The sequence below is a fragment of the Neolamprologus multifasciatus genome, chromosome 13, assembly GCF_963576455.1.
Source record: "Neolamprologus multifasciatus chromosome 13, fNeoMul1.2, whole genome shotgun sequence".
Lineage (NCBI taxonomy): Eukaryota > Metazoa > Chordata > Actinopteri > Cichliformes > Cichlidae > Neolamprologus > Neolamprologus multifasciatus.
In genome coordinates this window covers 4,705,373-5,282,088 of record NC_140451.1, presented here as the reverse complement: position 1 = coordinate 5,282,088, position 576,716 = coordinate 4,705,373, and the positions used below count along the sequence as shown (strand labels likewise).

At 40.4% G+C, this 576,716-nt stretch overlaps 10 protein-coding genes, 8 long non-coding RNA genes and 1 pseudogene across 22 annotated transcripts in view; 11 read left to right on the top strand and 8 right to left on the bottom strand.

Annotated features, from left to right (window-relative positions):
- Positions 1-40,492: 40,492 nt before the first annotated feature.
- Positions 40,493-75,351, bottom strand: LOC146504907 (uncharacterized). 2 transcript variants are annotated; one of them, XR_014877659.1, is made up of 4 exons: positions 74,560-75,351; positions 72,737-73,813; positions 45,841-45,898; positions 40,493-44,371 (listed from the first exon to the last, which is right to left on the bottom strand). XR_014877659.1 is itself a non-coding variant. In XM_085183145.1 (4 exons), the coding sequence occupies exons 1-4, from the start codon at positions 74,782-74,784 to the stop codon at positions 44,350-44,352; spliced, it is 1,371 nt and encodes a 456-aa protein (XP_085039271.1). In that variant the 5' UTR covers positions 74,785-75,349; the 3' UTR covers positions 40,493-44,349. The 2 variants fall into 2 exon arrangements, 1 of the variants encoding a protein (XP_085039271.1); XM_085183145.1 differs by having other exon boundaries at positions 72,748-73,813; positions 74,560-75,349.
- Positions 75,352-81,332: 5,981 nt separating this feature from the next.
- LOC146504906 (uncharacterized) lies at positions 81,333-85,524 on the top strand. Its single transcript, XM_085183047.1, has 4 exons — positions 81,333-81,655; positions 81,741-81,867; positions 82,697-82,865; positions 83,101-85,524. Exons 1-4 carry the CDS (start codon positions 81,542-81,544, stop codon positions 83,285-83,287), a joined length of 597 nt encoding a protein of 198 aa, XP_085039173.1. The 5' UTR covers positions 81,333-81,541; the 3' UTR covers positions 83,288-85,524.
- Positions 85,525-86,982: 1,458 nt separating this feature from the next.
- Positions 86,983-89,588, top strand: LOC146504905 (heme-binding protein 2-like). The gene is made up of 4 exons (XM_085183048.1): positions 86,983-87,145; positions 87,232-87,358; positions 87,973-88,141; positions 88,459-89,588. The coding sequence occupies exons 1-4, from the start codon at positions 87,035-87,037 to the stop codon at positions 88,628-88,630; spliced, it is 579 nt and encodes a 192-aa protein (XP_085039174.1). The 5' UTR covers positions 86,983-87,034; the 3' UTR covers positions 88,631-89,588.
- Positions 89,589-106,185: 16,597 nt separating this feature from the next.
- On the bottom strand, positions 106,186-106,641 carry LOC146504904 (uncharacterized). Its single transcript, XR_014877633.1, has 2 exons — positions 106,367-106,641; positions 106,186-106,283 (listed from the first exon to the last, which is right to left on the bottom strand). It is a non-coding gene; the product is annotated as an uncharacterized LOC146504904 (long non-coding RNA).
- Positions 106,642-121,211: 14,570 nt separating this feature from the next.
- LOC146504903 (zinc finger BED domain-containing protein 4-like) lies at positions 121,212-126,815 on the bottom strand. Its single transcript, XM_085183147.1, has 4 exons — positions 126,094-126,815; positions 124,094-125,092; positions 122,584-122,979; positions 121,212-122,442 (listed from the first exon to the last, which is right to left on the bottom strand). Exons 2-4 carry the CDS (start codon positions 124,695-124,697, stop codon positions 122,024-122,026), a joined length of 1,419 nt encoding a protein of 472 aa, XP_085039273.1. The 5' UTR covers positions 124,698-125,092; positions 126,094-126,815; the 3' UTR covers positions 121,212-122,023.
- A 6,988-nt stretch (positions 126,816-133,803) lies between these two features.
- On the bottom strand, positions 133,804-143,318 carry LOC146504902 (uncharacterized). The gene is made up of 2 exons (XR_014877664.1): positions 139,668-143,318; positions 133,804-139,584 (listed from the first exon to the last, which is right to left on the bottom strand). It is a non-coding gene; the product is annotated as an uncharacterized LOC146504902 (long non-coding RNA).
- Positions 143,319-143,407: 89 nt separating this feature from the next.
- On the top strand, positions 143,408-270,043 carry LOC146504900 (sodium/potassium/calcium exchanger 3-like). 2 transcript variants are annotated; one of them, XM_085183141.1, is made up of 18 exons: positions 143,609-143,720; positions 143,813-143,859; positions 197,500-197,619; positions 249,884-249,960; positions 252,177-252,251; positions 252,359-252,443; positions 255,205-255,308; positions 255,677-255,751; positions 255,937-255,962; positions 256,054-256,107; positions 256,811-256,938; positions 257,090-257,250; positions 259,641-259,875; positions 260,790-260,956; positions 263,678-263,792; positions 264,350-264,462; positions 267,637-267,702; positions 267,786-270,043. In XM_085183141.1, the coding sequence occupies exons 3-18, from the start codon at positions 197,520-197,522 to the stop codon at positions 267,933-267,935; spliced, it is 1,731 nt and encodes a 576-aa protein (XP_085039267.1). In that variant the 5' UTR covers positions 143,609-143,720; positions 143,813-143,859; positions 197,500-197,519; the 3' UTR covers positions 267,936-270,043. The 2 variants fall into 2 exon arrangements, with proteins under 2 accessions (XP_085039266.1, XP_085039267.1); XM_085183140.1 differs by lacking the exon at positions 143,813-143,859 and having other exon boundaries at positions 143,408-143,720.
- Positions 197,626-235,434, top strand: LOC146504901 (uncharacterized). The gene is made up of 2 exons (XR_014877660.1): positions 197,626-233,567; positions 234,206-235,434. It is a non-coding gene; the product is annotated as an uncharacterized LOC146504901 (long non-coding RNA).
- Positions 268,568-325,191, bottom strand: LOC146504897 (ras and Rab interactor 2-like). The gene is made up of 12 exons (XM_085183138.1): positions 324,957-325,191; positions 309,033-309,135; positions 303,958-304,058; positions 300,910-301,120; positions 299,269-299,380; positions 296,363-296,435; positions 294,625-294,716; positions 282,998-284,608; positions 276,927-277,235; positions 276,714-276,845; positions 276,452-276,615; positions 268,568-276,176 (listed from the first exon to the last, which is right to left on the bottom strand). The coding sequence occupies exons 2-12, from the start codon at positions 309,090-309,092 to the stop codon at positions 275,718-275,720; spliced, it is 3,324 nt and encodes a 1,107-aa protein (XP_085039264.1). The 5' UTR covers positions 309,093-309,135; positions 324,957-325,191; the 3' UTR covers positions 268,568-275,717.
- On the bottom strand, positions 287,163-294,541 carry LOC146504899 (uncharacterized). Its single transcript, XR_014877661.1, has 2 exons — positions 292,199-294,541; positions 287,163-292,165 (listed from the first exon to the last, which is right to left on the bottom strand). It is a non-coding gene; the product is annotated as an uncharacterized LOC146504899 (long non-coding RNA).
- On the top strand, positions 318,030-320,645 carry LOC146504898 (zinc finger BED domain-containing protein 4-like; annotated as a pseudogene).
- A 9,903-nt stretch (positions 325,192-335,094) lies between the features above and the next one.
- fam98a (family with sequence similarity 98 member A) lies at positions 335,095-341,940 on the top strand. The gene is made up of 8 exons (XM_085182343.1): positions 335,095-335,268; positions 335,980-336,128; positions 336,376-336,510; positions 337,621-337,802; positions 339,258-339,338; positions 339,425-339,541; positions 340,352-340,519; positions 340,765-341,940. Exons 1-8 carry the CDS (start codon positions 335,231-335,233, stop codon positions 341,362-341,364), a joined length of 1,470 nt encoding a protein of 489 aa, XP_085038469.1. The 5' UTR covers positions 335,095-335,230; the 3' UTR covers positions 341,365-341,940.
- A 4,597-nt stretch (positions 341,941-346,537) lies between these two features.
- On the top strand, positions 346,538-367,548 carry LOC146504895 (uncharacterized). The gene is given in 9 exon segments (XM_085182342.1): positions 346,538-346,874; positions 353,928-354,073; positions 354,183-354,777; positions 355,683-356,247; positions 359,382-359,440; positions 359,534-359,630; positions 359,724-359,839; positions 364,807-365,322; positions 365,325-367,548. Coding segments are annotated over 9 exon segments (2,328 nt in total). The 5' UTR covers positions 346,538-346,670; the 3' UTR covers positions 365,355-367,548.
- Positions 367,549-379,723: 12,175 nt separating this feature from the next.
- Positions 379,724-454,145, top strand: LOC146504894 (B-cadherin-like). 3 transcript variants are annotated; one of them, XM_085182339.1, is made up of 19 exons: positions 379,724-379,998; positions 429,685-429,799; positions 431,833-431,921; positions 432,069-432,290; positions 433,568-433,708; positions 434,716-434,871; positions 436,012-436,153; positions 436,462-436,634; positions 437,190-437,318; positions 441,512-441,697; positions 441,852-442,102; positions 445,457-445,599; positions 446,672-446,763; positions 450,067-450,199; positions 450,594-450,815; positions 450,920-451,050; positions 451,426-451,569; positions 451,907-453,180; positions 453,516-454,145. In XM_085182339.1, the coding sequence occupies exons 1-18, from the start codon at positions 379,753-379,755 to the stop codon at positions 452,120-452,122; spliced, it is 2,931 nt and encodes a 976-aa protein (XP_085038465.1). In that variant the 5' UTR covers positions 379,724-379,752; the 3' UTR covers positions 452,123-453,180; positions 453,516-454,145. The 3 variants fall into 3 exon arrangements, with proteins under 3 accessions (XP_085038465.1, XP_085038466.1, XP_085038467.1); XM_085182341.1 differs by lacking the exon at positions 379,724-379,998 and adding an exon at positions 426,842-427,187; XM_085182340.1 differs by lacking the exon at positions 453,516-454,145 and having other exon boundaries at positions 451,907-453,498.
- Positions 454,146-477,530: 23,385 nt separating this feature from the next.
- LOC146504893 (uncharacterized) lies at positions 477,531-479,847 on the bottom strand. Its single transcript, XR_014877434.1, has 2 exons — positions 478,952-479,847; positions 477,531-477,621 (listed from the first exon to the last, which is right to left on the bottom strand). It is a non-coding gene; the product is annotated as an uncharacterized LOC146504893 (long non-coding RNA).
- A 10,196-nt stretch (positions 479,848-490,043) lies between these two features.
- birc6 (baculoviral IAP repeat containing 6) overlaps positions 490,044-576,716 on the top strand; it is a 121,317-nt gene continuing 34,644 nt past the window's right edge. Inside the window, 66 exon segments of the mRNA XM_085181988.1 lie at positions 490,044-490,489; positions 496,163-496,344; positions 499,424-499,561; positions 507,815-508,008; positions 509,979-510,090; positions 510,515-510,597; positions 510,688-510,913; positions 511,460-511,629; positions 512,309-512,367; positions 513,653-515,311; positions 519,080-519,229; positions 519,317-519,542; positions 520,627-520,787; positions 520,966-521,097; positions 521,267-521,398; positions 521,812-521,978; positions 522,352-522,485; positions 522,677-522,838; positions 522,958-523,089; positions 523,562-523,659; positions 523,760-523,907; positions 524,020-524,153; positions 524,996-525,142; positions 525,227-525,414; positions 526,003-526,314; positions 526,490-526,589; positions 526,795-527,009; positions 527,143-527,351; positions 531,432-531,784; positions 531,909-532,128; positions 535,025-535,161; positions 535,373-535,387; positions 535,390-535,461; positions 535,464-535,508; positions 536,376-536,503; positions 536,709-536,840; positions 537,089-537,304; positions 537,400-537,583; positions 538,191-538,394; positions 538,817-538,950; positions 539,545-539,698; positions 539,802-539,918; positions 540,027-540,187; positions 540,635-540,761; positions 540,866-540,976; positions 543,081-543,339; positions 543,452-544,023; positions 545,079-545,254; positions 545,376-545,472; positions 545,877-546,071; positions 546,187-546,387; positions 546,883-547,162; positions 547,240-547,496; positions 548,173-548,281; positions 548,621-548,857; positions 548,980-549,823; positions 550,044-550,187; positions 550,981-551,110; positions 557,580-557,711; positions 557,843-558,004; positions 558,122-558,295; positions 562,891-563,090; positions 563,323-563,656; positions 564,038-564,255; positions 566,452-566,616; positions 567,189-567,360. Coding sequence (XP_085038114.1) covers positions 490,279-490,489; positions 496,163-496,344; positions 499,424-499,561; positions 507,815-508,008; positions 509,979-510,090; positions 510,515-510,597; positions 510,688-510,913; positions 511,460-511,629; positions 512,309-512,367; positions 513,653-515,311; positions 519,080-519,229; positions 519,317-519,542; positions 520,627-520,787; positions 520,966-521,097; positions 521,267-521,398; positions 521,812-521,978; positions 522,352-522,485; positions 522,677-522,838; positions 522,958-523,089; positions 523,562-523,659; positions 523,760-523,907; positions 524,020-524,153; positions 524,996-525,142; positions 525,227-525,414; positions 526,003-526,314; positions 526,490-526,589; positions 526,795-527,009; positions 527,143-527,351; positions 531,432-531,784; positions 531,909-532,128; positions 535,025-535,161; positions 535,373-535,387; positions 535,390-535,461; positions 535,464-535,508; positions 536,376-536,503; positions 536,709-536,840; positions 537,089-537,304; positions 537,400-537,583; positions 538,191-538,394; positions 538,817-538,950; positions 539,545-539,698; positions 539,802-539,918; positions 540,027-540,187; positions 540,635-540,761; positions 540,866-540,976; positions 543,081-543,339; positions 543,452-544,023; positions 545,079-545,254; positions 545,376-545,472; positions 545,877-546,071; positions 546,187-546,387; positions 546,883-547,162; positions 547,240-547,496; positions 548,173-548,281; positions 548,621-548,857; positions 548,980-549,823; positions 550,044-550,187; positions 550,981-551,110; positions 557,580-557,711; positions 557,843-558,004; positions 558,122-558,295; positions 562,891-563,090; positions 563,323-563,656; positions 564,038-564,255; positions 566,452-566,616; positions 567,189-567,360 — 13,549 coding nt within the window. The 5' untranslated portion in view covers positions 490,044-490,278.
- LOC146504892 (uncharacterized) lies at positions 532,136-534,391 on the top strand. Its single transcript, XR_014877460.1, has 2 exons — positions 532,136-533,951; positions 534,253-534,391. It is a non-coding gene; the product is annotated as an uncharacterized LOC146504892 (long non-coding RNA).
- Positions 551,117-554,859, top strand: LOC146504891 (uncharacterized). The gene is made up of 2 exons (XR_014877461.1): positions 551,117-551,651; positions 552,842-554,859. It is a non-coding gene; the product is annotated as an uncharacterized LOC146504891 (long non-coding RNA).
- Positions 569,857-576,545, bottom strand: LOC146504890 (uncharacterized). The gene is made up of 2 exons (XR_014877459.1): positions 574,932-576,545; positions 569,857-574,212 (listed from the first exon to the last, which is right to left on the bottom strand). It is a non-coding gene; the product is annotated as an uncharacterized LOC146504890 (long non-coding RNA).

The following is a 576,716-nucleotide window of genomic DNA, read 5'->3' as shown; positions in this document are numbered from 1 at the left end:
TAGCTAGATTAACGTGATGATGTTGTGTTTAGTATGTTGCTCTGGGGTTTTTTTGTGCTTGTTTTCTCTTCTTTTTCTCTCAACAGGTGATCCAGGAGATTTTTTCCTCTCTCTTTCTCTTTTTAAGTGCCCTTTCTCACTGTCCCTCTTCCCTTCTGTTTTTCTTTTCCTTCCTCCTTCTTTCTCCCTTTCCTATCCCTCACTCATGTCTGTCCCGTCTGTAACAACTGAAAATAAAATAAAATAAATAAACAGGCAAAAAAAACCAAACAAATAAAAAAAAGGTGAAATAAACAGGTGTTCCAACAGTATAAAGAAATGATAAACCCAACCAGATATTCCTCACTTTTTGTGTTTATATGTAATTGGTGTCTTCCCTTTGGAAGGGGGCCTGTGTGTCCTGTTCTGTCACGGCTACCTGAGCTTGAACATGTTGTTTTGGAGCTTAGGTAATCTGTGGGTCCCTGAACAGAAAAATTCCACCTAGGATTTCTAATTTATACTATAGGTGCATCTCAGAGTCTCAGACTAGTTTGGATCTTGGTGACCTTCACCTCAAGGTCACGTTTTCTTAAAATCCTGTGAATGGGATAAGTCAAGAAGAAAGCCACCAAGAATTTTCATATTAACATCATAGATGCATATACTAGGAGGTTAAGGTGTAGCACTGGTGGCTGTCAGTGTTTTCAGACAGTGCATTAATACTTAATACTAATCTGTAGTCTGACACATAACAAACAAAATTTGATAATGAATTGTAAGGTCTATTAGCAACTAACAGAAAAAAAGCAGACATTGCTGTAATCTCATTACTGCAACAAAGTAATGCCATTTCATTATGAAACAGTCACCACAAGGTCCCTTGAGGATAATTACATGCCTGCCAATTTTTTTGTGATATACACAAACCTATCCATTGAGACTATACAATATAGTGCACAAATGATATATGTGCCCTTTGGTTACAAAGATGTATAGCATGAATGTGTGGTGTCTGTGTCCTCAGTAGAAAATAATCTTTGCTTAATGAGCTGAGATAGAGAGCTTTGCTCTTTTGCTTTTAGGTGCTTTGATCATTTGATGATGACACCAGTGGGTTGGTTTCCTAGCATGGTGGAGTCAACAACCAGGAAATGATCCTGAGGAAGATATTGTCATTAGCCTTGTTTAGACTGCTGGCGCTGCAACCCAGGTTTGAACACAGTGCGTTCGTACCTTTTCTGAATGACGTCTAAAGAAACTGCCTAGTTATTGTTTTTAAAAGGATCCCCTTAAATTTTTCATTTACCCCAGATTAAAACAAGAAAAGGATAATTGGCTCAGGTTATTATCTCTACTCGTGTGCTTGTTGAAGCTTGGGTTACAATCCTGCTCTTATGCACCTCATTATTTCTTAAAGGCTCTGTTTTATTCTGCTCCCTTTATGTCTATCAGTATAAAGCTCTTGTAAACACACACACACTGTCACACACACACCCACAGGGTAATGAAATAAAAAAAACAGCCTTCATGCCATCTATGTTAGTCTGTCTGTGAAGATCTATGACACCAAATGCAGTCTTAAAGACCTTTGAGAGATTGCAGCTGTGCCTTTGCTGACACAAACAAGGTTATAGAGAAGCGACCATCTGACTCTGCCAGGCTGAAGGACGTTTTCAACAAAGCAGCATGTGCTAAAATATAAAAAAGGAAAGGAAAATAAAAGAAAGAAAAGAAAAATAATTAAATCATTTGAAAGCAGAAGTACCCAGAGCCATTTGCCCACAACATAACCAATGTCCTCCAGCAACTGTTGATAACAGTGCAGTTGAATACGCTAGACTGGTTGGATGGGATGTATATCTTCGACATGAAAGCCATGGGCCATTTCATTTTTCTATTATAAAATCACAAATAAACTGCACAGCAACACGTCCTACATGCATTGCTCATATGGCTGCAGATTTACAGCACCACAAAATTAAGGCTTCCATTTAATTACATTTTATCAGGACTTTAAGTCTTCTCACTGATAAAATGAATCATGACAAATGTTTAGGGTTTTTTTTCAGGGAAAATATAAATTTGACAAAGTTATAGTCAAAGAAAATAATGCATAGTGATGATCAGGTTGATGGACTGTACTACAGTCAACTCTACTCGGACTCCTGTATTCATTGACAAAGGTTTAGCTTGTTCTTTAATCTTAGTTGCTACACTCTGCAACAGAACACTATACAGGGTATTGATATGTATAATTCTGGTGTGCCAGTGCTTCACTTGGATATTTCCTTTTCTGTGTTTGTGTTTATTACATTGTGTTTTTGAGAGAAATCAGCATTTTAACTGCACAAATATTTTTAAGAATAATATAAATATTATTTAATGATCAGATTAAGAATTACCACAGTAAACAGTAAACAGACATGATATACACTAAACTCACCGCACACACATGCCTGTATTCTGTTGTGCCAAATTGGTGTGAAAAAAGTTCTTGGGGCTGTAATTCCAAAATATTTGGAAAACTATTACTTTGAGAACTGCCATATTGACATGACTGACGTTTTTTAATTTTTTCAGCTGCATATCCATATCTGTTGTTCTAGCACATACTGGTGCCATACTAGACTGAGATATAGTGACTGGAGATATCCATGAATAAAAACAGTTCAAGGCAGCTAGGGATTCGTAATCCAGAATGAAGTGAGAAAACCGCAGCTGTGGACAGAAAAGGTTGAACATGGTCAACATCAATACATGGATAGGTTGTTGCATTCAAGCCTTGAGGTGTGCCAAGGGAACATTCCCAACCCTATCAAACCATCTGGGCTGCAGGGTTGGGCCGACGGATTCTTGCTGATGAAGCCAAATTCTGAGCAAACCATCTGTAGCCTCAGCAGAAATGGAAACTCATCAGACCGACCTATGTGTTTCCAGTTATCACGTATCCAGTTTTGGTGAACCTATTTAAGCTCCAGCCTCAGATTGTTGTCCTTGGCTCAGGGGAATGAAATCCACACGCGTTCTTCTTTGTACCCCCAAAAGTAAAATACAGTATTTTAATATGATTAAAATAGTGTTGTTGTTTTTTGACTACACCTAATGCAATTTTAGAGAGAAACAGTAGTATCAAACAAGAAGACACAAATAATTTATCAACTAAAGAAACCCTTACAGGAGTAAATAAAACAATAAACAAGCCCACTAAGATGAAAAAGTGTTAAGAGTCAGATGACTTTTCTCAGCATTCTTGTAATACTGAGAAAAAGCTGTTTTTGGGAAGACTTCAGTTACATCACGACCAGATCATGTTTGTTGTCACGTTCATAAGAGAACACACTCACACCTCCAGTGAATGTCATAATTGCAGTAAAGAGGGGAAAACAATCAAGCTCAGTAGCGAAGTCACCTCAGTTCACCTTCTTTTTTAAGTTGCAAAGTAAAATCTCTTTGCATCTCTTTGTTTCACTGTCCCTTTTGTCTATTAACATTTTTTAATGTTTTAAAAAATGTTATTTTTTGTGTTCTTTTTTTAAAAACAACACAACATATAAAATGTTGTGTTTTTTCAAACACAACATATAAAAGAATGCACCATACTAAGCAAAAGGCTTAGCCGCACCACCTCACTGAAGAAAACGTTTTAGTCTCCTCATTACTCAGAGTTGTTCTGAGAGTGTTCCTAAATCACTCTATGCTGGGAGTCCTTGCTATTAGCCACAGAAAGTTGCTTAAATGAATGAGCACCTAAAATGGTTTCATTTACTCTTGATTACAAGTAAATGCGAGCAGTGGGACATTTAACATCATACAGAGTGGAGATTCTGACCTCTAGGTATTTGTCTTCTTTCCTGTTAACGTAATATAAACAGTACAGTCAATTTTTTTTAATGATTTAAAGACTAACTACGTTTTCTTTTATAAAGTATCTAAGCCCTTAAGAAAACTCTTAAAGTTAAAACTCTGTGTGAGCAGAAAATAGCAGACAGTCATGGGAGTGAAATAAAACGACTCACCTCCACAGTTGGAGATGGTGGCACAGATGGTTGAGTTTATGAACTATTTTTGCAGTCCAAAATTAATTGTGTGGTTGTAGTTAATTAATGTATGTAAACTTTTCAAAATAAAAACAGTTATTAAATATTACAGAGAAGAACCACAACTCAGTCATAAAAGTGTGTGATATCATTTTAAACAAATACAAATATTGTCCAAACATTAATGACAGTGAGTTAATGAAACTGCATAGATCTCATCATTGAGATATGCTTTTTTATATGCCAAAACTAAAGTCTCACAAAATATTGCTTTTAAAACAAGAATACATAACAATAACATCACTGGAAGAAGAAAAAAATGGCATTAACTTGAGTGCATGTGACTAAAGATTTGAAGAAAAGCTTTCTGGAGCATGTACAAACTGATATCAATCTTTAATAGTGCTATCAAAATTGAGCGCAAACAAAACAACTGCTACATAATGCCCTCCGCTAACTTAGTTTAATTGGTCACATGACTGCATCACAGGATTAAAATGTGTCATCGTTTTTGTTCGCTGTCCACACTGCAATGCGAAAATGGCGTTTTCAAATGTATTCGCTTTGGAGAGCATTTTCAAAATGCTGCATTTTCCTCGCCTGAAAACGTCTCAGTGTGGACAGAAGGCCAAAACGGAGAGAAAAAGATGCATTTTCAAAGGAAAATGTATTAGTGTAGACATGGCCTTGGTTAGCTCTGTATGCATGGTTTGAATATGAGTGGGAGGCAGGACATGATACGGCATTGGACTAGTTTAACACATTATAACAGGTGTCAGATCAACCGGTTGGTAGCCTGGTAGATCTACAGTCAATTTCACATGCTAAGCCATGTGATATTGAATATCATGGCATTATTGTATGCATTATTCCAGCTCAGTACAACCCTTGAATGGCACTGAGACTGACTATCATTTAGTTTCCCCTGGTTTGAAAAAAGGTTCTGAAGTAAATAAAATTATAATTTAGAAATTTCTATATTTAATTGCTGGGCTCCAATCTGCCTTACAAAGCAAAAAACACACTAACTAGCTTACACACTTAATAATATCAATTTAAGAAAATAAGAGTTTGTCGTTAAAAAATACATTCAATAACAATGGATATTTTCTGAGGGTGGAACAAGGAAAAGCAAAAAAAAAATAATAATACCTTCACTGAAAATGAAGTTTTCTGGCCCTCGTGGAAAAAGCTGAACAAAAATAGTCCCTCAGTATAGGTTGAAAACGATTATATTATTATTATATTACTGAACACTGAAAATAAAACCTCAATTCTCAGTCTTTCTCTTATAAGTTGTCCAGGCCTCTCTGATGCCTCTCTTCATGTTGGCTGCAGTGCATTGCACTCTATCGCTGGAACTGAAAGCACATTGCATCAGCAGGACCTGGACGTTTTTAGCCATTCAAGGTCTCCAGATGGAGAGCTCCAGATCGCTACAGTGACATGTATTATTGAATTATTATGTACTATTATGCACTATTGGATAAACTAATATGTATTATTGCAGAGATTTCAACTCTTTTTTTAGATTGCCTTTGTTATTTATTCCTTAATTTTGAATGCTATTAGTTTTGCTATTGATTCCTGCTCATAGTTATAGTTTATAGTTTCTTAGTACTGCAATTCCTGCTTATCAGAATCAGAATACTTTATTAATCCCGAAGGAAATTAGGGTTACAGCAGGCAGCACGCTAATGGCGCATGCACACTTACAAAGGAACCTTCTGACCAACTTTACACAAACATCACATTGGGGAGACATGTCAGAAAGGTAGGCTGATAGGAAAAAAACAACGAAAATACATAACATGAGGTAAGAGGCGGAGAAAAAAAACTCCACTCAGACTGAGCTCCAAGTGGGAGAACAGTTTGATAACAGAAAAAACACCTCAGCACAAAAAGCACATGACTATCAATACATCATAGAAACACACGACAAGCAACAGGGGCGGGTAAAGGGTAAGAGAGAGCCGGTGTAGACAGCGCATCCGGTCCTGCAGCGTGTCTGCGCTGGTCCAGTCGACTGCCATCTTCCCCGGTAGGGCACAAGCGTCGAAGGCGTTTGGAAAGGGAGGGGGGATCAGTTTGTGCATATCAGTGTATGTGTGTGTGTGTCCAGAGTTCAGCTGAGACAGTGTCCTTTGCCCCGCCAGGCTAAGTAAACAGTCTTCCAGCCAACCCAGGTGGCCTTGCATGGAATGGGAAGGAACAGACAGGAACACAGTCGTTATCAGGGTGTTTTGTTCAGCTCCAGCCTTAAGGTGGCAGCTGGCGCCGAAGGGGCTACCTTACATACTTGATAATATTTATTTGAGAAAAAAGCCTTGGCAGTTTACCATTTTTTTAAAAAATCCATATTTTTTTAAGATGGAACAAGGAAAAGCAAGACAAATATATACGCTCACTGTCTTTAAGACTAGCTAAGAAGTAAATCATGCTAGAGAGAAAAAAGAAAAACTATTCTGTCTATGTAGATAGAACAAACTAATATAGAAAAAAGACACCTGTGCCTGTCATGTTGGACATCCTCCTTGAACAATCTTTGGATCCATGTTTTAAACTGTTTAGCAGGGGAAAGTTTATTTAATTAACTGATGGATTAGACTTGACTAAGAGAAAAAGTTGGAAATTCATGAATAAAAAAATCCCCACAAATCTAAAGTTTGTGTAGATCCATCCTGCAGCCCAGGTTCATAATACTGACATAAGACTGAATCTATACATTCAGTACATTACATAAATACGTCCCTTACATTTACTGGAGGGGCATGGGCAGTGATTGCATCCATTCAGTGGATGTTGTGTGATTGGCTGTTCAGAACCATATTATAACCAAATAAGCTGTCAATCAAATGCAGTAAAATATGACAAAAATAGATGTGTGTCTGTTTTGATTGCAACTAAAGGATCCCTGTCTCATGCTCTGTAAGAAGACTGTCTGGTTGGACGACTGTGGTATGTGGACACAAAGTGAACTTCTGTCTATATACTGCACAGGTTTTGCTTCATGCTGCAACCAGTTTTGGCTAGGGAGATGACATAAATAGACATTCTTGTTTTCTTTTATGGACATTCTGTTGGCAATACTTAAAAAAGCAATGCTGATTGATATTATATGGTGAGAATGAAAAGGTCACCTGATCAATAACATTATTAATTACACTCAAATAAATTTCAGACTCTATGTGACTCGAACTGAGACATTAAGGACATTTTTATTTCCACTGAAAATCTGTTTAGCCTTATTCACGACTACCATTTCCTGTTTTCCTTAGTGGGAAAATAACAACAGACTGCTACCGAGGGCTCACCATGTAAGAGTGAAGGCTTTAGGGAACTGAACTGATGATGTCTGCTTTGTGACTCAGTTGTTTACGAGTGATGTATTGGGAGCTGTTAGCTGGCCTATAAAACTGTACATCAGGGAGAAAAGACAGCAAGAAGAAAAGCTCTTAACAAGTTCAGTGAAACACATTTAAGTTTTAATTTATGTATAAAAGAAATCCACTGATTTTTCAAATAATATAAGAACTGTATTATTTATCATGACCACTGCAGTCAAATTATTTAAGTCTATGAATGACCTTTGAAATTTCTGGCTTTACAAAAATTAAACCTTGCAAGGCAGTTTTCAACTGCCATGAAACTAAGTACCTGACATCACACAGTTGTCAAACTGTTGCAATTTATTTCTGTCTCAAGTTTAACATAGCCTTCACTCTGCCTTCAAAAAGGAAGCAAAAAGCATTTTCTCTTACCAGTCACTAGAAACCAACACATCCACCTGAAGTTGATGTAATTTTAAATCAAAACTGATGTGTAGCCATGACAATCCTTGCTTTCCTAGTGTTTTATGAGAGGCAAAGCAACTTAATAAAAAGTTTATTTGACCTTCAGCAGTCTAGCTTTATAAAAAACAACAACAACAACAGAAAACTGGCTACTCTTCACCACATAACAAGGCTTCAGAACACTCCAATCCATTCTTCCAACAGTTCTACTTAAGCTAAGCAGGGCAAATTAATGTGGAGCCACAGTCCTAATGTGTCCTTTGATGCATTGCCCATGAGGTAGTATTGTTACCCTCAATATAACAGTCATCTGTTAATGGAGTTGTACTACATCTCACATTTAATTGAAATTGCTTTAAAATGACTTTTCCCTCCATGCCTATTGCCATGACACCTTTATCCTAATGTCTCAGTAAGAGGATAGTATGACTTTCAGTGTGAAAGCCATCCTCTGTTTAGCATCCCATCTCAACTGAGCTGTTTGCACATTATCTGTGGAGCTGTTGTCTTTTAAGAGAAGAGGTATGTTATCAAAGTAAACAACATCATTTCATGACAATAGCAAGTAATGGCTTTGTTTGTTATTGTGGAAAAGGCCTTTTTAATTCATCTTCGTCATTGTGTATGTGATGTGTGTGCAGTGATGGATTGTAACAATATGACAACTCAATCAAAGCAGGGCTGTGATAAAACCCACACAAATGGACAAAACTATCTCAAAGACCAACTCATAATCTAAAGTCACCCAGAGTTTTTTTTTAAGGAAGAGATCTCTAACAGAACCAGGGATAAAGGGTTACGTCAGGTGAAAGAAAAAAAAGGAAAAAGAAGAGCAAAGAGGCCAAAAGGCTAAATGAATACAGGGAAGCCTAGATAATAACTGCAGTTAGCACTCTAGACAACAGCTACTGACATTGTTGAATGTAATCTGCTGTTTTCCTTGCATAAACTCAGTGATCACATTGCAATAATGTTTTTCATTACAAATCACCAAACATGCCTTTGTTTCCCTAGCAGTGTGCTACAATCACCAGATTTCAGCTCATGTAGAGGAAGAAAAAGGTGGAGCCATCTTACAACGTTGGAGGAGTGAAGATACGGGCATGTCGATTTTTTAAATTATACAAAAAGATGAAGACGACATTAAAAACAGGAATCCAGGCACCAAACAGCTGTTAACACACAGCACTCACAAAAACAGCATTCTAACACAACGTTACAGTGATATTCAAGCTGAGTGTGTCGTTACCTAATCTTAAATATGTAACAAAAGCAGTGATGAGCAGTCGTTGTGGCTTCCACTTCTACATGTATTTTTAAAGCAGTTGTGGTTGTGACTGTGTGGAACTTCTCTCTGCTTGGTAGTGAATAATTACCATGCAGATGTCAAACCTGTTAAATGTAAGCTGAGCAGTGAAAAATAATGTGACTGACATTAACATGGGGATTACTTTTTTGATAAACACACCAGCCTGGAAGGTAAAATTAGCTTTTTTTGTTTTTATTTAAATTGGCTGATAGATAAACAGAGTGGTAAGAACAACTACAGATTCAGCGTGGCCCTTCATGTGAGCATGTCTCTCTAAATCTTGTCACACAATCACATAATGAGATAAGCTTTGATTACATCTACTTCAAAAGATACCGAGCTATTGACTGAGCTATTGTGCTCACTCAGTCAACACCTCGCCTTACTGCAGCTCTGAAATGCTGACTCTGAAACAGCCCATGAAATGGAATAATATTGGGTATCCACCTAACTCCTGACTTTAGATTATTTACACTCACCTTTGTTTTGATAATGAAGAATTTCTCAAACCGGAGAATTGCTGTTCTATACAAATCAAGACTAAGTACAATACTCAGGCTGGTGATGGATATGGATCTGTGTGCAATTAAAGAAATATGAGATTGTTATTTTGTGCACTTTGTTCATGATTTAAATATTTGTTGTTTGAAACAGATCAACCCTGGACACAGTTGTTATGCACTCATACACTGTACAGTATTGGCCAGCAAGCTACAGTGATTTTTTATTCCATCTCCTGTGACTTAAGACTATGAATAAAACATTCAAGATAGAAGGAAACGCAGAGGGCACAGCCTCTGATCCTCCCACAGGCCAGAGCAATGTAAAGGTTTTGGTTTTGACTTTTTAAAAGCATTTATTATTTTACTAAAGTGATTCTTTGTTTCTCTTTTCTTTTTCTCAGTGAGTGATTAAAGACAGTTGACCATGCATGTCTCACATTTAAGGTGGAGCACTTGGAAGACTGCAGGTAGGTACTTAACAGTACTATCATCAGACTGCATCATGGCTCCCAATGAAGAAATCAAACTGCATGAAATACAATAACAAAGGAAAATCATCATCTCTACTCATCTTAGTTTGTGTCAGTAATCAAATCACTTAACAATACACTAAGCTAAAGTTATAGCTAAAGAAATATAGTGATTATATATGAAGTTATGGTGTAGAGTTAAGAGGGGTATCCATTTACATGTACGTAACGTAAGTCATGATGTAGATTTCCAGCTGAAGCATAATTCAGGCATTAAGCACAGTCCCAGATAACCTGTATTAAACTTGCACCCTGTATTGGCTTTATGGGTTAAAGTTAGGCCAGCCTGGTGTGTTTCACCTCTGCCAATTTGGACCTCTCATAATCATATTGTTGCTTTTTTCAGGTTTTTTTTGTATTTTTTCAGTTGTCAGACACTTAATACATGTGAAGATACAGGATGATATTTGTGTTTCAGCTGGAAGAATGCTAACAGAATGCTAACTAAGCCTGTTAGCTTTACCTGATAACTTAGCACTTCACCCTCCCTTCCCTTCAGTCTTTTGTCAAAGTATTGAAAATCTCAGCACCTCACCCTTTTAGGAAGCCCCCGGTTTCATCACATCATGCAACTAAATATCCACAACAATGGAGGAGAAACTTGTTGCCTTCTGTGGTGCCAGCATGTCATTTCAATACATTATGCAGTGTTAAGATCATACATATCTCTTTGTTGATCAGACTGCTTCCTGCATCCTTTTAAAACCTTCTATTACCATGTTATTTTGGCACGCTCCACTACACCCCCACACACGGTTCAGTTTGTGCTAACTCACCCCAGGTATCAGCTATTCTTCCTCTTGCCCTCAGGGAAGAGATTTAAATCAAGTCCAAAACCAACAATTAAAAAACTGCTTTTTCCTGCTTCCCCAGGAAAAGCGTAACCCCTCCACCTCTCCCTAAAAGCACAGCTGGATGTTGGATTTAAACATGTTGCTCTCATCTATTGTTCTACATTCTTATTTAGTGCTTATCTTTAGTTCTGTTTATTTATACTTTAGTCTTTTGGTTTTTCATTTCTCGCTGTTTAACAGTTTCCATGGTTTTTCACTGTTTTGTGACCACTGACAAGAAATATCTATATGTCTTCTTATCTTTATAAGTTACCGCTTTTACACAATGAAATTGTGGACTTTGTTTGTGCTCTTGGTTAAATGCAGGCAGCTTTTGCAGAGAAATGATGGATTTTTGACTGTTATGAAAATTGCATTGGCTATAAATCGGTTTTAGTAACCCTCTGGGACTCTCAAATTTGTCCTCACAGAGAAAAACCAGTCAGCATCCATCTTCCACAATAATCTATTTGCTCTACACTTTTTGTCCCTGTAATCTATGGGATTAACAAGATAACTAGCAGCTGCTCAGCTTTTGCTGCAAACAGCTCTACAATAAAGCAGGCCATCAGTAGAGAAAGAACTTAAAATGACCCCATGGCCAAGTCTAATAATAAAAAGTATTAATTTGCTCACTGATTGATTGTTTGTTCGTTTTTTTTTTTTTTCGAGAAAAAAAAGCAAAGCTAAGTTAGACAAAACACACAAGAAAAAAATTTACCAATCAGACATTTTGCAACTATATTGAATGCTGTTCCTGCCCTTTGTCTTTAATACATACCCAGAAACATTTGCACTGTATCCCTAAACCCATCCTACATTATCCAAAGGTCATATGTGAATTTCCACAGTTTACTCTGTGCAGAAAAGTAATTCATGCATGATTGAGACTTTTATTGCTTTTTAAAATTGTATTATTCTGTTGTAATTTAGAATCTCAAAAGTAGTGAAGATTCATTAAAGGGTTGTGGGGAAATTATGATGTGTTTCTAGTATTTCCTACTGAAGATGCAAAAGTAGGACTAGCTGTTGTATTTTTACCTTTTAATTTCATCCCACCCATTTAACGATGACTTGGGGTTACAGCTTTCTCCCATAAAACTGGAGCTGTTAGTCAAGATGAAGATATATAAAATGCTACGTGTGTCTAATTCTCTGTTACACTGCACAAGACTCTGGCAAATTTTAGAAAGCTTTTAGAAGGCATGATATAAGCACATTCTCATATCATGCCTGATCCTTCTGCCTTCACTATGGCACAAGACACTTTAACACCCCACTCACACAATGTTCATTCTCAGATTTCGAACTGTAAATTTTCAAATTGTTTTATTTTATTTTATTTATATAATGTATATAACTCACTCACTTACTGCGCATAATGTCCTCTTTGTATATATTCACTCACTGTATACAATGTTCTTTCTCTCTTTGCACAGTCGAGTAGCGTATCAGGTCACATTTCACTACACGTTGTACTTGTATAACTATGCACGTGACAAATAAAGAATCTTGAATACAGAAGAATAGACCATGTGGTTTTTATCATAGTAGCCTGTGAGAATAATTTCTGAGTTTGCACATAATATTATGCACATAATTGTGAAGCCAAACCAACTCTGCCCCTTCTGAGCATGGACACTGGACATATGGGATGTCCTGTGGAGTCTGAAACCAGGACACTGGCAGCAGATCCTGTCGGTGCTTTGGGTTACAGAATGGAGCTACAGTGAATCAGGCTTGTTATGGTGAATCTTGTGGATGCTTAGTTTGATTGGCATATGCGAGGGTGAGAGGTCTTTATTTTTTTTTCGTTGTATTCCTCAAGCCATTTCTGACCAGCTGATGGAGTGTCTGAATTGGTCTGGATGGGTGGTGCATGTCAATCTAAATCTAACCTAATTCAGAGTCAGTCATAAACCAAATTTTAAAGACCAGACAACTGACTCTACTCTATCCTTTTTAAATGTATGCACCCATTTGTGCTCATTTGTAAATCAGTAAATTGTAGGACCTTGGTTAGAAACTTTAGGTTATGTTTAACTCACAATAAAATAAAGTAATTTAGTGTTTTCCATGAAGTGATGGAAATACAATATGTGTGTAATTGTATTACTTATGCTGTGGGGATATACATTTGTAGGGGGCAGAAGACCAGAGGCAGGTTACCATTACATAAATAGTTATATTTTAGTCTGAAAGCTGAAAAGGTAAAGGTGAAGATTCATTATTTTTCTAAGAAATGAATTTAAGCAAGTGTAATGCCTTCTTACTGATGGACACACAGCTTTTTCTGTGTCTGTATCTTGTGATATCTCGTGATTCTAGACAGAAGTTCTTCTGTCACAGGAGCTTTTCTACCTGTAATGTTGTCTCAAGAGTCACATGCCTCTGTTGACTACATGTATTTTCAACACCTCGCTGTTATGGCCTGAGGTGAAGGAGACACAGTGAGAGAGAAAACTGAGACAATAAGGCCTATCCCCAAAACAAAGAAGCAAAAAAGAAGGGGCCATTCTACTGTTGACTCTCTTGCATCTACCTCAGTGGGGAATCTAGTCAGAGGTTGCTAATGCCGTGTTCACACATGTGCCTGCATTCTGTTGTCTCCTGCTGTTTGTGTTGCATACACAGGAAGCTGGGGACAAATCCCACAGTCAGGAAACAGTGGGACAGGGTATGAGTTGCTGAGTAACAGTGAGCAGTTTTCTGCTTGAATCTTACAATTCAATAACATGATGCACACATTACTAAAACTTCCACGAACACAGGCTACTCAACAGAGTATGGTAGGAAGAGAGAGTGTTGCCATGGTAATGCACAGGGAAGCGGTCAGCCAAAGCCCTAAAGGTGGACCTCCCTGAAAAGATGCATATATGCATTCCCACAGAGACTCAGCTTCTTGTGGCAAAAACACAGACAATAAATCTTCTCCTGTCCTTTACAGGACAACATCATGAAAACATCAATTAGTTATATTGCTGCTCTACATTGCATGGTATAACGGTGTACCACAGCATAAATCAATTCTTATCAAGAAATATAAAAGTGTAACCATTACATTAGAATACAGTAGAACAGACGCATATAAAAACATCTGAACATGGATTAGTTGGTATCTAAATAAAAGGCTGCATAATGCAAGTTTCTCTTTGTATTATTTTCTTCAGTCAGAAAGACTTACACCAGAATTTGTTAATCCTGTGACTTAAATGTGTTTCTTTATTGGGACAGCCTGAGCCTGTGGGTTTTCATTTGGGATCTATTGGTCTTCAATTGTAACTTACATCTGGACTGAGTTTAGCTTTTGCTTTGCAAATCAGTGACTCTAAAATGTAACTATATTCTGACATTGGTAATACAGAATACAAATAAAAAAATAAATATGAATACAAATAAATAAAAATGTCACATTAAACTTGGAGGTGATTATTAAGTATCTAGCCTGTAACCTCACAGTACCATGAATAGCAACTTCAAGAACGCATGCTGAAGGCTCACAGGCTCACATTCATTGCCAACACCCCTCACCACTTCTTTATGCTAAGGTGTGAATGAAACATGTCTGCCAGAGTGAAACTAACACCACTCATTTCCAAAACAAAGGAAAGTTTGCAAAGTTGCATTTGTCATGTGAATCCTCATCAACGAGAGGCCACAAAGACCCAGCACAGAGGGCCAAATGGGAAATTGCATTACATTAGATAAGCTATACTAACTTCCGTGGTGAGATTTAGTATGCAGTCGTGTTACACTGGTTTCATTTGCAGACTGATAATGCAGAGTTTAGAATTCAACACATGGCTTTCCAGCTCAGATAGGGTCATCCTATACACTTGAAGAGAAATTCAAAGAGCAAACTATCCACAACCAAATGTGCAGTGTGTCAATGATGCTTTTGTTTATAACTAAAAAATATTTTCTAAAAAGCTCATCACTGCAAAAGACTGAAAGTTTACACTTACACTTAAAGGTTGATGCTAAATTTAGTACTTTCTACACTGGGATGAAACACATCAGTGCTAGTGTTAATGTTGATATTTCTACCAAAATCTATCGACCTATGTCATGGAATGACCTTTTAATGAAAGACTAGCATCCCTCTATCTGATCTTAAACTAAAATCTACCTCAGTGTTTTAAACGAGCACAGACAGAGTCTGCCTCAGTTCCCAGATATTTACTGTTGTGAAAAGAAACTAGTTGCTGTACCTATTCTTGTCTGACACAGAGCAGTCCAGGCTCTTCTATGTTGAATTGTTGTTGTTATGTGACGTGCCAAATGTTTTGCAGCTGGCTCACTCTGGGAAAATATCTGTTATCACACAGTGTTATGTCCTGTTTTACATAATACATGCAAAAATAACATCCACAGTGATTTCAATATATTTTATTGAAAACTAAAATGAGAAGAAAATTGTGAAAGTGTTAAGATTTATTATATAACCATTATTGCTGAAAAACTTTAAACATCAAATCTGTATCATTACAAAAATTATGATCATTACAATTTTGGCATAGCAATAATAATTCAACATTTAATCACACTTAGCTTATTGCAAACTAGACTGGGAAACCTCCCATTAACCACAGTCGCTGTAATGGCAGCTGAGGTGTCTTCAATGACCTCCTCAACCCCTCTTTTTATTTTTGTGTATTTTGGTCACTTCGGAAAAGTCACCAAATTTCAGGCTAAAAGAATGACATTTAGAGCATTTTTATTGCTCTCAAATTTCATAACTGAGAAAGTAAAACTTAACTTGAACAGCATGTAAGGGTCACCTGAATGCCAAAAGGTCAGAGACATATTTTTTATGTACTGTGGCTGATGAGATGCTCAAAGTCTTTGTGATTTTATTTTGAAGTTACCAAGAAGCCTTTATTTTATCTGTGGCCTAGCGTTGAATTTCTTTCTGTATTTGGTAACATGGCAGCTCCAGCTACTCAGATTTAATTCACTAAAGAGCAGGTAGCTTTGAGTATATTATAGCTTGCACTAACTTTGTATTCAAATAGTGCATGGTGTATTGTACCACATTTAGCAACTTATTTTAACCTAGTAACAGTGAAAACATGTTGCTCTCCTGTTTTGTTTGCTTCATTTATAAGTATGTCAGAAATATCAGTAGTTTGACTGACACATTATTTTTAATTTCTTTCATGTGACCAAATATTAAATGACTTTTGAAATGTAACCCCTCTATATTTCTATGCATTTTTAAAGACTTCAATTTTAACACTGTTTATATCCTGGCCTTCAGGAGTGGGCCCTTCACTTCAAAAGACCTGAGTCCCAGGCTGTACCTGCTGCAGAGACTCAGGTCTTTTGGAGTGAAGGGCCCACTCCTGAAGACCTTCTATGACTCTGTGGTGGCCTCAACCATCTTTTATGGTGTGGTCTGCTGGGGTGCAACATCTCTGTCGGGGACAGGAAGAGACTGAACAGGCTGATCTGCAGGGCCAGCTCTGTTCTAGGATGCCCTCTGGACCCAGTGGAGGTGGTGAGTGACAGGAGAATTGTGGCTAAGCTGTCATCGCTGTTGGACAACATCTCCCACCCCATGCAGGAGACTCGGACAGCACTGAGCAGCTCCTTCAGTGGCTGCAGCACCCGCAATATGGGACGGAGAGATTTCGCAGGTCTTTCCTCCCCACTGCTGTCAGACTCCACAACAAAGACTTTTGCAGCTGATCAAACACACAAACCCACACATGTGCAATAAGACAAATTGCAATACTCTTTTTCTGACAAAGTTGAACTTTCACTCAGTTGTATATAGCATTTGTATTCTATTTTTATCTGATTGTATATAGTATTTTATTTTATTCTGTTGTATTCTGTACAGTTGTGTATCGTATCTTATTCTTATTGTATTCCAGTGTTCTCTAATTTTTGCTATATAACTTTGCACTGTCCACTTTCTGCTGTGACAAAACAAATTTCCCATGTGTGGGACTAATAAAGGTGATCTCATCTTCTTTTAAAGGGTCCTGAAAGCCACAACTACAACACTCTATTACTAAAGAACCTAACCAGTAGCAGTCACACTGTATGTGTGTGTATGGCACTGGTTTTAGTGAATGTGTTTTGAACAAAATAGGAGATCCAGTCCAGCTGTGAATTACAGGTGATTTCTCCATCAATACAGCAGCCAATTTTGAAGTAAATCAGATAAACAGTAATAGCTTGCACAGGCTCCTCATTCATGGGTGTTTATGATATATTTTTCTAACCTTTTCTTAGCATTTTTTTTTATTCTGGTGCAGTGGTTGTCCAGTTGTAAAACCTCACATCGAATTTTTTTTTTTCCTTTCGGACTTTGATAAGGTTTATGACCAAAGCCGATGCCATGAATTTATTTGTCACGAAGGCGTCACAGTCAGTCCTTTGCTACACTAACGTTCATTTCAGGGGAACGTGGAGGCTTTTGCAACCTTGTGTTTCTTACCTCTTAAAACCTCAAACTTGAGGTGAAGTTAAATTTTAGTTATAAATTCAAATGCAAATTTTAAAAAGTGTTCCGCTTAAGTTGCTCAGATGCAACTTAAAAGGTACCGCACTCACTATTTTAATTAGAATCCAACAATGATGTTACACTTTTTTGTGACATTATAAAATAAGCATTAAAAACAGCTCAACACAGCAATCAACCAATGAATCCATTGAATTCAGAGCTGCACTTGGACTACAGGAGACAAAGAGACAAAAAAGGCAGAATGTTAAATATACCACACTAAAACTTTTTTCTCCCAGATAAACGGAAGATGAGTTCAGTAGCATCCATAAAGGTTCTACTGTGACTGTGAGTTACTGTGACCTGATAGTTATAAGATGAACTTGGTCAAGGTGAGAGGAAAACCCCAGTTTGAGGAAGAATCCTAAACATTGTAGCATCTCTACAAGACTTCTAATGAGGAGGGAAACTGCTGAGTCCTCTTTCTCACACTGTCACTTTATGCTGCTCCCATCTCAATTTCCTCTCTGCAGCATTAAATGACATTATAAAATACAACCAAAATACAGTATTTTTTCATGACTGCAAATAGCTGGGAGCCAGTTTTGTGCTTTTGGGGGAAGTATTTGACCAAAATTAGGTTTATTGATGAGTGTGTGTGTGTGTGTGGGGGGGGGGGGGGGGGGGGGGGGGGAATCACATGCACCAGGTATCAGATAGGGTCATCCCATCTCACCCTTTGTTTAAATCCAAAGGTATCAGCTTGTCATTTTGGATTAATACGATAAAAAAGATATTTTTATTCAGTTTTTTTCCTGGAGATTGCAAATAATTTGGTTTTTCCTATGTAAAAGTATATAAAATTGAAGCATATAAGTGAAGTATATAAAATTAACTAAAACTGAGTGAGTTACTCAGAAACCCAGTGCTATTTAATTAAATGACTTAGGCATTGGGAATCGTAAATGTAAGCTTGTCCATGAATTTGGATTGACTTGTAAAGGTTATCTTAATGTTGAATTAGAACTCATGTAAAGCAGTTCTGCACACACTGATAGTTCTTCCCATGGTGCTGCTTGCATTACCGCTGTGACTACTGGAGTATAATGCAGTACTTTACAGAAAAAACAAACAAAAGCAAATGCTAAATGAATTAAGATAATTGAACATCTTTACATCCACAACATCCCCAATGACCTGTTCATTATTAGGGCTAGGATCATGCTACAGCTTTATATGATAATTTCACCTATTTGGCAAATGAACGGTGACGTAAGAGGTTACAAGATGTGTCCTTTGTGTGCTTGTGTGTGGTCTAGGTATTAAACATGTTGTGGGGACCTAAATATCTTTATACAGACCCATAATGGAGATAATGTAAATTAAGACATTTTAAGGGGGAAACATATTAGAATAGCTTTGATAAAGGTTTGGTTAGTACTCTCTCTCTCTCTTTCTCTTTTGTGTGTGTGATTAATATTATGCATTTGACACTATGTATCTAAACTAATTCAGCACTTCAGTGCTAATTAGAGAAATGTTTATCTACTTCAAATGAACTTCCTGATTTTCCCCCACTGCCCTCCATTTGGGCATCTTTGTGGGGATGTGAGTCATACTGTGTTTGCCACATACAGTGCATCTTTATCTTTATCCTAAAGCAATTATATTACAGACTGGGTGGACGAGAGGCTCTGTGTGGTGAGAAAACAATAACTATGTGGAAAAATTAAGTTTTTGTTTGTTTGTTTTTAACTGTGTGTAGCTTAATGCTACTCTAAGAATGCAAAAAAGTAACCATGTGTGGGCAAACAGCATTGATCCACCAAAGTGACATATCCCATTTCCAGGTACGAAGTGGATGGAGGATATATGAATTGTGTGGAGTTGGGAACACATCACCACAAGTCTTTAGTCAGACTGTTTAAACAGCAGGAAGAGTGAGCCCATCCATCACCAAGGGAATCTCATTTCTACCGTGTGTCCGATGCAAATGAACATCGCTTGCAATCAGAGAGCTACAGTTTTGCCAATAGTAGCACAGGAGTGGAAGGAATGTTAGCTCATCCATCTTGGCTTGGTTAATAAAGCACTGTTTAGATGAGAGATCTCAAATCATATTTGCATTCTGGGAACATATTCACAGTTTGCTCTTTGTTATTGTGTGTTATCAGTACTGTACGTTCATTGAACAAAACAACAAGTACAATTCATTGTGCTTCTTGTTTAGAAGCATAAACATAGAGAAATGCGAATAGGAAAGAAAAGAATACAGATATCCTTCAACTGTAATCCAACTTATCAGATGTCGCCCTTTTTATCCACAGCAGTCCTGTCATTGACTCTACTTTTACTAAGGAAAATCTACAGCACCATCATTATGGAGTGCACATGGTGATTTTGGCTCTACAGAGTAAGTTCTTAAAATAAATACAACTACAAGAACTAATTTTGGCATATTTATGCATCACACAGTGTTCACCACATGAAGTACATAAGCTCTCATGAATGTTGCTGTGCTCTGGTATGCTACACTTTAGGATTTTATTTTTAATTCTTTGAATATTTCTTTTTTTTTTTTTCTGATGCTAGAAGCTGTTCAACCAAATGTCACAAAAGTGGAGTCACAATTAAAGTCAGCTATGGCTACATTTATGGCTTCCAGGTGCCAATTTCTGCATAACGTGTAAGAATGAGAAAAAGAATCAGGATACTTAATAATCACTGAGAAAATTATGTAGTCACAGCTGCTACAAGAAAGTAAGAAGATGCTAGAAGTCTGAAGACCTGCAGCAGTATGGCAGCTAAGAAGGGTTGCTGCAGATTCAAGCTCAGGGACCGGGTATCAATGCATTTTGAGAGGCTGTTGTTTAGTATTCGTCTTTCAGAAAAACGTTTTGCAGTCATACTAATCAAATGTATTTTATTTATTGATCAGCAACTGTGAGCACCTCTATACAAGCAGACGTTTTGGCAGGAAAGACATCAGCATCGAGGAAATTGCTTATCCCATCAGTCTGGGAAGGTTCATAAGGTCATTTCCACACAATTTGGAGTTCATTATTCTAATGTCAGAAAAATTATTTACAAGTGGAAAACATTTGAGACAGTTACTTATCTTCTCTGTGGATGCCCCAGCATATTCACCTCAAGGTCAGTCAGTGCAAAATTCCAAGAATTTAAGAGCTACATTTCAGACGCTACAGGCCTCAGCTAATGTGGTAAATATTAAAGTTCATAACATCACAGTTAGAAAAAGACCGAAGAAGTATGACTAAGGAAGAAAGACTAAAACAAATATGGGAGCACAGTTTAGTTGTATCTGAACAAATGACAACACTTTGTCAACTGTCAAGCAGAGCCCTTAACAATAATCACCAGTGATGAATTATTCCAGCAATCAGTGTGTTCACATTGCATGATCATGTTATAACAAATTCTGCTTTTTCTTATGATATATCGTTTGAATGACTAGTGATTCAGAAGTCACTGTATGTTCAAAATAATATTCCTGATTCTTTTAAAGAGTTGCACAAACATTAATGAACTTAAGCAACGCTGTAAAGAAGAGAGGACTACAATTCCTGCATAATGAAGTTGCTGCTGAAGGTACACTGCAGGAGCACTTTCTTTTTTCCGTTACTGTAGGTTGTGTTTGGGATGTTGTAATATGACATAACACTAGTGACTTTTTCTGGCATGAATTTTGTCTTATGTTCTCATTTGCTCATTTTTTGCATGTTACAGTCCTAGATCATAATGACTTTATCTAAATTCTACTTTACTATTTCAAAGTTACACATTTCCATGTTATGATGTTGCCATTTAGTCTAACACAGGGGAGTCAAACTTAAATGAGCTGTGGGCCACTGCTGGCACTCTCATCTCAATGGAGGGCCACTTTAGTGTTCAAGTAGTACAAAAAAAACCAAACAAACGAACAAGAAAACACCAACAAATATTTCTGAAAATGTAGTGTTTTGTTTGTTTTTTATTTCAAATATTGTATAACAAAACAAAACTGGAAACGTGAACACAAATTTTGTTTTCTCACTCTTTAAAATGTACACATTAGTTTTTGACTGCTAGTGAAAATTGTTTTCTTTACAAATTACTCTCTCACTGAACTAACACAGCCAATCCCTCAACATGTTATTCACATTGTCTTCATATTAAATAATTTTTTGCTTTTTAAAGAACTTATTTTACCATTGCACTCAACAACAAACAAATCCTCTCTAACAAAAAAAGTTCAACTTCAAGGGCCAAATTGCATTATATTTCTTCACATCAATATACAAGTAGGGGTGATGTGGGACGCAGCGAGTTTGAGACCCCTGGTCTAAAACAAGTAATTGCTGATTTCTTTTAAAAATCTTCTTGTTAACACAACCTTCTCCTTCATTACGTTACACTTATTATGAACAGTGCTGTTCTGTAATATAGTCACAATTATTTATGGGATCTATAAAAATGATGTAAACACATTTTCTTATTGTCAGAGACTCGATGACCATGATTGAAAGTAAAACGAGGAAATGACATACTCTGAGGCTACCTTCCTAGCACTGCACAGGTTTCATACGTTTGTTGAAAGGGGCTTATGAGTGAGAGCAGAGAGGGGACAAGCACACCGGTGGCCTTTGGTTGAGATTTCAAGAAAGTTCCATCCTTGGCTTTAAACTGTCATCTAATTAAAAACATTGTGGCTAATATCAAATTATGGTAAATTTGCCAGCAGTTTGTTGTCTCCGGCTAACATTGCGCCTTGTGAAACCAGTTTTATGACCTCTGTCAGTTTTCTCTTTGAGACATTTTCATGAGAACAGTATGGAGCTTTCCACCGTTCACCATTCTTGATCCTTCTTTCCTCTGTGGTCTCCATTGCTACAAAATGGCATTGGATGTGATCTGATTTGTTAAACACCATTTCTCTCTCTCTCTCTCTCTCTCTCACACACACACACACACACACACACACACACACACGTACACAACAAAAGAGAAGGAGAGATTCATAACCTCACAGTTTTTAAGCGTGCTGCTGAGGGATTCAAACAAGAGAATTACAAAGCAGCTAAGCTGACAGTCTCTTTACAATCATAAGACTAACCTACATTCAAAAGACTATTCAAGAAAATATAGCTTTAATTTATGCATTTGCTTAAGTTGTTTTTTTGTTTTTTGTTTTGTCCATGGTGTTGACAAAATTGTGTATAGCACAGCTTTTGGGGTTGTTTTGGGTGTTTTTTGCGGTGTTTTTTGAAAGAAGAGTTTTCACAAAGAATATAAGGCCAAAATACCATTCCCACGGATAAGAATCTCTCTCTCTCTGTGTGTGTGTGTGAGTATGCAAATTAGTTTAAGAGACAAAGAGAAAGAAAGTGGCAGACACACAGACTTGACTGTGAAACTGTAGGTGTGAAACTCAGCAGGCACTTGCATATTGAAATTGAGGTGAATTGTTAGGAGACTCTAAAATAAATATTCGTCTGCAGCTGCATCAAAAGACGCTGAAACATGTATGTCAAAAGAGAGAGAAGGGCATTATGGTTTGAAACCACTCAGCAAGTAAAACAAGACAATCAAAGATTGCATTAAAACACAGTTTGGTTCATAATACATCCTATCAGGTATACAACAGTATCAGTGAACAATATATCAGCTTTCACGTTATTTTCACAAAAATCACAAAATCCTATTACAGTTTATGTTATATAGTTTATTACGTCTGAAATTTACAGATCTGAAAAATGACCACTAACACTCATGACTTAGTCATAACATTATTATTCTAACTTTCACTGACTTACACTAAAGTAAGTGCTAATTTTTCAGGTTAAGGTCCTTTTCTCAGTAGTCATGAAAATATCATTATAGAGTTAAGTCATTATTTGATTATTTGTTTCCCATATGATGAATGACATATGGGAAACCATAGTTTGCTATCACAGAAAAATATGACTTATATATGTTCTGTATTAAGGACATTTTAAAAACCTTTGGCTGAAAGTTCTTATTTCTAATTTTCTCATGCCATTTCTAAATATCACTTTAGCCCTAGTTCTATCAAGTAAATCTAACTCCCGAATGTCTGATGACCTGAGTTAAGGTGTGACAATGGTTCTTTGTTAATCATGGTTTGGTCTTTGGCCAGCTGTTATCTAGACCATTGAAATTTGGTGTAAAAGAAGGCGGAGTTGGGTGGAAGAGGCAGCACCCAGCAGTTAAGAGTACCCTATAAGTATTTCACCACATCCACTGCAAAAGGGAAACCACGTGGCAGATGCTACAAACCAGGGTCAACTTCATCAGTAAGTAAGCATGTTCTTTACATATCTGTTATTGATCCATTGGTTTTATGTTCTATGATTGTTATTACCACATTGTCTTATTTAGTTCTGTTTATAATTATCCTCTGATGGAAGTAATCCAAAGTATACTTATCATAAGAACAGTAACTTTGGGGGTTTTTTGTGTTTTAATGAAGAAAGTACTTCTGTTAAGGTACTTGATCATGTTAGGTGTCTATTTATAGTTCTATCAGGGTCACATGATGATATAAACTTCTGAATTGGTCACCAGGATCACAGCAACATCAGCACTTAAGTGAATTAAGTGAATTAAGTGAAAGCATCAAGTGCTAATTGTTGTTGTAATGCTGTTGTCCACAACAAACCATGAACTGACTGAAAACAGTAGGATTAGGTTGATTTCTGAAAGAGTAAGTGTGTATGTAAATGATTTGCTAAACTATATTCCTAGCCCATAATGTTGAATTGTGACTCGAGATACAATTAAGCTTTATTTATTTATTTATTTAAAGAAAAGGTTGGATTTGTTTTCCACAAAAAAATCACAGATCGCACTTCTTTAATTAAAGGGCTTTGCTAAATTAAGTCACCAACATCACAACAACATAAGCACTTATTTGAATTCTGAATATAGTAAGTGCTGATTGTTGTTGTGTTGTTGATGTCTTCTACAGCCAACAATCACTGTAAAATTACCATTGCATTGTGCATTGTAGCTCATTTTGACCATCAGAAATCTTTGCTGCAAATATTTCCTCTTTGCCGAGGGTTGAAGGACTTGATATAAAGATGCATGTTAACTATAGTTAAGCAGACTTTACATTTTCAGGACGTATCACACAAAGATCACCTCAAACGGAGACACTGATGGTTCTTGTTTTCCTAAGTGCTTCCTTTTGAAGTAATCTTGATTGTATTACATCAGGATCACACAGCCAGATTATTTCAGGACTTGTTCAACATCATTTAAAACAACTGTCATCAACTGGAATTCAAACTATGGTAAGTGCAAGTTTTCGTGCTGTATATGTCATCAACAAAGAGTGTTTTGCAGGCATCTTCTGTCTCAGTGGATGCATGGCTTTTTATGTTTTTCAACAGGGTCAAATGAAATCATCATTTCACAAATTAGTCACCAACATCACGGCAACATAAGCACTTATTTGAATTCTGAATATAGTAAGTGCTGATTGTTGTTGTATTGTTGATGTCTTCTACAGCCAAAAATCACTGTAAAATTACCGTTGCATTATGAATTGTGGCTGACTTTGTCCAACAGAAATCTTTGTTGCAAATATTTCCTCTTTGCCAAGGGTGCAGGACTTGATATAAAGATGCATGTTAACTTAAGCAGACTTTACATTTTCAGGACGTATCACAGAAAGATCACCTCAAACGGAGACACTGATGGTTCTTGTTTTCCTAAGTGCTTCCTTTTGAAGTAATCTTGATTGTATTACATCAGGATCACACAGCCAGATTATTTCAGGACAACTGTCATCAACTGGAATTCAAACTATGGTAAATGCAAGTTTTCGTGCTGTATATGTCATCAACAAAGTGTTTTGTAGGCATCTTCTGTCTCAGTGGATGCATGGCTTTTTATGTTTTTCATCAGGGTCAAATGAAATCATCATTTCACAAATTAGTCACCAACATCACGGCAACATAAGCACTTATTTCAATTCTGAATATAGTAAGTGCTGATTGTTGTTGTATTGTTGATGTCTTCTACAGCCAAAAATCACTGTAAAATTACCGTTGCATTATGAATTGTGGCTGACTTTGTCCAACAGAAATCTTTGTTGCAAATATTTCCTCTTTGCCAAGGGTGCAGGACTTGATATAAAGATGCATGTTAACTTAAGCAGACTTTACATTTTCAGGACGTATCACATTAAGATCACCTCGAACGGAGACACTAATGGTTCATGTTTTCCTAAGTGCATCCTTTTGAAGTAATCTTGATTGTATTACATCAGAATCATAAAGCTACATTATTTCAGTACTGTTTCACTGTCATTAAAAACAACTGTCATCAACTGAAATTCAAACTACAGTAAGTGCAAATCTTCATGCTGTATATGTCATCAACAAAGAATTCTTTGAAGCCATCTTCTGTCTCAGTGGATGCATGGCTTTTTATGTTTTTCATCAGGGTCAAATGAAATCATCATTTCACAAATTAGTCACCAACATCACGGCAACATAAGCACTTATTTGAATTCTGAATATAGTAAGTGCTGATTGTTGTTGTGTTGTTGATGTCTTCTACAGCCAACGATCACTGTAAAATTACCATTGCATTGTGCATTGTAGCTCATTTTGACCATCAGAAATCTGTGTTGCAAATATTTCCTCTTTGCCAAGGTTGCAGGACTTGATATAAAGATGCATGTTAACTTTAGTTAAGCAGATGTTACATTTTCAGGACGTATCACAGAAAGATCACCTCAAACGGAGACACTGATGGTTCTTGTTTTCCTAAGTGCTTCCTTTTGAAGTAATCTTGATTGTATTACATCAGGATCACACAGCCAGATTATTTCAGGACTTGTTCACCATCATGTAAAACAACTGTCACCAACTAGAAATTTAAACTGCAGTAAGTGCTAATTGTTGTACTCCTGATGTCATCAACAAAGAATTCTTTGCAGGCATCTTCTGTCTTAGTGGATGCATGGCTTTTTATATTTTTCATCAGAGTCAAATGAAATCATCATTTCACAAATTAGTCACCAACATCACGGCAACATAAGCACTTATTTGAATTCTTAAAATAGTAAGTGCACATTGTTGTTGTGTTGTTGATGTCTTCTACAGCCAAAAATCACTGTAAAATTACAGTGATACATTGCATTATGCATTGTAGCTCATTTTGACCATCAGAAATCTTTGCTGCAAATATTTCCTCTTTGCCAAGGGTGCAGCACTTGATATAAAGATGCATGTTAACTATAGTTAAGCAGACTTTACATTTTCAGGACGTATCACAGAAAGATCACCTCGAACGGAGACACTGATGGTTCATGTTTTCCTAAGTGCTTCCTTTTGAAGTAATCTTGATTGTATTACATCAGGATCATAAAGCTACATTATTTCAGGACAACTGTCATCAACTGGAATTCAAACTATGGTAAGTGCAAGTTTTCGTGCTGTATATGTTATCAACAAAGTGTTTTGTAGGCATCTTCTGTCTCAGTGGATGCATGGCTTTTTATGTTTTTCATCAGGGTCTAATGAAATCATCATTTCACAAATTAGTCACCAACATCACGACAACATAAGCACTTATTTGAATTCTGAATATAGTAAGTGCTGATTGTTGTTGTGTTGTTGATGTCTTCTACAGCCAACAATCACTGTAAAATTACCATTGCATCATGAATTGTGGCTGACTTTGTCCAACAGAAATCTTTGTTTCAAATCTTTCCTTTTTGCCAAGGTTGCAGGACTTGATATAAAGATGCATGTTAACTTTAGTTAAGCAGACTTTACATTTTCAGGACGTATCACAGAAAGATCACCTCAAACGGAGACACTGATGGTTCTTGTTTTCCTAAGTGCTTCCTTTCGAAGTAATCTTGATTGTATTACATCAGGATCACACAGCCAGATTATTTCAGGACTTGTTCACCATCATGTAAAACAACTGTCACCAACTAGAAATTTAAACTGCAGTAAGTGCTAATTGTTGTACTCCTGATGTCATCAACAAAGAGTGTTTTGTAGGCATCTTCTGTCTCAGTGGATGCATGGCTTTTTATGCTTTGCATCAGAGTCAAATGAAATCATCATTTCACAAATTAGTCACCAACATCACGGCAACATAAGCACTTATTTGAATTCTTAAAATAGTAAGTGCTGATTGTTGTTGTATTGTTGATGTCTTCTACAGCCAAAAATCACTGTAAAATTACCGTTGCATTATGAATTGTGGCTGACTTTGTCCAACAGAAATCTTTGTTGCAAATATTTCCTCTTTGCCAAGGGTGCAGGACTTGATATAAAGATGCATGTTAACTTAAGCAGACGTTACATTTTCAGGACGTATCACATTAAGATCACCTCGAACTGAGACACTAATGGTTCATGTTTTCCTAAGTGCATCCTTTCGAAGTAATCTTGATTGTATTACATCAGGATCATAAAGCTACATTATTTCAGTACTGTTTCACTGTCATTAAAAACAACTGTCATCAACTGGAATTCAAACTACAGTAAGTGCAAGTTTTCGTGCTGTATATGTCATCAACAAAGAGTGTTTTGCAGGCATCTTCTGTCTCAGTGGATGCATGGCTTTTTATGTTTTTCATCAGAGTCAAATGAAATCATCATTTCACAAATTAGTCACCAACATCACGACAACATAAGCACTTATTTGAATTCTTAACATAGTAAGTGCACATTGTTGTTGTGTTGTTGATGTCTTCTACAGCCAAAAATCACTGTAAAATTACAGTGATACATTGCATTATGCATTGTAGCTCATTTTGACCATCAGAAATCTTTGCTGCAAATATTTCCTCTTTGCCAAGGGTGCAGGACTTGATTAAACAATGCATGTTAACTATAGTTAAGCAGACGTTACATTTTCAGGACGTATCACATTAAGATCACCTCGAACGGAAACACTGATGGTTCTTCTTTTCCTAAGTGCTTCCATTTGAAGTAATCTTAATTGTATTACATCAGGATCACACAGCCAGATTATTTCAGGACTTGTTCACCATCATTTAAAACAACTGTCACCAACTGGAATTCAAACTACAGTAAGTGCAAGTTTTCGTGCTGTATATGTCATCAACAAAGAGTGTTTTGTAGGCATCTTCTGTCTCAGTGGATGCATGGCTTTTTATGTTTTTCATCAGGGTCAAATGAAATCATCATTTCACAAATTAGTCACCAACATCACGGCAACATAAGCACTTATTTGAATTCTGAATATAGTAAGTGCTGATTGTTGTTGTGTTGTTGATGTCTTCTACAGCCAACGATCACTGTAAAATTACCTTTGCATTATGCATTGTAGCTCATTTTGACCATCGGAAATCTTTCTTTCAAATATTTCCTCTTTGCCATGGTTGCAAGACTTGATATAAAGATGCATGTTAACTTAAGCAGACTTTACATTTTCAGGACGTATCACACAAAGATCACCTCGAATGGAGACACTGATGGTTCTTGTTTTCCTAAGTGCTTCCTTTTGAAGTAATCTTGATTGTATTACATCAGGATCACACAGCCAGATTATTTCAGGACTTGTTCACCATCATGTAAAAACAACTGTCACCAACTAGAAATTTAAACTGCAGTAAGTGCTAATTGTTGTACTCCTGATGTCATCAACAAAGAGTGTTTTGTAGGCATCTTCTGTCTCAGTGGATGCATGGCTTTTTATGTTTTTTCATCAGGGTCAAATGAAATCATCATCTTACAAATTAGTCACCAACATCACGACAACATAAGCACTTATTTGAATTCTGAAAATAGTAAGTGCTGATTGTTGTTGTGTTGTTGATGTCTTCTACAGCCAACGATCACTGTAAAATTACCTTTGCATTATGCATTGTAGCTCATTTTGACCATCGGAAATCTTTGTTTCAAATATTTCCTCTTTGCCATGGTTGCAAGACTTGATATAAAGATGCATGTTAACTTAAGCAGACTTTACATTTTCAGGACGTATCACACAAAGATCACCTCAAACGGAGACACTGATGGTTCTTGTTTTCCTAAGTGCTTCCTTTTGAAGTAATCTTGATTGTATTACATCAGGATCACACAGCCAGATTATTTCAGGACAACTGTCATCAACTGGAATTCAAACTATGGTAAGTGCAAGTTTTCGTACTGTATATGTCATCAACAAAGTGTTTTGTAGGCATCTTCTGTCTCAGTGGATGCATGGCTTTTTATGTTTTTCAACAGGGTCAAATGAAATCATCATTTCACAAATTAGTCACCAACATCACGGCAACATAAGCACTTATTTGAATTCTGAATATAGTAAGTGCTGATTGTTGTTGTGTTGTTGATGTCTTCTACAGCCAACAATCACTGTAAAGTTACAGTGATACATTGCATTATGCATTGTAGCTCATTTTGACCATCAGAAATCTTTGTTGCAAATATTTCCTCTTTGCCAAGTTTGCAAGACTTGATATAAAGATCCATGTTAACTTAAGCAGACGTTACATTTTCAGGACGTATCACAGAAAGATCACCTCGAACGGAGACACTGATGGTTCATGTTTTCCTAAGTGCTTCCTTTTGAAGTAATCTTGATTGTATTACATCAGGATCATAAAGCTACATTATTTCAGTACTGTTTCACTGTCATTAAAAACAACTGTCATCAACTGGAATTCAAACTACAGTAAGTGCAAATCTTCATGCTGTATATGTCATCAACAAAGAATTCTTTGAAGCCATCTTCTGTCTCAGTGGATGCATGGCTTTTTATTTTTTTCATCAGGGTCAAATGAAATCATCATTTCACAAATTAGTCACCAACATCACGGCAACATAAGCGCTTATTTGAATTCTTAAAATAGTAAGTGCTGAATGTTGTTGTGTTGTTGATGTCTTCTACAGCCAACGATCACTGTAAAATTACCATTGCATTGTGCATTGTAGCTCATTCTGACCATCAGAAATCTGTGTTGCAAATATTTCTTTTTTGCCAAGGTTGCAGGACTTGATTAAACAATGCATGTTAACTATAGTTAAGCAGACGTTACATTTTCAGGACGTATCACACAAAGATCACCTCAAACGGAGACACTGATGGTTCTTGTTTTCCTAAGTGCTTCCTTTTGAAGTAATCTTAATTGTATTACATCAGGATCACACAGCCAGATTATTTCAGGACTTGTTCAACATCATTTAAAACAACTGTCATCAACTGGAATTCAAACTATGGTAAGTGCAAGTTTTCGTGCTGTATATGTCATCAACAAAGAGTGTTTTGCAGGCATCTTCTGTCCCAGTGGATGCATGGCTTTTTATGTTTTTCAACAGGGTCAAATGAAATCATCATTTCACAAATTAGTCACCAACATCACGACAACATAAGCACGTATTTGAATTCTGAATATAGTAAGTGCTGATTGTTGTTGTATTGTTGATGTCTTCTACAGCCAACAATCACTGTAAAATTACCATTGCATCATGAATTGTAGCTGACTTTGTCCAACAGAAATCTTTGTTTCAAATCTTTCCTCTTTGCCAAGGGTGCAGGACTTGATATAAAGATGCATGTTAACTTAAGCAGACTTTACATTTTCAGGACGTATCACATTAAGATCACCTCGAACTGAGACACTAATGGTTCATGTTTTCCTAAGTGCTTCCATTTGAAGTAATCTTAATTGTATTACATCAGGATCACACAGCCAGATTATTTCAGGACTTGTTCACCATCATTTAAAACAACTGTCACCAACTGGAATTCAAACTACAGTAAGTGCAAGTTTTCGTGCTGTATATGTCATCAACAAAGAGTGTTTTGTAGGCATCTTCTGTCTCAGTGGATGCATGGCTTTTTATGTTTTTCATCAGGGTCAAATGAAATCATCATTTCACAAATTAGTCACCAACATCACGGCAACATAAGCACTTATTTGAATTCTGAATATAGTAAGTGCTGATTGTTGTTGTGTTGTTGATGTCTTCTACAGCCAACGATCACTGTAAAATTACCTTTGCATTATGCATTGTAGCTCATTTTGACCATCGGAAATCTTTCTTTCAAATATTTCCTCTTTGCCATGGTTGCAAGACTTGATATAAAGATGCATGTTAACTTAAGCAGACTTTACATTTTCAGGACGTATCACACAAAGATCACCTCGAATGGAGACACTGATGGTTCTTGTTTTCCTAAGTGCTTCCTTTTGAAGTAATCTTGATTGTATTACATCAGGATCACACAGCCAGATTATTTCAGGACTTGTTCACCATCATGTAAAAACAACTGTCACCAACTAGAAATTTAAACTGCAGTAAGTGCTAATTGTTGTACTCCTGATGTCATCAACAAAGAGTGTTTTGTAGGCATCTTCTGTCTCAGTGGATGCATGGCTTTTTATGTTTTTTCATCAGGGTCAAATGAAATCATCATCTTACAAATTAGTCACCAACATCACGACAACATAAGCACTTATTTGAATTCTGAAAATAGTAAGTGCTGATTGTTGTTGTGTTGTTGATGTCTTCTACAGCCAACGATCACTGTAAAATTACCTTTGCATTATGCATTGTAGCTCATTTTGACCATCGGAAATCTTTGTTTCAAATATTTCCTCTTTGCCATGGTTGCAAGACTTGATATAAAGATGCATGTTAACTTAAGCAGACTTTACATTTTCAGGACGTATCACACAAAGATCACCTCAAACGGAGACACTGATGGTTCTTGTTTTCCTAAGTGCTTCCTTTTGAAGTAATCTTGATTGTATTACATCAGGATCACACAGCCAGATTATTTCAGGACAACTGTCATCAACTGGAATTCAAACTATGGTAAGTGCAAGTTTTCGTACTGTATATGTCATCAACAAAGTGTTTTGTAGGCATCTTCTGTCTCAGTGGATGCATGGCTTTTTATGTTTTTCAACAGGGTCAAATGAAATCATCATTTCACAAATTAGTCACCAACATCACGGCAACATAAGCACTTATTTGAATTCTGAATATAGTAAGTGCTGATTGTTGTTGTGTTGTTGATGTCTTCTACAGCCAACAATCACTGTAAAGTTACAGTGATACATTGCATTATGCATTGTAGCTCATTTTGACCATCAGAAATCTTTGTTGCAAATATTTCCTCTTTGCCAAGTTTGCAAGACTTGATATAAAGATCCATGTTAACTTAAGCAGACGTTACATTTTCAGGACGTATCACAGAAAGATCACCTCGAACGGAGACACTGATGGTTCATGTTTTCCTAAGTGCTTCCTTTTGAAGTAATCTTGATTGTATTACATCAGGATCATAAAGCTACATTATTTCAGTACTGTTTCACTGTCATTAAAAACAACTGTCATCAACTGGAATTCAAACTACAGTAAGTGCAAATCTTCATGCTGTATATGTCATCAACAAAGAATTCTTTGAAGCCATCTTCTGTCTCAGTGGATGCATGGCTTTTTATTTTTTTCATCAGGGTCAAATGAAATCATCATTTCACAAATTAGTCACCAACATCACGGCAACATAAGCGCTTATTTGAATTCTTAAAATAGTAAGTGCTGAATGTTGTTGTGTTGTTGATGTCTTCTACAGCCAACGATCACTGTAAAATTACCATTGCATTGTGCATTGTAGCTCATTCTGACCATCAGAAATCTGTGTTGCAAATATTTCTTTTTTGCCAAGGTTGCAGGACTTGATTAAACAATGCATGTTAACTATAGTTAAGCAGACGTTACATTTTCAGGACGTATCACACAAAGATCACCTCAAACGGAGACACTGATGGTTCTTGTTTTCCTAAGTGCTTCCTTTTGAAGTAATCTTAATTGTATTACATCAGGATCACACAGCCAGATTATTTCAGGACTTGTTCAACATCATTTAAAACAACTGTCATCAACTGGAATTCAAACTATGGTAAGTGCAAGTTTTCGTGCTGTATATGTCATCAACAAAGAGTGTTTTGCAGGCATCTTCTGTCCCAGTGGATGCATGGCTTTTTATGTTTTTCAACAGGGTCAAATGAAATCATCATTTCACAAATTAGTCACCAACATCACGACAACATAAGCACGTATTTGAATTCTGAATATAGTAAGTGCTGATTGTTGTTGTATTGTTGATGTCTTCTACAGCCAACAATCACTGTAAAATTACCATTGCATCATGAATTGTAGCTGACTTTGTCCAACAGAAATCTTTGTTTCAAATCTTTCCTCTTTGCCAAGGGTGCAGGACTTGATATAAAGATGCATGTTAACTTAAGCAGACTTTACATTTTCAGGACGTATCACATTAAGATCACCTCGAACTGAGACACTAATGGTTCATGTTTTCCTAAGTGCATCCTTTCGAAGTAATCTTGATTGTATTACATCAGGATCATAAAGCTACATTATTTCAGTACTGTTTCACTGTCATTAAAAACAACTGTCATCAACTGGAATTCAAACTACAGTAAGTGCAAGTTTTCGTGCTGTATATGTCACCAACAAAGTGTTTTGCAGGCATCTTCTGTCTCAGTGGATGCATGGCTTTTTATGTTTTTCATCAGAGTCAAATGAAATCATCATTTCACAAATTAGTCACCAACATCACGACAACATAAGCACTTATTTGAATTCTTAAAATAGTAAGTGCTGATTGTTGTTGTGTTGTTGATGTCTTCTACAGCCAACAATCACTGTAAAATTACAGTGATACATTGCATTATGCATTGTAGCTCATTTTGACCATCAGAAATCTTTGTTGCAAATATTTCCTCTTTGCCAAGTTTGCAAGACTTGATATAAAGATCCATGTTAACTTAAGCAGACGTTACATTTTCAGGACGTATCACAGAAAGATCACCTCGAACGGAGACACTAATGGTTCTTCTTTTCCTAAGTGCTTCCTTTTGAAGTAATCTTGATTGTATTACATCAGGATCATAAAGCTACATTATTTCAGTACTGTTTCACTGTCATTAAAAACAACTGTCATCAACTGAAATTTAAACTACAGTAAGTGCAAATCTTCATGCTGTATATGTCATCAACAAAGAATGCTTTGAAGCCATCTTCTGTCTCAGTGGATGCATGGCTTTTTATGTTTTTCATCAGGGTCAAATGAAATCATCATTTCACAAATTAGTCACCAACATCACGGCAACATAAGCACTTATTTGAATTCTTAAAATAGTAAGTGCTGATTGTTGTTGTGTTGTTGATGTCTTCTACAGCCAACGATCACTGTAAAATTACCATTGCATTGTGCATTGTAGCACATTTTGACCATCAGAAATCTGTGTTGCAAATATTTCCTCTTTGCCAAGGTTGCAGGACTTGATTAAACAATGCATGTTAACTTTAGTTAAGCAGACGTTGCATTTTCAGGACGTATCACAGAAAGATCACCTCAAACGGAGACACTGATGGTTCTTGTTTTCCTAAGTGCTTCCTTTCGAAGTAATCTTGATTGTATTACATCAGGATCACACAGCCAGATTATTTCAGGACTTGTTCACCATCATTTAAAACAACTGTCACCAACTGGAATTCAAACTACAGTAAGTGCAAGTTTTCGTGCTGTATATGTCATCAACAAAGAGTGTTTTGTAGGCATCTTCTGTCTCAGTGGATGCATGGCTTTTTATGTTTTGCATCAGGGTCAAATGAAATCATCATTTCACAAATTAGTCACCAACATCACGGCAACATAAGCACTTATTTGAATTCTGAATATAGTAAGAATTTTGATTTAAATTGTATTTTGACATTCCGAAATCTTTATGTCCTGTTAACATAAAATTCCTTATTACAACTTAAGCGTTAAACTTTCCTTTTTGCTAAAGCATATAGTTAGGGCTGGATCAGATGACCCTGAGTCCTCCCTTAGTTATGCTGCAATAGGTGTAGACTGGATTCCCATGATGCACTGAGTATTTCCTTGTAGTCACCTATCTCACTCAACATGTGTTAATAGATCTCTCTGCATTTAATCACACTCGTTATTAATCTCTGGCTCTCTTCCACAGCAGGGAGTTTTTCCTTCCCAGTATCACCAAAGTTCTTTCTCATAGGGGATCATATGATTGTTGGGTTTTTCTCTGAATTTTTTATTGTAAGGTCTACATACAATATAAAGCGCCTAGAGACGTCTGTTGTCGTGATTTGGTGGTGTATAAATACAGTTGAAATGAACTGAATTGTCAAGATTTCATGGAATGAAAATGGAATGATTCTTTTTTTCCCAAGTGCTTCCTTTGAGATAATCTTGGATTGGGTTCACATCAGGATGAAACAATGACATAATTTAAGGAATTATTCACCATCATAACAAAAAAGACTATTACCACCTGGAATTTTGGGTTCTGTAGGTGTTAGCAATTATACTCTTGATCTCAGCAACAAAGTATTACATTCAAGACATCAGCTTTTTCACTGATACCCTTGTTATATATGTATTCAATAAGCATAAGATTGGTCATGAACATTACAGAGACTTAAGCACTTACTTGGATTCTGAGTACATTACGTGCTAATTGTTGTACTCATTAGGTCTAATATAGTAATCATGGATTAGAGCTATACATAAGAAATTCATAAATATTTGAAGCTACATGTCCTGTGCTTCATATCAATGGTGGTTCTTTTCCTAAGTGCACCTAATCAAAGTGAACTTGCATATGAGTTTACAGCAATTAGACACTTTGAAGCAAACTTCAAATAGAACACCAAATAGAAAAACATTCTATGTGGCTTTGCTGTATATGTTTCACTTAAAGAATATCAAGTAGAGACCCCTCAAATGGAAACACTTGTGCTTTTCCTTTTTCCTTAGTGCTCCTATTTGGGGAATTCATTATTTTGAATAGTTCAGGGAATCGTTGATTTATGTGTTAATAAGATGACTGTGATTAAAACCGCACAAAACCTTCAACAGCTACTGGAAACAAAAGATGACAACAAAATACAATGGGGTACTACAACAGTCGTTAGCCAGTAGTGATGTGTCGGTTGCGAATGAAATGGCTCTTAGAGCCGACTCTTTGAAGTGAACTACGCAAGCCGACTCCTTATTGGGAGCCGTGGTTTTTTTTCTTTCTTTCTCTCACCCTTTCTCTCGCCCTTTTTTCCCCTTCACTCTGCACACAAGCCTTGTGCTTTGCGCTGGGAAGAGGGGCGGTAGTTACACTCTCAGTAGCACAGGAGCAGAATAGGAGGGAAAGAGAGAAAGAGACCCAGAGACAACAACGTAACATTAGAAAGGTAAAGTAATCATCCACAACTATTTTCAGTTACGGATGATAAAGGATTCAGAAAGTTTATTCATGCAGGCCCATATGACAGAGAATGTGCATCTTCTTTTTGTTTTCATATTTTAATTTATATTTCACTTTGTTGTGGTTTGCAGTGTTTTGTGTTGTTTCACTTTAAATTTGTTTAAAAGGAAAAAGATGAAAATTTAAATAGTTAAAAGTTGAAATGTAAGTAGTTGGTTTTTGTATTATATGATTTATTTATTACATTTTATGTGGAGTGAACAAATAAAAGTATATTTACGGTGGCCGCTAGAGACAAAGCACGTACAAATCCCGAAGCACGTACAAACTCCAAAACACGTAAAAACTCCGAAACAGAAAAACTCCAAAGCACGTACAAACACCAAAACACGTACAAACACAACAGAAGTGCTCCAGGATGCTAGGCGCAGTGTTGAGCTTTTGTTACCTAGTGGCTACACAAGCCAGGAAGTGTGGTAGTAAAAGGTAAATGAACATTTTTTTGAATTATTTGAATATATATGAGTGCTTGTGTATAAATACACAAACAATACACATATGCTTTCAATTGTGTAATTTAAGTGATCTAGGTAGCTCTGTTTTGGAAGTTCAGTTAACGCTAGAAATGTGTTTTGGAGTTTGTACGTGCTTGTGCGTTTGTACGTGCTTTGTCTCTAGGGGCCACCGTATATATTTATATATAAACATATATAAATAAAACCACATTTTGTTTTTACATTAGTAAGTCCTTTTGTGCATAATTTTATATTGTTGTTAATAATAAATTAATTAAAGCAACAAAACAACCTGAAGAGCCGGTTGGGAGCCGAAAGAGGTTCTCTAAAAAGAGCCGGAAATCCCGTCACTATTAGCCAGCCATTAGTTTCATTATTGAATTTCATTGATTTAAATGTGGGTAGGACTGCAAGAGGAGTATTGAGTTCATATAAAAGGAGACTCATGTCCAGGTATCCCACATGGATTTGGAAACACAGACAACACAGGATATTCCAAAAGATCTTCCGGACTCACTGGTAAGGAAGAGCGTTCATTATAAGTCTGTATTATAATGAACATGTAAATATAATAATAACCACTGCAGCCAAAAAGAGTGCCTGACAAGCCCAGTTGTAAGTAAGCTATTAAGACTCGACTGTACACTGTGTTCATGTTTTCCTCCGAAACAATACGTTCCTTTGGAGCAGCCTTTCAACACCTCTCTCTGTGTCTCACCAGCAAAGTTGACACAGAAAACAAAGTAAAGCTAGTTTTCAGCTACGAGCCCGTATTAGCCAGAGGTACCTTTACTACAGTTCGGAGCCGCGGACCTGTTTTATACATGCAAGGAATAGTTTTCTATACGAGATGACTGCAAAAAGTGCAGCCTTACCTAATGTCCACCTACTGTTACTCATTTTATATTAAGATTTAAAATTCTAGTTGCTATTGGTATGGTGAGTAACCTTCAGTAATAAATCACACAGCAATAGTACATTCATGTAAAAAACATGGTAATATATTAAGTAATCCAAAGTATTCAGAATACGTTACTCTCATTGAGTAACGTAACGGAATACATTACAAAATACATTTTGGGGCATGTATTCTGTAATCTGCAGTAGAATACATTTTAAAAGTAACCTTCCCAACACTGTTCCTAAGTGCACCCACTCAAAGTGACCTTCCATACGAGTTTACAGCAATTAGACGCTTTGAAGCAAACACTAGTTAACATGGTTCACTTAAAGAACATTTCGAGTAGAGACCCCTCAAATGGAAACACTTGTGGTTTTCCTTTTTCCTTAATTCTACTATTTGGCGAATTCTTTATTTTGAATAGTTCAGGGAATCGTTGATTTATGTGTTAATAAGATGCCTCTGATTGAAACCGCACAAATCCTTCAACAGCTACTGGAGACAAAAGATGACAACAAAATACAATGGTGGTTGTATTTCTTAGTGCACCCACTCAAAGTGACCTTGCATATGAGTTTAGTCACGTTGAAGGGAACTAAGTTATATTTTTCACTCAAAATGATTTGAAACTGAGACACTTTAAATGAAAACATTTGTGCTTCTCCTCTTTCTTTATTCTGTCTTTATCTTTGTTTTGGGCAATTCTTTATTTTGAATGGTTCATTGAATAGTTAATTTATGTGTTCAATATCTTTCAAATATTCAGAGAAGTCCTATTGTCTTTCTTCAACGCTCCTGAGACCACCAAGAGGTGGATAACTGAGAATTTGATATGATATGATACATATCATATTTGACATGATACATATGCACTTTTCATTCCAAGCCAATAAGTAGTTGGGAACCGTTTTCACTGTCAGTCAGTGAACTCAGTCTCTTCTCCTTGCATGCAAGAGCATGCACATGTACAAATACATGTACTGTATACTAATGTTCTAATAAATAATGTCATACTGTACACACGGTGCAAGTTTTTAATGGGGTAGTAGCAAATTGTGCTCCTACAAAATTTGCTATATGTAGCATCTACTGAAACAAAGCAGTATGTTACTTTTGGACGCTCTCCTGGAAAAGGCTTTTCCTGCTCCAAATTTGCATTTTGTCCTCAGAATGAATCAACGCAGTTGAGCTTAACACTCAGTGTCTGTAGCTTAGGAATGGCCTGTTCTAAATAGAATGAGATCTCATTTGTGGGTATTATTACTCAACCTTTACTCACCACCTGAAAAAGATGGTTGTCCATAAAATTGGCACTAATTAAAACCATTAATCCAATAGTTGGTTACAACTCTATACTCTATACTTCAATTGGCTTTTAGTTGCTTCATCGTGTGTGTGTGTGTGTGTGTGTGTGTGTGTGTGTGTGTGTGTGAATCCACCAATTCTAACTCAACTGAGCCATTTTTACATAAAGTCACTTTATTAGCTTTTACATATGTCTCTGAATAGAATAAGTAGTTTTATAATACCAAGAAGTCAAAAATAATAACCTATATATTTATAAAACTAAGTAGATTTACTACTCTTGACTTTTTAAAAACAAACAAGGTCTTTGATAATATAGTAGTATTTTCTGCCTTGTTAACCTTTCAACAAATCTAGAGACTCAGGGTGAAGAAGTTATACAGAATAGAGTTTTGATAACTGTATATGTGTGGATGTCTTTATGTCGATATTACTGTGAGTCATTAGGTATGCACCAAGTAAAATGTTTTCCACACATCTGAGCAGTAACAAGAAAACAGATAGTGAGAAGCAAACAGTAGAAAACAATGGTTCAGTTCTGCCCTAAAGTGAAATCAGAAGCATTTCTGGTACTCTGAAACCTTTGATTGTGTGCATTTTAGCTACCTATGGGCAAATGAAAGTAGTGGTAAAAACTTCAAATAGTTTCAATTGCTTTCTATTTCATGTTGAGCAAAAACAGAGAGTTTATAAATAAAGTAAGGTATCATTGGGGCGAGAGAGTCTGTACTTAAATCAGTACAGTCTGGAACATATGTGTTAAGTGCTAGGATCTACAAGATGCTACTATGAAATTGCTAACGGAACAGTGAACAGTTAAGAACAGTAAAGAATGGCTGCATTATTCTAAATTCTATAATCTGTTCTTTAGTGTGTCCTTCCAAAAAAGGGCATGTGTAATAAAATGGGGGAAAGGGACAAGGAGCAAGTGACATTGAAACCCCAACAACTTTAAAAATTGATATAATAAACAAAGCTTGGCTTTTATGTTTACCAACCCATAGTAGTTAATCCTTCACAATTTTTTTTTTTTTTTTTTTGGGGGGGGGGGGGGGGGGGGAGACTGATATCAGTATATCCTGTGGTTAACTGACATCTGAAAAGTCTAAAAGTCTTAAAATGTCTTTAAAGCTAAGAAAACACACCAGTTAAAATTTTAAGTTGACAATTTTTTCTGGTGTTTTAACTGAAAACAGTGTCTGATAGTAGTAATTTTCATGCCTGAGTTTCTTCCTATCCAATGAGAAAACATTGCTCAAGCCTGTTATCCATAAAACCCAGAGGTGTGGAAAACGAAAAGCACACACAGCTACATATATGATTTGATGTTGACACAAGGTTTAGAGTACATGACGTTGTTGGTATATGAACACATCTTGACACAAAGCTGAATAAGGAGCAGAAACTAAACAAGAAAATATTTAAACATATATCCCCTCGATCCCTGACATCCTATTCTCACAGTAACCCTTTAAATAAATGTCTCATTATTAAGCAAGAACTTTATTTCACAAAAATTCAACAATACTTCCAAATATAGTAAGAGGAATCTGGAATTTGATGTGGATTTTTTAAAAATTAAAAATCTATTACAAAATGAATTTTAGTTTCATAGTTTTGACCACTATTTTTGTAACAATTACTGTACTTGTATAACATTTTGCAGAGATATAATTTTGTTTGCACCAGTGAATGATGTGAAAAAACAAGGGAAAGACAAAATGTAAGTTAAAGTTTGTTGTAGGTCAGGATTAGGCTAGTAGTGGTTATGGTTGAAAGTGACCTATTATGCTAATCTCCAGCTATTTTTTTAAACTATTTTTTGACAGTATAAAAGATGGATGTAGGTGCTGGGTCTGAAAGGTGAAGCCAGCATGCAAGTGCCTAAACCTGCATTTCTTTTTAATGTCCACCATAGAGCCAAACCTGTGGTTACAAAAGACGTAGTCTCCTTCGAAAGTCTACAGCCCTCAGATTTTTAAAGACTTTTCTGCTGTAAAAGCTTTTCCGCTCATTTTGGGGTCACACTAAAAATAAATACCAAAGTAAATTTGGTAAGTCTTAGTCATGCTGTGTTTTAGGGAAGAGAATTATTTGGGGTATGCTGAATGATTTATCCTGTTTTCCTTCTCTCTCCCCAACCAGTCGCGGCAGATGGCCCCGCCCCTCCCTGAGCCTGGTTCTGCCAGAGGTTTCTTCCTGTTCAAAGGGAGTTTTCCTTCCCACTGTCACCAAAGTCCTTGCTCATAGGGGGTCATTTGATTGTTGGGTTTTTCTCTGTAGGTATTATTGTAGGGTCTACCTTACAATATAAATCCCCTTGAGGCACTTTTGTGATTTGGCGCTGTATAAATAAAATTGAATTGAATTGAATTGATATGGGGTTTCAAAATCAGACCTGTCTATCTTTTCAAATGTGGTTTCAGAATACTAAGATGGCAATCGCAAAACTCTTTACCTTGACGCTTCAAGATGGGACTTTAGAAACCAAGGCCTACATCCATCTTTTATATTTGAAGGTAAATGGTTTGTGTTTCCAGTTTGAGCTGCTTTTTTCACAGTTTCACTACAGATGAACAAGTAGTTGGTGAGTTTTTGCAGACAAGTCAGCAGCTTCCATGAAAACTATGGGTAATGGTTGCCACAAGGTCACTGGCCAGTCTCTAGGGCTAGCAACAATCAGCAACTTCCACAACCGCTCACCAACTGGTCAGGAAAACACGTCTTTTCATATCGACCGGTGATTGCCAGCGGCTTCCAAACGTTCTCTGGGCATGTGTGAATGGGGCCTTAAACCCTTTTAAAGATTGTATTCCTTTAGAGAAATGAGTTTGAATGATACCTGTGGTGGCTAGAAGTAGAGAAAAAGTGAAAGTTACAAAAACAAATTCAGTCTGAACACTAAGCTTTTGAGATATTTCTCCAAAAGTTGATTCTGTTCTGGATGTAGTGTTTTGTGAGTGAAATGTTTCGTCACTCATCCAAGTGACTTCTTCAGTCTCAGCTCACTGCAGGTTTCCCCAATCTTATAAACAGTACATTGGCATAATGACTGAAACCAGCACACTGAAGGAACAATGGTCTGGGAGGTCAGTTCCTTAATCTTAATTATGCAAATTAAGCCCATTGATCAACAACCACTGACCACTCAAAGACCACTGATCAATGGCCATGAGTACCATTCACAGAGAGTTGGGGAATGGCTGCAATCACAGCATTGTAAGATGGCGAAAGATGTACCCTTAAGCCCCCTCCTCGATTCAGAGATGGTCTTTCCCTTTTCACGTAAATGGCTTCCTTGACTCCACGCTCTAACCAGCGTTCCTGGGTTAAGATTTGGGGAAACCTGCAGTCAGCTGAGACTGAAGAAGTCACTTGGATGAGTGACGAAACGTTTCTCCCAGATGAACAAATTCAACTTTTGGAGATTTACGTCCAGATGAACAAATTCAACTTTTGGAGATTTACTTACCTGGATGATTGCATCAAGACGTTTTGAGATATTTGTTCATTCACTGACCTCATTATCTAAAACATATATGTATTTAATATACGCATCCACAATTGTAACAAAAGCAAAGGAAAGGCAGAATGGGTACATTTAGAGCAAATCCACAGGAAATTAATGTAACTTACTGCAAGAGTTAAACACATGACTGTGTGTGTGCGTGTGTGTATATATATTTAATACTCATTGTGTAGGAACAAAAGCATGTTTACAATCACATTTTGGGGCCCCTACCAGAGACCATATTTTGTCCTATCACCTGTGTGTTGATGTTATGCTGATGTATGTTTTTAATCCATATTTGCTTTTATTACTTTTTTGTAGTGATATGTATTTTTAGTGTTTTATGTGTATTCTTCAATACATGTGTGTATATAATTATAGGTACATATGTTTTTCTATATATTTTGTAGTCAGGGCCTGTACATGGTTGGCTCTAATACTGCACACTGTGGTCATGCCTCAGTAGATGTATGTAGTAACAACTAGCTAAAACTCAAAAACGAAAGTGGCTTGTCCCATCCTTTCTGACTGCCAATTGTCAAATTAGTTTCTTGTCTTACATCTTGAGAAATTCTGTAGTGAATAGAAATATAATTTCTGACAATTATGGCCAAAACTATCAAATTTATCCACAAAAAATGTTAACCTCCTAACATCCACCAGGTGAACCAAATGAGGAAAAGGTTATAATTAAGTTTAAGCCACATGCTAAACAAGAATAGTTTCATAAACTAGAAAATGTTGCTTTTCAAATCAGTTCTTTTACATGCATGTTGGTCTAACAGTTTTAAGATTTTCAATTGGTTACAATTCAATATAAAAAGTAGACATGAACCTAATACTAACCGCAAACTTGTCACTGGTAATCTAACAGATGTTGAGAGGTTAAAGTAAACTTTGTGCTTCAATTCCAGATCCACAATTACTTTGTAAAAGTAGTTACCATTACCTAAAACTGCGTTTTCACACATTTTAATTTTCAAATGCTCACAGGCGTGACAGCGAAGAGACAGTTAGCAGGAACAACTACTCTTGATATATAACTTAATTTATCCATAAGGGCTCTGTCTTTCCAAAGAGGTAGGGCTTTATAATTGGCAACTGCAGATTCTCAGTTGTTTTGTTTTCTTCTGTTCCTTTTGGCAATGCAGGGACAAATCTTCGCCCATCTGAACAATGACATTCGTTTTTTCTGGTGGTCCTCAGTAAATGCATAGCAGCATCAGTAGCAGCAACCGCAGAAAAGGCAGAGAGAGTATTTATGTCTGCTTGTTGTCGCTGTTCACTGCGAAGTTTTGATTGGCCTGATCATTTATGCGACTGTATGTATCGATCCTCTTGCCCCTTCTGCTCTCTCTGGGGTGCATGTTGTCACAGCAGCATCTCATCAAGAGGCATGTCATGGTAAGGAAGCATCGAAGCTGAAAGACAGGAAAGAAACAAAAAACGTGCTGTCATTTGTGTGTGTGTGTGTGTGTGTGTGTGTGTGTGTGTGTGTGTGTGTGTGTGTGTGTGTGTGTGTGTGTGTGTGTAGTTTCTGGGTTCAGAATGCAGAAATCTGTCAACTCCAGGTAAAGATGAAGGTTGATTTATTCATCCATTAGGCACTTCAACATTAAATATTAACCAAGTCACATCACTCAGTTGATGCATTAAAGCAGTGACCTCTCACACACACACACAATTTGCCTTTTCCAACACTATCCATTGCCCAAGATGGCTTCTTATGTCAGCACTTCAACTACCAAAGGTGTTACCTACTCCATGTTTTTCCAAATTTTCATAACCTGAAGATGATTTACATTCTCTGTTCTCTCTGAATTTATTGGGTTTTCACATATTACCGACTGAATAAATTAAAAGGGGTTGCCAAATTTGATCATTTCTGGATTTGATACTGGACTTTTTTTTGTCCGTTATGTACCCTTGTAGATAATAATTTACAAATCCAGTATTTCAACTGAACTTCAGACTAATTCTGTCTTAATAGCAATGCTTTCCTGTGAAATCGTCTTGCTTGTTCTCACTCTTGTTATATTTGGTGTAACACTTGCATAAAATAATATGTTCTTATCAAATATAAATATTATCCTGGTATGTGTAAGTCATCATTTGTGATGACTTATTTCTACCCTTATTCCAACCCTAGGCTATTAGAATTATATCAGTAGTTTATTTATTTTTATTTATTTATTTTTAATTTTTATTTATTTAAGAATTATTTATCCAAGCACAATGAAAGGACAAGAAAATCAGTCATTCACTCAGCCTGAGAGCAGGGAAAGGTGGAGCTAATTTGACTGTAAATGAGAACTGCCTCCATCAACTCGTAAACTGAGCTAAACTTTTTTTTCTTTAATCGTTTGATTTTATCATTTGTTAGTTAATTACTAAACACCTATTTACCAAATGTATATGTTCGGATTATATTGTATTGATTATATATATGTTACATTTTAAATGACAAAGTAAGGGAAGCAATGTTTACGTCAAGTCTGGTGTTGCTTCGCAAATGATCTGATAAATGATTATCAGAAATTGAACACTGGTATTGGCACTGTAGTATTGGGGGATCTGTGTTGATCTGTGTTCCAACACACTGGAACTGGAAAACATCAGACTGGTACATAGTTACTCGCAAACCTGTTCATTTGATATAATGACAGTTAAGATAACTGAAATAATAAATAAAGATCACAAAACTTTTTCCGCATTGAGGTCACTTGTGATAAAGTCTTGGCACTCAAAAGTATTTTGCACACCGGACTTTTATGTTAAAAACAGCTCCACCACATAGTGATTTAACCATATCTTCTAAATATGAAATAATATAAAATAATATAAAAAGTTCAGATATAATATATAAAAGATAAGAATTCCAGGGACTCACCTGTCCCAAAGTTTAACACTCCTACATGAGTTGGTGCAGCAGCCAGCAGATATCAGAGCTGTAAAAATAAACCAGCAGAAATCATCAGAAACTGGATACTCTTAGTTAAGATTAGTAATTGTTGTACACACATGAACACACAGTGAAAAAATGTATCTTCTCACACTGAATTGCCTCAATGATGAGTGTTTTCCCTTGATGTCAACCCTCCTTCGTTCTCTTTTCAATTTTGAATACATACAGGTAAGAGTCACGCTATGCTTCCACAGTCAGCAATAAATTACTCAGTGATATAATGACTGCAAAAACTGGTTCTCACCCCTGTCTTGAGTTGTGACTAATTGTGTTTCTGTTACTCAAATACGTGCCAGTCAGTCAGGAACAGAGCCAGCCATGCCAAATATTGTCACTGTCTACCACACACATAATTACACTGAGGAGGAGGAAAAAGGAAAAACTATTGACCAAATCACTCGTGAATCTTATGGTGTTGTCATAGAGGGAAGTTGTCCAAGACAAAGAAGTCAGCTCTGTCTGAAGAGGTTAAAAGAAGACTTCCTAGACCTCAAACAAAACATTGCGCTCATTGATATATAAATGCCAGGGAATTTTCATTTACATTAGTTACTTGTAGCTTTAGTTACATACAAGGAAGGTTGCCGGTTCAAGCCCCGGCTCAGACAGTCTCGGTCGTTGTGTCCTTGGGCAAGACACTTCACCCATTGCCTACTGGTGGCGGTCAGAGAGCCCGGTGGCGCCAGTGTCTGACAGCCTCGCCTCTGTCAGTGCGCCCCAGGGCGGCTGTGGCTACAATGTAGCTGCCATCACCAGTGTGTGAATGGGTGGATGATTGTGTATAGTGTAAAGCGCTTTGGGGTCCTTAGGACCAAGTAAAGCGCTATACAAATACAGACCATTTACCAAATGATGGACACTAAATGAAAACCTGCCATTACATTTAAAAAGAGATATATTATCAGAAACTAGAAGATACTGTAGAAGATACTGTAGTTCAAATGACGTCTCTCTTCAAGTTTTACCATTAAATGCTTTTTCCAGAATTCCAAACTGTTATAAATTTGAAAACCCCACATCCAAAACTTAGATGGGTGACCAGTGTTCTCTTGGAGATTAAGGGCTTGATTTAGTAACACGCTGTGCCAGTACAAACTGGGTTTTGCTGTAAAAAAAAATTATTTTTTAAAGTACTGTATTTACAAGGAGAGTGCAGTGATAAGACTGCAAATTACAGATTTTTGTGACTGGCCCAGCTTGATATTGAAATGAACCAGCTGTGCCTGTGTTCAGAAAACAGTTTCAACAACTTTCGTAAATCACCCGTAAAACTAACCACATATACAGCTGACATGAGGTTAACAGTAATCGATGAGGTATGTGAGAGGATGCTCATATATTAAGTGGACTCGGGTTAAACAGCTGTTGAACCAAAACTCTTAGTGCTGCTACACTCATCAAAGCTGGACAGTGCAGGTGGAATACTGACAGAGAAGACCACCAAATGCAGGAGATTTCGCCCAGACCACAGTGACAGTGAACACATGCTGTGATTATATAACCAGTGTCCCCGGCAGTTTACCATGCTTACACTGGAGGCCTGCTGCATGTGCTTCACCACTCCAAGTGAGCATGTGGCACAGCAGCTGTAGGGAGGAAAAAGGCTGACCGCTGACTGTGGTCATCTATCAACTCTAACACAGATTAACCACTCAGTTTGTGTGTACCCGTGTGTGTGAAGATGCTGAATATTCTAATTAAACAGCAAGCACAGACAGTTCTTTGAATAAACGATGCTACTCTCTGATTGTTTCTCGTGCACCGAGAGTGCCCTCATTCTCATGTTGACCTGTTTACACCTCTGGTTGTTTCCCAGTGGTCCAAGCTGTCAAGACACACAGACATACACAGAAAGGGAGAAAGAGAAAGAGAGAGAGGACAAGCCCCTGGGCTGGTTCACAGCTGTGTGCTCTGCTTCACTTGAATGCACTTCGCTGCGTGCGCCATGAAGAGTGATGGACAAAAAGAGGGATAGTGTGTGTGCACGTGTTTGTGCCGCTGTTCAGTATTTTACTCTGTAGTTTATTTTTCCATTTTTGTTAAGAAGAGATGGAAAAACGAGTTAGAAAAGAACAAGAGCAAAGAGAGAGAAGAAATGAGTGATCAAGGGAGAACTGGTCTTTTGTCCACCATCAAAGGGCACAAAAACACACACACACATCCGATGGGTGGTAGAGGGACAGAGCAGCAGCGTTTGTAATTTCTGCAATGCGCAATTATAAACACCCACGCTACCACACACACACATGCAGGTGGTGAATATGTTGCCTTTATTTGAATACATAATAGATAAACCAGCCTTGGAACTAACACCTGGTCACTTGTGTTTCTCAGATGCTTGTATCTACAAAGGGATGTTAATTGTGTTTGTGTAAAAGTGCGGCAAGTAAAAATGATGTGCGCGATGGTCAGTGTACCAGAATACAAAAGAAAGCTCAATTAATATGTCAAATGTGCCTGGTTTGAAATAATAAGAGGAAAAAGCAGGCTTCAAAGCTGACTGGAGATGAATTGCCAGGGAAGCAGCTGTTGGCCTACTTAGCAGGCCTGTCCTTAACACAGGACCTCTGATCTCACACACATACGCACATGCGCACACAAGCACATTTGCAAACTTTCAATTACACAAGCTACACACATAAATTGAACTTCCACATGCAAAAGCAAGCTCCCAGCTTCTGTTGAACTTTGCCATCACTTTGCTGACCTGCCTGTGTGCCTCACCATTGTATGTGTGTAAAATTACACACTCATGATTTCACTGAATTGTGCCATCCCATCATCCAACAGACCTTCAGTTCAACCCTTAATGAAGTTTCCAGCTAAATGTTCCCAGGCCTTTTCACTTTCCTGACACACTTTCTAATAAAAGAGGTCCCAATATTCTGTGTAATATATAGTAAACCTGTACCGGCAAGGTTTTTATGTGAAAATAGAGGAGGTCTGTCAGCCTGCATCATAAAATGCATAAGGGAGATGCTGTAGATGAACAGCTAAATTCATTCCAGTGTCAAGCATGTTTACATCTGGGAAATCAACTCCACCCATGCAAAACAACAAATCAAATTTTACATGCAAATAACAAAAGCAAATAACCCCCATGAGCTAAATCTAGATGACTGAATCTACATTTGTTATAATTTGAAGGTAATCAAGTAAGCTATTTAGCCTATAGTTGCTTAGCAACTATCAAAGATTATGCTAATAGTTCAACAGTTTTAAACTGATGCATCCTCATTTGGTTTCCAAGACTAAGAGGAGGAGATTGATACCACTCACATGTTTGTGTGTTTGAAATATAAGATATGATAACGAAATTGCAAAATTGTCCCATATCGGCACTAAGCACAGCTAAACACAACAAAACACAAAACAGTAAACTTTAAAGTGGATAAAAAGTGCAAAAAAGGTATGAATAATAAATTAAAGAATGAATGTTTATTCCACATGATTGCCCCCCAAAAAGTCCAGGGAAGTAGCCAATCAGGTCAGCTGTTAGCATTGATTGGGGTTATTGCCCTGTTCTAAAAGCTGTCCTTGAGTCTGCTTGTCCACGACCTCAGCAACCTGATTCTCCTGCTAGACGGCAGCAGCTTAAACACTCGGTGTCCTGGGTGTGTGCAGTAAGATGCTGCGTGCCCCTTTGAGACAGCAAGTACTGTACAGGTCCTTCAGGGAGAGAAGGGGATTTTTTTGGCCATATTAATGACCCTGAAGAAGAAGAATCTTCCCCCAGGCTTTTCGGGCCCTGAACCAGGTGTAGGACTGAACTCTCCCACACACATCACATCTCCACACGCACTCTGGTTTTTCTTTTTGCATGCGTCTTATAATTTATAATTTATTTTTATTAATAAAATCTGTAAATTTTTGAAGTGATCTGTAAATCTGTAAATATTACTGTCAATTCTTACTGTCATTTAATGGTTGGGCATTGCACAGCAATAAACATTTCACCTCATGTCATACTGTGTATGGTTGTGTGTGTGTGACAAATACAATTTGGATTTGAATGTAAAGTGCCTGTTTGTGTGCCACGGTGCAGCTGGAGAACCATACAGAGATGCAGTATGTATCAGTATGCAATATGTGCAAAACGTAAACGCTAAAAGCTACACCTCAGTCAAATATGCACTGTTGAATCTGAACTATGGAGTTCAATTATGGTTACTATGGTTATTCTTCTACTTGATGAAGTTGAAGAGTAACCAACATATTTATCATATTTACCACCCACAGATTTAACTTGGGTCAGCCGATATTTAACAAACTATATTTTCTTTCATTCATATAAGAAAAAAAACACCTTCATTTACAAATGGACAAATCTCTCTCTTTTCTGTTGAAAGTTCAGTTGCTGCTGATGAGTAACTCCTGTTTTCCTACCAGTAGGCTGATCAGGTTGCTGTTATGGAAATCCCAAACCATCAACTTTTTTCATTTCAGTTCAATCCAGTTTTATTCACATAGCAAAAATTCAAAACAGTATCTGGATTAAGATGCTTGTATTGTAAGGAAAATATCAGTGAGAGAACCCCAGTGATTCAAGTGCTTTTTCATAGTGTTTGCCCTATGAGAACTTGAGAATTGAGAAGAATTCAGTTTTAACAGGAAGCAATAGCCAGCAGAGCCAGGCTAACAACTACTGAGGAGAAAGAGAGAGGAAAAAGTAGAGCACAGGACAAAACACATACTATGGCATATTGAGATTTGAGTGCAATGGCAGTGAAAAGAGGTGAGCTGATAAGAAATGCTCAGTGCATCATAGAAAGAACCCCAACTGCAACCAAGTCAGAAGAAATACTATCACTAACTGCAGATCAGAGCTGCAGTGAAGCTAAAGCTCTTCCAGTACTAATTTGTATGCTATTGTATTTAAGACTTCACTGGTGTGCCTCCTGTCGTACACACATTCGCTACCACCACAACAACACAGTCAAATACTGGGAAACACAAACATCATTTACAAGAAATGAAATTTGAAATATGGGCTACCTGGATGAATACCAGCTGAGGGAGTAAATGTGATTACCTGACAACGCTGGCCTCTTTATTTCATTTTTCCTTTTCTGTCTTTTTTCAAGCTGTTTTCAACATCTTCAAAAACAATTTGTGCCAACAATATGCTAGCAAGCAATCTTAATAGTTGAAATTTAAAAACAAATAGTGAAGGACGCCAGGCATGCAGTACACTAGCTGAAATCATCTCATGCTGTACCTTGAGTATTTACTCATTTTGAATCAGGGAAAATTCAAACTGAGATGTGGTGGCATCCGTCAGGTGGTTTTGCATTCAAGCAATTTTCCCTGCCTATAATTCTAAAGAAAGAAAAAACCCCAGAGTGTATAGACTATGCATATTTAATTCTTCAATATATAATTTTTTTATGTGTGTTCAGGCTTAATGCTAAATTTTAGAGGTGAAACAAATGGACTAATGCATATACAACTAATGTACAAGAGGATATTTAGGATAATTAACTAAAAGGAGTTGAAAGCCTATTTTTGCACAAAACAGTAGCAAACAGGGGGAAAAGTAAAGAAGTCAAATCTTGCAATAAATCGTGAGATGTTATTTACATAGAGGTGAACAGGCCTCTTGCAGAGGATAGCTTTAGAAAGTGTCATACTTGGACAATGTGTATAGTCTTAGGTTATCAAAAATTCGTATCATAACTCATAAACATTAAATCAACAAAAGTTAATAACAAACCGTTATACTACAGGGTGGGCCATTTATATGGATACACCGTAATAAAATGGGAGTGGTTGGTAATATTAAAGTCCTGTTTGTGGCACATTAGTATATGTGAGGGGGCAAACTCCTCAAGATGGGTGGTGACCATGGTGGCCATTTAGAAGTCGGCCATCTTGGATACAACTTTTGTTTTTTCAATAGGAAGAGGGCCATGTGACACATCAAACTTATTGGTAATGTCACAAGAAAAACAATGGTGTGCTTGGTTTCAACGTAACTTTATTCTTTCATGAGTTATTTACAAGTTTCTATTTGTTCACAGCCATTAACATGTCGAAGAGGTTAACACGTGAGGAGCGGATTGAAATTGTGTTGATATCTGGTGAACGCAGTAACTGGGTCATTGCAGCAGATTTCAATGCAAGACACCCTACGAGACCACCCATCTCCCATGCTACAGTTAGCAAACTGCTTGCTAAGTTTCGTGAAACTGGTTCAGTGTTGGATTTGCCAAAATGTGGACGCAAGAAAACTGTCACTAATGAAGAAACATCAGTGGCTGTCCTAGCTTCATTCAGCAAGAGCACACAGTGTAGCACTCGCCGCATGTCACTGGAGAGTGGCATTACTCGAACATCGCTTCGGCAGATATTAGCTACACACAAATGGCACCCTTACAAACTCCAGCTGCTGCAGCATCTCAGCGAGGATGACCCAGATCGGCGCAGAGAATTTGCAGTATGGGCAAAACAAAAATTGGAACAGGACCCTCAGTTCACGCAGAAGATTTTGTTCAGTGATGAGGCAAACTTTTATGTGAATGGTGAAGTCAACAAACAAAACCACCGCTATTGGTCTGACACTAACACACATTGGATGGATCCCTCCAAGACTGTTGGAACAACAAAAGTGATGGTTTGGTGTGGTATATGGGGTACAACGATAGTGGGTCCATTCTTCATCAATGGAAACCTCAAGGCCACTGGATATTTGAAATTGCTACATGATGATGTGTTTCCCTCTTTATGCACTGAAGCTAGCACGTTCCCTGAGTTTTTCCAGCAAGATGGTGCACCACCACATTATGGGTGCCAGGTTCTAGCATTCCTAGATGAACAGTTTCCTGGAAAGTGGATTGGTCTTCGTGGGGCAGTTGAATGGCCCCCAAGGTCTCCCAATCTGACCCCCTTAGACTTTTATCTTTGGGGTCATCCCCTAATTTCCTTCGGGATTAATAAAGTTTTCTGATTCTGATTAATAAAGTATTCTGAAGGCAATTGTCTATGGTGTGAAGATACGAGATGTGCAGCACCTGAAACTACGGATACTGGATGCCTGTGCTGGCATTTCTCCTGCGGTGTTGCTATCAGTGTGTGAAGAGTGGGAGAAGAGGGTTGCATTGACAATCCAACACAATGGGCAGCACATTGAACATATAAGTGGTCAGTAACTTGTAAATAACTCATGAAAGAATAAAGTTACGTTGAAACCAAGCACACCATTGTTTTTCTTGTGACATTACCAATAAGTTTGATGTGTCACATGGCCCTCTTCCTACTGAAAAAACAAAAGTTGTATCCAAGATGGCCGACTTCAAAATGGCCACCATGGTCACGACCCATCTTGAGGAGTTTGCCCCCTCACATATACTAATGTGCCACAAACAGGACTTTAATATTACCAACCACTCCCATTTTATTACGGTGTATCCATATAAATGGCCCACCCTGTATAACCATATTATTGGTTCCAAAAGGCATTCACACCACAAACACTGTCAAGAGGTCCAGTTAGCAAAGGTGAGGCTCAGCAGACACAAGTTGACCACACTTCCATGTGTCAGGGTATCTATCAATCAAAGCAGGCCCATTGCCCATCTGCTCCATCTCGTTACCAATCACAGAAAACAGAAAAGTAATAAAAGGCTGAAAAAACATATAAGAGTTCAATCTTAAGTAGGCTGCGTGAAAAGTGCTGCTGTAACAGTAGCACATCACTGGTCTATAGATTCTTACAGAAAACTGCTTACATATGCATAATGTGGAAAATGTATCCTAGTGGATACTGAAATCCACACAGGACTGTACACCACTTCCTCTCTTTTTCTTATTACTTTGACTTCATAAGCCTTTCCTGAAAAATTGCTTCCATATCAGTTTTTGTCTTTTGTGTAGTGAAAAACTGTAAACAGGCTTATTTGGAATGAGTCACACTAAGGCAAAAATGCATCAGTGGAACATAAACTATGATCACACAGAGACAGCAGAAAATAAGAGTGTCATCACAAGCTCTGCACTGGCTTACTTGCTTTCTCTGCATTGATGCTATAGGCATGCTAGTTGTCCCGAGCTAATGCAGCCTGCTAATACAGGCTGATTGGAAAGTGCGCAATAGGCAGGTAAAAAAAACATTACAACAAAAAACTAGTATTATAAATAACAAATAACCCTAACCATCTTGGGGGTTTTGCTTGGATAATGTTATTCAATTTAATTATATGTCAGTTTAAGTAGTGATTAAATTCTTTTCTTGCTTTAGACAGAGGTGGTACATACTTCAGTTGAATTTGTAGGTTCCTGTTTTTTTTTTTTTACTGAAAACAAGCCAAAAACAGTTATACTGAGGTAAAGCTATGTGATGTTGAGTTATGTTAACCCCACAACCTTTCCTGTAACTAAGCAGCCATATGAATGCAGGTTTCACAGCTAACTCCGCAGTTCCCTAGCAACAAAAAAGGACACTTGGGCTCTTTAGGGTTTATCACTGAGGATTACGTGTTAATTTAACCTAATACTAGGGAAGTTCGTTTTAAGCTCAGCTTGTAGGATTCACATAAGTAGTTGCACCTGTTTGTGAAAGAAATAACAGTTGTTTTCAACAGGCTCTATTTGATTTTGAATGCAGCTTATTCATCTGTACTGAATGATACACAAGAGGAATTGACTGACAGCAAAAAAGAGAAGTGAAAAAGGTGTGCTTGCCTCCACACAGCCACTGCTTTGACACTTCAGCCAGGCTCCAGTTCTAGTACTGTCCAGACATCATGCACAAAGTCACACCGTTTCTATACATGTGGCATTTATTCAGTGGCTGCCAGTCACAGGGAAATACACTGTGCTTTTGCATGAATATCTGAGTGGACTAGAGATGACAGCAAATTCTTTACCGCCAGAGTGTGTGGCGGAAAAGATGTTTATATCATGTTCCAGTACATCTATATTAAAAACATTAGAAGCATATATGTGTATGATTTGTTCACAATATGGACACAGCCAAAGTCCTTTCTCTTGATTTGTGAATTTTAAAACAATGAAAATATATGGAAAGATATTATTAAGACTCACAACTTGAATTAGCTTGATCTTGACTTTTTCCCCTTGATATTTAAAACATTCAGTTAAGTGCAGAAAAACATTTTACTTAACATAATACTTAGTAATGAGTAAAAGTGAAAAAAGCTCAGAATTACCATCATATTCATGAAATATGCACACTTCCAATTTATTTCTTAGGACCTTGAATATCTTAGCAAAACAGAATTATTCTAAATCTGTTTCTTCCCTGTTTCTCAAACTTGAGACTCTGAAGCACTTGTTCTTTTGCTTAGCCGTAAACACAAGCATTGCAGATTTCTTCCAATCTCATTAGTCTGTTTGCACTGTTTTGTTTTATTTTGGCAGTTTTCCATGCAGAACAGTTTCTGTTTCCAAGAAGGGATTATTCTCACAAGTTTCAAATGAAAGTCCTTCATTATTCAAGTTGAGACTGTAATACAGTAGGGTTGTGTCAATGGACAATGGATGGCGATCACAGCATTCAAGCATATTTTACCAGTCTAGATAGTTAATATTATTATTATCACTATATCATCACTAACCCCGCTGTAGTTTCATGTTAGCATCTCTGCATTTAACATGCCCAGATGTGCATGCAATTCCCTGCACTCGCTCCCTCCACAAAACAGTGCAAACAAACTAATGAGATTGGAAGAAATTTGCAATGCTTGTGCACTGATTCATCATCTCAAAACCAGAGACGAAGAAACAAAGGGTGGGTGTTTCTCTGTTAGCCTGGTTTTAAAATTGAATTTAAGGTAACAGTGCATTTTTAGAGATGGTCTGTCCTAGGGCTGGGCGATATGGCCTAAAATTCATATCGTGATATAATTTGAAGCATGTGCGGTAACGATATATATCACAATATATTCTTTTCTTCTGTATAACATATTTTCCACACTATAAGGCACACTTAAAATCCTTTAATTTTCTCAAAAATCGAGAGTGTTCCTTATGTATGAATTCTGGTTGTGCTTACTGACCTCGAACTGATTTTGACGTGCAGAAATCTGTTAAAAAATGTTTTAGTACAACTTTGCTAAGCCGCACTGCTTGATGGATTGTCAGAGCATTACAGCTGCCGTAGTGAGGAGCTTCGCGGAATAATCTGGGTCCAAAACTCCGTCTATTTCAGGTCCCAAAGTCAAACGAACACTAAGAGTTAAAAACGGTCTAAATTCTTTCATCTTTAATTAAATCATCAACGTTGCTGCTTTATCGGGTGTAACAATTAAGTTTTACATTCAGGCATCCATGAAAACAGAATTTATTAAATTTAACGGAGTTAGAAGTTAACAGGAAGTTAGCTCGCTAGGTTACACCTAAACATTTCATACCATGTTCTGCGATGCTTTCGACCAAAACAGGCGCAGCTTGATGACATCATCAACATGCGCTATCGCGATAGAGCGATATAGTCAAAATCTCTATTGTTGGCCAAATTTATATTGTTTCTATCGTATATCGTTTATATCGCCCACCCCTAGTCTGTCCCCTAATAAACTTTTTTCATTGTTTGTGGTTGAAAGACTTTGTTGTGCATCGGTAAGGCGAAGACTGGTGGAAGACAGGCAGAAGATAGAATGGGGTGGAACCTGGAATTCAGTTAATGAGCAATATGATAGTCAGATTAACGCATAATACTAAGTGAAATAATTTTTCATGTACTGCAGCCTGGTATTGCTCCCAGCTGAAAGCATAGAGATACTTGGTCACCAGTATGAAAGCAATAAAGAATGTCAATAAAGTTGTAGTCAAGATCATAAATCTACATTAGCTGTATTTACCAGTAAGAAAAAATATTTAATGAAGTCAGATATTTTTGTTTCATAAATAAATAAACTTTAAAATGACTCCAAACTTTTGGGCAGTATATATGTGTGAAACACTTAATGAAAGACTAGTGTAATTTCTACAAAGAATGAATAGGAAGTAATTGGAAGAAGGTATAGATGCATGTTTGTTTTACCCAGTTACTCACAGTGATCATGAACAGCACAGCGACCTTCAGCTTGGCACACAGCTCTTATGACACATCACCAAGGTAAATACGCACAGCCTGCGTCAGTCTGTCAGCATGCGTCATGCACTAGTTAGTCGTCAGACAGTTTTTATTCAATGAGACTCAATCCAAACATCTCAGTGATGAGACGTTTGGATTGACGACAGATGACAGACTGCTCTTACACACACAAACACTAAATTGGGCAGATTGTAGAGGCTTAGCTTGCACTGACTGTCCATTCCAAACTTCCCTTTCCCTTCCCGATGCTGCTATGTTGCTATGCTATGATGATGGTGCACAGCAGATGGCCCCGCCCCTCCCTGAGCCTGGTTCTGCCGGTTTATTCCTGTTCAAAGGGAGTGTTTCCTTTCCACTGTCGCCAAAGTGCTTGCTCATAGGAGGTCATATGATTGTTGGGGTTTTATCTGTATGTATTATTGTAGGGTCCACCTTACAATATAAAGCGCCTTGAAGTGACTGTTGTTTTGATTTGGCGCTGTATAAATAAAATTGAATTGAATTGAATTGTAAGGACTGTGTCCTCTAGAGTCAAATTAAAACAATACTTCATTTGTTTCCCAATCACTAACACAGGCCTCGTCAGCTCTTCGTGATATATTCCAACTAGATATCCAGATTTCAGAAGAACCAAGCACAGTAATGTCCTTGACATGAAAGCAATAATTGTGTTTCATGTGGAACAATCCGCCTCTTATCTTTAACTGGTTCTTAGTGTTTGTCCCATCATTTTAGAGAGCCAAAAGTCAATGTCATGCAATGCAACATGATTTAGAGCAATCATTGTTATGATGGCAGAGGGACCTGCTGTCTCAGAGGCACTTAAATTAAATCCCATTGCTGATGGATGGGAATTATTTGATTATTGAGGGATTTAGCATTGTGATCATCTTCTTCAGTGCACTAAAGCATTATTAATGGGGGCTCATAATGCAGCTAAACCCTGACCCAGAGGCATCACAGGAGAAAAATCAGCTACAAAATCCTTATATCAATCATAATTTCAGATTATTTATAGCATTCTTTGTGACCAACGGCAACTACAATATGGACTATACACATTTGTGCTTTCATTATTTCAAGAATCTACTACTCTGTTATAAATACACTAGCAGTGAAGATAAACCAGATCAAAGAAATACCAAAAATATAGAGCTGCTCTAGTATCTCTCAGCAAGAATGGACACTAATGAGGAAAAAAAGATGGAGCCTCTTGTTCCAGATATGTTTTTCTCAGCTTCACATAACAAAGCACAGCATATATATTATCATCACAGTATCCTACAAAAAACTATACAGGCCAGAATGTAAGCATTTTGCTACTATAGCACACCTAAATCTTAGGCTAGATTCCTGACAGTCAAGTGGCATTGTCAGTAACGTAGGTGCCAAATTTATTGGGGTACACAGTTTGCTATTAAAAGCAAACATCTGTAGTGCTCCTTCTTTGCATGAAGTCATACTGCTGCTCACTGATCATCACCTCTCTGCTTAACCTAGCTTCAACAACTTTCCGATATCTTCATGGTATGTATAGCTCTGTACAGCACTGTTGCTCTTGAGAATCGGTACCAGTATACTCTTCACCATTTCTCAGAAATCCTTCCACTCACCAGAATAGGATTAAACAATCTAATTAAAAAGCACACATCTCCATACCTCAGCAGGTATGTAATCTGGACCTACTGCCTTTCCACTATTCATGATCTATATAGGTGCTTCCATGTCCTCCTACTTTGCACTTTGTGATTCACTAACTTTCCTCCAGCTGTCCACTTTTCTCTTTCTCTCAACACACTCAACACACGCGCTTCACTCACTTGTACATTTCCATCTCTATCTTTGATCACCTGCTGCACATCCATTAACTATTACACATATAAATATTTTATATTTTACAGCCATTTAACATCTTTAATAACATTATTTGATAACATCTGATTTGATTTTAAATTACACTGAAATGCACTACATAGAGCCCTGTACACAGCAATGTCAGATTAACTTGTGGGGTCTGCTAACAGTTGGCAGGCTAGCAATAGCAGATTAATGTCCATGTGTCTGTGCTGAATGTCAGTAGTCACTGCTTTGAGTGGTTATATGTCAGTTTAGTCTATATAAACATGTTCTCCATGAATGATACTCACAAGCCAACAAGCTAGTCTCTAGTACTGGGATGCTACAGGCATCAGTCTATTTAATAGTAACCATAGTAGTAATTTTTAAACACCTATAATACCACAAAACTTGGCACTATGGAACTAGACTATAAGTTTAATGATTGAAAAAGTCAGCCCCCCTCCTCGCTTTAATATTACTGACAAATGGCCAACTAAACATTTTTGATCGTAACACTTATTTAATATGGAAGGTACTTCCAATGTTCAAATGTCACATGTGGCTTTTTACGTAACAGCGAGATATACTTAAGTAGTTCAGATGTTCAGACCATCTCTGAATGTGTTTATGCCCACATTTGTTTTAGTGACAGCTCAAACGGTGCAGGTATCCACAAGTACATAGCTTGTTTTTGTTACTAGCAGCAGCAGTAGGGTAATATATTATGTGCTCCCTTGGCACTAACTAGATGGTGATGTGTTTGTCTGTGTATACACTCTGAGCTTTCCGTGAAGATGGGCTATTTTCTGCCTATGCACAGTAATGTGAGCCCAGGTCAGCTGAGCCCAACAAAACTGCTGTGATTTCACTTGATGAAACACACATACACACAGACAGAGAGAGAGAGAGAAAGACACAGAGAGAGATTAGCAGAACTACGGTCACTGATAAACAAGTGTAACCTGTGGAAAGTATGATAAACAGCCAACTTGAGCTACATCAGGGGAAAATGTCTAAATTTGTAGTGAAACTGATAAATTTATGGGATATCACACTCAATAGTAATGTTAATCAAGATGAGCCATTGTTGGGGATTGAGTCTGTTTAACTCTGGGACCATTAACAGATGAATAATGACAAAAAGAGGCCTTTCTCATTTCCTAAATCGCCTGCTGTGATGTAAAAGCACCAAATCCTTTTGCTGCAATTTCAGCCAGAAGGATGTAATGAAATATCCAGTAGGTTTACATAAATCACAACAGTTAAGTGATCTTACTCTACCTGCTCCTAGGCTGATAGCTTTGCCTATTTACAGGCAACAGAATTCGAAAAAGTGACAGAGGCAGGAAATAAATTACTGTACTACTTTAGAAAACTAGGCTTCATTGAAAACAACCTTTTGTAAAAAAAAATTCTGAACAAATGATGGAAATCTGAGAAACCTATATTAATTTCAAGGAGATTGTAATGATGGCGACAAACAGAAATAGGAGAAGTGTCTGGATGAGAAGAAACAGGGAGAAATTACGTGGTAATGAGCTATTTTCTCTTTCTTAGTAATATTTAAAAAATGAAAGTCTAGTTGACAGCTTTCTTTGGGAAGGATGGTCCAGAGACAGCGGACTTCAACGAGGATAGTCTGAATCGTTAAAGTACACTACTAAAAACCATTGAAATTCACAAAACTGACTTTTACAATAATCTGGACCATAGTCAGTAATGTAATACCAGTGGTTTGGGGGTTTGATACCTTTTGGTTGCCACTATTATTAAATTAAATTACTAAATCCACCACATATAATTTTTGTAAAATGAAATTATGTAACCACACATGTACAGCTTTTACAGTAAAGATTTATGTAAGTATGTCTTAAGTCAGGGCAGTAGTTCATGATGAAAAACCACCAGTTCCCAAACAGGAGAGGCCTGATTCAGAAATAGAAATGGACAGAAAAGGATGGGAGGAGAAAGGATGAGCAGATGTAGGATGGAAAAGAGATGCAGTCCCGGCTCCATCTCTCCCTCCTACAGTCAAGATCTCTGAGAGACACAAATTACATTCCAGTTTGACACCAAAACAGGCCAAGTCGACGTTGTGCTCTGATGCCTTGCGTCAGAGTAAAAAACACACACACACAGTCACACAAACTGTCTGCAGCACAGTAATTCAATTAGACCAGCACTTGCTAAATAGGCTTATCTGAAGAGCGCAAGCTTGTTACATGACACCCTTAAGCCCCTGTCTCTGTGTGTGTGTGTGTGTGTGTGTGCGTGTGTGTGTGTGTGTGTGTGTGTGTTTGTGTGTGTAAGACAGAGAGAGACAGAAAAATATTTTTAAAAAGGGCTGAGAAACCACAAAATGTGAACAGATATAAAGTCCAAATCTTCAAAAAATGCATTATTTTAATTATGTAGCAACGGATCACAATCATCTCAAGGTGTTTTACACGGTAAGTGAGATCTTGTAACAAAACCATGAAGCGAAACCACACCTGCTGTAATTCTCCCTGTGTATGGCTCGATTCTCCAGCTTCTTCCTAGAGTCATGTTAACTTAATGAGTGATAGGTGTGAATGTGACTGTGAATGATTGTCTTCTCTTTCAGGCCCGGATCAGACTAATCACCTTTCCAAGGTGCAGCCCACCTCTCACCCTATGACAGCTCCGACAGGTTTCAGCCAGAAGGTGGCGGAGCACCATTCCAGATCATCTCAGCCCAGCGTTACCCTACTTCTCTTACTAATAATTGTAGTTCTACTACAATATTGAGTGACTATTTGGTTTTGGCATTATATTTATATATGACTATATACAAGTGATTCAAAACTTTATTATTAATTGTAATTATCTGAATGTTTTTTAAAGGTATACTATGTAATATTTTGAGGCTAAGAGAAAAAAGAGAATGTTGCACTCCACTGTTTGTGGAAGCTGTCTTGTTTCCCTGGAATGGATATCACCATCACCATTCTGTCTCATTACATACAAGTTATGAATTGATTTGCATATTAGTGAGGAAACTCAATATTTAATCCCTGCCTCCCACAGATTACAATCAGTAATTCTTTAGGAATTTTGTGTACAAAGCACACCTGTCTACACAATCAGTTTCTTCCATTCCAACCTCTCCACCACCATGAGCAAGACCAAAGAGCTGTCAGAGTACATCAGACAGAAAGAAGACCCGCACAAGGCTGGAAGAAGCTTTTTGAGAAGTCCATGCTACTCATCTGGTGTTGTCATTAAAGTAAAAAGTAAAACAAACATATTCTAAGATATTCTAACAGTCTCTGAGTTTCTGTTGTCAGAAACTTGAATTTTTAACTGAAGAATCCAATACTGATGCAAAACAGAATAATCGCCAGTAGTGATCTGAGACCTATAGACCTCACTCTATCTACCAGGAGAACAGTACCTTCAGGACTGTTCAGTATGTGTTAGTTCTGGTACATGATTCAGTTAATGGTTTGTTAGAATGCCAGTACTTTTTCTGCACACTGACATTAGGGTTGGCTGTAACTCAGGAGGTAGAGCAGGTCATCTACTGATCGGAAGGTTGGCAGTTCGATTCCTGGCTCCTCCAGTCTGCATGTCAAGTATCCTTGGGCAAGATACTAACCCCAAGTTGCTCTCCGATGCATCCATCAGCGTATGAATGTGTGTGAATGTATTTAGAAAGCATTATCTATAATGAAAGTGCTTGTGAGATTGGGTGAATGTGGCATGTTGTATAGAGCACTTTGAGTACTCCGGGAGAGTAGAAAAGCGCTCTATAAGAATCAGTCCATTTACATTCTTGGAGAAGCCAGTTTAGAAAGTGATATCTCTATTCTTCCCCCAAAATTTGGAATTCTTCAGATGCTCCTATTACTTAATTCATAATTTTTCTCTTTAATTAGAGAGCTTTTTATGCTTGTACAGATAATTGTGTGTTTATGAAATGCTGATGCATTTAAGGGTTAGTGTTTAATGTTTGCATTGCGTGCACCTGTGGAGACTGCAGATGTAAATTAGCTAACAGTTAACTCTGGCATGATGGATGTCTTTTTGTGCATTGGTCCATGGTTAATAAAAATATTAGACAAAGAAAAAGCACAAGATGCAACCAGAACATTTTAACATACCAGTTGTTGGCTGTTAGCTATTAGCTATTAGCTATTAGCAGCGTACCTCCTCCGCTTTACCTGCTGCACTGTAAATATCACTTAATGTTGCCCATTCATTAAACAACTCCCGCGTGGTGTGTGACCCTCACAGTGGTGACAGGCGTGATGAAGCTGACAACAGATGCAACTGAATCAGTCAGAGCTGGGAGCCACAACTTCATGCCTCTTCACCTATCTAATGCCTGCATGCTGTTCCAGTTACCCTCAAAGAATGTAAACATACTTACGTTTGGATATATACTGTGCACTGTTGTAGAAGTGCGTTCATTAGCCTTTATGTGGTTTGTGTCTGTGCATGTAGCTACAAGATATATATAGATATATATAGATAGAGAGAGCTAGAGAGATATAGATATATACACAGCAAATTCAAAAGTGTTAAATGTTTTGGTGTTAGTAGTCTTAGAGTTAATTTTACTCTAAGTAGAGTCACATTCTTTTAATGTAACTCTGAGGTGTAAAATGATAGTAGTTAAAATCGAGTGTTAAAAATGAGTGTTTCTATGTCAAATCTGGAGGTGTTACAATGGAAACATTAACTCTTGACATCTTAACTCTGAACTCCTACAGGGGCTATGACACCAATAGAGTAAATTCACAGACTCCGCCCCCAGCACGGCTCCAATCGAAGCTGAAGTGAAGCCGTTTCAGAACATTTTGCTCTACATATTTGAGTTGTTTGCCATGCTTGGTAAGTCATTTTTTCAAAGATTGTTTCAATTATTATTATTAGCTTTTACTTCTGTGGCTCTTTGGAGTTGAGACAAAGCTGTGTGAAAGGCATTAGCCATGTTGCTCGCTGATAGCATAATATTCTGTTTTAGCTAGCTGAAAGGTATTGTTTGCGGGCAAATACCACAGCCTTGAAAAAAAGCTTGCAGGTGAATTTTCAGTCAAATTTTTGGTCAAATACACCTAAAACAATGTCTAGAATGTGAAATGTTGGTATAATGGTGCTACTTGAAGCCTGAAAATGATCTCCCATAAAAAAACGAGCAAACAGCAGTAGCAGACGTCCTGACTGAGTTCTACGTTAGCACTTAGATTCCTCCAGAGTTTTGTGCACACGGTTTAGGTAAAAATGAAAAAGGTTGAGGTTTTACATTTAGTTCAGTATTACCTGTTGCCTGTGTCCTTGTCTTTTGGGAAAATACTTTACACAAGTAATGGCTCAAAAAGGATTCCTTTTTTTTTACTGTGCTGCAATTGATTTGTGCCATTAATTAGTGTCAGCTAATTTTTATTCAATCTCTACATAGGATATGCTTGTGAAGATGGAATATGGGGGAGAGCAGAAGTGCGTCGCAGTTCCACAAAGTGATGAATGAAGGACATGCATATTGTATTGAAGAAATAAGTGATGAGAATGCTGTTATTTGCATTTACCAGCTCACCTATGTCTTTTCAAAAACCATTGCGTCTTTTTAGTAAATGTTTATTTCCAAAAGAAATTTCTAGTTCAGAAAGTTCAGAACAGTAAAATTCCCGCTTTTTAGAATTAATTAGAAGATAACTCTTACGTAGTTAAACTAAAATACTCTTTGAGAGTTAATACATAAACTCTTAACACCAAGTGTTAAATTATCAACTCCAGACAGATTTGGTGTTTAACACTAAATCAGAGTTAACGTACCAACTCTCCAAAAAGAGTTAAATTAACACTCTTTGGTGTGGACCCATATAGACACTTTAATAGTGTTGAAATCAAATCTGACAGTGTTAATTTGGACATGATGGATTTGCTGTGTAGATATATACTTATTTACACACACATCCACAGTTGTGTGTGTAAATAAGCTTGTGTGTGATTATGTGATATGCAGCTGTGAATGTACCTGTGTGTATTGGTATAGCTGTTTCCATGATTGGGTCTCTGCCACGCATGCTTCATTCAAGATAAAAGTTTTTTTTAACAAAGCACAGAAAATCTTCTGATCCCCTTCTGTGCAAGAACAAAGACTTTGTAACTAACCAATCGCTATTAGACCGTACTTTGGGTTCTGGCTATTTACAGAGCCTAATGAGTTTGGCACACTCATTTTTCCCATCTGATTCAGCACAAATATAACCTGAGTTGACAGCCAGACCAGCTGGGCTCACTATAACAGCTCAAACCACTAAACAAAAGGACTAACAGAGACATCCTACATGTGTCTATCTCAAACCAAGCAGATCCTTCAGCTTCTTTTCATTTCTTTGGGGAGCAGAAGAGGGAGATAAATCTTGTGACTAGGGCATGTGATGAGTGAAGATTATGTAATGTATATAGTATTGAAAATCCTGTGTTTTAAACATGCTCTGGGCCAGCATGTGATAGCATGATAGAAACATGCATAACACTGCCCCCTGAGTTTTACTGTGTACAACACCGTGAATACTGGATAAGCATGCTCTTAATCTTGCTCATCCTCAAAGTGAGGTACTGCCTTCAGGTTTGGAAAAGTGAGACTCTTGGGCCATTTGGGTCAGCTGGAAAGAGAATTTGGTGTTTGCTCCCTGCAAAAGTTTGCTGACCATGTCAAAGCTGTGGAGGGCACAGTGTAAGGGGTCAAAATGGGACCAGGGAGCAATCTGAAAAAGCTGTTACTTGTCCAGCTGTCTGGACAAGCCTGGGAACAGGATATTGGCCAAATAAAATCAGGTAAGATTTTTTTTAAAGGGCCAATTCCTAGAGCTTTTTGATCATGCCTCATACTCCAGAAAAAAACAATTGTGTGGCCCCACTAGCTCCAGAAGAGCTTTGTCAGAACTGAGAAAAATAGCACTATTGGATTTCACAATAATGGCAAGCTCGCTCAGGAGATAGCAGAAGGAGATAACAGATTTAAATCCTGTGAAATAAACCAGGGGCCAAAATAGAGCTGTGAATGCTGGATGTACATTTTATCATTTCCTAGACGAAAATACTAATACTAATAATTGGTGATTGCAGTTTTACTAACATGTATTTTCCCCCTTTAGAAGAACTGTAACAGCCCTTTATATCTAGGACTAATCAATGCAATGATAAAGCTAGTTATGCTAAAATAACTTTTCTGTTGTCATTGTAAAGTCGATAGAACTCATTCCAGCCACGTTTTGACCGATAAGACAAAAAACCACTGACAATGAGAATTGTGTCACGCTAAATCAATCATGTGGTTGGAACAACCACATGAACAACCACAACCACATGGATGCAGCCCAAGGCTCATAAGACAAGGATCCTTATTTGCTGAAAAGAAGGGTCTAAGGAAGTCAAAAACATGTTCCTAGAAAGGCAGGTAATACCAAAATATTTTTTTTCTATCTGAAGCATTGCCAACATTTTTTCTCATTTTCTGTTTTCTTTTTGGTGCGGCCACAAATAAATTTGAACATTGCACAGTTGATTGTTTAGCTGCAGAATGCAATCCATGCATAATTCCCAGAAATTTCCTCCCGTACCGTATGACATAAAAAAAACACAGCGATATCACAAATGCAACAGATTTTTTTTTTTTCATGATTTATGTCATGAATAAAATATTGTGATGTAAACATGACTAAATGTGGAACATGCCAAGCACTGTCAATACTTTCTAGATGCACTGTGTATCCCTCAGAATAACAATGAATATTTACTGAAGCACAGCTCTTTTTCCCCCCTTTGAAATAGTGTAATAGGTGCTAAAAGCTCACTGTCCTACCTTAATAAAGATGCCATAACTGCTACAGCCCACATCTGATTTTATATGATTGAATTTAAAATTGTATCATGGCATCTTCTACCCATGCAGTATGAACGAAAATAAAATCACTATCAGTGAATAGTTGCAAATAACATATCTTTAAATGGCATTAAAATATATGACTAACTTTAAACTTGAGTATATTTATACCCAATTACAGTTCATTCAGTGTCATTTGTTATGATAAAGTACTGTATCTGATATCATTTAATGTGTATATCTCTACAATTGACATACCTCAATTACAGTCCCAGTAGACAGCCTGAGGGCCACATTACATAGACACCACATACTGATACCAGCATAGCAGTGCTACTATAAAGGGTGAAAATTACATAGCGCCTAGTCAATTATTTAGTGCACCAAGACTGGAGAGCAGAGAGCATATTGATGTTAATGACCTCAATTTGTAAAGGTGCTGGCCCTTGATGGAACCTGCTTAATGAAGATTTAGACTGGCTGTGTGTAAGTTTGCAGTAAGAAGTGAAGAGCTTCAGTTAAGAATTTGTATTATCCAACTGCTATAGTCCAAAGGCATGGAGTAGACAGAAAGGAGACAGCACAAAGGAAACAGAAGCAGAATGAATGAGCAGTAGAAGAGATAGATGATGTTAAAGAATAAGAGGATAAGAATGTTGCAGGGAGCATTTCATGAACCAATCAAAGAAGCAAAAGTAGAATGAATAATAATTCTTTTATAAAATAACCAATGAATTATTTCTACTAATACTAAATAAGTCCAAACATATCCAATTTGTAGTGCAGCAACAACACTTGGATGTCACAAGGAGCTAAAACTCTGCATGTTCTTCTATCATACCACAGATACCTGAGGTAGAATGGGCAGCAAGTGCAGGTGCAGCCAACAGTCTGTAGTGACTGAAATATTTGTAAAGAATTATTTAGTTAGCATAGCATCAGTTATTAATTTATATATATATATATATATATATACGTATATATCAACGTATGTAGGTAACCAAAGTGAGGGTAATTTAAAAAAAACTATTTATATGCTTTTAGAGATAAACACCTGAGCACTGATAGTTTGAAGGCCCTGTTGTATCTTATTATTATTTACACAAATAAATATCTTATTTAAGGGCCTAAACATATTTGAAAGCTCATAAAAACTTACACACATCACAGGTGTGCTGAAAGCTTGTGTCTCTTAAATGGGTAGGACAAGATGCCTCTGCCCCACCGCTGTGTTTCATGTATATGTATGAAAATGCTGGACTCTAAAGGCAACAGAAAGTCATTTTGGCACCATTTTTGTGACTTTTTTGGGATGAGGCCAGTTGCATATTTGGTCAGATGATACTTTGTTTGGCTTATTGAAGAGTGTGTTGTTGATTTCTTCACCATAGTGTGTATAATCCAGATTCATTCACTTTAAGCTTCAGCTTCCCTGCAACTCTTCCTGCAACAGCATTTCCCTCTGAATATCTACAAAGAGCATTTAACTTCATTTTAATGCCAAAATACTCATTAAGTCTCGATTTGGAGCAAATTAAATCTTAATAAACTAAATCAGCCTTTCTGTTCCTGCCTCCTGAATTTAATCTCCTGCAGCTAAAATTTCAGCTATGGTGACGTCCGTGTTCTTATTTAAACCATTTATAACCAGGTTTCATAGCATCCGACTCATTTTTCAGATCGATATATTTTTTTTAGGTCTATGCATCTTTTTGTTACTCGCTATTCTCTCTGAGAGCTAATAGACAGAAAACTTGTGAGGAGCTTGTGATTTTCTATACTGTAAATTCTACCAAAAGCATATGCTTTGTTCTCTTTCATAGTAGGATGTATGAAAAGTTGTGCATCATCTCAGTTTACAGTACAGTACATCCAGCCACTATTGTTTCCTAGTAATAGCTGAGTCAGGCATCCTGTGTCCACCTAAGGTACAAAGCTATTTCCCATGGTCTCAGCTGTAATATAGAGCACTTCCACTCAGCACAGTAGAAATCATTACTGATGCTAGACTACCACAACACAGTATTTATACAGTCATGTTTCAGTAGGAAGGGTCATGTGCACTTTGTAATGTAGTGCTAAATACAAAGACCTAACTGCAACCTTTAATGTTGTCATACAATGGCAAAGTGATAGTTAAGGTGCATCATACTTTTTAACTATTGTTTAAAATAACAGATTTAAAATACACAAATTAAATCAAGAACACTTCATTTTGTTCTACTTATACTAATGCTGAACTAGTATGTCCCACAGCAGCCATGAGCTTCATTACTGAAGGCAAGAAACGAGGATCTCCCGGGAATATGAGGATTTTTAAGACAGCATTTGCCATTCTTTATGTAAACGAGCCACTGCACCAGCAGAGCATGATAAGATTTGTCACTCCCCACTGTGTCACGTGTACGTTTGACAAATCACACTTTCCTTATTTATATAGCCGTCATGCATATTTTCGAATTAGTTATGTTCCCTCTTATTTTGAAAGGTCAGTCGCTGCTAAGCCCTGTCCATCACAACTTTTAATCCTGGCAGTGAGGACTGTGTATAAAAATAGATGTCTGTTTGAAACAGTTAATGCTATTGTTTAGTTCAACCTTGAGAAATAAAGCTGAAAGACTGTACTTAAGTCACATCTTGATTGTTTGATTTAAATTCTACTATGGTGATGTACAAAATTATAAAAACATGTCCCATTGTATTTCATATACTTGGTGGTATCTGAACTGTCTACCCTGATTTAAAATGTGGCCAATTTCTGGTGTAAGATCGTCGTCTTCTAAACCTATTTTAAGACTGAGCCACTTCAGTATGGTTCTAACCACTTGCTCACTTGCCTCTGCAGTTCCCTCTGGTTCTCCTACTGTGTGTCAAAACCTAATTTCATTTTGGATGTAGGGAGGCAGGTTTGGGCAGGAGATAAACAAAGATTGTGTTATGGCCTAAAAATACATGATTTATTCATGAACTCTGTGTTTTTTACAGCACCAGTGATATGCTGTAATATGAGGCAATATTCTTCTTCAGATGTTTTAGAATAAAACAGTCATAGTTCGTGTTGACAGTCTAGCCCAAGGATTCACAACATACAATCCTGTGAAATTAGAAGAATCATGAAAATGGTCTGGGTTGTACAGACATGTAAAAAAGTAATTTGGAGATTAGATAGAGCCAGTTGCTGCAGATCAAACGCATTTGATTAGTTGATCAACAAGTGTGACCCCCCTCTATCAAAGCAGAGTTTTCAAATTGTTTTGGTAGTTTGATCATCTGGAGTATTCAGGTGTGTGTTAATACTTTCCAGAAGAAGGTCAGACTGTAGTGGACTCATTAAACATCTCAGACCATAAAGTCCTCAGATAGTATGTAAATGTTAAAGTTCGTGACAGTGCAATTAGAAAAAGACTGAGGAGAAAGCCTTTTCTCTCTAAAGAGAACATGGCAGCATGACAAAGGTTTGCAAAGTTGCATCTGAAGAAACCACAAGAGTATTCCTTTGGACAGACAACACTAGAGCATTGCGATTTGCTGGTGTGTCCTTGGGATCGTTGTTCTGTTGCATGTCCCAGCTTTGGCAAAGCTGTCAGACAGATGGCCTCATATGTGACTCTAGAATACAGAGCTGCTACTACAGAGGAGATCATGCTCCACTCATTGACTGCAGAAGAGCATTATGGAAAAGTTAAAGCTCACTGTGAAAGATTAAACTAGTCACTTCCTGCATTTTAAAACAAAATAAGAAACATTTGAATAAATTATTGTGAAAATAAAAAAAATTCAAAAAAAAAGTTCATCATCTTGTCTGCATCCGCCTGTAGCCTCTCTCTTATCTACCATTTATGCTTTTTCGTCTCAGTCTGCAGCTCTCAACATCCTCAGCTCTGCTCTTCAGACCTTAAACCCTCTGATTGTGGTGCTCTGCTCGAGTTTATTCTGCTTGCTCGGATTAGTCGTCCACTCTCTGGATACTCTGCTCAGTTCAGCAACAGTTCCCCCACTGCTCTGCACAGCCAACAACCATGGCTCAATATTCCATCTGCAACCAAGTCCATGAGCCGCTACGTAATTATAACAGGTGGCTAATGCAGCTAATGAGTAACTGCTAATAGTTAAGGAGCTAATGTTAACATGTGCACCAGCCAGGTTAACATTTATAATAACCGTTTATAAATGAATGTTTTGAAAACATTTATTGACCACTAAAAATCATCCCAAAGTGTAGTTCAATATCATGAATGTTAAATACTTCAACTGTTAGTGAGGGGAGGAGCTGAACGCCCGTCTGTCTGCAGCGGTGCAGCTAGAAGATATCGATCGTTGCAAGTGAACACTGTAATATTGTATGAATTGATAATTTAGTATCAATTAATATGTGAGTATCGATGTTTTGGACCACCCTAGTTGATGTGAGCTTGTTGTGCCGATATGCTGTTTTTCACATGCAAAGCCGACACTCAAAAACACAGAGAAACAACTAAACCAAAGAGTCACAAGGGAGGACTTTGGAATATTTAATAGAAGCCAAAATTAAGTCAAGCTTAAAAGCCAAGCCAATGCATTTCAAATCCGCTCAGCTGTTTCAAAGAATGTCATGAGTCCATTTGCTGTCAAAAATTGAAGTGGCCTGTGCAGTGTGCATGTGGAAAAATTCCATGTGAGCGTTTCAGAAGAGCTGAGCAGCTGTCAGATGTGAGCTAATAAAAATGAATGGGTACAAAGTCACACTTACCTGTGTCCCTGTATGCATACTACACTATATATACATGCATGTTAAGCTCTCTCTTTATTTGTTTCCATGCCTAAATACTGTCTACTCATCCTTCAGCTGTCACTGTGTGCGCACGTGCATCCAAACATGTATGTGCGACTATAATTGTTGGTCTAGCTCATAGGCCACGTCTAAACCTAGCTAAGTCCTCTGCAGTTTCTATGAGTTAACTCAGTCTTGTGTTTCCTTGAACCAAGGTCATCCATTACTGTGACTTTACACTTAAGAGTTTGGGAGTACCACAGCATAGAAAGTCCATGAGCAGTCCATTAGTGTTTTTTATACTGAAAGACTATAAAATAATGAGAATTTATGTCTACAAATTCTCACTTCCATTCTCCACTTCCTGAACTGTTTTGATATTGCATCAGTTTTTGGTCAACTGAGTTATTGCTAATAAAAGTATTACATGTGCTTCTTTCTGTTTTTTAATTATATTAGCAACTAAAAGCTTGTTGTTATAAATACAAACTTCCCAGAGAACACTGGCAAATAAGCCGTAAGTTAATATTTTTTCATTTAACTTACATTCAAAGGCTCAACTTTTTAATATACGTAAAGATATACAAAAATGAATCTGAATCACAAATAATATAAATGAAAGGTGGAATATGGGAGTAGAAGCCTGGCTGAAAATTATTAAAATGGTCAAGTAAAAAAAAGCATTAGATCAAATAGACTAAGGTGTATTTACATAACAAATCTTCTATATGCCTATTAGGTTTTAACAATCTGAAGGAATACTTTAAAAAATAATATACTGAGATGATGGCAAACAAATACTAAAGCATTGATATCAGCTATGTAGTTCCTTTATCTTGTTGCTTTAATAGGCACACCGCTAACATGGACTCCAAACAGTAAACAGTTTAATAATAATAATGGATTGCATTTTTATATAGCGCTTTTCGGGACCCCTCAAAGCGCTTTACAATACCACTATTCTTTCACTCTCACATTCATACACTGGTGAAGGCAGCTACAGTTGTAGCCACAGCTGCCCTGGGGCAGACTGACAGAAGCGAGGCTGCCATACCGCACCATCGGCCCCTTTATCCTCATTAAGTAAAGAAATGCAATAAATGTATATTGTTGAAAACATTCAAATGTTTGTATGCTTGTTGTGAATGTACGACTCATGTAATTGATAAAAATATCTCTATTTGGTCATTATTAGTCCTTGCCTCCACCATTTTCTAGTTAGATAAAACAATATGTTAGTGCATCTCTCTATACATGTATAAGTGTTCATTTATGTGTCATAAAATGGTTTATGAATGAAAAAATACAAGATAAGAGTTACCATGTGCCTACCGTTGTACAGACTCTGGTGGTGGGGGGCCATCTCTTCACCCGCTGGTCTCCTGTGACTTCCATCCCTGCCAGGGGAGCCACTACTATACTTCCCCTTGCTGTGCTCCACCCCTGGGCTCTGATGATAGTGATAGTGGTGCCGTATAGACTCTGGACTTCCCACAATCACCCGCCCTTTTCTCAGGTGCTCAGGTGTGCCCATTGCTACCTGCTTGGCTTCAGGACTCCCGGCCCCTGCTGAGTTTACCTGCCGGTGTCGCTGACTCAGATCTGGGCTGGACTTAGCTGAGCCCTTGCTACTGCCTGGAGATGCCTGTCCTGACATCAGTAGCTGTTTCTGTGCTAGTAGGTCAGAGCTGCAGGGTTTGGAGTGGGAGCCACAAGGTAGCCTGGTAGGAGACTTGCTGTGTTTCTCTGGGCTGTGTCCTCGAAAGCTGTGAAGCTCTAGGTTGGTGAGGGACCCTCCACGGGGCCGGCAGGACTGGGGAAAGGTGTGGTACTCCGTGGTGGAGCTGCGCCTCCTCCCGCTGAATTCACAAACATCTCTCTTTTGTCCTGAAGAGCTGCATCTTGAGCCAGATCCAGGGCTTGAATTGGAGCCAAGAGGGGAGGGTTTATGGTGAGGGTTATCTGGGCTGTCTGTGCTCCCTGCGCTGGAGGTGCTGCTTCCATCGCCAACATCCCGCAACAGGCCTGGTGTAGGCATGCCACCGCCCAGCTGAGACAGGCTACTTTGACTGTCAATGGAGCTCCTGCAGCCAGGGCCTCCCTGACCACCACCACTTCCCCCTGTGCTTCCAGCCACAACTGTGGCCCTCTCCTCTTCTAACATGAGGCACACCTCCTTAAGCTCCAGGTTCTCCCGGATCACCTCCATCTGCCGCTGCTCCAGCTCCTTAAGCTTCTGCAAATAGATAGCCACCTCCTTCCTCATCAGGCCAGCGCTGTAGCGACCCAATCGCTGCCATTCCCGTGACACCCGCTTCCCTTTCTGCCGGTCGTCATCCAGGAAGCAGCACAGGTCCCTCAGCTCCTGGTTGTCCTCCTGCAGTTTCTGGTTCACGTCCTGGTTTACACAGAGCACGCGCACACACACACACACACACACACACAAAGGCACATAGAGAGATTACATACTCATTCCTGCTATGAATGAAGCTTTGATGAAGAAGATTACGTGTGTGTGTGTGTCTCTGTGTGTCTCTGTGTGTGTGTGTGTGTGTGTGTGTGTGTCTCTGTGTGTCTGTGTGTGTGTGTCTGTGTGTGTGTCTGTGTGTGTCTGTGTCTTTAGCTTCTGGACTATTAGGGAGGCAGGGCAGAATGATGGACAATTTTATCTATTCTTCAACACTTTATTGGTTAAAGGATAAAATGGTTTGTCAAGGACGCAACCAATAAGTAACCACTAATGAAACTGGAGCTTCAGTCAATGATAATTGGCAGTATTAGTCTACCAGCTCCACTAACTGGTTTTTTTAGTGCAGAAAATTAAAATTAAAAAAATGCATTACAAAACAGTTTCTCAGAAAACCTGTTCTAAGTTAATATGTTGTTTAGCACATAATAATAAACCATAAAACAGAGGTACAAGGTACAATTTTCCTTTTATTAATGTTTCCAAATTCCTGCATGGAGAAGCAACAGGTTTAATCTGCTTATTTAAAGCTAAATTTGACCTTAAATCTACCCCTGTAACCTCAAGTGTGGGCTCATGCAGAGCAGGCTGTCTACACATAGTCTACACATTGGAAGAAACCCCACACGGGCCCTGGCACAGCCTGGCTCCCCTTCATCAGCACCACCCGACCTCACCTTCAAACTCCGTATCTCGTTCAGGTGTTGTTGGAGTCTCCGGTTCACCTCCCGCATCAGATTGCCGTGCTCCACGATGACGCCCCTTTTTTCTGCTTCTGCCCTCCGCAGCCGCCTCACCAGCTCCTCTTTACCCCACTTTAGCAGCTCCTCATCGGGTATTTTGGAGATGTCCTCTGCTGGTCTCTCTGCGCTTTTGGACTGCTGCTGTGCGCTTTTCTCCATCCCTTTAAACTCCGGTGAAGGTAGACCGGCAGGTAAAACAAAGTGTTGTGTCTGATTAATTTCAGAGCAACCAAATCGAAGCTTTCAAATGCACAACTCTGGTCCAAACGTAACTCGGGTTCCCCCCACCCACCCTTCTTATATCTGTGGAATCACATCGCTGTCATTGCGCCTTTTTCCCACGCCCATGCTGCAGCTCTGATATCCACCCGGTGCTCTGCTGCTATATCACTGTCGTTAGAGCGTCGTTCCGCATCCTGCTGCGTCTCTGGTTAAGCCCTTGGCCGGCTTGGCGGGGCGGTTTCTCTCCAGGTGCATGCCGACCGCTTTGCGCACTCCCGCTGCTGAGCGCGCACTACCTCTGTCCGACCGCCGGGGCGGAGGGCGGAAAAAAGGAGGATGACAAGAAGGGGGGCTCCAAGGAGAGGTTGCAGGTGCATAGCCGAAGAGCCAGGATGATAAGGTGTGATAGTGTGGAGAGCAGGCTCGCCTCTCTCGTTCTACCATCACTCGCTTACTCGCTCTCTCCGTGTGCCTCTTGGTTTGTTCCGCCATCTGCTGGAGTTAGATGTGAACAGTGCTGCACTCTGATTGTTCAAAGTGAGGGGCTGCTTCTATTTTTAGGTTCGTATAATCAGGGCAGATAGCACTGATCATAGTTTGCTCTGATATTCATAGAAGCGTGACCTCTCTTCTTAAGGATTGCAATCACTAAAAGGGGGAGAGTCAATCCTCATTTCCAAAAAGTGTCACTGCCAGATTGTAAGCTAAAAATACAACTCCCAGGAGCATTTCCAGGATTTTTATAAATGAGATGATACCAAAACCGGTCAGGAGAGGGCCAAGGAAAAAATCTATATAAATAAATACAGTAAAAAGAACACACACCCTCTTTCATTTCCAAGGTATTACATATCAGGAGATAATAAAACATAGTGTCATGTGTATTCATTAATCTAACCTCAGATGAATAACAAAACACGATATTTTACACAATGTCATTGTTTATTTGACAAAAATTAAACTAAAATGCAGAAGCAGATGTATTTACACGTAATTACTGTGACTCTATATCTATGAAGAAATACACTCATGTAGAGAGGTCTGGTATGTTTTAGGTGTTTTGTTTTTGCTTGAGGCCTCCCAGCTGAGACAGGTGAAAGTCTGACGTGGAACAGAAATAAAGATTAGATGTTTGATAGTGACAGATTGATGCTGCTTTGATTTATTATTATTAAGAAGAAGAAGAATGAAAGGCACTCATGGACAGGCATTTAAAAATCACAGTATGGACAAAATAAAAGTTGGAAACACTGTAGATATCACGTGACCATGGCTTTTTGAGGTTTTGGTGTATTTCACCCCAGTTTCAACAGATGGCTTACCGCCTGCTTCTAGGTTTGATTGAGAGAGTGTAGAAAAAACCTGATGACACTGCAAACTCCGACAGAGCTTAGGAGTCAGCAGCATCACTACCAGTTTAAGTGGCAACCACAACAATGCACTCAGACAATTTGTGGGAACTTTTTGACAGTAAACCACAAGACCCACAGTGCAACTGCTGATGGTGCTGTAGTGGACAAAAAATATCTCACTAATACATTTGTTCCAAGGGCACATGAGCCAATCATGTGTTGCCTTTACATTTTTGCAAAGAATACCTATGGATCTATGGATAACCATAAGGGTCACACTATGATTAGATATTTTTTGCATGTGGAGTAATTATTCATTAAGAAAGGAAGCACTCTCCACCCAAAACAGTTGAAAAACTATTATTTTCATATAAAAATCTTTATATCCATTGCTACTCAATTTCCCCACATTCTTTTTCCATGAGCATGGTGTTCATTTACTACTTTCCATTGTTGACTAAACATCTTTCATAAAGATTATAGGTCTATACTTAGCCTATCCACAAAGCAGCACAAAATGTTTATCACAATAAACATAGCAGAATTTTTCTGTATACTCTATTATATGAATTGCTTTGCTGTGCATTGCATTTAATTACTAAGCAACTAAAACAGCCTCATGTAAACACAACAGGGGGAAAACTGTATTTCCTGTAACAAACTTCAATCACAGCTATCACAGTTATCTTTAACAGTCTGAAAGTTTGTCCTCCTTTGTTGTTTGGAGATTTCCCTCAAGCATGTGTTGATTTTAATTATTGATGCTTTGGCATAATAGCAAAAGCAAAAGTGTCAAATAAGTATCGCTGTGGTCACAGGTGTCAGATCCAGTACAGCTGCTTTGAACATTTCAGTGTTCCATGAAGACTGGAAAAGTTTGTATCTTAATAAGGGCAGCATTTTCAATGAAAGATTATTTCTTAATTTTAGTTTCTGGACAAAAGAGTGCCCAGGCATCCTGAATGACTTTTAAAAGGTTCAAAGAACATGGCAACATGGCTTAGATTTGCAAAATTGCATCTGAAATAAAACACAACCAGAGACTTACTGAACAATCTCTTTTGGGCCCACCAAAGTAGAGATGCTTGGTCATAATGCATAGCATCACATATAGTTAAAACCAAACATAGCGTATCAGCACAAACAGCTCATACTAACTGTCAAACATGATGATGAAAAGATGATGATGGTTTGACTTATATTACAACCTGTGGCCACCTTCCACTCATTGACCACAATGTGGACCGAAGTGTTCTAGAGTCACATGTGAGGCCATCTGTCTGACAGCTAAAGGTTAGGTCAAAGGTGGGCCAGTGATCCCAAGCACAGCAGCAAATCAGCAGCAGAAGAGCTGAAAAAGAAAAGAATCAAATTGTTATAATGGCCCAGTCAAAGTTCAGAGCGTGAATGAAATGCTGTGGCAGGTCCTAAAGAGAGTTGTACATAAACAAACCCTGGCGGACCTCAATGAACTGAAGCAATGAGAAGAGGAGGCCACTATTCCTCCATAATAATGTGAAAGATATGTATGAGAAGTCATACTGAAAAGCTCACTTCAAGTTATTTCAAGTTATGTTTCCCGTGTGGTGAGTGTCAGAGAGAGAGACTGGTCTCGTGTGTGGATTGTTTGAAGAGGAACGAGTGCTTTTACCCTCCGCTGGAGGATCCGAGGGACAGCTTCAGCCTTCGTCTGTCTCTGCTGGATGGTCCATGGTACCCCTTCTGCCTCTGCTGGAGGGTCCAAGGGGCCCGTCCAGCCTTCGTCTACCTCCGCTGAAGGGTCAGAGGGCCCCTTCCGGCCGTCGTCGCCTGTGTGCCACCACCTGCGGCTTTCACAACATCGCCTGCAGCTGCTTCATCTGGTCCTTTCTCGTCTGGTCCTACCTCTTCTGGTCCTGCAGTTGCTACGCCGCCATCTGATCTATGTCCAGGCCACAGGCTGGACGTCATCGCCATCGTGGGCGGCCTCTGGACCTGCTCAGTCGCCGCCGCTGCCTCCCGCTGCCTCCCGCTGCCTCCCGCGTGGCCGGCCTTCGGAGCTGCTCAGTCAACGCTGCTGCCTTCTGCGCGGTCGGCCCCTTGAACTGTACTGGTTTGGACCGCTGTGCTGCTGGCCTCCTGGTCGGCCTCCTGAGTTGTTTCCACGTGGCCACTGCCTTCCACGTGGTCGGCCTCCTGTACATTTTCTCTCAGGGCTCCTGTGCTGCCGTCCTCCAGGTCGGCCACCTGAACTGTGTTTCGAACGGTTCCAGTGTCATTGATGGACCTGCGGTCCTGTGCTTTTTGTGAACATTTTGTTTTGGACATGAGGGCTGAGGCCAAAAACCACAAGAACAACATTTAAAAAAAAAAAAACAGAAAAAAACGTACCTTAGAAACATGCCTGGTTACAGGAGACGGCAGCAAAGCAGATGCTATGACATCTGCATGTTGCAGATGCCAACAGACTAAATAAACTGATCCGCAAGGCCATTAATGTCGTGGGGATGGAGCTGGACTCCGTTGGGGTGGTGTCCATGAGGCGGATGTTGTCCAAGATAAAGAAAATGCTGGATAATAACTCCCACCTACTCCATGACATGCTGGCTAGTCACAGGAGCACGTTCAGAGACTGAGATTACCAAAAAGCACCACTGAACAACACAGGAAATCATTCCTGCCTGTGGCCATCTCCCTGTACAACTCCTCCATCTAATACACTGTAAACACTACAATAGATTCACCCTTTTGCACACGCTCCTTTCTACTTTTCTGTAATATTCATGTCGATATTCTTGATATTTATTTATAATCACCTCTGTTAATATATGCATATGCAGCATGCGATTGCATGCCAACTCAGTTTTTTGAATTTTATTTTAATAAAAATGTATAAACAAGATAAATCTGACAAAACTTAAAACTTTTTTTAAGCTTTTTTTAAGGAAGCTCAGATGTGTGAAGCAAGGTGTTTGAGTCAGTGAGAGGCGGTTAATGAACAAACTGCTGTCCATCATGAACCAACCCATCACATCCACTCCACACTCCTTCTCCCTCAGACTAATTGACTATATGCACGTTAGCATATGCTACTTCCGGTGCGGAAACTCCTGTGGGGAGCTTTGTTTCCGGTGTCCTATTCGCGCCCTGTTTACGGTCCAAAACAAGTTAAGCAAATGAATGAGTCAAGCGGCAATTTACATTTCTATAGATGTCTCGGGCATTTACCCAATATATCTGTAAATGATGTTCATCGACTTGTCGATATTTTTCCCCCGCGCCGCAGAGCAAAAGAGAAAAGGGATTCAAAAGTTATATTTCTCAGCTGTCCCTCGTTTATCGCGGGTGTTATGTTCTAAAAATAACCAGCGATAGGTGAAATTAAGTAGCCAATTTTTTTTTTTTTTTGACGGAGCAAAACGTTTCGTCAACATCGTCAACATACAGTACTGCACTTCAGAGCCACACTGCTAGCGATCGATGCAGCGATTCTGTACTGTACAGGAGAGACGTCACGGAGGAGATCGTCTGCAGCGATCAGGACGCAGGACACAATGTGATGTAAAAAAAAAGGCATGCAAACTTGCACTACAAAATCCGCGAAACAGCGAGGTGAAAGGTGAACTGCGTTATAGCGAGGGACCACTGTAATTTTGAAGGTAAGTCACAACATACCCTTCGTAAATACTAGTGTATAGAAACCCTTACCAGCAATCGTTCATTTTTTGTGTGGCTTTTTTCACGGTTTGTTAACATGCTGTGTAGGTGTGTACTTGACTAGCTGATATCAACATAACGGGAAACATCTGGTTTGACTATTGTTCACCTGTAGTTTGAATGCTGAACATTTGCCTGTTTAAATCATAATAACTGTCAGAGATGTGCTTCTGAATGTGGACGATGTGTCTTCTGCTGCAGTGATGCAGTTCTGCTTGTGTTGAGTGATGTAAACAACTGATCGATCTAAACTCTTTAAACGTCAAAATTGATCATTCGATTTTTTATGACACAACAGTGGTGAGTGTTCCCACCTTCTGCTCTTTGTAACTTAACGCGATCTTTCCGTTTTCGAGTTTTGGACATCAATTTTGGAGTATATCTTCGCAGTAGCGATTGACCGCAAAGTAAAGCTACCGGAAATGTACAACCCCACATCCAGTCTCAAACCAGGAAGTTAGCATTTTCTCGTGCACAGGGTCAATTGAACCTCACAGCCATAAAGAAAGTTTCAGAAAATCGTTCCTACCATACTCTATTAAGCTGTATAACAACTCTTAATTCTATGATAGGTGATTTATAATGTACATATTTATTTATTAATGCAATTTGCACTTCTCTTCTCTCTTACACAGATTCACAATGTTTCATAAGACATCTTTCATAAGACTGTGTGTGTCACACAGTCACACATGCACACACACACACGCACACACACATAGTGATGACCTATGTAAACACGGTTTAATTTGTGCACAAACCTGTTTAACCACTTTCTGAAACTGCAAGGACACAGGAATTTTAAACTCAGTAAGTTTCTGTGAAGCATTAAATTTTCTGCTCAGGTTACAGTAATGATAAGTATCTAAAAGCAACATTTCAAATATGAGCCAGCTGAGACAGGCCAGCATTACATATCTGTGATGGTGAAATGTGAATCTCCAGTTTTAGTTGACAGTTTGAAAAGTAACTTATGATCAGTGGAGGGACAATCAGGTGTAAGGATCGCATCAGGAGCAAAATATGTCAGGGATGAGCTCTAAGTCTTAAGTTCAAGGATCTTTAAGGTCCTAGACGGAAAAACTAAAACAAGTCTCACTAGCTGTGCTGCTAGCATGGCTATAAAGAAAAGCTTTACTGTGGGAAAAGAAAAGAAAAATAAATAAATTATCAAATGTGATTGCCTGTCCACTCAAAAGCATGTTTGCACTATAGACATGTACAGGAAAATTTTATCTAAGTCTGCAGAGCACACCACAACCTATTCATAATTAGAAAAGAATATTTAAAAGTACACAAACTACTTAAAAGTTTAAAAGTGTTGCCCATCACACTCCAAACAAATGGGAAAAGGGTTTCTTATGTTCAATGGAAGCTGATAAAATGAAAGAAGACAAAAATATCACACACTTCTGTATGTCTCTTGGCCTTGAATTTGTTTTGTCACAAAACGTTTTCAGAGACAGCTTGTCTGTTTTGTGTTTCTTTTTCCAGAGACCAGATAAACTGCCTGATCTGCCTCGCAGCACAGCTATGTGGGCGTGTCTGATATAATCTGGTGCACTAGGGCATCACTTTGATGTACTTTTAAGTTGCAGTATTGTCTGTGGAGCTGGAGTTGCACTTCCTCAGAAGACTCAGTGAAGATGGCACAGGTGGTTTTTGCACTCTTAGCTGTGTTCCTGGTGTCACTCTGCACTGGACGGGCCTTTTGCCCAAAGGAAAAATGTCCTCAGTACAAAGTGGTTGAGACGCACCAGGTAGGCTTTGGAACAGTTCACAAATACTATTGGTGTGTTCTTATTTCTAGTCGATAAGTATAGTTTTTGCTTCTGTTGTGTGCAGGACTTTGAGGTGCGCTTATATGGTGCTACCGACTGGATTACCACAAAGCTCGACAGCACTGGAGTCAGGGATTATCTAGCTGCAAATTCACGCCTGAAGACCTACGTCAAGAGACAGGCTGAAGCAGGTACATGAGGCACTGAAATATTACTCGAGTATGTAATTTAGTTTGTGATGGCAGTAGCTAAACTAAACATGGACCTGTATAAATAAGTAATATGTTGATCTAAGATCTAAGATGATGTGCAGAACATCTAAATTAGTTGAGAAATGTAAGATTAAAATCAACATAACAACAACTAGAATCTGATACCTTGTATTCCTTTAGTCTTGTGTTACCTGGTTTAATATTCAAGTTGCCATATTAGAACCTGAGCTGTTGTGGAGGGAAATATTTTAAGAGAGTAGGATATTTGATAAATGCAATCATTTGTAAAATGAAATAAACCCTGGTCCCTAACCAGTACTTGAGAAACAAAATCCTCTTTAAAGAGTTCCCGCAATAACTTGCATCATATTAAACTGTTACAGGTAAGGAGCAGTTCATTTTCTATTTTTTATTATGTTCTATGGGGTTCTTTGGCAAAAAATAAGATTTCACATCATATCTTAAGAAATATATCACAAATTGAAATTTGACTCTTCAAGATTTTTTTTTTTGTCTTAAAAAACAGATTTAGTCCTTAGGCTTCCCACTTATTGGGGTTGCTTTAGCTCTAGTGGTAGAGCAGGTCGCCTACTAATTGGAAGGTTGGTGGTTTGATCCCCATCTGCTACAGTCTGCATGCTCTCCAGGTGCATCAGTGTATGAATGTGTGTGAAAGTTAGATAGAAAACGTGCTGGATGAATGAGGCCTAGTTGTGTAAAGTGTTTTGAGTGCTCAGAGTAGAGAAGCACTATATAAGAACCAGTCCATTTACCACTTTGAGTTCTGTACAATGTTTGTTTCTTTCAGGTTTTGAGATTCCTGATGATTGCTGGCCTGTACTGGTCACTGTTACTGAAGGTGAAGGTGATCCTAAAATGTCGGTGTGGTGGTTTGTTTCTTCTGGTGGCAAAAAGGCAGAAATATATGATCCATTAGTCAAACTAGAAACTAAACCTGAAGCCACTGTCTATGTAAGGTGAGCAGTGTGTCCATTTATCTTTTAAATCACTTTGATTTCTTCAGTAGATCCAAAGTTTTTCATTTTGCAGTTGTATTGTAGAATATAACTGCAAATTTGTGCAAAATTGTGAAGTTCTAAATGAACAAAATCAGTCATTATGACAGAAAAGAGAATTAAAAGAGAGCAGCTAACACACAGGTCTAAATCTCACAGGGAAAGATGACTCAATTTTGCTTTTCTTTGTTTTAAGGGTTTTCGGTGGTGCTCCAAGCACTGAGACTGGCCAGAAAAACACAAAGATTCTTCGTGAGGCCTTGGCTAAGACTGGGAAAACCTTTGATCCCAACACTCATGTTGCAGCTACCTATGAATCCTATTTTTCTTTTACTCACCACAATGAAATCTGGATCAGTGCTGCCTCACAACAACAGAACTAAGTAAATGCTCTTGTCAGGTTGCAGACCTTTTGCATTGGTCCCTCTAAAGCCCAGGAGGACTTAGCTCACAAAAATTTTTTGCTGGTTGATTGTTTAGAACAACCTTGATAACTTTTAGACTCTAACATGACATCTTATGTCTATTTCTGGATCATATATATTGAAGAGTTTATTTTTAACCATCTTATTCTTAAAATTTGAAAAGTGCATTGTCCCTAAGAGATACAAAATTGTTTTGACTTTTTTCTAAATTCCTGTTATTTCTTACTGGGTAATTTATATTCTGCAATAAAACAGCATTTTGTGAGCATTTTGCATTTTGTTACTGTGAAATTACACCTCCTATAAAAGTCCCTTCCCCACCTATACCTCACCTATCACTTTCATGAGCAAGTTCAGAGGCAAATTAGAAGATTCCACTCAGAAGTCTGCTGGACCAGAACGGGTGAACTCCCGTGCCCTCAATTCAATTTTCAATTCAATTCAATTCAATTCAATTTTATTTATATAGCGCCAAATCACAACAAAAGTCACCTCAAGGCGCTTCATAGATACAGAGAAAAACCCAACAATCATATGACCCCCTATGAGCAAGCACTTTGGCGACAGTGGGAAGGAAAAACTCCCTTTTAACAGGAAGAAACCTCCAGCAGAACCAGGCTCAGGAAGGGACGGCCATCTGCTGCGACCGGTTGGGGTGAGAGAAGGAAGACGGGATAAAAGACATGCTGTGGAAGAGAGACAGAGGTTAATAACAGATATGATTCAATGCAGAGAGGTCTGTTAATACATAGTGAGTGAGAAAGGTGACTGGAAAGGAAAAACTCAATGCATCATGGGAATCCCCCGGCAGCCTACGTCTATTGCAGCATAACTAAGGGAGGACTCAGGGTCACCTGGTCCAGCCCTAACTATATGCTTTAGCAAAAAGGAAAGTTTTAAGCCTAATCTTAAAAGTAGAGATAGTGTCTGTCTCCCGAATCCAAACTGGAAGCTGGTTCCACAGAAGAGGGGCCTGAAAACTGAAGGCTCTCCCTCCCATTCTACTCAAGGCCTGCTCCCCCCAGCTTTGTGAAGACTTTTATAAACCGATGAGTCTGAGTCTGCAGAGGGTCATTCCTTGTTCCTGTACCAAGGACACCACGTCCCAGTGGCCCCCAGGATTACAGACCTTTAGCACAGGCTTCCCATCTCATGAAGACACTGGAAAAACTCATTGTTGACCAGCTCCAACCTATGTTCAGGCCACATTAGGTTCCCCTTCATTTTGCTTACCAGGCCCCCCTTGGAGCTTGGGACGCCATCTGTTCAATCGCCCATCTGGACCAGCCAGCGAGCACTGTGAAGGTCAGGCTTTTTGACATTTAATACCATCAGGCCGATCCTCCTCGGTGATAAGCTGACAGCGATGCAGGTGGATGCCTCTCTTGTATCCTGGATTGGTGATTAGCTGACAAGAAGACCACAGTCTGTGCATCTCCAACACCGAGTGTCTGACAAGGTGATCAGCAACACAGGGGAACCCCAAGGGACCATCCTGTCCCCTTTTCCTTTCACCCTCTACACCACAGACTTCAGCCACTGCACAAAGACCTACCATCTTCAAAGGTTTTCTGATAACTATGGTTGGATACGACGAGTGATGAGGCTCAACATTACAAAAACCAAAGAAGTATTTGTGGACTTTTGAATTGAATGAGAACCAGGAAACCTGTGACCCCTGCAAAGGGGTCAATGTGGACATTGTGGAGGACTATAAATACCTTGAAATACACAGAGACAATAAACTGGACTGGGTTAAAAACACCACTGCACTCTACAGAAAGGGCCACGGTCGTCTCTATTTTCTGAGGCAGCTGAGTTTTTTTAACATCTGTCGGACAATGCTCAGGATTTTCTATGAGTGCTGGTCAAGTTACTTGAAAAAAGTAATTACTACCTAACTACTAATTATTTCTCCAAGAATGTAATCCCGTTACTTTACTGATTGCTTATTTTCAAAAGTAATTAGTTACTTTATTACTTAGTTACTTTAAAAAACATGTTTCACAACTTCAATACGTTATAAACTGATAGACCTTTCAGCCCAGTTCTATTTTTTTTCTGCATAATCCATCATATAAAATTGAATCAAATGAAAAAGTCTCTTTTTAAAAATTGTTTTATTAGTTTTAATCTTTTGACTTTATGCACATTGCATTAAGCAAAAATTAAATTACATGCAACAGTCTTTGACTTGAAGAAATGTGTTTAACATTTAAATCTATTTTCTGCATATTCAGCATATAAAACTGCAATAAATAAATAAAATTAAAGATTCAGCGGTTTCACATTCCCGTGGCAGCGTGCTAGGTGTTCGCTCAGATTTGAAGTTTTTTCGCTGTAGAAAGAAGTTTTCTTCCCACGCAGAGTGTACAGCGCACACTGTACAACAGAAGAGCCACCTCCACGGGACAAGACTCAGCTGTCCATCTGCATCTAAAGGACAAAGGTCACTCTTTTGAGGATGCCAATGTTCACATTTTGGACAGAGAAGACAGGTTTGAAAGAGGAGTGAAAAAAGCCATCTATGTCCAGTGTGAACGACCATCTTTGAACAGAGGCGGTGGTTTACGACACCAACTGTCTGCCATCTATAATCCAGTTCTGAGATCCCTTACCAGACGCCTTAACGCCCACTCACATCCTGAGCCATCTGACCTCAGGAAATCACATAGGGGCTAGGTTTCACAATGAGCTCATCCGAAACCTTGGCTGATAGTGACCCACACCCGTTTTCACACCTTGGTGTGTGTGATTAGGTAGAGGATCATTAGGGGTCCATTGTCCCCCTTGGGGGGACACTCCCACAGGGCTTACATCTTGGACTCTCCACCATTTGACCCTAGAACTGAAGAAGCTTCTCGGATGAGAGGTGAAACGTCTTCAAGCAACTGCAAGAAGTCCAGACGCTTTTCTTTCTAAACTCCTTAGACTACGATGACCTGGATGATTGAGAACCTTCACAGACACAGCCCGCACTAATGTTTTTGTCACTTTTTACATAATGAAACTGAAAGTAATGTCAGTACTTCCATGCTTTAAACGCTGCATGGCCGTACCCTCTCCTGCACAGTACTGCACATCTCACACTGTAAGTATGCACAAATGACTTAATTCTGCAACATAATAAAATATAAAGCAACATATAACTGAGCATTTGCTTTAACTTGCTGCATGTTTGTCTGCTGGCAACAGAATGCTTACACAAACAAACCCAGGATAGTAAGTGAAGCAATGTTACTTTGACAATAGCAAATCATAGCTAATACATATATAGAGAGAATAATGTGCATAATGTGCATAAAGTCAATACTTCTGGACTCTTGTCACAGGTGGCCAGTGCCATCCTCTATTCTCTTGCATGTTGCATGCTGGGGCAGCAGGTTGAGGGTCGCAGATCCAACAGATTCAATAAACTGATCCGCATGGCCAGTAATGGTGTGGGGATTGAGCTGGACTGGCTTAAGGTGGTGTTAGTGAGACGGATGTTGTCCAAGATAAGGACAATCACTCCCACACACGCCATGACATGGTGGCCAGTCAGAGGAGCACGTTCACCGTAATGCATGTAAAAAGACAAACTGGCCTGTCTTGCAGGTTGAAGAACTATGTGGGTGTGCCGCATAACATTAGACGTGGCACTGTGATTATCTTATTAAACAGGAGGACTTAGTCCAGAGCTCAGTTCATCAAGAGTCTGTGATCATGGCACAGGTAATGTTTGCACTCTTCGCACTTTTTCTGGTTTCAGTCTGCACAGGACAGGACTTTTGTGTGGGAAAGTGTCCCCACTACAAAGTACTCGAGGCCTACCCGGTAAGTTTTTGGAACAATTCAGATACAGAATTTGTGTCATCTTCTTTATAATGGTTCTTTAACATTTAACATTCTTTTGCATGCAGGACTTTGAGGTGCGCTTATATGATGCTTCCACCTGGATTACTACCAAGATTGACAGCTCCCAGTCCAGTGATGTCCTCGCTGCAAATTCACGGCTGAAGGATTATGTCAAGAAGCAAACTAAAGCAGGTATACGAGGAACTGAAAGTGCAAGTGTGTGATGTAGTTTGTTTTGTAATGTTGATGTATTTTGTCTCTTTTCAAACACAGTAATCCAAGAGATTACTTGTTTCAAATGGGCCATAAGAGGACCACAGCTATACAAATCAAATTAATTCACTAGTTACTGACTGATGCGTAGGTTTACAAAAACTAAAACTGATTATTTCCTGGTACCACTTGTAAGTACGAGGTAAGCAAAGTAAAGGAAGACAAGGTCTTATTATACATATATATTATATAAAAGTATATAAAACAGGTACAACTGGTTCTCCATAAGAAGAGTTGTTTGATTTTTATTCAAAACTGAAAGAAAGAAGAAAAAGGGGAGCTCAAATCTAAAATTTGTAACTTAAACACATTTGTACTGTTTTATTGTCCATATTAAAGAAATACTTGATATAGCATGGAGTCATTTTTCTTATTAAAAAATGTATTGGATTTGAAAAAAATATTTAAAGACTATAAAATTTCATAAAGCGCTGACTTATTTCAGAAATGTTTTAGCTCGGAATTTCCGCAGCCCCACACATTTTCAGTAAAATGCTCCTTCAAGCATGTTTTTCTTTCTTTTTCTCTTCCAGGTTTTGAGATCTCTAGTGACGCTTGGCCTGCACTGGTCAAGGTCACAGATGGTAAAGGTGATCCTAAATTTTCCTTGTCCTGGTTTATTCCTCCTGGTACCACAACACCTGAAAATTCTGATCCCTTGGTCCAACTGGAAAGTAAACCTGAAGCCACCGTGTATGTAAGGTGAGAAACAAGTCCATTTATCTAGTTTTTCCCCAGAAAACCAAGAAAGACTTTAATTCAGCAGTTATTTTGTAAATCTGTAAACATGTTACCACCTAACAAATACTAAAAAGGGAGGAACATTAATTTTGGACTAAGCTTCACCAGATTCCAATTTGGGGGTCAGAAAGAGAATTAACTATTAAAATTACTTACAGAATAAACTTGCAATGATAGCAAGTTTTTAAAAGCATTAAAAGGAGGGCAAAGCCTATATCTCCTTAGTCTTTGGCCAACCTGAAAGATATCTAGAATTCTGCTTTGTTGTCTGCTCTAAGGAGTTTCGGTGGCGCTCCAAGCATCCAGAGTGGCCAAGAAAATGCAAAGAAGCTTCGTGAGGCCCTGATTACAGCTGGGAAAACCTTTGATCATGACATGTACAATGGAGCTGGATATGAATCATATTTCTCTTTTACTCACCACAATGAAATTTGGATCTACGCTCCCTGACAACAGCAGACATCGTGAGCTGAACAAAATCTTTTCATCATGTAATCAAAGTGGGTTTTTCCATAGACATCATTTACTGTTTCACTTGCAGTAAAAAATCATGCACTGTATTTTTTAGGGAGCATCCGTAGATTTTGTGTTCTCTCCACAAGGGTTTACTTTTTTAAGTGTGTGTTTTGTGTCTTTTTCTATTTCTTTATTTCTTTACTGTTTGCAAAAGCCCTTGTTTTTAATTTCATGCATTGGTAGAATGTTCCTTACATGAGTCAGCCCTGGAGGAACTTTCATGCAGGTCTCCAATTACACAGAAATGCAGTTAGACTTGTTTGTGCTAAAGCTGAACATACCTCCAGGGTCATTGTTTCTGGGCTACGTCCTGACATACTGGTTTATCTGCACGTAAATAAAGATTGCTTGCAAATAATAACGCATGTTACACTTGACTACCTGTCATGATCCAGACTCCGTGTTTATGTTATTATTATTCTGTGGTTTTGGTTATTTTGGGGTTCTTGTACATTCCCTGTTCACGTTTCATGTTCCTATGTTCTGTGTTCCCCAGTCTGTGTGAAGTCTGTGTGTTGTGTCATTGCGTGTATGTGTTTCCTGTTTTATTGTGAAGGTCTGCGTCTTATGTGAGTGTTTTCAGTTTGCCTCCCTTGTCTCGTCACGTTAATCACTCCCAGCTGTGTTCCCCACCTGTGTGTAATCTCCCTGTGTTCTCTGAGTGTATTTTAGTCGTGTCTTCCGTCTTAGTAGTTGCTGGTTTGTCTGCGTTATTCCGTGTTTGTTCCTCCATCTTCCTGGTGATTCTCCCTGCAAGGTACCCTCGTTCGTGTTCTGGCTTTGTGTTAAATTTTAGTTTTCCCAGTTTAGAGTATTGTCTGTTCTGTTCCTCGCCCCCCCTTCCTGTTGTGCTGTATTTCACCTTTTGTTAATAAAGCTCACTCACTACTTAGCAGTCCGCATCTTGGATCCTTATCTCCATTCCACACGTCTGCATGTAGGCGTGACACCTTTAGAAACTAAAAGATCCTCCCATAACAAAAACATTTTTGTTTGTTTTGAGAACCTATGGTTACCCTTTCTGTTTGTTTAGATGCATAATTACATGAAACTGCAACAGTCACAGAAACATAGCTAACTACAACTGAAATAAAAAAGCCATCTACTTTGTAATAACAATTTTTGTAGCGTCTGAGCCTGTTTGTTTGTCCTTGTTTTATATTTTGAAAAATAAAAATAAATTATATATTTTTTAAAAAAGCCATCTACATAGCTACACCTGAAGATTGCTAACATCTACCTTCAAAGAAGAATAGCTAACAACACATAATCCACAGACAGACAGCTCAGTAGGCTAGAGCAGATTTTCCAGTGAGCAACATGGGTATATGCCCATGCCCACAGTTCAGAGTTCATTACATTTTTAACTAGCTCCCACAGTAATATATTAAATACCAGGCACAGGCCGAGTCTCAGATGGGAGGTGAAACGTCTTCAAGCAACTTAAAGAAGTCCAGACGCTTTTCTTTGCAAGCTCCTTTGACTACAATGACCTGGATGACTGAGAACCTTCACAGACACAGATATGGAGACCAACTTCTTGGAATGCTCATGTTTTTTAAAGCAGGTCGATGTGATTTATGGAGTGCCAAACAAATTCCACCTGGTCATGGCTGATTTATGATGGTCTGCATGGAGCCTATGTAGTAGTGATGGGATTTCCGGCTCTTTTTAGAGAACTGGCTCTTTCGGCTCCCAACCGGCTCTTCAGGTTGTTTTGTTGCTTTAATTAATTTATTATTAACAATAATATAAAATTATGCACAAAAGGAATTACTAATGTAAAAAAAAATGTGGTTTTATTTATATATGTTTATATATAAATATATACGGTGGCCCCTAGAGACAAAGCACGTACAAACTCCAAAACACATTTTTAGCATTAATTGAACTTCCAAAACAGAGCAACCCTAGATCACTTAAATTACACAATTGAAAGCATATGTGTATTGTTTGTGTATTTACACACAAGCACTCATATATATTCAAATAATTGAAAAAAATGTTCATTTACCTGTTACTACCACACACCAAATCCGGTCGTTGGTACTTCCTGGCTTGTGTAGCCACTAGGTAACAAAAAGCTCAACACTGCCCCTGTTTTGTACGTGCTTTGGGGTTTGTAGGTGCTTTGGAGTTTTTACGTGTTTTGGAGTTCGTGCATGTTTCGTCTCTAGGGGCCACCGTAAGTATACTTTTATTTATTCACTCCACATAAAATGTAATAAATAAATCATATAATACAAAAACCAACTATTTACATTTCAACTTTTAACTATTTAAATTTTCAGCTTTTTCCTTTTAAACAAATTTAAAGTGAAACAACACAAAACACTGCAAACCACAACACAATTAAATATAAACATGAAAAAATATGAAAACAAAAAGAAGATGCACATTCTCTGTCATATGGGCCTGCATGAATAAACTTTCTGAATCCTTTATCATCCGCAACTGAAAATAGTTGTGGATCATTACTATACTTTTCTAATGTGACGTTGTTTCCCTGGCTCTCTTTCTCTCTCTTTCCCTCCTGCTCTCTTGCCGTGTAGTGTAACTACCGCCCCTCCCCCCTCTTCCCAGCGCAAACACAGGGCTCGCTTGCGGAGTGAAGCGGAAAAAAAGTGCAAGAGAGAGGGTGAGAGAAAGAAAAAAAACCCACGGCTCCCAATAAGGAGTCGGCTCGCGTAGTTCACTTCAAAGAGTCGGCTCTAAGAGCCGTTTCGTTCGCGACCGACACATCACTACTATGTAGAGCCTGCATAAGCAGAGGTGGCAAAAGCACAGACATTCTGTACTTAAACAGAAGTACAGATACTAGTGTTAAAAAATGCTCCATTAAAAGTTGAAGTACTGATTGAACTTTCTGCAGTGTACTTTCCAGTTTTCATAAATTTCCAGTTTATCAAACACCACTGAACAGTCTAACCTCTCTTCTTCCTCTCCTGTCCTTATCTTCATCTCTGAGTGAAGCTGGACCTTTAGCTAGCAACTAACCGTGAAACACACAGCACATAAACAGTTTGCTGATGCTTGTTGAGCTGATTGAAATGTTACATTTTAAATTGCCACTTATAAAAATATTACTCCCTTTATGCTCGCTCCTCTTCTGTAGAATTAGCTAGATGTTAAAGTTGCAACTTATAGACAGCTGCAGTTGCTCCGGTGTTGTGCCAAAGGTTTTTGCATCTGTCATCTGTTTTTATGATGACAGATGCAAAAACACAAACAGGACTTCATGTGTTACTGTTTGGGCCCAAATGAGTTGAAGGCTCGCAGTGGTGCAAATAACTCCCCTCAAATGCATTAAACCAAACGTAATGGGCCCATTTTGAAAATGTAAGGAATAGAAAGTACGTATGTATTTGTTTAAAAATGTAGAGAATAAAAGTAAAAAGTAGTCAGAAAGAAAACTACTCAAGTAAAGTACAGGTACCTGAAAATCATGCTAAAGTAGAGTAACGAAGTATTTGTACTTTGTTGCTTCCCACTTCTGTGCTTAAGTAGCCAAATTTGTTGCCAACATTTATGCTTGTGGGTGGTTAGATGTATATATGTTAATTACTGTGTGTGTCCCGATGTGCTGGCCCTTAGGATAAGATTTTTTTCCTTCTGAGTTCACACTCTTTGTTGTGGTCAATTCTGTTTTATTTATTTATTTATTTGTTTGTTTGTTTGTTTGTTTGTTTGTTTTTCAGAGCGAAACATATTTGTCCTGAAACTTTTCTATTTCTTCGTTCATGCCCTAACATCCATTTCATTAGTCTCAACAATCTCATGACATTTGTGGGTTCTTATATTTATGCTGTTATTTTATTTATTTACTTTTTAAACGGAGATAATTATTGCTATTCTTAAAAAAAATGCAGAGATAAAGTAGCAATCAATGCACTGGAATTGGCCAGTGCAGGCTGTGTCTACCTGACGTGTAGTTACATTTCTTGGAAGGTGCATTAAGGTTATGGGGTAGGGGTTTACAGTTACATTGTAAGTTATGATGTACATTTTTTCACACGTGTCTAAATCAGGCATAACTTAACAGCTTCTCATCTGACAGGTGCAGCTAATGCCAGTTAATGAGCTGAGCCATTTGAATATTAGCATCTGATTGGTTTCAATTTTCTCTTTCTCTCTCTGTGATAACAGCAATAGTCAAGTGTCAACACTATGCTAATGCTGCTGCTGTGATTAGCAGTACATTTTGCCCCAAAAAGAAAACTCAGTCACTTTTTTAAAAGTATTTCAGGGCTTAAGTTACTGTGGAAAAGTCTTTGGGGCACCAAAGCAAGGTTAACCGCTCTGGCTAGGCCTGTTAGCAGCTAATGCTAAATCAAGATGAAGGGTTAATAATGTCTTGATGCATGCTCGTTTTCAGTGGAAGAAACGTTTTGTCACTCATCCAAGTGACTTCTTCAGTGTGCAGACTCCTACTAAAGACACTAGATCCAGATGAACAGAATCAACTTTTAGGGAAAGGTTAATGTGGTTTCCTTCACTTTTTAGATTGGTGAAGAACTATTGCTAAGTAGGCCATAGACTAGCTGCTGCAGACATGAATAAACTTGCATATCTCTGTTCAGGAATTGCAAATAGAGTAGAGATGCTGAGAGCAGGTCCAGTATTTACACTCCAAAACCACGAGTGACTGTTTTCAAACTGACAGCATGAGGTGCTAGACAGCAACTGGACTAACTGACAGAAGGACCTGATGCATCGTGGGAATTTTTCGTTAAGTTAAATATGTGTTTGTAAGCTAATAAGTAAATAACTTCTATAGCTAGCTAGCTAAAATGAGCATTCAGCTCATGTTGATAACACAGCTGATGTCAACAAAAGAGGATTACAGCTATACAAAAAAGAAATGTTTAATAGTTATTTGTTAAAGCCAAATGGTGACAAATATCCAGGTTACAAAGCAGTCTGAATTATTCTGAGTTTACAGGTTTAGGACTCTGCACAGCTAATGTGTTATTCAGTGATACCTCTATCAGTTTTTCGGTTATCCTACAGGTGACCACGATGGAGAACAACCAAACCACAACTGGAAAGCTGCTTCTTAAAACCAGCTTCTAACAGTGTGTCTGCTAATCCAGTTAATGTATTAAGAAGAAATGAACTTGAATGATTGCATGATTAGATGGTGTATAAATTATAGATGTTAAGATGTGTCCCTATTTCTGTATAGCGATGTATATTGCACATCTTACTTAAGCAATTCAACCCAGTATCACAGCAAAAAAGGACAGACATGCCAGTCCACCGAGGGGAGAGGCAAAGTGTGAAACCAGTTGAACTCTTTTTGATTTGAATGTCACACTTCATAATCATTCGGTTTAATTAAATTGAATTGTGAATGATTTTGAATTACTTTAATCTACTGTAAGTATCGCTGTCTTCAACTATTTCTGTATACTTTGAGCTACAGAAAATTCTGGTATCAAAACTTTCAGGGGGTTTTTCAGTTGTTTTTTTTCCCCTTTTTTCAGACAGTGGCAATTTAACTGTTTTTAAGTTTTCAGACCTTTCTTAAAATTAGAATGATTTCCTGATGTGGACTCCAAGTGGACTTACAAAAAGTATAACTATAGATAGTTTAAAAATGGATGTAGCTAACTATGATGGCTAACTAAAGTAAAAAATAATAAATAAAAATATAGCTTGGTACAACAGCTGTACCAGCCTAAGCTAAATCTCACTCACTTGTATGTACACAGAGATGGTTTTGAGTACTTGAGATTCAGGTAGAAATACAAATATTATATCTTTACATCGACTTGTGTAGGATAATAAAATGACAGAAATGACTGTTGTATTTCTTAACATTTTAAAATAACATGAGTTATCCCGACTGAAGTAAAAAAAAAAAAAAAAGATTATTAGAGGGAAATGTGAGTGCGATGCCTAATTTCTAACACTAGAGGGAGTTGTAGGACTGTTTAATAAATTGTTGACGCACACCTGTTAACAGTGTTGAGCAGTGTGTCTTTTATAAAAGAGAAGTGTGTCCTATTCATCGTTTACTTAGCATATTTGTTTACTTACCCTACTCATTTGCTATCGTATATGTGTGACCCACAGTAAATATTAATTAATTTTATAAATTTTAACAACAACAGAGCTGATTAGAAAATAAAATCAGAAAATAAAAGTACTAAAAACACTTAAGAATGTAAAGTAGTAGCTTTAGTTTTAATATACTGTCAGTTCCCACTACCAGTAACATGACTTGTTTTTAGTTTTTGAAGGTTATGTTGCTTGTAATGTCTCCTTAGAAACTTGACTGTGAAAACACTTTAACTATGGTGTGCTATGCACTACCAATCAAAGGTTTGGGCACACCATCTATGAATGAACACATATGGAACTATGTAGTAAACAAAAAAAGTGTAAAACACGTTTTATATTGTAGATTCTTCAAAACAGCCACCCTTTGCTTTGATTACTGCTTTGCACACTCTCAGCATTCTATCGATGAGCTTCATGAGGTTGTCGCCTGAAATGGTTTTCCAACAGTCCTGAGAGAGTTCCCAGAGATGCTGAACCCTTGTTGGTCCTTTTACCTTCACTCTGCAGTCCATCTCATCCCAAACCACTGGGTTTAGGTCAGGTGACTGTGGAGGCCAGGCCATGGTGCAGCACACTATCACTCTACTTCTTGGTCAAATAGCCCTTACACAGCCTAGAGGTGTGTATGGGATCATTGTCCTGTTGAAAAATAAATGATGGTCCAACTAAACGCAAACTGGATGGGATGGCATGTTGCTGCTGGATGCTTTGGTAGCCATGCTGGTTCAGTGTGTCTTCAATTTTGAACAAATCCCCAACAGTGTCACCAGCAAAGCACTCCCACACCATCACACCTCCTCCTCACGGTGGGAATCATGCATGCAGAGATATGTAAAAATTCACCTTTTCTGTGTTACACATGCAGACTATGGAACCAAAGATCTCAAATTTGGACTCATCAGACCAAAGCACACATTTCCACTGCTCTAATGTCCGTTCCTTGTGTTTCTTGGCCCAAACAAATTTTTTCTGCTTGTTGCTTCTCCTTAGTCGTGGTTTCTTAGCAGCTATTTGACCATAAAGGCAGACTCCTCTGAACAGTTGATATAGAGATGTGCTACTGGAACTCTGTGTGGAATTTATCTGGGCTCTAATCTGAGGTGCTGTTAAACTGCGATTTCTGAGGCTGGTGACTCGGATGAATTTATCCTCAGCACCAGAGGTGACTCATTTTCTGGGGCGGCCCTCATGTGAGCTAGTTTTGTTGTACCACTTGATGGTTTTTGTGCCTGCACTTGGGGACACATTCAAACATTTAGCAATTTTCCGGACTGACTGACCTTCAGTTCTTAAAGTAATGATGGACTGTCGTTTCTCTTTTGTTAGCTGATTGGTTCTTGCCATAATATGAATTGTAGTAGTTGTGAAATAGGGCTATTAGCTAACTACCTGACTTCTGCACAACACAAGAGATTCCACAAATAAACCCTGACAAGGCACACCTGTGAAGTGAAAACCATTCTAGGTGACTACATGATGAAGCTCAGTGAAAGAAGGTAAAGTGTTTGCAGCACTGTCAACAAAGCAAAGGTTGGCTACTTTGAGGTATCTAAACTATAAGATACAGTGGGGCAAAAAAGTATTTAGTCAGCCACCGATTGTGCAAGTTCCCCCACTTAAAATGATGACAGAGGTCAGTAATTTGCACCAGAGGTACACTTCAACTGTGAGAGACAGAATGTGAAAAAAAAATCCATGAATTCACATGGTAGGATTTGTAAAGAATTTATTCGTAAATCAGGGTGGAAAATAAGTATTTGGTCACCTCAAACAAGGAAAATCCCTGGCTCTCACAGACCTGTAACGTCTTCTGTAAGAAGCTTTTCTGTCCCCCACTCGTTACCTGTATGAATGGCACCTGTTTGACCTCATCATCTGTATAAAAGACACCTGTCCACAGCCTCAACCAGTCAGACTCCAAACTCCGCCATGGCCAAGACCAAAGAGCTTTCGAAGGACACCAGGAAAAGAATTGTAGACCTGCACCAGACTGGGAAGAGTGAATCTACAATAGGCAAGCAGCTTGGTGTGAAAAAATCAACTGTGGGAGCAATCATCAGAAAATGGAAGACATACAAGACCACTGATAATCTCCCTCGATCTGGGGCTCCACGCAAGATCTCATCCCGTGGGGTCAAAATGATCATGAGAAGGTGAGCAAAGATCCCAGAACCACACGGGGGGACCTGGTGAATGACCTGCAGAGAGCTGGGACCAAAGTAACAAAGGTCACCATCAGTAACACACTACAACGGCAGGGAATCAAATCCCGCAGTGCCAGACGTGTTCCGCTGCTGAAGCCAGTGCATGTCCAGGCCCGTCTGAAGTTTGCCAGAGAGCACATGGATGATACAGCAGAGGATTGGGAGAATGTCATGTGGTCAGATGAAACCAAAGTAGAACTTTTTGGTATAAACTCAACTCGTCGTGTTTGGAGGAAGAAGAATACTGAGTTGCATCCCAAGAACACCATACCTACTGTGAAGCATGGGGGTGGAAACATCATGCTATGGGGCTGTTTTTCTGCCAAGGGGACAGGACGACTGATCCGTGTTAAGGACAGAATGAATGGGGCCAAGTATCGTGAGATTTTGAGCCAAAACCTCCTTCCATCAGTGAGAACTTTGAAGATGAAACGAGGCTGGGTCTTCCAACATGACAATGATCCAAAACACACCGCCCGGGCAACAAAGGAGTGGCTCCGTAAGAAGCATTTGAAAGTCCTGGAGTGGCCTAGCCAGTCTCCAGACCTCAACCCCATAGAAAATCTGTGGCGGGAGTTGAAAGTCCATGTTGCTCGGCGACAGCCCAAAACATCACTGCTCTTGAGAAGATCTGCATGGAGGAATGGGCCAAAATACCAGCTACCGTGTGTGCAAACCTGGTAAAGACCTATAGTAAACGTTTGACCTCTGTTATTGCCAACAAAGGTTATGTTACAAAGTATTGAGTTGTATTTTTGTTATTGACCAAATACTTATTTTCCACCCTGATTTACGAATAAATTCTTTACAAATCCTACCATGTGAATTCATGGATTTTTTTTTTTTCACATTCTGTCTCTCACAGTTGAAGTGTACCTCTGGTGCAAATTACTGACCTCTGTCATCATTTTAAGTGGGGGAACTTGCACAATCGGTGGCTGACTAAATACTTTTTTGCCCCACTGTATATTTAGAGTTATTTATCTTTTTTTTCTTTGCTACATAATTCCATGTGTCTTGTTTTATATATTTGATGTGTTCAGTTTGCATCTACAATGTAGAAAGTAGTAAAAATAAAGAAAAATCATTTCATGAGAAGGTATGTCCAAACTTTTGAACGGTACTGTACTTTATAATTCTATTCTATTGCACTGTACCATGTCATCAGAGTCTCTGCTTTTCACCAGTCATGCCTGTCACCACATGGGAGGTGTCGTCTACAGGGAAACCCTTGTTCACCATACAACAAGATTGTCACACCAAAGGGAAGGTCACCAGGGCTAGTACAAGTATGGAGTATACGTCCCCCAGGAAACAGGAAATTCAGCTCCTAGGCTCACACAGACAAGCAGAAAGAAAACGCTTCCTCCCTCTGAACAGCATCTGTCTTTGATGGAGACAAATGTTTTTATTCTGTTTGTCTGTCTGTAACTGTGATTTCCTAGAATGGTAACGCTTACAGGCTGTGTGGATGTTTGGAAACTTTCATCCCCAATAACTTTTTTTCAAATCCTTTTTTTATGCTCATCTTTCATACTTTTACCACATTAACATTTTTATTTTTTTGCATTCATTGGTGCCTGGAGTCTTCAAAGAAATAGTTAAATAGCTAAAAAAAAAATAAAAATGGAAAGAGATTTAAATTATTGATTTAAAAAATATTAATTAAATATTGAGTTGCATATGAGCTTTCCTTTGTATTTGTTTGCTACAATCAAAATTTGGGGCAATTTATTGCTTAAAATGTATTGTGTGATTTATTTTGGTTTTTCAGGTCATACTGGTAATGTAGCAGTCTCACAAACTCACATAAACTGACTTTAAGGGGTTAATAAAAGCGTCCGTTACATTTTCTATGCTCTTTTTTTGTCTTTTTTTCCTGAACATCTGCAACTGGTCTTGTCAATCCTTTCAGCTGCCAGTGCTCTGCTTTTTCCTTGTCTTGTCTCTCTCCATCTGATTTGTAATTTTGATAAGAAATATGTCTATTTATATTTTTCTCAAGCTCTAGAAATAAGCAAATGACGAATCTAATGGGTATCTACTTGGGCAAGGGGAAAGATTTGTTAGCATTAGAAAATGTATCTGGTTTCCAATTCTAATTCAAGTAGTACTGAATATTCATCCTTGATTGTGAGCAGGTAAAGCAACAGTCCCACGGGCCTAGCAGCTGGTTGTTGAGCCACAGAAAAAAGCTGGTTGCTGGCAATTACACCAACCACATAGCAAGCAAAAGTTTGCTCGAAGTGGGATTTTGAAAAAAGGGTTGCCAACCACTCTCTAGACCTCCATGCCTGGGGCTTAAACAGTGGCAGTATATTAGCCTCTTAAATGTATCTACATTTTGAAACATTAAGTGCCAAATACAAGGACATCGCTCTGAAGCTGAGTGACCTGATTAAAGCTTAATAATTACTAAAGTGCCACGTCAAGAATTTTTTAAATTTCTTCCAAGCCCATTTTGGAGTCATTTCTCCAGAGCCACAAAAAACACAGCTTATTAAAGATGAATATTCACACCAAGCAGTAACCTGAATTTCAAGTGCAAAACTAGAGGAGTTGCCCTTCAATCATTTCCACATTGTTGATCACAGTGCATTCAGTAGAGGCCATCTGCTAGTCTCCTTTCTCTTTAGCTGTTCCCATTAGAAGCTGACACAGCAGATCTTCTGTCTCCACCTCACCTTTGTATCATCCTCTGTCTCACAAGTCTTCTGCATGTCCTACTTAAATGCATCCATGAATCTTCTAGTGTTCTTTGTCTTTTCCTCCTGCCTATTATAATATCCTAGCTGCATATTCACTTCCTTTGTCCTTTGCATATCCACTATCTCTTCTCTGCACATGCCCAAACCATCTCAACCTTGAGTTTGTTACATTGTTGCCAAACTGCTCAACCTGAACTGTCCTTCGGAAGTTTTTATTTCTAATCCTGTCCTTCCTGACCAACCACAATCAAAATTTTAACATCTTCAACCTTTCACCTGTGGCTCCCTATCCATCTTTTAGTTAGTGCCACTGTCTCTAAACCATACATCATAGCAGGCCTTACTGTTATATTGTAAACCTTACCTTTAATTGTTGCTGCCATCCTTCAGTCACAAATAACACTCTTCTGCAGCCTGCCTCCAACTTGTCATCTCTTTTGTGTCTGTTGTTTTGGATGGTTGACCCCAGGAATTTAAACCCATCCTATCACTGCTCATTGGAAGTTCACCTTTATACCTTTCTGCCTCTCATTCCCATACGAACCTATAAGGCTGTGCGATATGAACAAAATCTCATATCCCAATATAAGAATTCTATCGTCCGATAACGATATAAATCACAAAAATGTAACATTTTCTGTAAATTCTGTGAATCTCGGGCAGCTCGACTTGCGGGAAGTGTTTCCAGCTGCGCGTCATGTAGCTGGAGTCGAGTGTTTTAACCGATGCATGAAACTATACGTTTTTAAACATAAGTTGTAACGCCCGCCGTTTTCTTTGTGAGTATTTATTACAGGGAAAAGCGGGGAAAAGCCTGTTCTAACGTTTGAATCTAAGGTTTATTTTTTAGCACCTGACGGCTCTTTTTTACTTCTCATCCGTAAATAATCTGCTCTTTCACGTGATTCAGTTTATTTTGAAAAGTCTCAACAGGATCTTGAGCTTTATTGTGAAAGGTTTATATGGAACATAAACAAGCGGACACGCGATGGTGTTACCGTCGTTGTTGCTAACCACAACAAAAACAGGCGCTTGTAGACACTCCGAGAAAGAGAGAACTTTAAGAAATTAATATAGCCACTACAGTGACCATCAAAACGATGAAAAAATATTACCGTAAACAGTTTATTTTGTGACACTTGGAAACAAACGATAGCGTAAAATGAAACGATAGACGTTTTTATATCGTCATCCGATATATATCGTTATATCGAACAGCCCTACAAACCTACCTCAACTTCTTCATTCTCTCTTCTTCCTGCTCCCCACTATCACTAAAGATCACAGTTTCGGCTGCTAACGTCATATTTCATGAGACAGATGCAAGCAGATGTAGTTGAGTTTTGCAAGTGTCATACTGCCCTGGGAACACAGAGATGTCCTGTAATAAATAAATAAATCACAAAATCATAAATCGGCCTGTAGGATCCACATTCCAAAGGGTTTTTATCTTTTTCGGGAAGTGATTTTATACAAGCTTGATTTAGGCTATCAGGCAAAACACCTTTGGCAAGAGAGTCAGTATATAACGTAGCTAACACAGGGGCTAGTTTTCCAGCAAAGGCGGCATAAAACTCGTTCGGTAAGCCATCAGGGCCTGGTGATCGGCGAGACTGTAATGATTTTATTGCCGTTATGATCTCCTGCTGCTGCAGAGGTGCATCCAGGGTGGAAACCTCGTCTGGGGACAATGTTGGAATCTTTAGGTCTCTAAAAAAATCAGAGAGGATGTTAGAATCATTGGTATTATCAGAACTATACAACTTATAATAATAATGCTGAAAAGCATCATTTATCCCCTGTTGATCTGTAACAGTTCCACCATCTCGGGTTGTGACCCCATTAATAGTTTGCCTGGCTCTTGCACATTTCAGCTGTCTTGCTAGGATCTCTCCCGCCTTATCTCCGTGCTCATAGGTATCACTGCGGTTCCTTAACAATAAATATTCTATAGAATGTGAGGCGAGCACATCATATTCTGCACCCAGTTTCAAAGTTCTTTATATAGTTATGGTGAGGGGTTCTGAGAATTCCTATTATCCAAGTCTGATATTTGCTTTTCCAAATCCTTTAGTTTAGAAGTAGAAGTTTCTTATTAGCTGTAAACGATATAACCTGGCTGCGAAGATAAGCCTTAAGAGCCTCCCAGACCGACGAGATGGAAATATCTGGAGTTAAATTAAATTCCAAAAAGTAGGTAATTTGATCCGAAATAAATTCCATAAAGTTTTCATCACTTAACAAAAGAGAGTTAAATCTCCACATCCGTTTAGGAGACTCCATACTGGGTATATGCAGTGTCAATATTAAGGGCGCATGGTCAGATATTACAATAGGCTGATAATCACATGACTTAACAAGAGAGGTTAGTTTGTTATCATTAAAAAAAATAGTCAATTCTACTGTAGGTTTGATGAGCATTTGAAAAAAAGGAATATTGTTTGTCTTGTGGGTGTAAAAAACAGCAAATGTCCGAGATGCCATAGGTTGAAAAAAAGGACTGTAAATAAGAAGCTGACTTTGTTGTCGAGTATCCAGTTCTTACAGACGATCTATCCATCCCAGGGTTCAAGCACAAATTAAAGTCCCCACCCATAATAAGTAAATGGGTATTCAAACAAGGCAGGAGGCCGAGGACGCGTGAAAAAAAATTGGGGTCGTCACAGTTTGGGGCATATATATTTACTAATGTAACATTAATATTAAAAATTAATCTGGTCACTATAATGTATCGTCCGTTTGAATCAGCCAGAGTCGAAGAGGGGGTAAAAGGATCCCTTTTATTTACCAATAAGGCTATACCTCTTCCCTTCGCTGTAAAATGTGAGTGGAAGAGCTGCCCCACCCAACTACATTTTAAACGAATATTATCTGACATTTTAAGATGGGTTTCTTGAATAAAGGCTATATCAGCACCCATATTTTTCAAGTGAGTGAGAACCTTCTTTCTTTTAATAGGATGGTTCAGGCCTTTAACATTCCAGGTCACTAAGTCAATAGAGGTAACCATTGAAAATATATCAAAAATTTTAGCTGGTTGCTCAGACAAGAAACATAAAGCACTTGGTTCTTAACTTGGATAGTCGAACACAGAAAACTTCCCAGAAACCCCCCGAACCCCCAGGTGACACTAGCTGTCAGAACAAACAGCACACCTACCCAATCTAACTGAAAAACTTCCATAACTATCCTACCTAAAGCTCCTTAAGTATAAAGGTTGGAATAAGACCCGCCAGGTGTAAACTAGTGAAGTCCACCATTCAAAATATGTGCAAATAATTGCACTGTCATGCCAAAAAATAATAAAGAAAAAGAAATAAAGTTAAATGTCTGAAAATCAACATAGGAAGCATAAATATGCCATAACAGTTGTCCAAAGCAGTCCCGTGTTCCACGGGCCCCTCAAAACAGTTCAGTCTTCCATGGAGTCTAGTGATGGGATTTCCGGCTCTTTTTAGAGATCCGGCTCTTTCGGCTCGACTCACTAAAAAGAGCCGGCTCTTTCGGCTCCGAACCGGCTCTTCAGGTTGTTTGTACGTGCTTCTGAGTTCTACGTGTTTTGGAGTTTGTACGTACTTCTGAGTTTTTACGTGTTTTGGAGTTTTTACGTGCTTCTGAGTTTTTACGTGTTTTGGAGTTTGTACATGCTTAGGAGTTTGTACGTGTTTTGGAGTTTGTACGTGCTTTGTCTCTAAGGGCCACCATAAATATACTTTATTTATTCACTCCACATAAAATGTAATAAATAAATCATATAATACAAAGAACAACTATTTACATTTTAAACTTTTAACTATTTAAATTTTCAGCTTTTTCCTTTTGAACAAACTTAACGTGAAACAACACAAAACACTTGCAAACCACAACACAATTAAATATAAATTAAAATATTAAAACAAAAAGAAGATGCACATTCTCTGTCATATGGGCCTGCATGATTTCTGAATCCTTTATCATCTGCAACTGAAAATAGTGGATGATTACTATACCTTTCTAATGTGAAGTTGTTGTCCCTCGCTCTCTTTCTCTCTGGCTCTGTTCCTGTGCTACTGTGAGTGTAACTAACGCCCCTCCCCCCTCTGCCCAGCGCAAAGTACAGGCCGCGCATGCGGAGTTTAGCGGAAAAAAGGACGAGAGAGAGGGTGAGAGAAAGAAAAAAAAACCTCACGGCTCCCAATAAGGAGCCGGCTCGCGTCGTTCACTTCAAAGAGCCGGCTCTAAGAGCCATTTCGTTCGCGAACAACCCATCACTAATGGAGTCTTGCACAAACTTTTCGGCCTCAGCCACAGAATCAAATGTGAGGCGTACACCATCCGTATTAACAATGCGTAGTCGCGCTGGGTATAGCAGTGATGGTTTCAGGCCCATCTTGTACAAGCGTGACATCACCAACCTGTATTCTCTCCGCTGGCTCACCACATTCAGGGCTGTAGTCCTCGTAGACCCGGAATGGTTTATCCATATACTTCAGGTCGTTCCTCCTCCTAGCCTCTTGTATTAGCAGCTCCTTGTTTTGGTAGTGGTGAAAACAGACAATGATGGGCCACGGTCTGCCTCCAGGGGCCGGTTTGGGGGCCGAAATACGGTGTGCACGATCCAGTTCGGGAGGAGAGGGGAAAATGTCTCTCCCAAAAACATCTTGCAACAACTGTGAGAAAAACTTAGAGGGATGTGGACCCTCAATCCCTTCCTCCAGGCCGATAAAGCGGGCATTGCAGCGTCTGTTTCTCGACTCCATGTCCGATAACTTAGCCTTCAGCTTTTCATTAGCGACCCGTAGTGTCTCACAGGTATCCTCCACTTTAGCAAGGCGCTGATTGAGCGTTTCGGCGCTTTCCTCAAAAGATTCTAGGCGCTCACCATGGTTGTCCAATGCCTTCTGCAGTTCTCCAGCTTTTTATTCACGTCGTCAAAAAAGCTGACTTTTAGTTCCGCCAGTAAAGCCGAACGGTGCTCCGCTAGCAGTGCTGTTATGTCGGCTTTACTAACATTCACAGGAACGCTAGCAGCCGCGCATTCGGTTGTTTTGCCATTTGACATGACAGGGCATCAAATGTTCCGACAGCTTCACCAAACCACCAAGATATTTGCCTCAAAAGATAAGTTAGGCGGGCTCGCTCAAATAACTAAAAGTTGCGGAAGCTAAGGGAAAGTGTGACTACCACATGCTCGTCAAAACCGGAAGTCCAGATTTACTGATTTAGATAAAACTGATTAATTACAATTATCCTATCTTCATAAACAACTAAAGCCAATAAAAAATTGTGATCACATACAAATTAAGGTTAATCTAAACACAGGATTAGTCAGAATTTACATGCAGCACTGTAAGGACTTCAGTGACTGCAGCTACTTGTGACTTTTTCTTCTAGCACATTTAATGTACGAGACAGGAGAGATTATCAAGTTGTATTCTTCTGCCATGTACTCTATGAGTAACTGATAGAAACTCTCAGAACTCTCTGAAACTGAGAGAAGAGAAAGGAACCTTGAACCAGAGAAGCAGATCACTGTGTCTGTGCAGGACGCTCATTTACTCTGTCACCATAGCAACCGATTCTATAGTGGAAGCGCCTTGAGGCGACATTTGTTGTGATTTGGCGCTATATAAATAAAATTGAATTGAATTGAAGCCGGTCCCTGTGCGTCATGTATGTAATCACACATTTATGGAACACTGAGTTAAAGGTAAAAGAGTGTGATCCCCATGACTCATATTTAATAAAGATTTATTCTCCTGTCTACCCTTTCACATGCCAATCAACTCTCTAAGGATGGAAGGTCTTCTTCAGAAATCTGATTTCATTGATTATAAAGACCTTGTAGAGAGAATCTATTAACTTTGCAGAGGTGAGCACAGTTTCATGTCAAAGCTTTCAGAAACTGAAAAAATAACACCAAAAAAGCCAGCAGAACGTGATCTGATTATATATGTAGCTATTGCACACAATTACTGTATTTTTCGGACTTTGAGGCGCACCGGATTATCAGGCGCAATATCAATGAACAGGTCTATTTTCATACATAAGGCGCATCGGATTATAAGGTGCATTAAGCAAAACAAAACAGCCAGATAAGTCAAACTTTATTTAACTCATTCACAATAACTCTCAACATCGCAGGTCATCTTCTTGCTTCCTCCACTTCCATACCATTGATTCATTAATGTTTAATTCTCTCGCAGCTGCTTTATTCCCATGTTCTACTGCGTGACTGACAGCCTTGAGTTTGAAATCCCCTTTGTAAGCATGTCTCTTAACAGGTGCCATTTTGTGGTCCTTATACACACACAATAATTTTATGTTGAAGCACAGTACATATTACTCCGCGAGGCTCCTGACTACAGTAGCCATAATGCTCCAACAATCCATCAAGCGGTACGGCTTCGTAGCCACACCACTTGGTGGATTGTACGTTACCAAAGTCGCACTAAAACATTTTGACAGATTTTTGAGCGCCATGTACCACATAAAATCTATCACTTCTACCTCTTCTTCAAGTCAATAAAGAGTTCTTTTACTGATGGCATGAAGTTGGCTTTAATGTTAGTTGTAAGGTCTTGGGGTTGTTACAGCTTCACCTTGATCACAAACTACGCCACCGTCGAACTAAAACATAACATAAAATTCAATGAAATAGTAAGACGAGTGAAATAAAGACATAAAATGATCTATATAACATACAAACATACCTCGCTGGCTGACCCATGCTTTGAGGCAGAAATGAGCACTTTACAGATACTTTTAAGAAACAACTTTCTCTGAATTAAATTGGCTTCTCTTGCTTCAACTTGCCATGGGCGTGCACATCAACATGGGCGTGCATCTCCCTCAGGTGCACCAGTGGAACCAACATGCAGTACAATAGTTCCTACATGAGAATTTTCACAATAAATGACCTAATGGCATATAAAATATGCATAGTGCAAAACAAAATACATTAACTGAAAGTAAGGCAGTAAAAAAATCAGTTCGAGGCCAGTAAACACAACCATAATTGATACATAAGGAGCACCAGATTACAAGCCACACTGTCGATTTTTGAGAAAATAAAAGGATTTTAAGTGTGCCTTATAGTCCTAAAATTACGGTAATAAGCAGCCGTAGCCCCAAAAGCAGCAAGAAGACCTATATTGTGAATAAATCAGTGTGAATTAGCCCATTTCAGCATCACTCACACTATAGCATGAGTCTAAAAATGTTATGCTGATTCATTCACACGAACTCCGTTGTTCCACCACCTGCAACCTCCTCCCTTTCCTTTCCTTTCCCAATGCAAAACTGCATTACGATTTTAAGGTGCAACTGTTTGGTGTTTATGACTGAATTGTAGCTGAGGATCACATTACAGGGTACGTTATGGATTAAAGCTAGGTTAGAGGTATGACAGGTATCTGCAATTGAATTTACATTTCTTCCCTGTCAGTCAAGCACCTCGTCAAATCTGAGATCAAAAGGCATTATATGAAAACAAGGCACCATCTCACCTATTTCAGATAGAAAGCTCTAAAGATCAAGCTTCCTCTGGCCATGCCACCCTGCTAAGATCACTGCTGACACTTGTTATACTCATGAACAGAGGAAGATTGTAGAAGACAGTATAAGGCCATGTCATGTCTTTCCGGACAGGAGAACACAGGTTTTTGCCAGGTTTGTGGAGTAGGAAGTCAGAGGTCAGGCTCTGACTTGGCAGCATATAAATAAAATTCAGTGAAGTGAATTAAAGTATACGTGATAAAAAATAGAAAATGAGGACCACTTACAAACTTGTATCCCAACAAAATGTGGATCTTGTTGACTTGCAAACTATTTAAAGCCTTATTTTGTGGTTCAAAGAGAAAGACAAAGATAGTTCACAGACAACATATCGAATATTGAAACGTATCCATTTTGCTGTTTGTTAGTTTTTTTAATTATACACCTATAAATTAGGCAATGGTGAAACAAAATACAGACACCTGATGAAACATCCAATACAGAACAAAGTAAGTTAGTAACATAATTTAGGATAAAATGAAGCATATACATACGGCCTTATCCTAACCCTACAATATACACAAGATTTGGAGCAGAATATGCTGCCTTCCAGACAATGTGTTTTTCAGAGAAGATCTTACTTGTCATAATAAAACAAACCACACTCAGCATCTATTATTGGTTGGCACTGTTGCCTCACACCACTAAGGTCCTGTATTTGAATCAGGACACTTACTGACCAAGGCTTTTGTGTGTGAGAGAGAAATCTCAAATTTGGAAGCAGAACTCTAACATTTATCATTAGCTGAGCTGATGAACTTCAAAATAAAGCAGAAGACCTTCTCAGACTGTGGGACCAAAATGTAATGAGATAAAAAGGATTTATTTGATTAAAGAAATATGAAAGGCTATACAGGTATACCAGAGAAATAGAAGGCTAGAAAAAAACAAGCTGTTCTGGAGGAAGGACGTAAGCCATAACGCCAGTGCTCAGTGGCTGGTGGATCTAAGAGCACACCACCACAGCAACCTCCCTGAACAGAATCCAGTAAAAATCACAGTGGCAGACATCAAAGAAAGGGTCTCCAGTATGAAATGTTGGACAGTACCATGCCTCAAAATGGTTCACACCTACTGGCTGAAGAAGCTGACTGCACTCCATTAGCATCTGGCAGTACAAATGAACCAGCTGCTAGTTGATGAGGGACACCCACAATGGCTAACTGAAAGCCGGACTGTCCTGGTAACTAAGGACCCCCAGAAGGGACCTGTTCCATCCAACTAACAACCAATAACCTGCCTCACTACCACATGGAAGCTCCTGTCAGGTATCATAGCGGCTAAGATGAACAGGCACATGGCTCAATACATGAGCGGGGCACAGAAAGGAATTGGCAAGAATACCAGAGGAGCAAAACACCAGGTACTGCTAGACAGAGCAGTCACTCCGAGGTTTTCACCCCAAGTCCACCACGTTAAAGCTGTATGCTAGGTGGAAGGAAGGAGGCCGGGGACTGGTGAGTGTGAGTACCACAGTCCAGGATGAGACAACGAACATCCACAAGTACATCAGGAAGATGGCCCTAACTGACTGCGTGCTCAGTTAATGCCTCAGACAGCAGAAACCCAAGAAAGAGGCGGAAGAGGAGAAACTTCATGGAAGGCTAGGTCCCTGCACAGTATGGCTGACATCCAGAAATCCTACCAGTGGCTGGATAAAGCTGGATTAAAAGACAACAATCATGGCAGCACAGGAAGAAGCTCTGAGCACAAGATCTACAGAGGCTGGGGTCTATCACACCAGGCAAGACCCCCAGGTGCAGGCTGTGTAAAGATGCTCCTGAGATAATCCAGTACATAACAGCAGGGTGCAAGATGCTAGCAGGGAGGGCATACATGGAACACCTAGGGTGGTCAAGAATGAATGAGCAGAGATCCTGCGGGACTTCCAGACAAAATGGTGATGGCTAACAATCCGGACATAGTAGTGGAAGACAAGCTGAGGAAAATGGCCATAGTGATAGACGTAACGCTACCAAATGACAGCAACATCAGGAAGAAGGAACACGAGAAGTTGGAGAAGAAGAGACGAGCTCAAGAAGATGTGGAGGATGAAGGTAACAGTGGTCCCAGTGGTAATTGAAGCGCTCAGTGCAGTGACTCTCAAGCTAGGCGAGTGGCTCCAGCAGTCCCAGGAACAACATCCAAGAACTCTGTCCAGAAAACCACAGGCCTAGGAAAAGCTAAGATACTGCGCAGGACCTTCAAGCTCCCAGGCCTCTGGTAAAGGACTTGAGCTTGAAGGACAGACCACCCACAGGGGCAAGGAGGGAATGTAAACCTAAATATTTTATTGCTACAACATAGACATAATAATAAATGTGGTGATGTGAAAATGACCTTTCAATAATCTGTACCACTGTAGTCTGTTAACCAGGAAATTGGTATATGCAGGTCAGCCAGCTAGCAGTCTTTACTTTAGCAACTCAAATCAGAGGCTAACGTTAGCAGGAACATCTGGGACTAAAACTGGGATTAGTGCAACTTTGCCTGAAACCCTTCAAAGTCTAAAGTAGAGGCAACTGTAAAACATAAGTTTTATTATAGAAGTTAGAGTCCTAAAATTATTCCCTCCTGTCTATACCTTAGCAGAAACATGAAGTTTTAACTTTTCTCACTGACTTTAGCTCATTAGCTAGCTAGCAGTCACAGCTGTATGAAACCCAGAGAGAAGATGACAGCTAACTATTGTATGGCCTACATAATAGGCCAAAACTGGCAGTACCAGAGCAAAAAAATAATTTAGTATTCACTAAAATGGAAAACTTAAGCCATATTTAACCTAAATAATTTGATTTTCAAAATGAGTCAGCAAAATATTCCTGAATTATCTGGTTACAGCAGACACCAGTTAACAAAAAATTAACAAGTGTTTCTAAATAAAAACAATGAGTCTAATGTGTTCAAAATAAACACATTATTTTAATCAAAGCTTTAATAATTACCACAGAAACGTTAAGGCAGTTTCTCCAGCTCCAGAGTCTAAAATCCACATGAAGACTATCAGTATTACTTTTCCCTCCTTTTGGGATTCTTGGTCCCACAATGCATTGCATTAGAAATATTAAAATAAGGAAAAACAGCTGTAGATAAGTTCCATTTGCATTTATACAGTACATTGTACTGCATTTTTATTGATTTTTTTACAGTGCAAAATATTTCTGCAGAAGGAATTGTGCCGAAGAATATTTGACTTTCTCATTAAGGAATTGCTGTCTTTACTTTCTTTACTGAAACAGCCATTCATAAGATAATAACAGGATAATAATTCAAGTGAATTTATGAAGGTTTTTATAATCAACAAATAATTTGAGCTGTTTTAATTACCATAAATAAACAGCATTACTGCTAGGAGAATGCAGTCCTCATACTGCATTGAGAATCATAACCCATCAGACTAGAATTCACTGCTAATCTATGAATTTGTGTTGGACAAAAAGGGGAATTTATTCTTGCAACCAAAAAAGCATCAGTGATGACTTATGGAGAATGGGGTCCTAATTTTCAGAAACTGTACCACCATCAGGCATGAATAAATTGGTAAGAATCAACTGGATAACCAAGACATAAACTCCATTTGGCAGAATTTACGCAATTATAGAAACCTCACATGGCCGACAGAAAATGTATTCAGGATGGGGGAATTCAATCACAGAGGGCAGGTGGCTGGGGGGGCTTTATGTGTAAAACTGGGCTTTCTTTCTCATTTGCTCACACACACACAAACACAAACAAACAAAATTGCACAAATTGCAGATGATTTTGTGTGAACCAGGAGAAATTGCAAGTGACATGCTCATTTCAGAGCATCACTGAGACTGGCATCTTTGTCAAAGAGCATGAACTGTCAGAAATTCCTCTACTGACTTCACTAAATGAAATGCATGAGGAAAAAAAATCTGCACTATGGCTTGAAAAGAAGGATCTTACAATAAAAAGACAATAAGTTGTCTTTTTTGCTCTCTTACTGCCTCTGATGCACATGCAGGCCTGTTTCACCACGTGTCCATGTGTGCGGTGTGCGTGTGTGTGTGTCCTCTCAAAAACAGTGGAGTCTGATAGGAGAAGTCAGTGTCACCCCTGAGGGGAGATGCCTGCTAATAGAGTTTGCTCGGTGGAGGAGAGTGCTCTAAGAATGCAATGTTGATGTATTCAGCTTTCTGTGTGGTTCGAGGTGGGGGTGGTAGGGCATAAATGTGCACAGCTCCTAATGGTCCATCAAACCGGCAATCTCTTATACAGCTCTGTCTGAGGCTCTTTTTTTCCCTATCCACTACGAAACACCCACAGGTCTTTTATGTTTGCATTCTACATAAATGAGAAGGAAATTAACTCCACCACCTGTTTACCTTTTATTGGTTCACTTGATTATTTGCTTCCACTACAACAAGCAGTTCAGTATAATTAACATCTTTTTAATTAATATTGCACCACTTCACAATAACAGTCATCTAAAGGTGCTTTTTTGTGAGATAGAGAGGGAGCCAGTGATGACCCATTGAACAAGCACTTAGCAACTTTGGGGAGAAGGAACTCTATTTTTTAAATCAAGAGACACAACCAAGCTCACACAGAGCTATCTACCACAATCAGTTGAGAGGTTAACAGAGATTACTTTCAGCTCAAACAACGTGATCAGTGTGGCTTTTCTCCCAGATGTTGTAATAATGTTTAACACACAGGCATCCACAACGAAAATAATTTAAAAGTTTACCAGAATCAAAGGTTAGCTGTAAGCTAGCTAATCATGTTCCGGCTGAAGCATTGCACGGTACTCCTATAACTTCCCCTTGTCTGACAGTCAGATCAAGAAATGTTCTTTATCCACATACACAGTACTGTAACACCACAATGTAACAATCTGTCAAGAAGTTGATTCATTTCCAAAACCTATAAAGCTACTCTGACTTATTATCGTTTGTCATTTGTTTGGAGGGGGAAGAATGCTGAGTTGCATCCCAAGAACATCAATCACACTGTGTAGCATGGGGATGGAAACAGTACGCTTTATGGCTGCTTTTCTGCAAAGGGGACAGGATGACTGATCTGTATTAAGGAAAGGATGAATGTGGCCATGTATCGTGGGATTTTGGGCAAAAACCTCCTTCCATCACTGACCTGATCTTCCAGCATGATAATGATTCCAAACACACCACGCGGGCAACGAAGGAGTGGCTACATGAAAAGCATTTCAACTTTGTGGAGTGGCCTAGCCAGTCTCTCCAGACCTCAATCCAGTAGAGAATCTGTGGAAAGGCCAGTGAAGGGAAGCCCATATAGGAGAAATATGCCCTTCTTTCTAGTCACTGTCAGTCCTCTTGCCTCAGCATTTTGGGTCAAATGAAGGGTTTTCAGGGAGTTTTTAGTACATACTAATAATACCGGATTATAGTATTCCAGTCTAGAAGTAATAAATGCATGAAATACTTTTTCAGTGTCACTCGGAGACAGGATGTTTCTAATTTTAGAGATATTGAGCAAATGAAAGAAAGCAGTCTTACATATTTGTTAAATATGTGCAATGAAGGACACATCCTGGTCAAAAAGAACTCCAAGGGAATAAGTTGTTTTTTGGGGTTACTCTTAACTTCCTAACAGCCCAAAGCAATCTGGTCATTTTCCATTGACCTCTGCTGCCCACTGCATATATCCTTTTTTGGCCGATCTGAGTAAACTCTAGAAGTGGTTGTACAGGAGAAATCCCAGTCAATCAGCAGATTCTGAAATAGTTTATCGTCTGTTCTCACTCTAATGGCACCATAATTTAAGAGCGATAAGAGATAAGATAAAACTTTATTAATCCCCGGGTGGGTTCCTCTGGGAAATTCGGTTTCCAAAAAAGCACAGCACCGACAGAAGTTACAGAGTTACAGAATATTATATATATATATATATGTGTGTGTGTGTATATATATATATATATATATATATATATATATATATATATATATATATATAAATACAAAGACATATATAGATAAAATATACAAAGGGGATAAATAGAATAAATAGGAATAAAAATAAAAATACAAGTGAATTGCACATTTCAAGTATGGAGTCTATTGCACCGTTGACTATTAACAAAAAGTATTGCACAAAAGGTAATTGCACAGTGAAGTGAAGAGGCACTACAGCTTAGTTGTTCTCCCCTCCTTTGTCCTCCTGTTTCCCCTCCCTCTCCCCTCCAGAGAGGAGTTAAACAGTCTGATGGCGTGTGGGACAAAGGAGTTTTTAAGTCTGTTAGTTCTTGTCTTTGGGAGAAGCAACCTGTCACTGAACAGACTCCTCTGGTTGTTTATGGCCGTGTGCAGAGGATGCCCAGCATTGTCCATAATGTCCAGCAGTTTCTTTAGTGTCCTCTTCTCTGCCACTGTCACCAGAGTGTCCAGCTTCATGCCAACCACAGTGCTAGCCTTCCTGATCAGTTTTTTGCAGAATGAACTTAATTTTGTACCAAATCACAATTTAAAGTAAAAAGAAAAATCCAACAAAGTCAGGAAAACTCCCTGTCTTTACAGAGAAAGGGAGGTGAGGGCTGTTTTCTATAAAACCTAAATCTTTTTGGAACCACAGGAGTTACCCCCTGCTGGTCATTAAAAAGAATGGTGTCTTAAAGCATTGCAACATTGGATCAACGTTTGCACTTTAAAGCTACTGGGGAACATTGGAACCAAGGTTGAATGGCATTGCTGTAATTGTCTCCTTTAAATATCCTGGGGCAGAAATTATTAGAGGAGATAAAACCAAATCTTTTGCAGTACCGGGCATTTTGTTTGCTTGGTTTACGTTGCCATATTGAATGATGTCCCACAGTCTGCTCATGAGGAACTTGGAATACATACATTTGGACATGTATACGGTGTACATTTTAGGACATCCTCAGGTCTCACACCAAACATGTATTAAAGTTGAAATGTCAGGAATATTTAAGTTACAAGCTGCTGATAAGAAATATAGATCTGAGGACAATGTGATCTAAATATTTAATTCAATTCAATTTTATTTATACAGCGCCAAATCACAACAACAGTTGGCTCAAAGCACTTTATATTGTAAGGTAGACCCTACAATCAAAGGAAAGTACTGTCAGGACTGCACCTTGCCTCCCAACAGTTAGACAGTCTTTGCCTAATCTGCTAATATGTCTGACAACTTTGGGTAATGCATACAACCTATTTCAGTTCACTGAGTTAGTGATGGGATTTTTGGCTTCAGGTTGTTTTGTTGCTTTAATTAATTTATTATTAACAATAATATAAAATTATGCACAAAAGGAATTACTAACGTAAAAAAAAGTGGTTTTATTTATATATGTTTATATATAGATATATGCGGTGGCCCCTAGAGACAAAACACGTACAAACTCCAAAACACATTCCTAGTGTTAACTGAACTTCCAAAGCAGAGCTACTAGATCACTTAAATTACACAATTGAAAGCATGTGTGTATTGTTTGTGTATTTATACACAGGCACTCATATATATTCAAATAATTTAAAAAAAATGTTCATTTACCTTTTACTACCACACACCAAATCCGGTCGTTGGTACTTCCTGGCTTGTGTAGCCACTAGGTAACAAAAGCTCAACACTGTGCCTAGCATCCTGGAGCACTTCTGTTGTGTTTTGGTGTTTGTACGTGCTTCGGGGTTTGTACGTGCTTTGTCTCTAGCGGCCACCATAAATATACTTTTATTTATTCACTCCACATAAAATGTAATAAATAAATCATATAATACAAAAAACAACTATTTACATTTCAACTTTTAACTATTTAATTTTCAGCTTTTTCCTTTTAAACAAGTTTAAAGTGAAACAACACAAAACACTGCAAACCACAACACAATTAAATATAAATTAAAATATAAAAACAAAAAGAAGATGCATATTCTCTGTCATATGGACCTGCATGAATAAACTTTCTGAATTCTTTATCATCCGCAACTGAAAATAGTTGTGGATGTTTACTATACCTTTCTAATGTGACGTTGCTGTCCCTGGCTCTTTCTCTCCTGCTCTGTTCCTGTGCTACTGCGAGTGTAACTACCGCCCCTCCCCCCTCTTCCCAGCGCAAAGCACGGGGCTCGCGTGCAGAGTGAAGCGGAAAAAAAGTGCGAGAGAGAGGGTGAGAGAAAGAAAGAAAAAACCCACGGCTTGTGTCGTTCACTTCAAAGAGTCGGCTCTAAGAGCCGTTTCATTCGCGACCGACACATCACTACACTGAGTCACGCTGTCAATTGATGTGCTTTTGAGGCATTTTTTTCCCCATCCAGCTTGTTTATGAGCTGGAGGTGTATCGTGGTGTTGCACAATGTGTCTCCTCTAATCTGAGAGCCTACTGTTTGATAATCTGCCGTCAAGTCACCCAATCTTCCCAAAATAACAGATTATGATTCTAAAAGTCATGGCCACAGATCAGCTCACATCTCTATTTATAGCCTTTTGCAACATCCCACCATGTCTCCTGTTCTCCAGCTATTTTTAACCACGTCTCCTTCACCAGTGGGATAAAGATAATCCATTTCTCAGCGAGTATTTTTTTAAGCTTCAGGTCAACATCTTTTGCGATTTTAAAGGGAAGCAAAAATGAATAAATTAAGTCATATCTAATGCATTTTTATTCAATTAAAACAATGTATATTCAAATTTTACTTTGATGACATAATTTAAATTCATTTTTAGTGAGAGTAGGATGACCCAAGGACAACATGAAGCCCCAACAAAAATTTGCCTTGGACCAGGCCAGTGTACTTCCAGTGCTGCTGCAAAGTCCAGGAAGGGTTGTGTCAGTAAGCTCATGTGGTGTCAAATCTTTGTCAAGTCAAACATGCAGATCATCATGAATGAAATTTCCATAGAGGATCGGTCAAGAACTGGAGTAGGATTGGTGTGACAGAAAAGGAAGCCAGCAGGTGAAATGTAGGCAGATGATCAGCTGTAAAAAACTCCAAAAGAAGAAGAAGAACATAGGGTTCAGGTCATCTTTAGTAATTAGTAGATGATCAGATGAGTTAATTAAGCTGATGTTAATAAAGCCTGGGATTTTCTATACAATGGAAACCAGTGTAAAGATGCGAGAGACTGACGTGGTCCACATTCCTGGTCATAGCGAGGTCTTTGACAGCACCTGCATGATGGAATTGTGAATACAGTGCATTGATATTTCTGGATTGGTTTTAGATAATAGATAATTCAGTTACTGCCTACAGCTCTCAGCAGCCTGACAAACAGCTACAAGAACAAAGGCATCTCATGCCCTAAGAGCTCCTGGAATTCAAACCAGATGAAAAGTGTGGCTCATTTGGAAAGTTCTTCTCTTCATCAAAGCTTTGAGCTCAGTTTGGGCTTATAATCCTGCTGATTCAATCAGATTCTGAGCAGCAGCTGAAGGAAGAACATTTGAATAATGAATGAAAAGCTCTTATCTGTTGGAAGATGAAGTCACTTAAGACAATGCAAAATGCATCTGATAGGTAGGCTAGTTGCATAGTGTAGTGAATTTAGAAAGGTAAATAATTAGTAAAAGAAAATATTGAATATTCATTGATTATTTATTTATTATATATTTAGTTATACAATCCAGTGTATAGATTTTAGGCAACAGATAAAATCTAACTTAGCAATTGCCAACTAATATAAACCTGAATGTTGGCAGGTATGCCAAGACACTCACCTCCCAACCAATGATCTGTAATTTTTGAGTAATATGGTAAAACCTCAGCATGCATGTATACCTGTAAATTGAAAATAAAGGTTTTTTTAAATTCAGTTAGTAGCAAAATACTCCACTGATTACCGTTTAATGAACCAGTCTCACAACAGTGAATCAATTGTATATGTGTGCACAGTTGTGCTACAATTACATTTCTATATTGCAGTTCTTCGTATGTCAATTGAAAACATCTAGTTATACACTTGGTGTGCAAATTCCCTGCTGACTCGGCCGCAGGATGTCTAGAGGCAAGAATCAAGCGCACCGAAATGAGCGCATCAGTGATCGTGTGCGCATCACGCAGAGGGAGAGTGAGAGACGAAAAGCAGCAGCAGAGCATGGCAGTTGTATCGCGGTTTGTGTGATTCCGTGTGCGTTAATAAGACTGTAAGTGTTATTAGCTTTGACAGGTTAACTGGTATGATAATAGTTATAGTTGTTTGTGTATGTTCAAGCTAAAGTTATGCCTCAGTACACTGCTATCATGTTAGTAGGTTTATTTAATTATTTAATTAATTAGCACTAAGTTAATACCAGTGGCCAGAATCTCCTCCAATGACTATATCCCACGGCTAAAGGATTTTTCTGTTGTTTATTGTTTAATTTAGCTGTTGTTAGCTTGCCACATTCTTGTATACCCAGCACTTCCAGTATATATGTATTCTACACTTGGGGTGCCTCAGCTGAAAATACATAATAGACGGAGAGAAAACTATAGTATGTATAGTTATATATGTATATATGTATAGTATAGTATGCATCACTGTGTCATTTTTGATTCACCTCATACCAACTGCAGCGCCCTGTCTTGTACGACATCCCAAAAGGCAGCCAAGCATTTGGACTCATTTGAACAAGACCCAATACTAATATACTTTTTCACTTCTGTGAAAAAGCATTTACCCCCTTCATTTTTCTATATATATTTGTCACACTCACAAGTTGTAGATCATCAAAAAATAAATACATTTTAGGCAAAGATAACTAAAATAAATATAAAATGGCATTTTGAAATGATTATTTCATTTATAAAGGGCAAAAAGCTGTCCAAACCCACCTGATCTATGTGAAAAAGTAATCTAATCTACGATTTAAGAAAACTCAAGAACAGAAGAAAAGTGTCGTGGATTAAAAAGCCATTTCTAAAGCTTTGGGACTCCAACAAACCAAGTGAAAGCCTTTTCAGAATTGCTAATCCAAATTACTGCAAGAACACATGAACGACTCAACCAGGAGGTCACAAAAGAAGCCAGACCATCATCTAGACAACTGCGGGACACAGTGAAGATCTTGATGACAATCAGTTTATGTCTTTTTCAATTCAATTCAGTTTTACTTATACAGCACCAAACCACAACTGCAGTTGCTTCGAGGCGCTTTATATAGTAAGGTAGACCCTACAATGGCACATACAGAGAAAAAAACTCAACAAACATATGACCCCCTATGTCTTGATGCATGCTCAATCATCCAGGTAAGTAAATCTCCAAAAGTTGATTCTGTTCATCCGGACATAGCGTTTTGTGGGAGAAACGTTTCTCACTCATCCAAGCAATGTTCCCTCTAAGCTGTGCACCTGCGCAATTGCGCACTGCTGGCACAGTCTTTGCGCACAGAAAAAAAATCTAACCTGAATTGAAATTAATATTAATACTTTAACAATTCTGTTTTGCAGTGTTAGTCAGTAAGTCACTGGCTGCTCCCGTATGGGATTAGAACGATGCCACCTTATCCCATAGTCCAGCCAATAATGCAATTCACATTCGTATATACGCAGCTAATCAACGTCGTTGACAGGCTATGACAGCGTCCTTATGTGCTGACACCGGTGTTTTAGCTAGCAAAGCGGCGTGGCTGATGTGGAGTGAAGCCACGTTAATGACAACGTGTACAACCATTGGAGATGTGAGCAGGACAGACGGAACAATCGACGGAAAAAGTGTGGACGTTATACCAGTTTTTAAATTGTGTTGATCGGCCACGTAAAACCAGAGTTATGATAAAAATATGCAATGTTTGCTTTTCTTTCCAAATGCTATCGATGTTTATATTTACTGCAGGAAGAAACGGTAAAAACAGCGTTTTATAAGGAAAGCACTCTCCGCCTGTGAGCAAAACCAAAACCAAAAAAAAACCCCACTCTTTCCTATTGGTGGAAATATACCATGTCGACCAATCAAAAAATGATATGGCAACATGGCATTTAGTTCTTTAGGAAGGGAAGTTGGGAAGTTTTAGGAATGATTGCGGTGTTTTGAGATGTGAGAGATTTGCGACAAAGCGCAAACTTGTGTAGTTAGTGTGTAGTGTAGTCAATAGTTTTGTTGTGTGTCAGAACAATGAGGCGACTGCTGAATGTTACAGGTGTTACAGGAGTGATACATCTCCTGTTGTCAGGCCTGCAGGTATCAGGCTGTTGTTCTCCTTTATCTCATAGTGGACAGAAATTATTTTTTGGATTGGCAGAAATTATTTGTGTGGCATCAAATTTGATGCAGAACAGCTGATTGTTCTGTAAATAGTTTGAAATGTTTATATAAAAAAAACGCCTTGGCTGCATTTTTAGGTAAACAGCTGCAAATAACGTTGTTGTTTGCATAACTCAGTTACTTTTTTGAAGAAGTAACTATATAATTAATTGCCCAACATTGGTCATTATATACTGTATTTTGCAGACAGAGTTACAGGACTCTCTCCCAGACCACAGACTCATAATACAAGTCAGAGCTTTATAAAAAAAAAAAAAAAAAAGAAAGTTGTGTTTTCAAAATTGGAGTTCAAGTTATTTTTACTTCCAATAGTGTTAACATACTACACAGATCATGAACAAGATTTTTTTTAAATTTCATTGTAAGTGGGCTAAAACAGTTAATTAAAAGTAGTCTAACATAAATGTAAATGCTGTCATTTGATTATTTTAATAAACCATGTAACTTGGGTGGATTAGATGCTGGCGTGACCACAGTGCACACGTCTAATGTTGCTCACAGTGGTCCAAGGGACCGCTCAGGGAGTTTGTGTGTTTGCTCAGACACATGAAAAATTAGAGGGAACATTGCATCCAAGTGACATCAGGTCAGTCTAAGGTAAGTCTAAGCTGCAGGACTGCAGGTCCCAAGAAGTCACTTGGATGAGTGACTAAACGTTTCTCCCACAAAACGCTATGTGCGGATGAACAGAATCAACTTTTAGAGACCCCCTATGAGGAAATACTTTGGCGACAGTGGGAAGGAAAAACTTTTAACAGGAAAAAACCTCCGGTAGAACCAGGCTCAGGGAGCATGGGCCATTTCCTGGGGTGATAGAAGGAAGACAGGATAAAAGACATGCTGTGGAAGAGTGACAGAGATTAATATTAAGTGTGATTCATCATGGGAGTCCCCCAGCACCCTATTGCAGCATAACTAAGGGAGGATTCAGGGTCACCTGATCCAGCCCGAACTATATGCTTTAGCAAAAAGGAAAGTTTGAAGCCTAATCTCAAAAGTAGCGATAGTGTCTGTCTCCCAAATCCAAACTGGAAGCTGGTTCCACAGAAGAGGGGCCTGGAAACTGAAGGCTCTGTCTCCAATTCTACTTTTAAATACTCTAGGAACAACAACTAAGCGAGAGCGAAGTTCTCTAATGGGGTGATATGGTACTATAAGGTCATTAAGATAAGATGGAGCCTGATTATTTAAGACCTTGTATGTGAGGAGCAGGATTTTGAATTACATCCATCCATCCATCTTCATCCGCTTTATCTGGGGCCGGGTCGTGGGGGCAGCAGCCTAAGCAGAGAAGCCCAGACCTCCCTCTCCCCAGCCACCTCCTCCAGCTTATCCGGGGGAACACCAAGGCGTTCCCAGGCCAGCCGAGAGATATAATCTCTCCAGCGTGTCCTGGGTCTGCCCCGGGGCCTCCTCCCGGTGGGACATGCCCGGAATACCAACCCCAGAAGGCGCCCAGGAGGCATCCTTGTCAGATGCCCAAACCACCTCAGCTGGCTCCTTTCGATGTGGAGGAGCAGCAGCTCTACTCTGAGCCCCTCCCGGATGGCCGAACTTCTCACCCTATCTCTAAGGGAGAGGACAGCCACCCTTCGGAGGAAGCTCATTTCTGCCGCTTGTATCCGCGATCTCGTTCTTTTGGTCACTACCCACAGCTCGTGGCCATAGGTGAGGGTAGGGACGTAGATCGACCGGTAAATTGAGAGCTTCGCTTTTACACTCAGCTCCCTCTTCACCACGATGGACCGGTGCAGCCGCTGCACCAATCCGTCTGTCGATCTCCGGCTCCCTTCTCCAATCACTCGCTAGACTTGTAGTCAAGACCGCCTAATCCGAGACCAAGACAAGACCAAGACCAGAGGGTATCGAGACCAAGACAAGACCAAGACCAAGACCAAGTCGAGACGAGACCAAGACCGAGACCAAGTTGAGGCGAGACCGAGACCGAGACCGGGACAAAAAAGACTAACTTTTGTGTGCTTTTGAGGGCTGACATGATGGTACTGACTGGCCCCAAAGTCATCTGACAAAACAGCGATCACCTCCAACAACTGTCTAAAGAATGGGAAATATGTAACTGGTTTCAGTTATACTTTATATATAGATAAAATTGTAACATCAAACTGAAGATTATAAACTTGAAATTGCATCATGTCCTATTGTAGTAGTACTAGTCAAATTACACTGTATGATATCAACTTTCCTAAAATGGATAAGGCCTGTCAACACAAAGTGATATGCAGATGTTATTTAAATGTCAATGGTCACATTTATTTAGTCAAACAACATCATTTTAAGTAAGATTCTGTAATCAAACAATATAAATACATGTGCACACCTCACATGAATCAGATGCAAACTACAAATATTACATACCAATACAAATTGTGCATTAATAAGAATAAGAACAAGTGCTTAAAAGATTCTGGCATCTTGATGTCTTCAGTGGCATGAGATTACAACACACTGCCAATGAAATTAAGCCTGTTGTTCAGTAGGGCAGGAACAATAGAACACAGACATTATGAACAAATAACAAATATCTTATGAACAAATATATAATGAACAAACAGCATATTTTCAGAGAGGAGGGAGAGAAAACAGTTCACATTTTAAAACAGTGATTGATTGCACTTCAAGAAAACTAAAGATTGCAACATCTTATAGCCTAGCCGTGTGCGGTGGGGTCTCATTAGAATGCCTCCTCTACTAAAAACCCTCTCAACTGGGGCAGAAGAGGCAGGGACAGAGAGTACCTTCAAGGCAACACTGTGTAGACTGGGGAAACGCTCTTTGTTTTTTGACCAAAAGGTGAGTGCATCACAGTCAGAGTTATTTATGCTGTCTAGGTACTTGCTGATTTGTGCATCAGTGCTCGAGTCCTGGCTTGTGCTGCGTTGCAACCTAAATGCCTTGTAACGTGAAAGAAGACGTTGTTTTGGGGGTGGCGCTGAGTCACTATCTGATAATTCTGTGTCTTCTTCTGTTGGTGCTGCAGGTTCGTCTCTGTCTACCTCTGTGATCAAAAGGTCTGGAAAAGGGTGCACACACACACACACACACACAAAGACAGGATTAGACAGGATGCTTCTAATGATGCTATAAAACCAAAGACAGTGATAATAAGTGGAACAACAAAAACAACAATAAATTATTATTATTATACAGTCACCTATTAATGACTTTTTAAGGTCATCTCTGAACCTCTTCAGTGCTGGTCCGGTTTCACCATTTTGGACATCCAAATCTACCCAGGTCAATCCAAACTGGGGGTCGAGCATGGTGGCAAGGAAGTAGATCCGATGGCTAAACGGCTCTTCTGGATCCTTTTCGTCCATGCAAATCTGCCTGAAAATTCCAGAGAACCGTTTCTCTAAGGATCTTTTCAGTGCCCTGACTATAGTTACGACCTGGGGCATTTGTACTTCCATCTTTATAAGATGATTCTTCAAGTCCAGAACAGTGGGGACCACCATGCTAATAGTCACCTGATGATCACCTTCTGTAAGGTCTGTTGCATCAGAAAAAGGCTCAAGCAAAGCACAAAGGTCTTTCAGCTGAGCCCACTCTCGGGTTGAAAATAGGGGTGGGTTTTTATAATCGATTTATCGATTAAAATCGATTCTGGCTTGGATTACGTAAAATCGATTCATTAAAATCCTGAATCGATTTTTTAATATAAATTTATTTTGCCCGAAATGCCAGAATCTCAGGTGAAATCTCACAAAACTTCAACAACCACCAAACAGCTAAAACAGTAAATGAGAGCAGGAACACGGATTCTGCACAAAGACTTAAACACACAGTGCAGCCCGCGGATCAGAATCAGATGTCGAATTTCTCACAGTCGGGGCTGAAAGCCGACAGCCCGCTGATTCTGATCTGGTCCGCGCTTTGTGTTCACCTCCTTTATGCGCTGATTGTAAAGCTGTTAGTTTGATGTCTCTCCAAACAATATTGACCGAACCAGCAGCAAAAGAAGATCCAAACTACACTTCACATAAACATCGTCATGTATTCACTCTTACTTTTACTGTTTTGCTTCTACCATGATGCACAGCTCTCTCTCTCTCTCTCTCTCTCTCTCTCTCTCTCCCCCCTCTCTCTCTGTATGGTTTTCTGCATTATTCGCTTGCTTGTTACGCACAAGTCTACCGTTGTTTACAGCGCTATCGGCCGACTTTTTTTTTCTTTCCGTTTTATATACTTTCGAAAAGAAAACCTAATTTCTGCCGTTCAATGCTGAACAAATTTAAACTTTTAAAATATGCAAAATGCAAAATGCTTAGCCATGTCTCTAATAAAACAGCTGTAACTTCAGAGGTAATGTTCATATGTTGATTAATGGTTTTCTTTCGTTTTTGATGTACTGCAGAATATTTTTATAAAATCCCAGGCCAGGAAAAATCACCTTCATGTGTTTCTGTGTTTTATCTTCAGCTACTTTGGCACAAAGGCATCTGCTGTGACGCTCACACCTTTGATAAAGTCTTGCGTGTGTCAGCTTCCTTTTTATAGATACAAAAATATGTAAATGTACTGATCTGAATTATAATATTTCTGACTGTCAAAATTTCCCATATTCAAATCGAAGTGAATCGAATCGAATTAAATCGAATCGTGGATCGAATCGATTCTGGACCTTGTGAATCGGAATTGAATCGATTCTAGAAATCAGTGACGATACCCAGCCCTAGTTGAAAACACTAAATTCTCTGTATCGCTGCACATTTCAGTGATGGCCCCGTGGTCAAGTGTGATCAGAGCCTTTAACTGTCTGTAGGTGCTATTCCAGCGGGTGTTGTTTCCTGCTGGGATGGACTTATTGGAGCCAAAGTGTGCCTCAAACAAGTCTTTGTGGTTACTACTGCTGTGCAGCAGGTTTGTAAACTTGCTGGCTTTGGCAATGGCTCTAGCTATTGCCTTTACCTCTTTCATCCCATCACTGATGACAAGTTGTAGCGAGTGGGCGAAGCAAGAAAGACGTTCACCCGTTGACCATGGATCAGAACCTTCTGCATCCTCCCACATTGTTTCATCATCGAGGTCATCACTGCTGTCACCTTCAGGGTGCTCTACTTCTGGCATCCTGACTTTAAAGGCCCGCTTCATATTGGATGCATTATCCGTCAGAATGTAGCTTATTTTATGGCCAATGCCATACTCCTCAACTATTCTGTCAAATGCTGAGGCGATTCGTTCGCCGCAGTGCTTCCCTGTGAAATGCCTACAGTCAAGCAAAAAATGATTGTAAACTGTAAGAGTCCTTGTTCTTGCAGGCAACATGAGCAGTAACTCCCAGGAAAGTACGAAGCCTCCGGTCAGACCAGAGGTCTGTTGTTATTGCTACATTTGGCTGGACTTCCAGGGCTTTGATTATGTCACCCTTCACTTTAGTGACAACGTGAGGTATCAGCTTCTCTGTCAAGGTGGTTCTAGACACAGGAGTGTATTTGGTATCCAAGACATTCAGGAAGTGTCTAAAATGTGGATTCTCAATGATAGACAGGGGGAGAGAGCATCCAACTATAAGGTCCTGGAGGATGGACTGGGTGATGGCCTGTTGCCTGGATGAATTTGGGGAAAATAAGTGGATGCTTGGAGCAAACAATGATAATTGAGGCTGTGTGGGATTGACCGCTATCACTGATGTTGCAGATCCTGCTTTGTACTCCAAGTACCTACAAAACAGGGAAATAGGAATCTGTAAAACATCTGTTTCTATTCAACCACAAAAACTACTGTATCTTATAAGCACAGTAATTTTAAACCTATCAATGAGGGCAGACCTTTGCATACAAAATAACCTAATCTAATCCAGTGTGACACATATAGATCATTAGGCACAACTAGTAATAATGAAAATACTGGAGTGTTCAGGGTTGCAAGACCTTAAATAACAAGAACAGAAAAACAGTTGAATGGAATCTACAAAAGACAAAATGTCTGTGCATTAACTTTGCATGTTGCATTAAGCCTCCTCCTGCCAGTCAGCTATCAGACACAGCTGTATTGACAAGAAATGAACTACTCAATAAAGTCTGAAGTTACACTAATACAAAATAACTGTGTCTGATAATGCTAAAATAGCCCCTACACACTGGACTGGTTTAGTAAGGCAACATAGTAGAAAACACCTAAGAAAGTCATAGTCAAAGGTCCTTAAATTCGATTTAAGAACTTTAGGACTCAGTTTTGCGATCCGTGCTATCTGGACCAGAGCCATAGACCGCTCTTATCTGGGCTTCACTGTCGAGAACGCCGCTGTTAGCCGAGCAATGTTATAGGGACACTCTTGAAACGCCCGTCCTTACTTACGAGTCAGCAACCACATAAATATGCCCATTAAAGTCGACAACAAACCACACCATACCAGCCCTTAAAGTGCTCACTGAAATGGTTTCGATATATTTCTGCTCAATGAATTCACCAAAATACCTAAAGTTAGTGAAAATTGTTTAAGTAGCTGATAGCCACTGCTAGCGCTAGCTACCTGTACATAGCATGTAACGTAACGTTAAGTTAAAGTTAAGTCTGCAGGGACGGTTGCAAAAAAACTGTCCCTACATAATTTATAACACATTATAAATAACAATATTACATAAACATGACCTGGTCATCTGAGGTTGGAAAGGTAGTTAGAAGAGTTTGAAGATGGATAGATGGCTACTGGCTAGCTTACCTTTGAGGGTGTTTGCGCTCCAGGTGCCTGGTGAAGGTTGAGGTAGTCCCGGCTGTCTCGGTCAAGGAGACTTTGCAAAACCTGCACTTTGCCGAATGCTTCTTTTTTGCATTTACCAAAAACTCTTTGTGTTCTATGAACGCAAACTTTATGACAGACGAAGTCGCTGACATTTCTGTAACTTACTGACCGGGCATACTGCTCGATTTAACGGGTTGCATTTAGTTGTGTTTGAAGGGCGCGAAAGGCGAAATAATAAAATGCCACAATGTGGAGGGATTTGAGCATGGCTGAGCCACTGTGTGTCGCTGTGTGACAGCTGAGCAGCAAAAGGAAATTAATTGAGGAGCCGGCTCTCGCTCAATGGGAGTCGACTATTCTGATTCACTACAAAGCACTCTCTAAGCACGGCTCTTAGAGCTAAAACTTTTGCGCATGATACATTATCGAACGTTACGCTGTGTGTCATGGATACTGTTGACTCCAAATCTCCCGACCACTATGTTGATCTGAGACAGCAAGACCGAGACAGCGAGACCAAGACAAGACCGAGACCAAAGTCCGTCGAGACCAAGACAAGACCAAGACAAAAGTACGTCGAGACCAAGACAAGACCAAGACAAAAGTACGTCGAGACCAAGACGAGACCAAGACCACGTAAAAGTGGTCTCGAGACCGGTCTCGAGACCAAGACCGGTCTCGAGACATCCAACTCTATCACTCGCCAACAGAACCACATCATCCGCGAAAAGCAGAGATGAGATTCTGAGGCCACCGAAGTGAAAGCCCTCCGCCACTTGGCTGCGCCTAGAAATCCTGTCCATAAAATTATTGTCTGGCCCATTGCTACGGGCCATTCGATCCCTATACAACCGTTGCAAGAGCTTGGTTCCCATTGACGGCAACAAGTCGGACTCGTTCCCGGTGGGTGATAGGCTCCGCCAGGGCTGCCCTTTGTCACCGATTCTGTTCATAATTTTATGGATTTTGAATTCAATTCTGGATTTAACAGGGAGCCAATGAAGGGAAGCGGCTATAGGAGACATATGTAATATGTGTATATAAATTAAATTGAATTGAATTGAATTGAATTGAAATATGCTCTCAAAAATCTAAAGCAATTTTGGAAAGAGTCAAGGAGAGTGTGTTTGAGAAAGTGTTCTACTTATAGCTTGTCCTCCTGCTGCACTTTGGCTTTCTTTGTTGCAATCGATTTTGCATACTGTCAGTGTCACGGTGTGATGTGGAGAAGATGAGGGTCATCCAGACAGATTGGCCTGACAGTAAATAAGCTCCTTTATTCAAACAAGTACCCTCATCCTCTTGCTTTTGTTTGGACTGCATCCTCTCATCCAGGTGTCCCCTCCAGATGGAAGAGCTCAGATTGCTCTCCCAGACACACACACACACACACACACACACACACACACAGCCCCCTCTGGAAAGTGCTCTTGCAAATATATTTTAGGTTTGTTTAATGAACTAGACAGGACTCAATATCTGCATATTTAATTCTGTTTTGCCAATTTAAGAACCCATATTTAGTTACAATTTTACAACAATGATAGGAATTTGAATGTTTTTTCTAATGGCCTGCTTATAGTATGAGCCTTTTCTTTTTCTATTTTAGTTTTACTGTTTTTGCATTTACAGAGTTTATTCTGCATTTACAGAGTTTATTCTGTATTTTCAGAGTTTATTCTGTTAAGTTTGAGCATGTCTGTACCTCGTTTCAGTTGGTTTTTACTTCTTTTACTTTAGTAGTTCTTTGTCTCTTGTGTTTTACCTTTAGTTTTATTTTCCTCTTGTCTGATTGTCATTAAATGCCATCAACACTGCGATTAGCCTCATCTGTCTCAATGTCACCACTGATTTCACTCCCACTTCCACTCCAGTAATAAAGAATGATTTTACAAGAGCTACTATCTGTTTCTTAAATTTGCAATGTGTCTCCTTTTTCTGCACTAATATTTGTATTATATTATTATATTTGTATAGTTCTACACTAATATATTCTATCTTGCTCCCATTTTATCGCCTTCTTGATGCACCAAAGTTGCTTTTAAGATGGCAGCTGACTACACGTGGTCACAGACCAGGTCCCTGGATTCAAAGCGACTATTTTAATGTAATGCCAAACTGAATAAACGATACTTAATTTTAAAGGTAACATAGTTAAATTGTTGCCTCATAATAATTTCTTGTACATAGACTCACCTGAATATTTGAAACATTTTCATTATTTAAAAAAAGAGAGAGTCATTTTTAGCAGGTAAGCACTCCAAAAATTGTTTTTGTATTGTTTTGTTTGCTTTTTCAAATGCAATTCTGAGTCATCATATCCTTTTCTCATGAGGAGAAACACTTAATTGTGAAAGTGACTTCTGTGGCATCTGTTTTTCTGTTTGTTCTGTGACATTGAGAATGTGAAGTTATTAATCATTAAATAAGGGGTTACGGATATCAAAACCCCCGAAACAGAAAGAAGCTATGTCAGCATAAAACAGGCAATATTGTGTCTTCTGGACTTGAACACTCACATTTAATATTCTGCTGTGAACAACAAAGGCTTCAGTGACCTAAAGTAATTACAAAACTACTCTTATGAAAACAAACGGGCTGTTACATAGTTTGGATTGATGACACCAGAAGAGAAAAACAGATATAGGAATATGAGAGAGCTCTCAGGTTACCTGTATTCCCATATAAAAAGAAACAAGAAATATATGAATTACAAACAGTCTGATGGTCCCCATATTCAATTCAAGGTATTCCCTTTAGGGTTTAATATTTAAAGTGTGGAATTACATTTTAATTAAACATGGCTTAACTGACTAGTCTTTTTTTCATTCTGCCCATCACCTCTCCTTCCCTTTCATCGTACTATACATGCATGCCTCTCGGTTCCTTCAACCCACTATTCTTCCCCATATTGCATACAGATTTGTTCCAAATATAGAGAAAGCAGCCTCCTATCAGTGGTAAAGTAAAAACATAGAGTAGAAACACTAGTCCTGTGGTGAATACCACAGAAGAATCTTAGCTGCAGAGTAGACACAGCAGTGACCAACACTATTGATCTGACTGGAAGACCAAACTGCACCTCTTGAGTACACAAGCACACTGGGATGGACAGAGAGACATGAGTGTTCCTTAGCTGCTGCACTTCGAAGAAAACATTTGGGACATTGTCTCACATATACTGTCCAGTTTCTGTAACAGCTGTACAAACCGAATCTGCAAACACACGCATACAGACACAGACCTACTGTGCAAACAGACACACACACACACAGAGAGAGAGAGAGAGAGAGAGAGAGAGAGAGAGAGAGAGAGAGAATAGACAAAGTGGGATTTAGTTACAGGAAAAGTTTAAAAAATGGCAAAAACCCAGTAAACTGGCAAGCAAAAATTTGTCTAAAGAAATGGTTTTTATGCTGCAGGCTCAAAATACTGTCGTTAAAAAAAAAAAAATCCAGGAAAAGCATAAAAGCAAACGGTTTTTTCCATTGTTTCTGTCCCATTCTTGAGAGGGTTGATTTTTACTCAGCCCTTTATTTTTGCCACCAGCTGACAGCATTTCATCACAAACTTTTTGTGTCTTTTCTCACAACTGTAGGAAGAAACGAGAAACTTAGATTATTACATTCAGCAGTTGCATTTTGTTAACACGTTAAAAAACAACAATGCTAGCAAACATATTCTCCAAAAGCGCTCTACAGAAGTGGAAAATTTCTGTAATCTTGATGATATTGCTCCTGGTTTTATTATTTTTATTTGGAATAAAGGTTAGCCCTGCGACAGACTGGCGACCTGTCCAGGGTGTACCCCACCTCTCGCTCTATGACAACTGGGATAGGCTCCAGCGCCCCCCGCAACCCTGAAAAGGATAAGCGGAAGTGGATGGATGGATGGATGGAATAAAGGTATGGGGTAATGTGTCTCTTTGCTGTTGTTTGTGTTTGTTTTGTGTGTCTTTGTGGTTCCACATCTGTCTCATATTGGGCCCCAGTGCTTATTCTTTGTCCCTTTGTAGGCATTTTGCATCTCTTCTTTTCTTTGCTTTGTTTGCTTTGATTGTATTTATCATGCATACTTTTTGCTGTCCTTTAGGCCTATTTCAGTTCCTGATTTACTTTAGCCATTCTACAGTCATTTGAAAAAAAAGATTTTCACAGGACTCAATGCCGGAATTTGGCACTTTGCTTGTCTGGAGGTTTCAGATATGTGTGGCCACAAGGCCACAATCCTACCAGGAGTGGACATCCCAGCAAATTTACCCCAAAGTCAGACAGAAGAATGCTCAGAGAAACTGAAAAGAGCTACATATACTCTACAGATCTCGGTGTGCTAAATGATAAAGGCAAGTAAGGCTTGTTTGGTAGAGTTGCCAAGAGAAAGCACAGGTTAGATTTCCATAGATGCCACAGCAGCTTATCAGCACAAACATCTCATACCAACTGTCAAACAGTGGAGAGTTGATGATTGTTTTACAGCCAAGGGACCCGGGCACCTTGCAGTCACTGAATTGACCATGAACTCCTCTGTATACCAAAGTATTCTGGAATTAAATGTCAGGTCATTTGTCTGACCATTAAATCTTGACTGAAATTTGGTCATGCAAGAGGACAATGATCTGAAGCACTCAAGCAAAAGAACGGCTACTAAAAAGAGGCACTCATGTCTGCCTACTACCTTGTCCAACATGTATATGAATTTTTTAGCTCTGCTTTAACATATTAGCAAGGAAAGCCTTGATGATGAAGAGTAGACATAAAAATGTTGTGTCCAGTCTAATGAAATAGGCAAGTGGAATAGAAGCAGACAGCATCAGCCCTTTCAGATCAGCATCTACAACTTTTAAATATTTTTATTGTTAATCATTTATGTCCATTTTTTTCAGTACTACAGTTCTCTGTGTAGTGAGTTTTTTGGTAGCGTGGTACTTTTACTAAAGGAATGGTTCTAAAAAAAATCCTCCAGCATTCCATTGTCAGTTAATTCAACTCTGAAGGATGATTTGTGCCTTTTTGGTGGCGTGTATGTCTTTGTGAGGTCCTACTGTTGTTTTTAAGCATGTGTTCTGTGCTCCTACTTCAAGGATTTGTTTTTATGATGTTTACTTTTTTGCTAAGACACATAAAGGCTCATCATTGTCTGCATCCGTCTATGTGTGCTGTGCCACTTGGCTTCTCCTCACACAACTCGGTGACACAAAACATTCTTCCCCAGATAAGATGTGATCTAAATGTACAGGGTGGGCCATTTATATGGATACACTGTAATAAAATGGGAATGGTTGGTGATATTAAAGTCCTGTTTGTGGCACATTAGTATATGTGAGGGGGCAAACTCCTCAAGATGGGTGGTGACCATGGTGGCCATTTAGAAGTCGGCCATCTTGGATACAACTTTTGTTTTTTCAATAGGAAGAGGGCCATGTGACACATCAAACTTATTGGTATTGTCACAAGAAAAACAATGGTGTGCTTGGTTTCAACGTAACTTTATTCTTTCATGAGTTATTTACAAGTTTCTGACCACTTATAAAATGTGTTCAATGTGCTGCCCATTGTGTTGGATTGTCAATGCAACCCTCTTCTCCCTCTCTTCACACACTGATAGCAACACCGCAGGAGAACATCTCGTATCTTCACACCATAGACAATTGCCTTCAGATGACCCCAAAGATAAAAGTCTAAGGGGGTCAGATCGGGAGACCTTGGGGGCCATTCAACTGGCCCACGACGACCAATCCACTTTCCAGGAAGCTGTTCATCTAGGAATGCTCGGACCTGGCACCCATAATGTGGTGGTGCACCATCTTGCTGGAAAAACTCAGGGAACGTGCCAGCTTCAGTGCTGAGGGAAACACATCATCATGTAGCAATTTCAAATATCCAGTGGCCTTGAGGTTTCCATTGATGAAGAATGGACCCACTATCGTTGTACCCCATATACCACACCAAACCATCACTTTTGTTGTTCCAACAGTCTTGGAGGGATCCATCCAATGTGTGTTAGTGTCAGACCAATAGCGGTGGTTTTGTTTGTTGACTTCACCATTCACATAAAAGTTTGCCTCATCACTGAACAAAATCTTCTGCGTGAACTGAGGGTCCTGTTCCAATTTTTGTTTTGCCCATTCTGCAAATTCTGTGTGCCGATCTGGGTCATCCTCGTTGAGATGCTGCAGTAGTTGGAGTTTGTAAGGGTGCCATTTGTGAGTAGCTAATATAGGCCAAAGGGATGTTCGACTAATGCCACTCTCCAGTGACATGCGGCGAGTGCTACGCTGTGGGCTCTTGCTGAATGAAGCTAGGACAGCCACTGATGTTTCTTCATTAGTGACAGTTTTCTTGCGTCCACATTTTGGCAAATCAAACACTGAACCAGTTTCACGAAACCTAGCAAGCAGTTTGCTAACTGTAGCATGGGAGATGGGTGGTCTTGTAGGGTGTCTTGCATTGAAATCTGCTGCAATGACCCGGTTACTGCGTTCACCAGATATCAACACAATTTCGATCCGCTCCTCACGTGTTAACCTCTTCGACATGTCAATGGCTGTGAACAAAGGCAATTGTCTATGGTGTGAAGATACGAGATGTGCAGCACCTGAAACTACGGATACTGGATGCCTGTGCTGGCATTTCTCCTGCGGTGTTGCTATCAGTGTGTGAAGAGAGGGAGAAGAGGGTTGCATTGACAATCCAACACAATGGGCAGCACATTGAACACATTTTATAAGTGGTCAGAAACTTGTAAATAACTCATGAAAGAATAAAGTTACGTTGAAACCAAGCACACCATTGTTTTTCTTGTGACATTACCAATAAGTTTGATGTGTCACATGGCCCTCTTCCTATTGAAAAAACAAAAGTTGTATCCACGATGGCCGACTTCTAATTGGCCACCATGGTCACCACCCATCTTTTTTTTCTTTTTTTTTTGCCTGTCCCATTTTGGCTCTTTTGCCTTCAGAATTATTGTCTAAAGGCGAAGAAAGATGCCCAATGGATTTACTTTACCAAATGGACCATCCCAGCCTTGCCGTAATGGTCTATTTGATTCACCTTTTATTGTTTATTTTATTTTTTATTTTCACTTGCTAAATACGGGACAGACTTGAATGAGGAAAAGAAAAGGGAGAAAGAAAGAGGGAAGAAAAAAGGGGACGGGGATAAAGGGCAAAAAACAAAAACCAGCAAAATAAGCAGACAAAAATACATATATCAATCACCTGGATCACCTGTTGAGAAAGAAAAGAGAAAACAACATCATGATGATCTATGGGAATATAACAGTAAATACTAAGTGTTAAACATTATTGTGCAGCACGTAAGATCGACAGCGCACAGTGTGCTTTAAGAAGCGGCACAACTAATGTGTCTATACGAGCTGATTTGTGATGTGCGCCGCTGGCGTGAATATTTATTTTATGATGCACCTGCTCAGATTAATTCACTGCGTGTCGTGCCCAGGGCTGGACTGGGACAAAAAATCGGCCCGGGCATTTTGACTAGAGACCAGCCCACCAGGTATTAAAGCCATAAAGCCTTTGAATGAAAACAAACGCTGTTGTGACAGTGATGTTGTTGGTATATGTATGATTTCTATACATTTTACATCAGATAAAAACTTTGGTTATAAGCTTCAGATCATTATTTAATAACAGCCAGACATTTTAAATGAGAATAAGAAAGTATTTCGTGTGCCCCCCTTTCCCTGTTAATGCCCTACCTGGTCCCCCTGGCAAAACTTTGCTAGACCCGCCCCTGCACAGTTACCAGCTGTCAGCTACTTAGAAAAGGATCCTGGTGTTATTTGTCTCTCAGTAACAGTTCATAACTTCAACTCATTCATGTCACCTAAAAGGTAAACCTGTTTCTCCATCACCTGTTCAGCTCTGATGATTCAGTGAGGACATCTCCTGGTTTCATCTTCATGTTTCCCTCTCACCAGATAACCAAACCGACATCATGACCAGCAGCTATACAGCTGTGGCTCCAGCAAACATCAGCTGATACTAGAAATTAATATTAAATAAATTCTAACAACAGCTGATCAAGCTTAAACGTGCTGCTGTTGTTTAACGTGACATCCGGCAGTTTCCTCTTTCTGGCGCAAAGTGGGAGATAAACAAACAAGAGAGAAAAGCCGATCAGCTGATCATTGATCAGTGGCATGATTGAAGAAGAAACAGGCGAGAGAGGGGGAGAGAATGAGAGAAGAAGAGGCAGCTGTGCAGCGTAACGACAGAATAACTCCAGCTTTGTGTTTTTCCATTCTAGCTGAAGTACGGGACAAACTGTGTTCCTTCTCATCTCAATACGAAACGTGTAATATTTTCTCTGAATACAAGACGATTCCGTTTGTACGAAACAGTTGGAAACTCTAATAACTAACCTTATGAACAAAATAAAGTTCAACATCAGTAACATCATAGCACCCACCCAGCTGTATAGAAACTCCGTCATGCTAGCTAGCACGCAGTACAAGTTATTGTAAATGACTGTAAAATGTCAGCACAATGAAAATAAACTCCACCTAAACTTGGTTTATATCTGACCCAGATAGACTGCAGGTCATAACTTCTTACCTGAAGTTCAGTTCACCTGACACTCGGACTGGCGGCCACCTCTGGTATCTCCTCTTGCCTCCCCTTTCTCTCATCCACCTGCTGGCCTCCACCACTTGCTAATGTTACTGAATCTGTGGAAGCTACGCCATAGCCACCACCATACAACTGAGTTATTTTTACACACCGGCCAGCATCTGGCCAATCCACCACCTTTCATTGTTTATACCGTCACAAAAAAAAAATTTAAAATCATCGGGCCACTGAGCAAATTCCCGGTATGCCCGATGGCCAGTCCAGCTATGGTCGTGCCATCAGTTAACCCTTCGCGTGCCAACTGTTGTATGCGTGCCCAGGGTTGCTGACCCCTGCGTTATACTATCCATTTTTGCGTTATACTATCCATGTTCCTTGTAACGCGTTACTGCCCATCTCTGTTCACAACAGCCAACTAAGTGAACAAGACTCTCCAGGAGGTAGACGTATTGATGCCCAAGTCTTCCATAAAGAGAAGACTGCATGAGGTGCAAGCCACTCATAAGCCTCAAGAATTAAAGGCTAGATTGGACTTTGATTAAAACATTTAAAAAAAAACATCTAAAAAAGCCAGCACAGTTCTGGAAAAACATTCTTTGGACAGATGTAACCAAGATCAACCTCTACCAGAATGATGGAAAGAAAAAGTATGGAGAAGGTGTGGAACAGCTCATGATCTGAAGCATAACGAGGCAGTGTGATGCTTGGATGTGCATGGCTGCTGTCAGTGGCACTAGGACACAGTAGTGTTTATTGATGATGTGACACAGGACTGAAGCAGCCGAATGAAATCTGAGGTGTTCAGAGACATACTGTCTGCTCACATCCAACTAAATACAGTCAAACTGATTGGGCAGTGTTTCATAATACAGATGGGCAATGACCCAAAAAACACAGCCAAAGCAACCCAGGAGTTTATTAAAGCAAAGACGTCGAATATTCATGAATGGCCAAGTCATCCACCTGGTCTTGAATGTATTGAGCTTGCATTTCACTTGTTGAGCACTAAACTTTGGACACAAAGGCCCGCAAACAAACAGTAACCGAAAGCCGCTGCAGTAAAAGCCTGGCAGAGCATTACAAAGAAGGACACGCAGCATCTGGTGATGTCCATGAGCTCAAGACTTCAGGCTGCCATCGCCAACAAAGGGTTTTCAATCGAATATCAAAAATTAACATTTTATTTTTAGTCATATAATTTGTCCAATTACCTCTGAGCACCTGAAATTAATTCTGTTAAAAATACTTTGGTTACATTTTTATGCAATGTTTTTGTTCAGTCCACTGAACTAAAGCTGCACTTCAACTGCATCTGAGTTGTTTTATTTAATATTCACTGTGGTAATGTACAGAACTAAAATTAGAAAAAAGTTGTCTCTTTCCAAATATTTACGGACCTAACTGTATGCATGTGACTGTGTGCACCTGCACTAGACCTCTTCCAGATATATCACCGAGTGCACTCAGGTGTATCTTTGTATGTTTGTGCCTGTAAGGACTCTGAAGAGCCCATTTGACTTGACTGTGTATTTGTATGTGTGCATGTGAGCACATGTTCACATGTACGTGCACATCTGTGTGAATAACAAAGAAACCTGAACAAAACACTGCATAATCTGCTTACAGAGGACAGGATTATTCATCCAGAGGGTAGCAGGGATTTCTTTAACACAACCTTTCCTGCATGGATGAGCCCTGACTACTGCATACACCGAGTTCAAAGACTTAAGTTTTCCTGATGTTTTCAGATTATTAAACAAGGCATTTTTAATTCATGTCCATGTATAGAAAGTTATGATTTTGCGAGTTTAATGGTCGAAATGGTCCACATATTAGAGTACTGGAGGGGTAGTGGAGGTGGACAGCATATATGCTGCTCTGACTGTGACGAAATGATGCAACTGATTGCAAATGATTTTCTTTGAAAACAGATATCATCTCATGACAAATGGATGAGCAAGTGAGCGAGTTTAATGATGGCCAGACTGTGATGGCTAGTAGACAGGGTCAGAGGATTTCTCAAACCTCTGCACTTGTGGAGCGTTGCTGGTTTGCAGTGGTCAGTATCTATCAAAAGTGGAACAGGGGTGAACCATTGGGAGCACCTGTATGCGCTGATCCAACTGTAACAGGGCGGCCCTTAGCGGCTGGAAACACAGTGAGATGGAACAAAAAGTATTTATTTTCTATACAGCTCTCCTTACAATAATTAACTTGTCGAGCTTCTTCACAGCACAAAAATCCACACTCTAATGACAACTGGCAACCTTAAATATGTTCAGCTGTCACAGACTAAACCATTATTCCACTCTCAAGTAAGTTACTAAATCCCAACCTTCCACCACAGTATACAATATATCAATAAGAATAAATAAATACATAAATACATTTCACATTTACATATTAATAAATATTTCACACTTTAATATTCCACCAAACCCAATATTATAAAAACCCAGAAACCCAAGCACAAAAAGATTCACCACACTCTCTTTACCAATGGTCTCTCCCGGAACCTTTAAATGGTGTCTGGACCCCCAGGGAAACATTTGCCCAAACACCTTAAAGAGGACACAGGCAAGAAAGGTGAGTAATCATTATCTTACACTTATTTGCACCACTTTTATCCCTAGATTTCACACACACATTTGCATTAGTTTTCCTTACTGGTAAACCTTAATCGCAATTTCAATCACCATTCTTTTCTCCTGACAGACAACCACCACATTCCTTGATGAGGAGCAGCTGTGCAGGATCTGAAATAAGGCTTCCAACTGATTTTAAAATTCCCAATAAATGGTCAATAAATATTTAAACTTGTTTGCAAATCCTTGCTTAAAGTGCAATGCTAAATAAAGTGCTTGATAAGGTGCTTTTAATAAAGTGAAAGGTGTGCTCTAAAGTGCCATACAGATAATATAATATAAATAAATGTAGTAAGGGAGTCCTCTTCCTTACACCAACAGACGAACTACTGTAGACAGTCTGTATAGTTTTTTTTTGTTTGGGGCTGAATATCCACAGACCTGTCAGGGTGCCTGTGCTGACCCCTGTCCACTGCCAAAAGCACCAACAATGGGCACATGAGCATCATAACTGGACCACAGAGGGCGATCAATCGTGTGTGTCCGCGTGCGCATGCACCACTCACCTGGGGAACACCTGGTACCAGGCTGCACTATGGGAAGTGCTTTGGGCAATGTTATGCTGGGAAACCTACCGGAACACTCTTAGGAACACTCTTAGGAACCCCTAAACACTCCCGTGGGTCATTTTGGGAACTGCAATGAACTGTAAAATGGAGAAGGTGTTCAACTCTGCTGAAGTAGATGTTCTTTTGAAGTTGAGGAGCTGTATATTTTGCTTTTAGGTTTCAACTAATGATGAAAATTTGTGCGGTGTAAAGACTGCAGAAAACAGACTAAACCAGTGGTGTCTCAGTGGGCTTATAATGAATTTCAAACACACCTAATCAATCTTCTGTGAAAATAAAAATCCTTTTAACTGTTCCAATCAAATCCTCGATGATCAAAAGCGGTGAGGAGACGCTTCAGTGAAATAAACATGGAATCCTGGAATGAATTACAGGACAATACCAGGATTAACAACAAGATCAAAGGCAGGTGCACTATCAGACTACAAAGGCAGTGTGTCACCATGTGACTGTCAGTGAGCATGGTGTGAACAGAGGAAGAGGGGGTATGGTGTCTGTGTGCGACGCAGAGTGAATGACTGTAAAATCAAGAGGCAGTTACTTTGACAGACCTTTGTTTAAAAAAATATATCTGCATGTGGGTGATACCAAATATTAAATGTCAAAGAATTTTTTCCATGTTTGTTTGTTCTCAAACAATATCTGAGTCTACCTAAAAATGCAAAAATTACCTTAAAGACTGTGACGAGCATGCTAGAGCAACAGGTGGCAACAATTAGCACTGTAAACAAGTATTTTCCCTTTCCTGATTTCTTAGTTTATTGCATATTTGTTGCACTTAAATGTTTCACTTCAAAATAAATGAAGTAACTAAAGTAAAAGCTAAAAGTTGTTTTTAAATGATAATTTCATCTATTAAGGGGGAAAAAGCTGGACCAGTGTGAAAAACGAATTGTCCCCTAAACCAAAAAGCCACCCTTGGCATCTGTTCAACACTGCTCTGTGGAAGAATTTAAGCCCACTTGTTTTTGTAGATTTGTTCTAATTTGGCTAGCCTTTTTGAGGTCATGCCAAAGCAGCTCACTCAGATTTGACTTTGTCTAAGCCACAACAAAACCTTCATTTTGTTGTTTTGAGAAATTCAGAGCTGGATTTCCTGATGTTTTCAATCATTGCCCTGCTACATAATCCAAGTGCATTTGCCTTTGTGTTTTGGGTCAGCAGTGGTCTTCTCCTTTGAACTTTCCCATGGATGCCATTTTTCTCCAGTCTCTTTCACGCTGTTGAATCATGAACACCGACCTTAACTGAGAAAAGTGAGGCCTGCAGTTCTTTAGATCATTTAGAATTTGAACGATTTTTTGATTCAAAAAGTCTGTCAGTAATCAGACCCATGTGTGGCCAGTGAAATTCAGCTTAGCTTTCTAAAGCTAGGAAAGTTCGCAATCTAACAAGTGGAGGCCAATTACTGTTACGGTTTGGAGGAGGACTCAAGCGCAGGACTCCGGTTCTAATGCTCACAAGAAGGGTTTATTTACAATTCACCAGGTGTATATACAAGAATGTGCGGGGGGGTGCAATATACAGCTGAGTGGGGGGAGAAGTGGTCTCCAGGGAACTCCAGTGGAAAGCACGCATTCTTCAGATTATCCACTCACACGATCACAGGCTCACACTCCGACACTGCCACACGGGAATCACACGGGGGAAAATCCAGGAAGCTCTATAGACAGGGAGACAGGGTTAAGTACAACGCACAAAGGAAACCACTCTTAACTAGACTTGCTGTAGCTTGACTTCACTAACGCGTGGTAGACAACGATCCAGCGACGAACAGCAGTCACCTCCTGGCTTAAATGCTGCTCCCCTTAATGAGACCCAGGTGTCTCATCTCCCGAGGGCGTGAACCCACAGTGAGTTCCACCCCGGCGAGAGAGAAGAGGAAGAGAGAGAGAAACAGAGAGAGTGCTGATCAGCGTGCAGCTGATCCGCCTGGCCGTGACAATTACTTTTTCACACCAGGTAGCTTTGAAAACCATTTTTCTCTTATTAAATAAAAAAATATTTAAAACTGCATTTTCTATTTACTTGGGTTACATTTCACTAATAATAAAAATTATTTCATGATCTCACACATGTAAGTGTGACAAATATGTAAAAAAAAAAGAGAAATTAGGAAGGGGGTAAATACTGGCCAATCAAGAGACTGGAATCAGTAAGAGGTCCCACAAACAAGAAGATAGGTGGACACCTCTGACATTGCAAGAGAAATTGTCTGTTTTCCATATCAACATTTAACTGCAGAAATTGAGTTTCTGAAAATCTTCACCATGAGAGGGAAGAGCTCAGTTTTCAGTTTTCATTGTTAAGTAAAGGCCCTACAATAAGAGAGAGAAAACCCAAAAAACCAAACAACCCCCTATGAGCAAGCACTTGGGGAAGTGGGAAGGTAAAACCTTTTAAGAGGAAGGAATCTCCAACAGAACAAGAATACACTGTCTTCCCACAGTCCACAGGCATGTCTGTTAGCTTAACTGGCGATTCTAAATTGGCCGTATGTAGGTGTGAATGTGAGTGTGAATAGCTCTCTCTCATTCTGTCTCTCTGTGCTGACACTGTGAGGGACCGGTGGCCACTGTGCACCCCACCTATCACCAAAAAGCAGCATCAATGTGCTCTGCACCCCCAAAACCCTGAATTATATAATTGTTAAATAAAAATATTAAACCTCCGCTGCTCTGTTTTGTGAACAGCTTGGACAACTTGATTTTGAAGCTTTTTGCTGATATGAGTGAAAAGTGAAAACAGTTTCTACATTTTTTTAAAAGAAGGATTCGATTTCAATCTCAGTCCTCTACATGTGACCCACAGATACATAATGTACTCTTTTCTCTTTTGTCATAGTAGGTCAGGTTACAGGTTACAATTTAGTGGCATGCTAAACAAGTGTCGTTTCAGAAATGTTTTTTCTCACATGCATTTTGTTACTTCAGTCCTCTGTTTAAACATTCCTCCTCTAGAGATGCCAAATGGGTACAAAGTCAATACAAGCGGTTGATGTAGACCTTCAGCCTAACCCAAAAGAGCTCACTCGGACCTGGTGGATGGCATGAGGTTAAAGAAACCATGTGAAAGGCAGTAAAATGACTATAAAGACATAAAAACAAAAACAACATGTAGCTCTGCAGATTTTACCCAAAGGCTGGAAGGCAGAAATCTCACTGCCTCCTAATCTAGCACACTCGATATGTCATTCTCATTGTCTCAACCCATGGCTGTCAGACGCTATTGCTCCGGATAAGGATTATACCCAATTCATCATGAAGGAAGTGTGTGTGTGTATGCGTGTGTGTAAGCATGTACCAAGGGACTCTGGGTGTAATCTGGGAGCTCATTTGCTAATGCCACACTGCCGTCTATCTCTCACACGGCATTATGGGTCTCCAGTTTCCCTTCATGCTGCAGTGACATCATAGCACACCTCAGCGCAAGAGTAGTTGGTGTGTGCCGGGGGGTGGGGGGGCAAACCTAATATTTAGGTTTGCTTACTATTAATAATAACACACAATGAATTCATATACATGATTCACCAATAGTCCTAATTATCATTTATATATTGGAATGGATTAGAACATGCATGCAGTCTTTTTCCTTCAGCTATTTTAATTGTGTGTTGTTGTTTTTTAATTCTCATCTTCTGGTTTATGTAAGTTCTCTGCCCACATTGTCTTTTCATATTCTTTGTCCCATGTTTCAAAATACAACATTTTCTTTTTAAAAAAGAAAAAATATGATTGATTAGTCAGTATAACTCACAAAATCCATGCGAGAGCTGATTTTTCTGTACTTTTTGTTGTCACAGATGTTTTCAAACTCTGCAAAATTTCTGCTTTTTAACATGTAGCTCTGCATAAATGTTTGTAACTACTCTAATATTGCAGTGCACAGAGCTTTCAGGCCAGATATACATTTGGCTTGTCCCCCCAGTGTGATTTCTCCCACAGCAGCAGCAGTCACTCCACTTTCACTTCTCTTCTTTTCACCTAGTGGGAACTCTTATTATGTAATGCTCCTCTCTCTCTCCTCCTCTTTCTCTCTTTCAGATGCACACATCGACACGCCCCTTCCTCACGTTTCTCCCTGCTAAGAACATCTTCTCTCCTGAGGCAGAGGCAACGCATCCACCAGCCGTGGAACACTAGCGCTTCTCCTCGACCTGCCACGCGGAACAGTCACCACTCCTATTCGTGGTCATTTCTGTCAGGAGGTCCGCTCTCTGACCCCAACCACAGTACGCAAGGAAGCGGTCATAGGAGCAGTTACGAGCAATCTCGTCCAAAATGATGAACTATAACAGAGTTACCCAAGTAACGGAAGTAACATTTTCAAAATAAGTGCAGACAATTTCTACATCTGACGTTACATCGGTACACTGTTTCGTATTTGGCAAAAATCGATTGTGAGAAATGACTACGTGATTTTTATTCTGTTCAGAAATTTCTTTAAATTCATTTGTTTAATATTAATAAGATTCAACTTCAATGAAATTTGTATCTACAATAAATAGAATTAAATCACAGTGTTATACTAGTGTTAAACATTTGAAAATTATTTCAAAGGTATCTTCACTACATGTTGTTTTTACAACAATAAATACTAATACCAACAACAACAGTAACAATAACAAATTTCAGTTTTTATTCAAATTTTTCAACAGCCTAGAAAGACATAGACATATTGTTGTTCTTGGTGTCCTCTGGTCTGTTGCAATCCTGTGAAACTGCAAAACTGAAAATATCCAACAAATATCAGTTTTGACGTCAAAAAAGGTAAATTTAGTTTAAATAATGTTAAATCCTTGAAGCTCTCCATGGTTTGGCTCCAGGTTACATTTCAGATCTTCTTAGCCTGCACTTACCCACTCGACCTCTGCGCTTCTCCAGTCAGATGCTTTTATTAGTTCCACGCTCCCAGTTCAAATTTGGAGGTGACAAGGCTTTCTCCATTGCTGCCCCAAGACTCTGGAACAGTCTTCCCCCCTTTATAAAATACTCTTCATCCTTGGAACTCTTCAAATCGAATCTGAAGACCCACCTATTTTCCAGGGCTTTCAGATCTCTCTGACACCTCTTTTGTTCTGTTTTAGCTATTCTGGTCTTTTATCTCATTGGATGATGTTTGCATGTGTATACTTATACATGTGTGCTTGTGTGTGAATGTGTACATTTTTGTATTTGTATGTGCATATTTGCATGTACACATATTTTTTTTGCAAACATATATGGATGTCTCACAATGTTTTCTATAATGTTTTCATATTATCTATTTTAATTCTATTTATTATATTATCCCTCTGTTCAGCACTTTGGCCGACACTTGATGTCTTTTAAATGTGCTTTATAAATAAAGATGACTTGACTTGATCCTATCTAGGGAAATATTTTGCTACCTAACATAGAGCCATAAGTTTTATTTTGAAGCTTGAAACCGGATGTGTAATTCCTTCACAGTCTGGTGAACTTTACGAAGCCATCCAAAAGCCAGTCGTGTCTCCTCCCGTCGAGTAACTTCAGTACCCGTACAGTAAGCTTGTGTGCCTCTGCCTCCTCGCCTCAGGTTCTCGTACCTTTGCACCACCACCGGGGGTACCGCCGGAACGCTCGTGAGAGAAGAGCGCCATGGCCCGTGTGGTGGTTGAAGCGATGCCGGAGACAGTCGGAGGAGGAGGAATGATGCTGAACCGGCGGAGGAGCAAAGCCAGGCGAAGAAAGCGAAAGGAGTTGTTCGTCGTCCAGATGTGCTTTGCGGGGGTACTTCTGGGGGTTGTCGTTGGGCTCAAGACTGTGGCACAGAAAGCAGGTGAGGAGCACTTTAAAGCTCTGTTTCCTTCTAGTTTGAGTGCTTGTTTTTTGAGAAAAGACAACGTTCATGCGGAGTTTTTCCACAAGCAGGACCAACAGGCTGCTCGGAGGAAGAGAAACATAGAAACAGAACATTGGTACGTATTGTTTCCTTAAATGTGACAATAACCTTTAAGGACGCTACAGTGAAGCCAGTTTTGGGAACATTTAGAGTAAAAAACCCGCAAACAGGACAGTTAGAGTATATTAACATGAGATCTAATATGGCAAAAATATTAAATGTCAAATCTTAAAGTAAGCACTGTAAACGTTTAGGCTGATATAATGCCTCGCGTGTGTGCGCTCACCACCAAAAATACACCGCAGAAAGCGTGAGGATGTCTGCAGACAGATCAGGCTGGATTGGGGCACTGTATCAGCTCACATGTACAGTCACGTAAATAACGAAATAACAACAGCATGCCTTCATGTTCAGCATCTGTAACTAATAATGCCCTGGAAATGGTAGCTGTGACTGTGTTGCCTGAATTGCTTTACAGAAATCCACTTTCCTCCTCCTACAGCCCTGTGGCTGCAGCTGATAGGCCGAGGTGCTGATGTACCCGGCACTCTGAACTCTGATGACACTGATGAATGATCGCTGACGAGCTTGAGGCTGACGTTCTCTAATATAAATTAAACGGTACACTTCACAAGCTTATGGCAGCTGAGTGGGATGCTCATTAGACCGGCCTCTGAGGGATCTGCTGTCATAATCAGTCCTACCTTTTGAAGAGTGTCTGTATTTAGTTCTGCGCTGCCCCCGTGTCCTTTTCCCATAAGGTCTTGTTTAGGTCCATGTCACCTGCCTGGAAAGTGCTGGGAGTGAGGCAGGCCGGTTGGTGACATCCTGAGGATGTCACCACTTAACACATCGCTCCTTGTATCTTCTTGTATAGCTCTTCAAGCGCTCCAGATTTGTTGCTTTTTAATCTTACAATGCATTGCCTTTGAGCAAAGGCTTACCAGTGGTAATTTTTCAGTAAATTGGCAACTGAAAAGTCAGATCTTGTGTGTGTGTGTGTGTGTGTGTGTGTGTGTGAGGCGAAGCTTCTATGGGGAGAATGTGAAATGATTACAGAAGCATTAGCAAAATGCCAGATGTCCAAAGTATGTAATTATGGACCGCAAGAATTCATCATCAGTGGGGATACTTTTTAAGTTATAAAATTTTTTTAGTCTTAATTGTCAGTCTTAAAGTCTTAATTGATGAAGGAGTGGCTGTGTTCTTAGGTATGGTTATTTTACATCCACTGCTGAAGCCACAGAACAGTAAGCATCAGCATAAACACATATCATGAAAGTAAGTAAAATGTTGTTCTGAAAGGATCAGTCGAGAAACTGAGGAGTTCATTCAAAAGCAGTCAGTAATATAGAATTTTAAAAAATGGTTACTGATGCTTTTCACGGGCTGTGAACTTCAAAGAGAGCATTTTTCATACTCAATTCGCTAATTGAATAAAAGAAATCAGCATGCAGTTTATTGATCGGTGACGTTGCGGGATTCTTTCTAGTGTGGGACAATGGATGCAGTCGTCGGACATTTGGATCAGATGTAGATCTGCACAGTTAACATCGCACAGGGGTTCAGCTTGGAGGCATTTCAAGCTCTACAGCAAGTTTATGTGACTTAAATGTGATCAAAGGGAAAAAACACGTATGACACTTTGACCCTCATTAGGTCAGAGAGACGGTATCTACAATAGAAGGTAGGAGAACGGTTTGGTGTGACATGCTGAGAAGCTTCTGTCATACTCATGGTAACCTAAATTCTTTGAGCTCCACATATTACACTTGGGAAGGGAGAAACCAGCAAAAAGACTATGAATGATAGTAGTTTGCAGAATTTCCGTTGTATTTATTATGGGGCCACTGACATTTAATGTTTCACTCATAAATACCAACAGTTCAGGGCTTTTATATTCTTGGATTTACTTGTTTGTTTAATTTTGTTATACAAAGGTAGTAAAACCTGATGTTTCCTCACATATGGAGAACAATTTACAGTCTCTTCCTTACAGTGACGATTGCAGCTTATTAATTTAACACCAGTACTGGATCAACACTCAAGAATGGCTATGAGAAGAAGCCAGAATATGTGGAGAATACCCAGTCGGGCTGCTCCAGCCCAAAGACATGCAGTTTGTGGCGTTAGGTTAACTGGCGATTCTAAATTGGCTGTAGGCGTGCATGTGAGTGTGAATACAGGGTGGGCCATTTATATGGATACACCGAATAACATGGGAATGGTTGGTGATATTAAAGTCCTGTTTGTGGCACATTAGTATATGTGAGGGGGCAAACTCCTCAAGATGGGTGGTGACCATGGTGGCCGTTTAGAAGTCGGCCATCTTGGATACAACTTTTGTTTTTTCAATAGGAAGAGGGCCATGTGACACATCAAACTTATTGGTAATGTCACAAGAAAAACAATGGTGTGCTTGGTTTCAACGTAACTTTATTCTTTCATGAGTTATTTACAAGTTTACCGTGTTAGCTCTGGGGCAGACTGACGACCTGTCCAGGGTGTACTCTACCTCTTGCTCTGTGGCAGCTTGGATAGGCTCCAGCGCCCCTCCAGTCCATGATAAGTGGAAGACAATGGATGGATGGATGGATGGAGTCAGCATTGTCACACACCTACAGCCTAGGCAATGCTTCGGAAAAAGATGTATCATTGCTGGATCAACTTTGAGCATGGCTGGTTGAAGTACAGTAAATAGACTGGATCTTATCCACAAGTGGTACTAGAAATGTACTGTGTACACTGGCTTCCTCTGCAGACACTGTTATTTGACTTTCTTTGGTTGAAACATCTGTTTTGCTTTCTCAGTTTCGGCTTCTCTAACAGAACAAACTCTTCTTCGTGACCTAAAGTTCATACGTGCTTTGTCATATGTAGAAATGATGTGTGTCCGTATGCAGATTGCAGATAGCAAGACGGACACATTGAAGTAAAATATCAGAGAGACATATCACATTATTTAGAGTTTAAATAGCAAATAATTGCATCAATAACTTCTTGTTAACCTCCCACTCACCCAAATATAATACATTTAAAATCATTGAAGCTCCTAGTCCCAACTTTAGACTGATCAATTTTAATCATCACTTTACCTCATCAAAGAGTTTCTAACCATTTCATTTCAGTGGAACAATCATTTACTTGCTATGAACACGTGTTTGTTCATGGAAGCGTTTTGGGCCTCATTGATGCATTTGGGCTCATTTTTGTCCAAAAATTCAGACTTCTGTCTTGGTGTTGGAACTAAAAGGATTGGACGAGTGCATCCATATTCATGAGTCAAACAACAGAACAGGATCTCTTGAGAAACCTGCTAGTGCTCAAAAGAATGTTCTTAGTAGGAGAAAATAGTCAAGCCCCACAGATTCTCTTAACCCGTGCACGCTCCGTTTTGCATAACTATTTTTAAATCCGGGTAGCACTGCAACCACGTAAGCTAGCTCAATAATCTTTTTTGCATATGAAACCGGAGGAGTTGTACTTACATCTTATGCCATCAGCTTTTCCTAGGTCACAGTTTCCTTCCACATATGGCTTTGCAAAAACTGCATAAAAAGCGCTTGCAGCAATAAAAACATAATATTCCAGAAACACGCTTTGCCGATCCGATCAGCTGTTCATAACACTTCCTACGTCCATCAGCGTGAACTATCGCATGTCCGCCATGACCTGCCCAAGACCGGAAGTGACGTCATTTTGCGGAAATGTAGTTTTTTTTTACTATCAGGGCCTTATGAGCCTATACTGGTGTTTTTAAAAGTTATCTTTGACTTTATGACTTTCTGTGTCATTTCTGGGATGCTTAGGACTAGGGATGGGTACCGGTATCCGGTGCCATGATGGCACCGGTTCTGACATAAACGGTAGTAACCAGACCGAAAAGCAGCGAACATTTCGGTGCTTTATTTCGGTGCTTTTTTTTTCTGAGCTGTGATACACTTTCTTCTTCCTTACATTTGTATTGGCGGTTGGCAAACAACTGAAAGGTGCATTACCGCCACCAACTGGTATGGAATAATACACTTTAGATTCTAGCCAATCATTTTACGTTTCCGAGGATAGTAGGCGGGTCCAGGTACGTACGTTCTTTTAGAGCAGAGCTACAGATTAAAAATGCCCAAGGCAAAGCGGTCAAAAGTCTGGCTGTACTTCACAGCAAAATATGCAAACTCAGCAGCCTGCAACAAGTGCTTTAAGCTTATACTGTGATACTGTCAAAGGAAGTAACACCTCAAATCCGATGAAACACCTGGCGACCATAGCGTTTTTTTAAAGCCGAGAAATGCGCCGTATTTGATAGCTTGCTGCGAGACCTCACACCGAGCACATCTACTGCCAGTGTGGTGCCTGTTTTTGGACCAAGAGTTAGCAACATCCCCCAAAAACCCGAAGAGTAGAGTCCTGGCCCCTAGCCCTGCCAGTGTAGCAGAAATGATGACGGATGATGATGGCAGCAGCAGCCGTTCTTCTCTGCGTGAGTAGCTTAATGTTGTTCATGTGTAATTTACGCTGAGTAGGCTAACCACTTTATTACATTAATGCATGTAAGGTGAACTAGCAAACATCATCATAGCTACATGCGGCTGTCTTCTTGTTTGATGGCAGATACTCCCTTCACCCTGGCCAAAAAGGCTAAAATGACCAAAGAAAAAGTGGAAAACATCTAAACATGAGAGGTTTTTGGACAAAGTTTGTGTTTTTTCCATTGTTTAAGCACTGCTTCCAGCCCAGAGTGATACCATATATGCCCCATAGCTGCAGAAAAGGCTAACATTGTTATCTTTTTACAAAAAAACAGCTGAACATGAGAGGTTTTTGGACCAATTTTGTGTTTTCCATTCTTTAAGCACCGGTTTGAGCACCGTTTAAGCACCTGCACCATTTCAAAAGTACCGGTTTGGCATGGGATAAAACCTAAACGATACCCATCCCTACTTAGGACTCATATTGCACTGCTGGAAATAGTTTATTTTGATGCATATGCTGCTTTTTTACAAATTTGCAGTATAATATTTATTTTCGTTTTTCCTGCAGTATATAAAAATTGGTGTATTTCAAAAATAAAACTATGAAGACACTTAAAATTAATTTCCTGTGGTGGGAAACTATTTTGTGCAACTTTTTTGTATTTACAGTTTTGAGGGATAAGCCTCTTAAATTTCTCTAATTAGAAATATATGTTAAAAAAACAAAAACAATTTTCAATTTTTTTGTAGTTTATTGCATTTTTTTGCAATTTATGTAATTACTATGTACTTAATGCATACATATTATTAAAATTTGGGCTATAACAGTTGTATTGATGTATATCAACTTGAAATGCTCCCAAAAATGGCTCTACAACATGTAAAAATATAATATAAGCTCTGGCGGACTTGGTTCTATGGTAGGTCTTAAAGGGTTAAATTAATTGAAAACTGGCATTTCAAGCATACTTGGACGGATATGCAGAGTGATTAGGTCAGCCCTGCAACTTCCTAGGACAGCTTCAGAAAAATAATGTGGTCAATGTCTGAGTTTACTTTCAGTCAGACCAATAAGTGTTTAAATGACTTGTTAAAAATAAGCTTTTATCAATGTGCAGGGAGCTTGGCAAGTCTCTCAAATGCAGGGATCCAACTTTGAATTTCAGCTTTTTGAGTCAGAGCTGCCGCAACATTGTTGAGCTGGGTGATCTTCTCCATGGTCCAATTGTCCAATTATTCTGTTGTCCCCCTGTCAGGCTTGGGGACAACAGGATACCCTCACTGTGCCCTCATTAAGGTTTCCACCCTCCATAATGCATGCAATGTTGCTGTACACACAACAGAGCTCTCTTGCCAGTGCTGTTGCTCATGGAGAGAGACACACTGGGAGTTTCCATCGTGATGAGAAGGACGGGAGCCTGTGATAGTGGGAGAACCTCGTGTACATGCAGTGATGAATGATTGAGGCAGCTGTAATTAGAGGCCACAGATGGACAGATACGAGCTGAAAAGGCTGAAGTGGTATTAAGTCAAAACATTCACCTGGTTCTTTCATGCACACACACACACACACACACACAAAGATCAAAGTCAAACTTCTCTGTTAAATGCAGAGATGTTGTTATAATAAGGTAATATTGATTTAATGCAGTAATACAAGAATAGCAGTTAAAAATGCATTGATTGGCAAACTGTTGATGATCACGCTGACTCCTGCCAGTCCCCATGACTATGGCTGCATGACTGCGTCCAAAATGAATGTCGCAGTTATTTTAATTCAATTGAATTTTATTCATATAGCACCAAATCACAACAAAAGTCGCCTCAAGGCGCTTCATATTGTACAGTATTAATATTGAGATAAAAGTTATTTGTCATGCTTCTTCATTTATTTGTGTGACAAGTAGTTTTTATTGCACTGCCATATAAACATCACACTGACACTGGTATCCAGGGGGTGGCTGTAGCTCAGGAGGCAGAGCGTGTCCTCTACTAATCGGAAGGTTGGTGGTTCCCTGGCTCCCCCAATCTGCATGCCAAATATCCTTGGGCCAGATACTAAACCCTGATGGGTTCATCTGTGAATTCTAGATCGAATCTGTGTGTGGATGGGTGAATGAGGCATGTTCGCTTTGAGTGCTTGAGTAGAAAAGTGCTATGGAGGAACCAGAACCAGCCCATTTCAGTGGCAACACTGAGCTGCGTTACAGGCTGATTCCACGTCAGATGCTTCCCGTTAGCAACCACTGCTTTGTTTTTCTTGGCATTCATGCAGTTGTTACACTGGTTTTCTGGCAGTTGAGTAAGTTCTGCAGCACTCATCATATTATTGGTTGGTTAACGTCATTCGTATTTTCCAAAACCCAAGTTGATTCCCTTCAAGTGACAAGCCCTTTACATTCTGCTGTGCCAGACGTTTAGTTTCAGCGTTGTTTATTTTGTATTTATCTATTAATATAGTGTAGTCAGACTCAGTCAGACGTTTCCACTGTGTGCTAAAATGTGCTTTTGATCGTGTTTATTTAATTGTGGGATGCCAAAAGTGACTGAGATTAAATTTCAATTAATTGTGCTGCACAGTTAATTGAGATCATCATTAAATTTACGTTGTTTTGCACCTCCTCGTCTCTGCAGTGTTGGCAGAGGAGAGTGCTTCGTGAACAGACAGACACATGGTGGGCACATTAGTAGGAAAAATGGCGTGTTGAAATAAATCAAGATTAGAGTAAATCCTTTTACAGGAGTTGGTCTTACATGCGGCCCAGTATCAGCTGACGACCTCTAATTCCAACATCTTTGTTTACTTGTTTCAGCATTAATGTGTCGTTACTGAGCCGAACTCTCTGTTTCACTTCCTCTCAGGGAGCTATGTGCTCATTGTTCCTACATGGATTCCCACCTGGGAGACCAGGACTCGCTCTTACGTTTGTGATCATCCCCCATTGGGTTTATGCACACAAACATGTGGTTAAGGTGCGTGTGTGTGTGTTCCACTGGCACGTGGATGTGCACGCACCTCATCTCTGCTCGTTCTCTGCCTGTCCTTTATTTCTTTTAACCTCATCCATCCATCTGTCTGCATCTGACCCCTGAAATCACAAGGTATAGAAGCCATGCTTATCCAGGACAAAAGCACTATGGGATAACATTTACAAGTGCACACATAATGAAGCATTCATTATCTACAGGTTTAAATATATTACTTTATATCACTACCATCTCCTCATAATGTGTGACAAAGCTAAAAGATGTATCAGCCAGACAAGTGCTCATGCTATAGAGAAGCCTCTAATGGCTGCTTGCCGTATCTGGTATCCAGCATTAGTGTCTAGATCAGGGGTCTGCAACCTTTTACACCCAAAGAGCCATTTGGACTCGGTTTCCACGCAAAAGAAAACACTGGGAGCCGCAAATACTTTTTGACATCTAAAATGAAGATAACACTGCATATATTGTTTTTTACTTTTATGCTTTGTGTGAACAACTAAGGTGTGTTACTTATGAAATCCATGAAGTGCTACAGAGAAAACTACGTTTTATTTATGTAATCAACACATTTTGAACTCTTAAAGAAATATAACAAAAGGAAAGACACCAACCTGAACTAAAATGATCCAGCAAACAAAAACTGTTGTCAGCCGCCAGCCTTATATCGCCTTTGGGCTTTTGGAGCCTTGACCTGACTTTTAAAAAATAATTGGTAAAAAAGCACTATGCTGCTGAAAAATTAAAAATAGATATTTGCAAAATTCTGCCTAAATATGTACTTTACCTGGTTAATGCGTGCGGCGGGGCGTGGTCTGCAGCGCCGCTGCAGGGGAGGCGGACGCAACTGAGCCACACCCGCAATCACCTCTGCGCACAGCGTCTGCTAATCGGGGCTGTACGAAGTCAGTTTACGCAGGACTGTAAGCTGTCATCTGTCAGGCATGAGCGGTGTTTGTCTTTAACATAGTTCACGGTGGAGAATAGCTGCTGACATAATGTGGATCTGAAGATCCATAATTGGCTTACCTGGGGTTGAAAGTCTCGATAAATGCACGGCGTTTCGGCGGGTATACGGTGTTGTGCCAAAAAGTGATTGTCTGCCAAAAACTGATTTCCGGTATTTGCCAAAAACTGATTGCTCGTATTTAAACTGCTATAAGTAACTTGTTGGGCTATAATATGTTAAACATATGTCAAATGCATCCCTTATGGATGACATAAAGTCATCTTGAGCCACAAACAACATTCGTGTAACAAGGTAGAAGCCGCAATCAGTTTTTGGCAGTGACTTTTATATAACCTTTATTTATGCAGATCTCATTAACATTAAATATGTCTTTTGTAAGAGTAAGTTGGCCAAGAGGACAGCAGAAATGCCAGCAAATATTGCAATAGTTCTGTAAAAATATTTTAAGTGTGGATAAAGGACCGGATTGGCTATGATGTAAGTACAATAACACAGAGTTGTAAAGATACTTGAAAAACAGATATTTTTTTATTTCTATATGTAACCCCTTTGTAATCCCTGTTCACCGAAGTCTATTTATGAACATACGTAAAGATATTACACAGAAAAAATACACAGAAACATTGGAAATCAGTTTTTGGCAGACAATCACTTTTTGGCACAACACCGGCTTCCGCGAGTGTGACGCTTATTTTGAGCGATGAAAAAATAATAGAATATAATTTTATTTTTATATTTCAATATCACAATAATCTTCCAATTTAGAACTACAAGTTAAAAAGAACTAACATAAATAAAATACACTTCAGCTAAATACTAATTTATTTTCCCAAACCACGCGGAGCCGCAGTATAAGGACTAAAGAGCCGCATGCGGCTCTGGAGCCGCAGGTTGCCGACCCCTGGTCTAGATGATCTCACTACATAACGTAAAGCTCGGGTTGGCGGGTCCCCTTCTTTCTGCACGATAGCCGAGGAACAGAGACGGAGCACTTTGTGCTGACGTATAATCTCGGGTCTTTATCTTACAATATAAAGTGCCTTGAAGCAACTGTTGTTGTGAATTGGCGCTATATAAATAAAACTGAATTGAATTGAATTGACAAAGCCTCAGGACTCTGAGCGAAATTAGACAAAAAGGAAAAGAGACAGAAGTGGAGCGAACAGGGACGGAAGGGGGTGCGGTGATTTGAAGAGCGAGAGCAAGTGAGGACAGCAGTGGCATTGATGGGAGGAGGAGGAGGAGAAAGTGAGATGAAGAAGGTTGGGGGAATGGAGGCGGAAGGAGAGAAAAGATGAGGTGAGGTGACAGTGTCGAGGCGGGTGAAGTGAGGATGGGAGTAAATGTGGTCATGAGAGGAAGTGTGAGGATATGAAGGGAGGGGATGGAGCGAGGTCAGGTTTGAAGGCAAAGCAGGCTCTCTTATTTTTCATTGTTATGTGACCACTTGTGACCACTCTTTCTCTTTGCACTCGATACGAGCAGTGTGGGGCTTTTTCTTAAAAAGTAATAATGCATTCAGCTTTTACGCATTTTAGTCAAAGCAGCTTTGAGTGCAGCAGCCCAGAGAGCTTTAGCAGCGGGTCAGATGAAGAATGATTCTGCTTTATTCTCACTTCAAGTTAACTGTTGATATCTGAAAGGACAACGATGTCGTGACAAGTCAGAAATAGCAGTGTGTGTTTTTACGCATGTGTGAACTGCAGTGCGTTCCATCAAAGTGTAAATATATGGGATCAGAACGATGCCATCTTGAAATGAAATTGAAAAAAAATATTGTAACTGAAATAAATGTACTGAAAAATATTGTATTGAAAGTGAAAATAAAATTGATAGTGAAAAATAAGAGATAAGATAAGATAAGACTTTATTGATCCCACAACGAGGAAATTTTTGCATCACCTCAGCTCAGGTACAGATATATGAAGGAAATACAAAAATACAAATAAGTACAATCAATGAAAAAAAGTAAGATAATACACTATATACAATGGTAGCATACACAGTATGTGATTATGGATATAGTTGGAAATATGGAAGACATAAACTATTTATCTTGGAAGGTCCATTATGCATGAAGTGGTGACCGTGGATGTTCACAGTGTCCAGTGACTTATGACATCGTGATTGAGGAGTTATAGAGTCTAACTGCTGTTGGGATAAATGATCTGCGAAAGCGCTCCTTCCTGCAGCGAGGGTGTTTCAGTCTCTGACTAAAGGAGTAATAATAATTAAGTAATAATAATAATAATAAAAATAATTAATTGAAACTGTAATTTTTTTTTTTTGCTTACAATCCATTTTTTCAGTTTCAATCTGCTGGCACTGTCGTGGCGTCCAGGGGCGCGCTTGAGGGGTGGGGTTCCGACCCGCATGTATTTGGATATATTATAGTGCTGACCAATGACTGTAGAAAACATGGACGACGCAGCTGCGGTCACGGACAAACTTGCATGTGTCTGTTTGGGAATGGCAGATGCTGAGAGGTCCAGCGTTTACATTACCAACTGTTTCAAAGTGACAGCCTGAGGTGTTCTTCAGTAAATTGGACTACCGGACAGGAGGACCTGAGGCCCTGCCGCAATATTTTCGGTAAGTTAAATGTGTTTGTAAGCTAATCCGTAACTAAGGTCCTTAGCTAGCTAGCTAAGATGAGCACTCGACTGTCGGGGAAACTTGTTTTGTAAAGTTCGTTTAGCTAACCCGTGCAGGTGAATGAATTTACCCTGACTAAAGAAATCAAGAGAAATGCACCGGGCTGCTCAGTCACTAACCACGGTTACTGTACTTTTATTATGAGTATTACACTGTAAGAGCAACTGGGCTGAGCTGGGCTCTGCTTCAGCTCCTGTGCAGAGCTGATTATTAAATATGTGCAAACAGCAGCGTGTTTTCTGTCGCTTGCCACATGTGGAAGGACATTAACACCAACTTTTAAAAAGCTGGCACTTCAGTAACCCCTCATTAGTCAGTAGCTGCGGATTAAATAGCAAAGCCCGATATTTATGTACTGAAACCAACTACTTACGCTTGGCAGCTTAAATTCAAATGTTTAATTTTCTGCAGCAGCAGACTGAAGCAGGACTGAAACCTGCTCCATCATCTCATCTTTGCAATGTCCATTTACAAAGTGCCAAACATTATATTGGAAAATGTGTTAGTATATAAGGCCTTTTGTTTTTTAAATAAACTGTTCATACGTCAGCTGTCAGCAGAACTGTAGGACTGAAAAAATGTAACAGAAGAACTTCAGATCCCGAGTGTGTGAGGACAGAAGGATCAGCTTTATTTCAGATTTGAGAGATAAACTTTATATTTCAGTTTGTGATGATTCTGTTCTCTTTGTGATTACAGGAGCCGTCCTCAGATTCAGACCTCAGCACCACCCAGTGACAGCCGACAGATCATCGTATATCTTCACTCTTTTTAGTAACTCCAAAATTAAGTGATGAAATCAGTACAAAGGTTAAAGTACCACATGTGCTGTCAGTGAAATCTGCAGCTGTTTTATTGATAAAGTTAAAGACAAAAAGTCAAAAGGATTAATGACTTATGTAACTGTGTCACTATACATCAGCATTAACAGTACTTAAGTTTAGTGTTGCAAAAAACTGCTGATCTCAGACCTGCACAACTTCTGTTTTAAACACTGAATGTACTCAGCTACATGAAGAGCACATGATGTTTTCTCTGACACAATTAAATAAAACCTGATGAAAGGCAAAGGTTGTTACTTGTATGTTGAACTAAAAACTTGTGATCTGGAATTCTTTCACTGTTATTTTGTCAATAGTGTGTTATTTATCATAAAGTAATTCAGACTCATTCATACCAGAGTAACCAGAGAGCTCAATATATATTTAACTTTCTACAGGACTTAAATATAATAATGGATTGGATTTATATAGCGCTTTTCAAGGCACCCAAAGCGCTTTACAATGCCACTATTCATTCACTCTCGCACTCACACTCTGGTGGAAGCAAGCTACGGTTGTAGCTGCCCTGGGGCAGACTGACAGAAGCGAGACTGCCATATCGCGCCATCGGCCCCTCTGGCCAACACCAGTAGGCGGTAGGGTAAAGTGTCTTGCCCAAGGACACAACGACCAGGACAGAGAGCCCAGGGATCGAACCGGCGATTTTCCGGTTACAGATACACTTCCCAACCCCCTGAGCCACGGTCTTTTACATAAAATGTATTATATTATGTAAAAGACCAGACCCTCTGAGGATTACCTAAGTACTTCTAACATTACACAAAGCAAAGGTCTCCATCACAGTGTTCATGAAATGCTGGGTTTATCCATCTCCTGAGGCGGGCGTACAGTGGACCTCCGAAAACTTCAGTGTGAGGGAGCTGCTGGTGAAGATCACGAGCCCTGCTTGATCCCTGCGATGAGTTTCAGTCTTCCTGGTGTTTCTGAAATGATGCCTCACTGTGGGTCAACAGAACATCTCACACGGGACAGCTGTAATGAAATAAAGGGAAGAAGTTTTAAAAAAAAACGAATCTTGGAAATGACCTATATGTGAGAAGCAGAAATAACTTGCACTGTCTGTTTCGGGCTCTGGGCTTGTCCTTCCCAGCACTCATGAGACTGCTTTCGCTGCACTGTGGTATGAGGTTGCTGAACACTTTGTGCTAACCTGTTGACAGTGTTGGGAAGGTTACCTTTAAAAATGTTTTCCACTACACATTACAGAAGTAACGTATTCTGAATACTTCACAGCTACATTAATGTACTATTGCTGTGTGATTTATTAGTATTACTGAAGGCTACTCGCCATACCAAAACCAACTATATTTTAAAATCTTAATATAAATGAGTAACAGTAGGGTGGACATTAGGTAAGGCTGCACTTTTTGCCGCAATCTCGTATAGAAAACTATTCTGCGTGTATATAAAACTGAACCGTAGTAAAGGGACCTCTGGCTAATGCGTTGGGTTATGTGTCGGACTCGTAGCCGAAAACTAGCTTTACTTTGTTGTCTGGGTCAACTTTGCTAGCGAGAGACAGAAGTACTCCACTTTCAATACAAGATTTTTCAGTACATTTATTTCAATTACAATATTTTTTTTCAGTTTCATTTCAAGGTGGCATTGTTCTGATCCCATACTAATAAAGCTTTGCTATGTTGAAAGTTTTTTTTTCAACTTTCAACTAGACAGCACAGTGAAGAGAGGCAGGAAGACAGGGAGCAGGGAGAGAAAGAATCGAATCGGGAGTATGTCCAAAAAAAATGAATAATAAAAACAAACACGTTTAAAGAATTTCCTAATGTTTGGGTCCAGGAGGAGTTGAATCTGTCATCCGTCTGTTTTGTTTTTTAGGTTTTTTTCCCCAATATATTTCAATTCAGCACAGTAGCTGATAATCTCTGTCAAATCCTGCTGGGTTAACAATGGTCTGGCTCCTTGTCATGTCAGAAATGTTTCGCTTTTTAAGTTTTTAAATGTTTTTTTTATCGTTCCCCTTCCTGAGAAGTGGTTTAAAGATGTTCCCTACTCTCAGAGACTGCATAACCAGCTAGCCTTCTTTTCACACGACTTTTCCTCACTGCAGCGCTGTACTCAGTAAATTCTGTCTTTGATGAAGTTGCTTTTCTGTTTCTCACGGAGTATAATTTGATGTATTGATTTCATTTCTGAAAACAGAGGACTTCTAAAACTTATTAAACTTATTGGCCCACTATTAATCATGCTTTCATCATGCTTTGCCCACTTGCAAACCACTTTGACTGTCTTCCTTCTCTCACCTCAACCGGTCACAGCAGATGGCCCCGCCCCTCCCTGAGCCTGGTTCTGCTGGAGGTTTCTTCCTGTTAAAAGGGAGTTTTTCCTTCTCACTGTCGCCAAAGTACTTGCTCATAGGGGGTCATGTGATTGTTGGGTTTTTACTGGATGTATTATTGCAGGGTCTACCTTACAATATAAAGCACCTTGAGGCGACTGTTGTTGTGATTTGGTGCTATATAAATAAAATTGAATTGAATTGAATTGAAACCTTTAGTTTAGCAATGATCTCACTACTACTTAAGGAACAGATATACTTGCAAAGATGAACAGCGGCTGCAGGTTGAGTGAGTTGAATAAGCCTTTGATGAGTGTAGGATATAACTAAAGGAAAGCTTGCATTTTGAACAAAGGAACAGTTTGACAGCTGTCCTAGAAATCAAGGAGATTCTGAAGTATTTCTTCTTAATTTTTTACAAACCACAACTTCTGCCCAAACTGTCAAATATTTTTCTGTGTATTATGACTGCTTACTTCATTGTTTAAAAATGAATCATGTTAGTGAATACCAATTCATGAAAAAAAGTAGAGTTTTGTAATTGGTTACAAAAAGCTGACTAACAAATCATCTAGTTTGAGTATTTTTTTAAACTCTGATGTCAAAAACATTGCACCTTTTGCAAATTTGGAGCAGCACTGATTCTTTTTTCTCTTTCAGCATCTCAAAAATTTTGAGTGCACATTAATAATTTACATCTCATCAAACCAAATTACCCTCAGAGTACATTACTGTAAAAATGAAACGTTGCCATAACTGATATTGTTTGACTGTGACCACAAAATGCTAACAGCATACTATTTCAACATGCTAGCTCTTGAGGCAGGTTCTTCTCTGCACTTCTATGTTAATTTTTTAATTTTGTGTCTCTGGAGCCAACAGCCAAATTCTGACATTTCCCACAAATGGACTCCTGCTCCTCCCTGGGCAGTGCCTTTAATGATTGAGTGACAGGTTCACTAATTAGCTAGTTAGCCTTGAAAGAATGGTGACAGTGGCGGTAAGTGCACCCAGAGCCATTGAATTGAATAGTTGTGTCATCTCCTTTTACTCCAATGGACCTTTTTTTTTTTTTTAAAGCAATGGCAGATAATCAAGCCTTGCAATAGTTAAAGATTAATAACGACCAAAAATTGATGGTCTGTCTCCTGGAAGTTTGCCGGTAAGAACTGCTGGAATTATTTGAATTCTCCGTGTATCACATGACAACCCGTGACAATTCAGAACTCCCGCTAACTTACTCTGACTATTTTTTTTGTTCCACTGGAAGCTGGCTAAGATGGCTTATTGCCAACACCAGCTGAAATTTTCATCCAATCAAGTTGTCCGCCATTAATAAAGAACAGGAAGAATATTTACCACACATGCAGGTGTGTGTGGTAAATACCCATGGGTGTGTGAAGTTAACATTTGAGGCCGTTAGTGTGAGACGTATTACAACATGTGTGTTGGGCCAGTCACTGTCAATTACAGAGGTGTCAACTTCTGCTTCCCACTTTTATAGAGAAGGTGATATGTATTTCCTATAGACACTCATAATGTAGTTACATAAAAGCCGTTGTTGTGCCAAAATCTGATTTCCGGTATTTGCCAAAAACTGATTGCTTGTATTTAAACTGCTATAAATAACTTGTTGCTCTATAATATGTGAAACATGTAAAACATGGCAAATGCATCCCTCATGAATGACATCAAGTCATCTTGAGCCACAAACAACAAGAAGGTAGAAGCCACAGTCAGTTTTTGGCAGTGACTTTTATATATCCTTTATTTATCCAGTAAAAAAAATCTCACTGACATTAAAAATGTCTTTTTTAAGAGTAATCTGGCCAAGAGGACAGTAGATATTGCAACAAATATAACAATAGTTCTGTAAACATATTTAAAGTGGACAAAAATGACCGGATTGGTTATAATGTAAGTACAATAACACAGAGTTATAAAGATACTTGGAACACTGGTAATTTTATATATTTTATGTATAACCCATTTGTAAACCCTGTTCACTGAAGTCTATTTACCAACATATGTAAAGATATTACACATAAAAAAACACACGGAAACATTGGAAATCAGTTTATGGCAGGTAATCATTCTTTAGCACAACACTGGTTCGAGTCCGACGCACGGCCCTTTGCCACTAGTGATGGGTCGTTCGCGAACGAAATGGCTCTTAGAGCCGGCTCCTTATCGCGAACCGTCATGTGTTTTTTTTTTCTTTCTTTCTCTCAGCCTCTCTCTCTCTCGCACTTTTTTTCCGCTTCACTCCGCACGCGAGACTTGTGCTTTACGCTGGGCAGAGGGGGGAGGGGCGGTAGTTACAATCAGTAGCACAGGAACAGAGCGCGAGGGAGAGAGAGAGAAAGAGAGCCAGGGACAACAACATCACATTAGAAAGGTATAGTAATCATCCACAACTATTTTCAGTTGCAGATCATAAAGGATTCAGAAAGTTTATTCATGCAGGTCCATATGACAGAGAATATGCATCTTCTTTTTGTTTTCATATTTTAATTTATATTTAATTGTGTTGCAGTGTTTTGTGTTGTTTCACTTTAAATTTGTAAAAGGAAAAAGCTAAAAATTTAAATAGTTAAAATTTGAAATGTGAATAGTTGATTTTTGTATTATATGATTTATTTATTACATTGTATATTTACGGTGGCCCCTAGAGACAAAGCACATACAAACTTCAAATCACGTACAAACTCCAAAACACGTACAAACTCCGAAGCACGTAAAAACACGTACAAACTCCGAAGCACGTAAAAACTCAAAACGCGTACAAAAGACAACAGAAGTGCTCCAGGATGCTAGGTGCAGTGTTGAGCTTTTGTTACCTCGTGGCTACACAAGCCAGCAAGTACCAACGACCGGATTTTTTTTTTACGTTAGTAATTCCTTTTGTGCATAATTTTATATTATTGTTAATAATAAATTAATTAAAGCAACAAAACAACCTGAAGAGCCGGTACGGAGTCGAAAGAGCCAGCTCTTTTTAGTGAGCCGAACCGAAAGAGCCGGATCTCTAAAAAGAGCCGTAAATCCCATCACTATTTGCCACATGTCTTCCCTTCTCTCTCTAAAGTTGAAAAAGGTAAAAAAGCAAAACAAAATTGTATTGTTTATTGCTTTATAGCTGAATTTATAGCTGCAAACTTCAGTTATCTGAAGCACCACTTTATTGAAGACATTGGTCCACAATGATATGAGACGTGTATAAAATCCTACAGAATACGTATTCTATTCAGCTTAAGGTGCTGAAGGTGGTTTTACGAGCTGCTGAATCATTTAAATACTGCTCCTGCATTTTTATTTCATTTTTGTTAAATAAGTAATGACACACTGTAATATGTCATTGTGTTTTCAAGACCGGCCAAGGACTAAATGGGTTTTTATAAGTATGTCCTGACAAGTAAAACTTTTGTCTCTTTGCTGTGAAGCTCTGGGTTAGTTTGGAAACTAAGGTCATAAAGGCAACATGTCCTGGCAGAGTTGGTTGTACTCTCTTCCCAGAACATGGTCTGTCAAGGCATTTCGGTCTAGCAGGCCTTTTTACCGCACTTAACCCCCAATCAACTGTTTTATGAGCATGCAAACATGAAGGCATCAGTATAGTTTTCTCAGGAGTTCTTTGAGAACTAGATACTGCTAAAAGAGAGTGAATAAACTAATAACGCTTTCACAGACAAGCAAAACCAGGATAAAGATGGTAGATGAAGACATACAAGACTGTAATGTCTAATAAAAAAGGGACAAAATTAGGTTAGAAAGAAAAATGTTGCTTGAAATATTATCAACACACAAGCAGGCTCAAGAATAAAAGCTCTGAAAATTATTATTCTGATCAGACATTTTTACTAATGTTTTTTCAGCGAGATGTGTCGCAGTTGTAATTTTCTGTGAGACATCTGCCTGGAACGCGGTATCACTCCTTCGTTTTTCTCCACCTCAAGCCATTGCACCTCCACTGTTATCCGTAAACACACACAGACCTACGCACCCACACGGGGCTGTGTCTAATTCAGCTGCATCTGGGTCAGCCTGAGAGCAGCAGCATTTCCCAAATCTGAGCCAGGCACAAACAAGCTCTCTCCCTTTTCCATCCATCCATTTGTTCCTGCTGTGCCATACTCTTTCTCAATCATCCCCTCCATGCAGCGGCCACTGCGCTCTCATCTTGCCTCTTCCTCCCTCCATTTTGGTGGCACTCAGCTATCATTTTGGTATGTCCCCCAGTAGCTCTAACCCTTTTGCCCTTCCTAGCATCCCAGACGTGCAGCACCCTTACTCATGCTCTCTTTCCCTGTATTATTGTCAGTCTTCTGAAGCCTGCTCACAGACTTTACTTAAGCACAGCTCGCCTGTTTGCTGACTTATTTATTTGCTGTTCTGCCTCACCGTCCCATGTCTGCGTCATTTTCTCTCAGTGAAACAAGGTAACCAGTCGTGTTTGCTCTGGCACACTTCATGCAGCCCAACCAAACTGATTTTCAATCACAGATTATCTAAATCTAAAACAGCGAAAGTGCTGGTCAAAAGAAAAAATAAAAACTAAGAAGAAGAGTAACTGAAAAGTCACTGAAACACTCAGTAGATCTAAAGGGAATGTATAGATTTATGTGATGATTCTCAGTGGGTTTCTCGCTACAAGCAACACCCTTCACACAGTCTTAAACAGTCATTTGATGAACTGAAACTTGTGATTTTTCTAACAGACAGGCTTCTATCTCAAGTAAAAAATTTTGAAGTTGCCTGTATACAGTGTTGGGAAGGTTACTTTTAAAATTTATTCCATTACAGATTACAGAATACATGCCCCAAAATGTATTCTGTAACGTATTCCGTTACGTTACTCAATGAGAGTAACGTATTCTGAATACTTTGGATTACTTAATATATTATCATGCTGTTTACAACTACATGAATGTACTATTGCTGTGATTTATTACTGTTACTGAAGGTCTGCGGCTCCGAACCGTAGTAAAGGGTTGTTGTAGTTGTGTGTCGGGCTTGTAGCCGAAAACTAGCTTTACTTTGTTGTCTGGGTCAACTTTGCTAGCGAGAGACAGAGAGAGGTGTTGAAAGGCTGCTCCAACAGAACTTATTGTTTCAGAGGAAAACACGAACACTGTGTACAGTCGAGTCTTAATAGCTTACTTACAACTGGGCTCGTCAGGCACTCTTCTTGGCTGCAGTGGTTATTATTATATTTACATGCTTCCAGCTCCCGTTTTTGCTCGAGGACAGCTCGTACTTTTCCTTTTTCTCCCTCCTCGCGCTCACAGACACATAACGTGTATGGCAGTCCATTCTCCCTGCAGCACGGACTACACTGACTATGATGCTACATTCTTTAGGGCTATACCTGTAGCATTCTGCCTATTAGCTTAGCACAACAACAACAAAAAGGCCTCTCTCACCCAGGAAACACGCAGAGAGAGAGCGTCACCCTGTAACCATGGCAACCGTAACGCTGCCACCCGGAACAAAAGAACGCAGCTGTCAAACAAAAACCAAACAGTCCTGACCCGCCACAATATGAAACAGGGAAGTACCACCGTGTAATCCATTTATTTCAACAAAGTAACTGTATTCTAAATACCACCTTTTTAAACGGTAACTGTAACGGAATACAGTTACTCATATTTTGTATTTTAAATACGTAACGGCGGTACATGTATTCCGTTACTCCCCAACACTGCCTGTATATACTGATAGAAATGTGTGCAGAAAGGCAAACGTTTCAGGTACACAAAGCTTAGCCTCTCCGTCTTGCTGTTTCTGTTTTAAACATGGATGAACTGAGCTTCAGGTGCTCTTGTGCACAACCGAGTCCATGCGTATCCACATTTGTAGCCTTTTTAGGGTGTTAATGTTTTTCACTTTGCAGGAAAATACACATCACTGTCTGTGCAGTAATCTGTTGTAAAATGAAGTGAGTACTTGATAGGAACGTTGTGTGTGTGTGTGTGTGTGTGTGTGTGTGTGTGTGTGTGTGTGTGTGTGTGAGATGAATGAAATGGTCAAATGGCTGTTAGTGTTGATTGGAGACTACAATTTATGGATTTCTCGCTCTCTTTTTCTCATTTGCTTTTTTATTACAGATGCTTGTCTGTCTTCCTTTCTTTTTCTTTCTTCCTCACTCTGTTCTCTGATCTTTGTCTGATGGCCATAAAGCACTTCATTATAGGAGCTGCTTTGTGTGATGCTGAGTCCAGATTTGATAGATGAAGAAGGTCTGCTTCTTCCCCTATTCACGAGGTCACCACAGCGGGTAGCTCTGCATGTTTGATTTGGCACGTTTTGGCACAGATGCTCTTCCTGACACAAACCCAATGGGATTTTGGTCTCCTCCAAATATTTTATATTTTGCTTATTAGACAAATGTGTAAAGCGCTACACAACTCTTGTGTTTTTGCTAAAAATTAGTTCTCAAAAAACACAAAATGAAAAAACTAAAGTCGGCATCAGGCGATGGTGAGCTGGTCTTTCTAACAAAAAAAAAAAGAAGAAGAAAAGAAAGGATCATCCAATTCTCAGGAGAAAGCAGCAGCAGGGAGAATTTCATGGTTTGGTCCCAGAGTTGAAGCTGTACCACGACTGTTTTCGTACATATTTCAAACCACATATTTAGGACCACGTCTTATGAAGTAGAGAAATAATTTCAGAGAGCTTACAGAATATTTACACGACATTAAGTTAACCAAAACTCAAGAGACTGTAATAATGGACATAGCCCAAGGCTCATAGGACAATCAAATCAAATCACTTTTATTGTCACATCACATGTGCAGGTACACTGGTACAGTACATGTGAGTGAAATTCTTGTGTGCGAGCTTCACAAGCAACAGAGGTGTGCGAAGTACAATAACATAAGAACAAGCAAATATAAGAATGGCTAAATCTGAGAATTATATGAATAAATATATGTACAATATAAGAGTGTATGCATATTACTGAATGTGTATACTAAATATGCATGTCTACGTGTGTATATATATGTGTGTGTGTGTGTGTGTATACATATTTTACAAATTAAATAGAGTAAAAATAAAATAAATATATAAAATATACAGAGGTTTGTAGTTGGATATTGTGCAAAACAAGTGGCATTTATATACAGTATGGAGTGCATAATGTTGAAGTTCCAGTAGTGGAGGTGAGGTGTCTATGAAGTGTTCAGCAGTCTGATGGCCTGATGGAAAAAGCTGTCTCTCAGTCTGCTGGTATGGGACCGGATGCTGCAGAACCTCCTTCCTGATGGAAGTAGTCTGAACAGTTTATGGCTGGGGTGACTGGAGTCCTTGATGATCCTCCCCGCTTTCCTCAGGCACCGCTTCCTGTAGATGTCCTGGAGGGAGGGAAGCTCACCTCCAATTATCCGTTCAGAACACCGCACTACTCTCTGGAGAGATTTGTGGTTGTAAGCGGTGCTGTTGCCGTACCAGGTGGTGATGAATCCAGTGAGGTTGCTCTCAATGGCACAGCGATAGAAGGTCCTGAGGATGCTCATGCCGAATCTTTTTAGTCTCCTGAGAAAGAAGAGGCGCTGCTGCGCCTTCTTCACTGTTTTGTTTGTGTGTACTGACCACGTAAGATCCTCAGCCAGATGTACACCAAGGATGTCAGTGCCGTCTCGAAAAAGACTCAGAGGAATTCGAGTATGAGCATATTGGATGATTCAAAGTCCAACAAAGAACCGGAGCAACATGCACTGCAAACTGTGTAAAACCATGTTCCCACAAAGCGAGGTTACACCATGACAAGGCATGATGTCCGTAAGGAGAGTCAAAGCAGCTAATTTAAATAGGTGACCCGGTGTCGCCATAAACACTTCTGTGAGAAAGCTCTTTCCTAGCTACACGTGGACTGTGTACAAACAGCTGAACAGGTGTGTTCGCTGCTGTGTTGGAATGGTGGTCGCACAAGTTGGACATCTGATCTGTATTACAGTGCTGCCCTTCAAGTGCAGACCACAATTTAGTGAATATGTCGATTTAGTTTTTGTCCTCATACATTTACATTTCTTGCATATGTACCGAGGATATATAGATTTTTTTTCTTTTTTTTGTTGAGTTGTTTCCCAACAATATAAGTTTAGCTTGTTTCTGTAGAAAAAGCACAAAAGATTAAGTATAGAGGTATTTTTTAATTTTTATTTTATATATATTTAGGCACAGTGGTTAGCACTGTTGCCGCACAGCAAGAAGGTCCTGAGTTCAATTCCAACATCAGGCCGGGGTCTTTCTGTGTGGAGTTTGCATGTTCTCCCCGTGTTTGCGTGGGTTCTCTCCGGGTACTCCGGCTTCCTCCCACCGTCCAAAGACATGCAGCTTGTGGGGATAGGTTAATTGGAAAATCCAAATTGCCATTAGGTGTGAATGTGCGAGTGAATGTGAGTGCGAATGGTTGTCTGTCCCTGTGTGTTGGCCCTGCGACAGACTGGCGACCTGTCCAGGGTGTACCCCGCCTCTCACCCTATGACAGCTGGGATAGGCTCCAGCGCCCCCCGCGACCCTGAAAAGGATAAGCGGAAGCGAATGGATGGATGGATGGATATATTTAGCTTCTTTATTTCTTTAGAAATGATGAAAGAATTTAGTTTTCCAGTTTGCGTTCTTCTGTAACACTTGTAGCTTATACCATACAGGATTAGGATGTTAGTCTATTATACCCATGTTATGTGTTTAAAAGTTGTACAGTTGTTCAACTTCTGGTAGAAAATAAATTATACTTAAACCAAAATTGACTGTAAAGTTAAAAGGGAAACTTTAGGCTTTACAGAAGTAGTCATTTGGTTTATATTGTGATCTATATATCATTATCAACCATGAAAAAGATGAACATTAGCACTTTTTTTTCCATGTCACCCTCCCCCAGCTTAGCTGATGATGATAAAAGCCACTGTGGCTCTCTAACTGCCACCTGTTATACTAGCCTGTTAAACGTAGTAATTATCAGTGTACCACACTGGTTCACTGTTGGATTATGCAGCCAACTACCCAGGGAAGCCCCGGCTTTTCCCATTGTCCCATAACCCTATAATCGCTATTGTAAACGAGCAAGCTATCACTGCAAAATTTAGGTGCACTCTAAATGATGGTTACCGTTACACTAGTTGATTAACCTAAATTTAAATCTCCATTTCATGAATTAGGATCGTAGTAACTAGGAATATCTCTACTCTTTCCTGGAGATTCTTGTGAGAGAACTCAATGATGTCACTGAACAGGGATGATGTGTAATGAAGATGGTAGTTTAAAGTAGGACTTGCTTTAGCAGCAAATTTCTAGAAGCAACCCATACCCATACCATACCCATTCACAGCTCACTGAGCTCAGTAGAGACATCCGTCTGGTGGCATTTTTGTTGACTGCATTAAAATTAGTGACCTTAAAAATTGTGCTATTGGGAATCTGAAGTACCCTGGTACGTTGAGATACCAGTAATACACCTAATTAGGTTAATCTGCAATGATGTTTTACAACACAGTTGTTTTCCAGTTGTATCTGGTGCTAATATTAATGCATGTGTGGAGTCACAGTTTAAAAATGACTGTCTTGGACAAACATTTACCTTTGAGCTCTGAATCAGTATCATTGTGTGCAGGTGCTTTGGATCCGAGCTTGTCAAATGGGGTCTGCAGGATTTAGAGTGTGATTGGGGGATGAATGAGATGTCAGCACTTTCTGTTTTTAATGTTGTGCTTTAACAATGTTCCTTCAGTGGAGCTGCAGGTGTGAGTCACTCAAAGCTCCTATTCTCCCATTGTATGAGTGTGTGGGTGACAGGTCCACGCTTTTGTCATTGAATACCAGAGATTAACCCAGCAGGATGCCCTCAAACACACACGCTTACACATAACTATTCGCTCACAGCTCTGTGACAGACATGGATTGTCTCTGATTGGTCTCAAAATGGGGACAATTGTTCTGCGATGTTGCTTGTCTTTGCATGAATTCCACAATGTGAGTAGAAACCCTTTAGTTTGAATTGTTTGCGCCACAAAGGCAGCCAAATCTGAAGTTCTAAAATATGTGCCCACACTTTCTGTTGTATACCTATCCCAGATCATGTTTCATACTGTTTGTATGAAATAACGATTACAAAAGTAAAGTTGGACTTGTTGTAGGTGACATAAAACTACTCTTAGGTGTACACACAGCAGACTGAATATTCAAGCACAAATGACAAAGCTTGTACAGGTGTCATTTGGGGGCAAACTGTAAACTCAAACTGTATTGCTAATGTCAGTGAGTACACTATTGTAGTGCAGAATGAAATGTCTCACAGCTGATTGGCTAATATTAAATATTTTACAGGCACTCATAGGAGGATCTACACTGCTAGAAACCTAGTTTTTGACTCATTTCTTGCACTGATCTTGTGTTTATACCATCCAAATGGTATCCAGCATACTAAAAGCAGCATAACCAGGGTAAAAAAAAAAAAAGATTGCATACTCATGAATTCTCAAATGTGCCCAAACAAGCACAGATTCTCACAGGCTTCTGTTATATATTGAGGTTATTGCAAGAGTCCTTGTGATTGCTTGAAAGTCTCCAACCTATATTTAACTTTGGTCCGGAGATAAACAATGAATCCACAGAAGAGAATATCCAGTGTTTAATATATGACATTTTGAACTATGGGGCAAGACTTTTGATTGCATGCTGGAGAGCAGGTGGACATCATATGGTGATGCTGCTCTATGAGACTGTTGGCAGGAAAGGGGCTGTGTTACAGAGCTGGATGCATTCCAGTGATGTGCATCCAGATCGTTATTTGTGATAATTATTTAGAATGCAGTCAGAGTAATGCCACACTAAATTCATACAGTCCCCATCAAAAGTTTAAGACCACTTGAAAAATTGTCTTATTCTTTATGCTAAAGCATATAGTTAGGGCTGGACCAGGTGACCCTGAATCCTCCCTTAGTTATGCTGCAATAGACGTAGGCTGCCGGAGGATTCCCATGATGCATTGAGTTTTTCCTTTCCAGTCACCTTTCTCACTCACTATGTGTTAATAGACCTCTCTGGATTGAATTGTACTTGTTATTAATCTCTGGCTCTCTTCCACAGCATGTCTTTTATCCTGTCTTCCTTCTCTCACCCCAACCGGTCGCAGCAGATGGCCCCGCCCCTCCCTGAGCCTGGTTCTGCTGGAGGTTTCTTCCTGTTAAAAGGGAGTTTTTCCTTCCCACTGTCGCCAAAGTGCTTGCTCATAGGGGGTCATATGATTGTTGGGTTTTTCTCTGTGTCTATTATTGTAGCTATTTTGCATGGTTGGATCTTAACAAGAGACAAAACATCTTTTTGATTATGCAATATTTTTGACAACAACGCTTAAACTGAAGCAGACTGTTTTAAATAAAATCTGTGCAAATGATTCATTGCCATTTTCTGTCAGGTATTCACACTGTCATGATGTTCTGATAGCAAAGGCAAAAAAACTTTTCCTTTTTGAACATGGTCGGGTTGCTAAACTGCATAAGCAGAGTCTCACACAGCACGCAATCACTGCTGAGGTGACACGCAGTAAGACAGTCATTTTGAATTTCTTAAATAATTCTGAGGGTTATGGAACAAAAAAAGTCAAGCAGAAAACCCCAAAAAATTCCACCGCCACTGAGCCGAGGATCCAATTGGCTGTCTGTAAAGACACAAATTAAGGCCGTTACTGGTGCAGACTGCACCATAACCCCATAACCATCAGACGGCATCTGAGACAGAATGGCTTAAAAAACAAAAAACGTCTTCAAAGGCCTCATCTCCTTGAATGCCACAGAACTAACCGTTTGGACTTTGCAAGAGAGCTCCAAACATGGGACATTGAAAGGTGGAAGAAAGTTTAATTTTCTGATGAGAAAAAAACTTTGATGGTCCTGATGGTTTCCAAGCAGATCCCACCTGAGATGTTTTTATACGTGCCACAGTGGAGGGGGCGCCATAATGGTCTGCGGTGCTTTCTCCTTCAGCGGAACAATAGAGATTCAGGAGGTGCAGGGGCGTCAAACCTGTCCAGATGTTGCAGAGAGCATCTCTCATGACTGAGGGCCCTCGTCTGTGTGGTAACGACTAGGTTTTTCAACAGGACAACTCTACAGTACACAATGCCCGCAGGATTAGGGACTTCTTCCAGGAGAATACCATCACTATTTTGGAACATCCCGCGTGTTCCCCTGACCTAAATCCAATTGAGAACCTTTGCGGATGGATGGCAGGGGAAGTTTGCAAAAATGCATAACACTTCCAGACAGTAGATCCCTGTCATGTGGCCGTCTTCACCACTTGGAGAAATGTTACCACTCACCTTATGGAAACTCAAATTTTTGAAGTGATCAACAACAACGGTGGAGCTACTCATTACTGAGTTCCTGTTTGGAACTTGGATTTCTGTTTTGGGGGAGATTCCAGATTTTTTGGAGGTGTGGTCCTAAACTTTTGATAAGCTGTAAAATAATTTCAGTTTAAGCGTTTTGTTTTTTTTTTTCAATAAATTTCATGCTCAAAAAATGTTTTGTCTCACTCCCATTTCTTCTTGTTGCATTTTGAAGCTTTGCTTGGAACATTATTAAGATTCAACCATGCAAAATAGGAATTTTTTTTTTGACATTTTTCTAGTGGTCTTAAAGTTTTGATCTGGACTGTATGTAAATATGACTCTGAGAGGAAGACTCACACTCACCAGAAATACTGAGTGTTCACACGCTGGCACTTAATGGAAAACACTTTGCTGTTGAGCTGATAATTGAGTGGCCACTTGGCTCATAGCAGTCAAACTTCACTGTGTTATTAGGCTGTGATCAAACCCTAATGAATGTAAACTAAATATAGAATTGTAGATGATATAATGCATGGTCATGGTTGGATTAGCAGCATGAATTGCATTTGCAAATTGTGTAAGAGTAAAGAGCACCATCACTTACTTACTTTCATTCAATAAATAATTTGTTGTTTGTACAATTGTATTGTACAAATGTTGAGTACGGCAACTGGTGTAGTGCAATATAGCCATATATGGTATTGTAAGTTTAATATGCTGTAGTGTCAGTGGAAAACAATCAGCAATCCTTAAAAGCAAGGATTTACAAATAATGCAAACCTATATTTAACTGAAAAAAGTATGAAATGTCTCACTTTTTTTAAACAAAATTGTAAAATTGAGACATTTTAGTATTTTTTTGTCCTTAAAAATGTATCTTTTTTTTCATATTTATCAATGAACCACTCCGAGATTTTTGAGATATTTAGAATCCTTCTGTATCATCTTTTTCTATATAAGTAGATATTTTAGTTCTGTTGTAGTTAGATTATAGTTCTAAGGCTTTTTTGTCAATTTTCAACCAAAAACAATAAGAAGTTGACCTTAAAGACCTTGGTGGGTGTAAGCAAAATTTTAATGGACTATAAATATCACTTCACTTCTGATACAAAGTTTTGTCAGATTCATCAAAAGTTTCGACCTGTCGTATTTACAGACAAATGATGCAAACAATACAAAAACATAACCTCCTCAGTGGGAGTAATAAATTTGTTACAAGGACAACTAAAAGGACCGGAAAATTGTCTAAGAAATAAAAATAATTAAAAACAACCATTGTTGTAAAGTATAAGATATTATATAATACTATACTCATTCAAGTACTGGGTCTACTTTGAGCTGCTCCCTTAGGGGGTTACAACAGCAAGCAGCTCCACAATTTTAATTTTAGAAAACTTAATTAGTTTTGTTGGGTTCCCTTCCTGACACAAGGTGCCTCCTTCTGTCTTTTTCTGGGGATATTTTGCTTTATTAAATGTGTATTCCTCTGAACTGTGGAGCTACCTAATGACAATAGAGTATAGTTTAATATGTTGCTAGCTCTAGTTTACCAAAATTCAAAGACACTGAGTTTTCAGTAGCAACAAAATGAGCAAATCCTCTTGTTTACATCCAGACTTTTACACAAAAACACATTCAAGAGTCCACTTATGATGGATGAGCAAATCTAACCAAGGGTCACTGAGTCTGTGTCAGTAGGCCATGTAAGCGATTAGATCTAGCTGTGATTAAACATTAGGAGCTATTTTCTATCTCTCACTTTTGTTGCTCTCTCTCTAATCTTCCTCTCGCTCATCAATGCTCTCTTGCTCCCCAAATACGCCCTGGCTAATTCATCACCCGGCTCAAAGCCTATTTTAGCACTCGCCATGTGTATTCTGGGATCCTCGCTTGGCTCAGAGAGACAGATGAAAGAGGAAGAGTTAAGGAGAGGGGTCCATCCCTGAGGAGGAGTGTGACCATTGTAAAATATTCTCTACATCTGCTCTCATCTCCCTTCTTCCACTTTCTTTATTGTTCCATGTTTCCTTACTTACTTCCTTTTTCTGTACCCTTTCTCTTCTGTATTGTCTTGTTCCTCCTATTAGTCTCATTGTCAGACAGTGTGCTCACAATTACTGTTGACATGCAGCTTAGTTCAAGTCCATTGCTGAGATTTCCTGTAGTTTTGGGAGACTGGATTTGCTGCTCCGAAACACTGTCTATGCAAAGCATTAAAAGCAGTTAAGAGTTATTTCAAAGGATATTTACTGTGCCATATTCTCAAGATAACTTGCTGTTTTTGAGATGGCAAAATTCACTGTATTTAGGGTTAGATGAGATGAGTTAAAATATCTTCACAGACCAAAAGGTGCCTTTATTAAAAATGTACAAAACTATCATGACCTGGATGACTGAGAACTTACACAGACATGCCTAAACTTGTCACAGTTGGACAACGTTTCATACAGTACCTCCAGCACCTCAAATATTTAACATTGGAATAGAAGTATTATCACATTCTCATAAATACTGACTTACTATAGTATTGGTTCTTTTGACTGTATCCATAACAAGCTGTATACATTTACCCACTTAGTTCAAGCATGTCACATTTTAGCCAAATTATGTAACACCCCTTGGAGAGTGATAGGATGTTCAAGGAATGGAGGAAATGTATTTGTACCAATTTTCAAGAACAAGGGTAATGTACGAAGCTGCAGTAACTACAGAATAATAAAGTTGATGAGCCAGACCATGAAGATATGGGAAAGTTGATACAGCTGATAAGAAGAGGGTCCAGGCAAGGTGGAGTGGATGAACATGGATGTCAGGGGTGATTTGTGACAGAAAGATGGCATCAAAGTGAAAGGGAAGATTTATAAGATGAGAGTGAGACCTGCTATGATCTATAGTTGGAGATGGCGACACTGACAGACAGGAGGCAGATATGAAGATTTTAAGATTTTCATTGGGAGTGATGAGGATGGACAAGATTAGAAATGAGTTCCTGATTACAACTTACATTAGAAATGAGGTTATAAATGACATACTACTTCAGAGGGACTTTTCAGGTTCAGCAGTTAGGAGGCAAAGTTGTCATGCTTTTTACAACTACATGAATGTACTATTGCTGTGTGATTTATTACTTTTAGGCTACTCACCACCGAGCTAACATTGTTAGCTGGTGTTAGCTGAGGTTAGTTCATAGACTGCAGACTGTTAGAGTTGATGAATAGCATTAACGGCTGCTAGCTGCAAATAATCATGTGCAGTTATAAAACCAATACCAACTAGATTTTTAAATCTTAATATAGAATGAGTAACAGTAGGGTGGACATAAGGTAAGGCTGCACTTTTTGCTGTAATCTTGTATAGAAAACTATTTCTGTAATCATCAGTAATATGTTTTCTTTCTGTCTGCCTTCAGAACTGCACATGATTGTTTGCAGCTTGCAGATTGTTAATGCTATCCATCAAGTCATGGATACCGTTACTCCCCAACACTGCTCACAATGATGTAGAATAGGCAGAAATGATGAAACCTAACAGCCTAAATGTGACACAATAAGGTTTCACTGTCTCCAGTTAGGCCCTTAGGTTTTTGGATAAGGACTTTTTTGTTGTTGTAATTTTGCCTCTGTACACCACCACAGTGGATTGTAAATTATGTCAGCCATTTTTTGTACATAAGTCCTTGTTTTAATTTTCAGAGACTCAGAAGTAATTGGGCAAACTAAAATAACTTAAACAAGGTTTATTTGCAGTCTAGAAGCCATAGACATCACCAAATACTATTTCCATTTATTTACCCCCTACTAGGGCTGTGCGATATGACCAGAATCTTGTATCCCGATATAAGACATTTATCGTCCCGACAACGCACAGAAAAATTTTACATTTGCTTTCTGTAAATTCTGTGAATCTTGGGCAACTCGACTTGAGTCAAGTGTTTTCAGCTGGGCTTCGTGTACCTGGAGTCTATTGTTTTAACCGATGTTTAGACATAAGTTGTAACAGCATTTTCTTTGTGAGAATTTATTACACAGCGTGCTGCTGGGGAAAGCCTGTTTTAACGTTGAAGTCGAAGGTTTATTTTGAGCACCTGGCGGCTCTTCTCATCTGTAAACTCTGTCCATACTCTTTCACGTGATTCTTCCGTAGGTAGAAGAGGTTTGCCGCGTTTCAGTCTGAGGTGGGGACCGGTTTCCTGCATAAATTGCACAGTACAGTTTTCTGGTCTGTGTCAGACTTTTCATAACCAAACCATTTCCATGCTATGTTTTGACTGGTCCTTCTGATTGTCATCATTTCAGTTTATTTTGAAAAATCTCAACAGGATCTTCCGCTTTATTGTGAAAGCTTTATGTGGAAAATAAACAAGCGGATGACGGAGCCGCACACTGGGCTTACCGTCGTTGTTGCTAACAACAATGTGTAAAAACAGTCACTTGTCTGTCCGTAGTGTGGTTATTTTAAATATAAGAGAAAGAGAGAACTTTAAGAAATTAATATAGCCACTACAGTGACCATTAAATCGATGAAAAAATATTGCCATAAACAATTTATTTTGTGATACCATGAAATAAATGATAGCGTAATATGAAGCGATAGACATTTTCATATTGTCATCCGATATATATTGTTATATCTAACAGCCCTACCCCCAACCCCCAACACTTTTGTAATTGGAATAATTTTGTTAATGCAATATTTCTGTTTTGCAGTACACTTTAAAATTCATCCTGCTACTTCTGTCAGCAGGCACATCATCAGTAAGCAGTAGCCTGGTTCACCTGGCAGCCATATACAGTATGACAATGCCTTAACACTGCCTCCACCATTTCTGACATATACGCTTTGGATCACAATCGGGTTTTTTCCAGAACTAAGCAGAGGTTTGTTTGTTTTTTCATGTCTTTTTTCTGTTGAAGGAGATTCACTGTTGCAGAACTTGATGATGATAGTCCTTGCTTTGGCTAGATGTTGTGAAGAGGTTTTTCTTAAGCAATGATTACCTGATTAGATAGTCGTATTTTTTCAGTTTCTTCTTTGGTCTTTTGCAGCAGCCCCCAACCCCCGGGCCTCGGACCGGTACCGGTCCGTGAGTCGTTTGGTACCGGGCCGCGAGAGTTGAGGCTCAGGTGTGAAATGTATGGTTTTCAGGGTTTTTATCGTTTTTTAGCATTATTTTATCGTTTTTATCATTTACTCGGTTTTCCTTGGTCTTTTCACGTGTGTTATGAATAAATTTTCTTTTTTTCGGTACCGGTCAGGGTTTTAATAGTTTTACAATTTTCATTAGTTTTTATTTTTATTTAGTTTTGACTTCAGATTTTCAATTTTATATCAGTTTTAATTAGTTTTTACCAATTGTTTGCTAGTTTAGTTTAGTTTTTATTTCTTGAAAATCCTTAGTTTCAGTTTAGTTTTGATTAGTTTCAGTTATAGTTTTAGTTGTGTTTGCAATAATTAAGTGTAACAAAATCCCAGTTTCATCATATCAGTCATTCTGCTTATCCTTGGGTATGTTGCTATTCCAGCTACCATACTGCACCCTGGACAGGTCGCCTGTCTGTCGCAGGGCTAACACGCAGAGACAGACAACTCACATTCCCACCTATGGGTTCTTTAAATAAATAAATAAAGGCAGATGAACAACCATTGATACCAGGCAACTATAAAACGTATATCTTGGCCCCAATGAGACTATTAACTCTCGCAGCACCGGGTGTTCGTAATTGTGGTTCAAGTGAATTGATAAACTTTTTGAAGGTAATTGACTCACACAGTGTAGATATCCCCGTCCTGTTGTCTCGGGATGCATCACGCTGCCTTGCCTGGGGTTAGCTTCTGTTTTCTGGGGATGAGTGTTGAGTGTGCTCCCTTACCTTCTCAAGGTAAGCTAGGTTAGCCTTCTTGTGTGAGCTTTTCAAGTGCACTTTAAGGTTTGTGGGATTTTTTCCCCTTTAGAAATGTCCCTCATAATTTGTCTCTTTCCACTACAAGACACTTGCTTTATCCAAAACACAGTCATATTCAAAGTAATCCCAAATTGGACTCTGGCGCTTTCTCCTGACTTTTCCTGACATGATTCTGCGCGTGGACGGAGCAGCAACACAGACGACTCGACTAACGTACTGCCACCTGCTGGCATAATGAGACACAGCAAGAAAAAAACCTGGAAACTAAACTTCATTTTCACCCTTGACTCTTGTATGACACGCACACATCAACGAAAACTAAACACATTTTTGCTATAAATTCAGTTAATTTTAGTTAGTTTTGTGAACACTCATTCCAGTTTTAGTTAGTTTTCCTTTTTTTGTTTTTATTTTTATTTCCGTTAACGAAAGTGTTTTTTCACTTCTAGTTTTCGTTATTTCGTTAGTTTTCGTTAACGATAATAACCTTGGTACCGGTACTAGTTTTATTTTGTTGTATTTATCCGTGACACCTTAAAGGCCGATACATGAAAATATTGTCGGGCATAAACCGGTCCGTGGCGCAAAAAAGGTTGGGGACCGCTGGTCTTTTGGGACTGCTGAGCTGCCCAGGGCATTCATTCAGTTGTTTTCAGCCATACCAAATGTTTGTTTCAGCATGTTTAATATCTCTCCAATTGGTGATGAGGGAACGGGCCATATTCAGCCATGAAATTGCTTTTTTGTTAATTATCCAATTACTTTTGAGCCACTGAATATAAAGGACTATGTATAAAAAGGTCTGTAATTCTTGAAGAGTTAATGCAATATTTTTGTTCAAACGAAACAATTAAAGCTGAGAGTCTGCACCACAGTCATACCTTGATTGCTTGATGAAAAAATGTCATGTTGAAACAATTATGGAACTAACTCTATTGGATGCTAGTAAAATTATTTGGCTGTGCAAACAAAATACTTGGTCACAAATCCAAATTTATAATAAGGATATAACTAATTCTCCCTAAAAAAGGAAAGAAAATGTATTTTATTATTTATTCCCTTCTTGGATACTCAAAACCTGCTATCCTCCTACCAGCTCAAACCTGTGATCTTCTCAGAATTCCCTAAGTAGCTCCTGTTAGCTGGTGATGATAGAGTTGGATGTGTGATTGAGCTCTCCAGCAGCGATTAGCCTGCAGAGCCCTTTTGTTCTCCTGAACAATCCAAACACAATCACAGCACCATTCACCTGCACTTAGCACGGCCAGATGAACCCATTGCGCTTTTAATTACTCCGATCAGATTAATTATACTCTCAGATGACTCCCAGTGAAATTTTGCAATTTCTGTGTATCTGTGTTTGTATTTGTGCGTGTGCGTGTGTGTGTGTGTGTGTCTGGCCTCAACTGAAGAGCACCTTATTACAGTAGAGATTAAAAAAATCTTTTCCCATTGAAAAGACAACTATACTGAGGAGGAAACTACCTCCTTACCAGCAGCCTGCTCCTCATTGAGAGAGAACCCAGGGTTTAATAGGCAGTCTGGCTGCCAGAAGCTATTCTGTAAAAAGTTTCTAATTTGTTTCCAGATGGAACATATATTTGGGAGACTTTGGGATATATGGAAATTGAGGCTTGGGAGTTTAACAAATTCTCTTGATCATCTAAGTAGTTGTAGAAAAGTCTTAGTGACACAGATTGGATGTCAGCAGCAACTAAAAGGTCTGTGTGTTTCGGTCATCTCCACGTCTCACTGCCCTGCTTTCTCCGTGCCTTTTCCATGTGTCCTCCGGTGTCCTTATGTTTTCAGATTTGTTTATTAGTTCTCCCAGTTTAGGTTTGTTCAGTTCTGCCCCCACGTTGTTTTTTGAGCACTGTAAATAAACGTCACTCGCATCTCCACCGCCGTCTGCATCGTGGGTCCTCATTCATTCCACCACACGACTGCTGCCCCAGCCGTGACAGGTTAAGATTACCTTAACGTCAACTTCTAGATTTTCTAGTTTATGAAACTATGCATTTAGTTTCAGGGACCAAGCAATAAGACACAAAGACAAATTTGTTTAAAAAAAATACAATTCATCTTTTCTCTATTGAATGTAAAATTGATAAGTGTCCATAAAATCCACAATTATTTAAGGAAAAGAAAGAAAAAAGAAAAATAGGTCTTAAACAAGGCCAAATTTACAATGAAGCAGAGCAAACAAAAGCATAACTAAGTCTAAAATAAGCGGAGTAACAATTCTCCTTCTTATTTTATTTGCAGTTCGCAAACAAAAAATGATGCATTGCCGCTAGTATAGAGTATAGACTGAAATAAGGCTGTATAGACACAGACTAGCAGACACATAAAAGGAGAAACGACTGATAAACACAACAGATAAACCTCAAAAACTCTAAGATAATAAGTCAACAAATAATTTTTACAACCCAGTAATTAACATGTCATATCATATATAGCACTGTTGCCTCACAACAAGAATGTCCTGGGTTAATCAACCATCTGGCCGGGGCCTTTCTATGTGGAGTTCTCCCTGTGTTTGCGTAGCCTCTGTCCTAGTTAGGATGCCATCCCGTCTTCATGTACATTTTTAGACTGGGAAGTCAAATGGGAATCTTTCCCATTTAGCTTGGGCGTAAATTTTGGTGTATTGATAAATAAAATGCAATAAAGTGCAGCAGAAACACACTTGGTGGACAGCGTATGATGTATACATGTGAATGCACCGAGTGGCTGACGTTATGGTGGCTGCATCAATCTTAACAGTTTATGTCAGTAATAAATTCTTCTATAATTTTCACATTTTATACACAGGTCACCGATTGCTGCGGTCTTTACTCATAGATACACACACACTATTCATCTCAAGCCTCCTGTGATATGATGCACACTTCCTCCGGTCCATTTTTGGAGAATTTAGGCAAATGCACCGTGATTACATAACTACCTTGTCTGAAGTAGTTTCTGCACTGAAGAGGCAATTTGTGCTGAAATGTGTGTACAAGCTTGTGTGTTTTGTCAGGACTCTCTACACACTCTACATAAAACATTTCCATAGTGATAATCTTTGGATCTGTCACACATCCTTAGTTTATACTTCTCTGAAGCTCATGAATTATTTCTAATGCAATGTTTTTGTGTTGTGGTTTTATTGTAGAGGTTTAGGTTTGAATGTGGGTGTTTTTAGCATCACGTGTGTTTGATTGAAATGACAACCTAATGCTTATGTAATACATTCACACACTGACATTACATTGACATCATGTTGGTTATTGTATGTGACAAGTATACTGGATGAGCTGCACATCCAGAGAGACAAGAATCTGCTCTGGGCCAAAAAGAAAGAGCAGATTTAGTTCATTTGTCTGCGGGAAAGGTCAGAGAAGTCAAATTAAAATAGAAAGTGGTTCACAGAGAAGATGATTTGATGCTCATGTGTTCTCTTATTTTAGGGATTCATCTTGGCTCAGCTGACATTTTGCTACAATTTTCTCTTTCCAAAATCTGCTACAAAAGAAAATACAAAAGAGTTGTATTTGTTGTTCCTGATGTGAGGGCATGGTGGTTAGCACCGCTACCTCACGGCAAGAAGATCCTGATTTTTACTCCACCATCTGGGTTTGGATGTTTTCCCCATGTTTGCATTGGTTCTCTCTGGTTAATCCAATTTCATGCCGCAGTCCAAAGACATGCACTTAGTGGGGTTAGGTTAACTGGTGAATCTAAATTCCCCATAACTGTGAATGTGAGCGCGAAAGATTGTCTGTCTCTCTCTGTCAGCCTGCGACAGACCGGCAATCTGTCCAGGGTGTACCCCACCTTTCCCCTATGTCAGCTGGGATAGGCTCCAGTTCCAGTGTGACATTGCATTCATCTTACCATTCACCTCAGCTTTCCCTTATAATCATCAGGTCAAAACTATGAATACATAGCGACCATACAATCAACCAGCTTCTTGATGAGTTTACTTTCGGTATAATAGTCCCCTTGAGAGCCAGTTTCCTCACATTGCTAGACATGTTCTTGCAATTTTCAAATACCTTCAAGTCTTCAAGTGAGTTTCTCTTTACTTGGATTAGTGGTTCTTGAGCTTAGTAAAATGTTTTAGTAGTTTAGAATTCTGACTTTAATCCTGAAGTTAAAGTCAGAATTTTGGGACTTCCGGTGAAGATGGTTGGCTAGAAGACGTGCTTTCACTGTGCTCCCGCTCCCACCTGTATTTATTACAGTGTAATGTGCGCTACTGTCTCTATTTTTATCTAAACTATTGACTGAGATTTTTGGGAATACGCAACAGCCCTAAATACGCTTTTTGGATGACAAGTAATGTCGAAACAGACGAAGATACAGACTCGAAAGACGACGGCCGCCATGACGAGCAGTGCTAGCCAAACTGACATGCTAGTAGCAGTGGGCGACCAGCCCTCGCCCCCGGTGGACACCGCAGCTCTCATCCGTGAGGTGACTAATAGCATCAGTGAGGTAATTGACCAAAAACTGTCTACACTGTCTGGGACACTGGAGAAAATTTCGTCCTCGCTGGAAAACGTCTCCAAACGCGTTACGGAGGCAGAGCAGAGAATCTCAGATGTGGAAGACGGGGTGACTGACCTCGCGGTAAGACTGGCTGAAGCTGAGGAGAAGATTAAGATCATGGCGAAAAGCTTGGATGATTTAGAGAACCGCAGCAGGCGCAACAACATCCGCATTATTAATCTGAAAGAAAGCACGGAGGGTGAGAGTCCTATTCAGTTTTTTGAAGCCTGGCTGCCTGCTACGCTCGGGCTGCGGAACAGCTCCACGGGTAAAGCCCGCATTAAAATTGACTGTGCACACCGGGGCCTCGGCCCGTGGGGTGCTCACCCCAGGCCGGTGATTATTAAGCTCCACAACTCCAAAGACAAACAGCGGATCATGGCAGCAGTGAGAGCAGCCCTGGAACTTCACTACGACGGACAGCAGATCTTTATACAACAGGATTTTTCCTACGCGATTCGTGAGAAATGCTTCTTGTCGTGCCTTAATTGACAAGGGCATCCGCTTCAGAATGCGCTACCCAGCGACGCTCGAGTTGAATCACAATGTCACTGAACACAAGTTTGATTCGCCTAAAGATGCACAAAGTTTCATCAATGCGCTGGACAGCTGATACTTGTCCCGTACAAACTGAGGCACTGTTGGATTTAACTTAGAACATGACATTGGTTCAGCACGCCATAGGACGCGTAAGTCAACAGTGTTTAATGCAGCTTGAGGGAAAAGAGACAGTTTAAAGGGAAAATAGAGATTTGTTCATTTTTTGAACCTAAAGTGGCTTTAGGGCCAATATCTAGTATACAGTACTAATTGATTACTCAGTCTTTAATTTTGTTTCACAACTGACAGTAACCCGATTTTATTCAGGTTTGGGAAGCGGGGGTGGGGTTTTGTTTTGTTTTTTCTCAGATTTGTGACTTTTTTTCTCAGATTTGTGACTTTTTTCTCAGAATTCTGACTTTAATCTCAGAATTCTCAGTTGTCTCTATAGTAGACTAATCATATATGTTAATTGAGCTTTAAAAAAGGAAAGATCTTAAAATTGCAGCATTTTCATTTTAGCTCAGATTACAGCTGGTTTGTTGACTGGCCCGAACTATAAAAAGTGACAATCACGCATCAAAATGATGTCTTCATGTTCTTTGTTTAGTCTGACCCAACAATCCAGAATCTGAAAACATTCACTTTACTGACGTGTGTGACAAGTGATGAAATCCCTGTTGTAGGGAATAAGAATAAAATAAATTAAAAATAATATAGGACAATGAGAAATTCCATGATTTTTGATATTGTTTTTTGATATATTTTAGCTGTCATAAAGGATTTGTTAGGGCTGCAGCTATTAATTTTTTAAGTAATAAAGAAGTTTTCCAAACACTTAATAAGAAATACTTAAGATTGCAACTCTCTTATTAATGAGCATCAATAAATATTCAAAAGATAGAAACACAAGTCTTTTAAAATGAACCGGTCATTGGTTTCCATTTTAGAAATGATTTAATAGTTTAATTTCCTACAGTTGTCACAAAAATACACATTTCACTGAATTTACATGTCATATTAAAATCATATAATTATTTTTAACTCAATAATCTCAAGTACAGTAATGTCAAGTAAACATACAACCTAAACTAAGGCATATAAGCCTTAACTCGGTCTTGTTGGAGGGCTTCACTATATTAGTAGGAGGCAACAAGAGTTCTGACAGTATTGTATCTCCTGGATGAGATAGACTTAGTGTTTGTTCATGTGTGTGCGATTTGTGCACGTGTATCTTTGTGATTACAGAAAATAGATGTTGTAAATGTTCAGGTGATGCTGCTGTCAGGAGCATCAGGACAGGAGAGCTGCTGTCAACCTTCAGCTGCCTAATTTAAACATTATGTCAGACTAAGTTGTAGCTGTAATTTGCCTATTTTTGTTGTAGCTTTCTCAGTGTAAGACAAACAGTGCTGGATGGGAGCAGCTACAAAGCTGTGTTTGTAGCCTGACTCCTACCCAGTAAGGTTTTAATGGTGATTCCATTAAACTGCTGCTCCTCGATCACTAGAAACACATTCTCTTTCACTTCACCTGAGCTGACCATCGCAGTTGCAACCCCAGCATATTTCTTTTTAGCCTGACAGCCACATGACCTCTCTCAATCTCCTTCCCCTCCACATGAGCCACATCTTCAGACAGAAAGAGAGATGAGAGTGGGAGGCCATGGAAATAGTCTGAGATGACAGCACTCGCACACACTCACAGCAGTAGTGGCGTCTGACAGTGTCAGCTAATGAGACCATTAAAGCGCTGTCTCACTCATTAAGCAGCAATTAAAGAAATGGTCTGACAGGCTTTGCGTCTGGTCATAATCTATCGAGACGTATGTTACACAATGGCACGTAAAAGTAGATGTATAACACAGTATTCCTTCCCTCTGGAATATGTTTGTGACATCTACAGATACAGTATTTCTTTCAAACACAAGTGGCCATGTAACCACTCACAGTCTTATCGATTTATTGATGGGCAATCACACAGAGAGGCTTAGTGAGTGGATGAGTGTATGCGTGTCTGAGAGTGAGTGAGGTGTGTTACACACTGTTTCTCAGTGGTGCTGACAGAGGTTCACTCTGATCTTGCTCTGAGATATTGAGTGGATGTAGCTGAGCGCTTGCAAAGAGGAGTGTTTGTGTATTTCGCTTGGCAGCATGACAGCAAGGATTTGCAACAGTGCATTGACTGCTTGACTGCCTGGAAGAGTAAATTCTGTGTGGAATGCTGCTGCACCCACTTAAGGTGCCATCTTATTTCACTTTTTGACAATGTGCTGATTTTTTTTAGCTTAAGCTGAAAGTGTCTGAATTAATGACAGTCTGTGTAGCATAGGTAAAAAGCACCACAGATTTTTACCTCCTGGTTCGCAAACATTCGGCTGAGCCGCACTCTCGTGGTTGTAATGTTTTAAAAGTGTGGGCTCAGAATTTTTCCAAGCTGGCTTGAAACGATATCAGTGGTCAATGTGGGGATGCACAGCTCCTGAAGCAGTCTCCTTTTAGCAGGGTAGGGGAAAACCAACACCCTGCATTGTTGATTTCGTGTCTCTTGACACCAAAGCAAATGATGGCATGAGCTAAGAGTCTGGGCTTTAGTCCAGTTGTTGCACGTGTACAAGAGAATGCATGTGACTGAAAGTTTCCCTCCAAACTAGGCACATTTATCATCGCTTAAAGATGAGGCTGAATTTCAAGAATCTTAAAGTGTGGTGATTGCAGTACCTGTTCTGTTAGCAAAATTTAGAAAATAGCCAAGGCTAGCCCATAAAATAGACTCTTAACCAGACCCCAGGAGACTACAACTACAAGTTCACAGATTTTACTGGCACAAAGGGAACTTTAACCGTGCTGGACACGAGAAGGAGTCTCTGGAAACTAAAGATAGCGCCCTGGGAGAGAGGAGATGAGGGTTAGACAAAGCACAAGTGTGCAGAATGGCCGGCTCAGGTTTGAATTGTGAGTTCTTACTTGGGAGTCCGAGTCTGAGGGTGAGTCTGATCTGTAGGTGGGGGAGCAGGCAGGTGAGGATTTGACCAAGTTTTCCCAGAGAAGGTGGAGCAGCTGGAACAGGTGAGTAAAACTGGAAATGTATCCACTCTTAAGCCACACGGGAATCACTGGAGAGGAGAAGCACAAGGAAGTTGGTGCAGGAGATACTCGTGTTAATCTTATGAAAGATTTATAGAATAATGAGGTGTGCAGGCCGGAGAGTAGGCTGCGGGAGCCCTGCCCCATCTGTGTGGAGCCTAGATGGACTGCGCTGATCCTCCTTGAAACAGAAAATGTTAGCATTGCAGAAAAATAGGTTGACCAGCCCAGTATTCTGTTTCCAAATGGTCAAGGGCAAATAAGGCCCCGTCGTGCTAATTTAAAGTGATCTGACATTAAATGAAAAAGAAGACCAAACTAAGTATGTGCGGTATGTTTAATAGAAACTGAGTGTAAGATATATGCTGGAAATCGCATTGTATTATAAAACATGCATATGAAAATCAGAAAAAGTCCATCTTACTGTATGTATATGTGGTGTGGGGGAGGGAATGGCCAGAAGTAGACTGCGAACATGGTTAAAATTGCTGGTCCACACAGGTAATGTTAAAATCACCACACCACCTCCAGAGAAATGCCATCGAATGGAGCTCTTGACTTATACTGAGCGGTATCACCTGCTCTGTCCAGCTCTACCACTCACCGTGACTGTCAAACTGTTCACACACAGCTGCTCAGAGTGGCAGCTCTAATAAACACAGCACATAATCTTGTTCCAGCCTATTTCTCAAAAGTGAACTGTTGGTGGGTTTTGGACAAACAAAGACATCTGCAGATGTCACTGAGCTTTGGCTGGCTATTTTATTGATGAAAATGATCATCGTAGCCCTAATAAGTTTAAAGAATTGATAACATTTTAAAAAATTAGTATAGATATTTACGAACTATTAACATCAACGGTTTAATGTTAATTCTAATGCAGAGATACTGCATTCTGCTGTATACAGTAGAATTCTACTGTAGTGTTTCCCACAGATGGACTTGACTTGAGGTTCCAGCTAGCCTTTGCACTTTGGTTTTGTGTTTTTCCCGCCATCTTGGTCAACCAGATTGTTTGTTTTTTATGCAGTCACTTTCACAAAAAGTCCCATCTTCCAGCAGGGCACACCATCATGGACTGCAGGTGGCAGAGACACCCCAACTAGAACCTGTCCAATGTTTTGGTCCAATTTATGCCATAGCATTAGCACGTGGTGATACTGCAGATGAGTACACTGTATCTGTACTTAGGGATGCACCGATACCACTTCTTTGGAAATGAGTACGAGTACTTGCATTTCAGTACTCGCCAATACTGAGTACTTAATAAAAACATGATTTAAATTTACAGGTAACAGCTTTAGTCCTATAATTTAACAAAAAACAAACAAACAAGGGACTAGTTTGGAATTAAGAACATTTATTTAAAATGAAAAGCATGTTGTATGCAACATATTACAGGATAAATAATTATAAAAAAACAAAATTTAATTTTAAATTTGTTCGTCTGTTTCTCTGTTTAGAAGTCTCACTAGCACAGTCACAGCTGGGATGACATCAGAGGCTAGTGCGTCGTAGCTGCTCACTTTTTTAGTTAGTTCCTCAAAGGGGGCGAGGATGGCAACAGTCGTCTCCATAAGAGCCCATTGGTGAGCGGTGAGATAGTCAGGGAGTTCGTGCTCGGACACGCCCAGCACTCACTTTTTCTCAATGAGGGACTGGAGCATGTAATACGTGCTGTTCCAGTGCGTCTGTACGTCCTGCTGCAGTCTCTTTATTGGCTGGTTGAGCTGTCCCTGAATGTCCTCGAGGCGGGAGTAGGCTAAGGCGGAATGTTTAAAATGCCCAACTATTTTCCGTCCCACTGCTATAGCATCAGCTATGCTCCTCTGTGCTAATAAGCATGGGTAAATAAGCGTGGGTAAACTCTTTGTACTCGTTGTCGTGTTTTTGGTGCTTGATTAAATTGCTTGTGTTAAATGCGCTACATTTTGAGCCTCCTCTGGACAATTTCGCTGAGCACAATTTGCAGTCCGCCTTTGTTTTTGCGTCTTCGTTCACTTTGAAATAGTTCCACACGGCTGATATGTCTCGCCTGCCCTTCTCCCCGCTCTGAGCTGCAGCCGGGGCCTGGGGGCGGGCACTCGGGGCCTGGGGGCGGGCACTCGGCGCCTGTGATTAACCCCTTACATGCCGCTAAAAGATAGACAGGTCTCAGACCGTGGTATCGGTCCCCGGTATCGGGGGACTTTTAACGAGTACGAGTACTTTAGAAAATGTGGTATCGAGGCCAGTACCCGATACCAGTATCGGTATCGGTGCATCCCTATCTGTACAATATGTAACACTTTACATAGAGAAAAATAATACATAGAAAACAGTAGCACACATATTGTTTCCTGTGATGATAAGAGAAAATATATAAATACATCTCATGTAGTATGGTATAGGAGAGTACAGTACGAGTCATGTACTCATGGCCTGATTATTTTCTCTCTAGGAAAAAGGTTGTACCTAGCATGGAGGCACATGTGTAAGCATATATCCACACATGACGTGACATGTCATGTAGTGATGCTACAGTCATGCTATAAATAGAAACATGGATTTTGTATGCATGTATGCACACACATAAGCCTGCCAGGGGACACTAATGAAGATAAAGTACCTAATTAAGCATGACAGTGAGGAGGGATGGGCAGCCATATTAAATAATGTAATGTTAGGTGGGCAGGTGGGCTTGAACCTATAGGCAGTGTGCTTTAACCAATATAGGACACTTTGTAAATATGTGACAGGAGAATGGACGGATGTTGCTAAGAGAGCAAACTCTGCCTATCTGTATACTCTGCTCACAAAAATAAAGCAACACTTGGAATGCAAATGTCCACCAAACAACTGTGCCTGTTGATGAATGGCAGCGTTGGCCATCATCTTCCTGATCTGAGTCATTAAATACACTGCTCCGTACAATGAAGGAACACTTTGAAAACACCTCTGATTTTACAGGGGGGAAATAAAATCTACTGATATGGACCGGCTAATGTTTTAGGAATGAAAGGATGCCACACAATTTGATGGACATGAAAAGGATCAGGAACTGAGGATCTCCTCCTCGAACTGGACCTTCTTTTACAAGAATGACATCAAGCTTTAGTCAGAAAACGTTGACTAGCTGATCCACCTCACTAGGATCTACAGCACGGTTATCAAACTCAATTGCACAGGGGGCCAAACTCAAAGCACACTTTAGGTCGAAGGCCGAACAGGATAAACATTTATTGAAAACAATATTTTTTTTAGCATAAATATGAATAAAAATAGGCAAGAATATTATTCCAGAATAAATAAACTCAAACTTTAATTAACTTAAAATATTTTGCTCTCTAATATAAAAATATATCCTGTCAAAATTATACAAGTTAGAAATATGAACATGCTGCAGCAAACCCACATGGAAATATTAATACCATTTGTGCTTTTCAGCAAAAGTTAATATAACAACAAATCAAAACATTCAGTTTTCTTTGGTCTTAAGCCATTTTTTCAGAGCTGGATGCTTGGCATCTTTTTTTTTAGATAAAACAAGTTTGTTTAGGTTTGGTGTGAGGTCGTGTGTTGTGGAGAATCTCAGGATTACACAGCAGCTCAATCAGCTCCGTCTGAATCTGTACAGGTGCAGTTTCCACGTCCATGGAAATGCGTTGTGAAGCAGCTTGAAATTCTTTTTTGAGCTTCAAAGTCACCAAAGCGCAATTGCACAATGTGCTCAGTTTATCAGCAAAGTGCGCATTTGGGAAGACTGTTGTGCCAGCTTGGTTCAACATTACTTGGCAACAGGGAAAGTGAGGCAGGTTGAAATGCCTTCACTGTATCAAACACGTCAGCCATCATGTAGTCACGTCCCTGGAGCTGAAGGTTTAAGACGTTGAGATGAGCTGTTACGTCAGCCAGAAATGCCAATTCCACTTTTCATTTGCTGATGGTTTAAACCTTTAGCTCGGATAAAGTTTACGGTTTGTGTTACAGTGTTCATTACATGCTCTAGTTTTAGGACTTTATCACACAGCGTTTCCTGGTGTATCGTGCAATGATATGCTGTTAACTCACCTTTACAGTTCTCCTCCTGCATCTTTACTTGCATCCTTCCCACTAGTCTATATTCACAGTGCTCCATCTGTTATAAGTCCAACAAGTTTGTCTCAGGGCAGTTTCATGTCGGTTACATTTTGACGTTTTCAAAACTTGGTCACTAAACTTGGTAAATGGCTGGGCTGATACAGCTATCTCCTCTGGTACAATAAAACTTCACAGCAGCCTCACTGTGTTATTTTGCTCTGGTGAAAAGCATCTGCTGAAATGTTAGATTCTTCTTTAACTCTTCTACTTTCTATATCTTCTGCTCTGCATTTAGGTTTTTCAGTTTATCCTGATGTTTTGTCTTGTAGTGCTGCCTTGGATTCCTTAATTACAGCCACATTAGCTCCACAAATAAGACACATGGGTTAACTGAAAATGTCAGTAAACAAACTCATCCTCCCATCGGTTTTGAAAGGCTCTGTTTTCAGAATCATCTTTCCTCTTCGCCATTGGAACGTGGTAGCCTAGCATTCAGCAAGGCAGCTGAAGCGCTGCATTATGGGATCTGTAGTTTGTGCATTATCAGCACTTCATATCGCCAGGTCATTAATAACAATAATAATAGATCTAAATAAAATGATCTTGCAGGCTGGATACAAATGCATGGTGGGCCAGATGTGGGCCAGATGAGTTTGACACATATGATCTACAGTGAGGAGAATGGATTGTCATTCAGATAAGGCTAAGTGTAGATGAATGGTTGCAAAGACAGTGGAGGTGAGCTGCACTGAAAAGATGGAAGTACTGGAAGGCAGAATAGCAGATATACAGGATAGCTACAAATGCCTGGGTATCTCACAGATGAGTGAGAACCATGATGCATGGAGGTCAGCCACAGCCAAATACCTCCAGAATGTAAAACTGGCTGTGAGAAACCACCTGAACTGTAGAAATAAGATCCAAGCCATCAATGAATACAGTAAATACTATGGGTCACGAGATAGCCGGAATAATAAGCTGGCTACAGGAGGAGATAGATGCCACTGATGTCAAGACACGATAACTCCACCTGAAGTCTGGCACCCTGAAGCTCCTCTCAGATGAGCTGCTCCACGAGTACCTCTGGCAGTTAAAGACAGAAAATGGTGAGGAATAAGAGGAGCTGTCATGGATGACCAAGCCTCTGCATGGGACGCGCCACTGACAGATAAAAACCCCCACCAGTGGTTAGAAAAGACCAACCTAAAGGATAACACAGAGGCTCGGATCATGGCGGCACAAGAGCAGGCCCTAACCAACAGGCTCCAGCAGAACGTCTTAACATCCTCCTGGTGTCCATCAGCTCGTTTAGGGTTAGGTACCCCTCTGTAAGTAATTTTATCTGGCATACCTCAGTCTTATAATAGGGACCACTAATATACAAACAGTGTTGGGGAGTAACGGAATACATGTACCACCGTTACGTATTTAAAATACAAAATATGAGTAACTGTATTCCGTTACAGGTACCGTTTAAAAAGGTGGTATTTAGAATACAGTTACTTTGTTGAAATAAATGTATTACACGGGGGTACTTTCCTGCTTCATATTGTGGCGGGTCAGGACTGTTTGGGTTTTGTTTGACAGCTACGTTCTTTAGTTCCAGGCGGCAGCGTTGCGGTTGCCATGGTTACAGGGTGCCGCTCTCGCTCTGCGTGTTTCCTGGGTGAGAGAGCGCCTGTTGTTGTTGTTGTTGTTGTGCTAAGCTAATAGGCAGAATGCTACAAGCATAGCTCTAAAGAATGTAGCCTCATGGGCAGTGTAGTCCGTGCTGCAGGGAGAATGGACTGCCATACCCGTTATGTGTCTGTGAGCGCCAGGAGGGAGAAAAAGGAGAGTCGAAAAGTATGAGTTATCATCGAGCAGATACGGGAGCTGGAAGCATGTAAATATAATAATAACCACTGCAGCCAAGAAGAGTGCCTGACGAGTCCAGTTGTAAGTAAGCTATTAAAACTCGACTGTACGCTTTGTTCGCGTTTTCCTCCGAAACTTACTTAAGTTCTAAAGTTCAGTTGGAGCAGTCTTTCAACACCTCTCTCTGTCTCTCGCAAGCAGAGTTGACCCAGACAACAAAGTAAAGCTATTTTTCGGCTATAGGAGCCCCACACAGAACCCATATTAGTCAGAGGTCCCTTTACTACGGTTCGGAGCCGCGGACCTTCAGTAATAGTAATAAATCACACAGCAATAGTACATTTATGTAGATGTAAAATGCATGAAAATATGTTAAGTAATCCAAAGTATTCAGAATACGTTACTCTCATTGAGTAACGTAACGGAATACGTTACAGAATACATTTTAGGGCATGTATTCTGTAATCTGTAATGGAATACATTTTAAAAGTAACCTTCCCAACACTGTATACAAAGAAAATTTGAGTAAAATCAGTTTTCAAATTTTGGACTAAAACCTTTACCGCTGCATGTTTTACCCTAGCATTGACACTAAACAAAAGTTCAGAAAGGCGACTATAGACACTAAACTGAAACCAGCAAACCCACTCAGGAAAAATTACTCAAATGAAATTGAACTGAAAATAAAATGTATTAAAAAGAAACGGAATGTGAAATATAATGTACCTTTAATAATACTGCTAGTACAGCTAGGTGGGTGATTTGGTATAGTTTAATAAGAGCTATTTACCAGTTGCAACCTTAAATGTAAGCTGTAATCTTAAAGATGATATATTTATATATGTAATACTCTAGTGGGAGAGGACCATATACGGCAATGAATGATTCAGTTTTATTATTGGACATAAATGGATGTATATTAGTCGGAAATATATTAACTGTGTGTTTTTCTTTGTTCTTTTTCTAAATCTTTGATTTGAAAATGGTAAGATGTCTTGCTGAAATTTGATGAAGTATACTGTACTTGTACTTCTGTAGTTGAGGTGTGTACATCAGTTAAACATGACAGCTTTCATGTCAGCTGTAGTTTTTATCCATCATTTTTTTTTGTTCACTTCATCCAGCTTTACTAAAAAAAAAAAAGAACTGAAGATGAGCACTTTTTACTATTTAAAATCAAATGTGCATTTTTAGTTCATATGATCTCGATTGACATAGCTCACGTTCCTTTCCCCTTATCTGGAAGCCCTGCAGTGAACACCCCACGACGACTGCTGACTATGGTGTGAGTGACAGCAGAGCGCGTCTGATGGCATGTGCTTGTACTTTGGTTAGTCATAGTTGCATGTCTGTCTGTGCGTATGCAGCAGTTACTTAGTATTATATCATGAACATACCCGACACCACCGTGCGTCTACTTAGTTCCATCATGTCGCCATAGTAACCTCGTAGAGCAGGTAGCTCAGAAGAAAGAGCAGATCGTCTACTGAGCAGAAGGTTGATGCTTCGATCCTTGGCTCTCAGAGTCCACATGCCAAATATCTTTGGGCAAGATACTAGTTCATCTCCGATGCATCCATCGAAGTATGAATGTGTGTGAATGTTAGAAAGCACTTAAAAGCATAGAAGAATGTGTTGTGTGAATGGGTGAAGGTGGCATGTAGTTTGAAGCACTTTGAGTGTTCCGGGTAGAAAAGCGCTATATAAGAAATAGTCCTCAGTCCATTTACCTGAAACTATTTCATAGTGGCATCCAGTTTCACTGGTCAGCCAGACTTAGGAATGCAAAGATTCAAGCTATTAGGTAGTGACTAATGAGCAAGCACATATCGTGTATTGTGTAGTTCTTCACTGTCTTCAACAAATGTCACAGACACATAGGCTGGGGGAGGAGCATGCAGCATGAGGTCAAAAGGTGTAACAGCTGTATGGAGGCACTGGCACTGATGCAAAGTGGCACATTTCACCCTTCAGCTCTCCTTGTAAAAGTGTACACACTGTAAACAAGCGTCCTTGCACAGCTGTGCATTGTGTTTGACTGGAGATGTAATGTATGTTTAGTTTTTAGTTGATGTCCTGCAGCAGGTTTTGAGACACTGGTTTCTGGATCTGATGCAGTGCAGTGAATGAAATGTTTGTGAACAGTTATGATGCTTTTGTTACTAAAATTGTTGCTATAATTGAGCTTTAAATTGTAACTTCAGTGTATTAATCATGTAGTCATTTCATCCATGATCTTTTCTTTAATTGCTACTGTGGTTACAAAGACCAAACTGTGGCTTTTCAAGGTGTTTAAGCATGTTATATTCTCGTTCAACAGCAGAAGGGGTAGTGATGCGGAACCTATGTTAACCAAACCTTCTCACACGTGGTTCTCATTATAAAACTGAACGTGATAAAGCGTTTAGTAATTCAAAGCTGTCTGTCTCCAACACGGCAGACATCATGGCAGACAAAAAACACATACATGGTCTGTAACACTATGCACGTAAACGTGGATGTTAAGAAATACATTGCTTACACATACACATGTTATTGTCTAGCCCATTCTCATAGCAAAATGTAAAATACTCATGAAATTAGTTTTTGTTCCGGTACTTGAATTGTGAAACATTTTTAGTGATAGTGACCACAAATTTTTAAGTAATGTGTTTCAATAGGAAATGTATTTCCTGTCAGCAACACGTATCTTGTCTCATATTCGGCAGCAGCAACCTGGCTATCAAGAAAACAGCTTTTAAATAAATATTAGCCACTGTATTTTAAGTTGGTGATGTTTTTGTAAACCTGATCCATTAATTTTATTTCTCATTGAATTAGGAACATATTAAATATTACAAATGTGTTAAAAGAAGGCAAAAGATAAAAGAAAATTCTGCTACAGCTCACTCTCGACTATTTTTTGAGCACTCACAGAGCTGGACTTCTTTAGTATTTGGAAATTCTTTTGTGTAACATTGTACAATCAATGTTACACCAATCAATCAATGTGTTTCATTGAAAAAAGCAAGCACCACAGTCCAAGTTACAACTCTATTACTAAACTCTCTCTAACTGAAATGAAATAATGAAAAGGAGAAAGCAGGCGAACAGTATAGGGAAAGACTGTACAGGTATGCACTCAGCAGGCAAGCTACAAGCACTCTCCTGGGATGTATTATCATGTCTTCTGCTTCACTGTACAATGGCAGCATTTCCTCTGAGGTTTGGTTGCAGTTTCCCTGTGGAATATCCTCTTAAGTCTGCACCAATCTCACTATATCCAACATTCATTCTCTCGTCTGCTACCACATGCCACACAGCCTCTCCTTTCATATTCTGTAAATGCGCATATGAGCTAAAAAAGCCAAACGCTTCATCCCCAGTACAGGTGGTCACCGAGAGAAAATGGGAATGTAGCACCACAGAGCAGGACACAAGGCAGACACACAATAAGTACCATGCTGTCACTCTAGCCTTTTCCTTTTCATCCCTTTTATTTTATTTCCGTTACTTTCCTTGTAACATTTACTTTATCATTAAATTGTATTCAAATTGATATTGTGACACAAAGCAGAAAGCATTGGCATTGAAACATAAATATATTACAGACTGTTGTTTCTACCTTCATAATGAAGCAGGTGATTTTTATTTATTTATTTTTTTAATAATATAACTCCTTGGTTTGGATTTTATTATGCTTAAAGTTTTGAGTGACAGGTTTGCAGACACAGGGAGCAGTAGCTGCTCAGTACAGAGACAGACACATAAAATCTTTATATTATGACGATTACAATTAGAAAAGTGGTCCAAAGGCATAATGTTTCATGATGATATTTCAGTTTGAACATGGATTAAGAAAGATAATAATCTCATGCAGATTTGGTTGTTGAACTAGCGCAATGATACTGGAGAACACTAGCTGTTGGACTCCATGTATACCTGTGTTGTTACACCAGCAGAAGGACAATGATCTCAAAAATAAAACTAGGTCTGATTTCAATCAGACCTAGTACAATCAGCACCCAGTGTGCTTAACACACTACCACACTTCCTGTATGCTTTGTGCGCATATCAGAGTTAGCTAATCACCCAACATCATTTAGGATTATATACATATTAAATAGTAAATAAAATTAAAATAGATCTGTTCAAAATGCCAGATATATACTAGATGAAAAGCTCTCTTTTCCAAGTTCTTGCTATAATTGTATTAAATAGACAATAAGCCTTGGTTGCTAATTAACCAAATACTTATATGCCGGAATTAATTTAGCATAGTGTTAGTACATTATTTATTCCAGAGATCATGAAAACTGATCAAACTGATAAAAGAACATTTAAATGCAATCCAATCTAGTGCTTCCAGAGGAAATAACGAGGGACAAAATCCTCGGTGCTTGTTATGTGAAAAATCTGAAAGTTATTTGAAACAAATATGTGGCTGAATTAGACAAATGCATTCCAAATCTTCTGAAGTCTGTGTTCCCCTGTGTGTTGACGCAGACTGTCTCACTGCTAGTTATCAATTTATTTTTTATTTTTTTGTTTTTTCCCCTCATTAAATACCATGAAAATAGCATTGTCATAAATGACAATAGTGTTGCCATTTTTGTTATTTGTGTGTTACAATTTTCATAAAAAAACTAAAAGAAAACACGTTTTAATCTTTTGAGCTGGGGTGCTGTGGACACCCGAGTTTGTGAAAGCAATAACTCAAGAACGAGGCAACATTGAATTTTCAAATCAATACCATGGTTGCATCTCCTGAAAATCTCTGTGAAGTTTAAATCTTAGTGACCTTGACTTCAAGGTCAGAGGTCAACTTTTCTGAAAATCAGAGGATTTTCACATTTATAACATAGGTATGTCTTCTAGGAGGCTGAAGGGTAGCACTATATTTATATATTTATAAAGAATTACAAACAACAATTAGTTGATGCTTAAAGCAGGTTTATTTAATTAATATCCAATTTATTTACAATTACTTTCGAATTCATCTTTAACATTTGTTGTAGGTCTGATTGAAGGACTGATGTGATGCTAAGTTGTCCACTGCTCCGCTTTGAATATTGAGAGATTAGTTAATGAATTTTAAGCCAATTGTGCCCAAATTTAAGACCATATTCATTGGTTGTTTTTGTTATTTTGGGGGGGGCTTTTTTTCACAAGAATTGCTAGCTTCCCTAGAGTTTTGGCCACCCCAACAATCAGACGATTGCTAAGAAAGCACAAGGTTTTGTCCCCCTGTGATATTCATGTCAGTGCAGGGGGAACTCTTAGAGAGGCAAGGGACAAAAAAGGGATGCTTCAGAATCTTCGACAGTGTTATGCGCTGATTTGCATCCAAGGCCAACATCTGTTTGGTTAGCCTGACAAATAATGGTTGGCATTTTCAGGTCCTCGCCTAACCTTCATTAGTTTTACGAGATCATCGAGACGCTTAAGTTTTATAAATCGAGTTTCCTTGGATTGATAATCTGTCTCATATTGAAATTGTTCTTTGGTCTTAAATGTTGTTATAGTTGTCTTCGATGAAATAGTCATCAGTGTACAAGCCAGAATCCAGAGGATGATCTGGTAGCTGACCCTGAGTTTCAATTATGAATTTCAAAACATCATAATCATCTTCCCCAGGATAGACATGCGAGTTTGACTTTGACTGGAGACTCATGGCTGTTCACAACAATTATGTTTCCAGGTTTGAGGTCAGCATGCACTATTCCCACAGAACCCAGGTGGAACAGAGCGTTTTCGTTCATCCTGTAAACTTCGTAGCAGCAGCAGTAATGCAAGTTACTTCCCTCAAGTGAAAGCTTTAAATGTGTTTTTGTATATGAATATTTCATACTTTAAGGCTGCCTGTTTATCTAAGGGAGATGAACAATACATTATAATTGTACATAATAATATCACAGATGATAGATTAAATAAATAGATTTTAGATAGATGTGAAGCGAAATATGCATTCTTTTTTGGTAATATGCTGGAAAAGCTTGAAAATGAACCTTGAAAGTGCTTAAAAAGCTTGAAAAAAAGCTTGATATACCTGAAAAAGGTATATGAACCCTGGAGATTGTCTTATCTCTACTTCTCTGGTGGATTCATGGTGATTTATGTTTACATAATATTTACCTCCAAGGTAGATATTATATGAAACACGAAAACACAAAATACCTTCATGTTATTGATCTGTTACCAGTGAACCTAGTAAGTTAAAATGTTTCATTTTAGTGTCTCTTGCTTTTCCAGCCTTTTGTTACCCTGTCCCAACTTTTTTTTTAAATGTTTCTGCACTCAAATTCGAAATGAGTTAATATTTTTCATGAAATATGAACGTCTCAGCTTACACGTTTGATATGTTTTCTATGTAAAATTTGGGTTCGAGAGATTAGAAAAATCATTGCGTTCCATTTTTATGTCAGTTTTACATAATTTCACAAAATCTACGTATTGCTTTTGAATTTGTAGGAATTCAGGAGACGCTGGCTTTTTCGTAAAGGCCCTGATCCACCAAAAACTGCCATTTTACTTCAGCTGTAAAGCCTGCTATTCCATATCATTGCCTTTCTCTGCTTCATCCTTTCCTGCAACATGGCTGCAAAACATTTGGGTTTTTTGCATTTTGATAAATATAGTTGAACACAGTGCTATTTATAGAAACCCAGTGTGCTGTGCACCTAAGTTGGGTCTGTTGCATGGTGGGAGGGGAGATGGGTCAGAGGTGGAGCGCTTGAGGTTACTGTAACCCAGATGACAGAGCTGGAATGATTGGCCTTGCGGCACTCAGTGTGCCGCCACGCTTAATGCTCCCGCAGGAACATGGTTACACAAGATGCATGTCTCATCTGCCTTTTGTTCTGTGGGGAGAGGGAAGTTATTCAGAAATGTCAATTGACTGTGGAACTAAGAGCTTGTGCATTACAGCCATTATTCTGTTTGTGTATGGGCTGGTTATTTATATATATTTTTTAAAAGCAGACAAAATATAGAGAAAGTATGTCTGAAAATGTTTTGTTATATAAAACCACTTTTGCTGAATGCATAATCATGCATTCACTTATTTCACTTAACTTTGTCCCTTGTGTTGGAAGTGCCACTAATGATTTGTCTGATAGTTGGTTTGTAGTGAGTCTGTTTTTCATGAAACCTTCCTTAACATCCCAATATCTGTTTGTCTCCTTTCGGTCTTTTTTTCTTTCACTTAGGATATCATGTTTCCAGCTCCATGGTTGTGGAGGAGGCAAGATGGGAAAGTCGTCACCTTCTACAGGAAGACAACCACTCCAAGCTGTACTCTGAGCCTGAGAAGAACTGCACCGAACCAGGTGAGAGGAATTTAAAGGTGTCTCACTTGCAAGTGTCAGTGTGGGAGGTTTCTGAAAAGCTTTTATTAGAGCAAGCGGATGTTAAGTGGTGCTTACTTCTGTAGTACCCAAGCCTAGTGTGCATCAACTGTGATGGGCTAGAGACTAAGGAACTCAGGTTTTGGGCATTACTGCCTTTTTGTGTTCAGGGACAGTTGAGAGAGAGGCAAGAAATGTGGAAGAGTGAGTAGGACAATGTAATGCAACATTGTCCTAGAGATCCACTCCTCTGGCAATATATGCTATGCCCTATCCACTTGGCTGCAGGTTCACCTCATCAGATTCTTTCTTGGTTCTGCTGACCAGGGGTTAAAGGTAGTTATGTTACAACATTTTAGGACATTTACACACAGTTGATAAGTTTGTAAAATCTTTCCTGTCATTTGTGGTTTTTTTCATCCAATAATTGACCCGATAGTAGGGTCTCACCTGTCATTTAGCTGGTCATCCAGCTGACTAGGCATATCTTACTTGTGAATGTCATAACTAGAAAAATCATGTCTGGATGGAAATGTTAGCTAACATGGTCCATCATACTAACTTGCAATGGCATCTTCATTTTGATTAGTCATGAAGACCATAAAACAGCAGTAAGATGGGGTCAGACAGTTCGTGATAACATGACAACATATACTACATATATAGGTATTCACATTAAACAGTCATTGTCATTAACTGCATACACTGAGAGAACAGGCAAAACATTTTAGATTTTAAACAGTTAAACAAGTTAACTAGAATGCAACCTGTTGGAAAACAGTTGTGTCATGTCCCTTATTGCAAAAAAACATGTTGCAGATGAGTTGTGTTCATCATCCCAGATTGACTCACATTGATATCAACATCTTGGCTGCCTGTTTGCGTTTACAGTACAGATGGCATTTATTTGCTATCAGTCTCTCTCAGGCAGTCTGTGTGAGGGTGATTGAGCATTTCTATGGAGACAGGTTACCTCCCACCCGATGACCCAGGCGGTCACCTTACGATCAAAAGTTGAGGTTGTTGCACTCTCGACCTCTTGGTCATGTGGTCACTTCAACTACTTGCAGTTGGTCATTAAATGCAATAAAAACATGCAATGTAAATACAAAGCAACTAAGGGTTTTTTTTTCAGTTTGCAATGTGGTTGCTATCCTGTTTTTGCAATTACTGAGCAGAGCTCAACTCAGCTGACACATAGAGGGTTTTTTTAGAGCACTGGTTTATGAAATTGCTGCACATATCTTTTTTCTGAGCTGAACCTAATGGGGTTCCATCATAATGAAAATAACTGCTAGTTTCAGGACTGTTATTTTCAATTAGATCTCAATTGTTGTTATTGGCTCTCTTTGTCTTCCACTATGCTTTACCCTTTTAATACCTGAGAAAAAAAACCCACACCGCCTACATCCTTCCTTTTACCTTTCGACACACACAAGCACGCAAAGAACACAAACCTCTTCCAGGTAGAAATCCTCTCTGCTCTCCTTCAGAGCGAATGCTGCCAGCATCAGTATGTATTTGTGTGTGAGTCTCTTCCTCAGTGTGCACCAAACTCTCTCATGCCTTATGTTTATTTTCTCTGTGGGCTTGTCAGTGTGTGTGTGTGTGTGTGTGTGTCTGTGTGTGCGTGTGTGGGTGGGTGGAGAGATGGAGCAGGACATCCAAACATTTGTGTGTTTTCCCTGTGGCGTGTAGTGTGTGAGTGTTTTTCATGTGGAATCCTGTGGCTTTACAAGGCTAACGTCCTGCCAAGCATTCTCTTGATCTCATTGTAAACACACAGCCCTCGTCTAATGCACACATGTAAATGCACTCCGTCCTGCATTTTGGGGATGCAAAGACCCTCCTCGGTCTTATTGGATTCATACGGACCTTCTATATATAGGCACTACATATTTTCTAGCCTGTTTCTGTTTAATTACACTTTGTCTCCTAAAACTCTAATTACCTTAATAGGGATTATTCCTGCTTTTTTGCGCTAATAGGGGCATTCACAATGCGCTCCTTATGCTTCACTTCCCCACTTCTGTCTCTCTGTCGCGCCTTTATCATCTGTTTAGTTCTCTGTCGTCCCCCCGGAGCGCTCGCTGTCTCCTGCTTCTTCTTTGTTTTTCTTTTCTCTCTGCGCTTTTTCCCTCCTCCTTCACAGATACAATCATCAGTTCAATTGCGAGGGGTTGAGTGTAGTCGTCACGCGCTGCAGAAACGCGGCACAGAGACACGCACTCGCTGAGACGACACGTGCACGTGCATCTCTGTGCATGCAGCTGATGTGGCAACACGTGCATGCACATATCCATCTAGAGGAACGTTTTCTCTCATGTGGAGCAACTGCACATTATTCTTCTCAAACCCAGTGGCATATCTTTGCAAGGAGCTTAATTAGATTTGTTAAACTTTATACAAGATTAGATTCAAAACGAAACAGCATCTTGAATTTAAGAAGATTAACTCTTGTTGTTTAATATTGCCAGAAGCAGTGGATTCATTAAGTTGAGATGAGCTATTTTGTCAGTGAGCACTGGTGATGTACTGTATGTGAGTATGTGCTGTAATGAGTTCCGCTGGGATAAAAATCTGAATTCTTGTTGCTCACTGCAGTTCACAGTTTTGGGGGAAATACCATTCTATTTTTACTTTCGTTCACTTGTAAAACGATAGATGAGCGTCATTGTTGCTATAGATAAGCAACAATGGCGCTTGAACACGTGACAGTAAAATTCCCAGTAAAATGTTTACTGCTTTTGCTTCTGAGTGCAGCTGGAGTCTCTGGGTCTCCTTCAGGTGACCGTCTATTTAACTTCTCTGCTCGATCCAGCTAAAAGTGACGCTGTTTGTGGGAGATGTAAATGTAGCCAACGTAACGACGAGGATAGAATTATTAGCCAGCCTGTGAACATTTTTAAGTATTTCCAAAGTGCTGGTAAAAAGAGCAACAGACTTTTTCACACAGCTTTTCCAAACATCCTATTTTCATTTTACTTTGCACATAGAAACAAACAAAACCAAGAACTGCCAGGCTTCAAATTCAAATATTAGCCACACTGATGCTAATATTGAACAAGTCTGACACGTCTCCTGAGCAATTCCAGTCCATTCTGCTTTAGCAAGTCTTTTAACATCTTCCTGGTTAAATAGTCTGACCTGGTCTTCAGTTCACTCCACAGATTTTCGAGTCAGCCAAGTCAGGGCTTCAATAACCTTCACTTTCATCCGGACGTAGTTTTTCAACACATGTTTTATTACCAGTGTTGGGAAGGTTACTTTTAAAATGTATTCCATTACAGAATACACAATACATGCCCTAAAATGTATTCTGTAACGTATTCCGTTACTTACTCAATGAGAGTAACGTATTCTGAATACTTTGAATTACTTATCATGCTGTTTACAACTACATGAATGTACTATTGCTGTGATTTATTACTGTTACTGAAGGTCCGCGGCTCCGAACCGTAGTAAAGGGACCTCTGGCTAATACGGCGGGTTCGTGTCGGGCTCGTAGCTGAAAACTAGCTTTACTTTGTTGTCTGGGTCAACTTTGCTAGCGAGAGACAGAGAGAGGCGTTGAAAGGCTGCTCCAACGGAACTTATTGTTTTTGGAGGAAAACACGAACACAGTGTACAGTCGAGTCTTAATAGCTTACTTACAACTGGGCTCGTCCGGCACTCTTCTTGGCTGCAGTGGTTATTATTATATTTACATGCTTCCAGCTCCCTTTTTTGCTCGATGACAGCTCGTGCTTTTCCTTTTTCTCCCTCCCTCGCTCACAGACACATAACGTGTATGGCAGTCCATTCTCCCTGCAGCACGGACTACACTGCCTATGATGCTACGTTCTTTAGAGCTATACCGGTAGCATTCTGCCTATTAGCTTAGCACAACAACAACAAAAAGGCCTCTCTCACCCAGGAAACACACACAGAGAGAGCGTCACCCTCTAACCATGGCAACCGAAACGCTGCCGCCTGGAACAACAGAACGTAGCTGTCAAACAAAACCCAAACAGTCCTGACCCGCCACAATGTGAAACAGAGAAGTACCGCCGTGTAATCCATTTATTTCAACAAAGTAACTGTATTCTAAATACCACCTTTTTAAACGGTAACTGTAACAGAATACAGTTACTCATATTTTGTATTTTAAATACGTAACGGCGGTACATGTATTCCGTTACTCCCCAACACTGTTTATTACTCGTACCACCGTGTTTCACTGTGGAGACAGTTTTCTTTGGGTTGTTTGTCTCTCCCGGCTTTCTTGCGCACTTCATGCGTAATCTTACTCCAGGTTGTCCTTACCATACTTCAGTCTGGTTTAAAGGTGTCTCTTCAGAAGTGGAACTTTTCTTGCTTTGCTAGACACATCTCTCACTAGTTCTTTTCAGAGTATTTGAAATTTTTCGTATTCTGTACTGTCTTTGAATTTCTTGATGGTACTTCTCACTCCAGTTCTTGACACTTGAAACACTGTGATAGCTTTATATATCCATCTCCTGCTTTGTGAACATCAACGATTCTTTATCTCAAGCATCTGATTTCCTTTGTTTTTGGCAGGATAGCTCAAATCCTTGTTGAACATTTTATACTGAGAGTAAAGTTGAAGAACCCTTAGTTGTAAATTGATTTCATAACAATTCATTACAGTTTCTTATAATCCCTTTCTACGTAAAAAAAAAAAAAAAAAAAAAAAAGCACTTGGAAATTTTTAATTAGCAAAAGCTAGTCTATCAACATTCTCCTCTTCAGGCAGAATGTGTGACACGTTACCAGCTCCCCTACTTTTAGATTGGGAGGTGGACTAAACCTAAAGATGTATATTTTGCTAGGTGGCTCAGAGTTGGAAAGATATGTTTCTTCTACCATTTGAGAGGATCTGTATGAATTTCTACATTAACGAACTGTAAGTAGCTTGAAAGTTAATTTCCCATTGCCTCTCTTTGTGTCAGTTGAGGTTACCGTGCTCTCCTTTGTTGAAGCTTAGTTCGTAGTTGTTGGTTCTTGGCCTTGGATAGATGGGCCCAGATGAGTGAGAGTTGTTTCTGTATTTCAATGATTTTTTTTTTCACTGGAAAGTATTTGAATCTAAACCAGAAATGACATCATGTCCAACAAGTCGCTAGCTGACTGAGCAGCATACATTGCAGTAATTCAAAGTAAAGGTTTCAAAAACTGTCAATGTGCCATTATGGGTGCATGTCTGATGCAGGGGCGTTAACACCTTTCTTATATCACCACTCTGAAGACCGATGTGCGTTGTCAACAGGTTTACTGACATTCAAAAGGGTAATACTAAAAACAAGACAAAAAATACAGTCATGACATACATATGTGCAGCATAATATGCATTTATATTCCACCCTGCTACTACATAGCATATGTCTAATTGTCTAATTAATGTCTAATTTTGCAAAGTTGTACTATCGATCCTATCCCAGACGATCTCCAAAATCGCGGGTAACTAGTAGGGGTGCAACGATACTCGTATCGATATTGAACCGTTCGATACAGTGCTTTCGGTTCGGTACGCATATGTATCGAACAATACAAAATTCTTAATTTATTTGATCAACTTTTCTTCTGACGATGCTGTCTGTGTTGAGAGCTCAGTGGATCTGCGTTCGACTACTCCGCCTAGGCTGCACTGTCGAGCGCAGATCCACTGAGCGCAGCACAAGCTAGCGAGACAGAAGCTAAGCTCGTTGCAACATGGCAAATTGAACCTCCCCCACCCTCCTTCAGATCTGGCCTTTGGAACTATTTTGGTTTTCATGTGACGTATGACCCTGAAGGTAAGCGCGTCATGGACTAAAGTAAAACAGTATGTCGGATGTGCCACGCAATGCTCAATTACATGGGTGGGAACTAGTGCGTTAGCGCAGTTAGCTCGTTAACGTGTTGACACCGTCCAGCCCCACGCACGGGGCGATCCGCGGTAGCTCGTTAACGGAGATTTGCCGTGTTGTGGCGTTAACGTCATTTCAGATTAACGCTGACAGCACTAGTGGGAACACAACGAATATGACTGCACATTTACTCGACATCATCCTAGTGCAAAGACAAGTGGAAGCAGACAAAACAAGCCCACATGCTACAAACTTTACCCGAGTCATTTAGACAGCCGTTAGTACATGATTCTCCTCATGGGGACCTGATATGTTTAATATGCTGCTGAGAATATAGCCCAGAAGAAGCGTATAGTATAGCTTTTATTTTGGAAAGAGCCATTTCTCTGTAATAAACTCTCTTTTCCAAAGATGAGTGATTTCTCGATCAGATAGATTTATTATTTTATTACTTTGTTGTTTCGGCAACATTAAATTTAAAAACTGTACTTTTGAGTTAAAATATATATTTATAATTTTAATAAATGACAAATTAAAAAAGCATGAACATTTTTTTGTATCGAAAAAATATCGAACCGTGACACCAAAGTATCGAACCGAACCGAACCGTGAATTTTGTGTATTGTTTTGTTCTTGGCTCCCTCTAAGACCTCCATCTTAATCCATATAGGGACAGAACCTCTGTGACTGCTCCCTCCTGCTCCAGCAAGCTCTTGATCGTTTTTTGCCTTGATCCCCAGCATGTGTCTGATGAGGTGGCAAAAACAAGTCTAAAATCTGGACTTAAGCCAGCTCTCTTCTTTTCCTCCAGCTTTAGCAAAAGATGATGACATTTTTCTTACATGGAGGAAGTCCTGGCGTTGCTCTCGTCATCTGTGCCATGTTTTGTCAGAATCAGAAAAACTTGGTCAAGCGACGCCTTTGTTACTCAGATGTATGGAAACAAAACAGGAGTTAGACAGAGTTGCTCAGTAAACACTAACCCGTACAAAGGAAATGTGTCATTTATAACCAGTATAGTATATAGCAGTTGTGCATGTATTTGTTGTTGTGCATTTAAATTTGACATCTGATTTAACAAACAGCAGTGTTAATGTGTGAGAAAATATGTGTTTCTCTGTCTGGCTGTGTATTAAATATAAAGTATATTTAAATTAAAATAATAATAATTTTGCTTTGTTTTAAATCCGTTTTTCTGAAATACGCCTTTATTTAATACAGATGTTTAGGTGTGATTGCATGCTTTTCCATGCAGTAAGACTAAAGAAACAAGTGAGAGACTCATAAAGTCATTTATAAAACATTGCTTCTAGTTAATGCAGCTAAAGGTGGTTCTACCATCCGTTGAGTCATGGGGTGTTTTTAGTTTTCGCACACTCCTTTTTCATTTTTGGCTTAGATAAATAATGACACGCTGTATGTTGTGTGTTGCTGTACATTTGTGGTTGTTATCTGTGATTAAATGTTTTAAACCCAGTAAAGACCAGATCATTTTTATTATGTCCTAGCACATAAACCTTAATGTTAGTGTGTGGTGTTGAATGGTTTCTGTGCTCCCAGCAGTACACTGAGACACGAAAAAACTCCCATCTAAGCTGACAGCAGAAATGTTTCTATGCATTCCTACGGCAGCAAGCCTCTCTCCCAAGCTCCGTTTGTGCTGTAATTGCTCAGATCAATGGCACTTACGCCCTCCTCCTCCTCTCATCCCACTTCACACAAACATCCATACTCATACTAACAGAGTAGCAAGTGTACACAGTCAGGCTCTGGCAGACGCTGGGGGAAGCATGCAAAATGACACAAACGCTCGCACAAACACACATATATATGAAGCAAACAATGGTGCAGATAATGATTTTCTTGTCGTCTCTTTGTGTGTGACATGGTTTCAGTTTTGTAATTTTCCATCAAATTAAAGAAAAACTAAAAGTCCTTGGGAGAAGCACATACACATGCACACACACACACAGATATGATTACAGAGTGGAGTGCATTGCATTAGAGATAATCATGTTTACAGTTGTCAACTTTCTCCTCTCTGCTCATGCACCGCAAACAATAACCTCTACCTCATTAGACTGTGTATTTGTGTGTTGTTTATTTGCCTGTGTGAATCAGTGTGCACAACATGGTAGCATTAACCTCTGTCTGTCATTTTCCTCTGTGACTCATATCTTTTCTCATCTAATTCAATCTGACTCCATGATAAGCAGTGTGTGTGTGGAGTGTGGTCTATCCATCGTCTTGTCTGCCTTATCAGTTTCACTTTAGCCCGTTTTTCTCTCTATCAACTCTTAATTTACCATAGAAATCACTTGTTATAGTCTTAATCACACTTCAGTTAAACATTTAAAGGGTTGCGCTCTTTTGCTCTCTTTCCCTCTTCTCTGTGTTCTTGTGATTAATCAGAGTAAGATTGCCATTGATGTTAACTGTGTAGGGCTTGATTTGGATTGTGGCACATTGACTCACATCTTGGACTTGTATGCTTGTCATTAAACCTATTTATTTCTGGGTTCTCTACTTCCACAGATCCTCTTCATAGCTGCCATCATTTTCTTCTTACTAATTCTCTACGCTTTCACTAACTTTGCTCAATCCATCCTCCTCGTTCTCTTTCATTTTCTTCACTCATCAGGTCCCGAAAGTGCTCCTTCCATCTTCTCAATTAACTTGAGTTACTCGTTAGCACATTTCCATCTCTGTCCTCTATCGCTCTGACCTGCTGTACATCCTTTCCAGCTTGATCTTTCTGCATAGCCAATCGATAAAAGTCCTTTCATCCTTGGTAACTGTCCAGGCTCACATACAACTTTTTCTTCTTTGGGTTTTCCACCTTTCTCTTTGTCGTGTCTCTAGTTTCCCAGTACGATTTTCTAATTAGACCAAGGTTATTATCATGTCTGCTGAAAAACTGATACTGTACCTGCAGAATGTGCAGCATTTTACTTGCTCACCTGAGAAAAAGTCACTTTCTGATTTTGACTTTCCATGACTCTTTCCTTTGGGTCACCATTTGTCAACAGGCTTTTAGGCTATAAGAAGATCTCTCCTGGACTGTAATAAGCATATTTATGCTATTGGAAGTATATTCTCCCCTTGGCATGGCGCCACCAACAAGCAAAATCCACACATCTGTAGAGTTATGTGAGTTATGAACTAGTGTTGTGCTGGCCTGAGAGAGTCTGGACCTTTATTGTGTCAGTGCTGTGTGTTCTTCTACTGATTTGCCTCATCTCCCGAGTCTCAAATGCTTTTGCAGATCCGTTTAAAAACACATTGTTGCCCCTCCCATGTCTCAGTAAACCATGATAAATAGCATGTGTGCTGCAGGTTTTCCTAACATGAAGCTAATTATCTACTTAATGGGACTATTTTCTCTTTTTTCCATTACTGCACGCTGAGGCAAAATGAACCTTCAAGTGTGAGAGCTTATTTGGAGGCAGTTCTGTCAGAATGGGGGGAGCTAAAAACTGCTTTTCTGAAAGCATTCAGAACCATGGAGTTCAGAAGCTATGAGAGGAACAGGAAACATGGGAATACTGGGGTTGGCACTGTTAGATCTCTCACACCTGTTTCACATGCTACCAGCCTTTGAAATTGCCATCATTAGTTGATATCACTTCCGTTGATATTGCCAGTTAGGTGGCCTCTTCCACCAGTAATAATAGCATTATTGTGTTTAGTTAGTGTTTCCTCATAGACTATAAATCAAAAATACTGTCCAGGTATAAAAATAATGCCATTTATTTGTTAGAGCAGTAGACAGGAAGGTGTTGGAAAAGTCAGACTCACAAAATGATCCAGTGCTGACTTGAACCCAGGATGCTGCAGTAAAGACTTTGATTTGATTTGGTCACATGCTCAGCTAAGATATAGAACCCCACGGATGTTAATTCTAAAGTCTTGTCCACATATAAAGTTATTTACTTCTCATGCATCACTTGAAGCTCACAGTTGATCACTGGTAGATTTTCCAAGTTCTAGTCTACTTCACTATATGGCTTTTAACTGCATTGTCATTTATTGCCACATCACCGCTAGTTTCTTCCTGATTTGCTTACCTTAAATAAAAAAATCCATTTCCATGTATACCTCATTAGAATTTGATACATAACCACCAGTTATAATAATTTAGTTTGCCAGAATGATTTTGCAATAATCTCTTGAGAGATCTAGAGAATACAGACTAGAGCTGATGGCATTTATACATGGTTTTACAGATATGTTCTTTAGGAAAACACCTGTCGACTTCTTCAAAAAGTATACAGTCATGGTAAAAAGAACATCCCCCCCCCCTCTCAATTCTAAGGTTTTATATATCAGGATATAATAAAAAATGTGGTCCTTATTATTAACCATTTTAGTGGTTTAAACTGAGGTAAATATTAATGACTGATCATCTTCGAATATTATGTATTACATATGTCAAGGTCCACCAACAGAAAGCTTCTTTCCTCAAAAGAACATGGCAGCACAACCTAGGTTTGCAAAGTTGCATTTGAACAAACAGCAAGTCTTTTTGAACAGTTGTCCTTTGGACAGATGACACCAAAGTGGAGATATTTGTTGTGTTTTGCTGTGCTTGGGTTTCAGTGAACATAATGCTGTGTATTATAATCAAACATCACATTAAAACTGGTTAGCACAGCAGTGGAAATGTGATCATTTAAGTTTGCTGTTTTTATAGTCATAGCACCTGAGCTCGTTGGAGTCACTGAGTGGACCATGAACTCCTCTTTATACCAAAGTATTCTGGAGTCCAGTATGTTGCCCAACAGGACATGATCCCAATCACTCCAGCAAATCTCCAACAGAATTGATGCAAAAGAAAAGCATCCAGGGGTTGCAACGGCCCTGTTGGACTGAATTGCTGTGGTAGCAACATAAGAGAGTTGTGTATAAATGAATGCCCGCAAAGCACAATGAACTGAAGCAGCATTAAGAAACTGGGCCAAACTTCTTCCACAGTGCTGTGAGAGACTAACAAACCCATACAGAAACGAATAACTTTATATTACTGTTGTAAAAAGATTGTTTCACAAGCATCAAAGGATGAGTTTTCTACATACTGCTATTCATTTTAGCTTAACTTTTTGTTTAACTGTAACTGTGGCTCATCCAGGTTTTTGCTGTGGTGCGGTCTGCTGTGCTTTTATAGTACAAAAGAAGGAACAGGTTGGCAGGTCGTTCATATGTCCTTTCATATGCAGAGCCTGGGGTTTGAGTGTAAGGGTGTAGGCACATGCTAACGTCATGGAGACGCAGAGGCTTGTGTGATGAGGAGACGATTACGTCAAATTTGTAATGTAATCAATTACCTTTGTTTCTTTTGCCCCCAACACTCAACAAAAATTGAATGGCAATGAGGGGATGGCTCTTAAAATCACACAGAAACACTCAGCAGTACAAAACACAAAGTCCATCTGTCACAAGAAAGCTCGCTAAGCATTTCAAAGTGTGCAGGCCTGCTGGGAGGAGTGTCCATATGTGTGCTTATGTGCATGCTTGTTTGTGTTGGTTGGAGGATGTTGGAGGAGGAGAGTGGGTGGGATGATCTGTGTCACTGTGTATTACATCATATCCTGCAAAGGAATCGCACTGGCACAAAATAATCCAGACAGGAAAGGAGGGATCCATGATTATGGAGAAAAAATGGACTAATTTGATGTTATGTAATTGAAGCACTTTCCTAACATGACTGCTATCCTGACATTTCTGATTCATAAACCTTACCTTTAACATTGGCTATACTGTTTTTTGTCAACACAAAGCTAATATCACTAACTGAACAATGGCACCCGACACTATGATGACAGACAGCAGGCTTTAACAAGGGAATGTAACTTTTTCTGAAATTCCACTAAACACAGTTTGTCAGACATCACCCCAAAGCTTTTGCTTAAAAATAGCATCAGCCTGTTCATTTGTTTTCTCTGCTGCTTCACTTGAGTGACAGGCGGGTTAGACAAGCAGCCTTAGTTTTGTCCTCCATAGCACTGATTGCTTAAAACGTCTCTGGGGTTTTTACCAAAGGTCTCCACTAGGTCTACTTACCAAAAGGACTAATTAAGCGACACTACTGACAGCCCAATCAGTGGCATGCAGTCTGGTGACATCACATCTTCAGATCGACAAAGCTCACTCGAAACTCCAGCCAAGCAGGTACTAAAAAAGTACCAGGTACATTTACAATAGAAAACCCTAAAAACCAAGAAAAGCTAAGTCAAGTCGAGCTAGTAGGTACTAGTTTAAAAGAAGCTGTAGTGACAGTTTAACAGGACTTGCTGGTGTAATTTATTTCATAGCAATAAGGAACAGGAATAGTAAGTGGAAAGGGCAGTCACCAAACTGTATCTCTATAAACCAGATACAGACCAAACACTGAATAACCATTAGGTGACCGTCTTTTCTCTACATTTAGTCTTGGTTGAAAAATAGTTCTGAACTTTGCTGAAATGTTTGATTACTAAGCTTTCATTCTGTCGTCTGGCATTTTTATCAAAATGGAGCTTTTAACATGTATATAAGGCATAATTTCAAAATGTGTTTTATTTGAGAACTCGAAACTTAATGTTTTAGTTCTTTTATGTTTGAAAAAGAAGATTAGCAAAGCTTGGAGTTTCATCCACAATGAGGTGTGTCAAGTTCTGGAGTTCACAGCAGTTACGATAAATTCCTACAGTGACAGGACTCTGGAAAAAGTGTCAAATCATTCAAACAGACTCCCCAAGCTGCTCCAGCAGCATTACTTAATTCAGCGCTGTCACAGAATGTTTAACTGGAGATTCAATGACTGCTCATGAGCAACAGAATGAGTTAGTGAACTGCAGTATCCTGTTACCAAAATGCATTACTTCTGATGGTTCTTGTGAGCTTTGAGAAGAATGAAAGCCCAATATAAAAGCAGGATTTATCCCTGTTTTGATTGCCTGGAACATTGTCAACATACCCAGCATGCAGTGGGTGGGTAGATGGTAGAACAAACATTTTGCCTGCTGGGATCTTAAAGCATTGATGCTCAGAGCCAGTCTCTTTCCTAAAAATCTAAAAGGGGTGTGGTATCATTTTGAACAACTGTGGCAGGTTGTTGCTTCATCAGTGTCCACCCTGTCCGCTCTGTATTCAGCAGGAACTAAAGCAACATTGTACATGATGGTTTAGTATTAAGCATGGTCTGTCACTACACTAACGTTTCGTCTTCATAGCGGCATGCACGCACATACACAACCTCAGACACATGTGGGGATTAAAAATTAAATGTCACATTACTCAGCAAGGCCGGCTATATAAAAGTTGTTGGATTTAATCAGCATCTGAAACATGTCTGTGAATGCGTTATGATCCTGGATTATCATTTTAGCAGAACCTGGTTTTGAGCTTCGCTGTCTGCTTCACCTTTTGCTAAAAGACCATACAGTAAAAGATGCTAAAGGTTTCAGGTAAACATGTAGTCAGTGTGTATGCAAAGCTTTAAACATAAATGCAGATAAACTGCCATTGGCTCTGCTTTCACTGCTTCAAGATCAGTTACCATCTGCACTTTGTGTGGAAACAGAGCTAGCATTAGCAAGTAAACGTGTACTTATTATCTTAGCAGATGAATTTTCTTTTGTAAACAAACTCATCTTCAAACATCTGCAGAAATAATATTAATATTAATATATTAATATAATAAATATATAAAAACTGCTTTTGCTCCTTTTTGCTTTTTTTTCTATAAACTCTTTAATAGCATCTGAGTAATCTTTACCTGCAAAAAATAAGTACGCTATATCATATTTCAGTGATGGCATCCCTCTAAATCCTAATCTGCTAAAGTTGTTTTGTTATTTCTAATTCACATTGTTCAACATGTTTAATTAATTTGAGTTATACAACACCAGACTTTAGTTACATGATATCCACCTTTTTTTTTCGGAAACACTATTCATACACTCAAATTAGTTTCATATTAAAAGCCTTTGAAGCAGCTGAAAGCACATTGTCCCCCCTTTACCTGGAAGGTATTTAATGTAAGAATCTATAAATAAACAACACTTTCAGGGACTTTTACAAAAGTTTATCTTCACCTCAAACAAATCCATCTGAAGACTTTCTAAAAGCATGCCAAATAATAAGGCTCGATTTGCAGCACATTTTTGTCACCAACAGTCCACAGAATGTTGCAGGAATTCAAAGAAAATGGCAGACTACCACCAAGTATGCCAACATTAGTCTCCCGCTAAAACCAGGCAAAGCTCTGTATTTGCTACCAGTTATTCTCCAATATCCCTAATTAACGTTGACCTTAAAATAATCTGCAAAGCTCTCTCAAAAAGACTAGGGAAGATGACACCCTTCATAATGCATCCTGAACAAACTGGTTTTATTAAAGGGGCTTTAAAAGGACTTTTGTAACTTAAACAAATTTGGTTTTAGAAACGATATATGTATATATGTATAAAAATATACAGTTTCCCAACACCATGTGCTAGGACAAATGACCAAACATCTTCAAGCTTCTGTCTCTAGAGGGAAACAAGGCAGGGATGCCCACTCTCCCTCTCAGTGTTTGCAATTTTTAACAAACCACTAGCAGCAGCAATTAGACAGGCTATACTGATTAAGGGTGTAAAATACAAGAATGTAGAACATAAAATCAGTATTTATGCTAATGTATTACTTTTTCTCCAGCAAACTAATCTCTCTGAGGTAATTACATTGATAAACTCTTTAAGAGTTGCAGATTATTAAAAAATCTGCAGTAATTCCAATTAGTTGCTCCATCTATAATTATTCTTCTACCCCATTGCAATCTGTAAATATTAAATATTTAGGTATCAGTGTTTGTCCTAAGTTTGCAGATTTAACAAAACTAAACCACATCCCACTTTTAAAGAAAGACAATCTGGCTCACTACTTTCCTTAGCCAACAGGTTAGAATACATCTCAAGATGGTTGATGCATGATCCCTGGCACTTTGCAATAATGTAAAGATTTTGGACCCAGCATTCATTAGCTCAAACATTAAATGATATGTATGCTTTAAAAGCATTAATATTAGCTCATCTCTGACAGAATTGGGAGTTGGCGAAGTCTTCACTAAACCCATGCAAACATACACCCATCTGAAACAATCCTGACATCTTACAAAACAATAATATGTTACATTTTTCAGGCTGGAGTTGTAAAGGACTTTAATACTTGGAACATATATTTGAAGGAATAGAATTTATCCATTTGACACAAGAATAGTGTTGAAGGGTGTGGTTTGTGGCTCAGCTACAGGGGAGGGATGGGGAAATGGGTTCAGGGTGTGACCCCCCCAATTACTGTCTAAAATATATGGGCTTGGTGCATCTAGGGGTTCGTTGGGGATGGGTTTCTCAAACATTTCCCCAGCCTCGCTGCCCTTGGTGGAATTCGGGGAATGGGAGTGCTTATTGGGAACAGTGAGGGAGCTGGCTCCAGTGGGGCCTCCCTGACCTTGGTAAATTTGGATAGGGAGGAAAGGACCAGGGGAAAGGCAGAAAGGAATTTGTATTTTGCCTCCCCAGTCCTTCCTCCCTGGTCCTTCCCTCCTCATTACTAATTACTGCCCTTCTCCTGCTCCATCATACCGCAACACACGCAGGGCTTTGAGATGCAGGTGCGTCACTGAGGTACAGGGAGTTCCTCCTTCTCTGTGTCTTCATGGCTGCCTGTGTCTCAGTTTTACTCTGGATCTTAGACACTGTCTTTACTTAGATTCTCATGATGTGTACATATGGACTTGGGTATGGATATAATGGACGATGTCCAGAGGGGGAGCTGTTCATTCAGCCTCACCTCTGGTGCTGGTGCGGGGCTGTGGCTCCTCACACCCACAGGTGTACACACAGGTACCCACAGACACATGCTATCTTGGGCTGCTGCCTCAAAAATATCTTGTGTCATTAGTGCTCTGTGATGTTCAGTAACATTGTCATTGTTTTTTATGTATATGTTGGTTGTTGCTGTGGTTACTTTGCTTCTTTTTTTTGTTGGCGTTCAAGCAGATTCTCAGTGGGGGGGTTTTCTCTCTCTATCCCTTTTATTCTCCTCTATTTTTACTCCCTCTCCCTCCATTGATTTTTCACCCAAATTCACTGTGTCTTTTTTTTTCTTTTCCACCCCCTGATCTTGTCCATTGTGGTTCTAATAATCCAAAATAAAGAATTCTAACCAAGTTCTAATAAAATATGACTATCAAGTGGATCATTATAGCAAATGCCATAATAGTCCACTTGTTTTTTTGGCATTCAGAAAACAATTCTGATTGCTAAACTGCCGAACAGGACGGCAGGGGAAAAGAAGTGATCTAGGTAATCTAGATTAACATAAACCTGTAGCAACCAGAAATATTACCTGAAGGCCAGGAAAAATGCCCAACAGATTCACCAATTTGATCATTACATCTTTTGCCATACTGATCCACTTGATTGTTCAATCTTTATTATTTATTAATTTGTTACTTTTAAGTCATTACAATCGAAACGGACAGGACCGGGGGTTAGGAAAGAGCAAAAAACTTTTTTTTAAATGTGTGGAAATAATATATAAAGGAAAACTAACTCTAAATATATTGAAAATATTAACTTCATACAGACCAGTAGCTATTGGGCCTAAGTAATGTAGGCCAAAGATTTTTATGCTGAATATATAGCTTGATGTTTTCTATAGCAAAAAACATATAGCTTCACAAAACATTTTGAAATAATTTACAGCATTTCTTTATTGATCATTAACATAATGACTAATTAACTGCATAAAATATTTACACAGAGCTTGGGATCATTTCAAGTGGAGGTGTATGAGGATCCACGCTCAGTATGTTACCTGCAGTAGATGCAGTAGGCCACAGCCCAGGCTGCACTGTGGACATGGTCAGCAGCAACACAGATTTAACCTGAAAAACCTCCATATAAGTTTAAATGTGTAACTCTAATATGACATTTTTTGGTTAGGTTCACACATTCTCCTTGAGAAATGTTATAACAGATGAATTATAAAGCCAAAGTCTGTGTGTATCAGAGTTGATTTGAAAGGCAATATCATCTAGTTTCTGAAACTTTATTTCCTTAGCATCTAGCTAAAATCCAACTTAACCATAACCATAGCCAAGGATGTTATGTTAATGTGTACCTTCAAACTTCAACTTATCTGTCTAACCTGCAGGGAAGCCTCATTGCAGACAACCTCTATTTGTTTTTTGGTCTTCACGGCCATTGTTTCAATGTTTTTCTGCAGAGAAGTAATGGTGTTAAGTTTGGTGTTCTCAGCAAATTTTTTGCATTACTTCATCTAGTATCAAACTGAGAGGAGGTCCAATTAGCTGGAATAATGCAAGGCTGGGATACACACCACTGTAATTATCCCAAATTATTTATAGTAGGCTGTAAAACAGAGATTCAGGAATTCCCCTTTTAATAACAGGACTGCATTACCAGTGTGACAGATGCCCTTATAGCCCCAACAGATCTGCAGCCTGCACAAACAAAGTCTCAGGAGAGAGCTGGAATATGCCACTATAACCTGGTTAGTCATTATAACAGTAGGTGTGTGTGTGTGTGTGTGTGTGTGTGTGTGTGTGTGTGTGTGTGTGTGTGTGCGTTTGTAATGAAGGTAAACTCTTCTTTAGGACCTTTCTGCTGCTCACGCAAATCAGCAAATTTTTGCTGGTGGGAATAGACCCTCCTCCCATCCTGCTGCTATGGCAACCAGTGAACTGTGTCACATACCAGTAGGTTTAGTGTGTCTGTGTGTGTATATGTGTTTGTGCATCGGTGTGTACAAAAAGGATGGAGCAGCTGGAAAGAAACGCATACACAATGTCTGATGCATATTTGAGTCGTGCTGCACCCACATCTATGTGCACGTTGGCTTCATACCTGGACACACCTGTCTCTCCCTCACACTACATCTCTGGATCTAAACTGAGAGCTTAGTGCATGAAAGTACTCACTGCCAGCTGTTTGCATACCAGAGGCTTTGCAGCAGTACTTGGCTGCCTCTCGTGCCTCGGTGTGCAGCTCTGCATTCTTCAGCTCTGCAGGGGATGTTTACATTTCCAAACTCTCCTGGTGGAAAGAAACGACCCAAAGCTGACAGACCCGAGTCAGAGGGTTCAGGAGCATGGAGACATGGACATGTGTATTTGCTAATTCATAGTTTTTGCATCTGTGTCTGCGGGTTCTTGCCCCATGTCTGCCAGAGGACTGTCTGTACAGAAACCATTCCGACAAAAACAGTAAACTGGGCGCTTTTTTTTTTTCGCACTTCATGTAACGATTACTTCTGATCAGTTACATAACTGACACACACTACCTCCTCTTTTCCACTTTTTGTTAATGCTGCTGGCATGGATCAGTTATGCATAAATTGTTCTATGCTTGCAGCGCATTACACAGTGGGCTATGGTAATTGGGAGATGGGTCTGTCACTCTCAGGAGGTTTACTGTTGTAAAGGGCCACACTTTAACACAAACCACAATCACGTTTAGGGCTCAAACTTAACCAATGAGCAAAAATCACATTAAAAGCAAAAAAAGATGGATGGCTAGATTATGAAGTTCAAACTAACGTTGTTTGCATACAGCAAGCTAGCTCAGTAGCTCATTGTAGTCTTTCTGTCTCTGTGCTGAGAGAGCACAGTACAAGAGCCCCAGTGTACCAGGTGACATCATCACACAGCAACTTTCGTTATGTTGGCCGTTACCTGCTGCAGTCTCTTGAACGATAGGTGTCGCTATTCCAAAACCTCCTGCAGAAATGGCAGGAGGTTTGCACAAATATATTTGTGCAAACTGATATATTTGTGCAAAACTGTGACTTTTCAGCTTTTAGCCCAAATGCAACATGTTAAAATGACTCTCAGCTACTCTGCATACAGTAGATTTTAGTGCGTTGGTACACAGGGACACACATCATAAACAGTTTCCTACAGGGGGAAAAAAGCAGGTTTACAATGATTAACATATGATCCCTGAAAGCTGGAATACATTTTTTTTAACATTTTAACATTAAAGTGTTGATTGCTGAAGTCATGGGACCTTGCATCTACAATTTTAGCCACAGGTAAAGAGGTTGAAATGATCTTGAAATAATATACTTGCAAAACTTCTTGGTTTGCTTATGTTTCCAGGGTTTTCTTTTTTCCCCTTTTCGTGTGCCTCCTTTGTTGTCCTGTCAGCATCTTGTTTAAGTTTATTCTTGGACTCTCTCTTTCTTTCTTTTTTCCTCTTTTTTCTTTCTGTGATCGTGGCTCAAGAGTTGGGGGCTCACCTTGTAATCGGAAGGTTGCCGGTTCGAGCCCAGGCTTGGACAGTCTCGGTCGTTGTGTCCTTGGGTGAGACACTTCACCCGTTGCCTACTGGTTGTGGTCAGAAGGCCCGGTGGCGCCAGTGTCCGGCAGCCTCACCTCTGTCAGTGCGCCCCAGGGTGGCTGTGGCTACAATGTAGCTTGCCATCACCAGTGTGTGAATGTGTGTGAATGGGTGGATGACTGGTTGTGTAAAGTGCTTTGGGGTCCTTAGGGACTAGTAAAGCGCTATACAAATACAGGCCATTTACCATATACTTTGAAGGTTAATTCCTCATGTGGTTTTCTGTCTTTGTTCCTTTGTTCTTGACTGAGTTCACCTGTGCACTTTTATCCTACTGTGTGTATTCACTCTGGATTTGCTCCCCCGGTCTTTGAAATCGTTCACAGAAAACAAGTCGGGTTTTTTGTTGCCTTGTTTTCTCCTCCTCCTGAACATTCTGAAACCCTGATCAGCGCCTCCCATTGCTCAACTTTGATCTGTCACTTAAAATCCCTGTGACAGCGCGCTCCTCCTCTGCAGCAGGGAAAAGGCACATCACTGGCAACATTTATGAAGAGTGTGTCGAGAGAAATTACAAAAGAGCTCCTCTCTCCTCTCCAACTGGGTTTATTTTCAGTGCATGTTTTTCATGCTCTGAATCAGTAAGCTGCAATAACATTTCTATCATGACGCTGTTGCTGTCACAGCAGTGTAGATATCATCAGCAGGGGCCAGACATTGAGGATTACACCATGATATAACTCCCGGTTACACACACGCGCGCACATACACAGTTATGTCTGTAGATTTGTACTTGCTCCACTCGATGAGATGACAGTCTTGTCATCTTTTAGCACCTTGCCCCTCCTAGCCAACAGACTTCACTGAATACATGTATTTCACCTTGATTCTGTGTTTGCACATGTCAAAGGTATCCCACAGCAAAAGGTCTGTTTACTGCAGGGTTTTCATAAAGCAACAAGCTCATAAAATAATCCACCAAAGGGAAAAAGCATCAAGTTGCTCATTACAAAAGTACAGTCAGACATTAAGCAGACATGTAAATATCCAAAGTTAGATAGTGATGCCATGATTTGCAACAGAGTGAATGCAAAGTAGGATCATGATAGGTTAGAGCCTTCCCTGAGCCATGTACAACAATACTACAAAGCTAGTTCAACATCTGCATGTTTCCATTTCCTTATCTGCCTTTACTTACACAATCTGCAATCAGTCTAAGCTTTCACAGGTGCTTATCCACTTGATAAGTCAATAGAGAGTTTCCCAATCTAGTTGTGAGCACGTGTGTGTGTGTGTGTGTGTGTGTGTGTGTGTGTGTGTGAGAGAGAGAGAGAGAGAGAGAGTGAGAGAGAGAGGACAGATAAATAACAGGAATGTTGTAAAGAGGATAATGTAGTCTGTATTACAGGGGACTGTGCTGAGAAGAAGCCACACGTCTTCCTGTTGGTTAGAATGATGACTGTGCTTCTGTAGAGCCAGCAGCAGGATGTTAAAACTGCATTGTCAGAAGTACAGTAATAATGTATAATAGCATTTGTTTAGTCTCAAGCTTTAAAAGATACAGCAGCAAACTGCTGCCACTTGTAGGTGGATGGTGATTTAAATTAAGCACAGCCAATATAAAGTGTTACAGAGTGTTTTGGATGACCACGTGTCACCTTGTACCTCCTCTAGGGAAGTACAGGGTGGGCCATTTATATGGATACACCGTAATAACATGGGAATGGTTGGTGATATTAAAGTCCTGTTTGTGGCACATTAGTATATGTGAGGGGGCAAACTCCTCAAGATGAGGGGCACCCCTTCACTTTTTGCAATTTTTATCGAACCACTAGCAGCAGCATTTAGACAGGCTACAACAATTAAGGGCATAAAATGTAAGAACGTAGAACATAAAATCAGTCTCTATGCGGATGATGTGTTGCTTTTTCTTCAAAACTCACAAACCAACATTTCTGAGGCAATTACTCTAATAAACTGGTTTTCAAGAGTTTCAGATTATTCAATTAACTGGTCAAAATCTACAGTTCTTCCAATTAACTGCTTCTTCCATAATTCTTCTTGTGCCCCACTACAATCTGGAAATATTAAATATTTAGGTATTAATGTCTCTCCTAAGCTTTCAGACTTAACTAAATTAAACCATATCCCACTTCTAAAGAAAGTAGAAGGCGATCTGACCAGATGGAAATCTCTACCCATATCACTCATGGGAAGGGTCGCCACTATAAAAATGATGATCTTGCCAAAAATAAATTACTTATTTTTAATGATCCCGAACAAACCATCACAAGATTGGTTCAGATCTCTGGATTCGTATATTTCTAAATTCCTTTGGAAAGATAAACCCCCAAGTATCAGCTTAAAAATGCTTCAAAGAACCAAGGATAAAGGAGGATTAGATCTGCCTAATTTTCACCAATATTTCTTAGCCAACAGGCTTCAGTACATCTCAGGATGGTTAAAACGTACCTTCTTAGATGAGCCCTGGCTAGATGTTGAACAGGCACTATGCAATAATCTAGAGATTTCAGACCTACCATTTATCAGCTCAATCATCAAAAGACATGAATGCTTTAAAAGCATCAACATCAGCTCTTCTCTGACAGCATGGAGGGAGTTTCTAAAAATAACGGAGTCTTCATTAATCCCATAATCCCATGCAGACGTACACCTATCTGGAATAACCCTGACATATTACAAAACAATAATAGGATAAATTTCCCAGAATGGAGTTGTAAAGGAATTAAATACTTAGAACATATATTAGAAGGAACAGACTTTATTCCATCTGACAGACTAGTTATACAATATGGGATCAACAAGAAAATATTTTTAGAATATCAACAAATTAAATCCATAGTAAAAAAGAAGTTTAACCTCAGTCAAGTTGAATTGCAAACCACCAAGCGCGGTACATTTTCTTACTCTTAAATCTCCCAAATTATTGTCTAAAATATACAGAACACTTTCTAAAATAGATGAATCAATATCCCTTCCTATTGCAAAGTGGGAAGCAGATTTGTCAGTCGGCTTAGACCAAAACCTCTGGTCTCAGATATGCTTAAAAACCTTTAAATTGATTAGAAATCCCAGTCTGCAATTAATACAATACAAAATACTACATGGAGTGCACTATACAGGTCATCGGATGTTCCAGACGGGCTTTACATCTTCCAACAACTGCTCACACTGTCAAGGCAATACACCAGACAATTACATCCACGCTCTTTGGTTCTGTCCACCAGTGCAGAAGTTTTGGCACGAGATATGTGAGGACTTATCAAAGTGTCTGAAATGTAAAATTCCAACCTCCCCTTTAGTATGCTTGTTGGGCAAATTGGATGATGTCACTACAGAAACTAATACAGACCACATGGTTTTTACTTCCCTTTGCATTGCCAAGAAAACGGTCCTCATGAACTGGAAAAATAAAAATAATCTTAATTCTAGCCAATATAGAAACCATCTAATAGATCACATTAGTCTCGAGACAGCCTCTGCCACCACATTAGATCGATCCCTCTGGGCTCCTTTGATCGGCTTCATCACCTAGTGGGGGTGGGGGGTCGTGGTTTCGTCTTGCTCCTCCCTTCTTTTCCTCCCCATCCCCGGCTGCCTCCCTCTTCCCGCTCCAACGCACCCACCCACAAAAGTAGGGCCTTCGGGTGCGGGTGTGTCACCAGGGTGCAGGGGAGGCATCCCCCCCCCCCCCTCTGTCCCCTTCTGGCTGCCTGTGCCTCAATTTTATTCCACAACTTAGACATTCACATTACTCACACTCTCATAACACATACATATAGGGCCTTGAGGGTGGGCACGTTAACGGCGTCCACACGGTCTGTGTATTCAACCCCACCTCTGGCGGCGGTGCCCACCTCTCAATTTTAAATCCATGTAGACATTGAGGGTTCGCGGGAGGGGCCGTGCTAACACCTGCTGCTCTCTGGCAGCAGCACCATGCTCTCCCGTGTTTAAAATGCACCTTAGAACTAGGCCTGCACAATAAATCGAAAATTTATTGTCTGTCGCGATATCAGCCTGCGCGGTGGGCCCATCGCAAAAGACGACGTAAACTGCGATAATTGGGTACCTTAAAATGTTTACACACGTGCTTTAAAGAATTTACCAATCAAAGAATCCCCTTTACACATTTGACCATTTGATCTCTGTATCAGAGTCTTTCAAGTGGAACTCCTTATGAGAAAACGTCGAAGCGGTACAAAGAAATAACAGAGGCCATTACACATTTTTTTGACAAAGACATGATGCCTTTAAATACAGTTAGCAGAGAGGGCTTCACCAGTCTGATACATAAAGTGGACCGGAGATACCGCATCCCCTCACGAAACTACTTTTCCCATGTCGCAATTCCACAAATGTATGAAACATGCCGCAAGACCGTCATGTTTGAACTGAGCCAAGCTGAAAACTACGCAAGCACTACAGTAAAGTTTCCTCTCCAGTTTTGACTGACATCATAACTACTTGGTGAGTGGCCCTCTTCCTACTGAATAAACAAAAGTTGTATCCAAGATGGCCGACTTCTAAATGGCCACCATGGTCACCACCCATCTTGAGGAGTTTGCCTCCTCACATATACTAATGTGCCACAAACAGGACTTTAATTTCACCAACCATTCCCATTTTATTACGGTGTAGCCACATAAATGGCCCACCCTGTAGTGTGTATGCGTGTGCTTGTCATTCTGTTTGTAAACACTATAGCTTAAAAAGATCTGAATGAATTCTGATTTTAAAAAAATTATCATTCAATAAAACCCTCATAATGTTATGCTATGATTCTTACATGTGTGGAGTGTAATACCAACAAATAGAAAGTATAAGGATTTGAAATATGGTTGTAAACAAGAATAAGGTTAAAAATAAGGTTCCACAGCCAGTCTGTGGAGGGGAAAATTCTGGCTTGCAGGGGATCAAGTACTTATTTCACTCAATGACATGCAAATCAATTTATAACTTTTATCTGATGCATTTGACTTTTGGTTGATATCCTGTCCTTCTCCATTAAAATGAAAATATGATTAAAAAATTAAAGACTGTTCAGTTCTTTGTGGGTGAGCAAAGCTACAAATTCAGCAGGCAATAAAATAATTGTTTCCCCCACTGTCGTGATGGAAATTGGATTGATGAATATCACAATACACATCTGGGTGCAAGGAGTGAGATCAAAAGGTTCTGAGAATCCTCCCATTTCTTATTAAAATATGAAAACTTTTCCGGAATTTAAATTCTTCCTTTCAAAGTCGTCATCTCTTGTGCGTCTGGACCATTTTCTTGACTGCAGCTGTTTTTAAATTTCACAGTGGAGAAGTTCTGTTGCTGCCATTTCAGAGGAATCTATACACTGCTGTGAAAAAAACTCCAGAATTACCTTCATGATAGCTTTAAAAGCCATCTCTGGCAGGGATAACTTGAAGTGAATGATTTCTGTACAACTTCATCCTGTACAAATTCAGCCTCTGTCACTGCTTTGGAGGAATTTTGGCCCACTCTTCTTTCCATGCTTTTGCTGTTTGAGGTTTGCAGCTCTCTTTAGTTTCCGCTGTTTTAGTCTGGTTGAAATCTGGACTGTGTAATTGCATCTTGATACTTTTCACCCAGTGTCTTGTTTCTGTGCTTAGGATCATCATCCTGTTGCTTTAATCAGTTTCAGTCAAGGTTTAGCTGTCGGACAGATAGCCTCACATTTGACTAGACTCATTTATTATACAGAGGGTCTAGACAGGGTCCTGTAGCTGCAAAAGCCCAAGTCATCACTCCTCCATCACCGTGCTTGACAGCTAAGAAGTATTTGTTTGATGTTTGACACTTTGTGTGATTTTTGCCAAATGCAGTTCTGTGTATTACGGCCAAATATCTCTCTTTTGGTGTCTTCTGTTAAAAGGACATAAAATGATACATAAAAGCATGGAACAGAGAGTCTAACTGTTTCAGGCGTCAATAAATCTGTTCATTTAGGAGCCATGTGCTGTTCACTAGCAGGACCTTGCTAACCTTTTTTCCTGCTCTGGGACTGCAGAGCAGCATAGGTTTGTTACCCATGTAGGAACAGCTAGTGAACAGATATGTTCACACGTGTTCTGTGTTACTAAACAATAAAACACTGAAAGACCATTGTGTAGTGTGCATCAGCTGTAAATCAACTGTAAATGAAATAAATGGTCCTAACAGTCTTCAGAGTTTGTCGTCACATTCCTTGTATCTCTTCTTCCTCCCTCTCCCCCTCTTTTCATCGCTCCCAGTCGACTTTTTTTTTTTTAAAGTCACACATGCATGGATACATTCACTGTCCCATCTCCTGTGCTGTGTGCATTATCAGAGAGAGGCAGGGCTCAGGTGTAGATCACCTGCAGTTCATTAACACTGGGAATTATTAACAGTAAAAGAGTGACAGAGCAGCACCTCTGTGGCTCAAACCTACCTACATATATCATGATGTGTGTTTCCTTGAGTTTTAATGTCACAGCTGTTAATGCCCAGAAAACAAAAAAGCCACTACACTTAAGCCAACAATCATCGCTCATTATCAACCTCAGTGACAGAATAAGATGAAAATATGTTTAAAAGGTTTTAATCCATTTTTTTTTTCATATCAGCTTACAAAGCTAAATTAGAACGATCCCAGTACTGCTCAGATTACTGCACCATGCTATGTACACAGCCTCACTCTGGCTCTAAGGATTAGCACTAACAGAGAGGAAGTTTGTAAGAAAATTCTCTCACTGGTCTGTGACAAGTCTGTGACAGTCAGAAGGATAACCAAAATGTAAATAAGTCTAAATACTTGAATACTATGAATGCACCTAATATTGAAGATTGTAAAATGTGAAACTTTCCATGCTCGTGTCTTAAAAATAAAACACATCTTAATTGTCTACGTGTCCTTTCTCGATAAATGAGTAGTTCGGGTCAGTCCACAACCTGAGGTATTCCTGTTTAGCACAGTACAGCTGATACATTGTATAAAAGATGGACATATCCACTGTGTACTTGGACTGAAGTTATCAGCTAAGACTCGCAGGCTTGGTTAGCATACTGCATCCATGAACTGTACAGGTGCAATGCCAGGATATCCATAAACCTAAAAGAGACTAGGCCTCACTTAAACAGGCCTAGAGACTGGTTGGCGAGCGCCTGATAACCTCTGGGCGCTATGGGGAAAATATATACTGCAAGAGGTTGCTGGATGTTGCTGGGTGAGATTGTTCACAAACTCCCTTATGATGGCTTTGACTGCCCATAGTTTGCATGAAACAAAAACATTTGTCTGCAGACACTGGCTACCTGATCACTAAGCGCAAACTGGAAATGGAGAATGCCCACATTAAAAAAAAAAAGTTGTGTTTTACTGCTGAAAGGAACACATTTCAAAAAGTGCAACTGTTACTTTGAAGGTGAACGATGATTGTTTCTGAAGTTTCCCTTTGAAGGCTGCTTAGTGAGTAGTTGGTGAGAGTTTACAGACAGGGATCTTCCATGCAAATCTCCTGCAACCACTTGCCAACCACCTGAGGTATAGACTGGCTGGCAATTGCAGATCATCATACTTTGGCAGATTGCTGTGTCAGTAACTAAAAAATATGATTCACTCACATTTTTGGTTGATGCCATAGGGAAAGGGAAGCAGCTATGTATATTGACATTAAGACCAAACTTGACCATCAGCTTAAGTTTATGAAAGTTATCGTGTAGCCACATCATTTTCCTCTTACTATCTTCTATTTGCATTCTCTGTCACCTTTTATCTGTTTGTAGTTGCTTAAGCATATGCAGGAAGAAGAATTGATTGAAGTTCTTTCTTAAATGATACAGTAAGCTTTCTTGGGTATAAACTGACAGATTCATTCAGCACCAAAAAGAAAAAACTTTAAAAACCAAGCGTCTTTATTCACTCTGTCTTCTTCCGCTCTTTGTTTTTTGCATCGAAACCTTTACTTTTACAAGCATTCCACCTCAGTAAATGTGTTTGTTATTAAGCAGCAGGCTTACAGTCACATGCTGTCAGAGCACCCAGTTACACCAGTCTAAAGTAAAATGAGAACATTTCAGTGCGACAACAGCTCGTCTCATTGTAGCCTACAGATAATCCTCAGCTTCAAATCTGGGCTGCTGCATGGAGGAATTTTATTCATACATTTACAGTTTCTGGTGTGGCAGTGGGATGTTTCTCATAAAGGACGAATTAGGGAGTTTAATTTGCTATTCATCTCTACTTTTAAATTGACATCTAGTTATCCTAGAATGCCAATGTTTCTATTAACTATTCAATAGACATTATGCTCAAGATTTACTTTGGAAGGCCAACTGGTGATAGTGATGTATTGTTGGCAATTTGAAGTTCTGCCATTGATCTAACAGCATGAAGATTTTTGCACACAGCCAAAAGTAATGCAAATTAGCAACAAGACTTAATGAGGAAACAAGCAATCAACTACAATCAACTTCATTCATAGGAAGTGGCACGCGCTGCGCAAGCAAAGCACAGTGCAAGCACACAGGGAAGCAGTACCGATGCACAGCGCGCTGTGACGTACTTTCACACAGACAACAGAGACGGAGCCTACAGCTGTGCTGTTTAATCAAAAACATGAAACACTTGATTCTATGAGTATGTTCATAACATACGTTTAAGTGCATATACGGGAGGAAGGAAGGAAACCAGTCTTGTAGAAACATATTTCCACTGAATTGGCGTGAAACAGTGAAACACCTTATTAAATTTAGGAAAGCATATGTATAGTTTAGGTTTATATACTCAAGGTATTAAACTTAATTTTATACTTTGGTTGTACCTTCTCTTCATTAGTAGAAATAGTGCCAGAGCTCTCTTCTTTATGAATGAGAGATGCATGTTTTGATATAACATGCGCATTTAGTGCACATACAGGCATTGCAAAAAAGTGACATGCAGGCAAAGCGCAACACAGATTTTAGGCTATTGCCTCCAGCTAGCAGTCAGTGCAGTGCATGCTGCTTCCTATGTAAAAGGGCCTTAACTGTTTTTTTCCATTATAACTGGCTACCTAGATTTCTCACAGTAGACAAAAATGTCTCAGCAAGAAAGATGCTAGCAGATGCGTGTCAGTAGACAGAAAACCTCTCTGTATTTAAAACTTTTGCATCTGGTCAGTGGAAGTACTGGATAACATTTCCCCAAAAGCCACATCTCTACCAGTAATGTGTGGATACACTCCACAGAGGAAAGCAAATTTCTATGACTTTGACACTTTGCGCGTAGATGTTTTTACCGAATATATGAGTCAATGTCTGCGGTGAGGACAAAATGAGTGGGAAACAGAGCAGAAAACAAGACACTGAAGACACAAGAGGAAATAATCAGACTATGAAAAACAAAACCTGGAGCAGCCCAGGTCGATCTGCCCTCTCCTCTGCTCCTCTATAAACTCTTCCTCTTAGTGTCTGCTTCCTCAGGCCACAATTAACATAAGAGGTGACTCACTGAGGGGGCTGGTGCCCAGTACATACTAGCCCACCCTTGTGGAACAGAAGCGGGGTGACTAACCCCTGTTCTGCCCTACTTGTTATCTTGTTAATCACTCACAGCAGGAAAACCACGGAATGAATGTAGGTAAAATGTGGCGTTAGTGTAAAGCGATCAGACTTACTGGTTAGGAAAATAAAACAGAATTTTGTTACACTGGCTCCCATCTATTCTCTTCGGCTTATCCTATCCCATACTGCTACCTATCCAGCAGGCCACTGTCTCCCGCAGGGCTCAACACTGTCTGTATTAGACTAAATACAAACAGTCAGTTCTGGAAGTGTGTTAAAATGTGTTGAAAACAGGAAAAGTCAGCACTATAAACATCAGGCCAGCTTTGATGAGAATCAAGCTATGATCGCTCTCTAAAAACACCTCTAAAATGTCTTGTGATATTCGAGATGTGCTGGGTTAGTTTGACAACAACTAATAAACTGGCAAAAGGGTCGCGAGTACCCAAAACCCATTCACAAGTGCAGGAAGTGAGGTCTGTTTTCAGAGTTTGAGTTGATGTGACTTCCAAATTTCTCAATTCAGTCACTCACCATTAAGACGTGTTGTGGAAAAACAAGTCAGATGAAAGATCTGCTGCTAACATCTTGGAGCCTGATACTGCAGAACACATTAAGAGAGCCTTGACTCGCCATGTCAGAGCTGTTTTGACAGCATAAGCGGGACCTGGACTGGGCAGGTGGTTTTAATGTTGATCAAAGTGTATTAGTCACATGTCACACACCCAGTCCTCCATAGATGAGACAGTGAAGGAGTGTATTGAGCTTTCTATCTCATATCATTTGAATCCCAGGTCAGCACAGGTCATGCTCTGATTTCTCACTGTCCACATTTGCTGCCACACTGATTAAATGCCAGTATTACCATCTAACCTTTAGCATGGATGTAGCACACGCACACACACAAGCACTCACGCCGGTGTTTAGTGTGTACTTGTTTTTTCCAAATGCAACACAAAGTCTGCTGTCATTCATCTCCCAGACGTCCTACATCCCTGCCTCCGTACCATGTATCCATTTTCCTTCTTCAGTATCTGTTTGGTTTTCCTTCTACCCATGCACTGTGATTCAAACCTCACACTTCCCAACTTGCAAATAGACACATTTCCAAGAATATGATGTCTCTGTAGAGGATTATAAAAACAAACTCCTTGGAAACAATGACGCAGAACATGGAGAGACACAGAGAGAGTATTCCCAGCCAAAGCTTTGTCACTGTGTTTGATCTGGAATGTGTTTCATCAGGTGTTCTCCACCAGCTCCTAAAAAGAGCATCTTACTCTTTAGCTCTTAATATGTTCAACATTAGGGGTGCAACGATACTCGTATCGATATTGAACCGTTCGATACAGTGCTTTCGGTTCGGTATGCATATGTATCGAACAATACGAAATTTTTAATTTATTTTATCAACTTTCCTTCTGACGGTGCTGTGTTGAGCGCTCAGTGGATCTGCACTCGACAGTGCAGCCTAGGCGGAGTAGTCGAACACAGATTCACTGTAGTGATGGGATTTCCGGCTCTTTTTAGAGAACCGGCTCTTTCAGTTCGGCTCACTAAAAAGACCTCATTTCAGATTAACGCTGACAGCACTAGTGGGAACACAACGAATATGACTGCACATTTACGTATCATCCTAGTGCAAAGACAAGTGAAAGCAGACAAAAACAACAAGCACGCATGCTACAAACTTTACCCGAGTCATTTAGACAGCCGTTAGCACATGAGTCTCCTTATGGGGACCTGATATGTTTAATATGCTGCTGAGAATATAGCCCAGAAGAAGCTTATAGTATAGCTTTTATTTTGAAAAGAGCCATTTCTCTGTAATAAACTCTCTTCCCCAAAGATGAGTGATTCCTCAATCAGATACAGGGCTCGCAAAATCGCTAGCCCGACATCCCGGGGCTAGCGATTTTTCTAGTCGGGCTGCCCTGCCCTGCCCGTCGGCCTATCGTAGGAAGGAAAAATATATGTCAATGCTTTTGCATTCTTTCGGAAATGTAGCTGGGTAATTATGTCATTGGCATCGGTGAGCCACTGTCAATATGTGACATATTGAAATTGCGTTTGAATTTGCGCTTGTTTTTTGCTTTCACTTTGCAATCATGCAAACTGTGTATAGAGAGCGACAGCACTGATTGGTGAGTGATGATAATTTGCGCACCAATTCCTCTGACATCATCTTATCAATCGTTAGCTTACTATGCAAACATGACAAGTGAAATCTCCCGCAGCAAGCTTAAACATGTGAGAGGTTGATCGCGCAGAGAATCGCTGAGCGTTATGTGAGTGCGTGTGTAAAAGCAGCAGGATATATATTTTAGTTCTGCTTAGCCAAATAAGACAGGTCAGGGTGAAGAAGTGACAGCCAAAGAAAAGCTTACCACAAAACGGAAAAGTTATGACAAATCAGACTATAAGGCAAAAAGAAAGTGCAGCTTTATGGTTTCATGGACAAAAGAATTTCTGTGGCTGCAATATGACGAGCTAAATAACCAGGGGTGCACATAAGTGGTCCGCAGGTGCGCATTCGCTATCAAAATAAAAAATGCGCACAAGATAAGAAGTTGCAAAGCGTGTTTGCATACATAAGATTTTCTGGAGGAGGACAGACATTTGTTTAGAACTCTTAAAGATGTCGAAGAAGCTCCTTTAAGCAATTACTTTGGTGTTCCTCCACCTCCAAAGAAATGTCAGAAGGAGTCCGAAGCGTGTATTCTCGGAAAAGTGGTTGCAGGAGGTGAGCTGGCTTCAAACAAATGATGAATGCACAGAGATGTGGTGCAGAATGTGCCGTGAAAATTTAATAAATGACAAATTAATAAAAAGGCATGAACATTTTTTTGTATCGAAAAAATATCGAACCGTGACACCAAAGTATCAAACCGAACCGAACCGTGAATTTTGTGTATCGTTGCACCCCTATTCAACATATTTAAACTTTCTCTGTTTCACACCATCTGTCTCTGAAAGCACAAAGGCCTGCTTTAGTTGTTGATGGAGCAGAAAGAGTGGCTGAAAATAGGAAAGTTACAGGCCACAAAATTAAGACACATGAAAGCAGTTATGTTAATGCATCCAGCACGGGGCCTTAAGAATTATGTGATAGTTCCACAGATGGCACTGCGATGGTAAGGGACTGCCTACCTTTGATTGCTTTTTAGAAAAAGGTCAGAATTTGCCTTTTAATTGGTAAATATTAGATGTCCTTTCTTGTGTATTTACAACAATAAAAGACTCACAGTATATCTGTGTGAGCATCATGGAGCAGGAGAAGTGAATCTCCAACACTAAAAGTTGAACATTAGGCTGAGGGTTTCTGTCAACCAGGTCAGTTTCCACTCAGGGAAAGATTTCAGCTCTATAAAAATAACACCTGCCTGCTCCCGCAGCTGAATTATAATTATTATGGCCACAAGTGGGAGTTTAAACATACACCATTCAAAACAGTTGGTAAACCATCCAGCTGGATAACATATTGGAGCATGTTGAATTCAGTTCAGTTTTATTTACGTAGCACCAAATCACATAAACAGTCACCACAACGTGCCTAAAATGGTTGTTGTTGCCTGACACTATCACTGAAACTGCAGCTGAGCCTTAAGTCTTAAAGTCGTATATCAGATTTACCTCTGACTCTGTTTCTAATCTAAAACGTGGCACGCTATTACAGTATCTGTCGAATTAAAATAACAATTAAAGAGCTACAAGAAGGAGCAGAAGCAGTTTTTTTTGTTGTTGTTTTGTTTTTTTCCCCTCACTTGACAACCCAGGGAATACAGAGGTCACTTGCCCAGCTACTGTAGCTCAAGGGTGGGCTAGCGTGAACCTGACGCCCCCTTCACTATGCCACCTATGGTGCTAATTGTGGCCCAGGGCTGCAGACACTCGGAGGGATAGTTTATGGAGAAGTGAAGCGGAGCAGAGGGCAGCTCAACCGTTCACTCAGTCTTCCTGCTCTGCTCTCCTGCTGTCTTTTCTTTTGTTTTTCCGTTGGATGTGTTTCTTTTTGCAGTTATCTGTATTTTTTTTTTTTTGCCTTTTCCTTCAGATCTTAAAAGCCATCACAAAGACTTGTTTATTTGTATTTATCTAACATGATGTTAGTGGGCGGTTTACAGGAAAATGCACTAAATAGAATTGACCTCTCTGTTCGCCCCCCTCTCTTTCTCTAATTTCTACACTTTTCTTTCCTGCTGACGAATGTCCGACGTGTTAGGTAATACCACCCACTCACTTGTAAGCACTTGTGGCAGAAAATAAATGCAACCACATGCTGAAGTTTGTGTATATGTGTGTACTTGCATGCTTTCTTCTGCAGTAACGTGTTAACGATTAGCAAGCTTAAGGCCACGGGCTTGAACATTTTCAATTTACATCATATTTCTGCTGCTGCTTACATGCACATGTTGTGCAGACCAGACCCTGTCTGTCTGAAGCTGCTGAGTTCAGCATAGAAAGTAAGAAACTAAACAAGTGGTGCTACCAGACTTAAACTTACACATTCTTCTTAATGCATTAAAATGCATTTGCAGGATTAGGATGGCTACACGACTGATTTGCTCTGGGTGTGTGTGTGTGTGTGTGTGTGAGTGCATGCACTTATAGCTGTAGTTTACCCTCACAAACGTGCATTTTTCAATGCAAGTACAAGTACAAGTTTTACCGTTTGAAACATGTTGGCTAATACTTTTTAGACTGACATCATCTGTTGCTGGTTTGGCTCACACTTTTTAATGTTTCACTGCTACAATTATTACCCATATCCTAATCCCTGGATTAGATTCTCATTTGCAACAGTATCTATACCAAGAGTGCCATCTTCTCTTCTTCTGGGACACCACTTCACACAGACGTATAGATAGCAAGACAGAGATGAAGAAATAGTACTTTAAATTTATGTTACTGTATTTTTTGCCAGACAAATTAGAATAGAATTCAACTTTATTGTCATTGCACATGCACAGGTACAGGGCAACGAAATGCAGTTTGCATCCATCCAGAAGTGCTTTAGTGATATAGATATATTACAATATATATTAGCATTAGCAAATTAAGAACAGTGTTGTTATTGATGTTATTTGCATTTTTTATCTATTTTTAAAAATATGTGACCCTTAATTCTTTGTCATTTTCATGTGTTTGGGATCAAGTTTAAAAGTCTAGTATTGTGGCAATCCCAGATGATTAGAGAGACCTACTTGGCCCACACAAATGATGGGATCAGGTGGCTCGATTTTTCTTGTGTGGGGCAAACATACTGAAATGGTTTGTGCTTCTTTCAAGGGGACATGTGGAATAAAGTTATTTAGAGTAATCACTTTCATACTTTGATGAAGCACTTTCTTTCTCTTCAAAGATGAAAATGCCTATGACTACTCTAAGAATGAATGCTTCACTCATTCAAGTGTTCACTGGATGGTTTGAGTTTGAAATAATGTGAATCCCATGCTGTGGCCTTCAGTGTCACCAGATGTCAGTCCATCTAAATGACTATGGGAGATTTCATGGTACTGTGCTAAACTCCACCACGATCATAAAAACACAAAATGAGGAGACATCTTTTCTTTGCTAGTTTCAGATCAATGCATACGTAGTTGTTGTTGTTTTCTTTTAAAGTAATTTTTTTAATGAGAGTAGGGCTGCTGTTTGCTTCTTACAGTGCTCTCCTTATACGCACTGCAGCATACATATATGTGCATCTGTCTAACACAGCAGGTGCTACAGCATGCTTTGTCATAGATGTAGGAAAAACCATCTGTCATCTGCATAAAGCAGCATCTTTTCTGCAGTTCTTCAAACACAGCAGCCTCCTTAGATCCCTTTAATGATGCATCAGCTTTGCCTCTTCTTTCTCTCCTTTCTGTGTGGCTCTGTCTCTGCTGGAGCCACAGGGCTCTTATGTAATGCTTGTGATATTACGTAAGCGTTGGGGGTGGGAGCATTGTGGGTTAACTGTTTCTCTGCCACTGAGTCTTATGTCTCCACTGAGGTCAATCCACATTGGTCTTACACAGCTCTACAAAGCTCTACAATATTACAGATAAACTTGTGTGTGTGTGTAAAGCTAACACATATCTCAAATTTATGGCATTTTCTGAAGCATAGCATCTGTGACTTAATGTTTTGGCCCTTATATGAAATGAACCCATTGGTTTTGTTTTGGTTTGTTTTCATTTTACTTGTTTATTTTTATGCTAAAATACTGTGTGGTGATTGGAAACATGTTAACAGTTTTCAAATCCTGAAAATATGACCAAGTAATAGTAATAGTCATATTTACTCGTACCAAGGGATTCTCTTTGGACTCGAGTACTTTCTTCATTCTACTGCTTGGAACATTAATACATATCTAGATATCTATTATGTATAAGACACTCTCCACTTTTATGCAGTTCAAGCATTTACTCAGGATCTGAGTCTGGCTGCTTTGACTAAGCAAAATGTGACCCACATACTTGTAATGTATGTGAAGCAAGGCTTGTGACTTTTAGCCACATGCAGCCTACACTACACTTGACCCACCCATATTGACTTTTGGCACACACATTTTCTAATGCCAGTCATGATTGGCAAAATTAGATAAAATTAGATTATTTATTAGATAAATAATAATTAGATAATAAAGTATAACAATGGCCATTTATAACTCAATTTCAAAGTAATATATATTATTATTACTAATAATAATATTATTATAAATGATAATCACAGGGTGTAAATCACAGACACCCTTGTGTTACAGCTCAGTGTAAAACTGCCTTTGAAGTAAGACTGTCTGCACTGTTTCAGTGAGCACAAAATTCAATACACACATTTATGAGGCTGGAGCCGTGTAGTACAATGTTGGCTAATTCTTAATTAGCTAGGTATTAATTAGCGACCCTGAAAAGGATAAGTGGAAGAGAATGGATGGATGGATAGTTTATTTTTTGGAGATAATACAAACTAAGAACGACTAATGCTTTGACACACACTCACCAGTCAAAGGTGATGGGGATCAAAGATACACGCGCACACACACACACACACACACACACACACACACACACACACACACAGCATGTAATGTATGCAGTTAAATGTTTTTAAGCTTTCACACATCCTTGCAGCACTGAGGTATTTAACTACCTGTGATCTCAGTTAAGAAAAGGCTCAATGATCCAGGATGCTCAGATCTGGCTTGTTTCACTGTGTGTGATAAGAAAAGGGGGTTCTTAATAGAGGTGGGAATCACCATACATCCCACGATACGATATTATCACAATACTTGATGCACGATACGATATTATTGCAATTTTTTAAAAATATTTTGCGATATTCAGATTTTGTACATAAAGGTAAACTTTATCAATGTTCATTTTATCTAATAACAAAGTCTCACACTCAGTCTTTCTCTCATTTCAGTTTTATTGTTGACAAACTGAACGGTTTGTATTACAGTCTAGTCCAACTTAACTGAATGCAACCATCTGGTACAATTATAGCTATTCTGAACTATGAACTATTTATGAAAACTATGCAGCCCATTCAGCAACTGAAGAATTTGAAAGTAAATTAAAACAAAATATAATTTTACATTAAATAAAAAAGTTTTAAACTTAATTGAAATAAAACATGTCTTAAATTAAAATAAGTAAACTGTCATGTTTATTGCTGCCAAAAAAAAAGTTAAACACATTTGGACAGTGAAGGAATGTCAGGATTCTTGCTCTGAAGTCAGAGCATGTTCCAGTCCACAAAAACTTTTTTTGTAACAAAATATCGATTTCTGCTGTCCTTGTATCGATACATTATTAGCAAACAAAATATCACGATACTACACAGTATCGATTTTTTCCCCACCCCTAGTTCTTAATGTGAGAGGCTTTCTAAATTAGCTTCCCCTGCCCTGATATTGCTTTTTAGCATCTTTCTGCAAAATTTTCTGCCTGTTTATGTTTCATGTGCCCTATTTTGTGTAGTAAGAGCAGACAGCTTTCTTAGGTGAAATGCTCTGATAAACACACATCTAATATATTTATGAGCTTTATGAGGTGTTAATTTGTGAGTGTTGTGTTTATAGCTTTCTGTTTCTCAATGGCAGAAAAAAAACATTTTAGGTGTTTTTTGGCAGGTTTTGGCAAATAATTTGTACAAAAACTTTCATTTACCACATTGTGTCTGTGTATGTGTGTTTATTGCTTGGTTCTTCACTCTCTTTCCAGTTTTTCCTTGTTTCTTTCTTTTATGCCTTGGCTCTAAATAAGCCTCATTTCATTCAAGTTGAAGCCTGTGCCACAATTTAAAATGTGTGACCACATTCTACCATTTCTTTGTGAGGACATAAATGCAGATAGGTGGACCACTTGGATACAAGCCTCCAAGTGGAGGTAACAATAATGCTTCCAATTATAAAAAAGTAGATCTACACTGTAATCACCTGACCTGTGCTGAGATTTGCATGTTTTGTGGATATAACCATCTGCATTCCACAGCATTTAAGTGGATGCTGCTTGATCTGTCACAAGGGACAACCTCCGCTCAGGGCCAATGTGAAGATGGCAAAAACGAGTTTCTCTAGGTGAACTTCAGGACGGCTTCTAAAGCAAGTCGCTCACTATAGTCTCTCATTTTGAAACAGCTAAGTTTACTCGTTAATACAAAATAATTGAGGCCTATGTGGATAACACAAAATATCTTAGTGAGGTCTTATACCTTATCCACCTTGATACTGAAGTTAGCTATGCTATGCACATAGCTTATTTAGAAAGTCACAAATCAGACTAGACCATTCAATAAGTTTGTGTTTTAGTTTTAGTAAATTCAATTCTTTTTTTTCTTTTTGTTTTTAGTTTATTACTTAACATTAACAGGCTGTGAGACTACGGTGTAGTGGTTTACACATCTGCATAACAAGTGAAAGATCCACCATTCAATCTCAGAAGGAGATGGTTAAAAAATCTGCCAGTCAAGCTTTCTGCTGTGGTGACCCCCTGTGAATGAGTGAGCAGCTGACGTAGCATTAACCTCCTAAGACTCGAACTCTTTCATGGCATGCATTTTTAATTTCCATTTGCTATTTGGGCTGATTGGGACCTGATGGATGTAAAAACAGAGACTTACCTTTTTTTTTGGGGGGGGGGGGGGGGGGGGTTACCTGAGAAAAATGAGATCCACGTATGAGGACATCGGCTTTAAATTTCGATAGAACAGTGGCAGAATAATGTCCTCATATGTGGATATCAGGCCCATTGTAGAGCAAAATTTTGTATTTTGGTCTAGACAACCCGAAATGTGATGTCCACAAATGTGGACGGCAGGTCCTAGGAGATTAATTAGCTGAAATACGTGTCTATGCATTGCACCCATAGCTTTTGAAAGCAACTTGCTAACCAAAGTTACTAGCATTGACTGGTAATTTAGGACTTCATTGTTTAAGCCCATCTCTTCAGCCAACTCTCTATCTAGGACCAAAGTCTTTGTGCAGTCATACCTATCACCATCCGTGCCCTTTAGACAGAATGGAGGTTTAAGGCATTTCTGCACTGGCTGCACTGACAAGTGGAATTGTGTGAGTATTCTTAAATAGCATCGTCAGTATAATCTATTTATTGTAAAGAGACATAAACACGAAGTGGATAAATGACAGTTAATCTGTCTGTAGTGATTGGTGTCGAAAAACAACATGTTACGAGTCATATTTGAGAAGTAGCACAGTGCATGTGGAGTATGCACTTTGATCATTTAATACCCTGCCGTGTGTTATCCCCACATGTTCATTGACTTAAAAGCTGTTCCTTTGGCTGATTGCTTTACTTTACTTAAGCTTTACTTAAGTCCTTCAGTTTGATGGTTTCATCCAGCCTAAAACCAAACAAACCTAAATAGGTCATTTTTTTATTCTCCTCAGACTGAGCTCTTTCATTTTGGTGTTATATGAAAACTGTATGTGGGGCAGGGTACTCCTCACCCTACTCTGCACATGTACCTCTATAATGCTATCAGTAATCACTTGTGGGCGGACTGACAGTGGCCAGTTGGAAAATGCAGCGGGCAAAAGCTAACATCAGTACAGACCGCAGGCCAGTCCAACAGTCGGCCGCATGTATCTGTTCAATCCTAAACCAAGACGCATATTCATATTAGAGATGGACCGATCCGATATTATGTATCAGTACGATACTGACGTAAATTACTGGATCGGATATCGGAGAGAAATAAAAAATGTAATCCGATCCATTAAATATCAAAAAAAGCACCTCACAAAACTTGCGACACGGCGTAACTCGGCTCATAATAATAATTCATATAGGACTATTTTCAACATTTAAGCACTTACAGTAACAGAACCCTTCATCCCCAGTGTCAGAGGATGACTACGGAAGCACAAAACCTGTGTTGCTGCCAGGTTACCGCAATATGCTTATCTGTCAAATTCCGCCAAATCTTATCAAGATAGACAAAAAAAATTTGTGCATGTTTCTCTGCCACCGATAAAACAAATAAAAGCTGTCTTCAGAACTGGCTTTTTCCAGCTATGGGTTCGTGCAAAGTTTAAACTGCTCCTCTCTGTCGTGATAAATGACGTTGTATAACTGCATTTTAAATAAATAACATAGACACATAATATAATAAACCAGTCAGAAGCTTAAAGTTTTAAAGTGTTTTCTTTATGAATATTGTAGACATTATTACAAAGTAATATCTCCAAAATGTATAATGAACTCTGTATTTCGCTTCTTTTAAATTTCTGGGAAACAGTCTCTTAAATACATAGACAAAAAAACAAAATAGGCATTCTGGATATAATCAGGAAACTTTCAAATGTAAATCAAGGAAAACAGAAACAAAACTGCTTATTATCAAGGCAAAACAAAAGTTCTGAATGAAAAAGGCACTAGAGGTACTGTACTAACTCAGTAAAGTGGGCAGTGAGCCTTATATAGATATGGGACCACAAATCCAGTGTTGATGTGAAGTTGTTCAATTGTCACTATCCTCCATAAGTAGCTGGAAAAGCGCCATCTGAGAAAAATGTTTGTGCATGGGTCAGTTATTTTAACAGTGCCCTCATTTTTTGAGTCTTTATGGGGCGTCTTGTTCGGTCAAGGTTTGTTAACATGGTGTCATTTTGTCGTATATCTCACCGCAAGGGCATCATTAAACCCACCGTCCTTTACAAGAAGGCTATGTTAAATTGACATCACATCGATGCTGTCACAATCTGTTGTTTCTGCCAGTCGTGCACTTCAGAACATGAAAATACCATGCAGTAATATTAGTGGTATGTGGTTATGTTTCGGTCTTGCCAGTATATTTGTAGTGGACTGTGGAAGCATGTGCAAGACGCCTGCACAAATCCCAGTTAAACCCATGGCTTCACAGTGTATCAAGTCAAATTACAGTCTAACAACAGTGGAATTATAGTGATACTAAAAGTTTAAATGTCACCACCCAGCTCCAGGTTTCAAAGCTCTTTCCAAGATTTTGATATGGAAACGTTAGAAACGTTGAATTTACTTATTTTTGTCCACCAGCACTGCACACTCCTGCACGTGCATTCAGCTTGTTAGAACAGTAGTTATTTCGTGGTATGTTGCCTGTTCTTCCATCTGGAAGCCTCATTATAAGTGCCAGGCTTGAAGGGAAAGGAGAGAGAAGAGACAGCTTCGTGACAACGGCCTGTCAAACACACACAAACACGCAGCTCTGGTAGGAATAGAGTTGGCCTGTGTCTGTGCCTGCATTGGCTGGCCGGGTTGAGTGAGCCTCTAATCTGTGAATTGAAAACACAAAGATTCCTGGAAAGAAGAACCCGTGCCAGCAGGCTGAGACTGTTATTGTCTTTGTTATTCTGGGGCTGTGTGGAATTGGCAAAAGCAGCATCTCATCAGCATCTATATGAGCCCGCGGATGTTGCGATTTGTGTGTTTTTGTAATGTGTGCGTGAGAATCTGCATACAATTTGTGTCAGATGTGCGACAGCACAGACACCGAACTTAATTGTTCTGTTCTCAGCATGTTCTCAGGATGATGTGGCCTGCCATTTTTATCTGTGTGCACAACTGTCCTGGCTGGGAGCGTTCAGTGTGAAGCAGATTTTGCTGATGGAACCGGCCAATAAAGCGAAAGCTGTTTTCTGACAGATTTGTTTCCCACAGAGTTGATAAGTACCTTTCACTTGCTGACTGACTTTCTGTTTAACATCTGAGGTTCTGCTGATGCGCTTATTAAATTACTTGGAGAAAGAGACACATTTAAACCAGCCTAAAAATTTCAACGATGGCAGTGTTGTTTTATTTGCAACCTGCTCTGTTGTTTTCTCACTGCTGTTTGTCAGTCTCTCAGTCTGTTAGTAGGTGGGAGCAGAAACAATCAAGACAAATTTCCTGCAACTGATATGACCCAAAATTCATATCTCGATATTCTTTAGCTGGATGGCGATATACGATATATATCTTGATATTTTTTAAAGCCATAAAGTAAGAACAAAAAGAGAGTTCTTAGTCAAAGCTGTGTCCCAGATCTCACACAGGCACTTTTATTAACATACAGCATAGATGTACATGAAAAAATTACTCAGAAATAAATTATCAGCATTTATTAAATAATAATGCTCCATAAATAAAATAAAGCAATGTTGTTTTTGTGCATAACAAAAAGCTCACAATTGTGCAGTCAAAATGTAAACTAAAAGACGCTGAGCATAATAACAAAGACAGGCAGATTTCACAGCTGCTCTGGTCCCAAGTTCTACTGCGTGACTGAAAGCCTGGAGTTTGAAATCCTCTTTGTAACCACGTCTCTTACAGGTGCCATTTGTGGTCCTTATACACACACAATACGGTAATATTACGTTGAAGACAATCCATCAAGCGGTGCGGCGTTGTAGCTTACCAAAGTCATAGTGAAACAATTTTTGACAGATTGCTGAGCGCCGTCTGCCACATAAAATCGGTTCGTGGTCAGTAAGCACAACCAGAATTCATACATTAGGCGCACAGTTGATTTTTCAGAAAATGAAAGGATTTTAGGCATCAACGTGTTAGCGGTTACCTCGAGAGGCAAACTTGTGGCTCCACAAGTATAATTATAACGTAACATAGACTATATCGATATAAACGATATTGTCACATCTCATATCTTGTATAAAAATATATCGATATATTTAAAAACTCGATATATCGCCCAGTCCTAGTGGAGAAGTACAAATTTGGGCCGTACAAGAAGACATTAACTTCTGGTGCAGATCTGAATCGGTTAATATTTGATAAAACCATATATTTTTTGATGAATATCGTTGTGAATTTACATATGATGCAAAAGTTGCGATAGGCCCCCCAAGTGCAGTTCAGCTTATTGTTATTTGAATTTGAATGAATTATCATTTTAATCTAAGTAGTTTTATGTAGCTATAATGTATTTACCTTTTTCCAAGCATCGATTCAGTAACATAAACTGTTTTGGCTGTCAACACATAAATTCTAAATTTGGTTAAGTAATCAAATATATAAACAAGGGAAAATTTTACTAATAATCACTTGTGGTAAAAAGCCTCCCCTCTAGTATCACTCTGTCAGCAGACTGGCACAGAGGCTGGATATTGATCAGAAAGGCTGTTAGCCACAGCGTTGCTAAGGAGTTAATTAAAGGAGCGCTATCCATACACAACACCGCAAACAGTATGAGCTTGTGCAATGTAAATTCTAATGGGCTAACCTCACTAAGAAAAAGTTTGCAAACCAATTGCCTTAAAAACGCAAGTGGAATAGAAAATTTATGTTGTAACGAAAGAAACTGCAGACTACTTCAGATGTACTCTTGTGTTAGTAAATACTAGTTGTTTAGAACAGTAATTCTGAGTAATGTGAAAGTTCCTGCAACAGATGATTTCTTAGTTGTATTTGCTTGAACAAGCGTCTCATTTATTTTTTAAAACTATGCAAACTGATTGTTTTAGAAAGAGCTCATGTTATCAAGGGCTTCAGAAATCCATAGAAATAAATAAAAACAGCTCCATTCTCCTAAAAGAGTCACATATATAAAATAGAGTGGCAGTATAAATGTGACATGTTTTAGTACTGTAACATCATTTGTAGATGAGGTGCAGAGAACAGGTTTAGTCCACCAATTTGGTACTTTTTACATATAAAAAGTCACAAACCATAATTTAATATAATTAATGTGGGACTTAAACCCATTTCATTAGACTGTACAGACATTTATATAGTTAAATTCTTGAGAGCATCCAATTAAATACCTTCTTAAAAAATTATGGCAGTCGCCCCTGAACCAAGGTGGAGAGCATCTGGGAGTCGACACTCTCAATAGACCTCAGGCCTCGTCACTCTCAAAGCCTGTCTAAAAGCAAACAAAAGCAACAGCTAATCAGTTATTAGAAAACTGCTCACAGTACCCATTTATACATTTAAAAAAAATCCAATGTTTTAACTATTTAAACTAAAGATAAAAACAAAAAGGGGTCATTTGTATATGAATGAAGTCAACTGTGATTTGCTACATTCTGTTTTGGAGAAATTGTCCCTCCCGGTTTTACAAAAAGAAAAATCAATCAATGACAAAACAAGAGAGGAGTAAAAGTTAGGAGGCCTCTAAATCTGTGTGATCAGCGTCAGCCTTTTCATTTAACGCCTGATAAAACCTACAATTCAATAGGAAACTTCCCCACACCTTCTTTTTTATGTAAAGTTAAAAACTTAGCAGTGCTGCAGACATCAGGAAGGTCATCATCACGTAGAACATTGTGACTTTGCAGCACTTCCTGTCACATCTCTCTTATAGAACTGAACAAATAGAGAACAAAATTAAGAACCATTCAAACTTGCAAAGACAATAAAAGGCCATCATGTGACTGTATAGTTGCTGACTGAAGGAGGGAAACCTACAGGTTTATCATTATTAACAGCAGTGAAGAATACTGTACCAGCTTATAAACTGTTGCAGACTTATAACTTGGGCTGTGTGCGTATATACACTTCCCCCTTCTTCATTTCTGAGTTGTTGGGTTCTTGTTTTTGCATATTTGTCATAATCAAATGTTTTGGATCAAATGCCTTTAATATTAGTGAAAGGAAACAAAATCAAATAAAAAATGCACCTTTTAAAATAATGATTTCATTTATTAAGGGAAAAACAATGTCTGAACTTACCCGGCCCTGTGTCAGAAGGTAACCAGAACAACTGGTTGTGCCACTCTTGGCATCAAGACCTCCACATTCACATTCACACCATCAGTCTCTGAAGCAAACACTCTAATACAGACAGTCTTTCTTATTCTTGGATCTGTGAGAGCAGAAGTCTTACTTGGTCATCTCAGGCACACACTCTCACTGTCAGCACAACAGCTTCATCCAACTGCTGATCAGACTTTGATCTTATGAGGGGCAGCCTTGTGTGCAAAAGTCCAAGAATAAAAATATCAATCTGGAAATGAATAATAAGGTAACCTTTATATTTTTGTCTTATCAGTATTACTGTGATGTAGGATAAAACCCAGGATGTGTGTCATGTTTCGGCTGTGTACAGGCAGGAGAAGGACCCAAATGCAAAACTCACGACAACGAAATTAAACTCAAAAAGCTGCTTTATTAGGATCGTGACAATGTGTTGCTTTTTTAGATTAACACCCATGCAGAGCGCTATCCACCTGAGAAAAGGTTAAAAAAATAATAATTTTTAAATGTGTATTGAATGGAACATTAAAGCAGATTTCCCATGTTCTGGGTATTTTGTTGATATTATTAGGCGATTATTATCCACCCACTGGCCGACTTTACTGCAGCTCCTTTTTTGTTCCAATGTATGTTTGCTATTTTACATATTTTAGCCAATACACTGAACTGAAAAGCAAGCAAAAGATGGTAACTAAGCTACAACATAATGTTGTTAAGTGATTAACGCTGCTGCCTGGATTACTGGAAAATACAGATGGTGATTTAAACCTTGTTGTGATGTTTTATGATAATCAGCTGACCACTAAAGACCAATAGAGGACATCAAATGACAGACCCGTGTCATTCACAGCTCTAACCTTCTCTTTTTTTCCCCTGGCTGTTCCACATCATTTTAGATTCCAATTAAAAACTCATTTTTTCTCTTTCCCATCTGCCTCGCTCATGTCTTCCCCTTTTCCCTCTCTCTTCATGCTGCTGTCAGTTCCTGTAAGCAGACAGGACTGTGTTGTCTTTGGGCCACGCAGGGCAAAAGCCGCCTGACTCACGAGCTCTCGGCTGTTGAGAGGGAGAATGTCACTGCACATTGGGTTGCCTTCACGTTACACAAGCGCACACACGCAACAAACAAACATACAGGGGGGAAAAGTGCACGTGCATACTCACAGAACACAGATAGTACTCACACAGAGCAAGCCAAGCAAATCCCACATACACACATGCACACGGTCATGCTGGGCCGAGGCTATTTTTAGCCTGGCTGCTCGTACGCAGAGTCATATTCAACGGGAAATCCACAGGATGGCTGTGTATGAAGACGCGGCATATTTTGGCGTGTTGTGATTGACCACTGCTGTTGGACAGAGATTGATTCATGCTGTCACCTCTGACAGGTCGAGGATGGAGGGACAAAGCGGTGTCAAAGTGATATCTTCACTCAATGCGGTGCCAAATGTGTCATGTGTTGGAGTCAACCTCTGTCCCCAGTCGATCACATCTGTACACATAAAAATGCAGATTTATGTGTCTCATTACAATAAAGATATTCAGACACAGTGAAGTTCTAGACAGACAGAGGTCCAGAACAGATTAGGTACCCTAAGCCTTTAAGTGGTAGTAACTGAAGCGTTATTTAAAAAGGCTTTACTTGTGCCAACTCTTTTAACCTTCCTTTAATTTCAAAAATTATTTAAAGTGTATCTGTATCATCTTCAGCTTCAGTTCATGAAAGTTTCATTTTTTAGCAATTCTTCAGTAAAAATGTACTGTAATGATGTAATGTAACGATCTAACTTTTTGGATAAAAACTCTGCTATAATGTTCCCAGTGTAAGCATTAATACATCAGTCTAAAATTAATTTAACTCATTTAATGCAGGACAGCTTTCCAAGTCTTCCAAGATTTACCAGAAATGACAAATGTATCACAAAAGTCTAAAATTTTATAGAGTTATTCGTATGCTGGTTTAGCTAGATATGACAAATTAGGTCCACTTGCACAGCAGGAGGGACCCAAAACAGATCAAGGATTCAGAGCAGATGAGCCCCAGATTGAGTTTTGCTCCATTTACTTCCTTGTTCTTCCCGTTTGGATCCATTTTGAATCGTTCATAGTTGCTTATTTTGTCCAGATACAATCTGTAATTGGAACAAAATGCAGTTTCTTACAATTCCTTATTTGAAATGTTTCATGCTGCTAAACTTCTGCTCTTCATTTACCCATTGCCAAGATGAGTCCTGGTCTTGTAGCGCTATTCTTTCTCTATTATTACACCTACTTAACTCAGGGTGAATGTGCTCAGAGCTGACTGAAGTAATTCTGTCAGCTTTCTCTGTTCCTTTCTGCAACCAAAAATACCGAGCTCTTATTAAAGCTCTTATTAAACTCAGAGTTTATCTTTAAACTCAGAGTTTGTCGAACATGCTGTCTGGAATTGTCCCCAGGTTATGTTCCAGATTAGAAACCAGTGCATATGGTATCACTTCATCACCATGTTTGTAGATCCTTTTGTGTGTGTAGAGTCTACAGGGTCTATGTCTGTGTTTTTTTAATAGCATCTATAGTCTCTGTGATGAACAGATTTCAGATTCTTCTTGATTATTGTTTTTATCCATCCATCCATTTTCTTCTGCTTATCCGGGTCTGGGTCGCGGGGGCAGCAGCCCAAGGAGAGAAGCCCAGACCTCCCTCTCCCCAGCCACCTCCTCCAGCTTGTCTGGGGGAACACCAAGGCGTTCCCAGGCCAGCCGATTATATAGATTATAGAGATTATATCTATAATCTCTCCAGCATGTCCTGGGTCTGCCCCGGGGCCTTCTCCCGGTGGGACATGCCCGGAACACCTCACCCAGGAGGCGCCCAGGAGGCATCCTTGTCAGATGCCTGAACCACCTCAACTGACTCCTTTCGATGTGGAGGAGCAGCAGCTCTACTCTGAGCCCCTCCTCATTCTTTCGGTCACTACCCACAGCTCGTGACTACAGGTGAGGGTAGGGGCATAGATCGACAGGTAAATTGAGAGCTTCGCTTTTACAGTCAGCTCTCTCTTCACCACGACAGACCGGTACAGCGTCCGCATCACTGCGGCCGGTGCACCAATCCGTCTGTCGATCTCCTGCTCCCTTCTCCCATCACTTGTGAACAAGACCCCGAGATACTTAAACTCCTCCACTTGGGGCAGGAACTCATCCCTGACCCGGAATGAGCACTCCACCCTTTTCCAGCTGAGGACCATGGTCTCAGATTTGGAAGTGCTGATTCTCATTCCCACCACTTCACACTCGGCTGTGAACCCTTCCAAGGCAAGCTGGAGGCCATCACCCGATGAAGCCAACAGAACCACATCATCTGCAAAAAGCAGAGATGAGATCCTGAGACCACCGGAGTGAAAGCCCTCCGCCACTTTGCTACACCTAGAAATCCTGTCCATAAAAATAATGAATAGAATCGGTGACAAAGGGCACCCACCAGGAACGAGTCTGACTTATTGCCGGCTATGCGGACCAAGCTCTTGCAACGGTTGTATAAGGACCGAATTGCCCACAGCAATGGGCCAGACACGTCATACTCCTGGAGCACCCCCCACAGGACACCCCAAGGGACACGTTCGAATGCCTTCTCCAAGTTCACAAAACACATGTAGACTGTTCCACGACCAGGACAAAAACCGCATTCCTCCTGTATCCGAGGTTTGACTAACAGATGGACTCTCCTCTCCAGCACCCTGGCATAGACTTTCCCACGGAGGCTGAGGAGTGTAATTCCCCTGTAGTTGGAACACACCCTCCAGTCCCTCTTCTTAAAGATGGGGACCACCACCCCGGTCTGCCAGTCCAGGGGTACTTGTCCAGGTAACATTGTAGAGACGTGTCAACCAAGACGGCTCTACAACATCCATAGCCTTCAGGAACTCGGGGCGGACCTCGTCCACCCCAGGGGCTCTGCCACCAAGGAGTTGTTTAACTGCCTCACTGACCTCGCCCCCAGAGATTGGTGGGTCATCCCCTTTGTCCCCAGACTCTGCTTCCGCCACGGAAGACATGTCAGTGGCATGTGTGTTAAACCTATTTGTACTTACTGACTGTAGACCAAAACATGCCATGTTTTAATTTAGTTTTTACATTTATACTTTTAAACTGTTAAAAGTTTAGACTACCAAGACAATAGCTGAGAAAATAAAAACTAAAACTGTCTTTTAAAATTTAATCTAATTATTCTTAGCAACAGAGCAGCTGATTTTTTTTGAAGACATTTATTAGTAATAGTTCAGATGCTACCAATGCAACCCCATTCATATGAATGCACAGGCGAAACCCTCAGTTAGCTTAGCAAATTGCTAATCAGCTGTTTATCTCATGTTCCCAATGTTAGGGTAAGTGAATCCAGACAATGGAACGATGCCCAATCTATGTTAAACTCACTAGAACAGGTCTCTGCCAATCACTTCTTGATATCAGATACCATCCCACAAAACTTGGATAAAATGTAATGTGGGTGATCAAACCTCCAGCCTCGCAACCATTCAGGGCATCTGTCTCAGCTTACATGAGATTATTTGCAGAAGTAGGGGACTAGTGATTGTATTCAAATCCTGTTTCCAGTGTCAGCAGTCGCAGTCTGATTCTCTCTTTTGAGGCATAGACATTTGTCAAAAGCTTCAACAGTCTTGTTCTGTGTGCTGATTTATTGTCCACCAAGAATATGTACAAGACTTTGTGGAGTTCAGATTGTCATGTGGTTTAAATTTATGTTTTGCTGAGATTTGTGACATGCATATTTTCTACATTTTTGCTGTTTAACATGTTCCCAAGTTAAACTGTAAAACTTATGTCACCAACTGTGACAATTAATCCTTTAGCAGCGTTGTCATCAGCTTTTAATGAGTCTGTGCTTCACAATCAGCATTAGCATTAGTACTGTAATCCAGAGTCCCTCTGAATTTGTGCTTCTTTGATTTCTACTTGTACTGATCTGCTGGATGTGGTGGCTTCTTTTAGGATGAAAGCCAGTGATGGATCCATGCAAGAAGATGGCAAAGGGATTTTAAGAAACTTCTTACTTGTAATACCAGAGAGCTATTAGACCTCTTAAAGAAAAGATTTCTACTATCAGCACTTTTTTCTCTGGTCTTCGGTCATGCTGCTTCTCCTGTATGCCCATTGTCTTAGAGAATTTTCTCCCCTTTAACTGAAATAGATCAGCATCCCACCCCATCATCAAAGATGTTTTTAATACCCTTGGGCCATGTATTGTTGACCTGATTTACTCCTCCCTGATATCTGTCTGTGTCCTGGCTGCTTTTAGACATGCTGTAGTACAACCTTGAAACATAAAGTAACTTGGATTTTTCCTTCCTCTTTAATTCCATGCCCATTTCTGAATCCCCTTTTCTACCAAAGGACTTAAAAAAGGTAGTTTTTAACCAACTACAATCATGTCTGGATTTATTTGAAATCTCTAAGAAGTTCCAGTCTGGTTTCATATTATGACATGGCAACAGACCTTTTAAGAGTTTTTAGTGTCCTGCTTTTAACTGTTGATTCTTGTGTTCTTGGATCTGACTGCTGCATTTGACACCGTAGAGCGTAGCATTCTAGCATTTGATCAACAGATTAGCTCTGTTGTTAAGACAAACTTTTTTCAATTAAGCCTTTTCAGTAAGGTGAAGTACTGCTTCCCTCCATGTTACTCTGGGACAGTAAATGGCACCTTCATTACTTCTCAGTTAGACTATTGTGATTCTTTGGATGTCAGCCCTGATCAGTCGTTACTTCTTGCCTGGAGGCTATACAAAATGCAGCAGCTCAACTTAAAGGAAAGACTGGCCTTCCCTGCATTGGCTTCCTGTCCCTTCATGATCCAGTTTTTCTTCTTACTTTCAAGACAAGTGCTGCCAGACACGTGGCAGCACTTCTGCTATCATTTTGTTCGTATTTAACAAAAAAAATGCAGACATAAGTGTACACATTCGTTTTTGACTCCTAGTGAAAATTGTTTTCTTTACAAATGACTCTCTTACTGAACTAACACTTTAACATGTTTGTGCTTGCTGCTTATATTACTTTCATATTAAATAATTTGCACTCAACAATAAACAAATACACCCTAACAAAAAGATTCAAGGGCCAAATTGCATTATCTTTCTTCACGTCACTATACGTGTAGGGGCGATGTGGGCCGCAAGTGGTCCCCGGACCGTGGGTTTGAGACCTGTGATTTAAAGAAATCACAAGAAAGCTTGCCTAAGAGAGTTTGTGCTGTCTTAACAAACAAATGTGTACTTTCAAGCTCTTTAGAATTGTCACTGCACCTATTTCCTGTTTTCCTAGCAAATTATAAAGAAACTCTGTGGATATACATTTCATAGGAACAAATGCATATCCACACATTACTGATTTAGTGTTTAGTGCTTTATTGTGATTCTATAAGTAGACCTGGGCCCAGAACAGTGCCCTGTGGGATACTGGGACAAACTGGTAGTGGAGAGCGATGTCAAATTTAACAAAGGAAGTTTTGTTAAGTTTTGTTAATGGTGTTAAATGGCTTCCGTATATCCACTTATAAATGCAATCCATTATTACTCAAGTACATGCAAATTGAGCACTGGAGGAAAAATCTTGGGCTGCTCTACCACCTTTTAATTTACAGGCTGAAGTTTTGATTTTAGTCTTTTTTAACTTGTTGCAGTTAGGGCTGGGCCATATCATACCGTTCACGGTAATACTGGTATAATTTTGGGCAACGATAGAAAAATGAAATATCGCGATAGAATATGGGTAAAACGCACATGCGCAGTGCCTTTGTTTTCATACGCATGGCGGAAAAAGCATGGCGGCGAAAGCAAATCGTTGAATGAAACAGATGAACCAGAACTGGTTTGTAAAAATGCTGCAACTTCAGTGGTGTGGAACTGGTTTAGCTTTCGACCGTCAGATACACAACAAAGCACTATTTTTGGTAGAGCATGCTAGCGAGCCGTCGTTATTACCGCGTTTTTTGGAAAATCCGGCACACTTTAAATCAATCCTTTGATTTCTCTGAAAATCGAGAGTGCCCCTTATAATCCAATGGGCCTTATGTATGAATTCTGGTTGTGTTTACTGACCTCAAAACGATTTTATGTACACGGCGCTCGAAAGTCTGTCAAATGTTTTAGTACGACTTTGCTAAGCTACGAAGCCACACTGCTTGATGGATTGTCGGAGCATTACGGCTATCGTAGTCAGGAGCCTCGCGGAGTGATACATACTGTGCTTCAACATAATATTACCGTGTTGTGTGTGTATAACCTCTTTTTAAGTTTTGTGGATATTATACATGGTTATGCTGAGGATATGTCGGCCAATTTCCACTGGAAATGCCTTTTGGTTAAACTTTCAGCAAGGAATTTGCACTGTTAAATTTTAAAATTAAAAACTTTAATGCACATAAAAAACAGCTGCTTGTTTAAGTGAAAATACATTGATGGTTTTTTTTCACTAATAAAGTTGTGGAGTTGTAAAGTATTTTGTCTAGTGTCAGTTATATCATCAGTTATATCGTTATCGCAAATTTTGAAATGTATATCGTGATAAATATTTTTGGTCATATCGCCCTGCTCTAGTTGCAGTGTGTTTCTGTTTCCTGTGTTTTCATTTTAAAAAGAAGACCATAAACTTATGAAGCAAACATCTTTCATTAGAAAGAAAGAGAAAGAGCTTTGAGGTGTTTACCTGTACTAAACATATTGTGGCACTAGTTATTAGGAATTTTCAACAGTCAAGTATAATGACTGGTTTTCTCAATTCACATTTCCATGAATGATTATAATTATGACCACAGTCTTAAACCAAGAGGAAACGGTTAAAGTGAGTTACTTTAAAATGAAAAACAGACTACCTCTCTGCGTGCTGTTATAATTTTTCTTGTGTGCTTTAAAAATTTCTTTGTCATTTTCCTTCCTGTGGGTATATTTATTCATAATTGCCATTTGAGAATTTTCTCTGACTTTAGTTGCAAATCGCTAACAGACAAAAGCTAGACTTAAAAATGATGGAACCGATCATGGGAAATGAGTGTTCAATTGCCTTGTGTTTATCTTTGGATTTCAACAGTTGCCTTTGTTCGAAGTCACTGTAGTGCAACTTCTTTTTCTTAATTTCCCTCCCTATTAGATATTAAATTCAGTCATCCTTTGGACCTGTATCTGTGTTTGATTGTATTTATATGTTTATTTGTCTTTGTTTGGCTGATGAGCTATTTCATGAGGCCCTCAGGGTATCTTCCTTGAGCTGCAGTCAGTATTTAATTGCTCAGATTTTGCCTCCTTTCACTGTTTCAGCATGTGTAAGTGATTTTTCCTCCTCTCTCGCTGCAGCAATCCATGAGTTCCCCAGGGATTACTTCACCAACAAGCAGCGCGTGGAAGGAGCAGTGGGTCTGCACGTGCTTTGCGTGAGTGTCACCTGCAGCACACTACAAGGACACTTGAATGTTTTGGAGTTAAAGTTGTTGCATATCCAAAGTAGTTATAGCTTTCTTCTTTTCAGTGGCTTTAAATGCTTTAAAATAGATTGTCTTCCATTTGAATGGGTCTTAATTTTTTTGTCACATCTCTGAAACTTTCAAACTCACAAACTGAGTGTTTACCCCTGCTATGTATTTGCATCATGCAATTCAACAGCATCATTAAAGGTTGTGGGTTTTTTTTCAGGCAGGTTGGTTTCTGATCCACATGGAGATAAGAAAGGTAGATGATGTTGTGTAGGCAGAAGACTGAAGGATTCAGCTTAATGATTTTAGCCTTGAAGATACAAAAACCTCTTTACTTAGCCTGGTGGGGAATTAGTGAGACCACATGGGCTGCCAGGATAGTACTGTACCGCTAGAAACACTGAAGTTCATTAGAAGAAGAAGGAGGACTTTGCTAGTTAGCCTTCATGTGACAGTTTATTAGGGGTGGGGGAAAAAATTGATACTGTGTAGTATCGTGATATTTTGTTTGCTAATAATGTATCGATACAGGGACAGCAGAAATCGATATTTTGTTACAAAAAAGGTTTTTGTGCTCTGACTTCAGAGCATGTTGATCCTTTTTCTGAGCAAGAATCCTGACATTCCTTCACTGTCCAAATGTGTTTAAGTTGTTTTTTGGCAGCAATAAACATGACAGTTTACTTATTTTAATTTAAGACATGTTTTATTTTAATTAAGTTTAAAACTTTTTTATTTAATGTAAAATTATATTTTGTTTTAATTTACTTTCAAATTCTTCAGTTGCTGAAGGGGCGGCATAGTTTTCATAAATTGCATAGTTCAGAATAGCTATAATTGTACCAGATGGTTGCGTTCAGTTAAGTTAGACTAGACTGTAATACAAACCGTTCAGTTTGTCAGCAATAAAACTGACTGAGAGAAAGACTGAGTGCGAGACTTTGATATTAGATAAAATGAATATTTATAAAGTTTACCTTTATGTACAGAATCTGAATATCGCAAAATATTTAAAAAAATTGCAATAATATCGTATCGTGCGTTAAGTATTGTGATAATATCGTATCGTGGGATGTATGGCGATTCCCACCTCTACAGTTTATGCCTGCCATTGTTGTCTGTTGACAATGATGTCACAACTGCTGGGGTATGGTGTGCTTTGAGGTCTTTTTACAGTAGTTTCTTATGCTCTTCCCAACTTTTGTCAGTCTGGGAACACAATTGTGTGAACTCTGTATCAGTGTACTCTTTGGTATATCAATGCATAAGCAAAGAGATTGTGAGATGGCAGAGGATTGTTGTGTATCAGGCTGGGATGAAAGGTACCGCTGAAAAAAACCCACTAAAATATCTGTGGTTGTTTGTTTTTTTTAATTACTTTACTTTCAGCAGCTATGAAGACCAGACCACATCTGCAACTGCTTGCAGTTAGTTGCAAGTTTCAGTATCATGGAGTCACTCTGCGTTCAATTTGCACTTGAATGTGGGTCAACTTCCCCATTCCATGCATTTACATGCAGTCTGTTTGGGATACCTGTGACATTACCTGCCATAAATTGTTGAACTTGTAAATCTGTTGCCATTTACATGCTCAGAAATTTACAATGAATTTATGAAGCTGCTGCTATATAAATTCATAACGTCTTCTGGTTAACAGTGACGTAGTTGATCCACAACAGTGATTTAATTGCAAACTGACATAAGTGTTTAGCAGCCTAGAAACATGGCAAGGTTTAGCCTTGTTCCATAGAAATAAATTCAAGCATGTTTTGCAGAAGTACAGATGTGCTAGACTGTTCTGGGAAGATTATTGCTGAACTTTTGACCAGCTGTTCCCAGCTACTTTCAGCTTTTATGCTTTACTAAGCCCCACCAGTCTTTGGCTGAAGTCTGGAAGCAGAGTATTGTTAAATACGTAAGTGAGCACATTTTCCAACAGTTCCTTGGCAAACTGATGAGTTTTAGTAATATGTCGGTGTATTATTTTATCTGCTTGTAACTCTTTGCTGGGCTTTCAGGTTTAGTCTCAGCAAACATCAAGTAAATGACAACAGAAGCTGAGATTAAACTGCAAACAAAGAAAATAGAGCACAAATTTTTTTGTTTTTTCAGCAGGGGGTCTTATCCAGTTGTAAGTGTATACTGTTCTTCACCTGTGTGTCTTTGGGCATCTGCAGGCAGTCTACATGTTCTACGCTCTGGCGTTGGTGTGCGATGACTACTTTGTCCCCTCGCTAGAGAAGATATGCGAGGTAACAAACATTGTAGACTGTAACTGCACTGCTGCTGCACTAACATCACACACTCTCACTGCCACGCTGTGATGCTTAGAATATCTTTCTCTCCCCTCGTCCACCAGCGTCTGCATCTGAGTGAGGATGTTGCAGGAGCGACCTTCATGGCAGCAGGCAGTTCAGCGCCTGAACTGTTTACCTCTGTCATTGGTGAGACAGAGACATACACACACATTTTAGATATAATTTAGCTGTACAGCCATTCATAGTACAGTTTGATAATAGCATACTAATAGTGAGGCAATAATTTGTTAATAAAGGGGTTAAAAGTAAATACATATTTAGAGATAATATTAACAGCAACTATAATACGGCGTTTACACATTTTCACATCTGAGCTTATACTGAGTTGATATTTTACTTCAACTTACATTAACTTATTCTGTCGGCTTATTATCTAGCTAATATAACATTGTCGCCAGTTTTTAATCCAGATATTGGGCAGATATTACCACTGTTACAGCTCCAGCTGGAATCCTTTGCATCTGACTCCACTCTAATAGAGTATTCAATTCAATTTTATTTATACAGCCCAAAATCACAACAACAGTCACCTCAAGTTGCTTTATATTGTTCGGTAGACCCTACAGTAATACATGCAGAGAAAAAAATGACCTCCTATGAGCAAGCACTTTGGTGACAGTGGGAAGGAAAAACTCCATTTTTAACAGGAAGAAACCTCGGACAGAACCGGGCTCAGAGAGGGGCGGCCATCTGCTGCGACCGCTTGGGTTGAGAGAAGAGGGTCTTTTTTGTTTTGGTTTGGGGGGGTTTTGAAGTACCATAGCTAACACTGGCAGCAGGGCTGTCAAAATATGCTACTCTGATACTAACTGATACTAAAAATCACCCAGGAGGCGCCCAGGAGGCATCCTTGGGGGATGCCCGAACCACATCAGCTGGCTCCTTTCGATGTGGAGGAGCAGCGGCTCTACTCTGAGCCCCTCCCGGATGGCTGAACTTCTCACCCTATCTCTAAGGGAGAGGCCAGCCACCCTTCGGAGGAAGCTCATTTCCGCCGCTTGTATCTGCGATCTCGTTCTTTCGGTCACTACCCACAGCTCGTGGCCATAGGTGAGGGTAGGGATGTAGATCGACCGGTAAATTGAGAGCTTCGCTTTTACACTCAGCTCTCTCTTCACCACGACAGACCGGTGCAGCGTCCGCATCACTGCGGCCGCTGCACCAATCCATCTGTTGATCTCTGGCTCCCTTCTCCCATCACTCGCGAACAAGGACCCCGAGATACTTGAACTCCTCCCCTTGGGGCAGGAACTCATCCCCGACCTGGAGTGGGCACTCCACCCTTTTCCGGCTGAGAACCATGGCCTCAGATTTGGAAGTGCTGATCCTCATTCCCGCTGCTTCACACTCGGCTGTGAACCATTCCAGTGCGAGCTGGAGGCCCTCACCCGATGAAGCCAACAGAACCACATCATCCGCGAGAAGCAGAGATGAGATCCTGAGGCCACCAAAGTGAAAGCCCTCCGCCACTTGGCTGCGCCTAGAAATCCTATCCATAAAAATTATGAACAGAATCGTGACAAGGGGCAGCCCTGGCGGAGCCCATCACCCACCAGGAACGAGTCCGACTTATTGCGAACCAAGCTCTTGCAACGGTTGTACAGGGATCGAATGGCCCGTAGCAATGAGCCAGACACCCCATACTCCCGCAGCACCTCCCACAGGACACCCCGAGGGACACGGTCGAATGCCTTCTCCAAGTCCACAAAACACATGTAGATTGGTTGGGCAAACTCCCATGCACCCTCAAGTATCCTTGAGAGGATAAAGAGCTCCTCTTTGTCCTTCTCTGAATGGTTCTATAGTATGATGTCAATCCCTGGACTATCTGGGTAATATTTATTGCCATCAAAATGTTACTATATCACAGCAAAATCTCCAGTGTTAAATTAACACTAGAGAGTGTCTATATGTGTCCACTCTTTTGAGTGTTAAATATAACACTGTTGAGTGTTAAATGAACACTTTTGACAGTGTTGTATTTTTAAAAGCAACCTAGTCAGTTTTCAAGATTTACAATGACTAACACTGAGCAGTGCTGATTTTCTAACACTGGAATATTTCTAACATTTTGAGTTATTTTCCAGTGTTAGAAAATCAGCACTGCTCAGTGTTAGTCATTGTAAATCTTGACACTGTCAAAAGTGTTCATTTAACACTCAACAGTGTTATATTTAACACTCAAAAGAGTGGACACATATAGACACTCTCTAGTGTTAATTTAACACTGGAGATTTTGCTGTGATACTGTTAGTAAAGGTTTTTAAATGTGTCTTCCCATTTTTAGCCTTTACCTCTTATTACTGAGAGACAATCACTTCCCATATGGAACTCTTGTATGCTTTTCATACAAGTTTCATACAAGACAGATAAAAACTTTATAAGATTTATATATATCTTTTCCATATGGGTTGGCTTGGACACACAATATGGGGAACCAACTGAATGGTAATAAATTCTACCACAATAGTGACGTGGCCAGTGAGCAAGCCAGTAGAAAATACTCGAGAAAGATAGGCCTGGTCAGCAGGTTACCAGCACCCAAACTTTCAAAATAAAAGCCAGCAGTCTGCCTGAGAGTAAATCAATTCAAAACATTAATAGAAAATGTTAAAATAAGCTGCCAAATATGCTTTTGTGCTTGGCAGTACACCTGGGCAGCCCTCACTAATAAAGTCTATGCGAGGGAAATCCTTCTATAACTCAACAACACATGCAAACAGAGTAACTTATTATGTAAATGCCATCACCAGCTAGACAAAGGGTCGTGGATCAGTGAAGTACGTCAAGATTACCAAAGAACTGCACCAAGCAGGATGTCTCTGTAACCTGTGGACAGATGACTTGCCATGTGTGGTAATCAGTGATTTCCTTTCCTTCTGCACAGGAGTTTTCATCACTAAAGGTGACGTCGGGGTCGGCACCATTGTGGGATCTGCCGTCTTCAACATCCTCTGCATCATCGGAGTGTGCGGGATATTCGCTGTGCAGGTACAGAATAAACCGCTGATTTTTAGCCAGTGCAGTACACACACTCTGTGACTTGTTTGTTTAGGCCACAGTTTAGATTAAAAACCATGGATGGAAACCTTTTTTGCCTGAATCAGAAAATGATACGTGTCCTGTTCACTGCTGTAATCCCACTAGGAAAAGAGAATCATACTTGAAAGATTTTTTTTCTTATTTAGATTACATGTTACGTAAGATGCCAAACAGATGCACACACACGCACAAAGAGCTTGGCTTATGTTATTAGTGCACGGCAGTGAGAACCTTGTGGGAACAAAAGAAGGTGTAGCTGAGCTCCTGTAAGTTGTAGAATTGTCTCAGTCCTCTTGTCTCTCTGTCTTTTCTTCCAGACGATCCGTCTCTCCTGCTGGCCTCTGCTCAGAGACTCAGTCTACTACACCTTATCGATCTCTGCTCTTATAGTGGTAAGAAGCACCTTAAGGTTAACATAGTAACACATCAGATACTTTAAAAGCTCCATACTGGATTTCCTCTATGGAGAAATATTCTAGTTACTCTGATTGTTTCTTTTTTTTTCTTTTCATCTGAAATGATGCCTTCATGTCTTAGATATACTGGTTCTCAGATTTTCACCTCTCTCTTATTACAGTTCATATATGATGAAAAAGTAGTTTGGTAAGTTACACGTTGATTAACTTTGCAGACACCTGGCACTTACACTGTACAGAGACACACATGATGAATGCATCCGAACTGTCTTTTCCAGGTGGGAAGCTCTCACGCTGATCCTGATGTATTTTGTCTACATTTTGATCATGAAGTAAGTTCAGTTCATCCACTTTGAGGCTTAAAAATGAACAATGAACTTTTGCTCTGTGCCGGAGTGTAATGTACCCCAACAGTAACAGTTACTAAAATAAGTATTGATAAAAGTATACATGTAAGATATCCCTGGAATTAAAATGTCTATTTAAACAGATGAATAACAAACAAATAATAATAATAATAATAATAATAATAATAATAATAATAAATATCTTTTCTTTTGGCAAATTTAGCAGATATACGGATAAATATTAAGTAACACAACAACAATGTGGATATTATCTAGAAAAGAACGTCATGCTTTGTTTCAAATGCATTGTAGTATTTCATTGAAAACAGTGAAAGTTTACTGAATATCAATATTACAAGCAAAAAATACCAAATGTTTAAAATTGTTGCATATTAATGAGTTTAATATAAGACCCGTGATCTGTGTCATTTATTACGCTGCGATATGCAAACTCATCCCATGTGTAACATAATTTATCCTTATGTCTGCAGCAGTATTATATGAATGGGATATATAGAAATGATACATTTCTTTATGTGTGCTGTGCCACAAGCAGCTTATAGTACTTGACAGAACATTTTTGAATATGATCAATCTATCTCTATTGGGGGGCTACCTGCCGTAAAGAGCAATCCCTTGACCCAGCTGCACCAAGCAAAGTGTCGTTTTAACCCGACTTCTGTTCCAGACTGAATTCCCACATTGTCCGTTTCCTGGGGAGGAGGAAGAAGAACTCGACCACTTTGAGAAACGGTGCAGCAAATAACACAGAACTGGACGATGGCTGTGATGCAACTGCTGTTCTTTTAAAGAAAGGTACATTTTTATTGAGACTTTGTACATGTAATGTGGAACTTCTGATTGAGCTAGTGTCTCTGCTTCCTGCTCTTTGCAGTCGTAATACTAAGGAAAATCTTACTGGTTTATTTCAATAGTATAGCTCGTATTCCATGTATGTGCCCCACAGCAAACCACCACAGGAAGACATCTGTGTTAATGGTAGACGAGCTGCTGTCAGCGTACCCCCACCAGTTGTCCTTCTCCGAGGCCGGCATGAGGATCATGATCACCAGCCACTTCTCCCCCAGAACTCGTCTCACCATGGCCTCACGAATGCTCATCACTGAGGTAACGGCACACGCAGGTGCACCTCAGCCACACTTTTGATTGAAAAAAAGAGGGGAAAAAAGAGATTGCTGACATTTCCAATTTGAAGCAGACTGCGTTGTGTTTTTCTCCAAGGGGAAAGCGTTTCAGACAGCCTCTTTAGCAAAGTAATCTGGAGCTGTACACAGTCCCTGGCCTACAAATCAGCTCCACCATTGAGGATTCTAGGCATGGCCTGCTATGCTACATTTACAAAGGGCTGTTCAGGACGTGATGGGCAAGCTTGGAGCAAAAAGAATCACACGGCATCTTATTTGCCATAGTAGTTGAAGAGTTTGTATTGTCTGTGATTTGGTTTTCATTGCAGCTCTCCGTGTGCGCATTAATCAGTCAGAATGTTTTTCTCTGTCTGCACAGAGAGTTTCATTGCCTGTCAAGCTGTTGCGTTGTGAACATATTTGCATAAGGCAATGACAGCGGTGATAATGACAGACAGACAACCATGGGGGGGTCCCAGTGAGATAATTACAAAAAGACAGCTTGATTTGCAGTTGTTTTGTGTCACTTTCAGTCTGTGATATAGACTGTACATAAAAGATGGATGCAGCTTCTAGGTCTGAAAAGTCAAGCCAGTGCAGACGTGCCGTAAACCTGCATTCTTTCAAATGGCCAACAGAGGGCAGCTCTTCAGATTGCTAAATTAGCTGTACTGTATTATGTTGAAAACAGCCATCAGCTCCTTTGGATCTATGATCTTTATAATTCAATAAACAGTTCCCTCATGACTTTAAGATCAAAGTTTTGAGACAAATTCAGTTGTTTTGTTTTCTGTTTCTTTTAAATTAAGTCCTTTTAATAGAGTCAGAAATTATGATAAAACAGGCAGTGGTTTAGAGCAGGCCTACCTCATGTTATGTCCAGTCTCACCACACAAAGATTGGGGCACAAATTGCTCTGCTTAGGCCTTCACAGGACCTCTTTAACAATGGCATCCATCAGTATATACACTCTATGACCTGAGATGCTTAAGTGTGTGGGTCTTCTGATCATCTGTGTCCAGGGTCCCCTTCTCTTATAAACCGCTTTGAATATCAGTCTCTGTTTTTAAAACAGCCTTGTCTCTTCAGTCAAATATTTTGAATTATACGCAGTTTTTCCCCGAAATTATCAGTAGGTGTAGGTGCTGGTGAATTTATCAAATGACATGTTTGACAGTCAGTACTTACCACACTGAGGATCTGTGCAAATCCTGCCTCACATCAGACCGCTGTGACACCCCCACTGTGGTGCCTCTACATCTGTCGCTTAAAGAAAAAGTAGAACCATAGCTTATAGACTGGGGTATAAACACGCAATATATGTTGAATATAATATTTTCTGTTGAATCTTAAAGTAGGTGAATGTTAACAACTGCAGTACAATCTTAAGCTCTCTAGTAGAGGAGTCTGGCCCTCACAATGTTATACTGCTGCAGGAAAGACTGAGATTTGTTTTGTGCAAATGCACAGGAGCTCATGTTCACTCATAATGTGATTCTCTTCTCAGGGCTGAGAAGATTTGTTATATAACAAATTATTGTTTTACTTTTACTTTTGTCAGCAAAAAATAAAACAGGCCCAGAGAGGCTGCAAGTAAGAAAGTCAGAGACAGAGCAGGAGAATCGTGAACATCAGCTTAACCTCCCCGCTGTCAAGTGTCGACACCACTTAGACATCCACTGTTGTTTTTACATTCATTCTGATACAAGTTAAAATAAAGTACATTTATATAGGATGAGTTCACAACAGTCATTTAACCTCCTAAGACCCAAACTCGTTTTTTTATTTCTCTTTGATATTTGGGCATATTGGGACCCGATGAATGTAGAAATAAAGAATTACCAGTTTGTTTGTTTTTTACTTGATTTTTGTTTCTAAGAAAAATGAGAGCCACACATGGGGATATTTGTTTAAAATTTCAATAGAACAGTAGCAGTATAATGTCCTCGTAAATGGATATCAGGCCCTTGTAGAGCAAAATTTAGTATTTTGGTCTAAATAACCCAAAATGTGATGTCCACATATGGCCAGGTCCAAGGAGGTTAAAGATGTATTGTAAGGTAAAGATCGTATTATATGAAATTTTCACCTGTTTGACAAACAGAAATAAAAGTCTCCTAGCAGAAGGGCAAAATATATAAAAAGGCCTTTTTATATATATTTTTATATTATTTTTTCCCTATAAAAATAACATTTCTCTGAAACTGAATTTCTTCAGCATGTGGCTAAAATTCAGCTAAAATGTTCATGGATGCTGTTTAGTACTGAAGGGAGAATGGGGCTGTTCATGCAGGCGCATCAGATCTGACCATCTCCCTTCTGTGTTTGTGTGTTTGTGAATGTGCTTCTTGTGTTTGCGGTGGCGACGTATAGAGGCAGCGTCTAATCAACACACGGACTTTGACTAACGGTGACTCGGAGGTGAAGGGAGGGAGCAGGTGGGGCATAGAAAACGGGCTGTCTGGAGCTGAAAGGGGCGTTGGCGTTCGGCACGATGACCGAGAGGCCGGCAATGAGACGGATAACGAGGACAACGAGAACAATGAGAATGATGAAGAGGAAGAAGAGGAGGAAGGAGAGGGACCTTATGTGCCATTCCAATGCCCAGGTAAACCTTTAGATGACTCTTGTTTTTAAGAGTGATATGTTTTTCAATCAAATCACAGCGAGCGGTCGCAGACTTGGTCCCCATCTTTGAAGAAACCATTTCAAACTCAACAAGGATGCAACTTTATTGCACCCAGTTTCAATCATTTTGGTCGTCCCTAAAAAACAGTCCCCTAACCACTGTTTTCTCTAACACGACTAGAAGCATGGATCAGCAGACCTCTTTGCAAATGTTTAGTTTTATTTCTTGAGAATTGTTAATTACTTTCAGAGAAAACAGGTTTTGGTTCAGGGACAAAGAAAAAAGAAAGAAACCTGCTATAATATTTATGCTAAGCTAGGCTAAGTTTCATACTTTCATACTAAAACACTTTTTCTCATAATCTGTTTACTTGTTGTTAAAATAAAAACTCATGCAAAAACTTGTATCCCAGTTAACTTCTAATTTTATTTAACTTGACTTAAGTTTCCACCTCCAGGCTTAATTTATTTAAAACATTGAACAAAAAGAGTGAAACACAAAAGCGTAATCATAAAAAGTAGACCAACGTAAGAAGTGAAGGGATAATTTTACTGACAAACTCAATCATGTTCAGAGAGGGATGCAATTCATTTGATTAAAATAACGTTATCCCATATCCCAAACAAAAGAGGAGAACAGAAAAAACATCACTCTGCTTGTTAATTATCGTTCAGTCGTTGTGTGCTTTCATATTGGACTATACTCAGATCTTTAGCCAGTGATAAATCGGAGTTAAAAACATGCGTTAGTTGGACAGTAAATTATTCTTCCTGCTAGAAAGCAATGTCGGTTTTAAACGCTTGTCTTTTCTGTCTTTTCTATCATTCTTCTCTCTGCTTGTGTGTCAGTCTCAACCCAGTCTAAATGCTGTATCTCGCTCTGTGTGTCTGCAGCGGGTGGGTTTAATAAACTGAAGTGGCTGCTGGCTTGGCCTCTGGCCCTGCTGCTATACTTCACCATCCCCAACAGCTCCACACCTCGCTGGGAGAACTGGTTCATGCTGTCTTTTGTTTCCTCCACACTGTGGATCGCCAGCTTCTCCTACATCATGGTCTGGATGGTAAGTGACGATGGGGGAAAAGCAGACTTGTACTGAAAAGCAACATGAAGCTGAAAACAAAAATTCAGTGGCATATAATAACAATAATGTATACTTCATTGATCCCCGTGGGGAAATTCCTCTCTCCATTTAACCCATTCACTCAGTGAAGCAGTGGGCAGCCATTGGGCACCTGGGGAGCAGTGTGTGGGGACAGTACCTTGCTCAGGGGTACATCAGGGTAGCCGTTCAGTGGATTCGAACCCCCAATCTTCCGATCATGGGGCCACCACTCTACCTACGGAGCTCTCCATGATGCTGTTCTTTGTGTGGCTTTTGTTGCTTCTGTATATGAAGCTCCTGCTACAGTATAAAAATCAACCAAGCAGATTGGTTGTTGAAGCATTTCAAAAAAGTGCTTGTATACAACATGTGCTATATGAGAACCAATCCATTTACCTTGGCCTACAGCAACACTGTGACGAATTTTGGAGTGATTTCTGACCAGAATTATTAAACAAATATGATTAAACCAATATGTAGGACTGCTTTGCATTTGGGTAATATCTCTACAATTAGAAACATCCTGTCTCCGAGTAATGCTAAAAACCAGTTGCATGAATTTATTACTTCTACGCTGGACTATTGTAATTCATTGATGATCCAGAAGGTTCACCTACAAAGACCCAGTATATCGTTGGGTCGTATGTGTTATGTGAAGGCTGTGTGCACGCAGGGGTGGTGATATGAAGGACCCAAAATGCAGACTCATGGAAATCAAAGGTGAACTTAAATACAGCTTTAATGCTGAACTCCAAAAAAGTAACAACACTGAGACTCTAAGGTAAACTTTTCACAGACAGAACACACAGCAAAATAAGGGTAGATCGCGACAATGACAAACTGAAACACAGGGCTTAAATACATAGAGGAGCAATCAGGGAATGGACAACAGGAGGGAAACACAGCTGGGGCAAATCAGAACTGACGAGACAAGGAAGCGTAAACTGAACACACTGAGATAAGACAGAGACCTTCAAAGTAAAACAGGAAACACATAACACAGACTGAACAAAAGACACAGACTCACATGCAGGCACTACAACAGAGGGAACAGAGATGTGGGACCAGGGCAGACACAGACACTGACTGGACACGGGGATATAGCAGACAGGGGAGACAGCAACTAAGGATTACACAGAGACAAACCATAAGACATGACTCTAACGAAAACCCAAAGATTATAAATAATATAATGAACTCAAAAACCCTGGGTCAATGTCCCAGGCATCCTAACAGTATGGAGGCTTACTGCTGGTTCCTAAAAGTAGAATGAGAGGCAGAGCCTTCAACTTTCAGGCCCTTTTTCTGTGGAACCATCTCCCAGTTTGTATTTTGGCCACAGACACTCACTCTGTGCTGATTAATTCAGTTCAGTTAAATTCATTTTTTATAGAACCAAATCACAACAGCAGTCACCCCAAGGTGCTTTATATTCTGAGGTAAAGGGCCCACAATAATCCAGAAAAAAACACAAAAAACCAACAGTCTTTGTGAATGTGCTAAAAATAGCAGAGTATAAAAAGCCATGGCAGCGGATAAGCTAAAGTGAATATCCATTCATCCGCAGGGCTTAAAGTAAAGATAAATTACGTTTTTTATCAAATGTATAAGGACTTATAATTCCAAGAAACAGAATAAATACGTTTTAATCTTTAGGCAGTTTATGAATTGTGTTTTTTTTAATCAGTGGATGGTGACATGACTGGAGTATATGCATGTTGGCTCATTATGCTGTTGCTGTTTGTTTTTATTTCATGCCTGGTAAAAAACAGCTATTGTTGTAAATAGATACTTTATAATTGTATAAATAAAAATGAAAGGTGGTCAGAAACATTAAAATCAAATATATAAATAAATGAATGGATGAATAATTCCCTGTGTATCCACTGAATAGTACAGATAATAATTTAACACTATAGTAAATCGAACATGTTCCCTATTTTGACCTAACTGCTAACTGCAAGAATGCATTTAGCAGAACATTAGCTTGAAAACTTTTAGCTTTACAGTTGTTTTGGGGTTTTTCGAGCTATGCGAAATATTGATATGCTAAACATGATTCAGCAATTTTAGTCTGACATTCAATTTAAAAAAGCTGTTATTAGATTAACCAACTGTGGTAAAGTATTGAATTCGTTAGCAGCTAGTTAGCTCGTTGTTTTGTTTTTGTTAGGTTTTTATTCTGTCTAGATGCTAGGACGCTCCATTTACACAGGATTTATTTGTTGTGGGGAAATGAGGTGATTTCAAAATGATCCACTCCCAGTTTAACTGAGTTAAGAGTGTAAAAGTCATTTTCTGTGCAGAGCTACGCCAATCGAGCTCATTGATGTGCTCAGTTGTCAGCCACAGGTAGTTATTGCAGTCTACTTTCCAAGTTTAAAAAGTCTGTCTGGAACAATTAGATAAATTCTGGAAACACGGGGTTAATCGAATCCTAATGGGGTTTGAAAAGCTCTTTAGAGCTACAGAGACATAAGAATAGAATAATAAAATTCTTCATTATTCATGTAAGAAAATTGGTAAGTGCATGTGTCATTCCTGGTTTATCTTTAAGTTAAAAAAGAACATTTTAACATTTTGGTTTTGGGTTCTAGTCTTTCTTTCCATTTTTCTGTCAGCACTCTTGATTGTTAAAAATACAACCAGTGATAGTGTGTCTCTGTCTTTGTGTGTCAGGTAACAGTAATAGGCTTCACACTCGGTATTCCAGACGTCATCATGGGTATCACATTCCTGGCAGCCGGCACCAGCGTCCCCGACTGCATGGCCAGTCTTATAGTGGCGCGACAAGGTAATCAAACACAAACACGCAAAATGACAGGTTACCAAGCTGTCATTTAAAATGCACACACAGAGCAAACAGCAGAATCAAAGTGAGGCCGCTATCAAAGAGCTGGAGAGGGGACGAGATGACAGAGATGGAGAGGGGAGGGGAGGTAAAGATCCTGGCCTGTCATCTTTTTCCCTGTGGTGAGAAGAGAGAGGGAAGACAGGCCGCCAGATCCTTTCCTCTGTCCTTTCATCTGTGTTTATTCTTGCTCCTGTCATCAAATATTTAAACAGCTCTGTCTGTGTGTATGTAGGGGGCTCACCAGGAGAGACACTCGCCACCGTTTAGTCGTCCATCCTCCACTGTGTAGCTGCTGTCGCCTGCATCGCGTTGACATTTTTTTTGGAAAGTCATTTGGACAGATAGCTGCACTGAATGCCGCCCGTGTCCACCTACGTCAGACCAACCTGCTTCCTGTCTGCTCTTTTCCCACTCACTTTACCTTTCACGCTGTCTGTCTGATCTCTTTGATTTCTGTTTTTGCTGATTCACAACTCCGTCTACGTCTGTGTGTTCAGGAATGGGTGACATGGCGGTGTCCAACTCCATCGGCAGTAACGTGTTCGACATCCTGGTAGGGCTCGGTCTTCCCTGGGCTCTAAAGACCTTGGCTATCAACTATGGCTCTGATGTAAGTAGCACAAAGCTCATCGACCCTTTAATTATGGTCGTGCACAGAGCTTTGCAGACTTTCATCAGAAAGTTGTCGTTTTTTTACTTTCAACTGAGCATTTCATCAACAATATGTGGAACAAACAGCCTGTGTGCTGCTCATTTTGTACTGTTGTTGGTCCTTGAGAGGCCAGATAGTCATAATGAACCTATATAATGAAGTGAATTTGTCTCTCCTTCTCGTGCTGCTTATTTGATCTTTTGGGGAGTTTGCATGTTTCTCCTCAATGCTGTAAGCTTTGTTGTTCTGGACCACTATTCAACCAATCAGAATACTACCTGTGCATGGTAGTGGCATTTAATGTAATGTAATATACTGGCATAATGAGTGAAAAAAGGGAAGTGGAGCATAACTGATGTTTCTGATTCAGCCCTAAGTATAAACTTTATCCAAAAGGATAGTTGAAGCCTAGTTTCAAAAGTAGAGTGTCTTTGTCTAATCCAAAATGGATGATAGGTCTGGGTCAATGCATCTGAAATTGAAACCTTCAAGCAGGATTTCAAGTCACTGAAGAGAGTGTCAACATGAACCAGTAGCAGCACCTCTCTCTCAGAGACAAGGACAGATGCAGAAGAAGACAGCTGTAATATGACAAGAGGTTTTCTGTTATGGTGGATTCCCACATAATGAGTGGCATTTTTCCAACAAGTTTATTGCTAGTGTGTCTCCAACATCTCTGCTACATTCCCAGTAGTGCAGTGGAGGGACATTATGTTTCAGTAGGATTCAAAACTGAAACTGAAAATCTTACCTATTTGCTGCAAAGGAAGATATGCCGTGCAGTAGCTTGTGTCCATCAGATAGTAAAACTCAGCTGATGTATAAATTTCAGCTAAGACATGATAGAACAACACATGCAAACATGATCTAAAACAATTTGAAAGACAGCATATGCAATAACTCATTTATAAAGCACATTTACAGGTATTGATGGTCTCTATCTGGTCTTTAAGTGATGACCTGATGTTTCATCACTGCTTCCAGGTCAAAACTACTCTGTGTTTGTAACATGCTTTGTATCTTGTTCTATTTAATCTGAACAAGCCTCTAAAACAGTCAGTGATCACTGTCGACCTCTCTCTCTTTGTGTTACCACTGTTCATTATATAGCTCAGTTTTTAAAACCTTACGATGTAACTACAGCCCAGCCCAAGCAGCAGTATATTAATGACCAACCAAAAACAGAATTATAGTGTACAAATTTGATATGAGGTGAGCAAGTACATTGTAGTTGTCTTATGTATTATTACTTCTTATTTTATTAATGATGCCAAAAAAAAAACCCTGGGATTAATAAAGTGAATCAAATGATAAAGCTACTTCTAAGAACCTATGTTTATTACTGCTGCTGGAAATCAGAGACATTAAACATTGCCTAAAATCTTTCGACCCTCCTGCTCCCCATGTAGAGGTCTACAGAGCAGAGAAAACCTGGGGTTAACCCTGAAGTGACTTGGATAAGTCAAAGTCCTTCTTAGTACTGGCAACCAGTTCATGGTACACGGCTAAAACAGACTCTGGCTCAGACTGATGGATATATGGTAAATGTTAAAGTAGATCTGCTCTAACTGAGCAGTCGGAGTGCTTTGTACTACAAGCCTCATTCACCCAATTACACACACATTCAAACAAAGCACTTTTTTCATGCCTAAATGCTTCTGATCAGTAGATGAGGTTCTACCCCCTGAGCCACTTCACAGTCAGAGAGAGAGCTTTGTCGTTTTGTGTTATTGTATCGAGTTCATTCCTGAGATTTTTGTGGAAGACAAAACTGTGTGAATGGGTGGATGACTGGATGTGTAAAGCGCTATACAAATACAGGCCATTTACCATTACAACCTTAAATAGAAAGTTAATGCTGTAAACTAGCATCTTATTAACCTGCACTACTGTTACTGTTACACATAAAAGCTGATAGAGACGACAGGAAAATGTAAATCCTTAAAGCACATTATTTATCTCATATCTGCGTCCATATGTCTGCTAATTAATCACAACAGGCTTCATTAATTAAGTGCAGCGTAGAACCCAACAGTGAGGCTGTTTAAATAAAAAGCCCATTTAGATTCTGATTATAATTTTGATTATGAGCCATAATGTTTACCAGACTCATTATAAGCTATGGCACTGTGAGACCAGTAGGAACCACAGGTCACACTGATATCAGCCTTGTTTCAACAGAAACATATTTTATTCACAGTGTTGCAGAGAAATACTACTTTACCCACAATCCTAAACTGAAACAGCAACATCACTGATTGGTGGAGGCTGGAACGTACGATTGTGATAATTAGACTAAACTTTAATACAGATCCATAACGCAAACTACTGCAACAGTGCCTTTTTGTTTTCCTTCATTTTTGAACCAGAACAAATCTTTTCATGGTCCTGATTCAGCTCATAGCTACGTGACTTATTTGAATCCTTAAAATGCTTTCTATAGGAACATTCACTTCTAGAACTGTCGCCCTTAAGCTTTAGGATCTGTTGCTAAAGTCTAGAGTCCAAGTCCCCCCATAGTGACCAACAATGTGTTTAGCAGTGACGTGCAGCGATCACAGTAAGTCAGGGAGAAGTTTCCAAGTTAAACTTTACTTTTCAGGACATGCTGTATTTGCTGGACACACATTATATGGACAAAGCTACTGGGCAACACCTAATCTTTAATAACCTGTGGTCTACAAAGTGATATTACCATGCAGTCTGCCTTTCCAAACATTTGTGAAACAATGTCTCGTTCACTGAATTTGATTTGAATCAGTTTGTAAAATTATTCAATGTGGGAGACCAGGTAACTTTACAGATACATAGTGTGCAAAAATCAGTGCTCTGTTGACTTAACAATTCCAGAAACAACCTCTGGCATCAACATCCCAAAACCTGTGTACCAGGAGCTTCATGCCTGAGCAGGTCCTGTAGGTGTGTGAGTCCAGTAGTTTGGACCACATGGTGTTTGACAGGATTATCAACACATTAAAGGTTCCCTGGGCATCCAGGACCTGGAATGGCTGCTATTAACCAGCCTTTAGCTACAAAACTGTGATTACCAAACTGCTTCCTGTGTGGACTCCCTTCAGGTTGATGATCATCGTACAATACAGCATTAATAATGTCTCACCTGTTCTCTTGCAGATCAAATTAAACAGCAAAGGACTCATCTTCTCTGTGGGGCTCCTGCTGGCATCTGTGTTTATGACCGTGAGTTTTTGAATGGACAGTTTCTGTTTCTTTCTTTCTCATAGCGCAGTTTTGATGAGCTTCCCTCCTCTCCTCTGCTGTAGGTGCTGGGAGTTCACCTAAACAACTGGACGCTGAACAAACGTCTGGGTTTCATGTGTCTCATCCTCTACTCCATCTTCGTGTGTTTCTCCTGCCTCATCGAGTACAACATCTTCACCTTTGTCAACCTGCCGACCTGCCGGGATGACTGAGACACGCACGCATACACAACACACTCACTGTGCACACACTTACACAAACAAGTGGTGTTTGCAAGGAATTCAAAAAGAAATATTAAATAGATAGCTGGTGGCAACAAGTGGAAGATCTTATTGGAGACCAAAGAATTAATTGCAAATACTATTTGGCACAGGTCTGACTCACACTGATTTTTCTGTGGCTTGTTTTTTTGCAACATGGAGCTGCTCTGGTGTTTAGCCCACACCAGACCAGAGAGTGGGACTGATTCCAGGAGTAGAGATGGAAGCAACCAACGGACAGCACAGAGGATGATAACCTCGCACGCACACACACACACACACACACACACAGAAATTATTCTACTACTGCTCACTCCTGACATGAGGACCTTTTATTTTGAAACTCCCTGTGTTAGGTGTGATGTTTCCTAGCTGCTAACCTTTCCTGAGAGGAAAGGCAGGTCTTTTAGATCTACTAGTTGAAAGTAATAAGTAATAAAAAAAATAAAAATAAAAGCAATGATGTAAAGAGATGGGAAGTTTAGACAGAGTTAGGGCCACGAGTCTTCATTATTTGTTACAGTGTTTACTTGGGACTTTTTGTTATTTCCATCTTACGCTCGCATTTACAGTTTTTCTTTTAAGACATGCACCTATAAGTCTCCACAGAAACAGGGCATTATCCCGTCACCTTTTTATAAATTAACTCACGGCCGTAGCTGTCATGTTTCATATTGATTTCCTTTCTATAAATAGCTCACCTCTGTAAATAACCCCCAGATGTCCTATTTATTATTTATTCCTGTCATACGCACAGTTCTTCTCTGGAGGTCACAAGAGCACCTGGGCAGGTTTTTGTTTGTGCAGCCGGGGATCCAGGTCGATGATCACAAGCACAATTTTTTGTGAGGGCATTTTGCAAAATTCAGTTTGATCTGGATGAGTAGTTCTACGTGTGGACGGGACATACGGAGCTCAAACTTGCACTGAAGAGCGGGAGAGCAAGGTGTTTACGCGCTGAAGCACGCTGATTATGAGGAGAGGATCCTTGTAAAATGAAGCAGGTTTGTGTGGAGTGGGTTCGAGAAGCAGATGTATTTATGTCTTTCGTGAGTGGGGAACTGCTGCTGGTTCTCCTCTCAGAGACACTGACCAAATAGACTCAAAACAGTGGTGGCATTATTCAAAACGACACCTGGACCAGGTGTTTGCTCTGTGCTGGAAGGATGGATGGATGTCCTGCTTTACTTCTCTGAGGGTGAGCAATGTAACTGGTAGTAAAGTAGGCCTTTTTACCCCAACTCTTTAAGGTTGGGAGGAGTTTCCACTATATTTTTCTCCAGGAGTTCTTTGTATTTTGTAATGCCTAATGTCTAGATTTGTCCAAATTTGGTAGGTTTGTGGCACATAAATATTCCTACTAGTTTTTAGAGCATGTACAGTGTGGTTTGTGAAACCCTCCGGGGAATTTTTTTATTCCGCTAAGGGGCCAGTAAAGTTGAATTATTCTTGAAAGACTTCCACCAACACTGAAGTGAACGCTTGTCAGTCAGGGTTGATTCTTCTCACACAGTTTCCATCAAAATGTCAGCTTTTCCTCAGACAGGTTCATTTCAAATGTCAAGTGCTCTATGCTCTTTTTTTCTCACTGAGGGAAGAGTATTGCTAAAAGAAAAAGATCTATTGTTTCAGGTACTTTGTTAATTTATTGATCAGAAATATAAAATATCTAAAATAGGAAATGCTGTCTTTCGAATGTATAAATATTTCATATATCACAGGTATTTATTTATGTCATAGAAACAAACAGTACAGCGCAACCATAACCGGAAAACAGGGTCTAAATCTTATGTAATGCAATAACTTTGAGATTACCGATATGTAAATATGGCGCTTTGCTAATAAAACACGACTTTATAGTTTAGTTTAAAAAGGCGCATTCAAATCATAAATGTCTGTTAATGTTGTTAGACTGCTCAAACTATCCAAACACAACACAAGCTCGAATCATGAAGAGGAACTGTGAGAATGTCTGCCTGACGGGAGACCTTAACCCAGTCTGAGGTGATCATTATTATACATATATCAGGGTATAACTGTTAATCCACCTCAAACTTTTCCTCCAGAGTTTCCCTGAAAGAGCTCAATGAGGTGCTAATTGCAAACCAAATAACTGGATGACTTTTGTTGTGTCAATAACAGCTCCTGAGGAATGTCTACAAAGCCCACTTCTTTCCGAAAAAAAAGCTAAAAATTACAATTTTATTTGTCACGTGCACAGAAATGCTTGTGTCCAAGCTGCAGACTGGCTGCACTATTCCTGGGCTTGGTTTTAGCATCGTGGGGGTCTAGCCAGCACCCCTAACTGGATACTGAGTGGGAATCAAACTTGTGACTCCTGCGCCAAAGGTGTGTAGCTTTACCACTACACTATCCAGCTGCTGTGATGAACAAATTATCTAGGTGTAAAAAACGAGAAAGAAAAATTAGTTTGTTTTTTTAAATATCCAAATCTCAAGCGTCTGATTACTGTGGAGGTTAAACACATCAGTATGAGCTAAATCAAAATGTCTCGTAGCATTCCACTCTCTGAGGTACACGTGGTTTTCCTCTGTGTCATCCTGTCCGTTACCAACACCTTTCTAATCCAAGGCATCAGTTTTGGCCATCTTATTTATTTCAAAATATATTGTGCACTTTACTATCAAACAATTCATGCTACAGATTATTTGGTTCAAACATCATGTGCTGCTATTAACTGCATGTACCTACAGTGTAAAACACGAGGTACTTTGAAACTAACCAAAACGCGCTCTCATTATGAAACGACACATCTTGTAGAGGAGATTTCTAAATAATTTGTGATATTCACATGGGTGATATATTGCTGATGTACATATGTATATAAATAGGTGTAAATGTATTTATATATTTTTTGTCTCAATCTGTATATCTGTTGAATATATTTTCATAGTTCCTAGGTCTCCTCTGTAATTCCCTTTGTTTTGACGTGTTTCTTGTCCTTTGTTTACTCGCATGGAGATACTTCGATATAATAAATTATTTATGGTAAATCTTAATGTACTTTGGGATCAGAGTCTAAAGCATTTTTAGATGGCACTGGAGTTAGTTTGTACTGGAAATCCTCGATGACTGCATGCTGTGGCTAGCACAGGATGTAAGAGATAGTGAGTGAGAGTGTATGCAGATGATATCTTTCTGTGCATATCTAAGCTTTACCTCTTCCTACGCAGAAACTTTTCAAAAGAAATTGTTTACTTTGTGTTTAGATGTCTCAAATGTAATTTTAGAGATCATTTTGCTACCTGAGCATTAATAAAGTTGTCATTGCTTAAGGTGACACGATCGCTTGTGCTCTACTTTTGACTGGTCTGCAGTATTATTCTATAGAAAATCTATACATTCAAACAAGTTATTTCTGATAATTTTGTATGTTGTATGCGTTTACCACATTGAATATAGGTGCACAGTCAGTGTGGTTTCTCACTTGAAGCTGAAAAAGAAATAATGCAACTAGAAACATAAACCAGCCTTTTAGCAACAACCAACCAATCCAGTGACATCACCTTCTAGCACAAGATGGCAGAACTTTAACACTCTCTAATGCTAAATGTAGGAAATAAGTATTTAAATTGTGTCTTTATTACAGTGCTCACAGAAAAGGTCGCAGAGTGCTTTATAGAAGTCTGAAGCCTAGGTCACCCATGGAACGCTATCTTGGTCTGGTTCTATACAGACTCAGACCTACTGTTAGATTTTGACAGACAGTTATTTTATTTACACCAAAGGCCTTTTTTTTTCATATTTACAGTAGTCCCTATGCACACACTGGAAACACAGACCAGTCACGTGCATCATAACCCCTCCCAATGATGCTAGCCAGCCAATCAAGTCATTACTTCAGAATGATGTTGAAAATGTGTATGTGTGCCAAGTCTGCCAGAAGAAACATGATCATCCTTCACCCTGAAGTGCCTTCAGAGGTCTTGTAGAAAAGGCTGGCAGTGATGATCATCTATATGAAGGGTGGGTTATTTTGAGCCTTTTAACTGGGATCCTCAGAGGCTTGGATAGCTGCTCCTGTGGCTCTATGATGCAAGATGAAGAGAGAGAGAAGTTTTTGAGTGTACCTCATGGTGTCCCATCCATACCATCTAAGGAGGTGGGGGCTGTGTAGGAGGACTCAGCATTTTTTAAATGCTTCCGCTGAACTGGCAGATAGCTGTCAGGATGAAGAATGCCATTTAAAGTTCAGCCTCCAGCTGGTGAATGGTGCATGATAGACCTCAACAGATCAAGAGCTGGAAATCTGATGTCTGAAAATTGAGTTTCTGTAAATTAAAAAATAGTCAAACAGGACTTTGCACTGAGCTGTGTGTGTGTGTGTGGGGGGGGGGGGGAGGCAGGTCGTAACTTTTAGAATCTTTAAAAGTATTTTATTTAATTTTGAAAACATTTACCACCAGAGGGCGTTTTCACATGTGTGCTGCTGTGCGTTTTAATTCTTCTTTACCCTGACCCCATTTCCTAAAGCGTTTTCGCATCAGCCATTGTGCGTTGCCTGGTTAAGTAAAGGTTACATAGACTTATTGCATCATCTTGTGCTACAAATGTTTTACATTAAAATATAGCCCAGTTCTAGTTTGGCTTCAGCTGATGACATTTATCCGTAACCCTGAATTGAATAATTGGAAGAGAATGGATGGCTCATAAACACAATGACAGTTAGAAGATGAAGTAGAGGGACTAGAAAGAGAGAGCAGAGTCCTCCTATATTGGCTTCTCTTCATTGGTTCCCGTTAAATCCAGAATTAAACTGAAAATCCTGCTCCTCACATGCAAGTTCTTGAATATTCAGAACCCATCTTATCTTAATGAGTATATCACCAAATTAAAGTGCTTCACTCTCACACTACAGACTGAATTGTGGTTCCCAGAGTATTTAAGCGCCTTCAGCTTTCTTTGGAACCAGCTTCCAGTTTGGGTTCAGGAGACAGACACATCTCTACTGTTAAGATTAGGCCTAAAACTTTCCTTTTTGCATATAATTAAGGCTGGATGAGTGGACCTGGAATTCTCCCCATAGTTACAGTGCAATAGGTGTAGTCACCATTCCAAGGCAGTAACATAGTGAAAAAAAATTAAACGGTCAAATAGTCCAGGATTTTATCATTTCATCTGAAGGAGGGCTTGTTAATCTATTGGTCAAACACAGGATATTATTCTATAACAATTTAGTCTAAATTCTACAAACATGATAGGTGCCCCATGTTCTGCCTGTTACGTGTATTTTCTGTGGTTATACATCCTGTTTGTGTGAGGTCATTTTCATCTTCAAGTCTTTATGCCGCATCAATGAGGCACAAGCACCCTCTGGCGGCAGGAAACTGGTATGACGGGACTCAACAGCAGAGCATTGATCAAACAAATGCACAGACAGTAATTCCATTTCCACCATTTATTGAGTGCAAAAAGAATATTTCTGACATGGATGATAAGCAGGATGTCTCCTGGATACTAAAGATATTTTGACACCATGAAGAACATTTTTAACATTGAAAAGCCATCTGTGAAAAATCCCCGCACAGAGACATATAAATACTCAAAGAATGTTAGAGGAACATGGCTGTATGTATAAATTCAGACGCTGAAGACTTGGCCCACAGGCTCTGCACAAGATTAATGCTACTCAACAACACTTTCACTTCCCTGTTTCAGCTCTGTTACACTTCAACCTGCGTAAAACAGGACTGAACAGAGCACTTCAGTTCATTCACTACATGAGCATCTTTTTCAGCTTTTCCAATTGTTCAAACTCAAGATGTGCTGATTGTGAAATTTTGGGCTGACGCTGATGTTTATAATTATTTGGCCTATAGCTGATTTCATATTTTCATTCCTTCGTTCGTTTTATTTTTACTGCTCTTTTTCTATTTTGTGCCAAGGGAAACAATGAAATCTGGAATTTAAAATGACTGTTTCAGAGTCTTTCAGCACTTGCACAACAATGGACACTGACGCTGGTAAATGTGTATATATTTATATGCTGATTACCTGAAACCTTATAATTTAAGCATTTGGATCAACAGCACCAAAATCAACGCTAACGTAGATCTGTACTGCAGGTCCTTCTCAGTACTTTCCCCTCCATCATCACGGTACCCTCTACACCTTCCTTTCAACGTGTGTGGCTGTGGGACCTCAGACCAGCTTAGATGTCCACACAGTGTCTTCATACATGTTCTTACCACCCGGGTTAAAGGCCTTTGTCAGTAGTACAGAGACGAGGCAGCCGGCCGCAGGATCTGTCACATATCACTCTCATAGGAGTGGAACAATTCAGAAACTGTAACACAAACATCCACAGTGTCGTGTCTCCCTGGACTGTGATATGAAGCTGTCAATGCCTGGTTACTATTTACAGACCATTCAGGTAACGAGTGAATCTGTTTTGTTCATAATGCAGTCAGGGTCAAGTAAAATCTTTTTCTTCTCCTCTAACGAAAACCGAGGTATGAAGGGAAACCACGGCTTTGGAGAACTGTTCCACCCCTACGGTCTGAAACGATAACCAGCAACATCTCTCAGGTCTGAAAGAGCCTCGTTCATATCACCAGGATACTGTCAGTAAATACACAAACACCGGCAACACCTGCCTTTTCTAACATTAAACACAAACTACATGCATGAGCTACATTTTACAAAGTTAATCCTTCAGATTATCTGATCACGCTGACACGTCTCATTCTACGTGAGCATCAACAATTCCCTTTAAATCCAGCAGATAGTGGGGACGACTATGGAAACACCGTCATCAACAAAAAAACAGCGTCTTTTAAATTTCTGCATTCTGTTAAAGGGGAATCCCACCAATTTTTGTATCTTTTAAATCCAAGTTTGTTTAGCTGTAGTGTGAAGTCATTTGAGTGAGAAAAGTGGAGGTCTGCTCACACCTCTGTAGCTGCTGCACCTAAATAATGGTGGCTAGCCAGGTCATGTAACAGTTTGGTCCAAATGACTGGGACATCAGCTCTGTTTATATTTTATTACATTACATTTCTTTTCATATGCTTCTTAAGAATGAGTGAATCATTGTAAACCTATATAACCTTATACCTATTATATATATTTTGTTAGTAATAATCATTATTAAAAATAGCACATTTACCATGAAACCACTAGAATCTTTTCTCTTTTTTAATAAAGAAATCAGACTGTCCAGCACTTTGCATGCTGGGTTTTTATTATTATTAATAACATTGTTTTGTTTGTTGTTGTATTAGAAGTGGCTTCATTCTCTCTTTTTTTTAAATGGCTTTGTGCATCGGTCACCACCAGGTGCCGCTAAATCCACACAAATCAACAATCTGAAGGATTATCTTTTTAAAATTCAAACAATAAAGTTACAGTTTACCAGCAACTGTGAGAAGTAAACTTAAATGACATATATAACCTACATCTATTTGTATACGTGAAGGAACTGTCCCATGTGTCTGAGCTCAGATTCCCTCCATCAGGAGGTGGAAACAGCAACTGACGGAGCTGTTTACCACAGAGTTACCCTGATAAGAAATCCAGAGCAGGAAGACAAATAACTGGCCTGTCAGACAGAACCTTCCCCAGACTAAGAAAGGAGAAGTCCGGCTTTGTAAAGACTGGCACGCCACAGCGCTGAGCCCAGCTCGTGTGTCTCAACATGTTTTTGTTTACTGGAGTTGTGGGTGACACTGCGGCAGACAAAGAGCTTGTTCAGGCTTCTGCTCGCTGCTACAGTCACACAGAGATGGAGCTGCTGAGGTGGCTCGGTGGCAGGCTCAGGCCTAAGCTGACTCCGGGTTTGGGGGAGTCAGTCGACAGGTCCGTGCTGAGGTCGTTCAGGTTGGCCTTTGTGTCACACGTCACGGTGAGGTCGTTGAGGTTGGGCGCCACATGAAGGGGAGCAGATAGCTGGGCGGTGCTGCTACTGGCCACGCGACGGAAGACGAAGTAGAAGGGACCGGCTTGCGGGCGGCTGTGCAGCTCAGCCTTTATCTTTTGAGGGTGGGTGTCTGGGGCCAGCTGCTGGCTGCTGCCCTCCATCAACAGGAACAGGCCGTAGTTTTCGGGGTCAGACACTTTGAACTTGCGGGCGCACAGCTGGCACACCTCCTCCACGGTGGCATAAGGTTGCACCTGCAGGGTCTTGGCTGTGCAGCCGCTGTCCAGCTCCTGCAAAGCAACCCGCAGGTAGTTCTGAGGGACAGTCAGAGGAGACGGTCAGTGTTCAGACAGCAAACATACGAAGCCTGAAGACTCAGATGTTTTTGATTGCAGTTAAACACCGAAAATCCTCCTTGCCATGTTTTCAAAGCTGAGAGGCTGTACTGGGTGATGTTGCTTTTGAAAATACTGGTGTATAAAAATATCAAAATCAACTCTGAAGCTAAAAGACAACCTCTAAAGCAGTGCTAATCTGCCAGCGTCACAGAAACCTTTTGCACTGAGTGAACTTATTTGTGCGTTCTCACCTGGAAGTCATCGATGGATGGTGCAGAGCGCTGGGTGGTGCGGCGGCGGTGCCACTGGTGGAGTGTGTTTCTGGTCTCAGAGCTCAGCACTCTGGCTGCTTGCTCCTCCTGGAAGTTCTTGATCAGAGACATGGCTCCATACGCACTGGTCAGGTAGTAGCCACCTGCACATCAACACGCACACACAGCGGCACACTGTTAATTACGTGGGGGGTGGAGGGGTGGGGTAGATTGTGCTGGTTTCCATGGAAAAGTGCCACACCTTCTCCATGCAGCAGTGAGGGGTCCAGCAGCTCCATCATGTAGAGTATCTCATTGTCCAGCTGAGGCATGTCACACTGGGCCAACACATAGGTCAGCATGGGCAGGAAGTCATCAGCACCATACAGACGACCTGTCAAACACACAGCAGGTTCACTCATCAATCCTGCCACGCCACACTGACTGTGGGTGTGGGTGTGGTTTTCACCTGTACCTGAGTTGTCCTCCATGATGGTGTAGATCAGTTTGCAGACTCTGAGCAGCATGCTGACCTTCTTCTCTGGAGAGTACAGTTTACACATGGTGTGGAACTTGTGTTTGATCTTTTCTATGGCCACTGTGTCCGGGGGCTGCGCATCGGCCACGCCCATTTCCGGTGGCTGCCTGGCCTTGGCCTGGGACAGGTTCTCCTTCAGCTCCTGCCACTCCCCACTGCGTATCTGGAATTCCTGCAGGGCGCTGCTCACTACGGCCTTGAGGGGCTTCAGGACACACTTATGCATTGCTTTCTCCAGGACTTGGTCTGTGGACGAGCGCAAAGAGAATCTTTCAGTGTTTCGCACAAATAAACCGTTAGTGAGCTGAGGAAAGTTCAGCATAGCTGCTGGCAAATCAAAACACATAATACAAACATCAGAAACGCCAGGCAGCTGCTGGTGCAGTCTGTCTGGCTCTAAATGAAGGACACCGCTAATCACTACAGTGACTTTGCTCCCAGAGGTACATGAGCTAAGTTACTAAAAAGGCAAGCAAGCCTGGATCATGCTAACTGCTAAAATACCCATTAGCATGCCCTCCAAGTAGCTGATTATTGTTTCTGTGAAGCAGGAAAATTACCCCCACCTGCATCAGCCACACCCACCATCAAGTGCGTAGGTAATGTGTACGTGTGAGTCGCATATTAGAAAACAAATGTCAGTGGAGTCTAAATAAAAAAAACAAGTAAAGATTCCACAAGAGGAAAGCACATCAGTGAATATGAGTCAGTGCAATAGTGGTGTGTTTTCAGATACCATCTCTCTTGAAGGAAGTGCTCTCCCACTTACTGTTTTCTATCTGAACACCTACACAGTGATTAAATACAACCTGTGATATGAGATCAAGAGGGTCCACAGATCACTCAGTGAGACATGTTTTAGCTGTGACATTAATAATTTTACCCATGTTCACTGCAAACCAAATTTATTGTGTACCATGAGCCATGATTTAAGAGCTACAAGCTGTTAGGAGAGTGTCGCGATCAGATCAGTTCTACTTGTCATCATCATGTGTGTAAATCAAGTTCCTATTGGCGACCATGTGTGCAGCTCAAAGTTCAGCCAGGAGGAGTCAAACCATCATGAGCTTCTTCTGCTTGTGCAGTCTGACTAACACACGAGCAGGAGGCCAAACCACAGCCCTGCTGAATAAGTAATGTGTGTGTGAGATGCTGACTGTTCTCTAGGAATATGGAGTCAGCAGTTTCTCTGGCTGAGCATATCTGCACACACACACACACACACACACACACACACCTTTCCGCCACATGAACCCATCTCCATCAGCCTCCTCCAGTTGCAGTATCAAAGTCCGACTCTCTGCTTCACGCATGTCTGTGAGATTCCTCCACTCCTCCAGATGTACGCCTACTGGAGCTGCATCAGAGGACCAAGCTGGCAACTCTCCAGCAGCACATTCTCACTTCCTCATTCCATCACTGTGTGCCAACTGCCAGTAAATGAGGTGCTCTGCATGATTCTTTTATCACTGCTTGCTGGCACGGATTAAGAATGAGGAGTGAGCAGATTTCACTAGTGCTTAAACTCTCTGTGTCAACAAACACTTATAATCCAGGGTGTGCCTTTGGCTTATCTCCATGATAAGATCTTTCACTCACTGGAAACCACCTACATGCCACTACATGTCACCACTGACGTTCCTTACCGTAAAGCTCTGCGGCTTGGCAAAGATGGAAATCACACCAAACTGAACTGTTCAAGTATTTCCAAAGAAAAGCTTGAAAAATGATATTTCGACACCACTGTCTGAAACGACCGCTTCCTTATTTCCTCATTTCAGGTCATTTTGAAACATTTGATCAATCAAAATATATTCAAATATATTAAATACTATTATGTAGTTCATATTATGGCCAAAGTTTCAAACAATGATCACTCGGGTTCACACAGTTTTGTGTGATGTCACTCGGGGGAATATCCCTCATTCCACCTCCTGTTCCATCTCTTTGTTTACAAAGTGCAGAAGTTTTGCTTCAACAGCTTCACAAAGGAGCTGCGCAAATAAACAAGGTCTATTTTCAGCTGTCGGTAATGAAGAACTGGAGTCTAAGAATAACAACATGGCTGTTTGTTCCTGTTCAAAGGGAGTTTTTCCTTCCCACTCTTTCTGGCTGCTGATAGGGACTCATCTGAATGCTGACGCTCTGTCTGCATGATTGTAGGAGCTTTACCTTACAATATAAAGTGTCTCGAGGCAGCTGTTGTTGTGATCTGGTCCTTTTTCCCCTAAACTTCTCATCGGTCTGCGTTTTTTTAAAATTACTTTTAACCATTTTTAAATGGCTCCTAAAGTTTTACCAACAGTCCAAAATACTCGCCGCCCTGCCTCCTTTTCCCAAAGCTAGAAATCTGAGAGAAGCAGCAATTGCTGCTATTGCAGAACTTGGAACCAGTGGAGTTCGGTCCCATTTGCTTGAAAAATAGCTTCTGATGTCATCTTTCGGTAGTGAACAGTAAATTTGATATCTAACCGTTAAAACCTAACGTGAGCATTTTGGTTAACAACTAGAAGGCCAAAACTCATAGCTGTGGGCTTTTTAAATTGGGAGAGTTTTCTTTCCTGCAGTCTCCACTGCTCTGCCTAAGTAATTAAAAACAGTGCCAACATTCCTCACTGTGGACATTAGTTAAGAGCTGTGTCCAAGTCACCCTAAAGAGGGACATGACACACTAATGAGACTCCTCAGACTAAAGCTCTGTGCTTACAGGCTTGTAAAAGTGTGAATATATTTTAGCCTGCGGTCTGAAGTTTTCCGTACTTCACAGGAACGGCTATGGGTGAATGTTGACTCTGTGCTTCTTTAGATTGCATGCATGCATCCACCTTAAAATGCTGTGAGAGCAGGGTTAAGGAAAAGTCACAGTGTCCTGTGTCCTGGATCACAGGTGGACTGTAGACATCACAGTGGCACCCGTTTTCCTGGGGACAACTTATCAGCCAAGGCCAGGGAAAACTAGCAATCACACACAAACTTACACACTTCTTGTGTCTTCCCCTCTGAATATAAACATCCTCTAACCAATCACCTTTAACCTTTAACCAATCACCTTGTCTGCTGCAGCTGGGCGGTCTCACATAATACTGTCTACAGGGAACAGCTGAACCTTCAGGTTTTATCCACCATCCATTTGGTGAAGATAAAATAACAGTGAGACCACATCAAATACCACAGTGTGTGTGTGTGTGTGTGTGTGTGTGTGTGTGTGTGTGTGTGTAACAAGTGACTGTCTCCTTGAACTATAAATAGCCTGCTGAAATCAGGAACAGAAGTGAGTATCTGTTCTGTCACTGAAGCCAGAAGCTACACAGATTGTTGACTTCCTGCTTATAATCTGAACCATAAAAATAGCATTTTGACTCGTCCTCGTCATACCAGCAGCATGTAAATGGTAAATGGACTGGTTCTTATATAGCGCTTTTCTACTCATCTGAGCACTCAAAGCGCTTTACACAACTTGTGCATTCACCCATTCAGACCCATTCGCACAAGCACATCTTTCTAAGTGCTTTCTAGATAACATTCACACACATTCATACTCCGATGGATGCATCGGAGAGCAATTTGGGGTTAGTATCTTGCCCAAGGATATTTGGCATGCAGACTAGGGGAAGCCAGGAATCGAACCACCAACCTTCCGATCAGTAGATGACCTGCTCTACCACCTGAGCTACAGCCACCCCACAAGTTTAAGACACCTACAGAACAGCAGACCTACTTTGACCTTTGATCCCATAAACTCTTCTTGAATGTGTTCACTAAAGTCACTTAGTCATTAGCAGGATAAAGCAAGACCAATGTGAATAATGCAAAAAAAACCAAAACACAAACAAATAAACAAAAAAGTTTGCGTTTTCAGCTCCAACACTTGCTCATCACTTCCAGTTTCAAAACAGTAAGACGACGACTGCAGTGTGGTCTTTTATTATTATTATTATTATTATTATTATTATTATTATTATTATTATTATATATTATTATTTCTGGCCCGCTGAGTTTGTTTATTATTATATTAATATCTAGTGTGGATCTGTCTGAAGGAAATAAAATCCACCTTCCAGCATCAATAAACATGTTAATTAGCATGTTATGTGTCATTTGTCTGTACAAAAAGTGAATTTCTAAGCTGATATGTGACCTAAAAGCAACAGCTGAATAAAAGTATCATCAGAGCTATAAGTAAAAGCCAGAGTCCCGAGGTGTGTATATGATAACATCATCAATAAGTTAGACCTGCTTGATCATGATGTTGATCTGGCTCAGGCTGTCTGCCGGAGGACAGCCTCTCTGTGTGGGATGACTTCAACACAACAGACTCTATTTTCCCCTGCCCCCTACTCCCCCTCCCCCTGAACATCCTGAACACATACACAGCTGGGGTGATGAAGGAGCACAACAAGCACAGAGGTAGCTTCCATATTTGAAATAGACCTACTCCCAAAAACCAAACATCATCTACAACACAGATGGCCTGATGGTACATCTTGTTTTAGTTCACCTCTCGGTTTCATCTGATTCACATTATGTCATTTTCTCACACCACCTACTGGCAGTGTCAAGTGAGAGAGGGAGAGATTGAAGAACCACAGATTAAAAACAAAGAGTGAAGGGCAGGGAGAGGCACAGTGTGATGGGGGCTCGCTTCTAATCCTCTCCCTCTGATTGGAGAGCTGGAGTTGGACCGAGACCGGTTGCATGACTTGGCAGACGGCCATCCAGAGGCATCTGGGCCAGCCGGCCTTTGAGCTCAACAGAAAACACTCTCTGAAGCTGCCACAACTAAATGTTGTGTAAGTGTTCCAAGAAGTAAAAACCGCAGCAGTTCCCAGTGTGTCATCCCTGAGAAAAACAAGCCATTCAGAGAGTGGGCACGAGAGGGGGCCACAACACGCAACAATGCTGCTCTTTCAATTTTAGTTTTCCCTTCACACACCACACCGATCGTAGCTGTCAATCAAATTATTTATCAAGGGAAAAATGGAACATAATGAAAATGTTTCTGGCTTTAAAGGTTAAGCAACGTTTTTCATTTTCTAACAGCTGATCAGCCTGTGGAGTTTTACACACGTCCAAATCCAAAAGGATGCTCCCCAGAATGCTTCCTTAACTATTTATAATGAAATGAGCAGAGATGGAGATACCCTGTTCTGCTCCGGGTCGAGCTTTAAAAAAAAATTGGATCCTTCAATCCTGATACACAAACGAACACAAAACAATAACTTTCTTACAGGTGAAAAAAACATTACAAAGTCAACTGTCAGCACTTCTCCACCCAATTCATGACTTCATAGTTGCAGCCGTTTGCTCAACTTTCTGAAAGAGGCCAGTAAAAACAGGTTGGTGAAGTGGGCTCCTTCCTCCACAGATAAAACCCTCTTTGTGCTCCGTGTTTACATGTTTCTGTCCAAAGTCTAATGTGGCCACTGAATCTTGGCCTAAATGATTCAGACTCTTCCGGCAGGTGTGTGTGTGTGTGTGTCAGTGAGACATTGTATGTGCGTGTGTGTGGTTGTGTAGTTGTGTCTGGCTGTCCTCCTCCAAAGTGCTTTAAAGACATTGTAAGATAGAAAAAAGGATAAAAATAGTAAAAGGGCAGTAACAGAGAAATGCAAACACAATTATTGCTTCAATAGAGATTTGCATTCTGCTTCTAAAGTAGACACACAAAGCGTTTTCCAGTGTTCACTGCTAAAATACTGAAGTGAAACTGCTACATGTGCATTAATTGGAGTTAATGTGACTGTGATTTTCCACAATGATTAAGATTTCTGAATGTGTCACTCATTCACACTTCCTAAAAATAGTCACATTTATCTGCAGTCATGCAGGGAGCTGACTACCTGCTGAGAAACGATGAGATCAGAAGCTTAAAAGGGTAGAAATGTTGCAACTGTGCAGAGCGTTAGTTTTGGAGGGTCAGTGCAATGTCTGGGAAAACACAGGTGAGAAAATAGAGCTCTGTGCTAAAGTAAAACGATGGAGGACCACACTCTGCACTGCAAACTCACCGATCTGGTCTTCTGGGATCAGGCTCTCGATGGGCGGCTCCATCTCGGAGCTCTGTCGAAGGTAGCTCTTCATCTGTGTAATAAACTGCCGGAGAGTCTGCAGCAGGTCCAGTCCGGAGTCGTATCCCTGCCATGCCTGGGTGCCCGCACCCTCGCCCATGTAGCTCAGATAGTCCTGCACCAAGGAGCCAAAGTACGAGCTCTTATCTCTGGACAGCTCTACCACTTTACGGATCGCCCTCTTCTCAGGTGTGAGCAGCGAGTTGAAAACGCCGCTCACTTTGCGCAAATGGCCTCGCAGGGCCTTCTGGAGGACCAGGGCACTGGCACTGGGGCGACGCTTTGTGCGGTGTCCAGGTGGCACCATGGTCAGGTCCTGGTCTTGGTCCTGATCGCTCTCCAGGCTGACGCCATAGTCGTGTTCCTCTTCGTCATCTTCATCCTCATCGTCGTCATCGTCCTCCATACTGCAGAAACCTAGGTGGGACGGTGGGATGGAGAGGGGGAGGTGGGTGTTGAAGTCAGCCTCAGTGGGGGGGCTGGGGTCATGCATAGGAGGCATAAAGAAAGCTGAGGACTGAGAGAAATCCAGCGAGTCTGACGAGTCTGTGGAGAGGCTCATGTCACTGAGCCGCTGGCTGCCCCCGCTGCATTCGTCAACTCTTTCTTCCTCTGCTCCGCCCATCTCTCCATGCTCGACTGCTGTCACCACGCTGGAGTCTGGGGGACTGCAGGAGTTCTGGGAGCAGGGTAGAGCCTTTTGCCGTGATAGTTTGGCTCTCATTAGGGCCTTCTCAATGGTGTCGTCCTCCAGAGCTCGTTGACACTGAGCGTCCTCTAGACTGGATGTTGGTGAGGCTTTGGTTCGACGTGGAGATGAGGACAGAGATGGCAGAGAGAGGGGCAGTGATGGCCGGGGGATGGATATAGGTGAGCTGATGCTAAGTCTCTTAGGCGGAGAGGATGAGGGGCTGATACTTAGCGAGGAGCCAAGGCGAGAAAGGAGGCTGCTGCCTCGCTCCCTCTCCTCCACCTTCTCCTTGATCCAGCAGATCTTTTCGGGCATGCTGCGCTGCCGAACAGGAGGGGCCGTTTGCTGTGCTGTAAAGCGAGGTGGAGGTGGCCGAGGTGGTGGAAATCGTGTCACACTTTCTGGCCCGCTGAGTTTGTGACTTGAGCTGGTGTGTAGCTCTACGTTTCTGTCAGGGTTCTGCAGGTTTCCTTGCTGTGACTGGCTGCTGTGGCTGTGATCTGAGCTGCAAACCTGGAGATTGTTGGCACACGAGCCCTGAGCTTCCTTACTGCTGCCTTTTCTTTTGTCGGCTTCCTCTCTCAGGTCCTGCTTTCCTGTGTCGGGGATGTTGGGAGTGAAGCTCTGATTATCATCTGGCTGGTGGACCTTTAGGAAGAGGGGGTTGATGAAGCACAGTGCTCCATTGGCTTGGCAACACTCAAGCTCAGATGGGGTGCGAGTTTGAAGCCGAGGGCGTCCTGAGGTAGCTGTTGAGGACACTGGTCTGTGGGCAGGTGGGGGTGGTCTGTCAGGAGCTGCTGTCCCCGTCAACGACACGGAGCTCTTCCTCCTGCGGCACAATGGAACATCCCAGAAGCCTAAAAAGAAACAGCAAATGAAAGATCTTGTATTCATATTGTTTTCTATTGTTTTTTTAACAGTAACCATGAAATTTCTAAATTAAATATCAACATTGTGTAAACAATACTTGTATAATACCCTAAATACATGTTTTGTAAGCTTTTACAGACTTCCATACAACTTCATTATCTCAGATTATTTTGACCATGACCATAATCATAAAGTGATAGTGTGTTACTGTGATTGACCTGATCTGGTAAAACTAATCCCCAAGGCCATGAGCCCTATAACCTATAAACAAATTTATCAGAGTTGCCTTTTCACAGCTTTCAGATAAAAACAGGACTGATTAGATTTCAAGTTCAGCCACAATTTGGCTTTCATAAATTATGAAAGTAAGAAAAATCAAGGGGAAAAAAAATGGGAAACAGTTCCTATAAATCCTTTGTGTTTGCTTTTAATTCGAATCAGACTTTATGTCCAAGGAAATCCCCTGTAAAAAGAAATCAATAAATACTTGACTTATCAAGTTAATGAATAACCTTGTTAATTACCGGAGATTTTAATCACTGACTAAAAATAATAACTGCGTTTTTTTGTCATAATCTAACAGCCAAAAGACAATAAACACATGGCAAGGTGAGGGAGACTCATGAATTCAAATATTACAGTCTAGTATGATGTAATAATATTTTCCTGTTTCACCCTCAAAAGCTTTGGAGGCACGAGTGCCACTAATATTGACTAATAAGGGCCAAAATAATTCTGTTTAGATTTCATTGCAATATTAGAGCACCATTTAACAAAGAAAGCATCACCATTGCTCACAATGATCTCAAAATGCATCTGCTGAACAGTCCAACAGTGATGTCCCTCAGCGAGGCTGTGTAAAACAGAATCAAGTAAAAAATCCTTCTGCCCACTGCAATCAAACAGCTGCAGAATCAAGTTGGTATGAAGTAGAAGAGCTATTTATTGGGTGGTTTGCTTTCAAAAGCAAAAAATGTGCCAGGAAAATAAACAGAGTCAGCTATCTTTTTTTACTGGGAGCCGACACGTTTATAGATCCAACAGTTCAGCGAAGGGCAGGAAAATGCTCAGCAGTGCTCCCATCAACTCCCAGTAAAAGCCCCGCTAAATAAAACAAATGCCAAAAACCTCTAAACGCTCCTTCACGCTGTTAGGAGCTTTTCTCAACAGAGGAAAGAAAGAGAGAAATGGCACTAAACAATTTTAACACAACTCTTTGTTGAGCACTTGGAGTCTGAGCCGTACCAGACAAACACACAGCAGAGGAAACAACAGCATATGAGAAATATTAGTGCCAGACACAGTGCAGCTCCTTCACACAGCAGAGAAGAAACAACAGTACTTACTGTGACCCAAAGCTGAATGGCACAGGCTGATGTCAGTCTAACTCTGTGTTTAGAGGACACTGCGTCTCTGCAGGCTGAAACTCTGCTGGTTTCTGTGGCTCGCTCGCACTCCCTCTTTGTTATGACTCACTTGTGTTAATAAGGGTGTGGGCGGGCTGTTGGCACACTGTCCCCACCTCTCCTCTCCCCTTTCAGATGAAGCTGCGTGGCAAACCAAAACAAGTCCTTCCCCCCATTTCCGTCTTGCGCTGCTGATGTTTATTCTCTCTATAAGTAACCTTTACTTCTCAGACTTGCTGAAAAACTTCTTTGTACGTTCGTTACAGTTGTGCTAAAAGTTTACACATACTGATGATGGGAATGTCAGGGTAATGTTGGGATTTTAATGATTTCTTTCAACTGCTCTTTTTCCAGGGTGGAATGATTATACAGCATACATCTTTAATGATGTCAAATAAAAATAACAAAAAAAACCAACAAAAACTGGCCATACAAGTTTGAATTTATTTTGGATCAAAATCATACACACATCCCAAGAATATTTGGTTAAATTTCCCTTAGCAAGTTGCACCTTAATCATGCACCTTCAGTAGCCACCAAAAAGCTTTTGGCATAGTTCTGGTTAGATATAACCACTCTTCTTGGCAGACTGCATTGGTGGATTCGCTGGTGCGGACCCAGCTTTTAATCATGGACTGCAATTTATTTTCAATAGGGGTTGAAGACGTCCCAGACTGTCATCTTCAGAGTAGATAACACCAGTTAGTGTCATGATCCTGGGTCTTTTGACCCAGCGTTTTAAGTTTGAGTTTATTTTGTTCATTAGGTTATCTAAGTTCATTTGTTTATTAGATTCCCCTTGTGTATCCAACCCCTGTTAAGTCTCCCTTGTCCTTCATGTGCTTCATGTCTGTGTTTCTTATGTTGTCATGTTTGCGTTTCATTATGTTTCCCATTTTATTTTGAAAGAGGTCCTGTGTTCCTGCATTTTGTTTTACTTTTCCCCTGTGGCGTTGTTATGTTCATGTTGTGTCTACTGTGCCTTTCTGTTCCATGTTTCAGGTCCCAATGTTCTGTCTCCCCAGTCTGTTAAGTTTACATGTCTTGAGTTCCGTCAGTGTGTTTCCTGTTTTACTTGCACAGTCTGTCCTATGTTAATGTTTCTAGTTTTGCTTCCCTTGTCTCGTCCTGCCTAATTACTCCCAGCTGTGCTCTCCTCCTGTGGCTCATTCCCCCTCGTTATCCCTCAGTGTATTTAAGCCCCATGTTTCTCTTTGTCAGTGTTGCGTCCTCCCTCATAGCTGTGTGATTTTTCCCTGTGGCTCCTTGTGCTTTCGTTTTCCCAGTTTAGTTTTGTATTGTTTTTTGTCTCCCACTCCACGCCAGCAATAAAGCTGTGTTTTTTGAGTTTACTTTTTGTCTCTGCGAGTTTGCATTTGGGTCCTACTCTTGCCTGCACACAGCCGTATTGTGACAGTTAGCATGTTCAGGAATAACCCAGGAACCAACAAGACTCCCACGAACTGGAAACTTCTGGAACACAAGTGTCACTGTCCACACTGAAGTGAGTTTTATATCTCTATGGACTAAGAGCGTGGCGACCAAGAAAAAAGCCCCTGATGAAATTTGCAAATACCCACATGGACAAGCGAAAGGCCTTCTGGTGACCAGGTTGGCGTGGTCCCTGGCTGCTCCAAGCAAGATGCTAACCCCTGATACATCCATTAGATCGTGAGTGTGTGTTCATATTAGATAGAAGTCATGTTGTATAAACAACTTTGAGTGCTCAGGTAGGATAGAAAAGCACTATATATGAACTAGTCTATTTAACTGTGTTGCAACAATGACAATGTTTCATCCTTTGCAGCTGTTTGGATGTCAGTGGTACCTTTGCCTTGCACAAAGTGGATGGACTAATGACATATTTCCATGTTTCAATAAATTGCTGCACTCATTTTCACCTATGACTAGTAAAATAAAAACAAATGAGTGGAGGCTCAAAAGCTTTCCAGAGTATTGTGTTCAAAAGCAACTTCCACATATGAATGTTTTCTGTTTCAAAGATTTCACAACTTTCATCGGATTTTTTCTTTGCGTAAAAAATTTACCTGCAATACACAGTAATGCATTCAGGTGTGCTCATACGAGTATATACAAAGCACAGTAAAGCTCTCCTGCACAGTGCGCACATACAGAGTCCGAGACAGGAATGTGGTTCGCTGTGGTTTTGTGTAAGAACTGGGAAATTGTGTGACATCATTCAGAGCTACGGCTGCCAAACTGGAGCCAGGAAAAAAAAGTCAGAGGGAGGAAGTGGTGGCTCTCGGTGCTGAGACTACTTCAACTTAACCAAGTGGCAGATGAAACAAACTGTTCCATCAATGAACATGCCGCTTTCCATAAGAGTAGATCGGATTATCAGGCTGCACAGCAGGATGTTGCCAGACTCTACAGTGTATTAGCAATATGCTGAGCTGATCCTAAGGATTATCATCAAGATCAGTGTTATTACTAACAGATCAGTAACAACCAATCAAAACCCAACAGATCTCTTAATGAGCCTGGAAATGATGCTTTGCAGCTCTGCTTTGACAGCCTGCCGTAAATAAACAGGTACAAAATAGAATGTGTGAATCTCAGGTCAAATACTGAGCATAAGAATCAGGAAAGCTCGGGCATTGATTAATAAGTTATCACTCCCATTGTTAACATTCAGACAGAAGCTACTCTCAGGAGGTGCTAACCTTCCTTTTCACTTGTTAAATTAACTAAGACACTTGCAAGTAACATAATAGTAACACACTCAGGTGAGTCTGGTGTTGCCTGCCTTGCTAGTGTCTTGCCAATATCTACATAGAGCAGTTCATGAAAAAAACAACAACAACAACAACAAAACATGTGTTTCAGCTGCAAACCTGGGGTCCGTTCTTCGTACCTCGCTTACTACATCCAAGATCAAATGACACATCCAAGATCAAATCATCGCGCCAACTTTGAGCTCGCTATTCCGGTTCTCCGAACACACCTGTTGTTGACGATTAGTACAGCTGGATGAAGTAATGTGAGATCACTGGGTGGCTTAAAAGGGGCTACGCATCGATAGTAGAAACATTGATCGGCAACCCTTTGATTGGTCGGCGAAAATGTCGAAGGAGCGCGCTCAGTATTTTTCGGCAGCAGAGCAAGAACTCTTGATTGAGGGATTTCAGGAGTTTCAGAGTTTAATTAAAACGCAAGTGAACACTGCAAAGGCTGCAAAAGCAAGGAGAGAGGGCTGGCAGAAAGTTGCTGACAAATTAAACTCGTAAGTAATTTATTATATTATATTACATTATATCATATCATATTATATTATATTACATTATATCCTCTTTCACATTAGAGCCACAACAGGACCCACTAGAACATGGGAACAAGTAAAAGTGAAATATAAGAATATTCTACAGAATGGTAATATTTATCACTTACAGTGGGGCAAAAAAGTATTTAGTCAGCCACTGATTGTGCAAGTTCCCCGACTTAAAATGATGACAGAGGTCAGTAATTTGCACCAGAGGTACACTTCAACTGTGAGAGACAGAATGTGAAAAAAAAATCCATGAATTCACATGGTAGGATTTGTAAAGAATTTATTCGTAAATCAGGGTGGAAAATAAGTATTTGGTCACCTCAAACAAGGAAAATCCCTGGCTCTCACAGACCTGTAACGTCTTCTGTAAGAAGCTTTTCTGTCCCCCACTCGTTACCTGTATGAATGGCACCTGTTTGACCTCATCATCTGTATAAAAGACACCTGTCCACAGCCTCAACCAGTCAGACTCCAAACTCCGCCATGGCCAAGACCAAAGAGCTTTCGAAGGACACCAGGAAAAGAATTGTAGACCTGCACCAGACTGGGAAGAGTGAATCTACAATAGGCAAGCAGCTTGGTGTGAAAAAATCAACTGTGGGAGCAATCATCAGAAAATGGAAGACATACAAGACCACTGATAATCTCCCTTGATCTGGGGCTCCACGCAAGATCTCATCCCGTGGGGTCAAAATGATCATGAGAACGGTGAGCAAAGATCCCAGAACCACACGGGGGGACCTGGTGAATGACCTGCAGAGAGCTGGGACCAAAGTAACAAAGGTCACCATCAGTAACACACTACAACGGCAGGGAATCAAATCCCGCAGTGCCAGACGTGTTCCGCTGCTGAAGCCAGTGCATGTCCAGGCCCGTCTGAAGTTTGCCAGAGAGCACATGGATGATACAGCAGAGGATTGGGAGAATGTCATGTGGTCAGATGAAACCAAAGTAGAACTTTTTGGTATAAACTCAACTCGTCGTGTTTGGAGGAAGAAGAATACTGAGTTGCATCCCAAGAACACCATACCTACTGTGAAGCATGGGGGTGGAAACATCATGCTATGGGGCTGTTTTTCTGCCAAGGGGACAGGACAACTGATCCGTGTTAAGGACAGAATGAATGGGGCCAAGTATTGTGAGATTTTGAGCCAAAACCTCCTTCCATCAGTGAGAACTTTGAAGATGAAACGAGGCTGGGTCTTCCAACATGACAATGATCCAAAACACACCGCCCGGGCAACAAAGGAGTGGCTCCGTAAGAAGCATTTGAAAGTCCTGGAGTGGCCTAGCCAGTCTCCAGACCTCAACCCCATAGAAAATCTGTGGCGGGAGTTGAAAGTCCGTGTTGCTCGGCGACAGCCCCAAAACATCACTGCTCTTGAGAAGATCTGCATGGAGGAATGGGCCAAAATACCAGCTACTGTGTGTGCAAACCTGGTAAAGACCTATAGTAAACGTTTGACCTCTGTTATTGCCAACAAAGGTTATGTTACAAAGTATTGAGTTGTATTTTTGTTATTGACCAAATACTTATTTTCCACCCTGATTTACGAATAAATTCTTTACAAATCCTACCATGTGAATTCATGGATTTTTTTTTTCACATTCTGTCTCTCACAGCTGAAGTGTACCTCTGGTGCAAATTACTGACCTCTGTCATCATTTTAAGTGGGGGAACTTGCACAATCGGTGGCTGACTAAATACTTTTTTGCCCCACTGTATAGGTTTTCATTATGTGAATAACTTGAAAATCTTAGCTCAAACAGCTTCAAAACCTGTTTGCCTAGCACGGGGATGGATATTGAATTCTATAAGATAACGCCATAAATATGTGTGTATGCTTCTTCTATCAAGACTTACAGCTATTTATATGAAGTTGTACAAAAACGCTTTATTTCGTCAAGACAGTGCGTTTCCTACGATTACATGCATTTGAATGGGGGAATTCGCCCAAAACAAAGTATAGGTTTTCATTATGTGAATAACTTGAAAATCTTAGCTCAAACAGCTTCAAAACCTGTTTGCCTAGCACGGGGATGGATATTGAATTCTATAAGATAACGCCGTAAATATGTGTGTATGCTTCTTCTATCAAGACTCACACAATCACGGAGCCACACAAATCAATAACAATTCAATGATGTTGTTTAAAGTGATGGTTTCCAAAGTTTTTTGCAATGGGAACAATATTAAACAGATTAGAAGTTCGGGGGGGAGTATTGATGTGTTGTTCAAAAAACCCAAAAAACAATTTATGTTATTGAATTACTTACAGTGTTCAGAAAAATTCAGCTTTACTAATATTAACATAAATTAGGGTTAAATAATAATGTTTCATATTCATATTAAACAAGTACTCACTGAGGCCAAAACATCCATTCATCTACTTAGCTCTAAGCCAAGAACTCTGAATTGGCTAAGGGCTAACACATATCGATGGCAACCGTACACACCCATGGCCAGTTTAGAACAATTTCACTTACATCATGCGTGTCTTTGGAGTTCATGTATGTTTTCATTTTCTACGTTAGAAGCCATACAGTCATGGGGAGAACATGCAAAATTTGAGAGGGGTTTTCAACCAATGCAAACATGCTCCCATGCAGTCCCCTGAAAACCCAACAGTACATTGCTCAACTGGTCAAATGCTGATTGGCTGACAAGCTAAGCAGAGCTGGAACACGACAGTGGAGTTCGCTGCCAACAAAGAAGAGCGAAAAAAAGCTCAAGGATAGACTTCTATGAAGATCAGACCTCCCAAACAAAATAAGTTGTCCCCTTTTGGCTGTTAAAAAGAACCGAGGTCTACACTGAGACTAATGCAGTAAGTGGAGTCTCCACTCCACTCCACTCCACAGTAAGGGGAGTCTCCACTTACTGCTAGCTAATGTGAGAATCCATTAAAATATTCACGCCAACATTACATTTATGTCATTTATGCTCTTAGTTCTTTGAGCACATTTTTAAAGATAAAGTTATTATGGTGCAAACTTGCAAACTTTAAAAATAAATTATAGGGAAAACCAGAAGCAAAACATCAAAACTTAATCAATTCAAGACTAAATACAAAAACATATCATTGATCTTAAAAGTTCCCCTCCGAATTTGTCAGCCAAATAGAAAATCTGTACACATGAAGTGTCTAATGGGCCACTTTTGGACCCGGCTGCCAAGCTAAACTTTAAGAACATTACAAAAAGTCAGTTACCTTACTGAAAAACACCTTCCCTACAACAGTGTTATCACAGCTGGAGCTCCACACAACATAGGTAACATGACACTGACAACGTCACACTCAACAGTGATCTTTTCTCCTTTGTGAGTCAGTGGTGAAAGTAATACCCACAGTCTCACAAGCACACTTGTTCATATCAACGTCAGAAATGTCTCCTAGATCAACTATTCACTGTAGCTCAATTACCTTTAGCAACACAAAGGCCACTATTGTGTCACTTCACCAAAAAGGCGCCCTTTTTATGAATGAAAGACTGTTTGTGGGGGGGGTTGTAAAGACAAGTCTGTACGCACTTCAATAAAAGGCAAGAATGTCATCAAATCATCGTGTCACACGGAATTCTTTAAGAAGAAGTCAAGTCTAACTTTGAGTACCCCTTAATGCCTCAAGCTGAATCATAGTGGTAGAGTCTGAGTGGATAAAAAGAGTGCTGTGGAACATAAATCAAAGAGAGTTCGATTCTGAGCCCTTTGCTGCATGTCATCACCCACTCTCTCTCCCTGCTTTCCGGTCTACTCTCCACCATCAAACTGCCTAACAAAGGCTCAAAAAATAATCTTAAATGCTTGAATGTCATCGGAACTATTGCCTTTTATTCTGAGCCCTTTGCTGCATGTCATCACCCACTCTCTCTCCCTGCTTTCCGGTCTACTCTCCACCATCAAACTGCCTAACAAAGGCTCAAAAAATAATCTTAAATGCTTGAATGTCATCGGAACTATTGCCTTTACGATGAATTTACAGAAAACTAAATGTTGTAAGGGGTAACCTACCAGGGTTAGATTTATCCCTGCATACTTTACATGTTTAAAAAACAAAACAACATAAAAAGGGAAAATGTTTTTGATTTGTGTCACAATGATTATTTCCTTGTCCCTGGTTTGCTGAGACTTCATCCCATGATAGTAAAAGGGAGGGTTGCACCACGACTAAAACCACTATCGCAATTATTTGTCAAGATTATTCATTGAGTTTAGTGATAATAATGTTTGTCTTAGAGTCATGCTTTCACTTTTTCACAGGTGTTCATCTGTGACGTCTGTGTCCCTAAGAGGAAAAATATGAAAAAATAAGTCGTAATTGTCTGAGTTGATATTAAACAAGTCACAGCACCATGGCCTTCATGATTAGATGTAGTGCAGTTTGAGGTGAATTTTTAGGTGGTTGATTAAGTTAGTTGTGTGTCTTGTGGTGATGATAATTCTACAGCACTGTTATAGGATATGATGATTAATTATATGATGGTGGTTATTTATGGTGGTCCAGGAAACAGCTGTGATTGGTACATGCAGACAGGTCATTTAGGGAGCGCTTGATTGGCTCTTGTTTTGTGTATCACTGGCAGACCACCACTTTCAATATCATTTGATCGTCTTCATTAAATTGCGTTAAACTAAAATCGTGATTAAGTACTGGGTAAGGGACTGAGGCTGGTTGTTGGTGGTGATGACGTTGACCTCACACGATTAAGTCATGAACATGAATACAATCTCTTCCACAAACACAGGCGCTCTTGCCTGATTTAAACAAAGCTCAGTCGCACTGATCTGGGTGTGGAAGAGGTTTTTGTCCCTAAGAGTGATTCATTCAGCACCAGCGTGCCGGTTAACTCCTCAAATACCATGGAATGTGGTTGGGATGGGCCTCCGGGGAAAAAAAGTTTCTAAATGTGGGAAAAGAGAAAGTACCGTCTGCTGATGGAAGTCCACAAATCAGTTTGAACAAAAAAACTCTGAAACTGAGCAATCACTAATTACTTCCAAATGACTGTAGATGACTGAATGGAGAAGAATAGTAATTGGCTATCAACAGCGCTCAGCAGTAATTTACTTCCATACGTATATACTGCATTCCTTAGACTTACATAGAATACATAGCTCTATAAGCTACTTTGGAAATAAACAACCAACTATCACTGAGAGTTACACTGAACACAGATGTTACACAGACATTATTCTTCAACATTTAAAGTTTATATGTAGCCAATTATGTCATATTTATTTGTCTCTGCAGTTTGAGTTCCCCAGCTTGACCATTAACACACACTACATATAAATAAGCGAACAAACCTGCACCAAGCTTAGCAACTTCCTCAAGATCAGAAAAGGTTCTGGCTGAAGCGATGGCCTCTGGGAGCTTCAGAGTAAACGGCAACACATCCCTGAGAAAGAGAGAAAAGGACCAATGAAAGTTAGAACACGGAGGAAAAGCGGTTTGATTTAAAAAGCTACTCTCAAACTTGTGTTAGTCACCGTGTTGAAAAAGCTGTGGCTCAGCTTGGGTGTGCGATGGTGGCTAAGGTGTGGGTTCAACCACAGAACTGTGGAGGATAATATGTGCATGCTGCTGTGCTACCTCTGGGACTTTACCAAAACATTTCAAAGATTTTACAGTTTCGGTCATGCAAGCTTGCGTGAACAACAGTGAACCTAATTTTATGATATTGATGTCACAGTGAAGCCTGGACACACTGGGGCAGTGGAGGATATACATTTTTGATCCCCTGTTGAATTCCTCATTTTAACAACTTACTATAAAAAATAATTAATTAATTAATTAATGTGCGTTCTAGTGAGGAAAGAAGTATTTGATCCCCCCTGAGAATTTGTCCAGTACACTATCCAACAGATAGTTGTGTGGCAGCTACCAAAGGACTAACTGTTATCGAACCACCATTCACAGTTCCACATGAGGACAGAATTGACTGCTAAGAATTTTTGAACCAAAAGGTCATTTCCAAAGAGCTTCCAAACATGGCAGATTTCAAAAAGGATGAAATGAGAACATTGGAAAAGGGAAGGGCCAAAAGGAAGCCTAAAAAATATCTAGTGCAGAAGAACAGTATCTGAAAATTATATCCTTTGGAGGAAAAAAACATAAAATCCCCAAAACGACCGGACCCAGGTCAAGATACATCTGACTCACTGATCTACTGTTCATCATAGTCGCATCAGAAATCGACTTGTGGCTGTCAGAAAGCTATTCTTAATCCGCTCCTTTGCTCTGGTGCTATTACTCAAGAACTGGACAGAAAATCAGTGGCAACAGGTCTTACAGAGTGTCGAATCCAAATTTGAATTATGGTTCAAATTCAAAAGTCTGAAATTTGGGTATTATCGGTTATATATCAAATTCTGAGGATTCTGAACAAAAAGATTACGTAAATTTGTTCATGGGACTGAATGAACATGATTTTGTCTGAGAAACAAACATTATGCAAATAATCCAGTAATAATGAAGCAATTCCAGACACCAGGAGTGTTTTCGGACTTCAATGTCCAGGATGTCCTGTGAGGAATGCTTCAGAGGGACATTTGTTGTGCGACCCCCGTGCAGAGCAGGCAATAGATAGGTCAATACATATCTGAACAATCAACAGTGCATAAGCATTTTACCCATATTATGAACTGCTAGCAGATTGTGAATACGAGCTGTGGAACTTTTGAGCTTCCTCGTCAGATGCAGAGTTAGGAGCTCAGTGTTTCAAGGCGGGCTCAGACTGGAGCTGCTGCTTCTCCATATCAAAAGAAGCCAGCAGAGGTGGTTTGGGAGTCTGACAAAGATGCCACCTAGATGAGGTGTTTCAAACATATCCAGCCACAAGGAGACCACGGGGAAGCCAGAGGACAAACTGGAGCGATTGTGTGTTTTGGCTGACTGTAACTGGGTCAGCAGTTCTTCTTTCTTGACTTTTGTGATGATGGTTTTTAAGTAACAGAAACAGAAGCAGTAGATATGTGCTTTAAAGCTAACAGCTGAAATATGAATGTCTAACAGTTTGCAATAATGATGGTATGGTGACTTTACCTGCTGATGCAGCAGAAGGCCATGAGGCGGAAAAGGTCTGCAAAGCTCAGTCCTGATCCCTCTAGAGAGAAAGCTGTAGGAAAACAGAAGCACGTGATCAGTTCAGCGAAGGAAACCATCAGGGGGCAAAAAGCATTAGAAAAAGACAGCTCAGTCTTTTTGAAACGGTTTTCAGCAGCAAAGGCCAACGAGGCAATGCGAAACATTCAAATGTCAGAGTCAAGTTTTAAGTCAGTGCATGCAAAGTGTGGTTCAATTCTGCTTTATAGTCCCTTAATTCAAAGGAATCCCCACAAGGTTACAAACTATATCAATCAATCAATCAATCAATCTTTATTTATAAAGCACTTTTCATACAAAAAAATGTAGCACAAAGTGCTTTACATGGTTAAAAGCAGCCCACCCCACCCCGCCCTCCAACTCACTCCCCACACTTTCATTAACATAAGCGATGTGAATACAGATATACCCCCCCCCCCCCCACACACACACACACACACACCTACACACACACACACACACACACACACACACTTAAAAAGTAAAATTGGACTGGGTACGCATGAGCCAAGTGAGGAAACACTATCACAGGGAGCCGTCTGCACCGGAAGCCGGTCACAGCAGGAGGGAGGCAAAGAAGCCCCCCAGCCAGGCTGAGAGGACCCCCAGAGCCCCAGCAGCCACGGTCGATCACAGCCCCGGTGCAGAGAGCGCCCTCCGAGGAAACACTGGAGATATGACACAATAGGATATATACAGGGTAAAAAGATAAAATAAATAAGAACGGGATACAATATAAATATAAATATAAATAGAGTAAGAAGATTAAAAAATGAATAAGAATAAAATCAATAAATATTAGGTAAAACCTAGATTAACAATAGAATAACAGGATATAATAAATAAGCATAAAATAAATAAACATTAAGTAAAAGCTAAATTAAAAAGCTTTATACAAACAACAGTAACGAGAATGACAGTGGTGTGACCACTTTTCCTCGACTTACTGACTCATTAGTTTGTAAAAGAACACCATGCTGGAAAACGAAGAAGGAAATCCTTAGCACGCATGTTGTCGGTAATACACGAATCAAGAAGGCTGTTTGCTCACAACTTGGCACACAGTTAACGCTCCGGGCACTGAACTAAACATGACCAAAATCTTTTGGTTTGACTTTCCACTGAACACTTTAGATCCAGTCATCTCCACCTATGGCATCAGGTATCAGGAGCCCTTATTATTACCTGTCTGCTACTTTTGGGACAGATCATTGACAGATTAAACTTTTTCCTTCAGCCAAAGCGCCTGTATGCTGCCACGTGGCCAGTCAGCCTTCACTCTTACTGGTGCCAACTTGATCTCTTTTATCTGGCACGTCAATTCACAGCAATGACAGCAGGCCTGGTACCACATTCCCACACCACCCATCACAGGATACCTGCTCAAATACATTTATCAAAGTCCATTAATCCCAATTCTGTGTTAAAGAGCACAGGTTTAAACAGGCCACAGAACAGACTCGTTACAGAGAAAATGATTCACATCGAAGAATTCCCTCCCAGGTAGAACGCTCCTGTTAATGTTTTAAACTGTTATTGCAACACCTGCAGCTTTGCTTGCCAAATGTTTATCACAGCTCAATCAAGGGCCAGCTCTTCAAGCAGTGGACAATGTGGCTAAGATGAGCTTAGAGTCACACCAGATGGAAAATACCACTAATGGTTACTTAAGAAAAACAAAACAGTTCCAGACAGCAGTGTAGGGGTGGAAAAAACTCCATAACAAGGCAAGTTTTGGAGGTATGCAACTGCTGCTCAGGGGTGAATCCAGCCCTCTTTCTGTTTGCATTTCTGTTTGTCCTCCAGATTATTGCAGAATGTCTCTATGCATGTCAGCTTAAGAAAAGTCACTTAAAAGGAACAGGAAAGTGGTCTTTAAACATCAGGTCTTATAAAACAGTAACTCATTATTACTGCTGCAAATCACTGAGATCACTGAGAGTATTACAGTCGATGGAAATGCTCAGTAGAAGACTTTCTGTCTCACTGTGCTCATTGTTTTCTCTGCAGGTGCAAAGAGAAACGTCACTGTCTCTTTAGTTTAGCAGGGCTGAGATTCACACTCAGCACATTCTGTTGCTGAAATTTGGAAATTCCAGTTCAGTGCAGACAGAAACTGATGGCAACAGACAGGTACAAGAAGTAGACTGTATGCATTCTGGAAGTCTGGAAAATCCCACTTTTTATGTGGCTGAAAATGCAACACTAATACACTTATTCAGAGTGACAGGGAAGGAAGAAGTGAGCACAGAAATAAAGCGAAACAAACAATATATGAAAGCCTGTGACATATTTTGAAGACATAAGTATTAGGGTTTTACTACAGGCTTGTCTGCTATTTGCCGAGCTCATCTCTGATGACGGCCCTGCTGTGAGTGCTGCGGTCCTGCGTGGGAACTTGACAGCTGGAAGGTGTTCATCTTCGACCTCTCTGTGGTTTATAGTGTCGTTTAGGCCTGGGATTCTTTTTTTCAATTTTAGATTTAGGCCTTCAGCCTTCAGAAATACTGATACTGCCTGTCTGCTCAAATAGCTGGTTATGAGACAGGTGTGAGTCATGAGGAATGTTGTCACCAAAAACATCTAAACAAGTTGGGTTTTTGTTCAGTAATGGACAGCAATAAAGAGTCCTCAAAATAATTAAACCATTCTATTCAAAGAGCAGCTGATTGTAGTGACAAGTTTTGGTACTGCCTAAAAGTATCCAGTAGAGGAATTACCCCTGTAAATTTTTTGTTCCTCTCCTTGCATCATTCCACTATTAACAGCCCTGCCTGTTGCTGCTGGTGACTGACAGCTTTGCGTATCTCAGTGGTTAAAAATAGCAGAGAAAAACAAACACTTACTGTACTGGCTCTCCTTTACGGGGAAATCTTTGACAGGAACGCTCGAGTCTTTATCCATGCGTAGAGATATGACTTTTTTCTGCAGGCTGGCTGATTTCCTCACCACAAATGTCTATGGGTCAGGAAAAAGAAGACTTCCAGTTAATGTTTGCACAAAAACTGGGTCATTCTTCATGTTCTGGTGACTCAGCTGTGCTTTGTAGAGAGCTGGAAATACTGTAAGGAATGACCTAACATCCAGGCGCTTCCTGTATTTACAAAACGTATACACAACAATGGACGTGTAGTGCTGTATATTTACTGTTATCAGAGGCTAAAAATATCCTATCCTATTTTAAAAAACACAGATTTGGATGGAATCTTGCAGAGAGGTGGGGTATCAGCAATATCATTTAATTTTGGTCCCAATTATCCAAAATATTTTCTTTGAAAGCAGACAAACACCGACCATGGCAGAGATCCGTTTACTGTTTTTTTGAAACGTTTTTTGCAAAATGAGTTCTTTAAGACTCAAAAAAGTGACTCCCATCATGTTGTTGAGTGAGTGATCTTGCATATAAGCTGACTGCGTTTAAGCCCAGGTCAAACAATACACTACTACAATTAGGGATGGGTACCGGTTCTGACATAAACGGTAGTAACCAGACCAAAAAGCAGCGCACATTTCGGTGCTTTATTTCGGTGCTTTTTTTTCCTGATATGTGATACACTTTAGATTCTAGCCAATCGTTTTACGTTTCCGAGGATAGTAGGCGGGTCCAGGTACGTACGTTCTTTTAGAGCAGAGCTACAGATTAAAAATGCCCAAGGCAAAGCGGTCAAAAGTCTGGCTGTACTTCACAGCAAAAGATGCAAACTCAGCAGCCTGCAACAAGTGCTTTAAGCTGATACTGTCAAAGGAAGTAACACCTCAAATCCGATGAAACACCTGGCGACGCATAGCGTTTTTTTTAAAAGCCGAGAAATGCGCCGTATTTGATAGCTTGCTGTGAGACCTCACATCGAGCGCATCTACTGCGGGTGGGTTGCCTGCTATCGACCCGGAGTTAGCAACATGAACCCGAAGAGGAGAGTCCTGGCCCCTAGCCCTGCCAGTGTAGCAGAAATGATGAGGATGATGATGGCAGCAGCAGCCGTTCTTCTCTGCGTGAGTAGCTTAATGTTGTTCGTGTGTAATTTACGTTGAGTAGTTTAACCACGTTATTACATTAATGCATGTAAGGTGAACTAGCAAACACCGTCGTAGTTACATGCAGCTGTCTTCTTGTTTGATGGTAGATACTCCCTTCACCCTGGCCAAAAAGGCTAAAATGACCAAAGAAAAAGTGGAAAACAGTTAAACATGAGAGGTTTGTGGACAAAGTTTGTGTTTTTTCCATTGTTTAAGCACTGCTTCCAGCCAAGCACCGGCACCATTTCAAAAGTACCGGTTTGGCACCGGTATCGGATAAAACCTAAACGATACCCATCCCTAACTACAATTGTGGCTGGTTTTATTGAGGAAAAGAACAAGTTTGCCGTGTTAGTTGTGATTTCATGCCTCTGTTGTATTAAACATTAACTATTAATCCAAAGTGAGAGCCTCCAGGTAAGTTAGCAGTGTTGGAAAGAAGGAAGCCGCAGTGGCAGCTGTTGCCTCACCCCAGCTGGCTCGTTCTGCAGTATGTGCATGGCTTCCTCGTGGCTAAGGCCCAGCTGTAGCCACACAGTATGGGTATGCACCAGTCTGTCCAGGACGCTGAGGCGTCGGTGAAGCGAGTCGTAGCCAGAGTCTCTGGCACCGGCCAGCCCTCCACCAATGCCAGCACAAGGTGAGGCCTGCAGGAAGAGGCCTCCCACTTCTTCCCCCAGTCTGGAAAAACAAACACATAAAATCAAGCATCAGTGGCCGGCTATACAAACCACAAAAAAACACGCAGAATTTTTATTATAACGTGTAACATTTGAACATATTTCGGAATTGAATGCACGTTCAGAGACATTCTCACATGGTGCTATATCAAAGGGCGATCGTGGCTCAAGAGTTGGCAGCTCGTCTTGTAATCGAAAGGTTACCGGTTCGAGCCTCGGCTCGGACAGTCTCGGCCGTTGTGTCCTTGGGCAAGACACTTCACCTACTGGTGATGGCCAGAGGGGCTGATGGCGCGATATGGCAGCGTCGCTTCTGTCAGTCTGCAGGGCAGCTGTGGCTACAACTGTAGCTGCCTCCACCAGTGTGTGAATGAATAGTGGAATTGTAAAGCGTTTTGAGGGTCTCAAAAAGTGCTATATAAATGCAATCCATTATTATTATTATATCCACAACAAAACTGGTATTTATTAAAAATAGTTTTTTATTGACATAGTTAATTAATAAAAAGTAGTAAAAAGATGAAGAAATTTTGTAGATGAGCTGTTCCTTGGCAATAAACTCAAATAAAGAACGATACAAAGGTGGACTGATTAGATCGAACGCGCCCACGCAGACAAAAATCCCCAAAGTGTGGCTAAAATGACGCCTCGACTTCCTTTTTCACAGTTCCCTTTAATGAAATTTACTAGGAACTTTCTAGCAGTAAAAGTAAACCTAAGAAATTAGGAAGGGGGGCAAATACTTTAGAGCACTGTAGACTTTATGCTCAGAAAGCCTTGATTTCTTTTTTTTTTTTTTTTTTTTTTTTTTTTTTTTTTTTTTTTTTTTTCTTTTCGCCTGTCCCATTTGGTTCTTTAGCCGTCAGAATTGTTGTCTGAAGACCAACAAGGATACCCAATGGATTTATTTTGCCAAATGGATCATCATGGCATTGCCGTATTGGTCCATTTGATCGACCTTTGTTTTTATTATTTATTTTATTTTCAGTTGTTACAGACGGGACAGACATGAGTGAGGGATAGGAAAGGGAGAAAGAAAGAGGAAGGAAAAGAAAAACAGAAGGGGAGAGGGACAGTGAGAAAGGGGGGAAGAAAAAATATCTCCGGGATCACCTGTTGAGAGAAAAAGAATAGAAAACAAGCAAAAAAACAAAACAAAACAATGCAACATACTATACACAACACCATCGCATTAATCTAGCTAAGTGAAAACAGCAGTAAATACTAAATATTGAATGTTGTTGTGCAGCACGCAGGACAGACAGCGCACAATGTGCTTTGAAGTAGCAGCCAAGAAAGGTGTGATTTAAGTCTACGAATAGTGAACACCCATGTGCACACCTGTGTGGATCGGCGCGCTTGTATTCAAATGGTTTCCCCATGTAATGGTCTGCTAGAGGATGTAGAGAGCCATAGCCCCGTCCCCCAGGGCATGAAGCAGGCATGGAGGAGATCCAGGCCCCAGACATCCAGAGGCCCCAGAGTGCAAGAGCCCAAGGAGGACCACCGGAGGGGCATCCGTGCCACCTTCATGGGAAGGGCTGAGGATCCCCAGATGAGGGGTCACCCAGTAGCCACCGGGCAGAAGCTAGAGGGGGCTGCACCGGCGTGCCCGCCGGCTCTGCCGAAAGCCTTGATTTCTAAACTCTTGGTGTGAAGCATCAGTAGGCTATGCAGTGTTGTGATGGTTCCCTCCATGTAAGAACATTTATGGTTTGAGTCTTTGTTGGTTTCCTCCTGCAGTCCAAAGACATGCATGCTAGGTTAACTGGTACTTTAGCTGTGAATGTAAGGTTTAAACTGTAGAGGAGAAACAAGTTGTGGAAGAATACTTGGGCTTGTAAGCTAAAGCACTCAGTGCGACCCAGCCTTTAGTTTGCTTGCACAACAATCAAGACATCTTTTAACTTTGTATTTCTGAAAACAGAAGCTCGCATATTTACTTAATATGTTATTTATTAACGCAGTAAAGCCCCCTACTGAGATTACACACAGTTCTTCCAGCTCTCACTATATACTAAGATGCCCACGCACACTTTTAATGCTCAAAGTGTTCATAGTGTTTAAAAAAAGGCTATGAGTAATTCAGTAAATTTAGTTTAACACAGTGTGCCTCACAGGGCCTATCAGCCTCCTTCTCGGTTCCTCAGTAACTAACTGGTACTTTCTGAACTCTACAGAAACCGTCTCTCAGAGGAATTAATCACTGAAGTCCACACTGGACCTTCCAGCTAAGGTATGAAACTTTACATTAGATCCACAGGTGAGTGCTGCATGTTCACAAGCAAATCAGGTATTTGTTCAGAGACGTTTTTCTCAGAGTTGAGAAACAAGTGAGAAACACGCACTGCAAAGCAGCTCCTGTTTGTCAAGCTGACTCCTGACATTGCTCAGTGGCATCTTTGTGCCGATATCACCACATTTCACACATCAAGACCTAAAGCATTTGTATTCTATTTTCATTTGTATTCTATTTGTATTCTATTATTTGTATTCTATTCTATTTTTTCTATTCTATTTTTTTCTTATTGTATATTTTATTCTACTGTATATAGTATTTTATTTATTCTACTCTGTACAGTTGTGTACTGTATTTATTCTTAATGTATTCTAATTTTTGCTTCATAACTTTTGCACTGTCCACTTCCTGCTGTGACAAAACAAATTTCCCACGAGTGGGACTAATAAAGGTTATCTGATCTTATCTTAAAGGTTTGCTAGGAGTGCTCTCTGCTGGCAGCCATGGAGAAATACACCAGAAGAAATCTAAAGATATACAAGCACAAGCAGACACACAATTTAGGAACTGTCTTTAATACAGACACAGCATGAGCTCACCCCACAAGTGTTTCTGTCTTCTGATCTCCTCCCACAGGCTCCGTGTTTTTCCCCATCACCTTCTTCAGAGTGCCGATCTCCCAGGCAAATGAGTCGATGAGCTACACAGACACAGAGACAAAGACTCGATGATCAAAGTGCTTCTGCTGCGTTTCCTGTGGTGCAAACTCTTTGTGAGGATCAATCCGACCTTCGGCTCTTGGGAGTGAGGACATCCTGACTTTCAAAGGATGTTTTAGAACGTTATGGTTCAGCTTAGAGTCAGCTTTAGTTTATGTTTATTTTATTAGGATGTGTTTAAGAAGCGAAGGATGGCATTCGTCCATGAAAATCCTCTTCAGGAGAAGTAGAAGTACGTGTTTGTGGTTGCAAGACAGTCTACTCCCATTTAACCACTTCCCATTAACTAACCAAAGTTGCTACAGAGGAAACAATTTGTGTCTGTGTTCATGTTGGAACATCTTCATGTCCATACAGGTTCCACAGAGATCTGCATTGTTCACCATTCAAATCTTGTTAACCACAACACAGTATCAATATAACGTGGTTTGAATCGTAGTAACTCGAAAACAAACACATTTTGCAATTGTAATTATTTGATGCTTATGCTTATGATGTTTGTTTTAAACCAGCAGTTTAGTCCTCAACATTGCCCAACTGTTTAACTAAAAGTAGAAGTATTTTATTTTGCTGGACTCCACTTTGACAACAAGTGAAGTCAGGTTGCTGAAAAGAGATTTAACCCAGAGCCTTCTTGCTGTGAGATGCAAGAGAGAACAAGCAAGAATCCAACTTCCATGTAGTTGAGTTAGAGGTTATGTGGATGCCTGATCACAAACATTTCACAACCAAAAAGGTTGATCAAATGTACTAAAAAAAGACCCACACATCAGCTTTTTTAAAATGCCAGTTGCGACAGCTCTCATGTGATCACACACATACATATTTGATTTTTCTATCAAGTATTTCCTGTCAGCTGTTTTTCCACTTCTAGAGAAATCATACTGAGAAAAAAAATGTACAGACACACAAGAGCGGAGAGCCACATTCTTTTGACCAACTATCTTGTTTTCATAATAGCGATGAGCTAGCTCACTGATTTAACACACTGCATCCTGAATCGTTAAACATGAACTGTATTAGCTATCAAACCATAAAATACGCATAAAATATGTGAATAAGACTTTAAATTGTGCCTGTGCTGAACTTTCTTTTGTTTCTTTGTTGCTCAACTAACTTTATTCTGCAGGTTAACTATGGCCTCAGTAACAGCTAATTATAACTTATTGCACATTTTTAAAGCCACTGGCTCTAAAGCAAGAACAATGCATTATTAATTTTAGGAAAAAATAAACAATTTTAACAAACTAAAAGCTTTTAATAATATTTTTAATCCATAAAAGATTTCTATATACAATCATAAGCATCTTTTAGGGCTTCATGAGCACTGTATGCCCATCAAATAATGCTTTTTATAAGGCCTTGACAATAAGTATTAAGAACAGAAAGGAAACGTTCAGATCAGCCAGAAACTACCCTTTACAGGTAAACTGGCAGCAGACGCTTAAGGCCAGGAACACATCCAATCACAAGAGCCTATTTGTAAAATTACAACCCCCCCCCCCCATTTGTCTTTCCATATAAATTGTTTAGCTAAGTGAACGATTTGACACAAATTCAACCTTCTTTTTTCTTTGTGTCAGTCTGGCCTTGACCCTCGTCAGAGTCTCACTGATGTCATTGGTTTCACTTCCCAGTCCAGCTTCTGTTGGGCAACCTCACATCAGCAGCTTCAGCAGAGTGAGGAAACCTTTGGTTCAGCTGTTTCAGAGGAAATCAAATATCTGACTCCTTCATTTTTTAGGGGAACATTTAAGGTTCACAACCTCAACGTTTAGAAAGACAACACTTTCTGAATGAAGCCACAGATGTTCCCCTGCCCCCCCCCCCCACCCCAACAGACATACAACATAGTAATAATAAGATGTAGTAGCTTTAAATCAGTTTGAAAAAAATGACCATTTACAAATTATAAATGCTAAACAAAGAAATACATTTCCTAAACCAGATGAATAAAATAAACAGCTACTGCCAAAAACAACTCCCAGATTAACAGCTACAGCCCACCACAGGGGGCGCCACAAGCAATAAAAGCAGCTTTAATTACCAAATTTAAGGGGGCAGAATGCATATTAAGAGAAAGCCAGGCCACGCTGGCTCAGACAACAGCTTAGAATATTCTAGCACTTCTCTTTGAGCTACAGACATAAAATTGTAGACATTTCAACTGTATTTCAGGATCACAATGGGTTTTTGATTTTTGCTATAACTGGCATCAAAGTATAAGAAAAGCTTTTTGTCCTATGTTTTAGAATATATCAAAATATTATTGATATTAATATCCAACTAATGTTTGTTGGTAGATACAGTAGTGTGCAAAAGTCTTGAACCAGCTCTTATTTCTTTGAATGTATTTTCCATGGAAGCAGAATTTCTTGCAATAATTCAAACAAAGGTACCAGTACCAGTGTCGTGTTTACATATAACAAAGTTGTCAAGGAACCAGTTTTAAAATGTATCTTTAGGTAGTTTGTTATTAGCACCCTGTCTGCCTGTCTCATTTCTGTAACACAGTCTGACAAACATGCACCAACAAGAGTATTACCAAAGAGCTATTAGCTAGAAAGTTGGTGTGAAGTGTGTCTTTAAAAGAAGAAACTGGATACGTGGAGAACAAAAGCCCTTAAAAAAAAATCAGGATAAAAAAATACATAAAGACCTGACACCTGGCGAGATATTCATCGGGCCTTGGCGATCTTTTTTCAGTTTTGAGATCCAAATACTGGCAAACCTGATTTTACAGGATTTACTCTTAAATGTTTTGAGGCGACTGCTGCTGTGCACTGAATAAATAAAACTGAAATGCATCTCACTTTCCATTTTGCTCTTATATAACATCTATTACAGCTATGCAAGTCTGCAGTGACAAAGTGTTTTAGTTTTCAATATCACTATTTTTATTAAACCCCTGTGAAAAGCATGTGAAAAGTGATACTATTTTGATATTACATTTAGACCAATGACTGCATTGGTTTAGACCCAATCAGACACCGTACCCTTGATCAACAGAGGCTCGCTGAGCACCAGCTGACACTCAGTGATGTTTCTCAGAAACGTCTGAACAGGACGAGCCACTCGTCTACGCTTCTACGCTCTACTGAAAATAAACTTTGCACTCTTTCACCTCTAGTTTCAAACACTGACAAGCTGATATTTTAAGTGTTAACCATCAGTGCCAGTTATCACAAATGCTAACACCTGCAGCGGGTTAGCTGTAGTCCTGCCTTAAATACACACTCACACACACGGCCTTGTATTACAACTTTGACTCACATCAAAGCAGTAATGACTTCAAAGCTTGGCACTAACAAAAAACCTCAACTACAGCAAGTGACACACTCTGCATGCAATTGTGCAGGGCTGCTATTAACAAAGCAGAACCTACCACACACCCACAGACACATGCATGTATGCTGAAGTCACCGTTTCACCCTCACCGCATGGACACCTGTCCTAACAGACTCCATACACTTGCATGCCGTGCAAACGCTGAGACAGTGATTTCCGCTCTACATCAGTATTATTTATTAAAGGTGTAATTAAAAGGCCTGAAAGTCCCAGACAACATAACATTTTTTAACAAGTGTTAAAAACAGCATTGTCTGTGAGAAGCAGTAGAGTGGATTCAGCACCACAGCGACTCTCTTCAGACCTCACAAAGCTTCGAATACAAAGAGTTGCTCCTAGTAACATTTTCAAAGCATGTCCTATTAAGTTTAGGATGAAATATTGATTTAATAGTAAAAATAATTTATCTACAAATAATAATACAATGTTGAACACTGTGGAAAACTGTTGGGAGTGGTGAGGAGGACTCACAGAGCACAGTTCTGCAGGAGCGCACCAGAACAAAGTTCAGCCACTTCGTTTTCCTCCAAGTTGGGAAAAACTAAATATGCACTTCATAGATTTCAGTTAATTCATCTTTTTAAAGGTCTAATCGAACCAAAAAGACAAAACTGTGTGTTTCTGAATTAAAACTGACTCACAGCAGTACAATTTTTTTCTTCTACAGTCTTCAGTAACTGAGATGAGCATTTAAACAAATAACCTTATGAACTATTCATGCACTCAGGTCAGATGTAGGAGCTCTAAGAGTACTCCTGTTGTTGAGCTGCACAGGCAGAGACCACACTTTATGTTCCAGCGTCATCACATCTTTTTTATTTGTGTAATGAAATTATCAATTTACGGTCATAATGACACCATTTAACAACTCTGCTCACCCCACAAGTCTTGTCTCAGGGGTTACTGAGACAAGACTTTTCCCTTTTTTCCAAATACATCCAATTAAATTTTACTTTACTGTACTTTATCTGACAACTATCACATCTCGTCAGTGCCAGAGTTACTGTGCCACTCTGTTGCTCTAAGTGTAAGACGAAATAAGGAAATTAAGGGTGGATTTTCTCACAAAGTTGATTTCAGTCTTAATGAAATTCCCCTAATAAATAAATGTTTATGAAAAAGAAAAGTAATTGCTTGTTCCCCATCTGCAGGGTGTGGTAGTATCACTTGTAACTGTGAGTGTCAGAAACACACACAAAAAAAACACATTGCTTGATTAAAGCAATGAATCTTTCAAAAGATAATGTGTCTTCATCAGTCAGAATTTCTTTAGTAGGAAATGTAGGAAATTTTGACAATAGCCTGATTTCTCATGTCTGATGAATGTGATGCTGACTGCAACTTCTTCCTCAAAAACTCTGGACATCCAGCACACACTAAGCTTCACAAAAGCTTTAGAGAAAAACAAATGACAGAACTAAGCTCAGGCAACTACGCCTCTGTCCCATCCTCCTTTTCTCCAAGGTTTGGCCTTTAACTGGTTTTTCTGACCCCCAGCCCCGCCTTACACTGAAGCCAGAGGTCAGTGAGGGACAGTCTCTACCTGAAGCGTGCTGAGCGCAGCTCTGCTTGTAAGGATGTTTCTGACTGCTCAGAGTGACACACACCTTGAAGAAACTGCCCTTGCTGTCCCGCTTGGAGGGCAGACTGATGTTACTTGTAGACATGTTGCCTCTGTGGTCGTCTCTGTGCGCCTGTCTGCTGAGCCGTCTATGCAGGAGGGGGAAAAAAAAACACACACACACAAACATTAGAGACAAACAAAGGAGATTCACTCGTTCAGAAACACCATTTCCCCACCACACTTTTTCTCATTGTCTTCCTCTAAACCATTTGAAATAAATTAAGGCTGCTTGTGTATGGAAGGAAACAACCCCACCTCAGAAAACAGCCCGAAAAATTAAGGATTCACTTTCCTTCACTTGCACAAATACATACTAGAGCACATGTTCTCTTGGGATATAAAGGTGCTATGTACATATGTACTGTGATTTAAATATGGGGCAAAGCTGATATCTCTTTCTAGTTTCTGTACTCTTGCTGCAGAAAGTTTTACAGTGTTGTGAAAAATTATTTGTCTCCTTCCTGATTTCTTAGTTTGCTGCATATTTAATAAACTATTTTTACTTTTTTCAAAAAACTATCTACTACTACTACTAAAGGGCTATCCAACTGGTATTGCTCTACCTCACTCCTCATTAATCCTAAGCAACACGCATATTTTAGGTCTTATACTCTGAAAAACATTTCACTCAAAACAAATTCCAAAGCAGATTTGTGTTTCCTACAATACTGTTTGTGTTTTTAAACAGACTGAACGCACGAACATACGCAGAGGCACGCTTCTCACAGATGTTGTGGCGGATCCTTTTACAGCAGCTGATACGAGCCAGCTGTGAGTGGCATGCAAACACATTGCAGTCCTTCCCTTTAAAGACACACATGAGTAAGAGGAAAACACCAGCAACCGCTAGCTGACCCAAAATCCTTTCCTCTTCAGAGTGCTTGAACAGAGGCTGTTATGAAAGCATAAATCTCGAGTCTGCGGCTGGACAAACATTTTACGTTTTCACCGTTTGATTCGAGATGTAATATACTGCGCAGACAAAGGCTGACACTTTTTTTTGGTGCTGCACATTTAACACTCAGGGCTCGAGCTTAGGGCTGTGCGATATGACCAAAATCTCATATCCCGATATAAGACATCTATCGTCCGATAACGATATAAATCACAAAAATGTAACATTTTCTGTAAATTCTGTGAATCTCGGGCAGCTCGACTTGCGTTAAGAGTTTCCAGTTGCGCGTCATATAGCTGGAGTCGAGTGTTTTAACCGATGCTTGAAACAATACATTTTTAGACATAAGTTGTAAAGGCCGCCGTTTTCTTTGTGCGTATTTATTACACGGCGTGCTGCGGGGAAAAGCCTGTTCTAACGTTTGAGTCTAAGGTTTATTTTTTAGCACCTGGACGCTCTTTTGTAATTCTCATCCATAAACACTCTCCATCGTTCACGTGATTGAGTTTATTTTGAAAAGTCTCAACAGGATCTTGAGCTTTATTGTGAAAGGTTTATGTGGAACAAGCGGACATGCGGTGGTTTTACCGTCGTTGTTGCTAACGACAACGCATAAAAACAAACGCTTGTCTGTCTGTAGTGTGGTTATATTAAATATAAGAGAAAGAGAGAACTTTAACTAATTAATATAGCCACTACAGTGACCATCAAAATAATGAACAAATATTGCCGTAAACAGTTTATTTTGCGACACGACGAAACAAACGATTGCGTAAAATGAAACGATAGACGTTTTTATATCGTCATCCGATATATATCGTTATATCGAACAGCCCTGTCGCTACCCGATCCGTACCGGAAACCCGATCAGTACCCCGCATGCGCAAAAGGTGTCTACTTCCGGTCGTAGCGTTTTACGATAGTTATGGGTCAGAGTATCTGTTAAAATGTTAAGAATAATAAGTATATCTTAACATGTTTGCAATAATGAAGCATTTCAGTACAATGTAGACAAAAACGAAAAATAAAAAGATAGTTACGGATCGGGACTCCCCATCCTTACTGCGCATATGCGGATGTTTTCTTCTTTTTCTGTTCGTTTAATGGCAGTTTACTCCCCAGTGTACGAGGATACTGCCACCTGCTGACCGAGCGAATGAACCCTATTGTAAACTGAATTGGCGTCATTACAAACGTGTGTTAAATTTGATTTAGTGATAGTCGAGTGTGTTTATGCTTGTCTGTGTGGAGAGGATTGACTGGAATAGTGATGATGATGTCCGCTATCACTGTCAATTGTCAGTAAACACTTAATCTGGCTGCTGAATCTTCACGTGACACATTGCTAAGTCAATATTATTAAGTCTGTAATTAGGCGCCATTCTTCTTATTTTACGGCGCTGTTGTTCAATCGGGGGACGCTCTCTGTTGAGGAGAAAAGCATGAATTTGTTTGTATACGGATTATCCATTGTTTAAATGTCCCGGGCAGTCGAAAAGGAGGCAGAGCTGTTGAGAAATGCTAGGAGCTAACTGGGCGCTAACTGTATCATTCAAATATATTGAGTGTCGCAATGTTGGCAAAGAGAGGAAGTGACGTAAGATTTGCGCATGCGGGGTACCGATCGGGTTTCCGGTATGGATCGGGTAGTGACAAGCCCTACTCGAGCTAGAGGTCAAACGTCTAACTGTTGATGCCCTCAGACATATATGACATGAGGGAATGCAATGTATAGAAAACTATTATATGTAATCTATACATGTAATCCTGAGGCAACAAGAACTTCTGTCCATAACAATCCTGCTAACAGAGCTGTGATAACACAGAGCTACTCTAAGTTTAAGGACATGGAACTTTGCCAAGAGAGTGAGGTTGGGCGTCCACTACCCCACTAGTGGTAGGGTTTAAATATCTGAAGCTCCATCATGGTAAGCATGGACAGAGCCTAAGGCTGGTTTTCCCCACTGAGGTGTTTTTACCCTTTAAGCCTTGAAAAACAATTTGAGTCAAGCAGATACCATCTCGTGGGGTCAGGGTAAGGAGTTCCAACATCTGAAAAGAACAATGATCTGGTCATTTTTAACAAAAAGGAATCACTTGGCGAACATCTGATTTGAGGGACTCTTGGACAGTTTATGAACGTAAAACTATGCAGACCGTCTTAAGCAATGACGCATGCACTCTAGAGTAGCCCAACAGTGACATGGACAAAGAAGTCACATATAAGCTAATCCATGAGGAGCTTCTCTGTAACACTGATCATTAGAAGTGATAGAACAGCCTGGACCCACCTTCACTAATTCAAGCCATGACATGTAGTGCACGGTGTCAGGTTGGTGTTGGCTGACATGTTTCCTCATGTCCATTCAGCTAGGACAACACAGTCTCACCATTTTTTAAAAACCAGATCCTTTAGATTCACTGCTAGAAACTGAATGGTACTGGCAGTGAATGGAGCTGACCAAACCACAGGGATAAAATAAACAAGGACAGGATGCACTGATGAGACATCTAGATGTTGAACAAAGGGGAGAAGTCTTTTTTTTTTTGGAAAAAACAACAACAACAGAGCATCAGATTTCCCTTTTATTACTATTAATTTTCTTTTTTCTTTTTTTTTTGGCTTGAGAAAATTTGCAAACATGTAAGATTGAGAAACCTTGAGAAAAACAGGTTTCTTTCCTGGAAAGCAAGCACAGCTAAAGATTCACAGAAGGCATGCGACCTCACTGTTTTTTGTTGTTTTGGTTTTTTCCAGCCTGCCTCGTTTCTCCTCTCCTCCTCACATATCTATCGGGGCTCTGTTGGGTCAAGTCCTCATGTGAAAACAAAGCAGCAGGTGGGGTTGTAGTAAGATGTGTTTGTGATTGTGTGTGCAAGTGCCGGCAAGCTGCAAGTGTGTGATTCACACACAGTCCAAACACGGTAAACAGGAAGGCTGGTTGTCATTCCATGAAAAATAAACAGACTGCCAGTTCCCCAGAATAATAAATAGCAGAAGGAATGCATAAATTACACAAAGTGAGAAACAAACAGTGAGGCAAGTGTTTAAGGAAATGAGCTGTTTGATCACCTGCTGAAGTCAATGCCTGTGAAGCACTGCATTGGAACTAATGTAAGTTCTGTATCTTTTGAACACACACGGAGTATTTCATTGTAGTTTTTTTCCTTTTGAAAACAGTACTTTATGGTTTATGGAAAATCCATAAATTATGGCCACAAATCATAACCCTGATTTGAGAATAGATCATCAACATTTAAGTGTCAAGAGTTCCAAAATCTCCGTCTTAATGAAATGACATTGATTGTTACTATATCTGGTGTTCTTCTTTACCAGTCCGTACATACACTCTGTGACAGTAAGTCACATGCTGCACGGTTCCCAGGAAAATGGGGCTTAACGAAGTCGGCGAGTAAAATACTACAACAGAACATGTGGAAATGAAAACGTGAATCATACGTGTGTGTCACTGCGTCATGTTTACAGTAAAGCAGCCATCAGCTGCAGAGCTGCAACACATACAAACCATGTGACATACCTGTAGACACCTTAGATTTTTTTTCCTTTTGTTCAAAGAGACACATTAGAGTTTAGATGTGATGTAAACGTCCACATTAATCTTTAGAAAAAATTAAACACACTCAAGAAGTCAACAAACGTAAGTGCAACAAACACCAGCTCAGCAATACTAGAATCCACAACTATGGCTGAAAGAGGGAAACAAACTGAGATGAGTCATATCCTTTAACAAAAGCCTGTTTTTTTTAATGAAAACTACACCTCTATCACATGTTTTGCGTTCAGGGTCCTGGTATTAGCATAGCTGCTACTACATAATACTTGAACCAAACTTTTTAACACAGCGTGTTAGACCACTATGGTAAGAGTGACAAAATGTGTTCACTGACCACAGGACTGCAGAAGCGTTTAGAAGCCCAGCGTGTACCACTACAGGACCAGGCCTGATTTTAAACAGTGCTGCCTGAGGTCTCAAAACTCTCAGACATTCATTCTTTTCCTTTGCATACAGAGACTCCTCCAGATTATCTTAACCTTTGAAGAAATGTTATGGTTATATTTCTGTGTGTCTGAGTTCAAGTGAAAAATGCGTATGCTGTCAAGAGACCTTGAGAAGAGTAAATTACATCCATGTGTTCACTGACCAATCAGTTCAACACAGAGCCTCACAGTGAATATATTACATGGAGTTAATACTGCTTTTTGTAGCTGATCTACCATCTTTTGCAGTATTTTTAAGCACCAAGTGCACAAACCGTATTAGTGTTGTACCTCAGAGCAGTCTGAGGTCACTGCATGTCTGAGCATGTGTGCTGAGACATAAAGGAACTGAGTGGACTACTGAAGCTTACTGTTCACACTTAAAACCACAAGAAGCTCCCACCCTCCCAGCCTAACATATAGCTGTACAACACTCATTTTCATAGGTGTCTTTTTAGCACATGACTCACCATTATGTGTTCAGTTACTATTTCCCAACAAGTCACAATTCTCTGGTGCTCAGAGACACTCAAAAACAAACACTACTCAGGTTGGTGTCTGTTTCCTTTCTGTTTCCCCTCATTATCATCCTGTTGATAATGGGGGGAAAAAATCCCACACACAGTCCCAGACCTTGACCCGAGGTGGGGGGTTCAGCTGAGGTAGGGCCATCAAAATATCACCTGGCTTCACATACAAAACTCCTTCAACATTTTTCACCAACTTACTGTGTGTGACAGTGGTATCCAGCATCATTACCTACCAACCTACAGCAACTGAGCACTGGGAGGCAATATTTGGAAAAGTCAGGGAAATCACAAATCAGTGGTGCATCACTGGCATGCAGTGTTTTCCACACACAGACTGAACAGCCCACTCAAACTCACGAACAGCTGCAAAGGATATCTGGCGACTCGTTTTAGCATCTTATTTTCAAAGCTTAATAGCTGTCAACAACCTAAGCCTACACCTTCCAGTCTCTTTATCCCTGACAGACATAAGCTTAGCATCTCCACAGCTTCCACTTCTGAATGACTATTAGGCAACTCCAGAAGTACGTTTACTCAGTCACAAAAATATTAAGGTTTTTTCCCAATTTGTTATGAAGAAGACAATTTCACTCAATCCTTGTAATCACTGGCTATTTTATGAAAAGGAAGGAAACTTGTGCACAGAATGGCTCCCAGTACTTTAAGTAGTAGACCAAGTTGGCCAAAAAAGAAAAAAAAAACTGTCCACATGCCATTCCTGAGCACTTCTCCTCCATCTGATGGGATTTCCTGCAGGTCATGGGCTACGCTGGCAGCCATGTAGTTACTTCCACTTAGAATGGCTAAGTTTAGCTTTTAAAAGTGTGCGAGTGCACTCCTCTTTACATTAGCAGGGTGTGTCCCCTCACCACAGGGCACAGATTTATTCCATGGAAACCTGTCCCACAGCACAGAGATCACCAACTTGCACAAACACACATTTGGACTGAGAAGAGAGCTCTCTGCAGCCAGACTGTGTAAACACACACACACAAACACACCACAGTCTGCTGTCAAAGTATTTGCACTGCACCACTCACACCCAGTATGCTTAACCAAATTCAACAGCACCTCAAATAAAAGTGCTGATGGCGCAACACCTGACTTAAATCACAGCTCAGGCTCAAAGTATCCTCTGCACATAGACCCGGTTAGCTCCAGATGTGAACTTTGTGTGCTTTCAGTTCTGATGGAGAACAAGTCCATGAGTCACTCACCTGTCTAAATAAGAACAGGATTAGTTTGTGTTGTGGATACAGTGCTGCTGTGTACCCAAAAAAGTAGAGCGGTTCAGTTGGCTCCATTGCATGTTATAACTGTAGGATAGTGAGTGTGTGAAATTTCACAGGTAACAGACTTTCTACAGCCCATAAGTCTGTCTTTTTATTGTTGAGCCAACAGCTGATCAAAGTAGCTGCTGCCAAATGGTGACATTCACATCTCACTGAAATTCTCTGAAAGTGTATGTTGCAGATTTCTTCTATGTTGTGTATTAAACACTAACCTTCCTACTAGGGGTGGGGGGGAAAATCGATACTGTGTAGTATCGTGATATTTTGTTTGTTAATAATGTATCAATACAGGGACAGCAGAAATCGATATTTTGTTACAAAAAAGGTTTTTGTGCTCTGACTTCAGAGCATGTTGATCCTTTTTCTGAGCAAGAATCCTGACATTCCTTCACTGTCCAAATGTGTTTAACTTGTTTTTTGCAGCAATAAAAATGACAGTTTACTTATTTTAATTTAAGACATGTTTTATTTTAATTAAGTTTAAAACTTTTTTATTTAATGTAAAATTATATTTTGTTTTAATTTACTTTCAAATTCTTCAGTTGCTGAAGGGGCTGCATAGTTTTCATAAACTGCATAGTTCAGAATAGCTATAATTGTACCAGATGGTTGCGTTCAGTTAAGTTGGACTAGACTGTAATACAAACCGTTCAGTTTGTCAACAATAAAAGTGAAATGAGAGAAAGACTGAGTGTGAGACTTTGATATTAGATAAAATGAATATTGATAAAGTTTACCTTTATGTACAGAATCTGAATATCGCAAAATATTTTTTAAAAATTGCAATAATATCATATCATGTGTTATGTATTGTGATAATATCGTATCGTGGGATGTATGGTGATTCCCACCTCTACTTCCTACTGGCTGACCCATCAGTGCACACACAGAGCCCCGCTGTGCTGTCTGACGCACAACAATGTATTAACAGACCTCTCTGTATTGAATCGTATCTGTTATTAATCTCTGTCTCTCTTCCACAGCATGTCTTTATCCTGTCTTCCTTCTCTCACCCCAACCGGTCGCAGCAGATGGCCGCCCCTCCCTGAGCCTGGTTCTGCCGGAGGTTTCTTCCTGTTAAAAGGGAGTTTTTCCTTCCCACTGTCGCCAAAGTGCTTGCTCATAGGGGGTCATATGATTGTTGGGCTTTTCTCTGTATCTATGAAGCGCCTTGAGGCGACATTTGTTGTGATTTGGCGCTATATAAATAAAATTGAATTGAATTGAATTGAATTGAACACGCTGACTGTTTTCAGCTTTCAGTTGTATTTGTCATATGCAAGTTAGCACAGGGTCAACATTGCAATGAAATGTATTTGACGAGCAGAAGACAGAACTGGAGTACATACTGGAGTCCCCCCCAAACTCTGATACTAACACTAATATCTTGACTTTGGCTGTCTACAGTTACAAAGTACTTATTCAACAGGACCTCTCTTAAATGAATAAGCCATCTATTACTTTCTAGGCAACATTGGGCTCAGCTTTAACATATGTTTCCTAACAATTAAATATAAAAATATATCTCTACTGGATTTCTATTTAGCATTTGAATTATATACACAAAAAAACCCAACAATAATAAAAACTTCTGAATTTTATTTTTTTTCTAACAGACAAGCGAGTCAGTATCAGACTGATATCCAATGAAAATATTGTGTTTGTGGCTCTCTGCAGCACAGACACATCAATTTGGTTTTAATTTCTAAAGTAAAGATGAAAACCGGTGACACTAACACCGTGTGTGATATAAGGGAGGAGAAGCTTCAAGCTTCAGGCTGTTAACAGGTAATGCAGCTGAGGTCAGTTCAGCTCGCCTCCTAGACATGTAACGCTCAGCTCAGTTTAGCAAAACAAGGTTAATGAACAGTGTACTCTTGCAGTATTTTTTTCTGCAAGAAGCAAGCTGTCCTTGTAAGTAGTTGGGAAATATTTACTGGGTAATTCCTAGAGCTACAACCATTTCTGAGATGTAAAAGAAATGGTACACTGTTAGATCACATAATTGTTTACAGGTCAAAGCAGAGGAGTCTGTGTGTGTCTACATACTGTATTGGCCATAAAGTTACAAAAATATAGCAAAATATTACTATTCAATTTCTAATTTCATTTTTTTCTCCATAAACATGATTCTGATTTTTTTCCTGATCAAAACTAAAATCGCTTCTTCTGAAACCAGCACTAGGAGGGCAAGACCAAATAAAAAGCAACACTTGTAGCCCTGAGAGCCTTTCACATTCCTCTTGAATGGAAAGAGAGTAAAGACAAACAACAGAAACTTAAAGAGCAGCACCTGTGTTCACCGAGTTTTGTTCTCGCTAAAAGTCCCCCGATACCGGGGACCGATACCACGGTCTGAGAAATGTCTGTTTGAGCGGCGTGTAAGAGGTTAATCACAGGTGCCGAGTGCCCGTCCCCAGGCCCCAGCTGCAGCTCAGAGCGGGGAGAAGGCGAGGCGAGACATGTCAGCCGTGTGGAACTATTTCAAAGTGAATGAAGATGACAAAACACAGGCGGACTGCAAATTGTGCTCAGCGAAATTATCCAGATGAGGCTCAAAAGGTAGCGCATTTAACACAATTTAATCAATTACCTAAAATCCCAACACGACGAGTACAAAGAGTTTACCCACGCTTCTAAACCAACACAACCCACGCTGCAGCAAACTCTTACAAGACGAGAGAAAATGTCCAGAGACAATCCACGTGCTGTGAAAATAACACAGGCAATTATCGAGTACATTGCATTGAGTGACCAGCCACTCTCAGAGATAGAAAATGTGGGATTCCTGCGTCTCCTCCATGTTCTGGAGCCCAGATATGATGTCCCAAGCCGCCGCTACGTGACTGACACGGAGCTGCCTAAACTACACGACGAAAAACATATCCACAGCCTATTGCAAGCCTCCTCTGCGTTTAGTTTCACCACGGATATTTGGACAAGCAGTGTTAGCCCCGTGTCGCTGATTAGTCTAACCTCCCAGTGGATAGACGAGAGTTTCACGCCACAACAAACCATATTACAATTCCGCGGCTCGCACACCAGTCAGGCTATAGCGCATGTGTTTGAGGAAATGCTCCAGACATGGGGTATACCTAAGACATCAGTACATGTTGTGCTTCGTGACAATGCCAAAAACATGATTAAAGCCATGAATGACGCAGGGCTCCCAAGTCTGCCGTGTGTCGCGCACACGCTCCAACTGGCTGTTCACAAGGGCTTATTAGCACAGAGGAGCATAGCTGATGCTTTAGCAGTAGGATGGAAAATAGTTGGGCATTTTAAACACTCCTCCTTAGCCTACTCCCGCCTCGAGGACATTCAGGGACAGCTCAACCAGCCAATAAAGAGACTGCAGCAGGACGTACAGACGCGCTGGAACAGCACGTATTACATGCTCCAGTCCCTCATTGAGCAAAAGCGAGTGCTGGGGGTGTCCGAGCATGAACTCCCTGACTATCTCACCGCTCACCAATGGGCTCTTATGGAGACGACTGTTGCCATCCTCTCCCCCTTTGAGGAACTAACTAAAAAAGTGAGCAGCTACAATGCACTAGCCTCTGATGTCATCCCAGCTGTGACTGTGCTAGTGAGACTTCTAAACAGAGAAACAGACGAGGACCACGGCGTCAAGACAATGAAAGCAACCTTACTGGCAGCTGTCAAGAAGCGCTTCAGTGACGTCGAGACCAACCCACTGTACTTCATTTCCACCATACTCGACCCAAGGTAAAGTCTGTGTGCTATAGGTATTCAATGATAAACTACAGTACTAAATGTAAGATTATTTTACATCTGAAATATTATATTTTATTTTTGTAACTAAAATACACAAATACAAATGTATGCAATATATATAATATGAAATACATTTTCCTTATTACTACCAGAAAGCCAAATGGCTGGCATTTGTTCCAGTGGTTTACGGGAAACTAAAATCAGTCCTATTTATCCACATATTAATACATTTATGAATTTTGTGCAGGTATAAAGATCGCTTCTTCTCCAACAACACTGCTCCAGAGGCCAAGCTGCACCTGAAGCAGGAGCTGCAGATGATGTCCAGAGCTGAGGCAGAGGGGAGTCGGGCAGAAGCTGCAGAACCTCCTGCTAAACTGTTCCTCAAGGCCCAGGCCAGCACTAGCAGCAGTCTGGACACTGTATTTGACGAAATCGCTAAGGAGCAGCCCCAGGCAGCACAGCCGCTGGCAGCAGGTGCTGCCATTGAGCTCGACGCATACCTCGGAGAGGCCCCAAGCCCTCGTGAAGACAGTCCTCTGAAGTACTGGGGTGTCAACAAAATCAGGTTCCCCACTTTGGCTAAAATAGCCCGTAAATACCTCTCAGCTCCATGTAGCAGTTTGGAAAGTGAAAGGCCTTCTAGCTCAGTGTCACACATTATAGATGAAAACAGAAACAGTCTGACTGCTGATAATGCAGAAAAGCTACTTTTCTTAAAAAAAAAACCCTGCCACTCACTTTTTCTCTCCATTAAGTGAGTCGTCTTAGACTTGATGTTAATACCTACCTCAGCTGCACTGACTGCCACAGTTCTATGTTGGTGGATGTTGTTAGTTTATTCAAATATTGTGCACTAAATAGCAAAGATGTTTATTAATGCCCCTTGTGTTGTCCAAAGTGGCAGAGTTTACAACAAACTGAAAAGAATACTTGAGTTGCACTGTCACTGTTTAAATATTTTTTAGAATTATTTATTCTGTAATATGTTGCATACAACATGCTTTTCATTTTAAACAAATGTTCTTAATTCCAAACTAGTCCCTTGTTTTCTTTTTGTTAAATTATAGGACTAAAGCTGTTACCTGTAAATTTAAATCATGATTTTATTAAGTACTCGGTATCGGCGAGTACTGAAATGCAAGTACTCGTACTCGTTTTCCAGAAAGGTGGTATGGGTGTATCCCTACTTCCAGCACTGGAGGCCTTAGCAAGCTTTTTGTGGACACCCTTGTGGGGTATCTGTGGCTAATCAAAAGGTTGGCAGTTTGAACCGTGGCCCGTCCAGTCGTGAAACCAAAGTCACACTACGAGGTATCCATTGGATTGTCAGTGTGTGTGATAGTTACAGGCACAGAAAAAAAGTGCTATATGAATGTGTATGCGGTTGGTTGGGTAGTAAAAAGTAGAGATGGACTGATCCGATATTACGTATCGTTCCAATACTGACCTAAATTACTGGATCGAATATCGGAGAGAAATAAATGTAATCCGATCTATTAAATATCACAAAAGCCCCTCACAAACCTTGCAACATAGCATAACCCAGCTCATAACCTTAGCACGTCGGAGCAACATGCGTCACGTGATAGCGCGCGAGAACTGTCGGCGGTCTGGTTAAGCATTTGAAGCCTTGCTACGTGCTTACAAATCAGCATTTCATCTCGGAGAAAGCTATCCCAGAGAAGTAAAGCAAGTGTGTAAGTTTACCTCTGAATGTTTGTAAAGCATTCCCACGTTAAGCTTAACAACCGATATATGGAGCGATGGCCTCTCATTCTCTCTCTCTCTCTCCTGCTGCTACTTCAATCATGAAACTGATCAATGATCATCTGATCGGCTTTTCTACTGCGAGTCCGTCTCTCTTGTTTGTTTATCGCCCACTTTGCGCCAGAAAGACAAAATAATAATCAACAGCAGCTGGTTTAGCTTGATAAGCTGTTGTTAGAATGTATTTAATATTACTTTCTACACCAGGATCCTTTTCTAAGTAGCTGACAGCTGGTAACTGTGCAGGGGCAGGTCTAGCAAAGTTTTGCCATGGGGGGGGATAGGGCATTAACAGGGAAAAGGGGGGAACAAAGACATACTTTTCTTTCTTATTCTCATTTAAAATGTCTAGCTTTTAATAAATAGTTATCTGAATCTTACACCCAAAGTTTTCATCTGATGCAAAATGTATAGAAATCCATTATTGTATATAGTAACTATGAGTCTAATATATACCCTAGTACCTACAGTACTTTTTCCTTTGGGAAGGTACCATCCGTGCAGTCTGCAATTCTGTTGAAGAAAGATGTTGAATTTATTTAATTATTGTAGAAATATAATTGATTTCTGTGCATTTGTTTTACACGTGTTTTGAAGTCGATTACGTCGATTAAGCATCATGAGGTGGGGGGTGGTTCAATTTTTTTTTTGCTTGACATTGGCAACCCTATTAATTAAGTTGTTTAATATTTCCACTACGTACTTTTTAGAATACCAGAATAGGGAGGATTGTGTAGGTTCAAGTTTATTAGACTGATCAGTATTGCTGAACTATGAAATATTTTGGGTGCAGTGTATTTTTGCATACAGGTATAACAGAATAGCTTTAGTGTTTTGTTTTTTAAAACCTGAGTATGAGCTTATACAAAATGCAGCAAGATAAAAAACAAACAGTTTTATCAACTATAAAATACACTATATTGGATTAATATCGGTATCGGCAGATATCCAAATTTATGATATCGGTATCAGTATCGGTAGCGTGCCATCTCTAGTAAAAAGTTCTCTGAAACCTGAGAACAAAAGTACGAGTCAATTTGCCTTTCATATGTACGCCCGCTGATATGCAAAAATATAATCATTTTGCACGTCAGCTTTTTAGGTTACCATGTGACGAAGTAAACAGTTCAGGTTCAACAATACAGGTTCTGTCCCCATTATTTTCAACCAACACACCTTCTCTTATGTATAAGAGTATACAAAAGTACACTATGTATATTTTCTATACACGAAACATACCTGACCACTAATTATGCAGCATCTGACATAGTACTGCAGACATCTACAGCTTCCCTGCTGTCCCCTACTGATTGGAAGGTTCGATCCCAGGCTTCTCCAGTCTACATGTCAAGTATCCTTGGGCAAGATACTAACCCCAAGTTGCTGTGAATGTGTATGAATGAAGTTAGGAAGCACTAAGCATAGAAAGAAAGTGCTTGTGTGATTGGGTGAATGTGGCATGTTGTATAGAGCGCTTTGAGTAGTCCGGGAGAGTAAAAGGCGCTATATAAGAATCAGTCCATTTACCTTTTAGCTAAGCACTGGTAAAAATGCAAATTTAAATATTTGGAAGTCCAAGAATTGTTTGAAGGCAGAGCCATTCTGTACAGGTTTCAAAAGCATTGCTACTTGCCTGCCTTGTTTAAAGACCTATGTTAGCAAAGAACACTGAAACATGTGACAGTTAATGTGACTGCAGACTTGTGCCTTCTTGGAAGTTGAAGGTAAATGCTTGCAGATGAGGCCTAATGTCATCACAGCTTAAATCTGGAAACGGACTGGCATTTATTTAGCTCTTTTTTAGTGACCACTAAAAGTGCTTTGGAGTGCTATGATAAAAAATATTGAAAGATATATTCATACGCTACTTTATTCTGTTCACTTCATCTATCACACATTAACAGATAAATTAGCATTAACCTAACTTGCAGGTCTTTGGACTGTGACAGGAAGCCAGAGAGAACGCATGCAGGACAAGGAAGAACACTCAAAGTCTGCATGGCCTCTGCCCTGGTGTCCCGGTTAAAGAAAGAGTTGCTAGTACAACCTTTGCTTAACAGCAGTAACATGTATTTACCTGGGCTTTTGTTCAGTATGGAAGACATGGGGATGAGGGTCGAGGACAACACTGATAATGGGTAACGTGAATTGTAATAATGACAAAAATAGTTCAGATTTTTTGCCATAATTAAGCAGTCCTATTTCTGGCAGTAAGTACTCTGTAATAACCAGGTTTTAGCTTCAGTATGACAAGAGTGGGACCAGCAGGACCTATATGAAATGCCAAGTTACCTGTCAACACTATCTAAAGTCAGAATGACAACCTTTTGACAGTAACACACTGATTGGTGTCTTGTTCTTTATTATGTCACAGTCTGGTATGAGAGCACTTCTGAAACAACTGGTTTCATTCCTCAAAGAGAAACTCCCTTTGCTTGCTTTTCCAGCCTCTCATGAGAAATACTTACCTTTATTTACCTAAGTGGAAGGAGAGTGGTTTTCTGTGATGGTGACGCTTCATCAAAGACCACAATCATACCTCTCTCTGCATATTTAAATAATTCAAATACATATTTTCTATATGATATCTCTTCTCATAACTGTGGTACTCCAACAACAAACTAGGGCGCTCTCTGAATTCCTGCCCTGTGACTCAGGTTTGAGGTACAGCAACTGCTTTGGGTCCTGAGCACTAAGCACATTAGCAGATTTCTGAGGAGATTGGAAAACCAGGATCCTGACCGGTACCAGGAAATACTCCTCCACCCCCACCCCCCACACACAAACCTTCTTCAAGGAAAAAAAGACAGTCAGGAGAAGGATGATATGATGTTATAGGCTGAGGATGATGAGTACGGTTACACAGCTAGAACTCTTAGACAGCAGTCCAATAACCATGTAAACAATAGACAATATGCCAGCCTGTGAGCTAGAAACATTCAGCACCCAAAGAGGGGGGGGGGGGGGGGTGGAGACACGAGTGGATCTGTGACCTGAGCTGAAATAACACTCTGATGCTTCGGGCTACGTGAGTTTGGAGAACAAATTTACATGATCATTCAGAGCTCATTTTGCTGTATTTGTTGTAGCTAACTCCTTCCCAGTAATAACGTAGAGGGACCCATTAACTACTTTATTATAAGTAATCTTACTCCTTATATCCCTGCAACTTGAAACAACGCTGAAAACACGTTATGAACAGACATCAAAATGCATCGATAAATCTGTGTATTTAATTAGGAGTGCTGACCGCGGACTGAACCACGGGAAGCGCTGATAATGGGCTGAAGGCAGGGGCTACTGTAAATACTGCATACTGCACATTTATTTATTTATTTATAAGATTGAAGACTTATCTAAATGACATATTTTGCTCCATGTGTTTTCACTGAACACCGTGTATTTTCTAAATATGCGTGAAATAAGTACGGAGGCTTTCTGCGGACTGGGCACAGGAAAACGCCGCGCGACAGGTGGTGTTTAAGCTGTACAACACGTCCCGCAGGATCCACAGAACGCTGCTTTGTTAGAGAAACCGTGAGTTTGCCGGCTTTTCTTGGCAGAAAGAATTACATCTGAATTTCGAAGCGGAACATAATCAACAAAAAAACAAACAAAAAAACTTTGACTCGTGCACAGCAGCCACACAAAGAACAGCCAGCTGAACTTTAAAGTTACTTACCTCTCGCGGATTGTGGGTTATTTCACTTTGGCAGAAGAAACTTCCACTGCTTCGTTTACTTGTTGAATGTGTGAGAGCATTATTGCTCCGTGTCGGCGTTACTTTCAGTTGTTATACGTTGTCAGTGTTACTTTTTCTCACTGTGTCGGCTGAAGAAAAAGATTCCATCCAGCTGTAGCTTCCCCCATGGTCCAAGCTCATCTGAGGAGCAGACTTTCCGTCGGAGTGTGAAAACAATCCGCAAGAAGAAACGAGTTCCGCTTTTGTTTTCAAAATAAAATACCTAACGCTCATGTCAAGAGATCCAAATAGCGAAATTAAGTTCAATGATCTGTGCTGTTTCCAAAAGCCTTTCTTTACATGCTATATAAAAAATATATATATTAAAGAAAACGAAGGTTTCACTGAATAATAACAACTGTCGTGTTACTCAAAGTACACTTTGGAGTTTGGACAGATTAAATAACCAATGTTTGCAAATAAACTATGTTTTTCTTTACACGTTCGTGAGCAGTTACAATCACAGTAACAGTAGAGAATTTCAAAAACAAAACTAAGTGATGATAAGCTTTAACCCTATATTGAAATAACAAAACAATAAAGTTTCATATAAAAATGAAAATATCTAGTACAGAACAAGAACAACTGAAGGACAGAAAACTTCTCTTGTTTGTTTCACATTCGCAACTATTATTTTTCCAAGTTTCAATGGGAACCAGAGGTACTATCCTAATAGTGTCTAAACTGTATGCGACAATGCCTGTACTTTTATTTTAAAAGCATGGTTTCAATACTTCCTACCCTGGCAATGATGCTGCCTCCTCCCCCCACAACACACAAAAGCAACAAAAACAAACTCAAAATTAACTTTCTTGTCACGTGTTCCATTTGGGAAAACCGTATTGGTCCGAAGTTTGTGGCTTTAATTCCTCTGGAGTCAACAAAAGTGTCATCTTAACACACAAACTTAAGAACATTTTAATCTAGGGCCATAATATGGACATATGTTAAACACCCCGTTCTCCCGACTTCTTCTGTACACAATGTCGACGAGTTAAGTCTTTTTTTTTTTTTTAAATACTCTAGAATTTGGTATATACTTTTGTGTTTACATCCATTCACAGTGGCTTCTTGACAACCGTCCATTCTCAAGGACATGATTTTCACATACTGTTTATCTGCTGTAGATAGTTTTTAGACTTTCCACTTCTTCTTTTGCGTTGTACTTGTCGTGTTTCCTCAATTTCTTAAGGACAAACTGTACACCACACCAAAATATGCCAAGATTTCAATCAATAGTTCTTTGGGAATGACCTTGTTGGTGCCTGCCGAATTGGTTGATTTTTTTCATAAAATCAGCTAAAGAAATGCAAAGAAATGATCGATGGGCTGCAAGACTGCAAATTTAAAATGCAATTTAAAATGATTTGTTGCTATTTTTTCTGTTATGTGTGGACACAAGACTGATTCATTCTTTCAGTTAGGTGCCTTTTTATGGTTGAATTCATTACATTCATTTCAGAGAGGCTTAACATATAAACAGCACTGAGTTTATTGTGCTAGGCCCTAAAATATGAGAAATAAATTTGAAATGAGACCCTCACACTGGCTCACATTTCTTTGGTGCCATATTTAATCATAATATGTCCTTTAACTCACACATTAAACAAATATGTAGAATTTTTTTTCTGCACAATATTACTAAAATTAGAAACATCCTGTCTCAGACTCATGCTGAAAAGCTAGTCCATGCACTTTGTTTTCTTTTCAGGTCTGCACTATTCTGATTACTATTTATTACCATCTTCCAAAACCTTCCTGAAAAAAACTTCCAAATAGAGCTCTCACTGTGTGCAAAACACCACAGTGATACTTCTAAGAGACTAGAAAAGAGACAATTTTCCTCCCATTTTAGCTTCTCATCATTGTTTTCTTGTTGAACGTAGAATTTTATTTAAAATCCTTCTGCTTACATATAACGTCCTCGCAGTTTTATATTATTCCCACAGAGCACACTCAGACTGCAGGCTTACTTGTGGTTCGTAGAGTTTTTAAAAGCAGAATGGGAGATAGAGCTTTCAGGCCCCTCTTCTCTGAACCCATCTGTCAGTTTAGCTTCACAAGCCATACACCCTGTATACTTTCACAATTAGCCTTAAAACGTTCATTTTTGAATTTGCTAATTTTGTTGAATCAGGTGAATATGAACCCTCACTTACTTATGCTGTGACACACTCAGACTTCTGGGGGACCATGATGCACTAAGCGTTTCTTCTCCAGTCACCTCTTTTCGGTCCTGATCTGTTTGTAGTTGTATCATCTTTCCTTTTACCTCCTTATAGTTGTAAAACACTGTAAATGTATGTTTTCCCATAGATCAGCACAGATCATTTAAAAGTGCTTAATATTCTGTTTGTTTGTTGTTGTTGTTTTGTATGTTGAAAGAGGAACCAAAGGTGGCAAACCACCAGTGCCGTTTAGAAGCTGCAGAGCTAAACAAAATTCCCATTTCCTGTACTTTCCCATGAGATGACAGAGATGACTATCGGGAATATTGTGCATGTGTCACTCTCAGCTCCGAAGTCTCATTATCAGAGAATTATGGGCAGATCGCCAAAGAGACACGGTTCTGCATTTACTGAAGATTTAATACGTTGTTTTGACAGAGATATGCCAGTTGTCATGAGCTACGACCGTGTTACAGTAAATCAGTGATAGTAACTTGAGGAAACTTTGAAACCAGAGCAGCATGCATTCATTGCATTATTTAGACCTGAGCCTTCCTTACTGTCACAAATGTTAAAACGTCTTCTGGGGAAAAGGCCAGTCATACCAGCACAAAGGTGGTATGACTGGGGTATGACTTTTTCCTGGTTGAAATGTTGGATAGTGTTATCCTGACCATTGCTCTGTAAGGTTGTGAAGTTTGTACTCAGACAGAATTTCTACATGCAGAACTGTGCAGAAACATTTTACACATGCATGGAAAATCACCAACAAATAACTGTCGAGCCTCCTCTCAAACACTGTGGCTGGTCTGTCAACAACACTGCTTTCCAAACTCCAATCAGTAAAGCAAATTACAACACAATGAAAAGATACGTGTCTAAAACACTGGAAACAATAAACTAAATGCAGAGACAGAGGACCTGTGCAGAGATTATGAATTGTTAGAATATCTCTCAACTACCAGCAGAGATGGAGCCAACCAAGTGTAGTTCAGTGACCACAAATTGGCAACTAAACAAGAAACAAAAATTCACAGCAATCAAAAGGAAATAGATTGATAGATAATTGTCAAGATCATGCAGGGATAACATGAGGAGTTCAGCTGGAGCTCAAGTACTGGTGTTGTTGGAACAAAAGGGGGGATAAAACATTTAAAGATTCTGACTTTAAACCTTTACCTCTACCAATCACCTGAATTCTACAGCATTACAGGTGATTGATCAATAATCAGTTGTTGGCTGACAACCTAAAAGCTGCCTCACAAAGGCACAGCTTATGGAGAAGAGGTCTACAGATTATCCACAGTTTAAATGAGATTTTTTTCTCAAAGTGAAATCAGAGTTTAAATCTCCAGGTTAACAAACTTTTCACTGCACCTCGGCAATGGTAGCTCCGCCTATCATTTATACAAACTCTGTGTTTCCCAGTAAAACTCAAGGTGATCAGAGAAAATGTTAAACCTGTAATATTTTAATTTCATGTCCTTTTGGTGAGGCAGGAACTGGAAGTAACCATGACTTAATAAACCAAGAGGACATCAGCTGATGTCTTCAGAGGAGGATGAAGAGCCATTTTCACACTCAGTGCATGACCATTTTCAGACCCTGCTGTATGTAAAGTCTTGCCATCATGGCTAAGGTGCAGCTATATATAATATATATTTATATTATGCTATATTCATTTAGCACAACCAAAATAGCATGAAAATAAAAAACTGAATGGCTCAAATTGTCTGTCGGGTCTTTCAAGGGTTATACATACTGAACAACCATAGAGTGACAGGTTCTGAGAAGCATTACATGAGAAAAATACCATAAAAAGCATCTTAAAAAGAAAGCTTGTAGCTCTATTAAATGCATCGTTTTTTCAGTGAAATTCCCAAAGATCCAACCAATACAGTTCTCTGAAATGCTTCTTTAATTGGATATATTTGTCCTCTGGAAGAAGAGCAATAATGAAAAAATATACAGTGATGAATCTTTTCATGCACAGTGCTTTTTTGAACATCTAATCCTGGATTCAAACTGTTGTGTTCAAGTATTTTGGTTAGACAAACACCAGAGTGTTGAACTTTGGTTGAAAATGTCTGTTTCCTCAGAATGTGAAATGTCCGTGGAAGGCTTCCAGCAACGGCGGCCACTCCCTCCCTGTCTGAGGGACGAAGCACGAAGCATAGCCATCGCTTCACCACATCAGCATATTGGTGGTGGGTGGCCTCCTTACCTACTGGAGTTCGCTTCAGAGCACCTGAGGGTTAGAAAAGCTTAGTCTTTATTTACCACCCATGCTGGGCTAAACTTCTGTTCTACATCTTTAAGGTGACTTACAGAAGAGCACCCCCTGGAGGCGAGTGTTCCTGAAGCTCCTCTTGGCCCACCCAGTTCAGCTCAGAGCCAACAGCAAATGAAAGCAAAGTTTGCATCAGGCGTCTCACTGCATCATCAATAGTAGCCCCGCCCATCCGTGACAAGTAAGACACCCAGAATTTTGACCTGGTGTCATCATCAGAAATCTCAGATTCACATATCGGGCAAGTCAAGCACGTGAACAGCACCTTTTAATTACCATTCGCTTCTGGACTGCCGGGTCCTCCAGCTGGGTCTCCATCTCATCCAGCTCCTTCAGGGTCCTCAGAGGGAGCTCCATGTCCAGTGCCTCCACCTCCCCTTCGTCGTCGGCAGTCTGACCCTGCAGTCGGGCTTGGATGTCCCTCAGCACCACCCACTGCTTCTGTTGCTCTTCTTTGATCTCCACCAGCAAGGAGATGATCTTGCGCAGAGTGCTGATCTCTGGTGAAGAAAAAGAGAAATAAAAAAGTCTGGCTTGATGCTGTGAAACACTCAAGGACGCTGTCATGGGATACATTTAAGTCCACCGTTTTTTACTGAGTGTTTGAAGCTATAATGATGATGTAAAAATGGCTGTAATTCCTAAATGTTAATTGTGAGACAATATTCCTAAAACTGTGTGCAAAAACATTTGTGACCAGGTGATTAATGTGTCAATTCAGGAATATAATATTGATGGCTGTGTAGTGCACACATGCTGCTAAATATTCAGACTTAAAATGTTCTTACACAAGTAAGCATCTTAATGAATGTTTTATGGCTCTTTATATTTCTTATCAGCAAAAACCAATGTCCCCAGTGATATATCAGCTGTTGTTGAATAATGCTCATGCATACACTCAGGCAAACTGCATTCTTTGGTTCGATTTCTCAGTTTCAATGCAGTGTAGTCTCTAACACAAAGCACTTGAACTTTATACGTCCTTGTTTTCTGCCACTGAATAATTGCATGATGACTAAAATCAATATTTATTTTGACATTTTACATCAGTTATGTCATGCTAGCATCAGCTGTTGAAGTAATTTTGCAAGCTAGCCAACTAGCACAGCTAGTGAAAATGTTAGCAGGTACAGTCAACCTTGTACCAGGAACTTAGCTACACTGCATAAATCTGGTGACAGTTGTACAAGCTAACTGACAAAGCAATTCATCAGCTCTTGATGAGTGATGGCCCGAGTTTTCAGATGTTTTCACAGTGGTACAAAATAGAATTTGGCAGTGGACTCATGGCAATAGGATGGCTGTGGCTCGGGTGGTAGAGCAGGCTGTCAAGTGACTCAGTGTTGAAGTATCCTTGGGCAAGATGCTGAACCCTGAGTTGTAAGTGTGTGTGATAGTTGTATGCGTGACTGGGTGAATGTGACTTACAGTATGAAGTGCTTTGAGTGCTCAAATTGAGTACGAAGGTGATATATAAATACTAGTAGGTTTACCATTACCGATATTGTGATATAGGTATGTTCTTTCATTCAAATTTCAACAATATCAGAGTCTTACCACAACTTATCACAACAAGGTTCCATTTATGTGCAAAGCCAGTGTCAAATATAGATATAGCAAAACATCCACATGTTTTCAGCTGTTCCCTGACTGTGCTGTTATGGGTGTCTCATCTCTCTCTCTCTCTCTCTCTGTATGTGTGTGTGTGTGTCCTTATGAATACCATCCAGAGGTGTGATTCTCCTTCTTATTGTCCAAAACTGTGAAGAAAATTACTTGCACATGGTGGCTAGCTTGACAACATCATCATCATAGGCAAACACTTCCTGTCTTCCTTCTCTCACCCCAACCGGTCGCAGCAGATGGCCCCGCCCCTCCCTGAGCCTGGTTCTGCCGGAGGTTTCTTCCTGTTAAAAGGGAGTTTTTCCTTCCCACTGTCGCCAAAGTGCTTGCTCATAGGGGGTCATATGATTGTTGGGTTTTTCTCTGTATCTATGAAGCGCCTTGAGGCGACTTTTGTTGTGATTTGGCGCTATATAAATTGAATTGAATTGAATTGAATTGAATTGAATTGAATTGAATTGAATCATCGACTTCCCCTTTCAATCATTTGTATCTTGAGGAACTACTGTTTCTTATAATGATCTTGTTCAGAAAAGCTTCATTCTTGTTTGAAAATGAATACAATGTTGAACCAAATAAATAAACCGAGCTTGCACTGCAGTAACTTATCGGTGATGGGTGTTTATATTTTTAAAACTGTATGAATTAGTTTACCTCAGTCAGAAAAAGGTGGAGTGCCCACTCCAGGTTAGGGATGAGTTACTGCCCCAAGTGGAGGAGTTTAAGTATCTCTGGGTCTTGTTCATGATTGCGGGGTGAGGGGAGCGGAAGGTCGACAGATCGAAAGTCTGTCATTGGGAAGAGAGAGCTAAGCGTAAAAGTGAAGCTCTTGATTTACCGTCGATATGCAGTCACTCTACATCCCCACCCTCAGCTATGGTCATGAGGTTTGGGTAGTGACTGAAAAAATGAGTTTGCGGATACAAACGGCGGAAATTAGCTTTCTTCAAAGGGTGGCTGACCTCTTTGGAGGTGAGGAGTTTGGTCATTTAAACTCTGGGACCATGTGTAGTTATTTTTTACATGATGGTTGTTTCTATTCATGCAATTTGAAAACAAAAGCTGAATTTGATTCAGTTTAGTACTTTTATGCACTTGACTTGTATGCACTGTGCTTACAAAGGCCCTGAACATTGCAGTATTTATAGTAAATGATGTGGAAATATTTTTCACAGAGGTTTGTTGGACTCCTCTGGGAGATGAGGACACACCCACATCTGTTTTTTCCACACCAAGTTCATAGAGGATGTTACAGCTCTGACTCAGCTTTGTGGCATCAGACATCCACACAGGAAAACCAGCACCTGGACTTCATGTAGGAGAGACTGCCTCAGTGATGATGGACTCTGCATCCTCTACTTTAATTCTTAATCTCTTTCTCCTTTAACGCACAATTCAAAGGCTTCCGAAAGAGTCTAAACTTACTGAGGAAGTCTGTAACTACATTTGTACTTTTACTTGTTTTATGGCTTATATTTAAGAAGAATAAAGTAACTTTAGCAGAACACAGTCATCCAGCTTACACTGTATTTCTTTTCATCTCATTAATTCCAGTCTAACCTGAATTAACCATTTGAGCTCAGTTTCTTAAACTCCCAGGAATACCACCTGGCTCAGTAATCCTTTTGTCTGATGATTGACAGAAAGTTAACAGTGCTGCTAACGCTGGAAATAAAGCAAGAGAAGCGCTAACTGAAAAAAAATCTCTATAATGAAAAAAAAAAATCTCTTGATGCATTATTACAGGCAAGGATATTGCCAAAAGTTTAGTTCCTCTCGATTTCCATTGGAAATTGTTTTATCACTAATCCAAATGACTTCTAACATATGAATATGATCTAATATGATGAAATGTTTGTCTCACTAAACTATTGTATCCAACTACATTCAGTCTAAAAAGATTTTTTTTGTTCAAAAAAAGAAGAAGAATAAAAAAAGATCTTGAAAATCTTTTTTTTTTCATTTGGAATTCAAAAATAGTTTTTGAAATTAAGTTTTTAATTAAGAGTTTAATTCTTTGTCTGTGAAATCCATTTTTGATTTAAGTATTTATTAATAGTATTGGTAATTCATTTTGAGCTTTATAAATAGTGTTAAAATGTGTTAAAAATACTGACAAAAACTATAAAGAACAAAAAAATGAAAGTGGAAAATGCAGCACTGTTCTAAATAAGACAAAAGATTAATGCTGCAGGAAATCATACTACTGCAAACAGCGGTATTTTAAATTGAATTCGTTCATTTAACGCCCACAGCATAATAAGGACACATGATCAAATAATTGATTGAAAAAATACTTTTCATTTGTGTTTTAGTGTAGCTGCAGTTCCACGTGTGAAAGCAACTTAGCAGCAGATTAAATTCACTGAAAACAAAAATACAACCTGGCCGACACAGCAGATATTGTATTTGGATAAACTTTTAACTTTTTTTTAGTGTATAACTTTTTTTAGCATATGAAAAACATTCATTTAGTTTTGTTTTTTTTAGTGTATAGTTATTTCTGCCGGCAGGGTTTTTAGCGGGTTGCAAACACTTTTTTTATTGTATAGCGGGGATTTTAGTTTTTATTTGTGATTCTGGCTGTGTTTTCTTATGAAAATAAATGGTGTGTTTGAAGGACCTCCGGCCTTCAAACACACCATTTTTCACACTAAGTTTCTGTGCTCTGAGCGCTGACCCACTCACTCCCCTTTTCGCTTGTATGTATACAGACGTGGTGGTGAAGATTTAGGTCCACCAGTTTAGCGGCTACACAAACACCTACTGGAAATTTTAATGATGTTAGGCTGCTCTCTTCATCGCCATCACCAAAGGACTTGGGGAATGCTAAGGTGCACTGAAGCTGTTAGCCAGCGCAACACAGTCTGCTTGAGTATTGTTTCTGATCGTGTTAATCCCTTTATGAACATTTGGACCAGCCCTCTAATGGCTGCTTCCAGCAGGATAACGCACCATATCACAAAGCTCAAATAATCTAAAAGGTTTTTTTTTAACATGACAGAGTTCAACACTCAAATGGACTCAACAGTCACCAGATCTTAATCCGGTAGCACCTTTGAAATGTACTGAAACAAGAGATTGGCATGATGGATGTGCAGTCTACAAATCTGCAGAAACTGCACAATGAAATCATGTCAACGTGGACCAAAATCTCTGAGGAAGTTTAGCACCACCTTGCTGAATCTATGATAATGAAAGCAGTTCTAAAGGTGAACGAGGGTCCAATCTGGTACTAATGATATCTAATAAACTGGGCAGTGAGTGTGTAAAACAAAGCAAAAGGTGTGAAAAATGAAAACAACAGAAAAAAAAAACTTTATAGTGCAAACAAATCAGTTCGGTACAGTTGTATTTACCTAGGATCAACACTTTCATATCGTACAGTAAAGACTCTACAGTTGTTAGGGTGGGAACGTTGGGGCAGTTGGTAAAAGTGGGAAGGAAGAACTAACTTTTAACAGGAATACATCTCCAGTACAACCGGTTTCATGGAGGGGAAGCTGGAGCCGGGGTCCTGAGAAGAAAGGAGCGAAAATGAAACAGTCCAAAGCAAACAAAAGTACTCACCTTTGAGACTTTGCTTAGGGGCAGTTAAAACAATGCCAATATGTGCTTTAAGGGTAGAATCAGGTGAAATGCCACTATGTATTAGAAGAAAACTGTTAATAGTTAATTATTAGATACATTTGAAAGGTCATAATAAAAGTCATCCTGTTAAGAAAGTGTTAGAAAATTGTTGGGAAAGAGGAAAGGATTTTTCAGGTACAAGTACAGTGACTATTTGCAGATTTATACAGATAGATCGAAAAATCCAAAAATTAAACAAGTGTGGCAGTTGTCATTCCAGAAGAAATTCCTCAGGAAATTGAAGTGTCGCAGTATAACCCAAGAGATGGCAGTAGTGCAACATTGATGGACTGCAAGCTGCCGTAAAAAAAGCGAAGAAAAAAAACACGAAGTCACCGATCGCACTCCAGTCCAGCAGGTGGCGGAAAAAAGCTCGATCCAAGTGGGGGTCACAGCCGCCAATGAATCCAACGAAGAAGGAGAAGAAGTTAAACGTGTATGCTGAGCTGGCTGATGTGGAATCTGTATTTCGTGATTTTAGTAGATAACTCGGGAACAGTAGGATGGAGAATGACATTCTTGTCTCTCTGGAAGATTTAGGGTAAGTGAAAATACGGTTATGTGTCCCGCTGTGGAAACACTGTGTGCCTAGCCACGCTGCAGGGAGCAGACCTGCCCATTCTTTTCTATTTTAGCCAGCGCAATACAAATATAGCTTGAGCTAAACGGCTAAATTTGTGTGGTAGCTAACGTTCGGGCGGTGTTGTGTATTTATTTATTTATTTATTTAAATTTAAAATCGCTGCTTATGAGTGTCATATTGATGTGTGTACATAGTCATGCAAATCGAGCCTACACAATGATTTGACATGATATCTACAGGCTTCGTCAGCAGCAGCAGCAGCTGCCATGAAAATCATACCAGGATAGCTCCAACACATTATTTTGCATTAACCAGTTCAGACCAGTTTTCTAAACAAGTGGGACTTCGATAGAGAAGATGGTTCCAGATTAATCTCTTATACGCTGAAATTTCCAGTAGGTTCTCCCAAGTCACTGGGGCTCTCGTGCCACTTTCGTTGCCTCATGAAAGCCTGGCAGTAAGAAGAGAGTCCTTAAATAACCACATTTTAAAATGTGCTCTGGTTCTGTTTGGAGACGCTCTGGCTCTCTTAGCAGGCTTCATTTTTACTCGTCATCTAGATTGAGAGAGGTTTTATGTGTTTTTGTTGTTGTTGTTTTTTAATATGAGCTTTATTTGTGTGTGTGTGTGTGTGTGTGTGTGTGTGTGTGATGGATTGATTGAGTGCAGGTACCAAGGCCCTCTGTTGGAAGAAGGAGCTCTGGAATCTGCTGTGAGCAGAGGAGCAGCTTCACCCGAGTTTACCAAGCTCTGTGCTTGGATCGTCTCAGAACTCAGACTCTACTGCAAGCTGGAGGAAAATGTCCATGCTACCAACTGTAAGCGCTGCTCATTCACGAGGACATAAAGCTCTTCCTGATGCTAACAAATGTAAAATGTAATTGTTGAATAGTTGTACAGCAGATTATTAATGAACATCTATTCCAGTGTTTGTTATTTTCTCGCCTCGAATTTCAGTCCATGATTGTGGGTATCATACATGAGTTAATGAAATGAGATCGAACCAACTTGTTTATCTAAAAGCCATCATTTAGAAAGTGCTTTTTGTTCTTGTACCCGTTCCAGGCCCGAGTGAGGCAGAGAGCTTCCAGCTGGAGATGAGCGGCCTGCTGTCAGAGCTCACCTGTCCATACTCTGTCCTCACCAGTGGAGACATTACCCAGAGGTTTCTGAACAGGACAGACTCCCTGCTGCTTATAAGTACGAAAAACACTCTTAGTAACCACGTCTGTCTTTAAAGAGCAACTTAAACCTACACTGACACTTTCTATGAACTGCTTAGACACACACAGGCTGTGATAAAGGCCCACCTAATGTCAACATGTCTTCTGTATTTAAATGTCTAATGTGGATGAAAGGAGAGGAGAGGAAACATGTGAGTCTTGCGCACTATGCTCTCACCGCAGGCAAAACAAGTGAAACATTAACTGTGGGTGTGCCACTGGTGTTTATGAGTTTTAAGGACTCATACACTCAGCAGGTGTCCAGTTCTACCTGTTGGCTTGGAGAGTGTGTGGCAGCTTTACTAGTAATATGCTGCATTTAGAAATGAAAAGTCTTTTTTCTGGTAGGTGCCTTCATCTAGTTTTACTTCTTTCACTGTGGATTACTCTCATGCACGATCCATAAATCTGCAAGTTCTGTCTGTGCAGTCGCTGGTGTTCATGCAGCATTACTGTAGCCATCCATGTTGTCATCCTCTGAATTTCCTGACTTCATCAGCGCATAAACTGAGTAATTATACTATAAACACTGAGGTCCACTGGCTTCATGTTTTTGCTGTAGTTCAGGTCAGAATTGGATCCTGATGATTACAGGAAAACATAATGACAAATTACAAAAAAATGTTCATCCTTCCATCTTCTTAACTGCTTCTCACACCTGTGATAAGGTTAAAGGTGCTGTACAGTGGACATTTCACCATTCTGTGGTGGGGCAGGAGTCAAACATGAGCAATAAATCTAAACTGAGCTTGAACAACTATGAACATAGTTTGATGATGGCAGGAAAATCAGCAGCGGATACTGGATCTGACCTGTCTGGACAGAACGCAGCCATGGCTGCTGCCACAGTTTTCACCCTGACACTCTGTGTGTCTTTTAACTTGGGCAGTTCCCAGTCGGTTTTTCAGAGGGAAGTAAATGAAGGTGGAGTATTGCTTCACTGTCTTGACTTGGCCTCAAAAAACAGATTAGTGCCGACTTGTAAATCTCAAGTGGAGCTGATTTGTTTGAAATGTGACTTTCAGAAACCTGATCTCACTGTCAAAGCAATAAGAATTTACTCAAATTCATTTTTGGGGGGTTTCAGCTTTTCTGGTTTCTGAGTTGGAGGCGTCGAGGATGATCCTGGTTAACAAGCCTCAGAAGAAAGCCCAGGAGTCTGGAAGCCCTGCGTTCCAAGAACTGAAGGGTATCTGCATGGCACTGGGCATGTCCAAGCCTCCAGCAAACATCACCATGTTCCAGTTCTTCAGTGGCATAGAGAAGAAGGTCAGTTAGACACAGAGGTGGTGTCCACTATAAAGTAGGGTTTCTAAAAAAAGAGCGACACCATATTACATCGTGTTGTGATAACTCACACTGGGTGAGAGTTAAAAACGACGAGTGAAGGAGCAGCAGCTGTAAAGGTCACCTCTGACCTTATGTTGCATCTTTGAAACAAGCAAAAACATCTGGGACAAAAGGGTGCAGCAGCTCATACGGATAAATGGGGCAGAACCTTTAAGAGACATGAAGACAAATAAAAGGATTTTGAATTCATAAACGAGCAGCCACTGAGGTTATGCTAAAATTGAAGTGATGTGCTCTCACTTGCACCAGAAAAAAATCGAGCAGCGGTGTTTTGCACCAGCCGTAAGCGAGCAATGGAAGCCTGGCTGATTCCTATGAGAAGTGCATTGCAGTAATTGAGATGAGAGGTTATAAATGTTTATGATGATTATTTAATATTTCATTATCTGATAACATCTCATCTGTGTCAGCACTCTAGGCAGACTTTAACATTTGCCTGCCCCAACCCAAAGATTTCCCACTGCTGCTAATTTATTAGTTTTCACATATATGAGATAAATGATTAAAATAATACTGTTTTGCAGTGAATAAACATAAAATGGCTAAAGTTTCAGGGCCGAGGCAGAATTTCATAATGAATTTTGCACATTACCGTTACAGAGAAATAAAAAGCCTTGTTGTTATTGGTTTTTTTGTTGACCTCTGCAAAATGTACCCAAACTATTACCACCAAGGGGCAGTGTTTTACCAGAATATTTAGTGTAGTTGCCCACCCTCTAACATGAAAAAATAAAATGTATTGTTTGCTCTTAGATTCCACAGCAAAGTAAGTCTAATTGAGGTAATCACATGCAGGGTATTTTGTCTAAAATGACAAACAAGAAGAAGTCCATTTGGGAAACATTAGCACTTTATTAATATAGCCATTGCTTTGTGGCTTCCAATCAACATCATCACTCATTGTTTTCATCTCCAAAGCTGTAGAAAGCTGCTGTCATGTGGACTTTTGTTTTTATCATTTGGAATAGATACTTGTCATGTCCCAGTGCTCCTCCTCTTCAGTTTGAATTATGAGTGGATGCAGCACCATCTTGTGGTAGAAACTGATATTACATGAAAGTACTGCTCAGCACTGTTTTCACTCTTTTTGACATTTAGTGTAAAACATAGGTGTATAAGCATGGTACTCGTGTTCATTTTAGAAAGTGTGTAAACTTACAATGAGTGAACGAGTTTTAAAATGTGGGCTTAAAAGCAAAGGAAGGATGTGAGCAACACTGAGAGAAATGAATGTTTTGCAACAACCAACCATGAGGCTGACAATCTGAAGTCAGGGAAAGGATTCCTGCCCTCCTAAAGTGTTTTTTCTTTGAAAGCAGATACTTTTCCAATTCAACTTACACACATCTGCACATGCTCTCTTTTTCCTTTCAGCTGAAAGAAGCCCTTAGTCGAGTTCCACCAAATCATGTAGGGGAGCCGTTGTTAAAGAAGCCCCTTGGACCTGTGCACATGGTAAGTAAAAATGGTGGAGAAATGCAGAACAGTCAGTGAATAGTATGTGAAGACTCTTTCTTCTCTCTTAATTTTTTTTACCTTAGGAAAAAATTGAGGCTATAAACCAAGCGCTAGTGAATGAGTATGAGGTGAGAAGGAAGATGTTGTTGAAACGTCTTGACGTGACGGTGCAGTCCTTCGGTTGGTCTGATAGAGCAAAGGTACGTAGCAGCGTGGGATCCTCCCGACCAAGTATGAAGCACGTGTCTAGCTTTTTAAACAGGAGCACTGTGGGTTACAGAGGTACTGCTCTTTGCTTTCTTTCATAGCAAATGTTCTTAATTGGGTTAGCTACAAAATCTTCTGCTCTCTTAAATGTTGTTCTTCTCACTATAAAAATGTTAGGCTAAAACCAAAATAATCCTTAATTATCTTTTACCGGTGTTTGTGCTGCCGTCAGTTTGTCCTGCATCTGAAACCAGCTATTTTGGCTCTTCTTCTGTAAGGTCACCATTCATTTGGTGGGTGTGGCTGCTTTGCTGACAAACAGAACTGCGTGCGACATTACGGCCACATGCTCTCACTGACATCATATAGAGCCAGGAGTAGGAGTTTGTGCCTGAGCTTTTGGCTCACATGTACATACACTGGACTCATCATTTAAACTTTGGTTATGTTTAATATGAGTATCTGAACAGGAGATATGACAGAAAATATGAAAAGGCAGAATAGGTTGACTTGAAGTTATAACTTCATCCGGACCACAACTTTTCATAAGTAATTATTATTTGAAAATAATATAAAACGGTGAGAAATTCCTGCCTCTAGAGGTTTCCTGGATGGATACAGCCTGAAATCCAGAGGAATTATAAGCTGCTATAAAATGATGAACACAGTAATCATCTTTTCAAATAATTCTGCCAGTTGATTGTTGATTCTGAGTCTTGTACTTTGAAAATACTGTTTAATACAGTTGATGTGTTACTGTCCTGTTGTGGATTATGGGCTTTATTGTGCTCATCTCTCTTCAGACACATGCTGATAAGTTGAGTAAAGTTTACCCTCCACTGCGTTCAGCTCTTGCCAACAAAAGTAAAGTCTCTGTTGCTCATCTTCTTGCCGCTCGCCAAGACTTCTCCAAGATCCTCCGCACAAGCAGCGGCAAGATAAGAGAGAAGACGGCCTGTGCCATCAATAAGGTGGGATCATCAGTGCAGTGACACCTGTCCTTCTTCCTTTTCATGTCTTTTACTCTGTTTTTATGTCAGTGTAAAATGCGTTGATTTAATACTGACTGTTTGGTGGTTATAAACATATAAAGCTCAGCACAGTCACTTTAACTTTAGTTTGAAATGTTTCTCCTGGTCATCCACGCGTCACGTCTAGTGGCGCTGTGGTCAAGCGTCCCACGACTGTTTGATTTCAGCACATTTCCTCTCCTCAGGTTCTGATGGGCCGAGTACCAGACAGGGGAGGTCGGCCGTGTGAGATTGAGCCTCCGCCTCCAGAGATGCCCACCTGGCAGAAGCGTCAAGATGCTCCCCAAATCGGAGGACACTATGGCGGCGGTGGGCACGGAGGTGGCAGGGGAGGATACGATCACGGCTCTCAAGGTGGCCGTGGGGGCTATGAGAGGGGAGCCGGGGGAGGAGGACACGGGGAGAGAGGAAGTAGAGGAGGAGGTGGAAGAGGGAGAGGCAGTTACAACCAGGGCTACTATCAGGATGCAGGAGGTCATCACGGGGGAGGAGGAAGAGGAGGTTATGGAGGAAACCACCAAGGAGGCTTCCAGGATCCCAACTACCATGGAGGAGGAGGCGGCGGATACCATGACGGCGGTCATTACCAAGACAGAGGTGGCGGTCGAGGAGGTCGGGGGGGTAGAGGAAGAGGAGGAAGGGGAGGAGGAGGACAAGGAGGGGGCTGGGGAGGAAGAGGGGGGCAGAATTTTAACCAAGGAGGACAGTTTGAACAGTTCTTCCAGCACGGTGGGCAGCATTATAGCCAGGCTGGCTTTAGTCAAGGCAGACATTATACTAGCTGAAGGCAGGGCAGCACAGCAGAGTCCACATCGACTGCTTCTCATTCATGAACTCATCTAAAATGCCTTATCAGCTGATCTTCAACTATTAGAATGGTTACAAGCTGACGTTATAGAAACACAGGTAGTATTTTTCACCAGACTGTTATGGTCTCTATTCAGGGCAGTTCTAAAGTGGCCCTTTGTTTTCAGTTGTTTTCATATAGATCTGCTATAAGTGGTTAGTCGACAAGTTGGACTCTGCTTAATTAGCCTTATTGTGGACATTCTTTTTGAAAACTAAAGGTCCCTAAAATTTCAGTGTGTGTGTGCATTTGCTGTATGTGAAATTAGAGGTGCACACTGATATTACAGGATTCTTGAAATTCTTCTAGTTTTGGTGAATATGAGAATGACTTGAAGGAAAAAAAGCATTATTTTTAGTTTTGTTTCGGTTAATCTGACTAGAGTCCTTTGTTACTTATTTAAAAAAACAAAATGATGCCATCTTGTACTCCTAATGGAAGCTTGTGTGCATACAGGTATGGATGTTGAAAGGTTTGCATGGATGTGTGAATGAGAAATAAAAGCTGAAACGAGTGTCACAGGTTCAATGGTCTTGATTATCTACATCAGATGGGGACATTCCCTCACTGCCAATTGTTTACATCAGAGTTATAAACTCACTGGGCATTTTATTAGGTACACTTTGATGAAATGACTAATTCTAATATAGCAATCTGTCTCATGCGACACATGCAGTTAAATTTGTTGTCTCTCTTGAACAATTAAAAATGGCATAGCAGTCCTATGTATGCAATATGCTTAAGATAAATACTATTATAATTTTAATTGTTTTAAGACGATTCAGACTACCATAAAAACTGACCTGAATGCTTTAAAGACAAGGCACAGTTTAAAGGGAATTGTGCCAAGTGCATCTCATGACTTGCTTGAAGGATGCCAAAATGAGAACCAAGTGCAGTTATGGCTGTTCAATAGAACCTGTTCCTGAATCTGGAAGTGCAGGTCTTTCGAGCCCTATGCTGTCTTCCAAATGGCAGCAAAGAGGATGGCTGATAAAATGGATTGGTAATGTCCTTTACAATGTTGCTGTAATCAGTGTTGGGAAGGTTACTTTTAAAATGTATTCCATTACAGAATACATGCCCCAAAATGTATTCTGTAACGTATTCCGTTACGTTACTTTGGATTACTTAATATATTATCATGCTGTTTACAACTACATGAATGTACTATTGCTGTGATTTATTACTGTTACTGAAGGTCCGCGGCTCCGAACCGTAGTAAAGGGACCTCTGGCTAATACGGTGGGTTCCGTGTCGGGCTCGTAGCCGAAAAATAGCTTTACTTTGTTGTCTGGGTCAACTTTGCTAGCGAGAGACAGAGAGGGGAGTTGAAAGGCTGCTCCAACTGAACTTATTGTTTTTGGAGGAAAACACGAACACGGTGTACAGTCGAGTCTTAATAGCTTACTTACAACTGGGCTTGTCAGGCACTCTTCTTGGCTGCAGTGGTTATTATTATATTTACATGCTTCCAGCTCCCGTTTTTGCTCGATGACAGCTCGTACTTTTCCTTTTTCTCCCTCCCTCCCTCACAGACACATAACGTGTATGGCAGTCCATTCTCCCTGCAGCACGGACTACACTGCCTATGATGCTACATTCTTTAGAGCTATGCATGTAGCATTCTGCCTATTAGCTTAGCACAACACAACAAAAAGGCCTCTCTCACCCAGGAAACACACACAGAGAGAGCGTCACCCTGTAACCATGGCAACCGTAACGCTGCCACCTGGAACAACAGAACGTAGCTGTCAAACAAAACCCAAACAGGCCTGACCCGCGACAATATGAAACAGGGAAGTACCACCGTGTAATCCATTTATTTCAACAAAGTAACTGTATTCTAAATACCACCTTTTTAAACGGTAACTGTAACGGAATACAGTTACTCATATTTTGTATTTTAAATACGTAACGGCGGTACATGTATTCCGTTACTCCCCAACACTGGCTGTAATGCTGGGCTGACAGTGTGGATACCTAACTTTGTGCAAGAACCCTAAAATGAGGAGCTGTAGGAGTTTCAAATTGATACCATAGAGGTATCTACTAGGAGGCTGAGGGGTGGTTGCCAGCGGTTTGTCAGCAGCTGTGTAGTTTCCCTACCAAGCTGTTGTGCAGTATGATAGAATGCTTTATATTGAGCAGTGGTAAAAAGACTAGCGGTTTTGCAGAGAGCTGGAGCAGAGTTAACAGTCAGCTTAAGGTCCTCACCAGTGTTGGTCAAGTTACTTGAAAAAAGTAATCAGTAACTGATTACTGATTACTTCCCCAAAAAAGTAATCCCGTTTCTTTACTGATTACTTATTTTCAAAAGTAATTAATTACTTAGTTACTTTTTAAAAACATGATTTACAACCTGAATAGGTGATAAAGCGATAGATCTTTCAGCCCAATTCTACTTTTTCTAAATAATCATCATACAAAATGTAATCAAATGGAAAAGTCCCTTTTTAAAACTTGTTTTATTAGTTTTAATCTTTTAACTTTATGCATCAAGCAAAAATTTAATTATATGCAACATTCTCTGACTGGAAGAAATTTGTTTAAACCTATTTTCTGCACATTCCAGCACATAAAATAAAATATTTTTTGTGTTTACACTCACTCTTTCGAATAGATGCAAGTAAAACACAGCAGAAAATAAAGTCAAAGTCTAGCGGTCCTGTTGCTCTATTTTCACCTGTAAAGCAGGAGTGGGGTAGAGCTGCAGCGGTCAGTTGAAGAATCCGCAAGTTTCTCTGTGAATTTCCCATTACGTCATAGCGCACTCGGTGCTTGCTTGGAAGTTTAGGGTTTTTTTCACTGTAAAAAGAAGTTTTCTTCCCACGCACAACGTACACTAATGTTTTTGTCACTTTTTATGGAATCAAACTCAAAGTAAGGTCAGTACTTCCACGCTTTAAATGCTACATGCTCACACTCTCTCCTGCACTCGATATATTATCCATTGTTGATCTGCACACAGTTGTTGTCACGAACGTCACACTCGCTTACGTCACTGTCATGAGGCCTTCTCGCAAAAAAAATCACGGTTTTAGTAACGCAGCGTTCCTATGGGAAAATAACGGTAATTTAATTACCGATTTTGCAATAGTAATCCCTTACTCTACTCGTTACTTGAAAAGAGTAATCGGATTACAGTTACTGCCCATCTCTGGTCCTCACTAACATGGGCAGCTTCTCCACTTCCTCTCCTGACGGTTTTTAAAAATGACGTCATAAAATTGTGCACTGACCTGCTTCTGAAGCCAGCTTCAAGGAGCTGTTTTGAGGTTCCTACTTGAAATACATACTCTCACTAACCACCCGACCGACACCAATTCACAATTATATAGCCTAGTAAATACAGCAGTAAGTACACTAAATAAATTACTAACAAAGCGGTTCACACATTCATAGTATGTCCATAACAGTGCAAACTAATTACTTACATCATGACATTCAAAGTTCAAGGTTCAAGGTTCTTTATTTGTCACATGCATAGTTATACAAGTATAACACACAGTGAAATGTAGCCTGACACGCGTATGTAGAGAGAGAGAGAGAGAGTATATACATTGGGTGAATGTGCAGTAGTAGCAGCAAGCAGGTGAATTCTGTACATTAATATGAATAGACATCTGACTATTTTACAGAATAGACAATATAAACATATTTAAAATTAAAGGAATTTGGAATGTACATTGTGCCTGGGTTTAGAGTGTCTGGAACAGAGTCCTGTCTCAGTCAATTATAGATGATGTGAGAGGGCGGGTGTGTGTGTTTAGGGCCCGGATGGCTTGATTTAATGCAAGATAAAACTTGCATTAAATGAAAGAGTTGTATATTGTCAAGCACTTTTGTGTTTATATACAGGGTATATAATTTAAATATCCCTATGGTGAAAACTGGGAAATGACGTTATTGACTATGTGCACGTTAGCATATGCTACTTCCGGTGCGGAAACTCCTGTGGGGAGCTTTGTTTCCGGTGTCCTATTCGCGCCTGGTTTACGGTCCAAAACAAGTTAAGCAAATGAATGAATCAAGCGGCGATTTACACTTCTATAGATGTCTTGGGCATTTACCCAATATATCTGTAAATAATGTTCATCGACTTGTCGATATTTTTCCCCCGAGCCTCAGGGCAAAAGAGAAAATGGATTCAAATGTTATATTTCTCAGCTGTCCCTCGTTTATCGCGGGTGTTATGTTCTAAAAATAACCAGTGATAGGTGAAATCAATTAGCCAATTTTATTTTTTGACGGTGCAAAACGTGTCGTGGACATACAGCACTGCACTTCAGAGTCACACTGCTAGCGATAGATGCAGAGATTCTGTATTGTACAGGAGAGACGTCACGGAGGAGATCGTCTGCAGCGATCAGGACGCAGGACAATGTGATGTAAAAAAATAAGCATGCAAACTTGCACGAAAAAATCTCACAGCCAGGTGAAAGGTGAACCGTGTTATTAGCGAGGGACCGCTGTAATTTTTAAGGTAAGTCACAACATACCCTTCGTAAATACTAATGTGTAGAAACCCTTACCAGCAATCATTCATTTTTTGTGTGGCTTTTTTTCACGGTTTGTTAACATGCTGTGTAGGTGTGTACTTGACTAGCTGATATAGACATAATGGGGGAAACACCTGGTTTGACTATTGTTCACCTGTAGTGTGAATGCTGAACATTTGCCTGTTTAAATCATAAGACCAGTCACTATACAGAGATGTGCTTCTGAATGTGGACTATGTGTCTTCTGCATGCAGTAATGCAGTTCTGCTTGTGTTGAGTGATGTAAACAACTGATCGATCTAAACTCTTTAAACGTCAAAATTGATCATTAGATTTTTTATGACACAACAGTGGTGAGTGTTCCCACCTTCTGCTCTTTGTGACTTAACGCGATCTTTCCGTTTTCGAGTTTTGGACATGATTTTGGAGTATATCTTCGCAGTAGCGATTGACCGCAAAGTAAAGCTACCGGAAATGTACAACCCCACATCCGGTCTCAAACCAGGAAGTTAGCATTTTCTCGTGCACAGGGTCAATAGTCTGAAACATTTAGTGAATGTCTAAGCTCTGACCAAAACAAAAAATAGTGGACTGTATTTTGAAATGATTACTCCGGAAGTGTACTTGTTGTCTTTCCGGCGGAAGCTGCAGACGGCGAGAATTGCAGCGGCAAACCCTAAACACAGACTGGGTTGAAAAGAGCTTCTCTTATTCAGCGTTACATGTCCTCTTGAACACAGACATGTATCGGCCGGGTGAACCTGTTCGCCAGGCGCCTCCACCGCTGCCGTTCGGACCTCCACCGCCTCACGGCCCTCCTTTTAGACTCACAGGGCCCTGCTCTGTTCCTCCTCCTGGACACTTACCCCCCAGGCCCTGTGGACCATATCCGATCGCGGCACGAGATTATCTCCACAACAGACCGCCGAGTGGGCATTTCGTTCGTGTACGTACCCAAGACTAGGTAGTACTAGCTTAGTGGCGAAGTAACATGATTGGGAAAAGGGAGTTGGCAACCATAACGCTAGCGTACGAATTCATAGACCACTGAGAGATGCAGCTCTGACACTCCTGTATGTGCGGGAGGCCTCAGTGCACAGCATGCACCTCTCATTATGAAAGAAGTGGTTGGTTTCTGTATCCTAACTCAGTTTTTTGTGGGTAAATGCGAGTCACGTGACTGACACGAGCACGCTGCACAACGTTTGGCTTCACGCTTCACAACGTTGTACTGCAAATATGTGTAGCCGTTTCTTATTAGGTCTACCATGTTTAGAAATAAATTCAATATATGTATATGATCGATGCATAAAGCAATTTCGAGAATTCATAACGTCATATGTAGTTCAGAAACAAAAACATTTTATTTAAATAAAAAAACACACATTGGTGGAAGGGAAACAGAGAGAAACTGGCTTCTTTTTCCAATCTAACCGTGTTTACAGGCCGTTATCTGTTTTACACACTCGACCAAATAACAATTACAAAATAAAACAAAAAGCAAGTTGAAAATCAAAATGTCTCTTTCAGTGAACATAAAAAAGTCTTTGACGTAATGTTAAGTCTTTTGTGCTATTTGGTGCATCTCAAATATATAAAAGAAATAACCCTAAAAGTAGCTATATTAATACTGAAACAAACAAGAACAGAAAGTAAAATATTCCCTCCAAACAAAACGTATAAATACGAAACATGCAATTCAGTCCATGCTCCGCCCATCTAGTTATAAAGTACCAAATCACAACAACTGTCCTGCAAGGCAAGGCCAGCGACACTCCCTTTTCTGTCAATGTAAAGAACTTTAAAAACACATTAAATCCCTCAGATATGTTAATAAAAGACAAATAAGTGCAATTTTAACTGTATGTATCAGTTTTTGTACATGATAAAATAAATCCGTCAGCGTGGGCAAGAAATAAGTGTGTAAACATGCAGAAAACATTCTGGTAGCTCACTGGCCAGACTATCTTTTAATTATAAAACAGAAGACTTCTGTTAATCAAAGCTATTTTTTGTCATACCACCCTAAGGTACATAGTGAAAAAAAAACAGGAACATTTCTGTCATTTAATTGTTTCTCTGTTACTTAATTACTTTTATCCAGTAAGTTGTAAAGGTTAAGGGCATACAGTTAAAGGTCTAGCATCTACGCTGTCCAAAGACACGCAGTGGGCTGGATTGGAGTCTTTGTCGAGCCAGTTCTGCCCCCTGGCCCTTATGTTTGACAACCATGATGTAGACAGATATAGCCTACAAATTTCTGCTAGACTAAACATCATTTTAGACAAAAGAGCGAATGAAATTTTAAAAAAAATGTAGTTTCTGAAATGGTAAAGAAATTAAAAATGTCTTCTTAAGAAAAAAATGTTTAAACGTTAACGTCTTGTGTTTCAATTTTGAAAAGTAGTCACATTCCTTATACATTTTTAATAATGTAAGCTGGCTGCAAATAACTACTAACCTTCCATTTGTTACCTGCTGTCTAAAAATGACCCTCTTAAATTGATAGAGGTTGCTGGTAGAAAGACATACGAGAAAGGAAAGAAATTTTTAGAAAAGGTATAAGAAATACACTGTTATCAACCCTAAAACAGCCGTAATAACTCAGAATGCTTTCGAACTTTCAAACTTGCAGACGAACTAGGGGAACACATGATCTTCTTTAATTATGTCTTGCATTGGTTAAAGGTTTTTAACCCCCGGATAAAGTACAGAAATGCTAGTCCACCTGTTTGTTTCTTTCTAAGATATGGTTGAAATGGTGCTGCTGTCTTCTGCTGATCCATTTTCTCTGTAAAAGTAATTAGTACTTGCTAGCTTCCTACCTAATCAGCAACTGTTTATGTTTATATGTATGTATATATTAACATGGTACTTAGCTAGAGAGGGCTACTTTTGGGTCATTTCATACGCAACTTTTTCTGTCTGCTGTGGAGTAGTGACAAGCGGCAGGCTTTGTGGTTAATTTGTCAGTCCCGTATGGATCAGCATTTGCTCTAACTGCTTCACATCAACAAGGGTAAGTTGGCACTTTTTTTTCTGATGAAAAACAGTCTAGATCATTTGTGAGTTGTAGTGTTTTATAGTGTCTCTGTATGTTAATTGCTAATGCTAATTACTTTATGACAATAACTGAGCAGTATCATGAAGTATATCTCCAGGGAGTCTCTTGTCCTGTGGTTGCTATAAGTCAGTGTTTGGACTTCACTTTGATTAGTCTGTTCTGTTGAAATAACAAAGTCTGAGTTGATGTAGAAAAATGTTATTAGATCAAATGTGGATTTATGCCAAACATCATATCCTACTTAGATCATCTGACTTTAAGGAATAAAATTGATAAACCATTCTAATGCTGGGACATTCATCCCCTTTTAGATAGCAGAAACCATCTTAACAAAATGCAGCCACAACAACAACTTCCTTGTTACATAATTTCCTTAGGGATTAATAAAGTATTCTGATTCTGATTCCTTTGCATTGTTAGTTGGTTTTTAAGTGTACTCTGATGAGTTATTTAGTAAAATTAATCATTAAATAAATCAGTCCTAGGGGTGTTCATCCCCGGTTTGATTTCGGGAGGTTACAGATCCCTTTGTGGATGTGTTAGTAAGAGCATCTAGCGTAAAAACCCAAGTAGCTCTTTATCTTCAGTAGTTTGTGTGAGATTCTTCACAGGGAGTGTGATTCTCCCTCTGCGAAGAGTTCAGCTGAGCCAGTGAACCTGGACTGCATCTGTACTGTTTTAAATGTTTTGTAATAAGGTTAAACTGTTATGTAACCTGAAAAAACCTGTAATGGAGTTATTATTAGTTATCCACTACCTAGGATTGTACCATTCGTTTATGTCTCTGTTTTGTGTTCAAGGTACCAGTGAAACATTTTTATGAACATAATATATTTTCTGATAGTGTTTATTTACTCTACATTGTTTCCCGTATTTTGCAGGATAACATTTTAAAATGAAATCGAATTGGATTTTTAAATCCTGGAGATGCACTGAAGAATTGATGGGATTTGAATTGTCCCTTATTTGCTTTTAGGAATGGGCAAATACATGTAAATATGTTGTTGTACTGATTCATGACTTTTTTCTTAAGAAACATATAACATGTCATTTTTATCCTTCATGTAGAGATTTGTCTTCCTTTGTACAGCAGGAAAAAAAAACAGTACTATCTGTGGCTGCTACTCAGTTTGACTTGGTGGAAGTTGTATGTTTGTGTGCCTACATTTATCAGAGGAAACTATTGTGTATTTTAAAATCTAGTTTGTTTAGTTTTACAATAGCTAAAAGTTTTGCTAAAGAAACATTTTGGAAGTTGCATGTTTATAGTCACATAACTGTACAAGCCAGAGTTCAAGAAGCTTGGAAGCATTTAAACACAATTCTGATTACCATTGTGAGCACACAAGTTTGTGGCCATGGCTGATTTTTATAGCATTTTAATATATTTATTGTATGTGGCACATGTTACATTAGGTAATCAAGGAGCTCTGTTTTTTTTAACCTGTCACAGTGTCTTCATTTGCTTGGTTATGTTGTGACAAAATAACAAATTTATGTATACAAAAACCTTTCAAAAAGTAAAGAAAACCTGTGTCCTGTGCTGTTTTTTTAAAAAAAATTTTTTTTAAACAATTTCATTTTTACTTTAGAAACATCAGCTAGTGTTACTAGAGTAGAGCTGGCTTTTTATGCTTTTATTGAGACTCAGCTACTCCATTCGAATCTCTTCAGAGTCACTGACTGCAGGTTGTCATTCACACAGAGGTTCAGTCACTTTTTACAGCATGCACTCTGTTCAGAATGACCTGGAAGGTGATGTTGATGCTTAGCACTGTTTACTTTATTAAAATTCTTGAAGAAATAGTCACCACACAACTCCACTCAGTTTTAACTAATAATAATCTGTATGAACAGTTCCAGTCTGGTTTTCACCCCTCCCATAGCACCGAAACAGCACTTATAAAAATAACCAATGATCTTCTTATGGCAGCTGACTCCGGTTTACTTTCCATTCTTATTCTCCTCGATCTGAGTGCTGCTTTCGACACTATTTCTCACTCTATACTTCTCAGTAGGCTAGCCTCTATCGGTCTCTCCCATACTCCACTAGCCTGGTTTAAATCATACCTGTCTGATCACACTCAGTTCATTCAACTCAAATCCTTTACTTCTCAGCCCTTCCCTCTGACCACTGGCGTACCCCAGGGATCTGTCCTGGGGCCCCTTCTTTTCATTATCTACCTTCTACCGCTTGAACATATTTTCTGTAAATACAATATCCATTTTCACTGTTATGCCGATGACACCCAGCTTTATCTGTCCACTAAACCTGATTCTGCTCTTCCCCCATCCTCCCTCACCCTCTGCTTAGCTGAACTAAATTCATGGTTCTCTTCTAATTTTCTCAAACTCAATAGTAATAAATTCGAGCTCCTCTTGGTCGGCACTAAATCAACATTATCCAGAACCAACAGTTTCTCTATTACTATCGATAACTCACCGGTCTTCATTTCTTCCTCTGTGAAAAGTTTGGGTGTCATCCTCGACAGTACTTTATCTTTCAATTCACACATGTTACTCGGTCTGCATATTTTCAATTGCGCAACATTAATCGTCTCCGTCCTTTTCTCACCCCACATGCCACTGCCATTCTTGTCCATAGCCTTGTTACTTCCCGGATTGATTATTGTAATTCACTTCTTTTTGGTCTTACTCAAAAATACATCCACAAGCTCCAACATGTCCAGAACTCTGCTGCCCATGTCATCGCCAGGACCCCTTCTGGTCCACCACATCACTCTTGTCTTGCAGCAGCTTCATTGGCTCCCGATCAAATATCGCATCAATTTCAAAATACTCTTGTACACATTTAAGGCTATTCATCATCTCTCTCCTCCATATCTCTCTGATCTGGTTAAGATCACCGCCCCATCTCGTTGTCTCAGATCTTCTTCTTCCCTTTCACTCTCCGTCCCTTCCCCCCATCTTACAACCATGGGGAGCAGGGCTTTCAGCTGCTCTGCTCCACAACTCTGGAATTCCCTAAATCCTGATTTAAGAAATATCTCTCTCTTCTCACTCTTTAAGTCCAAACTCAAAACCCACTTGTACAAAAGAGCTTATCCCACATAACCTCTCCACTCTGCTATTTTATTTGTTTATGTCTTATGCTTTTATGATTCTGTAAACTGCTTGCTTTTATGTTGCTTTTATTCTACTGTGTACAGTGACCTTGAGTGTTTTGAAAGGCGCTTTCAAATAAAATGTATTATTATTATTAGTAGTAGTAGTAGTAGTAGTCTGGTGAGATTATTTTTCTCTGCAATTCATGAATAGGCATGTTACTGAACTTGCATTTGAACAAGAAGATGTAATACAGAGTTTCCTCCATGAAGAATTTTCCTAATCTTAAAATGAAACATGAAATCTGTCCTTTTAAAGTAGACCAAAAGTTTCACATTTCCATGGTGGTTAGCTAGGGCCTTGTATCTTAATTGCAAAATCCTAACCCTGATATGCTGAGACATGCAGGATTCACATGGATGAATTTCTGGCTTCAACAACTTATTTGCCTTGAATTGGGTAACATCATGCATCGCTGATGTAAATTACAGATCAATTGCTTTGCTTTGTCTGTACTATAAGTGGAGAGACATTCAAGATCTGAAGCACCAGTGCAGACATTCAACAGTCATGATTATTCACTTGAGATTTGGTCGCTTGTGCAGTTTGGCATCTAAATGTAAGAAATAAGTTATTCATTGCAGTGAATAATCACCCTGTCGTATTTGAACAAAATTACTAAGAGGAAGGCACCTCGGCTGATGTTAAAGGCTAATCAAAGCTTGGCTAGCTTGCCTTGTGATGATTGGTTACTATTGCTATGACATTTGTGCCAGCAAAGTTACCCCCAAACATCAGGAAAGCTTATGTCAAGCGTTGGAAGCAATGCATTGATGTGAATCCTGCCTTGACTTACACAGGTGATAATACTGCAAGGGTTGACTCAGCTAAACAAACTTTAACTGACTATAACTATAACTTATTCTTCTTCACAAAAAGAAGAACCTCACTGCTTAGTACTCATCTATGTAAAGATCCAAAAAAGGAGCCACTCACTGCATTCAGATCTGCTGTAAAAGCTTTGCTATTCTAACATTAAGATAAGTAAAAGACTACATAAGCAAAGACACAGTTGTTATGGAACAAATGCAGACTAACTGAAACGTAAAATTAAAGTTTTATATTGTCAAGAATAAACAGTGAATAGTTTAGAGCAAATACTCTCAAAAGTTGGAACATTATTTTACCTTGGCAGTTTAAGTTGTCGTCACACTGGAAACGATTCACTCATTGCATATTTACTTTGAAGCTGACGACTGGTCACTTAGTAGAATGCCGGGAAGTTGAGAGATGTTTCTTGGGTCCTGCTCACTTTGAGTCACCAGCTGTTATTTTCCCCGTACTTGATCGACGCAACTTTCTATGGTCTCTGGTTGTTACATCAGTGTAAATTGTTTCCAGTATGGATGCAGCTTCAGTCTTCAAAAAAGAAGTAGACAGGCTTGACACTTGACACAAGTAGTAAAAGCATTAATTCACTCTGTAGCAAAAGTGACAGTTATACTCTGTGCTCTACATAGAATAAAAACTGTCAAAATTACTATGGGTGGCAAGATGCGGCAGGTCAAACATAGGCTGTTGTAAGATTTTGTAAAAAATTCTAAAATAAGCTAATAATTACCTGTTGTGACCAGACCACTTAAATGGTTAATCTTTTGTTTTTAAATGGAAAACCTTCTAAGTGCAATCATTTAGTGTGATAAATCAAAACTGCATGGGCTTGACCATTTTTAGATAAATACCATCATTTGGGAAATGTCTATTTAAAATCTCTTTAGAAGTTATTCCATACAAAATAAAAATGCCATAGATAATCTTCTGCAGTTATAACCTGTACAGCACTATAACATGAAATCTTAATGCTCTCAGCCCCACTGTAGCAGCTTCTCCATAGACCGTAGTACACCAATTGCTTTGGGAGGAAGCCAGCAGATTGTTACTCCTGCTGAACCATCAACACATCCGGTACCACAGTGGAATCCCCCTCCAGTGGAACGTCATTCTCTAGATAATAGGTCTGTGTGTGTGTTTGTGTGTGTTTCTGTCATTGAAATAGTGTGTATAAGTCAAAGTTTCAGCATTAAAGTATTCTTTTGTTTGTAACACATGCTTGTTTGTTTCCAGTGACCGTGCTGGTGAGGAATTTCTGAGATGCATTGCAGCCAACAAACCTCTCCCAAACTATCTGAAAGGCAACATGGCATACAACCTGGCTGATGCATTTAAGTCAGCTAGTATCTTGAAAGAAGCAGTCAAATCAGACCGTGAATTCCAGAAGCATGTGGCTAGAAGCAAGAGCCGTAGTCGAAGCCGAAGCCATAGCAGAAGCCGAGGCAGGTCTCGAGCCAGGAGTCGCGGTCGAAGCAAAAGCAGAGTACGCAGCCGAAGCAGGGGAAGAAGCAAAACTCAAGCCTGTGGGAAGAGTCGAGCTAGAAGTAAAAGCAGGGCTCGCAGTAGGAGTCGGAGCGACAGTCGAAGTGAGAAAAAGAGTCATGTACGGAGCAAGAGTCGAGTAAGGCGATCCAAGTCACCAAGTAGCAGTAGTGAAAAGAGCCGAGGCAAAGGCAAAAAGAAAAACAGGAGCCCTGGACTCATCACTGTCAACAGCAGTAATAATCTGCCAGGAAATAGTCTGTTAGAAGGATTGAAGCTGGTTATGAGCAGCCAAGATTTGGAAGATCACCTGCCATCTCTCAAAGATATCATCCTTACTATTAAGGTAGAGTTTATTACTTAATCCACAAGTTATGCTAAGATCATTGTTTTGCTGGACCAAATTGAAACCAGCTGCACTGTAATAAAAAAATCAACATTAAGAGTTCACAACAACAAACCCTAACATTATAGTAACGTTTCCCAAGTAGTAGTATGATTTAGCATTTGTAAGTCATTAATTAGTGTATTTTTATTTATTTATTTTTAAATTAAGACAATCTTGCAGTGCAAAACAGAATTCTCTGACATGCTTTATGTAACTTGATCTAAAAATGACATTGTGTATGGAAGTAACTAGTAATTGATAGAGGTTTCAGCAGCATTATTTATATAACTATATTTTTATAATATAAAGAAATAATCAAATTCTATGTAAAATGTCTTTAAGTAGAAGTGCATATGTCAAGTCAAGTAAAATTCTTGTAATTGCAGAAGCTGTTTTTAGGAAAATAAGACTTTTCAGTGAAACCTGTACAAATTATGTGCTGTATCTACCCTGCATGTTACATTGGGACATTACTATTACAAATTGCTATTATATTTAAAAAATAGCAGCTTAAATTAATAGGAGCTTAAATTGAAATTTCTTAACACAGCACATAGACGTCTCGGACATTGGCAGTTGTAAATGTTAAAAGCTATAGTTTATAATGGCGAGGTTTCAATATAGGCCATATGATCCAGGAAAGAATGTTAGTGTTAAGTTAAAGCATGTAACAGTGCACTGGAGCTTGAGGTTTTTAGTTGGTGTTTATGCTGAACTTATTTATGCTGAAATGAGAATTACATTGACCTACAAAGGCTCATGGGTGAACAATTGATTGCTTTAGCCCTGAAACTTTAAACTGAGCAGTATAATTGTGAGCAGCCACAAATTCAGTGTATCTAATTGTGATTTCTTCTACACAGGCTCCAGATGAGGGCAAAAAAGTTGAGTGTGTATCTAATGAGCCTGCACATATGGAACATGACAGTCAAGACAGTTTATCAATGCTGGAAAAGGAAAGCATGCTGCTTCCACATGAAAGAGTTGGTGGTGATTTCTCATGGCTTCAAGGACAAAGTCAAGAAGATGCTGCATACCAGAAAGCTAATGAACTTGAAGATGAAGAGTCTTTCTTGTATGGGAATGAACCAGCTTCCCAGATTAATGAAAAGGCCAAACTACAGAAAGAGAGTAGTTCCCTTTCCACTCATTGTGGACATCTTCTTGATCCAAATCAGTCCCTGCAGTTGGCTTCTTCAACTTTAGTCCACTCCAATCTGGACAACATGGAATATGAGAAAATCAAGACCATATTAAAAAGCCTGGGTTCATCAAGTGAGATCAAGGTGAAGACGCAGGGTCAGAATGAGCAGGAGTCATTTCCTACACTTGTCAATTCAGACAAAGCAGCAGCAACTTTAGCATTGCCAGCACTCAATAACCCAAATGTACGTCAGGCTCTGGAGTCTCTGCAATCTCTGATCAAAGGTGAGAGATTTCTATTAAATGAAAGATTCAGCATAGTTTACTCATGCTACTGAGTTCTATTTTTTTCAATATTTTGTGTTATTAACGATAACAGTTTTTTGATTTACTTCATTATGGCAGATTATGTAATGAGTTACACATAACATACTTTTAAAGTTTAAACCTGGAATTGTATGTTATTTGACTTGTCTGTGAATACAAACCATACGCAGTGTATTTAAAATAAACATAGATAATTTAAAAAGATGCACTAGTTAATGGACTACTGTTTTCAGGACTTGAGTTTGGCATTTAGCTAACTTCGTCTTTTTTTTTGAACCAGAAGGGATTTGGATTTTATATTGGAGGAAGAGTGGAGATGCCCAGAATCCATGTTTTTTGAAGTCCAGTATCCACAGTTACTGATCATTTGTGGTGCCGCTTCATCTTCCGGTGTTTGTAGTGATTGATCCACTGTGTTTTATCAACTCCATTTTCAGTACAGAAGATTGTACAGCACTATCTCACAAGTGTTATGGAGATGCTGGTTTCTTTTTCCAACAGGACCTCTATCTAACGACAGTGCCAAAATTACTAAAATGATTTTCTGATCTGTTTATAAAGTAAACAGTAATAACATACTGTTACTTTATTTAACAGCATGTTATTGGTCAGCTAACTCATCTGACGCTAACCCCATAGAGCAGCGGTACCCAACCTTTTTTGCGCCACGGACTGGTTTAATATCAGACAATATTTTCACGGACCGGCCTTTAAGGTGTCGCGGATAAATACAACAAAATAAAATGAAAAGGCCAAGACAAAACTGTGGTATTTTGTAAATATAGTAATAAACGCTAATTCACTGTGTAATTGTGTAACTTTATTAGCAGCGTCCTCCTGAAATGCTCCAACAAATTTGAGAGTAACATAGTCCTCTGTGCCACTTGCTCTCGCGTAAATATTTCTTTCAAAATAAGACACACAACTACAACACGGAAAAGACCCAGGGAAACAGAGTTAATGATAAAAACCCTGAAAACCATAAATTTCACAACCAAACCTCAAATCTCGCGGCCCAGTACCAAACGACTCATGGACGGGTACCGGTCCGAGGCCCGGGGGTTGGGGACCGCTGCCATAGAGAACATACAGACGAGGTAAAGGGTGCTCAGGCTCCTAAATGCGTGTTTAACTTTTGGTGAAAGAGTCTTGGTTTTTTTTGTTTTCTTTGTTTTCGGTTTTCTTTGAACTCTTCTTTTTCCAGGGTGGAATGATTGTACAGCATACATTTTTAATTACTTTAAAAAACAAGAATTGGGTGCACAAGTTTAAATTTATTTTGAATTTTCTTTAAACCGCACTGTGTTAACATTGTACATACAGGCTCAAATATATACGTCCCCACTAATATTTGATTAACTGTCCCTTAGCAAATTGCACCTTGACCTGATGCTTTTAGTACCCATTAACAAGCTTCTGGCGTAATCCTGGCTAGATATTTGACTAGTCTTCTTCTAGCTGCTGATCTGAGGAAATGTAAAAGAGGAAAGATTTTGGAGGTTGTAGTCCTCCTTCATTATTCCAGCCACTTTGTGCAATGTACCAGTACAACTGTTTCATGTGAGTGGGACAGTTTGCGTGTTCTTTCTATTCTTGGCTAAGTGCTGACATATCCAAATAACTTGTACTTATTTATAATTGTTTGAATTGATGATTCTGGAATGTGTAGTTTTTTAGAAATGTCTCCGTGAAACATCCCCTACATGTGTAAATCTACAATTATCCATCTTAGATCTTCACAGAGTTCCTTAGACTTTTCCAGTGTTCTAGACATCGGTCAATGCCATGACTGCTGGCAACCAACTTTTTATGCTGGAAAAGAGAAACTACCAATTGTAGTCAACTGGTAGTTTTGACAAGTCAATAGGTAAAAGCCTTGTCAAGTTAAGATTCTGTAGAACCCTCAGCACCACTTATTAAAACATAGTGAAGTGAATGAATAGATTTAAGCATACGTATACTTTTTGCCCTATGTAGATTAAAGACAATCCATCAATTTAAACTTATGAGCCAAATTCTTGTTTTAAGTAATATAAGGTGTTGTACAATCAGTCCACATTGGAAAAGGGTTAGGGTTAAGACTCAAGTGACTACTGTGACTACAACTGTAAATGTGCATACTTTTCAGATGTTAGACATTTCTGTATTGTAAATCCTTTTTGATTGATATGAGGAAATATTCTGTCTGAGGTAGTGGATTTCTGATTTTCACATGCTGTTAGTCATAGTGATTGATATTAAAACAAAATAAGCTATTTCACTTTGTTTAATGAATATGGGAAATATATATGTAAATTTACCCCCTTTAAATAAAGTACAAACAAGAACATTTTTACCAAATTATCAGTTTTTAAAATAGACTCATAAAGGGTAACTTTTGCAGTGGTCATGAAAGGGGAAAATGGGAGAAAATTATAAAGATCAGACCTTTTTCTTGTAGCAGTCTGTAATGAGTTTTAGTTAAGCTGTGAAGTTGGGCATTTTGATATGGGAGTCTGTGGAGATTGAGTTGCTTTTGGAGGCATCCATGAAACTGCATTTTCTGGCTCCCTGAAATTGGCTTCCTTTTTTTAAAAAATCCCGAAAGGGAATTGGGAAAGACCAAAAAAAATAATGGTTTAAGTAAACCATTGTTTTTTGAATATATTTAAGCATACATACGCATGCTTAAATATATACTTCACTCTCTTTTAATCCAGTTTCTGGATAACTAAACTATAATGATTTACTAATTATCACATGTTTTGCATTAGATTAGTTATACTAATAGTTTTTATAATTCTTTCATTGTGTTGCTGGTGTGGTTGTGAATTTTTTTCTTTTTCTTTTTTATTGAAAGAGGTCATAAAACATTTTAAATTTCATTAGGTCAGCCATGAAGAAACTTATAGAACGCCCAGCATTATTGTTGCCTAAGGGATGGCAACAAGCACAAAAGTCTGCTTGTGTGAAACGAAGAGATTTGTATGACAGCTATTTACCCAGCTGATGTCACCTGGTCTGATGTCTTAGACCTCTGTTATTATTCTTTAATACTTTTATTAGTGAAAGCATAGTTATACATTAATTACCGTTATTCTTTGATCCTTAAGCTACAAAGGAGAAACGAACAAAAAGTGACTGCGCATCTCAAGCATCTGATAAACATAAGGTGAATTTTCAAACATCATTTGTGTAATGAAGTGAGATACAGAAAAAAATGCTAAAGCACCCGCTTATTTTGAAATTCGAATGTGTTTCACAGGAGGGTGACAGTGAGGAAAGGAAGAGAGAGAAACAAGAGAAAGTAAATAAAATGGAGTCTTTGGCCAAAGAAGTGGATGAACTGTTAAAACAAGATGGTAATGTAGTGTTCTTTGTTTATTTCCATTTTGCTGTCTCCCACAGTCTAAAAATATTCCTTACACTTAAATACTTTTCTTCTCCATTTGCAGGACTGGGTTTTATAACTTCAGTTACTGGCTTTTACTGCCAGAACTGTGAGGAGTTCATTGGAGATTTGAAGTCTGCTGAAAACCATGCAGCTATCCGCCATCATAGTAACTCTATTGTGAGTATCTATTGTACATAACTCATTATGGATGAGGCACATGATACTCTACATTCTTTTGAAAAACATAAAAGGATAAGTATGTAACCGATTTCAACTTGGCTGACATCTTTTTCACATAGTCAAGGTGCTCCTTGTATATACAGGAAAAAAATATTCAATGTTTTTAAGTTATATTTGATTTAAATAGGATCATAACCCTTCAACTTCACGACTACATATTTAAAGGTTTTAATGCCACTTGTGCTTATGTTTCATGTTACTCACCAAAACACACTGTTTGTATCTTTGTATGTTGCTGGAGATATTAATTCTATGAAAAAAACCCAGATGGAGTAGCCCTGCACCAACATTTTTGCCAGTGCAATTCACCAGTTGCAATTTTCTTTCTTTCAAATTTCCTTCTAAGGAAATCAAACAGCTCAGAACAGTTGCGTCATTACATACACTCATCATGACCATGTCTTGATAATTTTGGATTTTTTGGTGATTTCTTTGAGCTGTTCTTTTTCCAGGTTAGACTGATGCTGCAACATATATCTTGAGTGATTTTAAAAAACAAGAATTGGATACACGAGTTTGAATTTATTTAGGATTTTCTATCATCCACACAGGGTCAAAAGTATACATATAGGCTCAAATATATGCATATACTCAAATATTTTAATGGGTGGCGTCAAAAGTTCTACAATGTCTTTTAACTTGACAAGGCCGAGGCCTATTAAGATAACTCTTTATTGTCATTGCACAGTCATACATGGTACAATAGTACAATGAAAATGGAAAACTGTCCTACATCGGCACTACCTATAACACAACACGATACGACACATCACAACGTAACACAGACAACACAACACAGTATATTAACTTAGTAATAAAAAAAAGAAGAAGAATAAGTGTATGTGTATTGCACACTGTTATTATTGCACATTAATTATTATGTACCTTGTTATAAATATAAATATTATTATTGTAAGTGTTTTTACCATTGTTACCTCCCTCCCAAAAAACTCCAGGGAGGTAGCCAATCAGGTCAGCTATTTGCATTGATCAGGGCTATTGCCCTGTTGTAAAAGCTGTCCTTGAGTCTATTTGTTCGAGACCTCAGCAGCCTGAACCTCCTGCCGGACGGCAGCAGCTTAAGCACCCGATGTCCTGGGTGTGTGCAGTCCTGTAGGATGCTGTGTGTCCTCTGGAGACAGCGAGTGCTGTACAAGTCCTTCAGGGAGGGAAGAGGGTGTCCAATGATTTTTTTGGGGCCATATTAATGACCCTCTGGAGTGCCTTTCTGTGTGCTGTGGTGCAGCTGGAGAACCACACACCGATGCAATATGTCAGCACACTTTCAATGGAGCAGCGGTAGAAGACGGTCAGCAGCTCCTTCTTCAGGTCCATTTTTCTGAGGATTCTCAGAAAGTGGAGACGCTGTTGGGCCTTCTTTAAAACCGCAGAGGTGTTAGAGCTCCATTGGAGGTCTGTGTCTATGTGCACTCCCAGAAACTTGAAACTGGAGACCCTTTCCACGCACTCCCCGTTGATGCTGACAGGCTGCAGCTCGGACTTCCTCCTTCTGAAGTCAACTACCAGTTCTTTTGTCTTGGTGGTATTGAGGTCCAGGTTGTTGTCTGCACACCAATCTGACAGCCTCTAAACTTCAGCTCTGTACGCCGTCTCATCTCCCCCAAAGATGAGCCCCACCACGGTGGTATCATCTGCAAACTTGATGTCTGGGTGGGAACTAACACAGTCATGTGTGTACAGTGTGTACAGTAGGGGACTCAGTACACAGCCTTGTGGAGAGCCGGTGTTAAGGCTGAGGAAAGATGAGGCCCCACTCTAACTCTCTGTACATGGTCTGAGAGGAGGTCTCTGATCCAGCGGCAGGTGGTAGAGGGAAGTCCGATTTCCAGCAGTTTAACTATTAGTCTGTCCGGGAGTATCGTATTGAAAGCAGAGCTAAAGTCAACAAAGAGCAGCCTGGCGTAACGGCCCTGCACTTCCAGGTGAGAGATGGTGGTGTGGAGCGTTGTAGCAATGGCATCTTCAGTTTATCTGTTAGCTCTGTATGCGAACTGGAGCAGGTCGAGTGTGGGTGACAGGGAGGACATGATGTGACGTCGGACCAGTTTCTCGAAGCACTTCATTATAACAGGTGTTAGAGCAACTGGTCGGTAGTCGTTGAGGCTGCTAATGTTAGTACGCTTTGGCAGTGGGACAATTGTAGCTGACTTTAGGCACGGCGGGATGCAGGACTGGGACAGTGAACTGTTGAAGATCTTAGTGAAGACCCCAGCCAGCTGGTCTGCACACTCTTTTAGGACCCTTGTGGTTACCCCATCTGGTCCGGTGGCCTTCCTGGGGTTCACTGCCCTCAGTGTGCGCCTCACCTCATATTCCTGCATTATGAAGCTTGGGCTGCTGCTGTCTGATGTTTCTACTGCTGCTGCCTCTGGTCCCTTCACTTAAAGCATGCAAAGAAGTGGTTCAGCTCCTCTGCAAGCGCCGCGTTACCCTCAGTCAACGTGGTATTGCAGGGGTTGTAGTGCTGAACTCCCTGCCATACCTGTCGTGAGTTGTTGTTGCTAAAGTGGTCTTCGATCCTTCTCTTGTACGCTGCCTTGGCCTCTCTGATGCCTCTTTTCAACTCAGATCTGGCTGCACTGTACAGCATACCATCGCCGGATCTAATCTAATCTATTGACTTCTCATTACTGTTCATGATTGACTACAACTGATAGCCTCTCTTTGCTACCATAAAAACAATTAGTTTTACAACAGTCATTATACTGATCAATACTCAGAACCAATGTTCCTCCTAAGCTGCGTGCATGCGCAGTTGCGCACTGCTGGCACGGTCTCTGCACACAGAAAATCTGCGTTGCGCACAAAAAAAAATCTAACCTGAATTGAAATTAAAATAAATACGTTAACAATTCTGTTTTGCAGTGTTAGTGTTAGTAAATGACTGGCTGCTCCAGTACGGGAGCCACCTTATCCCATAGTCCAGCCAATAATGCGATTCACATTCGTATATACGCAGCTAATCAACGTCGTTGACAGGCTATGACAGCGTCCTTATGTGCCGACACCGGTGTTTTAGCTAGCAAAGCGGCGTGGCTGATGTGGAGTGAAGCCACGTTAATGACAACGCGTACAACCATTGGAGATGTGAGCAGGACAGACGGAACAATCGACGGAAAACGTGTGGACTTTATACCAGTTTTCAAATTGTGTTGATCGGCCACGTAAAACCAGAGTTATGATAAAAATATCTGCAATCTTTGTTTTTCTTTCTGAATGCTAGCGTTGTTTATATTTACTGCAAGAAGAAACAGTAATAACTGTGTTTTGGAAAGTGCTCGAAAGCACTCTCCGCCTGTGAGCAAAAACAAAACCACTCCCCGCGCCCCTCGCCTTTCCTATTGGTGGAAACATGTACGATGTGGACCAATCAAAAAATGATATGGTAACAAGACATTTAGTTGTTTAGGAAGGGAGGAAGTTTTAGGAGTGACGGCGGTGTTTTGAGATGTGAGAGATTTGCGACGTTTAGCGCAAATCTTGTGTAGTTAGTGTGTAGTGTAGTCAATAGTTTTGTTGTGTGTGTCAGAACAATGAAGCGACTGCTGAATGTTACAGCTGTTACAGCAGTGACACATCTCCTGTTGTCAGGCCTGCAGGTATCAGGCTTGTGATGTTCTCTTTTATCTCACAGTGAACAGAATTATTTTTTGGAGTGCAGAAATAATTTGTGTGGTATCAGATTTGATGCAGAACAGCTGATTGTTTCTATAAATAGTTTGAAATGTTTATTTAAAAAACCACCTTGGCTGCATTTTTAGGTAAACCGCTGCAAAAAACTTTGTTTTTTGAAAAACTCAGTTACTTTTTTGAAGAAGTAACTATATAATTAATTGCACAACATTGGCCATTATATACTGTATTTTGTAGGGTGTGACAGGACTATCTCCCAGACCACAGACTCATACTCATAATACAAGTCAGAGCTTTATAAAAACAAAACAAAACAAAGTTGTAAAACTTTGGTTTTGTTTTGTTGTTTCCAATAGTGTTAACATACTACACAGGTCATGAACAAGATTTTTTTAAATTTTCTCTATAAGTGGGCTAAAGCACTTAATGCTGTAATTTGGATGGATGGATTTGATGCTGGCATGACTACAGTGCACACGTCTGCTGTTGCTCACAGTGGTCCAAGGGGCCTCTCATGGAGTTTGTGTGTTCGCTCAGACACATAAAAAATTAAAGGGAACATTGCTCAGAACAAGGGTTAAAGTTCAAGCAGCCAAGTGAAAATCTAAGACAAATAATTAGAAATTTCAAACTTGGAACATGTCTTGGAGTAATTTTTAAACAAGTACAGATTCCAAGGTCATCAATCCAAATTGTTTTTTGCAAGTACCCAGATGTGTCACTACTTTGAAAGGGGCTAGAAGCACACCCAAACCATCACCCTCAGATGAAATCTGGACACAACTCTGTGTTCCAACAGGATAAGGATCCTGAAAATTTGTGGGCTGTGCTTAAAATGTGGGTCGAACCCAATCTGCAAAGGGTTCGACCTACATAGGTCAGATATCCAGTTATTATGCGCTAAACTAGTTGATGGTTGCCAAAAGTCAGTTGTAACTTGCTATGGGGCATTTAATCAAAACTTAGTAGGGGTGTGTATAATTTTGACCCTGTTTGGAATAAAGAAAAAAATCTAGTTGTGGACCCAGTTCTTGTTGTTTAAATGAATCAAAGTTGGAAACGGAGCAGTTCTAAGAAATTATTAAAAGGCTAAAATATACTATGAATGTATGAATGTATATAAACCTCTGACGCATATACAAGCTTGAATCTAAAAATTTTGTTTTCACAATGAAAAAAACTTTACACTTATCCCAAAACTGTTTATGTTCAATCCCCCCCCCCCCCCCCCCCCCCCTGTGTATTTGTAGGCAAAAGAACCGATGGACAGGCACTCTAAAGACATCAAAGGACACCCACGTCATTACAGTCCCTCCAGTAATCGACACCCTGACCCCCCAGACAGGAGAGATCACAGGGGTTATGGTTACCACGGGGATTCAGGAAACCACCGGAATAGCACAGACCATCTACGGAATTGGAAGAATGACAAAGATTTCAGAAGCCGATACCATGATGATGACCACAAAAGTCACAAGGATAGAGATAAAAACATCTTCTTGAAAGAGGAAATGAAAAAGGAGCGAATGTTTATAACAGTCTCCGATGGACTGACACCTTCAACTTCTAACATCAGGGTCAAGGAGGAGTTGGACAAGGAGAAGGCCACTGGAAGCCATGGTAAAGTTAAAGCGAAAGACCTAGAATCATCCAAGGAGAAGAAAGGCAGCATTGAAAATGATCAATACAGTGATAGCACTGATGATGACGGAAAATCACCTAAAACAAAAAAGAATAAAAAGAAAAAGAAGAAGAAGGAGAAAAGAATAAGAAACAGAAACAGAAGGAGAAGTCTTAGGTGTTATTTTGTCCTTGTCATATAACTCTGGGATGATGGTAGCAGCTTATTTCTGGACTGATTTTCTAACATAGTTTTCTCACTTTCTTTTCCTCCACCCAATTGTTTTTTGTTACTGTCATTAGAAGAGGAAGGTAGACCTCAGAGTGATTCATCATGTATGAAGGAATAGACTGATATTAGACTGACGAGGAAGCACGTTCGTTGGTGGTCTTTCTCTAAAAGAAGATTAGTATTACTTTTATCTTTGTGTATCTAGTACAATGGACTTTACCTCACTTAGAACTAAGATTGAATTTTCTCAGTTAATTCAGGTATTTTTCCCCACTTCAGACAGCGTGTGTGATCGGTCAAATTAATTCTCATGTGGAATGAAATATTCTCATGTGTCCCTCAGTAAACAGGCAAACAAAAACCTTTTCCAAGACGTCTGTTCCTTTTACACATTCTGCACAGTTTTCAGCAGTACTGTATTAATGTCTGCCACGTTTCAGGTATGGCATCACATCTCGGTTCTATCTTTTAATTAAATGTTCAATAAAATAAGCAGTAAGAAAATAAGCAGTAAGAATTTTTTTTCATTTCATTGGACCAACAGCATTGTAGTTTTAGAAAAGCTATACATGTATCTGACATCTTGTATTCATTTTGATCTCAAATAAAGACGTAAAATAAACAAATGTGTACTATTGCTTAGTTTTTGGGGTTTTCTTTCTTGATTTTAAAGTCAACTTTATATTATGTTTGAGTGGCTCCCATCAGGAAATACATGTAGACTATGCTTCCAGGATGTAGGACACAAAAAAAAGGGTCACTAATGTCCCTACAGCACTTCAGCATCTGAACTGTAAGCCTTTCCCACCCCATCCTTTTCTTGCTTCCTTCCCCACATATTCAGTTCCTTGGTAATTGAACTGATCATTGAATCTGAACTATGATTGGTCATTTTATACTGATGCTTTTATGTTCTATGTCTTATGTGGTGGTCTCTGTGCCTTTTTAATTGCCCCTTGGGGATAAATAAAGGGAATTTGAATTGTATCAATACATTTGAAGTGATCATATGCGTGTTTGATTTAATTTTAAATTTACCAGAATTTGTTTTTAATATCTGTAATGTTCAAATTTATTCAGGTAAATGGCAAAGAACCTGCATCTAAAGAGTAGTTTAGAATTCTAGTACAAATTGGAAATAGTGAAACTACAAGTAACTCAAAGTTACTTTACTAAGTTTGTAAGCTAAGTTATTTTTTCTTGACGTCTGTGGAGAAAAAAAAAGGTCTGACTGGTTTGACTGTTTTTACATACTAAGGCTTTTGCCTGTGTCTAATGTAATGCAGTCAAAGCTCATCTATCAGAGATGAATATGCCATCCAAAAATGGAGGAACACACTCCATATTTTGTTGTAAATTATTATAGGTATATCATATCTATCTTTTTTCTATTGTATTTACCAACATCAAGAAGTCACAAGAAAAGAAAGACCACACCATGGTACATGTTTAAATACGGAAAGTTTATTGATCTAATTTATTTATTAAACAAAAAGACAATATTTTCACCTCAAAAAATACATAGACACAAGGTTGGGCCAATATCAGACAGAAATGTGAACTCCACTCTGTACAGTAGGCAGTAAACTGATATGTAGATTCAAGCTGTTCATATTTTTGGCCACCAGATATGACTGTATTGCAAAGCTTTGAGTAATGTTAAATGGAGTGATTCTTATATAGTGCTTTTCTACCCTCCCAGGGTACTGAAAGCTCTCTATTCAACATGCCACATTCACCCCATTCGCACCAGCACCGTCTTGTATCAGTTCACTAACTACTAGTGATGGGTAGATGAGGCCTCGTGAAACATTTCAGCACATTCCCCAAACTGTATCGATACAGTGTCGACACAGTGTTGCTGTTTTGCTCCATACTGACACCTGCTGGACCTTAAATATCATTGCGGGCAACTTACTTGAGACTCACAGCAGACACTGATTCAATGACCTAGTCATACTTGTACACTGTAAGGTATTGTACTTTCCATGGAATAATTTTATATTTTTTACATTTCAAATATTGTAGAAATCTTTAAAATATATTGTGAATGACATTAAGTGAAAATTAAAATGAAAGTATTGTGAATGTAATATTACTCATTTAAATGTAATTGACTGTTTATTATAAATTTCTATTCAGAAAAATAAGTTTATCCAATTTTTCTCCAGCTTTGGAAGACTCACAGGCATAGATGAAGCTGGAGTACACAAAAACTGTAAAGCCAGGTGGAAAAGGTTCAGATTAGACTGCAATCATCGAGTCCATCCTCACCTCCTCCATCACCGTGTGGTACGCTGGAGCCACTATCAGGGACAAACAGAGACTGCAGCGTGTTGTGCGCTCTGCTGAGAAGGTGATTGGCTGCAGACTCCCATCTCTGCAGGACCTGTACACCTCCAGGACACTGGGGCGTGCAGCTCGGATCTCAGCTGACCCTTCTCACCCTGGACACAGTCTGTTTGACCTGCTCCCCTCAGGCAGGAGGCTCCGGTCCATTCGCACCAGAACCTCTCACCATAAGAACAGTTTCTTCCCCTCTGCTGTTGGACACATGAACAATAACAGTATGACTGTTCCCACCACTAACACATGACCCTACGCTGTGTTCACTGCATCATTCCTTGTTTGCACTGATCACCACCTGCACTCATGTATATATCTATCTACTTAGCACTTTTAATTCTTATTCTTATTTTTATTTTCATGTCTATTTAAGCGTTATATGACAGTATGTTTGCACTAAGTACCGCAGCAATTTCCTAATGTTGTAAACCTGCTCAACATTTGGCAATAAAACCCTTTCTGATTCTGATTCTGATTCGATGTCTTCCTATTCCCCCAGTACGTTAAAGGATCCTCTGATCTTGGAATGTTTCTCTCCGACACTCTCCACAATACTAAGGGGTTGGCAGTCTTTTATAATAAAATTCAGGACTGCCTGGTCCAGAACAATCTTCCTAGATGCTTGATTTCAAAATAATAAACACATATTAATAAAAAAAAAAATGATGATAAAGCTGTTCAGTGTCATATAGCCGACCTGTGTTCATTCTCGGTGTGCTTGTCTCCTCATTTTCATGTTTGGCTCTGTAATGCCTAAACACTGATGAGGTGCTTTTTGTGTAAGAAATGCAGAACAGATGCGACATTTAACCTGCATAAAATGAAATAAATAATTTACACTGCAAGTCACATTGCTGTTTTTCCTATTCTGATAGATTACACTAAAACAAAGACAATGAACTATTACCTTATTTGCAGTTAAAAGATCAAAAATGATCCCACACAGCAGAAACATTTCTTTTTTTTTCAGGCTCCATTTGTTATGGAGAGATGTGTATTTTCTTTTATCTTTGCGAGAGTAATTTAGTGTTTTTTTGGTGGCGACTCATTCCGTTGGCAGATGCGGTACAACTTTTAAACACAGTTTGGCGTGTTGGCAATGAGCGATACAGCAGCTGCGATCACGTGACTTTTTCTTAAAGCGACGCACGCACCGATACAGGTTTCACTCTGTGAGCTTGAGACATGCGTCAGTGCGTCAGTGTTGCTGGACCCATCACTACTAACTACCCTTTACACACATTCATAGAGCTACCTGTTTTGATGTGACTCGAAAAAACATGTTTTAAAAGGTTTGAACCTACATGTGGAAAAATGTTGCTGTTAATTTCAGCATTTTCAGTTTACAAACGGATTACAAACAGAGAGATAACAGTATTGTATTTCTAACCAGTTAACATTTGCCAGAAACAAAAAAACCCTTCAGAAGCTAAAATAGCAAAAACACTTCTGACATAGAAATAGGAAGTGGTTAGTTTATGATATTACTCATTACTCGGACCTAAATTTGCAGCTGTTGTACTTACATTTGTGTCTCAGCGGCAGGTGGATCACATACTGTAAGGGCAGAACCATGAAATAATTTCCAGAGCATTTTCATTTTTTTTAAACTGGGGTGTCCATATATGTTAAACTCAGTATTGAGACATGTCGGATTATAATATTATTTTATGCCATGTTAGACCCCTAATTAAAGATTGTGAATTATTATGTAGTTTCAGTTTGCATTATGCTCCTGAATTAGAAGAAGGTGATAACGATTACATTTGGTAAACTGATTTGCATTACATTAGACTGCTGATTTATTGTGAATGAATGATATTGTTTTATGATGCAGTATACTGCTGAGTTATAAGAAAATACTGTTCACAGAAAGTCATTGCCTTATTTGTCTGGTTAGAAGAGAACAGAGCATACTGCCCCATCTCAGCAGGAGCAGATAAACAGGGAGCCAAGGTCGTAGCTTAGGCGCTGTGTGAGAAAGAATGTGAATGTTTAGGCTCTGATGATTAGGTGGGGGCCACTAGAGGCTATAAGAGTTTGATCAAGGCTCCACCATTTTGAGATCTGATGCTGTCTGCTGTATGGTGTCCATCTCCCACGCGTGTGTTCATTAAATCATCGTTTGACTTGACCCGGCCGGACCAGTGTGGTTATTTTGGGTTTTCCTCCTGTATCCATTCCCAATATTTGAATCCGTAACAGTTTTGGGGGCTCGTCCTGTGGTATTGGGATGGAAGTTTTGGAGGCTTGGACGGTCCGAGGTGGTCAGACGGGCAGACATTATCCGGCAATTGAACTGAGTGGACAGGCGCCTTTATAAAAGAGGTAGGCACAGGCCTGTTGATTTTATCCGAAGTGTGCTGAATTGGACGATAAAATTAAATGTCTATTCAGTAAAAGTTGCCGGTGAGTGTCTGTTTTGATGTTGATGAAAAATCTCATGAGTGTTGAAACTTGAGTAAGCTTATAAGTAATAATACTGGTTAGAGTCCCAGGTAAAGGAAATAACACTGAGTTAAAGTCTCAGGTAGTTTGATAGGGAATTGGTCATTTTGTGAGTTAGAGTCTCCATTGGTTTAAAGGATTGCATCTGTGTTGGCCATGTTGCGAGTTAGAGTCTCCATTGTCCATAATGTTGCATCTGCGTCAGTCATACTCTTGTTTTAGAGGGTTGACGGCGGTTTAAAAGTATTATAAATTTTGTGAGAACGGTGGTTAGAGTCCACTAAGAGGCGCATAGCCCGGAGGTTACGCTCCCTCCTGGCCGCGGACGCGCGACCTTGACCTGTCGGCGAACAGGGTTAGTTCAGTTTGGCTTGACTGTGGGGTACAGGGCATCCTGAACAAGCTAGGAGTTAGAGTCTCCTTACCGTGTTGAACGGTATCTGCGCTTTTTTGGGCAGCAAAGGTTGGACCTTGGGTGTTGGACACTTTTAAATTGAGTTAGGGACTTTAGAGATGAGGCCAGATACAGTTAGAGTCTGATACTGGTTAATTGATTACAAAAAAGTTGGACTTTCTTCGGTTGGAACCCATTAACTTAAATTTGTCAAATTGTGTAGGCGCTAAAACTTTCAGGCCTGAGAGTGATTGTAAATATAGACGTCTTTGTAAAATAATAGAGAGTTGAGTGTGAAACGAGGCTGTGTGTGACGACAGCGCGCTGCAGCGCTGCGAGCTATTTTGTGTGAACATGCAAATGAGGTGGCTGCTTTGAAGCCCACAGAGGACTTCCTGTTTAGCGTGTTATTGAGTTTTATAAGTATGAATTTGCAAACATGATACATGCCTGTAATTAAAACGCTGATTTTGCTGATTATAATATTACAAATAAGTTTTGAATGACTACGGTGAATGTTTAATGTTTGGCTGAGTTTTGATATAGGAGAGACGGCTTTGCAGCTGCTGGGGTAAGTGACCGGAAACTTGCATGCCCATAAAAGGCAACTGCCTGACTGTGTGAACTATGCACCAAGAGAGAGAGTAAAATCTAGGCAGATGAACCAAATGGATGTTGTAAGAAAATAGTAAATGAATGTTTTAGTCTCTTAATACAGGTGGATTTCTCTCAACCAGGAGACCTGAGTACAGCAGCAAAAGGATAGACTAACAAAATTGGGACGACAGACAGGCCAAGCTCTGGCTCAAAATTTTACAGCTTGACCTCTCACTTTGTCCCCACCCGAAAAAGAAGCTTAAAGGACATCTTCTCCTCCAGTTATCGGTTACCATCACTGGAAATTTTCAGGCAAGTTTTCACTGAATTGTTTTGGCACCATGTGTCCCTGAATCTCACAAGCAAGCTCTAATTCCTGGCTGAAGACATGGAATGCTGTTATTTAAGGTGGGAAATCAAAATTTGGGAAACAAAATTAAAAACACACACAATTAGAGAAATGCCTTGTTTGAGAAAAAGTTAAAACAACCCACCCACAAACGCACACACACGCAATGAAGAAACAGCTTACATTCATGAACACGTGAAGATTTTCCAGCAAGGTTAAAGCAGTGAAACTTAACATACACCTGATGTTAAATGATAAAGTTTATCCACTACTAACAAATAAACTCTCTGGGTTGCAGGACAACAACTTGACTTCAAAAAGAAAGACACTGGTAAATCACAAACCAGTGATGAAACAACAAATTTAGTGGTTAAAAGAGTCAAATTGTGACATGTTTTCTTTTGATTGATTAATACAAGTGATTACTGAATGAAATAAAATTCCTTTTTTGAATTATTAACATGATCTTAAGAATTTTAACGTGTACCTGTGTTTGTCCTGTCACTTGGGTGGGTTATGACTTGATTATATAGTGAGAAAAAACAAAAAAAAGGGGGGGGAGAAGGCTGACACAGGGCCTGGCCCCTCTCTGAATAACACAGCCAAAACAACATCATTTTCCTGTTCGTCTGTTTTTGTTTTGTTTTCGTTTTTTCTCTTTATGCTTAATTACAGGCTGCTTTGTCGGCCCGGAAAGCCGAGGCTGACCTGGACTCCTGCTCTCCCCTCTACCATCTTTGCTCTCCTCTCTACCATCTTTGATGTGACCCTGACCAAATGCTACAGCAGCTGGACTCACAACAACAGCCTGAGAATGTCAACAGTGATGCAGGAAAAAGATCTCATGCAGCGGAGACGGAGAACATTAAATCCAAGGCCCGTTTCACTACACGGGGGAGATTTCCAGACAGCTTCAGCTGACAGAGCTGTGACGAGACGCCTATTAAGCCCGGATGAAAAGTGAGGCCGAGCAAAAAATGCTGGCCTTAACAACTCTGCATCAAAACTGTGCAGGACAGTGACGGACCAACACGGATGATCGCGCAGTAAAAAGGGCGTGCCAGAGACATGAGGAGTAACTGAGGTCAGGAGGCACCTCAGATTGGACAAAAGCAGCAGAAGAACATAAGCTGAAGGCACAGGTGTCGGGGCTCGGCCAGGAGCTGACCTCTGAGAAGAGCTGGACAGTAGAGCTGCAGAAGGCCATGGAGCAAAGCAAGGAAAACATCAATAAACTTCAATCTGACGTGTACGGAAAAGACTCTGAGGTTTCTGCCCTCAGTGAGAGCTCAAGACATCAGAGCAGAAACTGAGCATGGCTCAGGAGGAGCTGGCTGCTAATCGAACCCATCAGTCAGGCTTAGAGTCCCAGATACAGGACTTGAAATCAGGCCGGAGCTTGCTGGAGCAGGAGGTTGCCAAACCTGACGAGAAGCTCCAACACAGGAGCAAACCCTGAAGGAGCTACAGAAGCAAAAAGGGTCAAGTTAAGGAGGAGCTGGACAAGGAGAAGATGCAGGACACTGGAGAAAAGGACTGCCTCAATTGGGGTCAGAACCAGTATGGAGAGAACTTTGGGCAGCAGCACCAATGGACCCAAACGGACTGAAAAGGGGGAGGCAGGACCCCAGAGCACGCTTCAGGCCATGGTTTACCCAGAACACCAGAACAGGAAAGTGATGAACACAAACACACACACACACACAAACACACACATCTACATACACTGACTCAGAATCAAGAGAAACACACATACGAACACATATGCACTCGTTGATTGACTGAGAAATGACACACGCACACAAATCGAAATGCTGATTCAATTCACTGAGAAGTGATCCACACACACACATACACATGTTTGTGCAATGAAGAGTGATACACACACGCTGATGCAATGAAGAATGCTTTACTAAAAAATGCTATGCTGATAACGCAAAATGCTGCACACAAACGTCCAAATACAGAATTTGTTACAACAACAAGAAGCCATTGATTGTTAATTGGTTAAATGCATTTCATGTCACCCAGAGGGCATTTGTGTAGATTTAGGGGACAGGGTCTAAAGCAGTTTGGTTATGAAAACAATGTCTGTGAGTGATGTCTGTTTATGGCTCAAGGCCTCGACTGAATTGTTTACTGTGCTTCACACAGCCTGATAAGGAGCAGTGGTACAGAGTGAAAATGATGAATTAACGGTGTGAGCCTTATTTCGGAGCGCCACATTTTTGTGATTGAGATTTAATTGAAGGAGGAACACACTGAAAAAAATAAATAAATGAAAAAAAAAGAAAAAGAAAAGGGGGCCAGCCCTTGGATTTACGTAAGCATCCCACATGTATTTAACACAATTGCCTCAGGCTTTAAAGATCTGTACAAAATTCAACAGGAAATCATAGCTTCCCTGTATTTCCTACATTGTTGGCATGCTGGTGAGTGCTGTTGCTCCACAGTAAGAAGGTCCTGGTGCAAGTCCACAGTCTGGCTAGTTTGCAGTGGTTTCTCTCTGGGTATTCTGGTTTCCTGCCACAGTGAAAAGTCATGCAGCTGTTAGAGCTAGGTTAATTGATGATTCTAAATTATCCGTGAATGTAAGTGTAAATGTTTGTTTGTTTCTAGGTGATAGACTGGTGACCTGTTCGGGGTGCACCCTGCCTCGTAACCTATCACTTCAGGGTTATTTCCCAGCCCTCCTGCAATCAGGATAAAGATAGGAGGATGGTAGTTGTTGTAGACCCATTCAATTTTTATGGTAACCAGAATTTAGACTTTGTTGAACCGTAGGCAATATGAAGACAACATGTAGTATTTAAGGGACCAAGTAGAATTTGGAGAAAAGTTATTGAATAGTGTTGAAATAAAATGATAGAATTGTGAAGGATTAAAATATTCCAGGAGCTCAACTTACTCCATCAGAACATGTCTTAATCGTGTTTTATGAACCCAAAATGCACAGGTTTACTGAATATGAAAAGGTTGTGTTGATTTAACTCAGTTGTTTAAGTTTCTATCAAAGCAAAACATTTGTGTGCAACTAGTGTCCATTATTGAATCAAATAAGTCCAACACGTTTTTGTCAGTGCAAAAAGAAGTTACGGTACCTGTATGCTTACACAATATTGTCCCGGGACGGAGAAAAACTTTCTGGTGAAGTTTTGGTTGATTTTGGGTTTTGCTTAACACTAGGTTGATTTTATCAGTGAGGTTTGGATTGTTTTCTTTCTCTAAGAGAGAGAAAGATGGTTTTATGCTTGGACATGTTTCCAACGGGCCCCAGTATTTGTTATTATATGAGTATTTTATTGGTTACGTTTGTTTTTGCTTTTGTTACAGTGCACTGAAATAAGAACATCTGAGAGGAGTGATCCACCGGTGGTGATATTTTGGTATTTTGTGAGTTCCTGATTTAACAAATCAGCTCTTTAATCCAGGCCTGAGAGATTGAACTTTAAAGCGCTATAAAACATGATTACTGAAAACAGTTGCAAAGTATTTTTCTCCATGATTATAATGGGCTCTGGAGAAATTCACTTATATGGGACATTGATCACATGAGAAGTCCTGAGCCTAAAAGGATTGCAGCGAGTCAATCCAGTCCAAAAAACAAGGAACTGTTTTTCTTTTAAAATGATGACGTCATCTTGCTGGTGATGGAGCCTCGAATAGGTTGCGTGTGAGACTCCATTATCAGCAATATCTGGTATGAATGTGTGTGAATGTATGCATGTGACTGGACTGTGATGGACTGACGACTAAAAGTTTAAACTGACTTGATACTGAGACAAAAACGGTACCAACTTTAGGATTAGTAAATGTCCACAAACAATTCACCCCGCCTGTAAAAGAAGGGTGGATGTTTTGTCTCGCTTTGTTTTGTTTTTGCAGGAGCAGAAGGATGACAGAGACTAAAGGGGGAGGCTGTAGCTTCACATGAGTGTGAACTGCAGACTTAACCCTTTGGTTGCTAATTTTGAGCTACTGATGTTTCCATCAAGAAAATTGTGTTTTATTAGCTGTGTTTCGATTAATGTATCACATTATATTGTTGGGAATGTTAAATGCTAAAGTGAAGAGAAGTTTTGATTTCATTCATGACTGAACATGTTATTATTAACCATAGCAGGCCACTGTAAAAAAGCCAATTAATTTAGATAGAAAAAGTCAAAAAAAAAAACTCTATTGATGTCTATGAATAACAGGGGAATGATAGACTTTCACATTCAAAATAGAGATATGTAATGATAAACACTGGTCCATGTCATTTAGGTTCTCCATTGAAATAGTCAATAATTTAGAAAAGTAAGATAGAACCGACAGGGGCATGTGCTGAGATGTGGTGCTGCACAAGAACAAGAGCAAAATAAAGAAAAATTATTGTGTTTAGCTTTGATAAATTAAAATTAAAATGTACCATTATACTCAGAGGATCAATATGAAATTCAATATATGCTAATTTTGTATGAAGTACATGACTGATAACTGTTCTGTCCTGAGCTTTTGTTTTTACAGCACCCACTTGACCACACCAACAGTTTCTCGCCACCAAAAGGGGTACTTGCAAAGAATAGGGAGGAATATCATCAGAAGTGGGAAAGGTAAGCCCCGATGGGGGTGATAACATCATTAATTTCACGTATGGTCAAATTCTTAAAACTTGACCCCAAACATGAAAAATTCTTCAAACATTTAGAGACAGAGTGGAGTTCTAGATAAACATGATGTAGCAAACCACATAAGGATGGAGCGTTGGAGTCAATAAGATGGTGAAATAACACACAGGAAAAATGTTGATCATGTTGATTATGTTTATTCCAGTGTGCAGAGATTGGCTAATCTGACCAGGAAATGTTATAAATGGATTGTCGGAACAGTCAGCGTTAAAGTCACCTTTGACAGTCCAGACTAAGATGGCGTTGGACATCTTCAGGGCGGAAAAGGGTTGGTGTGACCGAGGTGTGGTTTGGCTTGTTGTATGTATATTTCAAGATGATATGGCTCTGGATGGACCAGTTACCAGGGCATGGAAGGAAGACAGACTCATTAAATGAGGAGAAGGAATTTTCGGGGATTGAAGATCCTCTGGGTGAGTGGTTGACTAAAAGCATGCATAAAATAAAAGCTGTCGTTTGTTATTGATTGGTAATAGATTGATAATTGGCCACATTCACAGTTGTATTGACTTGTTGTGGACGCAGTCTACTTAAAGCACTCTAATTAACAGATTGAAAATAGTGACATTAAAGGAAGAATATGCAGCGCCACCCTGTCAAATGCCAGTGCCGGTGGGGCTCAGTGATGAATCAGGTGAGCTGGATTCATGGCTGAATCAAAACATAGATGCCCCTGCTGTGGTCAGTAAGGGATATAAAGGGGGTGTTTTACGGTTATTTTAGCATCAGCATTATTGTTACATCAGAATCATATAACAAGCATTGCATTGAACGTTTATTGAAGCTATTGACATTATATTAATATTTGTATTACAGTGATTGTTATAACTTCATGTTAATCTTCTATTTACAGGTGTCAAAAGTAGTCAACAAGTTTATGTTGAAGTGAAGTTCATAATAATACAGGTTTTGTTTGTAGACAATTGTGAAGACGCAGGCTCTGGGCGGAGCCAGGAGTTGAACAGATCTAACATGACAATTAAATTGATTTCATTCCCTAACACAGGATAACAAGACCGGAGCAACGACACTGGATAGGAGAAAGTCTGATACTTTCTAAGATATGAGGTCACTAACCTTTTCTTTTAATTTTCTAGCTCCGTTGAATGGACACATGTTAGAATTAGAAATGGCTAATTTGTTTATGTCTTTTATTAGAATGAGTGGTTTTAATCATTTTTATACATATCTTGCAAATGTGCTTATAATGAGTTGGCACTCGGTCTTTTGAAGGTCATAAGCTTCGTTTGGCGATAGTCCGGACTGATAAAGTGTAGGAAATGCCAGTGCAGCGGGCTAAATGCAAACACGCTTACACACACATACACTAAATTAGGATAAGTCCTTGGGACATTCTGAATGTTCTAAACCAATTCTGAACCACCAAAAGATCAGTAGACAGCAACATTAGATTGTTAGAGCTAGGAAGAGAGGTGTTTTGGTTTTCTGTCTCTTACAGAGAAAGGAACAGACACCAGACGAGGTCACAGATATATGAGGATCCTTCGCAGCAGAGACAGACACGGTGACTGCTGAAACATCAACTGGGGTCAAGTGTCATGGCATTTTGGGCTCCAGCTAAGTCACCTCAAAAGGATGGATCCCATAAACACAGCAATAACCATGAAGGGGTTGACGGAAATCCAGGAACACCAGACCAACGACGTTCGAGAGGCTCTTGGTCAAAAGGGGAACACCTTTCTGTTCCTTTTTCTGGGGAACACAGCGGTGACCCCAGAATACACAGATCATTGTTTGAAATCGGGGCAGAGTAATCCCCTGATCTGTGCAACGACTGAAGGGTTGTCTAACCCCTGAGGTTGAAGGAAACAAGAGCAGAGGATCACCCGACTGGAAGACACTGGTGCCTACAGCCATAAAATAAAGGTTAAAAGCTCCTCGGACAGAGGTTCTAGTCTGAGTACGTTTGGAGGGTATAAGGTAGCACCGAAATAAAGCTGTGGGAGAACTGGGGAGTGATGGGAGTATCACCTGTACCTACTGTTGTTGTTGTAATAAAGGTTTTTCTTGCATCTGAACTGCGCAAACACAGAGGTCATCTCACATATGGTTCACCCAACAGGGGGACAAAGGGCCTCAGGAGTAAGGAGAAATGAACCCGGCAACACTGGATTGCAGGGTGTAAGTGAGCTCTTTAAGTCTAAAGAGCTCATCAGGGGGAATTGTCGGATTATAATATTATTTTATGCCATGTTAGACCCCTAATTAAAGATTGTGAATTATTATGTAGTTTTAGTTTGCATTATGCTCCTGAATTAGAAGAAGGTGATAACTATTACATTTGGTAAACTGATTTGCAGTACATTAGACTGTTGATTTATTGTGAATGAATGATATTGTTTTATGATGCAGTATACTGCTGAGTTATAAGAAAATACTGTTCACAGAAAGTCATCGCCTTATTTGTCTGGTTAGAAGAGGACAGAGCATACTGCCCCATCTCAGCAGGAGCAGATAAACAGGGAGCCAAGGTCGTAGCTTAGGCGCTGTGTGAGAAAGAATGTGAATGTTTTGGCTTTTATGATTAGGTGGGGGCCACTAGAGGCTATAAGAGTTTGATCAAGGCTCCACCATTTTGAGATCTGATGCTGTCTGCTGTATGGTGTCCATCTCCCACGCGTGTGTTCATTAAATCATCGTTTGACTTGACCCGGCCGGACCAGTGTTGTTATTTTGGGTTTTCCTCTTGTATCCATCCCCAATATTTGAATCCGTAACAGACAATATACATGATTTGTAGCAAGATTAGTCCAGGAGGGGGGTACAAGTTTCTGATCTATCCTGCAGCATCCTCAAGCGGTGGAAAACTAAAACATCATTTTGAAATGAGAGGGGGCAGGGATAGCTCAGTAGGTAGAGTGTTGGCCCCATGACCAGAGGGTTGGGGCTCGAATCCACTGAATGGCTACCCTGAGGTACCCCTGAGCAAGGTACCGTTCCTACACACTGCTCCCTGGGTGCCCAATGGCTGCCCACTGCTTCACTGAGTGAATGGGTTAAATGCAGAGATGAATTTCCCCACGGGGATCAATAAAGTATAAGTATGAAAGAGCCACACGAAGCAGAATATGCTTGTGTTTTTCTACAAATACAGATATCAATTTTACTAAACACAACTTTTAGAAGCGTGCACAACAGGAGGCCAAGATTATAAACTAAACTTAAAAAAACATCAAGAAAAAGCACAGCCATGTTAATAAATTCTGAGCTTTTCTAAAACTCTAAAAGACAAAGTATCCAGCAGGTTGATGCCCTGGGATCAGCAATGACACACCTCACACAAAGCTGAGACCCCACAAATAAAGTAACTCAGATCTGACTAAGAAAGAGTCCAAAATGAGCACACATCATCTGGTCTCTCTTTTTTAAGATTATTTTAAAAAGGATCAAAACCTTTATTGGATAGTGTAGCAGTGAATATAGACAGGAAGCTGGTGAGAAAGAGAGGGAGATGATGCAGCAAAGATTCTGATTCTTAGTAAACAACTGTGGCTAAAGTCTGAATTTCAGTGTGTGTGTATGGGTGAGAAATACACGGGGAGTGAGAGACACATTATCAGGAAGAGGAAGAGACTGAAATCTTCTGAATGTGGATGGCTGAGCTCGGACTCAGATCATTGCTGTCTATATAGGTCTATATTTCGAATTCTTCTAATTATTATTGGTTACAATCATATATGTGCAGGAAATATTAAAAAAAGAGGATTTACACAGATGGAGACTGCTTGGCTCGCACTTTTTGGCACTTTAGTCGTCGCTTCTGAGGTGAGACTTCCTTCTTTCGTTATAATTTGGCAGTCTATATTCACTCATTTCTCTTATTGCCAATTCTGTTTAACGTTACGTAAAATAAATGAATTTTGTTACTTGTTTGACTGAATTTGACAGCACCATTTCTTTTTAAAAGGCGAGTTAACAATCTGTTAAAATTTGGCTCACATCTACCAAGGCCTTCAAGGTCAACTTATTTAAAAATTGGTTGAAAATTGACTGAAAACTTTATAACATAGACACTAGGATTCTTACAAGTGTGGTGTCTGTTGTCACCATAAAGAAAGTATCGCATGAAGATTTAAAATATCATGTCTGACTTCTCACCTCTCCTTTAAAGTCATTAGATTAATCTGAATGTCAAAGTAATAATAATGCATTATAGAGCTATTTTTTTAAACTTTTTTTACTGCCATTTTTTGTAATGACAACATGTTGAGATTTAGGGAATGATGTGAGGATTCCAAACAGCATGTTATTTAGGACCTCTGAACTAATACACTACATGTCAAAAGTTTGGACACACCTTTTCATTTAATGTTTTTTTTTAAATTTTCATGACTCCCCAAAATTTGATTCTGTTCATCTGGACGTAACGTTTTTAGTGGGAGAAACATTTTGTCACTCATCCAAGTCTTCAGACTTCTTCAGTCTCAATTGACTGCAGGTTTCCCCAACCTTATAAACAGTAGATTTGCACAATGACTGAAATGTGTTAGTGTAACCATTTAAATACATACCAATTTGAATAAAATAAATGTTAAATATGTATAAAAAAAAAACAAAAAAAAACCCCCAACTTTACCCATACGGAAAAGAAATAGAAAAAACTTATAAAAGACTTGCATAAGATTTGGCTTACTTCAATATAGTGAATCATTAGTAATTGAACCACTGGCAGAGGCCATTAGAAATAATCAAAGTATATCTGGATACCAAATTCAAGGATTTGAATTTAAAATTTTACTATACGCAGACGATGTTCTGCTGTTTGTCACCAATCCCCAGGATTCTATACCCTCTGTATTATCTATTATAGAAACTTTTGGATATTTGTCCGTGTATAAGGTTAATATGAACAAAACTATTGCTTTGCCACTGGGAAATCTGCCTATGACATGCAATATTCCATTTACCTGGTCGGGTTTGGGATTTAAGTACTTGGGGATACACATTTCACCTAATATAAGAAGTATATTGAAACAGAACATAGACATAGTTCATAAAAGTGTCAAAAAAGATCTTTCTAGATGGATGGATCTCCCGGTCTCCTGGATGGGAAGAATAAACTTAATTAAAATGAATGTGTTGCCACGGCTTTTATATCCCTTACAAATGCTCCCAATAACTCTTACCAAAAAAATTGTAAAAGAAATTGAAAAAGATCTGTCAAGGTTTATTTGGAGGGGTAAGAAACCCAGATTAAGTATGAAAACGTTACAGCTGCCCAAAGATAAAGGGGGTCTTGCCTTTCCTAACATTTTGCTGTATAACTGGTCATGTCATAGTAGACTTATACATCAATGGATCCACGCATATCTAAAAGAAACAGAGAATCCCCTTGAAGCCTGGACATGTTCGCCATTTAATCTCCTAAGCGAACTAGTGAGTAAATATATTAAAAAACATAAAGTAATGATTGATACTTACTTTAAAAACATGGCGTGATATGAATAAATACACTGAAAGTAATCCTATACTAAGTTATCTAACACCTTTTATAAATAATCGGCACTTTACACCGGGAATGAAAAGTGTAATATTTCAGAGATGGTTTGGTGCAGGAATACGTGTGGTGGGTGATCTGTTTGATGGGAATGTCTGTATGTCTTTTGAGCAGGTCCAAAAGAAATATGGAATACATCAAATGGATTTTTTTGCATTTTTACAGGCTCGTCACCTAATTACTTCAAGTTTTGATACTTTGCACAATACAATGCAACTAGGACCCATGGAAAATTTCATTTTACACTTAAATGCAGATAATTGTACTATAAGTCAGTTTTACAATACAGTAGAAGGTTATAACAAACATAATATTGGAAAACTGATTAGGAGTTGGGAGGGTGACCTCCGGTGTCATTGTGATCATCGTGCCTGGAGTGAGTGCATACAATCTGTGCATTCTTTATTTCTTAGTAACAGATTTAAAGAAACACAATATAAAATTTTACATAGACAGTATAGAATATATATTTTTCTGAATAAAATTGATCCGAGCAGGTCTGCACAATGTATTAAATGTAAATCTGCGGCGGGGTCCTACTTGCACTGTCTTTGGACTTGCTCAAAAATCTCAAAATTCTGGCTCTGTGTAACAAAAGAATTAAAAGGTATATTTAAAAGCAGAATACAGAAAGATCCAGCTCAGTATTTATTGGGGCTGCCAATTCTGAAATTATTTCCAGATAAAAACAAATATATACTCTTATGTAAATTATTGTTTTTGGCAAGAAAATGTATTCTTTTCAATTGGATTAATGAAAAACCACCAACAATAACTCAGTGGTATAAAGAAATCTTTAGAGTTTTACCAATGGAAAGACTGAGTGCAGAATTAAGTGCCAATGAAGATATTTTTTTGGATATATGGCACCTGCTATTGGATTACTTACCTGATGATCTGAAGAAAACCATAGTGAGAGGGGCAGCCCCACTCCAATGGCGGGTTGAGTTTGTCAGGACAAATGTGTAAATGACTGGTAGACCGAATTATATATGTTGGATTAGTTTTTCATTTACATGTCTCAGACTGCTTATTGTGTTTGTTTGTTTTTTGTTTTTGTTTTTTTCTCTCTGTTGTTGTTGTGGTAGTTGTTTTTGTCTTTTGTTTTGTTTTATTTTTGTATAAAGGAAAAAAGTAAATAAAAATATGATGATTAAAAATTAAAAAATAACTGCAAAGTCCTGAAAGCATTTGTTAAATCCCCCATCGATTTAGAGTGAACATCCAGGTGCTGACCGAAGGTTTGAGGATCACCATCAGTATTCCATCTTTGAAAACCAAGGATGCCTGTTTAAAATTTGATAAAACTCCATCTAATGGTGCTCGAGATATTCCAGTCTTTACCAAATAAGTGTACCAACAGGCCTGAATGTGCAACAGTCATCATTAGAGCCCATTGCATCATCATAATATTGCGTAAGAATAACATTCTATTGGATAAGATTAAATGTTAAATGCTTTTGGTTTAATTCCACCTAAATGAAACTTTCATGTAAACTTAAAATGTCAGTGACATAAATGAATGCATGTATATTTACGAAGGTTGTTTAAAAGTCCTGGTACTTCTGCACGAAAGCCCAAAAGAATGTTTGAACTTAAAATGATCACAGTCTGTCTCCTTCACATTAGGAGCTCACATTAGAGATTATTGTGAACTGTGATTCTATTCACACACAAATGCTTCTAATGTTTCAGTGTTTCAGGAAGCCCATGTGTTTGTACTCAGCCCTAAAGAGCAATAATCCAGTAGCTAACAACAGCTGCTACTGAGCCTTTCTGCCATTCAGTGATACTAGTAAATTTATTTGCTATTGTAGCTCTTGAAACTAGTACCACTTAATTTTGATGGTACAAATGTAATAGGATTTAAATTATTGATATTTTAATATAGATACACTTTATGCATTTTTGAAAAAAAAAAAAAAGGTCAGTGGTGGAATTTAACTCGGTTGTCTCAAATATTATTTCGTTAAAATTCAAGGTATGTATTTCTATTTCACATCATTTATACCTGTGTGACTGTGTTACAGACACATTTATATTCAATGACCACTGTCTGAAAGCCTTAGTTAGGTTTAAGTGCAATATCCCATATCCCAAAAACAAAGTAAAAACATTTGATCCTTGTATGTTGCAGATAAAATGGAAGGCAGTATGAAGCTGTGAATGTTTTTTATTGGATGACATAATTGTGCAATATAACTTACTGAAGATGTTGAAGATATTAGAGCAGTAAACAGATGATGGTTGAGTCTAACAGGAGAGAGATGATACAGAAACAAGACATCCTTATAAGAATGTACAACCTTTCACAGCTCTTTGAACTTTTTATTTAAATGAGCTGCATACATTTCCCACTGAAACTAGCACAATTCCACTTTAATGAAAACAATATTTTAACTGAATATATTGTGGATAAATAAAAACTTCTCTGTTTGTTAGAATGGGGAACTACATGGCAGCTGTCAACCGTAAACTGTGCAAAGATAGATCAGCAAAACTTAGCTTTAAACCACGGCCTTGTCTCAGTTCAGTTAGTTCCTCCTGCTCCTGCAAAGTCATATCCTTTTCAAAAACTGCTGCTGAGCTATATGGGTCCTTACCCAGTAAAGCCATTCAGTAGATACTGAGGGTAAATAAATGGACAACTTCTCCTCAAGCGTTTTCAAATGTTTACCTATTATTTCACACAGTGTGGCAGTTTTCATATCTCCTTGCCATTTCTGAGTGAATGGAAAAATGCCTCTTGGCACTTTCCAGATGTTGTTGCCAGAGGTGCACCTTTGAATGGAATCCATTTATTTTATCTGTGCTTTTGAGCAGGTTTTCATCTCAGCCTTACATTTGTGTGTTTAGTTCATTTAAATGCTGAAATATATCTGCCATGTAAGCCAGCCTCGCACACCACTCCTCACTTGCAAGCAGCTTTGCATCATTGTACCTCTCATCACTCAAAAACACTTTTAGCTCTTCCCACAGCTCATACGCAAGGGCCAGTACTTTTCCAGATCTGCTGGTAAAGTCTCAGTAATGAGTGCCTTGCGGTGCAGAAATTAGTGCATAACAATAACATCTGGGTGTATCGCTTTCATTCTGCTAAACCAACCTTTGATGTGCCCGCCCATGGCTGCTGCTCCATCAGTGCAGACACTTGTGGAGTTTTCCCACCAAAGTCCTCCTTGTTCAACATATTTGGATGTAACCCAAAAAATTTCCTCTCCTGTTGTTTTTTCTGGCAGTGCCTTGCAAAATAGAAAGTTTTCTCTGATGGAGTCTCCATCCACAAAACGCACATTGGCCAAGAGTTAGCATTGTCCAATAATGTCTGTAGACTCATCAAGTTGCACTGCAAACTTCCCACTGATGCGTATCTTCTCCAAAACCACACTTTTAGTGTCTGCAGACATGTCATCGATACGTCTGTCAATTGTGTTATCTGAGAGCGGGACACTGGCTATTTCCCGCGTCAGGGCCGAGCAATCTCATTCACAATGACTTTGCAGGCAGGTAATATTAATGTCTCTGCTACAGTGTGTGGTCTTTGGGATTTGGCTATAAGTTCACCTACTAAGCAGCTAGCTTTGAGAGCTCTTTCAGACACATTTGCATTTTTTTCTCATTAAAGTTACCTGTTTCTCAGCGTGTTCATGCAGGCGAACAAAATAGCCTGTGTTCTTGTTTTGAAGTGAGGGATGTTTTGTGTAGAAATGGCGTTTAAGCTTGCTACCTTGGCACTGTTTAAGAGCTTTTCCACACACACCAAAAATAACAAAGTCGTTGCAGTCGGATCTCCAGTGAAAGTAATTCCAAACGAAAGATACATTTCGCTGTACATTGCCTCGAGCTCACCGTTTTTGCTTGATTAGAATGTTGTCCAGGGCCCAGTTCAGAGCATTGACTGTAGAAAACATGGACGATGCGACAGCTCCCCAAAAATGAAGCCAAAACGTCTCTATCGCCCCCTTGTGTTTGGCTGCAGTGTAGGTCATAAACCCCGCCTCCTCCATGTTAGCGGATGGGACTGGGGTCAGACTAAAATAAATTAATTCATCATCACGCTGATTGATGTTCAAGGGGTCTCCTTTCCCATAAGTTTGATTCTAATTCCTACCGCGGTGATGTTAAATTGGGGTGAAACGTCATCATAAAAGCTTTGACTGACAGCTGCAGTCACGGAGAAACTTGCGTATCTCTGTTCGCGAATAGCAGATAGAGCGTAGGCTCTGAGAGGACGCCCAGCGTTTACGCTACGAAAACACGACTTCAGTAAACTGGACTACCCGACAGAAGGACCCGAGGCCCCGCTGCACTTTTTCGGTAAGTTAAACGTGTTTGTAAGCTACTCCATAACTACCGTTCTTAGCTAGCTCCTGAGACCTAGCTAGCTAAAATGAGCACTCGGCTGTCAGGGTTCGTTTAGCTAATCTGTGCAGGTGAATGAATTTACTAAAGAAATCAAGAGAAACGCCCCGGGCTGCTCAGTCACTAATTACTGTTACTGTACTTTTATTACAAGTATTATACTGTAAAAGCAACAGGCTGCACCCTGCTTCAGCTCCTGTGCAGAGCTGAATATTAAATATGTGCAAACAACAGCATGTTTTCAGTCTCTTGCCACATCTGTAAAGACAGTAACAATTTTTTTAAAAGCTTGTACTTCAGTAACTCCTCATTAATCAGGAACTATGGATTAAAGTACTGTAGTGTACTGTAATACTGAAAAAAATGTAAGAGAAGAACTTCAGATCCTGAGTGTGTGAGGACAGAAGAATCAGCTTTATTTCAATATTGAGGGATAAAATTTATATCTGAGTTTGATGGTTCTGTTGTCTTTGTGATTACAGGAGCTGCCCTCAGATTCAGACCTCAGCCCCATCGAGTGACAGCAGACAGATCATCCAACATGTTCATATGTTAACTGCAAAATGAACTGATGAAAACAGTACAAAGGTTAAAGTACCACACGTGCTGTAGTGAAAGCTGCAGCTTTATTGATAAAGTTAAAGACAAAAAAACAAAAGGATTAATCACTCATGTAACTGTGTCACTATATATCAGCATTAACAGGACCTCAGTTTGGTGTTTCACAAAGCTGCTCATCTCAGACCTGCACAGCTTCCGTTTTAAACACTTGATGTACTCAGCTGCATGAAGAGCATATGAGATTTTCTCTAACACAATTAAATAAAACCTGATGAAGGTCAAAGGTTGTCACTTGTATGTTGAACTACAAACTTGTCATCTGGAATTTTTTCAGTTTTATTTTTTTTTTTTACACATAGTGTGTTATTTACCATAAAGTGATTCAGAGTTATTCATACCAGAGTAACCAGAGAGGATCACATATTTTTAAATATATAACTTTCTACAGGACTGAATATAATATCCTTATGTAAAAGTCCGGAGCCTCTGGGGAGTATCTGAGTATTTATAACATTACACAAACCAAAGGTCTCATCAACGAAATGCTGGGTTTATCCATCTCCTGGGGCGGGCCTACGGAGGAGTGCTGAAGATTTCCCTGTGAGGAAGCTGCTGGTGAAGATCATGAGTCCTGCTTGATCAATGCCATGAGCTTCAGTCTTCCTGGTGTTTCTTAAATGATGCCTCTTACAGCGGGTCAACAGAACTTATGGCACAGGACAGCTGTGATGAAAGAAAGGGAAGAAGTTTCTCCAAACCTCTGGACCCAGGAAACCCAGCTTGTTCCTGATGGTCTCCCTCACTAGTTTCTCTCCAGGGTGAATGTAGCTGTTGATATAATATGGACTCTATTATTAAATGAAAAGAACAAATTAGACTACATTACTGAAACGTTCTGCTGATGTTTTTAAAGTCTCCATGTTACCAGGCTGTAGAGGGCTCTGAAGATTTAAACAGTTTTAGATCCATTACACTCAGTCTTATGTTAAAATCTCAAAGGACAGCATTATATTTTTGATATTAACAGTAACTCTGGGCCTCTGTGGAGTGTGCAGCTGATCTCATCGCTGTCTAAAAATGGATACAAAAAAAAAACATAAGTGTTGAAGACTATTAAGAGTAGCAAGTGTGTAGCATCGCTAACTAGCTAGCAACAAGCCTCCAACACAGTGCGTATGCTAGCGGCTAATCTAACTAATGAATTAACAACAGAATGATTTTAGAAGTATAAGACGATAAGCTGTGTTTCTTTTTTTTATAACAGTGACATGGTTGTATTTACCTTAATTTAACAAGTCATCAGTAGCGGTAAACCAGCAAAAAAACTCCAGCAGGGCTAGTAAAAAGTGTAGGGGGGGCGTGTTTGTGGTCACGTCCAGCGGGTGTGTGGGCGGGAGCGTTACACAGTCGCTCCACCTCAAGTCACTACTGCGCAGACTCTGGCTCCAAATTTGCAAGATGACAGCCTCCACAAGCGGGGTATTTTGGCTTCATTTTTGCACAATGGTAGGAGGCGGGGTCGCGTCGTCCATGTTTTCTACAGTCAATGGTTCAGAGCCCTTAGTTTTTCTTTTCAAATATACCATCTTTGTTGTAAGTCCATTTCCAGTCCATTTTAAATGGACTGGTTCAGTGGTTTAGTATTTGTGCAGATCTAAAAATTAGATCTGCACAAACTTAAGTGACAGAGCCTTCTCTGTGCCAGGTACCGGACTCTGGTACCTGGCACAGAGAAGGCTCTGTTGCCATGAGATTTAGGTTTAGACAATGGAATCGATAACATCCGTTTCAAACAGGACCTCATGGTTCTTTCTGGAGCATAAATAAATAGATCATAATAATAGCTCAGATAATGAGATGAGATGAGATGAGATAGCCTTTATTTGTCAGTTGCAGGTCTTTTGCCCACAACCGAGATGACAGACCTTGCCGACCGTACATACAATACACAAACATCACATTGGGGAGACAGGTCAGGCATTTCAATGTGAGGAAAAAAAACATTGAAATGTGTAACACAAAGGGATGATACAGGAATGCACAGATATCAACACACCATAGCACAATAAACACAGACAAGCAACATGGGAAAGAGTTCCAGTGTGTACATCTGATCTGGGACCGCTGCAATCTTTCGACTGCGCCTCCAACTGACTACACTACACAACAATAATGGTAGTGTAGTAAATTTAACATGACAAATAGTGTCTTTATAATGTTGATTAATAATAATGATCACTTGCAAGGTTTCCACAGTCGATGATCCATGCAGGAACGTATTTCTGCCTACTGTGGAGGTCACGTGTTTCCGGCTACTGTGGAGGTCCCAATATGGCGCTCCCCAGTGGCTGCAGCCAGACCCTTCTCGGTTTTGTAAATCACATGCTTTTACAATCAAATTATATCATTAAAGATAGAACTGGCTTTCTCTCTTTTCACCTCTTTATGTGAATCAAGTATCAAGAATGTACTGTTACAATCAAGTATAATAAAAGAGGCAAACTCTCTAAGATCTTGGACAAGAAGCTGAGAAAGAGAGCTTTTGGCTCTGGCTCCAAAGGAAGGATAAGGCATGGAGAAAAGAAGGATCTTAGGCTGCTTGCAGGGAGAAGTAGGAAGACATTACTATTGCTGTTTACCACCTTAAAATAGCTTTAACGGGGCAAAACATCAGTGAAATCTAGCTACTGTCTGATGACCCTGCAGCATGTCTAATGGCAGTGTGACAGACATAATGTAAGGTGTAACAATCTGTGCTCTCACCTTACACCAACAAGGTGATTCTTAAGAGTGATTAGTAAAAGAAAAACTTGCCATATCTTGGCATGCTGTGTAGTGGGTTATTAAAAATCTGTGGAAACTGGACAAGTATATGACAAAAAAGGCAGCAGGCCTTAAAAAAATATCTACAACAGATTAACTGTATGTGAAAGTTGTCCTCCACCAATTATCCTCATTCTTAGACACACATAATACTCAGTCTGGTTTCAGAGCCTTTCACAGCACAGTCTGCTCTATTGAAGGTGTTCAATGATGTGCTTTTAGCTGCTGACTCTGGAAAAAGTACAGTTTTAATTCTTTTAGACCTGAGTGCAGCATTTGACACTGTCAACCACACAATCCCATTAAACCATCTAAAGACATGTATCGGCATTCAAGCCTCTGCTTTGAAATGTGTTGCCTCTTACCTGGAGAGCAGATCATACTCTGTGATGCTGGGTAACAAATACTCTTCCCCAGCTACACTCACTTGTGGAATACCTCAGGGCTCTATTCTGGACTCTGTCTTATTTTCCTTATACATGCTCCCATAAGGCTCAATTTTTCAGAAACACCAGATCTCCTATCAGTCTTATGCAGATGATACACAGTTCTACCTCTCTCTAAAACCAGGTACTGATAGTACACCGCAGAAAGTCTCAGATTGTCTTAGCGACATACAATGCTGGATCTCTCTGAACTTTCTCAAATTAAATCACGACAAAACTGACATTATAATTTTCCGGTAAGCAGGACTCTTAGTTTTTATAAGAAATGACTTGGGCCCATTATCAGCTAATGTACATCCCCACCTAAAAAAATCGTAGTTTCACTCTTGATTCTACCCTCAAGCTGGACAAGCAAATAAATTTTGTTGTTCGTAGCAGTTTTTTCCAACATTTCTAAACTCAAAAATATCCTGTCATCTAAGGATCTGGAAACTGTTATCCATGCTTTCATATCATCACGTCTTGACTACTGTAACACTCTGTTTAGACATCTGTCACTCAAGCCTGTCCCGCTGGGAACTTGTTCAAAATGCAGCCGCAAGGCTCCTGATGGGTACCAGAAAGAGAGAGAGTATTACTCCGATACTTGCATCTCTACATTGGCTGCCAGTTAAATATAAAATTGATTTTAAGGTTGTATTATTAGTTTTTAAAGCCCTCAATGGTTTGGCACCAGGTTACATTTCAGATCTTTTTTGCCTACACTTGGCCACTCGAACTCTGCACTCCTCCAGTCAGATGCTTTTATTAGTTCCACACTCCCAGTTCAAATTTAGAGGTGACAGGGCTTTCTGCATTGCTGCCCCGAAACTCTGGAACAGTCTTCCCCCTTTCATAAAATCCTCTTCATCCTTGGAATCTGAAGACCCACCTATTTTCCAAGGCTTCGGATCTCTCTGACACCTCTTTTATTCTGTTTCAGCTATTCTGGTCTTTTATCTCATTGGATGATGTTTGCATGTGTATACACGTATACATGTATTTTATGTTCACGTATGTGTGCTTGTGTGTGAATGTGTTCATTTTTGTATTTGTATGTGCATATTTGCATGTACACATATTTTTTACAAACATATATGGATGTCTTACAATTGTTAGGGAACAGCTGTGTGCAGGCAGGAGAAGGACCCAAAGTGCAGACTCCGGAGACAGAAAGTAACTCAAAACAGCTTTAATGTTAAACTCAAAAAAGTAACAAAACTGCGTATCCAAAAAATAACTTACACGGACAGAACACAGAGCTAGATAAACGGTAGATCGCGACAATGACAAACTGAAACACAGGGCTTAAATACATAGAGGAGCAATCAGGGAATGGACAACAGGAGGGAAACACAGCTGGGGCAAATCAGAACTGACGAGACAAGGAAGCGTAAACTGAACACACTGAGATAAGACAGAGACCTTCAAAGTAAAACAGGATACACATAACACAGACTGAACAAAAGACACAGACTCACATGCAGGCACTGCAACAGAGGGAACAGAGATGTGGGACCAGGACAGACAGACACTGACTGGACACGGGGATATAGCGGACAGGGGAGACAGCAACTAAGGATTACACAGAGACAAACCATAAGACATGACTCCAACGAAAACCCAAAGACTAGAAATTATAAATAATATAATAAACTCAAAAACCCTGGGTCAACGACCCAGGCATCCTAACAGTATCCCCCCCTAAAGGGCTGGCTCCCAGACAGCCCAACCCGAAACACCAAAACAAAAAACAACCCAACCAGGGTGGGCGGCGGGGGACCAGGACGGAGGGACCGAAATGAAACAAACACACGGAGCCAGAGACAAAAAATACAGGGAGCAAAAGCCCAAAACAGAACAAAACAACAGCACTGCGGCCCAGCAACAGTCCAAAAGAAAACAGACAAAGCCCATGAAAGGCGCAGAGGCCCAGGTACCAGTCTCGAAAAGGTTCAGGAGGCCGGCCCGGAGGCTGACGGCACAACAGTCCAAACCCGGGCAGTTCAGGGGGGCGGCCCGGAGGCAGGCGGCCCCAGAGCCAAGAGGACAGTTCAGGAGGCCGTCCGGGCGGGAGGCACCGGCGGCGACGGAGCAGGTCAGGAGGCCGTCCGGGCGGGAGGCACCGGCGGCGACGGAGCAGGTCAGGAGGCCGTCCGGGCGGGAGGCACCGGCGGCGACGGAGCAGGTCAGGAGGCCGTCCGCGACGGCAATGACGTCCAGTCATCGGCCGGACAGGACGTGCAGGACGAACAGGCCGGACAGGACGTGCAGGACGAACAGGCCGGACAGGACGTGCAGGACGAACAGGCCGGACAGGACGTGCAGGACGGAACAGGCCGGGACAGGACGGACAGGACGGGCAGGCCGGACAGGACGGGCAGGACGGGCAGGACGAACAGGCCGGACAGGACGAGCAGGACGAACAGGCCGGACAGGACGGGCAGGACGAGCAGGCCGGACAGGACGGGCAGGACGAGCAGGCCGGACTGGACCTGATGGCATGGGGACCTCAGGCGCAGACGAAGATAGACGGAGTGAGGCAGGACCAGGCGGCGCCGAGGGCGAAGACACGGAGGCCGGACCAGGCGACGCAGAGGCTGAAGCTGAACCTGGACCAGGCGAGGGCGAAGACTCGGAGGCCGGACCAGGCGAGGGCGGAGACTCGGAGGCCGGACCAGGCGAGGGCGAAGCTGCAGGGAACGGCGTGGGAGCCGCAGGTGGTGGCGCTGCAGGCGACGCAGGTCGCTGGACGGGCCCCTCGGACCCTCCAGCGGGAACAGGCGGCTGAAGCGGTCCCTCGGACCCTCCAGCGGGAACAGGAGGCTGGACGGGCCCCTCGGACCCTCCAGCGGGAACAGGCAGCTGAAGCAGTCCCTCGGACCCTCCAGCGGGAACAGGCAGCTGAAGCGGTCCCTCGGACCCTCCAGCGGAGGCAGGAGGCTGGACGGGCCCCTCGGACCCTCCAGCGGAAACAGGCGGCTGAAGCGGTCCCTCGGACCCTCCAGCGGAGGCAGGAGGCTGGACGGGCCCCTCGGACCCTCCAGCGGGAACAGGCGGCTGAAGCGGTCCCTCGGACCCTCCAGCGGGAACAGGAGGCTGGACGGGCCCCTCGGACCCTCCAGCGGGAACAGGCGGCTGAAGCGGTCCCTCGGACCCTCCAGCGGAAGCAGGAGGCTGGACGGGCCCCTCGGACCCTCCAGCTGATGCCGAAGCAGGACCAGTAGGGACAGAGACTACTGGCTGAACAGAAGACTGAGCGGGTGGTGGAACAAATGGCGGAGCTGAACACTGGGGAGATGGCTGAACTGCACAGTGGGCAAAGGGCTGAGCTAACGGAAACACAGGAAAATGAACTATGGACTGGGCTGCTAACAGAGCTAATGACTGAGCTATGGACTGAAATGCATGCAGTAGTGATGGTGGTGATGATGGTTGCTGACTTAACTCAGAGACTCCAGAACACAAGGACAGGGGCTGGATAGGCTCGCCTGAGCCTCCAGCAGACACAGGAATGGGTGCAGACACCCGCCGGACACGAGCCGCTCCCACCCGAGGAGTAGGTACGGGTGCAGAGGTGGGCTGTGTCCCAGCTGGCCTCACCCTGGGAACCGGGACAGGTAGCGGCGACAGCTGGGCAGCTGCTGTCCCCACCCGAGGAGCTGGTACGGGTGCAGGGACTGGCAGAGCCTCAGCCGGCCTGGGAACCGGAGCACAGACGAGCTGGACCTCAGCCTCCCTCACCCGAGGAACTGATACGGGTGCAGGGGTATGCTGGGTCCGAGCTGCCCTGGGAGCAGTAACACAAGGGGGCAGAGGAGGTGGCTCAGAAAAAACAGTCTTAAAACGGGCAGGCTCAGAGTTAATATATACTGGGTCAACAAAAACAGACCTATCAAAAATGAATTTTGCATCTCTTCCACCATGTTTTACAGTCTTTGTTTTAGCAGTTTTTAGAGTCCTTGGGTTAACAGTCTTAGAGTGAACTGACTTGGGGATGACTGGACCAGACTTGACAAAACCAGAACTGCCAGGACTTGAACTGTGTGTGTTAGACCTGCTACGATTGCTCACAGTCTTTCCTTTAACAGCCTTTGGCGAGTGCTTATTATCTTTGGCTTCTCCCTGTTCAGAGGGAGCAAAACGAAAAGGCTTTTCCCAGTCTATGTCATCATCCAAAAGGGAGACTCCAACAGTGTCTGGAGTGAGTTTATTGTCCTTTTCAGTTATGGTTTCAGGTGGGATGTGTGAAAAGCAGTCATTATAACTCACCAGTGGGAGTTGCTCAGCAGGTGAAAAGTGACGGCGGCGTGAGCATTGCTTCCTCTGAGGTGAGGAAGCTGACGGGGCATACAGCTGAGCCTCTGACGTGTGGGACGGCAATGCAGAGGCTAGAGCGTGAGCATCCGAAGAAAAACGGAGCACTCCCACCTGAAGCGGCCGAGGCTTGGGTGTGCGCGGGGCAGCAGGCGGAGGCTTTTGGCAACTTCGGGGACCTCCAAAAGCCAGCCGAGTTCCGCGGAATATGTGCTCAAAATCCGGAGCGCGCCACGGCTTCCAGCGGAGCTCCTCCTCCAGCTGGGCGATGGCTGCCTCCTGACGCTCATACAGCTCACTGTCTGCTGGGTCCATGTAATGGTCGCGATCTTCTGTTAGGGAACGGCTGTGTGCAGGCAGGAGAAGGACCCAAAGTGCAGACTCCGGAGACAGAAAGTAACTCAAAACAGCTTTAATGTTAAACTCAAAAAAGTAACAAAACTGCGTATCCAAAAAAATAACTTACACGGACAGAACACACAGCTAGATAAACGGTAGATCGTGACAATGACAAACTGAAACACAGGGCTTAAATACATAGAGGAGCAATCAGGGAATGGACAACAGGAGGGAAACACAGCTGGGGCAAATCAGAACTGACGAGACAAGGAAGCGTAAACTGAACACACTGAGATAAGACAGAGACCTTCAAAGTAAAACAGGATACACATAACACAGACTGAACAAAAGACACAGACTCACATGCAGGCACTGCAACAGAGGGAACAGAGATGTGGGACCAGGACAGACAGACACTGACTGGACACGGGGATATAGCGGACAGGGGAGACAGCAACTAAGGATTACACAGAGACAAACCATAAGACATGACTCCAACGAAAACCCAAAGACTAGAAATTATAAATAATATAATAAACTCAAAAACCCTGGGTCAACGACCCAGGCATCCTAACAACAATGTTTCTATAATGTTTTCATATTATCTATTCTAATTCTTTTCACTATATTCCTCTGTTCAGCACTTTGGCCAACACTTGATGTCTTTTAAATATGCTATATAAATAAAGATGACTTGACTTGACTTGACTTGAAAGTCATGTATTTAAAAAGTAGGAAGAAAATTGATCCATCTACTGTTTGCGTCAACAGAAATAGTCTCAATGAAAGGCTGGCTTTCAAGAAACGTTCTTAAGGAAAGGAAATGGCTGAGATATGCCAAATTACAAAACAATGGCAACAGGTCTTACTGAATGATATACACACCACCGCACACCAAGTAGTTCCTGTGGTGGGATGCACTGATTCACAATAAACAGGTTTTGAAGAGGCCTGCACAGGTGGATAATAGACAGTTTCTGTAAAAGTCTGTGATGAAGTGTGCTGTGGCCTAGGGGACACAAAAAGGCTAAAGCTACATGTACCCACTGAACAGGTAAAAACAAACAAAAAACAAAGACTCAAGAGTTTGCTTTTTTTTTTACAACTCTCAACATATAAGTTGATCAGGTTAGAAACAGAAAACTCAGTCACTTTATTTGCTAGAACAGAAACAGCCAACACTCTCCGACCATAGCAACCCAAGAATCAGTCAGAGTAACGGCTCACTCATGCACAAGAATAGAAGAAATAGTCTTAATGATTGTGGTTGGAACTTCAGGGAGCCCAGTGAAATGAGCTGTGGCTGTGGGAACCCCACTTTCTACTGAAAGAGGGAGCAGCCGGAATGGAGGTTGCGAGCTCCTCATTCTCTGCCCACAACACTGCCAATGAGGAGGCCGGAAATGGCAGCTTTACTTCCAACAGACCAGTCAGGACAACCTCCCATTGAGCTGGGAAATAGCCATTTCCAGACTGAAGACCTAAGTAGCAACTGTGTCGAAGCTGGAAGGCTTGGCAGCAAAGTGTTAGTGAGTTCCAAAGGTCTAATAAAGCATAGGAGAGCTCCTGATATGTGACTCGAACTAATGATACTGCCTCCACCATCAGGACCTAGGCTTTCAGGTTGATGCACTGGCCAAGAACAAGTTAATAGTGAGGCTTGGGAGCGGGTAGATGGCACAGCTGGGTTTGAGGATTGTAACAGCGACAAGCCGGCCCATGAGGAGTACTCAGACAGGGTAAAGAGGTAAAAGTGCAGCAGCAGGTTGGAACTGTTTAAAAACTGTCTGGTTCCACAATGATTTCAAAACATTTTTTGTTGCATCTCATAAATGACAAATGGTTCTGTTTTGGCAGTATATTGTGTTTTTTGAGATACTTCGTAAGCAACTTTTGTTAATGTCTGCATTTCAGTGTGTGTGCATGTATGCTAGTTAATTGCCACAGCAAGGAGAGAATGGTGAACACTCTGATTGGCTGTTGGCCCCTGGTGGAATCATGCTCCTCCCATGCAGGTAACGCATGCCCTGGCCGGAGGACTTTTTAACAAATAGATTTCTTCAATTTGGGATGTTTACCATTCCAAATAAATGAAGTGATTAGTGAGTCTAGAGATTTAAAGTTTAGAGTTTGATCGGGAGAGATTATAGCAGGAAGAATTTTTTCCAGCCTGTGCGCCAGTAGCTTAGACAGAATTTTAACATCCGTGTTTAACAGAGATACAGGCCTATAAGAAGCACAGTCGGGTCCTTGCCCTTCTTAAGTAACACTGTGATACAGGCCTGGTAGCATGATGGAGGAAGTGCCCCAGAGTCTAGCAATTCTGTAAAAACTTTGCAAAGGAAGGGAGCCAAATCATCCAAGAATTTTTTTATAAAAGTCTGTAGAAAATCCATCAGGACCTGGAGATTTCCCGGATTGCATAGATACTATTGCCACCTGAATTTCTGGCTTTGAGATAGGGGCTTCCAGAGTCTGTCTGAGCTCTGGGGGGGGGGCGAGGGCATATCAATGGAGTCAAAGAAACCATGCAAATCTTTTACATTAACAGTAGATTCTGATGTATATAACTTAGAGTAAAATGAAGAAAAAATGTCACCACTCCATTGTCCGCCCTCACTCCGGTTATGATTTGTTTAGCCCTAATACCACGCAGTTGAGTGGCCAAAAGCTCTTTGCACCATGTTTGTAAAAATCGTTCTTGTTTCTAATCAGACATTCTTCCACTTGTCGAGTGGAAAGTAGATTGAGTTTGGTTTGTAGACTTCTTTGTATAGCGCCGGTGATGGTGACTGAGCGTACTGCCTGATGTTTAAAATCTGGTCTGAAATAAGCCTCTGCTCCCGCTGTGCACACTGTCTTTTAAATGCTGCCACTGAGATGATTTCTCCTCTCAGGAATGCCTTCAGAGCTTCCCACACCGTCCTGTTTGGCATACCAGGTGTTCTATTCTCGTTAAGAAAAATTTTAACTTTAGAAGAGATGTTAGAAACAAATTGTTCATCCGTGAGCAGCAATGGATCCAATCTCCAGAGCTTTCTCACAGAGTCGCAGCCCTGAAAAGCTATTTTGAGCACAAGGGGGGCATGATCAGAGACAGTAATGCTTTCGTAGCTGCAGAATCCAATACTATTAATTAGCAAATTATCAATAAAAAAATAATCTATTCTAGTGTAGGTGTGGTGTACATGTGAGAAGAAGGAATAGTCTCTACCAGAAGGGAACAAAAACTGCCAGGGATCTGTGAGACTATAATCTTCAAGAAAAGACTTGACATAAGTTACAGATTTGTTAAGAGTAGCAGGTTTGGGGGATGAACGATCTAAAACTGCATCCAAATAAAGATTAAAATCGCCAGAATTAAAGAGTGAGTATTTAAGTCTGGGAGGTGTGAAAACAGGCGTAGAAAAAATTGCACATCATCAAAATTGGGTGCATAAATATTGTCCAAGGTCACAGACCTGCCGCAGAGTTTGCCAGACACTATTATAAACCGACCGTTTTTGTCTGACACAACAGTGGATGGAACAAATGGGATGTTCCGATCGATAAGAATAGCTATACCCCTGTCCTTTGCTTTAAAATTAGAGTGAAACATCTGTCCTGACCAACATTTCGCCAAGCGTGAGTGATCCGAATCCTGCAAGTGAGTCTCTTGCAAAAAAACTATCCCGGGCTTAAATTGCTTCAGGCGTGATAAGGCTCTCTTTCGCTTTATTGGGTGGTTCAACCCCCTCACATTCCAGCTAACAAAGGTAAGATTACCACTCATCAAGGAAGTCCCACATTTTTATGTGCAGAGTTGCCCAAGGAGGGAAGGGAGGAGATGAAAACAACAACAAAAAACATGACAACCAACCCCACCCCAGAAATAAAATGCAATACAATAACATATCACTGCGTAAAAAAAATAAATAAAACATTACCACCCACCAATATCTCCCCAGCAGGTTGCATTATAAAGCAACCGCGTAAGCCCCTGCTTTCTTCCCATACTAGTCAAGAACTCCCCGTACCACTAGCATCATACCTGCACCATTGAATATTAGCCCCTAAACTCCAGCCAGGGTCCCAGTTTTCAGGACACGAAGAAGAGAAAGAAAAAAGAACAAGAACAAATCAGCCAAACAACGAACCAGTTTTATCTTAAAATAAACAGCAAAGAACACATTGCTATGCCAACAGCGCGGCTGTATAGTGTCAGTCAGAACGAGGACACCACTTAGGCTAGTCCGACACATTATAGTTGCAAATTAGGGTGAGTGCTCTAACCGGCTACAGTGTCCACTGCTCTCCATCCAGGATGGAGAGCTTTGGTTTTCTTCCATCGTTTGGATGAAGCGAGAGGCCTCCTCAACTGATTCCAATCGCCAGATTTTCCCATCTGGAAGAGTAATGTCAAAGCCTGGCGGGGAAGAGGATGAAGGTTGAAGGCCTCTCTGGTATAACTCGGCGTTTAAATTGGAGTTTATGTCCACAGTACTCCAACATCCTTCGGCGTCTCCATGCCTCCCTCATCAGCAGCTCCTTAATCTGGAAGCGATGGAAGCGGATAATGACCGAGCACGGCCTCCCATCAGGGCCCGGTTTGGGCATAAGGCTACGGTGGGCTCTGTCAAGCTCCGGGGGGGATGACAAAGTTTGTGCGCCGAAGACCTCCACCTCCGATTCCAGCAAACCCACCAGACAGATGTTCTGCCTTCTGCTTCTACTCTCCAGGTTGGAAAGTTACGTTTTGAAAAGTTTGTTTTCCTCCTGTAGTGAGTCATACTTAGCTTTGAGCGCTGCTAAACGCTGAAAAATATCCGCTGCATTTGTTTCAAGCTCACCAATACATAGTTCTTGATTTGCAACTTCCGCTTGAATCTTGTCCAGCTTACCGTTAATTACATCCGATGTAGCCTTAAAATCTGCGGCTATGGCTGTTCTGTGCTGTTCAAGCAGGGCAACAAGCGCCGGGTTCAGGGCTGCACTAGCATCCTCTGCTGCGCCAGGGTTAGCACAACTCTCGGCAGTAAGGTCTTTCTCGGTTAGTCTCCTTCCCTTGGACATCCTTCCAGTGTGACACTCTTAAATGACCCGAAAAAGTTCGTGTCTAAAAGCAAAGTGCGGCTCAGAAAGTAAAATTTAAAAAAAGTTAGGCAGGTGCTAGTGGCCGACACACCTTACTCCATTGCCGGTGTTCTGGGAATCCATCCTACCGGACAAACCATCGTACCTGTTGTTTCTACGCATGCGCACAACACAAAATTCTGTGGCGAACCGTCCTACCTTTGTGAATATAAGCTGCAAACATACTCTGACGGGTAAAATTAAGTGCCAAACCGTCCTACCTTTGTAAATGTGACGTACAAGCATACTTTAACAGCTATAATTAAGTGGCGTTCATCTGAACAACAGACTGGACTGGACTCATAACTCAGACGCCCTCTACAGGAAAGGGTAGAGCAGACTGTACCTGCTGCGGAGACTCAGGTCGTTTGGAGTGGAGGGCCCACTCCTGAAGACCTTCTATGACTCTGTGGTGGCCTCTGCTATCTTTTATGGTGTGGTCTGCTGGGGTGGCAGCATCTCTGCTGGGGACAGGAAGAGACTGAACAGGCTGATCCGAAGGGCCAGCTCTGTTCTAGGATGCCCTCTGGACGCAGTGGAGGTGGTGAGTGACAGGAGAATGGCGGCTAAGCTGTCATCCCTGTTGGACAACATCTCCCACCCCATGCAGGAGACTCTGACAGCACTGAGCAGCTCCTTCAGTGGGAGACTGCGGCACCCACGGTGTGGGACGGAGAGATTTCGCAGGTCTTTCCTCCCCACTGCTGTCAGACTCCACAACAAAGACCTTAACTGATCAAACACACACATCCACAAATGTGCAATAACACTAATGTGCAATAATCTTTTCTGGCATCGTTGTATTTTTACTCAGTTGTATATAGCATTTGTATTCTATTTTTATCTTATTGTATATTTTATTCTATTTTATTCTAATGTATCCATCCATCCATCCATCCATCCATCCATCCATCTTCATCCGCTTTATCCGGGGCCGGGTCGCGGGGGCAGCAGCCTAAGCAAAGAGGCCCAGACCTCCCTCTCCCCAGCCACCTCCTCCAGCTCATCCGGGGGAACACCAAGGCGTTCCCAGGCCAGCCGAGAGATATAATCTCTCCAGCGTGTCCTGGGTCTGCCCCGGGGCCTCCTCCCGGTGGGACATGCCTGGAACACCTCACCCAGGAGGCGCCCAGGAGGCATCCTTGTCAGATGCCCGAACCACCTCAGCTGGCTCCTTTCGACGTGGAGCAGCAGCGGCTCTACTCTGAGCCCCTCCCGGATGGCCGAACTTCTCACCCTATCTCTAAGGGAGATGCCAGCCACCCTTCGGAGGAAGCTCATTTCCGCCGCTTGTATCCGCGATCTCGTCCTTTCGGTCACTACCCACAGCTCGTGGCCATAGGTGAGGGTAGGGACGTAGATCGACCGGTAAATTGAGAGCTTCGCTTTTACACTCAGCTCCCTCTTCACCACGACGGACCGGTGCAGCGTCTGCTGCAGCTGCAGCCCCAATCTGTCTGTCGATCTCCGGCTCCCTTCTCCCATCACTCGCGAACAAGACCCCGAGATACTTGAACTCCTCCACTTGGGGCAGGACCTCATCCCCGACCCGGAGTGGGCACCCCACCCTTTTCCGGCTGAGAACCATGGCCTCAGATTTGGAGGTGCTGATCCTCATTCCCGCTGCTTCACACTCGGCTGCGAACTGCTCCAGTGCGAGCTGGAGGCCCTCACCCGATGAAGCCAACAGAACCACATCATCCGCAAAAATCAGAGATGAGATCCTGAGGCCACCAAAGCGAAAGCCCTCCGCCACTTGGCTGCGCCTAGAAATCCTGTCCATAAAAATTATGAACAGAACCGGTGACAAAGGGCAGCCCTGGCGGAGCCCATCACCCACCGGGAACGAGTCCGACTTATTGCCGGCAATGCGAACCAAGCTCTTGCAACGGTTGTATAGGGATCGAATGGCCCGTAGCAATGGGCCAGACACCCCATACTCCCGCAACACCTCCCACAGGACACCCCGAGGGACACGGTCGAATGCCTTCTCCAAGTCCACAAAACACATGTAGACTGGTTGGGCAAACTCCCATGCACCCTCAAGTATCCTCGAGAGGATGAAGAGCTGGTCCAGTGTTCCGCGACCAGGACGAAAACCGCATTGTTCCTCCTGCATCAGAGGTTCGACTAGCGGACGAACTCTCCTTTCCAGCACCCTGGCATAGACTTTCCCGGGGAGGCTGAGGAGTGTGATCCCCCTGTAGTTGGAACACACCCTCCGGTCCCCCTTCTTAAAGATGGGGACCACCACCCCGGTCTGCCAATCCACGGGTACTGCCCCTGATCTCCACGCAACATTGCAGAGGCGTGTCAACCAGGACAGCCCTACAACGTCCAGAGCCTTCAGGAACTCGGGGCGGACCTCATCAACACCAGGGGCTCTGCCACCAAGGAGTTGTTTAACTGCCTTAGTGACCTCGCCCCCGGAAATTGGCGGGTCATTCCCCTCATCCCCAGACTCTGCTTCCTCCTCGGAAGACGCGTCAGTGGGATTAAGGAGGTCCTCGAAGCATTCCTTCCACCGCCTAACAATTTTCTCAGTCGACGTCAGCAGCGCTCCGCCAGCACTATACACAGTGCAGGTAGAGCACCGCTTTCCCCTCCTGAGACGCCTGACGGTTTGCCAGAACCTCTTCGAGGCAGTCCGAAAGTCTTTTTCCATGGCCTCTCCGAACTCCTCCCACACCCGAGTTTTTGCTTCAGCCACTGCCCGAGCCGCATTCCGCTTGGCCTGTCAATACCTATCAGCTGCCTCTGGAGTCCCACAGGCTAACCAAGGCCAATAGGACTCCTTCTTTAGCCTGGTGCCTCCCTTCACCTCTGGTGTCCACCATTTGGTTCGGGGATTACCACCACGGCAGGCACCAACCACCTTGCGGCCGCAGCTCAATGCAGCAGCTTCGGCAATGGAGGCGCTGAACATGGTCCATTTGGACTCAATGTCCCCCGCCTCCCTCGGAATGCTGTTGAAGCTCTGCCGGAGGTGAGCGTTGAAGATCTCGCGGACTGGGGCCTCTGCTAGTCGTTCCCAGCACACCCTCACTACGCGTTTAGGTGCACCAGGTCTGTCCAGCGTCCTCCCCCGCCACCTGATCCAACTCACCACCAGGTGGTGATCAGTTGACAGCTCAGCCCCTCTCTTTACCCGAGTGTCCAGAACATATGGTCGCAGGTCTGGTGATACGATTACAAAATCGATCATCGACCTACGGCCTAGAGCGTCCTGGTGCCACGTGCACTTATGGACACTCTTATGTTCGAACAAGGTGTTCGTTATGGCCAAACTGTGATTAGCACAGAAGTCCAATAACAAAGCACCGCTCGGGTTCAGATCAGGGAGGCCGTTCCTCCCAATCACGCCCCTCCAGGTCTCGCTGTCGTTACCCACGTGAGCATTGAAGTCTCCCAGCAGGACAACAGAGTCTCCAGGTGGAGCACCTTCCAGCACCCCCCCCCCCCCCCCCCCCCCAGGGACTCTAAGAAGGCTGGGTACTCCGAACTACCACTCGGCGCATAAGCGCAGATGACAGTCAGGACCCGTTCCCTGACCCTAAGGCGCAGGGAACAAACCCTCTCGTCCACCGGGAAAAACCCCAACGTACCGGCAGCAAGCCGAGGGGATATTAGAATACCCACCCCAGCCCGCCGCCTCTCACCAGGGGCAACTCCAGACTGAGACAAAGTCCAGCCCCTCTCCAGGAGACTGGTTCCAGAGCCCAAGCCGTGCGTAGAGGTGAGCCCGACTATATCTAGCCGGTACCTCTCAACCTCACGCACTAACTCAGGCTCCTTCCCCACCAGAGAGGTGACATTCCATGTCCCTATTGCCAGTTTTGGCAGCCGGGGGTCAGTCCGCCAGGGCCTCCGCTCCTGGCCGCCACCCGGCACACAATGCACCCGACCCCTATGGCGCCTCCTGCGGGTGGTGGGCCTGCGGGAGGATGGGCCCATGTCTCCTCTTCGGGCTGTGCCCGGCCGGGCCCCATGGACTAAGGCCCAGCCACCAGACGCTCGCCCTCGGGCACCCTCCCCGGGCCTGGCTCCAGGGCGGGGCCCCGGTAACCCTATCCCGGGCAGGGTAAACTGTTCCCTCGGTGTTTTTTTCATAAGGGTCTTTTGAATCGCTCTTTGTCTGGTCCCTCACCCAGGACCAATTTGCCATGGGAGACCCTACCAGGGGGCAAAAGCCCCCAGACAACATAGCCCCTGGGATCCCTGGGACACACAAACCCCTCCACCACGATAAGGTTGCGATTCACGGAGGAGTATTCTAATGTATATAGTATTTTATTTTATTCTATTCTGTACAGTTGTGTACTGTATTTATTCTTATTGTATTCTAATTTTTGCTTCATAACTTTTGCACTGTCCACTTCCTGCTGTGACAAAACAAATTTCCCACGTGTGGGACTAATAAAGGTTATCTCATCTTATCTTATCAAATCGTCCTACCTTTGTTAATATGAGCTAGAAGCAGTGTTGGGAAGGTTACTTTTAAAATGTATTCCATTACAGATGACAGAATACATGCCCCAAAATGTATTCTGTAACGTATTCCGTTACGTTACTCAATGAGAGTAACGTATTCTGAATACTTTGGATTACTTAATATATTATCATGCTGTTTACAACTAGAGATGGACCGATCCGATATTACGTATCGGTATCGGTCCGATACTGACCCAAATTACTGGATCGGATATCGGCGAGAAATAAAAAATGTAATCCGATCCATTAAATATCAAAAAAGCACCTCACAAAACTTGCTACACGGCGTAACTCGGCTCAAAACCGTAGCACGTTGCAGCAGTGTGCATCACGTGATAGAGCGGCTGTGTGTATTTGTAGCCTAGCTAGCAAACCAGCATTTCATCTCCGAGGAAGTTTTCCCAGACAGAAGTAAAGCAAGTGTGTAAGTTCATCTCTGAATGTCTGTAAAGCGTTCCCACGTTAAGCTTAACAACAGATATATGGAGCGACTGCCTCTCTCTCTCTCTCTCTCTCTCTCCTGCTGCTACTTCAATCATGAAACTGCTTAATGATCAGCTGATCGGCTTTTCTGTCGCGAGTCCGTCTCTCGTCTTAGTTTTTGGCCCACTTCTCACCAGAAAGAGGAAACCAGCGGCTGAACAACAGCAGCACTATTAAGCTTGATAAGCTGTTGTTAGAATTTATTTAATATTACTTTCTACACCAGGATCTTTTTCTACGCAGCTGACGTAACTGTGCAGGGGCGGATCTAGCAAAGTTTAGCCAGGGGGGCCGATAGGGCATGAACAGGGAAAAGGGGGCACAAAGACATACTTTTCTTTCTTATTCTCATTTAAAATGTCTAGCTTTTAAAAATAATTGTCTGACTCTTACACCCAAAGTTTTAATCTGATGTAAAATATATAGAAGTCCATTACTGTATATAGTAACTGTTAAGTCTAATATACCCTAGTAAGCTATAGTACTTTTTCCTTTGGGAAAGTACCATCTGTGCAGTCTGCAATTCTGTTGAAGAAAGATGTTGAATCTATTTAATTATTCTTGAAAAATAATTTATTTTTGTGCATTTCCCCCCTGCATCAAATTAAATTTGATTACATCGATTAAGCATCATGAGGTGGAGGGTTCCCTATTTTTTTTTTTTTGCTGGGAGTTTGCAACCCTATTAGTTAGGTTGCTTAATATTTCTGCTAAGTACTCTTTAAAATACCAGAATAGGGAGGATGGTGCAGGTTTAAGTTTATTAGATTGATCAGTGTTGCTGAACTATGAAATATTTTCGGCGCAGTGTATTTTTTACATACAGGTATAACAGAATAGCTTTAGTGTTGTTATTTATTTAAACTTGAGTATGAACTTATACAAAATGCAACAAGATATTAAAAAAAAAACGTTTTATTGATTAAAGAACACACTATATCGGATTCATATCGGTATCGGCAGATATCCAAATTTATGATATCGGTATCGGTATCGGACATAAAAAAAGTGGTATCGTGCCATCTCTATTTACAACTACGTGAATGTACTATTGCTGTGATTTATTACTGTTACTGAAGGTCCGCGGCTCCGAACCGTAGTAAAGGGACCTCTGACTAATACGGTGGGTTCTGTGTCGGGCTCGTAGCCAAAAACTAGCTTTACTTTGTTGTCTGGGTCAACTTTGCTAGCGAGAGACAGAGAGAGGCGTTGAAAGGCTGCTCCAACAGAACTTATTGTTTTTGGAGGAAAACACGAACACGGTGTACAGTCGAGTCTTAATAGCTTACTTACAACTGGGCTCGTCAGGCACTCTTCTTGGCTGCAGTGGTTATTATTATATTTACATGCTTCCAGCTCCCGTTTTTGCTCGATGACAGCTTGTACTTTTCCTTTTTCTCCCTCCCTCGCTCACAGACACATAACGGGTATGGCAGTCCATTCTCCCTGCAGCACGGACTACACTGCCTATGATGCTACATTCTTTAGAGCTATACCGGTAGCATTCTGCCTATTAGCTTAGCACAACAACAAAAAGGCCTCTCTCACCCAGGAAACACGCAGAGAGAGCGTCACCCTGTCACCATGGCAACCGTAACGCTGCCGCCTGGAACAACAGAACGTAGCTGTCAAACAAAACCCAAACAGTCCTGACCCGAGACAATATGAAACAGGGAAGTACCGCCGTGTAATCCATTTATTTCAACAAAGTAACTGTATTCTAAATACCACCTTTTTAAACGGTAACTGTAACGGAATACAATTACTCATATTTTGTATTTTAAATACGTAACGGCGGTACATGTATTCCGTTACTCCCCAACACTGGCTAGAAGCATACCGTAACAGCTCAAATTAAGTGGCGAACCATCCTACCTTTGTGAATATGAGGTAGAAGCATAATTTTACAGCGAGAATTCAGTGGCAAATCATCTTACCTTTGTTAATAAGAGCTAGAAACATATTCTGACGGGTAAAATTACGTGCCATTTGTGAATGTTACCTACAAGCATACTTTAACGGGTAAAATGAAGTGGCAAACCGTCCTGGCTTTATGAATGTGAGCTACAAGCATTCTCTAATGGGCAAAGTTACGTGGCAAACCATCATACCTACTTATATTTGTGCTGGAATTACTCTGTGACGGCAGAAATGTGCATAAACTACTTACGGTAGGACGTTTTGCCAAAGTAGGACGTTTTGTCAGAACACCGGAAAACGGAAGTCCATGGATGGAGCTTTTAACAGTTGCTTCTGCGTCCTCTCCAGCAGACTTTGGGATACACAAAGTTATCCCTCATGCTACAGGCCTGGAGACAATATCTTGAAGCTTAAAAAAAAGTTTGTTTGATTCTGAGCTAAGTCTCCATCACTCCCTCTGACTTACCTCTCCTTTCTCTAAGTTGTGTAATTCTGAGATATACAATATAATCTGTAGTCTTTATTGCAGTTTGTCAATTTGTGAGTGTTCTTCTATCCAAGCTTTCTGCATGTTTTCCCAGATTACCAATGATCCACAAGTGTCTGTTCTTCAATTCCCCAAGTCTGGTGGAGGGGTGAGGAGAAGGAAGAGAGACTGGGTTATTCCTCCACTCAATGTTCCTGAGAATCGGAGAGGAATATATCCCCTGAAAGTAGCTCAGGTATGAGGAACTGAAGGACCAAGATGTTAGCAGTCAACAATAACTGTCCCACACCTGGGGGTAAAAAATTAGAATAACAGATTTATCCTAACCAGAGACCACATACACACATACAGAGTCATGTTTCACCCTATTTACATACAGTTGAGCTTAATTTGTCTCACCATAAATGTATTGATATCCACTGCAAGGAAAGAAAGTAAAATGTTTAGTCATATTTTGTGTTTGAAATTTCAGCGTTTAAATGCTAAGCCTGGTCCTGCTGGAAATTTCTTTCTGTTAAAAGAGTGGTTTCCCTTCCCACTGTCACTAAGTGCTTCCAGACCAGCTGATTCTTGAGGTTTTTTCTCAAATATTGTAGCATCTTTAGGCAGCTTTTGTTGTGAATTGGTACAATATAAATAAAAGTGAATTGGGGGCCACGTGAGCTCAGTGGATGAGCAGGCGACCACACGTCACATGGCTGCAGTGCAGCAGTCTGAGTTTGACGTGCAGCGCTTTCCTGTGTGTGTGTTTCCCTTCTCCTTCTTCCCCGTTTTCTGTGTATCTTCACTGCTACATTATCCAATTAAGGTAAAAGATGATATTATAGAAAAAAACATTAAAATGGTTAGCAGTAACAGTAAGCTAATTAGTTAAAATTAGTAACTGTAGCTTGTCTTCTGATAAAAAAAGAAACACATTTAAAAAATTCCAAATGCTTAAAGAATCTAGCAATCTTGTTGATTTGAGGAATCTCTTGATATTTTTGAAGATGAACTTCCACAGCTTCTTTATTGGTGCATAACGTTTACCATAGACAGTGAGAGTGATCTAACTCAGTCCTGTGTGTTTTTTCCAGATCAACTCTATTGAAGACAGAAGAAGGAAGATCTTTTACAGCATCACTGGTCCAGGAGCTGATCTGCCTCCTGTTGGTCGTTTCACAGTGGACAGAGAGACTGGAAATCTGTATGTAACACAACCACTCGACAGAGAGGAAACAGCCAGATACACGGTAATCATCCTCACTTTGTCCAAATGTGTTCCAAAGTGAGTATGTTTTAAAGATTGGGGGGGGGGCCATCGTGGCTCAAGAGTTGGGAGTTCGCCTTGTAACCGGAAGGTTGCCGGCTCGAGCCCCGGCTTGGACAGTCTTGGTCATTGTGTCCTTGGGCAAGACACTTCACCCGTTGCCTACTGGTGGTGGTCAGAGGGCCCGGTGGCGCCAGTGTCCGGCAGCCTCGCCTCTGTCAGTGCGCCCCAGGGTGGCTCTGGCCACAATGTAGCTGCCATCACCAGTGTGTGAATGGGTGGGTGACTGGATATGTAAAGCACTTTGGGGTCCTTAGAGACTAGTAAAGCGCTATACAAATACAGGCCATTTACCATTTACCAAAGATCACTTTATAATAAAAACTTTTATCCTGATTATTCTATCATGTTGTTGTTGTTGTTTTGTAACATCTTGTGTTTCAGGATCATATTGAAATTAATTCAGTTTTTTAATCAACTAAAGACAATACTTCACAGTTAAGAAATAAGATTCTTGATGTGCAGATCAGTCTGAAATGTTCAGTTTAGATAAGTATTAAGACTCTTTACCTCTTACTAGGTTTGTTAAACCTTTACAGCTGGACATTGCAGGTCTTTTTGGCTGTTTTGAAATGGAACACAAAAAAACCCTTTTGAGAGACAGAAACAAGAAGTCAAGTGACGCCTCACAAAATCTACTGTAAATGAATCAAATGTGTAGAGTCAAGACAATAAGTCTTTTCATTTCATTTTATTTCTAGAATTTTACAAGAATTCAATTCAGTTTATATTAAATTTACCAGTCACACTGAAATCTTTACCTTGTTTGTAATGTGTGTAATGTTGAAGGCGTAGAGATAAGTGAATCAATTTAAAGGTGAATCAAACATGTTGAAATCTTCTGCCTGTGTAGTTTCTAGCACATGCTGTGGCTGATGGAGCAGGACAAGCTGAGGATCCCATGGAGATTATAGTCAATGTGATCGACCAGAACGACAACAAACCTTATTTTACGACAGAGTACATAGGAAATGTTGCTGAGGCCACGGCCATCGGTATGTTTAAACATATTTTTTACATTATTTTGTTTTTTGAGATATTGAACAAGCAACCTTGTTGGCACTTATTTGCAGTTTTCTTTATTTTTGATACTATCTACAATTCTCATCAATAGAAATCAATGTAGTGCAGAGGTTTAAATGCAATGAATTTAAGATATTCAGAAACCTTCAGAAAATTACAATGTGGGTTGGAATGAAATTAGACTTTTTACGCTAACTCTATTTTGATTTAATAAATACTTAAATGAAGCAGTGTGAAGACCTTCTAAAACTTCTGCTCTTTATTTCCTTTTTCTGAATTCCTCCATTCCAGGGACTGAGGTGGTTAGGGTTGAGGCCAAAGATGACGATGAGCCAAATAGTGACAACTCAGATCTCCGCTATCGTATTATGAACCAGGATCCACCACTGCCCACTGGCAACATGTTTGAAATCAACCCAGTTACTGGAAGCATCCGAATCATTGGTAGAGGACTGGATAGAGAGGTAAGACTTGTTAAACGTATTTAACGTACAAGTGTCCTTTTACACCTAAGTACTGAAAAAAAGCATTTTTTAATGAATCAGGATCAGTAGTCTGCCTATCACTGCTAGAAATCAGTCAGAAAGAGGGCACTGCATAGAAACCCTGCTGGTGATTTCTTCAATTGTGAAACTTGAAAATGTTTGCCTTCAAATAAAAGTTTTACTTAATGTTGAAACCAACAGATTTCATGAGGCTACACTTTTACTTTACAGGCTAACAGTCTCTATTTCTGGCTTGCATTTCACCAGTGGTCCCCAAACCCCGGGCCAAGTCGTTTGGTACCGGGCTACGAGAGTTGAGGCTCGGGTGTGAAATTCATGGTTTTCAGGGTTTTTATTGTTAACTCGGTTTCCCTGGGTCTTTTCTGGGGGTTCTTGGGAATCAGGACTATCCGGCCTTCAGTTAGCCATTCCAGGTGTGGAAGAGGACTCACTGACAAGCAGCTGGTTCATTTGTACTTATAGGCGTTCACATGGAGTACAGTATGTTTCTTCAGTCAGTAAATGTGAACCATGTCGGGGCCTGGTGCTGTCCAATTCTTCATAGAGACCCTTTCTTGGCTGTCTGCCACTGTGATGGTTACCCGTACCTGTTCAGGAAAGTTGCTGTTGTCTGTTCTTAGATCCACTAGCCACTGAGCATTGGCGTTATGGGTTGCGTACTTCTATATGCGCTTCGAATATTGCTTTGTCTACAGCCTTGGTGATGCTATTCCCATATTGTTCCCCTGCCATTCTGTTGCTCACCCCTTCAGTGGAGAACAGCTGGTTTATTCTGCTGCTCTGGTATAGTTCTTCAAGCAGCTGGCCCAGGCTGTAAGTCATTGTTTGGCAGTTTCCAAGGTTTAAGGTATGGACAGCTTGCTGTACTTACGCACATTCTTCATTGCACCTTTCTGCAGCTCTGACAGTTGGCAAACTTCCCTCCCTGCCACCTTGAGCATACATAGATCAAGGTATGCATGGTATATATCAATCATAGACAAAAAATGCCAGGACTGATTTTTTTTTTTTGTCCCAGTCCAGTCTGGCTCTAGTTAAGATAGGAATCCTTGCACTTGGCAGCAGTGTTGGGTAAGTTACTTTAAATTAGTAACTTAGTTACATTACTAGTTACTTCTATCAAAAGTAACTTAGTTACTTCAAGTTACTCGTTACTTTCAAAGTAACTAGTTACTAGGGAAAGTAACTTTGGTTTTACTCAGAATTCTCTTGTTAATGTGTTGCTTCCCTAACTTTGCCAGTCTTCTAGCTTGCTTACTTGCCACAAGTGCACTGTGCCACCTACCAAAAAAAAAATAATGTGCATATTTCCACAAAAGAAATGGTCCACGCCTGGACCGTCATTGACCGCTGCCATGATTCTAGCCTACGTCACAGCGTCATGTGCGCTTTTTACATCCAACACAAAAACCACTGTCGTGGTGCTCTCGATTGTAGTCAGAACTTGGAAATTGTCCCTTCCGAATAGGAAGATGTAGGCAACACCAGACTGCAGATGAGCTGCATACAGGGCTGGACTGGAACAAAAAATCGGCCCGGGGATTTTGACTAGAGACCGGCCGCCATTATAGGAAAAATCATAAAGCCTTTGAATGAAAACAAACGCTGTTGTGACAGTGATGTTCACTGTTTTGATGGTATATATGCATCAATCTATCAATCATTTGTTGTAAGATTAAGATAATTATTTAATAAAAACTAGACATTTTAAATGAGAATAAGAAAGAAAAGTATTTCCTTGTGCCGACCTCTCCCTGTTAATGCCCTACCTGGCCCCCCTGGCAAAACTTTGCTAGACCCGCCCCTGCACAGTTACCAGCTGTCAGCTATGTAAAAAAAGGATCCTGGTGTTATCTGTCTCTCAGAAACAGTTCATAACTTCCCTTCAACTCATTTATGTCACCTAAAAGGTAAACCTGTTTCTCCTTTACCTGTTCAGCCCTGATGATTCAGTAAGGACATCTCCTGGTTTCATGTTTCCCTCTCACCAGATAACCAAACCGATATTATGACCAGCAGCGTTTACAGCTGTGGCTCCAGCAAACATCAGCTGATACTAGAAATTAATATTAAATAAATTCTAACAACAGCTGATCAAGCTTAAAGTGCTGCTGTTGTTTAGCGTGACATTGGCTGGTTTCCTCTTTCTGGCGCAAAGTGGGAGATAAACAAACAAGAGAGCCCATCAGCTGATCATTGATCAGTTTTCATGATTGAAGTAGAAACAGGAGAGGGAGGGTGAGAGGATGAGCGAAGAAGAGGCAGCTGTGCAGCAAACACATAAATCCAGCTTTGTGTCTTTTTCATTGTAGCTGAATTACGGGACAAACTGTTCCTTTTCACCTCAATACGAAACGTTTCTCTGAATACGAGACGATTCCGTTTTTTACGGGACGGTTGGCAACTCTAATAATTAACCTTACGAACAAAATAAAGTTCAACATCATTAACTTCATAGCACCCACCCAGCTGTATAGAAACTCCGTCATGCTAGCTAGTACGCAGTACGGAAAAAGTCAGAATAACGAAAATAAACTCCACCTAAACTTGTTTTTTTATTGGTTTACCCAGATAGACTGTAGGTTATAACTTCTTACCTGAAGTTCAGTTCACACTCGGACCGGCGGCCGCCTCGGGTCTCTCTTCCTTCTCCGTCCCCTTTCTCTCATCCACCTGGTGGCCTCCACCACTTGCTAATGTTACTGAATCTGTGGAAGCTCCACAATAGCCACCACACGAAGTAACGAGTAACGACCCTATCTAAATCCCAGTAACGACTAACGCGCCCCTGTGCTCTTTACCACAATAATAACGTAGTTACTGTAACGCGTTAGTCCCAACACTGCTTGGCAGTTTGTAGAAGCAGCAGGTACCCCACCTGTCGAAACTAGGGTGAAGCACACCAAAACCAAAACCTTGGTGAGTCGTGGTCACATGACCTAGGGGTTTTGAACCACACCACAGGGGTTTTGGAGCAGTGTATCGAAACTTCTGTGCTTCGGAAGCTTGACACAGTGTCGACACGTCTGTTTCGAACTTCCCATGCCAAACAAACAGCCTCCTGCTAGCTGGTCAGGGAATACACTATATTTAAAAAGTTTTGACAAGGCTCTTATTAGTTAATGGCATCAGGTTTACAGGTATTTGTCATAAGCAAAATATAAAATGAGTTTCGCCTCAGCCTTTCGGCAGAGTGCCAAGCCTTCATAGATGAACGACTCTAGTCAGCAGTTTGAAAGCTGTGTGTTATAGAGGTCTGTAAACTGATGTCAGTGTTTCTTCCTTCCTGTTGATGAGCTGATCTACCTTAACAGTCCCTGTATCTTAACAGAAATATCCACAGTACACTCTGACAGTGCAAGCAGCAGATATGGCGGGAGAAGGGTTTACTGGACAAACAAAAGTCATCCTCACGGTGATGGACAGCAATGACAACGCTCCAGTCTTCACTCAGAAATCTGTAAGTACGAAGTACTCGTAACTGCAAACTTCCTGTTTAACTGATGCCTTTTCACTCTGTTAAAGCAGAACACATTCAGTCTGTATCTAAATGCATTACTAATGTTGCACTCACACATACTGACACAGCAAAAACCCACAATAGAACAAAACAAGTCCACAGCATGTGCACTTTAGCAGCTGTTCAACATGTGCTACATTTTGTGTGTAACTTTGGCATTTACATGTGTACAGCCGGCAATGAGTAAAATACTGCTGTCAATTTAAGTAAAAATTATTAAAGAAATTATAATATTTATATCTACATAGTAGAGCTGCCTCCATGTAGTTGACAACTAGTTGTCACAATTGAAAATGTAGTTATCTATAGATTTTGAGATGCATCAGGGTGCCCTGGTTTGTACAGGGAATAGTGAGAAAATATGCTAATATGGTTAAAAAACACTTTTGTTCCATTTTTAGTGAATTAACTTTATTTTATAAAATTCCACAGCTGTGCAGTAAGTAATGAGCCTAGTATAATGACACAGACTACAAAATGAGGCCATTATTCTCTATCCCTAATGAGGAGGCTTTAGATCTGTTTTCACTCCCATCCTTTATTTTCTCACAGTATAATTCAACAGTTGATGAAAACAAAAAGGATGTTGAGGTGGTTAGGATGATAGTAACAGATGAGGATGAACCACAAACTCCAGCCTGGAACACCAAATTCAAGATCGTCAGTGGTGATCCTGATGGACTTTTCACAGTAAAAACAGGAACTAACAAACAGGAAGGAATCCTTTCTACTGCAAAGGTACGAAGAAAATCAGCAATTCATTCATAATATTGGAAGATAATTGTCATCAATGAGTATTTTCTTTAGTCGATGGAAGTACTTTCTGTGATTTGTTGTAACTTAACATTGCCAACACCCTTATGATGTGTTTTTTTTCTCCCTTCCTTCCAACCAGGAGCTGGACTTTGAGAGGGGCAGCAAGCACACTCTGTTGGTTTCACTGGAGAATGAGATTCCTTTTGCTGGTGTTTCTGTGGTCACTTCTACCGCCACAGTGGTAGTGGATGTGAAGGATGTGAATGAAGCTCCAATATTTGATCCAAAGGAGAAGCTTGTGGTAAAACCAGAGGACCTTGCTGTGGATGACGTCGTGGTGCAGTACATCGCTTCAGACCCAGACACTGCACGCAAGCAGACAGTCTCGTAAGTCAAACAGGACCAAAAAAAAGCCTTTTTACTATGAACAAATTTCTCACTGATAGAGACAATGTATCACTGACCTCATAAGTGCCTCAAACATTCAGTTTGTCAGTCAAAAGTACACTATAAAAATACTTCATTAGTACCCAGACTTTGTTTTTTGGCACCTGGCAAACCGACTGAGGGGCTGTAAAAAAGAGGCGTTCAGTTTCCAAACAGGGAATAAAAGTCTGTAAAATGTGTAATATTTCCTTGTAAATTTACATAAATAATAAATTGGTGGAAACAATAGTCGAAGAAAAGAAGTGACTATATATCCGTTGATCATTTGAAGGTAAAACTATAGTATATATATCATTTATTTTTGGCTCCATAGTTGGTTTGGCAAGTGAGAAGTTGTTGGTTCAATTCCGGTCCACAATACAAATCACTGCAAAATTTGGTCAGAAAGGGGATTTGTAAAACACCAAGTGAGCGACATTTCTCTGGGTGAAAATTGTTTGTTTATATCTGAAGAGAATGTCCAGACTGCTTCAAGCTGATAGGAGGGCAACAGTGACTCAAATAACCACTAGATATTCATAGGTAGATATGCATAACCATCATATGAAGAGCAGCATCTCTAAATGCACAGCACATTCATCCTTGAAGCAGATGGGCTACACCAGTGAACCATCACAGTGCGGGACACAGTTGTTAGCTAAAAACAAACAAACAAAAAAAATACAGTTCACTTGGGTTCACCAGAGTTGGAAAAACAAAGATTGGAAGAATATTGTCTGGTCTGAAGAGTTTTGATTTCTGTTGGATGGTAGGATTACAATTTGACAAGCATGAAAGCAATGAAAAGCATGACTCCATCCTGCCTTATGTCAACAATTCAGGATGTCAGTAATGCTGTGAAAGATGTGTCCTTGGCACTTTGAGCCTCTTAATACCAATACTAATTCCACGGCCTGCTTCTGGCTGTATCCCTGCCTTCGGTGTACCAATCTTCGTATTGCTGCTTCCAGCAGGATAACACACCGTGTCACAAAACTCAGATAATCTCAAACTGGTTTCTTGAACATGACAGGAACGCCCTGTTCACTGACTAAAATTAGCATGATGCTGTCAGGTCAATATAGACCAAAATCTCTGAAGAATGTTTTCAAAATAGGTTCCAGCCCAGTACTACCACTGATTACCAGAGAAAGATGAACTGGTTCTCTTTTTTTCTTTTTTGTTTTAAACACTTGATGTTAACAATAGATGTAACAATCCTAACAATGCAAAGTGTTGACGTACTTTACAAAAAAACCCACTTTGTATATGTAATTCAAAATAGATGTGGTATCATAACACCATGGATTAAACATGAGGGAAGAATTAAGAGATAAAATGATGATAATATTAAGAAGAAATATTAAAAAGAAGAAATATTAAGAAGAAAGATAAATATTATTGTCACTCGTGGTCTACACAGAGCTACATTTGCATAATAACAATACAGCCCGACAAATGTCCAAAATCAAATAACACATTGTGCCATATTGTGAAACATGCTAATTGTAATCATCCTGCCTCACAGTATTACCATCTTTTCTGTGACTGTCAATGTACAGGTACAAAATAATGAATGACCCTGCAGGCTGGCTGAATGTGGACAAGGACACAGGCCTTATTACAGTGAGAAGACCCATGGACAGAGAGGCCATCTTTGTCACAAACAACAGATACATCGCAACCATCGGTGCATATGATAATGGTAGGAGGGAGTTAAGACTGATGCGGATTCTTATCATCATTTGACTCCCATACACAATGACCACTGATATGATTTCATAAAATGACAAGTGTCTGAATAATTACACTGGTAAACAAGAGTTTTGCTGTGGCTCTTTCACCTCTACTTTAACAAATCTGTACAATGTCAGAGATGAACATGAGGAAAGAGTTTATCAAGACACAAAAGTGACATCAGGGAAACAGGCAAACAAAATGTATTTTATTGTTCACTGGATTAAGGTGTGTGTGTGTGTGCGCGCGCGCTCTTTGCAATATAAATTCCAGTACAAACAGATGTTCCTGGGATGCTCACAGCTAATAACATTGTTGCCCTTTGTTAATGGGTTGCATTTATATAGCGCTTTTCTAGGCACCCAAAGCGCTTTACAATTCCACTATTCATTCACTCTCACATTGGTGCAGGGAAACTACAGTTGTAGCCACAGCTGCCCTGGGGCAGACTGACAGAAGCAAGGCTGCCATATCGTGCCATTGGCCCCTCTGGCCAACACCAGTAGGCGGTAGGGTAAAGTGTCTTGCCCAAGGACACAACAACCCGGACAGAGAGAGCAGGGGGATCGAACCGGCAACCTACCGGTTACAGATGAGCTTCCCAATTCCCTGAGCCACGGTCGCCCTTTGTTGCAGTACCTTCAATTATTTGTGTGTCAAATGTCAGTTATATAAGAACTGGAAGACCAGAGCATAAAGGCTTTGTCTCTGAGCATTAAAATTTAGACTGTATTTCACTTTGTTGATCACTTTGTCGATGGAACCCACCTGTGAATATCTGTGTTTGTTCTGTGACCAGATGCAGTCCCAGCTACAGGAACTGGTACTCTGATCATTCAGCTGGAAGATGTCAATGACAATGCTCCTGTCGTTGAGCAGCGTGAAATTATGGTATGTCTTATTTCCCACCAGCTCAACGGGTGTTTTCATCTAACACATCAAATAGTGGTGCAGGATGGGTGTATTTATTGAATCTACCGACTTCAAGATGCGATCAATTAAAAAGTTTAACCAAGCCCTATGTGTGCAGTCATGTGATACAGAATATCAGAATAAAGACTTTGTGTTTCCTCAGGTGTGCAACAAGGATCCAGCTCCTCAGCTGCTCTCAGTAACAGATAAAGATGGACCAGAATTTGGAGCTCCCTACTCGGTGTCTTTACAGGGCATGTCAAAGACCAACTGGACCGCTAGGATGAACGACATCAGTATGTACACTATATAAACTGATGCTGTCCAATCACATGGCTAGAATGTGAAATATTTTGAGAATAGAAACTTAATATATTTCATCACTTGTGTTGAGATTATTTCCTGCGAATATCTGATTTCTAAATATCAATATTGCCTTTTCCCAAAAATGAAAGTTTACATGACACCTGATTTAGTTTTCATCACTAAGATTAAAATGATTAGTGCTCATGTCAGGAGAGTAATTACTGCCAGAAAAGACTTTAAGCTGTTTTTTTTTTTTTTTGGAACAGGCATCATCTTGAATTTAGCCACTGATCTGCCCAGTGGAGAGTACAGTGTTATACTGAGAGTGGGAGACAAACATGGCCTGGAGCAGGACAACATCATCAAAGCTGAAGTGTGTGACTGCAAGGGAGAAGATTTGATGTGTACTCAGCGTGCTTTAGGTGGCAGCAACCTGCCCATTATTCGGGGAGTACTTGGAGGCATTCTGCTGCTCAGTGAGTTGTGAATGGATTTATAACTTGTAGCCTCTGTTTTCTTTCCCAGCTAAGTGGATTTGGTTGGTTGTTGTGTGCTAAACTTTGTGCTCTGTGTTCAGTGCTGGTCCTGGTTGTGCTGTTTGTAAGTCTGAGGAAAGAGGAGCAGAAGGAACTAACATCTAAAGACAACATCTTCTACTATAACAGAGAGCAAAGTAGAGAGGATGATCAGGTAAATGGACACCAGTTCTGATTGCACATTTAGTTACAGTAATCAAAGCTGCACACACAAATCTCAGGACGGGAATACCTTGGAAGTGGTAATGTCACAGTTTATTGGAGTGTGTTATCTTTTAGTGACAGAAAAGCAATAGAGAACCGGCCTAATACAGTAAGTGGATGAAGAGTGTGATAAAGAAGTACAGCAAAAAATATTCAGTGTAAAAATAAATAATTAAATCACTTTATATCAGGACTATGATCTGAGCGTTCTCCACCGTGATCTGGACAATTGGCCTGAGGTTGTGGGACTCTCGAGGCAGCTGACAGGTGCTGACAAGCAGATTTGGCAAAAGTACAGACATTCTGTACTTAAGCAGAAGTACAAATACTACTGTTAAAAATACTCCAGTAAACGTTGAAGTACTGATTCAACTTCTTTACTCAAGTAAAAGTAAAAAAGGTACAGGCTCAAAAATGTACTGAAAGTAAGAAAGTCAAAAGTAGTTCTTTGGAGGACGTTTCTAATTTTGTGGAAAGCAAAGTGAAACTTGTGCTATACTAACATAATAATAAAATAATATCACTAAACAGGAATACAAACTTTTCTTTATTTTTTCATTCTATTTATACTCAGCTTGAATCTGAAGAAAAAGAAGGAAAATTAAAAAAATATATACAGTGGGTTGCAAAAGTATTCGGCCCCCTTGAACTTTTCCACATTTTGTCACATTACAGCCACAAACATGAATCAATTTTATTGGAATTCCACTTGAAAGACCAACACAAAGTGTTGTACATGTGAGAAGTGGAACGAAAATCATACGTGATTCCAAACATTTTTTACAAATAAATAACTGAAAAGTGGGGTGTGCGTAATTATTCAGCCCCCTGAGTCAATACTTACCACCTTTTGCTGCCAGTCTTTTAGGGTATGTCTCTACCAGCTTTGCACATCTAGAGACTGAAATTCTTGCCCGTTCTTCTTTGCAAAACAGCTCCACAGCTGCTCTGTGACGGCCTCAGAGGTTGTCTAAGAGAATATTGGGAGCAACAAGACCATGAAGTCCAAAGAACACACCAGACAGGTCAGGGATAAAGTTATTGAGAAATTTAAAGCAGGCTTAGGCTACAAAAAGATTTCCCAATTCAATTTTCAATTCAATTTATTTATAAAGCGCCAAATCACAACAAAAGTCGCCTCAAGGCGCTTCATAGATACAGAAAAAACCCAACAATCATATGACCCCCTATGAGCAAGCACTTTGGCGACAGTGGGAAGGAAAAACTCCCTTTTAAGCACTATGCTGCTGAAAAATGAAAAATAGATATTTGCAAAATTCTGCCTAAATATGTATTTTACCTGGTTAATGTGTGTGGTGGGGCGTGGTCTGCAGCGCCGCTGCAGTGGAGGCGGACGCACCTGAGCGGCACCCGCAATCACGCCTCGCCGTCTTAACGTCTGTGCCATCTATGCTGTTGTGTTGGTATGTGTCGGGCTGTGAGCTTTAACACCGGCTGTATGCGTACAGCAACCATGTGTGAAAAGTGGTCAATAAAGAGATGCTGAAAAGCATGTTGATGGAAACATCGTCGGGTCTGCCGTGGTATGTTTACAATGGGCCTTCTGCTCCTGAACCTCTGCGCACAGCATCTGCAAATCGGGGCTTTCATCTTTACGCAGGACTGTAAGCTGTCATCTGTGAGGCGTGAGCGGTGTTTGTTTTTAACATAGTTCACGGTGGAGAATGGCTGCTGACATAATGTGGATCCGAAGATCCATAATTGGCTTACCTGGGGTTGAAAGTCTCGCACGGCGTTTCGACGGGTATATCGGCTTCCGCAAGTGTGACGCTTATTTTGAGCCATCAAAAACTAATAGAATAGAATTTTATATTTATATTTCAATATCACAATAATCTTCCAATTTAGAACTACAAGTTTAAAAAGAACTAACATAAATAACATACACTTCAGCTAATTACTTAAAAAAATAATTTATTTTCCCAAACCACGCGGAGCCGCACTAAAAGGACTAAAGAGCCGCATGCGGCTCCGGAGCTGCAGGTTGCCGACCCCTGACCTAAACTCACAGGCTGAACAAGGAGAGCGCTGATCAGAAATGCAGCCAAGAGTCCCATGGTGACTCTGGATGAGCTGCAGCTCAGGTGGAGGAATCTGTCCATAGGGCAACTATTAGTCGTGCTCTGCACAAAGTTGGCCTTTATGGTAGAGTGGCAAGAAGAAAGCCATTGTTAACAGAAAACCATAAGAAGTCCTGTTTGTAGTTTGCCACAAGCCATGTGGGGGACACAGCAAACACGTGGAAGAAGGTGCTCTGGTCAGATGAGACCAAAATGGAACTTTTTGGCCAAAATGCAAAACGCTACGTGTGGCGGAAAACTAACACTGCACATCATCTGAACACACCATCCCCACTGTCAAATATGATGGTGGCAACATCATGCTCTGGGGGTGCTTCTCTTCAGCAGGGACAGGGAAGCTGGTCAGAGTTGATGGGAAGATGGATGGAGCCAAATACAGGGCGATCTTGGAAGAAAACCTCTTGGAGTCTGCAAAAGACTTGAGACTGGGGCGGAGGTTCACCTTCCAGCAGGACAACGACCCTAAACATAAAGCCAGGGCAACAATGGAATGGTTTAAAACAAAACATATCCATGTGTTAGAATGGCTCACATTACGCACACCCCCTTTTCAGTCCAGATCTAAATCCAATCGAGAATCTGTGGCAAGATCTGAAAACTGCTGTTCACAAACGCTGTCCATCTAATCTGACTGAGCTGGAGCTGTTTTGCAAAGAAGAATGGGCAAAGATTTCAGTCTCTAGATGTGCAAAGCTGGTAGAGACAGACCCTAAAAGACTGGCAGCTGTAATTGCAGCAAAAGGTGGTTCTACAAAGTATTGACTCAGGGGGCTGAATAATTACGCACACCACACTTTTCAGTTATTTATTTGTAAAAAATGTTTGGAATCATGTACGAGTTTCGTTCCACTTCTCACGTGTACAACACTTTGTATGGGTCTTTCACATGGAAGTCCAATATAATTGATTCATGTTTGTGGCTGTACTTTTGCAACCCACTGTATATATATATATATATATATATATATATATATATATGTATATGTATATATATATATATATATATATATATATATATATATATATATATATATATATATATGGTTTCTGTTGCAGACAGAGACTGTTAGTCTACCTCAGTTTGATTTGCAGAAGGTTTCACAATATAAAAAAACATAATGTCACATGTGTAAACCCAATATTTGATTTAAAACTACGATGACCTACATGTAACAGTTCCCACTGAGCACTCCTTATTTTTACATCTAACCTCTCCTGTTCTCCTTCTTATCTTTCTCCATCTCTGAGGGAATTTGAGGCAACTTCATACATTATACATACGTTTACCAGAAACTCTCCCAAACATATATATATACTTACCACCTCTTGCCAGTGGGTCAATTAACGATCTTTTTTGGCTCCAAGTGTTCCCAACAAACACTACAAGATTGTCCCAGGTGACTACAGTTACACAAATGTAATATGCAAACTCACTACTCCATCATTTCAGATGATTCTCAAAGTTTCCGAGACAAGACATGGGCAGACTACGCTAACAGGATGTGATGTTACAACACTAATCAAATATTAATGTGTAAAAATTTTCAAGACATATTTCTTTGTTATGGAAAAAAAAGAAGTTTTTATTTGACCTACCGACTGAAAATACACAACGTAGGACTGGGCAATATGACCCAAAATTCATATCTCAATATTCTTTAGCTGGATGGCGATATACAATATATATCAATATATATCTCGATATTTTTTTAAAGTCAGACTTCGCAGCTGCTTTGTTCCCAAGTTCTACTGCGAGACTAATAGCCTGGAGTTTGAAATCCTTTGTAACCATGTCTATTACAGGTGCCATTTGTGGTCCTTATACACACACAATGTAATACTCCGCGAGGCTCCTGACTACAGTAGCCATAATGCTCCAACAATCCATCAAGCGGTGCGACTTCGCAGCTTACCAAAGTCGTACTAAAACATTTTTTGACAGATTGCTGTCAGAGTGCCGCCGTGTACCACATAAAATCGGTTCGAGGTCAGCACACACAACCAGAATTCATACATAAGGCACATTGTCGAGTTTTGAGAAAATGAAAGGATTTTAGGCCATGCAGCCCGTCAACGCGTTAGCCTGGTTAGGTTGTTGCCGTTGATGCCGTCCAGCCCCACGCATGGGGGGCGATCCGCGGCAATTTGTTAATGCACTTATGGCGTTAAAGTCGTTTTAACCAGATTACCGCTACCATCACTAAAACAGTCATCTCAAAATGTTTTCTTTTTACTGACCATAGACTATATTGATATATAAACGATATTGTCACATCTCATATCTCATATAAAAATACATTATATATATAATATAATATAATATATAGGGATGCACCGATACTGATACTGGTATCGGGTATCGGGACCGATACTGTAAAATGTGGTATCGGTTAACTCGTAAAAGCTAACCGATACCACGAACCGATACTAACTTATTTCATTAAACAGAGGGTGGATTGTCATTTTTGTTGTAGTTTTTAGATTGGCCACTAGGGGGACATCCCGTGCTAAACAGGCACAGGGTTAGACGAGTGAGACTGGCGGCTCCAGATAAAAAAAAGGGAAACTGGAGGCTGCTGTAGCTAGGCTAAACAAAATGTCAGCAGTGTGGACCGGAACAGCCAACTTTAACTCGGGTTTTGGAAAAGCGATAAAAAATGTCAAGAGAAAATCCACAGGCAGTTAAAATAACAGAGGCTCTGACTCTTTTATTGCTCTGGATGACCAGCCAATGCCGGTCGTGGAAAACATAGGATTGCACCGTCTTCTCAGCATACTCGAGCTGCGATATGAAATTCCCAGCCGCCCACACATCAGGGAGATAATGGTGCCAAAACTTTCTGAAGAGGTAAAGACAAGCAGTGTGTGCGATGTCAGTCCTTGGTTTAACGGCATAGTGGACTGATGATCCACGGGCAGATGAGGAGTTCGTTCGTCAATGCCAAATACTTTCGTTATTTTGTTTGTTTGTTTATAATATGGACACTCTGCAATAATTTAAAAGTTTATTTTATTCTCAAACCTAATTTGTATTTATTTTATTCCAAACAGAAGTGTTTATTTATTATTCTGAAAGCTCAAGACAGTGCCAATAGTTCAGTGATATTTTGTTAAATTACAATGTGGAGACTCTGCAATAAGTCTCAGAACAGAAGTGCTTATTTTTCACTTGAAATTTTTTTGTGGTCATTTTTATTAAGATATTATTTATTATTGGCAGAGAATAAAATAAAACCTGTCTTCCAATTCATTGCATTTGTGTGTGTGTGTGGTAGAAGTATCGGTTTTTGTACTCGGTATCGGCAAGTACTCAGATCCAAGTATCGGTATCGTATCGGTTTGAAAAAATTGGTATCGTTGCATCCCTAATAATATATATTTAAAAACTCGATATATCGCCCATTTCTAACACAACGGCATTTCATTTAGTTTCCTTTTTTTAAGTAAGACACAAGAACAGAAAACATTACAAATGTATTGTGCATAAAATAGGAATTAAAATGTGGGGATAGAGCCAGGTGCAGATGTGTCACAAGTTAATCTGATTGCAGGCTATGGCACTTGGCCAAATTTGGTGCTAGTGGAGTTTAAAATGATACTGATGTTAGTCTTCTAACTAAAACCAGTCTCTTCTGCACAATTTGTGCTCTGAGCTTTTTGGGAGTTGAGCTGTTGTTTCTTATTCCAGGCTATGTACAATAACTGAAGCATATTTTGTAAAATGTCTAAAAATTATGTGATCCCTCAGAACCTGAAGGCAGCAGACTGCAGTGGAGAACAGGACAACGAGTGCCTCAGTGAGTGAGGCCCCTGTTTCAAGAAACTGGCCAACTTGAGGAGGAGATGATTATATGCTGTAATCACACCACATGGCATGGCTGCATATTTAATATGTGAAAGCAACTTTCAGCTACATGTTAGTGGCTTTGTTTTGGTTTTTGTCTGCACTGTGCTGTAACTGCAATCTCATTAGCAGTTACCAGGTAATACTCAGAAGCTTGGTTTTGAAATCCCTGTTTTGAATGCATTAAGATCTCTTTTACATCCCTTTGACCTGAAGGGTAAAGACAACAATGTTTTGTTAGTTTTCTGCTAGTTTTGTGAATGAGTGGTGGAGCCACAGTTCCCACATTTGAATCTGTTCTAGGTTACTCGGCCACACTTGAAACACCCTGAGGCTCGTCAGTCGCATTGAAAATGTTTTTTTTTGTATTAGCAAAGATGTTTTGCTTTGTTCTATAACATTTGTACTACTGTTGGTACTACTACTAAAATGATCAGTATAAATTCAAGGCAGCTTCCTGTGCCACATCACCCTTTACTCAACGAGTTACGAATACATGTTTTTTTTTATTGTTTCCTAGGGATCTGTTCGATAGATGTCTTTATTACAATGCCTTGCAAAAAGGAAATCTTCTAGATACTTTATTTTAAATGCTTTGTTTGTTGTTTCAGCTTCTTTGTAAAATTGTCTTCATACAACAGAGGATTTGTGTGGTCTCTAATTTTAGTTCATCACTAAGTGCATTAGACTTGCAGAAGTCACAGTGCAACAAACAGCAGTGACAAAAAGTTCTATGTGAGAGAAAACCTTTAACCTCGGTGTCTCTTCACTGCAGGTGATTGCAGAGAAAGCAGACTGACCCACACAAAAGCTCCTTTCATTCTTTGCTGATCTGATGTCAATTCACCTTCAGATTATTTTAGACACGACTTTGTTGTTTACAGTTCAATTCATCCATCTGCTTGAGCCTATCCCAGCTGTTTTAGGGCGCATGGAAAGGTGGGAAGGTCTGCATTAAATTATTATTTTATTGTCCACACTTAAAAACAACAACAACAACAAAAAGGCCTCTCTCACCCAGGAAACACGCAGAGAGAGAGCGTCACCCTGTAACCATGGCAACCGTAACGCTGCCGCCTGGAACAACAGAACGTAGCTGTCAAACAAAACCCAAACAGGCCTGACCCGCAACAATATAAAACAGGAAAGTACCGCCGTGTAATCCATTTATTTCAACAAAGTAACTGTATTCTAAATACCACCTTTTTAAACGGTAACTGTAACGGAATACAGTTACTCATATTTTGTATTTTAAATACGTAACGGCGGTACATGTATTCCGTTACTCCCCAACACTGTGTATAGTGTTATATCATATTCTATAAGGATGTTATGTGTTTGTTTACTTTCTGCCCAGTTTGACCCATTTAGCAGAAGTCAGCCTGTTTAACGCTCTGATATCTATTCTGTATGACTTAAAGCAGTTATGACATGGTGTGATTTTCTCACCCAATAAAAGAATATTTAATATATCAGTCTATTCTTCATTCTATCAGAAACAGTTTTCACAGCTCGTACATTTTGTTTTTACACATATATGTAAGCATTGAGCCAAATTTAGTAATGCTAACATATCAAAAGAACAATATTTGTCTCTTATATATAATACATCTATATATACACTGTCAAAGATACTTGTCTTTGAGTAAAGATTTAAGGTGATAGGATATTTAAATAAATGCAACTTGAATCTTTGACTCAGAGTTCAAGCTCACTGCTGTAATATATCCTGTAATATATATTTATATATCATAATAATCTGACAATACATATAATATTGTCCATATTATATTTACATTACCACAGTGAGATGATTTTAGTCTCATGACCAACATTAGCTAATTGTTATTTACTAACTAATCTTGAAATGACTGTTCAGTACAGAAATGAAGCCCAACAATCGTGTTTTACAGTCCTGTGGTCTCAGCCTCAGATACTCAACTAATCAAAGTGATGTCATGACAAAAACGAATGACCAACAAAACATTTTTCTCCTTCATGTCACACAATGCTATATGAAACATTTCTCGCGGTTAGTATCATGGTTGCTAGGCAACCTGAACAGCGCGACGAAGGCTAGATCGTCCCATTTCACAAGCCTCGCACTTCCGCACTTCTCGTACTACCTTACATAAGATAAGATAAGATAAAACTTTATTAATCCCTCGGGTGGGTTCCTCTGGGAAATTTGGTTACGAGTAGAGCGCGTACTTCAAGCGTGCAGACCCTGAATTGGGACACAGCCGGAGTTTGCATGTGCTTTGGAATTTTTAAGTGTTTTGGAGTTGTGCTTATGTGCTTTGTCTCTAGGGGGCACGGTATGTGACTGATGCAAGCCAGGTCCTTTTATTTAGCAAAACTGTGATTAATAGTTAAATATTATTGTTGAGGGGTATAGACAGGACTCCACACGCACACGCACATTTTAAAAAAAGAAATTGCCTCACTTTGGGCACCCAACAGGAAAGGGGCGGGTGCTCAAGCTCCTCCCGCCACACCCCGCTCTGCACGTGCCTGATTTTAAGTATAAAATGGAATCCTATTGTCGCATAAGGAACAGAAGCGCACCAAAACTTGTGGTCACGTGTCCTGTGTGCTTTGAACTGCGTTTCCAAACATCTGCGCTCGACACATTGTCGAAATGTCAGTATCTGCAGAATGTGGCTTGCTGAGCTACTGCTGTCAGCTCCTACTATCTGCTGTGTATCTGAAGTACTCAGGAACAGAAACAGAAACTACCATGTTATGTCTCTTCACGCATGACGGAACCAGGGTGTTGCGCACCTGTAACCTGACATCATCTGCTGAAAGTACTTAAACTTCCATCCAGCTCACACCCATTTACTGAAGCTACACTTACGGTGCGACAGGAAGAACAGGAATATTAAAGAGGGGATTTGGAGAAATGGGGACCGCTTGGTTTGCGGTTTTTGGCGCTTTAGTCATCGTTTTTCAGGTGAGACGTCTTTTGTTATAATTAATTTCTGTCATTTTCCATTCTTTTTAAAGTTACTTAAAATAAATATGGTTAATGTTACATTACCTGCTGCAATTAAATAAAATTAGATTCATTTTCATGTGGAAAGCACCAAGTCAACCAAACAACAGTCGCCTTAAGGTGTTTTATATTGTGAGGGTAAGGTTCTACAATAGCAGAAAAGAGAGAAAGAAAGAGAGAGAGAGAAATCCCCAGCAATCTAAGAACCACCTAGGAGCAAGGACTTGGCGACAGTGGCAAGGAAAAGCTCCCTTTTAACAGGAAGAAACTTCCAGGAGATCCAGACTCACGGAGGGGCAGACACATTTGTTGTGTTTATGCATCAAGTAACCTTTTATTGTAAGAAGAACAGTTTTATTAGTCATAGCACTTGCTGATACTCTTTGAATGGGCAGAAAAAACTTGGGCAGGATTTAAAAACTAATTAATCTGTTTCACAGTAGTGATGGGTCATTTGCGAACGAAATGGCTCTTAGAGCCGGGTCTTTGACGTGAACGACGCCAGCCGGCTCCTTATCACGATCCATCACATGTTTTGTTTTTTTCTTTCTCTTAGCCTCTCTCTCGCACTTTTTTTCTGCTTCACTCTGCACCAGTGTTGCCAACTCCTTAGTAAGGAAATTCGCTATTGGCTGTCCTAAAAGTCGCTAGAAGTCGCCAGATGACATCATCACCTAATTTGCATAATTTTTTAATGCTAATGTAATTGTAACCTAAGTTGTTGGAGAGAGAAATAACATCGTGGAAGACACATAAAGTGAGTAAAAAACGTCCTAAATGCAGTTAGAATTTATTTAGAACTACAAATTAAATTTCTTTTAGCAATTATTGTTTTGTAATGTCACAATTCCAACCCTGCTCCTTTATCCGGGCGTGGACCGGCAAAAGTGACCCGAAATTGGCACTCTGGTGGAGTTACTTTGTGTGTGAGAGTGTGTGTTTATAAGTAGTTTTAAACTTGATCCACAAAACAGCATAACAGTAAAGGAAGAACTGACTGCGTCAGTGCTGGAGCAGAGGCTTCGCTCATGCGCGATTCATTTGCCGTTTGGACGCACAGGTGTGAACATCTCCTGCCCTGATAGCAGCTGGGGGAAGACTATCCTCCGCCCCGCGCTTTGGCACGGGTGAGGCGCCCACGGCAGCACCGCCGCTTGTTGGGAGTAAGAGCTATACGAGTTTTCACGTCAAAAAGTCGTCATAAATAAGTCTCCAATAAGACCAGAAAAAGTCGCCAGATTTGTCACTAGTCGCCTTTTGGAAAAAAAAGTCGCTAAGGGGGTCTGAAAACTCGCTAAATATAGCGACAAAGTCGCTAAGTTGGCAACACTGCTCCGCACACGAGCCTTGTGCTTTATGCTGAGCAGAGGGGGGAGGGGCGGTAGTTACACTCAGTAGCACAGGAACAGAGCCGGAGGGAGAGAGAGAGAGAGAAAGAGAGCCAGGGACAACAATGTCACTTTAGAAAGGTAAAGTAATCATCCACAACTATTTTCAGTTGTGGATGATAAAGGATTCAGAAAGTTTATTCATGCAGGTCCATATGACAGAGAATATGCATCTTCTTTTTGTTTTGATATTTTAATTTATATTTAATTGTGTTGTGGTTTGCAGTGTTTTGTGTTGTTTCACTTTAAATTTGTAAAAGGAAAAAGCTGAAAATTTAAATAGTTAAAAGTTGAAATGTGAATAGCTGATTTTTGTGTTATATGATTTATTTATTCCATTTTATGTGGAGTGAATAAATAAAAGTATATTTACGGTGGCCCCTACAGACAAAGCACATACAAAATTCAAATCACGTACAAACCCAGAAGCACATACAAACTCCAAAACACGTAAAAACTCCAAAACACGTAAAAACACGTACAAACTCCGAAGCACGTAAAAACTCAGAAGCACATAAAAACTGTTTTGTCTCTAGGGGCCTCCGCATATATCTATATATAAACATATATAAATAAAACCACTTTTTTTTACGTTAGTAATTCCTTTTGTGCATAATTTTATATTATTGTTAATAATAAATTAATTAAAGCAACAAAACAACCCGAAGAGCCGGTTCGGAGCCGAAAGAGCCGGCTCTTTTTAGTGAGCCGAACCGAAAGAGCCGGATCTCTAAAAAGAGCCGGAAATCCCATCACTATTTCACAGGCATAGCAGGCTTTTTCCCCCATATCCCTCCACGTTGATTCCCATTATTCCATTGATGACGTTTTGTTTTGTAGTTTTATTGTTTTTTTATTGTTGTTTCCTCTGAAAAATGGCATATACACATGTCTTAAAGTATTCATATTATGCGATGCAACAAAAGTATTTTAATTGTTGTTTAAAATGCCGGTTATAGTTATTGTCATATTGTCTTGTGTTATTCAGTTAATCTTATTTTCTCTTGCTTAGGATTAGTCACTTTATTATTACAGGTCCAACCAAAATACTCTTTCTCCTCTTCTAGGTCTCATCACTAGAAATAGCTGAGAGGTCGACATGTGTACCTGGATTTGAGTCAGAGCTGTTGATTTTCAGAGTGTGCAGGGAACACCTGAGGCCGGGCATGAGACTGGGCAGAGGTAAGAACAACCCAGGAATCTAGTGTCTTACTGATAACCTGAATGAAATGGTTGATGTTTCTTAACGTCCAGTAGAATATCATAATAGATATGTGAGGATTTGTTTATACAAACCTGTGGGAGCATTTAGACGTGAGTTACAGCCCTACATGAAAAAACTTTTGTAAAGGATTCCTCATGCCCAGATGGCCTTTAACAGGTTAGCTGCTTACGTTGTTCTCGGTTGAAACCCAAACAACATCATACCATTTGTTCCAGATTAAGTTTAAAGTCAGAATATTCGAGTTCCCAATCAGAATTTTCATCTGGAGCACATCTCCAATTTCCATCTTGGAAATTAGCAGCATCCTCCATTTAATTGTTATCAATCCAAGATGGCAGCAATGAAGGTAACAATACTATAATTTTTAATCTGTTCTGCCACAAACTGTTGTTTGTGATCACTAAATAAAGCATATGTAAGGCACTGACAAGGCTCTGTCCAGACACCCATATTAACCCCCCCAACCCCCCAAAAAACAAACAAAAAAAACAACAACTATGATGCTGTATTGCTTGCAATGTATGAATAGCTCTACCTTGCTTTGAAGTAAAACACGTCTGTTTTTTGGTGCTTTTCCAGCTTAACTAGTTGTGGCATCCAACTGCATCTGAGTTGTAAGGTTTCTGGAATGCAGATTGAGCTCTCACACTGCTCACAAATACTTTTAACCTCAGGTCAGAGCAATGTCCCCAAACCTGTTTAGCAGGCTTTGCTATTCAGATGTTATGAAGCACTGAAATAGAACTTTGTTGGTTTCATAAAACTGAAAGAGGATATAAAACATAAGTGGACTGTAGCCTTTTTCAAATTAACTGTAGTTATGCAGGCTTTAACATGGATATACACTTGTTACCTTGATTTATTTGCCTTTAGTTGCCTTTATATAGTGCCAAGTCACAACAAAAGTCACTAAGGTGAAAACAGAGAGACAGAAAACTATGAATAAGTTTTGGCACTTCAATTCAAGTGGGGATGAAAAACTGCCCTTTAAAAGGAAGTAACATCAAACAGAACCAGGCTCAGAGGAAAGCATCTGCCATGACGGGGTGGGGGGTGAGGAGAGCAACACTGTGAAATTATATTCATATCAAAAGTTTTGTGCGACATACAACATAATGTCAAACAATTTAATTTCACAGATGCAGGTATTCATTGTCATTCACACAATTAAATCCCTTACATGTAAACATTTCGTTACATTTAGACACACAAAGAATAAAGAGGCCAAGCAGTTAGTGAGACAGTGATGTCAGGTGGAGTGAAAGAAACTGTTTTTCTCGTATCTAAAAGAGTTTATCTCGCAGTACTTGTTACAGTAAATGACATACTGATCTTTGCTGGGAAAAATAATGCAGGATTCCTTCGTCAAACCACCTGCTTAACAAGCTGTGAAGAAGAGTTTACTTTTCAGCTCCCCCAATTCACCACTGTTTGTTTTACACAGGAAAAAATCTACATTATAGTATTGTACTATAATCACACCTGTAGGATGTGATTATAGATGAACAGATAAGACCCACATAGTGTTTCAGTTGCACACTTTGACAGCAGCTGTGGCTTTCTATCACAGTGCTACCTGTGCCGTGGAGGGGTGGGTGTAAAGAGAGGCATCAGGTTTACTAGACTTTATTGTTTTATTATAATATATTTTTAGGCTTTAGTAACATAATATTGCAGATTTAGGATAATACAAAAGATAAATCATTTGTATTAAATGTTACTATTTCAAAACATAGAAATATCATAGATATCATTGATCACTTCTAATTTATTACTTCATGATAGTAAATTTAAATGGTTTAGCTGTTATTTGAGATCTGTGGTTTGTCTTATATACTTAATTCTCTGTGGTGGGTAGTCTGTTGGAAAATACTACAAAATACAGCAACACTACCAGCAGGACATATGCAGCAAGGTGATATAGACTTGCCAGTTATTTCATTACATGTTCCACATTTATAATGATTCACTTTTTTCTATCCTTTCTCAGTGGGCTTCACTGACTGCACAAACCGCACAATATTTCTTTTCGGCACTGATGACAATCGCTTTGGTGTAAAGGCAGATGGTGTATTAATGGTGAGTTAACTTGACGGCAAAGTTGGAATTACTGTAAAAATCACAGAAAAGTTTGTAGAATTGTTCTAATGAAATGTAGAAACTCATTTCTAATGAATTGAAGTGTAGTGGATGCACTAATAAAACTTTTGTTTTTTTACTTTCCAGGTAAACAGAGAAGTTGTTCTTTATAATGGACACCAGAACTTCTTCATCCACTCATGGGACTCTCAAGGTCAGAAAATAACAGTTCCAGTCAGGGTAGTTCATTATGAGCATCACCATGGACACCATCATGGTCATCAATGTGGAAAGCACCACAATGGAGACCACATAGAATACAGTCATCAGCATCACAGTACTGAAGTGAAGTCTGCTGACCACACAGAGGTAGACACTGTTTCATACGGGACTGTTTGATGTTTTATAGACACTGTTTAATGGGGCATGAAGGAAAAGTTCAAATCTACTTATATTTTTTTCAAAACTACACATTTACAGACAGGGCAGGACTGATAATCTGCCACACTTGACATTTTCCTGGTAAGCCGATACACTTTTGGGCCAGTGGCCATTTTAAAGGACCACTGCACACTGACAGCATCCCATTCAATCATTCCACCTGACACGGCCTTCGCTGTGCAAGTTTAGTGTGGAAGAATTGGCAAACAGGTGGAGCTGAAAAGCTGAGAGAAAACAATAAAAAGAACATAAGTAGTACCAGCAACTAGTAACTGGGCCTCACAGTCACAGGATGATGCTGCTAGCACCAGCTGTGGAGGAGTGAGGAAAAGGGGTGGAAGATTAGATTAATGTGGTAAGAAAAGTGAAATGAATGGCTACTTTATCCATGAGCCACTGCTAACAGCTAAAGTGTAACTTTTAATGCTAGGGCCAATTTTTTGTCACAATCCATTCCATTCAGATGTGAAGGTTGTTTCTGGAAATCATCCCTTTATTTTGCATGAGAGGCCAGACTTTTACCTTATGTAATTTTTTTTTTGAAGTGTTCTCCCAGCTTCATGAAAGTCTTTCAAAGTGATTTTTCGGACATTGAAAATTATTTAAAAAGTAGCCAAACTGGTCCTTGGTACCTGAGAAGGGAATGTTTTTTCAAGCTTAATTTTAACCTTGCAGCTTAACCTTAAGCTGCAAGTGTTGACTTGATGGATGTACATGGGTGTAAAACTCTTATCAGCTGTTTCTACTGAGTTTTGTGGGGCTGGGATGATGTCTTTGTAAATGTGTGACAGGACTGAACACACTAACACCTCAAGCAAAACCTCAAATTTAAAATTCTGCTCCTCAAATACAAGGTCTTGAATAATCAGTCCCCATCTTATCTTAATGACCTTAAAGTACCGTACCACCCCATTAGAGCATTTCGCTGTCAGACTCTGGGCTTACTTGTGGTTCCTAGAGTATTAAAAGTATAATAGGAGGCAGAGCCTTCAGCTTTCAAGTCCCTCTTCTGAGGAACAGCTTCCAATTTTTCTAATATTTTGTTCAATTTTTAATCTATGAATCAGCTGTCTTAGGTTAAAAATGGTGTAGACTATACACAGTCAGATTCTGAGATATATTATAAGATCTGTGGTCCTCATTGCAATTTCTGAGTCTTCTTCTGTTCATGCTTTTGCTAACAATATGTCTGCATGTTTTCCCAGAATGCCACTGATCCACAAGCGCATGTTCTTCAATTCCCCAAGTCTATTGGAGGACTGAGGAGGAGGAAGAGAGACTGGGTTATTCCTCCTCTCAATGTTCCTGAGAATCAGAGAGGAACCTATCCCCTAAAAGTAGCTCAGGTAAGGGGAACTGAATGACTTTTGGTGACATTATTTGTGGACAGGATTTCTCTGTTGTTCCTCTGCAGTGAGCACGTGTTTTTCCCATTTTTAGTTGTCACTATTAAATCTCCAGAATTTCCAGGTTTTTTGGATGCCTCTTAGTTATGAGCTAACTTTGTTAATTTTAGATAAATAAAATATCTATGAAAGAGAATGAAAAGTTATTGCTTTAGGGAAAGATCTAAAGTTTATGTGCAGTAATGAGAGCAAGATGTTGTCAGTTAATACATTGACACTTGTTTTATTACTGTCTTTTCCATACTGTGTGTTGGAAATTGTTGGAATAACATAATTATTCTAAGAAAACTACAGAGTTGTGTTTCACGCTATATACTGTATATTGGTTAATTTATCTTACGACATCCACTACTGTGCTGTCTTTCTCTGCTCTCTTATGTTTGATATCAGGATAACCAGGATTCTGTTGAATATTAATGTGCATAGCCTCTTTGCTGTTGTATAAATAAAATAAATTTACTTCTTCATTTTCTTTCTGAGCACTCAGAGTGCTTTATACAACTTGTCCTATTCATACAAGAACTTTTCCCCATGCTTTTTCTATGAAAGTGCTTTCTAACATTCACAAACATTGTAAAGCAAATCATATCTTGCTCAAGGATATTTGAAAAGCAGAGTGAAGTAGATAGGGATTGAACCACCAACCTTATGATCAGTAAATTACCTGCTTGACATCCTGAGCAACAGCTATCCCAGAACTGTTATCCTCATCACTGAGAGTGATTTAAGTCAATGTGGTGTGTTTTTTCCAGATCCGCTTAGAGAATCTAGCAATCTTATTGATTTGAGATCACAAGATGACTGAATCATTCTGATCTGTGTATCAGGATAACCAAGAATCTCTTGATATTTTTGAAGATGAACTTGCACAGCTTCTGTATTGTTGCATAACCTTTACCATAGACAGTGAGAGTGATCTAACTCAGTCCTGTGTGTTTTTTTTCCAGATCCGCTCTAATGAAGATAAAACAAGGAAGCTCTTTTACAGCATCACTGGTCCAGGAGCTAATCTGCCTCCTGTTGGTCGTTTCAAAATGGACAGAGAGACTGGAAATCTGTATGTAACACAACCACTCGACAGAGAGGAAACAGCCGAATATATAGTAAGCATCCCCACTTTGTCCAAATGTTTTCCAAAGTGTGTATCTTTTGATGATCATCAAAAGATACACACTTTCATCACACTTGATGATGAAAGCTTTTATTCTGATTATCCTTTCATGTGGAGTCCCTTTGGAAAGCTTTTTTATAAACATTTTATGTTATAAGTTCTGTTAAAATAGTTTGTTTTTGACGTTCTTTGTACATCACATAAAAGAATCAGGCCCCATCTTATCTTAATGACCTTAAAGTACCGTATCACTCCAATTAAGTGCTCTCAGACTGCGGGCTTACTTGTGGTTCTTAGAATATTTAAATACTCTTTCTTCTGTGGAACCAGCTTCCAGTTTGGATTTGAGAGATAGACACCCTCTCTACTTTTAAGATTAGGCTGAGAACTTAGAACTTTTTTCACTCACTGTGTTTATACACTGCTCTGCATTCAATTATTAGTTATTATTAATCTCTAGCTTTCATGTCAGCGTGTCTTTTGTTTTGTCTCCCTTCCTTCACCCCAACCAGTAGCGGCAGATGGCCGCCCCTCCCTGACCCTGGTTCTGCGGGAGGTTTCTACCTGTTAAAAGGGAGTTTTCCCACTGTTGCCAAAGCTCTTGCTCATAGGGGGTCATCTGATTTTTTGGGTTTTGGGTTTTATATATAAATTTAAAGCATCTAGGGGAAACTGCTGCTGTGATTTGACACTATATAAATAAAATACCATTGAAGTGATGACAGGTATCGTTCTGAAATATTCGTTTTATAGATGTATTGAGACTCTTTACATATTACTAGTTATGTCAAACATTTTCAGCAGAAAATTGCAGATCTCTTTGGTTGTTTCAAAAACAAATGTACAATCATCCTTTTGAGAGACAGAAACAAAGCAATCAAGTAACAATAACATATTGACTGGTCACTTGATCATTTATAAGTCTTTTCACTCTTATATCTAAAGTTTTACAGGAATTCATTTCAGGTTTATTTATATAGCACCGAATCACAACAAAAGTCACAACAAGACACTAAAATCTTTGCTTTGTTTGTATTGTGTGTAGATTAAAGGTGTAGAGATAAATGAATTAATTTAAAGGTGAATCTGAAACTTTCTGAATCAAACATGTTGAAATCTTTTGCCTGTGTAGTTTCTAGCACATGCTGTGGCTGATGGAGCAGGAAAAGCTGAGGCTCCTATGGAGATTATAGTACGTGTGATTGACCAGAACGACAACAAACCTTATTTTACGACAGACTACAAAGCAAATGTTGCTGAGGCCACGGCCATTGGTATGTTTAAACATATTTTTGACATTATTTTGTTTTCTTGTTGGCACTTATTTGCAGTTTTCTTTATTTTTGCTACTATCTACAATTCTCAACAATAGAAATCAATGTAGTGCAGAGGTTTAAATGCAATGAATTTTAAGATATTCAGAAACCTTCAGAACCTTCAGAAAATTACAATGTGGGTTGGAATGAAATTAGACTTTTTACGCTAACTCTATTTTGATTTAATAAATACTTAAATGAAGCAGTGTGAAGACCTTCTAAAACTTCTGCTCTTTATTTCCTTTTTCTGAATTCCTCCACTCCAGGGACTGAGGTGGTTAGGGTTGAGGCCAAAGATGACGATGAGCCAAATAGTGACAACTCAGATCTCCGCTATCGTATTATGAACCAGGACCCACCACTGCCCACTAACAACATGTTTGAAATCAACCCAGTTACTGGAAGCATCAGAGTCACTGGTAAAGGACTAGACAGAGAGGTAAGATTTGTTAAACCACATTTAACATACAAGTGTCCTTTTACGCCTAAGTACTGAAAAAAGCATTTTTATGAATCAGGATCAGTAGTCTGCCTATCACTGCTAGAAATCAATCCCAAAGAGGGCACTGCACCAAAAACACTGCTGGTGATTTCTTGGATAATGATAATATTTACCTTTGAAGTAAAACCTGAATTTACTGCTGAAAACAAACACTGTTCTTGAAGCTTAACTTTTACTTTAGAGTCTAATGGTCTCCATTTCTAGTTTGTGTCATGCTTGTCACAGTTTCACCACTGCTTGGTCAATAATACACTATATTTAAAAAGTTTGACCAAGGCTAATATCAGATAATGGCATCAGGCTTGCATGTATTTGTCATAAGCAAAATATTCTATGAGTTTATCTTCAGCTTTTCAGCAGAATGCCGGGCCTTCGTAGGTGAAGGGTTTTAGTCAGTTTGAAAGCTGTGTGTTACAGAGGTTTGTAAACTGATGTCAGTGTTCCTTCCTGTTGATGAGCTGATCTACCTTAACAGTCCCCATCTCTTAACAGAAATATCCACAGTACACTCTGACAGTACAAGCAGCAGATCTGGCGGGAGAAGGGTTATCCGGACAAACAAAAGTCATCCTCGTGGTGACGGACAGCAATGACAACACTCCAGTCTTCACTCAGAAATCTGTAAGTACGAAGTACTCGTAACTGCAAACTTCCTGTTTAACTGCTGCTTTTTCACTCTGTTAAAGCAGAACACATTCAGTCTGTATCTAACTGCCTTACTAATGTTGGCTAATGCACACCATTTAACAAAATAAGTCCACAGCATGTGCAGTGACGCATGTGAAATAAGAAATGACACAAGGAAAAAGTATTGAACATGCTTACTGATATTTAATACTCCATCCAAAAGTATTTTGGATTCAAGATGCCTCCTTTATGGAGAAACTAGTCGCATGCATGCACACAAGCAGTTTTCAAATCCTGAAGCTTCTGTGGGTCACTTCTATGAATTCTGAAAATGTATAGAAAGAGCCAAAGCTCAGGTGGAATTAGGTCTCAGGGCTGGGCCATTTTAGCAGCTTTATTATCTTTCACTGTTACCAACTGAGTCTTTCCTTGGCTTTGTGTTTGGGATCATTGTCTTACTGAAGCGACCATCCTTGCCTCATCTTCCTCATCTTGGTAGATGGCATGGTGAATGGGCATACAGACCATGGCAATTGAGTGCATTGCTTATTACTTTCTTTGAAACAATTGTAACTACTGCATCCACTCTGCAGGGGCCTTTCCTTCCATAATGGTTCCTACTCTTGCTCCTCTTTCTTGGGTTTCTGCTGCTTGAGTTATTCTCTAAGCATGTGGTCGGTCATGGCCATCTTTTAAGCAATGGTTTAACTAGAGCCAGCTTGAAAGTCTGTTGTCCATCCATCCATCCATCCATCATCTTCTGCTTATCCGAGGCCGGGTTGCGGGGGACGCAGCCTAAGCAGAGAAGCCCAGACCTCCCTCTCCCCGGCCACCTCCTCCAGCTTGTCCAGGGAACACCAAGGCGTTCCCAAACCAGTTGAGAGGTATAATCTCTCAAGCGTGTCCTGTCCCTCCTCCGAGTGGGACACGCCCGGAACACCTCACCCAGGAGGCATCCTTGTCAGATGCACGAACCACCTCATCTGGCTTCTTTCGATGTGGAGGAGCAGCGGCTCTCCGCAATCTCATTCTTCCGGTCACTACCCACAGCTTGTGACCATAGTTGAGGGTGGGGATGCAGGTCGACCGGTAAATTGAGTGCTTTGCTTTTACGCTAAGCTCTCTCTTTATCTTTTAGAGAGCTGGTCCATTCAGACACTGAGTCCGAATGGACCATGTTCAGCACCTCCATTGCCGAAGCTGCTACACTGAGCTGCAAACCGCAAGGTTGTTGGTGTCTGTCGTGATGGTAACCCCTGAACCAAATGGTGGACACCAGAGGTGAAGGGAGGCACCAGGCTAAAGAAGGAGTCCTATTGGGCTTGGTTAGCCTGTGGGACTCCGGAGGCAGCTGATAGGTATCGACAGGCCAAGCGGAATGCGGCTCGGGCAGTGGCTGAAGCAAAAACACATTCTGTCGATGTGAATTATAATTTTACAGAATTTACATTTACCCTTAGCCAGCAGTTTTAAATGTCCCTCAGTGTCGCCTCTTCTAGTCCCTGGAAGGCACTTGACTATGATTGCTGGTGTCTCTAGCTTCATATGTCCCAGAACATCCATCTCCACTTTTCCAAGGCCGGGTTGGGGGGGGGCAGCAGCCTAAGAAGAGAGATATAATTTCTCCAGCGTGTCATGGGTCTGCGCTGCAACATGCTTGGGACACCTCACCCAGGAGGCACCTAGGAACCATCATTGTCAGATGCCTGAACTGACTCAACTGACTCCTTTTGATGTGGGGCAGTAGCGGCTCTACTCTGATCCCGTTCCAGATGGCTGAACTCCTCACCCTATATCTAAGAGGCAGAGTCGAGCCATCCTTCGGAGAAAGATCATTTCCGTGATTTCCTTCTTTCGGGCCTACCCAAAGCTCATGACCATAGGTGAGGGTGTGGATGTAGATTGACCATTAAATCGAGAGCTTCGCTTTTATACTCAGCTCTCTTTTCATCACGATGGACTGGTACAGTGTCACTGCAGACGCAGCACCAATCTTTGTTGATCTCCTGCTCCTCTTACTTGTGAACAAGAATTTAAATTAAAACTTAAACTCTTCCACTTGGGACAGTAACTTGTCCCTGACACAAAGTGGGCACTCCACCCTTTTCCGGCTGAGGACCATGGTCTCAGACTTGGAAATGCTGACTGTCATTCCTGCCGCTTTACATTGATGTGCGAGCAGGAGTCTGCACAAGTGGAAGCCTTTTACAGCATATTACAAGTGTTGTTATTGCTATAGCAGGCCGAGGAATAACTAAACATCTGAGCAGGAAAGTGCACGAGGGACAGGTAAAGAGGCCATGCTGCTAGCGGGTTGGCTATGAGGTAAGCTAAGCTAGCGAATCCCTAAAGACACACTGAGTGACTACTGTGAATGTAATTAGTGGCAGAATCATTCCATAAAATCATCATTCCATTAAAAAACTCTGATAAAAAAAACCCCTGAAAATCAAGTAGCAAATATTTATGTAATTCACATAGTTTTTGAGACGTCATTTTACTGGTTGTCTTCTAGTGTCCTGTTTTGTGAGTGCCCCACTTGCACATTTTAAGACACCACAAAGTCCCCACAGAACTTAATCCAGACAGCTGATATGAGTTTCACACCCACACATCCACCAGTTAACCCTGGTCTAATACATTATAATTTGAATGATTGCAAAGTTAGAACACAGTTTGAAAAAATATTCCCCTTCATGCAAAGGCATTGAAGCATTAAAGCAGCCAATGTCCAAAGAACAACTTTGAAATTATGGACAATCATATCAGAAGAGAGAAAGAGAAGACTGTGCTGTAAATTCATTAAAATCTGTCAAAAAATAGCCACTGCTTTCAAGCAGAAAAATAAAACAAGCAAGATTTTTCAGCTCTAAGCTATTCTCTTTTTTAAAATAATTTCAACAGAAATCTTTCTTTTATTTAAAATAAATTAAATGCTGCATCTAGTACTATGCAAGCTTCTAGCTTTGATTGACAATGTTTAGAATAAACCTGATGACATGACATTCCAGAAAGTCTAAAAGTCAACCAACCACATCCCAAGTTTGAGAGCTGTGATCAAGGCTGACAAAAGACGAAGCAGACTGAGCCCTGAAATTGCTAAAAACTTGTGTTACTCTTAAAGTAAACACATCAGTCTTGTTAACAAATAGAGAATTTGTCATCACTCTTAAGTAATTAGTTTTTTGCTATTTTGCTGAGTGCTTTATGAAGTTAATGGGTTCATCTAACATGTTTGCTTTGTCTTTAGATTGTGATTTGCTGTGTTGAGTTTTGGTCAGAAGACTATTGCTGGCTACTTTCCTTTTTGTGTTGTAATCCATTTGACAGGTATTTACCCATTTATTTTTGTAATTAGAAGGTCTATATTCAGTGGCTGGAGTTGAATTGTATGTCTAGTTTAAGTAAGTTGGTATTTAAATATTAAAAATTCACATTTTTGGGCCAGGTGCCAAGTTTTAGTTGATAATTATGTGTGATTTGGTTAATAATGAAAAGAGGTTGTGGAAGAAAGATGGATTGTCATTGCTGGGGCCACAAATGTTGACTAGCATGAATATTTTATTACTTAGGGATAAACTGATAATCTCATTGGGTCACTGAGAGATGTATTACAAATTAATGTTTTTTCACCTCCTTGCTGTTTACTATTATATGTTTGATATTATATCTTGTCCAACTTTGTACTTTAAGATTTTGGATTTCATAGTGTGCAAGTCAGTTTCTTGCAAGAAGTATATGTCTGCAATAAGATTATGAATTATTGATGTACAATTTAAGTTATTTGGCGGTTAGGCGACCGTTGCGCTGGAGGTTGGGAAGCGCATCTGTAACCGGAAGGTCGCCGGTTGAATCCCCGGGCTCTCTGTCCTGGTCGTTGTGTCCGTGGGCAAGACACTTTACCCTACCACCTGCTGGTGTGGGCCAGAGGGGCCGATGGCGCGATATGGCAGCCTCGCTTCTGTCAGTCTGCCCCAGGGCAGCTGTGGCTGCAACTGTAGCTTGCTTCCACCAGTGTGTGAATGTGAGAGTGAATGAATAATGGAATTGTAAAGCGCTTTTGCGCTATATAAATCCATTATTATTATCAGACTCCGATGACCCATCACAGCAAAAACAGAACAGGCAGAACACCAAGATCTGTTTTGACTCCCATGATTTCTGACCCATCCTTAATTTTCTCACAGTATAGTCCGACAGTTGATGAAAACAAAAAGGATGTTGAGGTGGTAAAGATGATAGTAACAGACGAAGATGAACCACAAACTCCAGCCTGGAACGCCATCTTCAAGATCATCAGTGGTGATCCTGATGGACTTTTCACAGTAAAAACAAGATCTAACAAACAAGAAGGAATCCTTTCTACTGCAAAGGTAGGAAGAAAATCAGGAATTCATTCATAATATTGGGAGATATTTATCATCAGTGATTAGTTGATGGAAACATTTTCTGTGATTTGTTGGGACTTAATAAAAATCTGTGCCAACACCCTTATGATGTGTTTTTTTCTCCCTTCCTTCCGACCAGGAGCTGGACTTTGAGACGGCCAGCAAGCACACTCTGTTGATTTCAGTGGAGAATGAGATTCCTTTTGCTCCTGGTGTTTCTGTGGTCACTTCTACTGCCACAGTGGTGGTGAATGTGAGAGATGTGAATGAAGCTCCAATATTTGATCCAAAGGAGAAGCTTGTGGTAAAACCAGAAGACCTTGCTGTGGATGAAGTTGTGGTCCAGTACACCGCTTCAGACCCAGACACTGCACGCAAGCAGAAAGTCGCGTAAGTCAACTAGGAACCAAACACCCCCCCCCAAACATCTTTTTACTTCAAACAACATTTGAAGTAAAAAGGTAAACAAAAAATGTGTCACCAACCTCATAAGCAAACATTACATTACTTTCGTAATATTGAAAAAAAAAAACCACACTATAAAACACCCCTAGTATTAGTCAGAATTTCCTTTTTAGCACCCAACAAGTTGACAGACGGGCTTGAAAAGTTTAATTGTTTTCTTAATGTTTTCTTGATATCAGGGGAGAACGGCCAGACTGCTTTGAGCTCATAGGAAACTAGCCTTGACTCAAACTACCACTAGAGATTCATATGTAGATATTAGGGGTGCAACGATACACAAAATTCACGGTTCGGTTCGGTTCGATACTTTGGTGTCACAGTTCGATATGTTTTTGATACAAAAAAATGTTCATGCCTTTTTAATTTGTCATTTATTAAAATTATAAATATATATTTTAACTCAAAAGTACAGTTTTTAAGTTTAATGTTGCTGAAACAACAAAGTAATAAAATAATAAATCTATCTGATCGAGAAAACACTCATCTTTGGAAAAGAGAGTTTATTACAGAGAAATGGCTCTTTCCAAAATAAAAGCTATACTATACGCTTGTTCTGGGCTATATTCTCAGCAACATATTAAACATATCAGGTCCCCATAAGGAGAATCATGTGCTAACGGCTGTCTAAATGACTCGGCTAAAGTTTGTAGCATGCGTGTTTGTTGTTTTTGTCTGCTTCCACTTGTCTTTGCACTAGGATGATGTCGGAGTAAATGTGCAGTCATATTCGTTGTGTTCCCACTAGTGCTGTCAGCGTTAATCTCGTTAAAATTACATTAACGCCATAACGTGGCAAATCTCCGTGAACAAGTTACCGCGGATTGCCCTGGACGGCGTCGACACGTTAACAAGCTAACTGCACTAATGCACTAGTTCCCACCAATTGAGCATTGTGTGGCACATCCGACATACTGTTTTACTTTTGTCCATGATGCCCTTACCATCAGGGTCATGCTTCACATGAAAACCAAGATAGTTCCAAACGCCAGATCTGAATGAGGGTGGGGGAGGTTCAATTTCGGGTAGCGTTGAGGCAGTTGCCATGTTTCAACGAGCTTAGCTTCTGTCTTGCTAGCTTCCGTTGCGCTCTGTGGATATGCACTCGACAGTGCAGCCCAGGCGGAGTAGTCGAACGCAGATCCACTGAGCGCTCAACACAGACAGCATCGTCAGAGGAAAAGTTGACAAAATAAATAAAAAATGTTGTATTGTTCGATACATATGCATACCGAACCGAAAACACTGTATCGAACAGTTGAATATCGATACATGTATTGTTGCACCCCTTGTAGATTTGGATAACCTTCATATGCAGAGCAGCATCTCTAAATGCACAGCACATTCAACCTTAAAGCAGATGGGTTACAGCAGTTAAAGATCAAACTGGGTGACTGGGTCATTTGTTAGCTAAGAACAGATAACTGAGGCTACAGTTTACACCACACCTGGACAAACAAAGATTGGAAGAATATTTTCTGGTCCAAAGAGTTTTGTTTCTGTTGAAAGGAACAGAATTTGTCAATAACATAAATTACACAGCCTGCTACATGTCCCTCCCTTCAGTGTACCTGCCTTCTTATTGATGCTTCCAGCAGGACCACAGACCATATCTCAAAGCTTAGATAATCTCAAACTGGTTTCTTGAACAAGGCAGTGAGTTCACTGTACTCAAGTTGCTTCCACAGTCACGAGATTTCAATCCAATGGCACGCTGTTGGGATGGAATGGAATGGGAGATTTGCATGATGGCTCCAGAGCTGACAAATCTGCATGATGATGTCATGTCAACATAGACATGTAGATGGGATAAGCATCAAATTCCGACACCTCAGTCAACACAGAACCATAGACCCATCTTTCTTCACCACAAGGCAGGAATGGTGGAATCTGGCACCTTCAGCTCCAACTTGTCTCTCTCCTTTACCAGGCTCAGAAGACGTTCTCTTTCAAAACCTCTCTCAGTATCTCACCATGGAAAGTGGCCTGTCACGTGACCAGGGGAAGATTCCACTACCACCATGTCTATCCAAGACAAACCAATCAATTCAAGGACATGGGGCCCGACCCCATTATAATAGCCCCTGGCCCAACATCAAGCATTCTAGCTTTCTTGGGATTTTTTCTGAATTCTTCTTAAATGGTCTGTATTTGTTTAGCGCTTTACTAGTCCCTAAGAACCCCAAAGCGCTTTACACATTCAGTCACTCACCCATTCACACACATTCACTTCTTCTATTACTCTGTAATTATTTTCATCAGGGAAATATATTGTTTTAATAGCTGTTATTGCATTGCAGCAAGTAGCTTGTGGTTTTGTGTTTGTGACTATTGCCAGCTGTCAAAGATAACCTTTAGTAATAATGGCTATTGGTTGGTTGTTTCCATGCTTTCTGCTCAGGTGCATGTTCATGTTTTTCTTTTCCACATGCACCGTTTCAGATTCATGTTTATGATCTAAAGTCACAGTTAATCATAGTTTATTCCCAGTTTAGATTTTTAGTTAGTTTATCTCAGTGCGCTTTTGCCTTTGTTTTTTCCGGCCTCCAATAATTTTTTTGTTAAATTAGATTCCTGCCTTCAGCATCTTAAATAAACTCAAGGTCTGCTGCTGAAGCCCCATGACGTTTATCGTCCTTCTGGTCCTGATGCCCCTAAAATAACTGAAATGTTTTCAGCTGCCCTGCCAGCCTCTCTTGTACTGTCCCTTGGGCCTGCTAAACCAAACCCCCTCTGCAGCAGAGCCACAGACCACACCTCCCTCGTGATTTTTTTGGGCTCGAAATTTAACATTTTTCTCAAAATAATCACTGACTTTTTTTTTTCATTTCTGTGGTCCTAATACTACTTTGGATTATCGTTATCAGTAAGGTCTTAAAAGCCATTATTAATATTATTATTATTTCTATTTTTTTCTCTGTTTTTTATTTCTTTTTCTGAAGAAAAGCATTTTTGTTACCCTTCAGCCGTAAAAACCTGATTAATAGGTGTGTCTACTAATGAGCTCAGGGGTAGCACTGGTAGGATACAGGAACCCTGTGACAGTTAATGTGTTTCATGAGGTTTTGCAACTTAAATTGACTGTTGTTGCTGTGATTTATCACAATATAAATAATACTGAATTGAATTGCATTCTGCGCCTAACCTGTCACTGTGTATTTAGCCTAAGGAAAAAGTAAGTCTATGTCAAAAATCAAATAACACATTGTGCCATATTGTGAAACATGCTAATTGTAATCACCCTGCCTGCACAGTATTACCATCTTTCTGTGTCTTGTGCAGGTACAAAATAATTAATGACCCTGCAGGCTGGCTGAATGTGGACAAGGACACAGGCCTTATTAAAGTGGGAAGACTCATGGACAGAGAAGCTCCTTTTGTCACAAACAATAGATACATCGCAAACATTGGTGCATATGATGATGGTAGGTGGGAGTTAAGACTGCTGCAAACTATTATCATCATTTGACTCCCATACACAATGACCACTGATATGATTTTATTAAACTACAAGTGTATGAATAATTACACTGGTCAACAAGAGTTTTGCTTCTGGGATTCCTTCACCTTTACTTCAGGAACTTGCTGACTAAGAATCTGAAAACTGTTTTTGTCTAACACATCCTGGTTTACAGTATGATGTTCCAAGTACTGAACAACGAAGATGACTGGACAGAAACAGCAGCGCGTTTCAGCATTTAGGAAATACGTTTTGTTTCAAGAAATATGTTCTGTCTTTAGAAAAGTGAAGCTAAAATTAGATTTGTCCTGAAATCTGTGAACTCATACTTGACATTGAGTTCAAAAGGAAACTGAGGCCAACTAAATGATCAGATTGTGAAGCATTCATGCAACCAATATCAGGGAAAATTGAGTATGATGGGTGAATACTGTTGGTTCTCACAAAAAGAGAGATGTGCAGTACAAGCACAAAAAAGGTGCCTCAGACAGGTTTCAGCTGACTGACCTCATTTTATTTTGAGCTGAATTGAAAGAAATATATTTTAACACATCTGCGGTATTATCATCTAATTCACTTTCATAATAAAGACATTAAAACAGTTTTCATGAGAAATGATTAAAAATCAATACTTTCTGTTGATTATACTATTTTGATATTCATAAGTATCAAAACGATGTGTATCTAAAAAAAAAAAAACAGAGGCTCAAGCTTAAATTGGATATCACATCTAAAATCGGTGTAAAAGCTGCAATAGCTGGTCTGAAGTTCTCAGTAGCAAAATAATAGTGATATGAAAGTGTGTTATTTCCCTGAAGTTTTTTTCTTCTCCTTAAACAAAATTCCAGTACAAACTGATGTCCCTTGGATGCTCATAGCTAATAACATTGTAGCCCTTAATTGCTCTGCCTTCATTTGTTTATGTTTAACAGCCAAATGTTAGTTATAAGAATCAGTCCAGAGCAAAGTTTTTGAGCAATAATACAGATTTTATTTAAATACATTTTGGTCTCCTGATGTGTTTGTTCTGTGACCAGATGCAGTCCCAGCTACAGGAACTGGCACTCTGATCATTCTGCTGGAAGATGTCAATGACAATGCTCCATTTATTGAAGAGCGTGAAATCACGGTGTGTCTTATTTCCAATAGCTCAAGAGTCGTTTTGTGTTGAATTTGTCTAATTGTCAATTCAATTCAATTCAATTCAATTTTATTTATATAGCGCCAAATCACAACAAATGTCGCCTCAAGGCGCTTCATAGATACAGAGAAAAGCCCAACAATCATATGACCCCCTATGAGCAAGCACTTTGGTGACAGTGGGAAGGAAAAACTCCCTTTTAACAGGAAGAAACCTCCGGCAGAACCAGGCTCAGGGAGGGGCGGCCATCTGCTGCGACCGGTTGGGGTGAGAGAAGGAAGACAGGATAAAGACATGCTGTGGAAGAGAGACAAAGATTAATAACAGATACGATTCAATACAGAGAGGTCTGTTAATACATAGTGAGTGAGAAAGGTGACTGGAAAGGAAAGACTCAATGCATCATGGGAATCCCCCGGCAGCCTACATCTATTGCAGCATAACTAAGGGAGGATTCAGGGTCACCTGGTCCAGCCCTAACTATATGCTTTAGCAAAAAGGAAGGTTTTAAGCCTAATCTTAAAAGTAGAGATAGTGTCTGTCTCCTGAATCCAAACTGGAAGCTGGTTCCACAGAAGAGGGGCCTGAAAACTGAAGGCTCTCCCTCCCATTCTACTTTTAAATACTCTAGGAACAACAAGTAGGCCTGCAGAGCGGGAGCGAAGTGCTCTAATAGGGTGATATGGTACTACAAGGTCATTAAGATAAGATGGGGCCTGATTATTTAAGACCTTGTATGTGAGGAGCAGGATTTTGAATTCAATTCTGGATTTAACAGGAAGCCAATGAAGGGAAGCCAAAACAGGAGAAATATGCTCTCTCCTTCTAGTCCCTGTCAGTACTCTTGCTGCAGCATTTTGGATTAACTGAAGGCTTTTCAGTGAGTTTTTGGACATCCTGATAATAATGAATTGCAGTAGTCTAGCCTGGAAGTAATAAATGCATGAACTAGTTTTTCAGCGTCACTCTGAGACAGGATATTTCTAATTTTAGAGATGTTGCGCAAATGGAAGAACGCAGTCTTACATATTTGTTTAATATGTGCGTTGAAGGACATATCCTGGTCAAAAATGACTCCAAGGTTCCTCACAGTGTTACTGGAGGCCAAGGTAATGCCATCCAGAGTAAGAATCTGGTTAGATACCATATTTCTAAGCTTTTCAGCGCCGAGTACAATGACCTCAGTTTTATCTGAGTTAAGAAGCAGAAAGTTAGTGGCCATCCAAGTCTTTATGTCTTTAAGACATTCCTGCAGTTTAACTAATTGGTGTGTGTTATCTGGCTTCATGGACAGATAGAGCTGGGTGTCATCTGCATAGCAGTGAAAATGTATGCTATGTCTTCTAATGATGCTGCCTAGGGGAAGCATGTATAATGTAAACAGAATTGGTCCTAGCACCGAACCCTGTGGAACTCCATAATTAACCTCAGTGTGTGAAGAGGACTCTCCATTTACATGCACAAATTGGAGTCTATTAGATAGATATGATACAAACCACTGCAGTGCAATACCTGTAATACCTACAGCATGTTCTAATCGCTCTAATAGAATATTATGGTCAACAGTATCGAATGCTGCACTAAGGTCAAGAAGGACAAGCACAGAGATGAGTCCACTGTCAGAGGCCATAAGAAGATCATTTGTAACCTTCAATAAAGCTGTTTCTGTGCTGTGATGAACTCTGAAACCTGACTGAAACTCTTCAAATAAACCATTCCTCTGCAGATGATCTGTTAGCTGTTTGACAACTACTCTTTCAAGGATTTTTGATATGAAAGGAAGGTTGGAGATTGGCCTATAATTAGCTAAGACTGCTGGGTCTAGAGATGGCTTTTTGAGTAAAGGTTTAACTGCAGCCACCTTGAAGGCCTGTGGTACATAGCCGATTATTAGAGATAGGTTGATCATATATAAGATCGAAGAATTAATCAATGGCAGGACTTCTTTGAGCAGTTTTGTAGGAATGGGGTCTAAAAGACACGTTGATGGTTTGGAGGAAGTAATTATTGAAGTTAACTCAGAAAGATCGATTGGAAAAAAAGAGGTCTAACTTAACATCAATGAAACTAAGAGTAGCTGTAGATAATATTACATCTGTGGGATGATTATTGGTAATTTTTTCTCTAATGATAAAAATTTTATTTGTGAAGAAGTTCATGAAGTCATCACTAGTTAACGTTAAAGGGATGGTTGGCTCAAAAGAGCTCTGACTTTTTGTCAGCCTGGCTACAGTGCTGAAGAGAAACCTGGGGTTGTTCTTATTTTCTTCAATCAGTGATGAGTAGTAAGCTGTTCTGGCTTTGCGGAGGGCTTTCTTATAAAGCAACAAACTATTTCTCCAGGCTAAATGATGATCCTCTAAATTTGTGACACGCCATTTCCTCTCCAGATTACGAGTCATCTGCTTTAGGGTACGTGTTTGAGAATTATACCACGGGGTCAGGTACTTCTGATTAGAGACCTTAGTTTTCACTGGAGCTACAGTATCCAGAGTCGTACGTAGTGAGGAGGTGAAATTATTAACAAGATAATCGACCTCTGTTGGGGTAGCGTTCAGATAGCTGCTCTGCTCTGTGTTGGTACAGGGCATTGACGATGATAACAGTGGCTGGATTATATTCTTTAAACTTAGTTACAGCGCTTTCAGAAAGACATCTACTTTGATAAAGTCCACTCTCCACTGCTGCGTAATCAATTATTGTAAATGTAAATGTTATCAAGAAATGATCAGACAGGAGAGGGTTTTCAGGAAACCACTGTTAAATGTTCAGTTTCTATGCCATATGTTAAAACAAGATCTAGAGTGTGATTAAAGTGGTGGGTGGGTTCTTTTACATTTTGAGAGAAACCAATTGAATCTAACAACAGATTAAATGCCATGTTGAGGCTGTCATTTTTAGCATCTACATGGATGTTAAAATCACCCACAATAATTATTTTATCTGAGCTCAGAACTAAATTAGATATAAAGTCTGAGAAATCAGACAGAAAACTCTGTGTAAGGCCCAGGTGGACGATAGATGATAACAAGTAAGACTGGTTTCTGAGTTTCACAGCTGGGGTGGACAATGCTAAGCATCAGGCTTTCAAATGAATTAAAAGTCTGTCTTGGTCTTTCATTAATTAATAGACTGGTGTGAAAAATTGCTGCCACACCGCCCCCTCGACCTGTGCTTCGAGATTTCTGGTGCAGAAATTGTGGTGCAGGATGGGTGTGTTTGTAAGATTTCCAACTACAGGATGGTCATCAGCATGAAGAAAAGCTTCACTGTGACCTTGTGTTTCCTCAGGTGTGCAACAAGGATCCAGCTCCTCAGCTGCTGTCAGTAACAGATAAAGACGGACCAGAATTTGGACCTCCGTACTCGGTGTCTTTACAGGGCATGTCAAAGACCAACTGGACCGCTAGGATGAACGACTCCAGTATGTACACTGCTAACATGTGACAAGTACAAACTTGTGCTGTCCAATAAGATGGCCAGAATTTGAAATATTTTGGTACATAAATTTCACTGATATTTTATCAGCTGTGTTCTTTTGCGATAACAAAAATATTTCCTGTTGTGAACATCAGGGCTGCTTCCTTCCAAAGGCTAAAGTTTAGCTCATACATGATTCAGTTTTCATCACTGAGATTAGAGTGATTGGTGCTTGTGTGAGGAGAGTGAGTACTGCCAGAAAAGAAACCCTAACACAACATACTTAAAAGAAGGATGATTGGCTTTATTGAGATATCTCATTTTCAAAAATATGTAACACAACAAATCCATCAACACAGAACTATAAAGCTATATTTCTGCTGACTTGTTTATTTCAGGAACAGGGGTCATCTTAAATTTAGCCACTGAGCTGCCCAGTGGAGATTACAGTATTATACTAAGAGTGGCAGACAAGCATGGCCTGGAGCTGGACAGCATCATCAAAGCTGAAGTTTGCCACTGCAAGGGCAAGGGAGCAGAGGCGACATGCTTAGGCCGTGGTATAGGTGGCAGCAACCTGCCCCTTATCCTCGGAATACTTGGAGCCATCCTGCTGCTCGGTGAGTCACACATCTGTAGTCTCAGGTCAGAGCATTTCTTTCCTTTCACAGCTAATTAGGTTTTGGTTGATTACTGAGTGCTAAACTTTGCTCTCTGTGTTCAGCGCTGGTGCTGCTAATGCTGCTGTTTGCTAAACAGAGGAAAAAGGACAAAAACAAGCCACTCCTGCTAGATGATGGTGTCAGGGACAACATCTATTACTATGATGAAGAAGGAGGTGGAGAGGATGATCAGGTAAATGGACACATTTACACGATTACACATTTACACAAGTACAAAGTAATCAAAGCTGCACACGCAGGAGCAGAAAACCTTGGTAAATATGTCACTGTGTTTATTGGAGTACTGGAGAATTCTGCCATTGCTGTTCCCAAGCCTGGATGAAAAAGGAGGGGAGTTGGGCGAAATGCCAAAAAGAAAAACGGAGAGTTTTAAAAGGCTGATTAAATTTGCTGTATTATTTCAGTGATTTGACCCAGGCTTTTTAGTGATAGAAAAGTATGAGTACACAACAGGCCGAAAGCAGTGAGTGGATGAAGAGTGTGGATTGCAGAAGTACAGCATTAAATATTCCATATAATAATGCATCATTAAATCACTTTCTATCAGGACTATGACTTGAGTGTTCTCCACCGTGGTCTGGACAACCGGCCTGAGGTGTTAAGAAGTAACGTGGTGCCAAACTTCATGTCTGCTCCTCAGTACCGGCCTCGGCCCACCAACCCAGAAGACATGAACAACTTCATTGAAGATGTGAGTGAGATTCTAAAGTACCTTGAAACTTATTCAAGCATGGTTACAAAACTAGGTTTCCCCCTGGCGAGTTGTTCAAGGCATCTCCTACCAGGAGGACGCCTTGGGCACCAGAGAGAATGAGCTGGAGATGGTGGCTGGTGAGGGAAGTCTGGGCTTCTCTGCTAGCAGACGATAGAGGCATGGATGTGGATAGATGTGTATGTCAATTGTACATCATGTCTGGGCTTTAATAACTTCCACATTCATTATTCTGTTATTTTTATCCAGGATATGTAAGGTAACCAAAACAAGTTGTGTAAAATTTCTAGAAAAGTTATCTTTGCTCCTCCCTCAGAACCTGAAGGCTGCAGACAATGACCCAACAGCACCCCCTTATGACTCCCAGATGGTATTTGACTACGAGGGAGGTGGTTCTGATGCAGGAAGTCTCTCCTCTTTGAACTCTTCAAGCAGTGGAGACCAGAACTATGACTGCCTCAGTGAGTGGGGCCCTCGCTTCAAGAAACTGGCCAACATGTACGGAGGAGGAGAAGATGATGATATGCTGTAATCATACCACATGGCATGGCCTCATGTTTCATTCAAAGCAAGCCAGAAGGCACTTTCAACTACACATTAGTGTTTTTATAGATATATATATGCATTGTGGTTTGCCTTCTCACTGAAATGCCATTATCAGTTATCGGCCACTGCTGAGAAGCCAAAGGATGAGCGCTTTTGTTTTGTTGTTTTTGAATTTCCTGTTTTGATTGCATTAGGCTCTGTATGCCTTTTTTACATCCCTGTTTGACCTGCAGGCTGAACACATAAATACTTTGGTAGTTTTCTGTTGAATGAGTGCTGGAGCCATGTGTTGCCTTTTTCATAGGGTTTGTGTTTCTGGTCTCAATCTGTTTAATAAGTAAAATGAGAAATAATCAGGATGAAATTCGTTATGTTAAATTTGTTAAAATTACATTAAATTTGTTAGGCAGACAATCCACAGATTTATCTACCACTGAAACGTAAGTCTGTGAGTCCTCTGAAGCGTTTGCTAGATTTTTCGGAGGATGTTAAGGCACTGACGGCTTTAAACTTTAATGAACAGAAAATAGAGGTCTTTGTGTTTGGACCCTGTAACCACAACAGCTGCGGGCCCTTAAGAATTTATTTTTAAAAAACACTTTGCGAGGACCCTAGAAGTGATTTTTGACAGTGTGATGGCCAAACCCATGGCCACACTCTAAAGTCGGTAACTCTTGTATATTTTCATTTTTTCATTTGAACACAATAACACACTTTAGTTCCTGATCAGCCATTATATATATCCATGTGTGTCATTTCCTGTTTAGGTCAGTTATGTTTGTTTGGGCAGTCACTTGGTAAGTTTGCAGTTCTTTGCCTGAGTTTAGTTTTGTTTCTTTGACCTCTTTTATGAGCTCAACATTTATTACTTTTGTAAATATAATTTTTGGGTTAAATAAATGGAAACCCTATGTTTCTGATAATTCCTGTGACTCCTCTTGTCCATCACAGACAGTAATCTAACCTTTGATAAACAGATTAATGCTGTAATCAAGACTCGTTTCCTTCACCTCTGGCTACTTGCAAAAGTGAAGCAATTCCTCTGTTTTAATTCAATTCAATTCAATTTTATTTATATAGCGCCAAATCACAACAAATGTCGCCTCAAGGCGCTTCATAGATACAGAGAAAAGCCCAACAATCATATGACCCCCTATGAGCAAGCACTTTGGCGACAGTGGGAAGGAAAAACTCCCTTTTAACAGGAAGAAACCTCCGGCAGAACCAGGCTCAGGGAGGGGCGGCCATCTGCTGCGACCGGTTGGGGTGAGAGAAAGAAGACAGGATAAAAGACATGCTGTGGAAGAGAGACAGAGATTAATAACAGATATGATTCAATACAGAGAGGTCTGTTAATACATAGTGAGTGAGAAAGGGAGGTTTTAGAGACTTTGAGAGAGCTATCCATGCTGTCATTTCATCTCACCTCAACTTTTGTAATAGTCTATACTCAGCTGTCAGTCTGTCATCAGTTAGCTGCCTGCAGCTGGTCCAAAAAGCTGCAGCATGGTTACTAACTGGCACGACTAGACAGCATATCTCACATACTAGCATCCTTACACTGGCTCCCAGTTAGTTTTTGAATTGATTTTAAGATTTTATTATTCGTTTTTAAGGCGTTGCACGTGTTAGCACCCTCATAAGTTTATGATCTTTTAAATTGGTACACCCCTGCAAGATCACTGAGGCCTGCAGATCAAATGCTCCTAGCTGTCCTGAGGTCCAGATTAAAGCACAGAGGCGACTGGGCCTTTGCTGTGACTGCTCCTAAATTGTGTAACAAAGTGCCCCTTCATGTCAGGGCCTCGTCAACATTAGACACTTTCAAAACGCATCTGAAAACCCACTTTTGTTCCTTGGTTTTTAAATCAGAATGATTTTGCACTACTTTTGTCTTGTTTCTTACTCAAATCTTCTCATTTCATGCTTCTTTTTCTTATTTTTTTGTCGTGCATTTATAGAGATAAAAATCTTTTTTGATTATCTTAAATGTTGTTCAACAGTTGTTTTAAATGTGCTATACAAATAAATTTGACTTTAACTTTAATACGACTGGATTTGTGTGGTCTCTAATTTCATGTGAGTAATCTCAGTGTCTCTTCACTTCAGTTAATTGCAGAGGAAGCAGACTGACCCACGTAAGACTTCCTTTTTATAAAAATCCTTTCATTTTCTCAAAAATCAACAGTGCACTTTATAATCCGGTGCGCCTTATTTAGGAATTCTGGTTGTGCTTACCTTCCTCGAACCAATTTTATGTGGTACATGGCGCTCAAAATGCTGAATGCTGAATTCTATAAGGCAAAGCCGTAAATATGTGTCTGAGTCTTCTATCGAAGGTTAGATCTATCTTTATGAAGTTAATGAAAAACGCTTTATTTCACCACGTTAGTGCGTTTCTCGCTATTACATGGCATTACCTTGGCCTCCAATAACGCTGTGAGGAACCTTGGAGTCATTTTTGACCAGGATATGGTAAATGGTAAATGGCCTGTATTTGTATAGCGCTTTTACTAGTCCCCCTAGGGACCCCACACCCAGTCATCCACCCATTCACACACACATTCACCCACTGGTGGAGGCAAGCTACAGTTGTAGCCACAGCTGCCCTGGGGCAGACTGACAGAAGCGAGGCTGCCATATCGCGCCATCGGCCCTTCTGGCCAACACCAGTAGGCGGTAGGTGAAGTGTCTTGCCCAAGGACACAATGACCGAGACGACCGAGATATGTCCTTCAACGCACATATTAAACAAATATGTAAGACTGCTTTCTTCCATTTGCGCAACATCTCTAAAATTTGAAATATCCTGTCTCTTAGTGACGCTGAAAAACTAGTTCATTTTTCACTTCCAGGCTTTTTTATTTATTACTTCCAGGCTGGACTGCAATTCATTATTATCAGGATGCCCCCCCCCCAACAGCCCTTTTGAATGTCTCCCTAGTATGGCCACAACACCTCACTCTTGGAGCACTTTTTTTGCCACATGTATCGCAAACCACAACAAATTTACCCTAAATTACTAAAATATTGATATTTTAATGTGAGAATCAATTCTAGAACATAAATGATTGGTATCGGAGGAATCGATATTTCAGGATCGATCTGCACATCACTAACCTCCAGCCTACCGTAAATTCAGTAGAAGAAGAATAGCGTCAATGGCGCCATTGAGCAATCCCGTCGCGATCCCGAGTTAAATTTGAAGACGTTGGTTTTGGCGGTATCGGTTGTTGTTGCAATAATGTCTAATAATAATAATTCAGCATCTGAGAGAGTTTATCAAGGAGAGATTAACTTCTGCTGCAGAAAAAATCTTCTCAGAGTTTGAAAAAACGATCGTCCGTTATGAGGAAGAGATCCGTCAGCTAAGACTGCTTAATATCAGACCCGGGGTAAAGTCACACAATACAGGTGTGTAAATTTGTGGAGGTGTGGGGGTTGCGGGACAGTAAAGTGTATGCAGTTATATCTGTGCAGTGTTGAGAAGGTTACTTTTAAATGTTTTCCACTACAGATTACAGAATACATGGCCCAAACGTAGTTTGTAACGTATTCCGTTAAGTTACTCAATGTGAATAACATATTCTAAATACTTTGGTATACTTTGGTACTTTATATATTTTTATGCTTTTTACAACTACATGCCGTGTGAATTATTGCTATAACTGAAGGCTACTAGCCAAGTTGGGGTGGCTGTAGCTCAGGAGGTAGAGCAGGTCACCTACTGATCGGAAGGTTGGTGGTTCGATCCCAGGCTCCTCCAGTCTGCATGTCAAGTATCCTTGGGCAAGATACTAACCCCAAGTTGCTCTCCGATGCATCCATCGGAGTATGAATGTGTGTGAATGTAGTTAGATAGCACTAAGTATAGATAAAGTGCTTGTGAGAATGGGTGTGATTGGGTGAATGTGGCATGTTGTATAGAGCTCTTTGAGTGCTCCGAGAGAGTAGAAAAGCGCTATATAAGAATCAGTCCATTTACCATTTACCGAGCTAACAGCTGGTGTTAGCTAAAGTTAGTTCATAGATTTTAGACTGTTAGACTTAATTGATAGCAGTAACAACTTGCTAGTTACAAATAATCATGTGCAGTTCTGAAAGCAATACCAAGTAAATCAATAAAAGTAAAATTGTGATGTAAAATGAGTAGCAGTATGGTGGACATTAGGTAAGGTTGCAGTTTTTGCAGCGATCTCGTATAGAAAACAATTTCTGTATCAGTAATATGTTTTCTTTCTGTTTGCTTTCAGAACTGCACATGATTATTTGCAGCTAGCAGGTTGTAATGCAGCCTTCAGTAATAGTAATGAGTCACACAGCAATAGTACATCAAAGATTCTGAAGTGGGTCATAACCTAGACAACCTACAACAACTAAAACAAGGTAGTTGTAGAAGGCTTACGTTAGGGCTGTGCAATATGAAGAAATATATCAGATGATGAAATAAAAACATCTATAGTTTAAAGTTGTATGCTGTTGTTTGGTTTGTGGTGTCACAAAATACATTTTTAACAGCAATATTTTTTCATTGGTTTCATCTTCACTGGCTATCAATAAAGATGAGGCAGAACCTGGTAGCTCCAAACAGAAGGACCAGTCAAAACAAATTGAGGATGTTTTTCCTAAATGAGGGGCTCCCCCTGTTGCATGGACATGGTTTGGTTATGAAAAGTCTGACACGGATCAGAAAACTCTACTATGGAAATTATGCCCAGACCGGTCCCCACCATGGACTCAAACACGACAAACCTCTTTGACCACCTACGCAAGAATCATGTGAAAGTTTGTGGAGAGAGTTTATAGATGAGAAGCAAAAAAGAGCCGTCAGGTGCTCAAAATAAACCTTAGACTCAAACGTTAGAACAGGCTTTTCCCCACAACACGCCATGTAATAAATACTCAGAAAGAAAATGGCGACCGTTACAACATATATCTAAAAATATATAGTTTCATGCATTGGTCAAAATACTCAACTCCAGGTACACGACACCCAACTGAAAACACTTCACAGAAGTCAAGTTGCCCGACATTCACAGAATTTACAGAAAAAGCACTATTTTGTCATTTTTATCATTATCGGGACGAGAAACGTCTTATATTGGGATATGAGATTTTGGTCATATTCGGTCAAAAAGAATGTACTTCCAGATGTTTCTTTAGATTGGAGGTGGAGTCTTTATAGCTGAGCAGCTCGGTTGCTGGGTCCATTGTGTAAGCCACCAACATTACCAGGACACTTACACTAGAGAGCCTCTTATTGGGTGTTTTGTTTGGGTTTCCGGCAATGCATGAAATTAACAAAATTAGAGTATAGCCTAACATATGAAACAGGAAAAGAGCATCGTGTAATCCATTTATTTAGAAGTAACTGTATTCTAATTATTAACTGTAATGGAATACAGTCACTTGTGTTTTGTATTTTAAATGCATAACGCCGGTACATGTATGCCGTTACTCCCTAACACTGCGTCTATGTAAACATACTTACGGCCACTTTGTTAGGTACACCCGTTCAACTATTTAATCCAAAATGTAATCAGCCAATCAGATGGCAATAGCCCATGCATTTCAGCATGTAGCGATCAGTGACGGTGATTGAAATCACTTTGATCGTGGTGTGGGTGTTGGTGCCACATTGGCTGATCTGAGTGTTTCAGAAACTGCTGAACTGTTTAAATTTCCAGCACAAGTATGATTTACAGAGAGTAGTCCGAAAAAGACTAAATATGCAGTTCCCTTAAAATGACAGTGAGTTCCCTGTACTCGGGTCTCCAGAGTCACCAGCTCTCAACCCAACAGAGCACATTTGGAATGTAGTGGACCATGAGATTTGCATCTATATATATATATCAGATGATACTGATAACCTAATGCTAATAACTATGCAGAGGTCTCTGGGCCTCAACTTTTATGGAGCATGTGAAGTTTGGGGCAGAGTGGACAAAGAAAAGTTTCCCAGCAGGTTCAACAGGTTGCTACAACACAGGCTGATGAAGTATTGCACTCACTCATCCAAACTGGCAAACATGTAACATACACCCTAAGACTGATCCTGCTTTTTACTCCTTTGCTATGATTTAATTTGATATTATGTAGCCTTGGAGACAGTTTGCATAGATTAGAATGTTAGATTCCTGTGATGTCATCAATGCCCGATGTTTTGTTTTAATGTCTTGTGATAGTTCTAAGTGCAGACAAAGTCAGAGTTCAAGTGAGTTTAGTCCAATTTTGAACCAGTTTCTGACATGTGTTCAAAATCTTGGCCGACCTTTACCACACCACGTGCTGTGGGTGTGCGTAAATATCTAGGTGAGTTTACCTGTTAAATTCCATTTGTTTTGTCTCTCTGTAGAGGACTTTGAAGAAGACATTAAGCCAGACAATATTGTGTTTGACACATCGCCTGATCATCCAGCATTTCTATGTGTCAAATTTATCAATTTTGGCATTGGAGTCCCTTTTAGACCAGAAGCAGTCACACGAAGAAATGGTAGGTTGTCAGCCTCACTGTTTAAATGTCCTTGCCTGCCCACACGCTTAGTGTCCACATGAATTCCTTACCATGAATAATTACTCTCTAGATTTTAGGGACCAAATCAGCCGCTGTAAACTGGCAGGACTTTAATGCCACCACAGCAGATTGCGTCACAGTTTTGCAGCTGAGTGCGGTGATGGATTGGCTGGTACGTCACATCATCCCTGATGACAAAAACACATCTGAGATGCACACTGACATTTCAGAGGGTAGAAACCTCAGGACTCCCTACAGTTTCTGCAGAGCTCCAAAACCTCCTCTGCCACAAACAGAAACATCAAAAATGTGCACTGGGAGCTTCATGGCATGGATTTCTACAGCCAAGCAAATCTATATGTATGTGACCAAGAACCTTAGTCCATGTAAGGTATCTTAGCACAGTTTACTTGTGTCAGTTAGGTCAGCTAGTGGGAGGGCAGAGAGGGCAGCCTTTACATTATTTTATTGTAGAGGGTTAGGGGGTTAGGGTAGTGACAGGAACTGCCTATGTGCTTCTAATCAGGCAGAAGTATTGACAGAAAATATATCAAAGGAAATACATTGATGAAAATCAAAGAAGAGAAATATTTATGTGATGTTCCATTTTCCTGAGAACTGATTGGCTGTGATGACTCCTTCAAGTACTACATGCTACTTTGTCCTGCTAGTTAAGCCTGCTGTCTGTTCTCAGGCCTCCTCCTGTTTCACTGCCATATATCCATCACCAGAGGGATCCACTGACCTGCCTGCTGACATCAGAGCACACCCCTGTGTCATGTGACCTGGCTGGAGTTGCAAAGCTGGACTTAGACCTCAGGAAGAAAGATTTTTATCAGTCAGCTGGCAGATGACACAGTGCTCTTCCTTAAAGATGTTTCTCAGGTTTCAGTTGCAATCAGCACCCTTGAGTCTTTCTCCAGAGCATCGGGCCTCTTCCTAAACCTCAATAAGTGTGAACTGCTACCAGTGAACAAGTGTACCGTGTCCTATGTTTCCGGTATCCCAGTGAAAAGTTGCATAACATATTTGGGAATCATTATTACCAAGGATATGAATTCTAGGAACGCTCTAAACTTTAACCCTATCATCAATAAAACTCAAAATGTCCTCAACAATTGGTTGCAAAGGAATTTGTCCCTAAATGGTAGAACACTGCTCACCAAAGCCGAGGGTTTGTCTCGTCTGACCTATGCTGCTCAATCTTTACATGTCAATAACTCCACATGCAAATCTGTTGATAAAATATTATTTAATTTTCTGTGGAAAAACAAAATTCACTACATTTGCAAATCCGTAGTTATGAACAATTATAACAATGGTGGCTTAGATTTGATAGATTTCAGCTCCCTAAATTACACTTTCAAAATAAATTGGATTAAAAAACATCTCAGCTACTCTGCAAGTACAATATTTAGAAAATCACAATTAAACTCTCAAACTTTCATCAACAAGCGCTTTTGGCATAGTCCTTAAACTATAAACATAACTTTTCTTCACAAAGGTTTTATATTTGGAACAACTATAACACTCTTTACAAGAATAAGTCGCTGTTCTTTGAAAACTGGTTTAATAATGGTATTCTTCTGGTGAGTCAACTATTCAATCCCGCAGGCTTATTATACAGTTACTCAGAGTTCCTATCCAGATATAACATCCCAGTATCCCCAAGGGAGTTTTGTATTGTTTTTGATGCCATACCGTCTGGTCTGTCCATGTTGTTTAGAAATACCACTGGCTCCTCACTCCTGTTCTTGTCCCGCCCTGTCCTGAGAAACTCCTTTAGGTCAGGTTTGTTTCTCCTCTTGTAAAGGTGTGAATTTGTGGAAAGATATCGCTAGTTTCATCTCTAAGAATATCTTATCAAATTTTGTGCTTTTTTACCAACATGTGTTTTTTGGTTACACTGACTTTAGTTGCTGCTTTTGCTTTTTACCTCATTAATCTGATTTTACTCCTCGCCAAATACCACATCCATAAATGTAAGTTCTCAAGCAAGGAACCTCACTTTCTCACTTTTAGGAAAGAAATTGAACTCTATGTGAATACAATTTGTTCATCTCACAACAAGAAAGCTTTAAAAACTGTAAATGTTTGTAATATGTTTAATGTCCTTGTTTAATTATTAAATGTCACTGTAGCTCTCGCTTTTTCATTTTTTTCATTTTTTATTTTTTCCTTTAATTTATTTTTTATTTCCTTTTCTTATCTCCCCTTTTAATGTTGATATGTATCTTAACTGTTTAATTTGACACGCCGTTACATTGTATTTTGATTTTGCAATACATTGTCTCCTCCATATATTATACTTGTTATTACCTGAAATAAAGACAGAGAAAAAAAACAAAAAACAAAAAGCTGGACTTAGACAGGGTCGGCCAGGCTATCATTTTAGCTTTAGCCTAACCTACCGGCTAATGTTTCCGGTTTGGGAGATAGCGAACCGGGATCGATTCCCCAGCATGGCAGCACTTTCAATTTTTCATAATTCACTTTCTAATCACATATTGTCAACACGTGAACATTCCCAAGTGTGTTTTGGTGTCTCAGCCATGTGTTTTACAACTCCCACTTCACTGCCGAGTTAGGCCATAACCTTAGCTTTAGCCTAGCCTCCTGGCTAGTGTTTCTGGTTTGAGAGCTAAAAGGTGGGGGATCGATTTCCCAGCATGACAGAACTTTCCGTTTTGAATAATTCATTTTCTAATCACATATTGTCAACACATGAACATTCCCAAGTGTGTTTTGGCGTCTCAGCCGTGTGCTTTTAAACTCCCACTTCACTGGCAGGTCAGGTTGCAGGTGCAGACACAAATTCAGACATCCCTGGGATGTTTAAGACTTCAGAATTTCTCTGGTTCATTAGCTTTAGTCAGATAAGTCAGTAATCACTCAAGATTAGTTCCCAAGTCATCCTGAATTCAAAGAACTATTCATGGGATTAGGCGCTGTGCTTTCCCACAGGTGAACTCAGGTGTGATGTAAGAAGTAGTGGATGGTCCTTGGAGTAAGGAGATCCGGCTCAGAAGTGGTTCTTTCAATGTCATCAATGCCCGATGTTTTGTTTTAATGTCTTGTGATAGTTCTAAGTGCAGACAAAGTCAGAGTTCAAGTGAGTTCAGTCCAATTTTGAACCAGTTTCTGACATGTGGTCAAAATCTTGGCCGACCTTTACCACACTATGTGCTGTGGGTGTGCGTAAAAATCTAGGTGAGTAAAGTCTCCTTTACCTGTTACATTCAATTTGTTTTGACCTGCTCTACCTCCTGAGATACAGCAATCCACTGGCAATGATGAGTAAACCGTCACTAGGTTTTGGATAAAGTGTACACTCACAAACCTTTCAAAACTACATTTGAAACTGGCTACCATAGCAGTATAGTATTGCAACATGGCATTTGGGTCTTCTAACTAAAATAAGAAAATAGGAACATAAACAGTGGCGTCATTGCCAGACCTGGCCACCACAGAGTCATAGAAGGTCATGCACGTCTCATTCATTTTTTGAGAATCTCCCCACTTTCAGTTTTCATGGAAAACAACTTGAGTTATTCATGACATGAAATCATTTCCAATAACTTTGTCAGGTCAGTAAATAGCTGCCACATAAGTACAAACTGTACGAACTGACCTGAAATATAGGATCATGGCCAAGCTTGAAACCTGGATCCCCCGAAGCCGGTTACCAAGATTACGTGAAGTACCCTCAGAAGGTCTGCTAGAGGATGTTAATGCAGCACTACGGACAATACCTACAACCACGATTACCGACACTAACAAGCTGATCTACAATACGGCAGCAGTGATCAGTGAGATGCTTGGCTACAAGTTGAACAGCCACACGGGGCAGTACCCTCCATGGAGAAGGAGGCTAGAGGGCAAGATCAAAGTAGCACGGAGGGAGGTTATCCAACTAACAGAGTTGCAGAAAGGTGCGACAAAGAAGGTGCATAAGAAATACAACAAGCTGTCCATACCTGAGGCCTTGGAAACTGCCAAGCAAAGACTCACAGCCTTGGCCAGCCGCTTGAGGAGGTACACCAGAGAGATAGAAGACAGGAGAATAAACCAGCTGTTCTCCACAGAACCAGCAAAGGTGTACTCTCAGTGGCAAGGGAACAATAATAAGAGAACAGCACCACCAAGGCTGGAGACGGAGCAATACTGGAAGAGCATATGGGAGAAGGACGCAACCCATAACGGCAATGCTCAGTGGCTAGTGGATCTGAGGGCAGACCATAGCATCCTCCCTGAACAGGGTCCAGTAACCATCACAGTGGCAGATATCCAAGAAAGGGTCTCCAGTATGAAGAGTTGGACAGCACCAGGGCCCGACATGGTTCACGCCTACTGGCTAAAGAAGCTGACTGCACTCCACGAGCGTCTGGCAGCACAAATGAACCAGCTGCTAGTTAACGAGGGACACCCGGAATGGCTAACCGAAAGTCGGACGGTCCTGATCCCCAAGGACCCCAAGAAGGGACCAGTCCCCTCCAACTACCGACCAATAACCTGCCTCAGTACTACATGGAAGCTCCTGTCAGGCATCATATCGGCTAAGATGAACAGGCACATGGGTCAATACATGAGCGGGACACAGAAAGGAATTGGCAAGAATACCAGAGGCGCAAAACACCAGCTACTGGTAGACAGAACAGTCAGCCGAGACTGCAAGACCAGACTGACCAACCTGTGCACTGCCTGGATTGATTACAAGAAGGCCTATGACTCAATGCCCCACAGCTGGATACTGGAATGCCTAGAATTGTACAAGATCAATGGGACCCTAAGAGCCTTCATCAGGAACTCAATGGGGATGTGGCGTACAACACTAGAGGCCAACTCCAAGCCCATAGCACAAGTCACCATCAAGTGCGGGATCTACCAAGGAGATGCTCTGTCCCCACTGCTGTTCTGCATAGGCCTGAACCCCCTCAGTGAGATCATTAACAAGACTGGCTATGGATACCGACTACGGAGCGGAGCAGTTGTCAGCCACCTCCTGTACATGGATGACATCAAGCTGTATGCCAAGAGTGAACGAGACATCGATTCACTGATCCACACTACCAGGCTATACAGCAATGACATTGGAATGTCGTTCAGGCTGGAGAAGTGTAGTCGGATGGTAACAAAGAGAGGGAAGGTAGTCAGAACTGAGGGGATTGAACTACCAGAAGGCAACATTGCAGACATAGAGGACAGTTACAAGTACCTGGGGATCCCACAGGCGAATGGGAACCATGAAGAGGCCGCTAGGAAAGCTGCAACCACCAAGTACCTGCAGAGGGTCAGGCAAGTCCTGAGGAGTCAGTTGAACGGTAAGAACAAGATCCGGGCCATCAACACGTACACCCCGCCCGTGATCAGGTACCCTGCTGGGGTAATAGGCTGGCCAAAGGAGGAGATAGAAGCCACTGACATAAAGACAAGAAAGCTCCTTACCATGCATGAAGGGTTTCACCCCAAGTCCAGCACCCTGAGGCTGTACGCTAAGCGGAAGGAAGGGGGCCGGGGACTGGTGAGTGTCAGCACCACAGTCCAGTATGAGACAACAAAACTCCAAGAATACATCACGAAGATGGCCCCAACTGACAGCGTGCTCAGTGAATACCTCAGGCAGCAGAAACCCAAGAAAGAGGAGGGAGACGAGGAACCATCATGGAAGGACAGGCCCCTGCACGGTATGTACCACCGGCAGATAGAGGAGGTGGCTGATATCCAGAAATCCTACCAGTGGCTGGACAAAGCTGGACTGAAAGATAGCACAGAGGCACTAATCATGGCAGCACAAGAACAAGCTCTGAGTACAAGATCCATAGAGGCTGGGGTCTATCACACCACCCATATGGAAAAGAAATAGTAAAAACTTATATGACTTAACTCATGAAAGTGGCCACTTTCATGAGTAAATCATATAAGGCTTACATGATTTACTCATGAAAGTGGCCACTTTCTCATTACTTTCATATATTGTTTTAGCAAGTATCCAAAACATACAAGTTTCATTATATAATTTTTCAAGGGATCTTATATCTGTTTTTACTCTTGTATGCTTTTCATACAAGTTTCACACAAAACAGATACAAACTTTATAAGATTTATATATATCTTTTCCATGTGGGCAGGCAAGACCCCAGGTGCAGGCTGTGTAAAGATGCCCCAGAGACAATCCAGCACATAACAGCAGGGTGCAAGATGCTAGCAGGCAAGGCATACATGGAACGCCATAACCAAGTGGCCGGCATAGTGTACAGGAACATCTGTGCCGAGTATAACCTGGAAGTCCCGAGGTCAAAATGGGAAATGCCCCCAAGGGTGGTGGAGAATGACCGAGCTAAGATCCTGTGGGACTTCCAGATACAGACGGACAAAATGGTGGTGGCTAACCAACCGGACATAGTGGTGGTAGACAAACAGAAGAAGACGGCTGTAGTGATCGATGTAGCGGTTCCGAATGACAGCAATATCAGGAAGAAGGAACACGAGAAGCTGGAGAAATACCAAGGGCTCAGAGAAGAGCTCGAGAGGATGTGGAGGGTGAAGGTAACGGTGGTCCCCGTGGTAATAGGAGCACTAGGTGCGGTGACTCCCAATCTAGGCGAGTGGCTCCAGCAGATCCCGGGAATAACATCGGAGATCTCTGTCCAGAAGAGCGCAGTCCTGGGAACAGCTAAGATACTGCGCAGGACCCTCAAGCTCCCAGGCCTCTGGTAGAGGACCCGAGCTTGAAGGATAAACCGCCCGCAGGGGCGTGCTGGGTGTTTATATATATATATCTGATCGAGAAATCACTCATCTTTGGTAAAGAGAGTTTATTACAGAGAAATGTCTCTTTCCAAAATAAAAGCTATACTATACGCTTCTTCTGGGCTATATTCTCAGCAGCATATTAAACATATCAGGTCCCCATAAGGAGAATCATGTGCTAACGGCTGTCTAAATGACTCAGGTAAAGTTTGTAGCAGGTGTGCTTGTTGTTTTTGTCTGCTTTCACTTGTCTTTGCACCAGGATGATGTCGGAATAAATGTGCAGTCATATTCGTTGTGTTCCCACTAGTGCTGTCAGCGTTAATCTCATTGAAATGACGTCAATGCCACAACACGGCAAATCTCCGCTAACGAGCTACCGCGTATCGCCCCGTGCATGGGGCTGGACGGCCAACACGTTAACGAGCTAACTGCGCTAACGCACTAGTTCCCACCAATTGAGCATTGCGTGGCACATCCAACATACTGTTTTACTTTTGTCCTTACCTTCAGGGTCATACGTCACATGAAAACCAAAATAGTTCCAAACGCCACATCTGAATGAGGGTGGGAGAGGTTCAGTTTGCCATGTTGCAACGAGAGCTTAACTTCTGTCTCGCTAGCTTGCCCTGCGGTCAGTGAATCTGCGTTCGACTACTCCGCCTAGGCTGCACTGTCGAGCGCAGATCCACTGAGCGCTCAACACAGACAGCATCGTCAGAAGAAAAGTCGATAAAATAAATTAAAAATTTAGTATTGTTTGATACATATTCGTACCGAACCGAAAGCACTGTATCGAACGGTTCAATATCGATACGAGTATCGTTGCACCCCTAATATATATGTATATGTATATATATATATATATATATATATATATATATATATATACACACACATACACACATCTACATATACATATATACACACACATACACAAAAACCTGAAATTAATGAAAGTTTACAAGTCTAGTTTTGCCCAGTCTGGCTTTTGCAAAGTGTTCCAGACATTCAGAAAAGAGTCTTTTGAGTATTTACTGAACCTTTCCATTTGTATTATGAACATCATGTCTGTTACCCACAACTGAAAGGAAGGAGGGGTGGGCGACTTCCATTCCCTCAGTATTATTCTCTTGGCAATAATCAGGCCTTGTTCCAGTGGCCCCTGCAATGTAACTGGAAGTAGCTCTGACGTCGGAGAACATCCAAAAATGACAAGTTCAGGTTCAGGCTGTAAAGGTTTCATATATGCCTTGGAGTACCAGTCAAATATTTTTAACCAAAAGCCTCTTAATGAGGGACAAGACCAAAAGGCATGAAACAACGTACCTTCTGCTCGTCTACACCTGTCACATATTGGGGAAATAGAAGGATAAAACTTGTGCAGTCTGACCTTAGAATAGTGTAACCGGTGGAGGATTTTAAATTGAAATAATTGATGTCTACTGTTTATAGAGCAGGAATGAATTTTGGACAGACACTTACTCCACATAGAATCGGGCACCCTCATGCCCGATTCTTTCTTCCAAGCCTGCCTAATCTCAACGGTATGCACTACAATAGAGTCACCAAATAATTGTACGATTTTTGTGATAAGATGTCTGGAATCAGGTTGGCTCTTGAGTATTTCATAGATCCCGTGCTCCGAATGTAAAGTTGTAAAGTCTTTAAACTTAGTATGAATGTAATGCCTGACCTGCAAATATCTATAAAAGTGTGAATGTGGCAGATTATATTTCTCTTTTAGTTGACCAAATGATGAAAATTTGTTATCAATATACATATCTTTAATAGACACTAAACCCTTGTCTCTCCAGTCATAATAAATCTTGTCTTGCCAAGGAGGCATAAAATCATGATTAAAACATATTGGCGTCTGTACAGATGTGTCTGGAAAATCTTCCAATCTGATTCAAGATTCTGATGGTTTGTTTTAATACAAAACCCAGACCTTTATAAGTGTCTAATTTTCCAAGCTTCGTAAATAGCATAGCCGACAGAGAGGAATTTTTCACTAATTCAGCTTCTAGTCTAACCCACAATGGGGACGTCGATGCCTGATTAGCAGGACTCCGGGGAGTCCTGCTGCCAGAACATTAATGCTCTGATATTAGCAGCCCAGTAGTAATGTCTAAAAACTGGCAGACCCCGCCCTTCTTCTCTCTTGGTTTTCTGCAAATGCACTTTAGAGATTCTAGCCCTTTTACCATTCCAAATATAGGACTGAATGACTGAGTCCAATTGTTTGAAAAAGGCTGCTGTAAGATAAATGGGGAGATTTTGACATAAATATAAAAATTTAGGAAGAGAAATCATCTTAATTGAATTAATACGTCCAATCATTGACAAATGTAGTGTTTTCCAGTATTCAATGCTTTGCTTTGCTTTAGACCTGACAGATACTCATTGAAATTCAATTTAAATATTAATTTGGGATCTCTAGGTACAATCAAGCCGAGATAGTTTAGATGATTCCTGACTACTTTGAATGGAACTTGCTGCAGAAATTCTGGCGAGCTATTGTTGGAGAGAGGCATAAACTCACTTTTTGACCAATTAATGGTATATCCTGATAATTTACCAAAAGCTGCAATCAGGCTGAGGAGCAGAGGAACAGATTAATATTGGCTTGACATAAAGTTTTAGGCAATTTTCCTTCTTCTTTTGAGTTGCGCAGCATCTTAAGCACAAGTGGTGCAAGAATGTCGCAAAATGTCTTATAGAACTCTGGACAGAAACCGTCAGGTCGTGCCGTTTTGCCATCAGGGAATGATTGTATAGCCTGGATAACCTCCTGAAGAGTAAACTCAGAATCAAGATAATCCCGGAATGAGTTCTTCAATTTAGGCAATGGGAGAGAGTCAAAGAAGCCATTAAGATCAGATTGTAACACATTATGCTTAAGCGAATATAACTCACTGTAGACCTCACTAAAGCGACGGTTTATATCAATTGGGTTAGTTAACAGAGTTCCTGTTTTGGATTTAATGCTATGTATTGCCCTTGTAGCTTGAACACCCTTCAGCTGTCGTGGTAACAACATACCAGGTTTATCCCCAAACTCGAAATGCTTTTGTTGCAGTTTCCAAAGTAAATTACTGACTAGGCCACTCATTATATCATTATATTCATATTTTAATTTCAGTATCTCTTTTGTTGTGGAAGTTTTCAATTAAATAAAGCCTGCAGATGAGCGGTGAGCGGTAGCTAACATTCTTTAATCAAAGCACACAAAGAACAGACAACCAAGCTTGGTGGAGAGCCTACATGACCACGGGGCAGACGGTCTCACTGAGCCTAGCATGGCTCTCAGTTAAATACCTTCTCCAGGAACAAAAGGCAGTACACAGCTGTTTCACACCTTAAGGTTCACACTCCCTTGCTACCTCTCATTGTCCTTGAAGAGACAAAAGACTCTTCCTGTGGAATTGTCTGCTTCCCCCAACTTCCTTACTAGACCCCCCACCATTTGTCTTACTGTATGAGTGTGAGACATGTTAAAATCCAGTGGCACCAAGGCATTATACAATAAAATAATGTGATTAATACATAAGTGAAAGAAATGCCTATACAATCCCACCCTTTGATTCTTAAATCAAGAATCACATTAATACCAGAATTTCTTTCCTGACATTCTGTTTATCACATCAACATTATTGTACACTTAAAGGAGTTTCACACTGTGTATCCTCACTTCACTGTTCTCCCACCACCCTTTGTTCATCTTTAATCATCCCCACAATCTAAGCTCTTACATGCAAATGGCAACAACAATGATACAGAGGAAAGGTCTTCTCCAGAGTGTCAAAGTACTTTGCATGGCAAAGTGAAACAGCATTAGGTGGACATTCCCAGTCCCGGTCATGGCTCCTGGTGTAGGTGCCATTTTCAGAGTCATAATTTCAATGCTGAACTTCCTTGCGCTGTCACTTTTGGAGCTTGGCACGCTCTCTCCATCCCTCGATTTCTGTTCCAACGCAGCTATAGATTTAAGGCAGAGCACGTTGTACACCTTAGTTGTCTTCCTCAACGTCAACGGCGAAACTCTTTCATTTTATTTTAAGATTTTGCTGTTCAAAATCTCCTCGTGACAATCATTTTGGAAGCCCAGTGGTGCAGCCCACTGTCGTTTGTCAGTTGTCCTGCAGATGGTCCCTGCTTCTCACTGGTCCTGTTGAAGCATCCTCTCCCAGTCATGGTCTGCATCTGCACCTTAGTTTCTTCTTCCATATCCCTCATGTCACGGTCTCTGCAATTTAAAAATGAAAACTTCCCCGGAAAACCCTCTTTTGCCCTATGTCAGCTTAGCACAATTAGACATGCACAATGAAGTTGTAAGTCTTTTCACTGTGTTTTTGTTTCGTGTTCTCGCCCCGTTCGCAGACACAGGAGACCCCACAAGGCCTCGGGTGTCCGCAGACGTGGGAGAAGATACCGTCGCAGACATTAGACAATCTCAATAAACATGTAGGATGAACATCAAAACTGTGGTCCAATCAAGTTTTTTTTAGATAATAGATGTTGTTGTTGTTATTTTGTGTGTGTTTGTTATCAATGTTGTGAAAAAAATTAAGCTTAGTAAGCCATCAAGCACTGATTACTCGTAGAAGAGCACCAATAGGAGACAGAACTAATTAGAAGGTGTTATTATTCAGTCTGTACATCGAATAGAAGGCACTAACCACAAGGTGATCTTCAATGCATCTCTGTGTGAATGCGAACGGGGCGAGAAGACCCCCACTAACTGCATGTCTATAGACTGTGGGAGGAAGCTGGAGAGAACATGCAGACTCCACACAAAGACCACACAAAGGCCTGATGAGGTTAGGGTCCTGACTTCGATACCCAAAATTGAACGCAGGACAGAGGAAGGGATGGGTGATGTTCATGTGTGCCCAGGTGTATGATGTGGCTCTTTGTCTTTGACCAACCCTGGCCCTTCATGTATTTCAGTAATGTCTTTTTCTCCCATCTCCTCCTCTCATTTACATGTTTTGCCCTTGTGACCCAATCCTTCTGTCTCGTGTGTTCCCCCCCGCCCCCCCCAGCCATCATCTTCTGTTTGTGCTTAGTTATGTCCATGTCTCATCTCTAGTCCTCTTTTCCCTCTGTATGTATTCACAGTGTACGTGTTCCTCGTCGGTTCGTCATGCTAAGTCTGCGTGTCTTATTCCGTCATGTGTCATGTATCACTCCAAATCTCACTGACTTTAACTGATAATAACTGTTTGCTGAGTGTTATGTCTAAAAGGTAGGGGTGCAACGATACACAAAATTCACGGCTCGGTTCGGTTCGATACTTTGGTGTCACGGTTCAATATTTTTTCGATACAAAAAAAAATGTTCATGCCTTTTCAATTTGTCATTTATTGAACTTATAAATATATATTTTAACTCAAACGTACAGTTTTTAAATTTAATGTTGCTGAAACAACAAAGTAATAAAAAAATAAATCTATCTGATCGAGAAATCACTCATCTTTGGAAAAGAGAGTTTATTACAGAGAAATGTCTCTTTCCAAAATAAAAGCTATACTATACGCTTCTTCTGGGCTATATTCTCAGCAGCATATTAAACATATCAGGTCCCCATAAGGAGAATCATGTGCTAACGGCTGTCTAAATGACTCGGGTAAAGTTTGTAGCATGCGTGTTTGTTGTTTTTGTCTGCTTTCACTTGTCTTTGCACCAGGATGATGTCGGTGTAAATGTGCAGTCATATTCGTTGTGTTCCCACTAGTGCTGTCAGCGTTAATCTCGTTGAAATGACGTTAACGCCACAACACGGCAAATCTCCGTTAACAGAGTGTAACTGTTGTCCTTGCCTTGGCTTAGGTCGATTTGCATACTCGCCTTTTTCTATTTTGACGTCCTTTGATTTAACTGAATCACTGCCTGCCTGATGCATATTGACATAGTCTGTAGTTGTCAAAACTTGCAACAGCAGTCTCCAAGACAGCTGCTTCAGCGGCTGCGGCCTCAGCTTCACTTTCTTTTGCTAGAACATCAAGCTTTGCATCTAATTTGGCTCTTTCTGCTTTAAATTCAACTTCCTTCTTTGCGAACTCAGCTCTTTTTTGGGCAGCTTCAGCTTTAGCACGGGCAGTAGCGGCGGCTAACATTACACTAGCAGTGGAAGAGCGGCTAGATTCCTTTGATGTCGTGGATCTTACTTCATATCCTTCTTTCTCCATCTTTAAGCTGATTGAATGTGCATTTATGCTGACTTGGAGTCACTGCATCTGTCATGCTGGTCTGGATACAGCATGTGACAATGCAGTCTTCATCATCGTTGTAGTGTGTCCCTTTTTACTGTACAGGCCTCGTAGAACCACTTTCTACTAGAGATGGACCAATCCGATATTATGTATTGGTATCGGTCCGATACTGACGTAAATTACTGGATCGGATATCGGAGATAAATAAAAAATGTAATCCGATCCATTAAATATCAAAAAAGCATCTCACAAAACTTGCGACATGGCGTAACTCGGCTCATAACCGTAGCACGTCGGAGCAGTGTGCATCACGTGATAGAGCAGCTGTGTGTATTTGGAGCCTCGCTACCAATCCGGCATTTCATCTCCGAGGAAGTTATCTCAGAGAGAAGTAAAGCAAGTGTGTAAGTTCATCTCTGAATGTTTGTAAAGCATTCCCACGTTAAGCTTAACAACCGATATATGGAGCGACTGCCTCTTCTCTCTCTCTCCCTCTCCTGCTGCTACTTCAGTCGTGAAACTGATTAATGATCAGCTGATCGGCTTTTCTGTGGCGAGTCCGTCTCTCTTGTTTGTTTTTGGCCCACTTTGCACTAGAAAGAGGAAACCAGCGGCTGAACAACAGCAGCACGTTAAGCTTGATAATCTGTTGTTAGAATTTATTTAATATAACTTTCTACACCAGGATCTTTTTCTACGTAGCTTGTAACAACCCTTATTGTTTTATAGCACCACTAGGGGGGGAGTCTCCTAGGGGGTGTGTGAGTATAGCGTGGCAGCCATTACATGCTGCTCGTGTTCTGTTCTAAGGATAGACCTCACCATTGCAACGGCCTGGCGGCGGCGACTACCAATCCCCGCACATGTATGTACGGACAGTGTAGAGCCGTGGAGACCTGGCTTGTATGGTCTTATGTTGCTGACAAGGAATAAAGGTCTGTTGTTTAATTTAACTGACTGGCTTCGAGTTATCCAGCTAACCTCCACACCACATGCCTGCTGGACCTGCTAGCCGCTCCTTCCTCGCCAGACTGCTGTTACAAGCTGACGGCTGGTAACTGTGCAGGGGCGGATCTAGCAAAGTTTAGCCAGGGGGGCCGATAGGGCATGAACAGGGAAAAGGGGGCACAAAGACATACTTTTCTTTCTTATTCTCATTTAAAATGTCTAGCTTTTAATAAATAATTATCTGAATCTTACACCCAAAGTTAATCTGATGAAAAATGTATAGAAGTCCATTACTGTATATAGTAACTGTTAAGTCTAATATACCCTAGTAAGCTATACTACTTTTTCCTTTGGGAAGATACCATCTGTGCAGTCTGCAATTCTGTTGAAGAAAGATGTTGAATCTATTTAATTATTCTTGAAAAATAATTTAATTCTGTGCATTTTTTCCCACACTGCATCAAATTAAAGTTGATTATGTAAATTAAGCATCATGAGGTGGAGGGTGGGTGGTTCCCTTTATTTTTTGCTGGGAGTTTTATAACCCTATTAGTTAGGTCGCTTAATATTTCTGGTAAGTACTCTGTAAAATACCAGAATAGGGAGGATGGAGCAGGTTTAAGTTTATTAGATTGATCAGTATTGCTGAACTATGAAATATTTTGGGTGCAGTGTATTTTTTACACACAGGTATAACAGAATAGCTTTAGTGTTGTTTATTTAAACTTGAGTAAGAACTTACACAAAATGCAGCAAGATATTAAAAAAACAGTTTCATTGATTAAAAAACACTATATCGGATTCATATCAGTATCGGCAGATATCCAAATTTATGATATCGGTATCGGACACAAAAAAGCGGTATTGTGCCATCTCTACTTTCTACTATCCAGGAGTTAAACACCTCCACACAAATGTCACTGAAGCCAGAGTGGGTTAAGAGTTTGCTTTATATGGCAGGTGTGAAACTGTAACAACAAAATACAAACAACAAAAACAAAATACAGTGTATATGACTGTCAAATTAAAATAATTACTTGAGGAACTGCGTGACCAAGTGCTAATGCTAACACAAAAACTGTCTACAACCATAAATTAGCAGGCGTAATACAGCATCTAAGTAACTGCTATTAATCAACATAAAGTGCCAAAGAATAATGCATACTCACAGGGAATGCCTTTTTATCAGCCTTTCACAGCATAGATCACATTCAGTAGATTGTCTGAGTCTTTCTTACACGTCCCTTGTCCGCACACGGACCATGCCTTTCTCTTAAAGGGCCAGTGCACTAACCAAACAAAACAAAACATGTACAAATTTGACAACAGTCAGAACAACAATTGCCTCTAGTAGAGCAGCGGTCCACAACCCCCGGGCCTCGGACCGGTACCGGTCCGTGAGCCGTTTGGTGCCGGGCTGCGAGAGTTGAGGCTCAGGTGTGAAATGTATGGTTTTCAGGGTTTTTATCGGTTTTCAGCGTTATTTTGTTATCGTTTTTATCGTTAACTCGGTTTTCCTTGGTCTTTTCACGTGTGTTATGAATAAATCTTCTTTTTTTCGGTACTGGTACTAGTTTTATTTTGTTGTATTTATCCGCGACACCTTAAAGGCCGATCCATGAAAATATTGTCGGGCATAAACTGGTCCGTGGCGCAAAAAAAGTTGGAGACCGCTGTAGTAGAGGATCAGGTTTGTTTTCCACTGATAATGGATTTTAACATGACTGACCAATGATTGTGGAGCACGTCCATGTAGGATCTTATAAATACAACGAGCAAACTTAAATGTTTTAAAATGTTCAAAACTTAATATATTATATTTCTGAAGTATGACGGAAGAAAAAAGTTTCATATTTAAAAAAAAATCCAATTTCATATGATCAAATTTATGTCAAAAAGTTCATATTTATTCCTCCTATGTCATGTGTGAGTACTGTACTGTAAATGTCATGTATATCAGATGATACTGACCTAATGCTAATTGCAATAACTATGCAGAGGTCTCTAGGCCTCGACTTTTATGGAGCATGTGAAGTTTGGGGCAGAGTGGACAAAGAAAAGTTTCTCAGCAGGTTCAACAGGTTGCTACAACACAGGCCGATGAAGTATTGCACTCACTCATCCAAACTGGCAAACATGTAAAATACACCCTAAGACTGATCCTGCTTTTTACTCCTTTGCTATGATTTAATTTGATATTATGTAGCCTTGGAGACAGTTTGCATAGATTAGAATGTTAGATTCCTGTGATGTCATCAATGCCCGATGTTTTGTTTTAATGTCTTGTGATAGTTCTAAGTGCAGACAAAGTCAGAGTTCAAGTGAGTTTAGTCCAATTTTGATCCAGTTTCTGACATGTGGTCAAAATCTTGGCCGACCTTTACCACACCACGTGCTGTGGGTGTGCGTAAATATCTAGGTGAGTAAAGTCTCCTTTACCTGTTAAATTCATCTTAATTTGGGGCTTTTACTTCAGGTGTTTTGATTCAGTCGTAACCAAGTGATCTTTGTACAAACTGCAGACCGCCACACTGATCCCTGATTCCTCAGGATAGAGGACAGGACGTCAGATGGCCGAATCAAGAGCTCCAAACGTAAAGATTGTGAATGGTAAATGGACTGGTTCTTATATAGCGCTTTTCTACTCTTTCTGAGCACTCAAAGCGCTGTACACAACTTTTACATTCACCCATTCACACCCATTCACACAAGCACATTTTTCTAAGTGCTTTCTAAGGTAACATTCACACACACATTCATACTCCGATGGATGCATCGGAGAGCAATTTGGGGTTAGTATCTGGCCCAAGGATATTTGGCATGCAGACTAGGGGAAGCCAGGGATCGAACCACCAACCTTCCGATCAGTAGATGACCTGCTCTACCACCTGAGCTACAGCCACCCCTCTTTTGTGCCACAGAAAGACTGGAAAAAGCTTCCAAAAGAAGCGAGGACAGCAAAAGTCCGGTTGGCCTCAGCCATCTTGTCTTGGAGAAGTGTAAGTGAGAGATTCAGAGATTTTTTGTTTTATAGTTATTGATCATCTGTAGGCCTGTGTGGAGTTCAGAGGTCTAATTGGTTTTTGTTTTTGCAGCTGCTTTCAGAAAGAAGAGCAGCAAAGGAAAGTCAAGCAGCGATGGAACAAAACAACCACGCAGTAAAAAGAGCAAGACATCAACTCCGTCTATGAGTCAGATACACACAGCACATACAAAAGTCACAGTATAGGTAAGAAGTACATAGGTAAGTTCACACCACACCTGCAGTGATAGAGCCTCTTTCCCAAGCTCTCAGAGTTTAGCTGGTATCCATCTGCTAATCACTCGGAAGCTTCTAACAAAGACTGTATGAATGTCTACATTGAGGCAAAGTCAGCTTTCCTTCATACAACCAGAGGTCGGTAGTAACGGGTTACATTTACTTGAGTAAGTTTTTGGAAAAAAATGTACTTTTAAAGTACCTTTTTTGCACGATACAGTGGGATTAAGGAGGTCCTCGCAGTATTCCTTCCACCGCCCGACAATTTTTTCAGTTGAAGTCAGCAGCGCTCCGCCAGCATATATATATATATATATATATATATATATATATATATATATATATATATATTATACACAGTGCAGGTAGAGCACCGCTTTCCCCTCCTGAGACGCCTGACAATTTGCCAGAATCTCTTCGAGGCAGTCCGAAAGTCTTTTTCCATGGCCTCTCCGAACTCCTCCCACACTCGAGTTTTTGCTTCAGCCACTGCCCGAGCCGCATTCCGCTTGGCCTGTCGATACCTGTCGGCTGCCTCCGGAGTCCCACAGGCTAACCAAGCCCGATAGGGCTCCTTCTTCAGCCTGGTGGCTCCCTTCACCTCTGGTGTCCACCATTTGGTTTGGGGATTACCACCACAGCAGGCACCAACCACCTTACGGCCGCAGCTCAATGCAGCAGCTTTGGCAATGGAGACGCTGAACATGGTCCATTCGGACTCAATGTCCCCAGTCTCCTTCGGAAGGACAACAAAGTCTCCAGGTTGAGCACCTTCCAGCAAGCCCCCCAGGGACTCTAAGAAGGCTGGGTACTCTGAACTGCCACTCGGCGCATAAGCGCAGATGACAGTCAGGACCCGTTCCCCAACCCTAAGGCGCAGGGACAAACCCTCTCATCCACCGGGAAAAACCCCAATGTACCGGCAGCAAGCCGAGGGGATAGTAGAATACCCACCCCAGCCCGCCGCCTCTCACCAGGGGCAACTCCAGACTGAGACAGAGTCCAGCCCCTCTCCAGGAGACTGGTTCCAGAGCCCAAGCCATGCGTAGAGGTGAGCCCGACTATATCTAGCCGGTACCTCTCAACCTCACGCACTAACTCAGGCTCCTTCCCCACCAGAGAGGTGACATTCCATGTCCCTATTGCCAGTCTTGGCAGCCGGGGATCAGTCCGCCAGGGCCTGGCGGCCACCCGGCACACAATGCACCCGACCCCTATGGCGCCTCCTGCGGGTGGTGGGCCTGCGGAAGGATGGGCCCATGTCTCCTCTTCAGGCTGTACCCGGCCGGGCCCCATGGACTAAGGCCCGGCCACCAGACGCTCGCCCTCGGGCACCCTCCCCGGGCCTGGCTCCAGGGCGGGGCCCCGGTAACCCTATCCCGGGCAGGGTAAACTGTTCCCTCGATGTTCTCTTCATAAGGGTCTTCTGAATCGCTCTTTGTCTGGTCCCTCACCCAGGACCAATTTGCCATGGGAGACCCTACCAGGGGGCAAAAGCCCCCAGACAACATAGCCCCTGGGATCCCTGGGACACACAAACCCCTCCACCACGATAAGGTAGCGATTCACGGAGAGGAAAAACAAAACCTTTATCAGGAATACTACATGCAATACATTCGTTAGAATAAGTACTCACAAATCTTACTTTAATATCTTCTTTTCTAAACTAACCCTAACTTTGCTGTCAGGTCTGTCAACTCTACTCACCGTTAATGTACCATCTGCCTTTACAGTAAAGCGACTGTCATCAGTGCTGAAAAGAAATAGTGTGCACTCTGTGCAGTCAGTGAAGCCCACTGGGAAAGGATAGAAAAGAGTTAATCATTATGAATGTGGTACATATAGTGAAAAATCTGGCAAGTTTTTTTGTATGCAAAGAAAAGTGACAGACACCACTTCCTTAACAAAAGCAGTATAAGTGACTGCAAGATGACTAAATGGTTTTTAGCTCTGACAGTAGCAACACTCAGTCAGGTCAAAACTGCATTTACTTTGAACTATTGAACAACACACACACACAAACTTTAACTCTGGCAAACTTCGGGATTTTTAAAATTTTGAAAATAAACATTCTTTGTTGAAGAATTGAAGGTGATATTCAGAATTGGCCAATTTTGTTTTATTTGAAGTAAGTACACATTCTCATACAACCATCAATCTCCCTTTGAGTAAGAGAGTGAGGGTTTAAATTGGAAAAAAAAAAAGATTTTACCTCAGGTTGTCATTTCAAAAAGCAGCAAAATTGCCAGTGCGGAACAGATTTTTTTCTGGTTTCCAGTAAAGACAACATAACTACACAACACCTCACTTCCCACACCCTTCAGGGGGGCATGCTTACGAAAATTACATATTGACAACGTAATGTTAATCCATACTTCATTTCTTTCATTTACTTTAACACTGAACATTCATTGTTAAATTTCTGCAATCGGTAATTCATTTTTAGTTACCAGAAAGAAGAGTGGGGATAAACAGCCTCAACTTGAACCAAAACAATTCATAGAATCGTCTAAACCTACGTATTAATAGACAACAGCCTATTAATATAAAACTATCAAGACATGCAGTCAAAGTAAAGTATTATTGGGAGTGGAAAAGGTTGTATTAATGCATCTGTACCAACAAGAAGCTAAAATGATGTTTATATTTTAGTAGGGCTGGCACCATCAATCATTTCGAACCAGCTATTCTACCCATTATTCACTGCTCCTTATAGAAGTATTGTGGAGTAAGTGTTTGCTTCACTACAGCCCTTTTGTCACTAGTGCTAACTCAGGGCAACTCAACTTGATTTTTAGTTTTTTCCGTTAGGTTGCAGTACTTTTTTGGCACCTACTCTAGGGCCCTGTTGGCATCTACTCTTAATGACATTTTACTGAATTGTATTGAAAAAGGACAGAAACTGGCATATGATGCCCAGATATAAATTTCCACAATATTTTCCTAAATAAATGAGGTAAAGCTGTACAGACATTTAAACAGCGTTTTAATCGGATTATCGTGAATTGCTTTTGTCTTAAAAAACATCAACGCGGGTAATTAGTTATTCAGTAGAGACAACGCACCATCCAGGCAGAAAACATTAACATCCAAATCATGTACGAGCCTACACTGGCTTGTTCTTACCTTTGCCCAGCCTCATGCCCGGCCTCAGATGTTCCCTGAACACTATGAAAACCAGCAGCTCCGACTCAAATCCAGGCACACATGTTGGCCTGTTAGCTCTCTCTAGTGCTGACACCTAGGAGAGGAGCAGCAGTTTCAGTTAGACGTACAATAAGACTTCAGGCTTATAAGAGTTCGAAACTGAATAACTACACATTTTAAAAAATCAAAAACTTCAAACTTGAAATGTTCAGCATTGAAAAAGGTCAGGATTTTAGGTTTTTTCTTAAGCTGAACGTCGTGCAGCTTTGAGTTGTTGTTCAGAAAATGCCATGCCTTGGTAAAGCATTGCGCTGCTTAATATACACAGTTTAAACACTAAATAATAAAGAAAATAATAACTGTCACTTTAAATACTAATGAAAATGTGTCTAACGCCCCGTGTAATTATATGAATGAATTGAAATTGTGCCTGTAAGCCAAATGACTTTTCATTTTTTTTAATCCCCAAAACAATATTACTTGGATGATAGTCCTTTTTCTCTTTTACATTAATGAATCTTTTTAAAAGTGCTTCTCGATATGTGTAAGACAAAACAGACTGGAGTGAACAAAGCTGAAACGTGTTTGCACACGAAACCACAACTCTGAACTGGAAATTAACCTGCAGACAACGTCATCAGCGGAATCAGGGCGAGGCTCGCTTACAAGCTCGAACTCTTCGAGGCGGAAGGGTATGAAAAGAAAAACAAAGACGGTGTTCTGAGAAACCATCCTACTCTGACAAATCGTCCTACCCGTATTATAATTTGACGGTGACTTGTGAGTAAACCTAACCCTACCCCTAACCATAACCATAGCCTTAAGAAGTATTCCAGATGGGTGAGAGAAAAAGAAGTTAATGTGGGTTTGGTGTTGTGCGCATGCACTGCGTCTGCGCAGAAACATTGGAGAAGGGTCTGGCTGCAGCCACTGGGGAGCGCCATATTGGGATCTCCACAGTAGGCGGAAACATGTGACCTCCACAGTAGGTGGAAATACATGACCTCCACAGTAGCCGGAAACACGTGACCTCCACAGTAGGCGGAAACATGTGACCTCCACAGTAGGCGGAAACATGTGACCTCCACAGTAGCCGGAAACATGTGACCTCCACAATAGGTGGAAATACGTGACCTCCACAGTAGGCGGAAACATGTGACCTCCACAGTAGCCGGAAACACGTGACCTCCACAGTAGGCGGAAACATGTGACCTCCACAATAGCCGGAAACATGTGACCTCCACAGTAGGTGGAAATATGTTCCTGCATGGATCATTGACTGTGGAAACCTTGCAAGTGGATCATAAAGGTTGACACAGAGTCTTTCATGTATACATTTGCCGTTAATAATTATATAATTTTAGAAATCATCTAGTTTGCTTACACTGATTACGTTGGCACTTTGTTAGCGTTACAACAGACCTCTGAGGTATCTAAACTTTAGTAAGGAATGTGTGCACTTTTGACACCTCTGGTTAGCATTTAGTGGTCAATTTCAAATGTATTTGATTTTTGCTTGTTATTGAACTACTTTTCACTATCTGTAACATCAATGCACATTGTTCCATTTACTGCATATGGCACTTTATTCGTGTCTTTCATTCCACCTGCAAAAAGATAGTAAAGTTCATCACAAAGAGGGTTATAAATACTAATATTCTCTACTCCATTCTGTTCTGCTTTTTTATTGCCCAGATTTTAGTTAGCCTTTGTTAAATTGTCTGTTATATGTCAATAGATACGTATGTCACAAATAAATTGTAAATTATGTTTTTGTAAAGACTTTTCTCCCAAATCTCTTACATGCTAACTGTAACGTGTTATTTCTGCTAAAACCTGAACTTAAATGTGTATATGGTGTTTATCTGTTTTTCTCTCTGTTTTAAATGCACATATCAATTTGGAATTCTGCCTCCAAGCCAGAATTGCAGGAATGCACCACGTGTTGGCTGTTTCACTGCCCTCTGTGCCCCACTCTCAGCCCTACTGTCAGGGCAAAGATTGAGGAGCATATAAATGGACACATTAAAAATGCTTTGCCCTCAAAGGTATGTTGGTATTAAATATACCTCACAGTTAAAGTTATAAATATGCACTTCTTTTCAGCACTTCTGCAGTCTCTTTGTTGATTTAAAAGTTGCTTTTCACACTGTACAGTTCAGTGCATTCATCAGCGAGAGAAAAAAGTGTGTTTTCATTAAATCTTTTTTTTCTTGTTCACCACATTTCTTGACAGCTCTTGTGATCCACAGCATTTTGGTTTCATTATTGAGGATGGCTTGGATGTTTTTGTTAATATCTGTTCAATCTGATTGTTAGATAAACTGATTGCATTCTATACATTTAAATTACAAGTTGTTGTTTTTTCTTTTTTTCCCCTCTCTTACAAAATGATATGCCGGTGCACTTTCACTGCCCTGTCTGTAACATGACAGTCATACAGCGTGGGGATATGGCAAGGCAATTATTTTTATGTCGGCATTCAGGAGTGCTCCCCACTGAACTCTCTGTGGAGCCCCGCCTCCCTCTCAATGTCTTGTCTCCAGCATCTAAACCATTTTCTGAATCTTCAGTAGAACATACATGTGCTCTACCCTCTGTGCTAAATGAAACTGTGGCTTGTGGAAAGTCCATGAAAATGAAATGCCCTCACTGTGGTCTTACTCTTCTTACAAAAAAAAAACTTCAAGGCTCACATGATGAGGAGGCATTCAAACAGGTCAATAGATGTTTGCCTGGCCTGTCATCTGCAGTGTTTTTGTGTAGAGGGACTTCTTCCTCTTTGTTTTTCAGTTTGCAGAGGACATGGAGCTCTTTTTAAAAGCATGTGGTGATGAGCAGGGACTACGGATCAATGCAATGTTTGACATTTAATGGACAGATGAAGGCACTGGCTGCTTGTTTGTGTTTTTTATGTTTGTTTTCTTTTTTCTTTTTTTTTTTTTTTTGGGGGGGGTGTAAGTGTACAGACTTCCAGACTTCCAGTTAAACTTATTATAAAATGTTGTTCACTTGTTTCCATGTCCATACTTATAGTAAAAAATTTAAATGTAAATGTAACAGCATTGTTTATACTTGTAACTTCAAAGTAAAAAGCTTACAGTTGCTATTAACATTAATGTATTACCCTGTAATCAATAATATTTTATACATTTTACCCATTAACCCTCTGGGCTCTACCCTGGCCATTTGCGGCCACTTCACTTCTTTTTTTCTTTTTCTTTTTTATGACTGCTACACTGCAGTGGACCAAAAGAATGACACAGGGTTGATCTTAAGGATCTAATAGTTGTGTGTGTTTGTGCATGACATTGCAACCCAAATATGTATTTGCAAGATAGACTGGGATAAATTATGATGCATCAAATATTACACAGGCTGCCGTGACATTTTGGTGATACAGACTATTGAGCTTTGAGTTTCCCAGTCAAACTTATCTTTGAAGCACATGCTAAAAACACTTTTACTCTTGTAGATTTCATAACAAGACACCATAGCCAAAATATTAACTCTCAAAAAAAGTTCAAAGCTGCAGCACATACAGCAACAAACACAGTTAGTAAATGTGTCCGGGAGTTTATGCAGGTGCAGAAAGTGCTGCTGCTGTAAGTAAGCTGAACAGCTTCCAGATCACTTATATTTCTGGAAAGATGGTAGGAAGGGCATCACTGCTCATTTCTACAATCTCCCAGATCTTGGAATATAATGTCTTTGTCCCATGAAAACCTGCATGCTTATATGAAAAAACATAGGAAGATTTATGAAACCATTAGGACTTTATCACCGTTTTATCTGAAAAGTTACTGGTAATATTGGCCTAACTGGCATTTAAAGTGTAAAAAAAAGAATGTAGATAAAATTTTGGTTTTTTTGATGAAAAGGACTGGTGCTAATTTAAAGAGTCAAGTCGGTAAAAGTATTTAAATGTTTTAATAAATATACATTTTACAGCATTTTGTGAACATACACAAAAGTGGCCATTTTTGGCAACGAACAAGCTGAGAGAGAGTTTTATATTTTTTGCTCTCCTTGAACAAAAATAATAGTGCATGATAATCAATGTTGATGTTAATCAATTAAATGTCCCAGACTCTACTATTAATAATATTGTGGTCCCTCGTTTATCGCGGTAGGTGAAAGCCAACTTTATTTTTTACAATTATTATAGATGTTTTAAGACTGTAAAACCCCTCACTACATGCTTTATACACTTTTCTCAAACAGGCATGAACATTTTCTCACTTTTCTCTATACACTCTTAAAGTTCAACCAATCATAGAAACATAAGTCCATTAAAAAATGAAACCGTGCAAAACGTTTAGTCGGCTTTGTTGTGTTTGTTGAGGAGAAAACTTACAAACATACAGTACAGCACTTCAGAGTCACACAGCTAGTGATCGAAGATTTATATGAATTCGACAAGCTAAACGCATTATTTACTGTACAGCAGCAGTCTCCAAAAGTTTTTGCACCACGGACCAGTTTTTTTCATGGACCGGCCTTTAAGGTTTTCTGGATAAATACAAGAAAATAAAATGATACAGACAAAGACAAAAACTGTGGTATTTTGTAAATATAATAATAAATGTGAATTTAGCTGTGTAATTGTGTAACTGTCACAAAACTTAGCAAGCAGTTTGCTAACTGTAGCATGGGAGATGGGTGATCTCGTAGGGTGTCTTGCATTGAAATCTGCTGCAATGACACAGTTACTGCGTTCACCAGATATCAACACAATTTCAATCCGCTCCTCACGTGTTAACCTCTTCGACATGTCAATGGCTGTGAACAAAGAGAAACGTGTAAATAACTCATGAAAGAATAAAGTTACGTTGAAACCAAGCACACCATTGTTTTTCTTGTGACATTACCAATAAGTTTGATGTGTCACATGGCCCTCTTCCTATTGAAAAAACAAAAGTTCTATCCAAGATGGCCGACTTCTAAATGGCCACCATGGTCACCACTCATCTTGAGGAGTTTGCCCCCTCACATATACTAATGTGCCACAAACAGGACTTTAATATCACCAACCATTCCCATGTTATTACAGTGTATCCATATAAATGGCCCACCCTGTATTTCATTCAATTGTATATAGTATTTTATTTTATTTTATTCTATTCTATTGTGTACAGTATCTTATTGATATCATATTCCAATGTTTTTCTCTAATTTTTCTATGCAACTTTGCACTGTCCACTGCTGTAACAAAACAAATTTCCCATGTGTGGGACTAATAAAGGTTGTCTTATCTTATCATATCTTATATTACCTGAAAGGGCCAAGCTGTATTGCAAGAGTCACACTTCTGTTGCCATTGTCACATAGGGCAATAATAGACTGGCACGTGTGAGATTGACACAGTTACACATTTATCTGTACAGATCATGGATTTATCTACAAATACTAGATGTTGAGGTGTGGATATTGACTAAATTCATTTTAACATGGATGAAATGAATTTTGAACTAGATCTTGTTTAGAAAAAATTGGTACAACACAGCCAAAAAACAAAGATAGCGACCTGTCTTTGGTTTGTGATCACCAGTGGGTGCTATCACACGCAATCACTTTTGAGAGAAAAAAAGAGTTGAAGAAAACTTGTGCTAGCTATCTAATCAGCATTTTTAAGTTAGATTTAACGAACGGCAGCAATCATCAATACTTCAAATCACTACTTCAAAGCAGTGTATTAAAATAAGTCATTTTTATTTCCAATTAAAGATGCTGAATTACAGTTAAAAACCAAATTGTAGCAGTGCTAGATTGCATTTTTTTAATTTTTGCTTAACAGATGCCAAAGAAATCAGTGGCAGACAAAACTGCAGTATTTGAAGTCCCCTGTTCTTCAAAACAACCAGTCATAAAAAATGGAAACCATTCCAACTACAAGTGATGACATATGGCAAAATCTGTGCAAACAACTTGGTGAAAAGATGACACCAAAAGCCCTTTAAACTTCTGTCAAATTAAACAGACACAATGTTTGGGCTGCTCTGGATTACAGTAATGAAAACAGAACCACTGACACAGACAATGACAATGCTTTTGAACCAAGTGACTCTCCTTCACAAAACGAAGACTGCAAGACTTTAAATGTGGATCCCATTTGAACAGTGATACATTTGATACATGTGATTCCAGATAAAGTCACACACAAAAAGAATCTTTTCAAAAAAAAGGGGGGAATACACCATTTTGAAGCCAGGTACATGGACTCATGTAGTAAACCAGGGAACCTCGAAAGAGGTTAAAAGTACATGCACCACTACTTTTAAACAAGCCAAGGTGTACCCACAACTGTGTTTTGTTTCATAAATATCAGAGGCTTCTGTAAGGAGCGTATTGGCCAGCTGTATATTACATGTGAAAAGGAAGCTGAAATTCACTGTCCAAAGGTGCTGAAGTGTGTAATGGCAAACACAGATGAATCCATGCACACTGGCTTTTCTAAGAGAGCCTTTTCCAGAAGTGTGTGGGCACAAGTAACAAAAGAACTTTGTGAAGGCAAACTGCAGCCCCGTGTATGAAGAGCAAAAAACCCGGCAAGTCTGTTGCAAAATCATGAGTTGGATACCAGCGTAAAACACCTGCAAGATAAAACAACCGCGCTTTATGAGAAAGGTAATGTGCAAACTGTTGTTTGTTTGATTTGTTTTTAATTACTGTGAACATTTGGTTTATGGTAGAGTCAAATCTGATGTTAGCTAACAGTTAGTGTGCTTTGCTCAGAGAGAAGTGGTTTTAAAAAAAATGGAGAAAAGTATGAAAACACAATGTTTCTGTGATTTCTGTCCTTTGCTAAACATCAAAAGTAGCATGCAATGCAGTTTTTATACATATATATATATATATATATATATATATATATATATATATATATATTAGGGGTGCAACGATACTCGTATCGATATTGAACCGTTCGATACAGTGCTTTCGGTTCGGTACGCATATGTATCGAACAATACGAAATTAATTTATTTTTTATTTTAATTTATTTTATCAACTTTCCTTCTGACGGTGCTGTCTGTGTTGAGAGCTCAGTGGATCTGCGCTCAACAGTGCAGCCTAGGCGGAGTAGTCGAACGCAGATTCACTGAGCGCAGGGCAAGCTAGCGAGACAGAAGTTAAGCTCTCGTTGCAACATGGCAAATTGAACCTCCCCCACCCTCATTCAGATCTGGCGTTTGGAACTATTTTGGTTTTCATGTGACTATGACCCTGAAGGCAAGCGCATCATGGACTAAAGTAAAACAGTATGTTGGATGCGCCACGCAATGCTCAATTACATGGGTGGGAACTAGTGTGTTAGCGCAGTTAGCTCGTTAACGTGTTGGCCGTCCAGCCCCACGCACGGGGCGATCCGTGGTAGCTCGTTAACGGAGATTTGCTGTTGTGGCGTTAACGTCATTTCAACGAGATTTACGCTGACAGCACTAGTGGGAACACAACGAATGTGACTGCACATTTACGCCGACGTCATCCTGGTGCAAAGACAAGTGGAAGCAGACAAAAACAACAAGCACGCATGCTACAAACTTTACCCGAGTCATTTAGACAGCCGTTAGCACATGATTCTCCTTATGGGGACCTGATATGTTTAATATGCTGCTGAGAATATAGCCCAGAAGAAGCGTATAGTATAGCTTTTATTTTGGAAAGAGCCATTTCTCTGTAATAAACTGTCTTTTCCAAAGATGAGTGATTCTTCAAGCAACTCAAAGAAGTCCAGACGCTTTTCTTTCCAAGCTCCTTAGACTACGATGACCTGGATGACTGAGAACCTTCACAGACAACAGAGTCTACCGACAACAATCTGGGAGAGCTGCACTCCCCTCATATAACCACACATTGTATAACCATGCTTTCACAGCACAATTACACTTTGTAACCAGATATAGTAATTTCTCATAGGTAATACAGCAATATGCTTTATGTTCACGTGTGTAACCAATAAAAACAACTTAAAGGGGGAAAGCAAACTGAAGTGGGTAGGAGACAACTGCTTCCCTCTCGCGAGTGAAAACCTGAGCTCTGTGTGACTTTGTTCCTGAGTGAGCTTCTGTTTATCCAGCAGTATCAGGGGTAAAACTCTGACAAACTCCCCCAAAGAAACTAAATTCCAAGAAATCCTAAGATGGAAATGCTTGCACACACTTGTGAATATGTGCAGAGGTCCACCCTACCAGCCAACCTCAGATCTCCACGCATACACAAACTAAGGTACATAAGTCTGCACACATCCAGATATTAACAGATACACACACATGGCCACCCTTTATATCGGTGGACCTCCACCAGGCCTCACTGCACTCCCCTCCTCAGAGAAACCCTCAACAGAAGAGTTGAGAAACACAAAACTTGTGAGATCTGAATGTCCTTGTGAGTCTCCACCTGTTACAGGTGGGTGCTGCCTGGACTGTCTCAAGACAGACCAGACCAGGTGCACCACAGACACTTCAAACCTCATCTCAGGACAAAAACTAAAAGAACAACATAAACAAGGAGAAAACTTGCCTTAGAAACATGCAGGGTTAGAGGAGACGGCAGCTTTGTAGAGGTGAGCCTGTGTGCATCTTTTTTCTTTTAGTGAACAACAGAAAAAAGAAAGAAAACTTACCTTAAAAATCTGTAGGGTTGTTTTCTCTGAGACATGTTGGAATCTGTAAACAGTTACTCCAGATCCAGATGTTTCAAAATACTTCTCTGGCGAACGTTTCAATTCTGCAAACATAAATGCTGTGATTAATGGACTAAAAGTCATCGCTTCTCACCCCTATTTATGGATTTAAGGATCAAAGGATCAAATTGGTGGTAAGATTCTAAATATATGTGATGTCATAATCCTGTTAAATAGTCCCAATTTCAGACCTCATCTGAGGGCAAAAACCACAAGAACAACATAAAAAAGGAGAAAACGTACCTTAGAAACATGCCGGGATGCAGGAGACGGCAGCACTGCAGAGATGAGGACACGCATCAGTTTGAAATAAACAAAACAATAAGCACAGTTGTACAGACACACACACACACACTCCCAAAAACTAGCCAGCCCTCATGAGGAAGTTTCGACGCACTCCAGGTGCGGGAAAGAAAGCAGGAAAAACCGGGAGCGGGCCGCCTCACCGCTCTTTACATTAATGGACCGCCCCAAAGAAATCCAAACACCGAAATGTTTGCACACACATGTGATTATGCATAGACGTCCACCCTACCAGCCAACGTCAGACCTCAAGGCATGCACACATTAATGCACATACATCTGCACACATCCAGAGAAACACTCCCCCAAAGAAATCCAAACATGGAAAATTTTGCGCACACTGCACACACATTCAGAGAATGTTCTGGTGAGTCTCCACCTGTTGCAGGTGAGTGCAGCCTGGACTGTCTCGAGACAGACCAGATCAGCTGCACCACAGACACTTCATACCTCATCTCAGGAGAAAAACTGAAAGAACAACATAAAAAAGGAGAAAACCGACCTCAGAAACATGGACAACATCTGTTTGATTAGACTAACAAATAATGGTTGACCATTTTCAGGTGCTCGCCTAACCTTCAGTAGTTGTTCGAGCTCATCGAGACGCTTAAGTTTTATATATCGAGTTTCCTTGGATTGATAATCTGTCTCGTATTGAAATTGTTCTTTGGTCAGTTTTGCCTGTTGCAGATTGACTTTATATTTTATAATTTGGTGGCCTGAATACTTTGAACATATAGAGATAACTTGTGCTATTTTACCAATGTTAGTGAGAATAGAAACCCAGTTTCTGTCTATATGCCCCTTAAATTGAAATATTGCCTTTTAATCTTTAGGACATTAAGTTCCTTGCAAAAAGGAAAGTCAGAGGATAGTGGATTGGTGAGATGGGTGTGTCAATCCAAGTTAAAGAAGAGTTGAGTCTGACAAAACTACTTTGAATATTGTGTATATGAATTATTTATATATCAACTCACATACACTTACACCATGTAAGGAAAAATCACAAAGAAAATGATCCATGTTCTCTGTATAAGTACTTAGTGCCCAGGACCTTTAGGCTCGGTGCTGACTGGTGAGACAAAGCTGATGTAATCAGTCAGTTGGCAAAGTATTGAGAACTGTAACCTCTTAAGTTATGTTGTGTGAAGAAAAAAAGTCCAGGGATTTACTTAATATGTTTAATTTACTTAACACCTTAATATGAAAACTAAACTGCAAATTCCATGATGTATTTTTTAAGCAGGAACCCACTGTGAATTCTCTCTGAGGCCCAAAAAACAGATGGTGAGAGTACTATCAGTTTGGTCATTGTGTTGTAGTGGTTTTGATTCCAAGTTTTCAGGGTGCATCATTGGCTATAGCAGATGTTTTAGAAGAAAAGGTGAATTAAGTTCTATGTATTTTTTTTTTTTTAAAAATGATCTTGCTTTTATTCATTTTATCTGTTTTAATTCTGTTATTATGAGAGGATCCCACTCCTTACAACAGCGCTGCCAGTTTCCCATGATAATAAAGTTATTTATATAGTTATTATAAGTTCTTATCTTTATATTGATTAAAAGACTATGCTCTACACAGTCCTGTACATTTTCTTTTATTGAAAAATGAATATAAAATCTGCCCTAGCACTTGCACAAGTGATGGTATTTCCTTATAAATTAATTTTAATACTGGCAAACGACTTATTAGTGTTGCATAGAATTTAAAAATAAAATTTCCTCTCGGGTTGACCCCAGCACTGTCCATATTAATTGTTTTCTCACATTACTGTGCAGTTAAAAAAAAGGTCTGCTTAGGTTGCATTCCAATTCTAACTGAAAAAAAAATATTGCAGGAAACTTGTCTGGGCAGTGCTTTTCTATGATGCCCTAATTTACATTTTTCACTTGAAATATCAAATTCATCTGTGTTTAGTGTTTGAAGCCGATGATCACTGTACAAATTCAGTTAACGCATAGAACCAAAATATAACCAATTTAATGTACTTTTTGTTGCGGAGCCACTGTTTTGTTGTTCTTAATAATTTGTCCAGCCGATGTTCTCGTTTGGTGTCGGCGTTATCGCGGGATGTGATGCCGAGATACGCTAGCTCCGTTTACCTAGAGTGTAACTGACAGAAAGCCCAGCCTGGAGTTTGTCGGCGCTGATGGTGAATAGCCACTGCTGCGGTGACGGCCGGAGGAGAAGAAGCCGCAGAAGGAGTCAGCAGTGGCAGAGGAGTGACAGTTTGGACTTAGTCTTATAGATTTAGCAGTATTACGTCTACCATCGGATCTTTACAAACCTAAAAGGGAAGGGAAGGGAGAAATAAGGAAAGATGGCGGCCGCGGCCTCGCCGGGCTCGGGCTCGTCCACCTCCTCAGACTGGATTGTGCTGAGAGACGGTTGCCTGCGTTGCGACGAGGAGGGCCTGCTAAGCCTGTCCTACCACCCGGCCCTCAACGCTATCTTGGCCGTCACCAGCCGCGGCAGTATTAAAGTAATTGACGGCACTTCGGGGGCCATTCTTCAGGCTTCAGCATTGCACGGTAAATATCGGAGTCCTCTGTCAAGCCATGTCACCAGCAGTTTCAGTTTTGACAAGCCAAACACTGACTGTCAACAGACACTAAACACGACACTGGCTGAGTTGTAACCTCAGCCCGCTAATGTTAGCTCTTACTAGCATGGCCTAGTCAGGGTATTTGGCAACTAGGATTTATGTAGCCTGTTCTGCCTAAACCAGGGTCATCGTCTTTGGACATTGGTGTGTTTATGATCAAACAAGTTCAAGTTCTTCTTGAACACCAGCGTTTGCTAATGTTTACTATAGCTGCAACTTGACATATCTCCCATGTCTGCTAATAGCTGGAAAGTGCCAGTTAGCCGGTTAACCTTCCCGGTCAGTTTCTGTCATATTGGTGGTTATGGATGATGTGTCGTTAAAACTACAGTTTACACGGTGGCTATCTGAAGTATCAGAATTACTATCACCCGCTTGGATGTGGTACTATGTTCTTCGCTGAATTGTTGTGATAGTCAGTAGGCTAACTAGCGGCTCCCCGGGTGCTTGACTTCACAACCCACCGGGTGCACTGTCAGTTGTTTGGAAGTACTGGTGTGATGTTCAAAGTAAACTCACTGTGCCAGTGTAACAGTGTGGACGTGTTTGTTCACATTAGTTAACTTAATAAAGCTTTAGAGAGTTTGTCAGAAAGTTACTTTTGACGGAACATGTTAAAGCATTGTATAGTCAGGTATAGGAGGAGCACGACTCAACGTGCTCCTCCTATACCTGCCTATTGTACCATGGTGTTTAAACATTAGTGCATAGATGGAGTTTTTACAGAACTGGTGAAAGAGAAATTCATTACAATTGTTGGTTTGGGTGCCCCATAGGAAGCAGTGTTATTGTTAACATATTAATGGCACCCGTTTGCTAATGGTTGCGTGTCTTTCATCCTGACTTTTATTATTGAATAAAATTTGCATATTTCGAAACGTCTGTTTATTAGGATTCGTTTCTTATAATGGCACCTGTTATTACTTTGTCTAAAGAGGTAATAGGTAGAACCTTACAACAGCTACGTTTTTGGTGCTCTTGGTCTCTTTGACTCTGCAATATTATGTAAACAAACAAACAAAAAACCCTGCTTGCTTTTATGATTTGCAGTCCAAGGTGGATTGATATGGGCAAAGGAACCCACTGAATTCTGGTGGCAATCTGAATAGAGGTCTGTTGATTTGGCTGAGGAATTTCATATCATATCAGAGAGGAGTATTGGCTTTGGAAATGGTATTTGCTCATAATGTTCACCTCTGATTTCCTCATCTTATAGAGGTCCACCATATTGGACGTGATGTGCGGTAACAGTCATGTCATATGTATGGCCAATATGCGTACTTAACATAGAAATTATTGTTACTTCCTCCCCCCACCCTCACAAGGCCTTTATCATGCTGCGTGGTTAGGTACATCAATAATCAAGGACAGAAAGAGATTTTTTTTTCTAAAACACTATCCTGTTGTTTCAGATGAAAGAATTGGAAAAAGATCAGATTAATAGTATAACAATCTTACATTATTTGACCTTGTGAAATCACCATTGTCAGTTTCAAGCAATATTTGACCATTTAAAATTTTTACATTTATATTTTCATGATATCTTTCTAGGTTTTTTTTTTCCTTTCTCATCTTCTTCAGCTGCCTATTCCGGGACTACTCTTGCTTTCTCATATCCACCTCATCCTCTTCTCCGTCATGTTGAGCTTCATTCCTGAACTAAATGAATAGCAGCAAAAAGGAGCTAACAGCTGCACAGCAGTGGAAAATTCTAACAATTCACCTCAGTATCACTGTCATTAATCAGAAATGAGCTATACTGACTCGTTTACTCATAGTTGCTATAGTTTGTCCCATTTACATAATTTTTAACAGGTTTTTCATTTTGTTTCAGGAGTTTTACACATCCACATTACACAAATGGTCAACAAGTTAATATCACGTGTCTGCAAAACCTCTATAGAGCTAAATGACTTGGTGCTTCCATTATAAAGTGTGTTGTTTTGTGGCTAAGAAATGGGAAGTAGACTGAACTCATGATACAAAAATCCATATTGTTTTACAGTTGTTCCATCTTACTTTACCATAAAGACCATGTGGAGCTGTTCAAGTATACTGGGTCACTGAAAGCTGTATTGCTCAGCTAATGAGGGAACTGGAAAAGCATCAGTAATGTTTTTTTATTTTTTGTTGATGATTATCCAATGGTTCTTGTTGGATGCAAGTAGGTAAAAATCACTGGAGGCACTTTGACTTCATGTTGAGTGATTACAAAGAGACCAATGCCTATCAAGTCTAAGTCTTAATCAGGGTTAAACTCGGAGCCAGAATTAAATACCAGCAACTAGCAGCAATTTGCAAACATCTGAGGCATATTGACCCTGTGCACGAGAAAATGCTAACTTCCTGGTTTGAGACCGGATGTGGGGTTGCACATTTCCGGTAGCTTTACTTTGCGGTCAATCGCTACTGCGAAGATATACTCCAAAATTGATGTCCAAAACTCGAAAACGGAACGATCGCGTTAAGTTACAAAGAGGAGAAGGTGGGAACACTCACCACTGTTGTGTCATAAAAATCTAATGATCAATTTTGACGTTTAAAGAGTTTAGATCGATCAGTTGTTTACATCATTAAACACAAGCAGAACTGCATCACCCCATGCAGAAGACACATCGTCCACATTCAGAAGCACATCTCTGTATAGTGACTGGTCTTATGATTTAAACAGGCAAATGTTCAGCATTCAAACTACAGGTGAACAATAGTCAAACCAGATGTTTTCCCCGTTATGTCGATATCAGCTAGTCAAGTACACACCTACACAGCATGTTAACAAACCGTGAAAAAAAGCCACACAAAAAATTAATGATTGCTGGTAACGGTTTCTATACATTAGTATTTACGAAGGGTATGTTGTGACTTACCCTCAAAATTACAGCGGTCCCTCGCTATAACGCGGTTCACCTTTCACCTCGCTGTTTCGCAGATTTTTTAGTGCAAGTTTGCATGCTTTTTTACGTCCTGCGTCCTGATCGCTGCAGACGATCTCCTCCGTCTCTCCTGTACAGTACAGAATCGCTGCATCTATCGCTAGCAGTGTGACTCTGAAGTGCAGTGCTGTATGTCCACGATGTACACGAAACGTTTTGCACCGTCAAAAAATAAAATTGGCTACTTGATTTCACCTATCGCTGGTTATTTTTAGAACATAACACCCGCATAAACGAGGGACAGCTGAGAAATATAACATTTGAATCCATTTTCTCGTTTCCCCTGAGGCGTGGGGGAAAAATATCGACAAGTCGATGAACATCATTTACAGATATATTGGGTAAATGCCCGAGACATCTATAGAAATGTAAATGGCCGCTTTATTTATTTATTTGCTTAACTTGTTTTGGACCGTAAACAGGGCGCGAATAGGACACCGGAAACAAAGCTCCCCACAGGAGTTTCCGCACCGGAAGTAGCATATGCTAACGTGCACATAGTCAATTATAGAACCCTGAAGAACATCAGAAATAAAGCATCTAAAGCATTTTGGAGTTATAACAAAAGGGATGAATCTCGACATCATTATCAGTTTATAACACATTAATAGTTTTATCTTGATGTCTTATCTTGATTGTGTTGTTTTTAATGATTACTGAAGATCAAAATTATTACAGTAGATAAAATTATAGATCAGATTTGATGTAAACATATAAACATTATTACTACACATAGTCTCTGATGTAAATGTCAGACTTAAACCAAAAAATTACCACGGTTAAAATTTTTAGCCCCCATTGGTAATAGTCAGTTGCATAACCCTTTTGCTGGTTATCATCCTGCAGTTGTTTGTTGTGATTTTCAATATGTCTCACACGTTTTTTAACAACCCAAACTCAATCTTCCCAGACAAGTCTCTCAAACCCCTCCAGATTTAATGTCGTCTGACATGGACCTTGGTCTTCAGTTCATACCACAAATTTTTAAAGATTAAAGTCAGACCTTTAAGAAGATGCCTGTCTGTTTTTTCTAGTTTTTTTTACTTCCTAGCTTTCTAGGAAGGGGTGAGCTTTCACCTCACCCCTGGCGTCGTTGCACCAGGGGTGAGGTGAGGTGATGAGGTGATTTATCCAAAAGACCATCAGGGTCTTTTGGATAAAATTGAGGCACAGGCAGCCAGAAGGGGACAGAGGGGGGGATGCCTCCCCTGCACCCTGGTGACACACCTTTACCCCAAGGCCCTGCATGTGTGGGTGATTGTGGTGGAGCAGGAAGAGGGATGTTAGGTCTTGATGGCAGCAGGGCGGCTGTTATGTTGTGGAAGTATTTCTATTATTTTGATGTAGTGATAAGTGTCTCTAAGCTTTTAACGGCTTGCTGTTCTCTCCCTGGTGAATGGGGACATATGGCGATGTGACATCTGCTGGCACAAGCTGCTGGTTTGTTTCTCATTTCAACCAGTTGTGCACCTCTTGATTTTTGTAACCTTGTGCATTGGTACTGCTGTTTCGGCCAGGTTGAGGACAGGAGTTTACGATCATGTCAGTTTTGTACTAGTTTTTACAGAAGCTCGGAGACCAAAAACATGAGGCTTTGGGGGAAAAAAAGGTCGTCAAATTCTTTGCTTCTAGTTTTGACTTTTTCCTATACCCCAGCTGATGTGGAGATGTTGTCTGAAGAAGAATATTGTTGTTCAAAAGAATATTGCAGCGGCACTCACCCTGTAAGTACTGGTATAAATGATATGGAGCTAAATGGTAAATGGTAAATGGACTGGTTCTTATATAGCGCTTTTCTACTCTTCTGAGCACTCAAAGCGCTTTACACAACGTGTGCATTCACCCATTCACACCCATTCGCACAAGCACATTTCTCTAGGTGCTTTCTAGATAACATTCACACACATTCATACTCCGATGGATGCATCGGAGAGCAATTTGGGGTTAGTATAGCTGTAGCAGTAGTAGAGCTGTGGTAATGTCATGGTCGCCGTGTGAAGCGGAAGTATTGGAATGGCCAATCTGCCTGCAGTGATCTCTATTGTTGTTGATGGAGACAATATGTGGTACAACCACTGTGTGGGACACTTTTGCTTGTACTGTTGTTGGTCGGTCATCCAGATGGAGAACAGTGAAACTATAACATAAAAAGTGCTCAAGTGGATCCAACTGTTTAAAAACAATAATTGTCCACTGCAGTAGACATTTTTTGTGCTTTTCCCTTCCTTGTTCCAGCTGTCCTTAATCACTTCCAGTGATTTGCAGTTAGGGTTTTGGAGGACAGCACAAAAGCTCATGTGCAGTGGCTGAAAACCTATCTTTAGCCCCTTGTCTGAACAGAAATGTATACATTGATGAAAAAGTTTGCAGAAGCAGAAATGCTTGAGGAGCTCTGATTTGCATTTTGAAGGAGCACCTGCAGATTCACAACCCTGTTGATGAAACTCTGAAGTAATCAGTTTGTGGAAATTTACCATTCTTCTTGCATCTGATAAATTGCTTGCTACCAACAGTGAATGGCAATAAAATATCAACTGCATTGATTTTAATGGACACGTAAGTTGGTTCCAGCATGTTTTGCATATAATGCATTAGTGACATATAAACAGCCTTTTCTCCTTCAGACATTCACATTATGTGGTGTGTGTCCTCTGTCTCTGTCCTAGCTAAACCTGGTGGCCGTGTCAGGTGTCAGTACTTTCCCGCAGTGGACAAGGTGCTCTTCGTGGACGACTATGCAGTTGGATGCAGGAAGGACCTGAATGGCATCCTGCTCCTGGACACAGCCCTCCAGCCACCAGTGGCAAAACCTGAGGATATGGTTCAGCTAGAGCTACCGGTCACAGAGGTGAGAGAACATATTTGCCCTTCAATTCGCTGTGTACATGGACATCTGGTCTCTGTTTCAGAAAGTTAGGTGGAAACTGAGTAGCTTAAGCCTGAGATTAAACTTTGGGTTTTCTGTTACAGAAACTAACCAATTTCTGTAACTGTAATGGCTCAGTTACCATGGTTGCAGACTCTAACCTTACTTGTGCGATGAGTTTTTTGTTTGTTTGTTTTTTTCAATTGAGTTTTTGTCTGACTCCTCCCCTCCTGCTGCATTTGAAGCACTTGTCTGACTCTTTCATTTCCTCATTCACAGAGTGCGTAATGAAGCTCACATCGGATAATGTTTGCAGAAGTTTAACATTTTAAAAAACCCTGAAATCCCACTTGGGTATTATTTTGTTACCCATTTCTTATATTTACCATTTATATTGATCAGTTTTATAACTAATCAGGACTGGACAGATTTATTATCAGCTCAGAATAACATTTATTGCCTGTGATTCTGTAACTCTGGAAAGTAAGTAAGGCATCTGTCAAGTTGTCAGCCTCTTCCCTTGCACTGAAACACTGAAACATTCACTTTAAAAAAATAAATAAAACGGTTATTCTTCCTGTTGTGATTGGCCATGCTGCAAAGAACATTCCAATCATAACTGTGATCATGTTGGAGATTATTGGAATATTTCTCAGTGAATATGATCCAATAAAGTTATAAAAATGCACTCATTAAATGCTGTCAAGCAACTTTTGGAAATGCAACACAATTTTAAACTTTGAGCCTTGACATCTTTTTCACACCAAATCACCTTAATTGTTACTATGGATGCAGATTGTAATTTGATTTACAAAGGTCAATGTCCATAAACTCTCTGTTAATTACATGTAAAGACAAATCTTTCAAGCCTGTTGGTTTAATTTGTAATGTCCTTGGGATTTCCATACACCTGTTGCCATACTTCAGTATATAAGTGAAGTTTATTTTTAACATACCTTTCACAATTAAGGTCACAGAGTGCCTTACACTAAGATGCAAACACTAAAACAGACCCATGAACAACACAAGGTCATACACATAATTGCCCCAATGCTTTTCTGAATAGGAAGAGGTATTTTTAGAGGTTGCCTCAGAATAAGTCAAACAAGGAATGAGGAAAACTGATTCCAGAGTTTTGGACCCACTTGCTAAAGACCTCTGTGTAAAAACTTTTTAAAATGACTATGAGGTATCAACCATAATCTCAACTGTGAAGACCGAAGAGAGTGGTTAGAAGAGCTGGTTCATATGAGCTCTGAGATATACTGGGGTGATTAACATGTTTTTACTTAGCGGTGTTCCTTAGAGGGAAAAATTTAGGAATTAATGGGTTTCTGACATGACATTCCAGGAAAACACTACAGGAATAGAACATGCAAACTAGTTTTAGAGGAGGAGCTTTCTTTGACACTTTGGATGGTGATATCTGAAGCAATAATAAGAGTCTCTGTTTTGTTATAATTTACATGAGGAAAAGGAGCATTTAACCCAGACTTGATAGCAGTCAGACAGGTTTGTGGACCAGAAAGTTTGTTAGGTCAGAAAGAACAGGGCAGCTGGATATCATCTGCATAAAAATCGTAACATGTGTTTTTCATATTGATGATTATCTGTCCAAGAGGCAACATTAACAAGGTAAATGTTACAGGTCCCAAATGTGATCCTATGAAACACCACAGGATAAGGCGGCAGAAAGAGAAATTAAATCATGAAAGTCCTGAAATGAAATGAAGTTACGCACAGGGCGCAACTGTGTTTTTGGACCGAAAGGGGGTATTGTTGGTTGACTTTCTGCCTGTTGGGACCACAATAAATGCTGACAGGTACTGTGAAACACTGGAAGAACTCAGAAAGGCATTTCAGAACCGGAGAAGAGGAATGCTGAGCAAGGGCGTAAGCATTCTCCACGACACTGCGCGTCCACACATCGCCCGTCAAACTGTTGCTCTCCTGCATTAGTTTGGTTGGAACTTCATCACTCACCCACCCTACAGTCTGGACTTTGCACACAGTGACTACGACCTGTTCCCAAAGTTGAAAGAACATTTGTCCGAAAGGCGATTCTGCAGCGTCGGCGTGCAACTACGACATGGGCATTGTAAAACTGCCACAGTGTCTACAAAAATGCATTGACCGAAATGGCGATTATGTAGGAAAATAAGTCTTCAAGCTTTAAAATGATGTAAATATTCTGGAAAATAAACAGTTATTTGTATTTCTAAAACAATAGGACACCTTATTTTGGGATTGCCCTTGTACTTCTAAAAGTCTGCTTGAAGGCTGCTGGCTGGACACGTGTAATGTGAATTCTCTGTGCATGAGTCCGCACAGTCCCAAAAGTGGCTGGCACAAGGATGTCCACATGGACCTTTGCGCTCACTGTCCAGTGATGAACCTAGCAAGCCCACTTACACTGTTATTCGGGAGTACACTAGCAATATGATAGCCTGATGTGGGGTTTGTGTGTTCTTTTGGTCTCACACTTTTGTGTGAAAAGTTCACGTGAATGAACTGCTACACTATCCACCCAGTAGTACACAGAATATTTAATTTAAGAAAGTGTAATACATGTGCACATGATCCAAATCTGTAAGAAACCCTTGGATCTGTTTGTCACAATTTAGATATAATTGTTTGTTTGTCTTTTAAAAAAAATTGACAGTTTTTATCTTTCATAAATTGTAGGGTAATAGGTTGGTTTGTGTAATGGTTTGATATGCAGTTTGTAATTATGACTCAGTCCACATTATGGCATCAAATGGCAGGAACAACCTAGGAGTCCATTAATTATAGTGGGAGAACTAATGCCTAATTCAGCAAAAGGGTAACAAACCACAAGCAGCAATACGGTGACCCCAGATCATCGTAGCTAAATGGAGCCACAGCCACAAAGCAGATGACAATATAGTGAATTGTTCTAGTTTTGCATCACAAAGCTGAAAACACAGGACTGCAGAGATAATACAAATGTCCTCAAACTGAGGTCGCAGCTTTTTTTTTTTTGCTTTTCTTTTACTGAATATGTAAGTGTTAAATCTAATATGTGTTTGTGTCTGTTCAGGCCCAGCAGATACTGTCAGCCTGCCAGGAAAAGATTGATGTGTCAAACACTGAGGGTTACGAACTTTTTATCACCCAGCTGAAAGAAGGCCTGAAGAATACCTCACATGAGACAGCAGCTAATCACAAAGTGGCGAAGGTGAGTTTAATTTAAAAAAAAACTTTTGTTTTCTAACTGTATGTCTCTGAGCTTCTGTACTGGAATTAGAGCAGGGCGATATGGCCAAAAGTATTTATCATGATATATATTTGAAAATTTGCGATAACGATATAACTGACAATATAATTTATGCGAGACAAAATACAAAATACAACTCCACAACTTTACTAGCGCAAGAAAACCATCCATTTATTTTCACTTAAACAAGCAGCTGTTTTTTGCATAAAGGTTATATAAAAATTTAACAGTGCAAATGCCTTTTGGTTAAACTGTCAGCAAGGAATTTGCATTTCCAGTAGAAATTGGCCGACATATCCTGAGCATAACCATGCATAATATCAAAAACTTAAGAGGTTATACACACGCAATGTTATGTTGAAGCACACTACAGATCACTCTGCGAGGCTCCTGCCTACGATAGCCGTAATGCTCCGACAATCCATCAAGCGCTACGGTTTTGTAGCTTAGCAAAGTCTTACTAAAACATTTGACAGATTTTCAAGCGATTGACGATCTGCTTTCCTCATTCAGCGTTGCTGCCATTCTTTTTCGGCCATGTGCGTATGAAAACAAAGGTACTGCACATGCGCGTTTTACCCATATTCTATTGCGATATTTTCTTTTGTTATCGTTACCTAACATTGTACCAGTATTACTGTGAACGGTATAATATGGCCCAGCCCTAACTGGAATGTCATTAAATGGCCATGAATGTACACTCGTATCTTCAACCAACCTGTGGCAGGTTTGGTGCAGTGCACAAGGTTACAGAAATTAAGAGGTGCACGACTGAAGCGCTACAACGATTATGTCATGTGACACATGATGTGATGTCAACATAAGCGCACAACTCAAAGAGGCAGGACACATGATTCCCACTTGTATACTGTGAATTAACCACATTTCACCTGTTCTGTTCTTACACTAACACAATTGGATGTCAAATAATTGGTTAAAGTCCAATTGTGGCAAAATTTTGTCATTCCCACAAGGAACCCTATAGGTAGTATCTACAGTAGTTCACAACTATAGTGCATCCATGAAATAAAAAAATAGACATTATCATGACAAACAGATAAAGCGGAAGACTGTTTTAATGGTGCTGGTGTCTGCTATGACTATTGGTTAATAATATATCTCTTAAGATCCTACAATACTTTAGCAGAGCTATGCTTAAAACAAATTATGGGTGAGAAACATAAGTAGTGACATTCAAATACATGAGTAGTGAAGAAGAGTTCTCAGTGCATTATTACCCAGAAACATGGGAATGTTTTGGGATACTTTGGCCTTTTTAATACCATTCGGCCTCGGCTTGAATGGCACAGTTTATCAGAGTATTTTTTTTTATGATTATGTGTATTCCTTTATGGTAACAGTTAAGTATATTCTGTTGGCTGTGTCCAGCAGAGTAATGTATCATGTCACAAAGTAAACTTAAAATTAATTTTATAAACAGGGCACTGTCTGGACACAGTGGTCTCCCCAGTCACCTGATCTGATTTCAGTTTGAAAGGGAGATATGCAAAAAAAAATTATTATTATTTTTGAAAGAATTTCAGAATGGTATGGTCTGCACTGTCATACTTGAAGTTCTGTTGGAGAAAAAAAAAACATTTTCAAGTATAGGGGTTGAAATTTGTATCTGTTAGGAATATATCCGAAATAAATTTTTGGAAACTGTAATACTTAAACGCTTACTTTAGGGCAAACTAGTCAAGTCAAACAGTTGTGTCTGTTTTTTTTTTTTTTTTTTTTAAATCAGATTTGCCTGCTGACTCTAAACAGTCGATACATTAGCACTTTGAAAATTAAAATTAATTTATTACCCCTCAGCCGTAAAGGGTTGCCTGCCCATGGCAGGCATTAACACCAGAGCTTGTGAATGCCATTACTTGAAAACATGTAAGACCTTCAAATTGATACCAAAGGTGCATCTACTAAAAATCTTGAACAAGTTTTAATCTTAGTGACCTTGACTTCAAGGCCAGAAAAAGTTTTCTGAAAACTTTGTGAATGGAGTAACTTGGAAACAATGTGACATAGGATTTTGAAGTTGATACTGAATGGTAGCAGAGTGGCTCCATGCTAACTATCCTTGTGCAGGACACTAACCCAGAGGGTTATGAATGTGTATGGATGTTAGCTTAAAAAAAGTGCTTTTGTGAATGGGGTGAACGAGGCATGTTGTAAAAAGCACTTTGAGTACTCACGGAGAGTAGAAAAACACCACATAAAAACCAGTATATTTACCAGTGATATATTTTATTTTCATATAGACAGTACAGCACACACAGAAAGTCAAGTAGTAAATGGGATTTAAGAAACCATTGCTCTAGTCCTTGAAGCTACGTCTTGATTGACAACTGACTTGAAAGGATTTCTACTTCCTGCTATCTTGATTGAATTGCCAGCTCTAACCATTAGTTCTACAATAAATGACCATCTTGACCACCTTGCTTTCAAAAGTGTTAGTGTTTCTGCCTGCCATGTGCATTATAGATTTCTGAGCCAAACCCAGGGTTTTGTGTGCACAACAGCTCGACTTTAATCTGTAACATATACAGTTGAGGCCAAAATTATTAGCCCCCCAGGAATCATGGAACATTTTCCTAAACTTCTTCCCTTCTTCCCAAGTTTGCAACATTGATGAAACTTGATATAATCAAACATTCACCAGCGCTATTTACTAGCTTTTGGTACATTTTGTAATATAAAATACATTTTTAGTCTTGCTTTATATCAAATATAGTAATGGTAAATGGCCTGTATTTGTATAGCGCTTTACTAGTCCCTAAGGACCCCAAAGCGCTTTACACAGGGCTCTAGAGTGCGACCAATTTGGTCGCAAATGCGACTCATTTTTGCTCTTTCTTGTTTCAACTCAGGATATTTTATTGATACACTAACTACAATTAGTGGACCTTGTTATTTTGGACACAGATACGCTTTAAAAAGCAAACACTTGTTGTTAATGGTCATTTTCATATTGAAATCAGGAGTGTCGCCTAATTTCATAAAGGGGGCTAATAATTTTGGCCTTAACTGTAAGGGCTCTAGACTAACCTTTTTCTGTGGTTGCACTGGTGTGCCAAACTTTTTTTCTTAGGTGCACCAGCACAAAAGTTAGGTACACCCAAATTTTTCACCCGAATCGTTGAACCCCACTGTTTTACATGTTCACTTTTTATTTTATTTTATTTTTTAAATTGCTGTCCATACAGACAATATTGATTTTTAAATGATTAACCAACAATCTTGTCAACACAAAGTTCTTTATTTGGAGCACAGTTCTACAAGAAAGATAAGTTACTGAAAAAGTGCTTGTGGTTAAAGTGCTTTAGCACTCTTTGGCAATATTGTAGACAATGTTAAACTTAATCATCATCTTGGCTCCTCTGATGACCTGTTTGCTGCTGCCTGCCGCTGAAAGGCAGTGGGGAGAGGGGACACTTGGGCAGTGCATTTATCGCGGCGTATAATGTGTTTTTTGAATACACTGTGCTTTTTCAGCGTTCAGAGGTTGATGGCCCCCTTTTAGAGCACTGGCTATGAATTTCAGATGTATCAGGCCTTTACGAAAAAGTTAGCAATCGTTCTTTTCATATTTTCTCATATGTACCCACAGCTACATACACAGGCTACTCACTAGGGCTGGGTATCGTCACTGATTTCTATAATCCATTCGATTCTGATTCACAAGGTCCTGATTCAATTTGATTCGATTCAGTTTTGCTCACACGGTCAGAAATATTATAATTCTGATCATTTATCGGGACTGATACATGTGAGACTTCATCAGAGGTGTAAGCTTCACAGCAGATGCCTTTGTGTCAAAGTAACTGAGGATAAAACACAGAAAAACATGAAGGAGATTTACCTGGCCTGGCTTTTTATAGAAGATAATCTCCTTAAAAATATTCTGCAGTAGAAAAAAACGGAAGAAAACCATGAATCAACATATGAACATTGCTCTGCTTCACTTCAGCACTATTGTGTAAAGTTACAGAGGTTTTTATTAGAAACACAGCCAAGCATTTTGCAATTTGGCATAATTTAAAAAAGTTTACATTTCTTTGCTATTACACAGCAGAAATGAGGCTTTCTTGTCGGAGGTTATTTTTGAAAAACAAAAAACAAAAAAAAAAACAGCGACAGCACTGTACATGCCTTGTGTGTAATAAGCGAATGAATAATGCAGAAAACAGATTTGAGATCGGAAACTGTTCTTGAAGTATACTGAGAGAGCTGTGCAGGAAATGTGATTTTATTGTGGTGGAAGCAAAACAGCAAAAGTATGAGGGAATTCATGACAGTGTTTATCAAATGTGAAGCATAGTTTTGATGTTCTTTGACTGTTGGTTCAGTCAATTTTGGTTGGAGAGAGACAAAACCTGCAGTTTCAGAATCGCACACAAAAAAGTATAGCACAAAAAAAAGATGTAAACACAAAGCGTGGACCCGCCGACGCATCAGAATCTGAGCTGTCGGCTTTCAGCCCTGGCGTGTCTGTGTACGTGCCATCTGGTGAGAAAGCCGACATCTCACTAATTCTGATGCGTTGGTGGGTCCGTGGTTTATGTTTACGTCTTTGTGTGGAATCCGTTTACCTGCTCTCATTTACTGTTTTAGTTGTTTGGTAGTTGTTGAAATAGTTTTGTGAACTTTAACCTGAGATTCTGGCATTTCTGGCAAAGTACATTTATATTTAAAAATTGATTCAGGAATTCAATTCAATTCAATTTCAATTCAATTTTATTTATATAGCGCCAAATCACAACAAAAGTCGCCTCAAGGCGCTTCATAGATACAGAGAAAAACCCAACAATCATATGACCCCCTATGAGCAAGCACTTTGGCGACAGTGGGAAGGAAAAACTTCCTTTTAACAGGAAGAAACCTCCGGCAGAACCAGGCTCAGGGAGGGGCGGGGCCATCTGCTGCGACCGGTTGGGGTGAGAGAAGGAAGACAGGATAAAAGACATGCTGTGGAAGAGAGACAGAGGTTAATAACAGATATGATTCAATGCAGAGAAGTCTATTAATACATAGTGAGTGAGAAAGGTGACTGGAAAGGAAAAACTCAATGCATCATGGGAATCCCCCGGCAGCCTACGTCTACTGCAGCATAACTAAGGGAGGATTCAGGGTCACCTGGTCCAGCCCTAACTATATGCTTTAGCAAAAAGGAAAGTTTGAAGCCTAATCTTAAAAGTAGAGATAGTGTCTGTCTCCTGAATCCAAACTGGAAGCTGGTTCCACAGAAGAGGGGCCTGAAAACTGAAAGCTCTCCCTCCCATCAATAAAGTGATGAATCCATATTACTTTATTCAAGTTACTGACCTCTCTCTATCTATCCGCCAGCACTTTCAAACATGCACACAAAAGGCTACAGGAGTATCTGGACAACGGCCAATCAGAGAGGTCCCACCCCTGACTATCTATGATTGGTTTAGACCATGATATGGGTGTAATATGTTTTTGTTGTTGACCACACGGAGTTGCGGAGACTTTTTTTGTTTTTGTTTTTTACTCAAACTGCTGGTCGGTGCGACCTATAATTTTTTTTATTTATTTATTTTTTTGTCGCACCATTAAGAAATTAAGTCACATACATATGCAGCCAAATTGGTCGCACTCTAGAGCCCTGCATATAGATAGTCTTCTCACAAAAACCTACTTTTGTATTTATTTTTGTATTTTGGTGCCAAAAGCAAATATTACTCGTGATTCAAGGAGTTATTTACACCTGGGTCGGTCTAATGGATATGGTATGTTAAAAGATCCTGTTCACACCATGTAGTGCTTTCCAAAATCAGTACTTGGCCCTTGTTAACTGTTACTGTGTGTACACAATGTGTCACTGTAATCCTGCAACACTGAGCTAGTACATTTGATTTAATTGTTCTGCTGGCCAGTTTATTCCCAAATTTGGCTGCAACTGCAAATTTAGGCCATTAAGGCCAAATGTGGAAGGACATTTTGAAGTGACTGTGGTTCTGTGGCCTGTCTCCCCCCCACCCTGGACCCCCACCAATTCGCATACAGTCAGAACAGGAGCACAGAGGATGCAGTCTCCATCGCGCTGCACTCTGTCCTCTCACACCTGGACAATAAAAACACCTAAGCTAGAATGCTGTTTATAGACTTCAGTTCAGCATTCAATACAATCGTCCCTTCACAACTCATCAGGAAGCTAACAGACCTGGGCATCAGTTCCCACATGTGTAAATGCTTACTGGACTTCCTGACCAACCGGCCCCAACGTGTCCAGCTGGATAACCACTGCTCATCTACCATCACAATGAACACCGGTGTACCACAAGGCTGTGTGATGAGCCCTTTCCTCTACTCCCTCTTCACCCATGACTGCAGACCTGCCGATGGTTCCAACACAATCATTAAGTTTGCAGATGACACCATGGTGATTAGCCTCATCAATGACAACGATGAGGCCACCTACAGGGAGGAGGTGGATCGGCTGTGGAGCGTGTGAGCAGCTTCAAGTTCCTGGGTGTCTACATCTCCAAGGATCCCAACTGCTTCAAGCTGGAGGACTCTGAGAAAGAACCACCTGTCCTCAGACATCCTGGTGAAGTTCTACCGCTGCACCATCGAGAGCACTGTACACCGTGTACATTGTAACATACCCATAATAGACCCATATTTTTGTATCTGCTAATATATACTTTGTAATATATCTATATTATTGCTAAAGCACTTTCTGGATGGATGCAAACTGCATTTCGTTGCCTTGTACTGGTGACATGTGCAATGACAATAAAGTTGAATTCTATTCTAAGTGTTCTGTGTGTAATTTCTGCTGATAAGTTTTGTAGTAGTAGTTCACTGCAAGACAAAGCTGCTGCTACCGGCAGGTCAAAGAATTTTGATGATGCATGCATGCATGCATGCATGTATGCGTGATACCTATTTGTGTGAATGTTATTCTGGATTTCATTGGAAAATCCAGGCCGCATAAGGCTGCTTGATTTTGTCCCTGTGTTTCTCTCTGTTTTTGTGTGTTTGTTTGTTTTGTTTTTAAACCCAGGACTCCCAAAAAGCAGCCAGTTCAGTTTATACTAAGATATAGCAGTGCAGAATTTTGTTTACATTACATATTGTTTACGTAACCCACTTTGTTTAATGGTAGACCATTAAATTGTCGACGCATGCCACATACTGTGTTTAGGATGTAGGTTTTCTTTATTTACAGTGATGCAGTTTACTCTTTCAGTCTGCCACGTCCGTCAGCTCCACCGTTGTCTCCAACTCCACACACCTCCAGGTGCCGGCACACTAGTGTAATAGGGGAGGCATGATTAGGCAGTGAACACCATCTGTTTTAACCAACCTCCCCTGGCACTACTGACAGAACCCACTGCACTCCTTCCCTGCAGCCGAGCCACAGACCACACTGCGCTATAGTCTACTAAACTATTATTTTCTTTTAAATCCCCAAATGCAGCAGTGGTTTATAGAAATTTAAGGATCAATGTAAACCACCAATAACATTTGAAATGGCTTTCATTTCAAACTTTAAACAACACTTTGAGTTTAGCACTCTGAAACATAAAACCGTAAACCCAAATAGACCGATTGCTATCTGCTACTGCCACAGACTACTAAGAGCTGTTGCTACAGCTCCATTCTTTGTACCCATGTGCAATTTTAGGAATGCACCAAGCTCATAGGTTATATCTATAGGTTCTCGTGTGTGGCAAGAGATACTTTCCTGACAGCTCAATATTAAATTAATAACTAAGTAATATTTATTTGTATAGCACGTTTTATCAATAAAAAAATTAAAATCCCAGCACTATCTGAAGGAACACTGAATACCACTGTGCACCCTGAATATAACAAAGTTTGTCAACATCTCACTACACATGGTCATCACCTCAATGCACTTATTTTTGTAGTTCAGTTTACCAAAAAGACAACGCACAATAAACAAAGTTGAGAAGATTCCTGTTTGGTTTTTGTTATTTTTATTTTTATAAAGATACTTCAACAATACGGTTGTCATGAAGTTTTTGTTTTTCACACAGCTATCATGAAGTGAAAAAGAGTGCAGGCCGAGTTGCGAATGGGACCACCAAAGTCATGGTTCTATTTTGATGCTGCTTAACTGTTGTTTTGTTTCAGATGTGATTATATATAGACCCAACTGTTTCCTTTGACTATGCTCATAACTGCCTTTCCTTTCTTCCCCTATGCTTCTGATCTCAGTGGGCAACAGTGACCTTCCATCTTCCCCACCATGTGCTGAAGCTCGTGGCTAGTGCCATTGTCAGCGAGCTGAAGAAGATAAACCAGAACGTAGCTGCCTTGTCTGTGGCCTCATCCATCATGGACAGGCTCTCCTACCTCTTGTCAAGCGCCAGACCTGAGCTTGGGGTGGGCCCTGGGCGCTCTGTAGATAGGTGAGAGTAAGCTTTGTGTCACATTGTGCATATTCAGGTCATTTGCACTTGAATCAGAATAAACTTTTTAGGTATAATACAAGTATGTTTTTGATTGAGCTTTTTAAACACAATAAAGAGTTTGTGGAGTAGTGTGTAGAGACGGTACCTTGCTCAGGGGTACTGCAGGGTTGCAAATGGTGGATTTGAACCCCTAACTTTCTGATCATGGGGCGAGTGCTCTACCTACTGAGCTATCCCTGCTCTATCTTTCAACTTAACCACTTAACTTAACCCTCTGAGACTTAAACATATGACGAAGTTTTCACACATACACTGCGTTCCAAATTACTATGCAAATTGTGTTTAAGTCTCATTAAAATTAAATAAGTTGTTTTTCAATTAAACCCATGGATGGAATAGTGTGTCAGGGCTCTTTGGATTACTGAAATCAATCTCGGACAACTAGGATCATTAGTATGCCAGGTGAGCCCAATTAAAGCAAAAACAACTAAAGAAGGATGTTCCACATTATTAAGCAGACCAGCATTTTCAAGCAATATAGCAAGGAAAAAGGATCTCTGCTGCTGCTGAAAAGCCTGAAATAGTTGAATGCCCTGGACACGTAATGAAAACCTTAGATATTTCACGAAAACTTAAGCATGATCACCATAATGTTAAGAGATTTGTAGCTGAATCAGAACACACATGGGTTCATGCAGATAAAGGTACAATGAGGAAGGTTTCTGCCAGACAAATACATCAGGGGGGGCAGCTGCTAGAAGGCCATTACAAAGCAGCAAACAGATATTTGAAGCTGCTGGTGCCTCTGGAGCCCCGTGAACATCAAAGTGTAGGATCCTCCAGAGACTTGCAGTTGTGCATAAGCCTTCTATTTGGCCAACCCTAACCAATGCTCACAAGCAGAAACGGCTGCAGTGGGGCCCAGAATTACTTGAGGACTAATTTTCAAACAGTCCTGTTCAATGATGAGTGCAGTGCAACCCTAGATGGTCCAGATGGATGCAGTGGATGATTCTTGGTGAACGGCCACCATGTCCCAACAAGGCTGCAACGTCAGCAAGGACATGATGAAGTCATGTTTTGGGTCGGAATCACGGAGAGAGAGCTGGTCGGCCCCTTTAAGGTCCCTGAAGGTGTGAAAATGACCTCTGCAAAGTATGTGGAGTTCGACTGACCACTTTCTTCCATGGTAGAAAGAGATGAACTGTGCCTTCCGCAACAAAACCATCTTCATGCAAGACAATGCACCATCTCAAGTTACAAGGAATACCTCTGCATCATTGGCTGCTATCAGCCTAAAAGGAGAGAAACTCATGGTGTGGCCCCCATTCTTCCCTGACCTCAATCCTATTAAGAACCTTTGGAGCATCTTCAAGCAAAAAACTATGAGGGTGAGAGGCAGTCACATCCAAACAGCAGCTGTGGGAGACTCTTCTGACATCCCGCAAAGACATTCAAGTAGAAACTTTCCAAAAACTCACAAGTTCCATGGATGCAAGAATTGTAAAACTGCTATCAAATAAGGGGTCCTATTTTAATATGTAACTTGACCTGTTAAGATGTTTTTGTTTGAAATAGCTTTTGATTTCAGTAAAATTGATTTACTAATGCTGCAAATTCAACAAATGACCATTTTCAATTTTCTACAACCTATAAAATGTTTTGAAACTGTGTGCGTAATAACTTGGAACAGAGCATTTTAAGTTTTTTATTTTTGAAAAACGTACTGTTTTCATTGGGAGTTTTGTTCAGTAACATTTGAATTATACTCTAATGGTTGATGACTCAAACATTATGCTGACTGTCATTTGAATCGACTATTTCAGAAAATCAAAGAAAAATATAATTTGCATAATAATTTGGAATGCGGTGTAGTGTGAACTACAACAACGATGTAGTCAAAACAGCATACCAGGGATAATTTCAAGAACGCCTTGTATTATTCTAAAAGGTGTTGTTCTCTGCAGATCCCTGATGTACAGCGAGGCCAACAGGAGGGAAACATTCACATCGTGGCCACATGCTGGGTACAGGTGGGCTCAGCCTGATCCAATGGCACAAGCAGGGTTTTACCACCAGGTGGGTTCTGTGAGAATTCTAAGCTGCCTTTACATCTGTCAGCTCTGAGGAGCAATGTTATATGCACACATGTGGTTCACATGAATCACAATATTTGCAAGCACTCAAAGGGAAGATTTGCCTGGTTAGTGGAAGATGTTGACATTCTACTTGACTGCAAGATTATGAAGTTAAAGGAACACACATGGACTCATCCAACCATATAACCATGTAATTTGCTTTGTAATGCAAACTAGCTAAAGCTATGACAACTTTAAGTGCACCATTTTTATCTGTAGTGATTTCATGTTTGTTTGTTTTTTTTCATTTATATATTTATTTTTTACAACATGTGTTGTACAAACACTACATTCTTTACAATAAAAATCAGCAGGGAAAGTAGGCGGTCAGTGAAATTAACCCCCTCCCTACTGTGTTCCTGCAGCCTGCCTCATCAGGGGATGACAGAGCCATGTGTTTCACCTGCAGCGTGTGCCTGGTCTGTTGGGAACCAACAGACGAACCTTGGTGAGTGGATTATTAAATAAACACACATGCATCTTACTCACAACATAATAATTGTATTAAAATGGCAAGCGTTTCTTTATTACTCCCCAGGTCTGAACATGAGCGGCATTCTCCCAATTGTCCATTTGTGAAGGGAGAGCACACACAGAACGTCCCACTGTCGGTGACACTGGCAACAACACCCGCACAGTTTCCAAACAGTCCTGATCGTTCAGACAAGATTGCTTGCTATGGTTTTGGCAGCTGCCCACAGTTCCTGGCTGCTGCCACCAAGAGGGGCAAGATTTGCATCTGGGATGTCTCCAAAATGATGAAGGTCAGAGTACCAACCAATCCTTGCCTGGCTGACTCTTTACCTGCACAATGGAATGCATGCACAACACAGCACTTTATAGTGCCAGACAGTTTCTGCCCTACCAGGACTTAGAACAAAAAGCAATGCAACAGTGATATCACAAATCCATCGACCTACTTTATTGGTAAAAGGCATGATGCCAGCAAGGACAGTCAAAAATGTCTGGTTAAACCAGATTAAAGTAACTGATCCTTGTTACCAACCCAAAGCACGTCTTTTAAGTTATAATTTCCCAGATACACATGGTGCATAGAAACAGTTGAGCAGCTTTGTTTTACTTTGCTACCATATCAGATTTGTAAAGAAGTTACACATCTGGTCCATGTACGAGCCTCAGCAGGACAGTAATACACTTCCTGAGGCTCTTTTAAACATATGTTACATGATTTGATTGCTTACTTGCTTAGCTTGGAGCATAAGCAGACAAAAGTTGAGTGAGTAGGGCAGTCTTGTTTATGTTGTTGACTATGACTCCAGGTAAAAAGTGTGTATCTGTGTGTTCAACAGGTGCACTTGAAGTTTGACATCAACCCATATGACCCAGCCATTCTGAGACAGTTGATCCTGTCTAGTGGTGAGCAGGGCCAGCATGCACTAACTGAGTCTCGGAGACCAACTTTGGCATGGTTAGAAGAGTCATCCTCCTGCTCCGATTTACCCAAACTTGAGGGAGACAGGTAAAACACACATTCACATTTTAATTCATTTAAACGTGAAAGATAATTTTATAGGAATATTGTTTTTGAAATTTTTAACAAGGATACAATGTTTTAGAGTTGACCAGCCCTTTCAGACTCATGGATTTTATAGTATTTCCAGTACAGAGAATGTTCCTGATACAAATTGAGAGGAAAATGTTCTTTGTTGCAGCATGTTTCTCCTGAATATACTCCAGCATACATTTCTATTCTGTATTCAACAGTTTATTTATTAAATTAATTATCTATAAAAACTCTATACAAAATGTATATTCAAAAATTAACTGGTTGAGTGTGGGGGGAGTATGTATAGCTGGTATCAGAAACTAATATGAGTGTATAATGGCATCTGCTTTTTGTGGTGAACATAGGTTTGAACTGATTGGTTTGTTCTGCTTTAAGTAGATGATAATGACTTGTCTGTGACATAAAATGCGACAGTTTAGCAAGAGGTAATGCTTTTCTTTTATGTGGGGAAAAAAGGTGAAAGTGTTTTTTAAAAAGAATAAAGAAAACCAAAAAAATACAATAAACAATGTAAAAATAAAAGTTAAAAAAAAGAGTGATTTAATTTAGTATTTGTGTGTTTTTACAGTCAGGGTTCTTAGTTTTTGTTTTATGATATTAGTCTTGATTTTTCTCACTTGTTGTTTTCCAGTGATGACCAGTTGGAGGACTCAGACAGTGATGAGCATTCCCGGTCAGAGTCAGTAACAGGTACAAGCATTTGCAACTTCTTTTTTTTTTCTTCCTTTTTTTTCGTAAAGGTTCAAAGAAACTATTGACATTGTTGTAGTTTCATTTAGATATTTCTTTTTATTTTGACTTTGACTTAACATTGATACTATTATTACTTTGTTTCAAATATTTCATGTGTCTAGCATCTGGTTATTTAAAGTGTTATATTCTTTTTGTTGTTTAATGATTGTCAGCAAGCATCTTCTAGGTACATTTTGGCAGTAGGAGCCTATTACATTCTGCAAATTGCTGGGAAACCTAGTGAAAGTATATATTTCAGGGCAAAAAATTGTCACGGAGTTCAGTGTTTCTCTTTTTTAATAAATAGAATGAATAAATAGAATGTTTTAATAGTCTGAAATCATAACAGTCATGAGATACTATGAGTGCACTAAGTTCCCAGTAGGGTTGGGTGACTGGACAAATATATCGACGATAGGCTGAGCCCATCGGCCATCGTTTTTACAAGGGCGATTTATTTGTTTATTTGCCCATGAGTGAGTTTGCTAATAATGATGGAGCAGTCAACAGGAAAAAATAATAGGGCTGTTTTAACAGCACCCTCTTTCATCTGCGAGCAAATGCGCACCAAAATGCTCGTTGATGGAGCTGCAGAAGCTGGTGATAGCCCAGCATACTCAGCGGTGGACACGTACATGCTGTGCAAGTTAGTGGTGTTTGAGTACTTTGCTCGCACTATATGTCTGCACAAGTGGCACACCGCTTTGGTTACATCCTTAGGTTTACCTCTTTCATCCCAAATTGTCAACTTTATATATTTTTTTTAGTGCTGTAAGCGTTAACGCGCCATCATCACGACTAACACAATTATCAGTTAACCCATCTGTTGTGCAAACTGAGTCAAAATCCCTGAAATGTCTCTGTCAACGCATTTCGGGCAGTTTGTCCAAAGTTTATTCATTCTATGGGTTGAGCGCGTTAAAAATTTGAATCGCGTTAATCGTGACGACCGCTAATAATTAATAATGCTGACAGCCCTAATTTTGGGGGTAAATTAGTTTGTCCATGTTTGGACTTCTGTGTTGTTAACACACAAATCAGTCTATGCATTATTACATTGCTCCGCCCATCAAAAAGTCTGCGAATATTTTGCCCATCGTCGATTATTGGACTGACAATTGTTGGTTGGAAGATTTTTACAACCCTATTTCCCAGCCTCATTTAAATAATGTTGTTTGAATTACTGATTTTGTTATAGTTTGGCGAAGACTAACTTGGACCATTTTTTCCCCTTCTCTTTCAGGCCAGCCGTCCCAGTGGGAGAGCATGGATGTGAGCCTAGGAGTGACGGCACTGAGTGTGCTCCAACAGCCTGAGAAGCTTCAATGGGAGGTAGTAGCCAGTGTGTTGGAGGATACTGTTAAGGACCTCGAGGAGCTTGGTGCCAACCCCTCATTAAACCAAACTAAGATTCATAACCAGGCCAAAACAAAGGACAAGGCCCCTGACCACCACAACATTCCCTTTCCCTGCTTGTTGGCTGGAGGCTTGCTTAGCTATCGCTCAGCATCCAGTGTTCCCATGGTTCGACCTACAACCACAACCACAGCTACAACACGCAGGACCGCAGATGGTCCACTTAGGACTCATGGGACCGAGCCCTTTCACCCTGGACCTCTACAGGAACAGGGTCCTATGGAGATAGAGACTTGTAATCCTCAAACTGCAGCACAAGAGCAGGGTTTCTCTAATTTAGCAGGTTCCCAACCTGCTAGCCCCTCTTCTCTGCCAGCTGTACGCAGGACTATACCCGTGCTGCTGCTGTACAGTATCAGAGAAGTAGATGACAAGTCCTCAGGACAAGTCTTTGCTCAGATGAATAACCTAATGAGCAAGGGGCTCCATGAGGAGGGCTTCACTGTGCCACAAATCATTGAGATGGAGTTTGACACCCACGAGCAGCTTCTTCTTCAGGACCCCCCCATCACTTATATTCAGCAGTTTGCTGATGCTGCCAATCTGGCAGGGTTGGATGGGCATATGGAAAAATGGAGCACACTGGCTGCAGCAACAGCCTCCAGTCCACCTCGACCTGGAGCACTGGTACAGTGCTTGAGGCTGCCCAAACAGCTCGAGGAGGAGAATCTCTATGTGGACTCGATAACACCCTGCTGGGATGGTGTGCACCTGCTGGTTGCCCTGCAGCCCTGTGGCTCTGAGTCTCTGAGTGCTACAAACCAAGTAGAAGCTCTTAATAATCTTAACCGCCTGCATTCTGCACTCTGCAGCCAACGAAAAGCAGACACCTTACATCCAGTTGCAAATGGGGTGGAAGGCCACCACCCAGGGGGATCGCCACCACAGACACCGCTCATCCTTCCCCCAGGAGACCAGCAGCAGCAAAGGTCCCCAAGTGATGAGAGTGGAGGTGGATATCTTGCACTATACAAGCTCAACTATTCCACCCGTATTGTCACCTTGGATGAGGAACCTATCAAAGTACAGCAGATCTGGGACTCTCGGGATGCCATTACCTCCCTTATTTTGCTTCCTCCTGATGTGCTTGACAGCAGGGAAGATGACAGTGAAGAGGCTCCTGAGGAGGCTCTCCCAACAACTCCAAAAAATAGCTCTTCTGGGCTTGGAACAGGTCCGTCAGGCTCTGCTGAATCTGGAACTGGGACTGTGTGTGGAGCAGCTACCAACAGCAGCAGTGCTACTGTTACCAGTCCCTCCACCTCTGCCTCCACCCACAAAGACTCCAAGCGGCTGGAGGTAACAGGCCTGGGCCACCTGGTGGTAACCACACGGGCTGGGTTTATTATGATACTGGACCTGTCCACACTGGAGGTCCTAGCTAAGGTGGAGCCACCCAAAAAGGACGGGTCAGCAGAGGAGACGGACCCATTTGTCTCAGTTACCTATTGCTCTGGGACAGATCGCCTTTGTGCCTGCACCAAAGGTAGGTTTTCCCCTTCTTTTTGTTTTTGCATATTTCCCTGCTGACAGTATTGCTGCTGATGGAGTAGATAGACAGACTTTATCTTTTCATGAAAGTTTTTCTTTCACGTGTGCAAATTTTCTTAGACTTATATCATCATATTATATATTTTATGTTATAACTCATTAAGTCTAGTGTAAAAGTAGTGCCCTTTTGTTCACAAAGTTTATGGGTGTTCTGTATAAAACAATTAAGGGTCGGATTTATGTTAGATTCTTATTAGTAATCTCAACATAAAATCTGGGCCATGTGTATGTCAGTACTTTGGAAATTCCTTACTCATCCATCCATCCATCCAGCCATCCATCCATTTTCTTCCACTTTATCTGGGGCCGGGTCGCAGGGGCAGCAGCCTAAGCAGAGAAGCCCAGACCTCCCTCTCCCCAGCCACCTCCTGTAGCTTATCTGCTCAGCTCGTGGCCATAGGTGAGGGTAGGGATGTAGATCGACCGGTAAATTGAGAGCTTCGCTTTTACGCTCAGCTCTCTCTTCACCACAACGGACTGGTGCAGCGTCTGCATCACTGCGGCCGCAGCACCAATCCGTCTGTCGATCTCCAGCTTCCTTCTCCCATCACTCGCGAACAAGACCCCGAGATACTTGAACTCCTCCCCTTGGGGCAGGAACTCATCCCTAACCCAGAGTGGGCACTCCACCCTTTTCTGGCTGAGAACCATGGCCTCAGATTTGGAGGTGCTGATCCTCATTCCCGCTGCTTCACACTCGGCTGCGAACCATTCCAGTGCGAGCTGGAGGCCATCACCCGATGAAGCCAACAGAACCACATCATCCGCGAGAAGCAGAGATGGGATTCTGAGGCCACCGAAGTGAATGCCCTCCGCCACTTGGCTGCGCCTAGAAATCTTGTCCATAAAAATTATGAACAGAATCAGTGACAAAGGGCAGCCCTGGCAGACCCCATCACCCACCAGGAACGAGTCTGACTTATTGCTGGCATTGCAAACCAAGCTCTTGCAACGGTTGTATAGGGATCGAATGGCCCGTAGCAATGGGCCAGACACCCCATACTCCCGCAGCACCTCCCACAGGACACCCTGAGGGACACGGTTTATTTTCTCTTTATTGTGTAATATATACGGTGGGACTAATGAACCAGCAAACACAGATTTAGGTTGAAATCCAGCTCTTTGATTGAAAACCTTTGTCTTCAGTGAATATACATGAAGAAGTTAAACAGTGTAATGGAATGCTATACTGCAAAAGATTAAGCCACTTATGATTTCGTTATATTCTACAAGGAAAATGGGACATTGGTGCAGTGATTTATTGAAACAAAAATAAAAAAGAATTCTCAAGAGCTTAAAAGTTAGTATTTGTATGTTGTAGTATGGTTGTCTTTTATTCTTTAGGCACACTTTCTTGTCATTTCTTTAAGTAGTCTTCAGGGTTATTGAAGTACTTTCCAAAGCTCTTCTTTGGATGTTGGCTTGATTTTGTTCTGTTGTCTATGTAGATGATCCCACACTATTTGAGGTCTAGGATCTGTAGGTAGGCCAATCCATAGTGTTCCATTCTGTGTTGTATGTAGGTATGTGTGGTGGGGCGTGGTCTGTGGTGCCACGTGGACGCACCTGCACGGCATCTGCAGATCACACCCGCGGTGTTAAATCACGGGGAAGCAGGGCTGAGAGGGTTGTTGTGGTTCCGTCACAGTATGTATCATTTTACTGTATTGGCAGTGATCGACTAAAAAGGCAGTTATACTGTCAGCTCATCTGGATTTTTTTCCTATCTCTTAAATGATTTTTAGATACTGTTGATCTGTTGTAGGTAATTCCCTTTCATTGAACTTACTCAGTGCAGCAAATATAGTATGGGATGTCATGTCCCTCTGTGTCCCGGCTGAAGATGCCTATTCATATCTTTAAAACAGATTACCTGTGAGTCAATCGAGCAATCTTCATCCAACTCCAAAGGCAAGGAGAAACCTGTCAATGTACCTGTAGCTAGCTAGACTAACCACAAGGAGTATGTTAATGAATTAGCTGAGAATGAGCCAGAACCATGCAAAGGGGCTGACCAGGTTCGGCCTCAGCAAGCCGTTCACCAGCATGGACAGATGGCTCTGGGCAGATGGCTTCAAAAGTAGTTTCACGGCCTCTGTGGCTAACTTTCTGATGGTCTCGATTAGGGACAGGGTTCTTTACTTGGTTGAACCAGTATGTGCTGGTGGTCTATTAGCACAATCACTCAAAGCCATTTGGGCTAAACTTGAGATGAGGAAGAAGCAGCTGGAATCTCTTCATAATATTGTTCCCAAACATGATATGAAACCCAAGCTTGTTGCAAGGTTCTGCAGGCCTGCAGTTCTGTTACTTACCTATTACTATTCTGTTACTATTTCACGTTTTTTAGCAGCAGAGATCCTTTTTCTTTCCCATATTGCTTGAAAATGCTGGTCTGCTTAATAATGTGGAACATCCTTCTTTAGTAGTTTTTCCTTTAATTGGGCTCACCTGGCAAACTAATGATCATAGTTGTCCGAGATTGATTTCAGTGATCCATAATGACCTGAGACACCATTCCATCCATGAGTTTAATTGAAAAACAACTTATTTAATCTTTATTTAATCTTTATGCCACTTAAACACATTTTGCATAATAATAACAAAGGATGAAGCAAGCTGTTTTATCTGTTTACCCTTGAAGGTCCATCCTTTAAGATCGACTTGCTGATTGGCTGCCCCTTGGAAATAGAAGGTTGAGTTGCTGGTGGTTTAGGGTTATGTGCTCACAACCAGAGGCGTTTGTCTGAGAGCAGAAGAAGGTCTCACCAAACAATTACAGCAGTGTGAGGCCAGAGCTTTTAGCGGACAGAAATGTCTTTTACATTCACTGACATTATTTCCAACTTGTCCATGTTTAATATAAGCCTCGATCTCTGGAACAGTATAAAATAAAGAAAAGAACCAGAGGCCTATTTTAAAGTTCATAAATGCTGTGGTTTTTCCTGGAACCTTAGCTGGGAGCTTCAGAGTAAGGCAGATGGGGATCTTTAAGTATTGCATGAACCAGGCCTTTACTCCCCTTCTTGCAGGACAGTGAATAAAGGACACAAAATGTCACCCCGAAGTACATGAAGGTTTTGGTGGTTGGGTTAGTGTAACTGGACAGAGCTACTGACTTTCCACCCCTCTGGGCCTACAACACACAGAGGGGGTACCCACAAGGTTTAGCAAATAAAAGGAGCAGCACTCCAACTCAGATTTTGACACGCACGCACGCACGCACGCACGCACGCACGCACGCACGCACACTCAACTTGAATAATCTGAACATAGGGAAATGCAGTCTTGTTTAGTGATATCAACTTTGTGGAGTAGCGGTAGTCTAAGATATCAGGCTGTGAAGCACACTATATGTGGCCTTTCTTAATGTTATGAAAAAGTTGAAGCATTACCAGGACAAAAATTAGACCGTTTTGTTTCCTTTTCATATTATTTAAGACAATTTTCAAAATGGTAAATGACAGTTAGAATTTTCTTAGAAGTTCTTAGAATTTTTGTGTCTGAACAATTTCACTGTGAAATTACTACCAGTGTCTATATTTATTTATTATTAGAACAAAATAACAATAATTTAATATGAATTTATTATATGAAACAACATAAAATAATCTCCTGAATAAGGATTAATATTTCTGAAAAACTAAAGGTTCTTTTTAGAGTATGTTTTTCTAATGTTAGTTTTGTTTCTGCTCTCCTGAAGGTGGAGAACTTCATTTCCTTCAAATTGGAGGTGTGTGTGAAGATGTAGATGACGGAGACATGTTTATTGATGGCCCCCTTTCTAAAGGGGCTGAACTGCTGCTTGAGGGGGCCAAGCCCTCCTCTAACCCTTCTAGCCCCGGGATCACAGGTAGACCTGTCTCTAGATACACTGAGTCAGTAATTCACTACATGAGTTTTGATGCGTAACTTGAAAAGTGTTCTGGCCTTTGTGTAGGAGTGGACCTACTGGTGGATCAACCACTGACCACAGAGATTCTGATGTCCCTGGTAGAGCTGACACGCTTTGAGACTTTGACCCCACGCTTCTCAGCCACAGTTCCCCCGTGCTGGGTGGAGGTGCAGCAGGAGCAACAACAGCGACGCCACCCACAGCACCTTCATCAGCAGCACCATGGAGATGCAGCCCAGCACACACGTACTTGGAAACTTCAAAGTGACAGGTAACAGTTTTAATTATCTGCACTGTTATGTCTGAGCTAGTGGCTTTATAGTGTAGGGATGCACATTTGCCTAACAAGTGAAAGACTGCAGGAGGAAACACAGTCCCACAGGTTTGTGAGGAGATTTTTCTTTAAGAATCACTCTTCCTTGAAATCTTTGCCTGTTGCCAACAAAGATAACAAAATACTAACTTTTTTTGTATGTATTAAGTACCAACTAGTGCTGTTGTACTGGTTTCTCCCTTCCCTGCTTTTACTGTCAGTGTAAATGGACGTCTCACATAGTGAGCAGACAAGAGAGGTGGAGCAAACATTTTAGCCGAGTTTAGTCTAGATAACTGTTAGAGTGAGCAAGAGAAGCAGACAGGGAAAGCATTAACGAGCTAAGCTTTTTAATTTTAGTCAACTTGAGTTTGTGCTAAAGTAAAAAAAAAAAATGTACAGAAAAAAAAAGCTGTTGGTGTGAAATGATCAGATCCTTTGCTCTTACCCTCAGCTTTAGTATGCTAGCCCACTAGCAACAGGTACACTCCAGCTGACACGCAGGGTAGAAAATCCAAAACCGTATAGAAATGACATGTACGGATCAACTCGTTGTCACCAGTCTGTGTTCCGGGTATCAGTAACACATCTCCCAGTTGATAACCAACATTTTGAATATTTATTTATGAATCTGCTGCTAATGTATCAAAACAGTTGTCAGTCTTGTTTGCTATTCAGGTCTTCGCACATGTTCCAGTCACACTTAGACATAACTCATGTTTTGAATCATTTTACATAAAGTCCCTTGAATATCTTTCCTAAAGTCATATGTGACTTGGATGTTAGAGGAAGTCTTCTTTCAAGGTCATATGTACTTGAATCTCAGCTATAAACAACAGTTCTAGAGCAGCAAATTCTACTTTTGGTTTCTGAAATCTTCATCATACTTTCCTCATCTGCTGGAGTCTACAGACATTTCACCATCAACTTGTATGCTCACGAGTCTGTGTGTAGCTTGACATGCTTAATATTTGAAATGGTTGATAATGTGATCGTGTAGGAATACTTTCTTTAATAATGATGACCTCTGTTCTGTCTTCAGCTCTAGCTGGGATGAGCATGTGTTTGAACTGGTGCTGCCCAAGGCCTGCATGGTGGGCCATGTGGACTTTAAGTTTGTCTTGAATGCCAACATCGTCAACATTCCTCAGATCCAGGTCACTCTGCTGAAAAACAAAGCACCTGGGCTGGGCAAAGTCAGTGGTGAGGACATTGTTTTTAAACAATTAATGATCGCTTTTAACCAGCAGTGTTTCAGACTAGAGCAGCTTTGTTTTGGGGGGAAGTTTTCATCATTTCTCATTCAGTTAGTATGCATTTTATTCTTACTAGATAGAACTGACTTTATACATCTCAGTATTACTCCTTATCTCTTCAACAGAAACAGCTGTGGACAGGCAGATCTCGTTCCCTCTTTCCAATGTCCTTCATGCAAATGGGGAGAGAAATGGCCAACCTGTAATGCAAGACTTCACAGAGGACATCCAGTTCATGGACATAGAGGAGACATCAGGTCAAACATTTTGGGCAGTTTCAATTTATAAACACTTATTTGCCCTGCAGATGATCACTCACTTAGAACCTTTAATTTCAGATAATGACTCAACTTTTAAATTATTTATTTCTTTTTGTAAAAAAACTGTATGTAAACATAAAATTGTGGTTTCATATGCTTATTGCAGGCTCCATGTTGTGTCCATTCCTGGAAGACCACAAGGAGGACATCCTGTGTGGTCCAGTATGGCTGGCCAGTGGGCTAGACCTCTCTGGCCATGCTGGTATGCTCAGCCTCACTAGCCCCAAGCTGGTAAAAGGTAATAAACACATATACTGAAAATCAAGACCTGGCTATCAGACTAAAGCAGTTTCAATAGCCACCTGAATCTCGGACTGGTTTAGGATTAATATTTGTTTCTCCAGTGGCATTGGTGATCATCAAGACTGCCAAACACACAGTTCATTTCAAGTTAATGTAAATATAGGAATGATGACAATAAAGTTAATTAGTCAAACCAGTATTCCAAACTACTTTGGAAGCCCTTTATTTGGAAATTCATGGTCAAACTCCTACTTAAGATCGTCGTGACATAAACAATTCAGTGAAATGGTTATAATGCTGACTGTTAGATGTGAAATGACTTCCTGATCATAGCCTGCAGTTCATATTCATCTACACAGGTGTGTGTCAGTGTTTCACAATTGTCCTGTTGATCCCTCTCTGCTGCAGGCATGGCAGGAGGGAAGTACCGCTCTTTCCTGGTTCACATCAAAGCAGTAAGTGATAAGGGCACGGAGGAGAACCCCCGCCCCGTGGTGAGAATGCCTAGTTCCAAGCCTCAGGGCACCAAAGCGCACTCACTGTCAACCCTCCTTCAAAGGGCTCAGGCTTCTAAGGTACACAATTACAGTTCCTAAGCCAGTCAAATGGCACATAAGTGTTGGATTTCATCAAGTTACAGCCTGTTTAGAGTAATGTTTCTATGTTTTGTCAACTGAGGCTGTCGGCTCATTTGTTTCCACTGAAAATGGAGAGTTTATTTATTTTTTAAATAAAGAAAAAACGGAAGATGTTAACTTGATTGGTCCAAAGTGAACTATTGAATAATTCTTATACTATGAAAAGTCTTGTTTTTGCAGTCATTTTGTTTTCCAAGATAAAAACATTCCAAAACAAATGAACAGCTGGTCTACCCTTGACTTTGTGAAACTACCAGATGCCAAACAAAGCCACATTCATGTATTTGCTATCTTTTATTTTTGTGTGTAGGAGAAAGTCTCCGCAGTGAAGACAGAAACGTCAGCTCCATCAAAGAAAGTAGAAAACCTGCGAGGATGCGACCTGCTTCAGGAAGTTTCAGTCACAATCAGAAGGTTCAAGAAGACGTCAATTCCCAAAGAAAGGTCAGATAACTGCTGAGGTGCTGCTGACACTGTGGTCAGGTTAAACATTTAACACGGATACATCAGGTCTACACACAGAGAAGTGTGCTTAACAATATTTCATTATAAAGGACAATTTTTGCTTAGATGGTTTTTGGTTGGTGGTTTTTTACAAGTTAGCTGGTCTGTGTCTGCTGCTCTGTCGTTTTCAGGGTCCAACGCTGTGCAATGCTGCAGTTCCCAGACTTCCATGAGAAACTGCTGGATGCACTGTGTCGGCGAACAGAGGACGGCCCAGCCACGGAGCATGCCCAGAGCCTCATCCTAGATATCTTGTGCTGGCTGGCTGGGGTCTTCTCCAATGGACCTTGCAGGTAGAAGTCAACCTGGAGACATACAGATTACAGCATTACCATAAGGGCTCTAGATTATACATGACCATCACATTCACATTGTACTAAGTGGAATATTGCATTTTGTGTCCTGTTTTTAGCCTAAAAGAAGGAAAGGAGAGTCTGCAGGTGAAAACCAGGACGAGGCTTACCGAGATTGTACGGGTGTGTTTCTTTGAGGCTGGCCGGAGTATAGCACACAAATGTGCTCGCTTTCTTGCACTTTGCATTAGGTAAGAAACCCGTTTGAGCCAAAGATGCAGACAGTTCTTTTACACTTGGGCAAATTTACAACTTAACACGCATAAGGTAGAGGCCTTGTTCACTGATGGAGTGCTGAAGATGCTGTTTGTTAGGCAGGTCCACTTATTTGAAAAGGGAAGAGAGACAGAGTGTGGAGTTAATTTCTCACATTCGGCATAAAAAGAAAGTAATGGGTGCTCTGCTGAATGCGTTGTGTCGGCCAACATTATGTTTTTAAGGGTGAGAGGGCTCTACCACAAGTAAAGGCTTACATTAGGGGTTATTAATTTCTTGTAATGTAACATGGGTTCAAGTTCAAGTTCAAATTTTATTCGCCACATGCAGTGGTAGGTTGCCCTGCAGTGGAATGAACCCGCCCCCCTCTCTCTTGGTATTTTGTGTTTTGTTTTTTAGGTTTACTTAAATAAAATAACAAGCACGTAGTTTTGTTTCTTGTTACAGTAATGGGAAAGGAGAACCAAGTCAGCAGGGTTTTGGCGTGAGCCTTCTGAAGGCTCTGCTGGACAATATGCCTTACTTGCCTGCAGCAGCAACTGGTGGTGAGTGATTGAGCAACATCTAGCACCCTCCCTTGTCTGTGTTTCTTGACTGTCCAGACTTGAGGTTTTACCCTCTCCTCTTTCTTCTGTGGGCTTCCAGGCTCAGTGTTCTGGTACTTTGTGTTGTTAAATTACGTGAAGGAGGAGGACCTGGCAGACTGCAGCACTGCTTGTGCCTCCCTGCTCACCGCCATCTCTCGACAGCTGCAGGACCGCCTCACACCACTGGAGGCCCTGCTGCAGACCAGGTATCTGTATAGCTCTTTAGTCTAAACCCTAGGTTCATAAATTACGTTTTTCTCATCTTATCGTCACCTTATTTTATCCCCCTTTCTTGGATGTTTATCTATTCGTTCCCAGGTACGGACTGTACAGCTCTCCATTTGACCCGGTGCTCTTTGACTTGGAGGTCAGCGGTTCCTCATGTAAGAATGCCTTCAACAGCAGCATCGGAGTGCAGTCTGATGAGATCGACCTCTCCGACATACTCTCAGGTATGAGCACTAAAACTTCACAGGAATTTCTTTCTGTGAACACTGACCTGAACTTGCAGATCTTAAAGCACTGCTCTCCTTTATCACAAGAAGGCTCTATAATGTGAAAATGAAATACATTTTAATGACCAAGTCTGCTCTGACACCTAGTTGAGAGGAAAAAACCCCCAAAGCATCTTTTACCTCACAGGGCTTTTAAAGTACAGTGTGCAAAATATATACTGAACAGTTTCATAATATCTACTATATAATAAATCATTTCAAACTACAGACCTTGTATGGCTTGTCAGATTTCAGTGAGACTTTTTGCAACTTCTGATTTGGCCTTTCCTGTTGAAGCTGCAACCTATGTGGGTCTACCCATCCACACACCAAAATTGCACCTTCACTGGACCTGAAAGATTCCAGTCTAGCTTTATGCAAAAAAAAAAAGCAAGCTAGTAAACTGAGAAACCCTTGAAGCCCATCAAGTGGAGACACTTCTGCTGAAATAACGTTCCACAGGGTAACTTGAAAGGAGGCTGAATAAGGTGACCCTGAGTCCTCCCTTAGTTATGCTGCAATAGGTCTGTACTAAAAAGTGTGGCGTTTTTTGGTGTGTGTGTGTGTGTGCACCCCCTCCAGTCACCGTCAACAAGCCACGGCAACTGGCTGCTCCTCCATTTGCCAGTTCTGCTGGGGGTTTCTTCTTGTTAAAAGGGAATCTTTCTTTCCCACTCTGACCAAGTGCTTAGGGAAAAAAAATAAAAAGAGCTTTATGTTTTTAAGGGTGAAAGGAGGAACTCAAATGCTTGTTTAGCATATTTTTTTTCAGTTAGTTTTGAATGTTGTATGTTTCGTAGGGAATGGAAAAGTGAGCAGCTGTGCAGCGGCAGAAGGCAGCTTCACAGCATTAACAGGACTCTTGGAGGTGGAACCTTTGCACTTTACTTGTATCTCCACCAGTGATGGCACACGGGTGGAGCGAGATGACGCCAGCATGTTCACTGGTAACCATTTGATCTTAGCTTGGTTTTAGCTGAGGTTTCAGTATGGGAACTGTCCTTTCTTGAAGTTGTATTCTTTGTTTCCAGTGAGTACATTTGGTGTGACCCCAACAGTGGGCGGCCTGTCAACGGGAACGGTTGGAGAAGCTTCTACGGCTCTGAGTTCTGCAGCTCAGGTGGCTCTCCAGTCGTTGTCTCATGCTATGGTGTCAGCAGAGCAGCAGCTGCAGGTCCTGCAGGAGAAGCAACAGCAGCTGCTGAAGCTGCAGCAGCAGGTGAAGAACCAGTTCAGTTATCTGGCCTGTTTAACCTGCAGGAGCTCAACAAAACTCAATGACAGGAGTGCCATCACATTAGCATTTTCTTACCCTAAGACAGACTAGCTATTAGAACACAATAGAATAGAACAGAATAGAAATGGTTAAATAATCACACACTAGGTGGAGAAGTGATGAAATATGAGTTTGTTTGGCACTGGCTTCTGAGAACCAAATGACCAACATATAAAACTTATTTAGCAGAAATCTTTATGACATGATGATGTAAGAAAAAGTCTCAAAGGTTCATAAAGGATATGAAGCCAAATGTTACAGATTGTTAATTTCTTCCACCGAGAAATGCTATTATTGTAGCAAGGACTTGATACAGTTTAAAAACCTAACCACAGTTCATGGCTGTGGAAACCATGTTCTGACTGGACACCAAATGTTTGCACAAAACTGAAGAGATCCAAGAAATTAAAAGACAAAAAATGCTGAAAGCTTTTTCCAGTTTTAGATTTCTCTAAAGTTTGCCATGTTGCTCTAATACAAGTCTAGTGTTTTTATCCTGTGGCTGTAATATTCTTTGTATGTTGTAAACAGAAGGCCAAGCTGGAGGCTAAGCTGCATCAGACCACCTCAGCAGCAGCAGCTGCTGCCTCAGGCGTGGGACCTATACACAACTCTGTGCCTTCAAACCCTTCCTCCGCGCCAGGCTTTTTCATTCATCCTTCAGACGTCATCCCCCCAACACCTAAAACCACACCACTCTTCATGACCCCTCCTCTCACGCCCCCCAATGAGGTGGTTTCTGCAGCCTTCAGTGCTGAGCTGGCTCACCTGTTCCCTGGTTCCATGATGGACCCCGGGCCTGTCAACCTGGCTGCACACAAGAACACACAGAAAGCCAAACCAGTTAGTAACAAGTAGCTCCATGCTTTGTGGCCATTTATCCCCGAGTCATTGGGATATTTATATAGCTATTGCTGCATATATCACTTTCAACAAATGATTTTAGATCTAGATAGATATATCTAACTTGATAGATTGCTTTGCAGTAAAATGAGAAACGTCTCTCTTTCTGCCTCAGAGCCCAATGGGCAGTGGTCTGGCTTTGGCCATTTCCCAGGCATCTCACTTCCTGCAGCCTCCTCCACATCAGTCAATCATCATAGAGCGGATGCACTCAGGTATGTCATGTAGGACTATTCCATATTGACCTCCTAACCTAGTGCTTAAATGTCAATATTTTAAGACTGGAAGATTCTGAAACTTTCTGAAAGTTTTAATCATGTTTCATTTGTTGTTAATTACGTTAGGAAATACCAGCAAAATTAAATATTTGTGGAAAATAAACTGAGCTTGCTCATGAGTGTGCTATGTTTTTCCTCCCAGGAGCTCGCCGTTTTGTAACGTTGGACTTTGGCCGTCCTGTTTTGCTGACGGATGCTCTGATCCCCACCTGTGGTGACCTGGCCTCTCTGTCCATAGACATCTGGACTCTGGGTGAGGAGGTGGATGGCCGCAGGCTGGTGGTGGCCACAGACATCAGCACCCACTCCCTCATTCTGCATGACCTGCTGCCACCACCTGTTTGCAGGTTCATGAAGGTCTGTTTCTCTCTGTTTTACTTTGGGGCAGAGTTGTGGGTTGGCTTACGTGATGTTTTAAATTTCTTTGAGTTAAAAATCTGCCGCAATGATGGATGTAATACTGCTATTGTGGGCTGCCTCATATTCTCAGATCACTGTGATTGGGCGCTATGGCAGCACCAATGCTCGTGCTAAGATTCCACTGGGTTTCTACTATGGCCACACTTATATCCTGCCTTGGGAGAGTGAACTGAAGCTGATGCATGATCCTCTTCGGGGAGAGAGCGAAGCTGCCAGTCAGCCAGATGTGGATCAACACCTGACCATGATGGTGGCTTTGCAGGAGGACATCCAGTGCAGGTGAGACAGGAAGTAAAGCAGATACAGATGCCTCATTTGAGTTTGACTTTAAACAGACTTGAGATATTTGGTGGTGTCTGTGGCTCAGGAGGTTGAGCAGGTCATCTCCTAATTGAAAGGTCAGTGAGTTGATTCCTGGCTACTCCAGCCTGCATGCCAAATATCCTTGAGCCAAGATACTGAACCTTGAGTTGCTCCCGATGTGTTCATCAAAGTGTTAATGTGTGTGAATGCTAGATGAAAAGTTATTGTATGAATGTGTGTGTGAATGGTTAAACAAGACATGTATAAAGCACTACAATGTCGTGAAAAAGAGTTTGACCTCTTCCTGATTTCCTAATTTTTGTGTATATTGTATATCACACTTTATATACAGTGGGGCAAAAAAGTATTTAGTCAGCCACCGATTGTGCAAGTTCCCCCACTTAAAATGATGACAGAGGTCAGTAATTTGCACCAGAGGTACACTTCAACTGTGAGAGACAGAATGTGAAAAAAAAATCCATGAATTCACATGGTAGGATTTGTAAAGAATTTATTCGTAAATCAGGGTGGAAAATAAGTATTTGGTCACCTCAAACAAGGAAAATCCCTGGCTCTCACAGACCTGTAACGTCTTCTGTAAGAAGCTTTTCTGTTCCCCACTCGTTACCTGTATGAATGGCACCTGTTTGACCTCATCATCTGTATAAAAGACACCTGTCCACAGCCTCAACCAGTCAGACTCCAAACTCCGCCATGGCCAAGACCAAAGAGCTTTCGAAGGACACCAGGAAAAGAATTGTAGACCTGCACCAGACTGGGAAGAGTGAATCTACAATAGGCAAGCAGCTTGGTGTGAAAAAATCAACTGTGGGAGCAATCATCAGAAAATGGAAGACATACAAGACCACTGATAATCTCCCTCGATCTGGGGCTCCAAGCAAGATCTCATCCCGTGGGGTCAAAATGATCATGAGAACGGTGAGCAAAGATCCCAGAACCACACGGGGGGACCTGGTGAATGACCTGCAGAGAGCTGGGACCAAAGTAACAAAGGTCACCATCAGTAACACACTACAACGGCAGGGAATCAAATCCCGCAGTGCCAGACGTGTTCCGCTGCTGAAGCCAGTGCATGTCCAGGTCCGTCTGAAGTTTGCCAGAGAGCACATGGATGATACAGCAGAGGATTGGGAGAATGTCATGTGGTCAGATGAAACCAAAGTAGAACTTTTTGGTATAAACTCAACTCGTCGTGTTTGGAGGAAGAAGAATACTGAGTTGCATCCCAAGAACACCATACCTAAGGAGCTGCTGATTGGTCCGCCAATCAGCAGCTCCTTAAGGTACCGAAAACTAAGTTTAAATTTAAAGGTGATCGTGCTTTTGCTGTAGTTGCTCCAAAGTTGTGGAATGATCTACCTTTGCATGTTAGGCAGGCTTCTTCTCTTTATGAATTTAAAAGTTTTCTTAAAACATATTTATTTGCTCAAGCCTTTGGCATTGATTAGAGGGGTTGACTCTATTTGTTTTAACATGTTTCTATTTATTTATTTATTTATTTATTTTTTATCTTATCTTATCTTATCTCATTTTAATTTTTATTTACTTATGCTATTAGCATGTACAGCACTTTGTGAACTCTGGTTTTATGTTAAAGTGCTTTATAAATAAAGGTGGTATGGTATGGTATGGTACCTACTGTGAAGCATGGGGGTGGAAACATCATGCTATGGGGCTGTTTTTCTGCCAAGGGGACAGGACGACTGATCCGTGTTAAGGACAGAATGAATGGGGCCAAGTATCGTGAGATTTTGAGCCAAAACCTCCTTCCATCAGTGAGAACTTTGAAGATGAAACGAGGCTGGGTCTTCCAACATGACAATGATCCAAAACACACCGCCCGGGCAACAAAGGAGTGGCTCCGTAAGAAGCATTTGAAAGTCCTGGAGTGGCCTAGCCAGTCTCCAGACCTCAACCCCATAGAAAATCTGTGGCGGGAGTTGAAAGTCCGTGTTGCTCGGCGACAGCCCCAAAACATCACTGCTCTTGAGAAGATCTGCATGGAGGAATGGGCCAAAATACCAGCTACTGTGTGTGCAAACCTGGTAAAGACCTATAGTAAACGTTTGACCTCTGTTATTGCCAACAAAGGTTATGTTACAAAGTATTGAGTTGTATTTTTGTTATTGACCAAATACTTATTTTCCACCCTGATTTACAAATAAATTCTTTACAAATCCTACCATGTGAATTCATGGATTTTTTTTTTCACATTCTGTCTCTCACAGTTGAAGTGTACCTCTGGTGCAAATTACTGACCTCTGTCATCATTTTAAGTGGGGGAACTTGCACAATCGGTGGCTGACTAAATACTTTTTTGCCCCACTGTATCACTACGTGTATCACAAGGTTTCAGATCATCAAACAAACGTAATTATTAGATAATGATAACACAAGTAAACACAAAATTCAGTTTCCAAATGAAGTTTATTATTATTATTATTATTAAGAGGAGCTGGTTGGTCACCCTAGCAGCAACAGCTGCAATCAGGCGTTCACAGTAACTCCCAATGAGTCTTTTACCGCGCTGTGGAGGAATTTTGGCCCACTCATCTTTGCAGAATAGTTGTAATTCAGCCACATTGGAGGATTTTCAAGCATGAACCCCCCTTTTAAGGTCACGCCACAGAATCTCAATTGAATTCTGGGGCAGGACTCTGACTAGTCCACTCCAAAGTCTTCATTTTGTTTTTCTTAAGCCATTCAAAGGTGGACTTGCTGGTGTCTTTTGGACCACTGTCCTGCTGTGAAACCCGAGTACGCTTCAGCTTGAGATCATGACCAGACAGCAGAATTTATGGTCCCATTTACCACAGCAAGTCTTCCAGGTGCTGAGGCAGCAGAGCAGCCTCACCAGCTTCACCACTGTTCAGAGTTTTCTCCATTTGTGTATAATGGATCTGACTGTGGTTCACTGAAGTTCCAAGGCTTAAGAAATGTCTTTTAGCCCTTTTCAGACTGATAGACATCAGTGATTTTGTTTCATTAGATCATGGCCTGCTTCAATTTGTCAGATGGGTTTTATTTAAGTGGTTTCTTGATTCAACAGGTCTGCCAGTAATTAGGCCTGACTATGTTTAGTAAAACTGAACTTAAATATCCAAAAGTTGATTCTGTTCATCTGGACGTAGCGTTTTGTGGGAGAAACGTTTCGTCACTCATCCAAGTGACGTCTTCAGTCTCAGCTGACTGCAGGTTTCCCCAAATCTTATAAACAGTACATTTGCATAATGACTGAAACCAGCCCACTGAAGGAACAATGGGCTGGGAGGTCAGTTCCTTAATCTTAATTATGCTAATTCTCATGACCACTGACCAAAACCCACTGACCAAAACCCACTGATCAATGGCCATGAGTCCCATTCACAGAGAGTTGGAGAATGGCTGCAATCACAGCATTGTAAGATGGCGAAAGCTGTACCCTTAGGCTCCCTCCTCGATTCAGAGATGGTCTTTCCCTTTTTCACGTAAATGGCCTCCTTGACTCCGTGCTCAAACCAGCGTTCCTCCCTGTCCAGGATGTGGACATCCTCATCTTTGAAAGAGTGTCCACTGGCGTGTAGGTGTAAATAGACTGCAGAGTCCTGGCCTGACGAGGTAGCTCTTCTGTGTTGTGCCATCCGCTTCGCCAGAGGTTGTTTGGTTTCCCCGATGTATAAATCCTGGCAATCTTCCTGGAACTTAACAGCGTACACTATGTTACTCTGTTTGTGTCGGGGGACCCGATCCTTGGGGTGGACCAATTTTTGGCACAGTGTGTTTTGGGGTTTAAAAGACACAGAGACCCGGTGTTTCGAAAAAATGCGTCTCGACTGCTCCGATACTCCTGACACATATGGGATCACTACAGGTTTTCGCTTGGGCAGCGGTTGTCCTTCTCTCCTAGATCGGCTGGAGCTTTCTTTAGGTGCCTTTCCAGCTTTGACAAAGGTCCAGCTGGGATAACTTAAATAATGTAGTGATTTAATCTGCAAAAGAAGTTTGTAAATTTTTTGGTGGTGTTGTGAATTTTCCAATTTTGTTTTTCTTTACCAGGTATAATCTAGCTTGCCATCGGCTAGAGACCCTTCTGCAGAACATCGACCTGCCACCTCTCAACAGCGCCAACAATGCCCAGTACTTCTTAAGAAAACCAGATAAGGTTGTTGAGGAAGATCAGCGTGTTTTCTCAGCCTACCAGGACTGCATCCAGCTGCAGCTACAGCTTAACCTGGCTCACCATGCGGTTCAGCGGTTGCGTGTATCACTGGGTACCAGCCGCAAGTCACTCTCAGCAGCTGGGGCTCCGGAAGCAAAGGAGCTAGTTCACAACTCCTCCACGGAGCAACTGAGAACCATCATCCGCTACTTGCTGGACACACTGCTGAGCCTGCTGCATTCTAATAATGGTGAGCTGAACTCTGCTGGATCTGCTGTTTAGTGAAGTTGCACATTTCACAGATGACTTTGTTAGTAACGTGTGGATTGAAACGTTGTTACACACAATTGATTCATTTTTATGGGTATTTTTAGGCCATTCTGTCCCCTCGGTGCTCCAGAGCACATTCCATGCCAAGGCCTGTGAGGAGCTCTTCAAACATCTTTGCATCAGTGGGACGCCCAAGATCCGACTTCATGCCGGCCTGCTGCTGGTGCAGCTTTGTGGAGGCGAGCGCTGGTGGGGCCAGTTCCTCTCTAATGTACTGCAGGAGCTCTACAACTCTGAACAGCTGCTCATCTTTCCCCAGGACAGGTAAAGAACTATCAAATTCCATATAGTCACAACATTTTAGATTAATGTGAAATTCAATAAATAATAATAAATAATGAAAAAAGGTAGGGGTTTTTAATGAAAAATAAAATAAAATAATTTTTCAGTCCCACAGGAAAATCTAATCATGACATTACACATTGGTTTATATCAAAATTTATATCAAAATGACTTCTAATGAACGGTTAAAAAAAATAAAATAAAAAAATTCAAAAATCAAAACCAACCTCTCCCACCATAGAGTTGTTTAATCCTCTGCAGTTGATGGATACGCTCACATGACCAATTTAAGATGACACAGCAACAAGATGCAGCGACCCAGATTCTTCATTTTGAAAGTGTGGATGTGTGGACTGTATATGAATTTATAATTGTGTTGATCGGCCATGTAAACCCAGAGTTATAATAAAAAATACATGCGGTGTATTTTTCTGAATAAAACAGTGGTATTTACTCCTGGAAGAAATGGTAGAAACAGTGTTTTCTAACTACAGTGCTATAGCAAGCATTCTCCGCTGGCAGAGCAAAAACAAAAAAGAAAAGAAAAAAAAACACCCCTTCCCTATTGGTGTTAAAGTGTACCATGTTGACCAATCAAAAAAGTATATGGCAACATGTGGTATTTGGTTGGCTAGGGTGGCACTCACAAAGGCAGAGCAGTGAATGAGGGATGGGGCTCTCACATGTACTCTACCCACATAAACTGTCTGGAACTGCTGGCAGTTCACCTGTCGCTAAAACATTTTCTGCCTTGGCATAGAGGTCATCATGTTTCATTGAGATCGGACAATTCCACAGTTGTGGCCTACATCAACAGACAGTGCCCCCCAAGTTACACACACTGGCACACAGACTGATGGTCTGGAGCAGTGTTCACCTGCTGTCTCTGAGAGCAACTCGCATGCCATGGATCTTGAACTTTGGAGCAGATCTTCTCTCTAGGGGCAACTCACTGTGTGGAGACTGGAAGCTTCACCCAAGGTGGTGAAGTAGATCTGGCTGCAATTTGATCAGGCGACTGTGGACGTGGAGAATGCTCAGTGTCCCGTTTTTTTTGTTTGTTTTGTTTTTCTCCCCCTGCACGATTAGAAAGCTCCACTGGGGGTGGATGCTGTGGCTCACAAGTCTCCAAGAACCTCCTCTATGCCCTCATTTCTCCAACTCTGGCCAGAGTGAGAGAGAATGGTCACGCTGTCATCCTGATAGCCCCACACTGCCCAGGGAAGCACTGGCTGGTGGAGATTTTTCAGCTGCTGCGCAGAGACCTCCTGTCTCTTGCATGGGGGGAAATATTCCATCCCCACCTAGAGAGGCTAGCTCTATGTGAGTAGTTTAACCTGAACAAAGTGGGGCTTCCCCACAGTGTTATCGACGCTAGTCACTGTTCTAGAGCGTGGCGTGTTGTTTCTCCCTTTTGAATCCCTGGAACAGGTTTGAGTTAACATTTCTGTCCTTGAAGACAACTCTATATGAAGGTCAACCTTGCCTTTATCCCAAAGGTTCTTGGCACATGTTCCTCTGTAGAACTGCTGGCCTTTTACCCACGCCTTTCACCTCAGATTCCCACATATGGGAAATCCTGTGTATAAACAGCGCCTTTCCTATTGGATAGTAGGAGCAATTGCCCTGGCCTTCACCAGCAGGGTTCTTCAGCCTCCTGCCCCACTAGAGGTCTGGCAACCTCATGGGCTCTCTTTAAGGGAGTTTCTATCCAGGAGGTGTGTGCAGCTGCATGGTGGGCCTCACCTCACACATTTGCTAGGTTTTACAGGCTAGATGTAACAGCGCCTAACCTGGTGCATTCAGTCCTGTCTTCCCAGGTGGGAGCTTCTCCCCTGTGAAGTGCTATTGGTGACAGTTGTCTTCTTAGCAGGCATGTCTGTCAATCTGGAAGTTAGTCTTCCTCCCATAGTGAGACACGAAACAAATGCTATCAAGAGAACTTCAGGTTATGTATATAACCCTGGTTCTCTTGAGTAGCATGAGTTAGTGTTTCACCAGACCACCCTCCTTCTATGGAAGCAGCTTTGAATGACATCTGAGGCACTAGCCCCTCATGACATGGGCGTCACTTAGCCAGCCTGTAAAGATGTAAAGGTATTTGAGCTTCTGATGAGGTCACACAGGAGGCCTTCCCGTAGTGAGACACTCACTGTACTATGCTACTCAGAGAACTGGGGTTATATACATAACCTTAGGGTTTGTTTTTTTGTTTTTGTTTGTTTGTTTGTTTAAAATAAACAAATCCACAAACTAGCTGATGTTTAGTTCTAACTTTGGCTCCTGAAGCACCGAGACTAACAATATCCACTAGGGAGTCGCACATGATGATGGGGACCAGTAAGAAGTTCACCATCAAATAATTTATACAAGCAATGAACAGTCTCACAAAGACTTGCATACCTATGTGAACAAACAGAGAACACTCAAAACAATCAACATCAGGGCACAAACTGCAAAGAATATGGAATACACCAAAGACTATCATGAAGCCATGCATATCCTGAACATGTAACTCTTCCAGCCATGTTATTATGCTTGTAGGTGTATTTTGTTTTTAAAGGGAATTGTGCTTAATTTTCATGTCATTTATTGTCACAGCTTGGATCATAGATGCTTGGCTTTTAGCGTTGCCTTTTCTCTGGTTACTATGCTGAGGCAAGTCTAAGAACTGCAAAAGTATTTCTCTGCAACACAGTAAAGTGCCCTCTCAGTCTTTTGGCTGCTTAGATTTGTCTACTCATACATGGAGATGCAGAAGCACAAATTATGTAGCACGTCATTTGGCTCGTTCTTCTGGAGACATCAAACTTAGCTTTCAGGTCTTGTGGATGCTGTGGATACTAACTGTAGTATGCTTAATCTGTATTCATGTTAGGGTATTCATGCTCCTGTCATGCATTGGCCAAAAGATCCCTAAGTAACAGCGGTGTGTTGGAAGCCTTCTGAATCTCCTGGACAGCCTCCTGTCTCCACTGCAGCAGCCACAAGCTGCCGCTCAGCGCAGAACTGAAGGTAAAGCAACTGAGAATAGCGTCTTTGCAGCACCTGATATGTTAACTTGAGTTAGTAGAAGTTACAGATGGAGTTAAAGTCAGTGTTAATTTTCTATGTAGTCAGATTTATTTATTTTTAAACAGACTGGTTTGTTCAAAGTGGGATACAAGAGTGTGTTTGAAATGAAGTTTAATTTTTTGTTTGTTTGTTTTTGTAAAAATTAAAACAGGTGTTTTGGATATTCCATGATCAGCTGGGTAGTGATGTTGGTCTCCAGACTGTTGGACTATGTAGCAAGTATCGAAGATGAGGCCTCAGGAGGAAGAAGCACCTGGGAGGGAAAGAGCGGGAAAGACCCGTAACAGGTAAAATACCTGCATTCTACTTTTCCCCTGATATGTGTAAATTTTTTATTTTATTTTATTTTCTTATTTTAATCTATAGGCACTGGAAATTGTGAAATTGAAACAAAACATAAAACAGATGTTGATTGTCTCTGACCAGTTGCTGATTGCAGTTTTGCTGTAATTCTTTGATAGCTTGAAAGGGTATCAATTACCAAACAGCAGAAGCTTAATATTATCTTTATGAATATCTACTCAGTGAGGAACTCAATAGATATAAATAGAATATAAAATATTGCACATATAAAAGGCTCAGACAACGCTTGCATGAAATGGTTGGCAGAATATCAACATTTTTACTCTCTACGCAATTAGACGACACAATGCAATTGCTTTTTTTCCCCTCCATTCTCCAATTTAGAAGTCTACACCTGCAAGAGAGCACAAAATTATGGTTAAACATTTAGCAATGACTGTTTATTAAGGTAGTTCCTAAATATAGGTAGAAAGATGGTATCTGAATAACTAAAGAGAAAAAGTGGTCAGGATTTTTACTCTCTACTTAGTGGTTGGACTTTGTTGAAAAAAGTCTCAAATCCATAAATCTTTGATGCTTATGCTTCACATGGATGATGATTAACAAGATCTTGCTAACTCAGCTGCACATTAAATGACATCAATGCAGACATACATCTTTTACAAATGATTGGAAATGGTTACAATCAAACTGCACTGTATGCTAAAGATGTTTGTCGCAGCACATTTAAGTAGTCCTCAAACTCAGCTAAATCAATTGGAATTAAGCTGTTTGATTGTACGTCATACTCCTTAGTTGTTTGTCAGTCTTGTGTTACCTTCATTAATGTGCTGTATTTTTTTGTCCTGCAGGTATTCAGTGGAGTTTCATAAATAACAGCCTCCAGTCTCAGAATTCCAGCAGGTCAGCCAAAGGCAGCAGCAGCCTGGATCGCCTGTACTCACGCAAAATCCGTAAGCAGCTTGTCCATCACAAGCAGGTAAATGTGTCCCATTTCAAAAGCAGCACACCTTCATATTTGCTTTTCTCCATTTTTAAGTGGTTAATTAGAACTTGATTTGAAATTTGCATTTGTTAGAACCAGGTTAGGGATTGTTTCCTATATTGGAATGCATCCAACAAGTAGATAGTTCTGGAGTGATACTTTTACAGTACATAAACTTATTGTAGCCTTTTCATTGCAGCAGCTAAATCTATTGAAAGCAAAACAGAAGGCTCTGGTGGAGCAGATCGAGAAGGAGAAGATCCAGAGCAACAAAGGCTCCTCCTACAAACTGTTGGTGGAACAAGCCAAGCTGAAACAAGCTACATCCAAGGTGAGCAGCTCACCACACAATCAAAAAGATTAGGCTGTGAAGGAGGGCTGCAACGAAATCTGCCATTTCTTCTTTGATTAGTTGATTAGTCAGTGATTATTTCAGTAGCTTGCTGTGGGCAAACCTCCTGTTCTCCTGTTCCAGTCCCTACTCCACCTGTGAATATCACCCTTTTGTCTCATCCCAATTCTGTGCATCGCGGAGATTAATTTTCAGTACTACAACTTGTTAATTTTTTCCTTTTTCAGCACTTTAAAGACCTGATCCGTCTGCGGCGGACAGCTGAATGGCCCCGTTCCACATTGGATACAGAGTCCACAACAGCCAAAGAAGCCCCAGAAGTAGAACCTCTGCCCTTCACTTTATCTCATGAACGCTGTATCTCTGTGGTGCAGAAGCTGGCCCTCTTTCTCCTCTCCATGGATTTCACCTGCCATGCTGATCTGCTGCTCTTTGTCTGCAAAGTATTTATCTAACACTGGGAGTTAATCTAACACTGGGAATATATATACACGAATTTGACAGTTTAAAACTACAAATATTTCTCTTATTCGTTTAGGTCCTGGCTAGGATAGCCAACGCCACAAGGCCCACAATCCACTTGTGCGAAGTGGTGTCTGAGCAGCAGCTAGAACGCCTGCTTCTCTTGCTTGTGGGAACGGATTTTAACCGGGGGGACATCTCCTGGGGAGGCGCCTGGGCACAATATTCCCTCACGTGTATGCTACAGGACATCCTGGCTGGTGTGTTTTCAGTTTAGCGTTACATTTGTTTGAATCTGATTAAAATGCACTGTTTGTGAGGCGAGCGGGGGACATATTAAGTCTTGTGTGAAGCTGAACATTTAGTTTGGCACATTGTTGTTGCTGGAGTTTCAATTTGGCTTTAGAGCAAAATATTTTTTTTTAATCTCTTTGAAAGTTGGGGAATTATATTTGTATGTTCTCACATTAGCTTGAGCAAAAAATGTGGTGTGCAGAATATATGTGCACTTTGGTGCACATATTTGTTTCAACAGGGTCCTTTCCTTTTTTTGTCTCTAACTTTTTCCAACTGTAACTTTAGTTTTGACATAGTAGCATTTTCACAGAGCCACTGGTGTGGTTGTACAATGTTTACAGAGCACATTTCACAAGCTTTTATCAAAGCAATAATATAGAATATAATGAGGCACATTAAGCACATGGATTGTAAATTTTCTTATTGTTAGTGCAGTTAAGCTAGGCATGACTAAATTGATGTAAAAATTAGACTTGTCAGATTTTCTGTTTCATGTTTGGTGTCCTTTAACAACTTCATCTTCATTAAGTCTGTGCATGTCTGGTGTACTTGAACATGTATTCTTCTCAGGTGAACTGCTGTCTCCAGGCTCTCTGGATGTCATGGATGAGGTGGTGGTGGGTGAGGAAGCTGGGACATCGTCCTCCTCTGCGGGAGCAGATTCGGAGGACTCGCTGTCCCAGCCAGCACCCATCCCCCTGGTAGAGAGCATTGATGAGGCCCTTGTGCCTGATATCATCGCAGGTACTACCGGGACCTCCTCAGTATTCCAAAGTGCGTGGGTAGCCCTCTCTAACCCCCCCCCCCCACACACACACACACACACACACTTACACTGACTTGAGTGACATGTTTATTGCTTTTTCTCACAGTGTGTTGTTATTATTTGTAGCTATTATGAATTGGAGTGAGCAGTTCAGGCACATAGTTCCAGCCAGTTTAAGGCATTTAATTTTTGCATAATTTCAGTGTGTATTTTATTTTTCCTTGTGCCAGTTTACCTCACAGGGTGAGCAGGCAACTATATTCAGCAAGGCTAAATGCAGTGACATAGCTAAAAAAACTACTCCCATACAAGACTACAGTTTTAGCTGGGTTGGGGTTAAAATTGTCTAAAGATGTGAGAGATTTTCTTGCTTGTATGTTTTTGTAATGTGCGTGCTTGGCAATATTAAAGCTGTTTTCACTATCCAAAGGTGCTCCACCTCTGTCATCTTTGGAAAAAGATAAAGACATAGACTTTGACTTGCTACAAGACCTGATGGATGTTGATATTGATCCTTTAGATATTGATTTGGAAAAAGATCCACTTGCTGCCAAAGTGTTTAAGGTATGTGCATGATAACAAGCTACTTTCATTCTTTCATGTCTCTACTAGAAATTAATGCAGTGACACTCACTAAGGTTGGGCGATTGGACGAATTTATTGGCCATCGATGATAGGCCGAGCCTTTCACAGATCGTTTTTACAAGAGCTATTTATTTATTTGCCCATGAGTAAGTTTGTTAGTAATGTTGGTTGAAGCTAGGAGAAACAGTCAACAGAAAAACTAATAGCGCCGTTTTCACAGCACCCTCTTCCAGCTGCAAGCAAATGCAGTGATTCCTTTACTCAAACTCATACCAGAAAGAAAGACAGGCAGTAGCCCATGTTCAGAAAAACATGTTGTTAAACCTGAAAGAAAGGACTTATTTTTCTCTTGCTTAAACTCACAGTTAAGATATAAAACTAATGTTCCTGTAAGATCAGACAACCTGTAAAGAGTAACAAGCTATGTTTGTTAGTGATCTAAAGCATCACAGAAAATGAACTCATTGCAAATGATGTTTTCAAAGTAATTCTTCTGCTTTCATTTGACTACTTTGAACTTGATGTAATTATTAAGGTTATGTTTACCATCCCCTTTCTCATGTTCATCTTTAGCCCATCAGCAGCACGTGGTATGACTACTGGGGTGCTGACTATGGCACATATGGGTACAACCCATACATTGGTGGGGTTGGTATCCCAGTGTCCAAACCTCCAGTTGTTGCTGAAAAACCAGGGTCGCAGGGTCTGTCAGTGTCCGTGTCACAGGGTGAGGAGAGGCCTAATTTTATTTTAATTTTTTTATATGGACCTGAACACATTTTCTGCATTCTTTCCATGCCACTTTTTGAGCTTCTGCCTCTGTTTCACAGCACTGGATGCCCGACTAGAAGTGGGCCTGGAGCAGCAGGCTGAGCTGATGCTCAAAATGATGGCAACTCTACAAGCGGACTCCATTCTACAAGCACTCACTTCCAGTTCATCCACAGGTAAATGAAGTAACAGTTTAAAAGTGAAGTGAAGCACACATTCTTTCCAGTGTTCCAGTGTTGGACATGTGCTGATGGTCTGATACTGATTTTCTGTTGTGCTTATAGTGAGCCAGTCTTCCAATGGGACTGATGACTCCCTGCTCAGAGCTCTCCATAGTGGAGGCTCTCCCCCAAACAGCAGCCTGATAGTCCAGCCCTCATCCATCCCAATTTTGAGTGCCTGCTTCAACAAGCTCTTCTCCATGCTGCTGGTCCACCATGTACAGGTCAGAACAGCCACTAACTGGAATCACAGTTTAAGATGCTTCGATTCAGATGCTTAGTACTCAGGAGTACAAAGTCATTGGACCCACAAGATCAATTACTCTTATCTGCTGTTTAGTCCAATACTCTACTTTAACTTCTTTTAGAGTAAATTTGAAGTATAATATCTAACTTGTAACTTAAAAAAAGATTAAACAAACCTCCTTTTTCCCTTCTGAAACATGTCTGCACTTGAACAACCACACTGTACTGTGCTGTGTTTATTAAACCTTGTAAATTGAACATCTGGAATGTACTGACAGAAAAGTGATTTTATTGGTTGGACTCTTCTGAAAGGGCTTATTTTTAAATATAAGTGGTGACCACTGCAGAATTTTGTATGTATGACTATGATAAAGATGAGTAAGGGAACACCCACAGACACTAAATGTTATTTTCTCCACTCTCAGCTGGAATCCTTGCTGCAGCTCTGGCTAACGCTCAGTCTGAACACTTGTTCTGGGGGCAGCGAGGAGAGCGGGTCTGACATCTTTCTGTTCAATGCCAGCCGAGTGCCCACCATCCCGCTCAACCAAGGTTAGGGCTTGTCTACTCCTGCTCTCTAATTTGGAGCTGTATGGAGTTTACATATGGTTACATTGCTTTATATTGTTCTTTTTTGTGTTCGTGTCTGTGTTCAGCATCCATCAGCAGTTTCCTAACCGTGCTGGCGTGGTACCCCAACACTTCCCTGAGAACATGGTGTCTGGTTCTGCACTCTCTCACTCTGATGACTAATATGCCAGCTTGCGGTCAGTACTCGGCTCTTCACTGGTTTGTTTACCAGTGGATTTTCTTTTCACATTATTTTCAAATGACTCTGCAAGGGTTGAGAAAGTTGTTTAATAATGGATTGCATTTATATAGCGCTTTTCTAGGCACCCAAAGCGCTGTGCAATTCCACTATTCATTCACTCTCACATTCACACACTAGTGCAGGCAGACCACAGTTGTAGCCATATCGCACCATCGGCCCCTCTGGCCAACACCAGTAGGCGGTAGGGTAAAGTGTCTTGCCCAAGGACACAACAACCAGGACAGAGAGAGCTGGTGGATCGAACCGGCAACCTTCCGGTTACAGATGAGCTTCTCAACCACCTGAACCACAGTCGCCCCCGTTTAAGCATTCTTGTATGTTTCTGTTTTCATGTTTATGAATTTTTTTTTATAAAAATCCAAACTAATCTACCTTTTTATAGTGCACCTGCGTTTCTTTTCAGTCATTTCACTCGTTCAGCACATATCAACCCCACACATGTCCTGGCTTAAGACAACTCTGTTGACACCTTCAAGGCAGGTGACCTGTAATGACATATGTGCGACCCTTTTGGACATCTATAGTCCTATCACAGTCATTCCTCAGTTTGTACACTCTTCATCACGGTAACAACACCTCTGCTGAGTCGGGCTAGCTAGCTACTGTTAGTTAGCTCTGTTGTCTACCAACTATAAGGTAGCCTTCGTTGTTGTTAGCCATCACTGCCCGGTTGGAATGTGGGCTCCTTCAGCAGCACTAATGTTGAAGGTTTCCTGAGCATTGTTTCTTGCTTTGCGTTTTGATATGAGTATCAAATCCAAGCAAGCAAAGCAAAAATGTTGTGTTCACCCCTATCCTCAGGTGTGTGGTTTCACTTTGCATGATAAGGTGTGCCCTGTTTGCCTGGGGATTGTCCACACTAGGGTGGATTGGCTGAGCCCATAGTTTGTCTTTTGCCGCCATGTCCCACATTTGGTTCTGAAAAGATGGGTGACGTTTGTGGATAAACTGCTGGAAAGATGGCTATAACATGGATTGACCCTCTCCTCTCCAAATTTAGGGAACATGCTTCATCTGAGTCAGATGATATCAGATTAAGCAATTGATGCCGGTCGATGCCCCAGCAAATAGATGACCACATGATGTATGTTGATGAGTTTCCCAAGTGAGAGACGAACTGTGCAAGAGCACTGGCCAACCTCAGTCTGAGTTAACCACTCAGCAGGATGACATGCTGGGCATCGGCCTGACTATGCATGGTATGTTAGAGGATGAGCTGTACCAGCCATGACAACATGTTTCCTGTTTTCTGCATCCACCTCAGAAAGTGGAATGATTCACAGGCGTTTTCCCTCAGAGCCAACAATGGTCAAAAGCTGCCTACCCATATTCCCGGATTTTAATGACACGGTTCGCTCAAGCAACTGTCTACCTGTGTCCTGCTATAGACAGTATGTGGAGCTGAATGGTGTGGAAGTGGCTGGCTTAGTCAGTCCACCTCCTGCCGAGCCATTCCTGGTGGCTTAATAGTCCCACAACCGTTGGGGCCGTCCACTGTGAATGACTGTTAGTCCAATAATCTCACAGTTGACATTCAAACTCCAACTTAAATGGTCACCTTCCTTTGCACCACCACCGAAAAGCCAACCCTCCAAACTTCTACTCCCCCATTCATGCCTGCACGTAGCCATGCCCCCCCCCCCCCCCGACACTTGCGCAGTAGGTTACATACATCTTAACATGATCCTTGTTGAACCATTGCATTGTAGGTGGCTTACAACAACTGCTATCAGCCACCTGCAATGGAGTCTTGCTATCCCTTGTCGTTTTTTTTTTAACATCTTGGCTCATGTGTTGACTCACATGATCAAAAGTGGGTCAGTGACCCTCAGGACTATGTCAAAGGGAACAGCTCACTAGGGATTAAATACCTGTGACTCTCCATCATTTGAATAAGACATGAAATGTCTTCATAAACCTAAAAAAGTCCAGCTGACTTCCCCCCCCCAAGTCGTCTAGATTACCATAACCTGCTTCTATTATTATTATTGTTATTATTTTGTTTAAAAAAAATAACTTCTGAACTTCTGAAATTCTAGTCTCCAACAACGGGATGAGCTCTCAGGAAAGCACAGCTCAGCAGATGGTGTCTGATCCCAACCTGATCCATGTCTTGGTGCGCTTCCTGTCTGGCAGCAGCACCAATGGGACAAGCCAACACAGCTCTCAGGTGGGACCAACTGCCACCCAGGCCATGCACGAGTTCCTGAGCCGCCTGCAGGTTCACCTGTCCTCCACATGTCCACAGATGTTCAGCGAGTTCCTGCTCAAACTCATGCACATCCTGTCTACTGAGAGGTACATTTTCACTTTAGTTGTTAGTGTACATTAGGTATAATCAATAATTTTGACAGTGAGTATAATGTTTAATGGTATGAGTGGTTCTAATTAATGGTTCTGAAACTCTCAGGGGTCCATTCCAGTCAGGCCAGGGTCCATTGGACGCCCAGGTGAAGCTGCTTGAGTTTACTCTAGAGCAAAATTTTGAGGTGGTGTCAGTGGCCACTATCACCTCAGTTATTGAGTCCATCACGTTCTTGGTTCACCACTACATTACCTGCTCGGATAAAGTGGTTTCTCGCAGTGGCTCAGACAGCTCAGTGGGAGCCAGAGCTTGTTTTGGGGGTCTGTTTGCCAACATAATCCGGCCAGGAGACGCGAAGGCAGTCTGTGGAGAAACCACACGCGACCAGCTAATGTTTGATCTTCTCAAGCTGGTGAATGTGCTGGTGCAACTACCTTTGTCTGGAGACAGAGAGTTCAGCGGGCGGCTGCCACCATCAGGCAGTGGAGCAGCTGATAGCAGTGTGTCTGATGAAGAGAAGGTCTGTGGCAGCAAAGAAAGTGTAGCTGGTGGATCAGCATCCAATCAGGGCCCTCCTGCAGGTGTGGCTGATCTGGTGCTAGCCAATCAGCAGATAATGAGCCAGATCTTGTCTGCGCTGGGCCAGTGCAACAGCAGCGCCATGGCCATGATCATAGGTAAGACAACTCTACAAAGAATTATGTGATCTACCAAATATTTCAGCACTCAGATTTTATGGACTGTAGCCTCATGGTTGTTTGACTTACACCATTCTCATAAACCTTGCTTCTGGAATTAAAAACACACATATCACCGAAATAGTACACAACGCACCAAATGGTGCACAAAGATAGTTTGAACAAAAAACCAGTGAACAAAGTTGAGTTTCTAGCAGGCAGAGAGCCTGATATTTTCTTGGTAAATGACAGCCAAAAATTGTGCAACATTAGCAGTAAATGTTGTTTTTACATCACCTGGCCACAAACTCTAAGTGAAGCTGCAGTGGGATAGAAATATTAAGTGTTATGTTTAGGATGTTAAGCACGTTTTGTGCAGAAGCAGCCTCTTGGTCACAAAATACATTTGTGAGGTTAGCTAATTTTATACACACTTGAGTTATAGCTAACTAAATTAGTAATGACAATTGTATACCAGTAGCCATCTAACATTAGCAGCACTACCATAAAACTCTGTAAGAGAATGCATCTGATAAAATTTCACTTGTGGCTGAATTGTTCCTTTAACAAAGCACCAAACATATTTAAATGTATGTGGACAAGCATTGCCTATAACTATAATAATAATAATTATTATTTTTTATTATTATTATTATTATTATTATTATTATTATTATAACTATGAGCTGACTATTCTTGCTCTGTGGTGGCTGTAGCTCAGGTGGCAGAGCAGGTCACCCACTAATCAGAAGGTCGGTGGTTCGATCCCAGGCTGCCTCCTGGCTGCATGCCAAATATCCTTGGGCAAGATACTAACCCCATGCTACTGGTGGTGGTCAGAGGGCCCGGTGGCGCCTGTGTCCGGCAGCCTCGCCTCTGTCAGTGCGCCCCAGGGCAGCTGTGGCTACAATGTAGCTGCCATCGCCAGTGTGTGAATGTGTGTGTGAATGGGTGAATGACTGAATGTAGTGTAAAGCACTTTGGGGTCCTTAAGGACTAGAAAAGCGCTATACAAATGCAGGCCATTTACCATTTTTACCATCTGTGTTCTGCAGGAGCCAGCGGTCTCCACCTGACTAAACATGAGAACTTCCATGGTGGTCTAGATGCCATCTCAGTGGGTGACGGCCTCTTCACCATCCTTACCACTCTGAGCAAGAGAGCCACCTCAGTCCAGGTCATGCTACAGCCCATCCTCACTTACATGGCTTGTGGTTATATGGGCAGACAGGTGAGCTTCATTCTGCCTGGGTCTGGCCTTTGACGATCTAAACAAATACAGAGCAGTTCTGACGCATATTTATTTATTTATTTATTTATTTTCCTCCATCTTGTTATTGCACATTCTTTAGGGATCGCTCTCCACCTGTCAACTGTCAGAGCCTCTTCTGTGGTTCATACTTCGAGTGTTGGACACCAGTGAGGCTCTTAAGGCCTTCCATGACATGGGTGGGTGTATACACCTAATATCTGTATATTTCTTTGATTGTTTCTTAGCTTGCAGTTCCATCTTCCCAGCTTTTGTTTGCACATTGAACCATATCTTGTTCAGTAGAATAGTATTTAGCACAGTTAGGTGTTAATGGTCATGGAAAAATATCTCCATAACCATTAAAACCCACATGGAGTTTAAGTCACAAAAGGTTCTTTTTGTTGATCAGTGCCCGAAGAGTCACCTGACACCTTTGTCACGCCACTGATTATGGAAGGAATTGAAAAATTTAGCAAAGTCAGATTTTTTCAGTCGTTTCTATTTTTGTAGAAATTGAACATAGGTGCATTGCATATGAATAGCAGTCAATGGTTTATGATATACTTGATGTATAAGAAAGCATAACTTTGTCTTTAACCAGGAGGTGTCCAGTTGATCTGTAACAACATGGTGACCAGCACTAGAGCCATTGTGAACACGGCACGCAGCATGGTGTCCACTATCATGAAATTCTTAGATACAGGTCCAGGAAAGACGGCAGATGGAAACCTCAAAGCCAGAGTGATGACATCGGAGCCGGACAATGCTGAGGGACTCCACAATTTTGCTCCTTTAGGTGCTTTCAGCTAATTTTGAATTCCATCACTCCATCTCATAGGACAATACCTGAATAAAATTGACAATCGTATTCCTACTCTTCTCTAATCTGCATGATCTGTGTTGCTTCCCAGGCACTATCACATCCAGCAGCCCAACAGCACAGCCTGCAGAGGTCCTCCTCCAGGCCACCCCTCCACACCGACGGGCCCGCTCCGCAGCCTGGTCTTACATCTTCTTGCCGGAGGAGGCCTGGTGTGATCTCACCATCCATCTTCCAGCTGCTGTGCTGCTGAAGGAGCTTCATATCCAGCCGCACCTAGCTTCTCTAGCCAGTGAGTAGGAATTTCTTTAAAGATGAGTGGGCCACAACCTCTCTTGAGATTTGTGTAAACCTGGTGACCAATAAATGTCTAACAGCTGTGCTTGCCACAAGGGTTTCTCTACCAACTACTAAGTCATGTTTTGCTTTGTGATTGAATACTCAACTCAATGACATGCCAATGAATTTATAACTTTTATGTAATTTGTTTTTTCTGGAATTTTGGTTGATATTCTGTCTCAATTAAAATGAAACAACTGTTCATTTCTAGTTAGTAAGCAAACTTAGAAATTCAGCCTGGGATAAAGTAATTATTTTCCCTACTGTAAATAAACTATACTAAAATGTTGGTCAAGAGGACACTGCTTTTCCCTTCACATTGAGCTAAATTCCTGTTAATAATAATAAAAAAAAAACACTGGCAGACATTATGGTGTTTATTCAGTAATCTGCATTTCACTTCAGGAGTTCACCCCATTCATTTTCTGCCTTTCCTCTTACCAACCAGCCTGTCCCTCCTCGGTCTCAGTGGAGATCAGTGCTGATGGGGTCAACATGTTGCCGCTGTCCACGCCAGTCATCACCAGTGGCTTGACGTACATTAAGATCCAGCTGGTGAAAGCAGAGGTGGCTTCGGCTGTTTGTCTGAGGTTACATCGGCCTCGTGATGCCAGCAACCTGGGTCTCTCTCAGATCAAACTCTTGGGTCTGACAGCATTTGGTAACACCTCCTCTGCAACAGTCAATAACCCCTTTCTGCCTTCTGAGGACCAGGTCTCCAAAACCAGGTAATCATGATGCATCCTGTATGCAGTGTATGTCTGTATTTGGCTGTTGGTGTGAACTTCTCCATCTCCCTGTACAGCATTGGTTGGCTGCGTCTTCTCCACCACTGCCTGACCCACGTCAGCGACTTGGAAGCCATGATGGCCAGTGCTGCAGCACCCACTGCCAACCTGCTGCAGACCTGCGCCGCACTGCTCATGTCACCTTACTGTGGCATGCACTCACCCAACATTGAGGCTGTGCTGGTCAAGATCGGCTTGCAGTCCACGCGCATTGGACTCAAACTCATCGACATTCTGCTGAGAAACTGTGCTGCGTCTGGCACCGACCCTGCCAGTGAGTCACTCACAGCTGAGTCACTGCTGAGACGTGACTATATGTCCTTAAAAAACATTAAAAATAGCCACATTTATTACTAAGAGATTATTAAATGACTGTGGCGGTTTGAAAGATTAACAAGGTCAAGTTTCACATGTTGTTTTGCATTACCATTTAGAAAATGTTTTTTCTAGCATTAATGAATCTGGTGCTGTATTGTTTTTGCACTGTGTGATTGCAATACATATAGCTGTAAATGTGATCTTATCTTATTATCTTATCTGTCTGGTGTTTTGTCTTGAATTTTTTTTGTAAATATTTATCTGATATTGCATTATCTAAATACATTTGGTTTAACTACATTTTTGGCAGCAAAAATACAAAATAAATTATATTTGTTAGTGGTCTGATTATTAATTACAGACCACTTGTGATTCTTAGCCTTAGTAAAGTGTAGAAATTGTTGTGTAAAGCAATGGATTTAACAAGACAATACACAGTGCAATGTTAAACTGATATGTGTATCAGATCTAACCACTTCCCAGTGAACCTGTTAATATTTGGACTGTGGAAGAATTTTCTGACACATGTGCATCACGTTCTGGGCAGGCAGCATGACTTTGTCAACATTTTTATTTTTAAAAATGTTTCAATAATTTAAATTCATTAAAAAAAAATTACTGTTTCTTTAAAGATTTGAACAGTCCTCTGCTGTTTGGACGACTAAACGGCCTTTCCTCAGATTCCACCATAGACATTCTATACCAGCTGGGCACCACGCAGGACGCAGGGACCAAAGACAGGTACTCCTCCATCTTTGCCACGACTCAACACTCCCCCTTTAGGTTCTCTCAAAGTCATCAACTGATGAGAAACAGTCTCCCGTCAAGGTGATATTCCGGACAGACTCATAAGCTGATAGTAAAAAGTGTCCTTTCACTCTCCTTTTTATTTTTTTTGTCTATTTACTGTCATCTCATTGTTTGTTGCATATAAATTCTGCCCCAAGGTGGTTCTCACTAAGAAATTGAGGACCTTTTTTATGTAAAACAAACAAACAAACAAACAAACAAAAATGTTACCGTGCCCAGCACTTGAGCTATTTGACTTATTTGTCAAATCTCTGAATTCTAAACCTCCAGGATCCAGGCTCTTCTGCAGTGGGTCCATGACTCTTCCCATGTGGCAGCCCATAAGATGAGTGGTCCAATGGGATACATTGGGCATGCTGCTGGCTCTTCCTCTGCTTCATCAAGGGAGTATGGTCTCCTTATGCCATCGCCCTCCCACCTCCACTGTGTGGCAGCCATCCTCTGGCACAGCTATGAGTTGCCTGTCGACTATGACCTGCCTACACTGCTCAACAGAGAGCTCTTTGAGTCAGTCCAGTGTCTTGTAGTTATTACACATGCATGTAGTTGGGTTCATTAGTGGGTTTAAACAATATTCTTCTTAGCAGATTTATTACTGATTCCATTCTTTTCTTTGCTGTTCCCTTCAGGTTGCTGTATAACTGGTCCATGTCGCTGCCATGCAACATTGTGCTGAAGAAGGCCGTGGACAGCTTGTTGTGTTCCATGTGTCACATCCATCCCAGCTACTTCTCCTTGCTAATGTCCTGGATGGGGATTGTCTCACCACCCATCGCCACTCACTCTCAGGCTCAGCAACGACGTCTTGCCATGACTGATGATGGCAAAAAGCAGCATGATGCTAACACCACTGCGGCGGGACTTACCGACGACTCCAAGCATGCCAGGCCACACATTAATCTGTCAGAATCCCAGCTAACCACACTAGCGGCTGCCTCCCAGTCACCAGGAGCAATAGAGCAGCTGCTGGATTCAGGCTTGCCCTCGCTGTTGGTTCGCAGCTTGGCTCAGTTCTGTTTCAGCCTCCTGGCCAGTGCAGACCTGCCTTTGCCCGCTGGTCAGGCCGAGAGACGACACCATCATCACCACTTTCACTCGTCCTCACACAATCGCCCGCCTCTCTCGGCAGAGCTGGCTGCTCCAGTGCTCCGGTTTCTCACAGAAGTAGGCAACAGTCACACCATGAAGGACTGGCTGGGAGGACCAGAGGTCAACCCACTGTGGACAGCACTGCTGTTCCTACTGTGCCACTCCAGTGCCAGTGCTGGGGCCAATGCTGGCTGTCAGCCTGGATTTGCTGCAGGTTCTCCTCCATCCCAACCTCAGCCTTTAGGCTCACGCTTCTCCTTGGCCTCCTCAGGGCAGACAGGAGGGCTCACCACCCAGCAGAGGACAGCACTGGAGAATGCCACTGTGGCCTTCTTTCTCCAGTGTATCTCCTGCCACCCTAACAACCAGCGCCTTATGGCACAGGTCCTCTTACTAGTTATTATAGATGAAATAATAATAATAATAAAAATAAAAATAATGTTTTTCTTTTAACTTGTTAGATGTAGATTTGCACACATAATTAGACAAACTTGTTATTTAATGATTGCTAGTTGGTAAGCTAATTTATTTATAAATTGGAATTCAAATGTAGATATTCATTGGTTTCTGTCTTGGTTTTTAAGACTTCTGTCTTTGGCTGCAGGTTCTCTGTGAACTCTTCCAATCAGCACCTCAGCGAGGCAATGTACCCGTCTCTGGAAACATCTCAGGCTTCATTCGAAGACTGTTTCTGCAGCTCATGCTGGAGGATGAGAAGGTCACAGTCTTCCTACAGTCTCCCTGTCCGGTGGGTAACTCAATTATGTGGTCAACAGCGTTGCTCAGAGGTTTTACACAAACTATTGTGCTTTTTCTTAAATAAATGTTATTTCATTAGAGACAGCAAATGCCTGATGAAGTACTTGCTGTGAGCTTAAGGTGGCAGTGCAGCAGTATGAAGCATATGTTTGTTTGTTTTTTTTCTGTATCACAACGGTCCCTTCACACTGATTCATGCCTGGTATTATGTGTTCTCAGTTACACCCTAATGGTTTATACTTTCTACTGCTCAGTTTCTGGCTGTTACAAAAGCTTTGGAGACATGAGTATTTGTGCCAGAGTGCCCATTGTATGGAGAAATTGGTTAATTACCCAAAGCAAGTAATTTTTCATTCATCTAGCTGAAATATCTCAAATAATTGAGTAAATTTAGTGCAAACATTTATGGATTCCAGGTGATGTGATTTGAAAAAGGCATAAAGTTCTGGGCAACTTTGTTTAGGGCCAAATTGCGACACCTACTTAACAAAAGATGCTCAGACTAGGGCAGCTGTTTCAGTGATTCGCATGAGGCGTACAGCCTGCGCCATGCAGTGAAGTCCCAAAACCTACAAAATTAAGAAAACCTTGGGGGTGACGATGATAGAAAGATGTCAGAACACACAGTGCTTTGTAGTTTACAGAGCAATGGACTATTTGGCTGTAGACCAGAAAACAGCTAAATAGTCCCATATTGACAGCAAGTACAATATACTCTTTATGTTTAGTTTCTGCAGCTAACCTGATTGTGGTGTTTTCTTTTTTCCTTTCCTCCTTCTCAGTTATACAAAGGACGGATCAATGCAACCAGCCACATGATCCAGCATCCCATGTATGGAGCAGGCCACAAGTACCGCACCCTTCATCTACCAATTTCCACCACATTGGCTGAAGTCTTGGACCGTGTTTCTGGTATGTTTCAAGACAGAAAATTTGTCATTACAACAACAACAACAACCACATAAAGACTTCACTGGTCATAGTATGTACCAGTACATGTAGATGTTCCTGCCTTCAGGTTACACTTGCATTGTAACTGATGGAAAATGTCTTCTCTGCTCTTGACTTGAATGAGATTGCATGCTCTTTGTTTGGGAACCACAACACTGTATAGTATTCACTGACCTTTTTTGACCTCCTTTTCTTCTTAAAAGAGGGTAGAAAATAAAAATGTTCCACTTGTTTAAATTTTGACAAATCTTGGGGATTGAAATGGTTGAACATATGTTTAACATCATTTTCTTGCTGGAACAATTTTAAGGCTTCATTTTACACACAGAGGTCATCACATTTGTCTTAATTCTTTGTTTGTTTAGTAATGGGATGACTGTTTCATCTGTCTGTCCCATTCATCTGTTTTCCTCAGCTTATCTGATTCTGTTCTTTATGAGAGCAGGCTAAGCAAGGCATTCTGTGTCCTTTCCCCTCGCACCTTTTTTCCCCGTCCTGAGTGGTCCATAAAAAAAAAAAAATTCCCTGTGCATCTCTTCCTAGCTCCAGAAAGCTTGAGAGGGGAGGTGTAATGGAGTCATCTTGACCACCTCAGCTGCCTCCTTTCAGTGCAAATAAGCAAAAGCTCAGTTCCAAGCTTTCTCAAGTTATTCCAAAACACAAAACTGTTCCAGGACTCTACAGTCCTGTATCAATTAATTTTTTCAACAAATCCACTTTTCCCTCAACGTTTGATTAAAAAATGTATCTTTTTTTTTTAAATCAGTTTTGAGAGTTACAAGATTTCTGAAAATTTAAGCTCTTGCTTGTTCAGACATCTTTTAGAAGTCTTTGTTTTTGCCTCCATCAAGTCCTTATGTAAAATTTTGTCAGTGAAACATCTTTCTATTTTTTTCTTCTTCCAGCTATTCTTTTCCTTGAAGAAAAGATGCTCATTCTTACACTCACATGAAAGTGTCCTACTATAGCATCGATTTTCTCCTACCAGTATCGATTGGAAATCTTTCTTGGTGTAATAAAACATTTCTTTTAGCTTTTGAGAATGCTCTTTAATCATTATTTCTATAAAACATAGTTCTTACTAGACATCTTGCAGCAGGGCTGGACTGGGACAAAAAATCGGCCCAGGCATTGTGACTAGAGAGCGGCCCACCAGGTATTAAAGCCATAAAGCCTTTGAATGAAAACAGACGCTTTTATGACAGTGATGTACAGTCTTGTTGGTATATGTATGATTTCTATACATTTTACATCAGATAAAAACTTTGGTTGTAAGATTCAGATAATTATTTAATAAAAACTAGACACTTTAAATGAGAATAGGAAAGAAAAGTATTTCTTTGTGCCCCCCTCTCCCAGTTAATGCCCTACCTGGCCCCCTGGCAAAACTTTTCTAGACCCGCCCCTGCACAGTTACCAGCTGTCAGCTACTTAGAAAAGGATCCTGGTGTTATTTCTCAGAAACAGTTTATAACTTCCCTTCAACTCATTCACATGACCTAAAAGGTAAACCTGTTTCTCCATCACCTGTTCAGCTCTGATGATCCAGTAAGGACATCTCCTGGTTTCATCTTCATGTTTCCCTCTCACCAGATAACCAAACCGATGTCATGACCAGCAGCTTTTACAGCTGTGGCTCCAGCAAACATCAGCTGATACTAAAAATTAATATGAAATAAATTCTAACAACAGCTCATCAAGCTTAAACGTGCTGCTGTTGTGTAGCGCGACATCCGCTGGTTTCCTGTTTCTGGCACAAAGTGGGCGATAAACAGACAAGAGAGAAAAGCCGATCAGCTGATCAGTGATCAGTTTCATGATTGAAGTAGCAACAGGAGAGGGACAGAATGAGAGAAGAAGAGGCAGCTGACAGCGTAATGACAGAATAACTCCAGCTTTGTGTCTTTTTCCACTGTAGCTGAAGTACGGGACAAACTGCGTTCCTTCTCAGCTCAATACAAAACACATAACATTTCCTCTGAAAGAGGGACCATTCCAATTTTTAAGGAGCGGTCGGCAACTCTACTAACGTTATGAATAAAGTTCAGTAACATCATAGCACCCGCCCAGCTGTATATAAACTCCGTCATGCTAGCTGGCATGCAGTACAAGTTATTGTAACTGACTGTAAAAAGTCAGCACAACGAAAATAAACTCCACCTAAACTTGGTTTATATCTGACCAGATAGACTGCAGGTCATAACTTCGTACCTGAAGTTCAGTTCACCTGACACTCAGACCGGCGGCCACCTCAGGTCTCTCCTCCTCCTGCCTCCCCTTCCCTCATCCACCCACTGGCCTCTGTGGAAGCTCCGCCATAGCCACCACCAAACAACTGAGTTATTTTTACACATCAGCCAACATCTGGCCAATGCACCACCTCTCATTGTTCATGCTGTTACAAATTAAAAAAAAAAAAAAAAAAGCGCTTTGGGTGCCTTGAAAAGTGCTATATAAATGCAATCCATTATTATTATTATTATTATTATTGTTTAAAAAAATCATCCACTCATAAAAATGAAAAATCACCATCGGCCCACAGTTTGGAGGAGAAATACACAATTGTTGTGCCAATGGAAACTGTTTGAATGTAAGCATTTGACAGATGAAGGAAGCTGATGTACGGAGAATATGTTTGCAAATTGTAATAGGAAAATCAAATTATGTTTTTGTGTGCTCTAAATATGTTAGACTATAAAAGTTTCACACTAAATTATTGTCAAATAATGTTTTGAAGCCTCAAAACTAGCTTCAATGATATTGTCTTGCCTCACAGCTCGCAAATGTGTACTTCACTGTCCTGTACAAACTTGCGCTGTGTTAAACAGGACAAGGCAACTGCTTCGGTTAAGCTTCCCATTGGAGCATTCCTCCTTTGGTCTCTCTTTGAATTTTAAACACCATCTTGAAGTAAATATGTTGTAACAAGTTTGTAGCACAGCAAACATAAATTACAGCATATCCCACTGAACACTGTATTGTCAGTGTTAGCTTACTGTCTGATTCCTATTGCATATTTATCAAAGTATCTTGTTTACAATTCTTTCTTCAGTGAATGTGAAACGTAGTAATCCTTCTCTTAATTTCAGAAGTAAGTTTATTCCCAGAGATGTGTGCAAATGTGTGTTCATTAAAGGTAGTATCAGCAGTAGTGATAAAATAAATGGCAGAAATTACATTCTTACCACCAACATAGAATTTGGGAGTTGATACTTAAGTCCAAAAATACACTTCCCGTTCAGTCTTCTGGCTGTAGTTATCCAATGAGCAATCGTTACATTACCCTGGATAAGAGACATTAAACATTCATTTAGACTTAACATTGGTCCATAACCAAAATGCTACCAAAATAAATACAGTCAGACTTTGCTAATTTTGGATCACTGAAAGTGAAAATGATACTTAAAATTGGTCCTTGCCTCTAGTTTTTAAGGTATGCTAATAGGTCCATTCTAAGACTGAATTGTGAAACCTTTTGGGTGGCTGTGCTCAGGTCGAACAGGTCATCTACCAGCTGGAAGTTTTGTTGTTTGATCGTGGCATGCAAACATATCCTTTGGCAAGGTACTGCTTGGGGAGTTACTTAACCCTTAGGTTTTTACATATATGAATCTATGTGAATGGTAAATGGACTGGTTCTTTATATAGTGTTTTTCTACTCTGAGCACTCAAAGGGCTTTTATGTTGGATAGAAAGCACTTGGGCGTAGGTAGGAAAAAAGTGATCATGTGACTCTGTGAATGAAGCATGTTGTATAAAACACTTATAAATGCTCTACTAGAGGAACCCCAAAAGTTGATTCAAAAGCATCGTAGTATGTAGTAATATTCAGATGGGCACTCTCTCTTAAGTATTCCGCCAATTTTGTTTAAAATAGAGTCTTATGGACTGAATTATACAAGTATAAAATGCAATTGAGGGCAGCATAGTGGCACAGTGATGTGGAGTTTGCATATTTGCAAGTTCTCTCTGTGTTTGAATGGGTTCTCTGGCTTTCTTCCACAGTCCAAAGACAGATGCAGTTGGTGGGATTAGGTTAATTGGTGAATCTAGTTGTCAATATGAATCGTTGTTTTTTGTCTCTATGGCTATGTTCACACTGCAGGCGAAAGCGCATCAAATCCGCATCAATTTTTTTTTTACCCTATGCGACCCATATCCGATCATGGTGTGACAGTGTGAACGGCACAAATCTGATATTTTCACATCCGATCTGGGTCACTTTTGTATGTGGTTCTGAATCCGATACATATCTGATGTTTTTGAAAGCAACTGCTGTTTGAACGGTCATGTCGCATTAAATCCGTCTTTTACATCACTGACACAAGACAGACGCCAATTATCAGCTCCAGAGAAGACATCGCGAACGCTTCCTGGCCATCCAGTGTAGATGTCAGTGAAACTGTTGGGAAGACAACGTTGGAGAAACGTGAACATTTTATTTGTACTGTATAATCTGCAGATTCTGACAGAAATCTGCAACTATCCTTTGAAGCACCGCTCCTCTAAAACAGCAATAAGGATAATTATTAGGTTATCTACATTATTATGTAAATAACAAAATAACTTAAAGCAAAAATTGGGAAACGTAAAGTCCGAAGTCTTTATATTAAGGGCCATCAGTCAAACAATATTGTTTGCTCTGGGTTTAAACAGAGCACGTTGTGTGTGACGTCTTCTTTTGCGCATGCGGGCCCCTTTGAGCGTTCACACTAGAGCGCGTTTGCTGTCGCATTTTATTTGTAGTGTGAACGAGCAGACAAAAAAATCGGATTTGATCAAAAAATCGGAATTGATCATTAACACCTGCAGTGTGAACGTAGCCTATGTGTTGGCCCTGCGACAGACTGGCAACCTGCCTCTTGCCTTATGGTAGTTGGGATAGGCTGGATAAGCGGAAGAGAATGGATGGATGAAATGCAATTGTAAAGTTTGGGTTGGGTGGGTTGGTTGGGACTTATGCTGGCTGGTGTCCTTTGCCCCCGGTCCTTTACAAAGTGGAATTGGACCTTAACTATCTCTGTTCTTTTAATGTGCAGCAGTAGCCTGGCACAAGCAAGATTTAGAATAGCGTCATTTATATAGAGATGTACTACTGATGTTGGGGGCAGGCTGAAATGGTGGTTGGGAGTCACATTGCGCAACGGGCTTCCCGTCAGCAGTCGGTGAGTTGGGTGGCTGCCCTTTGAGGCTGCAGGTCTGCCCTAGTACCATGATTGTGCTGGCTGGTGTCCTTCTGCATCTGATTGTCTCTTTGCTTGTGCAGTGCTATGGACTCCGCGTCCTGAGTGTCTGTGCTGCCTGGGCGGGAGCAGGATATACACCCTGCCCTCAGTTGGGTTAAACAGTAACCCCAAATACTGGTGGAGAATATTTTGTCTGGCTTATCGTGCTTGCACGCTATTGGCTTCACTGAGGATTGTAGCCACTTGGGGTCTGAGCTCACAGTTTCTCATCAGTGTTCTGCGTTACGATATTTAAACTTTGGTGATTCGTTTGACTTTGATGTGGAGAGGGATCAAAAAAAAAATCTAAGAGAGCTACACAGTAGCCTGGCAGAAGTAGGAAGTGGATTTGTAGATTTTGTAAATGAGACTAGTGAGGTCTAAAGGCCACAGAACCACTGCCAAGACATTAGTGAATGACTTAGCCAAGTCAGGAGTTGTAGTCTCAAAGAAGACTTTTACTAGAAAGCTGTACAGGAACGAACTGCAACGTTAAAGACCACGAAAAAACACTTCTGAAGAACACAAATCCAATCTGAAGTATGCTGAGGCAATTGGGGAAAAGAATATGCATGCTACAAGTAGGTCCTTTAATCAGTTGAGACAAAAAACTAGCGCTCTTTGAGCATAGAGATCCTGTTTATGTTTGGAGAAAGAAGGGAGAGGTGATCAACCCACGCTTTTCAAGTTTAACTGGCTTTGTAAAGTAAGGACACAAGGGGGCAGCCCTTTCTCAAATTCCAAGCAAAATTTGATTAAGAACTGGAGAAGTCATGTTTTTCAGTTATAAGAGCTGCAGTTTTAATTACAGCCTAAATTATTAACAAAATATCCCAGCACTCAGCTCTGTCCTTGCAGTTTAATTCACTTGGCATTCTCTGGCTATCAAGGTCAGCTGTGCAGCGCTGATGCTGTGAGCTTCGGTATTACCTGTTAAGTACAAGGCAGCTATGATGAATAGCTCACCCCCTGGGACCTTGAACAGTGGATAGAAAAACCTGCTGCTGTTACAGGGCAGTATGCATGTCTATAAGACACATCATCTTCTGACTGTTCTTGTGTGGGTGAACAAATTTTGCATCTGATGCATCATCTTTCTTTCTTTCTTTCTTTTAGCTTGCTAATGTTATTTAAACCAAAGCAATAAAAAAAAAACAAGAAGTGTGACAAAATATATATTTAATTTTCTGTGTCTGTTTATCCAGATACACCCAGCATTACTGCCAAACTGATCAACGAGCAGAAAGAGGATAAGGAGAAGAAGAATCATGAAGAGAAAGAGAAGATGAAGGCAGACAACGGCTTCCAGGACAACTACAGTGTTGTAGTAGCCTCAGGTACAATATGTGTGTCTTATTGTGTCATTTACACACCTAATAATGACACAGTATATAAGCTATGATGCCTTTTGTTGAAAAACAAATATTGTTCTGTATTTCTGTATTTTTATTTTCTTCTCTGCCTTCAGGCTTAAAGTCCCAATCAAAGCGAGCTCTTTCCACCCCTCCCCGGCCTCCATCAAGGAGAGGCCGTGTCATGAGTGACAAGTTAACTGCTTCATCCAGTGTGGATCCTTCAGCTAAAACCATCAGTGTCCCTGTCTTCCACCTCTACCACAAGCTGCTTCCAGGTGCCACAAACACAACCGATTCATATCAGACAGCGATAAGTGCAGGTCTTTGAGCAAAATGTTAAATGTTCACATATTACTGAAGAGAAACGGTGTGTACTCTGTCCTCCCTTCCAGGTCAGCCACTCCCACCTGAGATGACCCTGGCCCAGCTACTCACACTTCTGTATGACCGCAAGCTACCGCAGGGCTACCAGTCCATCAGCCTGACAGTGAAACTGGGCTCCAAGGTCATCTCTGACCCCGGCCTTTCAAAGACTGACTCGTTCAAGAGACTCCGCACTGAGAAAGGTAATAAAACACACAGCTCCTAAGGAGGAGTCAGTTCAGATATTATGCTGATGTCCCACTAAAAATATGCTTTAAAAAATCAATATAGCTGGCTTATTTATTACTTTAACTGTAAAGCTTTTGATGATTAATTACAATTTTAACTTTTTGTAGTTTAAATTCTTTGCAGTCTAAATTCCTTCACTGATAATTTAGAGATTTCTCTTTTGCACATGTTTATGCACAAAACATAAACAAGCCAAATCTTTGTGAAAGATGCATCAAGCTGCACCCAATACGTGAAGTCAGACATATGAACAGCACCAAACATCCAGTCATTTCTGAACTAAAATGCAGACACCCAGCCATATATGCAGCATTTTCTAGGAAGTCTACATACCAAATAATTGAGATACTGCAGCTAAAATGCAGCCATATTATAGAAGTAAAGCCACAAGGACCACACTAACAAAAGGAAAAGGCTCTGCCTGCTGAAAAACTCACAGGACCTTAGTTACAGTGCAGATACTGTGCTTAAGTTGATCCTCTCACTTTGTCATCACATGATGTTGTGATTGGCTACTTTGAATTCACACCCCTGACTACCCACATCAGGCTCTCCCTCAGCTGTCCCAAACCAAAGAACACGCTAGTGCTGGTTAGAGGCTGAACAAACTCTTAATTTGTAATGAGTCCTGCACCTGTTCTGGTAACATCAGTGTTTTTTCTCAACTGTGCAAACAGTAACTTTCAGATTATGTCACATTTGGGATTTTGGCACAGTCAGCTAGTCTATTCAGTGGTGCCTCTGTGTCAAATTCACATATCTAAATATGAAATGAAGGTTAACTTATCAAATAGAAATGAAAGAAACTAAGATTCACTTCAGTAACTATGATCAAGTAAATAGAAATGGAGTTTTTAAAATGTAGTAAAAATCCAGACCTGTTTTTTTCCACTCTACTGTCACATCAAGATTTAATGGAATTGTACTTTGGTCTGAACTCAGTTCACATCACCTTGGCTGCTTCTCAGGCTGTACTGAGAGAGGCTTTGAAGTCTAAAAGCTTGCAGAGTGGTTTTTAGCACAAACTGTTCAAACACTTACCTGCTTACCTTTGCATTCCCTTGGGAGTTAAGCCTTTTCATCCTTATATGTTGCTTTGGTACAACATTTATAGGGATGTTAGTGTTGCATTTGTGTCTCTAAGCGGTTGTGAACATGAGGGTTTTTTTATGGCTGAAAGATGGTATATTTGAATTTGTGCCCACTTACTGTGAGAATCTTACCTATTGACTCACATTGTAAATTGCTATTGAATTTCATTCAGTCAGGACAGGTTGTTGCTTGAATCCAACTGCTGATATCCCATTTAAAACTATGCTGTCATTCTGTAGAAGTGGTGACTTTCAGGCTGGTTATATTTAGCGTTTTGATTCTGCAGACTCATGGGTCAGTACTCGGTCAAATTAATTTTTAATGTCAATGTCAGCACTGGTGAATCTGCAGATATGCTCATATTCCCTTTATCCATGCGACATGTCCTATCCACAATTCATATTTTCCATCTTAACACTCATGTGTCACTGTTTAAGAAATCATAGGGTATGTGAAATGAGACTTTTATAACTACCATTTTTACCCCTCGGCTATAAAGGCTGATGGGCAGATGTTGTCAGGTGAGCGGGCGGCGTAGATACCCGAGTTTGTGAATGTGAAAGCTATAGAATAAAGTGACTTGCGAGCTTCAAATTGATATCATAGGTACATGTACTAAAAATCTTGGAAGTTTTTGGATCCTGGTGACCTTGACCTCAATGTCAGAAATAATGTTTTCTGAAAATCATGTGAATGGCATAACTTGAGAAAAAGGCAACATAGAATTTTTAAATTGAAACCATAAATGTATCTACTAGGAGGCTGAGGGGTAGCACTGGTGGTTGTTTTTATAATTTCTTGTACCAGTATTATTTGCCACACTTTGATCTCTTTGGTCTTTATTTGGAATAAGCACAGGTGGAAAGAATAATGGTAATCGTTGATGCACTGGTTTATTTTAGTGTGCCAATAGGTTGTGCTGCTGTCTTTGTAGTACCTTAAAATTATCTCCCCGCAATATAAGGGGGTGTTTTGACCGACTTGGGTGAACCATTCTTTAAATCAAAATACACTGTATTTTATATTATTCACTCCTCCATCCAAATAAAGGATTCAACTGGTCCAGTTATTGCCAGAAGTATATGAAATCAGCAGCTAGGAGTGCAGACTTCTTCTGCAAACATTGAGTTGCTCTCACGAGCTTTGTGAATTACAGCGAACCATAATGCCACCTGTGCGTAAAATTTATCCACTACTACTAAATATTCCACAATAAACTGTGGTACTGTAATAAAGTGTAAGTGACTGGGAACAGTATCAACTCAGCAACGAAGTGATAAGCCACAAAATCAGAGCAGGGTCCATTGCACAGAGGTCACCAACGTCCGATCGCTTCAGACCTCCAAACTTCAGGTGAACTTCAGATTAATTGAAGAACAGTGTACAAAGAGGTTCATGGAATGTTTATCCATGTTTAGCACCTGCATCCAAACCTTACTTCCCCACAACTCAATTTAAAGTGCCGGATGCAGTAATGTAAAGCACACACCAGCTTTGGATCTTCTGGAGCTAAATGAGGCCACCCAAACACATGAGATGTCATCGATAAGGCCAGGATGCCCTGAGTTGAGCACATCAGGACTTAGTAGTGGAGCTCAAATAAGTCAAAAGATATAGAACAAAAAGTAAAATCCCAGGAGGACATACCTTCAAGAAATATTTTAAAGAAATCATTGTTTATTAACTTTTACTTTATTTTATAAGATATTTTTCTTTTATGCTTGCTCTTTTCTTTTTTCTTGTTTTTTTGCTCCATCATCTGGATGAATTGTACACCTTTTGGGTCTTTTCTATACACTATTTTTTTTTTTTTTGAATACTCACTGCCTGCAAATACAGACAATTCAGATATTTAAGGAAAGGAAAACTGTTAACGGTTTTCACCCCAGTGACATACCTTGAGTATGTTACTGAGCAGCTCAGTTTTTCTTTAGCCATTACCTTCACATAACGAATGGGTACTGACTCATCAATTCCTTCCAATGAACTCGAATAAACTACCTAAATGTGCCCACTGCCCAGACACTAACTGCTTGATGGGGTCTGTCATTATCTTCATTTAACCAATAGATTCATCCTCTATGTGGATCCTGATTCAGTGTGTCATTCCATAACCTGTAGAGATTAGACACCCTGCAGTACAGGACAGCTTACAGATGACAGGGATTTGTGTCTCGGTGAAATCTCTCTCTGATTCAGACTTTGCATCAGGGACTTAATTTCATTAAGGGAAATTCTTTACATATTTTGTAAACCAGTTGGTTTTCTTTTGAGAGAAAGGACCTTGTCAGGCTTCACTTCCACAAACCTTATTATTACAGAAACTTACCAGTTTGTGACAGTGCACAACTGTGACACACAGTGTTGTCTTCAGTAAGAATCCTGATGCTATTTAACCATGAGTTGACACAATGCAACAATGCATAGCCCAGTTAATCAAGTTCATCACAAGCAACGTCACATATTTATTCACAATGACCAAGGAGTTTTCTCAAAGTAGATATAACCTGCTATTGGCTGCTGCTTTTTTTAAGACAATTAAACTTTTTGTGATTTGCAGTTCAGAATAACCTGTAATTCAATCAATCTCTTTTATAAAGCACTGAATTCACTTTTCTTCCAAAAAGATCTTAGTAATTGTTAAAATTTGTAGATATTTTCGTTAATTCTGTCATCAAAAATATATTTGTAAACATTTTAGTTTTAGTAATTAAACGTAAACACGGGGGCAGCACGGTGGCACAGTGGTTAGCACTGTTGCTGCACAGCAAGGTCCTGAGTTCAGTTCCACCATCAGGCCGGGGTCTTTCTGTGTGGAGTTTGCATGTTCTCCCCGTGTTTGCGTGGGGTCTCTCCGTGTTCCGGCTTCCTCCCACCGTCCAAAGACATGCAGCTTGTGGGGATAGGTTAATTGGAAAATCCAAATTGCCACTAGGTGTGAATGTGCGAGTGAATGTGAGTGCGAATGGTTGTCTGTCCCTGTGTGTTGGCCCTGCGACAGACTGGCGACCTGTCCAGGGTGTACCCCGCCTCTCGCCCTATGACAGCTGGGATAGGCTCTAGCCCCCCCCCCCCCCCCCCCCCCCCCGCGACCCTGAAAAGGATAAGCGGAAGCGAATGGATGGATGGATGGAAACGTAAACATTTTTAGTTAAATTATTTAATACTTGAACCAGTTAGACCTGCAGAAAGGCGTTAGATTCTCCAGATTTAGCTTAAGGAACCCTGCAGGGAGCCTTACCCTCTCTGTGTATAGTGTGGTTGAACCTCAGAACATATCACACAATAATGTGTGTAAACATATTTATTATGGACAGAATTAAGACAAACATAGCAGGTGGATTTACAGGAGATTACTTAACTGTTAAGTTTGCTGAAACAAACAAAAGGCTTGAAATTGTTTTCAGTCTCAGCCAGTGGATGAACATACAAGGTCCTCTCTTTGCTCTACTTGCAGTGGATCACTGTGACATCCTGAATAGCTGCCCTGAGGATGAACCAATGATGCCTAATGAAGAATGTCTGGATGCCGCAGCTGATGAGTCCCTGCTGGAGACGAGTCCCATTCAGTCACCTCTGCAAGTCTTTGCTGGCATGGGGGGCCTGGCCCTGATAGCGGAGAGGCTACCCATGCTATACCCCGATGTCATTCAGCAGGTAAAACTCTCAGCTTTCAAGAGGCACAGAAAATTAGAAATTGAACAACTTGCATACATACAGCAGTTCTTTAGTATTAACTTTTTATTTCACAACAAATGTTTTGAGCTTACCTGCTCTGGCTCCTCTGCCCTGATAAAGAGCCTTGTGTGTCTCCTAAATTCACCTGTCAGCATTGTCTTGCATTTCACACCTTCGCGGAGCCTTTACTCGTCGTTGCGGTTGTTCACAGGTCAGCGCTCCTGTGGTTCCCTCCAGCACACAGGAGAAGCCCAAGGACAGCGACCAGTTTGAGTGGGTGACCATAGAGCAGTCGGGTGAGCTGGTGTACGAGGCACCAGAGTCCATTGCAGCGGAGCCACCGCCCATCAACAAACAACAGTCCCAGACATCCTCATCGTCATCATCCTCAGTGCAGACCATGTCGCCCATCCCTGCCCACTCACTGGCAGCTTTTGGCCTCTTCCTGCGCCTGCCAGGTTACGCAGAGGTGTTGCTAAAGGAGAGGAAACATGCCCAGTGTCTGCTGCGGCTGGTGCTGGGTGTCACAGACGATGGAGAAGGCAGTAAGTCTGAAAACACATCACAGCTGTCCACACTGAAATTCACCTTGGGCTTTGAACTTTTAGCTTGGGAAGTATTTAATGCCAGAAAAAGTTTGAGAATTGCTAATCTATTTGAAAGAAAGCTATTGCAAAGATCCTTTGCACACAGCTATTTCTCCTGTCTGTCCCCAAATGACTAAAATATAAAATTTACTGTGTTTTCTAACCAGCGAGAGTTTGTCAGCATGGCGTCTTATTTTCCTTTTTGCCCCCCTTCAAGAAAAGTAAAATAAAAATGGATTGTTCATGTGTGATTTAATCGACTAAAACACAAATCTAAACAACAAATATAAAAGCAGCATCAGAACCTTCTTTTGAGTGTCTGCTTTGACATCTTCTTAGGTCACATCCTGCAATCTCCATCAGCCAACGTGCTCCCCACACTACCATTCCATGTCCTGCGAGCACTGTTCAGCAGCACTCCTCTGACCACAGACGACGGTGTGCTTCTGCGTCGCATGGCTCTGGAAATCGGTGCCATCCACCTCATTTTAGCCTGTCTGTCAGCTCTGAGCCACCACGCCCCTCGCAACCCCAATGCTAATACCAGCGTCTCTGAGGTATGACCCATATCACACATACATTCTGTTTCTAATCGTTAATTGTCCCTGACGATACATTTTGGCTCTTTTAAATTTGTGGCTGATGACAGGTTCCTGTTGGTGTTGCATTGTGAATTATTTCTTGAACCTTACACCAGCCTGTGAGATGTCTAAGAAAAGAGAGTCCTGTCCAGCTCCTGTGTCATTTTCTTACTTCTGTCAGACTAACCCAGCTTCATGCCACTGGCTACTCTCACTTTGCCCGAGTGTTTTGCTGTTGGCAGTAATGGAGAAACTGAGGATAAAAACGATTGCAGTTATTAATGACCCTCTGTCTTGCTGCTTTACTTACGGCTTCCTTAGCGTACCTTTCCCTGGCAAATGGCTTAATTGTTCATAGTGAATGATAAAAAACAAACAACTGCAGGGAGAAATGGCTGTGCATCCGAGATGTCTTTGTGTGCAGGGGGAGAAACGGGTAGTACCTCACCTCGACTTTCCTGACTCTGCTAACTGCACATCTTCTATGACCTGAAGAAGTGCAGATAGGGCTGTTCGATATAACAATATATATCAGATGACGATATAAAAACGTCTATTGTTTCATTTTACGCTATTGTTTGTTTTGTGGTGTCGCAAAATAAACTGTTTATGGCAATATTTGTTCATTGTTTTGATCACAGTCATTGGTTTTTATGCGTTGTCGTCAGCAACAACGACAGTAAAACCATCACGTGTCGGCTTGTTTATGTTCCGCATAAACTTTTCACAATAAAGCTCAAGATCCTGTTGAGACTTTTCAAAATAAACTGAATCACGTGAAAGAGCAGATTATTTACGGATGAGAATTAAAAAAGAGCCGCCAGGTGCTAAAAAATAAACCTTAGACTCAAACGTTAGAACAGGCTTTTCCCCACAGCACGCTGTGTAATAAATACTCACAGAAAACAGCGGCCTTTACAACTTATGTCTAAAAATGTATAGTTTCATGCCTCGGTTAAAACACTCAACTCCAGGTACACGACGCCCAGCTGGAAACTCTTCACACAAGTCGAGCTGCCCGATATTCACAGAATTTACAGAAAATGTTAAATTTTTGTGATTTATATCGTTATCGGGACGATAGATGTCTTATATCAGGATATGAGATTTTGGTCATATCGCACAGCCCTAAGTGCAGAGCATATGGACGTTTAGCTCTTGAAACAAAAAAATTAAGGATGTGCTTTACATACAAATGTAGAGCAATTTACAAACCATTCTGACAGCAATATAGCATCAATGGGTTTTTAAATAAAGTCGGGAAGAGAGAGCCTGGTTTGTGTTTGTATGCATTTAATGGCAGCTTGTGTTAATGTGTAGGAAAAATCAATATGATTTTTGTCCTAGTGTGAATGGCAGAGGTCATATCTGAAATCATAGTTACTGTGATCTCAGGTGTAGGCCTTCAGCGCTGGTGGTTTCTGCTTGGCGTTTTTTTTTTAAATTTATAAATTGATGGGGCCTCAAAGAGAGGCGTAAGAACAGAGTCAACAATGGTTTGGTATCCCAGAAAAAGAATAAACCAGTTAGACCTGTTTTCTTATCATGTTTCAAACACCAAACTGAAAAAATTAAAACATATCTAGCTAAAGCATATAGCTTGAGTTTTTCACCCCCTGAGTGGGAGGTGTTGTCACTGGGTTCCTGAAGCAGACCTGCCTTGTTTTTGTTGTGGTGGTGATGTGTCCAGTCTCATGCTTGTTCAGGGACTGTGTGAATAGACAAATCTGAGCCAAACACATCACATTGGCAGTGGTTGACCTTGATCTCCTGAGACCCATGTTCTGGAGCGGTAGCACTGGTGTGAGATAAGACACTGTGTTTTAAACATGAGAGACAATTGAACAAAACATTAACTTTAAACTTCAGGGACTAATTTTCTGTCTGCTCCTTTGACTCATTTCTTGTTTGACTCCATGTGACCATCACAAATGTTTTATGGCAGCTTTCTGTGTAGGCCACAACAAACTCTGACCTTTTTGAATACATGATAAAACCATATGTCCATATGTTTGTTTGTTTGTTTTTTTTTTAAAAGCAGCAACAGTGTTTACGCCTGAATTTCATTAATAATTGTTAAAGGGAAGTAAAAATGCAAAATCTTTGATTTAATATTTTTTAACTTGGTGTATTGATATTGTAAATATGTGTGTGTGTGTGTGTGTGGGGCAGCCACAGATATCCAGCTGTCATGGTGGGGGGACCAGTGAGGAGCAACAGCTGTACTGGGCTAAAGGAACGGGTTTTGGTACTGGATCTACAGCGTCAGGCTGGGACGTAGAGCAGGCCCTCACCAAGCAACGGCTAGAGGAAGAGCATGTCACTTGTCTACTCCAGGTAAGTGCAAATGAGCATTTTTTTTTTAAGGTGGGTTATTTTTGCCTGGTATTTCCTATGAAACGTGAGCCATAAATGAACCCATTAATTTTTTTGTGAACTTGCACTATAGTATTCAAATCCAACAGACTGACCAAACTACAAGACGCAAATAATGAGCAGACAGCTGGGTTAAATGGAGGGAACTAAAACGGCTTGTTTTGGGCAGGGGATAAAAAAAGGGCTGCAGCAATGCTCAATTTAAGATGAGTAAGGATTCATTTGAACCATGAACCACGCAAAGGTATCATATCTAGCTATGTTTAATTTCTTTTGATGTTACTTACTGTGCCTTCTCATAGTGAGAGATGAGCACCCAACAAAAAAGTTGGTGCATATATTTGATTCCCAATAAAGAGGTATGTTTATCATCCTGGCAGCTGTGGTGTGTAGGAAGGTACATCTGAAGACACACAGTGATCAAAAACATGGATTCTCCCTCATCCAGAGCAGGTCACATGAACGCTTTTCTTCATAAAGGGTAAATTTTAAAAGGAGCTTTTTTTCTGTCTGCATTTGTTTTTCTTTACTAGGTCTTGGCAAGCTATATCAACCCAGCAGGCTCAAGTGGCTGCCACATTGCTGATGCCTCTTCAACAGCCAGCAGAGCTCACAACAGCTCAGCACTGCCAGCAGTGCTGCTGGAGCTGCTGAGCCAGTCCTGCCTCATTCCCGCTATGTCCTCCTACCTACGCAACGACTCAGGTAGGGCCCGTGTCTTTGCAAGTGATGAGTATGACCAACAGAGAGACGGATCTAGCCTCTGTGCACCTTGATTCCTAGGCCCCACTGGTTGGCTGAGGAGAAGTGATTTGAACCTTTGTATATTTCAGCTCAACAGAGTGATCACGTAGGAATTTCTACCATAAACACTAAGCAAGAAAGATGACTCACCTGTCACACTGAAGTGGACATGAAAGGGTTATCTGTAAAAATAATGTTGTATCCCTTAGATCTGAAATGAATAGTGCTTACCCACACAAAGGAAATAGGACTTTTGTGGTTTACATCAAACATGACACAGACCTTTAGGCAACATGTTAAATTCTCTAAGGAGAGACTGCTGATAAGTGATGGTAGCTGAGTTTGTAAGAGATTAATGACACAGAACTATAGAACAACTGAGAATGCAATCACGAGAATGAAAATAAACATTTCACTTTTTATTAGACATCAAGGTGGGGATAGTTTACGGCTCAAGTCACCTTGAGTCTTCATAACATCTTTATTTACAGTCTGTTTGCTGAGACCTGATATGCATCTTACCAAAAGTAACATGTAAGTTACTATCTTCTTGATAGTAACTTACATTTTTCACTGAGAATATTGATCAACTCAAGTAAGTCTGTGACAAGCACAATGTAATATATCCTGTAATTGAATCTAGCTTGCCCACTATAAAAATGCAGAAAGCTGCATACTTCCAATAGGCTTGATAAGTTTTTGGTTATCATTGCTTCTACAGTATGTGTTTAGAAATCTGTCATTAAGAAGTCTTACCACTCCATGTTTCATTATTTACATTTTACATACTCGAAAACATCATTAAATCAATTTCCTGAAGGGTTTATGGCATTTGTGTTGCTGGGCAGATTTTTAAAAAAAAAGACCAATTTTCAAAAATGATAAATTTAACTGATTGCTATCAACCTGGGAAGCAAAAAACAGAAAAGCAGTCTACTACTTAACACTCGGTGTTCTGTGGACATAGAGAGAACTCCCAGAAATATAATAGACTGTTAAAGTGACGTATACTTGATTGTCAGTGAGAAGCCATTTATCCTTTTTTGGATAAAAAGGGATAAACAGATTCTCATTGACAACTAACACCTATATGTCACTTTAAAGTTTTTGTTTACAAAATTAACTATAGCTGTATGCTCACTGGCTAAACGTGTTCGTTGTTGTTTATACCTAAATGCATTCAAACTATGGAAAATACACACCCATGTCATGTGGATGTGGTTAATGTGATTACTGGAAGGTGATCTAAAAATAATCTTGTTAGATCCTTGCAAGAGTCTAGCAGGGATACTGTTGAAAACAAAGTCAAAAGAGCTTGCAAAGAAGAAGACAAAGCTACAGCTTTGGCATGAAATCTTGGATTCCAGGGACTTTAGAGTAATTTTATATTGTATAGCAAAAAGAGAACCCCAATTTCAAAAAGTAAAAGTGCTAAGCAGATAAATATATACATGAATGCAAGTGAATGCGGCACAGTTAAGGTTAGGTCAGCTCACTGCTTATATCCTCGATCGTGGCTCAAGAGTTTGGAGTTCGCCTTGTAATCGGAAGGTTGCCGGTTCGAGCCCCGGCTCGGTCGTTGTGTCATTGGGCAAGACACTTCACCTGTTGCCTACTGGTGGTGGTCAGAGGGTGGCGCCAGTGTCCGGCAGCCTCGCCTCTGTCAGTGCTGTGTGGCTACAATGTAGCTTGCCATCACCTGGGCACCTGGTGATGGCGACACATCATGTGTGAATGTGTGTGTGAATGGGTGGATGACTGGATGTGTAAAGCTTTGGGGTCCTTAGGGACTAGTAAAGTGCTAGTATCATCCCAGAGCCTGTTACAGCGAGTGTATGCTACCTGTGTGTGCCTAATGCTGCTGGTTGTTTCACTTTGCAGGAGTATGTAAGCATGCATGCTGGCTTGTATTAATGTGCCCCTGGTCTCATAATTAAATAACAGCTGATAAATAGCATTGTGAGTGTTGTAATTACTCCTCATTATCTGGTAAAAGCCTTTAGCATCACATTGACTGCACGCGCACAAGAAAAAATACAGTCCCATAGAAATTTTGCGTCCTTTTTTAATATACTCTAGTCTGTGAAGCTTTTAGTAAAATGTTGCTATTTTTGTTTCTTTTTTTAGCCATGTTCTGTAGTATCCTTAACTGGCAGTTTAAGTTTCTTCATTCTACACCTTAGCCTTCATTGCCTCTTTCAAATCTGATAACTGGCTCGAGGTAACATTTATAACGGGCACTTTAACACACATCGAGAGATGGAGCACTTAATTCATTGTCATCTCATTTTTAAATACAGCATGGTCCAAAACACAAAATATATGTATTTTTGAAAAATAAAACATTTTTTTAAATAAGACAATTTATTAAATATAGCTGAAATATTTATACGATTTTTCATATTTTCGGCTAAAACATACTTTGTTTCAGAATTTTTAACACTAACATAATTCAGCTGTTTGTTTGTTTGTTTTGCTCCTGGTGTCAAAAAAGATACTTGCATTGCCTTACCTTGGCCTCAAGTAACAATGTGAGGGATCTTGGGGTCTTGAACTTTTATCCTCCTCTTGTTGCCCTGCAATAGGCAGCTGGGAGCTTCCCATTCTGGACTATCCTGCTTCTTCACTCACCTATTTCATTTACTGTATGTTTATACACCTGTCTGCATTTAATCATTAGTTACTTTTCATCTCTGGCTCTCTTCTGCAGTGTCTTTTGTTCTGTCTCTCTGGAGATTGTGCCCCTCCCTAATCTCAGTTCTGTCTGAGGTTTCTTCCTGTTAAATGGAGTTTTCCCTTCCCACTATTGCCAAATGCTTGCTCAAATTGGGTCATGTCTTGAATATAAAAGAGGCACAACAAGTTTTTGATAACTGAAGAACCAAAAACTGCAAAACTCTGCCCACTAAGGTTGAAGAAATGCCAGAGAAGCAGAGCCCAAGAAAATGAATGGCCTGCTTGCCAAAGATCCATTCAGAGTATACGTTCAGCTACAAGGGAGCAATTTCACAATGGAAGACACAGCCAGAACTGAAATTGAGCGTACCATAGCAATCTTCCAGAGCAGAAACGAGTCTCCAGAATAAAGACCTGAACAGCACCAGAACCCAACATGACCCGTACTAGCTGAGGAAGCTAACAGCACTCCTTGATTGCTTGACTGCACAAATAAGGGCGCTGCTATGCGAGTACCTGAAAGGTTGAGGGTGAAGATTAGTTGGTTTCAGGGCCTTGGTTGGTTTTAATCCGCCACATGGGATGTACCATTGACTTATACAGGGAAGTGGCTGACATCAATCTTACCAGTGGCTAGGAAGGACAGAACAGAGGTGTTCTGAGCATGGTAGAAAGGAAGACCGCTACAAGACTGCCCCAGAGACTATCAAACACATAGTAGCAAGATGGAAGATGTGAGCTGGGACTATGTACACTGAGAGGCGCAACCAAGTGGCTTATAGTGTCCAAGAACATCTGTGATGCATAGAGATTAGAAGTCCTCAAGCCCCAATCGAACCAATACGGGACACCACTAAAGGTGATGATGAATTAAAAACAGGGCGATGGTCCAGTGGAATTTCTAGTTTCACACAGAGAAGCAGCTGTGACCAACCAACCAGACATAGTTGTGGTTGAGAAGATGCAGAAGACTGTAGGTTTGATAGATGTGACAACAACATCAGGAAGGAGGAGCACGAGAAAATAGAGAAGTATCAAGGACTGCAGGAACCACTGGAACAGGTGTAGAAAGTTAAGTTCTAAGTGGTCCCAGTGGGATTAGGAGCATTAGGATCTATAACTGCCAAACTGGAAGTGTAATTCCAGGCTTAACATTAGAGGTATCTGTCCAGAAGATTGCAGTCCTACAGTGCCTACCACTGCAATGAGTAAGAGGGAGATTTGTTTTAAATATCCAAAGGTGGGAACTGACAATGTACCTTGTTAATTGTACTTGAGTATTTACACAAATCTGTTCTTTTTACTCCTCATATTTTCTTAGCTTTAGGGTTTAACACATTTGAGGAAAGATTTTTGGCATCAGTATGAGCCTTCAGACCTTTAAACTGATTTGATCCTAAATGGATGAACAATAACACACAAAATACAGTATTATTTGTGTATCACTGGCTTATAACATACAAAAGCATTAAAGATGCAAATACATAGTTTATGTATCATTTATAGTGCTATACTGAGGAGTTGAGGTTAACTAGGTTGAAACCTTTTGGAACAGTGTTTTGGTTGAAAATGTCCATAATTGTGGTCATGGTGCTGATTTAGATTGGGTATTAGATCGTGAAGATCCAACATCTGGAGGATGTGCAGGATAAATTGATTAGCTTGTCATACTGTGGTGAGTTTATAGTAAAGCACTGTTCTGAATTGGTGCACAATGGCTGTGTTGCTCATGGTTACTGTTAGGTGGTTAGATGATACTTAGATTTTTTTTTTTTAATTCACTTAATTCTAACTTTATGCAAGCTTGATATGATCTAGTTTAAGGGCAGTGTAAACAGTATACTGATCATGGCTGGAGTCTAAGCAAAGATGGCTCGTGAAACATCTGTTTACATCTTATGTATATCCTTAATGAGCAGTAAATCTCAGAGCAGCAGCAGCACAGGTCAACTAATCACAGCCTGTCCACCAAGATAATCTTCTGTAGGTCATAGGTTTTTGACTTTTACTTGACTAAAGACATTAAATTAGTCCGTCAACTTTTACGAGGTTTTGTTTTGTTTTTTTATAACTCCCCTGAACTAAAATATGTCTGCCCCACCTTGCCATCTCTGCATACATCTCAAAACTGGAATTAAGTAATCTGGAATCCATTTCATAAATAGAAATGACACATGTCCCCTCCACCTTACTTCTTAATTCCAGTTTTGGTTTGTCTCAAACAGATATGATTTAAAGTTAAAATATGTTGTATGCAGTTAATGGCCATTTTGGTGCATCATTCCTGCTGATTAAACATTAGCATAATGTAGGAGAGTAATGGTCGGTAGTAATTCATCATGTGGCAAAGAAAGCAGTTCCTTTGTGTTTTCCAAATGCATAGGCCTCACAGTTTGTCCACTCATTTGTTTTAACTGTTTTTTCACAGCAGGCTAAGGAAAACAATGTTTTTGAATGAAATGCTTGACCTTGTGCACAGAAAGTCTTTTGTTCTCTATACAAACCCGTACACACTTCAAGGATTTCCTACATCACAAGGCATATTATTGACATCAGTACAAGGTGAAAGCTAAATACGCCACAGCACCACCTTCATTCATTACCACAATGTCCCTGTGGATTTGTGAATTTGCAGTTTATCGCTGCTCACCCGTGGAATTGTAGATTCTATTACCACACGCTTCCCTCCTTGCAGTTAAAATGGGTAGATGAGCACTTTGAAGTGGATCAGGGCAAGGGTGAGACGTAAGATGCCACCACCAGTGATCACTGTTGTAATTAGATCCCATTCATGTAAAGTTATATACACGAATCCTTCTACGCACACACCTTGGGGGTTTTCACAGATGAGGCTGGAAACTCATTCTTATTGTTATTCTTGGGTGTTTATTGTTCAAATGTCCCCCAATTCCACAATACATCTAGACGTTATTCAGATATTTATCAAAAGCTTTTTAATACAGGAAAATGATTGCTGACACTACCCTTAAATGAATATGAGCAAATAAATGAAGAGACCTCTGCGATCCCTCTGCACCTGACACATTTTACTCACACTCACCGACTTTCAAAGATGGACAGAGATGAAGAAAGAATATAACCCCCATTTCAAATGGAAACTACACAGTTTAATTACAAATTGATCCCATTCCTTAATGTCTTGCAACTGTGACTTCTGTGTAAGACCTGTGTATTATCAAAAATAGTTTCACACTTTTGGGGTTTGGGAAGCACTTCTAGAACACCTCAGTATAGTGTGAATTTGTGGTACACATGATGTGAAGTTGCAGGTCTGTCGGAAGTTGTTGTACAGCCACATTGCTTAGGAAGAGTGCTGCATTTGTATTACTGTAAGGGCCCTGAATCAAACACATTTTGTGGCCCTGAAGACTTACAGGTGACCAGGAGTGTTTCCAGAAGCAGCTTCCAGTTGTCACTTTATAGACTTTGCCTTTAATCATATTGTTGAGAACTCCTTCCAGACAAGTAGCAATTATGGTCCCCAAAGTTTTGAATTTAAAAAGAGAGAAAATATATCTGTTTTCTACAACACTTCTTTCCAGTAAGTACAACAGTCCAAAAAAAATCTGATCTAGGGAAATTTTGTTTTTTCTCTTGGGCCACACGGGGGAGTCAGTCCTGGCTGGGAGCTTGATGATGTCCATCTGGCATACCCTGGTTCCAGCCTAGTCCTGTTCCTGCCATGTCTCCCAGCCCTTTGTTATCTTGTCGGCTCATGGCTGTGGCTTGGCAATATGGCTTGTTTGTTTACATCTTTAACCAGTCTGTTGATTTCCTTTCTCCTCTCTCTGGGATAGACTTTCATTTCAAACTTCTTTCTCCAACATGTGTGGCTTTCTAATTAACCCCGTCCTTCACTACTGCCCACTTCAGCTTTTCTTGCATATTTTCTCTGATTTAGAAATCCTTTTCTTCAGTTTTGGTATGTCACAGTGTGGTGTAGATATAAACAAAAACGATTACAAACAGGTTAAGAAATGTGCCAATGATGCCTAGCATGGCCAGTATGGACTCCTCCTGCTCCTCCTTGAGCTCCAGTGCCCGCACGTCATCAAGGGTGATGACTGTAGTACCCATGGTGCTGTTATTCACCTAACCTGGCAAGGGTGCACTTATCTGGAATAAAAGGAAGTGAAGGGGACTGTGTCAGACAAGAACTGAAAGTAACATCAAATCATAATTGGGTGTCTTTTCATTGCTCAGCTGCATCCTTTTTACTGTACTACTAATCTGCTAGTTTTTGCTCAAAAAACACATTCAAACAGCCCTGGTTCAGGCAGTACCAACATAATCCCTCCCACCCCACCAGCCACAGGAAAATTAATCATGAATCAAATACAACAATGGCTGCATAGAGTGGAATGGAGATTAGTCTTTGAAGACTGCTTCTTACAACCTGCTACAGATTGTAGCTGAGCTCCTCAGTTGTGAGCTAGAAGCCAGCACTTAGTCAGCCTCATTTTAGGATTACTTGGAATGAAGCTTTTAAATTGTTAGCAATAATGCTCATTGGCATTCTCCATGTTAAAATAACTTTGATTCAAAGATTGAGCATGCTACACCCACCTCCTCTGTATAGGTCTTAAATTAATAATCCCCCCTATCCCAGGCTCCTTGAAATAGTTGTTCTGAGCATAATTCCCATTTTCCCTACGGATAAGTCTTAGAAGGTAAGAATTAGGAGCTAACGATGTTGTCTGAAAGATGAACAGGATATTTCTATCCTTGGGTTTATAATAGAATAACATTCACACTCTTTCCCTTCAAGTCTGGAAAATTATTCTTAAATTCAGATAAGTCAAAAGCAATAGGGTAGGAAGGGGAAAGTGGCTTACCCTAAAGCGCCTTAGGTGTAAGACATCGTCATCCGGCATGCTTTTTGGGTCCTCACAGAAAAACCATGGCTTTAAGGGCATTCTACATGTGGAGGAAAAAAAAGAGGTGGGGAGGCTGGGTAAAGACTGTTCCAGTGCCTATAAGCGACAGACCAAGTGGCGGAGAGAGACGGCGATGCCACGACAGCTTCTCGGTGCTCAGCGACGCTTCCAATGAAAACCTCCTTGTGACACTTGTCCCCTTCTCCTGTCTATAGCGCCACCTGTCAAGTTCAACAACCCTACCCACAAACTTCCCTTCTGATTAAGTTCCCCCTTTGTCTTGCCAGTTTGTTTTTTTTCCTTTTTTTCATCAGCAGGTTTGCCTTGCTGCTGCTAAAGCACCAGCAGCCTCTGCGTAGTGGAGAGGAGAGGGGTTCTCCTCATTTGTTCCCTCCCACCTCCCCTGAATTACTCCTATACTGACCGTCTGCTCCTTCTCTTGATTTCCCTGTAACGGCTTTGCTGAAACCCCCCTGCCTGCCTACACCTTATGCTGTAACACACTCGCCCCAATTTTCTACTGGCCTCTATTAGCAATGAATGCCTTTAACAAAAAAAACAAAAACAAAAAAAAGCCTTGCAAGCAATGTGATTATTTTTTCTGAATGAACTGATAAGAGTCTCTCTGTCACCAAGCTTCCTCTGAGCTTGGTAAGAACATGCAGCTCCCCGAATTAGCGGTCTGTGGCAGGTGATATTCCAGAGGAGCAGGAAAAGCTGTAAATTCCCATGGAGCAGATTTCTGTAGAAAACCAAAAGCAGTCGGGGTGTCAGACAATCGATATGACACTATGGATGTGCGCCTACCACCAGTGACAGCACTGTTACGGTGGTTCTCCAACACCAGTTAGTCATCGTGGGAGGACTATGCATTGCATAATCAAGCAGAATGATGGCAAGAGAGTGAGAACGGATCCTGATGTCCATGGCAATGAATTAGAAGCAGCATGAGAACGAGAGAAGGGGGGAGGGAGGAAGTGAGGAGGAGCAGGAGGAGGATGGGGAGAGACGACATCGCTCACGCTTAGAGTTGTCTCCTCCCTCCACTGCTGTGGGTGCTGGTGGAGTACATATAACTCATGCACACACTCGCTCATTTACCACCTAGCAAAACACAAGACAAATATCCAAAAAGGAGGCAAATTCAGCCTCTCCGCGCTGCTCTCGGCTGAGTTCAGTCATGCCCGTCATCAGCTGTTGTTATTCTGGAAGACCTGCAGAGAGGGGAGGAGTTGAGGAGGAGGAGGCAGCAATAAAAGGCGGTGGGGAAATAAAGGATGGATGTGGCTGGTTGGAGGACAAAGAGGATGAGGCCGTGAAAAGATGTGGGGGTCTGCACGCAGTTAGATATATTCATCTCTAACCAGTGGCTTCTGAAACGGACACCAAGCCTGCCTATTTTTTCTTTCTAACTTCCCCCTTTATTTTGTGATAGAACCTCCTCACTCTGCTGTAACCTGTTTCTCTGCTTCTATAAAATATTTTACTACCTTAAAACAAACTTGATGTTGATACATTTTTTATGTGTCATCTTCCAGTCCTCCTGTAGCACCATTGTAAAGCATTAGTGATATTTTTTTAATAAAGGAAAAGAAGGTCAGTGTTGTTGGGCTCAATTACTATGTATTCAGTTAGTTAGCTTGTACTAAATGGTAAAGTGACTGGTACATGGTTGAGCACTCAAGGTGCTTTCTTGTTAATCCAGTCACACTCATAGAGTACTTTTATCTAAGCACCTTTGAA

Coding starts and splice junctions, on each gene's coding strand:
- LOC146504900 (XM_085183140.1), top strand. CDS start 143,540: ATGGCCCGTGTGGTGGTTGAAGCGATGCCGGAGACAGTCGGAGGAGGA. Junction 256,108..256,810: donor GTCTACATTTTGATCATGAA/GTAAGTTCAGTT, acceptor CTTCTGTTCCAG/ACTGAATTCCCACATTGTCC. Junction 257,251..259,640: donor CACGAATGCTCATCACTGAG/GTAACGGCACAC, acceptor GGCGACGTATAG/AGGCAGCGTCTAATCAACAC.
- LOC146504907 (XM_085183145.1), bottom strand. CDS start 74,784: ATGGAGAAAAGCGCACAGCAGCAGTCCAAAAGCGCAGAGAGACCAGCA. Junction 45,899..72,747: donor CCACCAGAGTCTGTACAACG/GTAGGCACATGG, acceptor TTATTTTTACAG/CTCTGATATCTGCTGGCTGC. Junction 44,372..45,840: donor AGTGTTAAACTTTGGGACAG/GTGAGTCCCTGG, acceptor CCTGTCTTTCAG/CTTCGATGCTTCCTTACCAT.
- LOC146504894 (XM_085182339.1), top strand. CDS start 379,753: ATGGGTGAGAAATACACGGGGAGTGAGAGACACATTATCAGGAAGAGG. Junction 446,764..450,066: donor TTGAAGAGCGTGAAATCACG/GTGTGTCTTATT, acceptor GTGTTTCCTCAG/GTGTGCAACAAGGATCCAGC. Junction 451,051..451,425: donor GAGGTGGAGAGGATGATCAG/GTAAATGGACAC, acceptor ACTTTCTATCAG/GACTATGACTTGAGTGTTCT.
- LOC146504903 (XM_085183147.1), bottom strand. CDS start 124,697: ATGTTGCCTGCAAGAACAAGGACTCTTACAGTTTACAATCATTTTTTG. Junction 122,980..124,093: donor TTCAACTAGGGCTGGGTATC/GTCACTGATTTC, acceptor TTTCAACCCGAG/AGTGGGCTCAGCTGAAAGAC. Junction 122,443..122,583: donor CCTTAAAAAGTCATTAATAG/GTGACTGTATAA, acceptor ACCCTTTTCCAG/ACCTTTTGATCACAGAGGTA.
- LOC146504897 (XM_085183138.1), bottom strand. CDS start 309,092: ATGTCTACAAGTAACATCAGTCTGCCCTCCAAGCGGGACAGCAAGGGC. Junction 294,717..296,362: donor GCCTTCTGCTGCATCAGCAG/GTAAAGTCACCA, acceptor TCTCTTTCTCAG/GGATGTGTTGCCGTTTACTC. Junction 277,236..282,997: donor GATCCCAGAAGACCAGATCG/GTGAGTTTGCAG, acceptor GCTCGTCCACAG/ACCAAGTCCTGGAGAAAGCA.
- LOC146504906 (XM_085183047.1), top strand. CDS start 81,542: ATGGCACAGGTGGTTTTTGCACTCTTAGCTGTGTTCCTGGTGTCACTC. Junction 81,656..81,740: donor AAGTGGTTGAGACGCACCAG/GTAGGCTTTGGA, acceptor TGTTGTGTGCAG/GACTTTGAGGTGCGCTTATA. Junction 81,868..82,696: donor CAAGAGACAGGCTGAAGCAG/GTACATGAGGCA, acceptor TGTTTCTTTCAG/GTTTTGAGATTCCTGATGAT.
- LOC146504905 (XM_085183048.1), top strand. CDS start 87,035: ATGGCACAGGTAATGTTTGCACTCTTCGCACTTTTTCTGGTTTCAGTC. Junction 87,146..87,231: donor AAGTACTCGAGGCCTACCCG/GTAAGTTTTTGG, acceptor TTTTGCATGCAG/GACTTTGAGGTGCGCTTATA. Junction 87,359..87,972: donor CAAGAAGCAAACTAAAGCAG/GTATACGAGGAA, acceptor TTTCTCTTCCAG/GTTTTGAGATCTCTAGTGAC.
- fam98a (XM_085182343.1), top strand. CDS start 335,231: ATGGAGAATGACATTCTTGTCTCTCTGGAAGATTTAGG. Junction 339,542..340,351: donor GTTGGTCTGATAGAGCAAAG/GTACGTAGCAGC, acceptor ATCTCTCTTCAG/ACACATGCTGATAAGTTGAG. Junction 340,520..340,764: donor CGGCCTGTGCCATCAATAAG/GTGGGATCATCA, acceptor TCCTCTCCTCAG/GTTCTGATGGGCCGAGTACC.